The sequence below is a fragment of the Lissotriton vulgaris genome, chromosome 5, assembly GCF_964263255.1.
Source record: "Lissotriton vulgaris chromosome 5, aLisVul1.2, whole genome shotgun sequence".
NCBI lineage: Eukaryota > Metazoa > Chordata > Amphibia > Caudata > Salamandridae > Lissotriton > Lissotriton vulgaris.
This window is the reverse complement of record NC_141693.1, coordinates 73,451,979-74,019,151: the sequence shown is the minus strand read 5'-3', so window position 1 is coordinate 74,019,151 and position 567,173 is coordinate 73,451,979. Positions and strand designations below refer to the sequence as shown.

The 567,173-nt window shown below is 48.2% G+C and overlaps 2 protein-coding genes across 2 annotated transcripts; both read right to left on the bottom strand.

The window, feature by feature from the left end:
• Positions 1-39,056: 39,056 nt before the first annotated feature.
• Positions 39,057-189,874, bottom strand: LOC147710223 (E3 ubiquitin-protein ligase TRIM39-like). The gene is made up of 6 exons (XM_086920903.1): positions 189,432-189,874; positions 170,212-170,307; positions 125,774-126,004; positions 114,050-114,072; positions 54,108-54,157; positions 39,057-41,392 (listed from the first exon to the last, which is right to left on the bottom strand). The coding sequence occupies exons 1-6, from the start codon at positions 189,846-189,848 to the stop codon at positions 40,881-40,883; spliced, it is 1,329 nt and encodes a 442-aa protein (XP_086777029.1). The 5' UTR covers positions 189,849-189,874; the 3' UTR covers positions 39,057-40,880.
• Positions 189,875-283,238: 93,364 nt separating this feature from the next.
• Positions 283,239-562,301, bottom strand: LOC147710222 (E3 ubiquitin-protein ligase TRIM39-like). Its single transcript, XM_086920901.1, has 6 exons — positions 561,740-562,301; positions 452,295-452,390; positions 440,937-441,167; positions 393,087-393,109; positions 286,072-286,121; positions 283,239-284,053 (listed from the first exon to the last, which is right to left on the bottom strand). Exons 1-6 carry the CDS (start codon positions 562,139-562,141, stop codon positions 283,542-283,544), a joined length of 1,314 nt encoding a protein of 437 aa, XP_086777027.1. The 5' UTR covers positions 562,142-562,301; the 3' UTR covers positions 283,239-283,541.
• Between the last annotated feature and the right edge of the window lie 4,872 nt (positions 562,302-567,173).

The following is a 567,173-nucleotide window of genomic DNA, read 5'->3' as shown; positions in this document are numbered from 1 at the left end:
TACCTGTTCTGTGAGTGAGGGAAGCTTGCACTGCTAATGACCAGATGTACCTGTTCTGTGAGTGAGGGAAGCTTGCACTGCTAATGACCAGATGTACCTGTTCTGTGTTTGAATGAAGCGTGCATTGCTGATGCCCTTGTGTCTGAAGAAAGATTGCACTGCTGATGCTCTAATGTACCTTTTCTGAGAGAGGGGAACTTCTACTGCTGCTACCTTGATCGACTTGTTCTGAGAGAGAGAGAAGGTTGCACTGCTAAAGCCCTGATGTACCTGTTCTTTGATTGAGGGAAGCTTGCACTGATGATGACCTGATGTACCAGTTCTGTGTGTGAGGGAAGCTGCACTGCTTGTACCCGAATGTACCTGTTCTGAAAGAGTGAAGCTTTTACTGCTGCTATCGTGATATACCTGTTCTGTGACAGGGAAGCTTGACCTGCTGATGCCCGGATATACCTGTTCTGAGAGAGGGAAGCTTTTACTGCTGCTACCTCTATATACCTGTTCTGTGACAGGGAAGCTTGCACTGTTGATGCCCTGATGTACCTTTTCTGTGAGTGAGGGAAGCTTGGATTGCTCATGACATGATTTACCTGTTCAGACAGTAAGGAAAGCTTGCACTGCGGGTGCCCTGATGTAGTTATTCTGTAAGTGAGGGAAGCCTGCAGTGCTGATGCCCTAATGTACCAACTCTATGGGGGTGGGGTGGCAAGTTTGGACAGCTAATGCCCTGCTGTACCTATTCTGTGAGTGAGGGAAGATGCACTGCTCATGCTCTGATGTACCTGTTCTCAGAGAGGGGCGCATGCACTGCTGTTATTATGATGTACCTGTTCTGTGAGAGGGAAGCTTGCACTCTGATATCCTGATGTACCTGTTCCGTGAGTGAGGGACAGCTTGCACTGCTGATGCCCTTATGTACCTGCTCTGTGAGAGGAGAGCTCACACTACTGATGCCCTGGTGTATGTGTTTTGTAAGAGTGAAGCTTACACTGCTGATACCCTGGTATACCTGTTCTGTGAGTGTGGGTAGCTTGCCCCGCTGATGCCCTGATGTACCTGTCCTGTGAGAAGCAAGCCTCCTGACCTTCTGGTCAGGAAACAGCTTTCCCAGCGCTCAGCTCCACCATGAATGCCTCAGCCCCTAGCTCCACCGCTGACCGCTGTACGAGGCCCTGTGCCTCTCTCTGCTCCTGTCTCCTTTTTTGCCTACTTCCTCTGTTCCTACTTTTGCCTTCCTCTGTTTGCCTGTTTCCTGTATTTTGCTTATTTTCCTCTGCCTGCCCTTTCTCCTTTTCTTTCTCCCTTTTTGCCTCCTTTTCCTTTTTGCGCTGTTTTCTCCTGCCGCTGCTGCCCCTGTGGCCCCTTCCCTCATGCGTGCTCCTGCTCCCGCCTCCCAGCTCTCCCGCTCTACCCCTGACCTCTACTAGAGGCAAGGCCCTCTCTTCTGGACAACCTCCTCAACATCTCACTCAAACAGATCGTACCAGAACCCATGCACTCAGCAGGACACACCCTGGGCCCCATCCTCATAGCAGGAAACTCCATCACCTTCAGCCATATCTCCGAACTCACATGGATGGACCATTGCTGGGTCCACTTCACCTTCAAAACAAACATCACCCGCAAATGGTCACACCAGCTCCAGTGCAGGAATTGGACCAAGATCTCCAATGACCAGCTCACCATCTCCTTCGGCAGCCCCGCTCCCACTGCCACGGATGACAACCCAAACACTGCTGCGCATACCCTACACAACTGAATCACCCACTAGGCCAACATCATCTCCCCCCCCTTAAGAAAAAACTTCCAACCCACATGCCAAGAGAGCCAGCTGGTTCTCCACAGAACTCCGAGAATCTAGACAAACCTGCATACACCTCGAAAAGTTAAGGAGCAGACCTCAGCAACTTCAAAGCAGCCACCGCCGCCCACCAAAAGCTCATCAAATACTCCAGGAAGAAAGCACTCCAGGACAGAATCGCAACCCACGCACACAACAGCATGGATCTCTTCGGCATCATCAAAGAGTTCGCCCAACCAAACAGTGAGACAACCCTCCCGGAACCTTTGTGACAGACTCAACGCCTTCTTTCATCACAAAATCAAGATCATGTATGACAACTTCGACGACGACAACCTACACGCGGGAACCTACACCCACCGTTCCTTACACCACGCAGCTGATGCAGCGGAAGGCATGGATGGTTTGGTCCACACCACCATAACCAATTTTACACTGATACATAATTTTACCTGTATTACCTAAATTTGGCCCATACCCGGGATCGGCCCACCAACGGATCTTAGTATGAGTTAACCAGGGAGCTCACCTTTGTCATACGGCTAATATCCCCATTATGAGGACCTACAATAAACTGCATATTCTGCAAACTTTATATACACCGTTATACACTTTTCGTAGGATTCGCTAATAAAGACAGACTCAGTTTATTATATCACTTAGCTCTATCTAAATAATTATGTGTTCGCATGTGGTAAATCTTTCAGAATTACAGAACGAAAATGCATAATCAACACACAATGTGAAGGGAAAGCAATACACATAACATCTCATTTAACGTTCATGAGAGAGCGGATAGAAAACGAGAGAAACAAAGGGCATTGAAATAAAATCAATGCAATCACAGAGAATCTACAAACCTAGAATTCATTAGCACAGCGTGCTACATCAGAAGAGCTAACCCTCTGGCCAAAAAGGGAAAGCATGGGGGCAACCTCACAAGTGATGAGGAGCAAAGTCGGTAATCAGGAGTCAGCAGTCATAGCTTAAGGAACCCTCTCTCGCCTCGCCTCTAGCAGCTACTCAGCAACAGCAGCAGCAATCTTCCCGCAATGCCTCCTAAGCAGCTAAATGTAACTCTAATAGTTATACCCTAAATCGTAAAAGAACTTTCCCGCAATGTTGCTCACTTCTGAAAACCCTGCAACCCTATTAGTTAACAGTCATAGGATGTTCGACCACCCCTCAACTGTGCACTATTGGAAAACATGCTGTCATCTTATCCTTCAAAAGTAAAGGAAATCATCTTCTCCTTCCTCCTCAGCTCTCACACAGTCTTTCACATTTGAAACAATTCTTTGGAACAGATATCAAGCTCTCAAGCACCTTCCGAGGACACAAGGAAGTTCCGTAGAGTATTTTTCAGAGTTCTCTTTGTTTATTATAAGGTGCAAGCCATCGCAAAGGACATTTTGCTTCTTTTCTACCACCAGGGGCGTCTCTAGGCTCATGGCGGCCCTGGGCAGGGAGCGTAGGTAGGGGGCCCCGGAAGAGGGGGTCCGTGCGGGGTGGAGCACGGAGGCCAGTGAAGAGGGGGGTCAGGGTGTTTGGAAGTGGAACAGAGTTGGAGGCCGCCAAATCCCTGCCAGGGGCCGCCACGCAAATATGTATCCATCCTCAGAGGATTATTATATTAAGGATTTATATTGGCATGGTGGCCCCTGGGGTTTGGTGGCCCTGTGCAGGTGCACAGCTTGCACATGCCTAAGGCCGCCCCTGCTACCACCTAAGTTATGAAAGCAGCTTTTTCACGAAAACACACACTCAGTTTCTCTGCATAAATCCTTCTTTTTCTCTAGGAGAAATAAAGAGAAATTAATACTCCATTTCATTATAAAAGGTCTATACAGCCAATTCTTTTATTAATGCTAAAATAATATGTTCCCTCAATGTGCAAAACTAAGTGTTAATGTCTCACTAATAAAATTAATTCAAAATCATTTAAAGTTAGCATTGCTTTTTCAGAAACACTAGGCTTCACAGCCTTTTTACTGCTGTCTCTCATGCGCGAATTCATTTCAGGCCTACTTAAGCCTCTTGATCATTTCTATGCATATCCCGGAAACTTTCTCATGTTAATGTTATAGTTTTCCCTGTTAGTACTTATGATTAGAAATGGGCGGTTTAATCCGAGAGGTTTTATTTTGCCAAAACCCTGCTCCATCACAGCCGGCACTTGACAGCTGGACCGCCCTTACCATTGAAGACACCCTGAAGATCGTGAAGTTCACCCACTCCGGGGCCCTACGGACCCCTCCCCTCAACACATCTACCTCAGAGCCACAGACATCATCGCCCAAGCTTTGACAAATCATCAACCGGTCCTTCGAGACCACCTCCTTCCCCTACGACTGGAAACACGCTGAGATCAACCCTCTGCTGAAAAAACCCTCAGCGGACCCCACCGACCTCGACCACTGACCGAACTTCAGACTTTACTCCCTTACCCGGCAAAAGTCATTGAAAAAGCTGTCAACAGCTAGCTCGCCTCCTTCATAGAAGAAAACAACTTCCTCGACTCCTCCAAATCAGACTTCAAGAAAAACCACTGCACTGAAACAGCACTTCCCACCGAGACAGAAGACATCAGAACCCTCCTCGACAGAGTAGAGACTGTGGACCTCATCCTCCTGGACCTCTCCGCAGCCTTCGACACAGCCCACAGACACCATGACGCATGGATCCAGAACAAGGCCTTCGACTGGATACGCTCATTCCTCTCTGGCAGAACGCAGTGGGTCAGACTCCCCCCTCCCTCTCTAATCCCAACCAGACCACCTGCAAAGTCCCCCAAGAATCCTCCATCAGCCCCACCATGTTTAATGTCTACATGGCCCAACTTGCACCCATTGTCAGATCCCACAGACTCAACATCGTATCATATGCAGACGACACCCAATGCATCCTCTCCCTAACCAATGAACCCACCATCTCCAAATACAACTTTCAGGAAGGAATGGAAGCAGTCACCAGGTAGCTAAAGAACAGCTGCCTATAACAAAATAATAACAAAATCGAAGTACTCATCATGGACCCACAGCCCGACGCCTAGAGCGACACCTCAGGCCCCCCGCCATCTGGAATCCTCCATCTCCCACTGACCATGCACAGAACCTCGGAATATCCTGGACTCTGAACTCAAAATAGACCGCCAAATCGACGCTGTCACTTCCTCCTGTTTTTACATCCTCCGTCTCCTACGAAAGACCTTCAACTGGATTCCCCTTCAACACAGGAAAACCGTCACCCACGCCCTCATCAGCAGAAGACTGGACTACAGCAACACACTCTACGCCGGGATCGACAAGAACCTCACGCACAAACTGCCAGAACATCCAGAATGCCTCTGCCAGATTCGTCCTCAACCTACCAACCTACCGCGCCACGCCACATCACTCAACACCTGCAGACACTACACTGGCTTCCCGTCGAGAGGAGAATCACCTTTCAGCTTCTCACCCACACCCACAAAGCCCTCCACAACACCAGACCTGTCTACTTGAACCACAGCCTCTCGTTCCATGCACCCCAAAGATCCCTCCGCTCAGCCCAGCACTCCCTCAATATGATGCCGCGCATCAAGAAGACCAGAACAGGAGGTTGTTCCTTCTCCTTCCTCATGGCCAAGGCATCGAACACCCTCCCTTTCCACCTCCGACAGACATCAACACTCTTCAAGTTTTCGTGAACTTCCAGGAGCTGCGCGCCCCCCAGCACCTTGATACCCTTTCAGGTGAGTCATTGCGCTTAACAAACACTTGATTGATTGAAGCTAACGCTGCTGATTCGCTGATGTACCTATTCTGTGTTTGACGTAAGCATGTACTGCTGATGCCCTGATGTACCTGTTCTATGAGAAGCAAACTTACACTGCTGATGCAGTGATGTATGTATTCTGTGAGCGAGGGAAGCTTGCATTGTTGATGCCATGCTATACCTCTTCTGAGAGAGGGAAGCTTGTAAAGCTCCTACCATAATGTCCATGTTGTGTGAGAGGGAATCTTGCACTGCTGATGCCCTGATGTACCGGTTCTGTCAGTGAGGGAAGCTTGCACTGCGGATGTTCTGATGTACCTATTCTATGAGGTAAGCTTGTACTGCTGATGTTGATGTACCTGTTCTGTGTGTGTTCTTTCACTGCAAGATCGCAGACATCCATGACAGTTCAACACCCAGAGACTCCCTACAGCTGCCAACACCACAGACTCCCTGCCCCCCAGCCTCACCAACCGCCTGCTCTCCTGGACCCACGTCAACGACGATGACACCATCAAGACCATGAACACCATCCACTCCGGCTCACCATCCGACCCCTGCCCTCACCACATCTTCAACAAAGCAAACCATCTCCCTGCCTCTGTTCCCGGCGAAAGTCCTCGAAAAGATCGTCAACAGGCAACTGACCCACTTTCTCGAGGAGAACAACATCCTAAACTCATCCCAATTCGGATTTCACAGCAACCACAGCACCGAAACCGCCCTCATCCCCACCACCGATGACATCAGGACCCTACTGAACAAAGGTGAAACCGTGGCCCTCATCCTCCAGGACCCCTCGGCAGCGTTTGACACCCTCTGCCACCATATCCTACACACATACCTACATGACGCAGGAATATGAGACAAAGCCCTGGACTGGACCACCTCCTTCCTCACCGACAGAACCCAGAGGGCCCGCCTCCTCCCATTCCTGTCTGAAGTCACCAAGATCATCTGCTGCGTGATCAAGGGATCATCCCTCAGCCCTACCCTGTTCAACGTCTAGATGGCACCACTCATCAACGTTGTCCACTCGCACAACCTCAACATCGTCTCCTACGTCGACAACACTCAACTGATCCTCTCACTCACCAAAAACCCAGCCACCGCCAAAACTAACCTCCACAAAGGAATAAAGGCCGTCACCAGTTGGGTGCAGACCATCCACCTGAAACTTAACTCGGACAAGACAGAGGTCCTCACCCTTGGATCCACCCCCACTGCTTGGGAAAACTCTTGGAGGCCAGCCATCCTGGGAGCCGCACCCACACCCACCGACCACGCACGGAACCTGGCGTTCATCCTGGACTCATCCCTCTCAATGACCCAGCAAGTCAACGCAGTCTCCTCCTCCTGCTTCAACACCCTTTGCATGCTCCGCAAGATCTACAAATGGATCCCCACCAGAACCAGAAGGATGGTCACCTAGGCCCTCGTCAGCAGCAGACTGGACAATGGCAATGCCCTCTACGCAGGAACCACAGCCAAACTCCAGAAAATACTCGCATACAGAACGCCTCTGCACACCTCATCCTCGACATACCCTGCCACACCCACTTCACTGCCCACCTGAAACCCCTGCACTGGCTCCCAGTCTACAAGAGGATCACCTTCAAGCTCCTCACCCACAAAGCACTCCACAAAGCCGGACCAGCATATCTCAACAAGCGTCTCACCTTCTACACCCGAACCGACAGCTCTGCTCCGCCGACCTCACCCTCGACGGTGGCAAGGGTGAGGTCGGCGGAGCAGAGCTGGCGCATCCACAGGACCTCCACCGGTGGCAGATCCTTCTCCCACCTCGCCACCAAGACATGGAACACCCTCCCCACACAGCTATGACAGACACAGGACCTGCTGACCTTCAGGAGACTTCTCAAGACCTGGCTGTTGGAGCAGTAGCTGCACCCCCCCCCCCCCCCCCACCCCGGTCCCCCCTCAGCACCTTGAGACCCTCACAGGTGATTAGTGCATTCTACAAATATTTGTCGGTTGGTGAGGGAAGCTTACACTGCTGGTGTCCTGAAGTATCTGTTCCATGAGTGAGGGAAGCTCTCACTGTTGATGACCTGATGTACCTATTCTATAAGGTAATCTTGCACTGATAATGCCCTGATGTGGCTGTTCTGTGTGTGAGGGAAGCTTGCACAGCTGGTGCCCAGATGTACCTGTTCTATTGAGGTAAGCTTGCACTGCTGATGCCCTGATATACCTGTTCTGCGTATGAGTGAAGCTTGCACAGCTGATACCCTCATGTACCGATTCTAAGAGTGAAGGAAGCCTGCATTGTTGATTGTTAGAAATGGGGATCTCTGGTTGGCTAAGGCTTGCGCCAAAGCCAGGCAGAGACCACCACTCTAGTCAGGTAAAGGGAGTTATTCGCCAAAGATAACCCCTGCTCGCCCCCTTGGTAGCTTGGCACGAGCAGTTAGGCTTATCTCGGTGGCGATGTGTAAAGCATTTGCACAACACACACAGTAACAACACACTACGCACACCACAAAAGGAACTCCACACAAGGTTATATAAAAATAGCATTTGTATTGTAATAAAAACACATCAGATAGTAATCACACCATATACACTGTGCCTACTGGCACGGGCAATATTTACAAGGGATTATTTACACAGGACAGGGCCACGTGGGCCACTGTCAGAATTAGCACTTGGTAAAAGAAATAGTAAAAAGTAAGAATAAATATGAACTTAGAACACAGCCAGTAATCACTGGCAGAAACTATACTCAGCGTCAACCTGTAATATAAATCAGAACAGGCACAGTATCACATAAGGCGAGAACTCTATTCTGCGCCAACCTCATAAGCAAAAATAGGATAAACCATAATCTCCTAAACATCAGGAAATACACAAAAGAACATAACCTGCAGTAGGGAATAAATCAAACCTAGACCACAGTAGAGAAATAAAACCTAAAACAGTAGGTAAAACCTAGTAAACATAAAAGCACATCTATGATCATGAATCAAGGTGCATAAATCATACTATAAACATGACATTTCCTAGCACCTATATAAAATGACATTAGGGCCTTGCGCCCTACAAAACCTAAAAGTCCCCAGGGCCAACTGGCCATCTATAAGGGGCTCAAATGCCCTCTGTCCATTAAGTCAGGGTGCGCTGCCAATGCAGCAACAGTCAAAGGGGCGCACTTGGCGCAAGCCTAAACGTGGCAGCTGCCCACTACTTGCTGGGCAACTGGGAATCTGAATGAAGGCCTAAACGTTGCAGCTGACACTAAGGGCTGCGCAGCTGTGCAGGCCAAGGTAGGGATGAAGGTGTGCGTCTCACTCCTGGATTAAAAGTACAGGTCCCTCCTAAAAGAAAGAACCTAAACGTTGCAGCTGCCCAATAATTGCTGGGCAGCTGAGAATCAGCAAAATGTGTCATGGGCTATCAGTAGCCCTTCAAACATATGGTGCAAAAACGTTGGAGCCAACTAGCTCTGAAGTCAGTAATGCCCCCAAACACTAGCGTTTTAACTAAATTAGGCCAGGTTAGGGCCATCTAGGTCCTAGATCAAATATGGCCAAAGGGTTGGAGCCACGGAGGCTTAGTAAATTAATAATGTACCCCTTGGGAGCCATCTGGCTCTGCAAGCAAAATATGCAAACTGTTGGAGCCTTGGAGCCCTCTAGGCTCTGGGAGCAATGGGGGCGAAAATGCGGGAAAGAGCATGGGCCCCTCGGGACCCTTTGAAAGACATATAGCCCCCGTTGGAGCGGTAAGCAAATGGTGCCCCCACTGGTACTTTAAATTAATGGTGGCCCAATGGTGTAGCGGCCCGCTGCCAGACGGGGCCGCTCTGCGTCTGCCTCTCCCCACCCTACTCCTCGCACCACTCACCGGTGGGGGCGGAGGCGGAACGCTGTCCCCGGGGCTCCCCCTTCACTTGCGGCGGGGGCAGCTATGCGGCGGTACTCGCGGGGCTCTCTCCTCACAAGAGCCCCGCTGTTGCAAGGTGCCTGGCTTCACCTGGTCCCCCATCTCGGGACCAGGACTTAGAATGGGAGCCCGAGAGGCTCCAGCCATACTTCCGGCGCTGGCGCCACCCTTCTCCAGGACTTCCGGGTCGCGGCAGGCAGCGGCCCGGCAAGGTCCTACAAAGTAGCTCGGGCCGCGGCGGTGACTTCTCGGGGGCAGGGACGAGAGGTAGGCTCCCTCAAGAATAAGTATAAATGTGGCATGTGGGGTGGGCACCTGCCAGGGACACAAATCCGCGGGGTGGGCACCTGCATTAATGAATTAATAAAATGAAGACGCAGGGTGGGCACCTGCGCAGGGGGTAATAGAAAATAATATTAAAATAAGCGGGGTATGCACCCGCTAGGCAGGCATCATGGGGGAATCCCTCCCCAGGGGATTCCCTCTTAAAGGGGCCACAAGGAAAAGGAGCACAGCGCTCACATCAGCAAAAGATCCTGGAATAAAGAGGGAAAGCATTCCCAGGGTGCTAAAAAGATGCAGCAAGGTCCTGGGGCAAAGAAATAGAGCAACCAGCTCCTCAGCAAAGAAAAAGTCCTCCAGGCATCCAGGGGCTAGGCAGAGCCCAGGGAGGCAAGCCTTCCCCTGAGCTCCAGCAGCATCACGCCCCTGGCAGATTTCAGTCCAAGACAAGAACATTTACTTGGGGTCACAGTCCCTCTTTTATACACAGAATCCCTTTGATGTAGCAGTGTAGGCAAGGGGAGAACCAGATGCAACTGGTTCTTGAGCACTTTCTTTTGCTAAGCCCCTCTCTCTATTCACAAGACAGGCCAGGGACATCAGACACACCACAGGGGGTGGAGCCAGCATTGTGGAGGGAAGGCCCAGTCCTATTCAGGTCCCAGGGGCACTCCTCCTTGCCATCAAGCATGCAGATCTCTCCATTCACCACCGGGGCAGACCCATCCTGACACCTGGAGCCAGGCACACCAGCCAGCTCCAGCCAATCACAAGCCAGACAGCCAATTCACATTTACTGCACAGGCAGGCCAACTTCTAGAAGTGGCACTTCCACACGTGACACAATAAATCCACACACATCAACACGCAGCATTTGATCTCACGAGTTCGCACATACTAAACTCGACCCTGCACTCCCCACGCATCAGGAACTATCATGGACACACATATTCCCCATGCATTCCTATGGGAGGGCAGGCCAACTCAGCACACCCAGTCAGAGTGCGCACGCACTTTACACTGGCCGACAGTGCTAAAGTGCTCAGAGGCCTAAAATCACTATCTCCACGCCAGAGGCTAAAGGCAAAAAGTTTAGGGGTGAAACTGCCAAAAAGGCCCAAGTCCAACATTGATGCTTTGATTTACCTGTTCTGTGTATGAGGTAAGCCTGCACTGCTGATACCCTAATGTACCTGTTCTACGTATGAGGAAAGCTTGCAGTGTTAATGCACTGATGTATCTGTACTGTGTATGAGGAAAGTTTCCAGTGCTGATACCCTGATGTACCTGTTCTGTGTTGTTGCACGGATTTTGCCAATTAACAGAGCTGTGCGTAGGATCCTAGGACTTTGGTAAGCAGGGACTGAGTCATCCTACCACCTGAGTACCCATAAGCCCAGGATCGACTAGCTATAGCGTCTCACTTGCTCCCCTACTCACTCACAGAGAAACAAGTGATTAGACACCCCAGAACACAACACTCCCAGATCTCTCAGGAATAGCGGTAACAAGACACACCCTTTCACTCTTACTCCTATACTTGTCTACAATAAGATCTGCCAGAGCACGAAAAGGTTTAAAATGTTTATTTTAACTAACGTGCCCTAACATGCAGTATATGTGCCACAACAAGCAGAAAAATGCATAACACAAATACAGTCAGCATAGAAACTAGTCCATATACCATGAAGGGAGATGTCACACTAACAGGACAATAGGAAAAAGACTAAAGAACCTAACCTCCCTACCCTTGCTAAGAAGAAGTATTATTATATAGTAGAAGATATCTGGACTTTGTCAGCAGACCCCATACCTTAGCCTATAGATGGTAAATCTACATCACAGGTGCTGTCTCACTCTTCTCCCTGGAAAGGTCCCTCTCCAAGTGTCTGTTAACATGATCGCGTCCCCATAATATCAAAGTACAGGTGTTCAACAACAGCTGCATTAGTATGTTTTGTCTTGGTGCTAGAGCATGACCAGAACAGAATAACAAGGGAAATTGTTTATTGACCTTGCATAAAATGTTCAGCCTAAACTCCAGGAACATGCAGAGAACAAACACAGCAGACCGTTCTCATGTGAGAAGCATAAACAAAGATATTTGCAAAAACATGTAGTAACATGCGCAAAAGCTGCATAATGGCTGCAGGGCTCATGCCAACTTAGTGATGTCGACAAAGTCCCAACGTCCACGTGACAGGGTATGAGGAAACCTGTGGTTATGATGCCCGGATGTAGCACTTCTGCGTATGAGGAAAGCTTGCACTGATGATTCCCTGATGTTCCTATTCTGTGAGTGAGGGGAGCCTGCACTGTTGGTGCCCTGATTTACCTGTTCTGTGAGAGACAAGCTTAGACGCTAATCGCCAGATGTACCTGTTCTGTGAGTGAGTGAAGCTTGCACTGCTGAGGCCTTGATGTACCTACTTTGAAAGTGAGTAAAGCTTGCTCTGTTGATGCCCTGATGTGCCTGTTCCATAAGAGACAAGCTTACACTGCTGATGCCTTGATGTACCTGTTTTGTGTGTGAGGGAAGCCTGCACTGCTGATGCCTTGATGTATCTGCTCTGTGGGTGAGGGAAGCTTGCACTGCTGATACCCCGGTGTATCTATGCTAGCAGTGAGGGAAGCCTGTACTGTAGATGCTCTGAGGTAACGGTTCTTTGAGAGGCAAGCTTTGACTGCTGATGCCCTGTAGTACCTATTCTGTGAGCGAGGGAAGTCTGCAGTCCTGATGCCTTTATGCACCTGCTCTGTGAGAAGCAAGCAAAGACTGCTGACTCCCTGATGTACCTTGTTTGTGGGTAAGGGAAGCTTACACTGCTAATGCTCTGCTGTACCTGTTCGGAGAGAGTGAAGCTTGTACTCCTGGTTCCATTATGTACCTGTTCTGTGAGATGGAAGCTTGCACTGCTGATGCCCTGATTTCCCTGTTCTGTGTTCTGTGTTCTGCACTGCGATTCCCTGATATACCTATTCTTAGAGAGGAAAGCTTGCACTGCTGATACACTGTTATACCTGCTCTGCATATGAGGAAAGATTGCGCTGTTGATGCCATGATTGTATTCTATTGTAATTGCATTTATACATCGCTTAGTACCCCTGACAAGGCTTCAAAGCCTCTATGAGTGAGGTAAGCCTTCACTATAGATGCTTTTTGGCAAGTAGCACTCTGCTCCAGAACCCATAAAGGATGATTGTTGAATTAGTATAGTTAAAAAGTTAAATATGAAAGTAATTTGGGTGGTGGATATTAGTCAGCTATTTTGATTGAGAAGGATAGTGGAGGAATAGATGAGGGAAAAATGTTTGCATATATATAGCGATATATGAAATCTGAGAAGTGAACATGTTAGTCTGTTATTTTGATCAAAAAGGATAATGGAGGGATAGAAGAGTGAAGGATTTAGACCTTTTGGGGTTTTTTTTGGAGGTCATAGCAGTAGGAGGAGGCTCTGGATGAGTAAAAAGGTATGTGGAAGGGAACAGTAATAGGCAAGAGTTTAGAAAGGCAGTATAGTAAAAGAGGTGTCAGAAGATGCAAGGACGTGTAGAGTAGGGGAGAGTTAGAAATGGGATTTCTGGTTGGCTGGGGCTTGCCCAAAGCCAGGAAGAAACCACCACTCTAGTCGGGGCAAGGGAATTACACGCCAAAGATAACCCCTGCTCACCCTCTAGGTAACGTGACGCGAGCAGTAAGGCTTATCCCGGAGGCAATGTAGGTTAAGTGTTTGCGCACGTACCCAGCAACAACACCCAAGGCCCACCACAAAGGAAACTCCACACAAGGTTATATATAAAAATAGCCTTTGTATTGTACCAATCACATTAGATAAAAACACCCACTTTAAAATGTGCCAACAGGCACGGGCAGAATTTACAGGGGATATATGTACAGGACAGGGCCACATGGACCACTGTCAGGAATAGGCACTTTTAGAACTAGAATACCAATCACTGTAGCAAAAAAATAGAACATGTAGAGCACACAACCAGTAACCACTGGTGAAAGGTAAGCACCACCTACGCAACCCTAACCACCTTAGGAGAATATTACGCAGGGAACCAGGACCTCACTAGCAACACCTGTACTAGAAAGAACAACCACCTAAGTATCACTATACGTTTAGGGGTATAGGCATAGGAACATTACACATGATGCATCACAACATTCAGAGGTGTAGGGAAAAACACATGATGCATAAACATACATTCAGTGGTGTAGGGAAAAGCACATGACGCATAAAAACACATTCAGAGGTGCAGCAAAGAACAATTGCGCAGAAATCACATAAGCCACAACCTGTGACTGTCCCCAGGCCAACTGACCTCTCTGGGGCTAGGACGCCCTGTGTCCGCAATGTCAGGGGGCCTAAACGGAGCAGCTGCCCACTAAGTGCTGGGCAGCTGTGGAGATAATAGGACCAACACGGTGGAGCCTCGTGGGCTCTGGCCACCTAAACACTCGTGGCCCCGTGAGCCTCGCTGGGCTCAAGAAGAACTGTGGGGAAAGGTGGGAGCCTCTGTGCTCTGAGCAATGTGCCCCACTGGGGGAGCGGCCCGCTGCCAGCCGGGACCGCTCTACCCTTGAAAAATGCCCCAACGACGTCGGAGTCCCTCTCGGGGGACTCGAGGTAAAATTGTGCATCCTTGAGCCTCGGGGGCTCTAGAGAAATGCCCAGGAACCTCTTGTGGGCTCTCAAGAAGCAATCTGCCCCGTGAGCCTTTCAGGCTCGAGAACGGTGTGCCCAGGGTGGGGGGAGCGGCCCGCTGCCAGCCGTGGCCGCTACCCTCAGGAATTCAGGAGCCCTCGTGGGCTTGAAAAAGAACCAACCTGCCCCATGGGAGCCTCAGGGCTCTGACTGACCAAACTGCCCCCTAATCGTTGGAGCCTCTCAGGCTCAGGAAAACCCGGTCTTCGTGCCAAGGAGGGGAGGGGCCGGCGCCGGCAATGTGCCCCAATGCCCTCCTCCCAAAGAGTCCCACCGGGCCCCACTCACCAGCGGAGCGCGCAGGGTCGTCTCCTCGTGGCGCTGGCCGAGTCAGCCAGGGTGCGGGGCTCTCCTTCCACCGGGAGCCCCTCGGACTTCCCCTCTCCTCGCCGGCTCCTCCTGCTCCGGGATGCTTCCCCTCGCTCCCGTGGGGAGCCAGCAGCACTCTGGGTCTCGTGGAGGCGGGGTGGGCTCCCGCCCTCCTTCTTCTCCTGCCGGTGTCAGGCGGGACTGGGCAGCAGGCAGGGCTCAACCGTGCACGGGAGCCCCGCGGATCTCACCTACTCAGTCCCAGCCTCCTCTCTTCACCGGAGCACGGGGTAGGCTCCCGTCCGCTGGTGGTTTCGGGGGCAAGCACTTCCAGGTCGCCCGCGGCCCCCTTCAGGCACTTGCAGGCAGGGAGTCACTATCCGAGGGGTAGGCTCCCTCGAGATAAAATAAATGAAACGGGGTGGCACCCGTACTTTAAGGCAAATAAAAGGGGCATTAAGTGGCAGGCTGAGCGGGGTGGGCACCCGCGCCGCAAATTTACCAAATGAAAGGGGGATCCCCACGCAGCCTCTCTGCGCTGCAGGACCCCAGCAGTCCCAAAAGTCCAGGGACAAAGTATAGCTAGGAATGAAGGCAGGGGGGCAAAGACTGGACTCAGGGGCCACTCACTGGGCCCTCCAGGCAGGAAGGCAGTCCTAGTGGCATTCCTCCTGGCGCCCAGCAGCAGCAGCCCCCTCAAGGAAAGGATCAAGGAAGAGAACATTTTGCAAGGGGACACAGCCCTTTTATTTACAGTAAATCTCTTTGTCTGTGTGCAGGGTGGGGGAAAAACCAGTCACAGATGGTTTTGGAGCACTTTGATGTGCTCAGCCCCTCTCTCTATTCACTAGTCAGGCTAGGGTCATTAGACGCACCACAGGGGCGGAGCCAGCATTATGTGGGGAAACCCCAGCCCTATTCAGGTCCCAGGTGCACTCCTCCCTCACATCAGCATGCTAATCTCAGCACTCTCCACCGGGGCAGACCCATCCTGACTCCTGGAGCCAGGCTACCAGCCAGCTCCAGCCAATCACACGCCAGACACAAATTACACAAACATGCCAACTTCTAGAAGTCAAGGAACAAGGGTGGTTAGGCCCTATGGGAAAGAGGGTAGGTAGGGCCAGTATAATGAAAAAACAGGGGATTTTTACCTAAGCCTCTACAGATAAATTCAAACACTGAATGTTCTTTGGATAAACACAACTTTATTTGTTTACCCAGACAGTCGATTTTGTCTTTGATTTATGTCAGTTTATCTTATCTTTTTGTACACAGAAAAAGAAGAACTCCATCAACCTCACATATAGCCATATGTGAAATACATTACAAATATGTGAATATTTACAAAAAGTGAATAAAACACAAAAATATGTGAAAACATTTAAATCACAGAGTGCTCATGATTATAACTAAAACATGGACAATGGATTAACCTTCAGATTTGGAAAAAACACATCATTTATCAGTACTAAGGCTCAAGGGTGAGTACTTTTTGCATATGACCCCTGGCCATTCAAACTGACCAAATCAGAAAAGCTGAACAGTTCAAATGCATCAATCGTTTCAAATTCAAATGTCAAATACACAATAAATGTCAAAAATAGAAAGCCGACGCGTTTCGAATCCTGTTTGCTGATTCACAGGATTCTCATCAGGGCAGTATAATTCTAGTCCATGGACACTATTTACAAAACAAAAGGGGAAAGTTTGTTTTAATTGAAATGCTCCTCAAGCCATTTGTTGTGTTAAATAGCATAGCGGGAGGCGGCATACCTTATGTGGGAATTATCCACGAGTGCATTTATTTCATGAAAGAAGATGTTCTATGCTGTGGGCCCGCGCTGCAACAGAGCGAAAGATTGGTTTAACCGGCATGTTAGAAGGGCAGAAATTAGTTGCCTAGTTTTGAGCGCAGGAAACAATGTTACCTTGAAAAGTGTTAGTCCGGCGGCAGGGCTGCCTTTGTCCGGATTGTGCTTGTCGTGGTCCGAGTTATTTATCTGTGGGTTTAATTTTGATACAAGCCAATGAATTGGTGGGTCTATACCGCTAAAGTGTCAAAGTTTAAAGCAGGCACTCGGGGGACTTACTTTTCTTGTTCTCCGTTGGCGCATGAAGTCCGCTCCGAGTTTCTGCAATTTTTTCTGTCAGATAAAAGGGAAAAGGATCACTACACTGGCCAAATGTGTGCGTGTTAAAGGCAAGGGAAGGTGAACGCGTTGCGGAGCCAAAGCTTACCGGCAATATTCGAATTCAGGCGTCTCGCGTTCACACTGCTGCACGGCCCGCTCTGGATGTGGGTGTCCGCGGCTGTGCCTGGATTGTATACATCGAGAGTGTGATTGTTAGTTAGCCAATCAGGGCCGTATCGGTCCTGATTGCATTCTGGTGCCTTGTGGGAATTGTAGTTCCCAAGCTGGATCCTATCTCTTAAGCCCTATTTATTTCACTGAGAGTATTTAAACCTTTGTTGACACTGTCGAATTTTAAAATGAGGTATGCCTCTTTGCGTAGCAGCATTTTCTCAACCTCGGACTGGTGTTTCGCGTCTATCTTGGCCAGTACTGTCCACTTGAAATCACTTTCACTGTGATTCTTTTCCAAAAAATGGTCAACCATTGGTGCGGACAGCACTTTCTTTTTAATTCGGGAACGATGTTGGGTTATTCTGACATTGACTACCTGGCTCGTTTTGCCAATGTACACTCTGTCGCACGGACAGACCACAGCATAGACAACATCTTTTGTCTTACAGTTTGTGAATACCTGGTGTTTCCACTGTATGCCATTATGGGTAAACACACTGCCTTCAATAGTGGTTGGACAAGAAACACAATTACCACATTTATGTTGCCCACATATTGGTTTTAAATTCCACTGTGTTCTTAAATCACTTTTTTGTGGCGGGATGTAACTATCCGCTTTGATGAGCTGTTGCCCTATGCTCGTATTCTTACGCATAGCGAAAATTGGTTTGGCTAGGGGATACTCCAAAGTTTCTAATAGGTGCCAATTTTTTAAAATGATGCATTTGAAATGGTTAGTATGTTGACTAAACGTAGTCACACACACCAGTTTATCCGATTCACATTTTTCCTTTACCTTAAGTAAAGTCTCTCTCGGAGTAAATCTAGCTCTATTTTTTGAATGTTTTAAAAGTTTTTTGGGGTACCCACGTTTCGCCATTTCGCTGCAAAAGGATGTTGCATGAAACTCAAAATCAGATACATTCGTACAATTTCGTCTGATCCTGAGCAGCTGCCCATATGGTAAGTTCTCCTTCAAACTTTGTGGATGTGAGCTATGGTAGTGGAGAATTGTGTTTCGATCAGTTTCCTTTTTGTGCAAGGAGGCCGTCAACTTTGCTTCACTGGCACTTACTGTGACGTCAAGAAAGGTCATTTTTTGTTTGCTGGAATTTAGGGTAAATTTGATATCTCGGTGACGTGAATTGAGCCAAACATGGAATTCATCGAGGTCCGTCTGGCTCCCCTGCCACAGGAGCCAGACGTCATCGATGTATCTTAGCCATTGTTTGATGTTACATGAAGATGGATTGTCATTGAATATGAATTTTTGTTCATATTGAGCCATGTAGAGCACTGCCAGCTCCGGCGCATAATGACAGCCCATGGCTGTCCCTTTGATCTGAATGAAGAACTCATTCTCAAATTTAAAATAATTGCTCCGTAAGGTGATTTCTGCCAATGACACGATGAATGTAGTGGGGACCCTATGGGGTCTTTCTCGCTGATCCAGATACAACTCAATCACCTCAAGTGCCTCGTCCTGGGGGATTTGAGTGTATAAAGAAGCAACATCTAATGTTGCCATCAATTGGGTCTCTTCATTGAATGCCAACCCCTCCGTCTTGGTGAGAAAATCCGTTGTGTCCCTCAGATATGATTTAACATTTGAAATAAAGGGCTTCAAAAAGAAATCAATATATTTCGAGATAGGCTCGAGTACAGAATCACAACCGGAGACTATCGGTCTTCCCGGGGGTATCGTGTCATTTTTGTGTATCTTCGGCAAGAAGTACAGAACTGGCGTTCTTGGTGATTTTTTATTGAGAAATTCAAATTCTTTGGGACCGAGATAACCCTCATCCAGTCCAGTCTTAGTGATTCTTGCGATTTTATCCTGAATGGCATGAATCGGATCTTCCCTGGACGGTCTGTACCACTCACGATTAGTTACATGTGTTTGGCCTTCAACCAGATACATAGAGCGGGACCATAAAACTACAGCTCCGCCCTTGTCTGCCTGTTTGATTATGATTGATGTGTCAGATTTAAGATCACGAATTGCTTTATTCTGGCTTTTGCTGATGTTATTTTTGGTGAACCATTTTGCTTTCTCCAATTTCGTGAGGGACGATAAGACCGCTTGCTCGAAGGCAATTATCTGTTTAGGAATATTTTGTGTGGGTGTGAACCTCGATTTGACCCGAAGTCCAGTAGTTTCCTGTGTTGACGTCATTTCAGAACCAGCAAAAAAAGCTTTCAGCCTAACCTTGCGACAAAAATCTAGAGCCTCCAATTTTAGTTTCATGAAGTCAGTTCTTTGGGTAGGGACGAACTTGAGGCCCAGGTTCAAAAGTCTTTCTTCATCATGTGTTAACTGTTTATTAGACAAATTTACTACAGTTGAAGTTTCTAGCTCTTGTAGAACTTGTTGCGAGTTCGCATCTCCCATGGCTGCTTGAAGCGGACTCGGGATTGCCCTCCTCTGGCTAAAAAAGGCGACGATGCCGCAGAGGCTCCCCGTCTTTTTGTATTGTTTTGCCTAGAATCAGAGGAAGAGTCGGAAGAAGTTGTGTCTGAAAAGGTTGTGAACCTGTTTCTGGATCTGCCCTGAAATAAAGTTAGGGCTACTCGGGACTCACCCGAGGTATAGAAATCTTCTTTTAGAAAAGGATAAACCTGTTCTAATCTAAAAGATTGGGAATCTCTATCAAACTGAGCTGTTTTGATATTAAGAGTGTTATCTTTGAAAAGAGCAATTTCCTTTTCAATCTTCTCTAAGAGCAATTTTGCTTCTCTGGTAGTCTGAGTGTCATTAATGTTTTTGACCAGTTCCTCAATCTCCTTTTCTTCCTGACTACAAATGCGTTGAGCTGTCTCTATTGTATGGACCATTAAATCTCTACTACATTTGGTGTTGATTTGGCTAAAACCTTTTTTGTAGTCTGCATCTTCCGTGAAGATGACTGGAATATTTTTAACCTGAAGGCCCCAAGGTATAGTCCCTGCTTTTAGATGTTTCAACAGAAAATAACCGTGGAGTTCAGTTCGAATGTGTTTCTTTTGAAGGCGAGTCAGTTTGTCTCCCTCATTTTGTTGTTTCGCTGAGGTACTAAGGGTAATATTAGAGAATGGCGAGGACTCAATAAGATTTTGAATATGGCTTTCCGTGAAGGATAGCGTGTCTTTTTCTGCCATGCTAGGCAGGAGAAACAACTCCTGCTAGTGATCACGTTAAGTGAAAAGATATGGAGGACACTTTTGTGTCAATCCCTATCCACTCGGGCTTCTGCCCGCTCAACAATGTCAAGGAACAAGGGTGGTTAGGCCCTATGGGAAAGAGGGTAGGTAGGGCCAGTATAATGAAAAAACAGGGGATTTTTACCTAAGCCTCTACGGATAAATTCAAACACTGAATGTTCTTTGTATAAACACAACTTTATTTGTTTACCCAGACAGTCGATTTTGTCTTTGATTTATGTCAGTTTATCTTATCTTTTTGTACACAGAAAAAGAAGAACTCCATCAACCTCACATATAGCCATATGTGAAATACATTACAAATATGTGAATATTTACAAAAAGTGAATAAAACACAAAAATATGTGAAAACATTTAAATCACAGAGTGCTCATGATTATAACTAAAACATGGACAATGGATTAACCTTCAGATTTGGAAAAAACACATCATTTATCAGTACTAAGGCTCAAGGGTGAGTACTTTTTGCATATGACCCCTGGCCATTCAAACTGACCAAATCAGAAAAGCTGAACAGTTCAAATGCATCAATCGTTTCAAATTCAAATATCAAATACACAATAAATGTCAAAAATAGAAAGCCGACGCGCTTCGAATCCTGTTTGCTGATTCACAGGATTCTCATCAGAGCAGTATAATTCTAGTCCATGGACACTATTTACAAAACAAAAGGGGAAAGTTTGTTTTAATTGAAATGCTCCTCAAGCCATTTGTTGTGTTAAATAGCATAGCGAATTAAAAAGAAAGTGCTGTCCGCACCAATGGTTGACCATTTTTTGGAAAAGAATCACAGTGAAAGTGATTTCAAGTGGACAGTACTGGCCAAGATAGACGCGAAACACCAGTCCGAGGTTGAGAATATGCTGCTACGCAAAGAGGCATACCTCATTTTAAAATTCGACAGTGTCAACAAAGGTTTAAATACTCTCAGTGAAATAAATAGGGCTTAAGAGATAGGATCCAGCTTGGGAACTACAATTCCCACAAGGCACCAGAATGCAATCAGGACCGATACGGCCCTGATTGGCTAACTAACAATCACACTCTCGATGTATACAATCCAGGCACAGCCGCGGACACCCACATCCAGAGCGGGCCGTGCAGCAGTGTGAACGCGAGACGCCTGAATTCGGATATTGCCGGTAAGCTTTGGCTCCGCAACGCGTTCACCTTCCCTTGCCTTTAACACACACACATTTGGCCAGTGTAGTGATCCTTTCCCCTTTTATCTGACAGAAAAAATTGCAGAAACTCGGAGCGGACTTCATGCGCCATCGGAGAACAAGAAAAGTAAGTCCCCCGAGTGCCTGCTTTAAACTTTGACACTTTAGCGGTATAGACCCACCAATTCATTGGCTTGTATCAAAATTAAACCCACAGATAAATAACTCGGACCACGACAAGCACAATCCGGACAAAGGCAGCCCTGCCGCCGGACTAAGACTTTTCAAGGTAACATTGTTTCCTGCGCTCAAAACTAGGCAACTAATTTCTGCCCTTCTAACATGCCGGTTAAACCAATCTTTCGCTCTGTTGCAGCGCGGGCCCACAGCATAGAACATCTTCTTTCATGAAATAAATGCAACCGTGGATAATTCCCACATAAGGTATGCCGCCTCCCGCTATGCTATTTAACACAACAAATGGCTTGAGGAGCATTTCAATTAAAACAAACTTTCCCCTTTTGTTTTGTAAATAGTGTCCATGGACTAGAATTATACTGCCCTGATGAGAATCCTGTGAATCAGCAAACAGGATTCGAAACGCGTCGGCTTTCTATTTTTGACATTTATTGTGTATTTGACATTTGAATTTGAAACGATTGATGCATTTGAACTGTTCAGCTTTTCTGATTTGGTCAGTTTGAATAGCCAGGGGTCATATGCAAAAAGTACTCACCCTTGAGCCTTAGTACTGATAAATGATGTGTTTTTTCCAAATCTGAAGGTTAATCCACTGTCCATGTTTTAGTTATAATCATGAGCACTATGTGATTTAAATGTTTTCCCATATTTTTGTGTTTTATTCACTTTTTGTAAATATTCACATATTTGTAATGTATTTCACATATGGCTATATGTGAGGTTGATGGAGTTCTTCTTTTTCTGTGTACAAAAAGGTAAGATAAACTGACATAAATCAAAGACAAAATCGACTGTCTGGGTAATACACTGAGTTTGCTATGCAGGATATCTATACCTTGTGAATATAAATCTAGTGACTGTCCCCCCACATTAGTTGCAGTGGATAGTGCTTTTAAACTTTTGCACTCCGGCTCGTTAGGAGACAGAGGGGAAATAGGAGAGGTAGAAAGTCAATCACAGGAATCCATGTCCTCCAGCGGGGCAAACCTATTAGTAGTAGGACAAGAACTGTTGACCTGCTGATAAGGGGTGGTCAGATTTCTGTTTGTTGGGCAGGTCCGACCATGGGTATTTAGACTATGTATCACAGAAGATTTATAAAAGAAAACCAGAGGAACAGTATAGATCTGAGACTGTAGTGAAGGAGTATCCGTTAAGTGCCTTAACAGATCTTTAACTAGCCATTGATTATCAAAGCTAAGAACAACACAACAATGTTCAATTACTTTTAAGTCTAGCCCAATCCAGGGAGTTCTTCTGGCCATTATCAGATGATTTTGTATAAGGTGGCCTATATTAGATACTTGCGACATCCAGTGCAGGGCTTTGGCCATTAATTGGTAAGTTGAATCTCTTTGATTATCTCTAAGTAAAGGAATATTAACTAAAATAAGTACAAAAGGACATGCTGCTGGAGGTAAATTCATGAACTGGTGATTATTTCTTTTTAAAGGAAAGGAAGGAAGAGGCTTGCATATAGTCTTATTCAGTGAAATACGCTCCCTACCTATGTTATCTGGATGGCCACCTGGGACATACTACATCTTGAAGTAGGGCTCTAAGGCCGCCACCGAGGGATTTACAGTTTTTGGTGAACTCAGGTTGCTTGGTGCGCCTTGACAGGGCGGAACTACATCTGTCTTACTTTTGCAACCCTGCACATATTATACTTATTAGAATTACAAGATGGTGGTGGATTGTCCATAGTTTGGGATGCAGGGATGGAATTATTAGGATTACAATCGATGTACACCCTCCATAGACTGGTGCAGTGCTCTGATAGATAATGACACATCAATTGCATGGTTAAATGCATCTAAAGGCGCAAAAAGCGGCTGCAGTCACTGTTTAAAATTGTCTTGAAATTCATGCAATTAAGAGTTAATGTTGTGGAATCCTGTTGAGAACTATCACTAAGTGGTGAACCCTGGGGGGGAGCGACCTTTCTGGGTTTTTTTGGTGAGACAAGCAGGATTTATTTTGGCAAACCCTCTTTTCCTTTTGCCGTTTAATATGGTTGACACGGGCAGTAGCAAATCCCCATTAGCACTAGGGATTACCGTTAAAGGCTGAACCAAACAGGGCATGGACAGTTCAGTCAAACCCGCTTGGTCAGATGTATTAACCACCCCCTGAAACAAAGGGGTGGGGTGGTCGTTGGTTTCCCGTCCTAACCCCACGTTAGCCTCCTTTCTGTGAGGGCAATCTCCTTTTCCAAGGCCGTTGTCGCCTTAGACAGAAAAGTGTCCCGTGAAGTAACAGTTACCTCCTCTCTAGATGCAGGAAGCGTCTTGTTCTTGGCCATAATGCTACCGGTGATTAGAACGTCGATGTTCGGGAGGGGGGCGCCAGCCCAACCTTTGACGGGCGAGGACGGGCACGCTCTTGGCCCGGGTGCATTGCTGCATGCGTCCCGCAGATGCAGGGCGCGCTTTTATGCGCAAGTTCCAGGAGTCGGAGGACAGATGGGAGTTGTGGTCTCCTAGCACTGTTGGTGTGGCTTCCCCCTTAGCCATGCAGGATACAGGAGGCAGGTAAGCAGGCTGGCGGCTACACTGGCCGATGGTGCAAGGCAGGCCTTTATTTGAAGTTCCAGGAGATGGAGGGCAGATGGTAGTTGTGGTCTCCCCAGCGTGGTTGGCGCGGCTTCCCCCTCATCGATGCAGAAAACAGGAGGCAGGTAAACAGGCTGGCGGCCCTTGGACTCCTTTTCATCCCGAATGGGGGCTCATCAAATGTAATGCGATTTTTAATAATACTCTTTTACAAACAATGAATGAATGTATGTTCAGATGACCAATAAACACAATTAGAATGGATCTCATACCTATTTTTGTCTTGGTTTTTCAAGTCTACTCCTTCAGTCTCTTTGACGTGTCAGAGACTTGGAACCCACAGGGTTTTTAAAAAACCCTCACTCACCTATCTACTAGGTGACATGCTTACTCACTGGGATCGCACCCTAACTCCCAGGGTGTGCTGTGATGCCTGATTACAGAGGAGCAGGTTGATTTGAGTGATTCAGTGACTGTGTATGTTATGTTATGTTAACAGTTCTTATAGAGCGCTTGGCTGCCCCGGCAACGGGGCGTCCCAGCTCTAAAACTAGCAGGAACAGACAGGAAAGAGAATTAAACTAAAGGTTGGAGAAAAACCATGTCTTGATCATTTTCCTGAAGGCCCAATGGTCCTGTGTGCCGGGGGGAGTAAGTATGTGTCTACGAGAGGAGATGATTACAATTGGCTTGGGAATCCTACTCATCAGAACTCTTATTTAATGGGACTCTCGGTCAATATTAAAATGAGTTGTGGGTATATACAGGATAGTTAATAGGTCCCATGTATCCTATGTGCCCAACAAAAAACCTATATAAAACCACCGACTGCTTTACCAGTTTCGTCTTAGAAATTAGGGAAGCCCTTCTGTTACTAAGCTTCTTGATAAGTTGAAACTTTTTCTTCAACACACTGAACTGGCTCTCTGCTATAGTGACATTACCTTTTAGGGTGTTTTGAACGGTTTTTTAAATGGCAGCCACTAAGTCATCCGAAGCTGCGCACAGGATGGCCTTTCTTTGCTGGGGCTACTGTGACTAGCATTTGTAGGAGGGCTAAATTATGGTGTAGACATGCGGATATCATCAACACCTTATATTATAAGGTTTAGAGTGTAAATGTTACAAAAGTCTTAAAAAATTCTATTTATAGGCTTTGGATCTGGTTTTAGGTGGGTAAGCGATGGGACGATCAAGTGGGAAAAAGCAGCATGAAGTCTGTAGTCTTCTGAGTATTTAATTTTAAGTCTACCAGCAGGCAGCTGTGTGGTTTCGTGGTAGCTTCATTAAGGCTTCCAAGAAAAACACTATGTTTCCAGGGTGCATCTGTTTAGCCGTAATAGATATCTGCTATTTGCCACAAGTGGTTTTAAATAAAACAAGGTATGAGGTGTTAAGAGTTATAGCTCTTACGCTTGTAAAAGAAGCTCTGCACCATGTAGCATATGCTTATATTGCAATGGTGTGAATATTAAGTAAAAGCTTTTTCTAGCTCAGGGTAATTGCAGACCTTCACGCATAAGATCGTCTAAAATCACCCTATTCAGAGGGCCTGTAGGTAACAATGCATCATGGATGAGATTACTAGATATGCCTTTATTAAATTTGATGAGTAGGAGCCTTAAGGATAGTTCCGCATAAAGATCTTGCCAGCATGAATAAAGCCATACAATAATGTTAGGGGTTTGGGATAAAACCCAGGGAGTGTTTCTTAATAGCTTCTTTATAAAATAACTTTTACCTCAATTTAAGGGACCTGCTAAAACAAAGGAGAACAGATGTTGCAATCTGGTGTCCATAGTCAAGTATTCACTGCTCTAATGGCTTATAATAACTGCATGGTAGGGTTTTGCAGTCTTCAGTCAGGACCCTTTTATCAAACACTATGCGTAAGATTCTATACACCGGCTGGGTTGTAATTACTCACCGCTTTTTTGAACCGGACTATGCAGGATTGTTTTACAACAATTGTTTTATCATTATCACAGTCACTTGAGGTAGCGTATTTGTTCACCAGATCCTTTAGACTGGCTAAATTGATTTTGATTGTGTTGTTAACATTTAAGGTGATGCCTTTGACTTTCATGGACACTGTAATGATAGATGCATTGTATGAATTGGTCTTGGGTCAAGATGAGGTGACCCAACTATGTACTCGGCCTTTTCTAGCTCGCTGGTCAAATCACCTTCATAATCACCTAATGGAGGGCTTTTATTCCCTACTTTGTTCACAAAAATAAGATACAGTGTTGTGATACAAACATCTGTTGGGAGCTTATCCAATTCCCTTTAAAGCTCTAAATGAGTATGAGCAGTGTGAACAGTGTGAGCCGTGTGAAAACAGGCTAAGAAGATGTTTTTATTGTTTACACATTGTGGGATACTTTTTTGTGTATTTCCAACCCACAGCTGCGGTCTCATCATCTATAAACTCACAGTTGGATATCTCATAAATTGGCGCAAATAGATATTTAAACAGTTTGTCAGGATCTTTAACAATGGTCATGTTTGACAAGTTTATATGCTGTGCAAATTTTTCCTATAAGGAATTGAGACAGGGCTTGGCTAGCTGGTGTCTGGTGCAGTTGACCTCAATATAATCAGGTCTCAAATGTATACCGTAGTGAGCGTAGTAATCATAGATGCACTTTTGCTTAGAGACCCTATTAATACACCATTCTGGATACCCAGATGCCTCCTGCTTGTCTCTGAGAAATAAGTTGATATAGTCGGAAAAGAGCTGGGTTGTATTCCTTTCAAAGTGCCAAATATCTTATATTTTACCCAGTCGGTATCCATTCTCGAAGGGCCGCTTGTACCTCGATGCTACACCAGGTCCCAGCAAGCATCCTTTGCTTGTTATTGTATCTGCAAAAGCTAGTCTCTTTACTTTCAGTGCATGTTCGACATAGGAGGAACATTAGCTTACCATCGACCCTGTGTAGTAGTATGGGGAAGTAAAGCCTCGGGCAGATAGATTTGGCATTTAACTAGCCCAAGGTATTCGCCTATGGGTTTAAGTTCCCTAAATATGATGATGGGGTGCCCTAAGGGGTAAACTTCAGTTTGTTCACAAACGGCTTCAGACTTGTGAAATCATGGTAATGTATTTTCTCACCCTCGCCTATGGCCCTGTACAAATGTATAGCATTTGTACGACCCCAAAATAAGGCGTTGCGGGGCTCCAAAGGTTCCGGTAACTCGCAACTCTTAAGGAATAAGCAGAGTTCCGCATCTGATGTTAACATTTCTATCCAATCATGCTCCTAAAGGGATCTCAGAACAAAACTGCAGTTCTCAATATTGCGCCTTCAGCACAGTACGCCAGTGTAAGTGTTCAAATTTGGCAGCCAAGAACCTATTGAACTTGTGGGGTTTGTAACAAAGGAGGATAACTGTGGTAAAAGCACCCATTATATTTAAAAGCCATTAGTACCCGGTTAATTATAGCATACCCATCTAGGTATTAAGGCCCCAAACGGTATTCACCACACTAAAAGGTGGTGCTGCCTGCTGAATAAATGCTTTCCTTTTAATCATCGCTCGTTTCCGTTTGTAAATTATAAACATATATTATACTCCATTAGAATATAATATTCTTGTGAGAAAACACCGTTTTTTAAATTTTACATTCATTGCGTTTTGTCACTGATTGATCGAATAACTCTCAATAGTCTTTTTACCACCTCCACACGGAATACGACCATTTAACCCGGCGTTTCAGGCAACAACCGCATCCGGGACCGCGAGAGGCAGAGACAGCACTAGCTGCAGGAATTCGAGTGGAGCAATGAGGTACGGCGTTTTCAGAAACGGAGATCCGAACCACCTAAAGAGAGATAAGTACCCGTTGGGCCTTAAGATTCTAACCTCTGATAATATTTTTGTAGGAGCCCCTCCTTCAAACCTCTGGGTACCCGTGGAAAGTTACAATAAGACTAATGAAAGGTATGTGTTTATAGAGGAGTGCCTCTATCGTCTTTTTTTGGGGATTAGAAAAACAGCGTTTTTTTCTAACAATCACATTTTCCTGCATACCACAAAATTATACAAGGAACTTGCAGAAGCTGCCTTCTTCACAGAGATCTTTTGCGTATCCCACTTATTTATCTATGTCTCTATGTACCGAAGGGGAGAAGCATGTAAAAATTAACTCTTACCTTTAAAATGGAGTTCCATTTATAGTCCCTTTTACCTAGTTTTGCCAACACTGAGTAGGTGGTTTTCATCCCCTTGAGTTAGGGAGTCTAATAGCGCAGTTTTAATTTCTTAAGATACACCAAGTTATTTGTAAATTCTCTTTCTTTGTAAAAATTGTTATGACCCACACCCTAGCAACTCTACCTTTTTTTCACTTATAGGTCCATTTTTGACCGTTAATAGAGAGTAGGCCTAAGCCACCTCTTTCACTGAACTCACCCGGTCCTGAAGAAAGCCGCACCGACCCCTTGGGCGATAGAGGCTGAAACATGTCGACCATCTTTTGCACACAGGAGGATTGAATATGTACGAATCCTAATTATTCCTCTTACACGTATTCAACCATATCCTCCATTGCCAATTCAATCCCGGCTAATAAATCTGTCTAAATTCCCGGCAAGATTGGATTGCTTTTAAGTAGAGCACTGTCACCTCACCAATAATCACTGATCACTACTGTTTTAACCTAGGGTGTTCTCCTCCGGGCGGAGGGTGCATACCAACTGACCCTGTGATTTTGCACAGACGTGTAAACGAAGGCGGAGAATCAAGATACACCGCCCATTCCACCATGACTGCACGTGTATGAGGGTCTTTTAAACAAGGGTCATTCTAGTTAGAACTGTACCCAGGTTACACAGGACAAGTGATCCCCCCTCCCCCCTTTCTGATCAACAGCAACTAAATGCTTTCCTTGTCAGAGATGTACGTGAGCCATTGGATAGATGGGGTGGAATACCGCTTCTGTTTACCGTTATAGAGGTCGAGCAGTACTAGAGCTATACTTTCAGGTTTCAAAAACATGTGTTTGTAGATAGACATACACATGGAAGCCAGCGTAATGTGTTGAAAAGGGTTGAGGTATTCTATGGATTTTATCATCTTGATTGTGTTGCATTTCAAAACCCTTTCCTATTTAATCATCTCTACCGCAACATCTCTGAAGAGGTTGGGGGCTTTTCTCAAGATCATTAGGTGTCTCTGACAGTACACTTTAAAATCAGTTTGAAAATTAAACATATTTTCACAGTTTTCACCAAACCACCGTTGAAAGCTCTTTCTCAGAAAGCATTATAATCTCTACACAGTAGCTGTCTGGCGGAGGAATGGGTCCCTTATAATTCTGATTCACCCAAGTTTTAAAAAGTGGGGGAAATAATCTTTATACTTTAAAGGCTTTTAGCAACATGCTCAAATTCACGGGCGGAACATTCAAGGTATCTATGAACATATCTATCAACTATTAACAGCATCAGGTTGGTGCCCTGGGTGAGTTCTAAAGGCCTCTTTCATGAATCATATCTAGGCCTGGGCGAAGTTCGCTGAGTTTTTGCTACGCGGAACTCCACGAAGTTACAAAAAACGTCTACGAAGTTCCATGGGTGGTGGAGTGCAGTGCGAACTGCAGTTTGTGCTGGTATTCCTGCTGCTTGGATAGAGCGGCAGCTCGCGAACTTACAATTCACACTCGCAAACTTACCGTTTGCAATCGCGAGCGGGGAAAAAACTTCGTCCCACATCGCGAAGCAAAGTTTTCTGCACTCCACGAGCTCCACAGAGTGCAGAAAACTCAGCAAACTCCGTGAATGGAGCGAAGTTGACCGCCGAGGCCTAATCATATCTTGCAAAATAAAGAATGAGTCATAAGCTGTTGAGTTGTGAGCCATCAGGGTGTACCCTTTGAACTTTGGCTGCATGAGTGTTGCGGAAATCATTTATACATGAACGGCCTTCATACTACCAGTTGTCATCGGAAGTTAGATGATGAGCATAAATATAGTCTATACACTCTATATTGAACACTGTAGTCTTCTGTTAGGGCTGCAGCCTCCTTTTAACTATGTCTGGAAAGATGCATTACACCTGGAACATTTTATGCATTTACATACTTTATAATTACTTTATAGTTAGCTGCGTACTACCCAGGTTTACAACAGTTTGTTTAAAGAATGTACCGAACAAACCGGTTTTGTATGCTCAAGCAGTTTTGTGAGCACCAAAATAGATTACATGTGCAACATCTCACCTTCTGATCGGTGACGAAGATGCAACCATCCCTTTGACACATTTAACAGTGCGTTTCACAATGGTGTGTTGTAAATATGCTTGCAATGGGTGCACTCATACTTGACTCCTATGAAACCCCTCAAGTTCAAGATGCCATATAAGTGATTTTCATGATGGAGAATATATATGGTCTTGTTTTTCACACGATCTCTGGTTGTAAAGTACTTCCAAGAACTGTTGTGGTAACGAACTTTCACAGTAATGGCAAAATAGTTCTAAAAAAACCCTAGGTACCCAAACCTGACCAGTCTGTTGTGCAGTATTTCAAGCGTCGCCTGGGCTTCAGCCGCTCTAGACATAATAACCATGTTGTGGGTGCTGCGATCCAGAAGTAGCCTGGAGATGTTAGCCACCAGACACATGTTGGACATCCCATTGTTAAAGTTGAGAAACCAACATTGTTTCTTTCCAATGATTTTACTGTACAAGATGCTCTTTAAAGGTCTGGAAACACCCCTCACGGCCTTGAACAATGAGGGCGATGACTCTGAAAGTCCCATATGCTACTATTTCTGCCTTGCTCTGTAAAAGATTAGAGAGGTTCTCTAGAAATTCCACCACGTCAAACACATTGAGTGGCATTCATCTGGTGAACAAGGGATTGCCAATGCCTTGTCTTTTGAAGCATAGTTGAAAGAAATCATTAGGCCCACATGATGTAACAACCACTCAATGAGCGTTGAACAGCCTGATGAATAGCTAAAAAACCCTCGCCCAGAGTAGTTTATGTGCTCTAGGTTAAGAAACCTGAATTCATCGTAACGATCTGTTGCGTTAAATCTCTCTACAGTGAGCTTGTACCTTCTGACGTGCTCTAAAACACAGATTCTGAATCCTCAGATTGGGTGATTGTGTCTGATGGCGAGCTTTCCTGCAAATCATTTTGAGGTGGCTGACTAGTTCTGAGCAGCAGATTTTTAAGTCTCCCTGTAGCACAGATTCTGGCTTTCTTTAAATTTACTTATTAAAACCCTACGCTGCTTGGCGCCACTAGCCCATTTGTGCTACCTCCTGGGCCACCAACTTTTAGACAGCCTCCCATAGCCTGTTAGAACAAGCTCAGAAGTATTTGTTTAACATAACCTTACCGATTCCTTGACTACACACCTAGCAACAAGACCTTCTGGGTGTTCAGTGTATCCGAGTCTCTCAACTTCACTCTGTGAGAAACTGAAACGTCTTGAGCTCCAGAGGTTCTCTCCTAAATGTATGTTTTGGGGTCTAACATGGGACGATTTATATGGCACTTTCAAGGTATTTGGAACTTTTAGGCCTTGGTTGAAGGGTTCTAGCTGGTTTTTCTTTTTGATGTACCTGTTCTGTGTATGAGGAAAGCTTGCAGTGCTGATAGCCTGATGTACCTATTGTATAACTAAGGGAATAGTGCACTGTTGATACCCTGATTTACCTGTTCTGTGAGAGACAAGCTTAGGCGCTGATTCCCAGGTGTGAGTGAGGGAAGCTTGCACTTCTGAAGCCCTGATGTACCTGTTCTGTGTCTGAGGGAAGCATGCACTGCGGAAGCCCTGATGTACCTGCTCTGTGAGTGACGAAAATTTGCACTGTTAATGCCCTGATATACCTGTTCTGCATATGATGGAAGCTTGGTTTGCTGATACCCTGGTGTACCTGTTCTATAAGTGAGGGATGCCTGCATTGTTGATGACCTGATTTGCCTGTTCTGTGAGAGGGAAGCTTGTACTGCTGCTACCATGATGTACCTGTTCCGAGAGAGGGAAGCTTGCACTGCGGATGCCCTTTTGTACATGTTCTGTGAGTGAAGGAAGCTTGCACTGCTGATGCCCTGATGTACCTGCTCTATGGTGGAGGGAAGCTTGCACTGCTTATGCCCTGCAGTAACTATACTGTGAGTGAGGGAAGCATGTACTGTAGATGCTCTGAGGTCACTGTTCTTTGAGAGGAAAACTTAGATTGCTGATGCCCTTATGTACATATTCTGTGAGTAGGGAAGCCTGCAGCGCTGATGTCATGATGTACCTGTTCTATGGGGGGGAGCAAGCTTGGACTGCTGATGCCCTGATGTACCTATACTGTGAGTGAGGGAAGATGCACTGCTGATGCCCCGATGTACCTGTTTTTTGAGTGAGGGAAGCTTGCACTGATGATAACGTGATGTACTTGTTCAGTTGAGTGAGGGAAGCTTGCACTGCTGTTGCCCGGGGGTACCTGTTCTGCATGAGAGGGAAACTTGCACTGCTGGTTCCTTGATGTACCTGTTATAGGTGTGAGGGAAGCCGGCACTGTTGAGGCCCTGATCCCCAAATGTACCTGTTCTTTGAATGAGTGAAGCTTGCACTTCGGAGTTTTTGAGTTGTTTCCTCAGCTTCTAATTTGCTCTCCTTGATTGAGGAGCATCTGGCCTGACTGTTGAGAATCCTAAATCTTGACTGATGTTTATAGCCATGTTGCCTCTGCTGTTGTTGACCCTCTGTTTGCCGGAAGTGAAGTTGAGCCCTTTTGCACGGCTCCCGAGCCTTGGCTCCGTCAGTTGACTTCGGACCTGGTGAGGCGACTTCCTTCTCGCTTGCAGCTAGATGATGTTTCTTGGGGCTGCCTAACAGTCTGTGGTAATGAATGTTGGTGTGTCCCTTCTCCCTCTGACTGTCTCTACTATGTCCCCTAAGACCTCCGGAAGGGAAGCCCACTATCAATGAGTGTTGCGCAAGAGCATGAGCAAAGTTTGGCGTTAAGGTTCCTGGCAATCTTATTTTCCAGATCGTTCTCCCTGCTGCTTTGATTGACTAGGAGGCGCTCTAGCGATTGCAGGAGGTCTGTTCACACCTCCATCTTTGTTGATTGCCACAGTAATGCTTTAATTACAGAATTGTGTGATTCATTTATGGCCATTGATTGTGAGTCTTCATTGATGCTGTAGTTCGATAAATGGCAATCTAGCTGAGTGTCCCGTGGTATTTGAATATCCCCAGAAGCTTTGTGGTTAATTCTAAGGTTTTTTCATTCTTTTACCCCAATTTTTGAAGAAAGGAAATGCTAACGTCACCTGCCATTGGGGAGTCTAAGGTTGGGTGACCTGTAGGGGAGAAGGGGCTTGAGACTGGTGGTGGAGCCTCGGTTTTTTGGCCATCATGGCCATGACTTTTGGTCCAATGGATTTGCGCCACTGTGTCCAGGGTTTGTTCCACTTTTGGCAGCACTGCCTCATTATTCCTATTGATTGAGGGGTTCAGCGCCTTCTCTTTCCACATAGTTGTAAGATCTCCAATGTGCAACCCAGGGATAGCAAGGGAAGTATCGACTTCCTGCTCTCTTCAACCTGCTGGACTTGAGAGTGTTCTCAGTTTAGGGATTTGTGGGCACTGGGAGGACTCCCTGCTCGCAGTTGTGTTGCTAATGGCCTGTGAAATAGAGGAGTCGGAGCCGGGAATGCTTTGTCCTGTGGACAATCTATTTGGAAGCCCTGAGTGATGCTGGAATTACCACTTTGTTTTGACAAAGTGCATAATTGATCTCCTTTGCGAAGTGGCCTAGAGGATTTTATTGAAACTCTGAGGCAGGGTTGTGCTCCTTGTGGTCCTTTTTATAGGTAATTGCGGACTGACCTTTTCGTCTGGAGCTGTAATTGAAACACCAGTATCCTTCTTTTTGGGTCCCATTTCTCCAAAACCACACAGTTTGGTGAGCTAGCCATCTAAGCGGGCTGTCTGGTGAGACCCTGTTTGCTACTGGAAGTAGTTGGTCCTCCCAGGTCCGTCTGATGGAAAGTGCTTGTGAGGCCATTTACTATGGTTTCTGCCAGGGCCTGCACAGTGCTTCCTGGTTAATGGGTCCCCTTCTGCTGCTTTCACATTAGCTTGCCCTGCTCTTGGGATGGGCTCTTGAGTCACACTGTGACGTGTGGCCTGGGACCTGAGCCCCTGCAGGCCCGAGGATCTAGTATTGGGATCTTTATGGTTTCTGTAAGTCCTTTTGTGGGTCTTCCCTGAACCTAGTAGACTGAAAGGGCTTGTACAATAGGTGGAACAGTATAGAGTGATTGACAGAAGAGCGTGATCGGTGAGCAGCTCTCAGGCTGATCCAGGCTCCTTGTTGCTCATCGCACCCCCTTGCGGCCGTCCTCTCAACCCCGGTAGTGTCCCGGATCAGCGTTGATCTCAGCCACTTTTTTCACCAACTGCGCGGGTGGTTGTCTGAGAGTCCAGCGCCTGCTCTGAGGTCATACTACTGCCAAAAATACACAGGGCCAGTCACCTGTAAAAATGTTTGAAAATCATCATAGAGTGGGGCAGTTGTGAGATCTGTCTTTATTCCAAATCTTAGTACTTAATTTGCTTTTTGTTTGAGGAGCTATCTAAAGATTAGAGCTGAGTTTGTCTACCCTCCAAACTGTAATCTGCAGGATCTCAATGCCAAATTGAATTGCGTTAGAATCTGCAAGATTTCAGTGCAGGATTTAAGTGAGTTAGAGTCAATGGGGCCGATTCACAGAACTTATCTGAGACAAAATCCTAAACTTACTACTTTTGGTATTCACAGAAGGCACTTACGATTTATGGTAGTCACAGAAATCACTTACAACTCCTAACTTTACGTTCATCTCGGGCCAGAATTTCCACACTCGGGCAGCAATTTCCGAACCCCAAGTCGAAATACCACACTTGTGCTGGAATTTCCACTCCCTGGCCGGAATTTCCGCACTCGGGCCTGAATTCCCATATCCGACCTGGAAGACTGCACTCTGGCCATTGATCATTTTCCTCGAGGCTAAACACCTGTCCAAGTGCCTACCAATCTTCACCATGCTTCAGCTGACACACTGCAGCCCAACAGCTAATCCCAGTCCTGCAATGTGTATGAAAGCAGAGCAGACACATAAACTCTTTCAACATGTCGCTGAATGTGTTTGTTGCTCTGCCCCTTGCAATGCAGCAAGAAGACTTGAGGAGGAGGAGGCCTTGTGGAATTCTACCTGCAGAACGCCATGCTACAGCAGCAAATGTATTTACTGGGCAAAAAACTGCTGGGGCCGATTCACAAAACCAATCTGAGACAAAATACTAAACTTACTACTTTTGGTACTCACAGCAGGCACTTACGATTTATGGTATTCACAAAATTCACTTACAACTCCTAACTTTACGTCCGCACTCGGGTCAGAATTTCCGCACTCAGGCCTAAATTTCCGCACCAGGAGTGGAAATCCTGCACTTGTGCTGGAATTTCTGCTCCCAGGCAGGAATTTCCACACTCGGACCGGAATCTTCGCAACCGGGCCGGAAGACCCGCACTCTGGCTGTTGATAAGTTTCCTCAAGGCTAAACACCTGTCCAAGTGCCTACCATCCCTCACCATGCATCAGCTGACACACTGCAGCCCAACAGCTAATCCCAGCCCTGCAGCATGTATGAAATCAGAGTAGACACACAAAAACTCTTTCAACATGTCGCTGAATGTGTTTGTTGCTCTGCCCCTTGCCATGCTGCAAGAAGACTTGTGGAGGAGGAGGAGGAGGAGGAGAAGGAGGAGGAGGAGGAGCGGGAGAGTAGAGAGGATCTTCATGCAAAGGATCAACCTATTTGGGATGTCCAGCCGAATTGTCAGGGCCAGATACCGTTTCCCTCCAGAAGTTATCTTGGAGATGGTATGTGAGTGGAAGCAGAAACTTGACTCTGTCGCCTGCTGTTCCCATGCCATTCCAGCCTATCTCAAGATCATTTCTGCTCTTCATTTCTTTGTGACGGGGTCATTCCATAAGGTCTCCAGTGACCTTGTGGGCATCTCTCAGGCAAGCAAGTCTCTGTTCTTGCATCAGGTACTGAGCTGCATCACTGCAAGAGCCCACCAGCAAATACGAATGCCCCATACACTGGCCATGAGACAAAGGTCAGCTATAGATTTCTATCCATTGCTCGCTTCCAACGTGTGCTGGGTGCAATTGATTGTACCGATGTGGCCCTTCAGCAATCCCGCCGCATTGCTCACATCTTCTGCAACAAAAACCAATGGCATTCCATCAATATGCAGGCTGTCTGTGGTGCCAGTGGAAGATTTATTGATGTGCATGCAGTGTTTGCAGGCAGTACCCATGACAGCTTTGTATTCTGCATGTCACCTCTTGCCCGGCGGATGGCTGCGGGAGAATTTGGCAACATGTGGCTACTGGGTAGGAACCAAGCACTAAAAATGAGTGATATGTGTAAATGAAATGTATGAATGCCACCTTACATTAAAAACCACTGTACAGTAAGAATCATCAATCAACGTACACTGTCTCAACATACACTGCATGTACCCAAGTATAGTTTTTTCAAAAGACAAGGGAACCCTAAAGGTATGTTGCAGGGACCTTGGGTAGTTTACATATTTTACAAAACAATGGTCCCTACATATGGACAGAATGAATTACAAACAAATAATCAGAGCACCTGATAAGTGTAGTGTCTATTGTCCAGCCGGACAAGAGGTTTTAATTAAGAGTTTAGGTCAATAAAACAAAAATATAAGAACACGGATATAACAAGTGGGCACAGCCGTGACCCACAACATACAAGACAAAACAACGAAAGCAATGACCGAAAGGGCAAGGCTACAATAAGTCTGTGAACTTGTATTCAGTATTTGCAGACGTGAATTTTCATAACCACAACTTTGCATTTTTACAATATTTCAGTATCATATTGCATAGGGTTTTTTTTTACAAGTCGACAACGTTTCGATGCCTTATTAGATTGTGGGCATCATCATCAGGACAGAGAATTAATCATTGTTGTCTTATTTCAAAAATATCACTATGCCTTTCTGCATTACTTAAACGAGAAAAAATAAATTACATGGGGAAGAAATGAGGGAGGGAAAAATTGAGGCATAACGTTAGGCATGTAGATTAGAAAGACTGATCTTCATTGTTGTGTGTACACTTCACTGGTGCACCTGGTGGGGTTAAGTGAGTTGGATACAATGGGCTACTTCCTTGACATCTTCGGATGTCTTCACTGGTGCACCTGGTGGGGTTAAGTGAGTTGGATACAATGGACTACTTCCTTGACATCTTCGGATGTCACGTTTGTTTTTGATCCATCACGTCAGACTCAGGAGCTTTTACACTATGAATTTGTTCATCCTCCTCCTTTGTCGCTTCTGAATTAATACAAATGCATCATTTATACCGATGGCTCAGCGCAACCGGCCATGGATTCCAAACATGCTTATTCAGCGGCTTGCGCTATTGTAGCTGGCTCCATTGTAGATGGGGAGTTTAGGTCTTCCATTGTGCAGACTCAGGATTCACTCACTGTACTCTTGTAATAAGGAGGAGGATTGTGAACACTACCTCACAAGCCTCACTATACACTGAACCATCACATTCATTCACTGTACTTTTGTGGGAAGGGGGAGGGTGGGGAACCCCTCCTCACAAGCCCTACTAGGTGCTGCAGCATCACAATCACTCACTTTGGATTCTAGTGATGAGAATGAAGGAGGTAAACACTTAAGATAAAGATGTTGAACTCCTCTTCATTGAGCTTGTGGTACCAATGGAAAGATGTATTGTATTCCCTGTTCTCACTGCAGAGTCTGGAGACATGGGGGATGAGGGAAGAGATTGAACAAGGTCAAACCTTTTTGATCATACCTGTATCTGAATGAGATATGTCCGGTGACCAGCCACATAAACAGGTAGAGCCGCACTCTGAAGTCATGACTCCAGTTAAACCAACATTTATTTAATTATGAGAAACCTGGAATTAAATGTTACTGTGATTTATGCCATGTGGCGCTGACTCTAAAGAGATGTGATCCCCTATGCATGCTGTCTGCTTGTTCACCCCCATATATGCGCTATAGTCGGTCTTCAAACACCTATATGTGCCTCAGAGGCTCCTACGTCACACATCATATATATATACAATTTAGTTTAGGGAGGTTTGGCGTAAAACTATCTAGTAAGGAGTAAACACTCAACAGGATCACATTCTTATGCTAACAGTTCAACTTCAATGTTTCACATAGTTAATGGCAAATAAAATATTTAGAACACATTGTAATGCTGCATTTTAACTTTTTATAAACAAAGGGTTTCAGAACTTCTTTAAGAACAATAAGATCAACCATCTAGGAGCTGTTCTGTGAGTAATCTTCACAGGTACCTGACGCTGTTCTATGTGTGAACTGCAATAGTGCCTGGTGCTCTTCTGTGTGTGAACATCACAGGTGCCTGGTGCTGTTCCGTGAGTAAAATTCGTGGGTGCCTGGTGCTGCTCAGTCAGTAAACTTCATGGGTGCCTGGTGCTGCTCAGTCAGTAAACCTTATGGGTGCCTGGTGCTGTTCACTGAGTAAAGTTTATGGGTGACTAATGCTGTTCAGAGAGTAAACATCAGTGGTGCCTGCTACTTGTCAGTGAATACACTTTGTAAGTGCCTGGCACTGTTTGACGTGTAAACTAAAATGGTGCCTGGTGCTTTTCTGAGTGTTACCATGTTACCATCACAGGTGCCTCGTGCTCTTAAGTGAGTAAACTTTATTGTTTCTTGGTACTGTTCAGTGAGTAGGCTCCATGGGTGCCTGGTGCTGTTCATCGAGTAAATGTCATGGGTTCCTGCTGCTGTTCTGGGAGTAAACATCACAGGTACCCAGCTCTATTCTACGTGTAAACTGCAATGGTGCCTGGCGCTTTTCTGTGAGTAAATATCACAGGTGCCTGGCCGTGTTTAGTGAGTAAACATCAGAAGTGCCTGGTGCTTCTCAGTGAGTAAACATCACACGTACATGGTGCTGTTTAGTGAGTGAACTTCATGGGCGCCTGGTGCTGTACAATGAGAGAATGTCACGGTTGCTTGGTGCTGTTCTGTGAGCAAAGTTCACAGAGGGCCTGATGCTGTTGCAAGTGTAAATGTGATAGGCACCTGGTGCAGTTTTATGTGTACACTTCACTGGTGCACCTGGTGTGGTTAAGTGAGTAAACTGCATTGGCTCACCTGGCACTCTTCTATGTGTAAACTGGTGCCTGGTACTGAGTATGTAAGCTGATGCCTGGCGCTGTGCAGTGAGTCAATATCACAGGGGCCTGGTGCTCTTCTATGTGTAAACCTCACTGGTGCCTGGTGAGTGAGTAAACTTGACAGGTGTCACATGCTGTTCCGCGTCTAAACTTCACTTGTGCCTGGTGCTGTGTAGTGAGTAAACTTCACGGGTGCCTTGTGCTGTTCTGTGCATAAACTTTGCAGGTACCAGGTGCTGTTCTGCATGTAAACTTCACTGGTCCCTAGTGTTGTGCAGAGAGTAAACATAAGGTGCCTGGTGCGTTTCTGTGAGTAAACTTCACTGGTGCTGTGAGTAAACTTTGCAGGGACTTGGTGCTCCTCTACGTGGAAACTTCACTGGTGGCGGATGATGTGCAGTGTGTAAACTTTACAGGTGCCTGGTGCTCTTCTACGTACAAACATCACTGGTGGAAGGTGCTGTGCAGTGTGTAAACTTCACAGGTGCCTGGTGCTCTTCTACATGTAAACTTCACTGGTGGCAGGTGCTGAGCAGTGTGTAAACTTTACAGCAGCCTGGTGCTCTTCTACGTAGAAACGTCACTGGTGGCAGGTGCTGTGCAGTGTGTAAACTTCACAGGTGCCTGCTGCTCTTTTACGCGTAAACTTCACTGGTGGCAGGTGGTGAGCAGTGAGTAAACTTTACAGGTGCCTGGTGCTCTTCTACGTGCAAACGTCACTGGTGGCAGGTGCTGTGCAGTGTGTAAACTTCACAGGTGCCTGCTGCTCTTCTACGCGTAAACTTCACTGGTGGCAGGTGCTGTGCAGTGTGTAAACTTCACAAGTGTCTGGTGCTCTTATGCATGTAAACATCACTGATGGCAGGTGCTGATCAGTGTGTAAAGTGCACTGGTGCATGGTGCTGTGCAGGGTGTAAACTTCACAGGTGCCTGATGCTGATCCGTGTTGTACATTTTAATGATGCCTGGTGCCGAAGAGTAAGAGTCTGTTCAAATGTTTATTTGGTCATGGAGGCTCTGGACCCTAGAACATATCTTCGTGTTGGAGGTGTCCTACAGAGGTCAAAGAAGTGTTGGACCATATTGCGACTTATAAAACAGGAGGTACAGACAAGGTTCCCTCACTGCGCCCAATGCCATGATGACACCGCCTGTTCTCTTTCACCATCTTCTCATCATTTCATCTCTCCCTTGGACTCTTCACTATCTCTGTCTCCATGAGAACGATCCTGATGGGGGTGCTGTACAGACTGCAGAGGCAGAGGAGTCCTTTAAAGTTGAAATAAACATCTTGATAACTGGGCCCCTCCCAAGAGACATTTGCCAAAATGGATCATTTTATTATTTAAGAGTGTCTCTGCTTGGACTCCTTGTCACATTGCTATCACTGCAGAAGGGGGTGGGGGAGGGATGAGGGGCTGAACCTCTCTGTAGCTTTCACACCAGCCTCTGCTCCGCTCCTTTCCGGAGACGGAAGAATGGGTAAAGCCTCTCTGTGAAGGGGGCCTGCGGGAAGGTGTAGAGAAGCTCCATGGAGTCAGCATTGTATAGGGACAGCCACCCACCCTCATAGTCCAGATACACCCCCAGCTTCAGGGGCTTCTCACGAGGGGACAGAGGGGTCTGAGGGGAGGTGAGAGCCTTGTAGTTACCCTCCCACCTCCGCACAGCCCAGACTCCCCCCTCAGGTGACCATGTGAAGTCTCCCTTCCTGTTCACAGACTCTGCCGCGACCCCCACAAGCCACACTCTCCCCTCCTGCAGCAGCTGCACCTCCCAGTAATGTCTGCCAGATGTGAACCCCGAACTCCCCAGCACACAGCGGAAGTTGGTGAATCTCTTGCTGGTGTCTGGCAGACGTTGTACTGTGTCTGTGCGTCTCACACGTTTCAGCCCCTCAGACAGGAGCAGGCGAGGATGAGCTGTTTCAGGATCCAGAGTCACCATCACTGCAGAGAAGAGATTCATAATTAGAGATTTAATGACACAAATAAAGACTGTATTACTGCTTTCTTGTTGGACCTGGCCATTTTTACAGGTTCACCCCTAAACTTTTTGCATTTCTCCCAGCCTCTTTCTCTGTGTGGTGTTGTGGTTTTAGGCTCTGGGCACTTTAGCCCTGTGTGGTCCAGTGTAAAGTGCGTGCTCTCTCTGTTACATTGAGTGGGAGTGAGAGTGGCCTGCCCTCCCATAGGAATGCATGGGGGATTCCCTGCTCAGTGTGTGTCATTGGTAATTCCTGTTATGACAGTAGCAGTATGGTCAAGTCTGGTATGTATGAAATTGTGAGAATAAATGCTGCGCAATGGTGTGCGCAGATTTATTATGACTATGTGAGAAATGCCACTTTTAGAAGTTGGCATTTCTGTGTGCTATGTGTCCGCCTGCCTGATGTGAATTGCAGGTCTGGTTTTCGAGAGACAGGGCAGGCTGAGCCAGACATGGTTTGAATAGAATCTGCAGTTGGAGTATGGGGAGGGGTGACCTTTTGATCTGAGCATGGCTGTGCCTGGCAAGGTACATGATGGCTCCACCTCACACTGTGCATCTAATAACAAGACCCCCTCTTCCTGAAAGGCAGGATGCAGCATTGTAAACAAAGTGCTGCAGGACCACACCGAACTGGTTCTTGCTGGGTTTAGTGACTTGTGACTTTTGAGAACAAAGTTTTTTGGTGGTATACGTAAAGGGGCTGTGACCCCATGAAATTGTTCAGTTCCATGCTGCTCTTCTAGGGTGATGTGCTGTTCCTGATCCTGCTGGGGCTTGCTGCTGCTGGGGCCCAGGAGGAACTGCCATGAGGGCTTGCCTCCCTGAGCCCTGCATTGCCCCCATGATTGCTGAGGACTTTTGCTTTTGGGGCTATGGCTTCCTGAACCCTGTGAGCTCTACATTTTGATTCTTTCCTGGAGGAAGAACGTGTTACTTCTGAATGCCAAGACAAACCTCTGTCCATGTAACTAGAGGGAAAGGACTTTGAAACTTTTATCCGTACTGCTGAAGCAACTACCCAAGGACCTGATTTAAGCTTGCCTCCTGCTGAAGTCTCAGGGACATTAGACTTCCCCCATTAGCCGTCCGGATTCCTATTTGAGGGGAATTCTCCTCGCAGGTGAGGCCTCTGTTGAGAATTCCAGAGCCTCTGGTTCTACTGCGGGGAACGCAGGCTGAAAGTCATCGTTATCGCTATTGTGGGCTGCCACAGCTGAGGGGCTGTTGCCGCTGAGAGCCCGCATTTGCCTGTCTAACCAAAGTCATCATTATCGCTATTGTGGGCCGCCGCCGCTGAGGAGCTGTTGCCGCTGAGAGCTCGCATTTGCCTGTGTTACCAAAGTCATCGTTATCGCTATTGTTGGCTGCCGCAGCTGGGGAGCTGTGGTCGCTGAATGCCCACATTTGCCGTCCTACGGGAATCATCGCTACCGCTATTGTGGGCCGCTGCAGCCGAGGAGCTGTGCCACTGAGTACCCGCATTTGCCGTACTATGAAAATCATCGCTATCGCTGTTGTGGGCCACTGAAGCCGAGGAGCTGTGCCGCTTAGTGCCAGCCCTAGTCACCACTTCGAGGATCTTGTTATCGCCGGCGGGTGCCGCTGGGTGCCCACCTTTAAGCCCTGTACTTTCACAGCTGCGCTGCACTTAGCGCCAGCTGCAAAGTTTAGGTCTGCGCAATTGCGCACATTGATTCTGCTGCATTGACAGCCGCCCTGACACTTTGGACAAAGGGCATTTGAACCCCGCTGAGAAGGCCAGCTGGCCTGGGGGACTGTTAGGTTTGTAGGGCGCCAGGCCCTAATGTGACTTATGTGGTGCTAGGAAATATGATTTATCTGCCAGAATGTGCACACCCTGTTTTATGCCCCCAAATATGGTTTTATGATTATGAGGTTTTGCATACTAGGTTTATGTTTGAGTTATTCTCTACTGTGGTTTATGCTAGTGAGATTATTTCCTAATATGCGTTATGCTTAGGAGGTTATGGTCTAATATGTTTAGACTTATGAGGTTGGTGCAGATTCTATTTCATGCCTAATGTGATACTGTGCATAATATGATTTAGGTTACAGGGTGATGCCGAGTCCAGTGTTTGCCAGTAATTACTGGTTGAGTTCTATGTTTATTCTATGTTCTACATTTACTATCTTTACTAAGTGATGGTTCTGACAGTGGTCCAAGTGGCCCTGTCATGTGTATATAATCGCCTGTAAATATTGCCCAGTGCCAGTTGGCACAGTGTATATTGTGTGATTACTATTCTAATGTGTTTTATGATAATAGAAAGGCTATTTTTGATATAACATTGTGTGGAGTTCCTTTTGTGGTGTGCCTAGTATGTTGTTGCTGTGTGGTTTGCACAAATGCTTTACACATGGCCTCCGGGATGAGCCTGACTGCTCGTGCCAAGCTACCAAGGGGGTGAGCAGCGGTTATCTTTGGCGTGTAACTCCCTTGCCCTGACTAGAGTGGTGGTTTCTGCCTGGCTTAGGCGAAAGCCCTAGCCAACCAGAAATCTAATTTCCAACATTTCTGTTTTACATAGGATTAATTTAAACTACGTTTGGAAGGAGTACAATGTGCTACAGTGCACAGTACTTGACTGCTCACTATACTAAAGTGTGCATTCATCTAGAGTACACACTACACTAAACCACACACGGCACTACATAGAGAGGACATTGTACTACACAATACCATGTACCGTCTGACATACTACACTATTCTACACTACCACATATGAAGCATACTACACCACACTGCCACACATGAAGCATATTACACTACACCACACATGAACCAAACTACACTACCAAAGTTTCAACAAGGGGCAGCCCTCCTATTAAAGTATAGTGTAGGATGTCCCTTACCAGTTTTAATCCCTTATTTCACACCTCACCACTTCACGTCACAAACCACCTCACCTGCACTCATCATACGGCAGCCTCTTCATCTCCAGAATAGTGACCCTTCAGGGGACCCGTAGGGCATTGCAGCATCGGCCAGACGAGGAGCACTGCCCTATCATGAAGCATGACATTTTCTAGGAGATGTCTGAGGGCACCATAATCAGTTTCACTGACTGTCCCTATCTAGTACTCTGACCAAGGCACTCTCCACTTTTTGAAAGACTGTGCCTCCTACTCTATCCTTCATAGGAACATTAGACCCTTGTTGAAACTTTGATTCTGTCTAGGAGCCTGGGCTTTTGGACCTCCCAATTAGGCTCCCTGTCCCCCCGTACCCCTTTCTCTTTGACAAGGGGTCCTTCTTGAAAAGCCAAACTACATTACACCACACTACCGCAGATGACAAATACTATACTACAACACACTAGCACACATAATGCATGCTACTCTATACCACACTACCACAAATGACACACACTATCATACATGAAGCATGCTACATTTCACAATGCTACCACACATGAAGCATACTACACTACACCACACTACACACAAATAAAATACTACCACACATGAAGCCTAGTACACTACACCGCACATGACGCATACTACACTACAACAAACTACGATACATGAAGTTTGCTATACTACACCCCAATACCACACAGGAGGCATGCCACAGTACAATTCCACGTTATTATTATTATTATGTTTCTTATATAGCGCCAGAATCGACCCCCGAAGGGGTATCTCCGCGCTTGCCTTGGGAACCCGTCCTGGCTTTTCCCTGTGAGATAGCCCCTACAGGGCATCCCCAAGGTGAAAGCCAGGCATCCCGCCGCGGGGGGGCCGTTGTGGAGATTAAGCAAGCTTAATGCCCAGAGTTGCAGAGTGTGAACCCCTGATTAGGTCAGGCACCGAAGCGAGAATTATCGAGTCCATGGACATTTGAGCTCAAGACCCTGCCGCGTCGGGAATTGAACCCTGGTCCCGGGTCTGACCTCTGCTTCAGGGTCTGCCTGCTCTAACCAGTGAGCCACACTTCTCCACATATAAAGCATGCTACACTACCTCACACTACCACACATACACGACACCACACATGAGACAAACTACATTACATTACTCTACAACTCATGAAACGTACAACACTACACCACACCACACAAGACGCATACTACACCACACCACACTGCCATACATGACACATGCTATACTAAAAAAGGAGAACATAGATCACTTGGAGAACTCAAAACCCAGGTGATAAAGAACCAATGATGATGCTATTCACCGAACCGACAGAGCGGAGAATCAACATATAACGCACCCTGAGTTAACGTGAATGAGGGTCTGTTGGAAATGGCCCTTTTTGCAGGGTCCTCCCCACATTTTTTGCCTTCCTCTTGTATTTTTTCTGACCTGTTGTTGGTGGTGACTCTGGGCACTTTACCACTGCTGATCAGTGCTAAAGTGCATATGCTCTCCCCTGTGTAAATATGTCTGTGAATTGGCATATCCCTGATTGGCTTATTTGGTTTACCTGTTAGTCTCTAGTAGTGTGGCCTATCTGTGCCCAGGGCTGGTACCCCAAATGCTGCTGGTGGTCCTGCAGCGCTGGTTTGCACCACCCACAGAAGCAGCTTGTAAAGTGTACCTCAGACCTACCACTGCAGTGTCTGTGTGCAGTCCAGAACTGCCATCTTGGCTGTGAAGTTCCCACACTTCCCAGCCCTTGAACCTTCCCTTGGTATCGTATCAGTCACCCCTATGGCAGGGTGCATTGTGTGTGTAAGGTAGGACATGGCTGGATATGTGTAGCATGTCCTGGTAGTGAATTACACCCCATTTCGTTTTTCACTACTGCAAGGCTACCTGTTCTCCATAGGTTAGAATGGGCAGGCTGGCTATTACATCTTATAGTCCTAACTGTCCCAGGGAACATGGTAGAAATTAGAGTTTAGAAAGCCTGAGCTCAGAGTAATTAAATAAATCTTTTAGCAAAGTTGGTTTTAATATTCTGTGTTTGAAAATACCACTTTTAGAAAGTAGGTATTTTCTTGCCTAAGCCTTCCAGTGTGCTCTGTTGTTATATGTATTGGCTGTCTGGGTTTAGAGGGGCAAGGCAGGCTGATTCAGACCTGGGTTGAATAGAGAGATCTGCATTGAGTACTGGGGAGGGGTAGCTCCTTGGCCTGAATAGGGCTGTGCCTGGCAAAGTGAATGCTGGCTCCACCTCCTACTGTGTGTCTGATGGCAGACCCCCTCTTTATGAAAGGAAGGATGCAACCTGATAAAAAAAAGTGCTCCAGGCCTGAGCAGAACTGGTTTTGACTGGGTTCAGTGACTAGTGACTTTTTAGAACAAAGACTTTTGGGGTATAAATGTCTGTGCCCAAACCCCTGACTTTTTGTATTGATCCTGGATGTCAAGAAGAATCTCTGTCCGTGTTACTGAAGGAATCTGCAGGAGAGGACTGTCCTTGTGCATGTGTGCTATTTCTTGGATTGGCCTGCGGTAGTTCCCCTTGGACTTGGAAGAAGAGGGAAAAGGACTTTGAAAGAACTTTTATTTTTCTAAAACAAGGGCTAGAAGACAGCTAGCCTGCTGCTGGAGTCACAGGCACATCTGACTCCCCCACCAGCCTCCTGATTCCTCCCAGCGAGGATTTCTATCTGCAGGTGAGGCTCCTGTGAGTTCCAGGGCCTCTAGTTCTACTACAGAGAAGAGAGTGCTGAAATCATCGAGAACGCCCGTTTGCGAGCCGCCGCAGCTGAAGAGTGTAATGAAAATCGCAAACCGAAGATCATTGCACTGCCCGCTTGCGGACCACAAAGTGCTCGCTAACCCCAGAGATCATCGCATCGCACGTTTGCGGGCTTTTCGAAGGCCCGCTAACCCCGGATCATCGCATCGAGATCATCGCATCACAACATCGCAGAGCGGGCGCCGTGCGTTCGCCAGTTTCCTCGCATCGCACCCGGATCATCGCTCCCTCGCTGTGCGCCATTTTATTTCATTGCAACAAGGTTGCACACACAACCGGACCAGTGCATCATCCTCCCTTGCGGCAAGGATTCAACGCATCGCTAGCCTAGCATGAAGAAGTCTGTCGCTTTGTCCTGCACGCATCCGCAGACCGGCGCATCATCCTCCCTTGCGGCAAGGATTCAACGCATCGCCGGCCTCGCGTGAGGAAAATCATCGCTACAGCTCGTTTGCAACATTTTGCTTGTTTTGCTACGAAATCCAGGTACTTTGTAAGTAAAAGGGTCGCAGAGACCTCTGCTTTGAACTGAACCCCTATTTGAACACTTTGAACTATTTTTACAGCATTCCAAGAGTACCCCTATTTTTCAGTATTGTGGCTTTTTCCAGTTATTGGTCTTGTGTTAAGTCTATATATAAAGATACTTCTTTTTTTATAACTACTTGTGTGGTGTCCCTTTGTAGTGTCCTTCACTGTGTTACTGTGTATGATCATAACTGCTTTACATACTGCCTCTGAGATAAGCCTAGCTGCTCGTGCTTCGTTACCACAGGGTTGAGCATGGGTTATCAAAGGGTATAGCCCCCTTACTCTGACTTAGGAAGAAGGGTCCCTACTTGGACAGTGGTCAGCCACCGCCAACTGGAGACCCCCCATTTCTAACAGGGTCTCTAGAACAAAAGGCCCTGAAAAAGTAAGACATGTGATTCATTCTCCTCTGAATATGATTGTAGCCCAACGGTAGCCCAATTAATCTCTGCTTCTCTCTCCCTCTTTGGTTTATACGCGTACTACGCAACAGCACACAAAATATACTTAATACGTTACCACACATGATACATACAACACTACACCACACATGACGCATACTACAGCACACCACACTGCCATGCCTGACACATACTATACTAAAGCAAAAGGAACAAATGATGGACGGAATGCTGAACTATGCAAACATTCACCCCAGTCACATGGATCTGGGTTTAATCCACTCCAGTTTGGACCCAGCCATATGTAAATCAAACCACGAAACCGGTCCCAGGATGCCTGTTTAAGGTCCAGGGAAGACCTGGCATGGCAGTGCGGGCTGGACTGTTCCCATGCCCATGAAGAACAGGGTCAAGACTGATTTGAATATGGCTTGGCCTGAACTGGGGTGGCGCAGTGAGCTAAAGAACGATGATGGATTCATCCCAGATCTGTGACTGGGGATGAGTGTCTGAAAAGCTTCAGCACTCTGTCCATCATCTCCTTTTGTTTACATACTATACTAAATCACACTACCACACATGAAGCCTACTACGTCACGACATATTGTATTAGACAACACACTATACTAACTCAAACACTGCACTAAATAGTACACACAACTGGACAATGCACTACCCAGGTGAGTACACTGCATTATACAAGCCCTATAATGTAAACTGTATGAGAAATACTAGTGGGCAAGACCACTAGACAACACCATGCACTACAGAGCACACAACCGCAGGTAGAACACCGCTTTAACAGGACTGTACACCACATAGGGTTCTAAACTATGAAACACACTGCACTAAAGAGTACACTTTACTACAACTCACACTACAGTAGACAGCATACAACACTAGACACAACTCAGTTACTGACTGCACACTGTTTATGCAGTACACTGCACACATCCATACACTGTGTGTATTAGCCAAACACAGAGCTAGAACGCACATTGTAATAGATAGTGAAGAATACACTGTCCTAGGAAGAACACTATTAAATACCGAACATTGCTGGATAGCACACTATACTAGTGACACATTGCACTACAACATGCACACTGTATTCAAATTAACCAGAGCATTAAATGGGCCTCTACTGTCATGCATTGAATGCCTGTACTTTCTTAATGTGAATGATCTCTAGGAATTTTGTTGGTTGGTGGCAGACAGCAGGGACTCGCAGTCCCCCACTACAGTGTGTCGGGAGGCACTGAAGCGGCCACAGATGCATGTGTGGGAGGAGCCTAGTCATTATTATTATTATTATTATTATTATTATTATTAAAAACATTTATAAAGCGCGTAGTCACCCGGAGGTATCCCAGCGCTAAGATCCCTACGTCTGCGGGTCTGTGGGCAAAGAGAGGGGGGGGGGGGAAGGGGGAAGTCAGAGTTCAGGGAAGGCAAGGTTTTTAGGGGAAAAGATGAGTTTTCAGCCGCTTCCTGAATCGTAAGTAGTTTGGTTCAGTTCTCAGGTCACGGGGGAGTGCGTTCCAGAGGCGTGCGGTGTGGACCGAGAAGCGTCTTCCACCCGAGCGTGCCTTCTTGAATCTGGGGATGATGATAAGAGATTCCTTGTCCGATCGGAGGGATCTTGAGGCTTTATAAGGTCTAATGAATTTTCTTAGAATAGGGGGGCCTTGATTTTGCAGCAGCTTGTGGGCCAGGCAGAGGGCTTTGAATTTCACTCGCTCCCTTACTGGGAGCCAGTGAAGGAGCTTCAATGCTGGTTTGGCCGAAGCTCTGGCAGGAGTGTTAGTAAGGATCCGGGCAGCGACGTTTTGGATTCTCTGTAACTTGTTCAGAGTTGCCTCAGGGGCGCCCAAGTAAATAGAGTTGCTATAATCAAGCCTAGATAGTATCAGGCCTTGGATTAGTAGTTTTTGCGAGGTGGAAGGAAGTAAGGGCAGGATCTTTCTCATTGATTTCAGGAGCCCGAAGCAAGTCCCGGCTACTTTTTTTGCTAGCGCGGTGAACGACAGATCGGTTTCGAGCCACACACCCAGACTTTTTACTTCCTGTTTTGGGTCTGGTGGCGGGCCCAGACAGGGTGGCCAGATGTTCTGGGGGAGGGTGAGTCCTTTCTGACCAAGGAGGAGAATGTCAGTCTTTGACCCATTCAGTTTTAAGGCTGAACTGTTCATCCAACCTTGTATCTGCGTCAGACAGTTGAATAAGTCCGCAGGTTGTTGGCTAGGGTGGGATAAGGACACAACTAATTGTGTGTCATCAGCATAGCTGACGATACTCACTCTGAACGGGATGACAACCTCCTCCAATGGGGACATGTAGATATTAAATAATGTGGGGCTCAGGGAGGAGCCCTGAGGCACGCCACATTGGAGGGGTGTTTCGGAGGAGCGGGTGTTATTCTCCCAGATCTGGAAGGAACGTTGGGCCAGAAAGGACGAGAGCCAGGATAGTGCGGTACCTTCCACACCGACCCTCTTAAGCCGTTTAATAAGGAGTTGGTGGTTGACGGTGTCGAAGGCCGCGCTAAGGTCGAGGAGGATCACTGCCACTGATCCTCCTTCATCTAAGAGTGCTCTGGCCTCCTCTACCGCCGCCAGGAGGGCGATGTCCGTGCCCTGCCCTGGGCGGAAACCTGTCTGTGAGCTTTTTAGCCGGTTGTTGGATTCCAGAAACTGTGATAGTTTCTTATTCGCCAGTTTTTCAGCAATCTTGCTGGTCCCGGGGAGAAGGGAAATTGGCCTATAGTTGGCCAAGTTCACGGGGTCCAAGGAGGGTTTCTTTAATAGCGCTTTGACAACTGCTGCCTTCCAGCTAGGGGGGACGACTCCCTGTTGGAATGAGGCGGTGATAAGATGGGTGAGGGGAGGGACGATGATGGGGGCTACTTCTTTGAGGGTCCGTAGCGGAGCGGGGTCCCTAGGATATCCGCTTTTGATGGTATTTAGCGTATTTTCGACTTCTTCGGTGGTTACTTGTCCCCAAGAGGATAGGCGGGGGGAGGTAGGAGTATCGGGTGAATCGTTATCCTCGCACAAATTTGTAGGAGGGATCGAGTCGAGGATTTTTTGAATTTTTTCTTGGAAGAAGCTAGCTAGCTGATGACATTTTTCCTGATCTGCCTTGGGGTCTGGGGGATTTCTCGGACCGGTGTCTGGGACCTTAAGGAGTTCTTTCAAGATGATAAAAGATTCTTTGCTAGAGCAAGCTGAATTTTCTATTCTTTCCTGAAAGAATAGACTTTTTGTCTTGCAAATGGAAGTTTTGTAAGTTAGTAGGGAGGTGAGATAAGCGTCCTTCTTTGCCTTGGACTTATCCTTCCTCCAGGAACGTTCTGTTCTTTTACATTCCTGTTGCAGAGACTTAAACTCTGGAGTATACCAAGGAGCAGGAGGCACTCGTTTGGTATGTTTGAGAGTGGCAGTTTTAGGGAGGAGTTTGTCTAGAGAAGATGTGATCCAGGAGTTGAACTGTTTATCGGCCGTTACAGGATCGGTGGAAAACGTGGGGATGGAGTTTGAGAGAGTGGTGGCCCATTCGGTTGGTACAAGCTTGTGCCACCGTCTATCGGTGACCTGGATTTTCACGGTTTGGGGGGGGGACAGTAGGTGAATCCCAAAAGATAGGGATTAGGCATGGCAGAGGCAGGGGAGGGCTGGTGGTGATATTAGCGATATTGGTGAGGACGGGGCTAGGAGGTGTCCCTTATCGTGGGTGGGTTCGTTATTAACCAACCGGATGTTAAATGACATCAGGTCCAGAAGAAGGTCGGAAGCTGTCCGGTCAGTGGGGTCTGTGAAGTGAAGATTCAGATACCCTACGATGAGAAAATTAGAGGCGGAGGAGGCTAATTGTGATACTGTTTCAGTGACAGCATTAAGGAATTTCCCAGGAGTACCCGGAGGGCGGTAAATCAGTAGTCCCGAGAGGGAGTGTGTCGGGGAGGTTTGGATGGAAAAATGGCAGCTTTCGCAGTCTTCAATGTTGGCGTTTTTGGTTCTACAGATAAGGTGTTCTCTGTAGATTATGGCCAACCCCCCTCCTCTCCCTCTGGGTCTGTGCAGGGCTTGAATGAGATATCCTGGGGGAAGGGCGATGATGATATCCGAGTCAGAACTGTCAGAAAGCCAAGTTTCAGTGAGAAACAGTGCGTCCAGGCCATGATCTTGTATCATCAGATTGGTTTCATGTGCATGCTTAGGGAGGGAGCGGCAGTTAAGAAGGCCCATCTGTAGTCCAGGTTTGGCTAAGGTCTGAGTAACTGGGTTGCAGCGCGTGCAGTTGGAAAAGGGTTTACCTTCGTCGTGAATATAGCGACACCCTTGGTTTTTTTCCGGTTGGAGAACCAGGAGCATGTCTCCTGTGTACACCAGAAGATCGGGAGGTGAATCCGACAGAGTCCCTGGGCCTGGGTCCGTCCGGGCCCGGACGGGCCCAGACGGGCTTGCCTTAGGCGCGCCCGCTGCGCCCGTCCGCTGCGCGTACGTGAAATGCACATGTTTAAGAAGGTGAAGGGGGCGTGGCCTTGAGCGAGTGGGTGTGGCCACAGGACCGGCTCACTCGCTGCTGGCGGCGATTATCTGGGCGTTCCCGCTGCAGCGTTAGCTCTGCTGCGCGGTGATAGGAGAAGCGATAATTAGCCCACAGAGGATCGATCAGGTAGGAGAGGGAAGTAGCGGTGACAAAATATTACACACAAAGTTTTTAAAATCAACGCAGTTTCAAGTTTTAAAAGCGCTCCCGGCTGTGCCTCAGGAGTAGTGATCTCTATTGTGCATATAGGGCTTTTAAGCCTCCAACAGCGTTGGATCTCTTGGCACTTTTCTGGTCAGCTGGAGGGCGGCAGACGGTGGGGACTCGCAGTCCCACACTACAGCACGCCAGGAGGCGCGGAAGTGGCCACATCGGAGTGTGTGGGAGAAGCCTGGTTAACACGCATATAGCGCTCTCAAAACCCCTGCAGCGGGGGACGCACTCAGGTCAAGCCCGGGCCAAGGGCAGGCCCGCCAGCGCCTATCCACGGACGAATGAGGCTGGGCCTACCCCACTTGGCTGCTCACTTTCAAAGGTACTGTACCCTGATGTTGGGGCTCAACTCTTAGATTGTATGGAGTTGCTGTAATTGGGTTTATATTGCACTGTTTAGACGTGTACATAGTTTCGCCCAACTTTATCTTTTTGTGTGTGACGTGGCTATTTGGACATGCTTAAGATGTTGAAGAGAAAGTTTGCCAATAGCATGGAGGGGGTGGACGCAAAAAGAAACGGCACTCTGGATGGGTACATTGAGAAGTCGGCGAGTGCCTTGGACAAAAAAAATGTGTTCTCGGCAAGACGGTTATCTAGGTCTTCTGCTGCAATTACAACAACTTTGCCTAGTGAGGGCAAATCTACTACACCTAACACTCCCAAAGGATGTATGGATGGGGACCAAGAGGAGAAACACAGACACTTAAGCAGTCTAAAGTACACGCAACAAGAAGAAATATGGGCTGATGCCTGAAATGCATCGGGTTTACACCACCATCGTTACTTATGATGAATTATGGATTGCTACATGCGGAAGAAACAAGCCTGGATTGGCATTTCTCACGCATTTGAATATTTAAATGATCATGTTTTCACATAAGGACTGAAGAAAATATTGAAGAATGAGGAACATTTGATCACAAATTAAAATTAAACAGATTAAATTGGATTGACATTGTTGATTATTTTGGGCCTTCCCTTGATGGTTGTGCATCTTAGGATTGGTGCACTCATTGCCACCAGCTGTACTGGGTATATTAGCTTGTTTTGGACAGTGTACCCTGCCTTTGAGCATAAGTTACATTTATGGATTATTAGCGGTGTGCATTCTACCATTCATGTATAGCAAGTGCATTTTCTGTCCCACCCTAATAGTTTGCACCCAAATTAAGTTTGTCAAAATGTGAATTATACAAAACATTGTTAGAAAAAGCAATATACCATACCATTCTATAACACCCCATCCCATTTTCACGAACAGTAACATACAGAGATAATCATCACAGTGATATTTACCTTTATAACTCTTCACCACCTCTGGGCACTGAATCTTCACATTATTACACCTGTAATAAATAACACACATCATCTTTGTATTAAAGAGTAAGACAAGTCACAGCAACAAAGTATGAACATCACATAAGACCTGTATTTGAAATAAATCAGCATTAAGAGCAACACCTGCAGACTAGTGCTCAGTGTGAGTTACTGTTTATAGACAACAGCCAATGCTCTAGCAATATCCCAAAGTGCCTTTATTATCTCATGATAGGATGTGGGTGTTCTAAGGCAGATAGCTCAGTGAGAGCAGCGTGCATCATGTGATGCTATGGAGTGCCACAGCGTGGGTTATCTCAGTGAGAGGGGGGCTACTAACAGGTGACATCTGCTCCTGGGGGCACCTAGTGTATATAATTCAGTTCAGTTCAAGAAGTCTTTATTCGATTGCTGCATCATAAAAGACATACAAAGTACACATCAATAAAAAGATTATATAAACTGGATAAAAACATCTAAAACCATATTAAATCGCTTATACAGACTTCATGTGAATGGATACAAAAATGTAGGAAAAACACAATGATTGCCAAAAACACCCAAGATAAACTAAGCTACTCACATACAGGTAAGCATAAATCATTAATAGCCCCTAGTTATTTGCTTTTAGTGAACCTGGTTCTGAGAGTCCAAGCCCATCCTAAGTATTTTGCCACACCTACTACGATTAATGGGGACAGATTAGTTCTTAGAATTCTACTGGCATCGATAGCTGAGCGAGTACCTAGGCTTCTGCAGACCGGGCTAAGCCAACTGGACCTGGGGGCGGCATACAGAGGACATACAAACAAAAAATGGTTCAGACTTTCACCCTGACCATGGCAGTTTGGACAGTACCCTGTCCCGCCAGAGCCCCATTTTTTGGTGAACTCCCTTAGTGGCAGCGAGCCACATCTAAACTGGTGGAATAATTTGCGATCCAGGGGTTTTGTTATCATGTCCCAATATTTTTCAAGCTTGGGGGCGTCTTTAAAGTCGATAAATAGACTAGTAATGTTGCTTGAAGGCAGACTCAGGTGTCTATTAAGAACCACCCAGTCCCAATAAAGCACTTTTAAGACTTTTTTTGGGGGGAAGGTAGCAGATTCGGGAACTAACCACAGATCTCTATACCCCAAGGCATACAGGGATGATCTTAAGTGCCTAAACCAGCCGATGTTCGAAGAGCCAGGAAGTTCTCTAACCTCTAAACATGCCCTAGCATAAAAATTGAGTTCCGGCGTCGTCCACAGACTTCTCCAAAATGCCAATGGACGAAATCTCGCCTGGTCCTCCACAGGTTGGCACCCAAGATCGTACATAAGCGGGATCCGCGGAGTTGACTGAGGCAGACCCGTAGCCACCCTGAGAAATTTATTTTGGGCTGATTTCAAAGGGTCCAGTTTACTATAGCCCCATAGTTCCGCCCCGTATAAAACAGAGGGTAGAACCTTAGAACCATAGATCTTAATTAAAGGTGAAATTGGCCGAGTAAAAGAGCCTTTATGCTCTTTGATCAGCGCACCACCTATCTGCAGATGTTTTAAGGCCATAAGCTCAACCTGATGGGTCCAACTTAGGGTCTCACTAAATGTAGCTCCCAGGTAGGTGAACAACTTCGTTTGTGTCAGGGGCGTACCCCCCCCATAGTAACCCTTGCGCTGATCTGATTGTGACCTCTTAAAATCATAAACTTAGTCTTAGATACATTCACCTCAAGCTCATGTTCGCTGCAAAATAACTCAAACCTAGACAGGGCCGGTTGGAGACCCGATCTGGTTTTTTAAATCAAAAGAGTATCGTCAGCGAACATGAGCAAGGGAATTTTCATTCCTGCTAATGACGGGGCGTCTGTGGGGTGATTATCAAAATAATTGGTAACCCTGTTAATATATAGAGAGAAAAGGGTAGGGGCTAAAACACACCCTTGCCTTACACCTTTGGCAACAGCAAACCTGTCCGTCACCTCCCCTGGTTTGCCCCAACGTACTTGGGCAAAGGTATTCGCATGTAGATTTATCAAAAGGCGCACAAGGGGGGCTGGCATACCCAGTTCTAGTAAACACTTCCATAACCCAGCCCTCGGAACAAGGTCAAAAGCAGACCTTAGGTCGACGAAGGCTGCATATAAATTGCCCTTACCTAAAAAAAACGTCTTCCAATAGAGAAGCATAAAATGGTAGGCCTGGTCTAGGGTGCTCACATGGGACCTGAATCCAGCTTGAAGTGGAGTTAAGATATTATACTCATCAATCCATTTGTGAATCCTGGCAAGGACAAGACGGGCTGTGATTTTTTGCACCGCGTCTATGAGGCTGATCGGCCGGTAGTTGGATGGAACCGACCGATCCCCTTTCTTATATATAGGCAAGATTTCAACCCCTGCCCAGGATTCGGGGACTCTGGCACCTGTGGCCAAGGCATTAACCAACTGAACCAGATAGGGTACCCAAAGGTCTTGGTCTTGTTGAAATAGATCAGCTGGAATGCAATCTGGACCAGGTGCCTTTCCCCTTGGAATAGATTGCAGGACTGTTTTTACATCTGTGCTTGTAAACTCGAGAGGATCAACCAAGAGTGGCCAGCAAATATTATCCTGCATACTACTGTGGCCCCTAAATTGGTTCTCAAAGTAGCAAACCCATTGTTGTTGACCCACCGAGGATGGGCTTGGCCGGTCATCCTGGGACAGGCCCCATTTGAGTAAATGCCAAAACTGTTGAAAGTTCCTGGAGCTACAGGCTTCAGTTAGAGTTAGCCACCGTTCTTTGTCCCAGTTGACCGTAGCAATATGTTTGGCAGCATTGAATGCCTTTCTACAAGACCTGATTAAATCAAGATCTTTAAGTTTTAAGGCCATAAACAGTTCGACATGGGTCCGACGGCACTCATCATTGAACCAGTTTAATATTTTCTTATTTTACCCTACCACCCCTTTTGGAAATAGATTTAATAAACAATTTTTTTAAAGACATAAACAAACTGGTATGGGTGTCGGTGATGATTGTATTAATCACCTCCTGTGACTCACATTTAGAGATTTCTGCTAGGGAATCGGAAACCAGAGATCTGATCGTTTTACATGCTTCAGAATCGACACAGATTTTTGGCCAACGTACCCTCCTCATATCATTAGTGAGTATTACTTCATCCTGTACTGAATTAAACATACATTTATCTGGCCCAAAAAAACTAAAGTCCCTCAATTCCACCACCAGTGGATCGTGATCACTTTCTGGGCGAGATGTTACCTCCATATCCACTACCACAGTCCACAATTTGACATCCAGTAATACATAGATAATTCGGCGACTAAATCTGCCATTACTGAAGGTGTCTTTGCCCAGCCTATCGGAGCGCGTTCTACCATTTAGGGCACGCAGGCCCTGGTCCAAACACATACCTTTAATAAACAAGCACTGGCGTTGCCAATAGGTCTCGCAGTAGGAAAGTTGGAGCTATTACAATTGCAAATAACAATGCCTTTTATTTTTGTTTTCATTTTAAAAACATAAAGGGCTTTGTCATTTACAAAACCAATAGCTCCAACTTTCCTACTGCGAGGCCTATTGTGCACTGCACAGTGTGGGTGAAAGTGGCACTGCGTGGGTGTGAGTGGCTTTGGGTGAGTGGCGTTGCGTGGGTGAGTGGCGTTGCGTGGGTGAGTGGCGTTGCGTGGGTGAGTGGCGTTGCGTGGGTGAGTGGCGTTGCGTCGTTGAGTGTGGCGTTGCATGGGTGAGTGTGGCGTTGCATGGGTGAGTGTGGCGTTGCGTGTGTGAGAGTGGGCTTGCGTGGGTGTGAGTGGCGTTGTGTGTGTGAGTGGCGCTGCGTGTGTGAGTGGCGCTGCGTGTGTGAGTGGCGCTGCGTGTGTGAGTGGCGCTGCGTGTGTGAGTGGCGCTGCATGTGTGAGTGGCGCTGCATGTGTGAGTGGCGTTGCATGTGTGAGTGGCGTTGCATGTGTGAGTGGCGTTGCATGTGTGAGTGGCGTTGCATGTGTGAGTGGCGTTGCATGTGTGCGTGTGTGAGTGGCGTTGCATGTGTGAGTGGCGTTGCATGTGTGCGTGTGTGAGTGGCGTTGCATGTGTGAGTGGCGTTGCATGTGTGAGTGGCGTTGCATGTGTGAGTGGCGTTGCGTGTGTGAGTGGCGTTGCGTGTGTGAGTGGCGTTGCGTGTGTGAGTGGCATTGCGCGTGTGAGTGGCGTTGCGTGGTTGAGTGGCGTTGCGTGGTTGAGTGGCGTTGCGTGGTTGTGTGGCGTTGCGTGGTTGAGTGGCGCTGCATGTGTGAGTGGCGCTGCGTGTGTGAGTGGCGCTGCGTGTGTGAGTGGCGCTGCGTGTGTGAGTGGCGCTGCGTGTGTGAGTGGCGCTGCGTGTGTGAGTGGCGTTGCGTGTGTGAGTGGCGTTGTGTGAGTGGCTTTGCGTGTGTGAGTGGCGTTGCGTGTGTGAGTGGCGTTGCGTGGTTGAGTGGCGTTGCATGTGTGAGTGGCGTTGCATGTGTGAGTGGCGTTGCATGTGTGAGTGGCGTTGCATGTGTGAGTGGCGTTGCATGTGTGAGTGGCGTTGCATGTGCAGTAGTTTCTAGCTTTGTGCGCTAAAGCTTTGTGCCTATATGGGGCCTTGATGTCCAATTGGACCGGAAATTGGCAGGCTGCATGTGCTTATCTGCCATTAAATCCTCATTTCTGTAAATCCCCTTGGGACGAGATACTATTGCCCCGTAAGTGCCCCGCTATCAGGATAAGTGGCTGCCCCCTGGGGTTGGGCTGAGGGCCCTTTCTTCTCCTTTTGTCACAGCACAGCTAGAGAGTGCGCTGTGAAGAGCTGAGAATGGGGCATTGCTGCTGTGCTTTATTGCAGCCATATAACTGTCTCCAAAAGCAAGAGGTGACGGACCAACACGGGGTGGGGTGAAGGGAGAGGTAGAATGAGATGAGCGGACGTTGTTCTAAAAAGATTGAAGAGTCGTGGTTTCGTGGTTTCCTCTGAAGGCACCGGGGCACATGTTCAATGCTGAGTGGAAGGAGGGAGCACAAGGAGCGAGGAGAGAAGAGGGAGGGAGGGGGTCACGGGGAGCTATGGGGAATGCTATACTAACATTTTTAACACCACAGACACGCATATAAAAAAGCCATTAACAAAAATAAGCTGTGTTTTAGGAAGGAAGAAGGCTGTTTGTGAGGGTGCACGTGTGATTGTGCAGTGTGGGTTTGCATGTGTGTTTGGTATGGAAATGCAATGTATGCATATGAGACTGCATGTATGAATGTGCATGTTTATAGAAATGTGAGTGCGTGTCTATTTGCATGTATGTAATTATTTAGGCACCTGTGCTCATGCATGAGCCTGTGCCTTGATGTGCGCATTCCCACGCATGTGAGTATTATTGAAGGTCTGTTTGCGTACAAATATGTGGTGTACCTTTGTACAAGATTATCCTTGTTAATTTTCATACCGTCAAATTGCATATTAAACTATCTGAAGGTTCTTCTCTATTGGCCCCGGGATAATGTTATTCTTTATAACACCATTCTGACAAGCAACCTGCTGATTGTTGCTGCAAGATATTGGGGAAATCCGAGCGGCATAACCAAAGAAGGGGCTCCCGCAAGAAACATTATGAAGTCAGACTGCCATTGGAATTTCTTATTTTGCAGAAACAATGCCCTAAATCTGCTGCTTATTTCTGCAATACAAAGATGCACATCCCAGTGGTGCGTGCGCGCGCACACACAAAATGTTTAAAATGCTATGCAATGCCACATTTCCATTAGTGAACTGCGGGCCTTCTTAAAAGGAAAGAAGAGACCCGGTGGGGGGGAGGGACGAGGGGGAAGATGACAGAATGAGAGATGGGGAGCTAATGAAACAAGCATTGGCGGTCCCTTTCAAGTGAAAGCGGGATGTAATTAGGGGGGAGGAGAAGTGAGGCCGAGACGCTGGGGAAGCAACAGATGCCTGTCAGAGTGCATTTTGGTGTGAAGGGCTGGTAAGGCTAGGACTGAGTCAGTTACTTATAAAATAGTTTGATGCTTATGGATTACGAATTATAGCCAAGCAGCCAGTGTTAGGCTGTATGTTATATTTTTTTTTAAAGATTGTTAAACATGGGTTAGATGTTAAAGGAAGACTGGTGGCGGATAGGTTTGGTTGTGGCAAGATAGTCATACCTGGTGCAGCAGCAGAAGTGGGCTATTTGTGTAAATGAACCAAGTCAAAACGCTCTGCTGAGATTAAGAGAGATTGTGTGAAATCACCTATGCACACTGGTGATAGAAGTTTGAAGTAAACTGGAAATCAAAGCGGCCCAATTAACCACTTAATTTGGAGCAAGTACACAGAGAGAGAAGGCAGGCGTTGGAGAGGGAGGGGGTGGGCTGCCCATATGGAGAGGGGGCTGGGCTGCCTCTGATGATCTAATGCGGGTCAAGGAAGGCAGGCGCTGGAGAGGGAGGGGGTGGGAAACTCGAACAACCATATGGCTGGGAGAAGCTGTGTGAGGGAGGCTGGGCTGGCTGGGCTCGTTCACAAGAGGCTTGTGGTCACATGCACTGTGAAGAAACTGCAGTTGAAACTGCAGTGGTTGGACTACTCGATCGAGCACTTGAATTCTCGCCATTTTCAAATGGAAAAGGCGAGACCTAAATAGCCGCCTGAGACCATTTTTTAATCGGAACTATATCAAGCTGAGGAATCCCCCAGGCCAGATCCTCAACCTCGGTTAAAAGGCCATCATCCAAACTCAGTGGTTCAAAACAGGTATTTAAATCACCCATTACAACCTTATGACCGGCTGCCGGAGCATCACTTAAGAAGTCATCCAGACGGAGGAGGGTTGGGGAAACCCTACCACCCTGGATGCCCCTAGCGTATATATTAATCAGCAGGACGTCCAGCCCACTGGTGGATTTGATGCTAACCAGTAGTATGTCAGGGCTATCAATAAAAACTTCCTCTACTGTCACACCCTCATGCTGCCGAACCCAAACTGTCAAACCACCCATGGCTCGGTCTCTGTGCCCTCTAATAGCTGGTTTGCTAAAGGTCAGGTATCCAGTGAGAAACATTGGTAGAAGCGCCCAGGTTTCTTGAAAGGACCAAACGTCACCTCGACGTATGAAGTTAACCCAATCTGGGGTACACATCCGTGACGCGAGACCAGCTATATTCCAGCTTCCCATGATAATACCATTTCTGGCTGCTAAAGCGCTGGAAGTACCTTTGGCGGACGAGTGAACTTCATGAAACAAAGAGGCGACTTCTTCTTGCAGAGGGGCGACTCCAAGTATAGAAGCACTGTCCACCATACTGTCTTCGGTACAAGTACCAGGGAACCCACCCAGAGTGCCTGCTGCAGTTTTAACACTCTCAGCAGTTGGATCAGCGAGTAGCACTGGTTCGAGTACCGAGACCATATCACCAGTCCCACACAAATAAACAAAGCCCTCCTTAACATTGTGGACTGATTGGCCCGTTGGGTCTTTATCGTGACAGGGTATATTAACTAGGGTATCAGCAGACCCCGTACAGTCTATACTACCCACTTTGGCCCTGATTGGGGTAGTTGGTCAATCATTATACTTCAGCCCCGATAAGGGCTCATACAGGTTCCTCAACGGGATATTCCAATACTCATTGGGCTGGATATATTTACTGGAATTGTTTAAATTGGGATAAAAGCTTTGGGGCTGGCGAAAATTTGAGAGAGCTTGTATTGCAGGATAACCAGAAAACTGGGAGTTGGAGTTAACCCAGTTCGGGGTGAGAGTAGAGCTATTATAGGCAGGTTGTGAGTAGGATTGAAACAAGGCCTCAGGATTTATTGATGGACCATGAAAACTAGGGGTAAAATTGGTCCATTTAAGGCGATGAAGATTTCTTTTGGGGCGTTGTTGGCCATGTGGATTAAACAGAGTCTCCGGGTAAAAATAACTTGGATTCCGCGTGGAAATTCCCCCCCTCATTTTTTCCCACATACCAATCGGTAAGGTGGGAGACGACTCTGTGATCCCTAAAATTAATGATCACAAATACCTTCTTAACTAGGTTCCATGTGTATTCTTGACAGAACCCACAACACTGCCACATTCAACCCCTGCCAGTGTAAACTTTGTCACCAATTCTCTACAACAAGAATCCAGAAGAGAAGTTCTTTTGATAATGGAATGTGCACCAGGGAAAAGAAGTCCACAAGCTTAAAAAGGGAGTCCTTTCAATATATTTTATTCTTCTTAGTAAAACATGCAGTTAGACATCAGCTAACGCATTTTGTTCCTGACAGAGGAACTTCATCAGGGCTAAGAAGGTTAAGGTGCCACACGCACTTGCCGTATACCTCTGGGGAACACTCCAGACCACCTTGGCTGGAGTCGACATACCTGAACCCTTATTGTAGGGTTTCTTATAGGAATTCTGTGGAATACATACGAGTATCATCTGGGATCGTTTGGTTGACTTGACCTTCTTAGCCCTTCTTAGCCCTGATGAAGTTCCTCTGTCAGGAACGAAACGCATTGGCTGATGTCTAACTGCATGTTTTACTTTTACTTTCCCCCAATCCTGAACTAAAGTATCTACTCGTTATGCCTCTGGATCTGGTCTTCAACTGTAAGACTTCTGTAGTTGTGCATTCAACCTGTCTGCGACTAGATTCACCTCCAAATGACCCCATCTCTGATCCAAGCTCAAAAACACCTCCCTGTTCAACCTCCAATTGCTTGCATTCTGTAGTCTCCTCAAATACCAATTTGCTCTACATTGCTCATCCCAGGAATATGTTGAGCCTGAACCATAATCCCCCTGTCCAATCAGTAACTCCGCTAAACCCCTTGATCATGGGCCTCCCAGTCGCTTGACATAGTGGACCGCCGAAACATTGTTCATCTTCAGCAGCACACAACACCTCACCTGATTCTCCACAAGACTGCATACTGCGAAAGATCCTGTTAGTAACTCCAAACAATTAATATGCAGCTCCTTCTCTTTCTCTGACCAAAGGCCTACGGTTGTCATCATTCCACACCTTGCTCCCCAACCATACAGACTTGCATCCAACTCTATCACCACCTCCGGGACCTCCCCAAAATGGCCCTTCCGTTCCACGCTTCCATGTTCATTAACCGCCATTTTGCCGCCTGACTCTTCTCCATCATCTGTAACTACTTTGCTCCCACATGTAAATGATAACCTTTCAATCTTTGAAGAGACCGATAATGCAGGGGTGCTGGAAAAATCATCTGAATGGACGCAGACAAGAGCCCCAACAACCTTGCTATCTGAAGCAAAGATGTTTGAATTGACTGCCTAATTCTCCTCAACTCCTTGTGTTGGACAGGCCACATGAAAGGCCGCTCTCCCCCGGCCCGACCCGGCCTGAGCCCGGTCCCGCAGGTACCACACACCACCCTTGCACGTCCTCCGTCCCCTCAGGGACCCCTGCCCTCGAGCATGTCAACCTCGTGGGTCCGATCCACTGCCAGCCTACGCGCCCATCCTGGGGCGCCATCTTGGACACTCCACCACGTGGCCACCTGGCCCCCGGCCGACCTCAACCCTGGGCCTGGCCAGGCCTCAGACATCCCGGCACCACCATCCACCCAGGAGGTGAGCGGGCTACTTGGCAAGTCAATGGGAGAAAGAGGTGTCGATGGCTCTCCCCCGCCAAGTGCCGCTCGCCCATCGCCTCCCCGGGCACTGGCTCCACCCCCCTGCTGGGTGTCTGGACCCCCTCATCCCGGACCTCCCGACCTCCAAGTGCGAAGGTCCGGACATCAAAGCACTCCAGCCCTATAACTGGGGCAGCTCCAGAGCAGGAAGGCAGTTGTATCTTGGAGTCGAGAGACGTAAAGAGGAACTCATCCTAGACGGACTACTGGCGCTGCCATAGCTCTGTCCTGTGCACCATCGTCCTGCCTGTTGGCGCTGCCACAGCCTTCGCAACCTTCATCACCTTCATCGTCGTCGGGACCTGCTGGCGTGGCCGCGGACCGTTGTAACCGTCATCTTCACCGGGACCTGCAGGCTCCGCCGCGGACCGTCGTTTTCCTTCGTCCATCTCGGGACCTGCCTGGCTCCGCCGCGGCCCGATCATCTAGAACGCCGAGCTCGAGGATTGAGAGCTATTTTTCACTCATTGGTAACAAGACTGTCCCGCTACCCTTTCCCCAAACCAGAGACTAGAATCGAGGGGACCCCTGAGTCCAGACCTCCTTGTATCATATCATCGTAACCTAAGAATTGCATATAAAGTCTCGTTATCCTTCAACCTTGTGTGGTGTCCGTCTGTGGGGGGGAAGTTACTCGTCTGTACAGTCGTTGGAGACGGCTCTCCCCGGAGACCTCTCCCCGTAGTCTCGGCCGACCCTCCCGGTCCGTCTAACATTGGTGGCCAGCGGCGCGATCCGAATCACCGCGTAAACGTACAGAGAGTAGCTCACCCCACGACGAAATCACAATGACAACTAAAGAAAGCGGATCAACCGAGAAATTCCAAATGGAGAAATTGGAGGAGTACAGCCATCGTGAACTAAAACAATTCTGCATCGAACTAGGTATCGCTACCACCGGACTAAGCACCAAGGACGATTTTAAGCATGCCCTAGAATCTTGGGCAGAGACTGGGGCTGCCGGAACCCCCGATCAAAGCACCGCAGAAAAAACCACCACGGCCCCTGAAGGGCAAAGAACGGGTCTCTCGCAAGACGAGATCCAGGAAAGAGAAAGAACCCGACTACACGAGCTGGAAATGGCCCGACTCAAAATGGACGTTGAACTTAAGTTGGCCGAACAAAAAATCAACTTAGAGCACCTGCGTCTCCGAGAAGAAAGAGAGGAGAAACAAAGACAAAGGGAGCTCGAGGAAAAAAAACTGGCATACGAACACGAACGGAACCTAGCCGAGATCAACCTGCGCAAGCAGAATAAAGAAGCAGGGGTGCCCGAGCGACCCCACACCTCAGGGACCACAGAGAAAAAGGTACACATCCCCAAGGATGTGGTCCGAGAATATTTCCGAGAGGACGACATCCAGCAATGGTTTAAGGCCTATGAAATCGCGATGACTGCACACCGGATCGATAGAAGCGACTGGGGAGCCGGTCTATGGGGGAGATTCCTCAATGAGGGCCGCGACACCCTGCTACAGCTCCCGGACCACCAGATGACCTCCTATGACCATATGAAAGCGGCACTCCTCACCCGCTATGGCCTCACACCCGAGATGTACCGTCAGAGGTTCCGAGACTGCACCCGCATCCCGGGTACAACTTGGGTGGACTATGTAACATACTTTAGCCGAGCCTTCGAGGGCTGGATCAGAGGAAGCAACGTCACGACCTACGAACAACTGTTCAATCTGATAGTATGGGAGCACCTGTCGAACAATTGCTTTATTGAACTCCGCCAGCACCTCCTCGACAGCAAGTTAACGGATCCCCGGCAGCTCGCAGCCGAAGCTGACCGGTGGGAGATCACCAGAGTAGGCCGGAATGGGTCCTACGAACAGAACCGGAACAACAATGGTCAGCACCGACCCAGAGGAGGAGGAGGGGGCCAAGGACGAGGAAGAGACAACGCTCCGGTCACCCCCGCTACCAGCACCACCCCCCCGGCCAACCGGGGCAGCACCCCGGCGCGACCGGGGTACAGAGCCAATGTCACGTGTCACCGATGTCAACGAGTCGGCCACTATGCCAACGACCCAAACTGCCCGCAGTACCAGAGCCCAAGACCCCGCCAAGTGGCCGCTGCAGCCCTAGGGGAAGAACAGATCTCCGAGGAGCAGGAAGAATACGAACAAGAGCAACAAGAGTGGGAGCCCGCCGCCATGGCTCTAGCCTGCTTAGGGGGGAAAGACATGGTCCCGCGGGTCCCCCTACCCGCTAACACCCAGAAGTACAGCCAGTGGGTGAGCATCAATGGACGCCGGGCCGAAGCCCTTCGTGACACCGGGGCCAGTGTAACAGCCGTCCGCTGTCACCTGGTGACCCCAGAACAGTATCTACCGAACATTCTCTGCCCTGTACGATCAGCCGATAACTCGGAAAGTCTGTGTCGGATGGCCTGCGTCCCTTTCGAATGGGGAGGGGTCTCCGGCATGTTGAAAGTAACGGTCCGAGACGATGCCCCCGTAGACTGCCTCCTGGGAAATGACCTTGAAAGCTCTCCGTGGGCAGCCGTGGAGCGAAGAGAACACCTGGGGATGTTAGGCGTCCCGGACTGGGCGTGCGTCACCACCCGGTCCATGGCCGCCCGTGCCAACCACCGCCCAGAAGAACCCGAATGGCCGGCGCCACCGCCTCCGGTCGCCCCAGCCGAAAACACCGACCGTGACATCCCCCCCGAACCAGCTCAACCTTCCGAACTCGCTAACCTCGACCAGTGGCCTCAAGAGGGGGGGCCCACGCAAGAACAATTTCGCCAAGAACAGAAGACCTGTCCCTCCCTCGAGGGACTCCGCCAGCAAGCGCTCGCCCAAAGCGCAGGGGATACCTCCGGAACTCATTGGGTCTACTGGGACAATGATCTGCTGTACAGCGAGCAAAGAATCGCCGAGCTGGGGAGCAACCGAGTATTAGTGGTGCCCCTCCGTTTTAGAGACTTTCTGTTAAACCTGGCCCACGATGTCCCCCTGGCCGGACACCTGGGACAAGATAAAACCTACAGTCGCCTAGTGACCCACTTCTTCTGGCCCAAAATGAGGAACGATGTGCACCAGCATTGCCGATCTTGCCCCACGTGCCAAGCCAGTGGAAAGAGCGGCCGCAAACTAAAAGCTCCCCTACAACCTTTTCCCGTGGTCACTACCCCGTTTGAGAGGGTCGGAATAGACATTGTGGGGCCCCTGGACCCGCGCACAAAACAAGGCCATCGATTCATCTTGGTGCTGGTGGACCACGCCACCCGCTACCCTGAGGCTGTCCCTCTGCGGACTGTGACCGCCCCGGTAGTCGGCCGGGCTCTGATGGGGATCTTCTCCCGTGTGGGCTTCCCCCGAGAAGTCGTCAGCGACAGAGGCACGAACTTTATTTCTAAATACATGAAATCCCTCTGGCAACAGTGCGGGGTCACCTACCGATTCACGACCCCCTATCACCCTCAAGGGAACGGACTCGTTGAGCGGTTCAACCGCACGCTAAAGGGGATGATCGGGGGGTTGGAAGAGCCCCTCCGTCGCCAGTGGGATGTGCTGCTGCCGTGCCTCCTCTTCGCTTATCGAGAGGTCCCCCAGAAGTCCCTGGGCTTCAGCCCATTTGAACTGCTATATGGACACCCAGTGCGAGGGCCGCTCAGCCTAGTCAAAGAAGGCTGGGAGATGCCTCCGTTAAAGAACCCTCCAGATGTCTTCCGGTATCTCTTAACCCTCCGCAACCAGACCCGGCGGTTCCGGGAACTGGCAAAAGCCAACCTAGAGGCCAGTCAAGAGGACATGAAAAAGTGGTATGACCGAAATGCCTCATCCATTGAATTTGAACCTGGACAACAGGTATGGGTGATGTCCCCCACCGAGCCATGCGCCCTACAAGACAAATGGACGGGGCCCTTCAAAGTAATCGAGCGCAAGGGTCCTGCCACCTATCTCATCGACATGGAATCCTCCCGGAACCCACTCCGGGTCCTCCACGCTAACAGACTAAAGCCCCACTTTGTGCGTACAGAACTCAGCCTCCTGATGGCCACAGACACTGGGGCTGAAGAAGACTCCGAGCCCCTCCCTGACCTCCTACGGACTCGGGAGCAAGACGGCTCCGTGGATGGGGTCCGACTCTCGGAGACCCTCACCGGAGAGCAACGTCAGGAATGTCAAGCTCTCCTATCACAGTTCGCCAGCCTGTTCTCCCTCACCCCAGGTGTCACTTCCTGGTGTGTGCACGATGTAGACACGGGGGACAGCCCCCCTATCCGCCACCGGGCCTACCGCGTGCCAGATCGGGTACGGGCCTGCATCCAGGAAGAAGTAGCCAAGATGCTCACACTCGGGGTCATCGAGGCTTCAGACAGCCCCTGGGCCAGCCCGGTAGTACTGGTCCCCAAAGCAGCTGCCCCCGGCACCACCCCAGATCTTCGGTTCTGCGTCGACTACCGGGGCTTGAACGCGGTCACCCGAACAGACGCACATCCCATCCCTCGGGCAGATGAACTGATCGACCGCATGGGAGCTGCCCGCTACCTCAGTATCTTCGACCTGACGGCGGGCTACTGGCAGATCGGCCTCACACCCCGGGCGCAAGAACGTTCTGCCTTTTCCACACCCGATGGCCATTACCATTTCACAGTCATGCCCTTCGGCATGAAGAACGCCCCAGCGACATTCCAACGGCTCGTCAATCAGGTCCTGGCGGGGCTCGAAGGATTCAGCGCCGCCTACCTAGACGACATCGCTGTGTACAGCCACCATTGGTCCGAGCGCCTCCACCACCTCCGAGCAGTGCTGCAAGCCCTACAGCGGGCTGGCCTCACAATCAAGGCCAGCAAATGTCAAATTGGACAAGGGTCTGTAACCTACCTCGGGCACCAGGTGGGAAGCGGCCTGGTGGACCCTCTGCAGCTAAAAATTGCCGCCATCCAGTCCTGGCAGCCCCCCATCACACAGACTGAGGTACGAGCCTTCCTGGGCCTCACAGGCTACTACCGAAGGTTCGTGAAAGACTATGGTACTATAGTGGGACCCCTCACAGAACTCACGTCGAAAAACCAGCCCAAGAAAGTCAACTGGACCCCAGAGTGTCAAGCTGCCTTTGAACAATTGAAAGCCGCCATGTGTTCCGCCCCTGTGCTCCAGGCCCCCGACTACAGCCGGGAGTTTGTCGTCCAGACGGATGCCTCCGACCATGGCATTGGGGCAGTCCTGTCTCAAGTGAACACCGAAGGCCTTGATCAACCGGTGGCCTTCATTAGCAGACGACTCCTACCACGAGAACAGCGCTGGAGCACCATAGAGCGGGAGGCCTTCGCTGTGGTATGGGCCCTCAAGAAGCTCCGGCCCTACCTTTTTGGCACACACTTTCGGGTACAGACCGATCACCGACCCCTGCAGTGGCTGATGCAGATGCGGGGGGAAAACCCGAAGTTACTACGCTGGTCCATCTCCCTACAAGGTATGGACTTCACAGTCGAACACCGGCCTGGGCCAGATCACGCCAACGCGGATGGCCTGTCCCGGTTCTTCCGCCTCGACGAGGAGAGTCCCCAAGAGGATGGGTAACTCTCCCCGCCTTCAGCTGGGGGGGACGCATGTTGGACAGGCCACATGAAAGGCCGCTCTCCCCCGGCCCGACCCGGCCTGAGCCCGGTCCCGCAGGTACCACACACCACCCTTGCACGTCCTCCGTCCCCTCAGGGACCCCTGCCCTCGAGCATGTCAACCTCGTGGGTCCGATCCACTGCCAGCCTACGCGCCCATCCTGGGGCGCCATCTTGGACACTCCACCACGTGGCCACCTGGCCCCCGGCCGACCTCAACCCTGGGCCTGGCCAGGCCTCAGACATCCCGGCACCACCATCCACCCAGGAGGTGAGCGGGCTACTTGGCAAGTCAATGGGAGAAAGAGGTGTCGATGGCTCTCCCCCGCCAAGTGCCGCTCGCCCATCGCCTCCCCGGGCACTGGCTCCACCCCCCTGCTGGGTGTCTGGACCCCCTCATCCCGGACCTCCCGACCTCCAAGTGCGAAGGTCCGGACATCAAAGCACTCCAGCCCTATAACTGGGGCAGCTCCAGAGCAGGAAGGCAGTTGTATCTTGGAGTCGAGAGACGTAAAGAGGAACTCATCCTAGACGGACTACTGGCGCTGCCATAGCTCTGTCCTGTGCACCATCGTCCTGCCTGTTGGCGCTGCCACAGCCTTCGCAACCTTCATCACCTTCATCGTCGTCGGGACCTGCTGGCGTGGCCGCGGACCGTTGTAACCGTCATCTTCACCGGGACCTGCAGGCTCCGCCGCGGACCGTCGTTTTCCTTCGTCCATCTCGGGACCTGCCTGGCTCCGCCGCGGCCCGATCATCTAGAACGCCGAGCTCGAGGATTGAGAGCTATTTTTCACTCATTGGTAACAAGACTGTCCCGCTACCCTTTCCCCAAACCAGAGACTAGAATCGAGGGGACCCCTGAGTCCAGACCTCCTTGTATCATATCATCGTAACCTAAGAATTGCATATAAAGTCTCGTTATCCTTCAACCTTGTGTGGTGTCCGTCTGTGGGGGGGAAGTTACTCGTCTGTACAGTCGTTGGAGACGGCTCTCCCCGGAGACCTCTCCCCGTAGTCTCGGCCGACCCTCCCGGTCCGTCTAACACCTTGCGTATCTTCTTCATTTTTTCCATAAGTAACTCCAACACTCTCTCCAAGGTCTGTATCTGGAAATCTAAAAATGTCATCCCCTGGGCTGGTATGAAACAAGACTTCTATTTGTTCACCACAAATCCGAGGTCCTCGAACATTCTCACAGCTAACTCGTCTGATCTACTGCTAGCTCCCTTTTTTCTGCCCTAACCAACACATCGTCCAAATATATTACCAACCGTATCCCTCTCAAACTCAACCACGCCATCATCGGTTTCATGACCTTCGTAAAACACCACAGAACTGACGTCAGTCTGAATGTCTGACTCTTGAATCTCCATCACTTCTCTTCCCACCTGAACCGTCGGTAATGTCTGTGCTGTACACACACTGGGATTGTTAAATATGCATCTTTCAAGTCCAACCTTGTTAATGAATCCCCTTTCCTTAACAAATCTCTCAACATGTGTATTCCTTCCATCTTGAAGTGACTGTAACACCCCAAGTTGTTTAACTCTGCTGGGTTTATTAATGGTCTCAGCACATTGTCCTTCTTCTCCACTAAAAAGATATTGCTTACAAAACATGTGGAACTCTGTTCTGCTCTCCGATCACCCCTTTCCTGAAAAGTGCATCTACATCTTGTGTTAACAACCTCTACTGCTCCTTTGAGAACCTTAGAAGCCTTGGACAACACTTTTGCACAGGAACCCCTACAAAATCTACATGATACCCCTGAGCAGTCCATATTACCCAAGGATCCTGTGTAATTTCTCTCCATATAGAAACAAACTTAGCTAGTCTGATGCCCAGTTCTACAAGAGCTCATGAAAGGTCATTTCTTAAACTTACCTGTTCCCCCACTTGCTCTTCTCTCACCCCGTGATCCATGCATCCTTGCTCTCCGTCGCTGAGGGTAAAAACTTCCTTACTCAGATCTATACCTAGATCTATAGGGCTTTAAACCTCACGTGAATGAACCATGAGTGATCCCTTGTCCTCTGCCGGGAAATCAATCCCCCATCCTCACCAAAAACCTTACATAGTATGCCCTTGTCACTTTCTGCAATGAATTAAGAGTGCTGGCTTACCTGGGCATATCCTTGATTAACTCCTCGCCAAACAACATTCCATTACTCTCTTTGCCAATCTCTTTATTTGATAATTCCGCTAACTTAGGTTCTATCTTCATCAAAATGCTTTTGCGCCTCTCAACACACAAGGCTGCATTGGTATTGCCCAGTAAGAATATCACTCTCAGGAACCACTGACGAGGCTCAAAGACATCCACACCTGTACTGTCGATATGTGCCTCTTCACACAAATCAAGCGCTTTTGTAAGTGGTTTCAAAATATCCGAGAACCTGTCTTGGCACTGCTTTAGGCCCTTATCTAACCCTTTTATCTACCAGTCTTGTTAAAGAAACTCAACATTTTCGGGTCCAACTCTGGAGTGTAGGCTACCTTAGACTGCAAGGTAGGCCCGGACACTCTGAACACAACCTTGCCCAAAACTCCTTGGGAATTTCCCTGTGATTTCAATATGATACATACTGAGCCACATGCTCTGCTGATGACCACTGACGAGACAAAGGGCGTTGAATTAATAGAGAATCAAACATTTCCTCTCCCTGAGGGGCAACAAAATCATCCATTTGCAATTTTATTCTTTTTTTGGTCCATTTTATTTTCTTACTCTTACACTCTCTTCCTCAGTCTCATCTAGATCCGAGAAGCATGATATCGACACAGCTCCATTTGAAGATATCTCATCACATGCCACAACATTATGGCTTTTTCCTTTCACCTATATGACATATTCCTTGGCCTTTATAGCCCCTCCTGACTATGGTGCCTTACGCCCAGACCCTTTATTTTTACATGATCCTCCAAGTGCTTTCTTTTTGAAGTTCTTTTCGTGCCTCCAACCTTAAAACCACTAGCGCCTTCATCAACTTCCCCAGTTGACTAAAACTTCTCATCTATATTTCTTAAATCACTTTTCTCTTTTAAGTGTCTCCCTCTATTTTTCTATCCACTCTCTATTCCAAATCACTAAACATCTTACACTCAGAACTCGCCATTTGCCTACCTACTCAAGGAATAAGCAACCTCTCCAACACCCTTACCATTTTCATGAGGCGTTTATAAAAGAAACTTGGTTCTCTAGCTAAAGACCTCTCTATTGTAAAACACAACGTTGTGATCCAGACCAATTTAACACTCAACTCAGCTCTGAAAATTGGACTTCCCGTAAAGGCTCTCCTGTTTTTCCCAAGGTTCTCCTACAGGCCCTACCGAGCAATAGAAGCCGAACTGCTCAGCGAGTCATACAACCCTAAATCCAACTAGCAGACACAAAGCCTGCATCCAAAATCCCAGTAATCATTGGCACGAATAGAGTCCCTCAACCTAGCATAATCCCCAAACCTCCCGCTCAATACACCACTATCCATACACTGCACTCTGCTAAAGATAACACTTGCTCCCTGACTTGTATTCTCATGAACTGTAGATCTGCTGCTAAACATTCCACAGATATTGCTGAGACCTTACAAGCAAAATAAATCAAATTTCTTTCCTTTCAGAAACCTGGCCTAATGATCACTCAACCTCAACACTAGACCTGCTCACTCCACCTGGATACTGCATCGTCAGAAGGGATATAACAGGGTAAATCGGGGGTGGGCTCGTGAGCATCCACAAAAAGGAAATCCAACTTAACCACCTAGATACCATAGACTACACAACCTTCAAATGTCTTGGAGAAGAAATCAAAAATAAGGATTCCATTCCCACCTAACTACACATCTATCACCCACTAGGTGATTGCACACTCTTTACTGAGGAACTTACCGACCTAATAACTCAACTCTCACTAACTGGCTCCAATGATGCGCCCCTTGGCGATTTTAATCTTTACTTGAACGACACAGATGACCCCACAATACGCAACCTTAATAACCTACTGGAAATAAACGATCTCAAGCAACTCCATAATGAATCACCCACAATAAAGGCTTGATCCTGAATGAGGTGAGCTTGTGTCCATTCGATTCATCTTGCCGACTGATTGTTCAGACCACCATCAAATTCGATTCAATCTATATTGCACATCCTTCCCAGCACCACTCTGCAAACCCTTGCACTGGTCTAGGAACACCAAGCATGACACACAATTAGAGCTAGAATCCAGGATCAATGACAAATTGCATTTACAACCCCTCCCTCAAACTGTTGATAAACATACTGCCCACTACAGCTCATCGATGACCAATGTTCTTAACCAGGTTACGCCACTCAAACTAAAGAGATCGAGAAAAATCCAATCCAGATCCCGATTTTCCTAGACCTCAACAACGAAAGAAGGAGACCTAGACAGACCAAAAGGTTTTGGAGACAGAACCCATCACTGGCGAACCTCTCACTTCTAAGATCCAAGCTGCTCATAAGAAACACATTTTCAAGGAAAATGCCACTTTCTTTTGTAATCGACTAGACTGTGCGAAGAACCAACCTACGGAGTTCTTAAACATAATAAAACAACATACTACGCTTACTTCCCAACAAGACACAATAGCCACTACTGGACGCTGCAAAGTAATAGCTAACTTCCTCGCTGACAAAGTTGTCAAAATTGAAAGTTCCCTGTCCCTGGAAAATATCCCAACAACCCAACCCGCCGGCTCCACTAAAACACAAGTCAACATGGAAACTCCCCTTCAGGACCCAACCAAAGACCGGATGGACGCTACAGAGCAAAATACCACAAATTAAGAACTCTCACAGCCAAAGAATAATGCTAAATTGTCAGACTTCAAACGCATGACAAAAGGTGAGATTTTGAAAATTATTGCCAAACTCAAGCCCACCTCCCACTTCACAGATCCTCTCTCCTCCACCTCAGTTCAAAGACTCAACCACAGCATCTCCCCATTCTGGACCAAAATCATAAATAACTCTCTTTTCATCAGGACGAGTACCGGAATCCCTTCAACTCAGCCAAGTCACCCCCATACTAAAAAAACCTGGAACTGACTCCAACCATCTTAACAATTTCAGGCTCATCACCAAACTTTCTTTCCTAGCCAAAACACTGGAGAAATGTGTTCTACTTCAACTTAACCAACACTTTGACAAATTCAACCTCCAGAACACCTTCCAATCATGATTCAGGAAAGGTTGTAGCACTGAAACTCCTATGCTCATTATAACAGACGACACACACAATACCTTAGATGAAGGCGACTCCTTCCTCCGAATCATACTGGACCTGTCAGCGGTACTTGATACAATACATCACCCAGCCTCACTGGAGACACTCCAGAACTGGACTTGTATCAATGGCATGGCCTGAGATTGTTTACGTCCTATCTTCAACATCGCTCCCAGCAAATAAAAATGAACAGATGTCTCTCGAAGCCTGCACCAGTACCTCACGGAGGACCTCAAGGTTCCATCCTCTCGCCAGACTTATTTAATCTCATCATGGAACACCTCACAGCTTTCCTAAACCAAGCTGGTATCAAATATCACCTATATGTGGACGACACACAACTCTACTACAGAATAAAATCATGCAGCAACATACAATATCTTAATGCCACACTAACCATGATCCAAACCACCTTAAGCTGAACCCCAACAAGACTGAACTTATACTCCTCTCGCCAAAGAGCAATCCCCCACCCACCCAAGAATGGCTCAAAAACCTAGATGCACTAAACAGTCCTATTACACTCCCCAACTCTGCTAAATCTCTGGGTACCACAGTAGACACAAACCTGTCAACGAAAGAACACATCAAAAAATCTGCAAAGTTGTGCTCTGCACACTAAAACATCTCAAAAAAATCAAACTATTTATCCCATCTGAAGATCTTAAGTCAGTAGTGCAATCCCTAGTCCTCTGGAAACTTAAATATAGCAATGCGGGTGTGTCAGGTACTCCCAAAAGCCCCTAACTACAATCCTCTATGTGGCTGTCAGGCTCTTCACAAGAACCAAGGGCCAGATGTGACCCTTTTTTGCAGCCGCAAGAGCCTTCAATTTGCAAACGAAAAAAAGGGTAATGGTATGTACAAATGCTATTTTGCGAGTCACTGACTCGCAAAAAAGCATTTGCGACTCTCGCTATTAGGAAGGGGCATCCCTTCCTAAAAGCGAGTCACCATGACATGTACTAATGTTTTGCGACTGCAATTGCCGTTGCAAAGCACTTGCAGTTTACCACCTACTTCAAGTAGGTGGCAAACCACTCAAAAACGGGAAGGGGTCCCCAGGGGGCCCCTTCCTCTTTGTGAGTATGTGAGAAATTGTTTTTAACAGCAGGCAGTGTTCCTGAGGGCCACTGCCTGCCCTTAAAAAAATGAAACTGAAAAGTTTCATTTTCCTTATTTACATGCATCCTGTGTTCCCTTAAGGAAAACTGGCTGCATTTTAAAAAAACTGCTTTATTTGAAAAAGCAGTCAGAGACATGGTCTGCTGACCTCAGCAGGCCACCATCCCAGTGAGTGCTAGACATTCCTAATGGGATTACATTTACATTTACATTCCTAATGGGGTTGTAAATTGCGTCCGCCATGAGGCATGCAATTTGCGACCCCATTAGGAATGGCAAACAGTCTGTGAGACACTGTTGTGCATCCCAATTTGCGAGTTGCAAATTGGTGAGTCGTAGATCTGGCCCCAAATGGTTTGACATGTCCCCAGCTCTCAAAAGGATCACTTGGCTCCCTATCGAAGGAAGGTGCATCTACAAGATAGCATGTATCACTCACGAAGCCCTACATACAAAAAAAACCATATATCTCAACTATTAATTGTACTAAATATATTGCATAATTGTACTGTGATGCATGATGAAATATGCCGAGTATCTATTGAATATATACGTAATTTGTTATTGTTCATATTCAATAAAAAGATTTAAAAAATCTCAACTATTGTGAGCAGGAGCTAAGCTCTGATAAGCTCCAACTCGCTCCCTCTCATACCACCTAAACTTTAAAAACAAATCATCACAGGTACGCTCCTTCTCTGGAAATGCACCCACTCCCTAAGGACCTGCGCTACTTCAGCTAGATCATGTGATGGCTTGCGCATCCTAAAGACACACCTCTCTTGGACACTTCTTGTCGGAAGTCCCCTGACAATTTGACTATGCTGACTCGAAGTCTATCCTCTTCCCCGGTACCCAATTGCTAGGTTGATATATATTACTGTGCTCTCACTGTGTCGACTTTAATGCTCTGTTCTCCTATATTTTTCTATATGACCTCTTGTGATTCCCACTCGACTAGGGTGACCAGATTCTCAAAATAATAAACGGGGACAGGTCATTGACATAGAAGTAGGACTACGGTGTGCAGTAACCATAAACATAAAAATAGGACTATTTGACAGTTGTCATAGACATAGAAATAGGAATACAATGACAGCTCCCTCCACAGACCGAAATGAAGTATTATAGACAACAAATCCTAGGTGTTTTATTGGCACCCCTCTCCTTTACGCGGGAGCGTTAGTACTTTTTATTACAATTACACTTTTAAGGACTATAGCATATATTTGCCAAAAATCAATAAAACATCACAGGCTAGCAAACACTAGATTTATTAGCTTTATCAATGCTCGTTTCTATACCTGCGCGTCAGCACCACGTAAAGTACAACACACTAATGTTGCTTAGTTGCTCATGACCGAAAAGGATGGGAGGTAAACTGCAGAATGCTACATTGCTTAAGGACAGCCAATGAAAAACAGGGACATTTCTGTGTTTAACTGGGACAATGATTGAAAACAAGGACATTTGAGTCACTTGGAGAAAAGTGTCAGGACACAGGGACACTTCTCCAAAAACAGGGACCGTCCTTGGAAAACGGGGACGTCTGGTCACCTTACACTCGACTCTCGTCTTGTACTTGTTGGTAAACGTATTCCCTAAACATGTAAAGCGCTCCATTACCTTTGGATCCAGCCAGCGCTATATAAAACTCAAATAAATAAAAGCTGAGGTAGACTGAGAATGAGTGAGACTAAATGAGTGTGTCACAATGAGAATGCCACTGAGTGAGTGAGTCAGAGTGGGACTTAGTGAACCCCCTTTAAACCCAATGAGAAGCCAGACTCGTTCACCGGAATTTGAGCCATAGATTTCAACAAACCACTTTTAAAGGTCACCAGCTGCCACAGTCTAAAAAGTGATCTGGGCGTCAGAACATTCCACTCCTTTTATTTGTTACTAGCAGCCCGTCCCGACGTTGTCCGGGTATGAATTGCTGCCGGCCAGTAGTATATTGTTTTGTAGGATTTCGTTTTGATATCATTTCTTATCTGTGACTGGCCTGTGAAACGCTCCGATTCACAGTGCACTGCTGATGCACTTAAGAGTGCGCGTTCAGTAGTGTGTGAACTCGAGTTTCCCTACTTTATTTTTCCTTGCAATGTTATATAGCACGAACTCGACAACATGGCATGAGCACAATTTACATTACAGAAGAACACATTCATTTGTGGTAGGCACAGGGAGACAAAGCGATTTGCCTGGAATCACAAGAGGTTGAGCTGATGCCGAGATTCGAACGTAGCTCCCCAGCTCTAAAGTTCGCAATTCTAGAACTTGTGGCGGAAGGTGTGTCTAAAAAGTGTATGTCGGTGCTGGCCATGAGTATGTTGCTGGAGATGTGGGCCGCCGTGCCACCAATGTACTTACCGGGGGAGGGTAAACACCCATTATTCCGCAACTTTCTTTCCGCATACCATCACTCCGCATACTTTCATTACGAAAGTACCATGACTCTGCAATTCCATTATACCGCATGCCATTACATTTTATATGCTTTTACCATGCATACATTTACAACAAAATTCGTTGTAAATGCATGAATGGTAAAAGCATGTTTTTTTTATGTTTGGATAAGGTAAGTATGGGTATCGGGGTATATGTTTTGGGGTGTTTGGGTATTTTAAGGGTTCAGATATAGTTTTGGGTTATGGGGTACAGGGGTAGTTTTAGGGTTTAGGGATAGGTATGGGTTTTGGGGTACAGGGGTATTTTTAGGGTTCAGGGCTAGGTTTGGATTTTGGGGTATAGGGGTATTTTTAGGGTTCAGGGGTAGGTTTGGGTTTTGTGGTACAGGGGTATTTTAAGGGTTCAGGGCTAGGTTTGGGTTTTGGGGTACAGGAGTATTTTAGGGTTCAGGGCTAGGTTTGGGTTTTGGGGTACAGGAGTATTTTAGGGTTCAGGGGTAGGTTTGGGTTTTGCGGTACAGGGTTATTTTTATGGTTCAGGGCTAGGTTTGGGTTTTGCGGTACAGGGGTATTTTCAGGGGTAGGTTTGGGTTTTGGGGTACAGGGGTATTTTAATTTTAGGGTTCAGGGGTAGGTTTTGGTTTTGGGGTACAGGGGTATTTTTAGGGTTCAGGGCTAGGTTTGGGTTTTGGGGTACAGGGGTATTTTTAGGGTTCAGGGGTAGGTTTGGTTTTTGAGGTACAGGGGTATTTATAGGGTTTAGGGATATTTTTGGGTTTTGGGGTACAGGGTATATTTATAGGGTTAAGATGGTTAAGTGTTTAAGGGTGTTGGGGTATTTTAAGGAGTACGGTGGGTTATGATTATGGGGTGCAGGGGTATTTAAAGGGAGCAGGGTGGACACCCGGAGCTGGAATGTACAGAACCTGGGAAGAAAAAACAATGAAATATTGGGCACAACGCTCGCTTTTTTCTTTCTGTAATCCCGCACCCCGCACACGCCCACGCCCCCAGCACACGCCCACAGCACACAATATGAGACATGGCATGAAGGCCGGAACGTACCACACGCCCCCAGTGTTTGTCACACCCCCAGCACACGCCCAAAGCACAACGCAGACACGCCCACAAGGGACTACTTTGCTGACACGGTTCTTTTACCTTTTAAATGTATATGGTGGGCGTCTGCATAGCCCATGTCCTTCTGCTGCAACTGCCCTTTCCAACGCTGTATTGGGTGTTGTGATTGGTGCTGTTGTTCCTGAGATTACCCGCCTCAAAGGTTTGGGCTCTCTCTTTATAATATTAGTATGGATGGATATGGATATGGATCTACCATATGCAATTCATTTGATATGAGAGTTTTCAATTCCAGATTTGAAATGGACCACATCATCTCCAATTAACCAATAACGCACGTCAGAATCTGCCATTCCCTCCCAGGTTTCCTATTCACCTTTATCTTTCAAAAAGGAACATCCGAGCCCTATCAAACTCCACAAATGTGTAGATTAAATTCATCTTTAGATTCTCTGTCAACATCCTTATCGTACTTGTAACCATAGGTATAGTTTCTTCTTCTCTTTCAACACCCCTATTACTTCGGCCATTATCTCCATCTCTTGCTCCGTCGTTCCTTTTGATCTCTCCCTTCAACACCCTGGGACCTTGTCCTCTTTAGATCCTACCTTGCAAGCTTAAGGTTGCTCTATAGAACGTGCACATATTGTTTTATGTCTGGAGACATGTATTCAAGCCTTTTTGCTGCATTTATGGCCTGTACTAGAGTAAAGTCCTTCGTCGGTAATAGTGTTTCTTGTGCTCTTTTGCAGGAAATAGTTTGTACCCGCTGGTCTCTAAATATTTCATCTTGAAATGACTCATAATTATAAGATGCCACTACAGTCTCAGCTTCTACTACATAGTCACCTACTGGCAATCCCCTCTACCAAGCATCGGTGCCGCTCTACCACTTCATTTTTTTCTTACCATATTTAACAATTTCTTCTTCATTTTCACCTTAATCTTCCTCGTTCTCATTATCTTCTTCAATTAATAGAGGAGGGAGACGTCTGACCGGCCTGAAGGGGCTTTGGATGTTTGGCGTCCTGAGGAGGCTTTGTGTGTCTGGAGAGGGGACCCCGTGAAGGTTTCTGCACAAGACAAAGAATGTGCGTGGTAGGGCCACCTGATAGGGCTCCAAGTTTGGAGAGAGGGGTCTTTCCAAAAGGTTTTTGAACAAGGCAAAGAGTGTGCGAAGCACAGTAATAAGGGCTTGGCCACCTCAGGGGGCTCGGGTGTTTGGAGGGAGTGGGCTCGCCGCAAAGACTTCTGTACAAAGCGAAGGGAGCACATCTGTAATGTCTCGAGCCCTTGTACTCCTTATACCCAGCTTGCACTTAAACCTAATTGTTTTCTGCCCTGAGGCACATGTTCTGAAATAAGGGTATCACCTGCTGTTGCGCGACCCCATTTTCAGATATATTACAACCTTCTCCATACACCTGGGCCTGAGATGATACAAAAGGCTGAACCTTAGAATCTTCAGTGTAGCTGAAGTTTTACAGAACAACCTTCCAAGAAGCTCTGTCCGGATTAACCACAGTAATTAACTTCCATTATGAAATGTTGGGGTTGACACATACCTTGACAATCATTATTAACTCTGAAAAGTCCTACAGTGCCTTCAAGTGACCTCAAACTAAACCCTGCCATGTGTGACTTTCCATGCATTCGCGATGCAAGGGGTAAACCTTGTCCAGGTGGTCCATCAAGGGATTGTGAAAATGAAAACAGAACTACATGGAAGTATGGTTTATGCTTTTGGATGACTATGTGGGAAACAGGGTGAAAGAACGCTCACTCTGGCAAGCATTTAACAGGCTGGAGCCCTAGCTACCTATTATCACCAAAGACCTTCTGAATGCTCACTGGGTCTAAGCGAGTGATGACTTTGGGATTTTCTCTGAAGAGTGGCACGCACTGATTATCCAGAATAATTACTCAAAATATCTGGAGGTCCAAGAGAGAAGTCAGCATCAGCAGAGAAAGAGAAACCAAAGCTTGGAAAATAATTTGCAGCCCTCAACATCTCTAATTAATTGAGAACAGGCAATGGGCCACTGGTCTAGGGACAAGGAATGGCTGATTACCCGAACCAGTTTCACATGAAAAATATAAAAGTGACACCTCGATGCTCAGACAAACAGAAAGACCGACAGGGCTCTGTGAACCCTCATGAAAGCAACACAAATTTCACTGGCAGAACATCAGAACATTGATCGAGCCACCTACTCAATCTTGCGGGTTTACTTGCTGATGCCTCACGCCATGACGAAACAAGCTACAACCTAACTGAGCATGGAGAGAATGTGGCGGACACCACTCCCCACCATCCAAGGTGGACACAACCCAAGGAGATGATGATGCCATTATGTTTAGGAGAATCAAAGGGAACAAACATTGGTAAAAACATTTAGTTTCGCCTACATTTTAGCTTGATGAGCAGTTGAGCAATATAAATTAAGGAAAGCGTGAATGAGGGGTAGGAGGTGGGGAGGACGGTCCTTCGCTGACAGAGCTGCTGCGTTCATAACACTGTAAATGAAGGAAAAAAGGGCAATACATACTTAAGACTCACCTCCTCCCCTTTAAGGCTCAGAATACAATGGAGCTGCGCGGTGTCCACTAGAATGCCGACACGTGCATTCTAAGCTACGGTGTCAGTTAAGAGTTCACAGATTTGAAACTCATTTAACACTTACAGTGTCATTGGGGGGCTTCACCCCCGGGCAGCTTCGGGCATATGGAATCGCCCAGAGCGAGCGCGCGCAGGCGGGGCGCCTGCTTTAGAACGCGGCGGTTTCAAACGCTGCGTTGTAATCACCGGTCAGTTGGGGGTCCATAGGGCAGGTAGCGGCAGCGCAGCAGTTTTCGTGCTCAGCACTTGCCTTTTATTGTTGTATAAATGATGCTTTCAGTGTCTTTATTGGTTAGTATTGAGCGTGAGTTCTTTTGCTTGAGCAAATGAGGGGTTGGAATTGTTAAGAAGTATGGCTGTGCCACCTAGTGGCGATAGCGCGTCTTGCGCAGAAGATAGGGAGAGTATTTTAAGCATTGTGTCAAAATGCTTTTCAAATGTCTGTAAATGGACCATTGCTTATGTTGCTGGTGTTCGTTTTTTATGAGCTTTTAAGTGTTGGAGTGAGTGATGCAAAGCGGATATGTTTTATGCTTATTTTGGCTTTCTGAAAAGCTTGTGAATGAATAACTAGCACAGTGATACTCTAATTGATTCTCCAACGTTCAATTAAATATTCTGTACTTTACATATGGGTTTGGGGATGGGATATACAGCTATTGTACAGTTTAATGTTGACAGTAATGTACATACGTATTATTGCAGATCGCTTTATTTTTGGTGCCGTCTGTGGGGGATTTTTTATAGCTTTTTGTTTGCTTGTTTATTTAAATTATGGCTGAGTCCTCTGCGGATGTTGGTGCCACTTTGTTAGGCAGGGAGGGAGCTGGGTCAGGTTTTGACAGGATGGTGTTTTTGGTAAAAAATGAGGTAATGGCGCCATCTAGTGGTGATTTCATATGAATTATTTTGTTTTGAATCAGGAAGCTGCTTTTTCAGGCAAAAGACATAATTCAGGCTGATATATTTGGGGGGGTGGGAGGTTTCATTTATCCAAGAGTGTGCCTTTTAGGTCGAAGCCTGTGTTGCAGCGCATGCGCTGCTGCAGGCGAGAGTTCTTGTAAACAAGAAGGGGCATGAAACCACACCCCTTCTGCCATTGGCCGGCCTCACAAAATGGAGGCCTGCCATTGGACAATGCCCCCGTTTGGATGATTTGTCCTCTATACTCCCTCCTTTTCAGGACTCCGTGACCTGACTTCTGGTGTCGCAAGCCGATTTCCAGAAACATTGCTATGGCAACCACAAGGCCGGTCACTGAGTCCTGGAAGGGAGGGATTCAGTAGTTTTTTCCGCCCTTTTTTTTTTTTGTGCGTGCGGTTTTCTGTCATTGTTGCCTCGTTCTCCTTGCTGGAAGGAAACATTGCAGTGGAGTCAGAGGATGGATTATCACGGTGTCCCGTGTACTGTACTCTCTCCAATAATATATTTTAATAAGTGGGTCCAGGACAAGTTTCTTTTATCGCTCCGAGGCTTGAGCACGGATCTCCAGCTCCAAAGTCCGTAGCGGTAACTGCTGCGCCATCTTCTCTCGTTTTGGGGATCCGTGTTGGAGTCTCCCTTTGTTTGCCTAAAGACACACACGAGCAGCAGCTCACTGTGCATACTTTTTGTTTAATTTTCGTTGTGCTTTCCACGAGCACCAGTTACGTTACACAATTAAAGTTTCAAACGGCATCATTTATTAAACGTAAAAGGGATCGTTGCAGTTGGTAAACGGCACAATTCCCTACAAGAAAACTTCTGAAGTTATCGTTTGGGCCACAGAAGGGCCAGAAACATTGTCTCGTGAGGGCTGAAACAATGAAATTGCGAATGACACGTGAGCGAAAAGCTGCATTTCCTGCCGATGTCAAATAAATGTGTACTAATTAGTAAATAGCTTTGTGTTCAATGTCATGTCGGCACAGACAGTATCAATATTGTATTAACAAGGAAATAGAACGCGGGCATCCAAGATGGTCGCGTGAGCAGAGAGCTCCTGAGACCCGCGCCGCCCTTCTGATCTATCCTGCAGATATCCTGTTCACTTCGACGGGCTTTTGGAGTGCTACTCTCACTGATGCTGTCGATCCTTTTTTGGTCGAAATCGGACCTCGGGGACCACTTTTACATCGTCTCCAACTTCCTGGCCTAACCCCTGACGCGACCGGGGTCTCAACTGCCTAGTATGGCCAAGCTGTAATGCAACAACAACGGCTGCCTGGCATCTGGCCCACCGGTGGTGTGCCACTTTCACTTTCGGTTTCCTGCCCTCTCGTCTCTGACTCCTTGGGACCTCCTACTTTGTCTTGGCCCGCTGCTCTCACAGTGAACGCTTTCTTTCTTTGTACTAGCAAGGAGGCCCTTGGCATCCTCTCGTGAAACTAGACTTTTGAGGTTCGGGACTTGTCACCGTCCCGCTTCACCTGGGTGTCCCCGGCCGGCGCTGAATGCAACATGGCAACGAAACCTGAGGCGGAGAAACGCAGGAAGAACATTACTCGCGGGGGGTCGATCCAGTCCAACATGATCGAGCGCTATACCCAACCGAGAGGTTCCCCCGGTGCTACCAGTAGTGGCTTGGAGGACCCGAAGACCGACATGTCGTCGTCCTCAGAAGTGTCACTTCAGGACCTGTTGGCCGCCATTTCTGGACTCAAGGCCGATATGAGTCAACAATACGAGGCCATCGTGTCCAAGATAGACACGGTGGCGGTGGATGTTACTCTTATTCGAGCCGACTTGGCCAAGACGAACGAGAGGGTCAAGGCATTGGACTTAAAGGCATCGAGTTTGGTGACGGACATGGCGGAGGCGCAATCCGAGATAGGGAATCTGCGTTCCTCACACGACCTTTTGCTCAAACGCATGGAAGACTACGATAATAGGGCCAGGCGGAACAACATACGCTTGGTCGGAGTGCCGGAAGATAATGGTGCCGCCTCGATCGATTTACTGGTCGAGGAACTCATTGTCGCTAAACTTGCTCCCGCAGGTCTCAGCAAGTTTTTTGCGGTCGAGCGTGCCTATCGCTTACCAGGTGGTCAGGTGAAGCCAGGAGGCCCTCCGAGGCCTATCATCGCTAGATTGTTTCATTATCGGGACAGAGACGCTATCCTGCAGGCCGCTCGTAAACACGGCCCGTTGAAATACGATAATAACTCTGTCTCCATCTATCCTGATTTCACTCCCCAAGTGCAACGGCAACGTTCTGGGTTCCTTGGAGTGAAGCGTCGTCTGAGGGATTTGGGACTGAAGTACGCTATGCTGTTTCCAGCTCGCTTGCGGATTGAGTTCAGAGAACGAGCTTATTTCTTCGATCAGCCGGATCGTGCCAGTGACTGGTTGGACTCATTGCCGAAAGATGACACCAAGAGTGGAGGCCCTGGCGGTGCGGAAGGTGGTGCGACGGCCCAGGTTTAACGTGGGCCCCCGGTGGTCCGACTTGAGACTATGAACTTAACAGAGTAATCTTTACTGTATGCTTTATGATTATGCCCGTGGTGGTGCGGGTACGGGTGATTTCTCCCTTCCTCCTCGGGAGGTTCTTTGTGTAGATCAGATGGGGCGACAGGCACACTGCAGTTTGGGGTGGCTTTCTAGTCAGCAGGGGTGCAGGGTGGGGGGCGTTGTAACGGGCTCTTGGTTGGGGGGTGGTTTCTGGGGACTTGGTTGTGTGTTATGTTTTCTGTTATTTCTCTTTTTTCATGGTATGTCACTGATTGCAAGTATTCTGGATCTGTGGTTGTGGGGGGGGGGGGGGGGGGGGCTGGGTTGGGTCGCTTCTCCTGGGATGGTGGGGGGGTGAGATGCAGGTTCTTTCTTGGAACGTCAACGGTTTGGGTGACAGGATTAAACGCGGCATTGTGTTACAATTTATAAGGCGCCATGCCCCTGATGTCGTGTTCTTTCAAGAAACCCACTTGATCGGTAATGCCTGTAAAGCTCTTGACCGTCGGGGCTATCGATTGGCCGCTCACGCTGGTTTCACCTCCAAGTCCCGGGGAGTGGGTATAATGGTGAAATCCTCCCTGGCCCTTGAGATTGATGATGTTATCATAGATAATCGGGGACGGTATGCTGCTGTCTCCGGGAGATGGGAGGGTAAGCCAATTGTATTAGTGGTTGTGTATATTCCCCCGGGGCTGCAGGCCACCACGTACGCTGATCTTGGCAAGACTCTTCTTGGTCTCCCTGATGGTCTGCTGATCATGGACGGAGACTTTAATTCTGTTATGTCTGGCGAATGTGATCGGCTGCCCCCTAGTGTGTTGCCGCAGTCCCAGATGTGGCTCAATGATATGACTGAGACTTTTGGTCTGGTGGATGTTTGGCGTTCGCTGAACCCCACACTGACGCAGTATACCTTCCACTCTGGTGCGCATGGCAGCCTCTCTCGGATAGACTACTTCTTTATGCTGGCTTCTACCCTATCCTTGGTACAGGAGGTTCGTCATCTCCCCCGGGGTATTTCGGACCATTCCCCCTTGATGATTAGGATTTCTGTGGGTGGTCTTCTTGGTAACAGAATTCCTCCTGTTCCCCCCTGGCACTTCCGGAACCCCCGGCTCCGCTCGGATATGGTGAAGGCTATTGACTATTACTTTGATGAAAATGTGGGTTCGGTGACCTCCCCTACGGTTCTCTGGGAGGCCTTTAAAACTGTCATTCGGGGATCCGCACTGTCTCTCATTGCTGCTGAACGGAGGGCCAAGAGGGAGGCCGTTCTGACCCTCGAGACTGAAATTACAGCGCTTGAAAGTGAGCTGGGTGGGGATGACACGCCTGCGCTGTTGCACACTTTGGAACTGAAACAGGCAGATTACAAGGCTTGTGTTACCGATGCTGCTAAGTTGATGCGAGCGAATCAATTGGGCCGGCTGTATGATGTGGGTGACAAGGCCAGCAAACTCCTGGCGTGGCTGGATAAGGCTGAAAGAGCGAGTCGTGTTGTGCCCGTTATTGTTCGCGAGTCTGGTGAAGGTGTGTCTGACCCCGGTGAGATTGTTGACTGCTTTGTTGATCATTTCCGGAAGGTTTATACCCCGGTGAGTGATCGTGATGAGGCTGATTCCCGTCTGCTGTTGCATGATATAGCTCTTCCTAGTGTCTCGGAAGAAGAGGGCCTGGCTCTGGAGGCTCTCTTTACGGTGGATGAGATTACCCTCGCTATCCGATCTTTGCGCTCGGGCAAGGCGATGGGGCCTAATGGTTTGCCCATCGAACTTTACAAACTTTGTCCGGACAAGATGGCCGCCCATCTGCGTAACATGTTTCTAGACGCATTCGAGGCAGGAATCCTACCGCTTGAACAGCGCCTAGCTGCTATAGTGGTCATTTATAAGGATGGCAAGCCTCGTGATCGCTGTACCTCCTATCGCCCCATTTCCCTGCTAAATGTGGAACCTAAAATCCTGGCCAAGGTTCTGGCCAATCGGTTGTTGGCGGTGATTTGTGACCTGATCCATCCGGATCAATCCGGCTTCATACCGCACAGGAACACGGCCCTTAATCTGCGTCGGCTTCATGGTGTTCTCGCGAGAGCTGCAACTCTCACGGAGCCTGCGGTGGTGGCCTCCCGAGACGCTACAATGGCTTTTGACACCATTGAATGGCCTTATCTTTGGGCGGCCCTCTCCAAGTTTGGCTTTGGCCCTAACTTCATTGCCTGGGTCAGGCTCCTTTACGAACAACCACTGGCTCAGGTTGTGGTAAATGGCAGAAGCTCTGACCCCTTCCCGTTGGGCCGCGGCACCCGTCAGGGATGTCCGCTTTCCCCGCTTCTATTCGCATTGGCACTTGAACCCCTTGCGGCGTGGCTCCGGTGGGAACCCTCGATTAAAGGGATCCGGTGGACGCCAGATCTAGAGGATCGCGTCTCACTGTATGCCGACGATATCCTTCTTTATTTCACTTCCCCTCAAAAGTCCTTGAACGTACTCTTCGACGTTCTTACATCCTTCGGTAAGAACTCTGGATTGGTCATCAACTGGACCAAATCCTGTATTTATGTCATAGCCGGGGTTCTGCCGCCATTGCCTCGCCGGTTTCCAATTTTGGTGGCGGATGACGGTTTCAAATATTTGGGAATTTATGTCTCTACGGTTACTGCGGTGCGTTATGAGCGAAATCTGTATGCTCCGCTCCGCCGACTTAAACAAGATGTAAGACGATGGCGTGAATTGCCCTTGTCTCCATTGGGCCGAGCGGCGCTTTTTAAAATGATGTCGCTCCCCCGATTTCTCTATGCCTTGCAGAATTTCTTCGACCCTGTCCCCGCTCGCTACTTTCGCGAGATCGAGAGTTTACAGCAGCAATTGATCTGGGATGGTCGTGCCCATATTTCGCTGTCTAAGCTCACCCTTTCCTGGTACGATGGTGGTATTGCTTTGCCAGATATCAGACGCTATTACTGGGCCTCGCACTTGAGCGCCATTAATCATGCAACGTACTCATCAGAACCCGCTCCCGCCTTTGCCTTGGATACATTTTTACTGCCCGGTGGCAACTTTAATAGGGCTTTGTACTCGAAGTCGACAATCCGTCTCCTTACGGGTCCTACGAAGTGTGCGGTGCGGATCTGGACGGATGCAACTGTGGCTACAGGCTGGAGTGGCAAGCTGACGCGTATGACCCCATTGTATGATTCTGATCGACTGGGCAACCTTTGGAAGACGAAAGGGTTTGACAGGTGGGACATGATTGGGATCAGTAAGGTGGATGATCTTTGGGCCAGGGGCGCTGTGAAGTCCTTTGCAACCCTGAAACTGGAATACCAGCTTGATGACAGGGAGCACTTTCGGTACATGCAGGTTCGGCATGCCTTGTCCTCCGTCTTTCCCCCCGGTACTGATATCCCACAATCCTCCCCCCTGGAGGATCGTGTCCTAGACGGCCATGTCCCCGATAGTACGATTTCCTTAATATATAAGAAGCTCATTAACAACAGGGCTGACCAGCTGGGGAAACTTTGTGCTTCCTGGACAGCTGACGGGCTTGAACTAGACGATGAGGACTGGCAATCGGCGGTTTCCTCCCCTAAGGAGGTGGCTATTCCGGCTCGGCTTCGTTTTGTCCAGCTAAAGATCCTCCACCGTGTGTATTGTGACTGGTATGCGACTGGTGCGAATGGGGTTTGTAACCGATGGACGGTGTAGGCGTGGGTGTGGTATGGATGGTACTTTTCTCCATGTTCTGTGTGAATGTCCGATTGTCTCGGCCTTCTGGTCTAGGGTGCACGATGTGATGGGACGTGTCACTGGGGTCCCCCTCCTTCCTGAGACTCGACATTGCCTGCTTAATGTGTGGGAGCCTACGGATTGTACTGCTGCTCAGACGTTCTGGGTCACTCTGGGCAACATGGTTGCAAAGAGGAATATAGCTCAGCTCTGGGGCTCCGCCAGACCACCGCGGCTCAGCGCCTGGAAGGATAACATGGACTGGTGCATGTTTCGAGAAAAGACGGTGTATGAGGCACGGGGGCGTCCCAAGAAATGGTCCAGGGTCTGGGCTCAGTGGAATTTTTCTTCCTTTATGCTCGCTCCCCCTTGCCAGATGCGTTCCTTTCTATATTTACTCCTTCTTCCCTTCCCCCCCCCTCCTATGACCCTTGCCAGTACGATACCATGTGTTTGTGTGTTGTTGTTTTTCTTCGACAAAATCATAAAATTAAACCTTTAATATCCTTTTGCTACAGTTCCATGCTCCACACTATAATGTACGCTCATTGATCGTTTTAACAGTGTACTGTCCTTCTTTATTCTTTCAGTATATGTCATAGCGGCCGGCCCTGAGGGGTTGTAGGCAGACACTGTGTAACGTGCATTTTATAAATAAAGGTTTAAAAAAAAAAAAGGAAATAGAAACACTCTTTTGAAGTGGAGAGCATTGTCTGGAACAACTGCTGCCTTTTTGGTTTTTATTACCTGAACAGCGAAGAAGAAATCACTGAAAACAATGCAGGGCAGACTTTCTATACCCTGCGAATAAGAGGCGCTCGTACTTATGGCAATGATACAGTAAAGAGCAGCAGGTGCCGCCAGCTTGTGATTTACAGAGTGCTGCATATGTTCAAAAATAGCTTCTAGGCGCTAATACTTCTGCCGGCACGAATCAGGAGAACAATGAGTAAAACAAAGGAATAATCAGATGCCACAGCTAGATCGGACTAACGTAGCAGGTTTTGAGATTTATTAAGAATCTCCAATGATCCAATGTTGCACGCAGTCATGCAGAAATTTATTCCATAGCTCAGCTCAGCTCCCACCTCTCTCTGAAATACGTAAAAGGAGGTGAATGATCACTGGCAGCAGGAGAGCACAAAGAAAACAGTTCTCTAAACTGATCGGGCCAAAATTATGGACAGCTCTGTGAACATGATCCAGGTTTTTAATCGGATTCCGTCATACAGGCTGGCATGGTGGTTCCTTAAACTGGAAGACATAGGAAAATGTCTCGGGAGATTCAGAAGCATCTCCTGGCCGTCGAATGCTAGACCACCTCAATGCTACTAATTTACTTATCGGGCGAGCCTAGAAAGAGTGGGCTCGAGTAATTCAGCATGGACGAGTTAGGAGGAAGGATCATAGGGTTTTTTGCGGGTAGAGGCAAGAAAAACAAGAACTCGCACAGAATTTTTGGTACGTCGGTACGTTGAGGCAGGTGTAGGTTAGCACTAAAATCGGGTGTTTAAGCGAAAGGCGAGCATTGAATTTTACACCAAGGTTTCTGACCACCTGTACTGGAGCAGGGAGTGGTCCCAGGTGGTTGTCCGCCAAAGTGATGTTGATTCTTTTCTACCACCAGCCGTATTACTCGCCCATGAGGGACGGCATTGTCTGAATCTAACCTGGCTCGGTTCGTTCTCAGAGACAATTGAGTGTCATCAGCATACAACATTTCAAAGCCGAAGGCACAGATCAGGTCTGCCGGAGGGGTCATGTAAATATTAAAGAGCGCAGGTACAGTGATGAACTCCGTGGCACCCTGCAGTCCGCTAGGACAGGGCTCAGACTATCTGCTCAATACCTATTTGTTGGAAGTTGGAATTCCAGGCGAGCACAGAGCCTCTGCGGTCTACCTCCAATAAAGGACGGATACGGATAGTATGAGATATGTTGTCGAAGGCCACGACAAGTCAAGGAAGAGAAGGGCAGATGTGTTCAGGAGTGGTTTAAGATGTTCTATCACTGTGAGAAGAAAGGATTCCGAGCTGTAGGTAGCATGGGAGCGACATCCAGAATACTGCTGGGTTCAACATACAGGGACAGCTGACGCTTAATGTGCATTTCCAGCATCAGCAGAGGGCTTCCGGGTCAGAGATATGACCCAAGCAGTACTTCGAAAGCTGATGGACAGGCACTAGAGTCACAGTTAACACCGGCTTCAAGGCAGTCTCCCCACCAGAGACAGTCACTTCAGCCTGCTGGGAGGGAGTGCCTGCTGCCAGCTCAGATGCTGAAATGTGGAGCACCTCCAAGGGCCTCTCAGACTGTCATGTTCAATGGAGGAAAATATAGCGATAGAGCGAAAAAAACAGGTAGGGGGGTAGAGCTTTACCAAGCCATACTTTCCACTCTATGTGACACAGCATTCCTCACAGTGGCTCAGAACCATACTCTCTACCACATGGGGGTGGTGGCACAAAGCACTATGCAGCCCATCACACAAGATCCTGCACTCCGTCACACAGCACCCTAAGCTAGATCATACAGCAGAACATTACACCCCAGCCAATCGCAAAAAGTACACTATCCAAGCCACAGCGCCTTAGTCTGCAGCACACAACAATATAACACGGTGCACTGTCGCAGCACACCTCGCAACCCAATGCGCCTCACGAAAAAATGCTTAGCACCCCATGAAAAAATGCATTGCACCCCATGAAACAATGCATTGCACCTCACCAAACAATGCATTGCACCTCACCAAACAACGCATTGCACCTCACCAAACAACGCATTGCACCTCACCAAACGCATTGCACCTCACCAGACAATGCATCGCACCTCACCAAACAATGCTTCGAACCTCACCAAACCATGCTTCGAACCTCACAAAACCATGCTCTTCACCTCACAAAACCATGCTCTTCACCTCACAAAACAATGCTCTGCACCTCACCAAACAATGCTCTGCACCTCACGAAACAATGCTCTGCACCTCACGAAACAATGCTCTGCACCTCACGAAACACTGTTATGCACCGCACAAAACAATGCTTTGCAACGCACGAACCAAAATATAGAGATAGAGCGAAAAAAACAGGTAGGGGGGTAGAGCTTTACCATGCCATACTTTCCACTCTACGTGACACAGCATTCCTCACAGTGGCTCAGCACCATACTCTCCACCACATGGGGGTGGTGGCACAAAGCACTATGCAGCCCATCACACAAGATCCTGCACTCCGTCACACAGCACCCTAAGCTAGATCATACCGCACAACATTACACTGCAGCCAAAAGCAAAAATACACTATCCAAGCCACAGCACCTTAGTCTGCAGCACACAGCAATATAACACGGTGCACTGTTGCAGCACACCTCGCAATCCAATGCGCCTCACGAAAAAATGCTTAGCACCCCATGAAAAAATGCATTGCACCCCATGAAACAATGCATTGCACCTCACCAAACAACGCATTGCACCTCACCAAACAACGCATTGCACCTCACCAAACGCATTGCACCTCACCAAACAATGCATCGCACCTCACCAAACAATGCTTCGCACCTCACCAAACAATGCTTCGCACCTCACCAAACAATGCTTCGCACCTCACCAAACAATGCTCTTCACCTCACAAAACAATGCTCTTCACCTCACAAAACAATGCTCTCCACCTAACCAAACAATGCTCTGCACCTCACCAAACAATGCTCTGCACCTCACGAAACAATGCTCTGCACCTCACGAAATACTGCTATGCACCGCACAAAACAATGCTTTGCACCGCACGAACCAATGCTCTGCACCGCACAAAACAATGCTCTGCACCGCACAAAACAATGCTCTGCACCGCACGAAACAATGCTCTGCACCGCACGAAATAATGCTGTGCACCGCACAAAACAATGCTTTGTACCGCACGAAACAATGCTTTGGTATCCAAAGCCCTGGTCTCTCTAGGAGCCGCAGTGCCACCAATGTCCCATCCTGATCAGCAGCTTTTGAATTTCAGTTCTTTTTGCATCAGTGTCTCCAGACTCTGGCTTACAGACTTCTTTTTTTATTTAAGTGACCCTATCCTCTGATTTATGGACTTTCCAGCCCATTATTCCTAAACCTCCAGTTTTTAGTATTCCTCATATTTGTGCTATGACTCTGCTCTCCATCGCACCACACCGTGTCACGCAGTACACCACATTCAGCAGTGCATTCTACGTCACATCCCCCTGTTCTATCACAAACCTGATCGCTCTCTTCCAACAGCACTTACATTCGTAAAGGAACAGCGGATTATGGGAGCTAATGAGTCAAGGGATGGGTTTTCGGAGTGAGGGTCATAAATTTGGCAGATTTTGATTCTCATGAATGTAGAAATAGTGGAAGTGAAAGTTAATGAAGTTAAATGTAAAGGCATTGACAGCGGGTCCGACTAATGTTAAATAGCATTGGCAGCACTAATAAGTCTTGCCTTTGGGATATATTAGGTTTGCCAATGGTTTTTAGCCTAGCTGCACAGAGGCTGTGCAGCATGGCTGAAGGGAAAAAAAGTCTTAGACAAAGACGGCAGTTTCACTTTGCAGCCCTGCACACCATGCATGCGTGCGCCTACAAAATGACACAGCTACTTTTTTCTTTCCTTTTTAGTTACTGTTCGGAGTTGGGTCGTTAAATAAAAAAGGAACAAACATTGGCATAGCTAATAGGTCTCGCCTTTGGGACCTTATAAGTGTTTAGCCATGCAACAGTTGATGTTGTTGCACCAAGGATATTGTGCTGCTTAACTAAATACTTATAAGGTCCCAAAAGCGAGACCTATTGGCAATACCAATGCTTGTTGCTTTGGGTGTGAGGTCTTTCGCTCCTGTGTTTGCTTGGAGAGTGGCGAGTTGTTTTTGCGTAGCGCTAATTGTCCACTGGTTCCTCCAGGGTTGTAGTTAAATTATTTTTGGGTGTTTAAGCATCAATGGTTTGTCAGGTTTTGTCCCTATAATCAGCTAGTGGACATTATATTTTAGGGCATGTCGTTAATAGTGATTGTGATTTTTCAGTCAGGGCTGGGATGGCGCCAACAGGTCAGGGTAAATGGGTGTGGGTTAGTATAAGGGTAAGGGAAGCAGTACTTGATCAGCACTAGTTTTGGAGGGCCCTATGTCAGCAAGTTCTAGCGTCTTGCAGGCCAACGATGGGACAAGGCTGCAGAAGGGCATCAGGTGCAGTGATACTCCATTGAACAGCTACAATGCATCCTGTTTCGATTTCCTCAGCAACAAAACGGAAAATCCTGAGGCGATTTCCCAACACTTTTGGATGACCACAAAATTGCGCAGTTCACAAAAGCGGTGAACTGGAGACATTTTGATGGTGGGTTAGGTGATGGAGCGCAGTCAAGCTGCAATGGGGATTTTCAAAGGGGTTTTGATTGTTTTCACTAGCATCAAGCAGGGGGGTCACTAATAAGGTGTCCAAGCTCATATCTTGCAGTGTGAGGATTCAGAAAAAGAGCTGGAAGAACTTCAAAAGGAACACAGGCTTGCAGAGAGGTATCAGAAGGACGAATTATTCGGAGCTGGACAGGCCCTTTCCGACAGGTGAGTCGCCTTTTGGTCATCCGTGCGATACTGCAAATATTAGACAACGCGAAGCAGTAGAGTTTTAGGTAAAGGTAAAGATACAGATGCTAAGCTTTGCTGTCATTGTGAGACACTTTCAGATTAACAAAAGCTGTTACCTCATAGTACTTGTAAGAACAAGCATAAGTTAATAGGGTCAGACAAACTTACTCAGGACGATGCTTCACGGAGTAATCCAAGCTTAAAAGGCTACCCAGGAAGCTTGGGAAATAACTAGGTGATCTAGAGTTCCTTACGATATAGATTCTTGGACTTCCTCCTTTCTGATTTGCCAGTGTTCATTGAGAGAAATTTCCAGATCATGCAGTATCTATTTTTAAATACTTGGATACAATCAGATAGGTTTAGTCCGAATTTGAATTTTTTGCGAGGCTTCATTATCTTGAGGTTTAGAGCCCGGCTAGTCCTTATTCCCGATAAATCCAGGGGATAATTTGACAATGAATTATAGGTCCAGTGGATGTATCCACAGACGCCTCCTCCTACCATGTATACTGCAAGTGGACTTGCTGTTACTAACAACCTTTTCTTAACAGAACCGCCTCGGGAGGGGTCGGTACTTTGTCTAAACCATAATCATTCATGCCAGGAGCTTGCTGGAATTTCAACCGAGGGTACTGTCAAAAGAATCTCTGTTACTACAAACATGAGTGTTCAAAATGCGGTAGTAAGTAAGCCATTTTGCAATGTTTCAGCAAACAAGCCCACAGGTTTTCTGTCAGTCAGGGCAGAGGGTGGGTGCTCAATTCCAGCCTAACTGCAAGGGCCGTTACTCCAATTGATATTCCCAGACTAGGTTATTGGGTTTGGTTTTATCCTCGGCGGGACAAAGCTTTAGAATCGGAGTGGGGCTTCAAAGAAGGCTTCCATCTGGGTTAACAAGGTCCTAGATGCAGCAGGTTTGCTAAACAATTTGAAATCCACTAATCAATTTCTACACGGTGTCGCTAAGAAATTACATACAGGCATTACTAAGGGCTGAATTGGCTGTTCCTTTTTCTGCTTGGCCTCTTCCTGACCTTATAATTTCTCTTAGTAGTGGTCCAAAAAAAAAAAACAAAGACACAGGGTGAAATTTGTATGATACAACATTTGTCATGGTCACAAGGTTTGTCGGTATGATTTCATTGCTAAAAAGATACTTTGGTACAATTTACTTCAGTAGTTGTGGCTCTTGAACAGAAGAGGAAACCCGGTTTAGAAGCAGAGTTGGCTAAAGGTCACATAAAATCTGCATTTTGATTACTCCCGGTACACCCACAGGATTCTGCATTGCTTGGCATCCATTTTTGAAGGACACATTTTTGTCAGTAAATTTTTGCCTATGGGTTGTGCACTTTCTTGTCGACTTTTTAAGGATTTTAGCTCATTTCTTCAATTGGTTTTGTCATTTAGATCAGGTCAGGTTCAAGTGTCACATTATCTGGATGGTTTTCTGTTCCCTGTGACATGGCTCATCTTTCTGGGCTTTGAAATTGACACCATAAGACTGGAGGCCAGATGATATTTGGCTAAAGTAAGAGGGATGTTGGATTTCCTGGAACATGCTAGGTTATCTCAGAAACTCATCTTGTTTGAGATACAGAGATTATTAGGTCATTTGAATTTTTGCTCGCTAAATGGTGAAAACTTGCAGGACTTTTAATTAACGGTTAGGTTTTACAAGGTCTGCGTTTACCTTACCTCATCACAGAGTTCAGGTGTCTGTCTCCATGAGAGCTGATTTTGGACATATGGATTATGTTCTTAAGGTCTTCAAGGGATTTACTATTTGGTCTTTAGACAAAAGTTTTTATGGTCAATTCAGATCTTCGCTGATGCCTCAGGGGCCAATGGCTTTGGGCTCTTCAGGGATCGCTAATGGTGTGGTGAATCCTGGCCAGTAAAATGGATTGCAGAGAAATGTAGAATAGCTTTTTCGAATTCTTTCCTCCAATTGTAGCTTTGGCCATTTGAGGTACAAATTTGGCAAACAAAACCATTTTTTCTTTTTCTAAACAAAACTGTGGTTGACCTGCTTTATGGTAAAAAAAGGCCAAAATGACAGACGTTAAAATTATTACAGAAATTCATACTTGGTTGCCATTGTTCAATATAACTTTTCAATTAAAACATGTGCTAGGTTTGGATCATAATATAGCAAATGTTTTATTTTGTCCTCAGTGGCAGAGATTTCTTGGGTTTACACACAGAGTAGACCCTGAGATAACTCCGATTCCCGAGGGGTATGGGAGCTAGGAGACTAAAGATGCTGCATGTAGTTTGAAATCTTTATTGTTTTTAGTACAAGTTTAGCTGACAGAAGAGCTTGGGCGGTTTCCTGTGTAGGAGAATCATACATCTAGGTGCTTCTTCTCGAAACAATGAGGTGCTAGGTTATATAAATTGTAATAATAATATTCTGGCCAAAACAAAATGTATGATTTTTAATCCCCCAAGGCAAACACGACCTAACCCTTCCCTGAACGGCACACCTCTTGAGAGAGTCAAGACATTTGATTATTTAGGAATTGCTCTCGAGGAACATCTGGGGTGGGATGCACAAATAACGAAATCCTCACTGAAACTGACGCAGAATGTAGGTGGGCTATCCAAAAAGTACATAACATCTCCATTCAAGCCGGCTGCCCCTGTTATTGAAATATACAGGGTACAAGCCAGAGCAGGCGCACTATATGGGGCAGAATTATGGGGACATTGTTGTCCAAAAAATCTGATAAGGGTCGAACACACATTTATGAGAGAGCTATTTGCCCTACCCATCAGTACCCCATTGGTCCCATTAAGAATTGACCTTGGGTTATTCCCAGTGGAAGAGGAGGTTGCCCTGAGGCCTTTAACTTATTGGAGAAGATTCTCGTCTGTCCCAGAGCTCGCACCGTATCGTGCAGAGTTCCAGGAGGTATGGGTGGCATTGAGGTAAAGGAAAATTACTTGGTTATCGCATATCAAAGATCTGTGTGTACGGCTTGATGTCCCTGGGTTATGGGAATCTCCTGAGTCAGCCTCTCTGGCTTATTCCAGAACTGACCTGATAAAAAGGTTTAGGTCTAATAATTTGTTGGCCCTGCATGCTAGTACCGCAGTAGGGAGAATGACTAGTGAATTCCTCAACATAAAAACAGAATATAAGAAGGAGGAATTCCTAGACATGATCTACCCAGCTTAAGCTAGGAAGCTGTATTTACAATTAAGAATGGGTAGCTTACCACTAAGGTCATTGACCAACAAATGGGATGTAAATAAAAGTACAGAGTGTCCGGTGTGCGAACACCCATTAGAAAATGTAAGCCATGTATTTTTCTTCTGTCCAGCATATGGGCTGTCTCGTAATAGGTGGATTAAACCTATCTGCAGGAATCTGGTTTTTCGCGAACATGAGCATGCGCTTAGAGTACTTAGATACGACACCCACCCACCTGTTGTTTTTGCCGTTTCCCGATTTCTGCATGGCATTTGGATTAAGCGCAGAACTTTTACAATGATTTGATCTTAGATCTAAGGCTTTTAAGATAGCCATGATTCACTTTGATAACTATTTAGATGGTTTAATTCTATTTTTAAGCTAGGAGCGTGTTTGATGTAAATTATGTGTATATATATGAAATGTGTTCTTAACTTCAAAATGGATTTTAATGTTTTATCTTGTGTTTTAACATGTACTGTTATGGCCCACTGTGGTCGGAATAAAGTTATCAATGATGATGATGAATAATATTATTTTATGGTTTGTAACAAATAAATATTGATCAGAATATCTAAGCAACTACAATTGCGGTGAGTGTTTTTTGGGGTTAAGAAACATCTTTAAGAGAACTGGGTATGAGAATTTTATAGTGTTTTTAAAATAAAATAGCACAGTACTGTACTGAGAAAGCCTATATCTCTGGCTTTACTGGGTGACTTCATACATTTTTACCTCAAACCTAATATTCCTATTTTGAGTTTTTGTTCTTCAAGCTTAGCATGGTATAGTAATTTCTTGGAGCTTTTAGGTTTTCAGAGTTATTAGGTAAGTAAATTTATAAGGGCAAAAAGTCTCCAAATTTTGAACCACAAAATATTTTTTACGTATTTTATTAGAGCAGCGTTGGTCAATTGCAGATCATTGGCCAAACATGCCATCGACATCTGGCAGTCCCTCCGGGACAACAATTGGGATTTGTTGTTTTTAACAGAAACATGGCTGAATGATACCACAAATCCCATTATCACTCTTGCCCTTCCGGAGGGCTACAGTATCATCTGCGCCAATAGACCTAATAGTAAACAGGGGGGTGGTGTTGCCTTAATTCATAAATCTAAATGGACGGCTTCCTTACCCTCTTACGATCCTATTGACTGCATAGAAGGACTGCCCTTTAGTTAGTGTTCAAATATCCCCGTCCACCTCCTGCTCGGGAATACTGATTTACCACCAACCCCCCCCCCCCCCCCCCCCCCCCCCATTCCAACATCTCTTACCTGCCGGCTTTGGCGGATTTTATTATTCAGCTCAGCACACGTTATCCTAACTTCACTGCTCTTGGGGACTTTAATCTCCACGTAAATGAGGATTCTTGTTTGCACAGGAAAAAATTTTGTTTCTACGCTGGCGGCCTGCAATCTAGCCCAAAAAATAGTACTACCCATGCACAAAGCGGGACACACAATAGATCTGATCGGCTCCAATTTGCCAAATATTTTGACAGCTCCCCCATTCCGGTTATTTGGTCAGATCACTTCCTCATCCCTTTTGAGATTGATATTCCCGGTCCCTACTATCACTCCCAAGGCATCAGGCAGAAACTGGAGCCGCGTTACCCTAGACACGCTCCAGGAATACTTAAGAAACTCACAACTGATCCCATCGTCTGACCCCGATAGGGGCATTGAGCATCTGGACGCCTGGATTGGTCAGGCCCTTGAGGCTCTGGCACCTTTGAAACCCATTAAAACCTACACGGCAGTACCATCATTACCTTGGTATTCCAATGAGCTCCGTCTGAAAAAAGCCTCATGCAAATCCCTCGAACGCTCTTGGAGGCAGAATTATTCCCTGGACAGTAAAACTATCTATAAGACAGCCCTCAAAGAATACCGAAGACTGATCGAGGAGGACAAAAGGGATTATTTGGCCTCTAGAATCAAACAAGCTAGCAATGGCACCAGGGAGATCTTTAGCATAGTCAGATCCTTTACAGACCCTAACGCGCTGACTCGGACTCAGCCTGCCTCCCAGTCCCTTTGTGATAAACTCTCGCAATTCTTTGAGGAAAAAATCGAGAATATCTACACCTCCTTCCCTATCTCCAATGTTGAAGGATTGGAGGAGGAATCTACCACTCTTAATTTACAGACTCCTACCCTGCTAGAATTTGCAGACATACCTGAAGCCGACTCTATGGTGGAACTTCTCAAATGTAAATCTGGTTCACCCAATGACCCGTTGCCAGCTAAACAATACAAGAAACTGGCAGCCTTTCTCAATCCCTACCTAAACCATATCTGGAATGAATCCTTGAGAACGGGCAGATTCCCCGCCAAATGGAAGCATGCTTCCCTGGTCCCTATTCTGAAGAAGCCCAATTTAGACCCAGACAATCCCAGTAATTACAGGCCTATTTCTCTCTTACCCGCTCTAGCTAAGATCCTGGAAAAACTGGTACACTCTCAGCTTGCCGACTTCATTGAATCTAATGGGCTCCTGCACGACTTTCAGCACGGCTTTCGGTCAGGCCACAGCACGGAGTCGGCCCTTATTGAAATGGCCGACTCGGTGAGATGGACGCTGGACCGGGGGTCGAGGGCGGTGTTAGTGCTGCTGGATCTTTCAGCAGCATTTGACACTGTCTCTCATAAGATCTTGCTGAGAAGGCTGGGGGACCTGGGTATAGGCGGTGCTGTGCTCAAATGGCTCTCTTCTTATCTATGTGACCGTACACAGCAGGTATATACCTCTCCTTATACCGCCTCCGCTAGACCACTCAAATGGGGAGTTCCTCAGGGCTCATCCCTGAGCCCGCTCTTGTTTAATGTTTACTTTACCCCGCTGGCTAAACTGATTGCACAAACTGGAATTAAATCCACTTCCTATGCTGACGACATTCAGCTACTTTTTACATTTGATTCACCTTCTGCCTCTGCCTTTGATCCGTTGAAATCCTGCCTCAGGGATATCTCCAGTTGGATGGACTCCAACTCTCTCCGACTCAACGCAGGTAAGACGGAGATCCTGTTTTTCAATTCACCGTCCCCTCTGGATTCCAGTTTGTGGTGGCCGGAGGATCTGAGCCAAGCCCCCACGCCCAAAGACTGTGAGAAATCTGGGAGTTCGTTGGGATAACTACCTCAGTTTTAATGCCCAGGTTCAAACAGTAGCAGCATCCTGCTTTGCAAAGATCAAGACCATTAACCGGCTTATTAACTATCTGCCGGTGGACTGCCGTAAGACTGTGGTCCAAGCACTGATAACACCCCACCTTGATAACGCCAACGCGCTATACCTTGGCATCACAGCAGGTTTATGCCATAAACTACAGACTGTCCAAAATGCTGCCGCCCGGCTGGTGGAGAGAATCCCTGCTAGAGACCACATTTCCCCACACCTCCGTAAACTACATTGGTTACCCATTGCCAAAAGATGCGTATTCAAGGCCATGACTATGGCCTTTAGAGCTTCTAAGGGTAATGGCTCGGCCCATTTGAAAAGCACTCTGCGGCCGTATGCCAATAATAGGACACTACGCTCTACCTCCCTATTTCTCCTGGCCACTCCCAGATTCAAACGAACTCGTGCTGGAGGGAAAACATTTGAGGTTTGCGCCACTCAGTGTTGGAACAAGCTCCCGATTGCCCTCCGTGTCTGTCAAACAGAATCGGTATTTCGAAAGTCTCTTAAGACCCACCTTTTCTCCACGTAATGAGTCTTTTCCTCTCTCTCCCGTTTCCTCCCCTGTTTCAGCGCCCCCTGTTCCCAGATCTATCAGCGCCGGGACGCCCCGTTGGGGCAGCTGTGCACTTTACAAAACACACAAAATAAAATACTGATAAACAGATCAAAAAAGGGCTACAGTGGCATCACAGAAGCTAAGCGGCACGCATTACCCATTTTGTCAGCTTGTTTCAACTTGGATCAGCACACCCCCCCCCCCTTTTCATGAATTTTAGTTTTAGCACCAGAAAGGTTCTACTTTAACAGCTTTACAAATCTTATCAGTGCTACGGGAAGCTTTAAGTTTTTTTTGTTTTTTTTACTTTGTTTTCAAATTTGTGATATAACAGATACACATTTAAACCCCCCTCCCCCCAAGGGCATCATAATAACACACGTACGCAGATCAACAGCCTCATTATGGCACTTTTTGGACATAGGTTACACTTTAGGCATACTAAGATCCATGAGGAAGATTCAATGGAGAAATAACTGAATAAATATACTGTATCGTGAGGAAATAACCCGGGCCTGCCCCATGCACCACTCCAAACACCTCTCAGGAGTCACCGCCCCCCTCCCCGTCAGATCCCGATCCCTGTGTTGAAAAAAGGTCGCCACTAGACCCCTCAGAATCATTGTGTGAAGGCAGTTCTCCCTCTGATAACCCTGAGATGCACATGGCACATGGCCCACCAAGCCAACAAGTCCTCCTGCAATTTCCCATCTCTCCTTGTGCTCTGCATATGCGTTTCCTCTGTTAGGGTCCATTCCCTGACATCCTTGAGCCATGTAGGGATCTCTGGGGCTCTCTGTCCCATCCATGTTATAGCTACTCTGCGCCTGGCCAGCACAAGCATCAGCTGCAGCAATTTATAAGGAAGTGTGTGCTTTCTCGGCCTAGGTACTAACGCCAGTAGGCAGTGTAAAGGTGTCTGCTTAATCTGGAGGCCCGTACTAGCCTTAATGTGATCTACCATGCTCGCCCAAAATCGCCCTATCAAAGGGCAGACACAGGCTAGGTGTGAAAAGCCCGCCCCCGCCGTACCACATCTGGGGCAACTGTCCCTTCTACTCTCAGAAAAGCGACTCAGCCGGGCAGGAGTGAGATAGGTTCGATGCAGGAAGTTAAAATAGTTTAAAGCGTGCATTACATGACACTTGTCGTGTCAACGCTCCTATTCGTTTACGCTGCCCCTGGTCTAAGGGCGAGCCTATATCAGTCTTCCAAGCCGCCCAGGCCGGAGGGACCGGCAGGGTAGAGTCGCATCTCATGGCTGCGTGAAGCAGGGAAATCAGCCGACGTCCCCGGCCACATGTCAAAAGAATATGTAAGGTGTGAGTCATTGGGGGCTCCGCTGGGCACTGAGGCCAAACCGTCCGAACTATATCACGCAATCCCTGGTAATGTCCCCCTCCAATACCAAAGGTTTCCTCAGCCTGTTCGTACGTCAGGAAGGTGTCTGCGGGGTATAAGTCAGTCAGGAGCTCAAAACCCCCCTCCCTCCATGCCCTAAAGGACACATGCCGCTCCATCTCTATCATGAGCGCCAAAATCCATATCGGGAGTTCCCTGTGATAGGGTGCCGACCGTAGGACGTTTTCTATGAAGCGTTGCCAAACATCTGCCGTGTGCGGTACCACGTAGGGCAATGTAGCCTGTGCTCCCCTCCCCTGCATGAGCGCCACCTTTAACTCCGAGACCGTAGCCCTACCGGCCAGCATCCGTGTCTCCCATCCATCTGCATCGGCGAACCATCTGGCAGCCGGTTGCAGCTGCGCTGCATAGTAATACAGATCGAAGCGCGGGGCTTCTAGACCACCCTCCTCATAGGATCTCACGACAGAGCTTTAAGTTTCTTAGGTCTCTACCCTATGGAATTCAATACCCATTCATTCAGTATAGGCGCTGCTTCAGAAGCTGTTAGAGGGTTTTTTTTCCCTGCAACTACTAAAGGTTTAGGCCGCTGGTTGTGAAATTGCTGTTTAAACTATGTTCGAAATGTAGATGAGTTATGGATTTTTTTTGGCCGTCTTAATATCTTTCTCTTTTTAGGTGCCCCATTGACCCAACTGGCATCTAGGGCAAGCGTCTGAATCGTCAGACACTCCTTTCTAAAGTGGGCAGTCATGAAGGCTCAACGAAATCATTATAGAGCTAACCTAAGTTTTTAGCTTTGAGTATATTAGGATTGAGTGATGGGGAAAAAGTGTCATGCTTTGGGGTCAATTAATGCTTTTGTTACATGGTTTATTTTCTTATAAAGCCATGCCAAAACGTTCTACTTGTTCATTTGGTGGGAAATTACTTGGTACAACTTTCAGGCCTTGTTTTAGTTTTCAGATTTTTCAAAACTGATGGGGTTCACCTTTCGTTTATACCAAAAGAATTGTAATTGGTGAATATTAGAGAAAAGTTACTCATTAGATCGGGGTTGCACCTTGGGGATACGAGCTGTATGTATTAGCGACAGTCTCTTACTTGTGTCTTGGGGATCAATTTTATATTCCAAAATAATTTCTTATGCTGTATCATTTTGTGTTTTCCTTTGTTGGAAAGGCTTTGTGGACAACAATATTTTAGGTTCTCCTGTTTTCATTTAAATCAGTTATTGATACTGAATTGGTTTGAGATTTTGACTTCATCTTTACTGAAAAGGGGAACTTTTCACAGTTCAAATCCTTAGGGGAGGGTGACAGGAAAAACGCCTGTTGAAGTTTTTTTCCTGGTGGCAGATTTAGACGGGATTGAGGCAGGCAGGAAGGGTTGGGGCAGGCAGAATAGCTTAGGACAGAGGAATGAGGTAGGAAGGGGAACAAACAAAGGGGTTGGGGACGAGGTTTAACGTGGGGAATAATTCATGGGGATAATATGGGGAAAAATTCATGGGAGATCGATATGGGGGAAATTCATGGAGGATCAATTAGGGGTGGCGGGGTGGGGTTACATTCAAGTTGTGTAAACATTGATTGCATTATTGTAATTGAAGTATTTGTTGATGAAATAAAAGCGACCTTTTACCCCCATTGGTCTGTGATTTAATTAATTGCCCGATGGGGGGCTTCGGGGTGACATTCCCCCGGGCAGCTTCAGGCATATGGAATCGCCCAGAGCGAGCGCGCGCAGGCGATGGGCCTGCTTTAGAAAGAGGCGGGTTCAAACATTGCGTTCTAATTACCGGTCAGTTGGGGGTCCATAGGGCAGGTAGGCAGCAGCTCAACAGTTTTTGTGCCCCTCCCTCCCACCCTCCCTTTAGTTAGGTTTTAGGTTTCCCACGTTTTTAGGTTGGGACTGAGGTTTCATTTCTCTTGCAGGCAGATTTGGACGGGAATGAGGCAGGCAGGAAGGGTTGGGGCAGGCAGAATAGCTTAGGACAGAGGGAAACAGAGGACAGGAATGAGGCAGGAGGCAGGAAGGGGGACAAACTAAGGGGTTGGGGACGAGGTTCAACGTGGGGAATAATTCATGGGGATAATATGGGGAAAAAAGGTCATGGGGGATCGATATGGGGGAAAATTCATGTGGGATCAATATGGGGATTTTTCATGGGGGATCAATTAGGGGTGGCGGGGTGGGGTTACATTCAAGTTGTGTAAACATTGATTGCATTATTGTAATTGAATGGTTTGTTGCTGAAATAAAAGCGACCTTTTACCCCATCGGTCTGTGATGTACTTCATTGCCTGAGGTGCAGCAGTATTCTTTTATGATGTGTTCCCGCATCAAAAGGTTAAACGGCACTGCTAGCACACAACACCATCACAGTAGTAAAATGCTACATTCAAAGACTCAGTTTACAGAGCCACATTAAATAAGGGGTAGAGGCACACTTAAAGCATCTGCTAAACTCTTCACCAAAGCCCACACAAGGTACGTGCTGCTCAGAAGTGTTGTGCCAGCTGTGCGCCAAATCAATCCCCTGGTTGCAAGTAGTACAGGCTCACTGCAGCATCTCAAAGCTGTTCCAGAGGGGAAAAGTGGGCCATGTGGCCGTGCAGTTACACTTGTGCTCAGGAGTCTCGCTTCACTATTCAAATCTCTAGGAGACACGTGTATTCCATACTTTAAATATTGTTTGCATATAAATGTTGGCCAGCAGTAAGGAGTTTTTTTCTTCACACACCACTTATTCTTTCTTATTCTGCACCAAACAGCCAGGCTGCCCTGGATCTTCACGCCCCTGGTCCTCCCTACATTCCTTGTGAAACTGATTGAAACCTTAAATTATCAGTTCTTCAATCAGGGTCAAAAGCATTGTTTTGTGTGGTCATGTATATGTTAAGACTTAGTGGAGATTTCAAGGTTAGCCACACAACAAAATACATAATTGGGAATTATGATATCTCATTAAGCTCTATTATTAAGGAGTTAGCAAGACTAGCCAGTACACTAGCAGCAAATATGCGTATGTCATCTCATGGGGAAGGATCGGAACCTATTTTACAGGTTTCAGGACTGACCTGAGGTTTCGGAATACACTGAAAGAAATCTCTGAGGACTTGAAGTATGTGCTGCCGGGATTGAGTTTTCAGTAACTTGGACAGAGGTTTGAAGATTGAAATGAGGCTTCTTAAGACTCAATACGATGCTACGGACTAGAGGGAAGTCAGGGCAGACTGGAAAGTGATGACATGGCTTATTCCGGACTCACTCTGAGAAGCCCAGACTTCAGTCTTACCCAGACCTGGCAGAGATCCGCCAAACATCTCTTCTACCGACCCCCATCACTTCTGAACCTAGATTATAAAATCTTAGGTAGAGTGATAGCAAACTGTCTGCTACCACGAATCAGCATGAAAACCAGTCAGGATTCATATATAGATGCAGTTCTCTCACTAATCTCCGTCGCTTACAGCGCCTCATATAGGGCATCCCTCTCGAAGCCCATAGCCCAGTGACAGTGCAATGGTAACCGGCAAAGGCCTATGCAGCACACACATGGACTATCCTGTAATCTGCTGAGACACAAGGGGAGATAGTACAGGCACAAAAAACACCTGAACAAAAAGGAGTGACCAGGAGCTGCAGAATAGCTACTCCCTATCCATCCCCCATCAGGCCTACCCATCAGGATACTTAAACTACGAACTTACCTCTAACGTGGAGACCTAGCTTTTTGACCAATTCCCGGTAGAGCTACCTGATAGCTAAAGAGGAGATGGGCTGTGGAATTCCCCCTCGTCTGTCACCTACCCAGCCGGACTTTGGGCAGACTTTCCTTTGTCTCTCCGTCGCATTCTCCCTCCTAACCCTTTACCCTACCCCCTTTCCCACACTATGCTCCATTTATCTTTTCCACTATGCTCTCTGAATGTTTTCCTGTTGAGACCTAGCTATTTGACCGATGACCGGTGGAGCCACCCGATAGCTATAGAGGAGATGGGCTGTGGACTTCCCCCTCTGCAGTCACCTACCTAGTCGGACTTTGGGCAGACTCTCCCTCGTCTCTCCATCCTATTTCCTCCTACCCCTTTACCCTACACCCTTTCCCTTCTAAGCTCCACTTATCTCGTATTCCACATTCGTGAAATGTTTTTCTAGTAACTGATGTAATTTGTGACTTATGTAATTTTGTAACTTTGTGGAATCTTATGTAAAGCGCTCTGATACCTCCGAGTCTAGCCAGCGCTATATAACACTCAAATAAATAAAAAATAAAACAAAATAGTGTCACTAAACATTGAAAAAGGTATTTGATACCCTGAGTTGAGACTTCCTCCTGCTGACCCTTAAACACATGGCGTTTGGCCCTCGCTATCTGGGTTGGATCTGCTCAATCTACCATAGTCCGACGGCATAGGTCAAGACAGGGGTGCTCACTGTATCTGCTGATTTTTAGGTCTCGCCTGGCGACGCAGTACGAAGCGCTGTCGCCAGCGAGAACTATTGTTACGGAGTTGCCTCTCATGCGAGACATGAGATGGGCAGGGGCAAGAGACGGACTGGAAATGTGGAAACGCACGTGAACAGGAGATGTTCAAGTGCGTAGGGCTCATTTCCAGTCCGTCTCTTGCACGTGCGCATGACACGCTTTCGTTTTCCCTCCCTCCCCCCGTCGGCTCCAGATCATCTCGCTCGGAGATGCAGAGGCTGAGAGCTGGCAGGCAGCGTCTGGCGTGGAGGTAGGCTGGAGCTTCTTGCGAGACACAGAACAGGACTTCTGGCTACATCTTCAAACTGAGGCTGGTTCTAAAGGGCTGACAGAGGCAGCTCGCTGCGCACGTTAAGAGACCCCCTCCCCCTTCAATGCGCAGCAGACTTGGTCCCTTCTTTCCTTGCATAAACGCTAGACTTGGGCAGTATTTAAGTACGTGCTCATTCTGTGTTGTACCTTGTTCTGCATTCATTGTGGCATTTATATAGCGCTTGTTCACCCTAAGAAAGTCTCAAAATGCTTGCTGTGAGTGCCACACGGACAGGGCTTGAGTCGGGGCACCACACGGGTGGACAGCGTCCCCCCACTTATTTTACCGGGAGCTCGATAACTATAAAACTGCAAGTGAGTGCAAGCCACCTTTCGTGACGTCACTTTCTGGTGTGACGTCTGCGTCCCCCCACTTCTCTTTTTTAGGACTTGTGCCCTGCACACGGGGCTAAAGATGTTTATTTATTTTAACCGAAGAGAAAAAAAGCACCTGCTCTCTGTTTGGTAGGTAAATTATTTAGGTTTCTTATTCATGTCATGCTACACACATCCCAATGTTTATGTATTTAGTCATTTAACTGCAGGTGTTGAGACTGAATTGAATGTGGTAATTTTTAGTTGTGTCGAGGATAAAAGTAAAAAAAAAAAAATTTGAACAAAAAGTATATTTTTGCCTGAAGGCAAGTGGACGCTTTACTACAAAAAACAGGGGATGTGTATGTTTGTCGTTATGAAGCCCGGGTCTCGTCTAGACGTGGGTGGGGTCAATGCACGTTTGTTGACCAAAGTAAAGGACTTTGCCTTCGCAGATGTGGTCCCTTTAATACCTGCGATGTGCGCCAGCCACTGCCCTAGGCCCCAGCCTATCTTAGAACATGTACAATAATATCAGTTTCCTTGTTTCTCGATCAACAAAGGGCAGGGTTTGGTCTGTTTACTCTTTTGCAGAGTTGCGACACTAAAGGCTCCGCTCTTGGGCACACTAGTATGAGCAAGCGGTGACCGACTGATTGTATTAATTCCAGTTTTCTGGGTAGGTGTTCCTCCTTCAGCGTCTTTTGTACTCTCACTTAATCATTAAAGGAACTAATTTAAATACACTGCAGTGCCATGGCACTCTGTGTGATAGGAACCTGTGTTAATGGCAGGGTTGCACTGCTCGAGTACTTTGGCACAGTGGGGAATCTTGGATTGTTGGAGTTGAAATAAATAGTTTATGTGGGAATCCGCCCTCCAAGGTCCCATGTCGCGGGGGTTAGTGTCCGTGTAAGGATAGTTTGCATCTGGCTGTGTGCGCCACGCCCCTCGCTCTGATTGATGTAATTTGTGCTCTACAAACTGACCTGGAAAAATCATGCTGCTAGCAGCGAGCACCGTGCTGTGAAGCATGACATGCTCTGTGTCACAGGGAAGCGATGAAGGCGGGCCTCTGCGCTGATGACGTGGGGAGTGGGAGGCGTGAAGCGCGCAAAACAAGTGCACAAATCTCTGGTGCATCCAATAAGTAGCACCTAATTCTGACTCGACCCGTGGGCCATGCCAGACCCATATTGCAAATTCAATTGTAACTGTGAGAAGGCAGTAAGGTACTAAAAGAGGATGTAAGTAAACGTCTGCTAAGCCTAACATCAAAGACCCTGGACCTTAAACATGGTAAATACATTGAGATCTTTGCTACACTTCCTTTGCCTCTATGTACAGCTCTAGCTCCTACCTATGTTCTTAACGCGGAGGCAGACTAGCCTACAGGACAAGTGCCCAGAAAGTGCCAGAAGGGCTATTCTGACTGGTCAGTGTGTGAGGCGATTTGTGGCAGATTGTGGACCTGGTTTATAGCCTGGTGGGCTGTTTTTACATATGGTCTGGCTTGCCACCAATTATGAGAGTATAAGTAGAGATGAGCTTTGGCTTCAACCACATGTTGGAAGCCAGGAGTATATGTTTTAAGTGGGCAGAAGTAGTGTGCTTCCACAGAAAAAAGTGCTTTCCCTGGACACCGCTGTTAGCATTTTGTTCATTTATCCAGTTGCCTGAGCTTGAATTTTTGGGGATGAATGCAAGATTTTGTAATGCTATTGAAGTGACTTAGAGAGCTAGTTGATTTATGGTGTTTTTCTCTGGCAATAAGTAAGCTACTTGGATCTTTAGGTCTGGCTTGAAAGTGTGTCACCTGATCTTTTCACCCACAGCAATATTATTCTACAGTTCTTTTCTTACACAAATACAAATCGATTCCCATGCTATTTCCCTTTAATGTGTCGCATTACCATAAACCACATTGCTGTCAGAAGCACAAATGCATTCCGTTTCCCATACCTTGCAAAACAACCATGAAGTTTAGTTGACTTTACAGGTTTAAAACTGCCCTGAATTGCAGAATGTGGGCTATATTTTTAGATCAAATTGTCACTAAGTAGGGGTTGAATTGCACGAAAGTTTGAATTAAGTAGTAGCACACAATTCACTGTGATTGAGTACTAGTATATCAAACAAGCATTTGCAATGCAATAGGTCTCGCATTTTTGAGAGTTTAAGCTATTGGCATTGTAAGGGACAATGCCTTATATTTATGTTTTTAAAACCAAAACATAAAAAAAGGCATTGTCATTTACAATGCCAATAGCTCAAATTCACGTAAATGCGAGACCTATTGCATTGCAAATGCTTGTTTCCTCTTGTAAAGGAACCGCTGGCCTGCCAGCTTAGGCAACGGGCACATCACTGGAGGAGTCAGGAGCTGGGTGCACACCATGCCATCTTGGGGTATGCGGATGATGCCCTAGTGTTTTTTTGCTTCAGAAGTGGTGGCCTCCCTACCAGGCCTAACACTTACTGCACAAGTTTGGGACATCTCGGTTTCCCCTGGCACCACTCCATGAATTGTTCATGGCTGTCCCTGTAAACCCGCCCCCGGGACATAGACGACGTGTACAGATATACCACTCGGAAACGGATATCAAGCAAGGCAACGTGGACAAGTCACTGCCCTTCTGGCGATCGCTGCACTTATCACCCATGGGACAGGTGGCGATCTCCAAGATGCTGGTGCTACCAAGGTTTGCCTATAATCAACAAAAGAGCGCCCTAAACACTACAACCATGAAGAACCCTATTCTTCTGTGCAAACTAAGTGAAAGACCTATCTTTAAAGCGAGTGGTCAGTTGGTACAAAATTATATGAAGGAAAAGGGAAAATTAATTATTTTCTAAAAGAACCCTCACTCACCCTAGAGGTGACATGCTTCATCATTGGGTTTGTTCACAGGGGGGGCTGACTATCCCCTCCTGTGTGCTACCACGCCTGCAAGTGCAGCGGAGCAGGTATGTGTGAAAAGTGGTGTTCAGTGAAAAAAAGGTGTGTGGTTAAAAGATCACAACCGTGCCTCAACAGACTTTATTCGGGGCCAGTTGTTTCACATTAAAAATTGGTACGATCACTGGATGTTTTAATTTTTGTCCAGGGATACCAATAGGTGACTGGTCAACATGTTTCTGCTGTAAAAGCTAAAGTCAGCTCAGCTTTCTTCAGGACCAAATTAAAAATTAAACAATCCTACCGGGGTCCAAGCACGCTAAGGCCTGCCCACACCGTTAGGAAATGAAAAGTGAGGTAAAATAACAATTTTGTACTGTCCTCAGGATAACTCACGGTTTACCCATCCAACTCCTGTTAGTCATCAGGCGTTGTATAGTGCTCGTTTTTATGAACCGCTACATGGGCTCAGAGGGATCAGCAGATCTTCACTCGCTGTCAGAATTGCAGACCGCGAGACTCGCCGCCTCTCAACCTACTCGGTTGCTCCCAAAGGCCCGGAACGCACTTACTGTACAAGTTTGGGACATCTCGGTTTCCCCTGGCACCACTCCATGAATTGTTCATGGCTGTCCCTGTAAACCCGCCCCCGGGACATCGACGACGTGTACAGATATACCACTCGTAAAGGGATATCAAGTAAGGCAACGTGGACAAGTCACTGCCCTTCTGGCGATCGCTGCACTTATCACCCATGGGACAGGTGGCGATCTCCAAGATGCTGGTGCTACCAAGGTATGCTCTACTTTTTTCATGGCTGGTGCTTCCCAAAAGCTTCTTTTGTGAGCTGCATGACCTCCTGCTCGAACTAATACTGAGCGAGGACCGCCGCCCGGTTGCTCTCACCACCCTCTACTGACCTCTAACTGAAGGTGGACTTGGCGCACCCAAATTTGAGCTGCATTATGCTGTGGCGTAGCTACAATGGCCAATGTTCTGGTTACGGACGGCTGCATGCCCTGAAAAAGTACTAGTCCGCGAGATTCGAGGTAGGACAAGCATTTGTACGTGGCTGTCAGATCCAGACACTCACTTCCGTAGGGAGACACGCCAGATGACTGTGGCTTGTATTTGTTGGCATAGATCTGTACATGGCAAATGGCCCCACATTCTGTTCTCACCATCCATTGAGCTATGGAACCGGGCACGACTTGCCAGGACAGCACAACACAAATCCCTGGAGGCAAGCAGGAGTTGAGCAATTGTGGTGGCTCTACCACAATGTCATCCTCATGTCTTTTTAAGACTTCATGGATATCTATGGTATAGAGGATGGTTATGTTCTGACACTCCACACCATACAACACGCATTGCACGCCACACGGAATGCAGGGGAAGCAGATCCCCTTTTATCCTCCACATTACATTCAATTTTGAACCAGAACAGCATGTGTCATGCGGGGACCACCCTATACACATCCCTCAATTCTACCCTGCTGGGCTATGCAGCGTGGGCGCACACTAGATGGGATGGCACCCTACCGCAACCATTATTGGCCAAAGCTTGGTCCAGGGTACTTCAACAGATTAAATGTATGCAATTTAATTGCATACCTTAATAGCATCACACTTACCTCTCCACTCAGCGCATTAAACACATGTTCCCGACCCTGAACCCTGAGTGCCTCCGGTGCAAATTGGTGAACACTGGTTTCTACCACATGGTTTGGGAATGCCCAATGCTACAAACAGGCTGGCTAGAGGTTACTAACACAGTGGCCGAAATCGCTGAACACACCCTCATGCCCACACCGGAGTCTTTCCTGACATGGACACGCGCTGAAGCTATCTGCCCTTATGTCACTTCAAACAAAAGGGGACTCAAGGACCAGTGGCGAATATTGGAAAACCTACTTACTTAACATCGAAGTGAACAAAAACGACCCGCGCCCATCATGAAACACACCCCATCACTACTACAGAGGGACCATGAACACGCACCTGGTCGAGGACCACCCAAACAAGGGCGCGGGAGAGTGTAGAGGATATTGGGAGCTATGACCAGTCGTGACCACTGACAAGCTCATGGGACGCCAGCCTGCAAAGTAGGCACTGTCTTGGTCACACTGGTGCCCCCCCCCCATCCTAGTGATGCTAATCACCACGCTCACGAGACACACTTGCCACATTACTCATGCTTGGGACTGATCACTCACCACCAGCCGACTCATGTGACACGAGTCACTCATTACAAGCAGACTCCATGGTTAGTTATTATCATTTAAATTAACACATGTTTGTCTTTCTTGCTCTTTATTAATAAAGAACAAAAACAAAATCTGCTGTATCATCATTTCGTTTTTGACATGTTTGACTGCATTGCATTGTTTTTGTCTGAATAATGCACTGATGTCATATCCTGCAAAGAAAAACTTTATAACATATATTTTTTTTAAAAAGATAAAGAATGGAGAGACATTTCTTAGTACTAGGAGCCGACCTGAGGATTACAATGAGGTATATGAGAACTGGATGAGACCTCTTCTGATTGGAGGGATCTTACTAAAGAATGAGGTCTGGATATGGCTTTAAGGAAATTAACAAAAATGTTGGAAAGCACTCAAGGGATGTATTGATGAGTGGAAAGTTAGTCAGTAAATTCTGAACGAGTTTTTGCACAAGCCTGAACTTGGAGAAACCGGAGGAGGCTCTCCAAGAATGTGCTAGTGTTTTCTGTGTGATGAAGGCACTTTTCCTAGGTCTTCAGGTAGGTTTAAAAGACATGAATACGTTTTGTGAGGACAAAAGCTGGTTTCTGCAGCAACTATTTCAAGACTCAAAAGAGTTTTCTGAGGATTCAAATGGATTTCTAAAAATTTAAGGCAGTTTCCTGATGACTATGGGGAGTTTTTGGAAGACTTAAGGACGTTTTATGGGGAATTAAAGGTATTGTCTAAGTGCTTGAGTTATAAGGGGATATAAAGTGATTTCATGAGGATCTGAAAGTTTCGTAACACTTCGTGTGAGCTCAGTAGTGGCGTTTACACACTGTAGTAGCCAGGTCAGCTCCTTACACACTGAGAGGGGAATAATAAATCAGACTTACCTCTTTAGGGTGGTTTTGACATCCTGCAAAACAGAGAAACAAATCAGTTTTCACAGGAGAGGTTAAAACGCCGGTATTTTTCGTATCACTTCTAATTAGACATAGTTAGAAGACAATGGGGACCTATTCCTCTTGCAGTCTGTAATCTTGTGAATTGAGTCTAGTGACACAGCATAGTCTGTAATGTGATGGATTGAGTCATGTGACAGTAGAATATGCAATATTGTTACTGGGGTCACATGACAGCACAGTCTTTGGGTTCACGTGAAACAGAAGAACCTTCCGTTCTGAATGGTAAGCATGTAACGCAGCACAGTGACATATTCTGGATGCAGTTACACAATAAAACACAATCGGATATTCGGTATGGGCTCAGTTAACTCCTTGTATGATGTTTCTTTTTTTTCCCAAATATTTTTATTGGTATTTTTACATATACATCAAAATTACATAAAACATGCAGACATCCTCGCGTTCTCCATCTGTGGTTGGCAGTCCTTGTGGTTGGGCTGCATGGTGGTACCGTTTACGGGGTCACTTGACACACCAGTGGGTGATATTAGTGAATTCACATAACCTAATCTGAAAGAAGTCACATGACACAATCTGTGATATTCTGAATGTTATCACGTGAACCAGCACAGACAACGATTTTCTGAATGAGGCCACATGATACAGTCTGTGATATTTTTAATGGGGTCACATGACACTGCATTGTCGGTTATATTGTAATCCGTGTCACATGGCAAATTCCACATATAATTACAAATTAAGAATTATTTCTATCCATAAAGGAGACATGTTTCAAGATCTTACAGGTAATGACTCACACTGACAGCACAGCTAGGGTAGTGAGTGGAAACTGGTTTCTACACATGAACACTCCCCGAGAGGTATTTGGACCTCTGCAGTGACTAATGGAGTCTGATCCACTGTAATCTCTGTTAGAATTGAGCTGTGATCTGCGACCGATAGTGCCTGGGTTTTAAGGCCAGCAGCCCTTGTACAGTTAGGATACGGGGTTTTGAGTAAGTTGCAGTTGTCGGGTATGGAGACAGTACATGAAATAAAAAGGAAATTTATAAAGTGCAAAAACATTCACCCAAGGGGGGCAAGGCGCTAGCTCATCGAATGAATAGTTAACAAACAGAATGTAGCACTTCAAAGATTAAAAAGCCACGTTTTTAATGCCTTTCTGAAGGCCAACAGATGTGTTTCTTCTTTTAGCCTTAGTGGAAGTGAGTTCCAAAGTCTGGTAGTTTCGACCAGGAAACTTCTACCACCCCAGGAATACTTTTTGAACCTGGGAACTACCAGGTTATGAGCATAGGCTGAGCGGAGATGGCGGGTCAGAATATAAGGCTGCAGATTTTGTTTAAAAAAGGCAGGACCTATGGTGTGAACAGCTTTGAAAGCTATGCAGAGGGCCTTAAATTCGATCCGTCTCGTCACCGGCAACCAGTGTAGCTCTTTGAGTGCCATAGAGACAGATTTGTGCTTTGGAACATTCAACAGCAAACGGGCTGCAGTGTTCTGCACAATCTGCAACTTGGTCAAGCATCTCGTCAGAAGATTGATAAAAAGGCCATTGCAGTAGTCGGCCTTGGATAAAACAGGGGCGGAGACCACTAATTTCCGTAGGTTAGCCGGGATAAAAGGAAGAATCCTTCTAAGTAATTTTAAAGTGTAGAAGGATGTCTAGGTAACCTGGTTCACATGACCATCGAACGAAAGCATGTTACGTTCATATGTATGTGGGGGTTACGGTGAGCATGTAGTGTGTGTGTCTATTGTGATGTAATGTATAGGAACAGGACTCCATTTTGGATCACCTATGTGTGGGTAGTACATATGATGGAGGCTGGGGGGAGCCTGCCAGATAGGGAGGTAGATTATGGAAACCTTTTTGAGGTATTTGAAGCAGACCAGACATCTGTGAAATGAAAAAATGAGGGAGACAAATGATGCTCTGAAGGACATTCGCTGCCCACTTCCTGCATCCTTCATCCCCAGAAGAGTCGATGCATTTCTGTGTAGCAGCTGAGTGGAAAGGGCTCTCTTCTGAGCCTTTGTCTCAGATTCCCCGGTCATGATGCACACAGCTCCGCTCTCTCTTCCTGCCAAGATTGGGTGTCAAAGACTTTAACCTGACAAGTCTGTGCTAATAAATAAAATGTCAGAACTGCCTGAAAAAAGCTCCAGAGATGGACCTCTCAGAATTTTCATCTACCTCTCAAAAAACGAGGACAAATAATAGTGATAAACCCAGGTCACTGTGCCAGGAGTCTCTTTGGCCAGTGTCAAGACCCACAAAGTACTGATGGAGATAAATACTTCAGTTCCAGAGCCAGGATCTAGGATTGCTGCTTCCTTACAGGTGAGGGCAACCTGGAAGGGACTCCTGCAAGGAGAGCTGTGGCTGCCTGTAGAATAGAGGAGCCGTCTGCTGCAGAGAGGCGGTTGGTGAATTACAACACCCAAGTGAGAAGCCGGCCTTGGGGAGTCATCAGCCATTCTGACTGGCGAATAAGGAGCGGTGCAAGGGACTTGGTCCTAACTCTGCTGAAGGAGCTGGATCTACCTTGGTGTAAGAGGCCAACTGACTGAGAAGAAGAGGTTCTGGAAGGGTGCCCAGGAGGAAGAGGTATTAGAAGAGTGCCTGCAGGAGGAGGTACAAGCAGAGGGGATACTAAGAAGAGTGCCCTCATGGAGAAGGTACGAGCAGAAGGAGCACTAGAAAAGTACTATGCAGAGGAAGGTATAGGCAGAGAGGGTGATAGAAGAGTGCCCTGCAGGAAAAGCTATGAGCAGAAGGGGCACTAGAAGAGTGCTATGCAGGACAAGGTACGAGTGGAAGGGGTACTAGGTGCACTGAAAGAGGAGGAGATACGAGCAAAAGGGGTACAAGAAGAGTGCCCTGCATAAGAGGAGGTACAAGCAGAGGGGATACTAGAAGAGTACCTCCTGGAGAAAGTACGAGCAGAAGGAGTACTAGAAAAGTGCTATGCAGAAGAAGGTATAAGCAGAAGGGGCACTAGAATCAATCAATCAATCACAGCATTTATATAGCGCACTACTCACCCAGAGGGTCTCAAGGCGCTAGGGGAGGGGGGTCCGCTACTGCTCGAACAGCCAGGTCTTGAGTTGCTTCCTGAAGGTGAGGTGGTCCTGGGTCAGGCGGAGGTGGGTCGGGAGGGAGTTCCAGGTCTTGGCGGCGAGGTGGGAGAAGGACCGTCCCCCTGTGGTGGTTCTTCGGATGCGGGGGACGGCGGCGAGGGCGTGGCCGGTTGATCAAAGCTGGCGTTTGGGAGCGTAGAAGTTGAGGCGGCTGTTGAGGTATCCTGGGCCTTGGTTGTGTAGGGCTTTGTGTGCGTGGGTGAGGAGACGGAAGGTGATTCAGTGCAGGTCTCTCAGGTGTCCGGAGATGTGGCTGCGACGGGGGATGTCCAGGATGAGACGTGCTGAGGCGTTCTGGATCCGCTGGAGTCTCTTCTGGAGTTTGGCAGTGGTTCCGGCGTAGAGGGAGTTGCCGTAGTCCAGACGGCTGGTGACGAGGGCCTGGGTGACGGTCTTCCTGGTCTCCGTGGGGATCCACCGGAAGATCTTACGTAGCATGCACAGGATGTTGAAGCACGACGAGGAGACGGCGTTGACCTGTCTGGTCATGGTGAGGGAGGAGTCCAGGATGAAGCCCAGGTTGCGTGCATGGTCTGTAGGTTTGGGAGCGCTGCCTAGGGCGGGGGGCCACCAGGAGTCATCCCAGGCGGAGGGTGAAGATCCCAGGATGAGGACTTCCGTCTTGTCCGAGTTCAGTTTCGGGCGGCTGTTCTTCATCCATTCGGCTACCTCTTTCATCCCTTCGTGGAGGTTGGCTCTGGCGGTGGCGGGGTCGTTGGTGAGGGTGCCCTGCAGGGGGAGGTGGTATAGGCTGAAGGGATACTAGGAGGGTGCCCTGCAGTGGAAGGTATAAGCAGAAGGGGTACTATAAGAGTGCCCTGCATAAGAGGAGGTACAATCAGAAGGGGTACTAGAGGAGTGCCCTGCAAAAGAGGAGGTACGATCATCAGAAGGGGTACTAGAAGAGTGCCCTGCAGGAGGAGGAGGTACAAGAAAAAAGGGTTACTAGAAAAGTGTACTACTGGTGGAGGTACCTGCTGAAGTGTGGCTAGAAGACTGCCCTGCACTGGAAAGTAAAAGCAGAAAGGGTACTAGAAGAGTGCCCTAAACGAGGAGGAGGTACGAGCAGAAAGGGTACGAGAAGAGTGCCCGGCAGGAGGAGGTACGAGCAGAAGGGGTACTAGAAGAGTGCCCTGCAAGATGAGCTACGAGCCGAAGGGTTTACTAGAAGAGTGACCGGCAATGTAGGCGGTACGAACAGATGGGTAACTAGCAGAGTGGCCTACAGGAGTAGGAGGTACAAGCAAAAGGGGCACTAAAAGAGTGGTCTGTTGGAGGAGGAGGTACAAGTAATGAGGCAATTTCAAGCCAATCCAAAATGGCTGACGGGTAAGGAGCTCCGGCCGTGAGCTCCCCGGTTTGGGATTGCCTTTTGGCACAAATCCCTGGGGAAAAAAACGGATTGGAACACCTCTACCACAGATTGGACTTCCTCCACCACCGGACATCCTTGGACCGCTTTTCTGGGATTTCCTGGGCCCACCCGCAGCTTTTGCTGACTTAGCTTAAGCTGACTATCATCAACAAACGAAATGCCTACAGTGACTGCCTTCAGTAGAGCCCAGCTTCCTGGCCGAATGCACTGTTGGGCTGCACAGGCAGCTGAGAGGCGATGGGCTGGAGACCGCCCTGTGCTGTTTTGGGCAGTCACCTACCTTCCAGGCTTGGCCATGGTGGCTTGGCTTCCCGCTGCGACTTCCTCCTTGCTTCCCCTCCTGTGGCTGCTGCTTTCTGCACGCGAGTCGCTTCACTAGATGGTTTGGAGAGTGCCCGACGCGACGCTGCTGCCCTCTGTTGCTCTCTGAATGATTCCTAGCGACTGGGGAGAGAGCGGTGAGTTCCTGGTTTTCCGCTCTCTCGTTTCCCGTGACCGAGAATTACTTCCCCCCCTGATTGGTGTCTCGGGGTTTGATGGTCTGGGTTTCCAACATTTTGTGCTGAGGGTTGATGTGAAGATAACCCTAGCCCTCCATCTTAATATAGTGGATTTTATTTTCAGCTCGACGCTTGTTGCCATTCACTGACTTTTTCCCCAGCCGGACTGTCCCCTCACGACGATCCCCTCCTAACAAGACGCCTTCTCTCCTTTTGGCATTGAGGATCCGTCCGAGACATCCACTTTGCCCCGCCTTCCTCTTCTGACCCTCTCCACAGCCAGGTTGCGACAGCACTGTCTTTGAGGCCGTCCCCGGTTGCGGCGGCTTCCTTGTCCTCGCCCTGTCTGGTTTATTTGTTGAATTTGACTTTATGTGACTCATGATGTTTAGTTGTTCCTCATCACCGGTTTGCCTGACTTGTCCCTTGTCCAGTTTCGGGCTCATTACCCCTCCCCTTCCACCTTGTGTTCTCTTCTGACTTGTTCTTGCGTTTCTTCTTTCCCTGGTAGCCTTTGCAGGCTGTGTTATTTGTGCTCTGGTAGCTGCTGTAGTTCTGTACTATTGTTTGCTTACTGTGACTTTGCAATCTTCCCCTGAAGTTCTATCTCCCTGGCCGGTCTGCCTGACCCGTTCAACATTCCTACCACTTCTATTCCCCCACTACCCTCAATGCTTCACAGGACTGTTTCTATGTTTAGCTTCGCTTTGTCTTTGTTTTTGAACTGATGTAATTGAAGTAACCCTGTCCTCATGTTGTACGCTCTGATATCTCCGGGTTGAGCCAGCCAGGGCGATCCCAAAGCGCAAATCTCAGGTAACAGTGGAAGGATGCAAAGGGTTAGAAATTTTACAGGAACTCCCAAGCGCTAGGTGAGTTGCAAAATTGCAGTCAAATGATAGCCTCTAAAAATGTAACATTACAAACACATTTCCATGCATGTATGAGACCATGCAACATGGCCGTTACCCCATAGAGCTGCCTAGACAGCTATAGAGGAGATTGACTCTGGTTTACCCCCTCGGCCGTCACCTACCTAGCCAGACATTGGACACAGTTTCTGCGATCTCCTTCACTCTTTATTCCTGTGGCTGCTTCCCATCCTGGTCTGCCTGACCCGAGGTGCATTCCTTATATCTTTTTCTTTCCGCCTTACCTTCTATGCATTGAGGACATATGTCTCTGTTATGTAATGCTCTATTTCCTCAAGTGACCGGGTAACATTGTTTTTCTACGTGTTAGTGCTATTCTATGCTCTAGTAACATCTGTGTTACATGCTCTTGTAACTGATGTAATTTGAAATTTGTATCTCACTTATCCTCATGTAAAACGCTCTGATGGCTCCGGGTGTAGCCAGCGCTATATAAAACTATTCAAATAAATAAATAAAACAAGCAAAGGGGTTACTAGAAGAGTGCACTGCTGGTGGAGGTACATGCATAAGCGGTACTGGAAGAGTGTCCAGTTGGAGGAGGAGGAGGCACTAGAAGACTTCCAGAAAGAGGCACGAGAAGAAGGGGTGCTAGAGCAGCACACTGCAGGTGGAGGTACGGGTAGAAGGAGTACCAGAAGAGTGCACACAAGTGGAAGCTATCTAGGAAATGAGATCACAGGTGCCCAGGATGAACAAACAAATCTTGACCACCTTTAATGCTACTCAGTGGAGGCAAATGCTCTAAACGGCAACAATATTGTGCAGTTCTGGACTTTAAGGATCTGCTTGTGAGAAGATCCCTCCAATTTATGGATTAAATCATCCTAGAATAGTGCGAGTTGTTTGAATAAAGAGGAGGAAATGAGAGACCCTATATAACATTTTGTAGAAGAACCAGACATGAGCAAAGGTGTGGCATGAACAGTTGTAACAACATTCACATGAACATTAGCTTGCACTGTTCGCTCGGTTTATGTAACTGTAGAATGTATTGAGGTTACATGGAATGGTATGGGTTGAAATGTGAACAGAGGCAGAAAGCTGGAGTCAGTCTGAGCGCTTGGATGGAATCTCCTTTCCTGATAATAAACCTATCTAACTATAACCAGCTGACGATCGTCTTTCTGGACACCAGTTTTTACAAAAGGATTTGGAATGTTGGACTCTTTATAAAAAAAGTCGTATATGACCCACATGCAGTGGGGCTAGATCACAAGTTCTTGTTAGAATAAGAACTCAACGTACTGTTCATAGGGTGACACCAGGTGTACAGCTGGTGAATGGAAAGTGTCCTTATTATAAATAGAAAAAAACTCTAAAGAAGTTAGTTGTGAACTATTAAAAAAAAAAAATTGTGAAGTGCTTTCGGTGCAATGTTTGAAACATCAAGACACGTGTTGGTTGTAGTGGCTATATTGATTCGCAGTAAATGACTAGACATTAATAACCATTCTCAGAAGAACAGCATTTGTGATATAATACTCCGTACATCAGAGCTTTTAGGAAGAGCTGGACATGAGAGTACCCAAGTAATTCATGACCATCAATTACGTAAATGGTATTTAGGGTCAATATAATTCAGAATGTGTCAAAGATAAAATTATTTCTCATAAATATTACTTTTTTTATACAAGTATGAATTGTTATTCAGGTTTCTCTGCTACCCACATATGTATATTGTCTATTGAAATTATAAGTCAGTTGAGTTACTGCCTTAGTGGGAAGTAGCAAACCAAGGACCACTTTCATCAGATAACCCAAACACATAGGACCCTTAGAGGTTCATCAACAGGTCCAGGGCCATCGTCCTAGACTGACACAAGAGGTTCATCAACAGGTCAGGACTCATCTTCCTAGAATGAAGAGAGGCTACATCTAAAGGTCACAAGAGGGCATCCTGGAATTAGTCTTTAGGTCATATCAATGGGTCCAGGTCCACCATTCTAGTAAGAGGCAAGAGTAGTCTACTCTTGTAAGAAGAATGAGCCTCCCCTGTTTTGTGGGTCTTACTGGGCCCATTTCTTTTGTCCCCATTGACACAAAACTATACGCCAACCTTCTAGCTACATTGGTGGTGGGCTGGGTTCATTAGTGGCAGAAGAGTCCACATTGCGCACTAACGTGGCAGCATCCCTTCTCGAGTCGGCTCAAGGGCTTCATAGACACTTAACCATCTTTTTCCTAGAAAAAGAAATGGCATTTGAACATGTGTTTAGACTAAATGGTGAATTACATGTTTGTGGTAACATTGACAGATCATGGTCATTATAAACAACTTCAAATAGACTATTCTATGTAGCACTTATATAGCACTTAGCTATCCTTAGGCATCCCAGTGCTGATAGGGTGGATAGAGGAACCTAGAGGGAGCTGTTGTGGAAGAGCCAGGTCTTTAATGATTTGCGAAAGGGGAGTTCCTTATTTCTGATTTTCTGCTAAAGGAATCAAATCAGGCTCCCCTCACGATCCTGCCCCTGCCAAATTCCTGGCCAGTGCCATGAGTCTTCTGGCACCGTATGTGGGCCATATATTGTCTACCTCTTTTAACACTGGCAAGGTCCCACACGGGTGGAAACAGGCAGTCGTACTGCCTCTTAAGAAAAAACCCCATATCAGTGCGTCCCAGCTTAGCAACCTGCGCCCCATTTCGCTCCTACCCTTCTTCTCAAAACTGGCGGAAAAGCTGGTCAACCAACAACTCTCAGCACACATAGAGTCCAGAGGCCTCCTGCATACCAACCAGTCGGGCTTCCGGGCCCGCCACTCCACAGAATCAGCCCTCCTTTTTTCGACTGAGGCACTGAGGAAGCACGTGGACGCCGGGCATGTGGCGGCACTAGTGCTCCTGGACCTCAGCGCAGCCTTCGACACTGTAGCACATCATACGCTGCTACAGTGTCTGAAGAAAGGAGGGGTGACAGGCACGGCCTGGTTATGGCTGGAATCTTTTCTTACGAACCGTAGCTTCTCGGTGGAGCAAGGAGGAGCACGCTCCGACACCTTTGACCTCGGTCAAGGAGTGCCTCAGGGATCAAGCCTCAGTCCAACCCTTTTCAATTTGTATGTCACCCCCGTGGCTACTACTGCGGAGCGCTATGGGGTGGAAGTAGTGACATACGCAGACGACACTCAGCTGGTGGTCGCTCTGACCCAACCTGCTGAACAAGCCGCCGCGAACTTCTCATCATGCCTCCAAGAGCTGGCTGGATGGATGGCGAAGAACTGCCTCCGTCTGAACGGAGACAAGACTGAGGTGCTAATTGTAGGAAAACCCCCCTCAGTCTGGTCATCTGCCTGGTGGCCACAGACCCTGGGGCCTCTCCCTACCCCCAGTGATCAGGTCAAGAACCTTGGAGTATGGGTGGACTCAAAGCTTAATTACGACTACCACACCAGACGGGTAGCTGGTACGTGCTTTTCGATTCTACGGAAACTCCGTAAGACCCTGGACCTGCTCCCAGAATCCTCAAGGAAGACCCTGGTCCACGCTCTTGTCACTTCGAGACTGGACTACGGCAATGCCTTGTATCTAGGCACCAACGCCACTAGTCGGCGTCGACTGCAGACAATCCAGAATGCTGCCGCCCGCCTGGTCCTCCGGCTGCCCAGAAGAGCCGCCTCAAAAAAATCTTTACAAATACTTCATTGGCTTCCGATCAATGAAAGGATCGACTTCAAGGTCCTATGTATTGGTCACAGGATCGTACATGGCAAGGGCCCGGCCTTCCTTCGGAACCTTCTATGCCCCTATACGCCTACCCGACAACTCCGCTCATTAGGAGCAGGCCTCCTCGCTGTCCCCAGACACAAGAAAGCCAGAATGGGGGGTAGATCCTTTCGTTCTCTGGCGGCACATAAATGGAACTCTCTCCCCTTGAGCTTAAGAGTGGAAACATCGGAGCTCATCTTCCGCAGGAAACTTAAAACATTCCTCTTTCCTAAAGAATAGCCCCGTCTTTGTCTGACTGACGTAGCAACTAGCTCTTCTGACAGCGCGGGGACACACTGACAGTGTAACCAGGCGCTATACAAACTCAGAAATGAATAAATAAATAAATAAATGAGTCAGGAAGGCTGTTCCAGAATTTAGCTGCATTAAAAGCAAAGGAGCGACCTTCAAACTAAGGGCACTGTGACCAAATGTGCATAGAAAGAGTGCAGAGTTCTGCTGGGGAGGTAAAGCGATACCAAGGGATGGGTGATCGAAGGCTCTATGAATGCTGCAGAGTGATTTAACCCAATGAAGGGTGCTCAAGGCAAGCATTGATATTATTGCCAAGAATCAATATCTCGGTGTTTCCTTCATTTAACTTAAAGCAAGAACTACTCATCCAGCTAGCAACTTTCTCACGACAGGACCTAGCGGAGAAGGGAGGGAGTTTTGAGTGTGAGTGAGGGAAAAGACCAGTTGTGTAGCATCTGCATAGGAAACTACTGACATACCAAACGGCAAAGATGATATCTGTCAATGGCCTCTTATATACATTAAAAAGGGTGAGGCTTATACAGCTTTTCAATGCCTCGCACATTTTTGTGACCACTAGGTTCTTTATGCAGTAATCTCTACCTTTATCTGGAACCACAGAAAATCCCAGTGAGCTTATCATTACCTACTCTAAATGTCTAATTATATAGCTCACTGTTCACCCTAACCCTAAAGATAGGTACAATTGAAAGTAAGCGGCTACCTGCATTAGGGAAAAAATAGCCGCTTTCGAACAGAAGTGCTTGAAAACCTCTTAGAAAATGGCTAATTTGCTTTCTTTACACTTCTCTCAGATTGTGCTTCCATTTTGCTTTCCATTTCTATTCTGCTTTTTTCACAGTTTGCTCCTTCGTTTCCATATGTTAATTACTGTCACTGGAATTGCTTGGTGTATTATTATTATTTTTATTAGGGAGATTTATAAAGCGCCTGGTTTACGCCCACAGGCGTGTCCCCGCGCTATGATAAGTGGGGTGAGCAGTCCAAGCAGCCATCACAACCGTCTACCGTCTAAATAGGTGAGTCTTAAGTTTCCTTCTAAACACGGATTCTGAGGACTCCAAACGTAACTCTGACGGTAGGTCATTCCACTGCTTCCACTATATTGCAATCTCTCTAACAGAAAAAGACATAAATAATCTATATATAGATGTACTATTGACTTGTACGTGACACTAAGATTTCACTTTACATTGATTGATTGATTGATTGATTGTGGGTTTGTAAAGCGCTAGAATCGACTCCCGAAGGAGTATCTCTGCGCTGTAGACCGCTGGGGAACCCGTCCTGGCTTCCCTGTGAGATGGTCCCTACTGGGTATCTCCAAGGTGAAACCAGGCATCCCCGGCGTATGTGGGGGGCCGTTGTGGAGATGAGGCAAGCTAATGCCCAGAGTTGCCGAGTGTGATCCCTAGTAAGAGTAGGCACCGAGGTGAGAATTATCGAGTCCGTTGACCCTGGTCCAAGACCTTGCCGCGTCGGGAATTGAACCCTGGTCCCGGGCTGTCCTCTGCTCCCGGGTCTGCCGCCTCTAACCAGTGAGCCACACCACTCTACATTCCACTGTTTGTATACTGAATTAGGCTCTACGTATCAATTCAGACAACGTAAATTACCTCTGTATACTGTGTGGGGCTGTCAGAATGCATGGGGTCACTGTGCATGAACTCTGCGAGGAGATCATGTGTGTTCTGTTCATACATTTTTAATGCTGCACACAAAATATGAATATTTCACTAAACATGATCTCACCTTCAGGAGTTCCCACGCTGGCACCTCACACTTCTTTTCTATCTCTGTTATCAAGGCATTGAGAGAGGTGATTTGATTAGACAGTTTTTGGATATTTGCATTTTCAACCATGGTAATCTTCTTCTCCATCTTCTCCAGTTTTTCATGCAGTGTTTGTTCATTTTCTTTCAGGAGTTGCCTCAGTTTTTCAAACTCAGATTCAATTTTCTGCTTCTCAGTTCTTAACTTACTCTGTGAGAAGTAAAGAAAAGATGGTTAGGTATTAAAAGCCTCTCAGAAGACGTCCCTAGAAAGGGGGGGTCCAGAGGGAGGGTAGAGGGGTTGATTACTTCTTCCAAAAATCAGACCACTAGACTAGCGTGCTTTTCCTAATTTCTGAACTACCTTCCCTTTTACCGTCATCCATCCTTCACCTCACGAACTGTAGAGAGATCAGAATTTGTGAAGCTGCAGATAGCTCGATCCATGGAGCGAGTGCGAGGAAGCAAACCCGCTGCAGGCAGAGACAGACAAAGACTCAGAGACAGGCTGAGTGGAGAGACTGGCTGAAGTCAAGTGTGAGTAGAAGTCACTGACGGGAGGGAGTGTAAAAGAGGTGAAAACAGGAATTTTCAGTACTTGGTGTGGGAGACACGAGATCTGGGCAGTTCCGGCTGCACATGTCCTGCCAGGATGGGGAATCACTGAAGTGGTAATTTCACGTTCAAAATCATATAGACATTGTGCCCTCATTAGGATGTCGGTGGGCCAGTCACCAACAGGACGTCGGTGGCAGAACCACCGACATCTGCAGAAGCGGTCCGACCATCGGAGTATGATCCAGCAGTTGGAGGTATAGCGCAGAGGGACCGACCTCTGCTTTTCAGGGTAGTGGTGGTACCACAATCCCTACTATATAGGTGGTGCCTGCCCAGGCACCGCTGTAGGGATGACGATGTCTGTTTCCCACTGCCTTTTCATGTTGGTTTAACTGCCATGAAAAGACAGACAGAAAGGGACTTTGGGGGCACAAGCAGGTTCCCCATCCCTCCTAAGCCTCTGCTGTGGGTCCTGGGCCTTCATGGCGGTCGGATTGTAATAAGGCGGGTGGAGCTGCTGAGTACATGTTGGGCAGACTCCATCCCAATACGATGTTGGTCGGATGCTCGTCCGACCATCATCGTAATGAGGGCCTATGTGTTTACTGTTATTGAATCAAGAATTACCAGATAAATCTATATTACTGCACTGTTTCTACAGGAAATTAACACTTTCCTATAGCGGCTGGGTGAAGAGATTGGTTAGATACCTTGTCCCATTCTAAGATAGGAGGCTGTGATTTATCACAAGAGGTATGTTCCACGGTGGCTCCCGGAAGGATTCTGTGTGTTATCAGGTGAGGTATGTCACACTGTAGCTTAGGAGGCTGTGTGTTATCAGGTGAAGTATTTCACACTGTGTCTTAGAGAAGCACTCTGTGTGTCATTAGGTGAGATATGTCATACTGTAGCTAAGGAGCCTGTGTGCTATTAGGTGAGGTATGTCCCACTATAGCTTTGAATAGTAACCTGTGTGTTACCAGGTGAGGTACATCACACTGTAGCTTAGAGCAGGGGCCTGCGTGTTATCAGGTTGAGGTATGTCCCACTGTGAATGTGATCAGGAGCCTGTGTGTTATAAGCTGAGGTATGTCACACTGTACCTTAGATCAGGAGCATCTGTGTTGTCAGGTGAGGTATGTCACACTGTGGTTTAGAGCAGGAGCCTGTGTGTTATCAGGCGAGGACCTCACGCTGCAGCTTAGATCAGGAGCCTGTGTGTTATCAGGTGAGGTATGTCACACTGTGGCTTAGAGCAGGAGCCTGTGTGTTATCAGGTGAGGTATGTCACACTGTGGCTTAGAGCAGGAGCCTGTGTGTCATCAGATGAGATATGTCACACTGTAGCTTAGAGCAGGAGCCTGTGTGTTATCTGGTGAGGTATGTCACACTGTTGCTTGGAGCAGGAGCCTGTGTTTTATCCGGTGATGTATGTCACACTGCAGTTTATTGTAGGATCATGTGTGATATCAGGTGAGGTTCGTCACACTGTAGCTTAGGGAAGGAACTTGTGTGTTATTAAGTGAGGTATATCTCACTGTAGTTTATTATAGGATCATGTAAGTTATCATGTCAGGTGTGTTACATGGTAGCTTAGGACCCTGTGTGTTATCAGGTGAGGTATGTCACACTGTGGCTTAGAGCAGGAGCCTGTGTGCTATCAGGTGAGGTATTGCTATTATCAGTAAATGCGATGTCAATGTACACCACAATATATGCACACACAACAATATCAATACCAGTCAATACGACATTGATGCACCTCATAATATATGTACGCAAAACAAGGTCAAAACCAGTAAATCCGTTGTCGATGCACGCTGTGAAAAATGCATGCATAATAATAGGAATGTCGGTAAATGTGATATCAATGACCGCCAACTTTTATGTACACGTAATAATAAACTCGTACCATTGCTGTCGAGTTCATCCAAGATGTCCCCCCCATCAACCAGAGTCAGATATACATGCTCAGACAGGCCCCGAGACCCAAACCCAAGCCTACTGATTGATAAGTCACAGGTGGGGTACACTTAGACTGAACACAAACGTGTGAACAGGGAAAACCTAGTTGGCCCCACAGATAAGACAGTTGCACCACATTAGGTCCGAAGAGATTGGCCCCAATAAACATGTTTGGTCAAAGACTCTTGCATCACCAAAATACCACAAAGTCAGATGCCACCTGCAGTTTGGGACACATAGTCAATCACAACACAGCATGCATTAAGATAATTAAAATATTGTTTTTACAACTGTATTTTTGATAACGAAATTAACACAGATATTTTTTAAAACAATAGTATTTACCTAAAAAATTGATGTTTTTGTCAGCAATATTTCTAGATCACCATATTTATGTATCACGATATTAAAAACTCAATATTTATGTATTACGCTAATTCTGGTCTGATATTGTGTCCAAATACCCACACAGGCTCCTGCTCTTAGCCACAGTGTGAGATACCTCACCTGATAATACACAGGCGACTGATCTAAACCACAGTGTGAAATACCTCATCTAACACACTCGCCCCTAAGCTACAGAGTGACATACCTTACCAGATAACTTTCATGCTCCAGCTCTTAGCCACAGTGTGACATACCTCACCTGATAAAACACAGCTCCTAAGCTACAGTGTGCTATGCCCCACCTGGTAGCACACAGGCTCCTGCTCTGAGGTACAGTGTGACGTACCTCACCTGATCATATAAAGATTTGTGCTCTAAGCCACAGTGTGACTTACTTCATCTGATAACACACAGGATCCTGCTCTAAGCCACAGTTGGCTGGGGGTGAGTGTGATTTGCTCAAACGCTCCGTCCATCGTCTCCTTTGGTATCGCTTTGTTAGCGCTAAGTTGGCAGGGTATGCCCAGACGTGGGTCCCTTGCTCACTTTGCCACTGGATTCAAAGTAGCCTGGCTGATTAGCCAGAAACTGGTCCCAGGATGCTTGTTTCTGGTCCAGGGAAGACATGGCTTGGCAGTTCGGGCTGGACCGGGGTGGTGGAGTGAGCTATAGAATGATGATGGATTATACCCAGATCAGTTGACTGGGGGTGAGTGTTTGATTTGCTCAAACGCTCCGTCCATCTTCTCCTTTGGTATCGCTAAGCCACAGTGTGACACACCTCACCTGATAACACACAGGCTCCTGCTCTAAGCCACAGTGTGACACACCTTGCTGATAACACACAATCTCCTGCTCTAATCTACAGTGTGACACACCCCACCTGAAAACACACAGGCTTCTGCTCAAAGACCCAGTGTGATGTACCTCACCTGATTACACACAGGCTGTTGATTTAAGCTATGGTGTGACACACCTCACCTGATAACACATAGGCTCCTGCTCTAAGCCACAGTGTGACATACCTCACCTGATAACACACAGGCTCCTGATCTAAGCCACAGTGTGACATACCTCACCTGATAACCCATGCCTGGTGAGAGAAGGAAGGAGAGTGCCATATGAGAGTACAGCCTGTCCCCTCAGGACATTTCCGGCATGAGAAACACCCAGAGAAAGTGGAGTCCATTTCGGAGAGAGGACAGGAGCAATTTGAGGTGAGTGAGGTCTCCCAGTCTCCCGGAGCAGTTCCCTATGTGGACTGGGCCAAACCATTCCAGTGAGAATCAACATTGTGTCACACGAATCCCTGCCTATCCCTCATATAAATGACAATAATGTTAGTGCTGTTCCAAGGAAGAATGTAAGTGATTGATGTAAAACATGGTATTTTTCATTTGTTTGAGCAATGTTAATAAAAAGATTTATTTAAAAAACTGTGTCTTACACTGCCATGATCAGTGCCTGCAGCTCCCTGACATCAGAACTGCAGCAAGAAGAACCACCATCAACGATCACTGCTGCGTTTGCGTTTTTGCGTTATATTGACATTGTAGATTCATTATTTTATAATGGCTTGTACTACTGCCATGCTGTGTTTGTGTCTTATAAGTTGCATTTACAGTTTGTGGGTATGTTATACTATACCAGTCGGACTAGTTCATATCTTTACATGTGTGTGACAATACATTGGACAAAAGTATATTCTTGCTCGTGCTCGACATATTAGCTTTGTTTACATCGGGCATGTGCTTAATGCCGCTTTCACAACGGTGCACTTAATTGCATGACCTATTCGCCTAGTTTGTCTGTGGGCACCAACCTATGAAAGATTTTGTTGTTATCTACTGCTCATAAGCATGGTATAATGCAATGCAAATGCTTGAGGGCGTGGGAACACATTTTATCCCACACAAAGTTATGCCACCTCAACAGAATAATGGCACCATTAACTTTACAAATGCCAATAAACCTTCTTAAGACTACAAGCAATATACGTTCAGGGCTGGGACTTATGTATGTATATTTGGATCTGAAAGAAATAGGTTAGTATTAGATTCCTTACCTTAGAATATCCCCTGGCGTCAGACTGGATCCGGAAATTTTTGCGTAGCAGTACCCATGCTCGTCGGTAGGCGTCGTCCGCGGCTCCGCGTCCGTCGACGGCGTCGTGGGCGCCGTGATGACGTCGTCGGAGTACTTAGATGCCGCCTCTGCGTGCTGACGTCAGTTCTTCTTTTTTCCGTTATGATCCTTTGTGATCTACTTTTGAAGTCTCTCGACTCAGACGGTGCCGGTAGGGATGCCCGGCTTCAAGCCCTGCGCCGACTGATGTCGGTTACCGACCCCCATCGCCGATGCCTGCACTGTCTAGGCCCGGACCACGACGACAAGTCCTGCTCCGACTGCCGGGCCCTGACGTCTAAAGCTAGACGGGAGCGGTCCCGCAAGCGACTCAAGCTCCGGCAGTCCGCCTGCGCCGCTCGAGGTCCCGGTCCGAAAGGAGGTCGAGGGACGGGTCGCGGGGCCGGAGTCACCACAGTTCCGGGAGTCATCATCGGTCTTCGGGCTCGAAGTACTCAGGGCCTTGAGCTCCCCGTCGCTGCCCTGAGGACTAACCTCCTCAGATGAGTTCCTTAAACCACAGGCAAGCTCTGCCGAGCCTCTGCTGCGGTTTAATGAGGCCTTATCAGATGTTCTTCTGGGCACCTGGTCCAAGCCCGCCACAGGTCTGCCTGTGGATATGAACGTGGCCAGGCGCCACGGCCCGGCTCCGGGCGACCCTTGCTTTCTGTCTACCCACCCCACCCCCGAGAGCCTGGTCGTCCAGGCCTCTAATTCCCAGACCGCATTCCCGTTGGCTCCCCCCGACAGGGAATCCAAGAGGTACGAGCAATACGGAAAGAAAGTATTCTCCTCCCTAAGTTTAGGATTGCGGTCAGTCAACACCGCATGCCTCTTGGGCCGCTACACCCACTCTCTGTGGGATACGGTCGCGGACGTGCTGCCAGAATGCCCGGTGGAGGTCCAGGCTAAACTCGGCCAAGTCCTTGTGGAGGGTCGAGATGCAGCGCGTTATTCCATCCGGTGTGGGCTGGACATTACTGACTCACTAGGCAGAGCGATGGCAACAACAGTGGCGATACATCGCCAAGCCTGGTTGAGGTCTGCCAACTTCTCGATGACCAAAACACACTTATGGACATGCTGTTCGATGGCCGTCGCCTCTTTGGCGACAAGGCAGACCATGCGCTTGAGCGCTTTAAGGACTCCAGGGCTACGGCCAAGTCCTTGGGCCTCTCGGCCCCGCACCAGCAAACGGCTGCCTTTTGCCCCTTTCGTGGCCAAGGAAGGGGCGCTCCCACACGTACTGCCAGCCACAGGCTGCAGACTACCATCCAGCGCGGTGGCGGACGTGGAAACTGCCGTGGCGGCGGTCGGGGACAACGGCGAGGCCAGTCCACACCTACCCCTGCAGCATCCGCCTCAAAACCCTCCTAGTCCGAGCTTTCAGGCCCATGTGACGCCAGTGGGGGGCAGGGTTTGCCATCACCACCACCACTGGCGCACTGTCACATTGGACAGCAGGTGGGAGCTGCAAATCGTCCAAAGGGGCTACTCCCTTCCCTTCGAGGAGTCCCCTCCAGCCATGCCACCGCAGTACCACCACGTGTCGTGGGATCACTTGAAACTTCGGCAAGAGAACGTTACTGCCCTCCTGGACAAGGGGGCCATCAAGCGCGTTCCTGGGCCAGAAGTAGGGTGTGGTTGTTACTCCCACTACGTTCTGGTACCCAAGAAGGGCAAAGGGGGGCCTATGCCCTATCTTGGACCTACGGAACGTCAACGGCTTCCTCCGGAAGGAGAAGTTCAAGATGCTGACATTGGCTTAGGTCTTAGCTGCCCTAGACCCTGGAGACTGGATGGTAGCGTTGGACTTGCTGGACGGTTATTTTCATATCCCCGTCCTGCCGGCCCACCGGCGCTACCTGCAGTTCACGGTAAACCACAAGCACTTTTAGTTTACCGTGCTCCCCTTCAGCCTTACCAGCGTCCCACGTGTGTTCACGAAAGTGATGGTGGTGGTCGCAGCTCATCTGCGCAGGTTGGGGGTTTCAGTCTTCCCCTACCTCGACGACTGGTTGTTGGAAGGCGGGCTTGCTCCAGCCAGTCGTCAGCCACCTCCAGACTGCGGCCGACCTCCTGCACCTGCTGGGGTTCTCCATCAATGTGCCGAAGTCACACCTGTGTCCTTCTCAGAAGCTCCTCTTCATCGGAGCGGTTCTAGACTCGGCGCAGTTTCAGGTTTATCCTCCGGAACAGCGGGTTCGGGATATTCAGGCTCTGATTCCGATCTTTCAGCCTTTATCCCGAGTCTTGGTCAGGTTGTCGCTGCGGCTTCTGGGGCGGATGGCCTCCTGCATCCTTCTGGTGCATCACACCCGGTGGCGGATGCGGGCTCTGCAGTGGGACCTGAAGTTTCAGGGGACCCAGCATCAGGGCAACTTGTCCGACCATTCCTTGATCTCGGAGGGCGCTGCAAGACAGTTGCACTGGTGGCTCACGGACCGCGATCGGGTCAGCGGCAGATCCCTCTCCCTACCCCAACCGGAGCACATAGTTGTGACGGACGCGTCCCTCCAGGGCTGGTTGGGCCACATGGGAGAGGCGGAGATCAGAGGCCTCTGGTCTCCGGCAGAGTCCCGGCTCCACATCAACCTTCTGGAGCTGCGGGCGATCCGTCTTGCACTGAAGGCATTCCTCCCCTCTGTCCGGGGGAGTGTAGTGCAGGTGTTCACGGACAACACCACCCCCATGTGGTACTGCAACAAACAGGGCGGGGTGGGGTCGTGGACCCTATGCCAGGAGGCTCTGCACCTCTGGCAGTGGCTGGAACATCAGGGCGTGACCCTGGTGGTTCAACACCTGGCAGGTTCCCTGAACACCAGGGTGGACGAACTCAGCCGTCAGTGCATGATGGATCACGAATGACGTCTGAACTCGGACGTGGCGCAAGGACACTTTCAGCCGTGGGGAGAGCCTTGGTTAGATCTATCCGCCACAGAAGAGAACGCGCAATGTCATCAGTTCTACGCGCTGGAATTTCCAAGGCGGCACTCGCTCGGAGACGCTTTTCGTCGCGAGTGGAGTTGCGGTCTGTTGTACGCCTTTCCGCCTATACCACTTCTGCCCAGAGTGCTGAAGAAGATCAAACGTGACCGGGCCCAAGTCATCCTTGTGGCTCCGGACTGGGAATGAAGATACTGGTATCCCGAGCTACTCAGCATGTCAGTCGATCCCCCGATTCGTCTGCCTCTTCAGGAGGACCTTCTGTCGCAGCGGTAGGGGACGGTCCTCCACCCAAAACTGTCCAGTCTCCACCTCCATGCTTGGAGATTGAGCGGCCACAGTTGAGGCCATTTGACTTGCCTCCTGAAGTTTGTAATGTGATTCTGGCAGCCAGGCATCCCTCGACAAAGTCGGTATACGCCTGCAGGTGGAAAAGATTTGTGGCATGGTGCACAGCAAAGAATGTGGATCCACTCTCTGCCCCCCTTTCGGAGGTTCTCCTCTTCCATGCTTTCTCTTGCCCAGCAGGGCTCTGCTCTGGGTACTATCTAGAGCTACCTTTCTGCCCTTTCCGCTTCTTGAGGCTACCTGATCAGCCTTCTTTGTTCAAGTCCCCAATTGTTAACAGATTCTTGAAGGGCATCACTCATATGTTCCCCCAGTTTCTTTCGTGATGCGCCAGTGGGACTTGAATCTGGTTTTAACTTACCTGATGTGCGCTCCCTTTGAGCCACTTCATAACTGTCCTCTTCGCCTTCTTACTCTGAAGACTGCTTTCCTGGTTGCCATCACCTCTGCCAGGAGAGTGAGTGAGCTCCAGGCTCTTTCCTCTAAACCTCCTTTCCTTTATGTCCATCCGGACAAGGTTGTGTTGCGGACAAGACCCTCTTTCCTGCCCAAGGTAGTCACAGCCTTCCACATCGGGCAGTCCATCACATTGCCCGCCATCTTTCCGCCTCCGCATCCCTCTAAAGAGGAAGAGAACGGCTCCACCGTCTGGACCCAATACGTGCGCTGTCATCTATCTAGATCGCACACGCTAGTTCCGGGTGGATGACCAACTCTTTGTTGGTTACGTGGGCGCAAAGAAGGGGCGGGAGGTGCACAAACGGATCATCTATCGGTGGGTCGTGTTGTGCATCAAGGCATGCTACTCTTTGGCTAAAAATGAACCACCTGTTGGGCTGAGGGCCCATTCCACTCGGGCCACGGCAGCTACTACTGCCCTGGGCCAGGGAGTCCTCTTGCAGGACATTTGTCAGGCAGCTACGTGGGCCTCGCTGCACACGTTTGTAAGACACTACTGCCTGGACAGCCAAGTCCGGAGGGATGGCTTCTTTGGCCGTTCCGTCCTCCAGGACTTTCAGGTGTAATCATTGGTTCGCAGACCCGCCACCGGGGTTGGTATTGCTGGGGTATCTATTCTAAGGTAAGGAATCTAATAATATACCAAATTCTTTCAGATGCACAAGTTACTTACCTTCAGTAACGATATATCTGTAAGAAACAATAGTTAGTATTAGATTCCTTACCGCCCCACCCATCCTCCCCGTTCTGCGAATCGATGTCTAGGGTTAAGGTCATCCCCTTTCAGGGCCCTAGTTTCATGGCACCAGTGTTGGTTTTTATCATGGCTCTGCGTTTCTGGCACGGAAAAGCTGTGCATAAGAACTGACGTCAGCACGCGGAAGCGGCGTCTAAGTACTCCGACAACGTCATCACGGTGCCGATGACGGACGCGGAGCAGCGGACGACGCCTACCGACGTGCATGGGTCCAATCTGAAGCCTGGGGATATTCTAAGGTAAGGAATCTAATACTAACTACTGTTTCTTACAGATATATCATTATCAAATGGGAAGTAACTTGTGCATATTGGTCACAACATATAATCCCTCATTAATAAGGTTGATATGTTACTTTCCTTGAGGTAGCAGCTTACTGAGGTCTACAGCTAATTGTTCAATAATACTTTGACCGATACACCTCTATACGGTTTCAGTGTAAGATATTCTCCAATGACCTTCTTTCTAGATTTAGATGTTTGTATCACTATATTACCTTTGTGTTATTGTTTCAACATAGGTAGGAACTATATATAGCTTTCTCCGGTCATACAGACGCACCGCGTCCTGGACCATTTGGCTGTACTTTAAGGTTCAGAGGTAAGCAATGTCTGTTTATCTGTGGAGTTTGTTAATGGGATTAGTGATCTTATTGCTAGAGGGGCTTTTCTCTTGCACACTTGCTGAAGTGAACCCAAACTAGATATCTGACAGCAGCTCTATATCTATACAGTTAAAGTCTTAAAATGAACTTTCTCTATAATTGAGGGGTCTCTGGAAAATATATATTCATAGAATGGACTCATTCCCTTCGGATTTGTACTTCTGGTTTGTTACTAAACACAAATACATAGTGGTGTATCTCCTTTTGCAGTTATTTGGCATTACCCGGCTGGGTTACCATATCGTTTATCAAGGAAAGGTGGGTTCCTTATTATACCATGTCTATTTGACATGGATGGGTTTTATTACTCTTATTGTGTATACATTATGCCTTTTTTATGATATTTTCTTTCTTTTTAAGATACAGCCCCTTGATGAGACAGCTATCTCCTAGCTCTATGAATCTATCGCCCAACGACTACCAAAAATTCAGGCTAGGCTCACATCGCTACCTATGGACAGCTACATTTCCCCCTTTATTTCCTTTACCTACATATCAGATTAATGTATTTTCTAGCCAGTATCTTTATCTAGTCAGACTACCCATCTGTAAAGACACAGTTTGATGGAGGTTGGGGCACTGCTTCAAAGACCACATGTAAGTTAAAATATATAGGGACTATTGCATTTGACTGTATTTCTCAAGACTGATGGCTATATTATATATTTTTGATTTGTCTGATCACCTCCTAGATATCATTGCCATTTGCCTTGACTCATACAGACCGGTATCTTCTTCCAACCTCTAATGTCTGCTTGTTTCATCACAACACACGTCACCTTACCAGGGGTCGACTTACATTGGAGCCTTCATGTCTACAACCTGGTTTACTTTGCTAGGTTGGTTTATATAACCTCTTAATTTGTACACTCAGTGGCATGCTTTACAATATGAATGTGGATCCTCAAACATTTCACCATATGCTCTTTCTTCTTCCACATTTTTCTCACTTTTATTGGTCTATTTTTTACTTGTATTTAATATTTAACCTTCTCCTTTCCTCCCGGTGTGCACGGTCGACGAATATGCTGCTTTTCCCCACATACCATTACCTCGTATGTTGTTACAACGAAGTTGTTACAACAACTGCGTTGTAACAACGCATTCGCTTACCCCACAAGTCGTAACAACGACTTGCGGAGGGGTGGTGCTGGATGTTAGTAAAATTTACTATTCCAACTCCAGTCTGTGCGGACTGTAGGGAAGGTGTTGGATTTTAAATCCAACACCTTCTCCCCCCTCCGCAAGTCCTTGTAACGACTTGCGGGTAATGCATTGTCACAAAGTGGTCGTTGTTACGGCCGCATTGTAACAGCATGTGGGGTTACGGATGGGGGTGACAGCTGTTTACCAGGTGGACTTCTTCCTGTTGGTTGAGTGTCTCGCTATGGTTTACTGCCAATGATTTGATCTTATTTTTCAAGACACTTACCACAATCCTTCCTATGTTGCTCTAATATACCTAGCATTTACACTTAGCAAGTTTGTCTCTGTAATTTCATGCGTTCTGATTGGTATATATTTATGAATAATTTTACAGCCTTGAAAAAGTCACTGCATGACAAAACATGTGTTGGCTGTTATCCAGTATTGAATGTACTGAAGATGGATTGTTTCAATATGAATGTACGGAAGATTACAGAATCATTCTTCAATAAATCTCATGATTCAATTACAAATCCTTACTGTATGGACTTTTTGATATTCAGAGACTTCCTACTGAGTGCTATGGTATGTCTTGCTGGTTAATGTACACAGTGCTCTGGTATCTCTTGCTGGTTAATGTGCTCAGTGCTACGGTCTCTCTTGCCGTGCTATGGTATCTTTTGCCGGTTAATGTACACTGTGCTATGGTAAATCTTGCCGGTTAATGTGTACAGTGCTATAGTATCTCTCATCGGTTAATGTACACAGTGCTCTGGCATCTTTTGCCGGGTAATGTGCACAGTGCTATGGTATCTTTTGCAGGTTAATGGACACAGTGCTCTGGTATCTCTTGCTGGTTAATGTGCACAGTGCTATGGTATCTCTTGTGGGTTAATGTACACAGAGCTATGGTATATTTTGCCGGTTAATGTGCACAGTGCTATGGTATCTTTTGCCGGTTAATGGCAACGACGGCGGCAGTGACGAAGAAGGGTTAGTCGACAGTGGTGACGACGACTGTGTCGTCGTCGAGGGCTTCGACGACGAAAACATGGACTACGACGACGGCAGGAGCATCGACGGTCTCGTCGACGACGACGCCCATCTCGACGTCGAGTGTTCTTTCGTCAACGACGATTATTCCGTCGACGACGGCAATATTGACGGGATCGTCGACGATTTTGTCGTCGGAAAAGAGGATTGCCATCTCTATGACAAGGATCACACCGGACATGACCTCTCCTAGGAGAGTAATCCCCCTTGCCTCCAGCTCTGCTTTTAGAGGAGGATGACGATGAGTCAGAAGATGATGGACAGGACTCGTATGGCTATGCGAATAGTCCTTCCCAGCTTCTGGTCAAATGTCAGAAGACAGATTCTGATGGAGAGCACAGCCAGGAATGTGGTTATCACCATCATCGTTCTTCCCAGCCACAACAGTACTTGAAACAGGACATGGTATCTGTTCCTTCATCATTATTGCAGGACCTTCACAATATGCTGCAAGACTATAAATCAAGATGTTCACAACCTGCTGCTGCTACCGTTCCAACTATGCAGGACTTGCCTGCCCCTGCGGCTCCGCCAATAGCTGCTCCTGAAATGCCATCTCAGGTACCATCTCGGCCACAGACTCTGGTTCCACAAGAGCCTTTGGTTCAATTGGAACCCATGATGATTCATCGGAGGACAATGAAAATTTTGATGAAAGGCCTGGTCAAGGGGTGGAATGGGATGAGTATGTCATTCCTGACCCAGCATCTCCGTGTCGGATACGGTGGACTCCCCGTCAGCAGATATAGGGGGGTTTCACAAGCTAATGGAGAGAGCGGCTGGCAGATTCAAACTATCTATGCCTTCTACTTCCACTGAGTGTTATTTATATGATTTTAAAGAACCTTATAGGAAGGTAACGAGATCCATCCCTATTGTTCAACATCTGTGGGATGAAGGCCTTAAGGCGATGAAAAATCCAGCGAAGGTGGTCCCTGTACTACCGCGCCTCGACAAAAAATACAAAGCGTCTGAGGATAGTCCGGCGTCTTTGACGGGGCACCCGCGACCAGACTTGGTAATCTCACAAGCGGCACAAAGGAAGTCTGGCAACCCCTCGGCTCCTTTAATGACTCCTCCGGATAAAGAGGGCAGGAGGCTGGAAAAAGATTTTCTTCAATGGCGAGTCTGTTGGTGAGAGCAGCTAATGCCTTGGCGATATTGGGCACGTACGATCGCCAACTTTGGTGTGATCTCGCCATACTTAGAACAACTTCCTCCGGAGTCCAAGACAGAGGCAAAAAAGATCTTGCAAGAAGGGGATAGCAACATCAATGGAAGTCATAGACTGTGCCATATATTTTGCCACAACAGCTTTTCGTTCCTTGGCTGGAGCTGCAGTTCTTCGTCGCCAGGGGTGGCTTAAGGCGACCTGGTTCAGGCCCGAAATCCAAAATAAGATCTTGGATTTGCCCTTTGATGGAGAAGCACTATTTGGTAAGCTGATTGATGACACCCTCCAAGAAATTAAGAAAGATACTGAGACTGCTAAGTCTCTGGGTATGCTTCAGTACCGCAAAGCTCCTTTTAGGGGTCCAGGGGCAAGAGCAGTTCCTACAGAGGCTCTTATCAACAGCAGAGGTACTCATCATATGGCTCAGGTTCACAGCAGTACCGTCAACCGTACTAGCAAAGGCAAGGTCAATCTTCAAATTACTCAAGGCTTAACAACAGAGGGAAGCAGGCTCGCCAAGGGCGTTATGCGTCCAAAAGACAATAGCGGCATCCTGGCTCTTCCTATGTACCCACCTCTGCAAAATCATCAGTAGGAGGCAGGGTTTCACGATACCTTTGAAATTGGTCCAAGATAACATCAGACCAATGGGTGCTCAACATCATTCGAAAGGGCCACACTCTGGAATTCACGCAAATCTCACCATCCAAGCCCCCTGCTGCCATTCCATCAAAACATCTGCGTCTTCTGCGGCTCGAGGTTCATCAGATGCTCCTGAAAGGAGCGATAGAGCCGGTTCCCTCCGCCCAAAGAGGAGAAGGATTCTATTCCAGGTTCTTCCTGGTAAAGAAGAAGCTAAAGAAATGGCGCCAAATTTTAGATCTCAGGGAGCTCAACACCTATCTCATCTCCCTATCCTTCCGGATGGTCTCTCTTCAAGACATTCTACGTCTTGTCAATCCAGGGGATTTCATGGCCACGCTCGATCTCGAAGATGCGTACTTTCACGTACCAATTCACCCGGCACACAGAAGGTTTCTACAATTCACAGTAGCCAAGAGCCACTTTCAACTCAGGGTTTTACCCTTTGGACTTCGCTCAGCTCCGAGAATTTTCACAAAGGTGCTGGCACCAGTAGCTGCATTTCTACGGAAGAATCATTTGCAGGTCTTCCCTTACCTGGACGATTGGTTGCTGAAGGCTCCATCCAGGGAGGCTGCGAGGGAAGCGGTCAACGCGTGCACAAACCTCTTCCAGAATTTGGGTCTCACTCTAAACAGGGAAAAATCATCTCTGGTTCCGTCAAGGACAGCACGCTTCCTGGGAGCCATCTTGGACTCCAATCTCATGAAGGCATTCCCAACCTTGGAGAGACAAGAACAACTGCAAACCATGGCGCTAGACTTACGAAGAAGAAGGTGTCTTTCAGTACGCCGTTGCAAATCCCTTCTGGGGGTAATCTCTTCATGCATTCCTCTGATTCCACACTGCAGATTGAGGATGCGTCCTCTTCAAGAGTGTTGGAACCTAAGTATGTCAGGTCACCTAGGGTAGCCTGGCCTAGGGTAAGACACATTTACTAGAGGCACATGTGTGAAGGTTGCAAACCACCCAGCAGTAAATCCACGCAATAACACCCAAAAATGACACTACACCAATGTTGGAAAAATATGAGCTTGTTTATAAAAATAATCTTTGCTCTTTTGTCTTGTTTAGGTCTAGTAACTACAGTTCATTACATCACAGCTTCTTTAACCTTTTCACTTAACCATATCTGGCAGGTAACATTTACATACTTTAACAGTTCAGATGAGCATATACTGTACTCTGTTGGACCCCTTTCTTAATCCTCTTTTAAACTCAAGGCTTACACAGATTTCCACCACTTCCCACTGTTGCTCTATTGTCAGGTACAGACTTGCATTCCCCAGCCCAGGTTATCGGTTTCCTCAGCAACTCCACCCTTTTCTGAGGACAAGCTGTCTCAAATTGTCATGCACCAGAGGCTAGGGCAGAATGTCCCAGAAGATTAATTAGAACCTCAGTCTCCTTTCACCCCTCGTGGGTATCATAAGCTTCTTTAAACTGTTAGGCTTGATGTTGTGCAACTCGTTAACAGCCCCTCCTCACCTTCCTATACTAAGGACTCAATCTGGGCTGCACCTCCTTATGGAAAATGAGTCAGTCGAACAGGAGGCCTAACCAGCTCTCCTTCGCCACCCCTTACACTTTCCCACTTACTTGGAGGTGTGTGCCTGCAGGCGTGTTCTTCCGTTCACCCTTCCACTTAAAGGATGCTCTTCCTCAAGCATCGGGCCTCCCCGCCCCCTCACAGAGGAGCGGAGGCCCTACGGGGTGAAACCTGAGGCGCTGATGCGGGGAACCAGCCGCTCAACGGAGCTGCTTTCTCCCCCCTGGATCTCTTCCTCGGCGCTTCAGTGGAACGCCAGCCACTCGACGGAGCCGCTTCTCTCTCTCAGTTCTCCTCACCAGCGGCTGACGGCGATTTCTTCTCCAGGGTGTATTTGCGCATGCGCGGAGGTTAAGCGTCTCGGCCCCGGCAACTGCTCAGACGTCCTGACGCCGATCAGTGACTCCACAACGGGCCTGCTCGGTCCTAGGCCCCTCCTGAGATGCAAAACCCAGCTCAGTTGGGAATATGCGCAGTGGCGCTGGGCATTGACACTTCGCCCCCTCTCTCTCTCGGGGCACTGACACAGAGCGCGGATGGCGCCCCCGGGGTCCCGCTTACAGTGGAAACGGAACAAGACTGCTCAGGCCCAATGGATCCTGTCTCCTCACTCCTCCACCTCACAAGTCGGGAAATTGGCTACCCACTACGGGTCCAGGCACCGGTAAGAGAGTCCCAGCGCTATCCAGGCCAGGAGCTTACTTCTCGCCCGAGAGAGGGGGGGGGGGTCAAAAGGGGCTCCTTCACGATAGAGCCACAGAGCTCTTCTTTAGCACTAGACCACTAACCTTCCTTACTGGACAGTCATAGGGGCACAGGTGATCTCTTAGTTCAGTTCCCAGAGCAGGGACCTTCTCAGCTCCACAGTCTACTGGAATTAACCCCTTCACCTAACTGTCCAGGGTCAGCAGGACGAACTAACTTGGCTAGGTCAACAGCAAGGGGGGGGGGGGGAAACCTAGACAGAGGGCTACCCTTGTAGAGCAATCCACCCTTCAGGATCCTACCCCTACCAGACCTCAGCCTTCACTCTAGCTGCTCCTCACTGGCAAGACAAAATGGCTGTCCAGCATTCCGCCTTTCATAGGCGGACCCTCAGAGGTCCAGAAGGGACCAGAAGGTTCTGGAATGCCCTATTCTACTCTATGGGACAGGTTCTAGGTTTGTCAGTTGGGACAGTTGGTAGCCACCATTTTGTGACTCCAACTATATTCCTGTCAGAAAAGGCCTCTAGGCCTGAGGTGAAAAACTATGAGGGTGAAAGAACACCTATCCCCTTGACCAACACCTCGAAAAAAACTAGTGGACACAAAAATTAATAAAAGTATGAGGGGCAAAAAGGGGACGAAATAAATAACAAATTGGAGGGACTACGCAAAAAGCCAGACAGGTCTAACAAAGAGCAACTGGACATCCAGTGGAGACAGGTTCACAGGTCGTTCGACGACAGGGTGACCATCACCTCGGCAATGAAAAAAGCTCCTGTGTGGTGGACACAGCAGGAGAACTTGTCCCAAGGTCTATCCTTCGTAAGCAATCCATCACCTCGGGTTGTGACAACGGAGGAGTCATTGGACGGTTGGGGAGCAGTACTGCAGGACCTGCATGTCAGTGGGCATTGGTCTCCTTAAACTCGTCGGCTCCACATCAATCTCTTGGAGCTCAGGGCAATCAAACTGGCTCTTCAGGCTTCTCTCCCTCGTCTAAGAGGTTCAAAAGTTCTCATCCGGATGGACAACACCACGGCCATGCATTACGTGAACAAAGAAGGGGGAACCAGGTCTCTTCTGTTGTCTCAGGAAGCTCAAGAAATCTGGGAATGGGCGATCCAACATGGGATTTCACTACAGGTGGAGCATCTGCCAGGAGTTTTAAACGAAAATGCCGACAGACTAAGCAGGTCATCCTCAGTCAGTCATGAGTGGGAACTGAACCAACAAGTTCTGGACGAGGTCATCCGACAGTGGGGCAAGCCTACGATAGATCTATTTGCCACACCGACCAACAAGAAATGCCGGTCTTATGCAAGCAGGCTTCACCACCGAGAGTCATTGGGGAATGCGCTTTCGATAGCCTAGTCAGGGACATTTGTCTACGCCTTCCCCCCCATTCCACTGATCCCGAGGCTTATCAGGAAGATCAAGGTGGAACCATGCAGGATGATCCCTGCTTGGGCGAGACAGTTCTGGTTCACGGAACTCCATCTGTTGTCGCTAGTTCCTCCACTTCCCTTACGGACGATTCCAGATCTCCTCACAATGTCTGAAGGGCAAGTTTGGCATCCGGATCCAGCGTGGTTGCCCATGACAGCGTGGCTCCTGAGCAGCGAGAGTTTATGAACCTTCCCATCTCAAATGAAATAAAGGAAGTTCTCTCCCAGGCTAGAGCCCCTTCCACTAACAAGACTTACCGTCTCAAATAGAAAAGATTTTGCATTTGGTGCAAGACAGAGGATGTTGACCCCTTCTCTTCACAACCTCATCAAGTTCTGCCTTATCTTTTGCCCCTGGCTAAGTCTGGGCTGGCCCATTCATCCATAAAAGTTCATTTGGTAGCAATTTTCAGATACAGACGCTCAGCGTCTGGACCTTCTCTTTGGCCTTCCAGGATAATAAAACAGTTTCTTAAAGGTTTATTTTGTGTCTACCCCCCGGTGAGGCCTCCGCCTCCTACGTGGCAATTGAATTTAGTCCTTACACAGCTTATGAAGGGACCCTTTGAACCAACACATCGTTCAGATATGAAATTCCTTTCATGGAAATTGGCTCTCCTTCTTGCCCTCACATCAGCAAGACGAGTTGGGGAATTGCAGGCGCTCACGATCCAAGAGCCTTTTCTCCAATTCAAAAGAAACACTGTGATTTTACGGAATAATCCAAAATTCATACCCAAGGTGCCCTTGGACTTCCACTTAAATGAACCTGTTATTCTTAAAGCTTTCTTTCCGCACCCCACTTCACCAGCGGAGAGGTCGCTACATTCTCTGGATGTACAAAGGTGCTTAAAATTTTACTTGGATCGCACCAAAGGATTCCATAAATCCTCCCACTTATTTATTGCTTTTTGTGGTCCTCAGAAGGGCCTCCCTCTTTCCAAACAAGGGATTGCAAGGTGGATTACGAGTGCCATTCTACATTGCCATAATTCAGCTGGAAAGCCGCTGACCAGCAGGGGTAGAGCACATTCCACAAGATCGGTGGCTTCTTCAACGGCACTCTTTGCGGGAGTGCACATCAAGGACATTTTCAGAGCTGCGACTTGGAGCAGCGTGCACACCTTAACGAAGCATTACTGCTTGGATTCCTTGCAACAGGAAAATACGGCTGTAGGCCAAGCGGTCCAGAGGAACCTCTTCCACTAATTGGTGAGCTTTCCTTTCTATCCCACCTTCCTTTTATTCTGCACATTTTGGTTCTCATGTGATAATGGCTATTGCAATGTTTATGTATGCCACAAAATGTGCTTATGGCTGACTGCTTGCTACTCTGATACAAAAGCATGGGAATCTATGAAAGTTCCAATACTGGGGCAAGAAAACAAGTTACTTACCTGTAACTGTGGTTCCCCAGTATTGGTAACTTTCATAGATTCCCATACGCCCACCCACCTCCCCGAGGAAAGCTCAGTCTTCAGCAGATATGGAGACGGTTACACAACGGCTATGAAAATCTGAGGCTCTGAGGTTCCTTCAGGAGGGTTCTATGGGGTGAGGCTCTTCTGATTGGCTGATGCCTAAGTTTGGTCTCTTTTACAAAAAGAGGCGGATATGCTACGAAAGGGAATGAGGCCTAGGCCTTTTTCTCTCTCTTTTGTACCTACTGCCATGTTATTTTGTTACCGAGACTCCCATTCCGATGACGAGGAATGATACAAAAGCATGGGAATCTATGAAAGTTACCAATACTGGGGAACCACAGTTACAGGTAAGTAACTTGTTTTCTTCCCCGTGTCTTAGAAAAATTGCAGCGCAAAGTAACGAAGCGCGAACAAGTTAGCACGCTGATATAGTGATGAATCAAGTAAACTCGGATGAAATGGCATTATGAAGGTGTACATCTCTCACCCTATAGAATTCTTGCAAGAACTGTTCGCCTCAAAATTGAGAGATTGCACCCATGTTTAAAAGAAGAAAGAAAATGTCTTGAATTATTATGATAAAAAGGATGACACAAGTTGATAATGTATATATATATATATATATAACAACAAGCAGCACAGGACTAGGTTCCAATCATGATGGAGGACTAAGGATATTCGAATTTTTTTTTTAAAAACATTGTAGGAGAAATAATTGCACTTCGCCACTGAAAAGAACAGTTTTTTCATATATTTGAGTCTTCCATTAGTTTGGAGGTGTACGGTTACATATACTGTAGGTTTTTTTTACATACTAAGTTGATTTGAACATGTGATTAAGGGTTTGGGGCTTGATTTAGTGTTGCGTGTTTAGAGAGATGAGGTACATTGCATCATGGGAAATGTAGTTGCAATAATGACTTGTGGGAGGGTGGGCCGGATAAACAGACGAGGAGGCTGTATGTAGTGGGCCAGTGGAGATCTTTTATTAACAGTTTGTAAGATGGTAGGCACACAGTTAGTGCGTTCAGTGGTTTCCTCAGGATCTTCAGAACCTTCCCCTTCCAAATCTTCTTCTGCCACACTGTCTTCTCCTAGGTCAAGGTGTTTCCCACGGAGGCTCATGAGAGCAAAAGAGAGAAGGAACCGTCAGTCCTGTTCACTATCCTATGCTTTTACTCTATGCTATCCAGTCACCAAACACAGTTTGTGTCATGCTAAGGAAGTCTTGATGAGGCTGAGACAAGGGTATCCTTATCGTGACTAGAAAGGAGTTTTTTAAAGGAGAGGTAGGCTGTACTGGGATTGAGACCTAGGTCTGTATCGACCCGAGTCAACAGGACGGTATTCAAATAGGGGTGTAAGAGATCATGCACTCAGTCAATTGCGGCCGAATAAACGAGGAGATTCCAAAAACAGGGGTAGGGTCATGAAAAAGGCGTGCCATTAAAAGAAACATTCGTGCCCGCTGTGTCCCTTTCTGCGCCTGCAGTCCCCCCCCTCCCTAACCACTCCTCTGCCTCTCCCTCCCCTCTCGGTCCAGAGTGACTCACCGGCTCCGCCGCAACTCTCCTTCGAATTGCAGCCGCTCTCCAGCCTCCTCCTGTGGGGTCCACCAATCTTCACAACACGACTCGTCGTCTTCTTCGTCTTCTCGTTGAAGTTCCTCGATGTCCTGCAGCTTCGCGTCCTCTCGTCTCTCCATCTCTTCCGGCACACCGGCTTCTTCGCGCCTCCTGGAAGCCGATTCGCTCTTTTTCTCCGCCCCCGGGTCAGTCCTTCCGTTGAGGAAAATGAAATTTTACATGGCTAATATGTCCCCTATTGTGTACCCCAACGTTTAGTGTATGTGCATGTCTCTCATGCATTTTCCCTTAGTGGCCTGAATAACGAGGCCTCTGCATTTACGTCCCACATTAGGATGTCAGTTATCAAGTCTTCCATGAAAGAAATGGTAATTCTGCAATGTTGCCCATGTGTTTGCACTGTGCACATTTAATAAATCAAGATGAACCCTTTTTGTGGCTCAGTAGGGCCAGGACCCGAATTCAGGTTTTCATGGCTCCAGAAACTCTGAAAGCTGCAGCTACGTATCCCTGACCTCTCGCATACTCTTGGCTCAGTCAAGAGGCCCCGCACATGGTGCCAAGACAGTATTTTGCAAAACAGTTACCTGCTTGCTATTCGGAATCACATTCCTGCCTAGTGAAGGAAGTAAACAGAACCCGTCTGCAGAGATAGAGTCCAGCCTTTCTGTCTCAGTTTAAGTGATTTACAGAGCTCGCATCCATAGAAAGCCCAAAGCCCCCACGCAATGCACGAAGAAATATATGCCCACACTGGCTCTTGGTGAAGAGCGACCTTTTGCTCCAGATAATACATTGCTCCAGATAATACACCCCCGGACTTAAGATATCAGATATTACTAGATGTGCAGGTCGCCCTGACACTGAAGGCCTCTCTACTAGACCGAAAGTCAGCTCCCCCCAGCTTCCCCCAGTTACACGTCAATTACACGTCATGACCAAGTTGCGCGCACAAGTAGGGCAAAGTTCCAGCCTCGCCATGTCACCCCCCTCCATGTATCCACCCACCTATGACTCACTTATGACTCCTCAAGTGTACGCCCACATTTACGCCCACATGTTTCTTATCTTTCTTTCTCTTGCTCTGCCTGGAGCGCTCCTCCTTCTCAATGCAATTTAATGTATAAATATTGTACTCTGTGAATAAAGTTCAGATGACGACCCTTCCTGAACCTTAGTGGTGATGGAACCCGATTCTTCCTTAACTGCAGTTATTGAAATAAAGCCCTTTTGAATCGGACACCACAGACTCTGCCTCTCATTTAATGCATGACCCTTTGTTTAAGTATAGAAATTATGACAGGGTAATATTTTATTTACCACATTAATATGGCGCCCGAATAGGACAAATCCCCTTCCCCACGCGCCGGCGATGTAGGTCCAGCCCTTGCCCCCTTCTACAGCTGTGACGGACTTCAAAGTGTACACGCCAGCGGGACTTCCTGCTTACTCCCTCAGGCCCACGAGGAGGACGGACTGCGACCAGGCATCCACACGAGGCGGTGAGGATTGCGGATCATCCCAACCAGAGCCCAACCCGTGAGAGAGCAAGGTCCGAGGTTTCCAGAGGCCCACCTGTTCCGAGGCGCATGCGCAGTGGCAGTAGAAGTAGCAGTATCAAGTTTCCGAGGCCTTCAAGTTCTGCTTCCCGGTGAGTACCACTATGGGGAATGCATAAAGTTCAAGACGGGTTCATTTATTTGAGCACGGTAAAGACGGGTCCACTTCGGTGGGCACGGTAAAGACGGGTCCACTTCGGTGGGCACGGTAAAGACGGGTCCACTTCGGTGGGCACGGTAAAGACGGGTCCACTTCGGTGGGCACGGTAAAGACGTGTCTCTTTACGAGACCGGTATGGCTGTACTGTATTCCAGTGCATAAAGTTAACTGTTTTGAAGTATATGTTTTATTCCATGTATCAGGTTAGACTGTATCTGTTTTAGTGTTTTTGGTGTTGTAGTGTGAATGATTGTTTCAGTCAGTCTATTTTGTGTGTATTGTGTTTTCATTGTGTTGGTCTCAACATGCCACTGTTTTCAAAGTTACGTCAGATAGGGACCAGGAAAGGTATATTAGAAGAGTCAGTTAACATCCCGCCTAGAGACACACCCGGTCATTACATGTACAACAAGCACGGGCTAGACGCCATTTTGTTTTTAGATCTATGGGTAGAGTACACGAAGGATTTAGAGGAAAAGTACAGATGGCCTATCTCGGGAACATGGGATTCTGAATGCATTATGAGAGTAGAGGAAGCGCTATGGAAAAAGAAATCAAGACCCTCTCAGAAAGATGCCATTGAATAATAGCGCCATGTGAATCTGGCTTGTGAGGTGTATGTTCTCATTTTGACTTGCTGTGTTCCTTGTGAATTGCGCCTTGCATATATTCCTTGTGAAAAGCATGTCATTTTTTTGGACTTGTTGACTTTCTTGTAAATATGGCTTGTGAATAGCGCCATGTGGTTATGGCTTGGACAGGGCATGTTATCATTACGTTAGGCAGGAGAGAGCTGGATCTCTTTCATGTGCTTGGGGATAACGTTTTAAAGATGTGCGTACGTGTTATTTGAAAACGTGGAGAGCTGAGTTCATGACTTTCCCATGTATCTGCAGTCATTGGGGAATGATTGTGCTTGAGCTGCCAAAGGGTTAATATCTCGGATTGAGACGGCAGTATTTATTTTTACATGCTGTTTAACATGCATGGTTATGTGAGCTGACACTAAAAGTCAGTGATTGTTTAGATGAATGATGGTTTGATTTGACTTTTTCATTGGGTACTGGGTTCTGCCTATGTGCTTTGTCAGCTTGCTGACAGAATGGTAACATCTTGCATGGAGAACAGAAAGCAGTGTTCATTTAACTTTCTATTTGAACTGCGTCCACGAATTTGTGTGGGTTTGCCTTGGAATACATGATTTAATGTGTTTGACTCGGTGGTCGGAAAGTTATAAATCAACCAGTCGGATTGTGATAAGGGTTTTCAGCTGTGGATGGCACACGAACCACTGTTTTAGAATTAGTGTGTTCGGTTGTGGAGAAGAAAATATGACAGATCCATCATAGAATGTGCTTTTAAATAGTGAAATGCAACCGTGTGCCTTTATAAAAATAATATTATAGAAAAAATATATGGATATTTTCCTACTGCAAGCTGAATTTTTTTTAAATGTAAATGTTTCTGACATGCAGCAGACCAGCGTGTGACAGTTAACCCACTTAGTTAGTAAATATGGCTATTTGAAAATTAATGAATCTGGCCCTTTTGATAGGTAGAATAGAAAGGCTTGCACACTAAATTTTGACTTCTTTGTTATGCAATGCAAACTTTTTTTCTTTTCCCTTTCAGCAAGTAACAGTATACATTATGGTTTCGGTTTTTTTTTTGTGTGGATGTTAGTGTTTATAGTCAAAGGGTGGAGCAGGATATATTGTTCTATTTCTGACTAGAAATGATGACTATAATACACTACCATCTTAATGCATTGCTATGTGTCCCCTACATTAGTTTAATTAGCATTTAGTTTCAAGGCTCACCTATGTACTTTGACAGGCTGCTGATAGAAAGGTAATATCTTCACGGAAAAAGCAGTGTTCATTAAACATGCTGCCTGATATGTCCACCAGCCTTTGAAAATAGGATTTATTATGTCTGATTCAGAGGTCAGTTAGGCTGCAATGCTCACACAGGTGGTATCAGATAAACATTTAGTGGAGAAATTTCAATTTATATGTGCAGAGAAATATTAAACCCAACAGTCCATGATAATTCGTTTTTTTTTCAAATGCAAAATGCATAGCCTTGTGTGCAGAAGCAAATTGCCCTTTTTTGTGTGTTAATTTGCATGCTAAATAAATGCCCATGTTTCAAATGTCTTGCCTTCTAGCTGAATTAGTTAGACAAAAGTGTTTTTTGGAAAGTGGAGCTTTTAAGTAGCAGTACATTGTAACAGAATTATTTTAAAATGCTAGCATGTGTCCAAGTCACAAAGCATAAATATGTTCTTATTAATTACTGATTTTAGGATGCTTTATATCACGTTCTAAATTTCCTTCAGTTAGTTTGAGAATAGTGGTTCTGGCCGGGGAACAGATTTGTTTTGAGTTCCAAAGAATGTGTTTTTCGACCTTGAAGGTAGCCTGGCTCTCAGCGACAGCTGTTTTGTAAAGGGAGGGCTTTTCCCTCTTGGAGCGCCGAGCAGTGCCTGTCTTGTTATCCTTGGCCATTCTCCAATTCTTTTCCGCGGACACTTGTTTATGTAAAGGGAGGGCTACAGTCCTCCAACTGGCTCAGGCTTCCTTCGCATGAAGATAAAGGATGCTTGCAATTTGACCAAACCCTCTCTTCGGTAACTTGGCAGCTGTTGTCAGCTCTAGAGAAAAAATTTGATGAGCCGCAGAGAAATGTTTATATAAGGAGGGGGTCAAGTTGCTCTTCCTTACAGTCAGTACTGAAAGCTTCATTGACTTCAGATAAGGGATCCTTGCACATACAGAATAATTGGCAGGAGTGTTGCTCTTGCAATGAGTTCAGCATTTGGCAGTCATTCAATTTTAGATCACAGTGAAGCTCGGCTTGGAGTTGATTCAAAACTCTGAGCGCGAACATCTTTCTAGAGGGAGGGGCTGCTTCTCAAAGGAGTGAGGAGTAGAGGCCCCAGCCCTTCTGTCTATGCAAGAAAAATTTAGATTTTATTCAAATACATTTAGAGAACATATTGTAGGTAGTATGGTCATACTATCCCAAGATTTAGAGTAGGATTTTTTATAAACTACAGAGCTTTTGGAAAGAGGTTTCCCCAACATAAAAATTGTGCTTTTGAATTGAAAATTTATTTTTGCTAGATTGATGACAGAGAGTCCTAGCATTTACAGTCAAGCATTAAAGAGACAGCTGGACAGTATTAACATGCCTACTAACACTGCACTGCTCCAGTACGTAGACGACATCCTGATTGCAGCACGATCAGAACCAGACTGTGAAAATGCATCACTGACAGTTTTACACTTTCTGGCAGACAAGGGGCACAAAGTGTCCCCTTCGAAGTTACAATTCTGTGCACAGCAAGTGGTGTACCTTGGACACTTGCTGTCCAAGAGGGGTAGACAGCTCACACAAGAACGTATTCAGTTAATTGTTAACCGTTCACAGCCCAAGACACAAAAGGAAGTACGGGCCTTCATTGGCCTCACTTCATACTGCAGACAATGGATTCCCCAGTATGCCTGTCTAGCCAAACCACTCATACAGTTGACAACACAGGAGGCAGCGTCTTCGACTGTCCTCCCTTGGACACAAGAACACACCTTGGCATTTGAAGAATTAAAAAGAGCCTTATGTCAAGCGCCAGTTTTAGCGACTCCTAGTTACAGCAAACCTTTTATGCTTTTTGTGACTGAACGAGATGGAACAGCACTATCTGTCCTCACACAAGATCAAGCAGGAAAACACAAGCCTTGTGCTTATTTTTCTAGTACACTGGATCCAGTGGCCCAGGCTCTGCCTGCGTGCCTGAAATCAGTTGCAGCAACAGCCCTGGCCATAAGACAAAGTGACTCCATAACGTTGGGACACTCCCTGATAGTACAGGTACCACATGCAGTGGAAGTTCTCTTGAACAGGACACAGACACAACACTTGACTGTAGCGAGACTGACAGGATATGAACTGACATTATTTCAGCCACACATAGAGATCAGACGATGTAACATTCTGAACCCTGCTACACTATTGCCCTCAAGTACAGTAGACACCGCACCACATGACTGTGTGGAAGTAATGAATATAGTGACAAAACCAAGACAAGACTTGACAGATGTGGCACTTCCAGACCCTGACCTGACACTTTATGTTGATGGTTTATGTATGAGAACAAGCACAGGAGAGCTAGTGGCCGCATATGCCGTGACCACTGCTACTGAAGTCATAGAAACACAGAGAATAGACACACTGTCAGCACAAGCAGCAGAGCTCATCGCTCTGACACAAGCCTGCATAAGAGCTAAGAACTTGAAAGTGAACATTTATACAGATTCACAATATGCCTTTGGCGTAGTTCATGATTTCGGAGTGTTATGGAGGGAGAGAGGTTTCTTGACCTCTCATGGGACTAAAATTCAGCACGGTCCGCTTATTCAGGCTCTGTTAGAAGCAATACATTTACCTACAGCCATAGCTATCCTGAAATGCAAAACACACACCAAAGTTACAGACACCATTTCCCAGGGTAATGACCTGGCAGACCGAACTGCTAAACTTACAGCCCAGACACCAACAGACACGACAAAGACAGAGGTACCATTACTGACAAAATGCATGACAGTCAGGGATCCTTCTCAAGATGTACTCGACATACAGACACATGCCACTTCAGATGAAATAAAGAAATGGACTGAACAAGGAGGGGTCCAGACTGACCAAGGTTGGATGACTAAAGGCAAAGCCACATGGTTTCTCCCAGACTCCATGGTACAAGTAATGATAAACACAGCACATAGTCCAGCACACTTGGGAGAGAAGGCAATGTTAGACAGCTTACAGAATATTTGGTTTAACAAGCACCTGCGTGCAGCAGCGAAACAGAAAGTACGTACCTGTATGATCTGTTGCCAGTTCAATCCATGTAAAGGCATTCCGGTGGAACAAGGCGGATTTCATCCTCCTGACCACACTTTTGAGGTTCTTCAGATGGATTATATCCAAATGGACAGATGTAGAGGTTACAAGTATGTCCTGGTAGTTGTGTGTGCACTATCTAGATGGACAGAAGCGTACCCAGTCCCAGATTATACTGCAGCAGGACTTGTAGAGCGCCATAATCAGACACTTAAGACGAGATTAGCGAAGATCTGTGCAGAAAAAGGATTGGATGGTAGCCTTGCCGGTTGCCCTCTTTTACATGCGTAGGGTAGCTCATTCCAGAACAGGCCTATCTCCTTATGAAGTGGTTTTCGGTAGACCACCGAATATGTGGGGTACGCCTATGCCTAAGAAAATAACTGATGTTGACAGTAACATGCTGACAGATTACCTGGCTTCCTTGATGTCTGCACTACTCTCTTGTCGTTCACAGGTTGCTGCCGCCTTCCCTGACAACACTCAAGTCAAGGACCACGCCATCGTCCCTGGAGACCTTGTCCTAGTGAGGAACTTTGACCGATCAAGCCCCCTGGAGCCGCGTTGGAAGACGCCGAAACTAGTACTGCTCACCACGAGGACTGCCGTCAAGGTCGAAGGACGCAAAGGATGGCTTCACGCCCAACACTGTAAACGATTCTATGGACAATCTGGAACTGTGATAAAGAACAGTAACGAGAACAATAACAATGACATTTCTGACATTAAGCCCCCTTTGCTAGAAAAGACTCCACAGCAAGAGTACAGGCCCAAATTACGATCTAGAAAGTCAGACAGCGTTTAATTGTTTAAGTCCACTAGGTGGTGAATCGGTTAGACAGGTTTTCTGACATGTATAGGATCGTAGACCAGAATAGTAAAAAGAGCAAGATGAAGGAGAAATACTGCAAGATATTACGCAGTAGATGTATAGTAACTTTGATTTTTCTTTCCCTTCTATACATCACTATAATATGTATCATCTTGACACTACATGTTTTCTTTCCTCCTATTGCCTCACATATACACTTTTCCATTAATGACACTGTAGAGCATACATTTAGTGACCTGCCACCCCATGAACTGTCATAACGACTAGCACTGCGCAACAATTCTTTCATTCGAATGTTGCACCGTTCTCATCAGACCAGCAATGCAACTGTTTGCTGGGTATGTGGCCAACTCCCGCGTTATCAGAAAACGAAGGGAGTTCTGCCCTTCTTCCCTTTTCCGTTCTCCCACAATGGTTCGTGTGGAGCATGGTTTGCTTTAATGACATCATTAGACAGAAAGTCCGCAGTTTACCAGGGTGACTGGATATATGGTAACTTGAATAAAGTAATGAATGAGGCATGTTTTCCAGACGAAGACGGACTCCCTCAAAGGAAGGGAACCGATCTAGAAAATGAGGAGTACGCACAAGGAAATTCTTCCCTTAACTTTATGATTCTGAATGTTCAGCCCAAGCAAAATACAGGTCCACCGTTTATTTCAGTCCTACCAGCAAAAGGTGATTTGTGTGTTAGAAAGAAAGGATCAGTACATATGGGACACAGTGAATGTAATACTGTAGTAGAGTTTAATGATAAAGGAAAGTCTTCTTTCAAAACATCTCGCCATACCTATTTCATTGCGGTCAGACAGCCTATGTACATTTGCCCTTAGACTGGGGTGGAACATGTTATATATCGTTCCTGCTGCCCCCTGTCTTTCTGGCCCCATCCCATTATCATCGAGATTCACGACTAGAGCATGTTAGACACCGGAGAGAGAGCGATTCCTCCGAGATTGATCAGACCGAGACAGCCTGGGAGCAATATACAGATTTCAATAGAGGATTCTTTTTCTTCATAGGTCCCGTCCAAAACAGTAAACTCATACGCAGGTTAACAAGAACTCTGGAAGCAGTAGTAAATGAGACTGCATCTGCCCTGGCTAACTTGACCCAGGAGCAGTCTGCCATGAGACTGTCTCTGTCTGCAGTGTGGCCCGGCGATTTGCGGCCGGTGTGCCACTGCCTGTGTCCCCCATCCACGTAAACAAAGGATGAAAGACGAACAAATGATGCTGTATGATCACATATACGGTCTCATGAAAACAGATGTGTCCTGAAGGGTACGTAGGGGACAAGGAGGGAATGAGAAAAATGAAATTTTACATGGCTAATATGTCCCCTATCGTGTACCCCAACGTTTAGTGTATGTGCATGTCTCTCATGCATTTTCCCTTAGTGGCCTGAATAACGAGGCCTCTGCATTTACGTCCCACATTAGGATGTCAGTTATCAAGTCTTCCATGAAAGAAATGTTAATTCTGCAATGTTGCCCATGTGTTTGCACTGTGCACGTTTAATAAATCAAGATGAACCCTTTTTGTGGCTCAGTAGGGCCAGGACCCGAATTCAGGTTTTCATGGCTCCGGAAACTCTGAAAGCTGCAGCTACGTATCCCTGACCTCTCGCATACTCTTGGCTCAGTCAAGAGGCCCCGCACATGGTGCCAAGACAGTATTTTGCAAAACAGTTACCTGCTTGCTATACGGAATCACATTCCTGCCTAGTGAAGAAAGTAAACAGAACCCGTCTGCAGAGATAGAGTCCAGCCTTTCTGTCTCAGTTTAAGTGATTTACAGAGCTCGCATCCATAGAAAGCCCAAAGCCCCCACGCAATGCACGAAGAAATATATGCCCACACTGGCTCTTGGTGAAGAGCGACCTTTTGCTCCAGATAATACATTGCTCCAGATAATACATCCCCGGACCTAAGATATCAGATATTACTAGATGTGCAGGTCGCCCTGACACTGAAGGCCTCTCTACTAGACCGAAAGTCAGCTCCCCCCAGCTTCCCCCAGTTACACGTCAATTACACGTCATGACCAAGTTGCGCGCACAAGTAGGGCAAAGTTCCAGCCTCGCCATGTCACCCCCCTCCATGTATCCACCCACCTATGACTCACTTATGACTCCTCAAGTGTACGCCCACATGTACGCCCACATGTACGCCCACATGTTTCTTATCTTTCTTTCTCTTGCTCTGCCTGGAGCGCTCCTCCATCTCAATGCAATTTAATGTATAAATATTGTACTCTGTGAATAAAGTTCAGATGACGACCCTTCCTGAACCTTAGTGGTGATGGAACCCGATTCTCCCTTAACTGCAGTTATTGAAATAAAGCCCTTTTGAATCGGACTCCACGGACTCTGCCTCTCATTTAATGCATGACCCTTTGTTTAAGTATAGAAATTATGACAGGGTAATATTTTATTTACCACACCGTGGTAACTCCCTCCTCCTACGACGTTACGTAGAACTAGATCCTGTGGAAGCAGAGGACGAAGGGCCGTGTTTATCTTCCTGACATGCGAGATCGGGATCCTAGAGCTTGCAGGTAAGTGGGTTCCCTTGCGTTGTAGGGGCCAAGGTCGTGTCTGGTTCGGGGTCCCCTCACATCCCCTTTCCCTTGCTGTCTTTCTAGTAGGGGGCTCCCCTTGTGGGTAACGGGAGATGAAGTCCACATTAACATGTTCCTTCCCTGTTCGATGTTTAGTTTGGAATCCGTATGGCTGCAAGGCTAGGAACCATCATAACACCCTCTCATTGTTTCCTTTGTTGCGAGCTAACCACTCCAAGGGTGCATGATCTGTATATAACATGAATTCGCGTCCCTCAAGATAGTATTTCAAAGAGTCAATTGCCCATTTAATGGCCAGTACTTCTTTCTCTATGGCTGCGTAGTTTTGTTCTCGGGGAAACAATTTTCTACTGATATATAAGATGGGCTTTTCCTCCCCATGCCTATTTTTTGTGAGAGCACAGCTCCCAACCCTTGGTCGGAGGCGTCGGTTTGTAATATAAAAGGCAAGGTATAATCAGGGCTATCCAGTACGGTGTCAGAGGTTAGAGATGCTTTCAACAGCTCAAATGCTCTCGTTAACAGGGGTAGGATTTCTCAGTCTCTCCTCGGTTTTGACTGTCTTATGGAGGAGGTCCGTCAGAGGAGCTGCTGTTTGGGAAAACTGTGGTATAAACCTGCGATAATACCCTAGCAACCCTAAAAAGGCATGGAGGTCCCTTGCCGTCTGCGGAAAGGGGATTTGGGATATTGCATTCAGTTTCTTGCTTTGTGGTCGTATGACACCTTCTCCCAACAAATAACCTAAATACTTCACAGTTTGGGCAGCTAGATGGCTCTTTGCAGGATTGCTTTTTAACCCATGCCATCCGAACGCTTGGATAACCTGATACAGGTCAATCAATCAATCAGTGACACTTATAGAGCGCGCTACATACCCGTAGGGTCTCAAGGCGCTGGGGGGGGGGGAGCCGCTACTGCTCGAACAGCCAGGTCTTCAGCTTCTTCCTGAAGGAGAGGTGGTCTTGGGTCAGGCGCAGGTCGGGAGGGAGGGAGTTCCAGGTCTTGGCGGCCAGGTAGGAGAAGGACCTTCCTCCTGTAGTCGCTCTTCGGATGCGGGGGACGGCGGCGAGGGCGTGGTTGGCTGATCGGAGGTGGCGTTTGGGAGCGTAGAAGTTGACTCGGCTGTTGAGGTAGCTCGGGCCTTGGTCGTGTAGGGCTTTGTGTGCGTGGGTGAGGAGGCGGAAGGTGATTCTTTTGTTGACGGGGAGCCAGTGAAGGTCTCTCAGATGTCCGGAGATGTGGCTGGTTCGTGGGATGTCGAGGATGAGTCTGGCTGAGGCGTTCTGGATCCGCTGGAGTCTCTTCTGGAGCTTGGCGGTGGTACCGGCGTAGAGGGCGTTGCCGTAGTCCAGTCGGCTGGTGACGAGGGCCTGGGTGACGGTCTTCCTGGTCTCGGTGGGGATCCACCAGAAGATCTTCCGTAGCATGCGAAGGATGTTGAAGCATGCCGAGGAGACGTTGTTGACTTGCCTGGTCATGGAGAGGGAGGAGTCCAGGGTGAAGCCCAGGTTTCGTGCATGGTCTGTCGGTTTGGGTGCGGTGCCCAGGGCGGGAGGCCACCAGGAGTCGTCCCAGGCGGAGGGAGAGGAGCCCAGGATGAGGACCTCCGTCTTGTCCGAGTTCAGTTTCAGGCGGCTGGTCGTCATCCACTCGGCTACCTCTTTCATCCCTTCGTGTAGGTTGGCTCTGGCGGCGGCGGGGTCGTTGGTCAGGGAGAGGATCAGCTGGGTGTCGTCGGCGTAGGAGATTATGCTGAGGTTGTGTTTGCGTACGATGGCCGCGAGGGGGCTCATGTAGACGTTGAAGAGGGTGGGGCTCAGAGATGATCCTTGGGGGACGCCGCAGATGACTTCGGTGGCCTCTGACTTGTACGGTGGTAGGCGGACTCTCTGTGTTCTTCCGGCGAGGAAGGAGATGATCCATTCCAGCGCCTTGTCCTGGATTCCGACGTTGCTGAGGCGCCGTACTAGGGTGCGGTGGCAGACCGTGTCGAATGCCGCGGAGAGGTCTAGGAGGATGAGGGCCGCGGTGAACAAGATGTTGTTCCCACGTTTCACTATAAATGACAATGTCATCGATGTATGCCCCAGCATACTTTTCATGGGGCCGCAAGATTATATTCATGGCCCTCTGGAAAGTTGAAGGTGCCCCATGTAGCCCAAAGGGCAACACCTTAAAGTGAAACAAACCGTCAGGGGTGGAAAATGCGGTCTTTTCTCTATCCTCAGATTTCAGGGGTATCTGCCAGTAACCTTTACATAGGTCGAGGGTACTGATGTACTTAGCCTTTCCGATCCGCTCACTTGGGAGAGGGTAAGTATCAAATTCCTAGATCTTGTTCACCTCCCTGAAATCAATGCAAAAATGCACCGATCCGTCTGGTTTCTGTACCAATACTATTGGGGCATTCCACTCACTAGTGGAGGGTTCTATTATATCCATCCCCAACATCTGTAGTACTTAATTTCTAATGGTGTCTCTACGGGCCTCAGGGATTCGATATGGACGAAGTCGCACTTTTTTTCCTGGCAGAGTTTTAATGGAATGTTCCAATAGAGTGGTTCTCCCGGGAGTCACCGAGAAGATCTCTTGTAATGGCGATAATGACTGAACTAACTCAGTTTTCAATGAGGTAGGTAATTTAAGATCAATACATTGGTCATATAAGGGTCTGCTCACCTCTATGTTCCCTACGATATTTGGTAGGGGTCCCTCCCATTTTATAATAGATTAACATGATAGATTTGTGATGTCCCTCTCTCTTTGTCAAGTTCTATTCGATATGTAACAGGGGTCACTTGTTCTAACACAATATAGGGCCCTTGCCATTGTCCTGGAAGTTTGTGGTCGTCGGAGGTCATCATTAATAATACAGCATCCCCCACATCAAAAGTTCTAGGTTTGGTTTTCTTGTCATACTGTGCTCTTTGTGCCTCTTGAGCCCTTTCCAGGTTGTTCCCGACTATGGTACGGATCTGTTCCAAGTGGGTTTTAAGGTTACTCACATATTCTATTAAGGGGGTGGTAGTATTAGGCTCTGTCTCCCATTTTTCCCGTACCATATCCAACAGGGATCGTGGTTGATGTCCATACAAAAGCTCAAACGGGGAATACCCCGTGCTTTTCTGAATTTTACAGCGGATGGCATACAAGGCTAAGGGTAACATGTCTTCCCATTTTTTTGATTCCAAAGCCAATAGTTTTTTTAGAGTCATTTTAAGAGCCGCATTGTAACGTTCAACCAGTCCATCCGCCTGGGAATGGTATGCCGCAGTTCGGATTTGTTTGATACCCAACTGGGTACATACCTGTTTCATTAGTTTGGACACGAAAGGGGTCCCCTTATCAGTCAGGATCTCTTTCGGGAACCCTACTCGAGAAAATACATTGATCATGGCCCTGGCTATGCTAGTTGCATTAGGATTCCTTAAAGCAATGGGTTCCGGAAAGCGTGTAGCTTAGTCCACTAGGACCAGAACGTATCGACACCTGGAGGGCAAAAGAGGTCCGATAATGTCCATGCCTACCCTCTTGAAAGGTTCATCAATGGCAGGTAGGGGCTGGAGTGGAGCTCTAGGGGGTTTAAATCGGCTATTTTCTTGACAAATGGGGCACTCTCTGCAGTATTTTTTTACCTGACTGTATATTCCGGACTAATAAATGACTATGAGCCAAATATAGTACCTTTTCTCGGAAAGGGCCAGGGACTAATAATTGTGGGAATTTAGTGCTTTCAGGTTTTTGGTATAATACACAAACACATGCTATCTAAATGAGGGTCTAAGGGCTACTTTAATGACTCCATACTGGACACATGCCCCCAAAAAGAACTACTTTCAACAAAAGGTATCCAGGAGTCACAACCCTGTTATCATGCTTTAGACTAACCACTATATGACTAACAATTTAAATTGTGAGTTGAATACAATTAATGTGTAAACACCATCTAGACACTCATACATATGACATACAACCAAGGCAGGCCATTTTTCCCATCAGTTGTCGTTCTGTGCCACCACTATTACATCATTTGGGTTCTCCTTACCCAGGAGTTAGTATGAAGTCCGTCACCCTAGTTGAAAGGTGAGGACTGTATGAGTTAGGAGACTGATGTTGGTTTTAGTGTTGTTGCTGGGTGGTGTCAGTATGGTGTTGGTATTTACAACTGAAAAAAAGCAGTGCAAGTGAAAATGAGTGAAGTGAATAAAATTAGGTGGAACTGAGTAGAATGAATATTTTAATGTTTTCTCTCAGACCCCTAAATTTAAAAACAGGTGAATAGTGAAAAAAAGTAGATTTAACATAATATCTACTCTGCAAGTGGTCAACATGTTTCTGCATATAGGTGGAGGTAATCCTATGCTTTCATCAGGACCAAGATGTTGCTACTGCTGTATATTATTAAGTGAAAAAGAATAAAAGGAAGAAATATCACCTGTTTGTCAGGTGTTGATTCTCCACCACAATCCAATTTCTGTGGGGATGGCGCCTCACCTAACCTGGCTGCAGCTCAGGTAAATAAGGAGCACCGCTCTCTCCGTCGGTGTCTCCCAGCGTCCCTCTGGGCTGGAACAGAGGGACGCTGTTCTAGCCCAGAGGGACGCTGGGAGACACCGACGGAGAGAGCGGTGCTCCTTATTTACCTGAGCTGCAGCCAGGTGAGGTGAGGCGCCATCCCCACAGAAATTGGATTGTGGTGGAGAATCAACACCTGACAAACAGGTGATATTTCTTCCTTTTATTCTTTTCCACTTAATAATATACAGCAGTAGCAACATCTTGGTCCTGATGAAAGCATAGGATTACTTCCACCTATATGCAGAAACATGTTGACCACTTGCAGAGTAGATATTATGTTAAATCTACTTTTTTTCACTATTCACCTGTTTTTAAATTTAGGGGTCTGAGAGAAAACATTAAAATATTCATTCTACTCAGTTCCACCTAATTTTATTCACTTCACTCATTTTCACTTGCACTGCTTTTTTTCAGTTGTAAAGACCAACACCATACTGACACCACCCAGCAACAACACTAAAACCAACATCAGTCTCCTAACTCATACAGTCCTCACCTTTCAACTAGGGTGACGGACTTCATACTAACTCCTGGGTAAGGAGAACCCAAATGATGTAATAGTGGTGGCACAGAACGACAACTGATGGGAAAAATTTCCTGCCTTGGTTGTATGTCATATGTATGAGTGTCTAGATGGTGTTTACACATTAATTGTATTCAACTCACAATTTAAATTGTTAGTCATATAGTGGTTAGTCTAAAGCATGATAACAGGGTTGTGACTCCTGGATACCTTTTGTTGAAAGTAGTTTTTTTTCGGTATAATAACCCATTTTTAATAAAGAAATATGGACATACTTGTAAGGGGTCTTCAGAAGGCAGGGCCTGGTTCCAAGCCTCCTGTAATAGCGAATCTTCTCTTTGGGCCGCATGAAAGTTCCTGTCATTTTCCCATGGGTTTGGTTAAATTTGAACCAGTAGGGCTTGTATAGGCTTCTTTTTCTCTTCTCTTCTCTGATTTTTAGTTCTCCTCATTTCTGAGTTAGGCCATTCCGGGTTGTTGTCTTGCGAGAAAGGGGCGATCTTCAACCAATTATCTTCTCCTTGTCCATTTTGTTTGAGCAGTTGTGAGAGATGGGGATAGTCACTTCCTAATATGGCTTGTTCTGGTAATTTAGGAATGAATAAGTCCAACTTTGAGTCAGGATCCAGGTTCTGTAGCGTGTTTTATCTGAACGGGAGTGGTGGGATACTGCTTTGTATCACCATGAACACACCGTATGTTCACAATGCCCTCCGCTTCTCCTAGATCCATATTTAAGTCTTGGGGTCGGATCACACTCTGCCTACATCCGGTATCAGCCATTGCAGTCATGGTTTGTCCATTCACTGTGATATTGTGCCGGAAAGAGGGTGATTGTTCATCTGAGGACTGACAACAATAATTCCTTGTAATTCCTACCTCCATGGGTTCTTCCTTTTGTGGACAGAACTGTGCTATATGTCCCATGCTTCCACAGTTAAAACATTGAGGTCCAGGAGGGGGTGTTCTGATTAAGGGTGCACTAGGTGCTCTATACACAGGGGGTCCATACACAGGGGGTCCATGGACAATGGTTACAGGATCAGGCTTTCTTATCAAGGGCGGGCGGGAAGGTGGTCTGTGTATTCCGCTGACACCTCGTTTCCAAGGGGTTTCCTCTCGTCCTTTTTGGGATTCCTGGGCTCTACTATAGGCACTTGCAATCTATACGGCAGCCTCAAGAGTAAGGTTAGCATGTTGTCTAACCCATTTCTGAATGGGTGGATGTAGTGAGAACAAGTATTGCTCTAAATACACCTTGGCCATGTTCTCTTCTTTGGTGGCAGTGGTGGGCTTTAACCACCGGTCAGCCATATATTTTACCCTAAAGTACAGAGCACGGGGAGTTTCTTGTGTTCCTTCTTTGATCTGTTTGAACCTCATCCCGTAGGTTTCTGCGTCTACTCCTAACCTCTCCAGAATACATTGTTTTATCTCTGCATATGGGGTGACTCCTTGGATATTCGCAGCTTGTAGTTCTCCAGACAATAGTGGTCCTAAATATTGGCCCCATTTATCCATGGGCAAGGCTACTGCTAACGCCATTCTTTCAAAGTGATTAAAGAAAAAATCTGGATCTTCCCCGCTTACATATTTTTGCTAAATAACACAGGGCAGAGTGCTTGGGGCTCTTTGTTGTCCCAGGGCATCCGCGATTTCCCCATGGCAGTGTCATGTGATTGGCCTTGTTCAGAGATGACTTGCTGTAACTTTCCTCTGTCTTCCTCCACTACTGATAATAATTTCTCCATTGCCTTTCCTAGGCTTTCCTGGTTTTCAGCCATGTTAGCGAGCACAGCCTCCATGTCTCCGGCGTATCCCACTTCTGACACCACTTGTGGGAGGGCGGGCCGGATAAACAGACGAGGAGGCTGTATGTAGTGGGCCAGTTGAGATCTTTTATTAACAGTTTGTAAGATGGTAGGCACACAGTTAGTGGGTTCAGTGGTTTCCTCAGGATCTTCGGAACCTTAACCTTCCAAATCTTCTTCTGCCACACTGTCTTCTCCTAGGTCAAGGTGTCTCTCACGGAGGCTCATGAGAGGAAAAGAGAGAAGGAACCGTCAGTCCTGTTCACTATCCTATGCTTTTACTCTATGCTATCTCGTCACCAAACACCGTTTGTGTCATGCTAAGGAAGTCTTGATGAGGCTGAGACAAGGGTATCCTTATCGTGACTAGAAAGGAGTTTTTTAAAGGAGAGGTAGGCTGTACTGGGATTGAGACCTAGGTCTGTATCGACCCGAGTCAACAGGGTGGTATTCAAATAGGGGTGGAAGAGATCATGCACTCAGTCAATTGCGGCCGAATAAACGAGGCGATTCCAAAAATGGGTAGGGTCGTGAAAAAGGCATGCCATTAAAAGAAACATTTGTGCCCGCTGTGTCCCCTCTGCGCCTGCAGTTTCCCCCCCCCTAACCACCCCTCTGCCTCTCCCTCCCCTCTCGGTCCCGAGTGACTCACCGGCTCCGCCGCAACTCTCCTCTGAGTTGCGGCCGCTCTCCAGCCTCCTCCTGTGGGGTCCACCAATCTTCACACCACGACTCGTCGTCTTCTTCGTCTTCTCCTCGATGTCCTGCAGCTTCGCGTCCTCTCGTCTCTCCGTCTCTTCCGGCACTCTGGCTTCTTTGCGCCTCCTGAAAACTGATTCGCTCTTTTTCTCCGCCCCCGGGTCAGTCCTTCCGGGGTAACTCCCTCCTCCTACGATGTCACATAGAACTAGATCCTGTGGAAGCAGAGGACGAAGGGGCGTGTTTATCTTCCTGACATGCGAGATCGGGATCCTAGCGCTTGCAGGTAAGCGGGTTCCCTTGCGTTGTAGGGGCCAAGGTCATGTCTGGTTCGGGGTCCCCTCACATGACTGTTAAGAGTAGAGTAGAGGTTAAAAGCAAGATGCCAGCCCGCAGTATAGCTTTGGTTCAGAAAGGGGAAGATTCTGGTATTCACCTGGCAGCAGTTAATGAGGGAGGAGAATGTATGAAAAGGTTGTTTTTACGAGAGAGCTAGCCAGTATTCTTTCAGAACAAGCGCGCCTCTGTACGCAGGGAAATGAAACAAGAAGTTTTAAATAGTTGTGAACCTTGCGAAATGGAATCTTTGCGAATGTTGTTTTAATGTAATGAACTGCATGTCATGGTAAGGGTTAATAATCTTAGAGGTTATTTTTGTGACGAACTATAAGTGGCATCAGGTTGTTAATGAAAGGTGCTGAATTTATTTGGAGCTAAACGTACTTTTGTTAAAGATTTGGGCATGGAAGTAACAGTGGTATTAGTGGGTACGTGAGGGTAATGGGGAAGGGATTGGTGTAAACATATCGGTGTAAACGTGTTGGGAACAAGCTTGGTTAACAGGGAGTGTGGATTATTGAAAATATGATCTTTAAGGATGATGGTTGGATTTCAGTGGTTTAAAGTAAGAAAGTCATTATTTATGTTGATCAAGATTGGTCAAATTTATGTGTTTGTATTTTTAGGATGCCCCTGACGAAGGGAATCAATTTTCCCAAAATGCTTTGGATTGAGTAATAAAATCATGGTATGTGGAAACTACGTGTGTTCCTGTGCCTTTTGTGAATATCAACGCTCAGCATTTGATATGGATAAAATGATTTTAACAAAAGTCAAGTTTGGAGAATAAATAAGTAAATGGTGAAAATTATGGATAAAAGTTTGAAACTCATTGGATTTATATAGTGCTCTGGCTGTGCAGCTTGGTGGGACCGTTATCTGGTTCCCCTGTGTCTTAGATCGTACATAGCAACCATAAAATTCTACCCTTATAAGAAATATGTGGCATTTCATTTTGTTGTGAGCTTAAAGGACTTTCTTTCTTAGTAAACATGAGAACTGAGCTAGATATAACATTATTGTGTCTGTTGATTGACTGTTGAGTTCTGAGTGATTGCACCTCCCACTAGCTCCGTCAGAAGCCTTTGACTGCTCAATCTCACTATCCTGGGAGTCAAGTGCAGAAAGGGATGTCCTTGGCCCGTTTCCGAGCCACAGTAGTACAGACCTCAGGGCACGGAGGCAAACAACCTCAACCAACATGATCATTAGCTCCTCTCTGACCAGTGCCCCTCCAACCACTAATCCTGGTCTGGTGTGCAGAGCTGTGATCTGGTACACAGTGTTTTTCAGCAATGAACGTGCACTCAGATGAGCATACTATCAGGAGGTATAGCGACAATTGATGAAACAACCACTAAAGAAAAACATTTCAAAATAATTGTGAGAGAGTTTATCAGATACCATAACGTTTTAAAGGCAATGGCTGTCTTGTTACCTTTATCACTATAGATACCCCAGTTGAACACTTAAATATCACGACCAATGGTCGTGTCTGAGTGGTGATAAATGGGCTCCTCTGCTGAAGGGGCTTCCATGTTACAGACCTGCCCTTTCTTCCAACCTGAGGGAGGGTTAAGTGCACTAGTAATCCTGGGACATTCCAATTAGGTATGGCCTATCCCTGTAAGAGAGATCAAATGAAGACATATAATGTGACACGTCAAACCATGGCTGATTAATGAGACTGTTGCAGAAAAACCTTGCAATGTGGACGAAGCAGAACAGAGAATGCCTGAGGTCAGTGCCTAATTTATTACAAAGTAGGCGCCAAAGCCTTTTTCGGGAGGCCACTGCCGCCTGTACCTCCCACAGCACCTTCCAGCTCTATCAAAGTGTCCACTTCACATTCAGAACACCCATCAGCCACAGACACCAGCACCCGCTCCCGTGTAGAAACAACCAGAATCACGGACGACCAGCTTACCTCTGCACTCAGCAAATCCACCCCAACCATCGCGCAAAACGATGACCCCAACACAGCAGCCCGAACCCTGCACAGATGGATCTCAGACAGCCCCAACACCATAGCCCACCTCAAGAAAAACAACAACACCCATGCCAAGAAAGCCAAATGGTTCACCACCGAACTTCAAGAGACCAGACCCACCTGCCGCCGCCTCGAAAAGGCCTGGAGGAACACAAAATCCACAGAAACTCACAACTTCAGAGCCGTGAAGGAAAAAGGCGACTGAAGACAGACTCTCCACACACGCACACAACAGAAAAGAACTCTTCAACATCATCAGTGAGTTCGCCCAACCCACCAGTGAGTCAACTAACATCCCTCCCTCAAAAGACCTGCGACAAACTCAGCACTTTCTTTCACCACAAAATCAAGAGCATCTATGACAACTTCGACAAAGACAACCAACACACGGACCTCCCACCAACCACCCCCGGCACCATGAAGCCCACAATTGACATCTGGACAGCCCTCACCACGAAGGCACACTGAAGACGAAGTAAATCCACTCTGGGCCTCCATGGACCCCGGCCCCCACCACATCTTCAACAGAGCCGCCGACACAATCATACCCATGCTCTGCCACACCATCAACCGCTCCCTGGCGACCGCCTCATTCCCAGACAACTGGAAACACGCCGAGGTCAACCCCCTCCTGAAGAAACCCTCAGCGGACCCCACCAACCTCAAAAACTACAGACCCATCTCCCTGCTGCTGTTCCCGGCGAAAGTTATGGATAAAGCCATCAACAGCCACTCGCCACCTTCATCGAAGAGCACAATATCCTCGACTCCTACCAATCCGGCTTCAGGAAAAACCACAGTACGGAAACCGCCCTCCTCGCGGCAACAGACGACATCTGCACCTTACTGGACAATGGAGAAACCATAGCCCTCATCCTCCTCGACCTCTCAGTAGTACGCGACACAGTCTTCCACCGCACCCTAACACACAGACTTCATGATGCAGGGATCCAGGACAAGGCCCTCGACTGGATCAGGTCCTTCCTTTCTGGCAGAACGTAGAGGGTCAGACTCCCCCCCCCCCCTTTCCTCTCGGACCCCACGCCAACCACCTTCAGAGTCCCGCAGGGGTCCCCCCTCAGCCCGACGCTCTTCAACTTCTACATGGCTCCGCTCGCCCCCATCGTCAAAACCTATGGACTCAGCATTGTGTCATACGCAGACTATCCTCTCCCTATCCAACAAACCCAACACCATCAAACAGAACTTTCGAGAAGGCATGGAAGCCGTCGCCAAATGGATGAAAAACAGCTGGCTACAACTCAACACCAAAAAGACAAAAGTACTCATCATGGGCCCAAACTCCGACACCTGGTGGCCCCCCCACCCTCGGAATATCCACCCACCCACCCCCACGGACCACGTACGCAACCTGGGCACCATACTGAACTCCGAGCTCAAAATGGACCACCAAATCAACTCAGTCTCTTCCTCCTGCTTCCGCACCCTCCGTCTCCTACGTAAGACCTTCAAATGGATCCCTCTTGAACACAGAAAGACTGTCACTCACGCCCTGGTCACCAGCAGACTTGACTACGGCAACGCACTCTACGCCGGAATAAACGAAAACCTCACCCCCAAGCTGCAGAACGTCCAGAACACCGCCGCAAGACTGGTCCTCAACCTGCAAAACACTGCCACATCTCCCAGCACCTGCGCACACTCCACTGGCTCCCCATCAAGGCGAGTCATATTCAAGATGCTCACCCACGCGCACAAGGCCCTCCACGACACCGGACCAACATACCTGAACAGCCAACTCAAATTCCACGCACCCCAAAGGCCCCTACCATCAGCCCAGCTCTCCCACGCATTGGTCCCATGCACCAGGAAAACCAGATCAGGAGGCCGCTCCTTCTCCTTCCTCGCGGCCAAGGCCTGGAACGCCCTTCCGCTCCACCTCAGGCAGACATCATCACTTCCCATCTTCGTAAGAGACCTCAAGACCTGGCTCTTCGACGGATCCCATCCTTGACGGACAGGAACCTGCACCCCCCCACCCCCCACCCCCTTGAGACCTGTACGGGTGAGTAGTCGCGCTTTAAAAAACAACTGATTGATTCATTGCATGACAGTACCAATGCAAGTACTAACCATCACACTCCAACAAGTGTGACAGATCAGACTATTCCAGGCCCCCAAAGCTATAATAAAGGCTTGGGCTGCCGATATTCTTCTTCTTCAATATATATTAACTTATTAAACACTCTTGCTGTGCTCATTTCAAAATTAGATAGACTGCGCCACCATGTGGTGGACTGTCACTAGAGACAGTGATGACAATTAAGTGCAGGTGCTGAGCATCGGAAACCACTGTTTCAAATTAAGCACTGAATTCAGCAGCTGAAGTTCAACTGTACCTATGTAATTTCCAGAATTTGAAAAGGTTATGTCCAGAAGAAGAGAATGTACATGTTCAGAAACATGTTAAGATTGTAGGGCATTTGGTTTACGATTAAGGAACTATTCTTGGTTTAAAATTCATCATCACAATGTTTATTACCTAGATGAACTCTGTTGAATGTTCTGTGCTTCGACGATGTATATGCAATATCATATTACATTGCAATAACCTTGGTTTAGGAAGGGCCTTACACCAGGCTTTCTGAGTCTGGTGGATGGATAGATAACTCCAGATCCACGCATACACACACCCACAGAGGTATGCACTCGTATAGATGCACACATTAATGTAAACTCTCACAAACAAATGCTTGTCCAAACTCACAAAATCAAATCTTCAGTCCATGCATACACAGACTCACAAAGGCACACACTCAGAGACACACCCATGCATTTGCATACTCACATGCAGATGATATGATATGATCTCACATATAACTCCCGATCATGGCACACAGAAGCACACACAGGAACAGATGCACACATGCATTTGCACACTCACGAATACCGCAAGACCTTGTGATATGCAAACCCACAGACAATCATCCACATAAGCCAGTACAAACCAACAGCCAATAAATCCAGACCAAAGCTTACACAACCCTCAAAAACACATACACACAAATATGCATGTATATTTGCAAATCCGTGGCTATCAATCCATATATGCACACACAGGCAAACACTCTTCTATGCCCACACAAATATAGATGCACAGACATGCATGCACTCCCACAGATAACTCCAAAAGTATCCATACAAGACCACATTCTTTGACACATAATAGGGAACATGCATGCACACGTGCGCTCACATATGCAGGTAATACTCACAGCTAGATAATGCCACGCCTGTGCACATATGATCTAACTGACACCATGTAAGTACTACCTTAAGATCAGAAGAGTAATTCTTGTTTTGGTTTAGTTTAGGATGAGGCCTTGGCTCATTTCAGCCTCAATATCCAAGCACAGTGACTCGGGTCAGTATATTTATCTGGTGGGGACCATGATCCAGTCTGTAGGGTGACTCATCAGCCTCTGTGTGTCCACACAAAGACATAGTCACAGACATACAGAGACACAGCCCTCACTGCAGCCACTCACCCTCATGGATTCATATTGTTGCTCTTCCTTGACTTTGGACTTCAGAATATATTCCTCCTCTTTCTTCAGAAGACGCAGCCACTCTTGAAGTTTTACCTGCAGAGATGAGAGTGCAAGAAATAAGTGTAGATCCGTAGAGTACAGTCTTACTTATAAAAACAAGCATTTGCAATGCAATAGGTCTCGCCTTAGTTAAGATTAAGCTATTAACATTGCAAATGTTTTTTTTGTTATTTATGTGTTGTTGTGGGTATTCTGCAAATCAATAGTTATGTTATTGGTAATGGCATTAGTTATAATTATAATATAATTATAATGGCTTGGAACACGGGTGCTCCTTCATAGACGGGTCTGGGCTCTCAAGTCAGTAGAATACCTACTTAAGGTTTGCAAGCATGAGAGCTAGTGTTCCGGGGCAAATGCCTTGTGGGAACTGAGAGAGATCGGTTTTCAAACATATTGCCATGCACAAGCCATGTTGCCTACAACAGCTAAAATCCGTCTCGTAGTTGAGACCTAAGAATTGTGCTTATGTAAAACTGGTTTCCTGGGAGTCAAATGAAAAACTTGCAGGGCAGAACGGACAAGCGATGCTTTACTCCTGTGCAGTTCTCTGCAGCGTCTCTGGGAAGGGCAGGAGTACAGCTGGTGTGCATGTCACAGGGCGGAGTGGTGCAGAGCGAAGAGATATAAAGAAAAAGAGGCATCAGTGGGAGGAGGCAGAAGAAATAATGGGCACTGGGGTGGAATCACAGAGAACAGGGTGGAATCACTGAGGATGGGGGTATGGTGAAGCTACATCGGTGTTTGGGGTAAACAGTGCATTGACTCTCCATGAAGCAGACACCCTATCTCACGCTTGTGTACACGCAGTGCAGCCAGGCTGCCACACAATGGTGCCACTGTGTTTCCTCGCACGCGCTGCCTGCAGAGGCTGCCCAGCATGGCGGATGCTCGCGCTCCCCGGTCTCCTGTACGTACCTGTTTCTGAAGCCCTGCTTGCGCTGCCTCGGTTTCTTCCCAGCCCACCTGGAGTCTGTCTTTCAGCTCCTCCGGTCCTCGCTTTTTAAGCCTAGCCCCACCTGGGACAGTCAGAGTGAGTGTAATCCTGATAAAGGAGTTCGCCAGGAACTCGCGCAGACGGACCCACCCTAATAGGATCACTCACTGCGCACACCGTTTCCTAGGAACACAAAAAAAATAAAACACATCCCACGGCGATATACTCGACAAACTTTTTTATAAACCCTAAAAGTCCAGCATCGCTCGCACCTGAAATTACAGGTAGTGCACGAATGACAAGAGAACAAAATCAGACTTAGAAACAAAGAGAAACTGCATAATATCAATGAATCAAAGCCAGAAAGACACCTTGCACCTGACCCTCGAGTTTCTTCAAGTTCCCGCCGGGCCGCCTGCGACGACCCGGAAGCGGTTGGGCAGCCGGCCAATCGCAGCGCGGCCCCAACCGGAAGTCCCGCCCCCATCGCGGCGCGAGAGAGAAGCCACTGTCCGAGGAGCCCCGAGGGCTCCTGATCGAGTCCCGGTCCCGAGATGGGGGACCGGGTGAAGAGCGGCCGGGCGCATGAAGAAGGCGGGGCTCTCATGTGGTGAGAGTGCCCCGCAAAGCGCAACCGCCGCCCGAGAGGCACGCTGAGCACCGCCAGAACAGGTGAGTGTGTTGCGGAGGAGGAGGGGTGAGTGGGGGTGGGGTGTGCGCGTGTGTCTGTTGTAGTGTGTCTGTGCGTGCGTGTGTCTGTCTGCGCGTGTGTATGTTAAAGGGGGGGTGCGTGTGTGTGTATGCAGTGTGTGTATGTGCAAATGCGTGCGGGAGCCTTTGTGTGAATGCGAATATTAGGCACGGCGATGCGACGTGCGCGCTCACGAGCTACAATCTCCAGGAGGACAAGCTCGTCACAGTCTGCAGTCCACATTCCCCGGAAAGCGACAAAATTAGTTGTCTCCCTAGACAGCAAAGCTTCGCTTTGCTTACGTCTAGGCGAGACCTAAAAAGAGTCACTATACTAACTGTAGCACGTACTCAGAATGTTCGTACCCGTCATGCATTACTGTTGTATGTACCACCCAAACATGTCCAGATTGTAAGTACCAGTCCTACATATCAGGATTGTGAGCACCAGCCCCAAGTATCACAGACAAGGACCCTGACAACAGTGTCACTTTTTGGGGGTCTGTTCATGCATGGAAGGACCTAGCACTAAAATCCCTGCTCAAAGTAAACACGATTTATCACTGGATCTTACTGCTACTTGATAAACACTTTGTGCAGCACTTCAGGCCTAAAGTCATGGAAACATTTAGAGTCGGCACTACATTAAATAACAAACTTTGTTCTAGTGACACTATCATATAATCCAGAACAACACAGAACCTAGTGAAAATAACTAACCTAACAAATTCTTATAAATGCAAGAACTGTATATGCAGCCATATACCAATAATAGCAAACGCAGCAAGATGAAGGACGGAGTGCTGAAACTTTTCAACCACTCACCCCCAGTCACAGATCTGGGTTAAATCCATTGTTCTTTTGATCACCGCGCCACCCCAGTTTGGATCCAGCCATATGGAAATCAGTCTTGATCCTGTGTCTTATGGGAACAGTCCAGCGCGAACTACCTGGCCAGGAAACAAGCATCCTGCAAGACTGATTCGTATACGGCTGGGTCTAAACTGAGGTGGCCTGGTGAGTAAAAGAACAATGGATTTAACCCAGATCCTTGTGACTGGGGGTGAACGTTTGCATTGTTCAGCATTCCCTCAATCACTTGTTCCTTTTGCATATACCAATAATAAACAGGAAATATTTTGAGACTCAAAGACTAAAAAGGATCTTTACTTGTGAATTTGCTTAACTGATGCTCATCAGTACATACAGTGATACAACCTAGTTCCCCCTTCAATCTAGTTCACATCCTCCCTCACATCCATCCTGAGCGTCCTATTCCTGAAATTAGATGCTTCTAACACATAGATCAAACACTCAAAACAGGAGGCTTGCAGTTGCACACAGGACATTCTGATGAGTAAAAATAAACTGTTTGTGAATCCGAAGAGAAGAAATTGGCAAGTTTTATTTAAAAAAAAAGACATTATCGCAGCGTAAAGAAAATTTACATTTTTAGACTGTGCTGGCACTGTGATTTAAAACGACGGAAGTAACCATACAAAATTGAAATATTCTGCTTCTCAATGGTGAAAAAAATCTAATTGAGTTATCGTACCGGATTTCACAGACATTGCATGTCGCACTGTCTTTAACAGCAAAAGCGTTGACCAACGTTTTTTTTGGCTTGATGGAGCTCAGCTCGTTGCTGCTGCAGAGTTAGACTGATGACGTTGTGGAATTGACAGCACGTTTTGGTGATTTGTTCTCTACGCGTCAGAAGTGCACGTCAGCAGAGCAGAACAGGAAGAACGCTTATCACGTACGTCTGCACGTCACAAGAAAGAACTGGAGTGCGCGTCAGAAGTGCACGTCAGCAGAGCAGAATAGGAAGAACGCTACTCATGTACGTCTGCACGTCACAAGGAAGAACTGGAGTGCATGTTGGAAGAGCAGCGGAGAAGTAGCGGAGGAAGCGGAGAAAGTACGATAATCAAGCACGTTGTAAGGAAGTGTTTCTTGTTGCCGGAGGAAGCAACAGGTATCAACAAATGACAGTGTTTAATGCCATTTGTGAATGAGTGCATTAAAAAAAAGGGAAACTACACGCATATGGTCGAGACATTGTTATGAGGGAAGAGTAAAGTTTCGAATAAGTCGTTTTACTTGACTTGCTTTGCCTTAATTTGCGTTCATATATTATATCTACTGTACACATGATAAAATCCGTTGGTGATTTTGCATTTATATTTAAATAATTAACTTTATCTTGACACTGTATTACATCAATATTTTTCAAACAAGTTAATATTTACTAACAAGTTAAAATTACTAGAAAATATGCAGAATGTACAAGCCCCTCCTCCATTTTTGCAGCTCCCAGATGACCCTCCTGTTAAATGGAAAGTATGGTTTAGGGCTTTTGAAAAGTATTTAGGGGCATTTGGTGGCAGTAGATTTAGTGCGCAAAGAAAATGTTTCATTCTGGAACATAATCTTGGATTTGAAGGTCAAGCAGTCTTAAAACATTTGCCAGCAACGCAGTTAGGAGAAAATGGGGAGGAATTAGATGAGTTTGAGAAAATTGTTAGGTCTTTACAAAAACAATTTGATGTAGAGAGTAGTTTAGTTGTAGCAAGGCATAGGTTTTTTACTAGGAAACAAGAAGAAAGTGAAAGCATAATAGCTTATGTTGCTGCTTTAAGAATTCTAGCGTCAGAGTGTGAATTTGAACAATTTACTGAACAGTTAATAAGGGATCAAATTGTCGTTCATACTAACTGTGGGAAAGTTCAAGAGAAATTATTAACACTTAAAAATCCATCATTGGATGAGACTATTGCAATTGTAAAAAGTATTGAACTTTCACAAAAAGCAAAAAAATAGTTGAAACCAGAAAGAGATTCTGTTAGTGTCGTAAAAGAGTCAGTGAATCTAAAAACCACAAAAAGTCAAGGAAAAGTGCCTTATAAAGTAGTCTATAAAGCGAACAATGAGTCAAAAAGTACTAAACCTTTTCAAAGTAAAACCAAACAAAGAAATGTGTGTACAAAGTGTGGGTTTGCTGAACATTTTCCGAATGCAAAAATGTGCCCAGCAAAAAATGCGTCTTGCCATAAGTTTGGTAAACAAGGACATTTTGCCAAAGTTTGTACCTCAAAGAACACTGTGAATACAGTTTATAGGGAGAAAACACAAGATGATGAAAGTGATGGGGAAGGTGTGAGCTTATTATCTGATTTGGTAGTGGTTGTGAAGTATGAAAGTGAAGATTGTGAAGACCCTATTGTAGAAGTTTTGGTGGACGATAAACCTTTAGATCTATTGGTTGATTCAGGAGCACGTATAACCATGATAACTGATGAGCTATTTGAGAAGACATGGAAGGAAAGGTCACTTTATCCTCCTGACAGGAGACCGCTCTCTTATGAGGGCAGACAAATAGAATTATCAGGATTCTTTGAAGCTACTCTAGTGTTTAGACATAGGTCTATTGAAGGTAAGGTCTATGTAGCTAAAAAAGGTCTCAATATCCTTGGTTGGTACCATCAAGGGTTATTCAAAATGGAGCTTAGGCCGGGTACGAAAGATCAAGTTTCACTGGTTGAGGATTTTGAGTTAGAGGATACATCTAATTCTTGGTTTGATAGGTTCCCAAAAGTGTTTGGGGATGGTTTAGGATGCATTTCGGGTTTCAAACATTTGATAAGGTTAAAAGAAGATGCAGTCCCTATCAAACATAAATTACAAACTGTACCTCATAGTGTCAGGGATGATTTGGCCAATGAGCTCAGGAAAATGTGTGAATCCGGAGCTATTGAACCCATTGAGTCATCTCTTTGGTTGTCTCCCTTGGTTGTCAGACGCAAACCTAATGGTAGTTTGAGAGTCTGTATTGATCTTCGCAGTGTCAATAGTGAAATTTGGATAGATTCTCATCCTTTGCCTCGTATAGACGATATTCTTTCTAAGTTTGCGGGGGCTAGATATTTTACAAAAATTGATCTAGCTTCAGCTTATCACCAAGTGCAATTAAATCCCACTTGTAAACACATCACAGCTTTTGTATCTCCTATAGGGACATTTCAGTTTAGGAGAATGCCATTTGGCTTAGCTAGTGCAGCTTCCGTCTTTCAACGAGTTATGGAGAAAGTTTTGCAAGGAGTTGTGGAGACTGTTGATTACCAAGATGACATTTTAGTAGCTGGCAAAACCAAAGTTCCACATGATTGTAATGTGTCTAAAGTGTTAGAAAGGCTTGAGCAGAATGGCATTGTGGCTAATAAGTTAAAATGCATTTTTGGTGTACAATCAATTGAGTATTTAGGACATCGGATTTCCGGAGCAGGTATAGTACCAAGGGAAGGCTTGATACAAGCAATTGTAGATGTTCCTAGTCCTACTACAAAAGATATGGTTTCCTCTTTTCTGGGAATGTGCAAATTTTATTCTAAATTCATTCCTAGTTTCTCTATGAAGACTGCTCATATGAGAGATTTACTAAAAAAAAGGGCAATCTTTATTTGGGATGATATTTGTGAGAGTGAGTTCAAAAACTTTAAAAAAGAATTGGGATCATGTAACATTTTAACACCATTTGATCCTAATATTAAATGTACTGTGTCAGTTGATGCAAGTTTGTATGGTTTAGGTGGTATGATTTCTCAAGTGAAAGATGGGAAGGAATTTACTGTTTGATTTGCGTCACGGGCTTTGAGACCTAGTGAGAAGAATTATTCTGTGATTGAGCGAGAGCTCTTGGCATGTTGGTGGGCTATCGAGAGGTTTAAATGTTTTTTGTGGGGTAGGAATTTTAACCTTCTCACGGATCATAAACCTTTGATTCCCATTTTGCAAGGGAAGGTTGTGAAAGATCATACACCGCATATAGCAAGACTTAGTAGCAAACTCTTACAGTATAGCTTTCAAGTTGCGCACATTCCAGGTGGAAAGAATACCCGTGCAGATTTTCTGTCAAGATTCCCAGTACCCATGTCTAAAAATGATTTCAAAGAAAACATAGATGAAGACTGTTTGATTGCTGCTGTGGATGCATGTCTAGTTCGGTGTTTTTCTGAGAACGAATGGTTTGCTGCTGTGGAGCAAGATAATGTTTTGAAGAGAGTCAAGCATTACATTGTCACTGGTTGGCCTAAAGAAAATTTGCTGGAAAAAGAATTTCATCCTTTTGCGAAAGTTGGTGATGAGTTAACTGTAGAAGGTGGCAGTATGATCATGAGGGGTGAGAAATGTGTACCACCAGAGAAATTAAGATCAGCCATAAATAATTTTGGACATGAAGGACATTTGGGGAAAATTAACACAAAGAAAAGAATTTGTAATTTTTATTGGTGGCCCTCCATGGACCAACAGATTACTTCTGTGGTGGAGGATTGTGTAATCTGCAATTCAAGTGACAAGGTAGTCAAGATTGTTTCTCCTCCGATTCAACATATGGTGTTGCCGGATGGTCCTTGGTTGAAATTGGCAGTGGATTTTGTGGGTCCATTCAACATCTTACCTAACAAATGTAAATTTGCATTGGTCGTGGCTGATTACTTTAGCAAGTGGTGGGAGGTCCATTTCATGACTGATCCTAATTCTAATGAGGTTATCAAATTCTTTCAAAGTCTATTTGCAAGGGAGGGGTTTCCGAAAGAGATTGTTTCGGATAATGGAGTTCAGTTTACCTCAAAAGAAATGTCTATCTTCTTGTCTCAATCGGGTATTGTTCACAAGAGGGTGGCTCTTTATCATCCCCAGGCAAATGGTTTTATTGAGAGGAATAACCGAATTTTGGTGGAGTGTATACAATGGGCAGTGTCTTCTAATTTTAATATTAAGGAGGCTGTCCAGAGTATGTTATGGGCACATAGAACAACTCCAAATGCAACTACTGGTTCAAGTCCCTTCAAACTTTTAAGGAGGAAGAGAAGCTTCATTCCAACTCTGTCCTGCTTGGATGAGAAAATGGCGTTCATTCGTGCACAATGGGTCAACACAGGAGTGTGTCTTGACTAATAATCTATCTCGAACTCATGTGGATGTAAATAGCTATCAAGGAGGACAGGTTATTAAAAGTCACAAAAAAACAAACACTCAGAGGGATTTTGTGTCCAACATAAAGGTAGGTGACTGGGTTAAAATCAAGTCACCACATAATGTTTCTAAGGGTTTGTCTAAATTTGGTTCACCAGTTCAAGTTGATGCTGTTACGGAATTTGCAGTGAGAGTTAATGGCAAAAACTGGTGGAATCTTGCTCGTGTGTATAAACTGCCTCAGAAGGTTGTTTCTCAGCTGGGATGTGCTAATAGAGTGAGAAATTCAGAAGTTGAAATTGGTGGTAAAAATGATTCTAAGTTGGTTTGTGTTACTCCAAGGAGGAGCAGTAGGATTATGGTTTCTCCTAAACGCATGGATTTGTAACTTAACTATGCTGGTGTTTTCTAAAATGTAATGTTTTATTTATCCATTGCTCTGATTTCAGTTTTGCTGTATTTTATATTTAATGTGTTATTCTTTTCACAATTTCCATGTTATTTTGATAGTTTGTTCTTTCAAGTTTCTTTTCTTTCCTTTTAAAATGTTGAGGTTTGTGTTTTGTGAAAGAAGGGAAATATTGTAGTAATCTAGTTTCCATCTTTTATGTCTATTGTATATCAGAACATTACCATGTCATGATCATTTCTATGGATACAGAATGCTAGGCTTTGAATACGTTACTGGGACTCCTTGTTGTCAGTTCCTGGGAGCTCTTGTGACTAATGGACAATAAATGACATCTGACCCATCATATGGTGTTGTGTGGGCTTACTTCACTAACTCTTAGTAATTCTACCATACCCAATTCTTTCAAGCTCCCTACCTGCCACTTTCATCTATCAAGCTCCAAAATAGCCTCCTTTCAACTGATCTACACGCCACCTGGCCTAAACACGCACTTACTGGAAGAAAATCTCAGACATTATCACCTCTGTCTCCATCCAACGCTGTCCCCTCACATTCTTCAGAGACTTCCACATCCCCGCAACTCCAACACAAAAGGCATGAAGGAAGCCTTCTACACACTGGAAATAAAAAAACTCATCAACAACCCAACACAAAGGCCCCTCACCAGGTCTCATTCTATCAGCATCTCCTAATTTCCTCTGCTGAGCCTTCGACTGGACCAACTACCTTTATTTATTTATTTATTTATTTATAGGCTTATATAGCGCTAGACTCGACTCCCAAAGGAGTATCTCTGCGCACAATTCACCCTACAAGCAGAACAGCAGTCCTCTCAAGATCTAAAGAGAAGGAGACGCTAAGTTTGAAACAGGAAAGTCTTCAGCGGTTTCCTGAAGGCTAGATGATTGGTACAAAGCCTGAGGGCAGCAGGCAGTTTGTTCCAGAGACTGGGACCCAAAAATGAGAGAGCCCTACCGCCCAGTCTCACCCTTCTGATAGAGGGAATTTGTAGAAGACATTGGTTGCTGGAGCGAAGGGTACGTGCAGGATTGTAGGGGACAAACATCTCCGCCAGATAGAGGGGGCCTGGGCCATAAATGCTCTTATTGATGATACAACAGGTTTTAAATTTAACCCGTTGTTGGATTGGTAGCCAATGGAGCTTTTCTAAAAGGGGGCGAGAGGGGGTTCTGGGCAGGGCATTTAGAAGCAGTCTTGCAGCAGTATTCTGAGCCACCTGGAGTCTACCTAGCAGGTTGTCATTTGCTGATATTAGTAGCCCATTACTGTAGTCCAGACGGCTAAGCACTAGGGCCTGAACAAGGGTGTTACTAGATGAATCTGGCAGTAATGGAAACACTCTTCTATGGAGTCCAATTACATGGAAACAGGACCCTGCTGTTTGAGTAACATGCTCCTTTAAAGACAGTCTTTGGTCCAACCGAACAACCAGATTTTTCACTACCTGCTTAGGACTGGGAACGGGGCCCAGTTGTTATGTTATGTTATGTTACGTAAACTTCTATAGCGCACAGCTGCCCCAGCAAAGGGGCGTCCCGGCGCTTAGGATAAACAGAAGCAACATAACACTACGCAGAGCAGCAAAGAAGGCAGACAGGAAGGATCCTAGCACTCAGAGGGGAACAGAAAAGTTTTAATCGCCTTCCTGAACTTAAATAGGTCATTACAGGCACGAATATTGCAAGGGAGAGAATTCCATAGTTTTGCAGCCAAAACACGGAAAGATCTTCCACCTACTCGACAGAGCTTGAAGCGGGGTACAACAACTAAGTTCTACCCCAAAGACCTCAGAGAGCGGGACGGGATGTAAGGGGTGAGGAAGTCCTCGAGAATCTGAGGAGAGGACATTTTCAAAATTTTAAAAGAGAGACAGAGTCTTAAAATCAATCCTTTGCCTAATCGGTAGCCAATGAAGTGAACGGATTGTACCTTTTGCAGAACAGCACCTTCGTAAACCTACCAAGGCCCTGGCAGCAGCGTTCTGTACACCTTGAAGCCGGGAGATTTCCACTTGATTAGCCCCTAACAAAAGGGAACTAGCATAATCAAGTTGGTACAAGATAGTTGCCTGAATGACCAGCTGCTTAGTAGGGGCATCAAAGAATTTTAGAACGGGCCTAAGCCCACGTAAAATCCCAAAACAGGTCGCTGCTACTCTCTTTGTGTGGCCACAGAAGGAGAGGGTCGATGGCCACCAGTCCGGCGACCACAGTAATGGGGCCTCCCCAAACAGCATAACCTCGGTTTTCCCTACGTTACACTGCAGGAAATTTGAGGCCATCCATCGAGACACAGCCCTCATACCTTCAGAAAAGGAGTGTTTAACTGCAGCAGTCAGGGTCTGGAAGGGAAAAAGCAGCTGAGTATCGTCAGCATACGACACAGTTATGAATCCATAAGATTTCATAAGGTCAGCCAGGTAGGCCACATACACATTAAAAAGCGTGGGACTTAAACACGAGCCCTGTGGCACCCCTTTGGTGAGCTCCACAGGTGCCGAACGGAAAGAACCCAAACTGACACTCTGCGAGCGACCAGATAGAAAACTCTTCAGCCAGGACAGGGCCATACCCTTAACCCCTACCTCCTGCAAGCGACTGAGCAAGATTTCGTGCAATATCGTGTCGAAAGCTGTGGTCAGGTGTAACAGCACCAGAATCACAGAGCTCCCCTTATCCTGTGACATTCTGATGGTATCCGTGCTACAGTTGGGCCTGAATTCGGACTGGGAATGATCTAAACCTCCAGTTAGCTCGATGAAATTCGACAGGTGGATATTGATAAGCTTTTCCGTTATCTTGCTCAGGTAAGGGAGGAGAGATATGGGGCGGAGGTAGGATACATCAGTCCAGGGAAGAGTAGAATTTTTACGGATGGGATTTACAAGAGCCTTCTTCCACTCCTGTGGTACCTGACCCTCAGCAAGAGAGAGATTCACCAAAGACTGGATCATAGGACCAAGAGAATTGCCCAAGGAAGAAACAATTCTGGCAGGGATGAGTTCTAACGGAGATCCTGTCTTAATTTGGCCTATTAGAATCTCAATATCACTCTGACTAACTGCTGGAAAGGCACTGAGTGTGGCGGAATTAATGGTCCGGGAGTGATGTGGTGGTTTGGGGGGGACAATCCATTGGGTTTGTAGTCTTGATGATTTTGTCATAAATCAACTCTATTTTATTGCTAAAAAAGAGAGAGATATCATCACATAAGGTTTGTGAGGATGAGTCAAGACTTTCACAAGCCGTGGGTTTAGTAAAGGATTGTAAAATTCAATACAATACCTTAGAGGAATTGCCTGCCTCAGTTAGTTGCAAGGCAATGTGGTTTTTTCGGGCCAATCTAATGTTTTTATGGTATGTAGACAAGGCAATATAATAGCCTTTATCATCCTCAGAGTGCGTTTTCCTCCAGGCTCTTAATAACTTTCTACAAGCCTGTTTGTCAGACCGTAGTTGATCAGTATACCACGGCTCTTGATAAGAAGTAGGGCGCTGTTTACATAATTTCATGGGGGCCATGGAGTCAACCGCAGTTAAAATGGCAGAGTTGAACTTAGATAGGGCCCGTTCAATGTTATCAGAAGCTGTAATAAGGGGCTCAACTAAAGCCTTCTGAAAATCCTCTGATGTCACTTTATACCATTGTCTACGCCAAAAAGAAGGAGGGGAGGACCGTTTACTAGGTTTGTCCAAGCCTAGCAGGGAGAATTCAATAACAAAATGGTCTGACCAATTCACCTGAGTAGAGGGCTGACATACAATCTTCGAGGAGTTAGAAAAGATCATATCCAATGTGTGGCCTGCTAGGTGAGTTGGACCTTTGTTATGTTGTGTAAGTCCTAGTATAGACAGGTCCGCCAGAAAAGACAGAGTTTCAGGATTATTGGGAAGGTCGCCATGCACATTAAAATCCCCTAGAAGTAAGAAATTGTTTCCAGCTTTAAAATGCGGGGCCAGTATTTCAACTAGGGAGAGGGCAAAATTGGCGCTCAACCCTGGTGGGCAATACCCCAGAGCCCCCTTCCATTGGGCTTTAGAGGGAGTATTGATCCGAAAGATCATAATTTCCATCAAGGCATTACTCCTTTGTTCCAAGACTGAGACAGTAATCCCCTCTTTATGAATGATAGCAATGCCACCACCAGTTTTGACAGGTCTGTCTAGCCTTATCATTTTATAACCAGCAGGGATACCCAGGGTAATTGCAGGGACCACGTGAGGTTTCAGCCAAGTCTCTGTCAAGAAGCATAACTCAGGCTGTGCGGTGGAAATGAGATCCCAAATTTCTGTGTGGTGTTTGGGTAGGGAGCGGGTGTTACATAGTAGGCTCTTCCACCCGTTCACCGGGTGTGTTTCCCCCCCTATGACACCCAACCGCAGTGTGTAGGTGAGAGGCCTGAAACCGACAATACCTACCCGCAATAGGATCTTCTATACATGACCAAGAATCACGTGCACAGCCTTGTAAAGGAGTTAACTGAAGGTTTAATAGTTCCTGAGCTGAATAGCTCACACGACTTACTACATCAGGGTCTCTACTAACCTGGACAGAGTCCATGGCCCCTGGCCCCGTCCGGTCGCGGACGGGCGCAGACGGGCTACTCTTTGGCTCCTCTTCGGCGCTTCTTCGGCGCTTCCCTGCGGAGTTCCTACGACTAGAGCGCTAACTGCTCCAGTGGTAGGGCGGAAGTGCCTGGCTCTCCCTGATCCGCCCTCCGCGCAACGGTACTGGCTACCGTGTCGGACCGGGGCGGGCAGGAGTAGAGACTGAGCCTAGGCTTCCTGTTGTTCTCCGGTAAGTGCCAAGCCCCCCTTACAATTCCCAAATGGCACAGATAGCGTAATGTTAAAATACAGTCAAGGTGGCAGTCAAAAACACAATTGCAGTTTCATAGTTGAAATGCACGTTTTCTTTTAAAATTAGCGTCAGCGAGAGGAGCACTTGAATTCTACCTGTGGCAACGGAGCGGATCGGGAGAGACACTGACACCGTCCTATCTACCGCAGCCAAACTCTGCCTAAATAGCCCTGGAGTTCCTACGACTAGAGCGCTGACCGCTCCAGTGGTAGGGCAGAAGTGCCTGGCTCTCCCTGAGCCGCCCTCCACGTAACTGTACTGGCTACCGCGTCGGACTGGGGTGGGCAGGAGTAGAGACTGAGCCCAGGCTTCCTGTTGTTGTCCGGTAAGTGCCAAGCCCCCCTTACATTTCCCGAATGGCACAGATAGCGTAATGTTAAAATACAGTCAAGGTGGCAGTCAAAAACACAATTTCAGTTTCAAAGTTAAAATGCACGGTTTCTTTTAAAATTAGCGTCAGCGAGAGGAGCACTTGAATTCTACCTGTGGCAACGGAGTGGATCGGGAGAGACACTGCCACCGTCCTTCCTACCGCCCTTTCTACCCTCAACTGGACCGACCACCTTGTCACCCCCTTCACCATCGCATATACTACACCTCAGTATCAAGGACAACCATCAAAGACATTCTTCAGTAAAAAATGTAGGAACATGCCAGAACACTTCAGCCTATAAGGGATGTCAAAGCCTAATGGAAACAAATGTACCATACACAAATAGGAGACGTTCAAATACCAAAAGACTCACACTAATGCAGATCCTTCTTAATAGCAGCTTAATCCTTTCACTATAAAACCACCATCAGTGAGGCAACCAACAAAACTAAGCCCTCTTCAAGGCTGTCGAACATTGAACCAATCCTCTTCCAGAATCCAGTCCCTGCATCAATCGAGAAATAAAACACCACCAAACTCATCTTTATCAAAACAATCAATCATCGAAGCAAATCAGCATTATTACCTCTTTCACGACCCGCCATGTTCCACTCATCCCCCATTGCCTCACCAACAAACTGACCTCCTTCAAAACAGTTCTGCAGATGGATCTTACCAATATTCTTAACTCTCACTAGGCAACCTCCAATGAAGATAAGGCCCTTCCTTCATCCATCATAACATTTCTTCAAGAAGAGGCCCGTAAACCCTTCTACCACATTGTCAACAACTCCCTCTGCCAAGGAACACTCTAAGACACTCTTGAGATCTTTCCACTGCTAAAAAACCACCCCTGAACCCAAACCTCATCAGCTTCTAACCTATTAGCTACCTTTCACTTATAGGGAAAATCATCAAGAAGCAGTTGGTACATCCTACTGGAGCACATAAGCAAGAATAATATTCCACAGGAATATCAACCTGTCTTTAGACCATAGTGCTGGTCCAAGCCAATGAGGCAGTGTGTACAAAATAACAATGGTTGGGATGAGGCACTGAGTGATCACCAGTGCCTGAGATTAATTTCAGCATTCCATCCATCACTTTTTTGTATGCTTTAGTGTGTCGACGTAAGTGGGTCAGTTATGCCCATCCGTGGGTTCTGTGCACACTGTGTCACTGGAATCAAGCTATACCTGGCTGATAAGCCCTAATTTGGACGACACGGGTCCTGGGTTGCGTGGTTCAGGGAGGACCTTGCCTGGAAGTTTGCATTGGACTGTTGCCATTGGAGTAAGGTCAAGACTGATTTGCATATGGCTGTGTCCAAGCTGAGGTGGTGTTGCAGGGATTCTGCTCATGCACAGAACTATGCGCAGGAAACTAGGACCTCAGTGTATTGTGGTGTACCAAAAAACCCACCTCAGTGCCCATAGCCCCGATCCGACTAGCATTAGTGTCTGATTCACTCTCCGTGCAACAGTGAAGCTACCAATGATTAAACAACCTAGAACATGCGACTTCGGAAACTCTCAGGATTAGAGGGAATCAAGAACACTCTTGTTCTCATACCAGTCCACAACTTGAGTAATCAGAAAGATAGTGTAGTTTAAAATGTTTATTTTAACTAACGTGCTCTAAGATGCAGTACTTTCGCCAATACTAGCAAACAGATGCATTAGAATAATACAATCAGCATTGTTACAATTCCATAAAACACAAAAGGGGAAATCATATAATAAATGACAGTGGAAACAGGATTATTGTGCAGTTACCACCCTCCCCGTGTTTGGTGCTCCTTGATGTTGGAAAGGTGGTCTCGAAGTGCCCCCTCATGCATGCAATGCAATATTAAAAGCACCCGAATTTGGGTTTGAGCAGCTACGTTTTCTGTTATGTCTAACGAGCGTTGGACTGATCAACATGAATTAACAGCATACATTGTTATTCGACCTTGAGTGCGCTGTGCAGCATGAAGGCACAGAGCGCGCCTAGATTTGTGAAAAACAGACAGTTCATGTGAAAGAGCACAAGCAGGTTATTTACGAGAGCCATATAGTGTTGTGTGCAAAAGCGGCAAAATGGCGTTTAAGCATATACCTCACTTATGCTAACATAGCAATGTCTGCAGTTGAACCCGTATCCTCGCTACGGTGGCACGTGCGTAAAATAAAGATGGAAAGGATGTTGATCCAAGTGATTACCAGTGGCTGAGATTAATTCAAGCATTCCATCTATCACATTTCTGTATACTTTTGTGCAACACCTAGAAATCCACACTCTAAGTAGTAGATGAGCCCTCCTCCTGGATGACAAGAACGTCCCCTGACCTCCTGCAGCCTTCGACACAGACAACACCCTGAAAAAACACATGGGATTTTCACACACTACCTTGAAATGGTTCACATCCTACCTCACCAACTAGCACCAGCTCATGCAAATAGGTTCTAAAAGGTCACAGAACATCCCTGTCTTCCGCGGAGTACCTCAGGGCTCCATCCTTTTACCCATAACCTTTAACCTCTCCATGGGATCTCTCAGATCCATTCTCACAGACAGCAGCATCAAGATCCATCTATATGCAGATGATACTCAACTCTACCAAAAGAAATTGTTAATCAACAACATCCTGCAATCTTGTCAACTAATTAACTAAAGTTAAACCCCACGGACTGAATACTTCCTGTAAGCCAACAGCTCAAAATAACCCGAGTCAAGCCTGTTTACCCAGACCCTCGACACAGACCTCTTATTCAAGCAACACATTGCAAAGAGGACCAAGAACGCCTGGTTCCAGTTCTCTTGAAGAAAGTGAAGTTGTTTCTCCTGGAAGATGACTTCAGAACAGACGTACAAGTCCTCTCCCTGGGAGCAGAGACAAGGCCATGGCCAACCGTCTCCCCAACACCACCATGGAAAAGCAGCGTACATGAAGCGGCGCAGCTCATCAAGGGCTTGAAGAAATCATATCACCTGCGCATTAAAGGACCTACACTGGCTCCCCCTCCAGCCCAGTTGACCTTTAAGATCATTTGAATCACTTATAAACTCAGAGAGGAGAGCGCCTACTGACACTACCTTCTGACTCGGTGTAGTATGTCATATCTGGGCTCCATCTGACTGTATGTGCAGGACGCATGTTTTGGCAAAATGTGTGTAGCGCTGTATTACAATTATCAGGGCTTCACAGTGCTGTCAGGCTCAGTTACCCTCAGGCCCAGGTCTATAGGATGCAGTGCTTGGGACCATGTGAGGTGAGGCTCCCATGTGCGGTAATGGGGGCCTCGGTGTGAGTGAAACGCTTTCTATTTTAGAGTGAATCAGTCTTAGTTGTAGTTCGTGCCTACAGTCCCCCTTCACTGCTCCTCACACCCCCCGCCCTTCACTAGAATGTTTTAAGGTCAAGTGAACAGTCTGGGTTGAATTTCTATCCTGATGGACGGAGCGATGGTTTGTGGTTCACTCTCAAGTTCATGGTTCCCTCCAAAGGTCTGGGGCTAACTATGAATCTTATTGGACAGCTGGATTGGAGTGAACTATCCTAGGACAGGATATAAACTGTCCCCTTCTAACTTTATGGAGCTCTGCACAGCACTGAAGAGAACGCTGAAGACCAGAGACGGGAATGATGGCCGTCTCCCTTCTACAGGAGGCGCTAGACCCCAGGACCGAGGAAGGACCTCTACTGAAGGTCCCAGGAGATGGACTGAATGCGAGTAGAGGGTTCAGTGTTCAGCGGCTTGAGGTGAGGAGGTCGAAGACTCTGAGCCTGTGATCATAGGCCAGCCTGACGTTCATTCATCCTTTGAGGGACTGTGTACTTTATGCAAAAAATGCTATAGGAGAAATACACTTTGGGCCTAATAAAGATGCAAGCCTGCCATGACGGGACCCTGCACTTCCCTTTGTAGCTGATAAACCCTGCATTGCTGGCGAGTCATCAGCATCAAACCCCTCCTGACCCTGTGTGCTCCACAATTCACCAATCCAGCTCTTCTGCAACATCTTCCACTGCCTACGATAAGCATCTGAGCCCGTGTGACAAACCCTGCATTACTGCACTGCGTCTGCTGTGTTGAAGAGCATGTGAGCCTGTGTGCTTAACCCTGCATTACTGCACCGCTTTTTCTGCATCAGAGGACCGTCTTATGCCGTGGGCTACATCCTGCATTGCTACAAGTCTTCATTCGGTGTCTGATTACCATATGAGCCAGTGTGCCACACCCTTCATTAATGCACCCCTTTTGTTGTGTAACAGGACTATGTCACACCCTGCAGTTTGCACCTCTTCTGTTGTGTCTGATGACCATGTTTGCCCATGTGCTGCACCCTGCATTACTACATGAATTCTTCTGACACCGATGACTGCGTGAGCCCATGCACGACACACTGCACTGCAGCACTGAATCCTTTCAGTCCAGCTTGAGATCCCAAAACACCCACACACAGAACCTTTTTGATCGTCTGCAGCTGCCACTGTGGCTCAAGGTATATGGCTTGGGATCTCAGCGCTCTGACACACACATTGTGCTCTTTTGCAGATTCTTATATAGGTCTCACAAAGTATATTCGCTTATAATCCCTAAACACCCACAAACGTACCTTGTGATTTTGGGTTGGATCCAAGGGTTGCATAGTGGTCCCTCAATACCCACACACATATCTTGTGGGTCCACAGGTTACATTGTGATCCCTGAATACCCACAGACACATCTTGTGCTCTTCTGCAGCCCCTTCTATGGGGCTCATAGTGCACAACCTGTGATCCCTGAAAGTGGACATATGTACCTTGTATTCCTCTGTGAGACTCACAGAGTATCTTCTCTTGAGAACCCTGGACACCCACATAAACACCATGTGCTCTTGGGCACGCTTCTCTATGGGATGCACAGGGTGACGTTTGATCCCACAACGCCCCAAAGCATACTTTGTATCCTCCTAAAGATTTGACGAGGGAATTCACTTGTGATCCCTAAAAGCCCCTCTGCAGTTTCTTTCTCTGTGGAACCTGCCCACATGCACTCCTTGTACAGGCCCATGATCCACCAGCATCCTCACAAATACCTGGAACTCATTATCAGCCTCGTCTATGGACTCGCTGTGGTTTGCCGTTTGATTCCCTGAACATCTACAGACACACCCTGTTCTCTTCTGCAGCCCCCTCACACAGGTAGGGTGACCAGATGGCTCCGTGCCACCTAGACACAACTATTCCAATTCTGCGCTTTTGATTTAACATATCAGTGCATTCTGGGAGTTGTGGTCACCTGTGACATGTAAAGGCAAAGTCTGGGAATGGAAAATCGGTCTCCCAGGAGCATGGAGCAATCTGGTCACCATATAAAAAGGTTATCTTGTGATGCCTAAACCCTCACGAACATAGCTTGTACTCTTCCACTGCCCTATGATGTGGCTTATCAAGTGAATTTGAAATCTCTCCATTTTCACAGACATACCTTGTGCTCTTCGCTTGTGGTTCCAGAACACCCACCCACGCACCTTGTGATCCTCTGCAGGTTCCTCAGTGGGGCTTCCTGTGTGACTTTGTGAACCCTGAATGCCCACAGACGCACCTCGTCCTCTTTTCCAGCCCCTTCTATGAGGCTTGAACAACCTGTAATCGTTAAAATCCGACTTAAATACCTTTCATTCCCTTGTGTCTTCATTATTGAACTCTGAACTCCCACCCACATACCCTGAGCTCTTCTGCAGACTCCTCCTCTACACAGAATGACTTGTCACATCTGAACACGTGCACACATATAGCTCGTGCTCTCAGGCTGCCTGCCTCCTTGATGGGGTTCACAGAGGGCTTTGGGATCCCTGAATTTCCACAGACAAACCCCCTGTGATCTTCACTTGTAGTTGCAGAGAAACCGCACACATACCTTGTACTCCTTTGCAGCCTCCTCTACAGGGCTTGCTGCGTGAGTTTTATGGTCGTTTGACTCTCGGCACACCAAACATATCATCCTCTGATCCTCTGCACAGAACAGCCTCAGTTTCTCTTCATGTTCCTCACACAGATTCTCCTCCAGGGGTCTCACGGGGGGCAGATGAAGCTGTTTAGCAATTTCCACCATGTTCCCCAGTTGTCTGTTGGGTCGGAGGTTTTTCTCAGAAGATATCTCCCTGCACTGTGGACAGGGGAAGTTTCCATCTCTTCCCTCCCAGCTCTGGGTGATGCAGGAGCGGCAGAAGTTGTGTCCACATTCAATAAGAATCACCGGATCAGTAAAATATTCCAAACAGATGGAACAAGTGGCCTCTTCCTGGAGGTCCCCGAGCTGAGCTGCTGCCGCCATGGTTCAGAAATGCAGGAAGTGAAGGTAAGTTTCAGTTTCTCTCTTTATGGAGTGGGTGTGTCTGTGCGTCTGCCCTTCTCTGTGTGCGCTGGGACTTCCGAGTTCAGCCTACAGTCACATGGCAGAGAACTGACTCCCCTGCTGCCTGTGCTTTACTTATAGGCTCGACACTTTCTCAACTAAAATAAAAAGTCAACGTTGTTTTGTTTTGGGATTCGGCCATAAGCTGTCACCTAAATACGATGTTCTGTAAAATCCTTTAAAAAAAATGTTGATTATAATAATTGTTTAGGAATTGCAAAGACAACTTTAAACTTTTTGGGCAATTTCTCACTGCATTTGCTATTTTAGATTTATGTTTCAAAACCTGTAAAATACCTTCTATTGATGCATTTTAAAATGTGTTCTTGCCCTGCATACAATACTAACTACAGTAAATTACCTGGCCGTGTAAAGGTTCACTTGCTGATGCCTTTACAGTAGCTGTTTTTTGTTTGAGGGAAGATTGTAACCACAGCCTGTGATTACCTGTTCTCTTGACAACAATATGGAGGAGGCAGGGATCCTGAGGGGATCCGGAGGGGATCCAGAGGGGATGCAGGAAGAGCCGGGGGCCAGTGGGGATCCGAAGGGGATCCGGAGGGGATGCAGGAAGAGCCGGGGGGGTGGGGCGGGGGGGGCAGAGGGGAGCCGGATTTAATCGAAAGAGGCAGCGTCGTCCGATAGAAGAAGAAAGCTGGTGATGAAAGGCCTGTAAGTTCAGTGCCCAATAATAAGGTCTCAATAGTAATCCGACCCTTAAATACAAGTACTGAGACTCAGCATAGTTTTGTCATTGTCAAAGCTCCCCACTCGCACGTCAGCGCTGCAAGTAGAGCTATCAGCGCATCTAAATCTTCAGATGTGTCCTGTGAGTATTGGGGCTCAGGAGGGCATTGTCAATGCGCTTCAATCCTCACCTGCACTTACGAGCCGAGGATTTGTTAAATGCAAAAAAGCCAGAAGTAAACCCAGTACGAATCGGCCAGGTGACAGTCCCCCGCCAGGGGCGGCCTTAGGCATGTGCAAGCTGTGCACCTGCACAGGGCCGCCAAACCCAAGGGGCCACCACACCAATATATATCCTTAATATAATAATCCTCTGAGGATGGATACATATTTGCATGGCGGCCCCTGGCAGGGATTTGGCGGCCTCCGTCTCTGTTCCACTTCCAAACACCCTGACCACCCCCTCTTCACTGGCCTCCGCGCCTGCGTTCCTCCAGGGACCCCCTACCTACGCTCCCTGCCCAGGGCCGCCATGAGCCTAGAGCCGCCCCTGCCCCCGCCGCTTCGGTCTCACCTCCTCTTCCTCTGAAGGTCACTGACGGCACTAGAAAACGGGTAATCCCGGGCCCCCATGGTGTGCCACAGTGACTAGCAACCATTGCTGAGAGGGCGGGCTCATTCCCCCCCCCCGCCTTGATAATTGGCAGCAGTGTGTCAAAGCCGCGCGGCACTGTAGTAATTAATATGCAGCCTCGAGCCAGGCACGACAATAGAAGTGTGAATTGCACTAAGGACATTTCTATTACAAATCTGACTCACCTTGCGAGCTGTGGCATTTCGCTTTAACAGACCGCCAAGTGGCCGCAAAGACTGACTCCTGGGGCAAACGGCCCTCACCTGGGCGTTCACACTCGGATCAGCAGAGCAGCTCAGTGGTGTGATGTGGCCTGGCTCCAGCGGCCACAGCGGTCCTTGGAGTTGGGTCGGATCGCAGCAGCGCGGAGGTCGGATCACCACTGATTTTAATATTTTACCCCTGCAGCCTCCAGAACTATTGAGGAACTCCAGCCTAAGCCACCTATAGCCTCGTGCCACTTGTAAGTCTGCCTCATGAGAGCGCTGACGTCGCGGTAGCCATTGGGCACTGGCTATCCTGTCAGACGCATGGAGGGAATGCCTTTCCATCATGTCAGATATAGCCTATACTTAACTTTATAGCACTGCAGCTCAGTAAAGTCTACCCGCAAGCATGCTGGGAGCCGTGTGCCTTTCAGAGTACAGCTGCAGCTCTAGTTTTTTGTTTTAATCACGCTGCATTACGGAATTAGTTAGCAGCGCTGCTACGTCTTCATGACAGCCGAGGCAGCCATTCCCACATATGCGTGACGTTGACGCCTCATGTGTGACACTTGGCAGGGCTGGGAATTACTCTATCCCCCACTCCAGGGATTTGAGCAAAAGGAACGGAGTTTGCATCAGTTATGTATGTATTACTGAGTGGATAGTTGAGAGGTAATGCTGCATAATCGCCTTTTAACGACGCTTTTACCGCCAGCATGGTTTCTCCATCTATGTGTTTTTTTGAACGCTTTTTTGTGGCTACGGAAGCCGGTTTGAACCGCTGCCGCTGTGGCTCTGTTAGCCAATGAATTCCCTGCAACGTGAACACCATCACGTTGATGACTCAGTGTATGTATCACGTGAGTCTTTTGTAGTTCTTTCTGCAAAAGAACTACTTGTTCCCAAAGCGTTTTATGCTTTATTGTGGCACCTGTGTCATCTTTGTAACCGTTTTTGCTCCATGTCTGCATGTCACTGTTGTATGACTTGACGCAGTAATGCGAATCGCACACTGTTAGTGTGGGGAATTCGCGATCGGCATTTTCAAGCGCCATCTTTAAAGATCTTATTTCAGTTCGCTGAGATGAACAGTTTCTGAGTGATTCAGTTTTGGTAATCATCGGTTTGAATTTACCAGAGCGCCAGCGACCTTTAACAATCGCGCACGCTGCATTGGAGGATTTTTTCTCTACATTGTAATGGTGTGAAAATCTGTCCATATAGATTACACAGGTATATTGTTCGAGAGGTAGAATTTTGATTGGCAGAGGATATTCTTGTTCGTATTCTAGATCATCTATTTTTTTCATTTTAGGGTCAAATTAGTATTTCACGTCTTCTGTAGCAAGAGAATTTTCCAATTGTATCCATTTTGGATCTAATGCCACTGCATTCAGATTGCGTGGACTTGTTAATGCCTCAAGGGCTGATTCTGCTGTATAAACAGTTATTCTCTTGCCTTGGGCTAGGGCTCTTTCTCTTGCTACAGCAGTTTGAACCGCTGTCAGAATTTTTTCTGTAGAGCTGAATTTCATTTCAGCTTGAGTGTACAAATGTGATTTGTAAGCTATAGGTACCGTTTCTCCCTCATTAGAGGTCAGGTATGTGAATCCGCATCTTCCTGGGATGACTCGGATTACAAGGTTGCGTACGTTTTTGCGTGTTTGCAGTTTTGTTTTAGTTAACATGTCTGTCTGTAATGATCTCTAAATTTCTGTGTGTTTTTGAGTCCAATGTATTGGTTTGAAATCATGTTTTATTAATTCATAGAGAAGTTTAACCCTCTCTGCACAATTTAGAATGTATGTTCTACCGAAATTCAGGAAGCCTAGTATTGATTGTAAATCTTTCAGCGTTTTTGGTGCTTGGAGTACTGCACACTTATCTAAGAAGTTGTCTGCCAGGCTTTTGCCTTCACTTGATAATTCATATCCTAAAAATAGGACTGTTAGATGGGCAATTCTTGACTTTTTAAAGTTGAATTTGTAACCCTCTGATGCGAATCCAAGAATTATGGTGTTCACTCTTTTTAAGTGAGTCTCCAGGTCATCGTCAGTAAGATAGATGTCATCGACATATGATAATGCCTCATCATCATATATTTGTAGTAATTCTGTTACCCATGCTGAGAATAATCCTGGGCTATTCTTGAATCCCTGTGGGAGCCGGCAAAATTGTTTTTGCGAACCCATTATTGAGAAAGCGGTCAAATACCTGCTTTCAGGTGCAATGTTTTGACAGAAGAATCCATTAGAGATATCTAATGTCGTTTTATATTTTTTGCGCATGATGTTGTTCATTAGTGCTGCACTGTGTGAATTTTGTACTGCAAAAGTTTTGCAGCAGGAGTTTAAGTGTCTGTAGTCCAAAACTAGACGATATGAATTGTCTTTGGCTTGGAGACAGGAAACAAAGGAATGTTCATTTGTGAGGTACATGTTTCAATCACCCCTTGATATTCAAGTTGATCTAAGATCTCCCTGACTTGCTTTTTAGCTTCTTGTTTAACTGGGTACTGCCTTTGTGCAGTGGGTTGATTTTTTAACTGGATTTTGTGGTGAGGAGAGTCCTCATCCCATCCTACATGATTTTTGTATAATACAGGGGCTTGGGCCACTGCCCATTTTCTTGCGAATGTGTATTTTTTATGAAGTAGAATATGATTTGAGAAGGCAGGCATAATCATTTCTTCGCCACGAGGGCACTCCCTGACAAACTCTGGTGGCCAGTCTTTTTCAGCTAACAGGATGTCATAGCCTGTAGAAAGATTCTCCCAAAAGAGACCTTTTATTTCCCTAGTTTTATCTCCCTCTATACGTAATGTTATTTCATATAGTTTATGGGGCACGCTAACTCGCGTGTCTGAAGTTTCCACCTGAATGTATTCATTCGTGTCCACTGTCTCCAGAAGATTCATCAGGATCTTGCGAGCTATGGTCACTTCTGCTGCGCTGTCTAGCATTGTCTGGGCCCACTCTCCGTTTTTAGATCTCGCTGGTGTTAGCAGCGCAAAGCGCTGCTCCAGCGAAAGACCTATTGTTGTGGGTTTGCCGGGAATGGGGTACAGGGGGTGGTTACGCGCTTCACCTCTGCGATTTCATCTCAAGGACGCGCTTCTGCAGTCGGGCTTGCATCACGTGTGCAGACTCTCCAGGGCGCTGCATATCTGTTTTTGCGATCGCGCCTAATGACTTCAGTGTCTCGTTTTTTTTAGGCAAGTTGCACGCGCTTTTTTTTTGCAGGCAAGTGGCACGCGACTCTCCAGGGCGCTGCAGATCTGTGCTGCAGATCTGTTGTTGTGATCGCGCCTAATGACTTCCGTGCCTCGCATTTTTTCTAGGCAAGTTTCACACGCTTGTCTCTCCAGGGCGCTGCAGATCTGTTGTTGTGATCGCGCCTAATGACTTCCGCGTCTCTAATTATTTTAGGCAAGTGGCCCGCGCTTCTGCTGGCCGTGTGCAGACTCTCCTGTGTGCTTCAGTTCAGATGTTGCTAACTAATGTGCTTGGTGATTTTTATTTAACCACAGTGTTAAAAGTTGCAAATGTACGTTAAAAGCCGCCTCACTGGGACTATGGTTGCTTTTAAATTCCAAAGCATTACCACGTCTCAAACTTCGTAACCCTTCTTGTCGCTGACACCATTACGGTTAAAAGAATGGCTTACAATATATCATTTCTACGATAGCTCTCATGTTATGGAATTAATTAAAATCAACATGTTATGTAAAAAGCCTCCTCACTGCCGCTTCTGCTGGCCCTGTGCACACTCTCCTGTGCGCTTCCGTTCAGCTGTTGTGAACTAATGTGATTGGTGATTTTTATTTAACCACGTGGGCTCTCACGTTATGGAATTATTTAAAATCAACAAGTTATGTAAAAAGCCGCCTCTCCTGTGCGCTTCCGTTCAGCTGTTGTGAACTGATGTGATTGGTGCTTTTTAGGTCTCGCTGGTGTTAGCAGCGCATATCGCTGCTTCAGCGAAAGATCTATTGGTTTGGGTTTCCTGGGAATGGCTGAGAGGGGGTGGTTACGCGCATAACCTCTGCGATTTCACCTCGAGGACGCGCTTCAGCTGGCTGGCTCGCATCACATGTTCAGACTCTCCTGGGCGCTGCAGCTCTGGTGTTGTGAACGTGCCGAACGTGCCTAATGACGGCGCCTAATGACTTACGTCTATCAGTCTAGCTGTCAATGTGCCCCGACGCCCCCCCTCACCGGGTCTCTCATACTCCTCTCGTCCTGTCCCGCGGTAGTGGCGCTGCACGGGATTCGTAGGTGGCTAGCTCCCTTCCCTTCACAGGAGCGCGGGGTAGGCTCCCGTCCGCTTCCTGTCTGTGCTGGTGGGCCCGCCCCCAAGCAGGCAGTCCCGGGCAGTCCAGCCTGGCTTCCTGTGTCTCGCCCGTGCAGAGGGACCGGAAACACTCAATCCAAGAAAGGTACGTTGCTTGTTGTGGTCGGCATTTGCTTGCAGCGTTTCTCAGTAGTGTCTACCAACTTTGATGCGCTCTAAGCTTTCAATTAGGTAGATAGGAATATTTACATTTTAAAGAGCTGCGAATGTTGCTGTATACAAGGAGGCGCGATAGGCCAAGAATCACACAAACTGATGAAGTGGGGAGCCGGGATCCCAACCTAGGTTTCTTCTTCTTCGAGAGAGACACACTTTCTGCTCTGCCCCAGCTCACCTCAGTCTGAAGTTCCAACGCTCACTCTGACCTGAATGGCAAATGTATTTTCTCTTATAGCCTTAGACAAACGTTAACACTTATAGACTGTTTTAGGAGGAAAAAAGATTGCCTCAGCTGTGCGAGATCCTGTCTTCCTTGGATCCACCTGTTGGGCAGACTTCATTGCAGGCTCTCTGAGCTGGATGCACCCTGTGTAGTGGCCTCTTTATGCCGGGTGAGACCACCGCCTTTATCCTCTGGGACTCTCTCCCAGCCTCTCATGGCCCTTCCTGTGAGATTCAAGCAGACCTCTTCTCTGAGGTATTGAGCCCCCTCACACCCCATTGGGCCCCTGCATGCGGGCGCAAAGCCTTGAAGCACCCTCTCTGGGGCTTTGCATGTGTTGTGCTCAGTCCGATGCCCGCAGCCCTCATTCTAGGCCCCGCCTGTACAGTGCAGCTCGCCAAGATCCCCTCCGGGCTCTTTGCCTGAGGGGAGCCAAACCACTGTCCCTCCATCGAGGACCCCCATGGGGTGCGCATCCACCCATTCTGTTGGACAGGCCACATGACGGGCCGCTCTCCCCCGGCTCGACCAGGCCCGAGCCCAGTCACGCAAGCACCACACACCACCATTGTACGCCCTACGTCCCCTCAGGGACACCTGCCCTCGAACATGATAACCTCGTGGGCCCGATCCACTGCCGACCCATGCGCCCAGCCTGGGCCGCCATCTTGGACACTTCACCACGAGGCCGCCTGGCCCCCGATCGACCTCAACCCTGGGCCTAGCCCGGCCTCAGACATTCCGGCACCACCCTCCACCCAGGAGGTGAGCGAGCTACTTGGCAAGTCAATGGGAGAAAGAGGTGTCGATGGCTCTCCCCCGGCCAGTGCCGCTCGCCCATCGCCTCCCCGGGCGCTGGCTCCACCCCCCTGCTGGGTGTCTGGACTCCCTCATCCCGGACCTCCCGACCTCCAAGTGCGAGGGTCCGGACATCAAAGCACGCCAGCCCTATAACTGAAGCAGCTCCAGAGCAGGAAGGCAGTTGTATCTTGGAGTCGAGAGACGAAAGAGGAACTCATCCTGGACGGACTACTGGCGCTGCCGTAGCTCTGTCCTGTGCACCATCGTCCTGCCTGTTGGCGCTGCCACAGCCGTCGTAACCTTCATCCTTCACCGTCGTCCGGATCTGCTGGCGAGGCCGCGGACCGTTGTAACCGTCATCTGCATCGGGACCTGCTTGGCTTCTCCACGGCCCGTCGACCATCTTTTATCCATCTCGGGACCTGCTTGGCTTCTCCACGGCCCGTCGACCATCCTTCATCCATCTCGGACCTGCTTGGCTCCTCCACGGCCCGATCAGCAAACACGCCGAGCTCGAGGATTGAGAGCTATCTAACTCATTGGTAACTAAGACTGTCCCGCTACCCTTTTCCTCAACCAGAGATCAGAATCGAGGGGACCCCTGAGTCCAGACCTCCTTGTATTATATCAACGTAACCTAAAGAATTGCATATAAAGTCTCGTTAACCTTCAATCTTGTGTGGTGTCCGTCTGTGGGGGGGAAGTTACTTATCTGTACAGTCGTTGGAGACGGCTCTCCCTGGAGACCTCTCCCCGTAATCTCGGCCGACCCTCCCGGTCCGTCTAACATTGGTGGCCAGCGGCGCGATCCGAATCACCGCATAACGTACAGAGAGTAGCTCACCCCACAACGAACAACAATGTCGACTAAAGAGAGCGGATCAACTGAGAAGTTCCAAATGGAAAAACTCGAGGAATACAGCCATCGTGAACTAAAGCAGTTCTGCATCGAACTAGGTATCGCTACCACCGGACTAAGTACCAAGGACGATTTTAAGCATGCCCTAGAATCTTGGGCAGAGACCGAGGATGTCGAAGCCCCGGAGCAAAGCACCGCGAAAAATACCAACACGGCCCCTGAGGGGCAAAGAACCAGTCTCTCGCAAGACGAGATCCAAGAAAGAGAAAAAGCCCGACTACACGAACTCGAAATGGCCCGACTCAAGATGGACATAGAACTCAAACTGGCCGAGCAAAAAATAAACTTAGAGCACCTTCGCCTCCGAGAAGAAAGAGAGGAGAAACAGAGGCAGAGGGAGCTCGAGGAAAAAAGACTAACGTACGAGCACGAGCGGAACCTAGCCGAGATCAACCTGCGCAAACAGAATAAAGAGTTAGGGGTGCCCGACAGACCGTCCACCCCAGGGACCACGGAGAAAAAAGTGCACATCCCCAAGGATGTGGTCCGAGAATATTTTCGAGAAGACGACATCCAGCAATGGTTTAAGGCCTATGAAATCGCGATGACTGCGCACCGGATCGATAGAGCCGACTGGGGAGCCGGCCTATGGGGCAAATTCCTCAACGAGGGCCGTGATACTCTGTTACAGCTCCCAGACCACCAGATGACCTCCTACGACCATATGAAAGCGGCCCTCCTCACCCGCTATGGCCTCACGCCCGAGATGTACCGTCAGAGGTTCCGAGACTGCACACGCATTCCAGGTACAACTTGGGTGGACTATGTAACGTACTTTAGCAGAGCCTTCGAAGGCTGGATCAGAGGGAACAACGTCACGACCTACGAGCAGCTGTTCAATCTGATGGTATGGGAGCATCTGTCCAACAATTGCTTCATTGAACTACGCCAACACCTCCTCGACAGCAAGTTAACCGATCCCCGGCAGCTCGCAGCCGAAGCTGACCGGTGGGAGATCACCAGAGTGGGCCGGAATGGGTTCTACGAGCAGAACAGGAACAACAATGGTCACCCCCGACCCAGAGGAGGAGGAGGGGGCCAAGGACGAGGAAAAGACAACACTCCGGCCGCCCCCACTACCAGCACCACCCCCCCGGCCAACCGGGGCAGCACCCCGGCGCGACCGGGATACAGAGCCAATGTTACCTGTCACCGATGCCAACGAGTCGGCCACTATGCAAACGACCCAAGCTGCCCGCAGTATCAGAGTCCAAGACCCCGCCAGGTGGCCGCCGCGGCACTAGGGGAAGAACAAATCTCCGAGGAACAAGAAACAGACGAGCAAGAGTATCAAGAGTGGGAGCCAGCCGCCATGACTCTCGCGTGCTTAGGGGGAAGAGACATGGTCCCGCGGGTCCCCCTACCCGCTAACACCCAGAAGTACAGCCAATGGGTGAGCATCAATGGACAACGGGCCGAAGCCCTTCGAGACACCGGGGCCAGTGTGACAGCCGTCCGCTGTCATCTGGTGACCCCAGAACAATATCTACCGAACATTCTCTGCCCTGTGCGATCAGCCGACAACTCGGAGAGTCTGTGTCGGATGGCCTGCGTCCCCTTTGAGTGGGGAGGGGTCTCCGGCATGTTGAAGGTAACGGTCCGAGACGACGCCCCCGTGGACTGCCTCCTCGGAAATGACCTGGAAAGCTCCCCGTGGGCAGCCGTGGAGCGAAAAGAACACTTGGGGATGTTGGGCGTCCCAGACTGGGCGTGCGTCACCACCCGGTCCATGGCCGCCCGTGCCAACCCTCACCCGGAAGAACCAGAATGGCCGGCGCCACCGCCTCCGGTCGCCCCCGCCGAGACCCCCGACCAGGGGATCCCCCTCGAACTTGCCCAACCTTCCGACCTTGCTAATCTTGACCAGTGGGCTCAAGAAGGGGGACCCACACAAGAACAATTTCGTCAGGAACAGAAGACCTGTCCCTCCCTTGAGGGACTCCGACAACAAGCGCTCGCCCAAAGCACAGGGGATACCTCCGGAACTCATTGGGTCTACTGGGACAATGACCTATTGTACAGCGAGCAACGAATCGCCGAGCTGGGGGCCAACCGAGTACTAGTGGACCACGCCACCCGCTACCCTGAGGCTATTCCTCTCCGGACCGTGACAGCCCCAGTGGTCGGCCGGGCCCTGATGGGGATCTTCTCCCGTGTGGGGTTCCCCCGAGAAGTCGTCAGTGACAGAGGCACAAACTTTATTTCCAAATATATGAAGTCCCTCTGGCAACAGTGTGGGGTCACCTACCGCTTCACGACCCCCTATTACCCCCAAGGGAACGGACTTGTTGAGCGGTTCAATCGCACGCTAAAAGGGATGATCGGGGGATTGGAAGAGCCCCTCCGTCGCCAGTGGGACGTGCTGCTGCCGTGCCTCCTCTTCGCCTACCGGGAGGTCCCACAGAAGTCCCTAGGCTTCAGCCCATTCGAGCTGCTCTATGGGCATCCAGTACGGGGGCCACTCAGCCTGATCAAAGAAGGCTGGGAGATGCCTCCGGCCAAGAGTCCTCCAGATGTCTTCCGGTACCTCCTCACCCTCCGCAACCAGTCCCGGCGGTTCAGAGACCTAGCCAAAGCCAACCTAGAGACCAGTCAAGAGGACATGAAGAAATGGTATGACCAGAACGCCTCATCTATTGAATTCGAGCCGGGGCAACAGGTCTGGGTAATGTCCCCCACAGAACCGTGCGCTCTCCAAGACAAATGGACGGGACCCTTCAAGGTAATCGAGCGCAAGGGTCCTGCCACCTATCTGATCGATATGGAGTCCGCCCGGAATCCGCTCCGAGTCCTCCACACCAACAGACTGAAACCCCACTTTGCACGAACAGAACTCAGTCTCTTGATGGCCACAGACAATGGGGTTGAAGACGACTCCGAGCCTCTCCCTGACCTCTTGCGGACCCAGGTGCAAGACGGCTCCGTGGATGGGGTCCGACTCTCGGAGACCCTCACCAGAGAACAACGCCAAGAGTGCCAAGCCCTCCTATCACGATTTGCCAGTCTGTTCTCCCTCACCCCAGGTGTCACTTCCTGGTGTGTGCACGATGTGGACACCGGAGACAGCCCTCCTATCCGCCACCGGGCCTACCGCGTACCTGATCGGGTACGGGCCTGCATCCAGGCGGAAGTAGCTAAGATGCTCACGCTCGGGGTCATCGAGCCCTCAGACAGTCCATGGGCCAGCCCGGTCGTACTGGTCCCCAAAGCAGCCGCCCCCGGAACCACCCCAGAGCTCCGGTTCTGTGTCGACTACCGGGGCCTGAATGAAGTCACCAGAACGGACGCACACCCCATCCCCCGGGCAGATGAACTGGTCGACCGAATGGGCGCTGCCCGCTACCTCAGCATCTTCGACCTGACGGCAGGTTATTGGCAGATCGGCCTCACACCCCGAGCACAAGAACGTTCTGCCTTCTCCACCCCCGATGGCCACTATCATTTTACGGTCATGCCCTTCGGCATGAAAAATGCCCCAGCGACTTTCCAACGGCTCGTCAATCAGGTCCTGGCGGGGCTCGAAGAGTTCAGCGCCGCCTACCTGGACGACATCGCTGTGTACAGCCACCAGTGGACCGAGCACCTCCACCACCTCCAAGCAGTACTGCAAGCCCTTCAGCGAGCTGGCCTCACGATCAAGGCCAGCAAATGTCAGATTGGACAAGGGTCGGTGACCTACCTCGGACACCAGGTGGGAAGCGGCCTAGTGGCCCCTCTACAGCTGAAGATTGCCGCCATCCAGAACTGGCAACCCCCTATCACTCAAACTGAGGTGCGAGCCTTCCTGGGCCTCACGGGCTACTACCGAAGGTTCGTGAAAGACTATGGTACCATCGTGGGGCCTCTCACCGAACTCACATCAAAAAATCAGCCCAAGAAGGTGAACTGGACCCCAGAGTGTCAAGCGGCATTCGAACAGTTAAAGGCCGCCATGTGTTCCGCTCCTGTGCTCCAGGCCCCAGACTACAGCCGGGAGTTCGTCGTCCAGACGGACGCCTCCGACCAGGGCATTGGGGCGGTCCTGTCCCAAGTGAACACCGAAGGCCTTGATCAACCGGTGGCCTTCATCAGCCGGAGACTCCTACCACGGGAGCAACGCTGGAGCACCATAGAAAGGGAAGCCTTCGCTGTGGTATGGGCCCTCAAGAAGCTCCGGCCCTACCTTTTTGGCACCCACTTTCGGGTGCAGACTGACCACCGACCCCTGCAGTGGTTGATGCATATGCGGGGGGAAAACCCAAAACTGCTACGCTGGTCCATCTCCTTGCAAGGTATGGACTTCACGGTTGAACACCGGCCTGGGTCCGACCACGCCAACGCGGATGGCCTGTCCCGGTTTTTCCGCCTCGACGAAGAGAGTCCCCAAGAGGATGGGTAACTCTCCCCGCCTTCAGCTGGGGGGGACGCATGTTGGACAGGCCACATGACGGGCCGCTCTCCCCCGGCTCGACCAGGCCCGAGCCCAGTCACGCAAGCACCACACACCACCATTGTACGCCCTACGTCCCCTCAGGGACACCTGCCCTCGAACATGATAACCTCGTGGGCCCGATCCACTGCCGACCCATGCGCCCAGCCTGGGCCGCCATCTTGGACACTTCACCACGAGGCCGCCTGGCCCCCGATCGACCTCAACCCTGGGCCTAGCCCGGCCTCAGACATTCCGGCACCACCCTCCACCCAGGAGGTGAGCGAGCTACTTGGCAAGTCAATGGGAGAAAGAGGTGTCGATGGCTCTCCCCCGGCCAGTGCCGCTCGCCCATCGCCTCCCCGGGCGCTGGCTCCACCCCCCTGCTGGGTGTCTGGACTCCCTCATCCCGGACCTCCCGACCTCCAAGTGCGAGGGTCCGGACATCAAAGCACGCCAGCCCTATAACTGAAGCAGCTCCAGAGCAGGAAGGCAGTTGTATCTTGGAGTCGAGAGACGAAAGAGGAACTCATCCTGGACGGACTACTGGCGCTGCCGTAGCTCTGTCCTGTGCACCATCGTCCTGCCTGTTGGCGCTGCCACAGCCGTCGTAACCTTCATCCTTCACCGTCGTCCGGATCTGCTGGCGAGGCCGCGGACCGTTGTAACCGTCATCTGCATCGGGACCTGCTTGGCTTCTCCACGGCCCGTCGACCATCTTTTATCCATCTCGGGACCTGCTTGGCTTCTCCACGGCCCGTCGACCATCCTTCATCCATCTCGGACCTGCTTGGCTCCTCCACGGCCCGATCAGCAAACACGCCGAGCTCGAGGATTGAGAGCTATCTAACTCATTGGTAACTAAGACTGTCCCGCTACCCTTTTCCTCAACCAGAGATCAGAATCGAGGGGACCCCTGAGTCCAGACCTCCTTGTATTATATCAACGTAACCTAAAGAATTGCATATAAAGTCTCGTTAACCTTCAATCTTGTGTGGTGTCCGTCTGTGGGGGGGAAGTTACTTATCTGTACAGTCGTTGGAGACGGCTCTCCCTGGAGACCTCTCCCCGTAATCTCGGCCGACCCTCCCGGTCCGTCTAACACATTCCTATTTGTACTGCAGAGTGCAGAGCCACTGCCCCTTCCTTTTGGCCTGGCCTGTGGGGCTTATAGCGCAATGTCTCTGCCTGTAGAGGGCACCTGTGCATGAACCCCCCTCACTGGGCCCCGTCTGTGGAATGCAGGGGTAATGTCCTTCCATCGATGCCCCCCATGGGGTGCGCATCCCCCCAACCCTTTCCCATTTGTACTGCAGAGCCACAGTGCAGAACAACTGGCCCTTCCTCGTGGCCTGGCCTGTGGCGCTTATAGCGAGATTTCTCTGCCTGTAGAAGGCAGGTCTCCATTAACCGCCTTCCTGCTCCCACACCTGCGGAATGCAAGGGGTAATGTCCCTCGGTCCGTACCAGTTCCCGCTCCCTCACACTCTGACACTTTCAGCTTCTGCTCTGCCTTTCCCCTCCGGGTTGAGGGTCCTGCGGGTGGGTGCGCTGCTCGATGGAACTTGGGAGCCCCCTCCCCGCTTATGCTCCCAAGTACTGAGTGCTTTAACGCCAATTAGGGGCGGCTGCCACACAGCCCCATTGAGCGCCGCCTGCCCCTGAATGCATCTGCCTAGAAATGAACACGAGGCGGGGAGTGGGTGAATGGTCAGGAGAGGGGGCTCTCCCGGAGGAAGGGGAGCTATGATTTTATGGAGCGCTCAGAAGCAGCGCCTTTCAGATTTATGTGCACTTCGACAACCGCAAGATCTGTGGAATCCCTTCGAGGGGGCCTCAGAGGGACTTTTGCAACCTTCTCAAAGCGGGCTGGGGCTGATCTCGGGAGGGGCTTGGCATCAATAGTAACGTTTCCAAATTACCATCATGACTCTGGGCAATAGCTTGCTTAATCTTCCCGACGGCCCCCAGCGCCGAGAGACCCATACGGGTGATTGTGCTGCTTTACAAATGTGGATTATCATGTCATATGCTGGGATTCCCATATAACTGTAATTACTAATCAAAGGCCGGCTTAATATCCCACCCGCATTCTGTTAGCCCCGCACAGCTGGTCAGGGGGCGTCCTCCGCAGAGGCGTCTGGGCTGCTGCTGCCCTCACACTGCACTACAGCTAGTGCATACTGGCCGGGGTCTGCAGGAAAACGCACAGCTGATACGGCGCCTCTCAAGAGATAACCGCGTGGGAGCTATGCAAATGTTTATAAGTGTGAATGCGGTGGCACTGGTGCCTTTCTGGTGCCTATTAGACTCGCAAGTCCTTGGGGAAAAAAACAATTTTGTGTTTGTAATCATTTTGGTGCATTTAAGACAGAGCTGCACGAAACTTCATCTTAAAAGGATGCCCTGCCACGGTCTAAGGTAGCTCTGTGCCACCATGGCTCACTGCTTTTCTCTGCCCGGCCACAGGCTGGTGACTTGAGAAATCCGTGGCTCACAGGGCTCCGGTGGCTTCCTGACACTGTGGAACTGTTCCTTCTATGTTGTCTCAGGGATACCCGTCTCTGTCGGAATCTGGCCTTCCCCTGGCACGGCTAGCATTGGGATGCTGTGGCTCACAGTACTCTGCGCCGCCACAGGCGGGGACTCACTAGAGTCAAATCTGTAGTTGCACAGTTCATTAAAACAAGCATTTGCAATGCAATAGGTCTTGCATTTGCGAGAGTTTGAGCTATTGGCATTGTAAATGGCAATGCCTTTTATTAAAAGCGTTTGAAAACCTGCAAGCTGTGCGTAACAAGCACTTTGTAATTGTAGTCCTTGCTTATGAGAAGCAAAGCTGGCAGTTTCTTTGACTGTTATGTTATGTTATGTTAAGTGTTGCTTATAAAGCGCACTGACACCGAAGCTTCCTGGCGCTGGTAGACAGAACAGAGTGAGGGGAAGGTAAAGGAACAGAGTCTACATGGGGGTGGGGAAGAGGTAGGTTTTTAGCATTTTCCTAAATTTGAGAAAAGAGGAGCAGGATTTAATAGAGAAAGGGAGGAGGTTCCAGAGCCCAGGGGCTAGATGAGAGAACCGGCGTCCGCCGAATCTCTTAGTTTTGCTCCTGGGGATGATCAGCAAGTCGCGGTGGGCGGATCGAAGATTACGTGTAGGACAGTAAGGGCGGATGATAGATTTTAGGAAAGCGGGGGAAGGGCAATGAAGTGCCTTAAAGGTGAGGCAAGCTACCTTAAAGGCAGCCCTTCGCTCAACCGGGAGCCAATGCAGGTTCGTGAGCAGAGGTTTAGCTGATTGCCATCTAGGTGTTCCATGGATCAGGCGGGCAGCCTGGTTCTGGACGATTTGAAGGCGTTGAGTCAGGTATTGTGGCAGACCGTGGTAAATGGCGTTGGAGAAATCCAAACGGGAAAGTACCAGCGAAATAACAGTTTGGGTGAGTGCTGCCGGGGGGAAGAAAGTGGCGGATTTTACGGATCCTCCGAAGTTGGAACATACAGGAGGAAACCACCGCTCCCACCTGAGCCCTGAGAGAAAGCTCGGTGTCAATAATGACACCCAGACTTTTTACTGATTTTGCTGGGATGGGGGGGAGCCAAACTCTGGAGGCCAGAACTGTGGACCCCAGTAGGTAGAGCTGAGTCCAGGAAGTAGGAGCTCAGTTTTACCGGGGTTCAACTTCAATTGGTTCTGGTTCATCCAGAGTTGGATATGAGTCATGGCTCCATGAAAAGTTTTGATGGCATTTGGTGAATTGAGGGGAAAGATGATTTGGAGATCGTCAGCATAGTTATAAGTGACGATGTCCCATTTCAGAAGCGATTGAATGAGTGGCCGGAGGTAAAGATTAAAGAGGAGCGGGGAGAGGGAAGAGCCTTGGGGGACACCACAGGATGTGAGAGTTTTTTTTAGCAGTGTAGGGACCAAGGCGGACCGCCTGTGTTCTCCCCGTAAGGAAAGACCTGACCCACTCGAGAGCAACGCCCTGGATGCCCGCCTGCCCGACACGGTGGAGAAGGATGTCATGATCCACCGTGTCGAACGCGGCCGACAGATCCAGTAAGACGAGGGCTTGGGGGTTTCCCGCGTCCGCGTTGCCTCTGAGTGTGTCAAGGACTGCCAGGATAACGGCTCCTGTGGAATGGGCGGGTCTGAAGCCGGCCTGGGTTGGTACAAGATAGCCGGAGGATTCAATAAACCTGGACAGGCAGCGAGTGACGTGAGCCTCCATAAGTTTAGAAAAATAAGGGAAAAGAGAGATGGGGCGGTAGTTCGATGGCTCCGTTATGTCGGCGCCAGGTTTTTTTAGTAAGGGTACCAGAATGGCTTCCTTAAAGGAAGTGGGGCAAATGCCGCTGCTGAGGGAGCTATTAAGTAGATGTAGAATACTGTCAGGTAAATTGAGACATATGCTCCGCAGAACGGACGGTGGGCAGCAGTCATTTGGGGAGCCAGATTTTACGCGAGTGGCTAGTTCCGCCAGAGAAGAGGAGTCTAGAACCGGGAAAGAAGTGAAGGACAGGGGGTTGTTGAGGGATTTATCCAGTAGTGACAGTTGGGGGAGTGAGGGAATGGATTTTTTGATGGTGGAAATTTTTTCTAGGAAAAACGAGTTCAAGGTGTCACAGGCCTCCTGCGTAGGGGTCTGGGCTGGTAGGGTCCTGTCATCTGTGGTTAACTCGTTCAAAACTCTGAACACCTCCTTAGATTTGTTAGTTGCCAGGGAGATCCTACTGGCGAAGTGTTCAGTTTTAGCTGAACGGATAGCTGTTTTAAATTCTTTGCGAGCGATCAGATAAGATTATTTGGCTAGGTCAGAGTAATCGTGTCTCCAGATGCGTTCCAACTGGGGTGTTTTGAGTTTCCGGGCTTTAAGGTCATTGGAGAACCACCTGTGAGAGTTCCTGTGTCTGGTACAGGGAAATTTGACCAAAGGGGCAAACAAATCGCTGGCCGACTCGAGCCAGGTAGCCACATTTTGTTCCAGCCTGTCCGTGTCGATGGGGTCGGAGATCACCGGGGAGGAGTCAGCCAGGGCAGTAAGGAATCCCTAGGAGTCATATGAGCTCCATTTGCGGGCATGGCCGCCGGCCATCAAGGGAGCAGGGGTCTGAGCAGCAACTGTGATGATGGTGTCTACCAAATAATGGTCAGACCAGGCGCACGGACGTATGTCTGGTGGGGACAGCTCCAGGTTGCAGGTCCAGATTTGGTCCAAGACATGTCCCTTGATGTGAGTGGGTTGGGAGACATGTTGGACAAGGTTCAGGCTTTTAATCGTCTCAAAGAGCTCAATAGCATGGGGGCCGGCATGGCTGTCGCCAAACCAGTAATTCAGGTCGCCAAAAATGGCGAGATGGGAATGCGATATAAGAAGGGAGGACAGTTGTTCACTTAGAATGGTGGAAAAAGATGGCATGGAATGTGGGGGCCGATATAGTAGAAGGAGTGTGAGGGGGCCAACGTCCGTTTGCACGTTAATAATTAGGTTCTCCACCTCAGGTAAAGGAAGGGAGTATGAAGATATGGATTTCAGGCGCTTGGAAATAATGGCCGCTACCCCACCCCCAGGCCGGTCGCCAAGGCGGTCGGCGCGAAGGATGTAGTAATCGGGGGGGAGGGCTGCCAGAATATCCGGCATGGACTCTGAGGTGAGCCATGTTTCTGTGAGTAAAAGCATATCAGGGTTCGAGCTAGTTAGCAGGATAAAAATATCCTCAGAATGCTTCACCAGTGAGCGGGTGTTAAGATAAGATACCCTGAGGGATGTGGTGTTCGCTGGTGGCGATGCTAGGGGTATGCGGCCTTTGAGGAGGGATTGGTTGGGGCGCATGAGGCCCGCCGACGTAATGCGATGCAGAGCCGTAGAAGATGGTAAAATTGCAGTGTGCTGAAAGTCCCTGAGTGCTTGGGGGGAATATCTAATAGGCTGAGCGGCGTGGCATGCCCTCAGGCCCGTCCTGGCGCGGACGGGCGCAGACGGGCTTGCCTTTGGCGCGCCTTCGGCGCGCCCGCTGCGCCCGTCCGCTGCGCGGCTGTGGGAGGCACATGATTTATGTAGGTGAAGAACAGGAAGGGGCGTGGCCCGTGATGAAGGGGGCGTGGCCTGACCAGGCTTCCCCGGAATGACGTGGCAAGGAATGGCGGCCCGCGACAGCGTTCAGATCGGCTGTGCGGGGGAGGGGAAATAGCCAGAGTGTTGACTGACAGCCTTTCTTCTCGTAAGCAAGGACTATACGTACAAAGTGCATGTTTATGCATGGCTTGTAGGTAGCACCACCTCAGCCAAAGGTCTCATGTAGATATTAAATAGAGTAGGGCTGAGGGATGACCCCTGGGGAACACCGCATTGAAGCTGTATTGGAGGAGAAACTATATCATCCTCAAACACCGAGAAGGTCCGATTGGACAGGAAAGAGTGAAGCCAATTCAGTGCGGTCCCAGTGATACCTACATTACTCAATCTCTGAGTAAGAATCGTATGATTAACGGTATCAAAGGCCGCACTGAGGTCTAATAGTAGTATGGCCGCACATTTCCCTTCGTCCAAAATCTTCCTTGTTTCCTCAACTACTGCCACAAGGGCCGTTTCAGTGCCCTGTTTGCATCTAAACCCAGTCTGGGTGTAATGTAGCAGGTTATTAGCTTCAACGAAGGTGGATAGAAGAGAGTTGACATGTTTTTCAGTGATCTTGCTAACAGTTGGCAGCAAGGAGATGGGACGATAGTTGGCACAGTCATCAGGGTTGAGGTTGGGCTTTTTTAATAACGCTCTTACTCTTGCTTGTTTCCACATAGGTGGGACTACTCCAGCGGCCAAGGATGTATTAATCACATCCTGTATCACAGGGGCCACTGTGTCTGAGACAAGGTTGAGGATGGTTGGTGGAGCTACATCACTTGGTGATCCAGATTTCAAATTCCCCAAAAGCACTTGAGCCTTTGCGCCATCTAGGGGAGAGAATTCTTTAAGCGTAGGTAGGTCTTGTGCCAGGGGGGGGGGTTAGACCTATGGCAGTCACCTGAAAGGATGCATAGATATTTGCTACCTTTGCGGCAAAGAAATTTGCTAAGTCCCTGCAGCGCGGGAGTGCCAGAGTTGAACCCATAACGGGGGTAGGACGGATAACCAGAGATTTAAAAATTTTAAAAATTTCCCTGGAGGAACTGGCAGCTGAAGAGATCTTTTCCTGATAATAGTTGGACTGGGTCACTTTTATAGCCTGCTTATAATTGCGTAAGGCTAATCTGTAAACATTTTTGCTATCTTCACAGTAATCTTTCCTCCACCTTCTCTCCTTATGTTTACATATCTGTTTGAGAGCTCTCAATTCAGGGGTGTACCAAGTTTTTTTATTCGCCCCTTTCCGATGAGAGAGTTCAGTTTTAGGCAGAGTCGCCTCAAGAGATTCCTCTAGCCAATGATTGAAACGCGCATTTGCTTCTATTGGGTCATTATTATACTCTGGCTTTGTTTTCCTGAGTTCAACTATCCATTTGTCCACAGGCAGTTTGGACCAGACCCTACTCATTTTTTTAGAAAAATTGGTCTGTATTGGTTGCTTATGGTGGGTCAAGGAAAAGGACAAGAGGGTGTGGTCCGACCAAGGAACCACTGTTGAGTTTTCAAACTTCAGTACGTTCATATTAGTATAACAATGGTCAAGAGTGTGACCTGCTATATGTGTAGGGCCTTGAACAATTTGCTTAAGTTCGATCACCTCTAAAGCTGTGGTCAATTTTTGGCAAGCATGGGTGTCTCCTTCATCAAGATGTATATTAAAATCTCCAAGCATAGTGAAGTTGGAGGCATTGCAGGAGAGGTTAATGGCACAGCTCACAAGCTCTTCACAAAATTGGCCGAGAGGCCCAGGGGGCCTATACACAAGGAGCCCTGTGCATGTACAGGTCGGGGACAGTGTATTGGAAAAGGACAAACTTTCTGACCCTTCTATGGAAACCTTCTCATGTCTGCAAACCGCTGAAGTTTTAAAAATTATAGCAATCCCTCCACCCCTCCCGTCAGTACGATCTTGTCTCACAATTGCATAATTAGGAGGCAAGGCTCTCACTATATCTGGATCTGAGCTCTCATTGGTCCATGTCTCCGTAAGGAAGAGTACCTCTAGGTCTCTTCCTCAAGGAGTAATGAGATTTCCAGCGCATGCTTACAAAGAGATCTGCAATTTATTAATGCCAGTGAGTAGGAACCTACATCAGGAGTTACGATATCAGCAGTAAACTTAAAGTTACAGCCGTTACAGGGAGTTTGATCATTGACGTATGGAGATAGTAGATTACAGGTGGGCTTGTGCTCCTTTCTAACTAGTGGGAGTTGATCCCTATCATATGTTTTTAACGGGTTATCGTGAGTCCTAGATGTTAGGGGACTAGCCCCTAGGCCCGTGCAGGCCCGGACGGGCCCAGGCGGGCTTACCTTTGGCGCACCTTCGGCGCGCCGCCGGCTCGCCCGCTGCGCCTGCCCGCTGCGCTGCCGGGAATCAATCTCCATTTATAGGGTGGAGGGGAACAGGAGGTAGGACAACAACTAGTCCGCTCACCTGAATTCCTCCCCAAAATGTCTGCCGGCCCTGTCTCAGGCCGCGTCAGAGCCTTAATCCCTCTGCGCGGGGAGCAGGGTTCGATTCCAGCAAGGGGCAGCTAATTTTAAATTGCAAATGCTTGTTCAGTTGTGTCCTCAGTAACCTCGGCATGTTTAATTTTAATACTTGCTACCTTCTTTCTGGGAAATTGTGATTTTTTTACTTTGATGAGCAGGTTCTTTGTCTTTGGACTTGACGTGCTCTTCCTTGTGTTCTGACCGTCCTATTCTTTACGATTTCTGTGAGGAAGTCTGAAAAGAGCGAGAGGGACGTGTATCAATATCTTGATATCTATCAGGTTTTCTCAATTTATCCCTATCTCTAAGATTGTATCTTTTCTCAGAGGGTTCCCTTTGGGGAGACTTGCCTCCTCGGCCAGGAGATCTTTCTCTCCGTTAAGGAGATCTTCCTCTGGACTGGAATCATTTTTCCTTGGGAGTGGATTGTTTATTACCATCCCAACTCTTTTTTGGAGTATTTAGATTATTTTTAATAAATGTTTTTTCTGGATTTTCAGTTAATTGTGGTTTTATTGGTTTCCCACCCAAACTATCTCTTCCTAGCTCTTCATAGGATTTTTCTATGATTCTGGCAAGTTCAAATGGTTGGTCTGTTATATCGGTCTCCTTCAATTTCTGGAGGTACTTTATATCGTCCATTGCCAATTGAACTAATTGCTTTGTTAATTTGTTTTGTTTCAATGTCTGGGTGTGTTGTGTAGCTGGCTAGAACCGGCCACGTGGCACCTGGTCTACCTAGTGGACCGTGCCTGGTGATGTGATTTTGATGTTTTAGGGCGCCTTTAAACCAGAGCAGGTGCTCTTGATAAGTTAGTGGGATTTCAACGTCCTCGAAAGGAGTGTATATATCCGGAGGTTCCTCTATTTTGTAATAGTGGAAATCTTTTGTCACAGCGTGTGCTGCTGGAAAATGTATCCATGAATAGAATACCTCTGTCTGCCGATACTCATGTGCCTCTATCACGAATATGACCGTACCACCTCTTGGTGATAGTCCATTCTCTATAAGTTTAGGAGTTATAGTTCTTCTTATATTGACCGGAACGATTATAGCACCCGGGTCATTTTCTTGGATGGTTGTGTCATCCGCTAAGAGTTGAGCTGCTAATGCTTCTCTATCTCTTTCTTCGTCACTTTCCCCCATTTTACTGAAAGAAAGTTTTTTGTTGCAGATCAAGTTTCAAGGAAACAAAGATTAGGTGCACAATATTTTGGAACACTGTATCCTTCAACGTTGACTAAACCAAAAACTAATACATAGGATTCTCATCCTACTAAGTTCCGGCGGATATTAACCTTTCACCCACTCCAGACGTCTATTGGAGTTTTTACGGGAGAAAGGGGTCTGTGTGAAAAGCACGACTGAGTTACTCTAGTGTTTTGCGTTAGATTATCGCCTTACCAAACGTTGGGCGCCATGTAGTGTAGTTCCTACAGGATATCGAGGTCGAGCAGTCAAAGGCTTCTGACGGAGGTAGAGGGCGGGGCAAGCACTCAGAACTCAACAATCAACCAACAGACACAATAATGTTATGTCTAACCAATACTTATATTTAGTAAGAAAAAAAATATTTTAAGGTGACGACAAAATAAACACGAGCCAGTTCAATAAAGGTACAAATACAGGGGTGCACTGTATGGCCCCCAGAATAGCACAGTAGACTTCTGGGGGCTTCTACCCTTTGTAAGAGTTCTAAGGACTATCGTCCCCAGTATGTCATTTCGGCATAGGTATTAATCAAGCACAGACTCTGGGTCACCCCACTGGCTACTGTGTAGATCAGTTCAGTACCTTTTGCCTCAAAGAGTCACATGGGTAAAAACTATATTGCTCAGACTGCAGGTTTTTCTGCCCTGCGATACATACTCGATGTTGGCCTGCTCGGAGTACCCGTTCCTGTAGCAGAAGATTCAGTTGTGTGGAGCTGTAGGGCAGCCTCGTTTGAGTCAAGGACTGCTAGCGCTAATCAGTTCACCAGGTCTCCACGGCGCCACTTGTCTTTGACAGCTATGGGCTTTAAGGACAGTTGCATGCAGATGCTCGGTGATAAATGTTGTAACTGTAGGGTCAGTTCTTCAGCAACTGGTCATCATTGGCAGTTGCGACTTCCCAGCCCTGATCAGTGATCATTGGGCAGTTCTGATGTCAGGCACCAATGACGCAATGTTGATTCTCCCTTGAATGGTTTGGTACAGCTCACTATGGGAACATCTCAGGGAGACTGGGAGACCCCACACCACACAGATTACCTCTGTCCTCTCTCCCACTGGCAGTCAACTTTCTCTGGTTGTTTCTCATGCCGAGAATATGCTGGGCTTCTCTCTTGGACAGGCTGTACTCTTTCATCACGTGACACTCTCCTTCCTTCTCTCACCAGGCGGGCTTCTAGGTGCTAGGAAGACCCTGTGCTCTTCCAGAAAGCAGTGCTGACTTCAGGTGATGCTCCTTCATCTCTGGGAGACTGATGTTAGGCAGACATTAGTCTTGGACACACAGCAATCCAAGTATCATACAAAGCTCCCCTGTCCTTGGTCAAGAAGAAAGTGGGGAGAATTGGGTCCTACTTTATTGTACTCATTTTGCAGACAGGAGATGCAGATCTGCTCTCTAAGGTTTTGAAACTGGTTTAGTTAGATTCTCTTTCAAATGTCTTTTTGGGATGTCTGTCAGACAAAGCCTTTGTGCGAGGTGATGACAATTACAATAGGCAGCCCATCCACCCTCCTCGTGGACTCCCACTCTCAGGACAGCTTGTAGGAAGCTTATTTTAAATATCTAACCAGCTTTTCTTTGCTTCTCACAGAGTAAGTTAAGAACTGAGAAGAAGAAAATTGAATCTGAGTTTAAAAAACTGCAGCAACTCCTGAAAGAAAATAAGCAAACACTGCATGGGAGACTGAAGGAAATGGAGAAGAAAATTACCCTGGTAGAAAATGCAAATATCACCAAACTGTCCAATCAAATCACATCTCTCAATGCCCTGATAACGGTGGTAGAAAAGAAGTGTGAGGGGCCAGCGTGGGAACTCCTGAAGGTGAGATACTGTTTGGGAAATAAAACAAAAGAAGGAAGTGCAATATTCATATTTTGTGTGCATTATTAAATGTATTAAAAAAATTGTTTTTATTAAAGTTCTGCATGTTACATACAACATTGTAAGTTACTTTAGTCAATTAACCAAACATAACAACACTTGGCATTAAATAGGGACAGTGGGGTATACATTTTGATAGGTCTTTATACATAAAGTGCAAAGTAGGAATTGTAGTGAGCCATTACATCACAGTATAACTATGCATCAGAGTCAAGTTGATGCATGACTTCATTGTGATGTGGGCGAAGGTATTGCAGTAGAAGTTCCCTTAATGTCCTTTGGCCTAGACTTAGTTGGCAGTTCTTCAGCATACAAAGCCAGGGTCTCCTGACAATATACCATGTCTTGTAACCACTTGGTAGTGGAGTGACACACACGACTCTCCCAGGACATGGCCACCATGCACTTGGATGGCAATAGCGCTATTCTAACAAATCTGCACAATGTTCCTTTCAAATACGGCACCAAGCCCAATAGACATACATGCGGGGAGCATTCCAAATCAAGGTCAGTCATATCGTGTAGCATAGCGATCACGGCCATCTAAAATTCTGCCACCTTCCCACATTCCCATGCTAGGTGCCAGAAGTCCCCCCCAAGCGCTGCACCTCTTGCATCTGTCATGGTCTCTAAGACCACATTTGAAGAGTTTATGTGGTATATGGTAAGCTTGGTGTATGTACTTAAAGTGGATTATCCGTAAGTTGCCATTCGATGTGAGTGCCTGGGTCAACTGGCAGCAGTACTCCCAGTCCTTCTGTGTAAGTGGCGGATCAATTTTTCTATTCCATTGCTCTATACTCTTGTTTTGAGTCAATGGAGTTTCATCTCTAGCAGCTCAATATAGTTTAGTCACCAGTTTATGTCTCGTGGGGCAGGCAAGCAGTGTATGTAGGGGTTGCAGCGTCGGGGGATCTGTCGGGAATGATGGATAGTGTGCTTCTAATGCCTTCCGAAGCCTATGCATGGTAAAAACGAATAGAGGTGTTTAGTTGAGTACGTAGTTGAGCTCAGCCTGCTTCAAAAACCTCATCCGGAAAGAGGTCCTGCATTTTATCAATGCCAGGTAGTGTTAAAGTGCGCATGACACCCTTCTCATGTGTGACTGATAGTTTCGCATGTTGTGCCTGTGGCATAAATGGGGAGTATAACAGGAGTTTACCCGCCTTACGACCCAACGCCTGCCAGGCAGCAATAGTGGCATTAAACAGAGTTATTTTCTGAACGAGGTATGCCCCTTCGCAGGTAGGTCAGTATGGAGCTTAGGGGGACAGGGTGTGCGTCCCCATCCTCCACAGCCACATGTGGAATATAATCATGAGTGCGATACCAGTAGTAGGCAAACTGAGCCTATGCACATAAATAATACAGGTGCATGTCAGGTACACTGAACCCCCCTTTCCCGTCATCTAGAGAGAAGGTCGGCAGACTTACCCGTGCTTGTTTACCCCCCCCCCCCATATCAGTTTAAATAGAAGCATTTTAAACAGTGTTTTGGGGAGAGATATGGGGATGGTGTTAAAAAAATAAAGTAACTTAGGCAGGATAATCATTTTTATGACTGACATGCGATCAGCCAGTCACAGTGGTAATCATATCCAACAATCAACTTGGTGTTCTAGCTTTGTGCATGCTGTACCGTAGTTTTTGCGGACCACCACCTCAGGGTCACGATGGACCCACACGCCGAGGTATTTTACGGGCACCTCTGACCACAGTAGCGGAAAGTCCAGCCAATGGGGAGATGTGGAAACAGTAAGCAGGACAACTAATGATTTTAGACCAGTTGATAGTGAGGCCAGAGAATCATCCAAATCGGATGTATTCTCTCAGTATCTGAGACAGGAAAGTCTGTGGCTCTCTCACAAAGAGAAGAATATCGTCCGCATAGAGTGATATGATCACAGGGCGGAGGACAAACTGCAACGCTGCTGCTCTATGACGCTGTCGAATAATACAGGCAAGCGGCTCTAGCGCTATCGCAAATAGGAGCAATGAGATGGGACAACCCTGCCGCGTGCCCCTACAGATCAAAATGGGATCCTATGTGACACCTTCTAAGCGTACGTGCGCTAATGGATCAGTGTACAACAGTCCTAGCCAGTTGACGAAGAGTGGTGGAAAACCCATCCGCTGGAGGATACTAAAATGGTAACTCCACTCTATGGAATCAAAGGCCTTGGCTGCATCCAGCATTACTGCCGCCGCCTGTAGGTCAGAGTCTAGAACGTGATACATGACCAGCAACGTCCCCAGGTTATGTGATGTGGACCTTTAGGGAATGAATCCGGACTGATCCAGTAGGAATAGCTTGGAAATCAAGGGTGTCAATCTAGTCACAAGTATTTTCGCCAATAATTTGGTGTCTAAATTTATATGGGAAAGCGGGCGATAGGAATCACATTGGTTTGGTGGTTTATCTTTTTGGAGCAGAGTGATGATGAGGGCCTCCCGAAGTGTCGGAGGGAGCGAGCCCACCTCGTAGGCTTCTGCGTACACTTCAAGCAGATGAGGAGTCAACTCCTCTGCGAACTCTTTACAAAACTCGCAGGTGAGTCCATCAGGGCCCGGAGCTTTTTTATTCGGGAGGGACTTTATTGCTGTTTTTATGTTGCCTTCAGTTATAGGTTGGCAATGATACACCCTGTGGGCTTCTGAGAGCCATGCAAGCGCAATATCTGATAAATATTTGTCTAAGTCTAATGGTGATGCACTAGTCTGTGAGTTGTACATATCTGTACAGGTTGTTTGGAATTGTGAGACAATGGCTCTCGTAGAGTTATTATTCACCTCAGAGGCCTCTGCTATTTTAGTGATGGTGTGTGTTCCTTCCCTTGCTTTGATTTTATTTGCTAATGTATGCCCCAGTCTACCCCCTCTCCGTATGTACGGGCGATATGATGCCTGGATAGATACCGAATTTCATCATCGGCTAATTTGTTATATGCCATAAGTGAGTCCTTGATTTGGGCCGGAAGCACTGTGCTAGGGAAGCCCTAATAGTCCTGCTCTAGGCACTGCAAAGTATGTTCGGTCTTTTCTAGTTGGCGTCTTATATCTTTTAGGATTCCCGCTGTCGTACTAATGCACACTCCACGAATCGTAACTTTAAAAGCTTCCCAGAGGACTGCAGCACTGTCCACAGACCTCTTGTTTTGCGCAAAGTATTGTGTGATCGCCTGCCTAATGGTGTGGTTATATAGGTGGATCAAGTATTTCCTCAGAGCGGAAGCGCCAGGTAAACTGTCGGGAAAAGGTTTGTGGGACATGTAGTTCTAACCTAACTGGGTTATGGTCTGACAGCGTTCTAGGGAGCACCTCTATATCCGAGACCCAGGTTGTGCTGCTAGCACTCATAAACCAGTAGTCCAGCCGGAACCAGCTAGCATGTACTGTGGAGACGTGTGCCTATAAGCTTGAACGGATTGCGCAGGCGCCCTCCACCTGCCAAGGCCAGCTCCTCAATACCCTTGTTGATAAACCTGGCAAATCTAGGAGAATGCCCCGCCACCCCACTCGACTTGTCCTTACTCAGGTCCAGGGGAGTATTCAGATATCCGCCCCATAGTATACATCCGGCCATTCTCGCAGTATTGAAAGTATGTGTTCGTAGAAAGCGGGGTCTTCTATATTAGGATCATATACATTTACCAAAGTGATTAGAGATCGCGCTATCTTACTGTGGGCTATGGCGTACCATCCTGCGTCATCTATGAAGCTTTTTATCAGAATAAATGGCACATTTCTCTTTATCAGGGTGAGCACCCCCCTGGCATATGACAAATATGAGGAGGCCTGTCTATAGCCCGCCCATTTGGCCCCAATCTGCGCCTCAGTATGACGTGTGAGGTGCGTTTCTTGAATAAATGTGAATTTTACGTCATGGTGATCTAGGTAGGCCAGTACCTGCCTTCTTTTTTTTGAGAGGTAAGGCCCCTCGCATTCCATGTTAAACAAACAATTTTTTCATGATCAAAGGCCTTCACATATAGCAAATGAAATGCACCTGTGGTCTCTCAGGTCATATAGGACTCTCAGACGGTAGGTATAAGTACTATTTATTGGAGTAAAGCAACAAAAGTCAGTTTAGCACTGAATGGAATAGTCTTAAAACAGGAGGGGAGCGGAAAACTCTTAGGGCCATATTATCAAGACCGGCGATAACATTATCGCCGCTTTAGCGGCAGGAAACTGCCGCTAAAGCGGCGATAAGGGGCTTGATAATATGCCCTTGTGAATTCTCATAGAAGCCCAGGTTAACACCAGAACATGGGCTTCTATTGGAATTCACAAGGACATACTATCAAGCCCCTTATTCCCGCTTTAGCAGCAGTTTCCTGCCACTAAAGTGGTGATAAAGTTATCGCCGGTCTTGATAATATGGCCCTTAGTCGGGTCAGTTCCCTCACTGGGCCCCGGGATAACTCCTTTCTCGCAGGTTGCTAGTCCTTAGGTTCCTGTTCCTTGCCGTCCCAGAAGAAGAGGAGAGGCAGTTTAAATCCCTCGAAATAAACAGAGGTCAGGCGTCTATGTGGTTGGTTTTAACGTAGAGGTTAACCCTTCACCGTCACCCAGGGTGCTCTCAACTTCCTTCAGTGTTGCAGGCTCTATACCAGGAACAGCAAACACTTTCTAAGTGCCTTGTGCCACCAACACCTTCCTAGTGACTTGTGTGTATACGTACATGCATTCGGTGCCCAAACCCCTATGGGTGCCCCTTCCTTCACCTTCCTAGACAAAAGAGGCTCAAAAACAGTACTTGCCTTAAGCCACGGCCCTCCAGGTTCATAGCTGGGGGAGTCCCACCGCCCTGCTCTCCTTCTGGCCAGTTTGACTCTAGCGCAATGCCTGCTGGCATTATCCTGCTCCTCTCCGCTGACCTGTCCACCTTGGGGCTTCGCTCTGGGCCTTGCAGGCTCCTTTCCCCCATTGTGGTGACTGTGTCCCTCCTTCCGCCTCTATTTTTGCCCCAACGTTCTCATGGTCTCTTGCGTCCCTGTTCTTCCTCTCCCTTTCTCCCTTCTCCTCGTGGCCGTTTCCGCCCTCAGTCAAAACGAGGTAAAACAGTGCCTAAGGGAACCTTTTCAGCTAATGCTGGTACTACTCCTACTTGTCGTACCAGCGGGTCTCCTTCTACGCCAAGTAAAACCTCAGCCAGAGTATACACTCAGATGTCTCCATGTACGCAGGAAACCTGTATCTATGCCTCTTCAGAAATCTGATTGAGAGGTATTAATTCTCGATAAACAATAGTTTGGTGACAACCTGTGTCTAACAGTGCATCTATGGACCTACCGCTAAGACGGATGGTGGTCTTCAATCGCCCTGGGGTTTCTCCTGTAGCTAACACCCAACCGTGGGACCATCCTACCTCCATGGATTCCACTCCGTCTCCCTTGATTGGGCAATGCCTTGCAATGTGTCTCCACTCTGAACACCGGAAGCACTGGGGACCTGTTTGGGTCAGTAGGGGATGCAAAGTGGGACTATTCGTACTCCTATTCCCTCCTGAGTGTCTCTGTTCTACTGTTTTAGAGTAAGGTCTTGGTTAAGTTATGGGTGTTTTTGGAGGTTGTACTCTGAATTCTGGGGACTTCTGGTAGGCGCAAGCTAACTCTACAGCGGTCTGTACTGTTAAATGGGGATGTTGTTTTATCCAGGACCGTCTATTACTGGGTAAGGCATCCAGGTATTGCTCTAGGTATACCTTAGCAATGACCTCTTCTATGGGGGATGTGCTGGGTTGCAACCACCTCTTGCCTAGATCCCTAATGCGAAAGTAAAGAGGCCTAGGGTTATCCCCTTCAGCCCATTTCTCCTTACGAAACTTAGCTCTGTAATACTTGTGTCATGTCCTAGCCTTTCCAGGATTGTTTTCTTGATTTCTGGATAAGGGGTGAGTCCTGCTAAGTTGGCAGCTTGATACGCAGCCTGTTATTCGCCTGACAGGAGGGGTGCTATGTATTGGCCCTATCTTTCTGGGGGCCACATAGAGGTTGTTGCTACTCTTTCAAAATTTACGAAAAAATTGTCAGGGTCATCTCCTTCCTGGAATTTCAGTAACACTGAGCTAGGGACATTTGGGTGCACTCTGGCTGTTGAGATGGCGTCCGTCAAGCGTATAAAATGGCGGTGTCCTGCACTTGTTGATTGGTTGTTAGTAGAGTAGCTAGTTATTTAAGAGCAGTCTGGAAAGCCTCTCTTTCTTTCTGGGCATTCTGATTCTGATGCTCTAGAACTAGATGTAAATATCTTTGACCTTCTGGCAATTGAGTGACCATAGGCTCCATGGTAATGGGTTGGGTCATGATGAGTCTTTAATGACCGATGATCCCACTTTTGACACCATTTCTGGTCTCTCACGTCATATAGGACCCTCAGACGGTAGGTATAAGTACTATTTATTGGAGTAAAGCAATAAGAGTCAGTTTAGCACTGAATGGAATAGTCTTTAAACAGGACTCTTAATCGAGTCAGTTCCCGCACTGGCCCCCGGGATAACTCCTTTCTCGCAGGTTTCTGGTCATTAGGTTCCTGTTCCCTGCCGTCCCAGAAGAAGAGGAGAGGCGGTCTAAATCCCTCAAAATAAACAGATAGGAAACAAGGTCAGGCGTCTGTGAGGTTGGTTTTAACTTAGAGCTTAACCCTTCACCGTCACCCAGGGTGCTCTAAACTTCCTTCAGTGTTGCTGGCTCTATACCAGGAGCAGCAAACACTTTCTTAGTGCCTCGTGCCACCAACACCTTCCTAGTGACTTGTGTGTACATGCACATGCATTGAGTGCCCAAAACCCTATGGGTGCCCCTTCCTCCACCTTCCTAGGGAAAAGAGGCTCAAAAACGGTACTTGCCTTAAGCCACGACCCTCCGGGGTCGTAGCTTGGGGAGTCCTAACGCCCTGCTCTACTTCTGGCCAGTTTGATTCTAGCACAGCGCAGTGCCTCCTGGCGTTATCCTGCTGCCCTCCTCTAACCTGTCCACCTTGGGACTCCCGCTCTGGTCCTCGCAGTCTCCTTTCTCCCGGGGTGGTGACTGTGTCCCTCCTTCGGCTTCAGTTTCTGCCCCGACATCCTAATGGTCTCTCGCGTCCCTTTTCTTCCTCTCCTTTTCTCCCGACTCCTCGCCGGCCCTTTCCACCCTCCGCGTAACGGATGCACTTGAAACTGGAGCGCTGACTTCCTCCTCCGAGTGTCCGGACCCCGCTGCCACATTGAAAATCCCATCAGAGGACGTCGCACGATTACAGCACCATTAAGCATCTTTGCAGTGTCACTGCACTTCGTATTATGCTCTATCACAGTACCTTTTAGCCGCAACAAAATTCCCCTCTTCCCCCCTCCCACCCAAACCCCCACCCACTTCAGCAACCCCAACCTGCAAAGTCAGCCTTATCCACCCCTACAAATGACCCATAAGAAAGAACAGCTGCCATAACAGCGGCGGGGATCACCCATGGTGGAGCGCTGGAGCGCAAAGTCACTCCCTGTGTAAAGGGAGGTGGCCAGAGACAAACGGCGTAATTTCCCACCCTAATATAAACGTGAATCCAAACAAATCAACAGTAATAGCTAGAAAAATAAGAAGCATAGAAAAGGATAGAAAAATCTTATCTGCCGGTTCAGAGTTCAGGGCAGCACACAAGAGTAGTCCGCACACAATGCAGATTGAAGAGCGTCTGCGACTGCAGGAAAGTCCCACAATGCCACAATACTATCGTTTCTATAGAAGTACAAGTAGAGTGTCACTTGTGAGGAAGCGTCGTCGTCATCCTCGGCCTGGGTAGGAGAACGCTTGGACTTACGTTTTAGGGTCTTAGCTTAGTCCCTTGCAGATTTTGGTGAGGTGAAAATCAGAGATTTGCCATTCAGATCAATTTGCAGCCGTGCAAGATACAGCATTGTGTAGGGTACTTTTTCAGCCATGGGTATTTTCTTTGTCGTTTGGTATTCTTTTCGTGCTGCTTGAACCGCTGCAGTAAAGTCCAGATAGAAGGATAAGGAGTTGCCCTCATGCACAATGTTCCCCTTTTCTCTGGCCATACAGAGGACTGCATTGCGGTCTCTGTAGTTAAGGAGTCGTGTGATTATGGGACGTGGAGGGGTCCCCGGTAGGGGTCTGACTGCCAGAGAACGATGTGCCTGTTCAACTATCAGCACAGATGATAGGTTCTTAGCCCCAAATATCGCCTGTAAGAGAGACTCAATGTATGTTTCGAGGCGGCAAATATTTGTGGATTCCGGTAAACCCGTGAAGCGCAGGTTATTGCGCCACGACCTGGCTTCGAGGTCTTAATTTTTGGCATGAATCACCGCCAAGACCTTCTCCATGTCCAACGCTTTGAATGCCACTTGCTGTAGTCCATCCTTAGTGTTAGAAATGGGGATCTCTAGTTGGCAGCAGCTGGTGCCGAGGTCCAAATAGGGATCCTTCTTCCTAAGTCAAAGTAAGGGGGCTACACCCTTTGATAATCCCTGTTCAACCCTGTGGTAACGTAGCACAAGAAGACAAGCCTATCTCAGCGGCAGTGTGTGAAGCATTTATGACCATACACAATAACGCAGGGAAAGCGCTACAAACGGACACCACAAGCAGTTATAGAAAAATAGTTATCTTTATATAGACTGAACACGAGGCTTAAAAGCGCTCAAGGAGCCACAATGCACATAATTACAGATTCACTTCAAAAGCAATAAAGGCACTCAAAAAGCGCGTGGAACAAACTTAGTTCGAGGCCAGGGTCCACACGACCCGGTGTTGCACAATGTATCTGAGATTTAAAGGGGCACGGCACGCAGCCTCACAAGGAAGCCGCTGTGATGACAGGCGGACTCGCAGCGGCCACAGCTCCCAGCTGTAGTGGTCAGCGGCATGCACTCATGATAATCCTGGGACGGGTCTTTAATGCGGGCACCCGCAGCACATGCAGGTGGTAACAAGATCCTCGAAGTGGGGACTAGTAAGGGCACTCAGCGGCACAGCTCCTCAGCTGCAGCGGCCCACAATAGCAATTGCGAGGATTCTCGTAGGACGGCAAATGCGGGCACTCGGCGACACAGCTCCTCAGTTGCAGCGGCGATGATTCTCGTAGGGTGGCAAATGCGGGAACTCAGCGGCACAGCTCCTCAGCTGCAGTGGGCCACAATAGCGATAGTGATGATTTTGGTAACACAGGCATATGCGGACTCTCAGCGGCAACAGCTCCTCAGATGCGGCAGCCCTCAATAGCCATCACGATGACTTTGGTAACACAGGCAAATGCGGGCTCTCAGGGGCACCAGCTCCTCAGCTGCTGCGGCCCACAATAGCGATACCAATGGCTTTGGTAACACAGGCAAATGGGGGCTCTCAGCGGCAACAGCTCCTCAGCTATGGCAGCCCACGATATCGATGCGATGCCTTTCAGCCTGCGTTCCCCGCAGCTGTTCCGTAGGCTCTGTAATTCTCAACAGAGGCCTCACTTGCGAGTGGAATCCACCTCAAGTAGGAATCCGGACAGCTGATGGGTGAAGTCTAATGTCCCTGAGACTTTGGCAGGAGGCAAGCTCAAATCAGGCCCTTGGGTAGTTGCTTCAGCAAGAAGGATGAAAGTTTCAGAGTCCTTTCCCTCTAGTTACACGGACAGAGGTTTGTCTTGACATCCAGAAGTAACACACCATGTAGGGGTTTTTGCGCAGATCTTTAAACCCCAAAAGCCTTTGTTTGCAAAAAGCCACAAAATCACTGAATCCAGCCAGAACCAGTTTGGTGTCGTCCTGGAGCACTTTGTACACAAGGCTGCATCCTGCCTTTCAGGAAGAGGAGGTCTGCCATCAGACGCACAGTGAGAGGTGGAGCCTTCATTCACCTTGCCAGGCACAACTCTGCTCAGATCAAAGGGTCACCCCTCCCCATACTCCAATTGCAGATCTCTCTTTTCAATCAGGTCGGGCTCAGCCTGCCCTGACACTCCAAAACCAGACAGCCAATACACATAACAGCAGAGCACACTGGAAGGTTTAGGTAAGAAAATACCTACTTCCTAAAAGCGGAATTTTCAATCACAGAATATAAAAATACTCGTCACTAAATGGTGCACTTTAATATTCAGAGCTCAGGCATACTAAATTCGACTTTTCTATCATGTTCCTTGGGTTAATTAGGATTATACATACAGTCAATTTACAATAGGGGGCATTCGCATTGTGGCACTGAATAGCAGTGGCACAGCGCCCAGAGCATCTAACACCAGCAAACACAGAGGAGACAAAAGCGAAAAATGGAAGGGAGACCTACACCAATGGTGCCAGGTCTAACACTTAGTGTACGATATTCGTGTCTCTGCCTCACTAATACGCAGGGCTTGCTTGTCCAGTTTAGTGGACATATGGTCCATTCTTAGATTGAGGGTGTCAATCTTGCCGTCAATGCTCTGTAGGCGGGCTGGACTGCCGCAAGCGTTTTTATTCTATCGCGGATAGGTTGTCCGTCGGGTTGTCCATTTCTTTTTTTTTTTCTTTTTTATATTTTAATTTTAATTTTTCAAACAATAGAAATATAACAAGCATGTCACATAAGATTATCCACCAAATCCTGCCCTCCCCCCACCCACCACCCACCGTCTCCAGAGTTGCACACAGCAGATCTCTTAGCCTGCATACAGTAACATGTCATCTACTCCTGTCATACGCAACAGCAGCCAAGTCACTCCCCTGGGCGCCAGGGCCAAAAGCAGGACAATTTGCACCCCTACAGAGCCCCCCATCCAAATCATAATATCTCCTCCACTTCCCCCACACTCTATTAAACTTCTTCGGGCAACCTCTAGCTTTATACGTAACCCTTTCAACTGCCATGTATATATCCATTCCCCTCCTCCATTCGTCTAGTCTCAGGGGGTTGGAGCTCCCTAGGCCCGAGCCACATCCCTCTTAGCTACCACTAAGGCCAATGTTAGAAAAATTAAGTGAGGTCGGGTCAAGTCCACATCATTTGTTATCCCCAATAGTACCAATTTAGGCTCTATTGGTAGTGCTGTTTCAAGTATTTCACCAGGTTCCCCCATTATCCTGGCCCAGTAGCTCTGGATGACTCTACATTCCCAGACAGTATGATAAAAGTTTCCCTCTTCATTTCCACATCGCAGACAATTAGGGTCGCTGGCTCGTCCCATCTGATGCAAACGATATCTATCATAATAGACTCTATGGAGAATTTTAAATTGGATAAGTCGGAGTCGGGATTTTATTGCCACTTCCCTAGGATGCATCAGGGCAGTCTCCCAGTTAAGTGTGTCCATCTCCCCCAGATTTGATTCCCACGTATCTTTCAATTTCACCAATTTGTCCGGCATGTTGTTAAGAAAAGTTTTATAAGTCAAGGAAACTAATTTCTCCGGGACCTGTTCCTGTAGCAGACGGCCCTCTAGTGGAGCGTACTCCGACAACAGGCCTGAGAGCGCCCCTTCTGCCTGCCAGGCATGGCGTACTTGTGCATATTTCAGAAACTGCGTATGGTGCAATCCAAATTCTGCCCTCAGCGCCTGAAAGGACTTCAGAACCCCCTGTTTCTGTAGGTCACCCCGAAGTGAAATGCTAATGTCATCCCACCTTTAAAGCCTTTCAACTTATGGAGCTCTCGTAGCCACGTACAGTGCCATTTCGGGGTTTGTCTCGACGGTTTGTGCATCCAACCAATCCGAAGTGTCGCCCTGTCCCACAACTCCACTGTCACCCGCGTCGCGGTAAGTAGTGTTTCTCTTCCCCTACCTCCATATACGTAGTGGAGCCATGTGCGGTGTTCCAGTTTTCCCCTCTCTAATCTATACGTGGGGTGATCTGCCGGAGCATGAAGCCAGTCATTTATCGGCGCCAGATGTTCCGCCCAATAATATGCCTCAATGTTAGGTAGAGAAATCCCCCCATCATATTGGTTCCTCTGCAGAGTCTCAAGGGCTATCCTAGGTTGTTTCCCCAACCAAAGCAACGTCCGAAGCCCCTCATTTTTCTCTTTAAAAACCTGCTGGGGAAGGGGGAAATACTCATTCTGCAATGCATATAAAAAGCGCGGTAGGGTAATCATCTTATACATTGCCGCCCGTCCTAGTATTGTGAGGGGGAGAGCCTTCAATCTGAGCACGTTCTCCTCAAAGTTTGCGAGGACTCGTTGGATATTTTTCTTAAACGAAACTGCCCTGTCCTTCGTCATATAGATCCCAAGGTATGTAAACCCCTCCGTCCTCACCCGTAGCGCCTCATGTAGGACAGGCCCCAAGTGCTCTCCCCGGGGGCTGTACATGACCGACTTGTGCCAGTTTATTGTATATCCTGAGCGGGATCCATACCGCGTATAGCGAGATCTTCTTTTCATTATCATCAGTTCGGTCAATTCGAAATCCCTTTATCTCCCTGTCGTGCCGAATTTCACACGCTACCACTTCTATAGTGAGGGCGAACAATAGTGGTGACAGAGGGCACCCCTGACGGGTCCCTCGTCGTATAGGAAAGTCCCTTGATACCACCCCGTTAACCTTGACCCTCGCTCATGGGTCAGTATATAGGTTAACCCATTTTCGAAACTTCGGGCCAAATCCAAACTTTAGCAACACTCCGTCCAAAAAAGGCCAGTGTACTGCGAACGCTTTCTCAGTGTCGAGGGATAGAAATACATGGGGTTCCCCACGAGCACACACTTCCATAAGCCAGTTATGGGTCCTCCTCAAGTTATGCCTAGTCGGCCTGTCCTGCAGGAAGCCCGTCTGGTCCAGATGTATCAGATCTGTTATCACCTTTCTCAATCTCAGCGCCAGAATCATTGCCAGGAGTTTTACCTCTACGTTCAAGAGTGATATGAGGCGATAGGACGAGCACTCCCCTGGCGGCTTGCCCTGCTTATAAATAGGTATTATCGTGGCCATACGGAGATCCGGGGATAGCCCTGGAACAACGCCAGCATGTGAGTTGTGAGTAGGTCCGCCGTTTTTTAAAATAATTCTGCTGGGAACCCATTGGGAACAGGAGATTTCCCCGGACGGAGTTTAGCTATAGCCTCCCTAACCTCGGCTGCTGTAATGTCTTCTTCCAGGCTTTCTTGAGCCTCCACATCTAGTCTAGGGGTCTCAACCATATCCAAGTACTGCCCTATCTTGCCCGTCGAGCCAAATCCCTAGCCTTGTAAAATTCCTCGTAGTATGCAGCGAATGTCTGGGCTATTTGTTCATCTGTCCTTCTGGCTCGGCCCGTAGCATTTAGCACCTGCTCTACCCACCTCGCCTCTCGCTCCCTACGACTCAGCCATGCCAAAAGTTTCCGCAATTTGTTTCCCACGTCGTACAGTCTGTGTAAGGTCGCCTGCACCTGAACCTTGGCCTCGTCTTGTGTCAAGGCCTTATATTGCTGCTGAGCATCCAGCACTTGTCGTATTGAGTGTGTCGCCCCATCCATGACATGTCTCTGTTCGAGCTCCAAGATGCGGGCCTCAAGGTCATGCAGGTCACCCTGCACTCTACTCTTTTCTTCCGGTAGCCTATTCTGCACTTTATCTCGCATAACTGATTTTAGAGCTTCACATATCGTCACCCCAGACTGCACTGAACCCAGAATATCCGCCAGGTACACCTTCACATCGTCCCTAAGTCCCGGCAACAAGTCCTTATTCTGGAGATCCCATGCCGTCAGTCGCCAGCTCCTACCCTTCGTTCCACGTCTCGTCCCCACCGTCACCAACCCCGGCGAGTGGTCCGAATGCCTCGCACCAGGTATTCTGCCCTGCTAGTAACATCAAGCACACGACGGGGCAAGAAGACATAATCCAACCTTGAGTATACCTTATGGGCCCCCGAAAAATACGAGTAAGTCCTAACTTCCGGATGGAGCCATCGCCAGGCATCCGTCAGCCCCACCGTGTCAATGAACCTCGCCAGAGGGGACTGCACCGAGGCTTCCGCCCGGTCCCCAGACCTGTCCAGAGGGGGGTGTACACCGTTGTTAAAATCCCCTCCTACCACGTGTAAAGTGTCAGGGTTGTTCAGAATGTCAGCCACCCCCGCATGGGTTCTAGCTTGTAGCTTAGGAGGCGCCTACACTGACGAAATCGTATACTTTCGGCGTCCCTGTTACCCCACATATGTACCTTGTGGGTCCGACCATGTTTTTGCGACTGTGAACAGGGGGGCACTCCGAACCATAATGGCTACTCCTCTTGAGCCCGATGTGTACCCCGCGTGGGCCAATACCCTATACTCCCCTCTGGTCAAGAAACCACACCATGTACCCTGTAAGTGTGTCTCCTGGAGTAGGGCTATGTCTGGGGCCGTTCTCTTAAAAAAGGCCATGACCAACCCCCGCTTGATCTTGGTACCCAAGCCATTCACATTCCATGTAAGGATTTTGACTGTACCAGAATCCTGAGCCTCCAGCCCGAGGCCACCCTCCACATCATGGGATATCGAGCTTAGTCAGAACATGCACTGGCAGGCCCCGGGTATAGGGTGCACAGGTGTATCGAACAATTCCATCTGCGACATGCTTAAAAAAGAGAACAGTAACCGTGAACCCCCCACCCTATAACCCAATGGTCTCCCCTCCCCTCCCCAACGCCCCTTCAGAATTACCCCATGAACTCCCCCCTCCCTACCCCTTCTCCCTTCCAGGCCCATTGCCATCCTAAAGACAGAGATATAGCTGTCCAGGTGAAGGAGGTCTGTCGCCCGCCCCACCTCAACTCCAACCAGTAACAATCCCGATCTACCCCTTTAACAAAGAATCGTTCAAAGGCATAATCACAGTCATGTAGAAAAGGAAAAAATTAATCAAGAAAATCAAACCAATACAGTCAAGATAAACAATTAAAAAAAGGGGGGTGGGGAAGGAGCCACGACGGCGGCCAAAATGGCCGCATAGATGCCCGGCTCCGCCGCTCGCCCTCGCCTCCCGCACCATCCTGGCGTATATCCTGCATCCCGACTGCGGCTTCGTACAGATGAAGGAGTGTGGAGCCCGGCTGTGTGACTCCGGCGCAAAATCCACCCCTGATGGCCGAGAACCGTCGTCCCGAACTTCCCGGCCCTTAAAGTGAGCGAGCCGGGTCCTCGAGTGGCGCAGCAGCCGGCACAGGATTGAACAACATCGGCTCCGATCGGCCATGTTAGTCCGGTGACCCAGACCTGGACTTGTGATTGCACACGGCCATAGACGGTCGATCGGAGCTTGGCGCTGGAGCCCCCGAGCAGCCCAACAAAGGTTTACGCCGGTGCCTGTGATTGCGTGCAAACTCAGCTGCACCTTTCGACACACGGCCAGGATTTGACCTATCTCGGAGACTGCCGGCGGCCGACCGATCTCCTTGAAATGCTGTTTTCTCTGGGAGACTCCGGCTACGGCTGGTAAGCGATTTGCAGCGCGGTGGATGTTCGTGGACTCGAGTTTGCCTGATAGGACTCGTCCGTGTGTTTCGAGTAGCGATTGACTTCCCGGCTGCTTGTGGGGCTTGCTTCATCTCCTGCTCGGAGGTTCCCTGGAAGAGACGTGCGCTGCGTAAATCGGAGAAGGGGCGATGGAACCTACAGTGCTGGACATCCTTCTGGCCCTCACTGATCTGCACTCAGCATTGAAATGTCGATGGATGGTAGTGGACGATCCACCGACGGCGGCGAGTTGCACAATGATGGGCGGACAAAATGTCGATCGGGAGCCCGGCCCTTCCCAGTTTGCTGATGCTGAGGACTCCCTGAAGTGCGTAGAACTGGAAAGTGGAATCAGTGGGTCATGTGGCCGAGCCTGTGTGTCTGCTGACTTTCCTACCCTCCAGCTGGTTATCTCCTCTCCTGCTTTGCAGCACCCAGTTTTCCCGAGGGCTAGGGTAACATGGAGATGCATTATCACAGTGACTCTCTTGCTTTTACTTGCAGCCGAATTGGCTCCGACAGGGATTGTGGACTCACGAACTTGCCTTTCCATGATGTGCGGCGCTTTACTACCTCAGTTCGGACCGGCCAGGGCTGAACCTGGGCTGTTTATGTACGTGGTGGATGTTCCTGGTGCCGGACTGTAACATGGCTTGTGACGGTGACTTAGAGTGATTGGGATGACTGTACATTGCTGTTTGCCCTCCATCATGGTGGGCTTACATGTTTTTCGGGATGGGTGGGGTGGTGGGGCGTGTCTGGGGCCGGAGCTAGGGCCCTCCTCCTTATTTCCCTTTTTCTGGGTTTTCTGGGGCGACAGGCATGCCTATGGGGGGGGGGCGTGGCCTTCCGCTGCATGCAGGGTGGGGGGTGGGGACGGGACGTATTTTTGTTTCTTCTTTGTCTCTATGGCCCTACTTTTCTTTCTTCTTTTCTCGTCCTTTCTTGGTACATCTTCCTTTCTTTTATATATTTCTTTTACAGTTGGAGACGGGGGCTCGGGTTCCTTGGGAGGATTATTGCTTGTGTCCTTTAAAGCGCCGGTATTTTGTTGTCGTTACTCGCTTTCACGAGTGGGACACTGTGGTTCAGTGTGATCGTTATTGGCTTTATATCCTCCTAATGTTTTCCCAATGGTGCGTTCGATTGAAGGCTAGCATCCTGTCATGTGAATTGCTTGGTATGTGATGTCGTATAATTGCCTAATGTCCGATCCTTCAACTTTATTATAAATTGGAATCCTCCTATATCCTGTAATATTGTGGACAATTTTGCTCGTCGATCCTGATTTACTGTGGCTGGTCTGGCCGAGGAACACCGTATTGTTATCCTTTGCTGCGAGTGATTTTGACATCTGGAATGTTATTGTTCAGTGGCTCCTCGGCCTATACTTGCTTTGTACACGATGTAATGCTGAGGTTTTCCAAATAAAAAATTTTCAAAAAAAAAAAAAAAGGGGGGGTGTTCAACCTGCATGTTCCTGGCCACATAGTCCACACTCAGCTGCCCATTAGTGCCCCATCCTCACGAATTGGAGTCCTGATGGTCCCCCTGTGAGGCCTCCGAGTGCTGCGTGTTTCCCTGCTCCATGTCCTGTATGGCAGCCACCAAGGGGTGTATCGAGCGCCCCTCCAATTCTTCTCCCTCGGATGAGGTACCACCAGGCTCCTCCTCCCCCTCCAACTGTGTCTTTTCCGCCAGGCAGCTAAACCAGGAGCCCGTCCGGCGAATTGAGTCAAGGGAGACTGCACTTCGCTGCCTCCTCTGTGATGATCCCACTGCGGGGTATGGGGTTGCCGCCACATCTCTGCTACCGCGTCGCTGCCTCCCTCTCTGTGTCTTTTGTGATCCTCGAAGGCCCCCCCAGAGCGGTCCATCCCTGGTGGCCTCCGATCCCCCGCCTGCTACCGCGACAGAGAAGGGCACTCCTCCAGCCATTGCCAAGCCTCCTCGGGAGATTGAAAGAAATAGGTTTCCTCCTTGTACATCACCTTCAGCTTCGCAGGGATTAACAGCATATATTGTATTTGGAGATCTCTCAGTTGTGCCTTAACTGAGTCAAAGGAGCGCCGCTGCTTTTGTACCTCCTGGCTGTAATCTGGAAAAATCATTATGTGGGCATTTTCGCACTGGATGTCCCCAAGCTTCCTAGCTTCTCGAAGGATCATGTCCCGATCCCAAAAATTCAAGAAACTGGCAATGACCGGCCGTGGCCGTGCGCCAGCCGGAGGTCTCGCCAGCAAGGCTCTATGCACCCTCTCAATGACGAAACATGTGGAGAATTTGTCTTTCGGGAATGTGCGGAGAAGCTAGGAGTGGAGGAACTCCGCCATGTTTGCTCCTTCAAGTCCTTCCCTAAAGCCCACAAAGCGGAGGTTGTTGCGTCTCGTCCTGTTTTCCGTATGGTTGTCCATTTCTGAGTCCGATGTGGCTCACTGTTGAGACTTACTTGACTTACGAGGTTCAAACGGAGGCGAGGTTGGCTATGTACTGTTTTGCCCATTGTCTGCGTGGGTCCAGGCGCGTGAAAGGAGATAAAGGATGTGCGCTATTATAGTGCACACAGTAACAGCAAGCAATGCGCTCTCCGTGCCGGGTTGGTATCTAAAGGTGTCCCACTAGACAGATGCTCATGACCGTGGCCAAAAGCAATGCAATAACAGGGCTAAAATTCAGCAATTCTCACAGTTCGTAGTCAGACACACAGCCCAGTGCGACGTTATAGTGGCATCTCTTCCATGAAGGCTATAGAGTATTGCAGCATCATGTTCAGCCTCACGGGCCTTTGCCGGCCCAATATGTATCCCAACAGTTCAGAGGCAGGGACGTGCCAGCCTATAGTCCACACCCACAGCGACAGCAGTCAGGAAGTATGGGGCGTCGCAAAGTCAGGCACATATAGCGAAATTGGCAGCCAAATAGCAAGTGGGAAGGAAAGGAGATGCGCCGAGTGTCCAGCTATGGAAGTCGTGAGATGCAGACCTCGGGGTCGTTCCACACGCAAGGGGCCGGCTTAACAGGAGAAGATAGGCCACAGCACAGGCCCGGCAGACGCTCTCTCAGTCCTGGAGCCCTCACTCGCGCCGGCCCATAGAACCCCAGCACAGGGCTTAGCGGGGGTGTCGGCATTCGCAGCAGGCCCCGGGCTCCAGCATCAGAGGGCGCCGAGAGGGATCACGCACTCTTCGGTCTCCGAGAGCCTTGCAAAGTGGGGCAGGCCGACAACATGCAGCAGTCAGGAGTGGCAGCGAGGCAGTCTGCACCCGCTCCCGGACCGAGCACACATCGCCACCCCACCGTCTCCTAGGCTTGTCAGACGTCCACACGGGGGGCTTGGGGGAGGGCAGCCGACCCCTGGGAGGTCTCCTCCCCCGGGCGGTTTGGGAGATTTGGGTGGGGGTACTCCTTCTAGCAGATTCTATTTGGGCGTTTTTTGGGCTGGTTTTAGTTGTATTGTGCGGCCCCCTATAAATGGGCGGGGCTCCCTTTCCCGGGCACCATTTTGGGCTTGGTGACCTGGTGGCCGGTTGAGCTTAGAATTTTTGTCAGTATTTTGGTAGTTCGTTAATTTTCCTTGTAGCTATTCTGATTCGATATTATGGCTGGTGAAGATTATCGAGTGTTGGAGGCTATTCGCCTGCTTAGCGAGGCGGGGCGTTTGGACCTGGTCATTGGTGACCGGAATCAGACCGAGCCCCCGCGTCCCCAGCGGGAGGCCTCTGCGAGGGTGTCGGCTGTGGTGGCAGCGTGTTACTCTCCGAAACGCCGGAGGCAGGACGGGGTAAGTGAACGGGGTCGTTCCAGGACTCGGCGGGCGGGTTCTAGGGCCCGTCGAGGGAGTGATTCTGGTTCTTCGGATCCGTCTGTGTCTTTGGATGCCTCGTTGGTGGAAGTGGTTGGGGAAGGTGGTTTTCCTTCTGTGTCGGGGGAGGTTTCTAATGTTGGTTTTCGTGAAAGGGCGGCCTCTGCTCCCGTTTTGCGAGGCCGTCGTGCTTCCAGGCAACGTGGTTGCACGCGTCGTTCAGTTTCGGCCTCCGCGGGGGCGGGTGCTGACGTCACCGAGGTAGGGGGGGCGGAGGCCATTTTGAATGTGGTTCCTGTGGCGCAGCAGCCGTTACGGGGTGCTACGGGTCAGGACGTACAGGAGGTGGTCGCTCCTCTGAGCGTTATTCGCCACCATGTGGTTCAGGTCCCAGTAACGGTTGACAGTGGTTCGGGTGGTGTGTCCATCGCGCGGCCTTTGGTATCAGGTCCTGGGGGGGTCATGTCTGAGAGCTCTGGTGTGCTTGTGCGGTCTGTGGGGAGGGATCTGAGTAGTCCGTTATTGTTTTCTCCCACAGTGTCTATCAGAGGGGAGGCTGTGTCTGTCGGTAGCGGTTCTTTGGGGCAGGGGGAATGGGCTCAGATGGGTTTGGGGGAGGGTTCTGGGCGGACTGACGTTCCTTTCCTTGGAGGGGATTTGTATGGTGCGGGCGCTTCAGTGGGGAGTTGCCGCCCGTCGGAAGTGGTAGGAGGCCTTCCCCTCGGGGGGGACTGGAGTGGCGATGGTTTTGTTCAGCAACATGAGGTTGAAGGGGGTTCTTTTTATAGGTTGGCCGGGGATTTTCAGTGTCCTGGTATGAGAGTGGTTTCGGGGCCTGCATCTCGGGGTTCTTTTGGTGATACGAGGGTTCAGAATTTTGCTGCTCAGGGGCGTGCGTCGCGGATTATTCAGGCTATGTTGGATGTTAGTTCGGATGAAGAGGTTTGTCCTCCGTCTCCTCGGCTTTGCGATGCTTTAAAAAGAAACGGTGCTGGTGGTTCTGGGAGTTTCGAGGTGACTGGCAGGGGTGGTGGTTTTACTGTTGGCGGTTTGTCTTCTGCTCATGGAGTTGGTTTTAGTAAGGGACCCGGCACACCAGTCCGGCCTTTTTCTTTACAGGTGGGAGCTCGACCTGAGGCAGCAGACTTGGCAGGGCGGCAGGCAGCCCAGGTACGCCGAGGAGAAGTGCGGGTGGAGCCTGGCGCGGCACGTCCCATACTATCGAGGGATCCCGCCGCGGCCATCACACGCAGGTTTACTACGACCTCGATGGCCCCAACGAGGGATTTCGACATGGGCGGTGCATCCAGGTCCAGCGCGACCTTCCCAGCCTCGGCGGTGGAATCCAGCGTTGTACATGGGAGCGGGTTCCGCACGACCTCTTTTGTGCCACGTGGTGGTTATAATGCTGGCTTATCTTTTACAGGACATCAACAGGTCGTCAGTGGTACTGGCGGGGGGATGTATAGACGGGTTCAGTCGTCATCCCCGCCAAGGTCAAGCGTGAGGGCTGGTAAGGCCCATGGTCGGTCGAAAACGGTGGAGTCAAGACAGACTTCGGTGGTTGTTACTGCCCCTCCTCAGTTAGATGAATCGCTGATTTTAGATTATGATGAGGACAGCCCTGAAGAGGGAGAGGTTCGTGAGATTGTGTCTGGGGGGGGACATGTTAATGTTTCTCATAGTATGTTACAGGAACAGGTGGTTCGGAGTCGTGCGGAATCGTCAAGGCCACGAGTGCTCGGCCCCTCGGTGAGGGCTCCTCGGAGGGCGGACGACGGTGCACAGACAGAGTGGAGGACGGAAGCCAGTCAACCGCCTCTTTTACGCCCAGGTGAGACTGTGGCTCAGGCCGTGCGGCCAAATATGGTTTCTATTGGTGTTGGTGTAGATTTAGTATCTACTGAAAAGGATGGTAAATTATACAAAGGACGTGTTGTCAGAGATCAAGGTGTGGGTACAAACGTGGATGAACTCAGTACAGGTGACAAAGTGGATAGCGGCACGTCCACTGTTGGTTTGGGCACTACTAAAAATGTACTTCACAGTAAGGAACTAAAAATTAAAAAGTTGCCGTATATGGGTGTTACGAAGCCTTTGGGGGCTCATTTGATGCTCAGTACAAAGGAAAGGATATGGAACGGTGAGTATGTGGAACTGTTAAAATTGCTACACAGGGAGGTTCGTGCTAAAGAGGGTTCCAAGGAGGAGGAGTTTGAATTGGCTAAGCGCCCTAAAGTACCTTTGACTATTGAAAATTGGACGGCGGCCTTTTTAATTTATGCCAGCGTCTACTGCGAAAAGTTCCCTGAGCGCTGCGTGTCATTATTTAAGTACATGGATGTTATCCGTAAGGCTCAGCTGACTAGGAATGATTACGCTTGGGCTCAATATGATGAAGAATTTAGGGCGCGTATGGTTTGGGATCGCGAGGCGAAATGGGGTGAGTTGGACTCTGACCTTTGGCAGCACACTATGGGTTCGTCTGCCTCTGGTAAAACGATTTTTACAGCCAGTGGTCTTCGTTTAGTCTATCGTCCCTTTCAGTCCCGTCCCACCCGGGGAGGGGTGGGGGCCAACTCTAACACCCAGTCGCCTACCGGCACGTGTTGGGATTTTAACAGCGGGACTTGTAACAGACAGTTCTGTAAATTCCGGCACGAATGTTCACAATGTGGTAGGAAGAACCATCCGTTATCCCGTTGCTGGGGTCCTAGGACTTCCGGGGGTCCCCAGGTTTCCCAACAGAGTTCAGGAACTTTCGTGGCACCACAGCAACCTCCAGCTCCCAGGGGAGGGAAGTCTTCATCCGGTGCTGGGCCCAAAGGCTCGTACACCGGTTAATGTTGATCGATTGGCGGCTGCTTTGCGGGATTATGAGCCTGCCGAGCTGCGGTCAGTCTTGTTGTTGGGTTTCCAGGTTGGTTTTCGTTTGGGGTATGAGGGACCACGTTTGAGACGTTGGTCCAAGAATTTGAGGTCGGCCAGCGAACACCCTGCCATTGTACAGTCAAAATTGGACAAGGAAGTGAGTGAGGGTAGGATGGCGGGCCCGTTTGATGATTGGCCTCTGGTGAACCTAATTGTATCTCCTATTGGTGTGGTCCCCAAGAAGGAGCCTGGCCAGTTCCGGCTCATTCAACATCTATCATGGCCTGAAGGTGGGTCGGTAAATGATTTCATTGACAACGAAGCTGCATCGGTATCTTATTCTTCAGTGGATGTAGCTATGCAACTGGTTGTCACGGCGGGCCCTGATGCTCTGATGGCAAAATGCGACATCAAATCCGCATTTCGGCTCCTTCCAGTCCATCCTGAAGACTGGTGTCTTCTGGGCATCCATTTTCTTGGAAAATGGTACGTGGACAAGGCATTGCCAATGGGTTGTTCCATGTCTTGTGCGTTGTTTGAAACTTTCAGTACGTTTCTGCAATGGTGGTTTACTAAACAGAGTGGCCATGAATTAGTCACTCATTACTTGGACGATTTCTTCTTTGTGGGTACTGCCAATTCGTTGGTTTGTCAAGCTGCTCTCACATCGTTTCAATCATTGATGAGTTTAGGTGTACCATTGGCCCCTGAGAAGACCATGGGTCCTTGCGCGACCATGTCTTTTTTGGGGATCGAGCTTGATTCACATTTGATGCAAGCTCGTCTTCCATTGGACAAGAAACAGAAAATGCTTGAACTGGTTGGAACCATGTTGGGAAAAGAGAAAGTGTTTGTGAAAGAGATACAAGTTTTGCTAGGACACCTTAACTTTGCCTGCAGAGTGGTCAGGGCGGGTAGGACTTTCTGTAGGAGGTTGGGCAGAGCTTTGTCTGGTCATTCCCTCCCACATCATCGGGTGAGGCTGTCCGCGGGGGTGAAGGAGGACTTACGCATGTGGGTCTTCTTCTTACATTCCTTCAATGGTGTGCCTTTGTGTCGGGAGGTGGATTGGTGTTGGGATGTACAGATCTTCTCTGATGCTGCTGGAAGTGAGGGTTTTGGTCTGTACTGGCAAGGAAGGTGGTGTGCCCAACAGTGGCCAGTACAATGGATGAATGGTGGCAGGAGTATTGCCTTTCTGGAACTTTTCCCTGTTGTTGTTGCTGTCACTCTGTGGGGTGTGGATCTGGCCCACAAAAAGGTTCTTTTCCGGATTGATAATATGGCTGTGGTCCAGGTAATTAACAAACAGTCGGCCAGGGATGCCCAGATTTTGAAGCTCCTTCGAGTGTTTGTGTTGGGTTGTCTGAAACATGATATCTGTTTTCGGGCCCTGCACGTTCCTGGCGTGGACAATGACATTGCGGATGCTTTGTCTCGTTCACAGTGGGAGAGATTCCGTGGGCTTGCTTTGGAGGCAGACGAGGAGCCGACTCCCATGCCGGACCACCTGTGGACGGTAGGCAACACCGGGTCTTTCGCCTGGTTTTAGGTTCCTTGGCTCCTTCCACGAGGACAGCGTATGAGTTAGCCTGGACAGAGTTTTTGGAGTTGGGTGCGTGTTGGAGGGAACAGGATTGGCAACGGTCTGAGGATGTGGTTCAGTTCATTTTGTGTATGATGGATAGGAATTTATCTAGAATTACTATTTCTGGCAAACTAGCGGGTATTTCTTTTATGGGTAAGCTTTTGTGGGGTTACTCTCCGTCGGCTGGGTAGTTGGGTAGGAGAATGTTGGAAGGGTGGTCTAGAGAGAGAGGTGCTGTTCGTACTTTGCGATCTCCTTTGTCGTGGCAGAAGCTGTTTCAGGAGATTTCTGTACTCCCGGCTGTGTGTTCTGATCGAGTGGAAGCGTGTTTGTTCGCCACGTTGATGGTGTGGATGTTTTTTGGAGCTTTTCGTGTGTCTGAATTGCTTGGCAACAAGTCCTTTCCTGGCCTTCTGTGGGGGAATGTTCAACTGTCGGTAAGGGGGGTCCACATTTGGCTCTCCCACTCCAAAACGGATCAGAGGAGTATGGGAAAAGGTGTTTGGTTGGAAGCGGTGTCCCCTCCGGAAACGTGCCCTTTACGATGGGCTCTTTGTTGGAAGAAAATGTCGGGTGGGCCATTAGACCTTCAGGTTTTTCGACATTTAAATGGTTCATGTGTGTCGAATTATCAACTGCGCATGGTTCTGCGAAAAGCGCTGCGACATATTGGTTTAGATGGGTCATTATACGGTACTCACTCCTTCAGGATTGGGGCGGCCACGGAGGCCTTCCACAGGGGCTGGTCGAGGGAGGAGATCATGGGCCTGGGGCGCTGGACTTCTGATTGCTTTCGGCGCTATGTTCGAAATGAGGCTGCTGGAGCGCTGGCGTCTTCATCTGTTTTGCCTGTCTGATTCTGTTTTCTTTTTCAGGTTCTGTGGCTGGTCCTCGGGCTGCTTTCATTACAGTGTGGATCGTGGGCCATTCCTTCGTTAAGAGAGCTCAAGTGCAAGCTCGTCAAAGTTATTTTGGTTCATCCTTGGGTTTCAATGACCGTTTGTTCAATGTGGTCTGGAAGGGTAGAGGGGGTATGTTATGGAAGGAACTGATCCCTGCTTTGAATTCTTGGTTGGTAGGGGGGGTTTGCCCGGATGTGTTGGTTCTTCACTTAGGTGAAAATGACTTGGGTTCCGTCAAGGGGGTTGTTCTGCTTCGGGCGATCAAAAAGGACTTGGCCTTATTGCATAAACAGTGGTCGGGTTGTCATGTTCTGTGGACTGAATTGGTGCCAAGGAGGGTTTGGAGGAATGCGGTGAAACCGAAGGCGGTGGATAAATCTAGGAGGAAAGTGAATCTGGAGGTTTCCCGTTTCTGCAGGGATTTGGGTTTCGGTCGTATCGTCCATAGTGACATCAAATATGATGCGGTGGAATTTTTCAGGGGGGACGGTGTTCATTTGTCCCGGATGGGTATGGACTTATATCTGCTGGAGCTGCGGGAGGTTTTGTCTCGCTGTCTGACTGTGCAACAGTTTGTTGGTGAATAAGTGGTCGTTTGTGTTGTAGGCTTTTGTCTTTCCTTCTCTTTGGGTTCCCCCTCCTCCCCCACCCCCCCCCCTGTTTTTAGGTCTGTGTGGGGGGCAGAAAGGTGGGGCTCTCTCCGAATCAGTCTTTCACCCCACGGCTTTCTGGATGGCGGTTTTGCTATGTGATTGTCAGTTTTGGGCCAGGTTTGGACCCGTTAGTTGTAATTGGATCTTGTTGGGGGATGTTTCATACTGATTGAGGTGGGGTTCGGAGAATATGGGTCAGGGGATATGATCAGTTGGTTTATAATCGGTGATGTGATATTTTGTATTTGATAAAGGTGATGTTATAATGTTATAATGTTATTGGGGTTTGTATGGTTTTTGTGTTGGGTATGTACGGGTGGGGGCGGGTGTGATGGAGGGTGTGGGGTGGGGGCGGGGTTTGGGGGTTTGAAATAAAACAAACAAAATCTTGGTTGTGGTTTAGATTGTGAGGCGGTTGCCGAGTTTGTGTATTTGTAAATGTGCACCTGTTCCAATAACGCGGCCTTTTTCACACTTCAATGGTTTTTGGGTCTGCTCACTCTCCCCCACCCCTCTCTCCCAAGGGGGGCTTGGGGGAGGGCAGCCGACCCCTGGGAGGTCTCCTCCCCCGGGCGGTTTGGGAGATTTGGGTGGGGGTACTCCTTCTAGCAGATTCTATTTAGGCGTTTTTTGGGCTGGTTTTAGTTGTATTGTGCGGCCCCCTATAAATGGGCGGGGCTCCCTTTCCCGGGCACCATTTTGGGCTTGGTGACCTGGTGGCCGGTTGAGCTTAGAATTTTTGTCCCTCCCTCCCTCCCTCTTTTGGGGGTTTGTTTCTAGTATTCCTTTATCTTTTGGCTGCTGTTTGGGACATGTGTGCATGGGGTTTGACGTTGTTCTTTTGTCGCTTGGACAGGTGCGTGGCGGTTTTGCTATGTGATTGTCAGTTTTGGGCCAGGTTTGGACCCGTTAGTTGTAATTGGATCTTGTTGGGGGATGTTTCATACTGATTGAGGTGGGGTTCGGAGAATATGGGTCGGGGGATATGATCAGTTGGTTTATAATCGGTGATGTGATAATTTGTGTTTGATAAAGGTGATGGTATAATGTTATAATGTTATTGGGGTTTGTATGGTTTTTGTGTTGGGTATGTACGGGTGGGGGCGGGTGTGATGGAGGGTGTGGGGTGGGGGCGGGGTTTGGGGGTTTGAAATAAAACGAACAAAATCTTGGTTGTGGTTTAGATTGTGAGGCGGTTGCCGAGTTTGTGTATTTGTAAATGTGCACCTGTTCCAATAAAGCGGCCTTTTTCACACTTCAATGGTTTTTGGGTCTGCTCACTCTCCCCCACCCCTCTCTCCCAAAGCTCCTCACAGCGATAGCCGCCAGTAGCACTGTCACAAAAGATGTTCCAGTCTCCGGACCGAAGTGTAGGTCGCCATTTTGGCAGTTAGTGCCTGCAGGGAGATGTGCGACGCTTAGTGTCTTCGCAGCCGAAAAGTTCATTTTTCTTTGTAGTTTATGATGGCGCAAGTGTAGCGCAAGCAGATCCCGTGTTTTGTTGCTATAATCCCAGGCAGGCACTGCAGGATAATTAAAGGATGGTCTCTCTGGTCGCCTGAGCTACACTAGAGCTCCCTCCAGCGCCCCCCCCCCGCATTTGGGGGGACTCATATAATCTCCTGGCGGGGTCAATGCACAGTGACCCCACACATTCTGAGAGCTGCACACAATATACAGATAAGGGTATTTTACATTGTCCTATTTGATGCTGAGAGCCCAACTCCATATACAAACAGTGGAATGTGCAGTGACCTCTCACAGTGTTATATACAAGTTAATGCAACACACCAGGCAATTCCAGTGACAGTAATTGCCATATGTAGATTAAAGAGAAAAATGTGTAAAAAACAGGAAACAAATGGAAAGCAAAATGTGAGCCAACATCTTAGATAATTGGAAAAGAAACCAATGTCCTCCTTTTCTAGGAAGTTTGAAAAACATTTCTGTTCTAAATTGATTACTTTTCTCCTGAAGTAAGTGGCCACTTGCTTTAGTGTGCACCTATCTCTTGTTAGGGTGTACAGCTAAATAATTAAGCATTTGGATTAGGTAATAGCAAGCTCACTGGGTTTTTGTTGCCTCACATAAAGATAGAGATTGCAACAGAAAACTCTTTTGTTTGAAGAGTAGTGGCAACTTTATATTATGGGTAACCCTTGATTATATTACAGAGCGTGCAAAATGAATGTCCACAAATTGCTGCCCGGCAGCAAAAGAAATTGGATTTATGACTGTATTATCTTGACACCCTGAACGGCAACCAAATTCCTCTCCAATATGGCTTAGGGTGGGATTGGAGGTATAAACTTCACTATTGTGGTTATACGCTGTCACTTTAACAGTGATGCTCTGATCAAATAGGTTGATTAGTTTAGAGCCAAAAAGCTTCCTGAGAAATAGCTCCATGTAAGGGCATGAGATGAAAGTGACAGGGAGCAACTTTCAATGGGCGCAGGAGAGCATCCCTCCGAGAGCAACAATGAGCATCCCTCCAAGGGTGAAAGAGAGCATCCCTCCGAGGGTGACAGGAAGTATCCATCCTAAAGTGACACAGAGCACCTTCCCGAGAGTAACAAAAAGCATCCCTCCGAGGGGGACAGAGAGCATCCCTCCGAGGGCACGAGAGAGCATCCCTCTAAGGGTGACAGAGAGCATAGTTTCAAGGGTGGCAAAGAGCATCCCTCCGAAGGTGACAGAGAGCATCCCTTCCAGGGTGACAGGGAGCAGCCCTCCAAGGGTGGCAGACAGCATCCCTCAGATGGTGGCAGAGAGAATCCCTCTAGGGGTGACAGAGAGCCAGTTCTGAAACAGGCTAAATTGAAGTTGTTAATGACCATGACCTGTCAATGTTGGTACAAACATGTAATTTACCAGTTAATCTAAACACGTGTTCAAATGCCATTTTTGCTTCTAGGAAAATGATAGATAGTAAACCTATGCTTCCCCTGGTGACCAATTTGGGAATCAAGCCCACCACCAATGTAGCTAAAAGTTTGGCATATAGTTTTGTGTCAGTGTTATTTTTGTATATTTCTTTATTAGGTATTCCTCCAGATCAACAGATTATATACAAGTATCAGCATTAGTCTCTGTCACCTCAGCCGAGGTGGAACACTGTTTTATATCAGTACAAATCAAGATTTAGGCCAACGATGTAGCCAGTGGAGGAGACTATTATTCCACATTCCTGCATAGTTTATAAACATTCCCAAAAATATAACTGCAACTAACCACCCCCCACCCCTACTCCCTTCCCCTAACCCCCCCTCCACCCATACCCTCCCCTTCACCGCCAGGTCTGAGCACCCCGAGGTCTGTACTTCTTATGATCTATACTGGGTCCCTTTGCGTCTGCCCACTGTGTCTCGGGGCCGTCCCCCCTGTGGAAGGCGTCAGCTCCATTGGCTTGTGTGGATTGTGTGGTGTGCCCCATTATCTCTTGCATCATTGTTCCCCATGCCAGCAGCACTTCCGGTAGTTTATGATCCCTCCTGGTGTTACGCATGGGAAACATCCTTTACAACAAAACATTTACGACGCAAAGCTATTACAACGCAGGTTTTACTATGCATACCTTTACAACGCTTTACACTGGGGGGCGCTCTAGGATAGGGAATACGTTTAATTTACTATCCAACACCTTCCCTAGTGTCCACGGGGACTGGAGTTGGAATAGTAAATTAAACTATTCACTATCCAGCACCCCAAAGTGTAATGCGTTGTAAAGGTATGCGTAGTAAAACCTGCGTTGTAACAGTATGCGTTGTAAAAGCATGCGTTATAATGTCATACATCCGTTACGCATATGCATTTCTTCAGCCAGGGCCCACTCCCTCAAATCTGTTCTCCGCTTCGCCACTGTTGGCCCCGACTGAGTTAGCCAATAGATTGCGATTCGCCGTTTGGCTATAACTAGTCCCAGGACCAGGAACCTTATACTTGTTTTGCGCTTAGGATCTCCTGGAATCAAGCCCAATATGCAAACGCGTGGGTCCAAATCAATTACCCATCCCGTTATCCTGGCTAGGTCTTCTATGACCAGCCGCCAGTAGTCCTTAATTGTTGGGCAGAGCCACACCATGTGCGGAAAATCCGCCGGAACACTATGACATCTGGGGCAGTGTGGATCCCTGGATGCATCAATGGCATGAAGCCGCTTGGGTGAGAGATAAGTCATATTTATCATGTTATATTGGAGTTGTTTAAAGTGGTTGCATACCGATACCTTCCGGACCCCTTCTTGTATCTTTTCCCAGTCACAAGGCGTAATCTCCTGCGAACACACCTGCTGTCAAGTATTTTCTAGTTTTAGGGGGCCATTCTTCTTATCATCTGGAAGCGCCCTACAGAGGTGAGTCACAAACTTCGTTTTGTGTCAGTGTTGATTAAAAATGGGATCCATAAGACCCACAATCCAAGGGAGGCTCATCCTTCTTACAAGAGAGGAGGATGGTGGACACCGACCCGTTGATATGACCCCACAATTCTAGGATGCTCTCCCGTGACCCTCTGATGTTACCTCGATTTTAACTACAGGAAAGTGACTCCTGACCTGTTGATGATCCGCTTGTGTCAGTCAAGGATGATGGCCCATGTCCTATTGTTGAACCTCAAAGGGTCCTAGACGTCTGGGTTATCGGATGATAGTGGTTCCCTGCTTCCTACCACCCACTAAGGCAGTAACTCTACTGACTTATAATTTCAATAGACCAGGCTTCTCCCACGAGTAGTTTGTGAGCTACTGGTATCTCTCCAGCTACCTGCAAGTAGCTCTGACTTGTGTAGCCAGCCTACTACATTAGACATTTTTGGTGGTTGGATTAATATATGTACTAACATTCGGAAGCGTGTATTTGAGATGAATATGTATTTAGTTTCAGAACTCATGAACTGACATTTTGAGAAAAAATGGGTTTTCTAAATATATTTGAAGCTGTTATTTGAGTTATAAATCAAGCAGCTTCGGAGAGACATATTATTAATAATATTACTATGGGACGGGGGCATTGAACCTGTGGCTGTCATGTATTACTGATGCAGCTTTGAAGAGATGTATTATTAATATTATTACCATGAGCCCGAGGAATTACACCTGTGGCTGTCATGTATTACTCATGCAGCTTGGGAGAGACATATTAATAATATTCTTACCATGGGCTGGGAGAATTGCACCTATGGCTGTCATGTAATACTCATTCCACTTTGGGGAGATGTATTATTAATATTATTACCATGAGCCGAGGGAATTAAACCTGTGGCTGTCATGTATTACTCATGCAGGTGTGGGGAGACGTATTATTAATATTATTACCATGGGCCGAGGGTGCTGCACCTATGGCTGTCATGTAGTGGAGAAGTGTGGCTCAGGGGTTAGAGGCGGCAGACCCGGAAGCTGAGATCGGGCCTGGACCAGGGTTCAATTCCCCGCCTCGGCGTGTCTTGGGCTCAAAATTCCACGGACTCGATAATTCTCGCTCCGGTGCCTTCTCAACTCACGGGTTCACACTGCGACTCTGGGCAATAGCTTGCTTAATCTCCACAACGGCCCCTCGCGGCGGGATGCCTGGCTTTCACCTTGTGGATACCCTGCCGGGGTTATCTCACAGGGGAATACCAGGACGGGTTCCCTAAGCAAGCGCCGGGAAACCCTTTGTGGGTAGCTGTGCGCTATATAAGCTCAAATACATTTACATTTACATTACTCAAGCAGAGGCATTTCAAATTGCTGGTAATCGTGCATGGGACGACCTGTATTGTAATCTTGTCTGACGTGGTCACTATTAGGACACAAATAATAGTATCTTGGATGCTTTTCTTCGATCATAAATAGCTCTTATTACAGAAAAGGTCGGAGACCCCAGCAATAGACAATACAGAGATGTGGGAGCAGTACCTTCAAACATAGTAGAATTTCAGAGAAATGTGTGAATAACCAGCAATACTTTATTTTATATATTTTTGACACATTTTGAATCTAAAACACCATTTACGTTATTGATGGTCATGGATTGCTATAGTAGTCCCATGTTCAATTCTTACTAAAAGCCCGGATGTCGCAGAGTATTATATCACAAATGATGTCCCTCTGAGAGTGGTCGTCAATGTGTAGTCATTTGTGGTTAATCAATGTAGGCACTACAGCCAACACGTGTTTTGCGGTTGGAAACATTGAATCCAAAATGCTTCCCAATTATTTCTTTAATAGTTTACATACTCTCTTAGAGTTATTTTCTATTTCTAATGAGGACACTTTACATTCACTAGCAGTGAACCTGGTGTCACCCTCTAAACAGTATAGCCTTATTCTGACATGAACTTGTCATTTAGCCACGCCACATGTGTGTCATAGACAACTTGTCATAAAAATTCAAATATTCCAAATCCTTTGCTCATGCCTGGTTCTTCTTTAAACTTTAATAGAGGGTCTCCCGTCTCAGCCTCTTCACTCCAGCAGCTCACCCTATTTTAGGATTATTTACTTCAGTACTTGGCGGGAGCTTCACACAAGCAGACCCTTTAAAATTCCATACCTGCACAAGAGGTGGTCACATTTAATTGTTCTTCCTGGGCAGCTGTGACATCATTTCCTATATGGATTGCACTTACATGCATTCTTATGGTACCCCGTCTACCTGTACCTCCTCCAGCAGGGCACTCTTCTAGGACCCATGTAGCATGTACCTCCTCCTCCTGTAGGCCACTGTTAGGGTACCACTTCTGCCAGTAACTCCTACCTCCTTCTTCGGAAGAACACACTGGTATCCCTTCTGTTCATACTTCTTCCTGCATGGCACTCTTCTATATACCTCTTCTGCTCATACCTCCTTCTGGGCACACTTCCAGTATCTCTTCTGCTCATACCTCCTCCTGGCACACTTCCAGTGCCTCTTCTGCTCGTACCTCCTCCTGGGGACACTTCCAGTACCTCTTCTGCTCGTACCTCCTCCTCCTGGGCACTGTTCCAGTACCTCTTCTGCTCAGTGAGTTGGCCTCTTCCAACATGGTAGATCCAGCTCCTTCAGCAGGGTTAGGACCCAAGTCCCTTGCGCCGCTCCTTACTCAGCAGTCAAAAAGGCTGATGGCTTCACAAGGCAGGCTCCTATCTAGGTTGTCCTCACCTGTAAGGAAGCAGCAATCAAGGGCCCTGGCTCTGGAACTGATATATTTATCTCCATCAGTGCTTTGTGGGTCTTGACACTGGTCAAAGAGACTCCTGACACACTGATCTGGGTTTTTTACTAATATTTGTCCTAGTTTTCTTAGTTGTAGATGAAAGTTCGAGAGCTCCTTTTCTTGAGCTGGTTTCAAGCAGTTCTGACATTTTATTTATTAGCACAGACTGGTCAGATTAAAGTCTTTGTCACTCAATCTTTGCAGGAAGAGAGAGCAGAGCTGGGTGTGTCATGACAGGGGAGTCTGAGACAAAGGCTCAGAAGAGAGGCCTCACGCTCAGCTGCTGCACAGAACTGCATTACCTCTACTGGGGATGAAGGATGCAGGAAGTGGGATGTGAATGTCCTTCAGAGCATCCTTTGTCTCCCTCATCCCTTTCCTTTCACAGACGTCTGGTCCGCTTCATAGACCCCTGGAAGGTTTCCACAATCTACCTCCCTATCAGGCAGGCTCCCTCCATCCTCCATCATACGTACTATTCACACACGGGGGATCCAAAATGGAGTCCTGCCCCCATACATGAAATCACAATAGACACACACTCCATGCTCACCTTAACCCCCACATGCAGCACACATGTAACATGCACTCTCTCCGTTGGTGTCTAGGCGCTATAGATTACAGCTAGTAACTCAATTATAAAAAATATTATAGTGGATGAGACTCCACTAGGAAGGCTCATGTCGCTGCAGAGATCCAAATACCTGTATTCGGAATGTAATATAGGGAGGGTTTAGGGGTAGAAACCAGTTTCCATTTGCCACTCCGCCTGTGCTCTCAGTGAGCGTGATATCCCCTGTAGGTCTTGTAAAATGTCTCCTCTACGGATGGAAATCATTCAAGATTTGTAATATTATGAGAAGTTCACCATGTGCTGAGTCATGTGACACAGATTAGAATATAACAGAGAATGCAGTGTCATGTGACCTCATTCAGAATATTACAGATTGTGTCATATGAACTCATTCATATTTACCCACTGCGGTGGCATGTGACCAAGGACGTTGATTCACCAAAATGCCAGTGGTAGTGGAAGTGTCAACACACATGATTTGACCTTAATGACATCCCAGGAAGTAATATCATATGAAATTTGATCCTAAATGACCCCCGGAAGTTGTGTCAAATGACCTTAACTCTGAAGACATTCTAATAATTGACATCACTGAAGTTCTGGAATAACTGCATGATTAGTATTAGTAACACAGACAAATGCCCATTTTAGAAACCACCTTTATTAGGGTGCAGACCTGATCTTTGAAAGTGGTGGGTTGTAATACTTACCCTGAATTGTAGTGAGCCAGACCTCTTCTTGTATGCTTGGGGGAGGGGCTGGGCAAATATTTATTTAAAATGAAAGCTAATAGTGTACTAGCACAATTTTCACATAAGCTTATTAAAAAGCCAGCTGTTCTGAAAGAGCACTCATTTATATTCAAGTACTTTCAAAGTATGACAAGCCAATGAAACCTGACCCTCCCTAGGAGTTCATCCCATTGTTTGCGGGAATGAGCAATGGATGACCCTTAGGTCAGAACCATCTCCATTGTGCCAGGTCCCTCATATTATCAGGGGTGCCCTTCATATGCAATGTGTTCCCCTTCATGCCACGTTACCTACAATATCCCAATGTTAGAATTTTGCCATTAATGCTATCACATACTTTGGGCTACACTTCGGTAAAATTACATCTAGAATAGCGCTGGAATATTGTCATGGTTGCCATGCCCCCGTCCTCCCATATGCAATGGTTTTCCTCCCTTATGCCAAGAAGTCACTCTCCAATGAGCTGGTGCCAGCATTTTGTCATGTGTGCCCCCTATACCAGCAATTTTCTTAACTGTGCCAATATTTTTCAATGGGTTTCCATTATGCCAAGAAATTCCTTCAGCATGCCACTTAATGTATTTTTCACAGGTGCCTGCCGTGCTAACAATTGCCTCCAGTATGCCAGTGGTAGAGGTTTTCCATGGCTTCCTCTATAATCCACAAATTACCTTCAGTATATAAGGCCCAACGGCAGACTAACAAGCTTCACTCATATTTACTTACATTCACTCAACTACACTTAATTATTCATTCTGACTAGCACTCATTTATTCTCACTCAGTCTAACTCACTCATTCTTACTGTTGGACTTGGCCCTTTTTGCCGGGTCATTCCTGAACTTTTTGCCTTCCGCCTGTATTTTTTTCAGACCTGTTGTTGTCTGTTTTATGACTCTGGGCACTTCACCACTGCTGATCAGTGCTAAAGTGCATATGCTCTCCCTATTGTAAATTGATGTATGGATTAGTGACTCCATGATTGGCTGGTTTGGTTTACTTGCCAGGCCCTAGTACAGTGCACTGAGTGTGCCCAGGGCGTGTAAATCAAATGCTGTTGGTGGGTTTGCAGCACTGGTTGTGCCACCCACAGAAGCAGCCTGTAAAAGTGTGTCTTAGGTCTGCCATTGCAGAGCCTGTGTGCAGTCTGGTACTGCCATGTTGACTAGACAAGTGCACCCCCTTGCCAGTCTCTAAACCTTCCCTTTTCTTTATATCAGACACCCCTATGGAAGGCCCAAGGGCATGGTGCATTGTAAGTATAAGGTATGGCATGCCCTGGTGTGTGTGGCATGTCCTAATAGTGAATTACAGCCATTTTCGTTTTTCACTATTGCAAGGCTACCTGTTCCCCATAGGCCAGAATGGGCAGTTTGATTATAGCATCTTATAATCCTAACTGACTCAGGGAACTAGGTAGAAATTCGAGTTTAGTATGTTTGAACTCAGAATGATAAAATACATCTTTTAGTGAAGTTGGTTTTAACATTCTGTGTTTGAAAATACCACTTTTAGAAAGTTGGTACTTTCTTGCCTAACTATCCACGCCTGCCTCTGCTAGGTTGTGTATTCCTTGTCTGGAGTTTGTGTGACTGGGGCAGGGGGATTCCAGGAGACAGGGTGAGTCAGCACAGGGATGAATAGAGAGATCTGCTTGCAATGGGTGGGAGGAGTTGCACCTGAGACCTGAATAGGGCTGTGCCTTCCCTCCACAATGCTGGCTTCACCTCCTGTGGTGCGTCTGATGTCCCTGCCCTGCACTGTGAAAGGAAAGAAGGAGTCATGTAAAACAGAGTGCTCCAGGACTGACCAGAACTGGTTTGGACTAGGCAAAGGCCTCTCTGCTTTCAGAGAACAAAGAGAAACTGTGTATAAAAGAGGGGACCCAGAACCCAGAACTTTAGTTCACTTTTGGGAAAAAAGAGGAAACGTTTGCTGAGGAGAGGAACCAGAGAGATTGAGGAGAGACTATCCCTAAAATGAAGTGCTGCTTGGGGGATTGGCCTGCAGTGGTTGCCTGACCGCCAAAAGAAGGAAAGAGGAACTTTGTGTGTACTTTAATCAACTTGTGAAGGATCTTCAAGGGCTTGAGAAAGAGCTTGCCTCCTGCTGAAGTCTCAGGGACAACAGACTTCAACCACTAGCTCCCCAAGAGTTCTTTGGAAGTGCCTGCAGCTGCGTGGGGCTTTCTGAGGGACTGCGTGTCGCAAGGAGCTGGAAGTGCGACTCACAAAGGAGAAGAGTGTTGCCAAACTGCCACAGTCGCTTCACAACGCTGAAGCGCCTCGCATCGCCGGAGAAGAGGATCGACGTCGCACCAGACGCCGCCGCATCATCAGAGAAGCGTGTCGCAGCCACTGTCATCGCATCGCTGGAAAAGCGTGTTGCCGCATCAAGCTGTCGCATAGATGCCGAAGCGCCTTGCATAGCCGGAGTAGAGGCTCAACGTCGCATCAGACACCACCGCATCACCGGGAAGCGTGTCGCAGGGCCTGTTGTGGCTCAGAAGAATTGTTGAGACGCGCACGGCCGTCAGGCGTGCACGCATCGTGTCGCATCAAGGAGAAGACGTCATTTTTGTTCATTCCACCAGATCTTCATCGCATCACGGCGCTGCTGGTTGCATCGCCACTTAAGCGCAGTAAGAAACCGACGCATCACCTCCCCACGCCGAGAAGAACCGACGCATCTGCTACGCATCAGTAGGGACCCGACGAATCACCGTTCTTGCATGTAAGGAACCGACGCATCACCTTCCCTGCAACACTTTCGCTGTATAGCGTTACGCATCCTAAGGTACATTGACTCAAAGTGTTGCATTTTAACATCTAAAGAGAACTAAGCTAATTCTACCATTTTAAGTACAGTATTGTGGATTTTTGTTGTTTGTGGTCTTGTGTTAAGTTTATCTAAAAATACTTATTTTTATACTACAACTTGTGTGGTGTCCATCTGTAGTTTTGTCACTGGGTTACTGTATGTGTTCACAAATGCTTTACACACTGCCTCTGAGATAAGCCTGCTCATGCCAAGCTACCAAGGGGGTGAGCAGGGGTTATTTTAGGAGTGTACCCCCTTACCCTGCCTAGACGCAAGGGTCCCTATTGGGTCAACTAGAGACCCCCAAATCTAACACTTACTCTGACTCCAACATACTTACTCATACTCACTTGCACCAACTGTCATTCTCACACACTCTCACACACTCATTCTCTCTCCTTCATTCCCGCTCACTGACATTCACTCTAACTCTTATTCAATAATACTTTCTCACTGATGTGCACTCACTCTTATTTTCACTCATTCTGATTTACTCATACTCACTGGCAACTCACTGACAATCGATCTCACTTATTCTCACTCACTACCTTTTAGTGGTTCTCACTCACTACCTGTCACTGACTCTCACTCACACACATGTTCACATACACAAACACATGCTCTGTTTCACACAAACACACTCTCACCAACAATTGCGCACAGGACATACATTTAAATTTTTTTTATACATACAACATCTAACCAGTGGACAATTGCCTCTTGGACCAATATTGTATACGTGTTTTATCCACAGGTCAATATTTACTACATTTAAAATGTGTTGAGAAATGGTTTGAGCAAACATACAATTGTTGATTTGGGTAGATAAAACTAAAAAGTCAAAATGTTAAAGACAGGGTTATATTCATTTGTTTTTTTCAATAGTTTTCTTTTTCAAAACATAGAAGACTATTGTACAAACATGACAATTACTTTTTCAATAGACAAATTGCAAAGACTCAATGTACAGTGACAATGAAACAGAGCATACATGACAAAAATGTAATCAGTCTTCAAATGCAATTTTGATAGTCCTACTATATTTGCAGAGTATAGGGTCTTAATAGTTTATACGGCTTCTATACTACAATCATTCTTGGGTCCAAAGTGTAGATGTGAGGGAGACACTGTGCTAGGTAATTATCATTCAGAATATCAGTTTCTTATGTCATGTGACCTCATTCTATGAATATCACAATCTGCGCTTAGTCATGCAATACCACAGAATGTGCTGTCTTATGTGACCCCAGTCAATGTTTTCTAACCATAGATAGAAGTAGTGTTTCACTCCTAAAAATACTGCCATAACTTTAACATCTTCCCTGGAAACTGATTTCACTGTGATTGTTTTTCTGTTTTGCAGGATGTCAGATGCACCGTGCTCAGGTAAGGCGGGTTTATTATACTCCTCTGTGTGTAAGGAGCAGTTCTCGCTGCTGCAGTGTGTAAATGCCACTACTGAGCTCACACAAAATGCTACGAAACTTCCATATCCTCATAAAATAACTTTGCATCCTTCTTAAAACCCCCTCAAATCCTCAGAAAATACCTTTTATTCCTCTGTAAACTTAAGTCCTCCGAAAACTCCCTTGTGTCATCAGGGAACTCTCTTAAAAAAATGTAAATCCCCGTGAGTCATACGAAAACTCCTTTGAGTCTTGTAATCATTGCTACAGAACTGAGCTGCTGTCCTCGCAAAACAAATTTGTATTAATAAAACTTACTGGAAGTCCTCAGAAAAGTACCCTGAACACACAGAAACCTCAAGCACATTCTGGAAACTTCCTCTCTGCTTTTCCTCAATTAGGAGTTGTGCAGAACCTCATTCAAAGTTTCCTAACTATGAGGCCAGTCTTTAAAGTGTCCCCTCGGTGCCTCCAAACATCATTGATATGTCATTAAAGTCATATAATAACAAAACATGTGTATATGTAAAGCCACATTCTTGGCATCTTGGCACTGAATAACAGATGTTTATTGTTACCCAACTCAATGGTACTCATTTTATCGACCTCAGAAAGGATGAGAGGCTGAGTAGACCGACCAGGATTTGAACCTGTGACCATGAGGAGTAACACAGGCAACTGCAGTAGATGCATTAGTCCACTAAGCCACCAGTCCTGGCCTCATTCTTTAGTAAATTCCCTCACATAAGAAGAGGTCTTGTCCATCCAGTTCTCATAAACCTCACTGTAATCCTCAGATCTGCTCCTAATCATAGGAAATCTCTCTCCGGTCTGCAGTGACCTCCCTCCAGTCCGTAGCATCCTCTTGAGTCTTTAGAAGCCTCATGTCAACCCTCAGACCTCTGCCCGGGTCACTGAACACTCATTCCAGACACCGAATCCTTCTTCAAATCCTCAGAGACTTCCTTGTGTGTCTTCCAAAGCCTCTTTTCAATCCATTTTTTCAAGGTCTTTATTTATAATTTTTTGGTTACAATACAGATTCAAACAATAAACATCAGTGGTTTAGCGTCATCAGTTACATGTTGTATATCATGAAAACATGAAGTATCGTTTGGGGGCATCAGTTCATTGTCATTTTTCTAAAATAAGATAAAGAGACATTTTATAATGGTTACACCGTTCACCAGGGTGTATGTCCACACACGTATCCACTGTGGGCTATAGGGGGGAGGTGGGAGGGCTGACTCAAGCCCTCTCAGCCTACCTTCCTTCACCTGCAGAAACTGCCTCCCACATCTCAGTTTCCTGTGGAGTGTCTCCAATCCTAGGGGATCCTTCCATTGGACTCATGTCAATCCTTAAACCGTAAATAAGTGTTCGAAGGCTTGTGAGCTGTCGATCACATGCTTTGCATAGCCTGCCAATAGTGTTGGGTCCGAATGTTTGCACTTTGTTTTCCTTCAGAGAAGTCTTTCCTGTCACGAGGCCGGTGACTCCTCCTTTCGGTGATAGTGCACATGGGCATCGACTCCATTGTTAGATTGTTTTTTTCTGCCATTGGGTTCGGATGTGAATTGCTGCGCTCTGGTCCGGCACCGTTTCTCCGGTTACCTTCGACACGCAATCCACTACCCTCGATGGTGTTATTTCTTGATCGCGTTTTCCCATTCTTCGCGTATCATTTTGACTCAAAGGTCTTCGATCAGAAATCTCGTGGTGGGCCGTTCTTTCGTTAATTCCCCAACTCAGACCGTGTTTTAACAGCACCTCCTGGGCGGACACTGTCTCCTCTCTGACTTTCAGCGATTTTTGCTCTATTCTTCAGTTAATTCCCCGGCTCAGTCCGTGTTTGAATTCAGCTTGCTCACAATTGCTATGTCCTGAAGATGATCTTGAATAGCTGAGATCGAAACGCTGTCGACCCCCTAAAGCAGGAGCTCTCTACACTTTATACAACTTCTCAAGGGTTTCCCTATATGCTGTCAATGCAATGTTTATGTTTTTAAAGTCAACTTCACTTATCACGTCACGCTTGTTGTACGTTACCTATGTGAGCACCTGAATCCTTTTTTTGCATAATATTTATAAAATAAATAACAAACATTATTTTGACCTACATGTCCCTTTGCACATTACTTATCGCGCCCAAAGATATTAATTATCAGTTACGACTCTAGCACCATATCCCCTTATATGAGGCTACCTCCCTTGGACCTTTTTTGGCCATACCAGTACCATTGTTTTTCTACAACATTAATCAACTCCAGGTTCACGTATCGGGGGCCCTCTTGTTTTACTTACTACATTGCTCAAATGTGAGCTGCAATTCCTCACTTGGAAAGTTTCTTTCCTCATAGCTATTACATCACTGAGCAGAGTAGGTGAGCTCCAGGCACGAACCATACAGGAACCATTTTTACAAATGTACCAAAACAAAGTGGTTCTTCGTTTCTGCCTTCCTTATCAACCAATCTGTTGAGTTGCCTGTGTTCTTCCCTCAACCAGATCCTGTGGCAGAACGTGCTCTACACACCTTAGACGTTAAAAGAGCATTACTCTATTACATAGAAAGGACAATACCTTTCCGTAAGACAAAACAACTTTTTGTAGCTTTTGCCCCACCTCAAAAAGGCAATACCATCTAGAAATCAGATATTGCAAGGTGGATAGTCAAATACATTCAAATATGCTATGCAAAAGCAAAAAGAACATTAACATTTCCCCCTAGAATGCATCCACTCGTAAAATAGGGGCTTCTATGGCATTCTTAGGAAACGTTCCTATAGATGACATCTGCAAAGTTGCAACATGGTCTACACCTCACAAATTCACAAAGCACTATTATGTAGATGTGTAAGCAAGCTAGTGTGGGCCAAGCAGTTCTACGTACTCTCTTTCAAACCTCTGCAACAGCTACAGGTTAGCCACCGCTTTGGGAGATTATTGCTTTCTAGTCTATGCAAAGCATGTGATCTACAGCTCACATGCCTCGAACGGAAAATGTTACTTACCCAGTATGCATCTGTTCTTGGCATGTAGAGCTGTAGATTCACATTTGCCCACCCAGCTCCCTGGGTACCTATACCTGTTGCAATGATATTTTAATTAGATACATACACATGGGCATCTCTATTCTACTACTCTTACTAACTCCATTAGTACCCTCTGCGGGAAAACAATCTAACAATGGAGTTGATGCCCATGCGCACTATCATCGAAAGGAGTCGTGACTGGAAAGACTTCTTCGAATAAAAACAAAGTGCAAACATCCGGACCCAACACTAGATGGCAGGCTATGCAAAGCATGTGTATCTACAGCTCTACATGCCAAGAACAGATGTATACTGGATAAGTAGCATTTTCCTTCCAAACCTTCACCATGAGGTGACATACACATATGTGCTACTTGTTTATAGGCTAGTCTTGCTAACTCATTATTAACAAAACTTAAAGAGACATCGTACATCTCAATGATCTATTCTGTTGTGAAGCTAACAATGTAATTTCCGCCAAGCCTTGACAGATAGACGCCCTCTGGACCACTTAATGGAAAAATCCAATATGGCGGTGGACAACACAAACTAATTGCACATGGTTTCAACACTGATCCAAGAACTGAGATTCCAGTCAGTTTCACAAGGGATGTGCAACCTGGCTATTTGTCTGTTGTGGCCCAAAAAGGTGTAAGGAATATCAAGCAGCGTTGGAGGAAAAAACTGTTTAATGCTGACCAACATTTATATGTGGACAAGATTTAAAATATAGAGTGCGTGTGTCTCCTTGGGATTTTAGTAGAGAAGTGAGATTCCAAGTCTTACTGCTCTGATGCAGTTTTATTCCCCTGTGAGAGTCTTGCGCTCGGCAGACTTGAATCTGGCTAGAATGGGCGGACGTTCTTTTCGTGTCCTTGCCCCCACCACATGGTACTCTTTGCAGTCGTAACTAAGAAAGATTCTAAACCACTTACGTTTTCGGAAGCAACTAAAGACCTGGTTGTTCTCCTCCTTAGCCTCTTCTGCAGTTGTCTTACCTGTGACTAGCCCCAGTAAGCCCCCTTCTAGGGACAGCCATGCACTTTAGAAATCTTTTTCACATTCCTGAGCCCAAGTGTAATTGCACAGCCACATTTTTTTTCATCGGGGAGTCAGAACTTGCTCCTCGGCTGACAGTCCATGACTTGCATCCAATCGCTCGCACACAGATAAGAGTGACTGACGCAATGTCATCAACGGGCTTCGTTTTTGTCCTTGATTCTCCTAGCCATGACCGCATCATCACCTGCTGGGACTGATGTCCACCTTGGATGGTGGAGGGTGATGTCCACCACCTCTCTCCCCATGTGCAGTTGGCTTGGAGCTTGTTCCGTCATGGTGGGAGGCATCAGCAAGTAAACCCGCAAGATTGAGTAGATGGCTCGATCAATGTTCTGCAAGAGCAATTTGCGTTACGTTTGCGAGGGTCCACATAATCCGATTGGCATTGAGGTGTCTCATTTATATTTTTCATGTGAAACTGGTTCAGGGAATCAGCCATTTGTTGTCCCTAAAATTAAGGTCCATTGTCTGTTCTCAGTTCACTAGAGGATGAGGACTGCCAAATATTTTTCAACCTTTGACATTCTTTTCTCTGCTGACGTGTCCCTCTCTATTGGAGCTTTGTATATTTTGAGTAATTGTTTAGGCTCATCAGTGCGTGACACCTGTCAGGTCGAATCCCAAAGTCAGCACTCACTCAGACCCAAGTAGCATTCAGAATGTCTTCAGTGATAATGGGCTGTGAGGGCTCCGGCCTGCTCGATGCTTGGTAGAGTGAGCATTCTTTCACTGTGTTCTCCACGATGACATCCAAATGCAGGAACCATCCTTTTATGAGGTCTTTTTTTTCACAAACCTTTGATTGGCCACATGGACCAGTTGTGCTCTTGCATTGCCAATGCTTGAGAATCACAATTTGATTGTCTTGAAGGAGACCGCCTTCTGATGATGAGATCATGCGATTCCTGACATTATATAATGATGTTAATATGTGACAAGTGTGGTTGTGAGGTTATCATCACGTTTTGTTTATTTGCTTTTTTGGATGGCCAGCTAGAGTTAATTGTTGGTGTTCCTGGCAGTCACAATGTCTTCCACGGACATTGGAGGAGACATGATCATTCCATCACCATCATGACCTTCCCTTCCGTGTCTAAAGCAGATGCCTCTTCTTCGCTGGTTGTAGCCTGGGTGTCTCAACTGCTAATATGCAGGGTTGTTGGATCCTGGTGGATAGATTACTGAGAAAGTATCCTCCTGTAGCTGGTGGATCCACTGGGAGAGGCTTAGAAGCCGACCCCTGAAACAATGGAGCAAGAGGCTTATAGTCAGTGCAGAAGGAGACTGTCTGCATCCCCAATGGATGGCGATGGCCTCCTGTCCCATCTGAGAGTAGCATTGTTTCATGTCTGTCAAAGCTCTGCTGGCACAGATCACCAGAGCCCACACTCCACATTCTTGTTTTTATGAAAGTAGAGCCCTTAGGCAAGGTGGAACTAGCATCGACTGTAGCTCAGTCTTTTGCAGGGCAGAAATAGAACTTTGTTGTTTCAGCCAATAGGGCATCTGTGGTAAGTTGAAACACTATCTGCTCTCAATGACGATTGCTCGACATCTGTCTTTGTAAGCTCCTGGGCTAGATCGGAAAAGGCTGTCAAGTTCTTTATGAACTCACCACAATATGGTACCATGCCTAGGAAACTGCTTACTCCTGTCATGAAAGTTGGTGTGAGTACAGATTTCTTGTCTATTACCTTGTTTGGATTCGGAGTCACCGTTTCCGCTGAAAAAGTCTGTTAAAGGACACACTTGCCAGTGATTGGCCTGAGGCCGCTTGAAGGCACTGTAGGACTTTTCACAGGCAACAATAATTGTCAAGGTGTGTGCCAGCACCAAGATGTCATCAGTGACTTTAATTTCTCTGGTCACTCTGTATAGAAATTCTAGGATGTTGTTCTAAAAACATCCTCTACACTGGAGATTCCAAAGCATAATCTTTTGTATCGTTTCGTACCCAGGTGTGTGGAGAAGTTTGTGATATATCAAAAAGTGGGGTCGAGCATCAGCAGAGTATACCTTGATTTAAGATCTATTTTGGAAAACAAGCTAGCTCCATTGATCTCACTTGTTAATCTATCCACATAGGTGTGGTTTGATGTTCTCTCTGGATTGCCTGATTCAGGAGGGGCATGTCCACACACAACCTCACCTCTCCTAGCTGTTGGGCTTCTTTGTGACAACAGTTATGGAAACCCAGTTGATGGGCCCATAATCTCGCTCGATTATGACAGCCTCTTCCAGCCTTCATAGATCCTTTTCTGCTTTTACCTAAAGATGAATCGCCACTCGGTTTGCAGATGCAGTCTTTCCTTTCAAATAGCCAATACCATGAAACAGGCTGTTGTATTCCTGCAGAAGACTGTCCAGCTCAGCAGTGTAGACAAACTGAATCAGCTAAAGACTTTTGGCTACCTGGCAGATTAGGAGCATTCCTGCACTCTTGGGTAATGAGCACATTTGCTCTGACTGCTTGTTTCTCATTAGTGAGTTCTATGTTGAAGACTCCTGTTAAGGGCAGTGTATTTGGATGTCTGTAGGCATAAAGTTGTATCCTCATTGATTGTCGTGTTGGCTGAGTGGTAGTTTTGATATAACTTTGATTGATTATGTTGATAAGTGCTTGGACCAGTTGATTCCCTACCAGGGTATTGCAGTGGGGATTTGCACACTTCTGGTGGTGTTTGTGGTCGATGGCGTATACCACGTGGACTGATACCTATCCTTCATCCTCAGGTGGGACGTCTGCTGATGTTAATGTGATTGCCTTGGCACTTGTTTTCCTTGGATTGGTAGGTTTATCAACACACTGGCAACACACTGTCTCTATTTGACTTAACTTGCTGCAGGCTGCACATTTCTTTCTCAGGGCTGGACACTCACCTGCCTGGAGTAAATGTCCTCCCCAATGCCCACACGAGGGGCGCTGGGTTGGTTTGGATGCCTGTTTGGGTGTCTTATCTGATCATGTTCACAGACTCCAATGTGAAAGTTTGCTGAGGGCCACCTTCATATTGGAGGCCCTGGAGCTGGAGAGTTTGAGGGAGAGGCAGAATGTCAAAATCTCAGGCAGTGACTTTTTCTCATTCTCTGCACCTTCGTTTCATAGATGCACAACCTTGTATGGATTGAGCTCTGGTGTCCCCGGTTTCATCAGTTAATATGCACACACAGGCCAGGTCTTTTAGCCAGAGATAAAACTCATCCACTGATCCATCAAGGTTTCGTCTCATTTGACAGAGTCTGAAATCTTCATATTTAGGGTTTGCCAGGGGTGCAAAATATTCATTTAAAGCACTGACTATGGAGTGTGGGACCGACCGGACCCGACAAGGGGGTGTGATAATTTGGAGGTCTCTCGTCCAAAACACTGGTGCCTGCGAAATACATTTCTATCCTGTCCAGCCACACCTTCCATTTAGGTGCCTGAGAAGAGGACGCCCAAGAGATCCTGAATGGACTGATAGCGAGGATGGAAGACATCTTGCGTGGTCTGAATGTGTGCACGCAGAGAGGAATCGGCGGGTAGTCAGAGGATCACCTTGAGGCTGATGCCTACTGTGGCGATACTGCAGGGAGGCCACATGTTTGTATCAGCCAGGAGTGGTGACCTGTGTAGCAGTGATGTCAAGAGCGGACTCTGTGCACTTTACCACTGCTAACCAGCGTTAAAGTGCTTGTGCTCTCTCCCTAAAATATTGTTAAATTAGATTATACCCAATTGGCATATTTAGTTTACTTGTAAGTTCCATGTGGAGCGGTATACCATATACCCAGAGCCTGTACATTAAATGTTACCAGTGGGCCTGCTGCACCTATTGGGCCACCCACCTAGTAACACTCTAAAACGTGTTTCAAGGCCTGCCATTTCAGCCTGAATGCAGTGTCACACTGCTATGTTGACTTGGAATTTTAATCCCATTAACAAGCCTTAAATTCCTCTTTTGTTACATGTTAAGGGTAGTGAATCCCTGGGTTCAATGAAGTCCATGCCTAGTTTCATCCGTGGTCCATCTGTCCATGATTCAGATGTAATAGGACACTTAAATAGCTTATTGGTTTTGTCTGCAACACCGCACACCTTTACATGCAACTGCAGGCTTCAGATATCATACAAATGTTACTAGACCTGCAGGTCTAGTAACTTGAATAATCTACTCAACCTAACTGTAATATACTTAAACTCGTCTCAAATTGTGCGATTCTAGTCAAATATTTTATTTTACAGATTCACCTTTTTCTTCATTATCACATTTGAGAGCACATTTACATATGAGGTCAGCATTTCTACTGTACAAAAAAACTCTTGTTTGATTACCAGTTATGTTACTCCACTGCAAAACATAAGTAAAAACATTATCATTGTTTTATTTCATATTTACTTATTGATAAAAAGAAATTAACAATACATAGGAACAAGAATATGTTCTAAAATTACTTTTGTTCATACAAAGTAACAATAAATCATATATATTAATAAACAAGAAGTACTAGATAAGTTATATAAAATTGTAGAGCAAGGGAAGAAAGTAATTTTAGTATATATTAGAAAATAAGTAATATAAGTTTTGTAGAGTAGAAAAAGGAAAAGGTAATAGAGAGAACCTAAATGAATACACAAAAATTCGATAAATAATAAAGTATAAATATATGTAAATGAATATATATATATATATATATAAATTAAAGAAGTGTTAGAATATAAGGTTATATCGTATGATAAGAGTGGAAAGAAAGGAATTCAAGCATTGTGAAGAGAGGGAGTCCAAACTTGCAGAACTATTTCCTCTTGATCCTGTAATCTATAAATAATACGTTCATGAGAAGCAGTTTGAATCATTGCTACCATCCATTCTTCCTGCGTAGGGGGACTAGATGATTTCCAATGTCGCAGGATACAGTTTTTAGCTGTGGAGAGTGCAGTTGTAAAAGACGACGTTGCAGGCGTGTAATGTAATAAAATAATAGAAGGGGTAAGAGGAGTGTGGAGAGAAGGGATCAAATCCTTTAATTTCTTCCCAACATATGCCCAATAATTCTGCATGGAAAGGTATATGGGGAAGATCACAATTAACTCCAGTACACTTCCAACATTTAGAGTGAGGTAGGAGTCCTGCTCTTTGTAATTTTAGAGGTGTCCAATCCCGATCGTGTAGGCCCGGGTGTGTTGCTTCATAGGCCTGTCCCCAAGACTGGAGGTGAACTTCCTGGATCGTGATGGACAGGCCTTCGAGGTTAACCCACACTTGCCACCTCTAGGGTTAACCTGCTGGTGCTAAGAGACCAAGGGCTAGATGTAGGTAATTTAAATTTACCGATTCAAAAATACTGAATTTTACCGATTCGGTATTCTCGAATCGGTAAATGATATGTGGGTAAAAAAAAAAAAAAAAAAAAAAAAAAAAAAAAAAAAAAATCGGTAAAAAACACTTAATCATTAAGATTCGTTATTTACCGAATCGGTAATTACAGATTCAGTATTTGCCTTTCATTCCTATGGGCATGGAGGCCCATAGGAATGAATGTCAATTACCGAATCGGTAATTACCGATTCAGTTAAATTAGGAAAAAGTCAAGGGTGGCAGGGTGTCACTTTAACACCCTGTTGCACCCCTGATTAGTGCTTGTGTGCACATGTGGCACACATACATGCCCTAAGGGCATGTATGTCTGTCACATGGCACAGGTGTAAATGCACAGATTTGCATTTACATAGGAATTTGTTATTTACCACCAACTAATAGTTGGTGATAAATAACGAATCCTTAAAGCCCAGAAGCACTCTTTGAAGTGTTACCTACATTTCATTTACCAATTCAGTAAATACCGATTCGTTATTTACTGAATCGGTAAATGTGCCTCCTACATAGGAAAAGTCTATTACCGGTCGGTAACGGACGATTTCGGCCGTTACCGACCGGTAATGGCCTTCCTACATCTGGCCCCAGGGCTTCTAAGGTCTTGCGGGCCTTCTAAGGTCTAGCATGGGAATGTGCTCTCTCAGGAGAGTGGTCTGGAGACTGGTCATAAAGGCTGAACTTGGATTCCAAGTTCCAAAGTCAGTAGCTCTGACCATAGCGCCACATCCGCTCCCCCACGGAACACCATACTGCCCCACTGAGTGAAACCTGCACTGCTCTGACCCGCTATAAACACCTGGATATGACTGAATTCAAATTACGCACTAGACAAGAACAATATCTTGCCTAAAAAAATAACAACATACTAGAAAAAGCTAACTCTCATAGGGAATGCAAGATTAAGTAAACATGTGAAACGTATGCAGGAACAACATGGTTACCTTTTTCCCTTTACACTCATTTAGTGAGTGCTTTTGCCTAAAAAAAGATAAGACAATGACTAAAGGGCCCGGAAAGGACCTGTTTCAGTGTCCATTTTTTATATCCTTACAAAACATAGGCAGTATGGTTTAAAAATACCAGAATTGTGAACACACAGCAGCTGAACACATTTTTTTTCCAATTCACACATCAAGCAGGCATTTCAGTACCCCTAGGAAAGGTGCATGTTCCCACCAAGGGAAATCAATGAGAAAACAAAAGTAGAACTTCACTGGCAAACACTGTAAAGTGGCGCTAATGTGTTTAAGTGAAAAAATCAATGTGGGCACCTTGCAACCACTCTGTCTTGCTTTCGTTAGTTAGTTGCTTATTTTTCATATTGGGAATGTTTTATTTTTCTCTACTCCGAGGCTGCACGTAGAAATTGAAAAATGTTAGTAAAAGACACCGTTTTGAGCAAAACTGTTTTTCTTTTTTAGAGCGATTTTACAGGGGAGCAAATAAACGAAAGAGAAAAGAGAAGGTAATACCGGTTTCTTGAAGTCTCGGTTTTCACTAAATGAGGAGTGTTAGAATTGGGGGTCGCTAGTTGGCACAAGTAGGTACGTGAGACAAATGGGGACCCTCTCTTCTAGTCAGGGTAAGAGGGTACACTCCTAAAATAATCCCTGCTCACCCCCTTGGTTGCTTGGCACGAGCAGACAGCCTTATCTGAGAGGCAGTGTGTAAAGCATTTGTGAACACAAACAGTAATCAAGTGACAACTCTACAAATGAACCCCACACAGTTTGTATATTTATAAAAATAAGTATCTTTTATATAGATTTACCAGAAGACCATAAACGACAAAAATAATCCACAATACTATAACAAATCAAGATTTCTTGTTAAAAAATGCTTAAATCAGAGTTCTGTGTGAGTCAGCAGCCCTGTCGGGCTACAGCGTTGATGAAATAACACAATTCCAGTGAACCGCGTCGATACGGGCCCACTCAAGTGTAGACAGACTCGGTCACAGTACCATTACTTGATGCGGAAGGCACGGGCGTGCGGGCCAGTTTGGTGGTCATCGCGTTGCAGAAAAGAAAGTGTTGCAGGATGCGTTGTCCCTCGAAGCGGTGCAGGCAACGGCCCGTTGACAGAGTCGGTGGGTCCAAGGCGTATGTTGCAGGGTGAGACGGTGCTTAGTTGCGGTGCTTGCAGCTTGCGGTGCGGCAACAGAGCTGGAGTTCTGGAGCTGGCGTTGATCAGTCCGGACAGCAGTACGATTCGGGCAGTGCGTCACGAAGCGTGCGAGCGGTGCCCAACTCCGATGCGTCCTCAGGACTCAAAGTAAGCAACAGTGACTGCGTTGGTCAGACCAGTATGAGTTGGTGTAGCGAGGCGTTGCACTTCGCGGTATCCACAGGTTACGGTGCAGGCAATGGTTTGGTGACGGCATCAGGACGAAGTCGGTGAGCTTAGAGCTTACTTTGCGTTCGATGCGATGCCTACAGGACACCGGGCCAGTCGTGAGAGTCGGTCACAGCTCCCTGCATCTGTAGCCACTGATACAGCTTTTACCAGCAGCAATCCACAAAGGCCGGTCAGGGGGCAATTTCTCTTCCAAGCCCTTGGAGATCTTTAGCACAAGTCGTTGAGGGTACACACACAGTTCTCCTCCCTCTCTTTAGACATTAAGGCAACCACTGTAGGCCAATTCCCCAAAACATCAACCAGGTGGGGATAGCCTCTGCTTCAGTCTTCACAGGTCCTTCCTCAGCAGAGGTTTCTTCTTGTCTTTCCAAAAGTGATCCATATTCTTGGGATCAGGGTCCCACTACTTATAGCCCAAAATCATTTGCCCTCTGTGGGCAGAGGGGCCTTTGCCTAGTCCAAACCAGTTCTGGCCAGTCCTGGAGCACTCTTTTTACATGACTCCTTCTTTCCTGTCAGAGAGCAGGGCAGATACATCAGACACACCACAGGAGGTGGAGCCAGCATTGTGGAGGGAAGGCATAGTCCTATTCAGGTCCCAGGTGCACTCCTCCCACCCATCTGCATGGAAATCTTTCTATTCAGCCCTGGCTGCCTCACCCTGTCTCCTGGAAATTCCCAAGCCCCTGTCACTCAAACTCCAGACAGGGAATACACAGCCCAGGAGAGGCAGGCTTGGATAGTTAGGCAAGAAAATACCTACTTTCTAAAAGTGGTATTTTCAAACACAGCATGTTAAAACCAACCTCACTTAAAGATGTATTTTATCATTCTGAGTACAAGCATACTAAACTGGAATTTCAACCATGTTCCCTGAGTCAGTTAGGATTATAAAATGTAATAATCTAACTGCCCATTCTGGACTATGGAGAACAGTTAGCCTTGCAATAGCGAAAAACGAAAATGGCTTTAATTCACTATTAGGACAAGCCACACACACCAGGGCATGTCCTACCTTATACTTACAATGCACCCTGCCCATGGGCCTATGATAGCGGTGTCTGACATGAAGAAAAGGGAAGGTTTAGGGACTGGCAAGTGGGTGCACTTGCCCAGTCAGCATTGCAGTACTAGACTGCACATAGGCTCTGCAATGGCAGACCTGAGACACATTTTACAAGGCTGCTTCTGTGGGTGGCACAACCAGTGCTGCATGCCCACCAGCAGCATTTGCATTTACAAGCCCTGGGCTCTCCTAGTGCATGGTACTAGGGTCTGACAAGTAAACCAAATCTGCCAATGATGGAATCACTAATTCACACATCAATTTAACATGGTGCGCATATGCACTTTAACACTGATCAGCAGTGGTAAAGTGCCCAGAGTCAGAAACAGCCAACAACAGGTCAGAAATAATATAGGAGGAAGGCAAAAAGTTCAGGGATGCTCTGCAAAAAGGGCCAAGTCCAACAAGGAGGAGCGAGAAGAAAGAGAGGGTAGAGGGGGAACAAAGAGAGTGGCGGGCAGCTGCCAGCGGCAGGAGAATTGGACACTGTTCTCGTCTTCTCAGGGCATGAAGGAAAAGAGAGTCCTTTTCCTTCTCTGCCCGTTCTGCCTGTCCCCAAAAGCCAAGGCTTAACTATTGGCCTTGGCGATTTCTGCCTTCTGGAGGCATGTTTCACATAATAAAGTAGGGGAACGGACTCTATGAAATTAGAGAAGTAGGGGCACGCAGTGACTTGCCGATCCCGCCCACTTCTACCATTCAATGAAAGTGCAAGAAACACGGCATCCTTCATCTACGCTACCAGCGCAATCATCAATATGGCCCCAGGGCCCAGTCCATGCATCACGCGATAATTGCATAAGTTTACTTACAATTGTGGAGCAGGGTTCCTCTTGTGGAGAAGCTGGGGTACGTGACTTCACATCTGCAGGGCAGTATAAATAATTCCCGACTTCCCTTTTCAGGCGCGTTATGCCAATTGTTTAAGTTGAAATGAGACAGTTCTACAATGCATGATGACCTGCAGATTCACATGCGCACTTTTAAATGCGCAAAGTGGCATGCGCATTGAAAATGACCCGCTGCCCAACATTTAATTTATGAGGCAGCCGCCGAGCGTAATGTAAGTTCAATCAATCAATAAAACTTTATTTCGGTTTTGTTAGAAAACCATAAAAGTACAAGTACAATAATACGGCAAATTCATTGTTCTTAAAAATACATGCCATAACAGGATACAGAAGGTGCAAAATATAAAATCAGTATTACAGAAAACGAAAAGTACATAATTTTTCCAGGTTGTGCCTACAATTACATAAGAAAATTTCATTGAGTAAAAACCATTACAAATCCATGCATTTTCTGTACTTAACGGTTGATTTTAGGAATTCAAGTACATGGAGAATACTGTCACTGTGCAAAAGTTGTAAATACATCATAGCTGGTCTGATCTGGGAAAAATTAAGATTTCTTAAAAGTGTCACAAGATAGCGTTTACGGCGATATTCATAAAAGCTACATAAAAACATAAAATGCAGCATATCCTGCGGAGACTTTCCGTCGCAGCCGCAGGGAGCTGCAACTTTACTAAAAATAGCAGTTCTTAGACCTAACAAGCAAAAGATTAAAGAGATTCAGCCTGAATCTAGTCAGTAAGAATTTTTCATGAGAGATCAGAGTGCCCATTAGATAAGGCCCGATAGATGCAGATGTTTTTAGCATAACATATTTTCTGACACTCTGCTTCTCGATCTCAATTGCTTCCCCCTGGATCTTCCTATCCATGAGATAAGCCAGTTTCGTTGCCTCCAGGTCCCTCTTAACAATGCTACAAGGGTTCTCAAACCACTCAGAAGGCCCCAATCTGAGAAAACTAGACTTCAAATATTTCATCCATGGAATATCCAATGCATTATCCTGAGACAAACAGTCTTTCACAATTAAGTGTGTTAATGGAATATCAGGATTCAGACAAAGTTTTAACCAACAGGTCAGTGGACGTAGGGAGAAAATATCGCTTACATATTGTGTCCCTAATTCTTCATGGACTGCTAGATTGGACGTGCCCAAAGGGACACACAAAAGACGTTTCATGAAAGAGTTCTCCACAATCTGGAGCTGCTCTCCCGCGACATACCCCCATATTTCACTGCCATATACAGCCGTGGCCACTGATTTGGCTTTATATAATTGCAGCATGGCACCAGTAGGTTTTTTCCCAGTTTGGATGCAAAATTAAAAATAGATGCATTCACCCGGACCAGCTCCCCTTTCTTTTTAAGAAGATGCGGGCCCCAGTTTAATTTACTATCAAAGAGGACCCCAAGATAGGAGAACGTCTTAGATGTGGGGATTACTGCATCATCTACTTTAAATACAAAATTCCTTCTGGGTTGTTGACCTACTTGCATGACAAAATGATTTAGAATTATTAATCGTTAAATCCCGATCTGTCATGAAGGACTTAAAAGCATTTAAAAGAGCTTGGAGGCCTCTTTCAGTCCTGGATATAAGGACTGCATCGTCTGCATATAATAGGACTGGAAAACTCAGACGACCGACTCTAGGACAGTCAGCCGCCACCTCCTGTAAAACACTATTCAGGTCATTAATGTAAAAATTAAAAAGAAAAGAAGCCAGAATGCATCCTTGTCGGACTCCTCTTCTGATGTTAAAATTATTTGTCACACTCAGATCTTGGGAAAATCTAACATTGGCTCTAGTATTGCTATGGAGGTCTACTAGGAAGTCAACAATACCACTGTCCACCCCCTTCGCCCTCATGGACTGCCACAGCTTCCGCCTGCTCACACAGTCAAAAGCGGAGGACAAGTCCATGAAGGCGAGATGGATGGTACCCCTGTGAGCCACTGTGTATTTACTTAAAATTAAAAAAAGGTTAAGGGTTGGGTTATTGGGTTGTTGTTGAACAGCCACTGCAGAATCCATACTGGGAGATGGAAATGATGTTGTTATCCTCCACCCAAGATGAAAGTCTCTGCAGTAGTATCCTTCCTATTATTTTCACCATGGAATCTATAAGTGAAATAGGTCTATAGCAATGTGGGCTATATTTATCCCCTTTTTTAAAGACAGGGACAATTTTGGGGGCATCCACTTTGTACTGCAGCATTAAAAACAGACTCCAAAATAGGAGCCCAGAAAAAGGGCTCAGACTTAAATAAATCCGGGGGAATCCCATCTGGTTCGGGTGCTTTCCCAGCTGTTAATCCCAAGATACCCTCAAGGATTTCACCCCTGTCAATTGTAATTGTATTTCCATTATTAACAGGTGCTGGGCTGGCAGTGTCTTCCAAGGAACAGACGTACAAATGCTCAAAATGTGCTTCCCAGTCCTCCTTGAGTATGTGGCATTCAAGACCATCACCGGTCTCCTGGACAAGAAAGGGCTTTTTCATTACGCCCCAAAACTTAGAGCTATTCTTAAGAGTTTCAGGGTCCAGTAGCTCATTCCATGCCTCTACCCTTAGGATCTCCTTACGTTTGGCTAGTATTAGCTGGTAATCTTCCGATACAATTGTACATTAGCCTGTACTCTTGGTTTAGCTTCTAGAGCCGCCGTTAGATTGCTGGCAGCTTTAGAGCAGTTGTGGTCAAACCACTTAGGGCCCACATTAGCTTGATTTGTGGCTGGTGCAGACAGCAAATTCTTGACCTTGTCTGAGAGTGACTGAAATGCCCCAAGCACCTTCGTATGCGGTTTACCTCCTTGGGTGCAGGCGGTAATTTCATCTGCACAAATTACTATCTTTATACAGCAAATCAGGTGTCATTTTAGACCATTTCAGTCTGCGCCTTCCATCAGTTGTGCGTAACCTGCCCTGTCTAGGGTTAGGCCCTTCCTTTACTATCCATGGTCCCAGCAATCACAAAGTAAGAGGATTGTGATCGCTAAATTCACTCTCCTCAATTAAAAAAGAATCTACAAAAGTCTGCATGGATAGTGAAATTAACACATAGTCAATGAATGTTCCCTTGCCATGGCCCTTAAAGGTGGGTATCTCGAGTCTGATGGAGGGGTCCGTCAGTGCCATGGTGGGTGTCATATCATGGTCATTCAACATATCATTAAGAAGATCCCCCTCAATCGAGTGTTCAAAATGCAAACCATGGGACGTGAACAGTTTAGTTCTGAGATACATTTAAATAGGGGGTCACCACAAGGGTGTACATTGAAGTCACCCATAACCATGAGGTTGTGCAAACTATGACTCATTGACATGCTGAGAAAAATAGTCAAAGCAGATAAATGGCTAAGTTCTGAGCATGAATTAACTGAGATTTACCAGGCCAGCTAAACAATATTCTCCTTTTAAAGTTAAACCAAGAATGCCTGGGTTAGTGGATGATACTCTACGCACTTTGCAGGCCAGCACTACAGAAATATAGATTACCAGCCCCCCTTAGGTCTTCCCCTAGTGGAGGCAGTGGCTGGAAAAAGTAGGCCTTGTACCCTTCCAGAAAACGGTTACATTCAACAGACCATGTTTCCTGTAAACAGATTATCAGGTACTGCCAAATAAAAGTAATCCAGCTACAATCCTGCATCTTAGCAGCTAGACCAGCAATATTCCAGGAAATAACATTATTAGAACTCCTCTTACACGGACAGGCTTCTTTGGCTCCCTGGTCATTCAGCCTCCCGCCTCCCTGATCTCCTGGGGCCCTAAGTCAATCACATGCCTCCAGGCCCAACAGAAGTTCAAATCTGTTTTGGACTGGAAGTCCATACCCGTTAATACCTGGGTTACTAAGAATATTATATTGCAACCTAGGAGGCGGGTAGCTGGTGAGGAATCTCGCCCTTGATTGATCTCTCATACGCCAGTTACCTCCCTGATTGGGTCGTGCCAGGCCCTTCCCATAGGCGGGCCTGTAAAAAAAAAAACAGGGGAAATAGTTCAATTGTCGTACCAGTCATTTGCTGATGACACTGACCATTAGATAGTAATTGGCCTGCAGTGGAAGGGTTATCAAAATTAACAATAATACAGTCCCCACTCCCTGCTTTATTTGAACTACCAATCCAACTGACCCTACGTATCATTATTATATTGTTAGAAGCACTCAACCCCCTAGAGTATTTTGATTAAGCCAAAATGTTGTTTTGTTCCATAGTTGCTCGTAGCTCTGTGTCTCTCCTAAAGGGAGAGCAGGAGCATGCCCCAGTATGACCACATATGGGGTCGCTTCCGGGGGTAAATCAATAACTATGGAGCGTGGAGTCCACTGGTACCTTCGCCCAATCTTGGCTGAGAGTCCGATATAGGCGTTTTCCTCCTTATACTTGGCTGATGTAGAGTGGTTTTAGTGGTACCATCTAAAACTGGGGGGCTTAATGTATTTATTACTGGGTCAGTCAGGTTGGTGCTGTTACTAGGTGTCTTGTTCTTCCCACTAGAAGAAGGTGGATTTACTATGTTTGTAGGATCTGTGACTGATCTTTTTATACCGTTCCCCATAGAAGATTCCAGAAGCCTCAATAGTGAGTAACTGCCATTTAGCGTAATCCAGGAGAAAAGCTTCCAATCTGTATTTCTTAAGGATTGTCATTAACGATGGGTGCATCTATGGTTACTCAGTTTTTGTGGCAGTGTTTTTAGGGGGGTGGCCCAGCCCGGCCTCTTCTGGCCCCTGATGGCCACAGATGTCCCAGGCTTCGCCCAGGCGCATCCCGCGCGCGTCCCGCGTTGCGTGGGGCGAGAGCGCTAATGAGGGGAATCCTGGGCAGACGCTGGCGTCACCTCTCGGCGCTGCCCGGGGATGCTGGGAAATGTTGTCCTTGATGGCCGTTCCCCTCATGGCGGCGATGCTGAAAAAAATCGCGTGCCGTTTCCCTCACGGCGGTGTCCGGGGCTGAGGAGAGCTCACGCCGTTTCCCTCACGGCCGGTGAGTACTGGTGCCCCCAGTCAAGCGCGTCCCGCGTTGCGTGGGGCGGGAGCGCTAATGAGGGGAATCCCGGGCAGGCGCTGGCATCACCTCTCGGCGCTGCCCGGGGATGCTGGGAAATGTTGTCCTTGATGGCCGTTGCCCTCACGGCGGTGATGCTGAAAAAATCGCGGGCCGTTTCCCTCACGGCGGTGTCCGGGGCTGAGGAGAGCTCACGCCGTTTCCCTCACGGCCGGTAAGTACTGGTGCCCCCAGTCAAGCGCGTAACGTAATGTAACTTCCAGCATCCGAGATGGATCAGATGTGTGGAGTGCAAAGGGGTTGCTGGCTGATGGCTGCAGAGGGGCGCCTGGAGCACAGGGCCCCCCCTGCATCGCTGGGGCTGCGGGGGCCTGTGTTACGCCCCTGGTCGGCGAGGCAGATCTGGGAAGCCGAAAGGTGTGTTTGTACAATCTTATCACAAATTTTTCAAGACGGGTAGTCTCATTGCCTAGCATTATCTCAGATCCATATGCAATGGAAGGTTTAAGTTTAGCCTTTAGTACCGCTCCCAAAGGTTTCAAATTGTGGCCTCGGATGGATCTTGCTAGTGCTGAAAAGGCATAATTAATTGTTTGGGCTTTCCCCTTAATTGTCTTTCTTTGGGGTACAAATGTTCCTCTTGCTTCTATTTTTATCCCTGTATATACATAGGCAAATGTCTAATTTATAATATTGTTGCCAAGGTACCATTCGCAGTTTTTCTATTTTGTGCGCAGGTTAAAAGCGATCATTTTTTTAATATTTTTTATTTAGTGTCAGGCCATTCTACCCTGTGCAAACGGTAAGACAGTTAAGAAGGCGTTGAAGTCCTGTTTGTGTATTGCTAAGTAGTAATCCATCATCTACATGAAGAATATTTGACAATTGCTGTACACCCAGGCTCGGGGCATGCGCTGTCAGCTCATCTAACTCCGTCAAGAGATCTGCAACCAAAAAGGGTGCTAACACACAGCCTTGCATTAAGCCCATCAATGTTTGAACTTTCTCTGATACATGGGTACCATTTCCACTCTTGGTTTTAACCCATGTATCAGAGTATAGTAATCTAATTGCTTGCAGGACGTTAGATGCAATTCCCCATCAATGGAGTTTTGCCCATAGACTACTACGTGGAACACAGTCAAAGGCTGCCTTGAAATCAACGAAGCACATATAAAGCGATGTACCAGTTGCATTTGCTCTATTCAATATCAGGCTCACCACCATAATGTTGGTAATAGTACTGTGACCCCATAAAAAAACAGTTTGATTTGGTGGAAGTCTTCCATTTTTATGTGCCCAAGATTCCAGATCGAGTAGAGAAGAATTTAAGGTCAACATCCAAAAGTGCACATAGACGGTAGATGGTGGGAGAAGATGGTTGTCCACATTTATAAATGGGGTGGATTATTGAGTCCTTCCAGCTTTCGGGGGTAACCTTGTTTGCCAGAATGTTGTTATACAGTGACGACAAAAAGGCTGCCCACCTAGATAAAGAATGCTTAAAACAAGCCTGTGGTAGTCTATTTGGGCCAGGGGCATAATCTACGCTTGACTTTTTGTTTACTTTTTCTAACTCCCATGGAGTATATAAACAGGGTGCCATGGTATCTTTATAAGGCAGATCCGAGCTCATTATATCCAAGGAACTTTCTTTAAAATGTGATTTTATATGCTGAACCCACTCGAACTCGCTAATATTTGTATTATTTGCTGGTCCAGTACCTTTCTCGATATTGTTAATGACTTTCCAAAATTTTTATGAATCATTTGTTTTTGTAGCTTGCATCGATTGCGCCCATAATGTTTGGCTTTTTCATATCTCCAGATCTTCCTTTTTAATCGACGTCTCTCATTGCGGAAATGCTTTAATAATTCTGTATCTCCTAAATTGTGGCGCAACTGCCACTAAAGCTTGCCTACTTTGGTTTTTATTCTTTGAATATGTAGTAGGAATAGGTTAGACCTGGGGGTCTCTAGTTGGCAATGGTATACACCTTTGATCAAATGAGGGACCCTTTCAAAGTCAGGGAAAGGGGATTACACTCCTGGATAACCCCTGCTCACCCACTTGGTAGCTTGGCATGAGCAGACAGGCACCGCACCCAAACCGACAGACCACGCACGCAACCTGGGCTTCATCCTGGACTCCTCCCTCTCCTTGACCAGGCAAGTCAACAACGTCTCCTCGGCGTGCTTCAACATCCTACGCATGCTACGAAAGATCTTCTGGTGGATCCCCACCGAGACCAGGAAGACCGTCACCCAGGCCCTCGTCACCAGCCGACTGGACTACGGCAACGCCCTCTACGCCGGTACCACCGCCAAGCTCCAGAAGAGACTCCAGCGGATCCAGAACGCCTCAGCCAGACTCATCCTCGACATCCCACGAACCAGCCACATCTCCGGACATCTGAGAGACCTTCACTGGCTCCCCGTCAACAAAAGAATCACCTTCCGCCTCCTCACCCACGCACACAAAGCCCTACACGACCAAGGCCCGAGCTACCTCAACAGCCGAGTCAACTTCTACGCTCCCAAACGCCACCTCCGATCAGCCAACCACGCCCTCGCCGCCGTCCCCCGCATCCGAAGAGCGACTACAGGAGGAAGGTCCTTCTCCTACCTGGCCGCCAAGACCTGGAACTCCCTCCCTCCCGACCTGCGCCTGACCCAAGACCATCTCTCCTTCAGGAAGAAGCTGAAGACCTGGCTGTTCGAGCAGTAGCGGCACCCCCCCCCCCCCCCCCCCCCCAGCGCCTTGAGACCCTACGGGTATGCAGCGCGCTTTATAAGTGTCATTGATTGATTGATTGATTGACAGGCTTATCTCAGAGGCAGTGTGTTAAGCATTTGGGAACACACAGTAATACAGTGAAAACACTACAGATGGACACCACATCAGTTTGTATAAAAATAAGTGTTCTTTATATAGATTTATCACTAGACCACAAATAACAAAACCCCATAGTACTGTAATCACAAGTAATACTTCACGATGGTAGAAGTAATTCAAAAATAGGCCATTCACTTACTCAGCCTTTAGCAACAGATAACCTCAACGGGAGTTATTACAACGTAGAGATCAAATAGTTCTCAAAATACGGAGCCCACCGCGAGGTGCGCAGCGTTGGGCCAAGAGTCAAAACAGATTCCAACAGAACAGTACCTTGGAAAGCGAAAACAAAGACAGCTCACGGCGTCATGGAGATGTGGCGTCGTTTGCACGTTGCAGCGTTGGTTCCTTGCTTCGCGGGGAGATGATGCATCAGTGTCCTGGATGCTTGCAAAGGCAGGGGAGGCGTTGGTTCCTGTTAAAAATGGGGGTCTCCATTTGGCATTGTATAGCGCCACTGTCCACATAGGGACCCTTCTTCCTAAGTCAGAGCATGTGGGCTACCCCCTTCGACAACCCCTGCTCAACCCTGCTGTAACGTAGCACGAGCTGTTAGGCCTATCTCAGAGGCAGCGTGTGAAGCGGTTATGATCATGTACAACAAGGCAGTAATGACTCCACAAAAGGATACCACTCAGATAGGTATAGAAAATAATATCTTAACAGTTTAACTCAAAACTCTCAAAACGTTTCAACAACTGCAATTCACGTTAACCCGTAGGGACTCAAAAGACAATAAAGTATTCACCAAGGCGTGACATTGACTAAGTTCAGAGCTGGGGCCTACACGACCCAGGGCGCACCAGATACCTGTCATTGAAATGGGAACACAGCACGCAGCTTCTCGAAGAAGCGCAGACAGTGACAGGCGGACTCCCAGCGACCACAAGTCTCGGCTGCAGAGGTCCGCAGCGTTCACCCACAGTGATTCGGGCACTCTGGGACAGGCGCACACTCAGCGGCAGCAGCACATGGCTGTGGCGCCCCGGGATGGTGGTGGCGCGGATTCTCGTTGTGTAGTTCTGTTGTGGGCTCACCGCGGCAGCAGTTCTCTCCAACAGCGGCTGCCCACGAGGCGATAGCAACATTTCTCAACAAGGGGGGACCAGGTGCAGGCACACAGCGGCAGCAGCTCTCTCTTAGCTGGGGCGGCCCACCGGACGATCACGAGAATGCAAAGTTACCAAAGGTGTGAGCGCTCAGTGGCCACAGCTATCTCTTAGCTGCGGCGGCCCACAGGACAAATCACGATGTGGCAAAGTTACCAAAGGTGTGGGCGCTCAGCGGCCACAGCTCTCTCTTAGCTGCGGTGACCCAAGGGACAAATGATGATGTCGCAAAGTTGAGGAAGGGTGCGGGCACTCAGTGGCAGCAGCTCTCTTAGCTGCGGCATCCCACATGATGATCATGAGGATGAAAAGTTACCAAAAGTGTGAGCCCCCAGCGGCCAAAGTTCTCTCATAGCTGCGGCGGCCTACTGGGCAGATCACGATGATGCAAAGTTACCAAAGGTGTGGGCGTTCAGCAGTCACAGCTCTCTCTTCGCTGCAGCGGCCCACAGGACAAACCACGATGTTGCAAAGTTGAAAAAGGGTGCAGGCACTCCGCAGCAGCAGCTCTTTTTTAGCTCATGCGGCCCACAGGATGAGCCACGGTGATGCTGAATTTGGCAATGGTGCGGCCACGCAGCGGCAGCAGCTCTCCTTCAGCTGCGGCGGGCCATACAGCAGATCACAGTCTCGACCAGGCTGGCACCACGGTGGACGCTGAGCAGCTACAGCTCTCTTAGCTGCAGCGGTCCACTCCGGTTCAGCGGAAGGCTCGAAGGTGCAGATTCCAGCAAGCTCTCAGCGGCGGCAGCTCTCTCAGCTGCAGCGGCCCACATGGATCCTTCAAAAGATTTGAAGGGGCTGATTTAGGCAGGCTCTCAGCGGCGGCATCACTCTCTTAGCTGCAGCGGCCCACACAGGGTTAGCAAAAGTTTCAATGATGCCCCGTCCGTGGTCCTCACAGTAGAACTAGAGGCTCCGAATTACTCGACAGAGGTCTCACCTGCAAGTAGAATTCCTCGCACAGGAATTCCGACGGCTGACGGGGTGAAGTCTAATGTCCCTGAAACTTCTGAAGGAGGAGCTCTCGATTTAGGCCCTCTGCTAGTTTCTTCAGTAAGGTTTTGTAAAAGTTTTAAAGTCCTTTCCTCTGTCCACTCGGACAGAGTGTCGTCTTGACAACCTGAAGGAACACACCTGGGCAAAGTTCCAGCTCAGCATTTTATACCTAAAAAGACTTTGTTCGCTAAGGTCGCAAATCACGGTCTCGTCAGAACCAGTTTGGTTGGGTCCGAGAGCACTTGGTTTAAAAGGCGGCATCCTGCCCTTTCAGAAATCAGAATGAGGGAGTCTGCTGTCAGACACCCAGTGGGAGATGGAGCCATCTTTCACCTTGCCAAGCACAGCCCTGCTTGGATCAAGGAGTCACCCCTCCCCATGCTCTGAATACCGATCTCTCTCTCCAGCCAGGTCTGACCCAGCTGCCTCAAAACCAGACGGCCAATATACATACTCGCAACAGCCTACAGCAAATTTTAGACAAAAATGGTCCTAGACATTGATTCAACATAAACAATGTAAAATTATATCAAATATTCATTTTACTTCTGATCACCATCCGATTAAATCCGTTATGGTTGATACAAGTCAAAAAACAACAAACATATTAGCCAGAGGTATTCGTTGATGCAAGAAAACCACACTTGAAACAAAAAACTGTCTCACCAAGGTCCGAGAGACTCGCTTATTTAATATATACTTAGAAACATGACATAATATGCTTCCGCAACGTAAAAAATACAGTTATTTACACAAGGGGTTCACTGTCAAGTGACGTGCACAGAAAAGAGTGATAGTAAGTGCTCGTGTAGGTAGAGCGACCAAGAAGGTCTATTAGAGGATATAGGTTGATATACAGTAAGGTTTTTTTAACAGAGATGAAGGTTCAATCCTTAGTGTAAAACATGAGTGAGCCTGCCCTTGATGTTTTAATCACAAAAAATGTAACTCTTTCTTGCTGGCACGTGATTGATTGATCCTCCGTATTCTAATTGGCACAAGGGAAAGGGACGTTAGAAGAGCAATACAGGTACAGGCTCGGGGGAAAGTTGTCGACATTTCGACCCAAAAACAAACAGGGTGGCTGATTTCCTCAGGGACGGGTCTTCATCAGGGCGGGAAGAGGGTGGGGACTCAATATGCACGAAAACAAAGTAACCCAAAAGTGAGTGGGCACCCTTCACTGGTGTCCCACTTGTGCGAACTCAGTCAGCACCCAATAGCTATGGTACAACTCAAGCTGTTCCAACGTGCTTGTCAGCACCACGATATATTTCACGTGAAGAATCCAAAGGATTGATTTAAGATTTAACTTAATTAACATCAAGAGACCGCGAGCAGTCAGCCTAGCTCCGTCCGAACACGCTACAACTGAAGCCGTGACTCCAGAAAGGAACGCCTATATTACTTGATACCCAGGTCCTATGACTCCAATTGGGTTGCCCCCTGTTAACGCTTTACAGTAAATTTTAGGCAAGAAACTACCTCATTTCCTGAAGAGGAATTTCACAACATGTGATATATAAATGGTCCATACTAAAAGATGTCCATCACTGTCCTGAGCATAAACATATCAAACTCGAAGTTCCTATCAGGTTCCCAGTGCCGATATGATGATAGAAGTAATCCTGAATTGGTCCATCCTGGCCTATGAGAACGGATCGTTTCATAGTAGCGATAATGAAATTGAGGGTAACTCACTATTGGAACAGGCTACACAGATGTAGGCATTATGGTTGTCCTAATTCATACAGTCATTTATATACAGGGAGCATTCCCGCCGTGGCACTGATTAGCAGTGGTACGGCGCCCAGAGCATCTAAAACCAGCCAACAGAAAAGATAGGAAGAGTAGAGGGGAAGGGAGACCCACGCTAATGATGCCAGGTCTAACAGTTCCTAACCGGAGAGGAGGTGACATTACGTTGGCACAGAGACCCGGACCATATGTCTCTCAGGGCTCTCAAACCTCAGTGGTGTCAGAGAGCGGGGGCAGTAGCCCCAGGTGCTTGGCACCCTTTGTCCACTCTCCCTCCTGTCAGGTCAAGTATGACATCCTGACACTGACCCACCATTCCCGGGCCTGTACCCGGCTACTGGACCAGAGACTGTGGTGGGCTTTCCAACACCAGCTCCTCCTCCTCGGGGCTCTGTATCCTCCCACCTGGAGCAGTACCCCCTTCCAGAATTGTCAGGGCACCTGTGGTAGGTGTCCTGCACAATTCACCCACCAGTTCTGGGGTTTTATCCTGCAAATGGGATCCCATCCTAGGGCCTGTACCTTTAGACTGGACAGAGGTCAGGGGGGAGGCTGCCCTCTCCCTGCCCCCCTTCCTGGGGCCCTGCACCTTCCCACCAGGAGCGGTGCTCCTAGAAGACAAACCAGTATGGACACTGATTACAGTTGTCCTTCCCTCCAGGTCAGGCAACACCTGAACCTGGCTTCCCAACCCAGGGACGGAACCCTGAGGCTGAGCAAATGCCTGGCGAACCAGGACTTCTTGGATAGTACATAGACCCTCCCCAGGGTGACACATAACTCATGTGTCATGTGACAGTCTGCCTGGCATAATCTTCAGACTCCTGTCCATCTGACATTACACGAATATACCCAGGACAGAAGTGGTGTCAGCATGGTCACTCTTTGGTGGCTCAGTCCTTCTGGCTGGCCCCTGACCCACTGGTTCTTCCACTGGGGACTCTCTCCCCCTCTCGCCCCTCAATCTGGACTCCTGCACCCTCTACTTAGAAGTGGCACTGCCAAACGCCAGAACTGATGGAGGGCTGCATACAGACACTCCCAGCTCACCTAACACGGAGAAATCCCCCTCAACAGACGGTCCATCAGGACAGATTAGGCCCCCTACCTGGTGTTCCCTTAAGGAATTATCCAGTACTGGAGACTGAGGTTGGGGCTTGGAATACAGCCCAGTCTCACTCCTTCTGCGAGACAGGATGTGAGGCCCTATAACCTCCTCCCTATAAGGGGACCTAACTGGGCTACTCTGAACCACTTCCACCACTCTGGGCTAGAAGACACCTGCACCATTCCTCATAGGGTCACTCCCCCATGCCTCTCCAGACCCTCTTGCATGCACTACAAGGTCTGCCTCCCATGCAAGCTTCCTAGGATCAGAGAACTCACACTCCAACAGGTGTTGACATAGCTCTGGAAATAGGGACTTACAATATGCTCTCCCACAATTGGATCACAAAGCCCCCTACAAGGGTTAACCAAACTATGATTCACCTCCAAATCCAGTGCCTCGCACACGTACTCCACACCACTCTTGAGATTGGCAAGACAGTATCTAACTGTCTTTGTCACTCAACCCACACTTTTCTGGGCGGTCTTCACACTCACATACCAGGACTTTAACCCAGGGAGAACTCCTCTTCCAGCACCTCTCATCTAGCATCAGCAGAGTGTCCCTCCCACCACTAGGACCATGAACCCCTGTGTCAGTTTGCCCATTCTCCTCAGGGACACTGCGCATCACTGGAGCTACCTCATGTCCTTGAACCCCCTGGTGTATGTTAACCCCTCCTTCAAATCAGGTGCCAAATCTCTGGGTGTATGTACTTTTCCCTCCGCACTAGAAAATTCAATTTTGCTGACACCATCTGAGCTGGATTCCACCTCCAACTCAGCAAAGCTCATTTCCTGAGCTTTACAAATTTCTGCTTCGTGGGCTAAGGCTCTTCTGCCCTGATCAATCTTTCTCAGCTCCTCATCACTCTCTCTCAGCCTCTGGTCACAAGCCAGAAACCAGGCATTTTTTTCTGTTTCCTCCTCACTTTTATAGAACTCCTCCTCAGACTCAACTGGTAGTGTTGCCTTCCAGCGGGGTAACTCATACTGAAATAGGAATGCCTCTAGATCCTCCCTGGACCTTCTCTTCACAGGTAGCCCTCTTTCCTGGCAAAACAAACGTAGCTCCTTCATTGTGTAGACAAACATGTGTCAGAAGTAGAGTTCCATTTTGCAACAACTAACCAGAGTCCTAGTATCAAAAATACTCCCAGGAGGACACCAGAAAACAGAAAAATAGTATGTGGTTGCGTTTGGTCTGCACTCACTAGTAGTGTACACCAATCACTGTATATGAGTCACAAATGCAAGTCCGAATCCTCACCGCTGAACACCAATGTTAGAGATGGGGGTCTCTAGTTGGCAATGGTATACACCTTTGACAAAATAGGGACCCTTGCTTCTAAGTCAGGTAAAGGAGATGACACTCCTTAATAACCCCTGCTCACCCGCTTGGTAGCTTGGCACGAGCAGACAGACTTATCTCAGAGGCAGTGTGTTAAGCATTTGTGAACACATACAGTAATACAGGGAAAACACTACAGATGGACACTACACCGTGTTATTAAAAATAAGTATTCTTTATATAGACTTATCACAAGACTACAAACAACAAAAATCCATAATTCTGTAATCACAAGTAATACTTCCAGATAGTAGAAGTAATTCAAAAATAGGTCATTCACTTAATCAGTCTTTAGCATTAGATAACCCCAACTGGAGTTATCACGACGTCTAGGTCAAAGACTTCCCAAAGTACGGTGCCGACCACGAGGTGCGCAGCGTTGGGCCCAAGATCAAAACAGACCCCACAGAACAGTACCTTGGAAAGCAAAACAAAGACAGCTCACGGCGTCTGGGTGATGCGGTGTCGTTGGCGGTTTGCATAGTCGGTTCCCTGCTTCGGCGGGAGATGATGAGTCGGTGTCCTGGATGCTTGCACAGGCAGGGGAGGCATCAGTTCCCGACCCGAGAGGAGGTGACGTTACGATGGCGCCAAAACCACGGTTCCTTACGAGGTCACGGTGTTGATGAGTTCTTGGCCACCTTCGCCGAGGATCGGCTCCGCGATGATGTCGGCTCTGGGGTCGATACAGAACACCAGCAGGCGTCGGTCTACGGATACAAATCGGAGCAGCCCTCATGATTTCGATGCAGATTGCAGAGACGTTCGCTGGCGTTCGTGTTGCAGATTCCTTCTGTAGCAACTGAAACAGGAAGTTCCAGAAGCAAGCAAACATAAGAGGTGAAGTCTTTTGTATCGCTGAGACTTCAGACAGGAGGCAAGCTCAGTTCAAGCCCTTTGAGAAATATTCTACAAGATGATGAAAGTTCTGTAAAAGTTTCTTCTCCTTTCCTCCCTCGGCATTGAAGACACCACTGCAGGCCAACCCAACAACAGCACGCTGGCAGAGGGGCAGTCCAAACTCCTGCAGCTTCCTTTGGTTCTTCTCCTCTGAAAAGGTTTGTCTTGTGTTCCCAGAAGTGATCTAACTTCTTGGGGTCTGGGTCCCCGTATTTATACTCCGAAATACTTTATCCTCTGAAGGCAGAGGGTCTAGAATGTTAAAACCAACTTCACTAAAAGATGCATTTTATCATTCTGAGGACAGGCATACTAAACTCTAATCTCTACCTCGTCTCCCGGGTCAGTTAGAATTAAAAGATGTTATAATCAAAACCTCCAGTTCTGGCCTATGGGAACAGGTAGCCTTGCAATATTGAAAAACGAAATAGGTTGTAATTCACTATCAGGTCATGCCACGAACATCAGGGCATGTCCTACCTTTTACATACAACGTACCCTGCCTGTAGGCCTACTGTAGGGGTGACTGCTATGCAGAGAAGGGAAGGTTTAAGGACTGGCGAGTGGGTACACACTCCTAGTCGACACGACAGTCCCAGACTGCGTACGGGCTCTGCAGTGGCAGGCCAGAGTTAGACTTTCCGGGCTGCTTTGATTGCTGCAAGCCCACCAGCAGCATTTGATTTACAAGCACAGGGCACACCCAGTGCACAATACGAGAGTCTGACAGTAAATCAAATAAGTCAGTCATGGAGTCACTAATCAAAACATCAATTTAACAAAAAGAGCATATGCACTTTAGCACTGATCAGCAGTAGTAAAGTGCCCAGAGTCATAAAAGCAACTAAAACAGGTCAGAGTTCAAGTTCATGGATGACCCTGCAAAAAGGGCCAAGTATAACAACTATATTTTAAAACTAGTTGTTTTGCATACCCACTGTCTAGGCAACCTAGTAGTATGTTAGAATTTAATAATATTATCCAGTCGGATGAGGAGTGGGTATTCTGTATAGGTACCCTAATATAGGCCCAGGTAACATCATAACCCTTCACCTTTATTTTTCCCTACCTTTCACTACATACATAACGGGCTTTAGGATTGACCCTTTACCTAGTTACAGTACTGCTCACAGTACCTGGAGTTTTCCCTGAACAATAGCCTCAAACATTATGCATGAGGATTCTTGGAAACTCAGCTGGACCTACATCTCCTGCATAATAACTATGTACAAGGTTCATCCCAGACCTCATCCACAGTACGAGAATGGCACAGCAAGGTAGAACCCCTGGGGAGACCTCTGGGTATAAATACATCACATCTTGCTGGGATAGAGAGAGATCAGGACTTCCCTGCCGACAGACTGACGCGAGACGCTGAGGTTCCTGCATGCAGATACTCCAGCTCGCATTGGAATGAACATCCCATGCTGTCCAGCTCGAGACTAAGACGGGGTCCCACAGTCTCAGACTTCAGGTAATGGGGTTAACTTTATCCTAACAGTATTCTTGGCTTTACACCTTCTGACATGCTAGGTACACTTAGGTACATCTAGTTCGGGTTGCATCGCACCAGTACGCATTTTACTGTCAAGTATTTTATATACTTGCCTGTATTCATGGTTTTGTCAAAATGGTAGAAATCTACATTTCTTTTACAATTCTGGTGCGTCCTGAGGGATCAGGGTTGTCATGTTCGATAGTTGCCAAAAACTATTCTTTCCTTGGTAAAAAGAGTTTCTAGTGGCACTGTGAGCCAGCTGGTACACAGGCTAACATCCGCAGTGGGGGTGTCTGGAATGAGTCTGGACACAAGGCATATACAGTGTATGTTGACTAAACGTGCAGATCCTATGTAGGTTTTAAAGGAGCTAGAAGAGAGTTCTTGATAGAGAGAGATCAGAGTGTTCTCTAGTGGCTGTTTCCACTCATGTTAAAGTAGCGCAGAGGATTAAGGTTCCTGCTGCAAATAACATGTCCTTGTGTGTTCAGAGGTTTTCAGGCAACAATAAAAAGATGTAAAGTTAACCTTGGCAAATAATGTGTCTGTGGGAGAGAGATCAGAGTATGTTCTAGTGGCTGTTTCCACTCATTCTAAATTAGTAGTGCAGAGGATTAAGATGTACGTCTGTTGCAAAGAACATGTCCTTGTGTGTTCAGAGGTTTTCAGGCGAGAATAAAAATGTAAAGGTAACATTAGCGATTTTTGTTGTAAAGATGCATATGCCACCAACATGCATCTCACCAACACATACCTTATAACACCACACCACACCATGCCACTGCCCCACGTCACTGCACTAGACACCAGGTTTGCAGTACGGAGCACAGCAGCCACACTGCTCTACAACATACCTTAGAAACATTGCTCTGGCTAAAGACTTATAAGGACCCAAAGGCGAGACCTATTGGATATGCCAGTGCTCGTTTAATTGTGCTGAGACTTTATCATGTTACAATGTGTTCTTGGTGCATGATTCACACGGGAAACATGGTCTGCCCTTGTTTTTAAAATGTACAGGGAAAAGAGATACATAGTTTCAGGTGATGCTTCTGGTTGTCATGGAAACAGGTGAGGGTCATTGTGAAGAAGGTTCTTGGAATGTTGGAGTTTAAACCGTGGGTGGCAGTTGAGGAGGGAGGGGGGCTCTCTCCAGCCTCCGCTCTGCTCCTTCTCTGTAGGGGGGTGGGAGTCTGAAGCTCCCTGCAGCTCTCACACCAGCCTCAGATCTGCTCCTACCCAGAGATGGAAGATCGGGAAGAGCCTCTCTGTGAAGGGAGCCTGCAGGAAGGAGTAGAGAAGCTCCCAGGTGTCAGCATTGTACAGGGACAGCCGCCCCCCCTCATAGTCCAGATACACCCCCAGCTTCAGGGGCTTCTCACGAGGGGACAGAGGGATCACAGGGGAGGTGAAAGCCACATACTTACCCCCCCACCCCTGCACAGCCCAGACTCCCCCCTCAGATGACCATGTGATCCCTCCCTTCCTGTCCACAGACTCTGCTGCGACCCCCACATTCCACGCTCCCCCCTCCTGCAGCGGCTGCACCTCCCAGTAATGTCTGCCAGAGGTGAACCCGTTGCTCCCCAGCACACAGGGGTAGTAGGTGAATCTCTTGAGGGTGTCCGGCATGGGCTGTGCTGTGTCCGTCCATCTTATTCGTCTCCGCCCCTCAGACAGGCGGAGCCAACGATGAGCCGTGTCAGGATCCAGAGTCACCATCACTGCAGAGAAGAGATTCACAATTAGAGATTTAATGACACAAAGAAAGGCTGTAATTACTGCTTCTGTTTTACATATAATTAATTTACAGAACATCTGGAAGGAGCATGCGACGCTAGAGAGCGCAGCACTAGACTGCTCACTACACTAAAGCGCACAGCACATGCTGGGTTTGTTATGGCGAGTTTTTCCTTTCCTCCCAGATTCTACTCGTAAAACCCTCATTCAGGCAATGGTAGTAAGCCGCTTAGACTATTTCAACGCTCGCCTGGTCTCAGCCAATGAGTCCTCGCTTAGCAGATTGCAGGTGGTTCAGAACACCGCATCGCGCCTTGTCTCAAATGCCCCCCAGAAAACTGCCTCCCTTCCTCTCCTTCAACAGCTTCATTGGCTTCCAGTGTGCAAGCGGGTTAAATTCCAAATCTGCTGCACCGTCCACAAGGCCTTGTATAACAATGGCCCCCTCTACATCGCCAAGAAAAATAATCATTATGTCCCTTCTACAACCCTCCGGTCAAGAACCAAATCGCTTCTCTTGGTCCCACGGATCAGCAAATCAAGGTTAGGTGGGAAAACCTTTTGCTACCTCGCTCCCCTTTATCGGAATCAACTCCCCATTTACCTGCGACAATGTCCTGACTATCTCCGATTTAGAAAGCTTCTTAAGACTGCTCTGTTCTGATAATGCTAGTCAGCCTGTCCAGCAGCACGGTTCAAAGCGCAGAGATACCCCTTTGGGGGTGATTTAGGCGCTATATAAAACCCATAAATAAATAAACTAATTAATGTCAGGTGTGAAATTACCGGATCTGAATTTCAGATAAACTTAGCATGAATGTCTAAGGGGAAGATTGATTTAAACAAAGGAAATGCTGCAGCACATATACAGAATGGAGATTAGTAGAAATGTAGAAAAATCTTGAAAATACAAACTTTAGGGACAAATCAAGTAACTGTACCCTGGCGTGAGTGCACGTTACATTAAATACCATACCATACTACACCATATCACCATCCCATTCTATCCATTACCACCATACAAAACCATCCCATACCACTATACCATATTATACAATGATCTCACCCTATAGTACACCCACCATACCATCATAACATTCCATTCCATTCCATACCAGTCCACACCATCCCATACAATCCAATCCCATCCCACCATAACATCCCATAACATCCCATACATACCATACCATTCCGTAGCACACCACACCATAACATACCACACCACACCACACCAAAGCCCATCACACCACACCATGCCAGGGTATACCATACCACACCACCCCATACCATAGCCCACCAGACCACAGCATACCATAGTACACAACACCATACATGCCATACCAGTCCACACCATCCAATCCCATCCAACCCCATCCCACCATAACATCCCATAACATACCATACATACCATACCATTCCGTAGCACACCACACTATAACATAATGCCATCCCATGCCATGCATTACCACCATACCAAACCATCCCATACCACTATACCATATTATACCATGATCTCACCCAATAGTACACCCACCATACCATCATAACATTCCATACCATTCCACACCATCCTATCTGATCCCATCCCACCATAACATCCCATAACATACCATTTCGTAGCACACCACACCATACCATTACACACAACACTATACCGCACCATACCATAGCCCACAACACCATACCATAGCACACCACACCATTTCGTAGCACACCACACCATACCATCCCACGCCATACCATAGCACACAACACTATACCACACCATACCATAGCACACCATACCAAAGCACACCACATCATACCATTGCCCACACCATACCATATCCCACCATACCATAGTATGCCGCACCATACCATATCACACCAAACCATACCATAGCCCACCATCCCATACCATATCATACGATACAATACCATACCATACCACACCACAAAATACCATATCATATCATTTTCATGAACTGTAATATTTAGAGCTAATCATCGCAATGATATTTACCTTTATAACTCTTCACCGCCTCTGGGCTCTGAATCTTCACATTATTATACCTGTAGTAACACATACATGATCTCTGTATTAAAGAGCAATAACAGCTACAGGAACAAAGGATGAACATCACATAAGACCTGTATTTTAAATAAGATTCAGTATTAATAGCAGCACCTGCGGACCAGAGCTCAGTGTGAGTTACTGTTCATACGCTACTGTCAAAGCTCTAACGATACCCAAAAGTACCTTCAATATCTTCTGATAGGAAGTGGGTGTTCTAAGCCAAATAGCTCAGTGAGACCAGTGCGCTTCTTGTGAGGCCACGGAGTGCCTCAGCGTGGGACTTCTAGGAGCGTCCGTTGGATCAGTGAAAGGGGGGCTGACTAACAGGTTGCATCTGCTCCTGGTGGAGTCTTGTGTATATACTTACAAATTCACAGAAACGTTTTTTTATAAATGAAATAAATGAAACCGTAGGTTTAAGGCACGTTATAGTTAGTTGGACATTTCATTCATACAAAAAAATAGAAATTCCGGTGTTATAGTTAGTTCAGCTAACTATACCTCGCACCCCCGCAATGCACTTCTGATGACATCACATATTACATCATTCATGACATGGTCAGTGACATCACTGATGACACCACTGATGACATATCAAATGATATCACTGATTATATCAACGTGAAAAGCTGATACATCTCCTCACACCCTAATGTAACCTTTCATACACACACTCTAAAATATACACTACCATTTTCGAAACCCTACACACACCAATACCAGTCACTACATACACACTGACTGATTTACAGGTCTACACACACACATCCAGTCATTCACCCATACAGTCACTCATACATGCAGTCACTCATTAATACAACACTATGATACGCACTCATACAGCTACACAGACGCTCACACACCACCACTCATCCAGAGTTACTCACACATCTAGTCAGTCATGCAAAGAATCAATCACACTCCCATTTACTCACCTTAAATTAAATACACACCAACTCACATATTCCTACAGAAACTAATCCATACTTACTCTCTTCTACAATCACTCATACAATAACACATTCATCCATAAACCCACTGTCACAATCACTTACTCTAACATATACTTATTAGCAGGCTGTCCTGACGTTGTCCGGGTATGAATTGCTGCCGGCCAGTAGTGTATTGTTTTGTAGGATTTCGTTTTGATAGCATTTCTTATCTGTGACAGGCCTGTGAAACGCTACGGTTATTTTTATGGTTCAGGGCTAGGTTTGGGTTCTGGGGTACAGGGTATATTTATAGGGTTAAGATGGGTTAGTGTTTAAGGGTGTTGGGGTATTTTAAGGAGTAAGGGTGGGTTATGATTATGGGGTGCAGGGGTATTTAAAGGGAGCAGGGTGGACACCCGGAGCTGGAATGTACAGGACCTGGGAAGAAAAAACAATGAAATATTGGGCACAACGCTCGCTTTTTTTTTCCATAATCCCGCACCCCGCACACGCCCACGCCCCCAGCACACGCCCACAGCACACAATATGAGACATGGCATGAAGGGCAGAACGTACCACACACCCCCAGGGTTTGTCACGCTCCCAGCACAACGCAGACACGCCCACAAGGGACTACTTTGTTGGCACGGTTCTTTTACCTTTTAAATGTATATGGTGTGCGTCTGCATAGCCTATGTGCTTCTGCTGTAACTGCCCTTTCCAACGCTGTATTGGGTGTTGTGATTGGTGCTGTGGTTCCTGAGATTACCCGCCTCAAAGGTTTGGGCTCTCTCTTTATTATATTAGCATGGATTTAAATACACCATTACTGAAATATACTGTTGAGGTTCCGTGACGATTTGAACCCGTGTTTTCAATATTGTCGGAAATACGTAATATTGGTATCAGCGAACCGCAAATGATCCATTTAGCATATCCTGGTGTTTTCACTGTGCTACGAGCAAGAGTACTCCTGTTACAAACACATTTCTGATCTACCCATGGCATCCATCTTAGATCATGGCAGCCATTTTGTATTTCTTGCCCTCACATACGCAATAACCTCTGATCACTTCATTTCAATTAAGGACACGTAGGTTTAGCCGGCGATTCACCTCTTTAGTGACACGTACACCTTGGAACAGAACACGCTGTAGCTGCATGACTCGACAAAGGCTGCCTCCTCTGCCCGAGGCCAGCCCTACTGAACTGGTTCTCGTGTCCATTGTCCCGATCATGATTAGGCGGCCGAAGCCGGTAGCCTTGCCCATTTACAACCCACAAACATCCCTTATCCCACTTTCCTATCTTCCACACCTGGCTCCGTTCCTTTTCTTTCCAAATCTTTATTAGGGGGAGGTAACGAAATTTACGATGAGGCGGTCCGGCTCTTGAATGCAATATTGACAAGGGATTGTGATGAACTAGTGGGAACCCCTCTTCGTAATGTTTGGCATCAGATATTATCGACGGTTCCTGTGTAACGCCAAATATTTATTGTTTAGGACACAAAGGTTTGGGAATGTACTAACATGTAAAGAATTCGCCTCAAGCTCAAATTTTAGTATATAAGGAGCAACCCTCTATGTACAAATCGAACAGGCTCCTAGACACTGCCCATGCGTGGTTTCTGTGACTTCTGTGTCCCTGCAGTAATAAACCTTTGGTCTTTGACGCCACCATCGAGAAGCCCGTGTTTCTGTTTATTTGTGCACCAAGGCAGGTGGAACTCCGGGGTCTTCGGGTGTTGTTCCCTGACACCTCTGGACGGAACCAAAAAGTCCAGAACTCCAATTGGCGCCCCACGTGGGGCGACGTCATTCGGTACCGGTCCAAAAGCCTGAAGAGTTCGAGAAGCTTCGTGTGAAGATTCCTGAGGGAGGCGCCCCACTTCATCGATCCCGGCATATCGCAAAAGTGGCCCGAAGTTCTCTTCCACGAGGGTTCCCGTTCAGGACGGCTGCAGTGGGCCGTTGCCTTGACCGTCGCCCTGTCTTGGACCCGAGGTGCAGTCCTTAGTACGGCGAAACGTGACGGGTTTCTCCTTGGTGACGTCTTCAGTACCTCAGTTAAGTATTTAGTGGTTGCTAGTTGGTTACTTCGTGAGGGTTGTTAAAATCCTTTTTGGTTCTTGGTTTGGTTTGGTTTCGTAAGATTATCTCTGGTTGTTCTGGTTACGATAATCTATTTGGTTTAGTTTGGGTATTGATAGATCAGTTCGCTTTTGGTAGGCCTAAGTTCTTGGTTCAGGTGCACATATCTGTTTCTTGTTTTGTCTGTTTTGTGTTCCGGATTGCAAAATGGTAAGTCGGAGAAATTGTATGTTGTCGTGTTTTGGTTGCAACAGTGATTCACGATTGGAGGACTCATGTCTGGTTCCTCCGATTGGGACTCCCTTATACGATCTGTACTGTAAACATGGTGTGGGTCCTATATCTTATAATGAGGTGTGGGTCCGCTATACGAAAAAGGATGGTGTCCTTAGTTGGCCACTGCATGGTAGTTTTGAACCCGAAATCCTTGATAATTTAGAAGCAAAATTGTTTAGGAAGAAAGCCCGGCCGGCAATGTTTGATTCTTTCCGTTACTGGCGAAAAGAATCTAAACAGAGAGAGATTAAAAGATTGAAGAAAGAACAGAAAGAGCAAGAAGAATTGACTTTAGAACAAACGGCTAAACAGCTGCAAGTTAACGAGTCTGAGAAGGCCATAGAGGTGGCCATTAGAGAGCATAATTTAGCGATAGACAAGTGCTATCCTGCCTTGCCATCGAAAACAGCTAAGATACTGGAGGACCCCGAAAACGATCCTCTGTTGTCTTATCTGTTAAGGTCACCTCCACCGTATGCACAAGGTGCTACGGCTCCACCTGTACCGAATGTTCAATTGCCGGTTGCTGGACAACCTGGTATTCCTGCTCCTGCCCCTCAGAATCAAGCTCCTGTACCTCCTGTGGTCAATGTGAATGTTCCTACGGTACCTCCTCTTCCTGGATTGCCGACTTCTATACCTGTATCTGTATCGCTTACACCTACTGTTCCACAAACTATCTTCCTCGATACTCCTACTGTTCCGTTATCTGTTCCTACTTCTACTGTGTTCTCTGCGTCTGCTAGTATGTTGACTCCACTTTCTGTTCGTCGAAGAATCACTGATTCTGTCTCTAGCATCCTATCCCCTCTCTATAAAACTTTAATCAAGACTCCTACTTCTGACTCTGTACAAAGACGTAGTCAGCTTCCGAGTACTGAGGAACGGGGAATTTTAGATTCCACGGCTCTCAGATGGATTTCGAAGAGTAGGAGATATAGCACGAGAGATGTACTAGATACATTTATGCAATGGAATGAACCAACGCAACGGTATGTCTTTGACGAGATGTGCTCGCTGTTACGTGAGGAGATAGAAGAAGATGATGTTGAATCGAATTTAGAAGATTTAATTAAGGTTCAGAAAGAGTTTGCTGCGGGAATGATAGTAGGTCAAAATATAAAAGAAGCGATGGAGCTGATTTTAAGTTATAGAAATGACCCATCACTTCGTTCACCAAGAGACTTAGAGAAAGGTAGTACGAAGCAGACTCGCCAATATCCAATGAGGGAGGTTCCTCCAATTTGGCGTGATGCTGTGCAAGCTGATTTGGCGAATGGTATTCTTGCCGCTCCGGCCCAATTCCAAAGAGTGTGGATACACATTCCATGGAAACGAGCCGAAGTGCTAGCAGTGAAGCAGGCCTTGCCAGACCCGCGTAAGAATCCTGCCGGATACTATAAAGAATTAACACAGACAGTTGAGGCTTGTGTAATGAATCTGGCGGACATTGATATGTTATTTGGTAATGTAGTTCCGCAACCAATTTGGGCTAAAATTCGTAAAGAAAATCATCCAGTTGCCCTAGGTGGTGATTGGGCAGCTATCATTGCAGCGGATGGTCAGCAAACAGGTGGTTCCAAACCCGAACCTCTAATTGCTAATCTTCCAGGTAGAATAATCGACTTAATGAAGACTCTGATGCCCGCATTGCGTGTTAATTGGGACAAGTTGTCCGCATGCAGGCAAAAGAAAGACGAAAGTGTCTCCGACTTTTTCACGAGGTTCGAAGAGACTTTTGTAGAACATAGTGGTCAGGATATGAGCACAGAAGGAGGACAGAGACTGTTTGTCGATAAGTTCGTACATAATTTGTTACCCGAGCTATGCAACAAATTAAAAGATTCCGAGAGTGCGTGGGCTGTTTCTACAACTGCGCAAATACTTGCAACTGCGCAGTATTATGAAAATAGGGATAAAGAGGAGAAAGAAAAATCAGATAAGAAAACGAAAGACTTAAAGACTAAAGTTCTCTTGCAACAGGCGTATCCGCCTCGTACGAGTCAGACTAATACGCAACAGGGCTCGTATCAAAGAACAGATTATAGTTCACCTAGGCCTCAATATCAGTGGAATCAGTGTGCGTATTGTAAGAAAGAAGGTCATTACAAAAATGAGTGTCCAGTCTTAGCGCAAAATAACGCAGCAGCAGCTCAAAGAGGTCGTGGTGGTTTTGTGCAAAATTCTAGAGGTCGAGGGCGAGGTGCTGTGTGATCGCCCTTCCAATCACTTTGATCAACGAAATGGACAGTCTGCCCAACAAAATAGATCTCAACAGTATCTTGTCGAAGACTATTGTGAAGTGGATGAGGGATTTCAGCAACATGGGTACTAGGACAGCCATGGACAGAGAGAGGGAGTAGTATCAGTTCCAGTGGATCAGAGTGGGCCTTATGTCGCAGTAGCAACATCAGGTGTAGTCGAACCGTTTCTGTTGGATACTGGTGCCGCAAAAAGTTCTATCATTCATGCGAAACTCCCTGGCGCACCTTTGTCCGGCTCAACAAATGTTTCTGTAGGTTTTTCAGGCGCCCCTGTTTACAACCCCATATCTGGTCCTTTGTCTATTTCTGTTGGACCGTGTCAATTGAAAGCACCCCTAATTTTGACGACAGGTTGTAATGAAAATCTGCTTGGTTTAGACTTGTTAAAACGCCTATATGCGACATTGTACTGTTCTCCGGAAGGAGTACAGCTTACATTGGGCAAAAGAATCACCTCTCCGATGTACTTGTCAATGGATGCACTCCCGCCAGAGCTGCGTTCACTCCCTGATACTCTTTGGGCGACTGGTCCTAACGATGTAGGCCTTTTGGAAATACCACCATACGTAGTCACTTTGAAAGCAAATGTAAAATTTCCAAGAATTCCTCAATACAAAATATCTAGTGAAGGTGAACGTGCACTTTTATTGATTGTACAAGATTTGATTAAAAAAGGTGTGGTTGAAGAAACTAGAGGAAATGTTTGTAACAGTCCTGTATTACCGATTTTGAAACGAACTGAGCCTACAAAACCTCCAGTGTATAGGTTTGTCATTGACCTCAGAGAAGTTAATAAGATTGTGGTCCCGCAGTTTCCTGTAGTTCCAGACATTACTGCCTTGTTGACATTGATTCCTGCTACAGCCACATGGTTTTCAGTCATCGACTTGAAGAATGCCTTTTTCAGCATTCCGATAGCCGAGGAAAGCAGAGATATTTTCGGCTTCTGTCTAGGAGGTCGAAGTTTCAGGTTTAAACGCGCTCCACAAGGCTATTGTGAGAGCCCATCCATTTACAGTCAGGCATTAAAAAGTCAGTTAGATTCCTTTGTCCTTCCTCCAGGCTCTGCTCTAGTGCAGTATGTAGACGATCTTTTAGTGGCTGCCGATGACAAGGAAACTTGCAAAGCAGCTACAATTTCGTTATTGCATCATTTGTCCAATTTGAATCATAAAGTATCACCTTCGAAAATGCAATACTGCTGCCAAGAAGTGACCTACCTAGGTCATCTCTTGTCAAAGGAGGGAAGGAAGTTGACCCCAGAAAGAATAAAAGCAATTACGCAGATGAGTGTTCCTCGCACGCAGAGAGAAGTACGTGCCTTTTTAGGTATTACCTCTTACTGTAGGCAGTGGATCCCAAATTTTTCTCTTTTAGCAAAACCGTTGGTAGCTTTGACTGGGAAAAATGTTCCGAGTCCGGTGCCATGGTCTGATGAATGTCAAGAGAGTTTTTCTGAGTTACGAAAAGCATTGTGTTCAGCTCCTGTATTAGGTACACCTGATTACAGCAAGCCATTCACGCTCTACGTTCACGAGAGAGAAGGTTGCGCGTTGAGTGTTCTGACACAGACATTTGGTGATAAACAACGCCCTTGTGCGTATTTTTCATCAACATTAGATCCGGTAGCCAGAGCGTTACCTAGTTGTTTGAGAGCTACAGCAGCAGCTGTGGCTTCCATTCGACAATCTGCTGGTTTGGTGATGAACAACATGCTAGTGGTTATGGTTCCTCATGCTGTGGATACACTCATGAATCGAACCAAGACACAACACCTTACCAGTGCGAGATTATCTGGTTACGAGCTGACATTATTAGCAAGTCATATTCAGATCAAAAGATGTAATGTATTGAATCCAGCAACGCTGTTGCCGGCTAATCAAGAGTCGAGTGATTCCGAGCCCCATGATTGTTGTTTTAGAACGGAGGAAGAGACAAAAGGACGAATTGATTTAAAAGACACTCCATTGTCAGATCCAGATGGCACGCTGTATGTGGATGGGTCATGTTTTAAATTGGAGAATGGTGATGTGACTGCTGCCTACGCAGTGACAACTTTGAAGACGATTGTGGAGACTGCAAGAGTGAGTCAGAATTCTGCCCAAGCTGCAGAATTAATAGCTCTAACAAGAGCGTGTGTTTTAGCCGAGGGAAAGAGAGTGAATGTGTTCACAGATAGTCAGTACGCATTTGGTGTGGCCCATAGTTTTGGCCGTTTGTGGAAAGAAAGAGGTTTCATTACGTCCCATGGGACTAAGATTCAACATGGTCAACTAGTTAACGACTTGTTGGAATCTCTAACCTTGTCGACTGAAGTTGCAATTGTGAAATGCAGTGCTCATAAAGCAATCACGGATGATGTTGGTCGTGGGAATGCTTTTGCTGATGAAACTGCTAAACAGACAGCTAGAGATATGATGAGTAGAATGTATGTTGCTACGTCTGCAAGATGGATTGCCGAGTCTGGGATGTGTGAGGATACAGTGGAAAGTGTGAAAGAGATTCAGAAAGAGGCAACTGAGGAGGAAAAACGTGTATGGAGAGAAAGTACAGGCAAGTTGGATTCGAGTGGGTGTTTGATTGATTTGTCAGAACAACAGCGCTGGATGTTGCCTGATGCGTATGTGCTTGCAGTGGTGACGATGGCGCATGGAGTAGCACATATAAGTTCTAAAGGAATCTGTAAGATGTTGGCTCCAGTCTGGAAGAATGATGGGATCAGTAAATGTGCAGAAAGAGTGGTGAAAAATTGTATGGTATGCCTGATGCATAATCCTGCCAAGGGAACTCCAACTCCTGCTGGTCACTTCGCTCCTCCTTCTTGCCCCTTTGAAGTGATTCAGTTAGACTTCATTCACATGGATCGATGTAATAATTTGAAATACGTCCTGGTGGTAGTCTGTGCTTTTTCCAGATGGATCGAAGCATATCCACTAAAGGACAATACTGCCCTATCAGCTGCCAAAATTCTTCTCAAAGAATATTTCCCTAGGTTCGGAATGCCACGGATTGTATGGTCAGATAACGGAAGTGAGTTCATAGGGAAAGTTATGCAGAGTGTGTGTGCCGGTTTGGGCATCAAACAGAAGTTCCACAGTGCAAACCATCCCCAGTCTGCTGGTTTAGTTGAGGGTTACAATGGCACCCTCAAATTAAAGCTAGCTAAAATACAGGCATCCACGGGTTTATCCTGGCCAGACGCACTACCCTTGGCTTTGTTATCAACGAGAGCAACTGTACATTCTAGAGTAGGGCTTAGTCCCTACGAAATTGTCTTTGGCCGCCCGGCAAATATTTGGGGTGTGCCTAGGCCAAAGGAGTTTTGTTCTCTAGAATATCCTATGTTGATCGATTACCTTTACGACTTGACTGCTAAATTGAGTCTTATTCACCAACAGGTTTTCGATGCATTGCCAAAGCCTCCGGAGAGTCCAGGGCATCAGCTGAAACCCGGCGACCAAGTTGTGGTCAGAAACTTTGCGAGGACGAAGAACCTTCAACCAAGATTCGTCGGCCCCTTCCAAGTGCTACTTGCGACAAGAACCGCTGTTCGTGTAGCTGGTCGCAAGCACTGGGTACATGCGTCCCATGTCAAACGTGTACCTTTGCCACTTCCTTACGACGACTGGGTGAAGAAGGGAATTGGTGCCTCCGAATTTGAACAAACGCCAAAGTTCATCCCTTTCAGCGATGCCGAATTGATTACCGACACTCCGAACTCTGACTCTCCTCCTGAAAAGACTCCTTTGAACTCTGAACATTTGTCCTCTGCATCAGAAAAAACTCTGTCATCTGCGAACCTGAACACTGCAACAGCTACTAGTGATACGTTATTTGCCGATCAAACAGTTCCTGCAAAGCAAAGATATAACCTACGACCTCGTAATATGGACAAATAAAGCAGGCAACTGCCTATTGTGATATTTTGAAATTTTGAACTTTTGCCTTCAGCCAGGAAGTTTGCTATTGTTTTATTGTTTTTAAAATTGCCTTGCCCTCTGGGTAGCCGTAGGGTCGTGGCTGTGTACCTAGTTGAATCTGCGGGGGTCTGACACAAGGTCGATCTTTCTGTTGGTTCTGGGAACTCCCAGGGCTGATAGAGGCATTTTCATCTACGTACACATCATCAGTGGTCGCGAGCGGATTGTAGAAGATGGAGCTTCCTGCGCTGCAACGAGAAAATGTGATTTATGTTCGCAGAAACAGACTTTACAGAATTCTTCACAGCAAATGCTTTTTGATACAATGTGCCATTACATTTTTGATTGTTTTGATAACGTTGGTGGGTGGAATCGTCTTTGGTATGGGTTTGATTTTTATGCCAGTAACCACAGTACCTCCCCTTGATCCTGCTACTTCTACTGTTTCTTCTATACACTCTTTTCACCCGTTTCCTGAACATGAGCAAGCTCGACGCTCAGAATTCATTAATAACACTTTTGTACAGCTCTTGCACCAACACCAACTGGTAGTTAACACTACAGCCTGCTGGGTGTGTGGCTTGATACCCCACACTATGGATAAAGGCATTCCCTATCTGGTTTTGCCTTTCAGCTATAATGGATAATTTCAGGCCCTTCAAACCATCTTTGGTTATGCCCTTGAGACCTATCCTCCGCGTCCACCACGTTCCACTAAATATAACTCTGCCAACAAAGCCTTAGTCCAGGGAATTATTGACATGATCATGGACGTCAATAATACTCCATCTTACCCTAGAGACGAATTACGAGTATATTTAAGTTGGAACTCTTCAGAGTATCGCCTTAGTTTGGGAGAAAGCAAGCGTAAAAGCTCAACTCCAATCTGGGTCGTACCTCACCGAGGTCAGGTCTGTTTGCAAGGTAATGAGAGAAATCCGAGAGCTCAGCTAGGGAGGAGTGAGTGCGTAGAGACTTACGTGTTTCCGTCTAACTCTTCCCCTGCTTTTCTTACTGCTAGGGGTACCTACTTCATTTGTCGAGACAGAGCTTATACATGGTTGCCTGCCGACTTTTCAGGTTCATGTTATATTGCTCGATTGTTGCCTCCAACATACACTGCTTCATCCGATTATCACAAGACCAGAGTAGCAAGAGGTGTCTTCAGCAAGGAAGATACCGCTGGTCAGGAAGCTGGAGACTTCTTCAAAGGCTTCCTTCCATTCTGGGGGCCTATGGCCAATAGTAGAAACATACGTCAGCTAACACGGGTAGTTGAATCTACTATCACCGAAACTGCTGGTGCCCTTAGCAATTTGACAGCTGAGCTTCAGGCGGATAGACTCATGACGTTGCAGAACCGTATGGTTCTAGACGTAATACTTGCAGATCGAGGTGGGGTATGTAGAATGATCCAATCGAGCTGCTGTGTCTTTATTCCTAATAATGCTCCAACAGTCTATGAGGCGATCTCGAAGCTACACAAGATTTCCGACTCTATTCATGTAGACAAGGGAAACTGGTCCTTCATGGAGTGGTTTTGGACTCTGATATCTGCGTGGGGATGGAAGGTTCTGATGGTCATTGGTGTCATCTTAGTATTCCTATTCTCATGCTGCCTGATTATCCAGTGTGGTCCTGCTCTGTGTAGTCTTTGTGCTGCAACCTGTTTTAGAAAACCACCTGCGTTTGGAGAAAAGGCGCGAGAAAGGATGATGATACAACAGCATGTCCCTGACCTGATGAGCATAGAATTAGACTCTGACATAGACTGAGAAATTGCCTATGTAAGGGCAAAAGGAGGGTCTGAGGTTCCGTGACGATTTGAACCCGTGTTTTCAATATTGTCGGAAATACGTAATATTGGTATCAGCGAACCGCAAATGATCCATTTAGCATATCCTGGTGTTTTCACTATGCTACGAGCAAGAGTACTCCTGTTACAAACACATTTCTGATCTACCCATGGCATCCATCTTAGATCATGGCAGCCATTTTGTATTTCTTGCCCTCACATACGCAATAACCTCTGATCACTTCATTTCAATTAAGGACACGTAGGTTTAGCCGGCGATTCACCTCTTTAGTGACACGTACACCTTGGAACAGAACACGCTGTAGCTACATGACTCGACAAAGGCTGCCTCCTCTGCCCGAGGCCAGCCCTACTGAACTGGTTCTCGTGTCCATTGTCCCGATCATGATTAGGCGGCCGAAGCCGGTAGCCTTGCCCATTTACAACCCACAAACATCCCTTATCCCACTTTCCTATCTTCCACACCTGGCTCCGTTCCTTTTCTTTCCAAATCTTTATTAGGGGGAGGTAACGAAATTTACGATGAGGCGGTCCGGCTCTTGAATGCAATATTGACAAGGGATTGTGATGAACTAGTGGGAACCCCTCTTCGTAATGTTTGGCATCAGATATTATCGACGGTTCCTGTGTAACGCCAAATATTTATTGTTTAGGACACAAAGGTTTGGGAATGTACTAACATGTAAAGAATTCGCCTCAAGCTCAAATTTTAGTATATAAGGAGCAACCCTCTATGTACAAATCGAACAGGCTCCTAGACACTGCCCATGCGTGGTTTCTGTGACTTCTGTGTCCCTGCAGTAATAAACCTTTGGTCTTTGACGCCACCATCGAGAAGCCCGTGTTTCTGTTTATTTGTGCACCAAGGCAGGTGGAACTCCGGGGTCTTCGGGTGTTGTTCCCTGACACCTCTGGACGGAACCAAAAAGTCCAGAACTCCACTGTCTTTTACCTATGTAGTTACTCGCATATTTACCACTAAGACATCCATACACTCACTCACCCACCCATACAGCTGTTTCCTTATACAGTCTTGAACCCATACACCCAGTGTATTAACCACTCACACATCTCTGCAGAGTCACATACTTCCCACCCACACATACACTGAGGCACCCATACAAATACTCAGGTAACCAAACAATAACGGATATAAACATTCATGTAGCTACTCATCAACGCATGCACAGACTTACACATCAAGTTACACACGGATACAAAGATTCACACAGTTTAGTCACTAACCCATGCATTCAGTATCACATGTTTAATCATTCACTCATACAGTCACTCGCACACCCACAAAATCATCCTTACAGACACTCATACACCCATTAATTTCTCAATACACCTTGGAATTTATTTATATAAAGCATATTTAAACTTCACAGAAGTACACAGTCACTGGATGATGCCATCAGTGATGTCATGAATGAGGTAATATGTGATGTCATCAGCAGTGCATTGTGGGGGTGCGAGTGATAGTTAGCTGAACTAACTATAACGCCGGAATTTATATGGTTTCGTACAAATGAAATGTCCTTCTAACTATAACGGGTCTGAAACCTATGTTTTTTTCAGTGAATTTCAAAGGTTTTTGAAAGGCTAATTTCTAACTATAACGTGCCTTAAACCTATGGTTTTTTTTGTGAATTTCAAAGGTTTTTTAAATGCTAATCTCCAACTATAACGTGCCTGAAACCTATGGTTTTTTTCAGTGAATTTCGAAGGTTTTTGAACTAACTATAACGTGCCTGAGTTTAGTGTACCTGACTCTTACAACAAATACTATAAAATACCGAGCCAAAGTGGGGGCCTGTCTGGGTTTATGTGTGAGGTTAATAATTTTGTTAAACATATTGTGGACATATTTTTTTTAGATGTTTTAAAAAGCGCTACACATTTCCAGACCACTTCAGAGCACTTCACTTTGCTCCCTTAACCATATTCCCTACTCAGTTATTATCAATTAATAATGTATACATTTGCCTCTATTTGTACATGAATTTAGTAATTGTGTTACCTAGACTTTTAACTTATTTGTTTATTACATGGATAATTTTATTAAGAACGTTATAGATTCAGCAACAATATAAAAAAATAAAAATGTAAAAAAGGCCATGGTGTTACAGGTATGTGTAACAGATGTGAAATAAAAAAAGTTTTATAAAACACACAGTACACATTTGCCAGATAATTCTAGTTTCGGTGCTCACCCAGTCCTGCCAAGCGTCACGCAACAGGTGTGACGCTCACGCATTTCAGTGCGGTGATCCGCATCACCGCACTGAAATGCAATGTCACGCATTATGCACCTGCTGCCCGGCGAGCCACCAGCGGCGCCTCTATCACTGTGCCCGTGGCTCTCTTTTGCTCCGAGGTGCGCATACTCCTGTGTCCTTAAACAGTTAACCAGACTGCACTGCACCAGGGGGGCTGGGATTTTAATCCGGATGTGCGGCGGTTGAGTGCCGTCACGTCCGGCCCAGGAACAGGAAATTGGTAAAGCGGCGGGGGATTTGAAAGTGCAGGCTGCCTGCCTGCTGCTCGCAGCCGCCGAATGATCGATTCCCTTTTGCAGCAGCGCCGGCTTGCCTTCAAGAAGTAAGTGCCTGAGAAATGCCATTAATCTGTTTTAAAGTAAACTTCTGCTGTTACTATCTGTTATTGAAAGACTACCATATGTGGTCGTGTAACTAAACTGAGGTAGCGAGCGGGTGGGCAGTTGGAGCACGGGGCTCTCGGACGCTAAGCTATAATTAATGTGTTTTATTTTGATTCCTTGAGTTGGCAATGAGTGTTTATTTAAAATACAGCCTGTCGGGCTGTGACCTAGAATGTCAGCGGCCTATAATTACGATGGGTGACGCGCGTGTTGCCGTGGGGGGGGGCCGCCTGGGAGATCCCAGTTGTGGGCACCAGCAGACGTGATACCACTGAAAAGGAGTAAGTGCTGGCACTGGCAGTGTGTGTTTCTAAATCCAATACTTATGCAGCTAATTACCCGAAGGTGTCAGAGCGCTTCACACTAGGAACAGCAATAAAACATGGAGGAGAAAAATTACAAGTGGACAAATTACAAAAGCAAACGTTAAGTTACATGAATCAAAAGTGACAATAGTGAGCAACCAAAATACATGAGGTAGCAATCCTGTACATTACAGGAGGAAAAAGTGATTTGTGTGCAGGTTACAAAAGCGTACAAAGTACAAGTAGAGGTATAATACTGCAAAAAATGGCAGATACTCCAGCACAAGAACAAACGTTACGTAGGCAGTGGTGGCACTTGTGCAAGTATCTAAAGCAAACAAAAGTGAGAGGTAGCATACAGTGTGATACCAGAGAAAAGTGACGTGTACAAGTTACAAAAGAGTACCATACACAGGTACAAGGGTAATACTACAGTAAACGGTAAACACTCAAACTGCCAGAACACACTGGGAAGGCACTTCCCATGCACCAGCTTCACCTCAGCCTCCCCTCTGGCTACCTGGCTACCTTAGATGACCCAGAAAGCTGTGTTTTGTGCTCCCCTGCCAGGACATTTTCCCGAGGCCTGGAGGGCTGATTAATTTAATAATTGCAGGGGCCTTACCTCTGTTCACGTGCTCCTGAGCTGACGGTCTGGGGAGGGCTAAGTAGGTTAGTAATAGCAGGGGCTTTGCTGCTTTTCAGGTGCTCCTGTGCTGGAGGGCTGGAATAATTTTGTGACAGAAAGGGGCCTTGCTATTTTTTTTAGTTGCTCAGCATGTAGGCCATTGTCACCTTGGCCCTGTGTCCTGTGCAAGAACAGTATCCTCCCACTTTCTTTCCTTTTCTGTGCAAATGGTGTTTCATGAAAGGGCACGCCCCTTGAATGTGGGCCACGCCCCTTAAATATGGGCCACGCCTCTTGATTGTGGGCCACTTTTTTCGTCAGTGCCCGGGCCGAATTGTGATCCCAATCCGACCCTGCACTTTAGCTATATGTTGACATACACCGCGCTCCCGCGCACCGCCACCCCGAACACCCCCGGACACCTTTCACTGACGGTATGTTTCTGGTACCTTTCCGCAGGGCTTTGCTTTGGGTCAGCAGGGCGAAGAGCATGTCTGTGCTGGGCGAGCCCTTGGGGGTATTCGACTCCTTGAGGGCGTCCATCACGCATTGCTTCCCCCGCTCTGCCTGCCTCTCGCAGGAGGGGTTCAGGCTTCGGTCCTCCGGTCCAGTCCCACCCAGGCCTGGCTCCGAGGAGGCTGGCAGGACAGGCAGGGTTTCCGGCCCCTGTGGAGGCCGCAGGGGGGGGGAGGCTGCACGCCGGCACACGCAGAGCGGGAGGTGGTGGGAGGAGGTGCGGAGCAGGCACAGCGGGTGGGAGTAGCTGTGGGGAATGAGGGCTTCACGCTGCACAGAGAGCAGGCTCATGGGTAGGGGCTGTCTGGGATCAGGTACCGGTGAGGGTTGCAGGCAGCAGGCAGAGCAGCGTGAAGTAACCCTGAAAATAGGATTTTCAAAGGGAGCAGGCAGGGGTGCTGCGGGCATGCTTGAACCAGGCATGTATGTACTAGAGGGGAGTGATCCAGAGGGCAGGGTGTCCACAGGAAGCAGGTAGGTGTGCTGCGGAGATGCTGGGAACAGGCAAGTCTGAAGGAGAGTGATCCTGAGTGCAGGATGTTCACAGGGAGCAGGCAAGGATGCTAGAAACAGGCAGGTCTGGAAGGAAGTGACCCTGAGTATATGGTGTTCACAGGGAGCAGGCACCGACAGTGTGGGGAGGCTGGACGCAGGCAGGTATGGAGGAGATTTTTCTCGTGCCGGCTGTTCACAGAGAGCAGGCAGGGGTCATGCGGGCAAGCAAGGAGGAGTTTGTTCTTATGTAGGCTGTTCACAGGTAGCAGGCTAGGGTGCTGCGGGAATGCTGGAATCAGGCAGGTATGGTATGAGGAGACTGTTGTAGTGCAGGCTGTTCACAAGGGGCAGGCAGGGGTGCTGCGGGCAAGCTGGAAGCAAGCAGGCATGGAAGGGAGTGATCCTGAGCGCAGGGAGTTTACAGGGAGCAGGCAGAAGCGCTGCAAACTGTCTGGGAGCAGTCAGGAATAGTAAGATCAGTCAGGAGAGGTTGGACTGCACCGTGTGGCTTTCAGAGCTCATGGAGAGCAGATAGAGGCACTAGAGTTGGCTGAGTTTGGAGGGGTCATGAGGGAGGTGCATAGGCATTAAAATAATTAGTTTGGCTGTCCGGAACACGAACTCCCCCTGAGTACAAGAAGAAAGGGACCCTCAATCTTGTTACACATGTTAAGGCACCCCGGGCACATGTGTCCCGTACAGAAGCAGGAAGTCACAAGACCTCACCATCAAGTGAAAGCGACGTGAAGTGCACGCGCCAGCGTGAAACACAGCGCCAAGAGACAATTCTGTGCTGCAGATAGTAACAGTAGCGATAACATGATCTGTGTATTGTTGCTGTGTTTACATCTGTTTAGCGCTTCATAAGCTTGACAACGCTCCGAAGATTTTCGAGAAGGGGTAACACGCTACTCTGGTATTCACCTGGATGGAAATGTGTATGTGGCCTTGTGTGTGAGGATCTGAGCTGGTAGAATGCAATAACAACAACACCACAACTGACGACAACAATAAAAACAACTACAGTAATAATAATGATGATATTAACACCTTCCATGCGGCCGCGATTTTACGGAAGTGCAGCACTTCTGCAAAACGGGCGCGCCGTGTCGGCCATTGGCCAACGGCAGCACCAGCGAGGTAGTGCTGCCGTTGGCCAATGGCCGACGGCAGCATGGAAGAGGTTAAAAAAAATAAGAGCAGGGGCTCAATTAAATGAAGCTCGGGAGCCCACTCTGTCATTTTAAAAAACAATTTTGGCGGGATTTACAGACCCCAGCGTGACGTTCGCCGAAATAAAAAGAAAAATGCATTTTCTTTGGCCGGGGGGTCCTTGTGGGACCCCCTGAGCAGGCCTAGGTAGTCAGGGGGATTCTAACCTACCCCCTTTTCCTCTTTCTCACCTTTGCTTCCCTGTTTTCTTGTGACTCGGTTCTATCGATAGGTAGCGTGAGGGCGATAGGTAGCGCGAGGGCGATAGGCAGCGCGAGGGCGATGGGCAGCGCGAGGGCGATGGGCAGCGCGAGGGCGATGGGCAGCGCGAGGGCGATGGGCAGCGCGAGGGCGATGGGCAGGGCGATGGGCAGGGCGATGGGCAGGGCGATGGGCAGCGCGAGGGCGATGGGCAGCGCGAGGGCGATGGGCAGCGCGAGGGCGATGGGCAGCGCGAGGGCGATGGGTAGCGCGAGGGCGATAGATAGATGTGTGTGGTTGTGTGTGTGTGGTTGCATGTGTGTTGTATGTGTGTGCATGCATGGCTGTATGTATGCGAGTGTGCGGTTACAGAAGGATGTATGTGGAAGAGAGCAGCAGATCAGCATATTATAAGAGAACAGGGAGTTAAAGAGGATGCGTATTGAAGAGATCAGCACAGGAGAAGAGAACAGGGAGTTAGAGAAGTAGGCGGTGGAAGGAAACAGCAGATCAGCACGAGAGAAGAGACCAGGGTTTTGGAGAAGAGGACGGGGTGAAAGAGCAGCAGATCAGGATGGGAGAACAGAACAGGGAGTTAAAGAAGGAGGCAGGTGGAAGAGAGCAGCAGATCCGCACAGGAGAAGAGAAGAGAACAGGGAGTTAGAGAAGTAGGCGGTAGAAGGAAACAGAAGATCAGCACAAGAGAAGAGACCAGGGTTTTGGAGAAGGGGGCGGGTGGAAGAGAGCAGCAGATCAGGATGGGAGAACAGAACAGGGAGTTAAAGAAGGAGGCGGGTGGAAGAGAACAGCAGATTAGCACAGGAGAAAAGAACAGAGTTAAAAAAGGAGGCGGGGTGTTTGAGAGCCGCAGATCAGCTCAGGTGAAGAGAACATTGAGTTAAAGATGGAGGCGAGTGTTAGAGAGCGGCACATCAGCACAGGAGAAGAAAACATGGAGTTAAAGAAGGAGGCGGGGTGGAAGAGAGCAGCAAATCAGCACAGGAGAAGAAAACATGGAGTTAAATATGGAGGTGGGTGGAAGAGAGGAGCAGATCAGCACAGGAGAAGAAAACATGGAGTTAAAGAAGGGGGCGGGGTGAAAGAGAACAGCAGTTTAGTACAGGAGAAGAAAACATGGAGTTAAATAAGGAGGTGGGTGGAGGAGAGGAGCAGATCAGCACATGAGAACAGGGAGTGAGGGCGATAGATGTGTGTGGTTGTGTGTATGTGGCTGCATGCGTGTTGTATGTGTGTGCATGGTTGTATGTATGCGAGTGTGTGGTTATAGAAGGATGTATGTGGAAGAGAGCAGCAGATCAGCATATTATAAGAGGACAGGGAGTTAAAGAAGAATGCGTGTTGAAGAGATCAGGAGATCAGCACAGGAGAAGAGAACAGGGAGAAGTAGGCAGTGGAAGGGAACAGCAGATCAGCATGGGAGAAAAGACCAGGGTTTTGGAGAAGGGGACGGGGTGGAAGAGAGCAGCAGATCAGGATGGGAGAATAGAACAGGGAGTTAAAGAAGGAGGCGGTGGAAGAGAACAGCAGATTAGCACAGGAGAAAAGAACAGAGTTAAAGAAGGAGGCGGGGTGTTTGAGAGCAGCAGATCAAATCAGCTCAGGTGAAGACAACATGGCGTTAAAGAAGGAGGCGGGGTGGAAGAGAGCAGCAGATCAGCACAGGAGAAGAGAACATGGAGTTAAAGAAGGAGGCGGGGTGGAAGAGAGTGTAGTGTAGTTCCTATATTCCCAATAGGCTCTGCGCATTGGAATAATATATTCAGCAGTGTAGACGTAGGACTGAGGTCGACTAGGTCTCTACTGACTATATTAGACTTAAGTTTCGCCAGCTAGCTCAGAGGTCACTAGAAACTTTCTCGAATAAACGAGGAGGAGTTTAACCTCCCTGGATAGACAAGAAGGGATTAGCTTCTGACAACCATATAACATGACAACTTTGCTCCCTCAGAATAAGAGTGTATCTCTAGAGTTGTGTGAAAACAGACAGCTATTTCACTCAGTCAATCGTGCGTACTTAGTTTCACCAGAGTGCAGAGAAAAGAGAGACAGGCGTTTTCAATAAAAAGGCATAATTTATTGAGCAGTCTTCCTTCTCATGCAAGAGAAATGAATTGCCACAATTGCAATACTTGGACGATGATGACGGAACCGCTCCGTCATCAGCTGCGGGTGCGATGTGCTGATGACGGAGCGGTTCCGTCATGGCCCGCTCGGAACGCCTGCGCGGCGCGAATTCCGCGCCTGCGCTGAGCGTTCCATTGAGCGGGGCGGGCCATGACGTAACCGCTCCATCATGAGCACAGCTCAACCGAGGCTGGTGATGGAGCAGTTCCGTCACCAGCATGCGGCTGCCGCGCAGCCGCCCCGCCCCCTTAGCACTACGGCGGAATAGCCGCCGCGGTGAAGGGGTTAATGTAAAGTAAAGTGCGTACAGTAAAAGGAGTATTATAAAATCAGTGGCGGCTGGTGAAGTTTGAAAGTGGTGGGCGTAAAATGGTAATCATATTGCACCGTAGCGAGCGAGCGTAGCGAGCGAGCCCGAACCCCCTAAGGAGGGTTCGGGGGGAATTCCCCCCGAGAAAATTTTGAAAAAAGATGGACAAATGGTGCATTTTCAAGCAAATTTGAGAAAGCAGGAAGGTTAATAAAGCAATTGTGAAAGTGCAGTTATTACATTAATAAAGAGATGTCAATGTCATATAATAACATAGGTAGTTGCTTATTCAGTATAATCACAGAACTTCATAACAGACTTCGAGATAACAATGCTGAGTACCCTTCATACATTGCACATTTGCCATCAAAATGCTCTTTTTTTTTAGTTAGCCCCAAGTGAGCCCAACCGATATAAGTCAATATCAGGGGGAGAGGGTTCTTCCTCTGCCCTTTTTTTGCTTTCAAAAACTTCTCAAATAGTGCATTTTAAGCTAATTTAGACCCAAAAAAATGAAAAAGCAATAAGAATCTAGACCACACGTAGGGTGCACAACAACTGAGTTGCCTCTGTGTTAATGGCATTATGTTAAGGGCGGAGGCTGAACACTTCTAATAAAGTACACCTGCACCCCAGTAAGCAGTCTAGGGACATAGCGGTGACTAAACCTGACTTGTATTTTTATTTGTCACCAATCTAACATACAATAAAAACATACGTGGGCAGTGTAAGGCACAATACCCACCATGAAAGCTTTAATGTGAAAACACACTTCCTTCTGTAATAGCTAAGACATACACAGGGACAGTCCTATCCTGCCTCGGCATTGTAGCTTTTATTGACAAAAGGACATTAGACGGAATACATAATCTCCCAAATACCTTCCATAACTATTTCTCACAACGAAACATCGATCACATGCATCAGTGTACAATGTTGTTGCTCTATAAAATAGAAAGCCAACTGTTGAAAAACTGCTGAAACAAATATTTAAAAATCATAACAAAGCACAACAGTGCATGACTGCTGCATAATCAGTAGAATTTCCTGTAAATTGGACAATCAGCCGAGGTCAGCTCTGTACCCCCAGAAACGTCAAAGTTCAAGATTATATAGGTGTATTGCAAGGTATGGGAGATTGCATGCACTTTACATGCTGCAGACAATGTTTGTGGTAGTACCAGAGAAATAAACAGTAAAAGCAGCCTTCCAGACCATAAAACAGGAGCACAAACATAAAAAAACCTGCCTACTCTTTCCATTATTAAACGTTACCTCACTGTGTTAGTGATGAGGTCACTCGGCCTCAAGAGTCTGCTGAGAGAAGGGTTCCCACTTCACCTCTACTCTCGCCTTCTGTCAGCAGAATCTGTTGCGCAAATTGCACTGCATTTTACGCTACTAAATTAAAGGCATCAAATGGCGTGCCAGCCACCTAGCTTAGGCGGCAAGGAGCCCACACTTGCAATGATCTGAAACTAAGTAGGTATTCTGGGTTTGCAGACCTCTTTACAGCACTAAAAAATGAAATAACTTGCTCTCTCTGACGTACTTTGGGTGCTCTTGGACACCATTCTATAAATAGCAGCAGATCGGCTTAGTTGGGCACATGTATCCATGTCAGAAAGTTGTGGCGGAACCTGCCATTGAACAGCACTGATGCTTGGTCCTGAATCCGAAAGTGGACCCAGCTTTAATTTGAAGAACCCCGGGTGCTTTCTGCCCTCTTACTTTCCCTGCTCTGCCAGTGGTTCTCTAATTACCTATCTGCCTCCTTATACCCCTCTCTGACTCTGCCTTCTGACTCTCCCCTCTCTGCCCTTCTGCCGTCTTACTCTGCCCTCTCAACATGGGGTTCTCTTACTGCCTCTCCTTCTCTGCTCTCCTACTCCCCTGCTCTGCCTGTACTCTGCCCTCCTACTCTCCCCGCACTGTCTGTCCTCTGACTGCCCCTCTGTCATTGCCTTTCTCTGCCCTCTTACAGTCAGAGCTCTGTCTCTGTCCTGACTGCCCCTCTCCTACCTCCTGCCACTCTGTCACTTCCATGCTCAGCGCTCTCTCGCCGCTCTGACTGCTCCTCTGTCTCTGCCCGTTTACAGTCAGAGCTCTGTCTCTGTCCTGACTGCCCCTCTCCTACCTCCTGCCACTCTGTCTCTGCCCCACTGTTCTCCCTGCCTCCCAGGCTCTCCCTCCTCTTACTCTCCCCTCTCTGCCTGTGGTTCTTTTGCTGCCTCTCTTTCTCTGCCCTCCTACTCTCCCCGCTCTGCCTGTCCTCTTTCTGCCCCTCTGTCTCTGCCCTGCTCCTCTGTCCCTGCCCTACACTCTTTCTCTCGCCGCTCTAACTGCCCCTCTTTCACTGCCATGCTCAGCGCTCTTTCTCTCGCCGCTCTGACTGCCCCTCTGTCTCTGCCCTCTTACACTCAGAGCTCTGTCTCTGCCCTGCTCCTCTCTCCCTGCCTGCCCCACGCTCTTTCTCTCGCCGCTCTGACTGCCCCTCTGTCTCTGCCCTCTTACACTCAGAGCTCTGTCTCTGGCCGCTCTGACTGCCCCACTGTCTCTGCCCTCTTACACTCAGAGCTCTGTCTCTGTCCTGACTGCCCCTCTCCCTCCTCCTGCTACTCTGCCCCACTGTTCTCCCTGCCTCCCAGGCCCTCCCCCCTCTTACTCTACCCACTCTACCTGCGGTTCTCTTACTGCCTGTTTCTCTGCCCTCCTACTCTCCCTGCGCTGTTTGTCCTCTGACTGCCCTTCTGTCTCTGCCCTGCTCCTCTCTCCCTGCCTGCCCCACGCTCTTTCTCTCGCCGCTCTTACTGCCCCTCTGTCTCTGCCCTCTTACACTCAGAGCTCTGTCTCTGGCCTGACTGCCCCTCTCCCTCCTCCTGCTACTCTGCCCCACTGCTCTCCCTGCCTCCCAGGCTCGCCCCCCTCTTACTCTACCCACTCTACCTGTGGTTCTGTTTCTGACTCTTTCTCAGCCCTTCTACTCTCCCCGCTCTGCCTGTCCTCTGACTGCCCCTCTGTGTCTGCCCTGCTCCTCTGTCCCTGCCCTATGCTCTCTCTCGCCGCTCTGACTGCCCCTCAAAAACCTCAAACACAAAGATGCAACGAACAAAAAACGAGCCTGGTGAGATAAACACACAGGCAGTCGGTAAAGCACCAAGAAACAAAATGTGGCAAACTACGTCACTTTACAATTAAAGGGTGTCAGGTTTTAAATTAAAATGTGCACATCGGCAGATAGCAGTACAACAACTACATCAGTTGTGCAACTATGGGTAAAATGACGCACGCACGCAGTTGTCCCTCAAAAACCCCAAACACAAAGATGCAACCAACAAGAAACGAGCCTGGCAAGAAAAACGCACAGGCAGTCGATAAAGCACCAAGAAACAAAATGTGGCAAACTACGTCACTTTACAATTAAAGGGTGTCAAGTGATCTAATCGGTTTCAGGGACAGTCAGATGGAGCCAGACTGCCCTCTCCCTCCTCCTGCCATTCTCTGCCCCACTGCTCTCTCTGCCTCCCAGGCTCTCCCCCCTCTTACTCTCCTCTCACTGCCTGCAGTTCTTTCATTGCCCCTCTTTCTCTGCCCTCCTAATCTCCCTGCTCTGCCTGTCCTCTGACTGCCCCTCTGTCACTGCCATGCTCAGCGCTCTCTCGCCGCTCTGACTGCTCCTCTGTCTCTGCCCGTTTACAGTCAGAGCTCTGTCTCTGTCCTGACTGCCCCTCTCCTACCTCCTGCCACTCTGTCTCTGCCCCACTGTTCTCCCTGCCTCCCAGGCTCTCCCTCCTCGTACTCTCCCCTCTCTGCCTGTGGTTCTTTTGCTGCCTCTCTTTCTCTGCCCTCCTACTCTCTCCGCTCTGCCTGTCCTCTTTCTGCCCCTCTGTCTCTGCGCTGCTCCTCTGTCCCTGCCCTACTCCTCTGTCCCTGCCCTACACTCTTTCTCTCGCCGCTCTAACTGCCCCTCTGTCTCTGCCCTCTTACACTCAGAGCTCTATCTCTGTCCTGACTGCCCCTCTCCCTCCTCCTGCTACTCTGCCCCACTGTTCTCCCTGCCTCCCAGGCTCTCCCTCCTCTTACTCTACCCACTCTACCTGCGGTTCTCTTACTGCCTGTTTCTCTGCCCTCCTACCCTCCCTGCGCTGTTTGTCCTCTGACTGCCCTTCTGTCTCTGCCCTGCTCCTCTCTCCCTGCCTGCCCCACGCTCTTTCTCTCGCCGCTCTGACTGCCCCTCTGTCTCTGCCCTCTTACACTCAGAGCTCTGTCTCTGGCCGCTCTGACTGCCCCACTGTCTCTGCCCTCTTACACTCAGAGCTCTGTCTCTGTCCTGACTGCCCCTCTCCCTCCTCCTGCTACTCTGCCCCACTGTTCTCCCTGCCTCCCAGGCTCTCCCCCCTCTTACTCTACCCACTCTACCTGCGGTTCTCTTACTGCCTGTTTCTCTGCCCTCCTACCCTCCCTGCGCTGTTTGTCCTCTGACTGCCCTTCTGTCTCTGCCCTGCTCCTCTCTCCCTGCCTGCCCCACGCTCTTTCTCTCGCCGCTCTGACTGCCCCTCTGTCTCTGCCCTCTTACACTCAGAGCTCTGTCTCTGGCCTGACTGCCCCTCTACCTCCTCCTGCTACTCTGCCCCACTGTTCTCCCTGCCTCCCAGGCTCGCCCCCCTCTTACTCTACCCACTCTACCTGTGGTTCTGTTTCTGACTCTTTCTCAGCCCTTCTACTCTCCCCGCTCTGCCTGTCCTCTGACTGCCCCTCTGTGTCTGCCCTGCTCCTCTGTCCCTGCCCTACGCTCTCTCTCGCCGCTCTGACTGCCCCTCAAAAACCCCAAACACAAAGATGCAACCAACAAAAAACGAGCCTGGTGAGATAAACACACAGGCAGTCGGTAAAGCACCAAGAAACAAAATGTGGCAAACTACGTCACTTTACAATTAAAGGGTGTCAGGTTTTAAATTAAAATGTGCACATCGGCAGATAGCAGTACAACAACTACATCAGTTGTGCAACTATGGGTAAAATGCGCACACAGTTGCTAATTAAAACGGTTTAGTAAAATACAAAAGCACTTAATGATCTAATCGGTTTCAGGGACAGTCAGATGGAGCCATAACATACAAATCCGTCACCTCGTGAGACAGGGTGCACCATCTGGACTCTGCAAGCAGTGAGGCAGCCACGAGTCCCAGACAACTGCAGGGAAGACCTGCACACAACCTTGCCTCCAGGCCGCCACCGGGACCAGGGGTCTGCTGCTGGCTGCCAAACAATCCATTACTTTGCAGTGCAGCACACGTGTGATGCACCTACAATTGCACCGGAAACAGAAAACTCGAGTCTGCGCAGTGTGTCTTCAGGAATCCTGTGGACAGGACACACTGCGCAAAATCAAATCTACACTTCCCGCCTGCCTGGATCCTTTACCCCACCCCTTGCCAACTCGTCACAGGGTGGGACCAACCCCCCTGTGACGAGTTGGAAATGGGTGGGGTAGCCATGCACTTCACTCCTGATTGACGTGAAGCCCCGGGCACTACAGGGCTTAAGCCTGAAGCGCCCGGGGCTATCTTTACCCCTACGTCCTCAGGGGGTGGAGACTGAGGCTTTGGGCTATGTGTTTGCCGAGCTGATGACCTCACAGACCTCAGGTCGGTGAGCTCTTCAGCCCGGCAAACAGTTTGCCCAACGTCACTCAACATTACTTATAGCCGCCCCCAACTGAGAAAACAAAGATGCATTGGCATACGAGCGAATTTAGGTGAGTGCAGCAGCCTGCATTTTCGAATAAACAAACAGCAAACTGCGTTTTTTTGGTGAGAATGTGAACCAGCAAATGCTGTTTTCGTGTAGAATGTTATAGAGATAAAAGTAAAGGGGGCGGAGCCCCGACGCCCTGTACAAGAAACCGCCACTGTATAAAATAATACTGTAAAAGCATTGATATGGTTTCTTAGCCATAAGATACTTAAAATGGATAAAATCTATACATAAATATATACATTGACTAATGTACTCAACTGGTGTACCTGACCTAAGCCTAATACGTGGGAAGGAGTAAGGAAGTAGCAGTTTAAGTTAAGTTTGTTTTGCCAAGAATATGAATCAAGAATTCTCTTTAAGGGTTTAGTCAGCTCCGTACCTTGGTATTAGAAAGCAGGAGGTCTGGTATCTCTTTGTCAGGACTCGATATCCCAGCAACCCCCGAGGGTAGGCTGTAAACGCCGGAGCTGGATTTTCTCGGCTGGAGAAAAAGACAGCGTCTTTCTCAGCGCGTCAAAGAGGAGGGGCAGCGTCCGTGGGCTCTCGCATCAGCTGGGCTCTCGGGCAAGTAGATAACTGCTCTGCTCCAAAACCACCACCGTGTGTTTGCTTAAGGCAACGTTGGTATATTTATACCTGGAAGGTGCCGGATTTGACGTAAGGGTGGACATAAGACGTCAATAAAGATGTCACCAAGAACTGGCCGTTCTTACAGTGCTCGCAGGAGTTATTACAAATCAAAACAAAAGCAAACGGGGATTTCCCAGGTTGCTGGAGGTTTGGTGCGTTTAGAGAACTCGTTGTGCTTTCTAGGAGTCCGGGGAAGTAGTATTATATCGATTATACCCGGATAAAGGCATAAAATAGGAATATCGATATAGGTTCCTAGATAAAAACACAATAAGAGCAGCAGACCAGCACAGGAGAAGAGAACATGGAGTTAAATAAGGAGGTGGGTGGAAGAGAGGAGCAGATCAGCACAGGACAAGAGAACATGGAGTTAAAGAAGGATGCGGGTGGAAGAGAACAGCAGATCGGCACAGGAGAAGAGAACAGGGAGTTAAAGAAGGAGGCGGGGTGGAATAGAATCGCAGATCGGCACAGGAGAAGAGAACAGGGAGTTAAAGAAGGAGGCGGGGTGGAATAGAATCGCAGATCAGCACAGGAGAAGAGAGCAGGGAGTTGCAGAAGGAGGCTGTGTAAGAAAACAGCAGATCCGTAGAGGAGAAGAGAACAGGGAGTTAAAGAAGGAGGCGGGGTGGAATAGAATCGCAGATCAGCACAGGAGAAGAGAGCAGGGAGTTGCAGAAGGAGGCTGTGTAAGAAAACAGCAGATCCGTAGAGGAGAAGAGAACAGGGAGTTAGAGAAGGAGGTGAGGTGAAAGAGAACAGCAGATCAGCACGGGAGAAGAGAACAGTGTGTGCAAGACAGAGCGTGTGTGCAAGACAGAGCGTGTGAGACAGAGCGCGTGAGACAGAGCGCGTGAGACAGAGCGCGTGAGACAGAGCGCGTGAGACAGAGCGCGTGAGACAGAGCGCGTGAGACAGAGCGCGTGAGACAGAGCGCGTGAGACAGAGCGCGTGAGACAGAGCGCGTGAGACAGAGCGCGTGAGACAGAGCGCGTGAGACAGAGCGCGTGAGACAGAGCGCGTGAGACAGAGCGCGTGAGACAGAGCGCGTGAGACAGAGCGCGTGAGACAGAGCGCGTGAGACAGAGCGCGTGAGACAGAGCGCGTGAGACAGAGCGCGTGCGCGAGACAGAGCGCGCGCGCGAGACAGAGCGTGCGCGCGAGACAGAGCGCGAGCGCGTGAGACAGAGTGCGCAAGACAGAGCGGTCGAGAGAGAGCGTGTGAGAGAAAGTGTGTGAGAGTGTGTCAGAGAGAGAGTGTCAGAGAGAGAGTGTCAGAGAGAGAGTGTCAGAGAGAGAGTGTCAGAGAGAGAGTGTCAGAGAGAGAGTGTCAGAGAGAGAGTGTCAGAGAGTGTCAGAGAGAGAGTGTCAGAGAGTGTCAGAGAGAGAGTGTCAGAGAGAGAGTGTCAGAGAGAGAGTGTCAGAGAGAGAGTGTCAGAGAGAGAGTGTCAGAGAGAGAGTGTCAGAGAGAGTGTCAGAGAGAGTGTCAGAGAGAGTGTCAGAGAGTGTCAGAGAGAGAGAGTGTGAGAGAGAGAGTGTGAGAGAGAGAGTGTGAGAGAGAGAGTGTGAGAGAGAGGGTGTGAGAGAGAGGGTGTGATAGTGTAAGAGAGTGTGTGAGAGAGGGTGTGAGAGAGAGGGTGTGAGAGAGAGGGTGTGAGAGAGAGTGTGAGAGAGAGTGTGAGAGAGAGTGTGTGAGAGAGTGTGAGAGAGAGTGTGAGAGAGAGTGTGAGAGAGAGTGTGAGAGAGAGTGTGAGAGAGAGTGTGAGAGAGAGTGTGAGAGAGAGTGTGAGAGAGAGTGTGTGAGAGAGAGTGTGAGAGGGAGTGTGAGAGAGAGAGGGTGTGAGAGAGGGTGTGAGAGAGGGTGTGAGAGAGGGTGTGAGAGAGGGTGTGAGAGAGTGTGTGTGAGAGAGGGTGTGAGAGAGAGTGTGAGAGAGAGTGTGTGAGAGAGAGTGTGTGAGAGAGAGTGTGTGAGAGAGAGTGTGTGTGAGAGAGAGTGTGTGTGAGAGAGAGTGTGTGTGAGAGAGAGTGAGAGTAAGGTAGTGATAGATAGTGAGGTAGTGAGATAGAGAGAGAGTGAGGTAGTGAGATAGAGAGAGAGTGAGGTAGTGAGATAGAGAGAGGTAGTGAGGGAGAGTGAGGTAGTGAGAGAGTGAGGTAGATAGAGAGTGAGGTAGTGAGAGACAGAGACTGAAGTATTGAGAGAGAGTGAGGGAAAGTGAGGTTGTGAGGTAGTGAGAGAGAGTGAGGTTGTGAGGTAATGAGATAGAGGGAGAGTGAGGGAGAGAGAGAGAGAGTGAGGTAGTGAGAGAGAGAGTGAGGTAGTGAGAGAGAGAGAGAGAGAGAGATAGAGAGGTATTGAGAGAGAGTGAGGTAGTGAGAGTGTGTGAGGTAGTGAGGTAGTGAGAGAGAGAGAGAGAGAGAGAGAGAGAGAGAGAGAGAGATAGTGAGGTAGTGAGGTATTGAGATCGAGAGGTAGTGAGATAGTGAGAGAGTGAGGTAGTGAGAGAGAGTGAGGTAGTACGGTAGAGAGAGTGAGGTAGTGAGAGAGAGAGTGAGGTAGTATTGTGTTTTTATCTAGGAACCTAAATCGATATTCCTATTTTATGCCTTTGTACGGTTATAATCAATAATATCCCTATAATGTCATAAGAATCATATCCATATCTAATTGTAGCCCATGCAGTACATTAAGCAAGGCTACTTCCCCGGACTCCTAGTAAGCACAACGAGTTTTCTAAACAAACCAAACCTCCAGCAACCTGGGAAATCCCAATGGCTTTTGTTTTGATTTGTCATAGAACTCCTGCGAGCACTGTAAGAACGGCCATTTCTTAGTGACATCTTTATTGACGTCTTATGTCCAACCTTAAGTCAAACCCGGCACCTTTCAGGTATAAATATACCAACGTTGCCTTAAGCAAACACACGGTGGTGGTTTTGGAGCAGAGCGGCTATCTACTTGCCCGAGAGCCCCGCTGATGCGAGAGCCCACGGACGCCACCCCTCCCTTTTGACGCACTGAGAGAGACGCTGTCTTTTCTCCTGCCGAGAAATCCAGCTCCGGTGTTCTCAGCCGCCTTCGCGGGCTGCTGGGATATCGAGTCCTGAAAGAGAGATACCAGACCTCCTGCATTCTATTACCCAGGTACAGAGCTGACTAAACCCTTAAAGAGAATTCTTGGGTCAGATTCTTGGCAAGACCAACTTAACCTAAACTGCTACTTACTTACTCCTTCCCACGTATTAGGCTTAGGTCAGGTACACCGGGGTAGGCGTATTTTAGAAGCACCAGTTGAGTACGTTAGTCAATGTATATATGTATGTTTATATTTTATCCATTTTAAAGTATCTTATGGCTAAGAAACCATATCAATGCTTTTACAGTATTATTTCATAATACTCCTTATACTGTACGCACTTTACTTTATATTAAGTATTGCAATTATGGCAATTCATTTCTCTTGCATGAGAAGGAAGACTGCTCAATAAATTACACCTTTTATTGATTTTGACAAACTGAACAACCTACACCCAACAACAATTGGTCGTTGCAATGTTATTAAAATGGTGTTTATGCCAAAGGTGCTTTACTTATATTGGACCATACCGCTAATCTTTAACAATAGCTGGTTCAGGGAGTTAGAGAAGGTGACAAATAGGTTCATTTGGGCTAAGGGCAAAACACGCCGCAGTCAAAACTTTTTGTCACTCACAAGAGAGAGAGGTGGGCTGGCGTTACCGGACTTTAAGGCATATTATTGGGCAACGGTCCTGCAATACATCAGAGGTATACTGGGGGGGGGGAGTGTTATAAACAGATGGAGAGGTAGAGATGGTGTCCCAGACGTATATGAACTCGTAGTGAAAAACTCTAATCAATGGTTACTTACATATGAGGAGGGGAGTTATCACAAAAAAGTAAGGTTCAAGACTTTGGTGGCTGCAAGGTTAGTCTGGTCTGGGATAAGGAGAAAATTAAAACTAGGGAGAATGAACTATTATACCCCTCTCTATGGGAACCCATCGCTGCCGGGGGTATTTCATGACCCAGTTATGAGGGGTTGGGATGCATTAGGGATTAAAACTATCGGGGACCTTATAGGGGCAACACGTCTGATCTCTTTTGAGCAGGCATAACGCTTATATAATTTAGGGCGTAGAGACTTTTTTAAGTACCTACAAGTGAGGTCTGTTCTGTTAAAGAAACAGGGGGGAGATATGAACTTTCAAAGACTCGAATTGTTGGAATGTGTAAGGGATGAAGGGGGATCCTCTATCTCGCAACTATACGAAGAAATTTGTAAATATAAAGAGGATGATTGTGGTAGAATGTATGAGAAGTGGAGAGTCAAACTAGGTCTAACGGGAAATGAGGCAGAGAAGTCATTAAAACTGTCAAATTCGGTCCTAAGAGTGGCAAATTTACAATCTCAACAATATAAGACTATGTTTGAACTTTACTACACTCCTCATAAAATAGCGCAGTGGGGGGGAAATAGCGGCGGCATCTGTCAGATGCCAATCCACGCAAGCAGATACAATTCATATGTTTGCATCATGCCCCTCTCTAGATGTATATAAAAAATCTTTGAAACAATTTTTCGCCGATTCACTGGGGATTCATTTAACCTTGACTGATGAAGTTATGATTTTGGGTGTAGTGAGGGAGGGTGTAGATGTTCTTCACCATGAGTTTCTGTATTTAGCTATGACCCTCAGTAGACTATGCATAGCCACACTCTGGAAGGATCCTAACCCCCCAACATTACAGCAATGGATCTCTTGTGTACTGGCCATATATATTTAAGAAATGGCCCTATATGAAAAAAGAGGGAGGGAAAAAAAAAAAGAGGCTGGACGGAGGATATGGGCCCCAATAATTGAATGGAAAAGGAGGCTGGGAGAGATTTAAGATGAAATGGGGGGAAAGTTTAACGCAATTAAGACTGTTTTGAACCGGATGATAATGCTTTCTAAATTGTAAGTAAATTTTTTTTGTTTCTCTGGCAATGTCTTATGAATTTGTAATTCTGATGTTGATGAAAAATAAAAATATTTAAAAAAAAGAAGAAAAAAAAAAGAAGAAAACGCCCGTCTCTCTTTTCTCTGCACTCTGTTGAAACTAAGTACGCACGATTGACTGAGTGAAATAACTGTCTATTCTTTTCACACGACTCTAGAGATACACTCTTATTCTGAGGGAGCAAAGTTGTCATGTTTTATGGTTGTCAGAAGCTAATCCCTTCTTGTCTATCCAGGGAGGTTAAACTCCTCCTCGTTTATTCGAGAAAGTTTCTAGTGACCTCTGAGCTAGCTGGCAAACCTTAAGTCTAATATAGTCAGTAGAGACCTAGTCGACCTCAGTCCTACGTCTACACTGCTGAATATATTATCCCAATGCGCAGAGCCTATTGGGAATATAGGAACTACACTACAGTAGTGAGAGAGAGAGTGAGGTAGTGAGAGAGAGAGAGTGAGGTAGTAAGGGAGAGTGAGGTTGTGAGGTAGTGAGAGAGAGTGAGCTAGTGAGATAGAGAGAGTGAGGTACTGAGATAGAGAGAGAGTGAGGTAGTGAGGGAGAGTGAGGTTGTGAGGTAGTGAGAGAGAGTGAGATACATAGAGTGAGGTAGTGAGAGAGAGAGAGGTAGTGAGGGAGAGTAAGATTGTGAGGTAATGAAATAGAGAGAGAGTGAGTTGTGAGGTAGTGAGATAGAGTGAGGTAGTGAGAGATTGAGAGAGAGAGTGAGAGAGAGCGTGATCGAAAGTGTGTAAGAGAGAGTGTGTAAATGAGTGTGTGAGAGAGTGTGAGAGAGTGTGTGTGAGAGAGTGTGTGTGAGAGAGTGTGTGTGAGAGAGTGTGTGTGAGAGAGTGTGTGTGTGAGAGAGTGTGTGTGAGAGAGTGTGTGTGTGTGTGTGAGAGAGTGTGTGTGTGAGAGAGAGAGTGTGTGAGAGAGAGAGTGTGAGAGAGAGAGTGTGTGAGAGAGAGAGTGTGTGAGAGAGAGAGAGTGTGAGTGTGTGAGAGAGAGAGTAAGGTAGTGAGATAGAGAGAGGTAGTGAGGGAGAGTGAGGTTGTGAGGTAGTGAGAAAGTAAGAGTGAGGTAGATGGAGAGTGAGGTAGTGAGAGAGAGTGAGGTAGTGAGAGAGAGTGAGGTAAAGTGAGGTTGTGAGGTAGTGAGAGAGAGAGAGAGAGTGAGGTTGTAAGGTAGTGAGAGAGAGTGAGAGGGAGGTAGTGAGAGAGAGAGAGAGAGAGAGAGAGAGAGAGAGAGAGAGAGAGAGAGAGAGAGAGAGAGAGAGAGAGTGAGGTAGAGAGATGGTGAGGTAGTGAGGTATTGAGATAGAGAGGTAGTGAGGTAGTGAGATAGTGAGAGAGAGGTAGTGAGATGGAGAGAGTGAGGTAGTGAGAAAGAGTGAGGTAGTGAGAGAGAGTGAGGTAGTGAGGTAGTGAGAGAGTGAGGTAGTGAGAGTGAGGTAGTGAGAGAGTGAGGTAGTGAGAGAGTGAGGTAGTGAGAGAGAGTGAGTGAGGTAGTGAGGGAGAGTGAGGTTGTGAGGTAGTGGGAGAGAGAGTGAGAGTGAGGTAGATAGAGAGTGAGTGAGGTAGTGAGAGAGTGAGGTAGTGAGGGAGAGAAAGATTGTGAGGTGAGGTGGTGAGAGAGAGTGAGGTAGTAAGAGAGAGTGAGAGAGAGTGATATAAAGTGTGTAAGAGAGAGAGTGTAAATGAGAGTGTGAGAGAGTGTGTGAGAGTGTGTGAGAGAGTGTGTGAGAGAGTGTGTGAGAGAGAGTTTGAGAGAGAGTGTGAGAGAGTGTGAGAGAGAGTGTGAGAGAGTGTGAGAGAGAGTGTGAGAGAGAGTGTGAGAGAGTGTGAGAGAGAGTGTGAGAGAGAGTGTGAGAGAGAGTGTGAGAGAGAGTGAGAGTGTGAGTGTGAGAGAGTGTGAGAGATAGAGTGTGAGAGATAGAGCGTGTGAGAGAGAGTGTGTGAAAGAGAGAGTGTAAGAGAGAGAGTGTAAGAGAGAGTGTGTAAGAGAGAGTGTGTAAGAGTGAGTGTGTAAGAGAGAGTGTGTAAGAGAGAGTGTGTAAGAGAGAGTGTGTAAGAGAGAGTGTGTAAGAGAGAGTGTGTAAGAGAGAGTGTGTAAGAGAGAGTGTATAAGAGAGAGTGTGTAAGAGAGAGTGTTAGACGGGGACCCGGAGGGTCGGCCGAGGACAGGGGGAGAGGCCTCCGGTGAGGACCGTCTCCAGCGATCGTACAGACAAGTAACTTCCCCCCCACAGATGGACACCACACGAGGATGAGGTCAACACACTTTATATACGGTTCTTGAAGCACGGTTATCAGCGATACAGTGAGGGCTGGACACGAGGGTCCTCTCAATTCTAGTCTCTGTAGGGAAAGGGGTAGCGGGACAGTCTTGGTACCGGTCCGGAACAGGTGTGGCAAGAGGGAAGCTCACAATCCTCGAGCTTAGGGGTCTGCAAGGTCGGGCCGCGGCAGCGCCAGCCGGCTTGGATGATAGTTCTCGAAGGAGGGCCGCGGCAGCGCCGGCAGGCTTGGATGGTGATTCTCGAAGGAGGGCTGCGGCAGCGCCAGCAGGCTTGGATGATAGTTCTCGAAGGAGGGCCGCGGCAGCGCCAGCAGGCTTGGATGATAGTTCTCGAAGGAGGGCCGCGGCAACGCCAGCAGGCTTGGACGAGGATTCACGTTGCAGAGGGCCGCAGGCAGCGCCAGCAGGCTTCAGAGGTAGTTTCACAAGGCAGGGCTGCGGCAGCGCCAGCAGTCCATCAGGGATGAGTTCTTCAAGGTGTCTCTCGACTCCAGGATACAACTGCCTTCCTGCTCTGGAGCTGCCCCAGTTATAGGTCTGGCCTCCTTTGATGTCCGGACCCTCGCGCTTGGAGGTCGGGAGGTCCGGGATGAGGGAGTCCAGACACCCAGCAGGGGGGTGGAGCCAGCGCCCGGGGAGGCTGGGGGCGATCGGCACCTGGCGGGGGAGAGCCATCGACACTCCTTTCTCCCATTGACCTGCCAAGTGGTCTCTTCACCTCCTGGGTGGATGGTGGTGCCTCAATGTCGGGGCCTGGCCAGGCCCAGGGTTGGGGTTGAGCGGCGGTCACGCCGCCTTGTGGTGCAGTGCCCAAGATGGCGGCTGGGCCGGGGCAATGTTGCTGATGGAGGCCCGGGCCAGCCGATAACGGGGTGTGCGGGAGAAGTCGCCCCGTTGGGGACGGGTTGCGGGTTGCCTCGGTGGGTTGCCGGGATGATTCTTTCTGAGGATACAGGGAGAGCCGGTGTCCGGGCCCTATCATGCGGGGAGGGAGCGGGCCTTCCACGAGGCCTGTCCAACAGAGTGTGTAAGAGAGTGTGTGTAAGAGAGTGTGTGTAAGAGTGTGAGAGAGAGAGTGTGAGAGAGAGAGTGTAAGAGAGAGAGTGTAAGAGAGAGAGTGTAAGAGAGAGAGTGTAAGAGAGAGAGTGTAAGAGAGAGAGTGTGAGAGAGTGAAAGAGAGTGAAAGAGTGAAAGAGAGTGAAAGAGTGAAAGAGTGAAAGAGTGAAAGAGTGAAAGAGTGAAAGAGAGTGTAAGAGAGTGTAAGAGAGTGTAAGAGAGTGTGAGAGAGTGTGAGAGAGTGTGAGAGAGTGTGAGAGAGTGTGAGAGAGTGTGAGAGAGAGTGAGAGAGCGAGAGCATGCAAGAGCGTGCAAGAGTGTGCAAGAGTGTGCAAGAGTGTGCAAGAGTGTGCAAGAGTGTGCAAGAGTGTGCAAGAGTGTGCAAGAGTGTGCAAGAGTGTGCGAGAGTGTGCGAGAGTGTGCGAGAGAGTGCGAGAGAGTGCAAGAGAGTGCGAGAGAGTGCGAGAGAGTGCAAGAGAGTGCAAGAGAGTGCAAGAGAGTGCAAGAGAGTGCAAGAGAGTGCAAGAGAGTGCAAGAGAGTGCGAGAGAGTGCGAGAGAGTGCGAGAGAGTGCGAGAGCGAGAGAGTGTGAGAGACTGAGAGAGTGTGAGAGACTGAGAGAGAGACTGTGAGAGATAGAGAGTGTGAGGTAGTGAGAGAGAGAGGTAGTGAGAGAGGTAGTGAGAGAGAGTGAGGTAGTTAGAGAGAGAGAGTGAGGTAGTTAGAGAGAGAGAGAGTGAGGTAGTTAGAGAGAGAAAGTGTGGTAGTGAGGTAGAGAGAGTGAGGTAGTGATAGAGAGAGTGAGGTAGTGAAAGAGAGAGTGAGGTAGTGATAGAGAGAGTGAGGTAGTGATAGAGAGAGTGAGGTAGTGATAGAGAGAGAGAGGTAGTGAGAGAGAGTGAGGTAGTGATAGAGAGTGAGGTAGTGATAGAGAGTGAGGTAGTGAGAGATAGTGAGGTAGTGAGAGAGGTAGTGAGAGATAGTGAGGTAGTGAGGTAGAGAGAGTGAGGTAGTGATAGAGAGAGTGAGGTAGTGATAGAGAGAGTGAGGTAGTGAGAGAGAGAGAGAGGTAGTGAGAGAGAGAGAGAGAGAGGTAGTGAGAGAGAGAGAGAGAGAGAGAGAGGTAGTGAGAGAGAGAGGTAGTGAGAGAGAGAGAGTGAGGTAGTGAGAGAGAGAGAGAGTTAGTGAGATAGAGAGAGTGAGGTAGGCCGAACAAGATAAAGAGAGAGTGAGGTAGTGAGGGAGAGTGAGGTTGTGAGGTAGTAAGAGAGAGAGAGTGAGCTAGTGAGGGAGAGTGAGGTAGTGAGGGAGAGTGAGGTAGTGAGGGAGAGAGAGTGAGGTAGTGAGGGAGAGTGAGGTTGTGAGGTAGTGAGATAGAGAGACCCTGACATTTATAGGAATAGAAGCTCGGGCATAGAGGGGTCCAGTGAGGCTACCAAAGAGCAGAGGCATGCAAACAAGAATGGCATACACAGGCCGGCAGAGAGTGACTGACGAGAGCACAAGCAGTGGCCGGGGAAGTGAAGGGTGTGGAGCGTCGGAGAACCTCGAGGATAACTTATCCAGAGAGGCGGGGGTAGAGACCTGCATCAGACATCCACAGATATGGGGCATGTAGAGCGTAGTGAGAGGTCAGACTTCCACGACGATAGGGCACGCAGGCCGTGGGGAAGGGTCAGGCATTGACAGGAAGAAGGAAATACAAATAGGTAGCATGTGAGACGTCCACGTGAGGAAGACCATGCACAGAGTGGTGAGGGGTCAGCCACCTACAGGGAGAGAGCATGCACAGAGTGTGGGTCAGACACCCACAGGGAGAGTGCATCCACTGAGTGGTGAGGGGTCAGACACCTACGGGGAGAGAGCATGCACAGAGTGGTGCGGGGTCAGACACCTACAGGGAGAGTGCATGCACAGAGTGGTGAGGGGTCAGACACCTCCGGGGAGAGAGCATGCACAGAGTGGTGAGGGGTCAGACACCTCCGGGGAGAGAGCATGCACAGAGTGGTGCAGGGTCAGACACCTAAGGGGAGAGGGCATGCACAGAGTGGTGAGGGTCAGACACCCACAGGGAGAGTGCATGCACAGAATGGTGAGGGGTCAGACACCCACAGGGAGAGTGCATGCACAGAATGGTGAGGGGTCAGACACCTACAGGGAGAGTGCATGCACAGAGTGGTGAGGGGTCAGACACCCACAGGGAGAGTGCATGCACAGAGTGGTGAGGGGTCAGACACCTATGGGAGAGGGCATGCACAGAGTGGTGCGGGGTCAGACACCCACGGGGAGAGAGGGCGTAGACAGTGTTGAGAGGGGTCATACGCTACTGAGGCGTGCAGGCAGTGGAAAGAATAACAGGGCGAGACATAGCAGCGACCCTCCAACACAGACCTCGGTATCCACTCAGAGGGGTGTTGGTGGGTACTAAAGGGTGATTGAAAGAGAAAGCCCAGAGACCCTTGGGAGGCGGGTATTGATGCCACGCAGTAATCAGCTGTGAGAGAAGGGCACATGGATGAGACATGGGCGGAGAGAGTATTCGAACAGGGTAACATGGTCAGACATCCATGTGAAGAGGGAATGCAGGCAAGCGAGATGGGGAGGACGGGCCCATCGGAAGGGGCATGCAGGCAGTGGCGAGGGTGGCAGAGCTACAGACAAGAGGGGCGGTGTACCCATCATGGGTAGTGGTGACATAAGAGATGGGAGAGAGGGCTCTGCGGGAAGGGTATGCAGAAAAGAGTGGGAGGTTAAAGGGCATACACATTGGGGTGAGGACGAGGAGGTCGACTCATTAACAAGGATGCAAACATACTGAGTGGTAGTTGGGGACGGTCAGGCAGGAGGGTCGGGGTGAGGGGTCGGTTCCCTTGTCCCCGGAGCCCTGCTGCTCTTGCGGCTGCTCTCTTTATCGAGGCTGCCTCCTCCTGAAGCCCGGGTGACAGTCACTCCCTCCTCTGCCCCAGGCTCCCACCCCCTGCGCTCTGCTACTCAGTGCCCGTCCATCGAGCAGCCACAATCTCCTCCGCCAGCTACTGGCTGCGCTGCTCCTCCTGCCTCTGGTGGACCAGCGAGGCAGGGGGGGGTGGGGGGTTTGAAGAGTGGGACATCTTAGGAGATATGGCAGCTCCTGGCTGCGCTGCTCCTCCTACCTCTGGGGCACCAGCGAGGGGGGGGGGGGTCTGAAGAGTGGGACATCTTAGGAGATATGGCAGCTCCTGGCTGCGCTGCTCCTGCCTCTGGTGCACCAGCGAGGAGGGGGATCTGAAGAGTGGGACATCTTAGGAGATATGGCAGCTCCTGGCTGTGCTGCTCCTCCTGCCTCTGGTGCTCCAGCAAGAGGGGAGATCTGAAGAGTGGGACATCTTAGGAGATATGGCAGCTCCTGGCTGCGCTGCTCCTCCTGCCTCTGGTGCACCAGCGAGGGGGTAGATCTGACAAGTGGGACATCTTAGGAGATATGGCAGCTGCTGGCTGCGCTGCTCCTCCTGCCTCTGGTGCACCAGCGAGGGGGGGGGGGTGATCGAAGAGTGGGACATCTTAGGAGATATGGCAGCTCCTGGCTGCGCTGCTCCTCCTGCCTCTGGTGGACCAGCGAGGGGGGGGGGTCTGAAGAGTGGGACATCTTAGAAGATATGGCAGCTCCTGGCTGCGCTGCTCCTCCTGCCTCTGGTGCACCAGCGAGGGGGGGAGATCTGAAGAGTGGGACATCTTAGGTGATATGGTAGCTCCTGGCTGCGCTGCTCCTCCTGCCTCTGGTGCACCAGCGAGGGGGGGGGGGTCTGAAGAGTGGGACATCTTAGGAGATATGGCAGCTCCTGGCTGCGCTGCTTCTCCTACCTCTGGGGCACCAGCGAGGGGGGGGGGTCTGAAGAGTGGGACATCTTAGGAGATATGGCAGCTCCTGGCTGCGCTGTTCCTCCTGCCTCTGGTGGACCAGCGAGGGGGGGGGGTCTGAAGAGTGGGACATCTTAGGAGATATGGCAGCTCCTGGCTGCGCTGCTCCTCCTGCCTCTGGTGCACCAGCGAGGGGGGGGGGTGATCGAAGAGTGGGACATCTTAGGAGATATGGCAGCTCCTGGCTGCGCTGCTCCTCCTGCCTCTGGTGGACCAGCGAGGGGGGGGGGGTCTGAAGAGTGGGACATCTTAGGAGATATGGCAGCTCCTGGCTGCGCTGCTCCTCCTGCCTCTGGTGCACCAGCGAGGGGGGGAGATCTGAAGAGTGGGACATCTTAGGTGATATGGTAGCTCCTGGCTGCGCTGCTCCTCCTGCCTCTGGTGCACCAGCGAGGGGGGGGGGTCTGAAGAGGGGGACATCTTAGGAGATATGGCAGCTCCTGGCTGCGCTGCTTCTCCTACCTCTGGGGCACCAGCGAGGGGGGGGGTCTGAAGAGTGGGACATCTTAGGAGATATGGCAGCTCCTGGCTGCGCTGTTCCTCCAGCCTCTGGTGGACCAGCGAGGGGGGGGGGGTCTGAAGAGTGGGACATCTTAGGAGATATGGCAGCTCCTGGCTGCGCTGCTCCTCCTGCCTCTGGTGCACCAGCGAGGGGGGGGGGGGGGTGATCGAAGAGTGGGACATCTGAGGAGATATGGCAGCTCCTGGCTGCGCTGCTCCTCCTGCCTCTGGTGGACCAGCGAGGGGGGGGGTCTGAAGAGTGGGACATCTTAGGAGATATGGCAGCTCCTGGCTGCGCTGCTCCTCCTGCCTCTGGTGCACCAGCGAGGGGGGGAGATCTGAAGAGTGGGACATCTTAGGTGATATGGTAGCTCCTGGCTGCGCTGCTCCTCCTGCCTCTGGTGCACCAGCGAGGGGGGGGGGTCTGAAGAGTGGGACATCTTAGAAGATATGGCAGCTCCTGGCTGCGCTGCTCCTCCTGCCTCTGGGGCACCAGCGAGGGGGGCGGGGGGGAGATCTGAAGAGTGGGACATCTTAGGAGATATGGCAGCTGCTGGCTGCGCTGCTCCTCCTGCCTCTGGTGCACCAGCGAGGGGGTAGATCTGACAAGTGGGACATCTTAGGAGATATGGCAGCTCCTGGCTGCGCTGCTCCTCCTGCCTCTGGTGCACCAGCGAGGGGGGGGGGGTGATCGAAGAGTGGGACATCTTAGGAGATATGGCAGCTGCTGGCTGCGCTGCTCCTCCTGCCTCTGGTGCACCAGCGAGGGGGGGGGGGATCTGAAGAGTGGGATATCTTAGGAGATATGGCAGCTCCTGGCTGCACTGCTCCTCCTGCCTCTGGTGCACCAGCGAGGGGGGGAGATCTGAAGAGTGGGACATCTTAGGAGATATGGCAGCTCCTGGCTGCGCTGCTCCTCCTGCCTCTGGTGCACCAGCGAGGGGGGGGGGGTGATCGAAGAGTGGGACATCTTAGGAGATATGGCAGCTGCTGGCTGCGCTGCTCCTCCTGCCTCTGGTGCACCAGCGAGGGGGGGGGGATCTGACAAGTGGGACATCTTAGGTGATATGGTAGCTCCTGGCTGCGCTGCTCCTCCTGCCTCCGGTGCTTCAGCGACGGGGGAGATCTGAAGAGTGGGACATCTTAGGAGATATGGCAGCTCCTGGCTGCGCTGCTCCTCCTGCCTCTGGTGCACCAGTGAGGGGGGAGATCTGAAGAGTGGGACATCTTAGGAGATATGGCAGCTGCTGGCTGCGCTGCTCCTCCTGCCTCTGGTGCACCAATGAGGGGGGGGAGATCTGAAGAGTGGGACATCTTAGGAGATATGGCAGCTGCTGGCTGCGCTGCTCCTCCTGCCTCTGGTGCACCAGTGAGGGGGGAGATCTGACAAGTGGGACATCTTCGGAGATATGGCAGCTGCTGGCTGCGCGGCTCCTCCTGCCTCTGGTGCACCAGTGAGGGGGGAGATCTGAAGAGTGGGACATCTTAGGAGATATGGCAGCTCATGGCTGCGCGGCTCCTCCAGCCTCTGGTGCACCAGTGAGGGGGAGATCTGAAGAGTGAGACATCGCAGGAGATATGGCACAGTTCAGCTTCCTCCCATTCAGGCAATGCAGCACCTCTGCTTGCTGCCTGCGTTGCGCGATATTTGAGTAAATATGCCCCAGCATTACTTTCCCCACACAGCAGGGGAGTACCACAGGCCACTGCAGCCCCTGTGGCGTACATAACCCCCAAACCTCATGGGGCCCACCAGCCCTTCAGAGAGGCCCATTCAGTCCAACACCAAAGAATATCCCAGAGACTGGGGGGCCGTCTTCACATTCTGTAGGGAGGGGCCATTATTTTGGGTTAGGCGGTGCCACTGCCTCAGAGGAGCAGTTCACACAAAAAAATCCATAGCTTATGTTTTCTACAGCGCACATTATCTTTTACCCACAAATGATCCTGTGGGAGGTGTGACTTCACTCCAGCCGCCCCTCCCCTACCTCCTCCCACAATACCCGCAAACTCGAACTCGAACCCCTGCTTACGACCTTAACTACATTTCTATTTTCGCTTCTCCTTTCACCTCCGCTTCTTCTGGGCATAGGGTAACAGGCCCGGACTGGCCGTAGCGGGCACCGGGCAATCCCCCGGTGCGCCGCACGGGTGGGGGCCGGTTTTGGTTCAGAGTCCGGCCCTGTAGGGTAATGCTGTTGGATTGAGCAATTTCTTTGAGTTAATCACACGTTTGCTTTTTTATGGCATCCCGCCCGGTTCTGGTCAAATGAAGCAAGCCACCAGAAAGCCAGGATAGGCTCCTGCGGAGGTTAAAACGTACACATTATGCGTAATGGAAAACTGAAGGCGGCGGGCATTTCCTTATGCAAGATTTATATACAGGCTGTGCCCGTCACCTCTGCTACTTCCGGCAGTGCGCACCCACTTCCTTCCCCCTCCCTCGCTCCTTTCTTAATGCTTTGTCTTGCAGTACCAGAAAAGCAGACTGTATGTGGTGCAGGCAGTTTTTTCATTGTCATGGAGCGTACCGGTACTCATGACTGGTAGGCTCAGTGGTACATGTGCTGCTGAGGATGAGGCTGTCTGAACACCACTTAGACAAAGCGTCACCGTAGCCCTGTGCCGAGACGCTGCTGAATCATTCAGCAGTGGCTCATTACATTTTGTTAGTGTGGCAGGGGAGCAACCTCAGTATCACGCTGTGAGCGACACGGGGGCACGCTCAGTATCACGCTGTGAGCGACAGGGTCCGATCAGACCCTGCACTGTAAATCACAGGTGTGAAATTTTGCAGCCACTCAAGGTCCAGACAACTGGCTGAGAGTCTGCAAGGAGAAAGCCGTGGGAGGTAGGAACTGGCGGCACTGATGCTCTCTTGACCGGGTGAGAGGGGTGTTGGGAGACACTGTCTCTCTCCCTTTTCTGTAGTGCAGGCTTCGATCTTCACCTGTCTCCTGCTCCTTCACTTTTCGCCATTGAGATGTCTCTACTGGCTCCGTCTAGTTTCTACCATTTACCGGTAGCCACCGAAATAAAGAAAAAAATTATCATCTACTGTTTACTGCGCTTTGAAAGTTGATACAATTTGAATATGTAACGAAAAATATGCTGTAAAATTCACCATTTTGGTCTGTCGTTTTTGAAAAATTTCTTGGGGGGAGAAACCCCCTAGTGGCCGTAGGGCTCGCTCGCTACACTCGCTCGCTACGCGCCGGACGGGGGCCGGCTCGCTACGCGCCGTACGGGGCTGGGCTCGCAAAATTTGCCAGGGCTGCTTTCACTTCCCAGTCCGGCCCTGAAAGAAACGCATATTCACCGGCATCTGCAGAAGCATTATGGATGGGAACCATAGTGGTTTATGTGGTGTTAGTCAGGGATGGTTCCAGTCAGCAGTCCGTATATTATAATCAAAATAACATTTTTACAGAATTGTGATCTGGATGAATTTGAGGTATGTTCACAAATAATGAGGCTAAAGTTTGTATACAGCACACCACGAAGCATAAATACATAAAACTAGGGTTCTGGCGAATCCTGATTATTGACTAGAGTCATGAAAACTGTTGTATAGTAAAGGAATTGTGTGGGTTCTTTATTTGAAAGTGGAAGGAGCTAAAGACGTACATATTTAAGGCTCTGTTCCTGTTGATACACAGCTTACCGCCATGGTCTGCTCCTGGTAATTAATATCCATGCTGTCCGAAAATCCGAGCAAGATTGAGCTGTGGTTGGGGTGGGGTCGGAGTTGAAATCTTTTCAGGTTTCAAAGATGAACTGGACAATGATTTAGGGTCTCTGTGGGACTGGGGGTGGTCTCTAGTTTTAGGCGTGAAGACAGGTAGGCCTGGGCTGCGTTTTGTGCCCAGCCGGAGAGATTGATGAACTATGTGCTCGTCTAGGCTCTGAGCTGGCCTAAAAAACTAAACTCTAAACTTAGGTGGGCTCTGAGCTTGTGCTGGTTCATCAACTGGTCAGTGAATGGGCTAGAATCATTAACCCTCACCCAGTTGGACAGAGAACAGGACTGGAGTGAGCTTCAGACATGGGCGCGCTGAAAACTGGTGATAAAATGGCTGCATGTGGGAGGCTGATGCTGGAGTTTACTCACAGAAAGCACAACTGGGACAGATCCGCACCTACCACACACTTACCGAAGACGGACTGACAACACTTACTACTCACACATCACCTCACAAGAACAGGGAGTGGCTCGCAAACAGCTCCTGTCTCTGGCCCAGGCAGGGTTATGGGCTGGGTCATTTTGGGTAGGGTTCGGTTCTCCTGGATAGGGTTGGGTTCTGCACTGAGTTATTCTGGATAGGGTTGGGTTCTGCACCGAGTTATTCTGGATAGGGTTGGGTTCTGCACGGAGTTCTTCTGGGCAGGGTTGGATTCTGCACTGGGTTCTTCTGGGCAGAGTTGGGTTCGGGACGGGGTTCTACTGGGCAGGGTTAGGTTCTGGACGGGGTTCTACTGGGCAGGGTTGGATTCTGCACTGGGTTCTTCTGTGCAGAGTGGTCTGGACTAAGTTCTCTGGGCAGAGTTAGGCTCTGGACTGGGTTCTTGGGTTCTGGACTGTGTTCTTCTGGGCAGGGTTGGATTCTGCACTGGGTTCTTCTGGGCAGGGTTGTGTTCTGGGAGTTGGGTTCTGGACTGAGTGCTTCTGGGCCGGGTTAGGTTCTGCACTGGCTTCTTCTGGACAGGGTTGGAATCTGCACTGAGCTCTTCTGGGCAGGGTTGGGTTATGTGCTGGGTTCTTCTGGGCAGGGTTGGGTTATCGGCTGGGTTCTTCTGGGCAGGATTGTGTTCTGGTTTGGGTTCTTCTAGATAGGGTTGGGTTCAGGGCTCGGTTCTTCTGGTCAGGGTTGGGTTCTGGACTGAGTTCTTCTGGGCAGGGTTAGGTTCTGGACTGAGTTCTTGGGTTCTGGACTGGGTTCTTCTGGGCAGGGTTGGATTCTGCACTGGGTTCCTCTGGGCAGAGTTGAATTCTGGACTGAGTTCTTCTGGGCAGAGTTAGGTTCTGGACTGGGTTCTTGGGTTCTGGACTGGGATCTTCTGGGCAGGGTTGGATTCCGCACTGGGTTCTTCTGGGCAGGGCTGTGTTCTGGGAGCTGGGTTCTGGACTGAGTTCTTCTGGGCAGGGTTAGGTTCTGCACTGGGTTCTTCTGGGCAGGGTTGGCTTCTGCACTGAGTTCTTCTGAGCAGGGTTGGGTTATGGGCTGGGTTCTTCTGGACAGGTGTGTGTTCTGGGTTGGGTTCTTCTAGATAAGATTGGGTTCAGGACTCTGTTCTTCAGGCAGTGTTGGGTTCTGGACTGAGTTCTTCTGGGCAGGGTTAGGTTCTGGACTGGGTTTTTGGGTTCTGGACTGGGTTCTTCTGGGCAGGGTTGGATTCTGCACTGGGTTCTTCTGGGCAGTGTTGTGTTCTGGACTGAGTTCTTCTAGGCAGGGTTAGGGTCTGGACTGGGTTCTTAGGTTCTGGACTGGGTTCTTCTGAGCAGGGTTGTGTTCTGGGCTGTGTTCTTATGGAGAAGGTTGGGTTCTGCAGTGGGTTCTTCTGGACACAGCTGTGTTCTGGGCTGGGTCCTGTGTTAGGCCCTGAGCTGGACTCCACCCTCGTCTGAGCAGGGGACAGACTGGCTCTTGGCTGTGCTGTGAGAAGTAAAGGGCTGAGCCAAGGGTAGGATAGATTAAAGGGCAGGGTTGGGTTGCACTTGCAAAGAGGTGAGCTGAGGGCAGGACTGGTTCACTGAAGGAGATTAGCTCTAGACTTGGCTGGGGTAGGTTGGACCCAAGGCTGGGATCATTCCTGAGCTGAGTTGGGTTCTGGGATCTTCAGATTTGGGCTTGAAGTGAGATGTCTGTGTGTTGGCATAGCCAATAGGTCACGCTTTTGGAACCTCATAAGTATTTAGTTATGCAACACAATATCCTTGGTGCAACAACATCAGCTGTTACACTTATAAGGTCCCAAAGGGGAGACCTATTGGCTATGCCAATGCTGGTTAATTCTGTGGTGAGCCTTTTGTGTCATTGAATATCTGCTTTTGTGTGAGAGAGCGGAAGCGACAGAGAGAGCATAAGGATATAATATGAAGGTATTTTAACTGAAAATGTGAGGAATGTGTTGTGTGTGCATGTCTGCTTGTTCTTGGGCCTGTGTGTGAGCGAATGCTCATAGGCAAGAATGTATGAATGCTGTACCAAAATAAAACAAATAAGAACTGAAGCTGCAAATATAAAAAAACGCAGAAACTAAAGCATAACACATTGTTTGGCCTTGATGTAATTTTTTGTGAGGAAATAACCACTTTATGTTCATACATTTATCATGTTTTTTGGTGTGTGCTGAAACCACTGTAACTAACATGTTCCTTTAAATGCAATGAGCGGCTTACACAGTTGAAAGGGGCATATTAGGGGACAGGTTATTAATGGTCTCAAATGCCATGCGCACATGTGCAGAGGTAATTTGCACATGCAGGCAATTTGAGACTGTTGATAAGTGTTTAAGGGCAAAATGATTACTTGACAGAAAAAGAAAGTTGCCCTGCTAATGATCTGACCCAAACTAAGCTGCCTGTAAAAGTGGATGTTGTATCGGTTAAGCAGGACAGGAAGATTTTAGTCGAAGAGGTTGTGACAGAAAAAGCGCTGACACCCGCACTCGCACCCTCACCCCATCCCTTAATTGTAGCAGGGCGGTTACAAGCTCAGACGCATATTCACGTCTGTGACTCTACAGCGCAGGTGGAGCCTCGGCTGGCTAATGATTCTCACATTGCAAGTCAAGAGATGGGTTTTGAGGGGCTGGATGTAGGGTGTGATTTGTCTCCGCTGAAGGCACTGAATGAAAATAAATATGACCGTGTGTTTGATAATACGTATGTACAAGGAGCTGGAGATGGAGTTGATGTTGGAATTCCAGTCTTCAAAGATGGATCCAGCGAATCCATTCTAGTTACAGAGGACTTACAGCCTGTCCCAAATAGTTGTTCAATTAAAGATGGTTATGTTAGCTTGATTAATCTGGATCAATCGAGTATAGTAATGGAGAATAGCTTTAATAGCCTCACTATTAATAAATCATTGTTCGATCAAGATATTGGTAGCTCTGAGAAGAATATTAGTACAAACGATCAATGTAGCTCAGACCTTAAAGAGAATATACTGTCATCATCTAAAGCTGAGGCCAACCAAAAAAAGAGTGAGGTTAGCACAGAGCAGGGTTTATGGGATTGTCTAAAACATACCATGGGCTCAATTACTAATGCGCTAAATTTCCACTCAGACAAATTGGATGTTCAGGTGGATATAATAAACACTCTAGCAACCCATGTGGCGGGTATTGACACAAAACAAAACTCTTGCATTTAACCAATCTCATTATGAAAGTTCAAGCAGATAAGGATATTTCATATATAACCTGCACCTGTACACATTTGATTGATAAGATCTCGGATCTGCCTTCAGTAGTAAGTTCCATGGTGCAAGAAGTAAAATCGTTGTCGGGTACAAATGGGCAAAGTAGGGATGAAATGACTGCACCATCTAATATTTTAGGCAGACTGAGTGATGATGTTAAACCTCAATCTGTAAAAGATGTTAGCAATACACAAGCTCACATTGAAGTCCCTCATTTAGATCGTTAGAAGATAGCTTGGTAATAGAAGGGGGGAGCTGTGATGTCTCTGGTGGAATCAATGACTCAAGTAATTTGGAAAAAGCATGTTCGAAACAAAGCAAAGAAACAAGGGTTTCACCAAAACTGACAAATCTGTCAAAAAGGGCCAGGAAAAGGTTAAGGAAAACTGACAATAAAAAAGCATATGAACTACAAACTCTTAGTAAAAAAGTGAGTGTAGATCCTATTTCATTGAAAGTAAAGGGATCTGAAATAAATTCATACTTTCCGATCTTTGACCCCAATAAGAAATCAGGACTAATTGTAAATGTAAACCAATTATTGGAGTGTTGTACAAAAAAACCAGGGGAGGTAGAGGGCACATCTGGTTCTGTCCCCATAGGGGAAGCACCAATAATAATAAAGGAAAAAGTATCTGATCAAATGATAAGTGTAAGGGGAGAAGTCCATGATTTGCAATCTGGGCAAATTAAGAATACAGCTAAGTCTAACAGTCATTTAACAAGCCTGATTAATGAACTAGGGATTGAATTAAGTCGGATATCAAGTAATGAACTAGTGGTCAACCAAGGAGCTCAAAACATTGTTAATCAGATACTAGCAAATCACACTGACCAGCAAGGTGATAATAGAACCATTGAGGGGGCCCATTTAGGGACACAAGAGCGATTAATCAAGGAAGGCGAAGAAAGGAACTTGCTGAAGGAAAGAGATGGGTCGCCAGTTATGGAAAATACATGCCCCCCTGTTATTATGGAGAAAGAGAATATTGAGTATTTAAACCTGTCGCCCGAAACGAGGAAAGTAGCCTTCAGCCCCCAATATATATCTAGAGGCCCGCACGATATTTTAAACTGTGGTAATATCTTGAAATGACTAAGTGTTATTACAGATCTTAAAGATGTGGTAACTAAGGATCTGGATGCAGTGGAATTTAAGAAAGAAGATGAATACTCCGATAAGGAGATAACAATTACAACTTGGCTAAACAGGGACATTGCGGACAAAATAATGGCGAATGTTAGCGTATTTGAGAAATGGGGTATTAAAGTTTGGCGACCACAAGCATCTTGTTATCCAATGGTGTTAATTCCAAACGAGCCCCTTGATATAATGAAGCAAAAAAGTGATGATGATAAAATATGTATGGCTAGTCAAATACGAGATGATAGAAAAACAGACAGAATAGAACAGGTTAGAGTTTTAAAAAATGCATCAGGCGCATCTAAGGAATTAAACATAGCATACGGCATCAAGATAAGGAGTAGCCAGTCTGGTTTGCGAACCTGTGAAGCATTGAAGAAAGTCCCAGAGTTACAAGATGATTGGAGTTGGCTCCCAGGAATATTAGCTAAGCAAAATCTTGAAAAGAAGGATTGATGCAGTTCAAATCCTCTGGCTCTTTGTCCTGGAACACCAATGGCTTAAAATCGCTAATTGAAGACCAAGGGGTAATGGATTTCCTGAAAGCTTCCAGTATAATATTGTTGCAGGAAACCTGGTCGACGTCTAATGAACCCCTGATCGGCTATATTGAATACTGTAATAATGCAACACATGAAGCCAACTCAGGTCGCCCATGTGGTGGTCTTTCTATACATATTTCTACAAATCTTAAAGCATCTCACTTTGAAATTGACCTCCATGTAAAATGGCTCCAGTGTGTTAAACTAATAGCCAGTCGCTCAATTATCTTATTAAATGTGTATTTAAGTTGTAAAAAGAAAGTTAGATCCTCTCAAATAATCCTGCTATGGGGAATGGTAAAAACTTTATATTATGAGCATTTGGATTCAGTATTTATTATTTCAGGTGATTTTAATATGCACTTTGTTCCTTTTAATGGGCAGACTCTTGACTTAAAACGGTTAGCTCAATGGACAGAATATGAGTTTAAAAAATACAACCTAAAGATTTTGCATGATTCGGATAATATTCCTACATTTATCAAAGCTGAATGTTCCTCTGTAATAGACTATACTATAAGGTCTGAGAAATGATATAATTTAGTAAAAAATTACAAGATTGTCCCAAGGATTGAAAGCGATCACAATCCACAAGTCATTCTCCTTGACATTGATATGGAGTATCTGCCAGAAACTAGGACTTTGATAAAAGCTCCAACGGCCTTTAATCTTAAAAGGTTAACATGGAATGGAAAAGCGGAGGATAAAATCTTGGGCGTTCTTGGCTGTTTAATTCAGGATACGCATTCTGCTTATGCTGAAGGGCAGTCTATGCTTGAGCTTTAGTCACAATTGTGTGATAAAATAGCAGCTAAATTTGCTAGAGACGAGCCCTGAAAGGGTATAGCACTAAATCCCAGGAGACCAGTATGGTATTCTTTCCACTTAGTATATCAAAAAAGAAAACTTAATAAAGAAATAAGATTACTTCACAGGAACAATAACAGGCTACCGCGTCTCAATATATCATGTAAAATTAGAGAGTTAAAACAGATACAAGAAGGAAATATGGATAGCAAAACAAGCCTATTATGAATCAATTTGGGCAAAAGTCCATCACGCATGTAAATCCAAAGATCTTCGGTTATTCTGGAGCATCATTAATGACATTGAGAATGGTAATAATAGAGGCAGCAGTGATAATGTTCATTAAGTGAGTTGGGTGAGCTTTTTTAATGAAAAAATTGATACAGAATATTTAGATAAAGATAAATATAGTAATAATAGTTTAGTTGACATGCATAAAGTGAAAGATAGGGGGAGTGGGGTGGCATCTCTCCTCCTCAATGTAGAGTGGATATGGAACCCTGGTCGCACAACAAAGTAAAAAAAGCGATAAAAAGGATCAAATCCAACGGAACACCGGTCCAAATGGTATCCCGAATGCAATATTTAAGGCTGAATTGAGTAATTGGCCGGAGTTATTAATGCTTTTATTTAATGAAATTCTTAAAACAGGTTTTCTTCCGTTATCCTGGCACGGGAGTATCATACAGCCGATTTACAAATGTGGCCCGCAGGATAATCCGGCTAATTACCGTTTAATTACACTCACTGATGTAGAGGCAAAAATATTTGCTAGTTGCTTGTTGGATGAGTTAGAGACTTGGGCCTCACAGGAGGAGCTGATTCCTAAATTTCAAACTAGGTTTAGAAGGGGCGAATCAACCCATACAAATTTGATTTTATTGACGTTATTAGGTGAGAGAGCCAAAACTAGGAAGCAAAGATTATATGTTTGTTTTATTGATTTAAAAGCCGCTTTCGATTCTGTGCCACAAAATATTCTTTGGAGGAAGCTACGGAATTGGGGTATTCCAGAGTCTCTATTAAAAATGATTAAACTGTTATACTCCAACACCTGGGTGCAAATCAAAATAGGCGATGGTAAACATATGACCCAACGTTTAGCTACGAATGTGGGACTAAAACAGGGGTGTGTTTTGGCTCCTTGCCTTTTTAATCTTTTTATGGCTGATTTACCAGCCCATTTTAAAAATATAAATTCGCATTCGCCTTTTATTCATGGTCAGGAAATCAAATATATGCAATATGCAGATGACACGATTTTAATGAGCCAAACAGAAATAGGATTAAAAAGGTTAATTAACTCTTTTAATGGTTATGTTACACAAAATGGTCTGACAATTAATATAAAAAAGACAAAGATAATGACTATGGGAAAAGGGAAGCCTAGGATTAAAGAGTGGAATATTAACGGTATGGTAATTGAAAATGTGAAATTATACAAATACCTTGGAATCACGTTTGACGACGGTCTGATTTTTAGACAACATTTTAACAATCTTGAAGCTAGGGGTTTGCTCACTTGCATTTGCTTTTAGAAAATTAAGAGACAAACTATTATGCCCCAACTACAACCATCTGATAAAGGTGAGGCGAACAAAATTAATGCCATCTTTGGAATATTGCTCAATTATCTTTAGGGGCAAAGACGCTAAAGTGCTCGACGATATAGAAATTAGAATATATAAAACTGTTTTTAAAATCCCCAAATATATTAGTCGAGCAAACATAAGACTGGAATTTGGTTTGAAAATCCAATCTCTGGCGCGTCAATCTACATTCTTGAAGTCTCTTTTAACATTAAACCGTTCGGAGGAAGGATCACTAGCAAAGTTATGCTGGCTTGAAATCTCAGAAGGGGAATATTCAAAAAATTGGTAGCTGTATTTTAATGAATGCATAAGTAACTTTGACTGCTCTAATTTGGCTGATGAAATGAGGAGCAGGATAGTTTAAAAAAAAGAAATGAATCAAATGGCCGCATTATTAACGACTATAGCGGACAAGGAGGAATTAAGGAAAATAAGTCATTTCTGGAAAAGAAGTCATTTCTGGACAGTTGCTAACTCTTTCGGTAGGCTGTCACCTCAATCTTACTTGTATTATCATTTAAAACCTAGGCTTAAGAATACATTTATGTATTTAAGGCTGGGAAGATATCCGACAAAGGATGGTATACCAAAATGGGAAAATCAATGGTTATCGAGCATTTGCAAGCTTTGTAGTCAAAGGGAGGAAACATTAACACACATAGTAACCTTATGCCCAGCTTTGGCAGAAGCTCGGAAGTTGATCCTAAAAGCAATTTTTAATGAACTAGGAATTAGAACATGCAGGCAAGCAATTATAACCTGTTTGAGTGGGGCCAATATAAAACTTATTTATCACTTTGTTAAGTTCATTATTATTGCTGAGAAGAAACTCAAAGACGAAGAACAAGTAAATAACCATTTATCGTGGTACAAAATAATTAAAGAAACTTATTTTAAGAATTGTTTAAATCAAAATGTATGCCAGTTGAAGGGTCTATTAGTATAATTAACTATAATTATGCACTTTACTATAGCTTGCAAATGGAAAACAGCAAAAAATGTATTTATACTTGTATTTCCTACTGCTAACACCTGTCACTTTAGTTAAATGCTGCTATAATAGTGATTGCTGCTAATATATTGTTCTTTAGTTAATACCTGTATTTTAATCATTGTGTAAACGGTTTAATATTATTATGGAATTGACTGTATTAATGCAATTTTAGATGATCATTTTAAGATGATAATAACTTTATGCATAGTATATGTTTGTTTATGTTGGTTGCTTTTATCTATCCTTGTTTGTAATGATTTTAATTAACCAACAAATAAATAAATACTTACAGTAGTGTCTTTATATAATTATGCCCGCCCTCAGCTCCGCCCTTTGCCCCGCCCCCTAGCTCAATTTGATGAGTACCTGCACTTATTTTTCCCCATTTAAAGCACTGGGTGCAGGGCTGTAAAGTGAGCATGATTGACAAGTATACCGATGTGCATTGGAAATCCTGTACAGCAGCACAGAAGGTTGAGTGCCTGCAGTCACAAGAAACGTGCTTCTTACATTTCTTTTAACCATGCTGCCAGCCGAGGTGGTGGAAACACCACCATGTTTCTCCGAGGCGAAGCAGAAATGCCTCGGAGAAACGCACGGTCATTTTGGGATTCGGGGGCGTGTTTTTCTTTCTCTCCTCTTCCCATTGGCTGGATTGTAAAATTCCAGCCAATGGGAAGAGGAGAGAAAGAAAACAGAAAGAAAGTAAAAAACACCCCCCCCCCCCCGAATCCCAAAAAGACGGTCCTTAAACGGAGTGACACCCCTCTCCTCCAATGGCTGTCCTCCGTTTAGGAAGCCAGCCAATGGAGAAGAGGGGCGGGTTCAAGCCCTACTCGGCAAAACATCAGTTCTCTCCAGTGAAACTGAGCAAGCGCAGCCTCCGCTAGGCGGAGACCTAACAAGCATTTACAATGCAATGGTCTCGGCATTGTTAAAGTTAGAGCTATTAGCATTGCTCATGACATTATTTTTATTTATGTTTTATTTCTAAAACATATAAATAAATGGCATTGTCATTTACAATGCCAATAGCTTAATCTCTCGCAAATGCGAGGCCTATTGGATTTGCACCCACACACAAAGCCACCCACACAGAGCCACCCACACACACACACACACAGAGCCGCCCACACACACACAGACACCCACACACACACAGAGCCACCCACACACACATAGAGCCACCCACACACACACAGAGCCACCCACACACACACACAGAGCCACCCACACACACACACACAGAGCCACCCACACACACAGAGCCACACACACACACACACAGAGCCACCCACACACACACACACACAGAGCCACCCACACACACACACAGAGCCACCCACACACACACACAGAGCCACCCACACACACACACAGAGCCACCCCCCCCCCACACACACACACACACACACAGAGAGCCACCCCACACACACAGAGCCAACCTCACACAGACCCACCTACAAAAAAAGCTACCCACACAGAGCCCAACACACACACACAGAGCCACACACACACAAATTCACGTCAGGACGCCTCTGCGTTTCCTCAGGCCCGGCCTCCTCCCGGCTGCAGCACAAGGGCCGTTTAGCTGTGAAGTGTTAAAGGTTCACGTTGTTTTGAAGGCCTCCTTCTGCTTATTTTGAAAATTATGGCCGTACTTGTTTTTACAACTTGTAGGATTTTGAAGCGATTAAACCTCACAGTTGTGGGGCGCATGGAAAGGAGGATTATTGCAATTTTCAGAGGTTTCACAAGGCAGTGTGAGTGTTTTGCTGTCTGCTCATCAGTGAGGGAGACATAAGGTCTACCTGGTATATTACATGTCAGGGTTTTCAGGGCCTCTACTTGCGGCCATGAAATAACACATGCCCTTATTATAGAAACCAAAATACACCTGTGATAGTATGTTTTTAAACAAATTTAAGCTATTGGAAATTGTAAATGACAATGCGTTTTATTTATGTTTAAAAAAACAAAACCTAACTAAAAGGCATTGTCGTTAACAATGCCAATAGCCGAAACTGGTGTAAATGCGAGACCTGTTGCATTGCAAATGCTGGTTGTTACTTTTTGTCCTGGCACTCCACTAAGAATGTTTCTTTTTGTTAACGGCTTCCCTGACAATGCTTTATGGGTGATTCATGCTTCCTTGCACTCGGCAGATAATTACTGTGCAAGTTGGGAGCTCTGAAGGAGGCACAGTGATTAGAGCTGGCTTAAAAGTTTCAAGAGGTGTCAGAAGCAGACCTGCTGGCTGAGACACACTTGGTTACTCAGAGAGTCAGTTTCAATTTTTGCAACATTTCTTCCGCCAGCCTGTTAATTTATAAATGCATGAAGACAAGAGGGGAAGGTAAGATTTTTCTGGTTTCTAATGCTATGGCCGGCTCTACCCCTCCCCCTCCTCCAATGTCTGGCCCATGGCTTACAAAATAAACAGGAAGAATCTTACCTGCCCCTGGTCTTCATGCATTTATAAATTAACAGGCTGGCGGAAGAAATGTTGCAAAAATGAAACAGACTCTCTGAGTAACCAAGGGGGTCTCAGCCAGTAGGTCTGCTTCTGACGCCTCTGGAAAGGATTAACAGGATGGGGCTGCATGATACCTCCCAGAATACAGAAGACCACGTCCCTGGCTCCACCCCGCCCCCCTCCTCCAATGGGGGCCCCAGGGGGAGCAGAGCGCGAGCGGTCTCCCCCTGGGGTCTTTCGCCAAATGGACCAGACCGAGCGCAGGGATAGGACAGGTAGGTAGGAGGCAGGGGCGTGCGCTGTGAAACGTCACAGTGCGTGCCGAGGGAGGTCGTGAGGCGGCAGCTGGATGGCGGGAGGTGTTTTGTTTTAGTAAGTCCCACCCTACCATCCCATAAAAATAAAAATAAATAAATAAATAAAAAATGTTAGAATGCATGTCGTTTGCCACTTTTAGATGGGTAGCTCCCAGGCTTAAGAAAAGTTGAAGCGCTTGTATTGGGGTGGGTAAGTCTGGAGCGGGCTTGCCCACCTTGGATTTTGGGCAAAAGAAAGGTGAAAGGAGTAAAGGTAACAAATGAAGAGAAATGAAACACAAGGTTTGGAAGGAACGTGATAACATACTATTGAGGGTTTCGGTCTGAATATGCTAATATTTTATACGCAGGAAAATATTAAAGGTTTTGGCACGTTTTACTAAATTGTTGAGATTATAAACACAATTGCCTGAATTTTGGAGTTACCTGATCTAAAATAAAGGTGGCCTTTTCTGCTATTTGATAAACCTGTGTCCGGGTCTGGTTGTTTTGGGCGAAGGTCCCTCCGGCAGAGCCCAACTGAGGAGCAGAGTGTTTGAAAGTAAGCATTGCTGTCTTGCTCGCCGGGTCTGTGCTGCGGTCACCTTCATAAACATTATATTTTAAAACTTCAGACGAAAGGGGGATATTTTTCTAAGAAGCAGAGAGGGGCTGATTAATCCGCTCTTCCCTCAGACAGACTTTTGCAGAATGAGCAATAAATCACCCTCCTTCCGAAAAGACAAAGCTTGGGCGATAGCTGCCCTGTAACCGAGGATGGAATTTTGAAAGAAATGTAACATTTTAGTAAATCCCTGTGGTTTTTGTATTACCTGGTCAGTGTTTTCCTTGGGATCAGCCCTCGCATTTGGAAAACTGAGGCACGCTATCACTCCTTCTTATAAACCTTGTTAAGGGCAGCCTATTCTTCATAATGGGCCTTTCTGTGAGCCGATTTCCTCGTAATTGAGAGATTATGAGCTCCCTCAGAGAAGGATTAGGGAGACAGACCTCATCCGCGAAGGTTCGTTTCAATTAAATGGGCCGGTGGTGAAAGTCAGGGGTTGGTGAAAGATACAATCAAAAGAGAAAGCATAGTGCGTTATGTAATTTGACCCATGAGGAAAGGAATGCTTCCACCCTGCACGCTGCTCACTCCCACAAGCCAAACACTGCAGGAGTGAACATTTGACAACAAGCATTGGCCGCGAGACGGGATGGGGCGGAGAAGAGGGAGTTCTGTGCATGCAGTTTTTGCAGTCAATTTATAGCAGATGCTACCATGAGCAATGTGAGTGATGTGCAGGTTATCCAACATGGGAGTACGGCGGACTAAGTCTGCTATTCCCAGGACGTCCTGCGCAGGAGGTGGAAGGAGCGGTGGGGGAGGCTGGTGTTGGGTCACTCTCCGGGCCCAACCTAGGGATGCGCTTCCAAAACGATAGCGCCTCGGAAGTGGAGTGGCCGCGGAGGGTGTGAAGGGGGGGCCTCTTACTGGGCGGCTATGGGTCGGGCTATGGGTCAGGCTGATGGTGCGGGCAATGGCGTACCACAGAATATTAGTACTGGTCGCTTCCCCCCCCCTTATCCCCCCCACACACACACCATCACCCTTGACAAATTGTGATGAAGGGCCTCTGAGCATCCAATAATCTCACCGACATTCCCAGGCTGCAGACATGTACAGTCGCACACTAAAAGTTGGGAATTTTAGGTGCCCCGCAAAGCCCTTGAAATGTTTTCGGCTGAGGTGCAATGTAACTGTTACAGCTAGGGCCTGGGGTGATGGAGGGCAGTCACGGCCAGACCAGGCGTGGGTAACCGCTCTCTGTTGTCCTCAGTAGGCACTGACTTCCGTCAGCAATGGCACAGCAGAGTGCGAGCTCATCCCCCCCACCCCCCCCCGGACCTCCACATGCACAAGGGTCCACCCTGAGAAACAAAACCGCACTGACAGCGCGGAAGCCGAGCACTTGCCTACAAACGAAGGATGCAGGAAGGCGGCCTCTACGTGTTTACAGATCCCGGCTTTGAACCGGTCCCACGGGGCGAGTCACACGCACTGGCAGAGACAGGCCTTGGCATACGCTGCACAAACTACCACCAAGGCCTGTGTATCACTCAGGCGCCCAGGGGAGCTCCGCAGCACCCAGGAAATGCGAGAGGCGGGAGGATGCTGCAAGCCGTCAGGAGGGTAGTCGAACACCACCATCTTTCTCCTAGGTCTTGCGGAAATGACTGAGAAAGGCAGCATCATTTTGGGATTCGGGGGCGTGTTTTCTTTCTCTCCTCTTCCCATTGGCTGGAATGTAAAATTCCAGCCAAAGGGAAGAGGAGAGAAAAAAAAACAGAAATAAATGAAAAAACACACCCCTCGATCCCAAAAAGACGGGGCTTAAACAGAGTGATGCCCCTCTACTCCAATGGCTGGCCTCCGTTTAGGAAGCCAGCCAATGGAGAAGAGGGGCGGGTTCAAGCCCCACTCTGCAAAACATCAGTTCTCCCCAGCGAAACTGGGCAACCGCAGCCTTTGCTAGGCAGAGACCTAAAAAAGAAGCTTTCTGAGCCAAGCACTACCTTTTTGCCGAATTTGGTGTAGTTCTGTTCAGCAGGTCGAACTGTAGCCATGTCTAAAGTTTCCTATGGGAAACTGATTTTCCAACCTCTATTTTTTTAATTTCGCAGGAACTACTGACCGGATGTACACCATTTAACAAAAAAAGACTCTTTCTGAACCAAGGGCTATCTTTTTGCAAAATTTGGTGTAATTCCGTTCAGCAGTTCGAGCTGTAGCCGTGTCCAAAGTTTCCTATGGAAATTACCATGGAGAAAACACGTTTTGGGACCCCCCCCTTTTTTCTTGGTGCCCGCTTGGCTATTCACCCCGAAACTTTCAAGACAGGAGCTGACCAGAGCACCCCACTAGTTTTTAACATTTATCAAAGATTTGTCAACCGGCGCCAAAGTTATTAGGAAAAGAAAAAACGCCTTTCCTATGGAAACTAGGTCCTAACTATAACTATCTACTGGCGACCTCAGGTAGATAATAAATACCTTCTTACCTGAGGTCCATGTGTATTCCTGCCCGTGCCCACAACACAACATTCTCGCATCCAATCCCTGCCAGTGTAAACCTGGTCACCATTCTCTACAGCAAAGACATTGAAGTGCCTTAGTGGGTTATATAAGGAAGATTTGAACCCAGACTGCTTAGTAATGAAAAACTGGTTGCAAATCAAAAACACCCACGTCTTACGAAACAGCAGATTTTAGGCCGTAGGGGAAGGATCACAGATGGAGAGATAAGGGAACAGGTTAGGAGGCTCAGTAAAGGGACAGCAGCAGGCCCAGACGTGATCACAGAGGAAGAGATAAGGGAGCAGGTTAGGAGGCTCAGTAAAGGGAAAGCAGCAGGCCCAGATGGGATCCAATCTGAATTCTAGAAAAATTGTCAAACTCTTTTGTCCCTTTTTGGGTATCTTATTTTAATAAGATCTCTCTGGAAGGCTGTTAAATTTCACCTTCCTAATATGAGGCAACTGTAGTTATGATCCTTAAACTGGGTAACGATGCTAGATTAGCAGATTCCTATAGACCAATATCTTAGTTTAACTGTGTTTACAAAATGATCACAGAAATCTTGGCTAAGAGCTTATCAGATGTCCTTTCATAGATGATCCATTTCGATCAAAAGTGTATTGTGCCTGGAAGGATGCTGTATGAATTAACCCATTGACATATCGGTGCGAATGACACGGCAAAGACCTCTCATCTTTTGTTAACAATGCAAGATTTGATGCTGCTAAAGCATTTCATAGCGTTAATTTGTTCTATCATTGAGAGGTATTGCAGAAGTATGGTTTCAACAGCAATGATACTAGAGTTGTGCAAATGCTACACAAGGTGCCAGCAGCTAAGATTTTGGATGGCGAACTTACAGCTTTGTTTCAGTTATCCAGGGGAACTAGGCAGCGGTGTCCTTTGTCACCAATTCTATTCTGTGTATATATAGATACCTTTTCCCAGATGATTCGGCAGGATTAGACCATTCTTTCCTTCAAAGCTGAAGGGTTACCAACCAGAATAGCACTGTATGTTGATGACATAGTACTGTATACATCAAACCCAGAGCTCTCGGTTCCACAGCTTGAGATGCATGCCGGAGATTTTGTGAGTCTGTCAGGATATCTATTCAACAAGAGGAATAAGAGATTATGACATGGGCTAAAGAGAAGGTAGGGCTTCAAACCAGAAACCAGATTAGTAACCTAGGGATCATCGTAACTCAAGAGTTTGGAGGAAATTCCAGAAGTAAACTTAACTAAGGTATCCCATTGTTAATTAGGAAAACATCGATGCTGATATGAAAAATGATACATTCATTTATGTGAACAAGATCTCCTCCTTATTCCAAATTCACCCATGGTAAACGCCACATCAACTCCGACTCGCAAATACTTAGACTGGCAAGCACTGAGACCTAGGCCCAAGGATACTGATTGACAGGACACAGGTGGGGTGGCACGTAGCTGGCAGACAAATGCATGGACGGGAAACTCTATATCAACCCCACAGATTAGTGAAGAGTCACTACAATGGTTACGGGAAATTGGCCCCTATAAAGCACGCATGGCTGGAGGGGGTACGCGCACTCCAAACAGCATAAAGTCAGATGCCACATGAGTAAGGAACATAGAGCAAATCAGATCACAGCACACGCAGTGATCACATGCTCCCCGTGCCAGAAATCTGGACACTAACCACTGGCAGCATTGTGTCCATGCAAGGTCGAGGCCCACCTGGATGATCCATTAAAATGAATTTATGACTCTAGAGGCAGCAACTTACATTCCTCACCATACAAGTATTGCCAGAAGCATTGTATTGCCTATAAGGAACTGTATACAGGAATGCTACAGATGGATTTTTATTTGAGACAGTCCTCAGACCCTGTGCTTGAACTGTATTCCGGGCCGCTATGTTTAATTAAAAGAACTGTTCCGGTTTTGCCAAATGCCTCTTGTCTCTTGTTCATCAAAGGTATTTCATGTTCAAGCAACACCGTGATATAGATGCTCTCCTTACAAGATGGTGGCAAAATCTACCCATCGTATCTGTGGGAGGGTGAGCATCATTAAGCTGCTGGCTCTTCCTAAGGTGATCTTCTTGTTTAATACTAAACCACTTCCTTTCCCCAACAAGCTTTTGCAGAAATGCAAGGAAAGGGTCGGCAGCTTTATAAAGGTATCCAGGGGAGCCAGGATCTCAAGAAAGGAGGAGACTGAAGCAAGGGAGGGTCGGCAGCTTTATATGGGCATCCAGGGGAGCCAGGATCTCATGAAAGAAGGAGGAGACTGAAGCTAGGGAGGGTCAGCAGCTTTACATTGGCATCCAGGGGAGCCGGGATCTCATGAAAGAAGGAGGAGACTGAAGCAAGGACGGTCTGCAGCTTTATATGGGCATCCAGAGGAGCAAGTATCTCAAGAAAGAAGGAGGAGACTGAAGCAAGGACGGTCTGCAGCTTTATATGGGCATCCAGAGGAGCAAGTATCTCAAGAAAGAAGGAGGAGACTGAAGCAAGGACGGTCGGCAGCTTTATATGGGCGTCCAGAGTAGCCAGTATCCCATGAAAGAAGCTCCAGAGGAGACTGAAGCAAGGAGGGTCGGCAGCTTTATATGGCCATCCAGGGAGCAAGTATCTCAAGAAAGAAGGAGGAGACTGAAGCAAGGGAGGGTCGGCAGCTATTTATGGGCGTCCATGGGAGCCAGGATCTCATGAAAGAAGGAGGAGACTGAAGCAAGGAGGTCCGGCAGCTTTATATGGGCGTCCAGGGGAGCCAGGATCTCATGAAAGAAGGAGGAGACTGAAGCAAGGGAGGGTCGGCAGCTTTATATGGGCATCCAGAGGAGCCAGGATCTCATGAAAGAAGGAGGAGACTGAAGCAAGGAGGGTCGGCAGCTTTATATGGGCATCCAGGGGAGCCAGGATCTCATGAAAGAAGGAGGAGGCTGAAGCAAGGGAGGGTCGGCAGCTTTATACGGGTATCCAGGGAGCCAGGATCTCATGAAAGAAGGAGGAGACTGAAGCAAGGGAGGGTCGGCAGCTTTATATGGGTGTCCAGGGGAGCCAGGATCGCAAGAAAGTAGGAGGAGACTGAAGCAAGGAGGTTCGGCAGCTTTATATGGGCGTCCGGGGGAGCCAGGATCTCAAGAAAGAAGAAGGAGACTGAAGCAAGGAGGTTCGGCAGCTTTATATGGGCGTCCAGGGGAGCCAGGATCTCAAGGAAGAAGGAGGAGACTGAAGCAAGGGAGGGTCGGCAGCTTTATATGGGTGTCCAGGGGAGCCAGGATCTCAAGAAAGAAGAAGGAGACTGAAGCAAGGAGGTTCGGCAGCTTTATATGGGCGTCCGGGGGAGCCAGGATCTCAAGAAAGAAGAAGGAGACTGAAGCAAGGAGGTTCGGCAGCTTCATATGGGCGTCCAGGGGAGCCAGGATCTCTAGGAAGAAGGAGGAGACCTAAGCAAGGGAGGGTCGTCGGCAGCTTTATATGGGCGTCCAGAGGAGCCAGGATCTCAAGAAAGAAGGAGGAGACCTAAGCAAGGGAGGGTCGTCGGCAGCTTTATATGGGCGTCCAGAGGAGCCAGGATCTCAAGAAAGAAGGAGGAGACCTAAGCAAGGGAGGGTCGTCGGCAGCTTCATACGGGCATCCAGGGGAGCCAAGATCTTATGAAAGAAGCCCCGGGGCGATTGAAGCTAGGGGGCCTGGCTCTTTCGGAATTTCCCGCCTATTGTTATGATTTCCAGTTCTAGAATTCCCGGCTCTTGGCTGGAGAGAGAGTTCATTCTTACATGGGTCAATTGTATAGAGCTATGTTGAAGCATTTAGGCCTGAAAACGTTTTTTGTTTAAGTTTGGGGACCCAAAGTTTTTAAACAAGGTAGGCTAAATGTACTCTTAACAGCCCTGAGGGTGTGGGCATCCTTAAGGACATTTTTCAGGATAGATTAACATGCAGACCTGGCACCAATTTGGGGCTCTCCTGGAACCCCCAAGTGACTTAAAGATAAACTTATTTCCCCTCTCCAGCATGGAAACCTTTCCACCTGGGGTGACATTACAGGAGCTCTCTGAGCTTTTCAAGAGGGCTTTCAAAATTGAAGTGCCGGCAGCTTTGTTCTTGGTGGTCATCACAAATGTAGTCAGAGGAGAGTGGTTTGGAGCAGGAAGACTTTCTCAAGTGGGTGAGAGCTAAGCAACAACCTAAAAAAGAGGTTTCACAGTGGTATTGGGTATTTATTTCTGAAACAGATGAGAAAATGGGAGTTTCATACCTGCACTGGGAAAAGGATCTTCTGATGATGGCTAAAGAGCAATTATAGCGAGTATCTTTAATTCTGTTACACACTCTGATCAAACCAGTGCCACTTAAAAAGAATCATTTGTTTACTCTCCATAGACCCTATTGGTCACCAACAAGGCTGGCTAAGGTCACATTGGAACTATCAAAATATAAGAAGTGCAGTGACACAGAGGCGGATGATATACGCATGTTCGTGGACTGCCCGTTATTGGCCTTCTTCTAGGGACATGTAAATCAGGTGTTTTGGGAAATTACGGGCTGCGAAATAAAGGTAAGCCTCTGCCTGATCCTATTTGGGATGGACTTGTGCCTGTACAGGGATGAGTTAAACTCAGATCTGCCTCGTTAATATTTTTTCTGATATTGCTAGCAAGAAAGGGCATCGGTAAGTAATGGATGACTCCCGACTCACCAAAGGTATCAGAAAGGCTCAGATCTGTAAGAGATGTCAGTAGACTGGACTTGGACCGCAAGCCGGCCTCAGCAGAGGAAAGATGGAGTCCATTTGTGATATGGCGACGTAAATCATAACGTCCTATGATTACACCTCTATCTGAGAAATGGGCATTTCTCCTTCCTACAAAAGGGCAGTACAATAAGTAATATTCAGCAAACACATATATGTTAGACACTCCGAGTGGAGGCAGCTTGGCTCACAGCTTCCTTAGCTGGATGGTGATGAAGACAAAAAATGTAAACCATTCCTCTACAACCTTGGAAGGATTAGTACACAACACACAACCTCTGTTACTGCAAACTCCATTATTGCTGCTCTAGAACTTTAGAACACAAACCCCCCTATAAATATATCCCTGAGTTACAAGAGGGCCCCGTGAGGAAAGTGATGTCTGACCTGTAAGACAACTGTGAATCCAGCAATGCAAACTGATCCTTTCATCCGACTCTGGTTGTTTCACTGCTCATCATCAAAGTGGAAAATATCTATTTTATGAGCAGCAAAGATGAATGATCAAAAGCTACAGAACTTTGGGAGATCTCTGCCCACACACCCTCTCTACAGAGGCAGACAGGCACACAATCCCTGCCACTGTACTCACCATCATCACTGCTCTAGAACCTTGAAGGGATTAGCAAACGACAACTAACACTGTTTCATGATCATCACTGCTCTAGAACCTTGGTGGGATTAGCACACAACCGCTAACACTTTAATAACCATCATCACTGCTCTAGAATCTTGAAGGGATTAACATACAACAGCTAACACTGTAATCACAGTCATCACTGCTCTAGAACCTTGGTGGGATTAGCACACAACCACTAACACTTTAACCTCATGCGCGCGGGCCGTTTTCCCGCTGTGCGCTGAGTTTAAAAAAAACATGCGTTACATGACGAGCTCAGCTCATCATGAGCGTACGACAGGCGTAACTCATGACGAACTGAGCTCGTCATGAGTGTCGAAGGGGTTAATAACCATCATCACTGCTCTAGAACCTTGAAGGGATTAACATACAATACCTACAACTTTAAACCCCTTCATCGTTGCCCTAGAACCTTGGACCAACAAACACAGAATCCCTGCCACCATTAACCTGTCTTCCCTGTCCTAGAACTTTTCATGGAATTAGTGCACCGAACTACCTCTGCAGAGAGGAGAATTCATGTCACTATACCCTGTAACCTCGAGGCACTATTCCTTCTTAGGATTCTTCTTTTCACCTTTGGATCTGTTATTTATAGGATCTAGCTGTTCATTTATCCTATGGGGGATCCATAGGATCAGCTAGGCCATTAATTTTATTAATGATAGATAAGATTGGGGGAGCGTGGCCAACTAGATGGCCAGGCGGCAGCACTCAAAGAGAGCTGCAGCCCAGACACAGGCATACTCAATCCTCCTGCCACTCCCTCAACTCTGAGAATCTTGAAACTGATCTCCGGATAGGGCGGCGCCAGGGGGCATGGAAATAGTGCCACCCTGGAGCTGTCTCCAAAGCGCTGATGCAAAACCAGAGGAGAGGCCTACGAGTCACTACCTCTCAGCCGGAACCCAGGCGGCTGCCGAAGCTGTGGGGCGGACCTGGGGGGCTGCCGCAAGGAGGTGAACGGAGTGTGGGCTGTAGAGCGGGACGGCCGATATCCTGATAGAGGTGGGGCTGCCCTGCTGACAGCACCTGCAGCCTGGGATGGAGCCCCGGTGTGCCTCCACTCTTGGTGACTGCTTTGCCACGGAGAGACCCCCAACATGGCGGCTGCATTGATTTACCCCCTCCTTCTGTGCGAGAGAGACTGCAGCCGCTGATCTGGACATTGCAGGCACTCCTACATGCTGTGGCAGAGATGAGCCGCGACAACGGTGCACCCTGGTTGATAGAATGGGTCCTAGGTAGGATGCCAATACAATCCAAACATGCTTTATTCGACAATTTAGTCATAAAAGCAAGGTACAAAAGTATTTCATTATATAAAATGCCAAGCATGTTTATAGAACCTGTTTGGGGAAATTAGATCAAATCATCATAACATACTAGATTTCTATAAAAACTTTATAAAGCAGAGACCTTCATGGAAGACTGGATCAAGATGGCACTCACAAACTCACAAACGAAACACTCCTTGTTCGTGGTGGAAAGGGCCCACAAGTCATTGTTCCCACTGCCGGAACCAGGAGCTCCATCCAGACGTATAATAGTATAATTTCTAAACTACAGAGACCGGGATGAACTCCTATGAGGGGTTCGGAGCCTTGCAAACCCGATATTTGAAAATAGCAGTATACAAATATTCCCAGACTTTACAAGAGCTGTCCAATTCAAAGGCAGTCCTTTAGTAGTGTTGAACAAAAGCGAAGAATGATGGGCTTCAAATATATATTGCTTACCCTGCCAACCTGAAGGTGCTGCATGATGGGTGTTCTCATTTTTTCATAATGCCAGAGAACATTGACTGGAGGTCCATAGTGCTGAATGTCAGCCTTCGACATCCACGGGACGGGCTTGGGATCCACTGTGGCACGGAGATGGCCCCTCGGCTACTCCAAGGAGACAAAGCCGACTTAGACGCCATTCCAGATCTCCAATCTGATGGTACTCTGGACCTAACAAAACAATTCCAGGAGTGAGAAGCAGCCAGGGCCTTAGTAGAGGCAGTTACCTCTGCTACTTCCTCAAGCACAGAATCAGATCTTTTGGGGCCTCACGAACACCCGAGCGAGTGGATGGGTGAATATGGACACATATTGATGAAACACACCGAAGGAAGGTGCTGTAGAATGAGGTTGCACTTGCCCCTGGCGTGACAGGTATGAGGCAGACTGGAGGGGGAATGCCACCCAGTAGTACGACAGGACTGATAATTCTGTTTGTTGAGGCTTCCCCTGGGACACTCAGTCATTGTTGTATGGACTTTAAGTGAGGTGGGATAAAATGAGGTGGCGGCACTGACAGACAGCCCGGGTCGTTCACTCATCAGGTGGCCAACCTTCCCTTTTTCTCTTTCTCTATTATACTTTACTTCTTGTTTTTCTCCCATACCTTTCTCTTGTTTCTACTTTTCTGTGGTGTGGCTGATTACCTGACAACCAGTGTGAAACTCCGGGTATTAGGGTGCAGAACTGCTGATTAAGCCGCCCCATGGGGTGAGATCTGACGGTTCTCTGAAAGAGGGATCATACACACACGGTAGCTCAATTGAGACTGTTATTGGGTGGGTGGGTGGGGGTAGCATTATGTGTGGGAGGACACTAGCTAAGTGGAAAGGTGTTGATCCGGGGTGGGACAATGGGAGTCGCATATGGTTTGGGGTTTTTATCGTTGTTGCAGCGTCAGTTGTGTGTCTGATGGTGGCGGGGTTGGGAATGGTGTGGGGAGGGGTGTGTGCAGAGGGGAAAATTAGGGGGGTGGGATATTACGAGATGGGTGAAATGATAAATTTGCTCACATGGAATGTGAGTGGTCTAAACCCCTCTGTGAAACAGAATAGAACACACATCTATCTTATGAGGATTGGAGTTCATATAGCTCTCCTCTGAGAGACACATCTGTTGCAGAAAGAAGCCAGAAACTCCACAAAAAATGGAGGGGACAGCTTTACTCGTCCACTTATTCATCCTGTGCCAGAGAGGTATCCTTATGGGTGGCTCGGGGCTCTTGTTTCAGCTGAGTGGCCAGGTTACAGACGTGACAGTGTGCTACATACTCATACACAAACTATTGAATGGCCAGGATATCTGCTTGATTAAAGTAGTCACAAGAGTGACTTCTTCAAGACCCTAGAAATGGAAATATTACCCTATGTTGGGTTCCCCATAATTTGGGCGGGCATTTTTACTTGAGTTCTAGATGGTAGTCTTGTCCGACATCCACCACGGTTGGGTACAAAACCTTGAATCATGGCTAGATAACGTGACACAATGTCTAGACTACAGCTGCTAGACATTGAGAAGGATCTCCACCCTCAGGTTGTGGAGTTCTCCCGTTATAACCCCACTCACGAGGTGCATAGCTGTCTGGATGATAATTTTAATAACCATCGAGGGGGAACTGAATGTCCAAAGGGCAAGTTACGAAGTACTCTTCTTGTGCGATCATGCCCCACTACAGTTGAAATGGGGCGATCAGACCACCGACTCAGTATCCCACTATGGTGATTACGCTGGAAGATCCGGAATTTAATATAGATATAGATACAGCGGAAGCATTGAGTGGCTTTTTCGCCACAAATTGGAACTCTTCTCACACACGAGGTACGGACTGGGGACCGGTTAAGGTTGTAGTCCGTGGCGAGTGCCTCGGCTAAGTATATGGTAGAAGAGGGAAATTAGAAAGGGAACCGCAGGTGGAGGAGTCACTCACAAGTCTGCAGCGATGGTGCACAAGACTTTGAAAAAGCCTTTGACACCTTATCCTGGGCATACTTCTGGGAGGTGCTTCGTCGTATGGGCCTAAGCGGGGGTTTTCTGGCCTGGGTGAGACTCTTATATGTTAATCCAACTGCAAGGGTGAGTACGAGTAATGTAGTCTCTGAGTCGTTCTGCATTGAGAGGGGTACCTGACGGATGCCCGCTATCCCCTCTCATATTAGCACTGGCTGCGGAGCCACTCACAATCTACCTAAGGGCTGAAATGTGTGAAAGGGGCCTGCGTGTGGTGGATACGGTACATATTGTTTCCCTATTAGCAGACAACACGTTGATGTATGCGATGAACCCGGAGTATATGGTGCCTTGCCTCCATTGGGTGCTGACGCAGATTGAAGACGTTTCAAGGATCTGTGTCAATAAACGAAAGACGGTGTTATTCCCCTTGGCGGTGTTAGCTGACAAACTCCAGCAGGTGGGACTGAAGTGGGAGACAATGAGCTTTCATTATGTGGGAATGCAAGTGACTCAAGAACAAAAACAGCAATATGATTTGAATATTGGCAGAATAAGGACCGGACTCCCTGCCTCAGTACAATTTTGGACTACTCTCCCACTGTCAGTTACGGGCAGGGCGGCGGTGAGTAATATAGTATAACTGCTACGCTGCCTATGTATCCCTGCAGAATTCATTCTGGGAATTACCACCCTCGCTGTTTCAGTGTATCGATAGCTATTGGTGACCCTTGTATAGGCAAGCAAGAGAAGTAGAGTTTGCCTTGAAATCCTTAAATTAAACCCCAGCCAGGGAGGCCTTGGCCTTCTGGACCTTAAATAATACCATCTGGCCGGCCGATCGCAATGTGGTGCGAAGAAGCCCCAACTGGGAAAAGATACTCCTATCAGGCTCCGTTGAAGTAGCTGACCTCTCTGAGGAATATATGACGTTACAACGCATACCATTACAACGCATACTTTTACATCATAGTTTTTACAACACAACTACCATTACAAAATGATTTTACAAAGCGTACCATTATGTTGCATGTTCATAGAAATACCTTAAAACTACCATTACAACGCATTCCACTACAATGCTACGCATACTATTACAATGCATAATATTTTTTAACAGTATGGAAAGTGCTGGATATTGGAGGGGTAAAAATTACTGTTCCCACTCCAGTGAGTGCAACACTAGGGGAATGTTTGGGATAGCCGAGGGTTACAAATTACTATTCCCACTCCAGTGAGTGCAACCCTAAAACCCAAACACACCCTGAACCCTAAAACTAACCCTTGCACCCCAAAACTCACACACCCCGATACCGAAAAATAACCTTTGCACCCCAAAAAACAAAATACACCCTAAACTCTAAAAATAATCCTGGCAAACCAAACCCCATACCCACCCTAAAACATAATATTACCCTTGCTACCCTAGAACCCATTCCCACCCTAAAATTCTCCCTTACTAACCTTACAATGCGTTGTTATGGCAAGCGTTGTAATGGCATGCGTTGTGAAGGCACCTGTGTTGTAATGAGATGCGATGTAAAGGCACCTGCGCTGTAAAAGTTGCATTGTAAAGGCATTATGATGTGATGCCTGCAACCCTAAAACCCAAACACACCCTGAACCCTAAAACTAACCCTTGCACCCCAAAACTCACACACCCCGATACCGAAAAATAACCTTTGCACCCCAAAAAACAAAATACACCCTGAACTCTAAAAATAATCCTGGCAAACCAAACCCCATACCCACCCTAAAACATAATATTACCCTTGCTACCCTAGAACCCATTCCCACCCTAAAATTCTCCCTTACTAACCTTACAATGCGTTGTTATGGCAAGCGTTGTAATGGCATGCGTTGTAAAGGCACCTGTGTTGTAATGAGATGCGATGTAAAGGCACCTGCGCTGTAAAAGTTGCATTGTAAAGGCATTATGATGTGATGCCTACGTTGTAATGGACGCCTCCCTCCCCAAGTTACTCATGAGTGGTCGAGTGCTTTCAGTGGGCAACCCGTTTTTAGTCATACAGATGACGCCAACATGGGAGAGGTGATAATTCGGGCACCATATGCCAATCTCCTTCCAATCTGGTGGTTGCCCCCTTGTGTGCATATACAAGACTCCATTGATGTCTCGGATTGGCTGACTGGGGGCTGCCGGAGGGCGGGAGACCTCTTCCTAAACGGAATCTTCAAGTTGCAGGAGGAAATGGATAGGAGAGGGACAGTTTTTGGGACAGGAGAGAGACAGTTTTTACAATACCCCAGGATCTTGCACACGGCCCAAGACATTTGGAGGTCATTCCCAGGAAGAACCAGGAGAATCTCGGGTGCTTCAAGTGATACTGGACCCTGTGCCAACAAAAGGTATTACATCTCAACTGAATGTAGCACTGAAATCTGACAGACCGAATTATATAGATCTTAAGCAGGCCACCTCCGACGAAGAGTTAGAATCCCAACCCATGGACACCTGTTGGACTTGCCCCTTTTTGCAGGTCATCCCAGAACTTTTTGCCTTCCTCCTAGTGTTTGTTCTGACATGGTAATGGTAGTTTTAGGTCTCTGGGCACTTTCTCACTGCTGTTCAGTGCTAAAGTGCATGTGCTCTCTATGGTAAACTTGGTAAGATAGGTAAATGAAATACACCAAACATGTGTAGACCAATCAGTCCCTTGTAAAGTGGTATCTCATATACCCGGGCCCATAAATTAAATGCTACTGGTGGGCTTGCAGCGTTGATTGCGCCACCCACCAAAGTAGCCTTTCAAACCTGTCTCCGGTCTCTGTCATTGCAGGGCCCGCGTGCGCAGTTTACTGACAATGTATCGTGGCACATTAAGTGGTTGCCACGCTGCGACTCCCCTTATACTACATATCAGGCACCCCTAAGGTAGGCCCTAGCTAGCCCTATGTGCAGGGTGCAATCTAGGTAAAAGGTAGGACATGTGCCTCAACTGTATGGCATGTTCCGGTAGGGACAAACAGCCATTTTGGCTTCTCACTACTGTGAAACTGCCCTCTCATTGGAATGCATTGGGGATTCCCTGATAGGTGTTTCAGTGGTAATTAATGCTATGAGAGGGGTGGTGTGATCAAGTTTGTTATGCTGCGTAGTGGTGTTTGAAGATTTGTTATCACTATGTTACAAATGCCACTTTTAGGAAAGGGCATTTCTGTGTGTCTTGGTGCCTGCCTGTTGTGTAATACATGTCTGGAGTGATAGGGACTGGGGAGGTGCAGTGGCTCAAGAGGGCCTGGGCGAGTCAGAGCTAGGCTGAATAGACCTGATCTGCATTTGGAGTAGTGGGAGGAGTAACACATGGACCTGAATAGGACTGTGCCTGCCTTCCACGATGCTGGCTCTGCACCCGTGGTGTGCCTGGGGCTAGGGCCTATACTAACAAAAGAGATGTTTTGTATGTATGTACCCCTAGAACTGGTCTGGACTGCGCACAGAGCCCTGTGACAGGGGAAACAACAAAGGGGCATATTAACAAGCGGCAGCGATAATTTTTGCTGGCCGTGCGTGCACGAGTTTCTCTATTGCTGGAATTCATTGCCAAGCTAGTGCTATATTTACAACGCTTAGCGCATTGGCAATGAAAATTCCAGCGGTAGCAGGGAAATCTCCCAACATCGCTGGAAAAACAGCAATTACCTTGCTGATACGACCCTGTGGTCGTAACCCCACATTCCACCTCCCATGCAAAGTATGCCTAACACTGGATTTTAGCAGACATTAAAATCCAGCGTTAATGCCCGGTTAGTGCGATTTTGTTTATAACTACACCGGCCGGGGCATTGTTGTAAATACGTAAAGCTGCCTTCGCGATATTTCCCCATGCAGCCTATTGAGGCACGCTTACTTTGCATCTCATTAACAATGCGATGCAAAGCGGGTGTCAAATCACGGAAACACGGGCTAGCGTGTCCTTGCTAATATTGCGATAAAATTATCGCCACTCTTTGGCCGAAAACAGACGCTAAAGTGGGGTTAATTTTATTGCGGCCCCTTGGTAATATGCCCCAAAGACTTTATGTGATGCCTACTTTGTAATGGACGCCTCCTTCCCTGAGATAATCATGAGTGGTTAAGTGTTTTCTGTGGCCCCCCGTTTTCAGTCATACAGTTGACATCAGAATGGGAGAGGTGCATATACGAGACTCCATGAATGTGGTATAAATGTGTCAGTATTTATGTGGTGTAAATATTGGGGCTGTGACACCATGTTTGGTTGTACACACTGAACTGGTGCTTACCGGAGGACTGCCGGGCACCAGGGAGAAACCACAACAAAGGATTGCCCCTCTCCTGGAGGGCCCTGTGAGCTGGCCTGCCCACTCTGCCCCGAGTGACTTTGGGCTGGGGAGAGGACTGCCCCTGTGTTTTAGACCCCGTTGTGCTGGCCTGACTGTGCCTGGTGGTGGGTAGCCTCAGTAGTCCCCCAGGACCAAGTGGCTTGCCTTTGGTGAGTTAGGAGCAGCGCGGCGAGCGCTCCAAGATTTCTGCACTCTGAGTTCGAGCCCATCACACGGGCTCCTGCTGAAGTATGCCGTTGTGGAGGCAGAGAGAGCAATTGCGCTGTGGCAAGAGTGGCGGATCATCTCCCACTGTGGTTGTGGAGAGGAGTTGGACCCGCTGCCGTGGAGCATGTGGAGCGCTTCACATTTTCTTTTTCTTGGTATAAGACATATTTGCGCCACTGCGGGAAGCCAGGCGGCTGTTGCCTGGTTGTGGGCGGGGCCCGACAGCAAGAGGAAGCCGAGCCTCATGGGCTCACATTAGCTGTTGGGCCACCAGAGTGCGGCAGCATGATAAGTAACGCCGGGAGTCTACCCCGCAGTATTACGCCGGGAGGAGGATCGAAGATTCCGAGCCCGACAGAGACTTCACTCCGTATCTCAGGCCACGGGGTGTCACTAGGAAGTTAGGCAGAGGACGCCTCACAGCCGCCAAGGAATGGTGAGTGGGGCTGAGCTTTTTTGTATTGAGCTCCCATTGCTGTGAGGTCGGAGGCCTTGGTGTTCCATGCTGTGTGTGTTGAAAATCATTACATAGCGAGTACAAGGCTGAGTTGTTTCCTGAGGTGCTCTGCTGAGGTGATTTCATTGCAACTGCCTCAATCTAATGACCATATATGCGTGCCCTGACATTATGATGTGCTGTGGGGGCTCATAACGTGCAATTGTCAGAAAGGGGCACCTGGGTGTGCAGTAATGCTGTCTATACCTAATGTGCTTATGCTGTTGTGGTAATGTGTGCACCCTATGAGCAGTTACGTTTATGCCTGAGATGTGCTCGTGAAATGTGAATGGTGACTAGTGATTCCTATGGTGCACGAAGGTTGCATATGTGTAATATGCTCTTCTATGAAATGGTATAATGTTCATGCCTCATGCTTGGTGCCAAGTGCGCGCTTAACAGTAGTTACTGGTTGACTTCGCTGGCTGTGAATTATGATGTTATGACAGTGGCCCGATTGGACCTGTAGAGTATATAATCCCTGTAAAGTCATACCAAGTGCCAGGTGGCACAGTGTATATATGTGATTATATTCTAATGTGTTTTAGGAGTAATACAAAGGCTATTTTTGATATAACCTTGTGTGGAGTTTCTTTTGTGGTGTGCCTAGTGTGTCGCTGCTGTGTGTGTGTGTGTGTTGCGCAAACGCTTTACAAATTGCCTCAGAGACTGCTCGTGCCAAGCTACCTAGGGGGTGAGCAGGGGTTATCTTTGATGTGTAACTCCTCTGCCCGGACTAGAAGGGTGGTTTCTCCCCCCCCTTAGGCGCTTGCCCTAGCCAACCAGAAATCCCATTTCTAACAAGACCGAAAGGAAGAAGACCCTGGCATAAGTACGGGAGGTGACGAGTAAGGCCAGGTTTAAATTGACACAATTCTATTACATATATCAAGCTAACCTGACACCACAGTGCCTACACAGGTTCTACCCGGAGAGACCAGAAGGTGCTGTAATACTGGCTGATTTCAGTTATGTTACTTAGAAATGTCCATTGTTCCACCCATACTGGGACGCGGTGCTGTGTGAAGTCCGCAGAATAATGCATGTGAATGCATACCTAATGATCCGTCATTGTTTACTGGTGTTGGGGCCATTTCACAGAACTAACTTAAGACAAAATCATAAACTTACTACTTTTGGTATTCACAGAAGGCATTTAGTAGTAGTAAAGTTAGGATTTTGTCTCAAGACAGACTTAAGACAAAATCATAACTTTACTACTAATAAATGCCTCCTGTGAATACCAAAAGTAGTAAGTTTAGGATTTTCTCTTAAGTTAGTTCTGTGAATTGGGCCTGTTGCCACTCCACAAAAAGGGGGAAAAAATGCAGCACAAATTTGTCCAGTTGGGGTTTGTACAAGTCCATGGGTGTATAGCAATACACCGGGCGAGCCGGACACCCCTGAACATGGACTAAATGGGTATCTGATCTCCTGGCGCTGTCGGTGGCTCAGGAGGGCAGACTCCAGAGAGTCCGCACAGACAATAACGCAGAACGGGACCTTGAGATCCGGGGCAAGATGATTACGAAACTGTACAATCATGACATTGAAAGGAGAGTTACTCCAAGAACATGTAGTCGGAGAGGGGATCAACCGGCCTGCCCATGCTGATTGCTGCCCAATCGCCCCTGAACAGTTCACGGAGGCCATCGACACACCCTCGCCCAGCGATTATACATGATTGGAGGGACCAGGAGAGGGGTACGGTAAGTCCTAAGCCAAGGAGCAGCGACCTCTGCAAAGACTATGTTTTACATTTGAATGGTTTGGTGCGATTCTCCTCCTCCTTTCGGTGATTGCACCTTTGTCTCCAGTTTTCTCTCCCCACCTTCTGAAATGGCTATTATTAATAGTATTACTGCAATGTTGCCCGTACCGGACGAGGGCACATGATGACGCTGAAGTTGTATTGTTTATACCCCTCTTTTTTCTCTCTGGGCAGGGACTGATGTGACACACTAACCCCTCGAAGGATTCCTGCTCCTATGTGTCAAATTACTGTTTTGTCGGTATTATATATGACCTATGTTGCCATAAAAAAAATTAAGAAACACATTTTCTAAACAATGATAGATAAGATTACTGTCTGGAACTCTTCTTTGAGTGTATAGTTTTGTAGAATGAGATGTGTTAAATAAGACCCACCACTGTGCACTTCAATCCCCACGCGCACCAGGAATTGCATCTAAAACTATTTATTCAATTCCAGGGTTATGCTACACCTAAAATGCATCCATCGGATTAACTTTAATGGGTAAGAAATAGGATGCAATTCATTTAACTTTTATCTGCATGGATTCTGCAATCAGAGACCCCCAGCTCCCACTGATTCTCCCTCAAAAACATGGTAACATTGGTTTAAACCTGATTGGTACATTTAATTTACCATTTAAACAGGTCTCATGCCTGTCACTGTGTTTGAAACTGACATTTCGACCTGGAAAAATGAACCCTTCACCAGGCCTAAACCTTTGCTTTTAAATCGAGCTCAAGCGTACAACCTCTTGTATACATTTGTATTCTTCTCTTGAAGGCTCAAAGCCATCCCCATGCTTTTGATTTGTTGGTTTCAATGTCCTTTAACATTCCTTGCTTGCTTGTGATCAGCCCTGCATCTCTGTCCCTCTTTTTCTTCCATTCCTCCCATGGAGCTGGGACTAAGTACTGTCTCATTCCTCTATGGTTCTTTATCTGTTCTTTGGGGGAATCTTTTTTTGGGGTTTCCTACTTGGTTACTGTTTGCCTGTGTTTAACATTGGTGCTATAGCTGCTTACATATAAATATAGCATTCCTTCTTTCCACCTTCACTTAATGCCACAGTTGGCAAACTGCCACTTCGACCTGGAAAAAAAAACCTTGTACAAGGCCTAAACCTTCCTTTTTAGGTTGAATTTAAGCGTACGACCTCTTGTATACTTTAGTATACTTCTCTTGTGGCCTTAAAGCCATCCCACTGTGTTTGTTTCAGTGTCCTTTAAAAGTACTTGCTTGCTAATGGTCAGCCCTGCCTCTTTGTCCCGCCTTTTCCCTTCTGTTCCTCCCACTGAGCAGGGACGAAGTACTGTCTCATTCTGCTATGGTTCTTTATCTGTTCTTTTGGTGGACTATTGTTTTCTTGGTTTCCTACTCTGCAACTGTTTGCCTGTGTTCAGCTTTGGCGGCATAGCTGCTTACATTTAAATACAGATTTCCTTCCACCTTCTTTTAATGCCACAGTTTTGTTAGTGCTGCTTCCTGTGCCATGCCTCCAGCTCCGGTGTTTGTATTTTTATGACCTTTTTGCACTTTTTGATGTCCACAGTCAGTTGGGCTTTTTTGGTAGGATAATCGTTTGGTTAGGACTTTCTTTTGAAGAGGAATTGTGTTTGTTGAAGTCTTGTTTGTAAGAAGGCATGAGGCACCGCAGCCCCTCCCGCTCCTCCTTGTGCTTGGTGCTCCCGTCCTTACCCTGACCCCTCCTGCCATGTTACAAGAGCTGCAGCCTCGTAGAGCCTCCTGCATCCAGAGATTGTGCTCAGAAATGGTTCATTGATGTGCAGGCGGTTTGACTGTATCGTACTTTGAGGTAGACGTGAAACTACTCCTATTAACTAAATTCTACTTTTCTAGCTTCAGTGATTGGCTGTAGACTGCGAGAGGTTAATGAGGAAATGACTCACCCAGCCCACAAACGAACAATGCTTCAGTGCTGTGCGGTTTTTGTTTTGGGCAGTTTTATATAGCGAAACTCGACCAGAAGGTTTCAGAGAACTTTACAGGAGCACCAGTTGCATTAAAGAGGGACACATTCATTTTATTTTATTTTTTTTAGGCACGGGTATATTAAGTGATTTGCCCAGAATCACAGGATGTTTGAGCCTCAAGCCAGACTCAATCCCGGTTCCACAGCTTCAAAGTCGGTCGCTTGCCCTCTTTCCTAAAGCAACCGTTCTGGTAACTTCTCTGTAAAATAATGTTTATGAAACAAGACCATTGTTACAGTAGAAAGGCATCCTACTGCTGCTGTAAGCAACATGCATAACGATGCAAGAATGTATCAGATTCATTCTGCAAGTAAACTGCACGCAGTGCATTAACGTACCAAAGAGATATGAATATAACCAGGGGCGGAGCTGAAGAAGGTCCAGCATGGGCAGTGGCACCAAGCCCAGGGGCATAAGGAGCCCCTGGCTTCGATATTAGTGGTGTTATATATTTTTTTACTAAAAGCCGGGGGAAAGGGCTGCAAATTTGATTGCTTGCATTAAGACCCAAAGCACCTTTGCTTCACCACTGTAAATATCCACAAAACAAATAAATTATCACTTTTAATTCGTTTTCAAAATTGTGATCTGAGAACCTGTAAATTTATGATGAGAGCAGGTAGGAAGAATAGGTGTATGGTATTGAAGTAATTAAAAATATACAAAACATGTTGTATAGTGACAGCTAAGAAGGAGTCTGGTTTGAGCGACTTTATTCCATAGTACGTACCTAAACTTACTACTTAAACATTTCAGGAAAAAATAAATGGAAAGTGGACAAATGCAAAGTGCGGTGTGATCAAAATCATAACTGGGTGATGTATGCTTGTCATGAAGACATTTGGGGCCTCATTTATGAGACTCCTTGCGCTTCTGGAAGTCACTTTTTGTGACGTTCCATGGCGCAGTGGCCTGCGTGATATTTATCAGGCAGCACTAAGCCACTTTTTTTGGCTTAATGCTGCCTGATAAATATCAGTCCCTTTAACGCAATGTTCTACGTTAAAGGGGCGTGCAATGGGTGTTGCTGGGGGCGTTCCCAGCCACATCCAAGGCCTTTTGACACTGCCCCAGATTTACGAGAAATCGTAAATCTAAGGCAGTGCCAAACGCTTACGCCTCCCCTGGGGAGGCGCAAGGGAGGCGCAATGGGGAGAAATATTTTTATTTCCCCTTGCTAGGAAAAGCCTCATGTGATTATTTTTGTACAGAAAGTTTTCCCTTCCTGTACAAAAATAATAAGCCCTGCAACGCAGGCACCCTTACACCAATGTGCAAAGGTGCCTGCGTTGGCGCACTGCAGCCCATTGTGCGCAGGCGCAGGGGGACAGGAATGCGCCGTATCTTATAGCTAGGGCGTATTCCAGCCCTTTCATTTGCTGTAGAAAAGCGCAGCAGGAAGGCCTGCTGTGCTCTCTATGGCAACACCTCATAAATGAGGCGCTTAGAATTTAAGCAGGAAGAGAAAGGCAATGCGATATAGAAGTCTTCTAGATTGACATGTTAGGTTATCGACCATTAGTGTGGCCCTTGTTACTCTCAGGATGGATTACAGAAGGAGCCATATTATGGTTTGGAGAGGAGTATTATTGTTTCTATGCCTTTTGTAGGCAGAGTTGGGTGTGGTACTGACTCCAGGTATACTCACATCACAGCAAATCTGACACTGCTGGTCTGCATGCTCATGTGTAGAGGTAATGTGAGAAACATGATACGTCACACTTTAGGTAGTTAACACTTAAAATTGTTGAGGTGTCAATTCAATCCAATCTTTATTTCGTTGCATTGCAACATAAAAGATACAATAAAATACAATTCATAAAAAATAAAAAATATACAACAATATAACATCCATTAAAAGGGCACTCTTCTACATTTCATCAAATTTCAACACGATAGCTAGTATTTCGTTATAAAAGCACATCATTTATACTTCAGTTTGGCACAGTATCAATAAATATTTAAAATGTTTTAAAAAGTGTAAAAAAGTTAAAAAAACATTAAACATTAATTTGAGTTACAACCTGGATTAATATACAATGCATTGGCTTAGTTCATGGTTCCGGGGAGTACAAGTGACAACTTTTTTGATTTAAAAGGAAAGAGATAATTTCCTTCTGACAAAATAAGTGGACAATAGAAATTTACTAATACCGAACACAATTACTTGGCTGGTGTCCGTACTTAGGATTCTGCCAGCTTCCCTGTGGGAAGTAGAGCCAATATTGCGGCACAAGGGGACTATCCACTTTTTCCTGGCTTTATCATAACTAGGACAGAAAAACAATATGTGGAAAATGTCCTCCCTTTGGTTATTAGTGCACAGGGTACAATATTCTTTGTCAGTCTTCCCCCAACTTTTCTCAGTTACTTTTATTCTCAACGTTCCATACCTAAATTTTAGATATAGAGATTTTGCCAGTGGGGGTTGGATTTCGTCCAAAAATTGTTCGAATAGAGCCTCATTTTTATCCATAAGAAATTTTTCAGTAAGGGGGCCATGGGTTCTTGAGTACACAGATTCATAACTCACTAATGACCAGAAGCTTAATTTGACGATTTTTTTGGAATTTAGGTTAAGAGATTCAGGCTCGTTCCAGAAGTGTGATAATCCGAGCTTGGTAAGCCAGCTTTTAACATGCTTAAACCAAAAGATCTTATTGTCTCTATCCAGCTCTAATACTTCCTTCATCCCATTTCTATAGTCAGATAGTTCCACAGTTGTCCATAGTCTGACCCACATCAGCAATGGTCTCAGTACAGCGTGCTTATCTGTGTGTTTAATGTTAAGATCTAGGAATAATGGTATCAGGGGAGTATTGGTTGGAACTTTTAATAAACCCCTGACAAATTTATTTTCCAATACTTCAAAGGTTTTTTTACATACTGGTCCCCAAATTTCTGCCCCATACAAGGAGGCAGACTGTACCTTATATCTGAAGAGCTCTATCGCTGGAGTAACTGCTTTGTTCACACTTTTGTTATATCTTTGTGTTATAGGGAAGCAGTTTTGTTTAAACACCAATTTAGATTTTTCCAGTTGTGGACCCCATCCCATTGCAGAGTCCATCAAAACCCCCAGATAGGTGAAGCTGTGCTCGTAATCTAATCTTTGTCCATTTAACATTAAGTTCTTTTTAAAAGTTTTGTGCGGGTTCAGTGCCATATATTTTGTTTTTTTTATATTAATTTCTAGTCCTTTATTGATACAGTACTGTTGGAACCTGTCTAATAGGATCTGTAGTCCACGTGGCGTTTGCGATATTAGGATTGTGTCATCCGCGAAAAGGAGGGACGCAACTCGTTCCCCTCCCAGTCGAGGAGAATCATTGTCGCAATTTTCCATGTAGGTTGCAATATCGTTTACATATAGGGAGAATAAAGTAGGGGCCAGAACACAGCCCTGTCGTACTCCCCTTTTTATCGGGATCGGGTCTGTGAGTTCTCCATTTGGGCCCCATCTAACCTTAGCGTAATTCTCCCGATGCAATCCTATTACAAGTTTTAAAAGGTCGCCTGGCAGCCCTTGCCTATTCAGGGTTTCCCAAAGTAGGTCTCGTGGAATAAGATCGAATGCTGCTCGCAGGTCGACAAAGGTCACATACAAGTGACCTTTGCGAATGATGACATACTTCCAATACAAGCAGCATAGCCTGAATACTTGATCAATAGTGCTTGTTTTGCTTCGGAATCCCGCCTGGTATTTGGATAAAATTGACTCCTCCTCTAACCATGAATTTATTCTATTTAGAATGTGCCTAGCATATATTTTTTGCGTAATATCTAAAAGGCTGATGGGGCGGTAATTTGCTGGATCACCACGATCCCCTTTTTTAAAAATAGTGATGATTTCTGCGCCATTCCAAGTATTCGGTATGCGCTCACTAGCCGCTACTATGTTAAATAAATGATTTAAATAGGGTGCCTAGATCTCGATATTATACAAATACAGGTCACCAGGGATTCTATCAAGCCCTGGCGCCTTCCCTTTCTTAATTGAAGTGATTGCTGCCACTGTTTCTTTTAAGGTAAACACTACCTGGGGACTATTAGCTGATAGTATAAGCGGGGGTGCATCATTTGTTGCCTCGATCGAAGTTTTGGCTGCATACAAGGACGAAAAGTGCTTAACCCAAGTATCCTCATCTAAGTAGACCTCCCTGGAACCTTTCTCTTGATTATTTTCCTTGGCTGCCAATTCCCAGAATTGCTTCTGGTCCTTATTTCTAGCGGCTGTTAACATATTGAGCCACAATTCCTCATCCCATGAGGATTTGGCTCTTAATATTACTTTGTTATAAGCCTTTCTTTCCTCTCTAACTATTAACGGACTTTCCCCTTTAACAGCGTTAATCAGTGCAGTTTTGGCAAGACGGCATTCCTTGTTGTACCAAGGTTTGCCTACAGCTTTTGCATTGGTCCTACCTGCACCTCTTTTTGGTTTCTTAGTGAGAATTTCTAATAGTCGGCTGAAAAAGGTTTTATGTAAATCAACAAAATCTTTGGGAGTGCAGCTATGGGGACAATATTGGTCCAGGGTATCTGCAAAGATGCAATAGATATTGGCTAGTAAATCCTCTTTTTCTAGGACAAATGCCCATTTAACTGCCCTACGATTATTGCTAAGAACAATGTTATCAGCAATGGCTGTGGCTGCTTTACTATGGCCTCCCTCCATGTTGTCATGTTCACTAACCATGCTTAGGAGAAAGCTCATCTCTAAGGGGTAGTGGTCACTTTCGTATCTTTCTTTGACCTTTAGGTCCACTGTAAAGGGCCAGAGGTTAAGGGAGACAATAACATAATCTATTTTACTCCCATAGTTGCCTCTCTTGAATGTATGGGCTTTAGGGTTGTCTGAGGGCATACGGCCATTGCATGCTCTCAGACCATGTGAGGTCAGGAACCGTGTAATTTGTAGCGCCAATGCTGTACCGGCAACCATACGATCCTCATTCAAGGCAGGTATTGCATTGGCGTTATCCTCCTCCTCAAACAATGTGGCTATCCCTGAGATTGGTTCAAAATTACAGTTCAAGTCTCCACATAGAATAACGCCTGACTCTGATTTTAGTGAATCCATGAGCGACTCCAACTTCCCTATACACATAGATTCCTTGTGGGAAGGTTGGGGACTGTTGTAAACATTGAATAAGTAAAACGCCCTATTATCCACTGTTGTTATTTCTAGACAAAGAATGTCTAAGGAGTCGGTGTTAATCATTTTGATAGCTAATTTGATGGAAACATTGACCCATACTAAGAGGCCTCCTGATGCACGACCTCTCAGGGAAGGGACAACCTCTATTTGGTAAGTTTTATAGCCAACCCTGTGTAGTTGTGCTGTAGCCCAAGTTTCCTGCAGCACACAGATGTCAAATGTATTTATGTAAGCATTCCAGTCGGGATCATTCAATTTTGCACGCACCCCTGCAGTGTTCCATGAGACGAATGTAAATAGGGAGGATCCCTCATTCGTGTCATAGGGCACAGCGGGTGTAGCTAATATTTGGCTCCTAGTCACTTCATCTAGACCCATAGCAACTGAGCATGTGACCTCCTTAAATCTACTATCATCTTCTTTTCGGTGGTTAAGTCCCAGAGTACATGACACATTTTCAATCCCCCCAGAGTCACTACTTATTTTACTCGGGACAAATGGTAGCAAAAATGGGTCCTCATTTATCCCAGAAGACTCCACAGGCGATGTAACAGTCAATCTATTTTCAGTTGTTTCATCACAAACAACGGCTGTTTTTGAACCGGACTTCAGACAACTTAAACCATTTTCCTCAATACACTCCCATGTACATGAAACATTTGCAGTACCCCTGTTGTCTTCCGTGCTCTTTAAACATCAATCACACTCTTCTAAGCTACCGAATGCCTCAAACCTATTTGTTAGTTCCAAGGGAGTAAATGGAATGAGATTAGACATATTGCCATTCCCTCTTAGGTTGTGGTTAGGTGGTACAGTGTTCCACCCATGGATTAAAGGGGGTGGAACAGGATGATGTAAATACGCAGGGTTCCTAGCTGCTTCCATATTCAATGGTTGTGTAATAAAGGGAATGAAGCTAGTTACATGTTGAGGGGGGAAGACAGTTGATCTTGGATAGAAGTAGGTCAATGGGCGTGGCACTATACAGTTGTTTTCGTTACCATAGGGCCAATTCAATATATATTGGACCGCCTTCTTATCCCTGAAATTTACAACTACAATGTCACCCCCTATATCCTTTGTTCTGCCACCCAGCCATGACAGACGACGCACATGAACTATTTCGCCATTTACATAGTTGGCTTTGGGTCTGTACAATGACAACCAGTGCATGATCTTATTCTTTAACTGAAAGTAACCTTCCCGCTTTCCACTTGTCAACTCAGGAACCCCGGTAAGCACTACTACATATGGTAGTGCCTCCGGTGGGAGTTCTGTAGGTGGTGACCTTCCCTGACCCCCTCTTACGTGACCAACCTCTTTCTCTTCAATTCTGGGTAGACAGTTTGGGAGATGGCTGGTTCCCTGGGTTGAGTGTTAACTAGGGTGTTCATCAAGTTTGGTGTTATAGTGGATCTACTCTTGGTAGATTGTATTTGTTTTGGGTCAGTATTCTTGGATACTTTACTAACAGAATGGGCACCTGTTTTGGGTGGCTTGGGGCAGCTGCATTAGCCACTACTATGTTGCCATCAGTAGTAAAATTAGTAGTTTTGGCAGCTGCTCGTTCAGCAGGGGTAGCGCACATTGTGTGTGGAGCTTTTTGGGGCTGTATTACGTTCTGGGAGCTAGATGGTCTCCCCAATTGCCCAAGAGCTACCAAGTCCAACTCAATCCTCCCCAACCTTGATTCCACTCCCTTTAATCTATCAGATAGAGCCAACATATAGGTTCGTACAATCAATTCAATATTATCCAGTAGGTTCTTCGGGAAAATTGTCTGTGAACCTTCTTCCATTGGAGAGTGGGTGATATCAGGCAGTGTGGTTGATGGGGAAGTGGGTACTATGAATTTTGACGGAGATGTGACGGTTACCGTTGTTTGTTCATCAATAGACTTTCCCATGGTCACGGTAGAGGTAGGACAGGACTTCTTACCAAAATCCGAGAAGCTAAACTTGGACTTACTTGTGTCCATTTTTGTCCGTCTCTTTTTAGGGGGTGGGGGCCCGTGTACCTTGTTCGCCAATGTCTTCTGATGTTTCCCTCTTACTACCTTTCCCGGCCGAATTGTAGGTGAAATCAAAATAGCCGCGGGATTAGGTGTACTAGGGAGAGCTGAACCCTCATTTTGTGACTCGGCCAAAGATTGTATTGGTGAAATGGCGGGTGCTAAACATTCTTTAAGCAATAAAGGCACACTAGCGGTTGGAGATACTGTTGTAATGAGGCTCAAGGAGACCAAGTAGAAGTTAGAAGATTTATTCCACAGACAGCTTGTACAACCACCTCCAGCAGGCGCCCAGCATAGAGTGGCTCAGGGTGCATAGAATGTTGCAGAGCAAGTGTACAATAACAATTCCAACTGAGAATGCTGAACGTGAATTACATGGATACTACACACCTTCCCCCTTTGAAAGAAAATAAAAAAAAAAGTTGGAGGGGAAAAGCAAGAAAAGGGGGAGGAAATAATATTCAACAACAATAATCAAGTAACTTTACAGGAATTTGTTTAACACGAGAACTTTTCCTGGGACCAGGTTCAGGAAGAACATTCCCATGGGTGGCTGAACGCCGGAATTGTCAACATTGCTAACAATGGGAGAGGGAGGTACATAGCTCTCATTGACAGGTGTAACAGGAACAGGTGTGGAAGGAACACACTGAGGGGAAACGCCACTCACAGGCACAGGCACACTAGTATTTTGACTCACAGGCACAGACACATTAGTATTCTGAGCGACCGGTATGAAAGTGTCAAACATAGGAGAATAAGATGCAGGATCCTCCAAAGTGGGATCAATAGGTGGAGGAGAAGACGAGAAATTCGGGTTCTTGCACAGAGAGATTCTCCTGAAATTCCATACTTTCCCTCCTTCAACGCGAACAGCTTTGGAGAAAATTTCAATAACTTTGCAAGGATCAGACCATTTGTTCCACCTGTTCCCAATAGATCTGCCAAACTTGACACGAACAAAATCACCTACACTGATTTTCTTACTGTAATTGCCAGAAGATAAGTCACAACCTTTCATTTTCTGTTGGTATCTCAGCACTCTATCCTTAACTACATCACGGTCAAAGGGAGACCCAATAGGAAGTTTAACCTTCATCCACCAGGGAAGAAGTTTCGAACCAGGTTTCCTACCTCTAAGCATTTCAAAAGGCGAAAGACCTGTAACAGAGTTAGGGGAGGTGCGGTAGGATAGGAGGGTAGCACCTAAGGTCTTCTTCCAGTCAAGGTCACTCTTGACCGCTAACTGGATAGACTCCTTGATAACCCTGTTAAAGCGTTCTGTCTGGCCATTGGCCCGGGGATTATAATTGGACACTCTTTTGGACAATGCCACATCTCTGAAGAAAAGACACAAACTCCTTACTGACGAACTGCGGGCCATTATCAGACACAATCTCGGCTGGAATACCTTCTCTACAAAAGACTTCGTCTAGAAATTGGACAACCTGTGTAGAGCCAATCTTATCAACAATCTTGAGCTCAGGCCATTTGGAAAAGTAATCGATTAGGACTAAAGCAAAAACTTCTTTGTTCGGAGACAAAGAAAGGGGTCCAACGATATCAATGCCCAACTTCTTCCAGGGATAGTCAACAAACTCAATAGGAGAAATATCAGTAGACAAAGGTTTTACAGTTTTGTCACTATTGGCACAAGGGGAGCAGGAGTTTACCCACCGATCAACCATCCGGTCAATGCCCGGCCACCAGTAGAATTCGCGGATACGCCTTTTGGTACTGGACATGCCCATGTGACCCTCATGAGCCATTGAGACAATTTTCTCTCTTAGGGAGGAAGGAGGAACAATTTTGTCACTGCGAGACACAAAACCCTGGTTAAACATGAGTTCATCTTTAACTTTAAAGAAAGACAGAATGTCACCAGATAAGTACCTTTCTTGAGGCCAACCATACTGTAAATAATCTACAACACCAGATAAACAGGTGTCATTACACATTGCCTCTCGCCAAGCAAGCTCAGAAATACCAGTAGATAAGCTTGTATTGTTGCATTCATTGACGTCACCAATGTTAAAAACCACATCAGAGTCAGAGTCAGAGGAAAGAGGCAAAACAGAATTGACAAGAGGTAACCTAGACATGCAGTCGGCATGTACATTTAAGCGACCAGGGATATATTCTACAATGCACTGGAACTCTTGAAGTTTGGCAGCCAAACGGGCCAAACGTGCAGTTAAAGTTCTGCCACCACCGGCTGCCAACATATGTATTAAAGGCTTGTGGTCGGTTCTTAATCGAAAACTGGTACCCCAAATGAACTGTCTAAAATGCTCACACGCCCAGGTACAAGCCAGAAGTTCCTTTTCTATGGTAGAATAATTGTATTCAGCACCACGCAGTGTCCTGGAGGCATAAGAAACTACACTTTCTGCACCATCATCTTTCTGGATTAGAACGGCACCCAAACCAGTATTGCTAGCATCCACACATACTATGCATTCTTTACCCAGGTTAAAAGGTTTGAGGAAAGGTGCATTAGCTACTTCTTGTTTCATAGCGTCAAAAGCAAACTGCTGGTCCTTGCACCAGTTAAATTTTACATCTTTCTTCAGTAAAGACCTTAAGGAGTATACCTTAGAAGCATAGTTCTGAACAAACTTGCTATAGAATTCCGTTAAGCCTAAAAATGAGACTAGTTGTTCCTTGTTAGACGGTGCAGGAGCTTTTAGAATACTCTGTATATGGTTGAACTTAGGTTTAATGCCCTCCGAAGAAATCTCATGGCCAAGATACTCCACTTTGCACTGTCTGAATTTACATTTAGATAATTTCAGTGTTAAACCTTTTTCTTGAACAGACTTGAGGACTCTGTCTAGATTAACATCATGCTCCTCATGATTCTTACCATAAATGAGGATATCATCCTGAAATGCAATTGCACCCAAACAACCCTCTAGCACAGTTTTCATCAGCCTTTGGAACACCGAGGCTGCGCTAGCTAAGCCGAAAGGCATGCGGCAATACTGGAACATGCCTTCCGGCGTGATAAAGGTTGTTAGAAATTTAGATTCTTCGTGTAGCAATACTTGATGGTATGCACTAGTTAAATCCAGAGTGGAGAATACTGATGCTCCAGCTAGAGTGGAAATTAGTTCATGGATGTGGGGTAGGGGATGTCTGTCAATCCAAATTTCCTTATTTAAACTCCGTAGGTCAACACACAGGCGGAGTTCGCCATTGCTTTTAAGTGACAAAACCACTGGCGAAACCCATGGAGAGGACTCAACAGGTTCAATAATCTTTTTATCAACTAAATCAGAAAGAATATCTTTCAACTTCTCACGATAAGCCAGGGGAACGTTCCTTACTCTATGGCGAACGGGTATAGCTGAGTCCTTAAGGATAATGCGGTGTTTGAAATTCACAAAGGTCCCCAAATTATCTGAAAAAATGGATGAAAACTTGTTTTTTAGTTGTGTGGTGAAATCATTTTCAGGGGAGACTACATATACCGGAGGTGAGGCATTGGGGTCAAGTTTTATACCTAGGTCGAACTGATGGGGCCAACATAAAATGGAAGCTCCTTTGGAAGATACATAAACTTTCCCTTTAATGGATCTATCTTTGAATTTGATTTCAGCCCACATGTAACCCTCAATATTAATCCTCTTACCGGTGTACCCACCAGGATTTATGTCTGATGGTAATAACTTGGTATCATGCCAATGTCGATCAAAAATATTTTTCCCAATGATGGTGTACCAGGCACACGAGTCAATTAACATTGAGATTTCTCTACCATCAATGGTGATGATATCAGTAGGAAAACCTTTACATTCAGAGTCACCTACGCATAACAGAGTGTTAATTTCAGAAGGTTGCTCAGTATCATCGAATTCATCATTGGGCAAAAAATTTACCTTTTGAGGGGATCTGCACATTTTGCTAAAATGGCCGGACTTTTTGCACTTTATGCAAACCTTATTCCAAGCTGGACAACCTCTGTAATTACCAACGTGGTCATTGGCACCACACCTATAACAAATGATCTGGGATTTTCTAACAGGAAACCTATTTTCTCTGGTAGAGGAATCTTTTCTGGGAGGAAAAGAACTCCTCTTAAAATTGTTAAAGTTTTTGACTAAAGAAACTTCAGGGATAACAACTTTAGTTTTGGTGTCCTGGCCTCTGATCTCGTTCACAAAAAGTTCGGACTGTTCAATGCCTTTGGCAATGTTCAGTACAGCACTAAGGGAGGAATCAGTACCCATACAGAGGCGTTCTTGGATTTTTTTACTTTTGGTACGCATCATGATTTGGTCTCTCAAAACCTGTTCAAAATTGATGGTTTCAAAAGCACAAGAGCCAGCCAGGGTGCGTAAAGCGGCTACGTAATTTTCAATTGACTCATCATCTTTTTGTATTCTTGAATAAAATTTAAACCTTTCCATTACAATGTTAATTTTTCTGCCAAACCTAGAGCTTAATTGTTTAACAACAATATCAAAAACGTTTAAATCTCCAGCACCAGTACTCTCTATGGGAGGTAAACTTTGTAACTCTTTTAGACCAGCACCACCCAGACAATTTTTTAACAGTGCTAGCTTCCTTTTAGGAGAACAACCATCCTCTTCTACAACGTCTACATAAGCCAAAAATGTAGGGAACCAAAGATCCCATTCCACTTTAGGATCACCTGCTGTAGGTAAGAAATGTGGAGGGGAAGAAATGTTGTTAGACATTGTGAATAATTCTAATACTAATTCCACACAAAACAAGAAAAAGTCCAAAAGGAATAAAAGAACCAATGACTAAAAACTAATGACTAATTATGGAAAATAAAAAAAGTAGTCACCGTTGTCAGGGAATGTCACTTGCAGTCTGAATCTTGTTGTCAGAAGTCTTTCTTTAAAATGTCTTTCCTTTTCTTGATAAAATGAAGAAAAATGTATAAGAAGCGCTGTAAATGGCTTTAAACAAACTGTAAATGAAGCGAATTATGCAGAGAACGATCGTAAAAGTTGCAAGTAAACGATCGTAGTTGTTACCATGGTTACGCTGGTAACAAAATGGTTGCTGAAACGCAAGCGCATATACGTGATGCGTGCGTGATGACGATGAGGAAGTGACGTGTGAACACAGCTTTGCGGAGATCGGAAGAGAGGCGCTCGCGTAGAAGCAGCGCTCGTGTAGATCAAAACAATGGAAGGAAGGCGCTCGCGTAGGAGCAGCGCTCGTGTAGGTCGATGCCGGTGTAACCAAGAGTGCTCGAGGAAACAGAGAGCGCTCGTTAGGTGAGTTTTCGAAAAATGCAGAAGAAAGAAGTTGTTTTGAAATACAAATAAAGTCATGAAACTGTAACGCGTTGGGGTATAAAGATCGCGTTAAGGTGAAAAACGAGGTAAATGAATATCAATGAGTTTTTTAAATATATACGTCGAGTTAAACAAGGAGAAAGTCCATAAATACATGAATTAAACTCCCGCTGGTGCAATCAAAACACTTAAGGAAGGACAACAGCCGCTGGTGCAATCTTTTTACACTAAAGTTTCAGAAATACCTTAATTTTCTTTAAACTGCATAGGTGAACGCTGTCAGGAATGTCTTGGCTTCTTCTTTAGAAGGAATCCTTGAATGTGGGTTCTTTTCTTTTCTTGAAGAAAAAAAAATAAAAAGAACTGAAATTTCGATAGTTCTTGAGTGAAGAAGAAGATCCCGGTCGTCGCCAAATTTATGTTGTAATGAGGCTCAAGGAGACCAAGTAGAAGTTAGAAGATTTATTCCACAGACAGCTTGTACAACCACCTCCAGCAGGCGCCCAGCATAGAGTGGCTCAGGGTGCATAGAATGTTGCAGAGCAAGTGTACAATAACAATTCCAACTGAGAATGCTGAACGTGAATTACATGGATACTACAGATACATTATCAGTAGGAATGATATTTATATCATTGTCCAAGGTGACAGAGTAGATGGGCTCAGACAGTGTCCTGTTTTTGATGCGTTCTATAGAGCGACGCCTATCCGCCCGCTTCTCTGCAAGTGATAGTTCTTTAGTACCATCTAGAGCAACCTTGGGGAAGTAATCATCCAAAGTTCTGTTTAATATACTCCCAGATGTCTCCGAACCCGTAGTGGCAACAGTAATAGCAGCAGTAGCCATCATACAGTTTCTGGCTACTAATAGTTGTAAGAATGAATGTACTTACACAGAACTTTGGCCAGGACCTCGGGCCCAACCCAGCCTTCTCCGGCCTCTGAGGGCCACAGAGGGCCCGCCCTTTGCCCGGGCTTCGCCCCGGGCGTCCCGCTCGCGTCCCGCGTTGCGGGTGAGCCCCTCCTTAGTAGCGCCTCCTGGCGCTAGATTGTTACGCGTTCCAGGTGCGCCGGTGTAGAGGCCCCTGGGAAAGCGAGTTTTCTCCTCGCGCCGCCCGCAGTTGTTACCAGCGTGGCGGCGGGATAACTCGACAAGCGGGACAGGGGCAGACTCTTCTTATCCTCAGCAAGCGGTAAGGGTTTCCGCCAACGTGCAGGCACACGCAGTATCCACACAGGATCCCTCAGTCAGGTTGCAGCAGCCACAATTGGCCGGGTGAGCCCCTCCTTAGTAGCGCCTCCTGGCGCTAGATTGTTACGCGTTCCAGGTGCGCCGGTGTAGAGGCCCCTGGGAAAGCGAGTTTTCTCCTCGCGCCGCCCGCAGTTGTTACCAGCGTGGCGGCGGGATAACTCGACAAGCGGGACAGGGGCAGACTCTTCTTATCCTCAGCAAGCGGTAAGGGTTTCCGCCAACGTGCAGGCACACGCAGTATCCACACAGGATCCCTCAGTCAGGTTGCAGCAGCCCTTGTCACTTGGCAGATGTATTACCCTGTTGGCGTTATTTTCAGTTTAAATAATGTTCCCTTTGTAAAATGAGCGTTATTAATTTGAAATGACAATGCAGTGAAGAACAGAACTGTGTTTTCTTGACATATGCGAATTAGGTCTTGGATTGGGAAAGAGCCATGTTTTTATTTCTCAGTGACACCGCTCAAAGCAAAATGTACCCTGATGCTTTGTGTGGATATGCTGCATTTTATTTGAATTGTTGCTTTTCTCTGCCTCTTCCTGCTCACTCGCTGTAGTCCTATCCATTTCTAAGGCTGATATTGTTTATGTGGCCAGATTTGTGCTAAAATGTCCGATGACTTCAGGTCAAGGAGTGCTAATTATTATCGTCTTAGAGAGATAGTGCTAGGATGGAGGCATTGAATGACGTATTACATTTGTATGCTGATTGGACAACATGCAGTACATTGGCACACCCTATGCTAACTGCGCGATTTAAGTTGCTGTTATGGTTAATTTTGTTACAAAAGGATGCATGTTAACAGGTGTTCCAGAGAGATATTTTAGACTCTTTCCAGAGCCGCTAGGGATGTTGTTTGATACTCTATTGATTTGCTGCATATTCTGGACTTAGATCAGTTTTTTGTATTTTGTTCATGCTGTTTTTTCCTAATGACTCATTTATTATGGAATTGAAACTATCTATTGTTTTACCTTCTGTATTGCACTTTAATATTTTAATAAACCTTCATGGTTTCTAAATTACTGATCTTGAACCTTTTTAAATTAGAGTTGACTCAAATATCAGAATTGACTTGTACATGTATTGGGTTTTTCTGGACACTTTGGGCCTGATTCACAAAGGTAAACTGAGACAAAGATCTAACTTTACAACTCTGATAAAGAGCCCCTATTTGAGGTGTGCCCGTTGGGCATTGCACCGCCTGCCCAACGAGGAGCATTGCCTATGATGAAGCACGACACTCGCAAGGGTGTGTGAGGCCATTATATCCAACATATTGGATACCCAGGGTTAGCTCTCATCCGAGCACTACCCCTAGCACCTTAGTGACCCCCCCTTCCTTTCCTTTAGGAACAGCCCTTTATTTATACCTCATCATATCGACCTTATCATAGCTAAAGACAACATCATTCAACTTGAGGACATTTTACCCTGTGACTGGTTGGATCATCACCAAATATCTTTCTGCATCCAGGAAAAAGGTAATGCGCAGACAGGGCCAACCACGTAAAATCAAACAACTGTCTCGTAACCCGAGACACATCAACATTAGTGATCTAACATCCATCAGCAAGAATAGTCTTAAGCCACCCCCTAACATGACCAATCTGGACGACCTAACTGATCACCACATTAACCATAGGACTAGTATTTTCGACTCTATTGCGGCTAAGCATCTCAAAAGGTTTCAGATCAAACAATCCAAACCCGGGTTTAATAGCTCCCTAAATGATTAACGTTGCAAACTTAGGCTTTCAGAGAGACTTTGGAGAAACTCTCTCTCCACTTCCAGCTTCAATCAGTTAAGGAAGATGAGAAGCGCATACAGCAAACATATTCGCAATGCTAAAACCGATCACTTCAGGGCTCAGCTTGACCGCGCTAAAAACAGACCCAAGAAACTCTTTGAAATCATCAAACAGCAAGCTAACCACTCTACCGACCATAGCTCGACACATGTGATCTCATTTCCTAGTGGAGAGGACTTCTCAGCACACTTCTCTGAAAAGACAAGGAAAATTGAACTTGAGCTGCAACCTCCCACTCCACATTTGCTCCCTGTGAACTCTTTCACATCATCAGAGGAACCTACGGAACCCCCTGCAGTGTGCGCACCTTCCTTCCACATAATTTGCGCTCCCAAAAACAACGCATCTTGGAATACTTTTCTTCTTCCAGATGACACGAAGCTGCTCCAATCTATAGTGTCCTTAAAACCTTCTAATCCCTTCAGCCATCCACGTTTTTTAAAGATCTCAATTCAGCCATCCTCCCACTGTGGTCCCGGATCATCCAAGAATCGCTCTTACATAGGAGGATTCGAGATTGCCTCAAGTCGGGTCAAGCCACTCCCATCCCAAAGAAGCCCAATGCTAACTTAGCTGATCCTAACTACTTCTGTCCGATTACCAGTATCATGACTCTAGATAAACTGCTTGGGAAATGCATCCACACACAGCTCTGCAACCATATTGGAAATTTCAACTCTTTGACCTCTACCACTTGGGTTTCAGAGCAGGGAACAGTACTGAAACAGCACCAACTCACATCGTTGATGACACCTTGAGATCTCTTGATCAAAATGTCCCTTGTCTTCTGATAATTCTTGACCTGTCCTCAGCGTTTGACACTATTAAACATGAAAACCTAATTGCTCTTCTTCAATATAGGATGATATTTTCGGGCCAATGTTAAACTGGTTTGCCTCTTTCATAGAGAATCGCACCCAAAGAATCAAAGTTAACCAATCCCTTGCAACCAATACCCTGGTCACCAATGGAGTACCTCAAGGCTCCACACTTTCGCCCACTCTTTTCAACCTTTTTATGGAACCTCTCTCCGATATTTTGAAACGGTCGAACATCCAGTACCATATGTATGAGGATGACACTGAACTATATTTTAAGATCGCCTCTCCAGATGACAAAAAAACTCTAAATGATGCACTCCTAAAAACTCAACAATGGTTAACTCAAAACCATCTTTTGTTAAATACTCTCAAAACTGAATTCCTTCTGATTACCCCCCCCCCCCCCCCCCCAAACACTCTGCACCTACCCATGACTGGCTAAAACAACTTTCTACTCTTAACTGCACACCGCATGTTGTTGACTCCGCTAAATCTTTAGGTATAGCCTTGGACAAATACCTAAAAATGCTAAATCACATCAGGGCTACTTTTAGGGGAGCCAATCTTCAGCTCAACAACCTTAGGAAAACCAAGCCTTTTCTTCCTCCTGAGGACATCCAGCCAGCTGTACAATCCCTAGTTATCTCACACTTGGAATATGGTTTGGTGACCCTTGCTGGGCTATCTAAAAGTAGTTTGGCTCCGCTTAGCGCCACACTGAACGCTTCGGCCAGACTCATCACTGGCTCTAGAAAACTTGACCACATTACGCCAGACCTAATTCAACTAAACTGGCTGACCATTGAAGCAAGGATCAGACTCAAGATAGCTTGCCTGATGCACAAAGCTATTCATCACAACACCCCTTTTACCTGGCAAAAAACTTGAGATATCTGGCTCGAGATCAAACATCAGAAGCTCTAACACCCTATTATTGAATCCTCCCAAATTCAATAAGAAAAGAACTTACAATTGTGCTTTCTCTGGTCTTGTTCTAAGAGTATGTAACGCTCTTCCCCCAGAGATCAGAACCAAATCATCTACTGCCTCTTTAAAAAAAAAATGTCAAAGGGCTACTCCTGAATGACCTCCAACAGTATTAACGCACAAGTTACTACTTGTGTAACGATATATCTGTAAGAGACATTAGTTAGTGATAGATGCCTTACCTTAGAATATCCCCAGGCGTCAGACTGGATCCGGAAATTTTTGTGTAGCAATACCCCAGCGCGTCGGTAGGCGTCGTCTGCGGCTCCGCGTCCGTCGTCGGCGTCGTTAGCGCCGGAATGACGTCGGAGTACTTAGACGCCGCCCACGCGTGCTGACGTCAGTTCTGATACACAGCTTTTCCGCGCCAGATACGCAGAGCCATGATAGAACCAACACTGGTGCCATGAAACTAGGGCCCTGAAAGGGGATGTCCTTAACCCTAGATATCGGTTCGCAGAACGGGGAGGGTGGGTGGGTCGGTAAGGAATCTATCACTAACTAATGTCTCTTACAGATATATCGTTACACAAGTAGTAACTTGTGCATCTGAAAGAGACACGTACGTGATAGATTCCTTACCTTAGAATAGATACCCCAGCAATACCAACCCCGGTGGTGGGTCTGCGAACCAATAATCACACCAGAAAGTCCTGGAGGACGGAACGGCCAAAGTAGCCATCCCTCCGGACTTGACTGTCCAGGCAGTAGTGTCTTGCGAACGTGTGCAGCGAGGCCCATGTAGCTGCCTGGCAAATGTCCTGTAAGGGGACTCCTCGGCCCAAGGCAGTTGTTGCCGTGGCTCAAGTGGAATGAGCCCGCAATCCAGCAAGGGGCTCCTTTTTGGCCATGGAGTAACATGCCTGAATACACAAGATGATCCACCGTGAAATGGTCCTCTTGTGTACCGCCTTTCCCTTCTTCGCGCCCACGTAACCAACAAAGAGTTGGTCATCCACCCAAAACTGGCGTGTGCGATCTAGGTAATAAGAGAGCGCACGTTTTGGGTCCAGACGGTGGAGCCTCTCTTCCTCTTTCGAGGGATGCGGAGGCGGAAAGAAGGTGGGCAAGGTAATGGACTGCCCGATGTGGAAGGCCGTGACAACCTTGGGCAGAAAGGAAGGTCTTGTCCTCAACACAACCTTGTCCGGATGAACAGAGAGGAAAGGTGGAGTAGAAGAAAGAGCCTGGAGCTCACTCACTCTCCTGGCAGAGGTGATGGCAACCAGGAAAGCAGTCTTCAGTGTAAGAAGACGGAGAGGACAGTTATGGAGCGGCTCAAAGTGAGCACACATTAGATAAGTGAGTACAAGATTCAAGTCCCACTGGGGCATCACAAAGGGAACAGGAGGGGACATGTGTGTGATGCCCTTCAGAAATCTATTTACAATGGGGGACTTGAATAAGGAAGGCTGATCAGGTAGCCGTAAGAAGGCAGAAAGGTACCCCTTAAGAGTGCCCAGAGAAGAGCCCTGCTGGGCAAGGGAAAGAAGGAAGAGTAGAACTTCAGAAAGTGGTGCAGAGAGAGGGTCCACAGCCTTTGCTGTGCACCATGCCACAAATCTGTTCCACCTGCAGGCGTATACTGACTTTGTGGAGGGCCGCCTGGCCGCCAGAATGCTATCACAGACTTCGGGAGGCTAGTCAAATGGCCTCAACTGCCGCCGCTCAATCTCCAAGCTTGTAGGTGGAGACTGGACAGGTTCGGGTGCAGGACCGTCCCCTGCTGCTGCGACAGAAGGTCCTTCCGAAGAGGCAGACGAATCGGGGGATCGACTGACATGCTGAGTAGCTCGGGATACCAGTTTCTTCGTGCCCAGTCCGGAGCAACCAGGATAACCTGGGCCCGGTCGCGCCTGATCTTCTTCAGCACTCTGGGCAGAAGTGGTGTAGGTGGAAAGGCGTACAATCGACCGCAACTCCACTCGCGACGAAAAGCGTCACCGAGCGAGTGCCGCCTTAGAAATCCCAACGCGCAGAACTGATGACATTGCGTGTTCTCTTCTGTGACGGATAGATCTCCCCATTGCTGAAAGAGGCCTTGCGCCACGTCCGAGTTCAGACGCCATTCGTGATCCATCATGCACCGACGGCTGAGTTCGTCCGCCCTGGCATTCAGAGAGCCTGCTAGGTGTTGAACCACCAGGGTCATGCCCTGATGTTCCAGCCACTGCCAGAGGCGCAGAGCCTCCTGGCATAGGGTCCACAACCCCACCCCGCCTTGTTTGTTGCAGTACCACATGGCGGTGGTGTGGTCCGTGAACATCTGCACTACACTCCCCCGGACGAGGGGAGGAATGCCTTCAGTGCTAGACGAATCCCCCGCAGCTCCAAAAGGTTGATATGGAGCCGGGACTCCGCTGGAGACCAGAGTCCTCTGATCTCCGCCTCTTCCATGTGGCCTTCCCAGCCCTGGAGGGGCGCGTCCGTCACAACCACATGCTCCGGGTGGGGTAAGGAGAGGGATCTGCCACTGACCCAGTCGCGGTCCATGAGCCACCACTGCAGTTGTCTTGCAGTGCCCTCCGAGATCAAGACATGATCGGACAGGTTGCCCTGATGCTGGGCCCACTGAAACTTCAGGTCCCACTGCAGAGCCCGCATCCGCCACCTGGCGTGATGCACCAGAAGAATGCAGGAGGCCATCAGCCCCAGAAGCCGCAGCGTCAACCTGACCGAGACTCGGGATAACGGCTGAAAGATGGGAATCAGAGCCTGTATATCCCGAACCCGCTGTTCGGGAGGGTAAACCCGAAACTGTGCCGAGTCGAGAACCGCTCCGATGAAGAGGAGCTTCTGAGAGGGACACAGGTGCGACTTCGGCACATTGATGGAGAACCCCAGCAAATGCAGGAGGTCGGCCGTAGTCTGGAGGTGGCTGACGACTCTCTGGGGCGAGCCCGCCTTCAACAACCAGTCGTCTAGGTAGGGGGAAGACTGACACCCCTAACCTGTGCAGATGAGCTGCGACCACCTCCATCATATTCGTGAACACCCGTGGGGCGCTGGTAAGGCCGAAGGGGAGCACGGTAAACTGAAAGTGCTCGTGGCCTACCCAGAACTGCAGGTAACACCGGTGGACCGGCAGGACGGGGATGTGGAAATAAGTGTCCTGCAAGTCCAACGCTACCAGCCAGTCTTCCGGGTCCAGGGCAGCTATGACCTGAGCCAGTGTCAGCATCTTGAACTTCTCGTTCCGGAGGAAGCCGTTGACGTTCCGTAGGTCCAAGATAGGGCGTAGGCCCCCTTTGCCCTTCTTGGGTATCAGAAAGTAGTGGGAGTAACATCCACACCCTACTTCTGGCCGAGGAACGCCGTGACTTCCTCTTGCAGAATTTGCAAGTGATCCCCCCCGACACGTGGTGGCATTGCGGTGGCATGGATGGAGGGGTCGCCTCGAAGGGGAGGGAGTAGCCCCTTCGGACGACCTGCAGCACCCATCTGTCCGACGTGATAGTGCGCCAGTGAGAGAGGTGATGGTGAACCCTGCCTCCCACAGGCGTCACATGGGCCTGAAAAAACTTGGACTAGGAAGGTTTTGAGGCGGGTGCTGTGGAGGGAGGTGTGGACTGGCCTCACCATTGTCCCCGACTGCCGCCACAGCGGTTTCCACGGCCGCCACTGCGCTGTTGAACATTTTGCGGCGCGTGGCTGGCAGCACGTGTGGGGGCACCCCATCCGTGGCCACGAAAGGAGCGAAAGGCACCCGTTTGCTGGCGTGGGGCCGCGAGGCCCAATGACTTGGCCGTAGCCCTTGAGTCCTTTAAACGTTCGAGCACATGGTCTGCCTTGTCGCAAAAGAGGCGAAGGCCATTAACGGCATGTCCAGAAGTGTGGTCTGGACATCGGCCGAGAAGTTGGCAGACCTCAACCAGGCGTGGCGTCGAACCGCCACCGTCGTTGCCATTGCCCTGCCCAGTGAGTCCGTTGTATCCAGCCCACACCGGATGGAATAACGCGCGGCATCTCGGCCCTCCGCAAGGGTTTGGGCGAGTTTAGCCCAGACCTCCTCCGGGCATTGTGGCAGCACCTCCGGAACTGTGTCCCACAGAGTGAGGCGGTATTTACAGACCGCAGCCCTAAGCTTACAGACGAAAACACCTTCTTCCCGAACTGTTCGTATCTCTTGGATTCCCGGTCGGGCGGGGCCGACGGGAATGCGGTCTGGGAATTGGAGGCCTGCATGACCAGGCTCTCGGGGTGGGATGGGTGGACAAAAAGCATGGTTCGCCCGGGGCCGGGCGGTAGCGTCTGGCCACGTTCCTATCCACAGGCGGGCCTGTGGCGGGCTTGGACCAAGTGCCCACAAGAACGTCACATAAGGCCTCATTGAACGGCAGCAGAGGCTCGTTGGTTCTTGACTGCGGTTTGAGGACCTCAGTGAGGAGGTTAGTCCTAGCGGCCGCGAAGGGGGAGCTCATGGTGTAAGGCCTTGGCTGCCTTCGTCAACACTACACTATATGTAGACCCCTCCTCCGAAGCCACAGTCAGAGGCGAGGTAAATCCAGTGTCTGGCGATGTGTCAAGACCACTGGCCTCCCCAAGCTCATATGTCCAGTCCTGTTGAGACTGGCACTCCAGTGCCAGAGGGTCCTCAGACCCCTCCCAGTCCTCCTTGTCAGCAGTTATCTGTAAAACAGGATTAGTAGATTGGGCTCCTCGTGGAAATAAATCTCCATAGGCTGTCGGAAGCCATTCCGGCACCAGAGTTGGACCGTAGGGAATATTGGGGTCGGCGCCCACAGCGGGCGCCTGGGGCGACACCCGTGGGGCCGGCGCCGGCGAGGTCGTGAGGTCGACCCGGATCCAGAAGCGGATCCAGTGAGGTCCTGCGGCACCGGGACCTAAGTCGCCGGCGGCGCCGGGGCCGAAGCACCCGGCGGCGTCGGGGCCGAAGCACCCGACCCGCTAGGGCCTCCAGACAGGACCGTTGGGCCCGAAGGCGCCACGGATCCCGACTGAGGAGGGAGGGACCTCATGGCCATAAGGTACCGCTCGATCTCCTTCGGCGTCGTGCCGTGCCCAGGGACCCGAAGGTGTGGGGCAGGCGGCGGTTGCGACTCCCGTGGAGCCGCGTGGGCGGTGTCACCCGAGCCCCCGGCCGCATCGTGCGAGCGTCTGGGTGGGTCGAAGGAACGATGACGTCTCTCCGACCTCTCATGCCTCTTACCTGAGGACTTGTAACCTGACGACCGGTGTCCACTCCCGGAGCTGCGATGACTCCGACCTCGCGACCTGTCCCTCGACCTCCTGTGGGACCGAGACCTGGAGTGGCTTGGGGCCGACTGCCGGAGCTCGAGCCGCTTGCGGGACCGCTCGCGCCTAGCCTTCGACGTCAGGGCCCGGCAGTCGGAGCAGGTGCAGTTGTCGTGATCGAGGCCTAGGCACTTCAGGCACCGGCGATGGGGGTCCGTGACCGACATCAGTCGGTCGCACTTCGAGCAGGGTTTGAACCCGGGCATCCCTACCGGCACCGATAGAGTCGAAGACTCGAAGAAAAAGAATGATCAAAAAAGATCAAAAGTTTAGTCAAAAAATGACTAGGGGTAGAGTTTCTCCGGATCTGCGCTAGCTGGCGCGGAAAAAAGAAGAACTGACGTCAGCGCGCATGGGCGGCGTCTAAGTACTCAGACAACGTCATTCCGGCGCTAACGACGCCGACGACGGACTCGGAGCCACAGACGACGCCTACTGACGCGCAGGTGTATTGCTACGCAAAAATTTCCGGATCCAGTCTGACGCCTGGGAATTTTCTAAGGTAAGGAATCTATCACTAACGTGCCTCTTTCATATATGGATATTATCTCAATCTACTTCTTTCTCCGGTCTGGATACTCTCTTTTAACGTGCTGTTTAAATTGGTTTTAGGTTTCTTCTCTGCTGAAACCATTCTGGTCCCACTAATCTAGCTGACTCCTCATGCCCCCCTTTGACCATGTGTTTTCCCCTCTTGACCTTTTGTTTGTTAAGTTCTCTCTTCTGATCCATTTTGTCCATTTTGTTGTTGTACTCATACTTACGCCACTTTGTACAGCGCACTATTACCTGTTTGGGTCATATTCGCACATTATAAAACTTTTCAAATAAATATAACCTGACAGAGATAAAAGCCTGTATTACGCGCCTTGTGGGCCACTAGTTTTGTTTATTCTTCGAAAAGATACAGAGACAGGTTTTTACAGCTACCAGAAATCAGAAGATGGCCTCCTTTCATGGCGTTTGCCAGACAGGACAGGTAAAGGCAAATTAATATTTTATTGTTTTATAGCTTCTGCAGCCGGGGAGGCAGCCATAGGAATCACATTTCAGTTAGACATCACAGGTCCTCAGGCCTTGGGATGCATCCATAAATGATTCCGGGGGCACACGTATATTCCTGAATCAGACTGCAGGACCCAGTGTTTAGTAATTGTATAGTTATTTAGTCCCTGGCGGCACAGCACCCAGGTTAGTATACTGCATTGCTAAACACTTCTAAGGGAAGGTCCTTCCCCTCACATGCTTTGCTCAGTGTCTGGAAGGAATACACAACCCACAATATGCGAGCCAATCACAGTCATGTAAATGAGGACACTGGCATACAGGCACAAGTGATTTGAGCAGAAAAATGCCAACTTTCTATAAAGTGCAGAAATAACTTTCTAAAAGGGGCGTTTTCAAAATTGTAATTTTCAATTAAAATGTATTTGAGTGTAGACATATTTCCCTATCTGTCCCCAAACTGAGGTTATCACTTATTAAGTTTAATAAGGTAACTCAGCGTTAGCCTATGGGAAAGATAGGCCTACGCTGTGTAAAATGAGATTTTCACTGCTAATATGTACAACGGAAACACATGTCCTACGTTTTCAATACAATGCACCCTGTCCTTGTAAGCATTAACAAGCATTTGCAATGCAATAGGTCTAGAAATTTGCGGGAGTTAAAGCTATTTGCAGTGTAAAAGGTCCCAAAGGCCACAGCACTGTAAAGCAAAGCACATGGGTAAATGATATTCTCATTTACACCGCAAATAGCTTTAACTCTCGCAAATTTCTAGACCCATTGCGGAATTTCCCCACACAAAGCGGACACTAGTATTAAACTGGGACCTTTAAAGCATACCATCAGAACACTCCTATTAGTTTGGAAGATTCAGAAGGACTGCCTTGCTGCTGGAAGGACCGCATTGCGGTCTGAGAAAAAGGACTGGACCTGCTTGCCTTCATCACAAGGGTTGGTCAGCTGATGCCCTGTGAGACCAGTACCAACTTGACTGGCCTGGACCTGCCTGAGCCTTTTGTTGACCTCTGTCTGAAATGAGTCCTGATTCACAACAGGTAACCTCAGGTCCTGGACCGTTGTCTGGCATCAGTGGAAGCGCCTCCTGCAGAAAAGGTGAAGAAACAGATGTTTTGGGCTCCTCTTGGCTGAAAAGCCATTTATTTGCGCCACAAATGGACCAGCAATGCAAAGCTTCAGCGGGACTTGATATTCACTACGACAACAACCTTTCATGATGAATTGCCAATGGGAGGCCTCTGCCACCCAGAACAGCGCTCGTTGCAAGGACTTGAGAAAGTAACTTCCTAGTGGGACTACCATAGTCCGAGTCAAATCATCACTCCATTGCTATTGTCCTGACCTTGTAACTATATTCCACTTCCCCGTGACCAGATACTTGAAATTGGGCTTTGTATTTCTTGGCTCTATTTCTACTAACATCTTTAAAAATGAATAATGTTGGTTCTATTGATTGGATTCATGTTCTTTTGGTATCATTTTATTTATTAAAATAAACTCTATGTTTCTAAATAGCTTTGGGATTTTTATGGTTCACCCTCATAAGGATTGTGGTTGTTGCTTGAGTGGTGTTCTCACCCCATTAAATAATATCCCAATATCATACAGATACAATAGAGTGAGACCTAGTGAGACCACATGAGGAGGCGTAAAAGCACAAGACTTGGTAAAACCACAGGAGGTGGTATAACAGAGAGACCACAGGAAGCATAACTCAGCGAGACCTAGCGAGTCGACTGGAGGAGGTACAAGAGAGCCAGGCCTTGTGAGGCCACATCAGGGGGTATAACTGAGCGAGACCTAGTGTGACCACTGGAGGAGGTACAACAGAGCCAGGCCTTGTGAAGCCACAGAAGGAGGTATGACAGAGCGAGACCTAGTGAGACCACTGGAGGAGGTACAACAGAGCAAGGCCTTGTGAAGCCACAGAAGGAGGTATGACAGAGCAAGACCTAGTGAGTCGACTGGAGGAGGTACAAGAGAGCCAGGCCTTGTGAGGCCACAGGAGGGGGTATAACTGAGCGAGACCTAGTGTGACCACTGGAGGAGGTACAACAGAGCCAGGCTTTGTGAGGCCATAGGAGGGGGTCAGCAGAGCCAGGCCTGATGAGAGCACAGGAGGGTACAACAGAGTCAGGGCTGGTAGGAATTTTACAAGGCATACAACAGATTAAGTCCTTGCGAGAGGACATGAGGGGAAAATAGAGCTAGGCCTTGTGAGACCACAGGAGGGTAAAACAGGGCCATACCCTGTAAGACCAGAGAAAAGTGCACCTCAGACAAGCCTGTAGAGAATAACCAAGACAGGACTTGAGATCACACGAATAGACAGCAGAGCCAGGCCTCTTCAGACACAAGGAGGCATACGATGGAGCGAGACCAGTAAATCCACAACCAGGCGTTAAAATACCCGGGGGGCGGGGGACAGCACAGCCAGGCCTCAAGGCTGGAGGAGGGTACAACAGAGACCAGGTCATGAGACCACATGAGGATAAAACAGGGCCATACCTTGTGAGGCCAGAGTCCGGTGCACCTGAGACGAGCCTGGTCAGACTACAGGGGAGTAGAACCAAGACAGGGATTGAGATCACAGGAAAGGACAGCAGAGCCAGGTCTCAAGAGACACCAGGAGGAATACGATGGAGCGAGACAAGTGAGACATCAGTCAAGCCTTACAACACCCAAGGAGGGGATAGGATAGCCATGCCTCTAGACTAGAGGAGGGTAAACAGAGAAAAGGGCATGAGACTACAAGACGGGGCACAACAGAGACCGGACTCATGAGACCACAGGAGGGCAAAGCAGGGCCATACCTTTTAATACCAGAGTCGGGTGCACCTGAGAAAAGCCTGGTCAGACTACAGGGGAGTATAACCAAGACAGTACCTGAGATCACAGGAAAGGACAGCAGAGCCAGGTCTCAAGAGAAACCAGGAGGAATATGATGGAGCTAGACAAGTGAGACATCAGCCAAGCCTTACAACACCAAAGGAGGGGATAGCCTAGCCAGGCCTCAAGACTAGAGGAGGGTACAACAGAGACAAGGGCACAAGACTACAAGTGGGGAACAGCAGAGACAGGACTCATGAGATCACAGGATGTCTACAAACATCAGACAGAGTTCACAGGAATCTGTCCTTCTCTGGACTGGCCCTTAACCAACCTCCCCTCCCCCCCCCCCCCGCCCCCCCCCCAAGTCTCTTTCCATGTAAAACCTCAATTAAATGATCCAGAGACATGTTTGTGTCCTACTGCTCTCAGATAACAATTTCTCAATTGATGAATCCCTGTTTCTAATAAAAAAACAAGCTCCAAATCTGTCCCTCTCCCTAGTTCAATCCCACCCTCTCTTTTGTTCACTGACGAGTCCACCAATCTTCAGCGCAGCAGCAGATGTCTGTTGTGCTTATGGAAGTGCGACTGAGTCTGAAGCAAAGCTGGAATAAAAAAATAGGAGCCTGTCTCCTTTTGGGTAAAACCTGGGCTCGTTCTTCTTAATACTTTTAACTTTTGTTCTGTGTCTTGTTTACTGGCAGCTGCCAATATTAGTGAGTCCGATGCGGCAAAGCAATGCTGCACTTTCTAGAATCTCACACCGCCTTAGTTGACAGATTCCACTCAAACAGAAACACTAGAACTGTTCTCCTTGCAGTGCTAGATGATATTAGAATGGCTGTGGATGTCAACAAGCCAAGACATGAAGAACATATGTTCGTTGACATGTTTTGTCACTTTTAACCCCTTAACTGCTGGCTTTACCCCCCTCACCCAGTGCTGAGCACTTATTTGGGTATTTGAAGGAGTTCCAGTTAAGGAACCTGTAACTTTTTGTCCATATAAAGAATCCACATCAAATTTGGGTACTTTTCTTACAACATCCGGAGGATTCTAAAGGTACCCAGGGTTTGTGGATTCCCCTGGATGGGACCCAGAAATTAGCCAAAATACAACTAAACTGTTTTTTTCCCTGCAAATGGTATCAACAAATGGTTTGTAGTACTGATATTACCATCTTCCCAGCTTTCAGGGACTGACAGACTTTTGTCAGAAAACCAAATTCATGTTCAAAGTTTTGGCATTTTACTGGGACAAAGCCCATTTTTGCTATTTTTTGTGCTTTCAACCTCCTTTCAGTTATTAGTAAAAATTGGTATGAAAGCAATAACGGATCCTGAAAAGCTATACATTTTTTTTAAAGTAGACAGAACTCGTAGTTCAGTAAGGGGTCATTTGTGTAGAATCTTCAAGGTTTTCTTATAGAAACTAACAGTTAAAAATAGGAAACATTGAAAAGGAGTTGAAAATTCAGCCATTTGTGCCAACGTTGTCACGTGCACCTTCTTTTAAGTACAACAGATTTTTTAAAGCAATATACTATTACATCCACAAGACCCTTCTGGTTGTGGAGATATATAGGACTTGTAGGTTCACCAAGAATCCGATGTGCCCAGAGCCAATAATGAGCTGCGCCTTGCTATGGTTTTTTATTGTGCTCCAGGTATACAGCAAACCACTTGGTAAAATATAAAGAATGAACAATAGGTATTGAGGAAAACTATGTATTTCTGAAATGGGAACAACATATGGAGTTTAGAAGCAGTGGTTATGTGCACAACTCCATATATGTGGGTACCTATACCAGCATCTGAATTAGAGGACTTTTTTGAAAATTATACTTTTTTACACACTGTCCTACATTTGGAAGGGATAAATGCATAGGAAGTCAATTGGCAAAAACACTTCTACTATTCTGTTTCTCGAAGTCTCCCGGTAAAAATTGCACCTCACTTGTGTGGGTAGGCCTAGTGCCAGTGACAGGAAATGTCCCGAAACGCAATGTGAACACACCATATTTTTACAGTGAAAACTGACCCTTGAAGTGCCTAGTTGTAGATTTTTAACCCTAGCTCTGCCGGCACCTAGGGAAACCTAGCAAACCTATGCATTTTTTTAAACTAGACACCCAGGGGAATCCAGGATTGGGCGACTTCTGTGGCTTTTACCAGGTTCTCTTACCCAGAATTCCTTGCTAACCTCAAACCTTGTAAAAAAACAGATTTTTCTCAAACTTCTGTGATGGAAAGTTCTGGAATTCCACCCACCCCTACATTCCCCAAAGTCTACTGATAAAAATGATACCTCACTCGTGTGGGTGAGTCAAGTACCCGGGACAGGCAAGGGCCCAAAGCATATTGTGGAGACATCAAAATCACCTATCACAAAAATACCTGGTTTTGCAAAGGGAGGGCACTTGGGTTTTTGGCCCCGGACTCAGAGGCCATCTAGGGAAGCCTGCCAAACCCACACATTTCTGAAAAGTAAACCCTGGGGAGTCCAGGGAGGTATGGCTTGCATGGATCGGGCTAGGGGATTCCTAGCCGAATCCCCTGCAAATCACAAATCTAGCTATAGAAACTCACATTTTACTTAATTTCTCTGTGAGAATGTTGTGGGATCACCAGCCTGACACAAATTTCCTACCACCTAGCCTTTCCCCAGGTCTCCTGATAAAAATAGTACCTCACTTGTGTTGGTAGGCATAGTGGCTGCAACAGGAAATGGCCTAAATCGTACTGTGGAGACTTCAAAATGACCTATCATAAAACCACCTGGTGTTGCAGAGGGGGTCACCTGTTTTTTTGGCCACAAGGCTAGCAATGGTTTAGGAAAACCAAACGCACACATTTTTTTAAAACTAGACACCCTGGGGAGTCCAGTGAGGTATGGCTTGCATGGATCCCCCAGCGTTTTCTTACCCAGAATGCCCTGCAAACATCATATTTAGCTATAAAAATCACTTTTTCCACACATTTCTGTGTGGATTACTGTGCCGGCACAAATGGCCTACCACCCTTGGTCTCCAAGTAAAATGATACTTCACTTGTGTGGCTCTCGAATGCAGAATCAGCAAAAAACATATTTGTGTTTTTAATGTAGCGCTTAAAATTTGGGGTGCTACTCCTTTAAGCCCTATGTTTTTAGCTTAGCTCTTCCCAGTCACAGGCCTTTGGCCCACCCACATAAGTGAGGTATCATTTTTTTCAGGAGAACGAGGAGAACGTTGGGTGGAAGGACATTCGTGCCGGCACGGTGATCCCATGCAAAAAAATATAGAGAAAGTGATTTTTTTTGTTTAATTTGAAGTTTGCAGGGGATTCTGGGTAAGAAAACGTTGAGGGATCCACGCAAGCCATACCTCACTGGACTCGCCAAGGTGTCTAGTTTGCAGATAAGTGTGGGTTTGGTAGGTTCCCCTTGATGGCCGTGAGCCCGGATGTCAAAAACCCAGATGCACCCTCCCTGCAAAACCAGGTCGTTTTATGATGGCAAAATTTGAAGTCTCCACAATATTTTTGGTCCCTTGCCTGTCGTGGGTACTTGACCCACCCACATGAGTGAGGTATCATTTTTATCGGGAGTCCTGGGGGAGCGCTGTGTTAGGAAATTTGTGTCACTCCGGTGATCCTACAACTTCTCACACAGAAATTTGAGAAAAATTTGATTTTTTCACCAACATTTGAAGATTGCAGAGTATTCTGGCTAGGGAAACGTTGGGAGATCCAGGCAAGCCATACCTCCCTGGACTCTCCCGGGTCTCTAGGTTTCAGAAATGTGTGGGTTTGGTAGGTTTCCCTAGATGGCATCTTTTGGTATTATACTGACCGATCACCACCAGTCAGTAATAAAATGCTTCTTGCTTATTTCCCACTTCTTGGACTACTTTTGGGCATTGTCCTTACTACAGGGCGCTCAGGGATTCTATATTTTTATTAAATCTCACTACTAATGTTTATTCTATCCTTGCATGCAAAATGGAACACTAAATATACATATTTCTTCGTATCTAAGAAAGCACAATGCATGCAAAATCAAGTTTTTCGCTTATATTATAAAATATACAGGCATTCTCTACGGCCCCCTTCCTTTTGTTCTCATCTTTCGGTCAACATCACCTATCATGGGTACCACTTTTTATTGCTTTCGGTGAGCTGACGCTATCATGCATTTTTACACAATATCCTCAGTGCAGTGTGACCAGCATGTTTAATTTCATGTCACTATTTTCCAATGCATCTTCACTGCTATATGAGGTTGACTCGTAAGAATTTTATGTAAAAGATTTCATGAGAGATGATGTTCCATTCCAATGTTTGTATTTTGTATTTCTGCAGCCTTGACAAAGCCCAATGGACGAAACACGTGTCAGCTGCTTTTGTTCACATAGACCAGATATTGGCCATTCCTGCTTATATATAAACCGAACATTGTGAAAACTGCAAATGGAATAAAATAACTTCACAAAAAAGAACAAAAATTTGCTGGACTTCATATTAGGACTAACTTCTTTATTAAATGGAATTTCTATGTGTTCTCTAGTACTTATTATTTTGTATATTTTTTGCCAAGGACATTGTCCTAAGCAGGTATACCATGGTAGAGGTGCTACCAGGGTACTACAGACACCCTGCCACTCCTAGGTGCTACCATGGTACTACAGACACCCTGCCACTCCTAGGTGCTACCATGGTACTACAGACACCCTGCCACTCCTAGGTGCTACCATGGTACTACAAACACCCTGCCACCTGTCTGTAGTACCATGGTAGCACCTAGGGGTGGCAGGGTGTCTGTAGTACCATGGTAGCACCTCTACCCCACATGAAGTTATATGTGTATGTTCTAACATCCCTAACAATAGTGCTGAAAATTGGATCTGCAATTGTTGGGAGCATAGCCACCATTTGTGTCTGTATAGTTAGGACATTATGACTTAGTTTTTGCCCAACTCTGAATTGAGCAAAATCTGGGGGACTTTTCCAGAATGGGCTTGCTTTTTCTGTATGTTCAGGGTACTTTTCGTACTACTTCAGTTAAGCTTTAAAGATACAAATATGTTTTATGAGGACAGCAGCTCATTTCTGTGGCAATTATTTCAAGACTCAAAAGAGTTTGCTGAAAACTTGCAGGGACTTATGAAAATTTAAGAGAGTTTCCTGATGTTACAGGGGAGGTTTATGAGGACTTAAGATTTTTTTTGAGAATTTAAAGTGAATTTATGAGGATCTGAAAGTTTCCTAACACTTTGTGTGAGCTCAGAGTGGTATTTACACACAGTAGCATTGAGACCTGCTCCTTACACACTGACAGGAGGATAATAAATCAGTCTTACCTGCTTAGGGTGCTTCTGACATCCTGCAAAAAAGAGAAACAAACACAGTGAAATCAGTTTCCACAGGAGATGTCAAAGTTATGGCAGTATTTTTAGGAGTGAAACACTTAACCCCTTCCATGCTCATGACGAGCTCAGCTCGTCATCAAGCCACCCATTTCCATTATGGCCCAGCACAGGGGAAGAATGACTAGCAGCCAAGGCGTTAACTATCTATGATTAGAAAACAGTGACAGTGGGTCACATGACATAGCACATTCTGGGGTATCGCATGACTAAGCACAAAATGTGATATTCTGAATGAGATCACAGGATACAACAGAAACTGATACTCGGAATGGTAATGACAGAGCAGTGTCATTCGGAATGGAGTCACAAAACACAGCACATTCTGATATTCCGAATGAGGTCACTTGGCACATTGTATGATGTTCTCAACAGGGTCACTTGCATGGGCATCATTTAGGGATTGCCAGGGGTCACAGCTGTGACTTCAGGCTTGCCCCTTGTGACCCCTGACACTGCTTGTGCGACCTCTGGCTTCAGAGGTAGCAAAATGAGTACCAAGTACACAGAGGAAGCTCGCCCTTATGAGAGCCGTGCTCCACCTTTGTTTTCAGCCAGTTTTATATTAAACTAATCGTGAATAATAGATTATTATTAACTGTTAGTGTAATAAAAAATGGGGCACAAGGATCTAGAATGACAACTTCTATGGCAGATGTCTTAAATAAAAAAATGCTTTTAAATGTATGTAGGGTACGTGCTTGGGGATCAGAGTGTGGTTGTGCGTTTGTGAGTCTGTTGGTAAGTGTGAGCATGAGTGTGTGTAAGTAAAAGTGAGTGTCAGTGACAGGTAGTGTGTGAGAGCCACTAAAAGGGAGTGAGTGAGAATAAGTGAGAATGAGTGGCAGTGAGCATGAGTGAGTCAGAATGAGTGACAATAGGAGTGAGTGCATGAGTGATAAAGTATGAGTGAGTAAGACCTAGAGTCAGTGTGAATGAAGGAGAGAGAATGAGTGATAGAGTGAGTGAGAATGACCGAGTTAGAGAAAGAGAGTATGAGTGAGTATGATGGTGTCAGAGTATAAATGAGTGAGAGTGAGGTAGACTGAGTGAGAATGAATGAGTGTGGTTGATAAATGTGAGTGATATGATGTAATGCTTGCTAGTCTGCCATTGGCCCTAACATACTGAAGGTAATTTGTAGCTTATAGAGGGACTCATAGAAAACGTCTACTGCTGGAATACTGGAGGCAATTGTTGGCATGGACAGGCACCTGTGAAAACTACTGCTTTGGCACACTTGAGGCAATTTTTGGCGTGGGGGTAACTGTGGCAAAATACTGGCACTAGCTCATTGGAGATACTTCTTGTCATATGGGAGGAAACAATGGCATATGGTGGCAACAATCACAATATTCTAGCCCTGATGTACTAGATTTAAATCCACCCTCTGCAGTTTCTCTATGGGGGTGTTGCCCCCCTGGACCCTAAGATGCATTTAGAAAGTTTATAAATACCCGATCGCGATGCTTATATTACAGCCGTGGGCTGGCTGCACATTGCAAGCAGCAGACATTCAATTTATGAGTGGGCGGGGTGGGGCATCATTATGGACAGCACTGGAAGAGTGTCTGGGTCTAAAGACGTGTAAGTGTGCATGTCAGGGTGAATGGGTGTCTTCCTATGACCAACCCGACATGTGCACATAAGGCCTCTCCTACCTGCACAACGTTAGTGAGCCAGGGATCACATCTGCAGCCTCCCCAGTCTCCTAAGGAGAGCTGACTTTGCCTGCTCCAGCCAATCCCGACGCTGCTCTTATGCTGTGAAGCAGCTTCTGGATTGGCTCAAAAGGTGAAGAGGAGGCCTAGTCTTGGAGGCAGCAGGTTTTGCTTTACAGAAGAACATGGCCAATCGCAGTATGGCTTTATTATGAAGCCATGCACTGATGGGTCATTTTCTATCCCTTGCTGCCTTTCCTTCAGTCGCTCTACTGTTTCCGCCACCTCATCATGCCCAGTCCAGGGAGTAGCAAAGACGAGGGTGGGACGCTCTGCGAGTGAGTATCGGTTATGGCAATAATCTATTTTGCAGGATTAATGTTTCCTTAAGATGTTTTACAAGACAGAAAATTAACCTGGTAAATAAACATCAGAGATACTTGAGAAAATGTTCAGAATATGGTAAAAACAATCATGAAATCGGGCCACGAAATTAAAGGGTGGAGAAAGATAAACAAAAGAGGAGCGAAAAATAAAATCACAAGTGGAAGCCAGATGAGGGAGGCACAAAAATATACATTTTCTGATTAGTAAAATGTAGACTTCATCATTTAAGAGCCCTTTTGTGTGCATGCTTGTGCTGGTGAGTTTCCGTCAGTGTAGTGTGCCATTCTCTTCAAAGTCAAGTGACATGATGGGGGGTTCCTCTTCAGCACCCTGCAGCTTGACCTTCTGGGTGCTATCTGTGATGATGTTCATCTGTTTCCATTAATGTACCTTTAATATGCTGGAACTTCCTTCTCTATGTATTCCAATCTTGTGTGAGATTCTGGAATACATGGAAGTTCCAGTGGTCAGTTGAAGATTGTACCTGTGGCTGAGGTTTTGATTAAAGCCTGCACTTCAATCAATATTGTTCCTGATTCCTCATTTCTGTTTGAAGACACTACATTATTTGGCGACGATCGGGTGTACAAAGAACTCTACCTCAACACAGGAAAAAGCGGAAAAGAAGAACGACTCTCCTGCTCCTCCAGCGGCTGTGTGTAATTGAAAGGAAGCTGAGTCTTCCCAGCGGCAGTAAAAGAAAAAGGGAAACATGCGGTGAGGAGTTTGGTGGGCGGAATAAACTGGGAAATGTGTTGATCAAAATTAATGTAAATATAAAAGAGATCAGCTTTTGTAAACGTTTGTCTCGCGCTGTGCCTCGAGAAGAGAAGAGACGTGTTTACGTTGGTCTCACGCGCTGTGCATCGAGAAGAGAAGAGACGCGTAAACAGCTGACGCTGGGATTCTGTTTCTCGTGCTGGGTCTGGAGCCGCACGAACAGCTGAAAGAGACACGTGATCACCTGACGAAGTGGTGCGCGCAAGAAACACTACGTCTCAGACTCTTGCTTACGTAACAAAGGAGAGATACGCTGCGCATCAGAAATAAAATAGAAGTTGAGCGCTGCGCTCAGCCGCGTAGCTAGGGGGGGGCGAGGGGGGCGGTCCGCCCCAGGCGGCAACATTTTTGAGGCGGCCGCGGTACTGGAGGCCCTTTGCGGCCGCAAATCACTGAAACTAATCCAGGCCGGTGAAATGACAGAGGTGTCGCCTAGCAGCTAAGTACGGAAATTAGTTAATTAGTCCTGGCTTCTACACTTGGTTAACTGTGTGATACTGGACACACCGTGACTGCTAAACTTCCTGGTTCTCCAGAATCTGACAAGTCCGACTCTCAATTTTAAAGCTATGCAACAAAAAAAACATAACTAAAAGGGAAACAGAACCCCCTGGACCTTTTCTCCTTGTCACCTGCCGAACCAAGACACGCATAGGCTTCATTCATGTCAAACAACTTATACAGCATGCTTTGTCGGGTCTGCCTCATAGATTATGCACTATTCTGCTGTAATGCTGAGGATTGGTCCAGAGCTGAAAGCAGCAGCGGCGTCATTAAAAGATGACAATGAACTGTCACATACACTGCCTGCCACTGTGCACCAAAAGCAGCGGGCGTGCTCTTTTTGCCCAATACAAACGAAATGCAAAGACACATCTGACACAGTTATTAATAAAAAAACACATCTCACTGAAGCCATTGGCAGCCTAGGTCACTCTAGCACAAGCACTATCGGGATATTCTACCCAGGATCTCAAAACCAGCCAGCTTGTGTGTAGGTGAGTATTTGTACCAGCTTCCGCAAGGAACGCATGAAGAGAAGCTTGAGAAAGGGCAGTTGTAAAGTGGAAACTACTAAACATACAAACTATGGCAGTCAGGGGACCCAATGCCGCACCACGTGGAGAAGTCACTGTAACAATATAACCCAAATGCCCACCCCTAAAGGCCAGCTGCTCTTTAGCCATACCTTAGAAACATTTTAAACTAAAAAGAGAGGCAATAATCAAACGTGTATATAAATAGACAACCCAAAAGTACGACTAATAGATCCTATCATAGCGAGGTATGCTGCTTCCTTCACAAGCGCCCTCGACCTCTCCCGCCATTCTTAAGCACTGCAGGCCTGGGAACGATTTATTCATCACTCAGCCGTGGGTGACCCGAGAGGGGACAGAAATGTCAGCGACCAGGATGTGCTGTGGCTTGGGTTTACCTTCCAGGCCCGATTGTAAAGAGAGGCGTGTCACGGAGAGCTAAATGCTCTCTGCACACAAGTACACAAAGAACAGCGAACACACATACATTCAGATATATGAGCACACGTACACGTAGACCTGTGCGCACACATACTCACAGACCTGAGCGCACACGTACACATAGACATATGCGCACACTTACACAGAGACCTGTGCACACAACTACACCTAGACATATGCGCACACTTACACACAGACCTGTGCACACAAGTACACACAGATGTGCATACAGTCATATGCACACATGTACACACAGACATATGTACCCATGTACACACAGACCTGTGCGCATACATGCACACACATATGAGCACACATACACAGTGACCTGTGCACACTCATACACGCAGACCTGTGCATACACATGCACACAAGCATATGCGCACACTTACACCCAGACCTGTGCGCACACATGCAGAGACCTGTACGCACACGTGCACATAGACATATGCACACACTTACACACATACCTGTGCACACAAGTACACACAGATGTACATACAGTCATATGCACACATGTACACACAGACCTATGCACCCATGTACACACATCCCTTTGTGCACGCATGCACACAGACATATGAGCACAAATGAGGAAATGTTTATAAACAGAGTTGGAGTGAATGTAAAGATTCCAGAGGAGCTCAAACCGTGGCTGTTTGATGACTGGGACTTGATAACTAGGCAAAAGCAGCTCTTCTATCTCCCACTCGGCACACAGCTGCTGTACAAGTTTGAGAGGCCACAGTATGCAGAAATTCTGGCTGATCATCCAGATGCACAGATGTCACACGTCTATGAAGCGCCTCACTTTTTAAGACTGTTTGTCCGTATTGGTGCAATGCTTGCCTACACACCTCTGGATGAGAAGAATCTGGCTTTATTATTGAACTATTTGCATGATTTTCTGAAGTACCTTGCAAAGAATGCGCTAGTATTGTTCAGCACCAGTGACTATGAAGTTGCATCTCCTGGAACCACCCCTGCCTGCCATAGACCCTGCTTGGAGCTAGTGAGGTAAGAGGAGAGCAGCAGCAGATTCAGAGGGGTGGGTGGCTGAGTCTGTGGCTCATCCATGATAGCTGCCAAGGTGTCAGATTGCTATGTGTGGCACTTTCAGAATTTCATTGTAATTATGAGTGACATTTCAACGTCTAGAAGTCACACTTTCTCAGGGGCAAAAATTAAAATCCCTCATGTATGTGCATGTAACTCGCATGATCGAGGTAACTATTAGCAGCAATACTACGTGTCTCTCGGATATCTTTCAAGTGCTCACCGGCCTTTTTCCCCAGCACCCCTAAGGGGCGGCAATCTGAGGGATAGCCCCGGGCGCCACAAGCTATAGCTACGCCCCTGGCTGCGCTCTAAGCCCATAATTACATCACAAAGCAGATTGTTAAACTTTACAGTTCTTAAGTAAGAAGGCAAGAACAAGATTGTGATGTCAGACTCAAGAGTGGAAAATAAGAAGACAAGAGTCATTGTGAAGTAACAAGAACATTCCGAATTAAAATATATATATTTAAAAAGACAAAGGAAAAGTCTTCAAATTAGTTACTAGTTAAAAAAAAAAGAAATATAAAATGCAGAATGTAACTCAGCCTGCTTTCTTTTTGAATACCCCAGGAGAACCAAATATAAAATGGAAAAAGTGGAAGAAAATTTTTGCTAACTATGCGAGGGTGTGTGGAACTAATTTGAGTGCGGAAAGGAAGCTTGCTCTTCTTCTCCATTGCTTGGGGGGGGAAAGGTCAAGATGTCTTCGAACATCTTCCTGACTTATCTGCTGGAGAACAACGTAATTTGAATGAGTATGAAATTGCGATTGCACAACTTGACAAACATTATCTCCAGTACTATTATGGAACGCTATCATTTTGGACTAAGAACAAAAAAAGGATGAGACTGAGGAAGAATATGTTTCTTCATTAAGAAGATGAAAGGATTAGAGATCAATTTGTACTTAGGTGTGCACATGATGAGATCAGAAAAGAATTGTGGTTGAAATATGAACCACCCCTTGAGGAAGTATTGGTGATAGCGAAACAAGTAGAACATATGACAAAGTGTGTTGGTGAATTGAAGAAGGAAAAGTAAAAAGGATCTTTTTTTTTTTTTTAAACCTTTATTAGTTGCGTTCAGCACAAACAAAACATGACAGTGTCAGCATCTGTAATCCAGAAAAGCAATAATCATGGTACATTCTATAAAGAGGCAGCAGCCTCACTCAGTACAATACAACATAGGCACAGCATTATGTGTATATCAAATGAGACGTCAAAAAGAAAACAGGATCCCCCCCCCCCCCCCCTCAGTCAAGGGCGTAAGCAGGATAACACTCTCCGGCCCTCCACTTTCAGGCATATGGACAGGCCAGCAGGGGCGGCATCGCCACAACCCACCAACCCTTAATCAGCTGTGATCTGTACAGTCAGTCGGATATATCAGTATGTGTAGTAGTGTTCCATACACATGGCAAGCGTCAGCACCCGGGCCAAGCAGTGCAGCCACCAGCCAATGCAGGGATATGCAGGTCGTACCAGACAGTGGAGCCGTACACAAGGCTCCCCTTCTCAAGTGTCACCTGTGTCGGCGAGTGAGCGTGGCCATCAGTGTGTGCGTCTACCATCACTATCCCATGATATGGATAAGTAAGAGAGGTCCCCCGCTTAAACAGCGCCATAAGGCCGCTGGCTATTCCCAATCCCCACGACATCAGTGTTACCCACATGTCACGACTATCCGTCTTAATGTAGATGGTGTAAAGCACCTCCCAGCGTGTGTGAAGTAGTATGGTGAATGCAATACATAGCAATTACGCGCTCACTGGCCTGGGACCGGTTCGTCATCTCCAGAGGAGTCGCTGTGTGTCGCTTGAGACAGCCAGTACACCTGCAAGGGGGACCAAAAATCGCTAGGCGTGCACCGGGCGGGCATCATTTCCGCATAAACGCCATGCTGGTCCTGGCAGTATGTGAGGTCGTCGAGCCATTCCTTAAATTTCGGTGCTCTCCCTCTCCCCCACCTGCAAGCTATTCGCCGCTTCGCTAGAAGCAGCGCGATGTCAACAAATTTGCGGTCCGGCCTGGGCACATGTTTGGTATAACCCAACAGCATCACTATTGGCTCCATGGGGAGCGGGCCAGCAATCATTATCTGGAGCGCGGCATGTACCTGTTCCCAATACGTTTGTATGGCTCCACATTCCCAGGCCAGATGAAGGAAATCCGCGCCAGTCGCCCGGCATCTTGCACATCTATCATCTTCCGAGAGATGAAACCGGAGTTTCCTGACTGGGGTATAATAGTAGCGTTGCACAAACTTATAGTGAATAATCTTCAGCCGACAGCTGGAGGAAACCCTAGCCGTGACCGAGCAGCAATAGCTCCATTGCTCGTCCGTGAGGGCAGAGGGCAGTTCAGAGTCCCAGTTAGTCCGGGCCTTCTGCGGTAACATCGGGCGTTGCCCACGTACAGCGGCATACATTTTAGACACTAGGTGCTTGCCATCTGACACGAGCATGACATGCAATGGTAGTACCGTCCCAGGTTCTTCCGGGAAGTTGGGGAGTATGTCACGCATACCCTTCCGGAGTCTGATGTAGTAAAACACCTCCATGGGTGTCGGGGGAGTAGTCTGGAATAACTGTTCTTTAGTACGAAACGTTCCTTCCTGAAACAGGTCGCCCCATGTATTAAGGTGTATGCGTTTACACATGGACCGAAATCCGTTCTCCTTTAAGAGAGAAAGTTTCGGGTGATATGCAAGGGGCAGTGCCGGGGAATAAAGCATTGGGGCGTCCAGCAATTTAGTTACTCTCCGCCAGGCATCTATAGTACCAGTAACCGTAGTTGCAGGCATCTCAACATCCTCAATCAGTCCCATCAACATGCCCTTAAGCGGAAGCGGATGAACGATCCAGTCCTCAGCAGCGACTTGTGGCATGAAGGGAGTGGGGTTGACCCAGTGATAGGAGTGTTGAGCCTGAGCACTGAGATAGTAAATTTCCATGTCGGGCACATCAAACCCTCCCCTATCGTATGGCTGCGTTAAGACCCTCCAGCTGAGGCGCGGTTGCTTACCACCCCAGAAAAGGCGCAGTAGCTCAGAACGGAGCCGTTTAAAAAAATAGGCCCCCGGGTAGTAGGGAATGTTTTGGAATAAATATAAAAAACGCGGCAAGACGACCATCTTGATCAGGGAAGCTCTTCCTGCCATCGAGATCGGTAGAGCCCGCCAGCGGGTCACGTTATCAGTCAACTGCGAGATAGCCACCCCGTAATTTAACCTGATAGTGTCGTCCTTATCAAGCGACACCTCTATGCCCCGGTACCTTAAGTCAGAGCTGCACCATTCCAGGGGGTAATCCAGCGGGAACCGGGTTACCGATGCCGTGAGGGGGAAGAATTGTGACTTCTTCCAGTTTATATGTACCCCGGAAATGCCTCCGAACGCCACAAATTCCCTCAGCAGTGAATTGAGATGATCTTGCGGGTGACGCACGTACAAAGTAACGTCATCCGCATAGAGGGAGATACTTATCTGCCGCTGAAGACAGTTAAAGGCACTGGCCTTGTGCAACTGTCGGATTCTGCAAGCCAATGGCTCTATCGCCAAGGCGAAAAGTAGTGGTGATAGGGGACAACCCTGCCTAGTCCCTCTCGTGATCGGCATCTGCGCCGAGAGTACCCCATTGACGATGACCCTGGCGACCGGTGAGGTGTACAGCAGTTGCACCCAGGCTATGAAGATCCGGGGGAACCCCATTCTGCTCAGTATAGCTATTAGGTAACCCCACTCCACCGAATCGAACGCCTTGGTGGCGTCCAGAAACACGGCAGCGATCGGCAAGTCAGGTGAAATGGTGGGTATCAGGGAGAACAGCGTACGCAAGTTATGGGATGTAGCTCTCCCCGGGACAAAGCCAGACTGATCCGGCAACACCAGGGTATTCATGAGTAGGGACAGTCTAGTCGCCAGCACTTTCGCAAGGATCTTCGCGTCGCAGTTGAGCAGCGACAGAGGGCGATAGGCATCAGTGTCCTTCGGATCCTTCCCCGGCTTCAGAAGCGACGTGATCGCTACCTCCCTCATGGAGCCTGACAGTATCCCCAGCTCCAGTGAATCTTCGAAGACCTCCTTCAGGACCGGCGCCATGACGTCGATGTAGCATTTGTAAAATTCGGCTGGTAGGCCGTCCAGCCCCGCCGCTTTGCCATTGCTAAGGGACATGATCGCCTCTCTGATCTCGTCCAGTTCGAACGGACAACCCAAGAATGCCCTGTCGCTATCACTGAGCCAGCAGAGTGCGATATCGTCCAGGAAATTACCGAACTCCACCTCACCCACCTGCTGCGTGGAGTATAACCGCTGGTAGTGCCGTAGGAAGGTGTTTTGAATCCCTTGGGAATCTTGGTAAGTCCTACCCTCCCCATCAGAGATTTCCAGTATATGGGTGGCGAAGCGCTGGTGCCTCGTGAGAGCAGCTAGCACCTTTCCCGGTCGGTCCCCCTCACAGTAGCGCCTGGCGGTCCAGTACTTGCCCCGGAATTTCGCTTCCCTGGCCGCTTCCTCCTCAAAGGTCGATAGAAGAGTTCTGAATTTCCCCGCTAGGTCAGGGCAGGGGTTGCTGACCATCTCTGCTTCCAGAGTCTTAAGCTCTGCCTCAATCTTAGTCAATGTGCGCACAATGTCCCTCAGTATTCCGCAACTTTTAGAGATCGTGATCCCCCTCACTGTCACCTTAAAGGCTTCCCAGATAGTTTCCACCTTGTCGACCGATCCCTTGTTTCTCGGGAAGAAGGCTTCAATTTCCTCACCCAGTTCTTGTCTAAAGACAGGGTCCAGCAAGGCTGAGGGAAAGAGCCGCCACGGCGGTCGCACCCTAGCGTAACCCGGCACACCCAAGACTGTCAGGACAGGACAATGGTCTGAGTAGGTACGAGGCAGATGCTTCACCCGAACAACTCCACCAGCGAGGCCCCGCGAGACAAAGCAGTAATCGATCCTTGCCCATGAGCGTGCATGTGCCGTAAAATGTGTGCCTTCCCTAACCGTCGGGTGTGTGTGCCTCCAGCTATCCACCAGTCCAGCCTCTGTTAGTATGCCCTGAAGTGTATCCCTGGCGTTCGTGTTGTATTGTGCACTGCCGTCCGATCTATCCACTATGGGACATAACGATAGGTTGAAGTCCCCTCCCCAGAGAATATGAGTGGCTTCAATTTCCAGTACATGGCCCCACAGCGACAAAAAGAAACCAGGGGTGTCGACATTAGGCGCATAACTATTCACAAGTATTATTACATCAGTGCCCAATCTCCCCCAAAGGATGACGTATCTCCCCTCCCTATCCGCCCGCACTCCCAGCTTTTGAAACGGTAGTTGTTTGTTGACTAAAATAACAGTCCCCCTGGAGTACGTGGAATAGGGAGAAAACTCTCTCACACTCGCCCATTTGCTCGCAAACTTAGGAATACCATGCGGGTTAAGGTGGGTTTCCTGGAGCATCGCTATCTGCACATGATGCCGATCTAAATAAGCAAGCACGTTTCTGCATTTGCGGGGATTATTAAGGCCACGGACATTCCAGGACATTATTGAGACAGTATTCGACGTATCATCACCTGCGCTTGTCACAGTATCCCTGAGAGAAGCATTTGGTCAATGCTGCAGCCTCCAATATAGATGCACCTGATGCAAATCTTTCCGCTGTCCAATACATTCTCTGCATACAAACAGCCATACTTTCATACTCCCGATCTCCAGTACCTGCACACGTGTCATTAAAGTCTTCCGCAACATCAGTTCCGCTTTCAACAACTCGCATCCCAACTACCAAGTTCCACCCCCCCTCCACGCACAACAATCCCCCCCCTGAGCTCCATCCCCCCCCCCCACCCACTGAAGCAACCCAATCTTGCCAGTATCACATCCCCACCCTCCATCCCGAACCCAACGCCCAAGAACAATAGAAAAACTTTCCGGGGAATCCCCTCCTAAGGACACTAGAGGAATGCACCCCATCACCCCATCACTCCCCTCTCGACCCACGTGCGCCATATGGGGAAGCCAGGGAAGGTGGGGTGGCGCCTGGCATGTTTTTTTTTTTTCCCTGAAGGCTAGAACCCAAGTGTCAAGTCAGCTCCTTCCAACATCTCTCCCCATACCGGAAAAATAAACAAAAGGGGTTCATGAGGTCCAGCCCAGGGACAACCGCTCACCACCGCCGTCTCCGCTCCACTGCTGGATAGCCCGGGCCCAGACCACCACCAGCAGAATGACAAAATGTACAAAAGCAGTTGTCGCTCACCACTAGTCAAAGTTACAGCAAACCCACCATCCATGTTGCGAGAGGCAGGGCCTGGCCATCCCAAAGGCATCAGGCACCACAGCTCTAGGTTCAGCCGCTGTACCATCCGCAGAGCCAGTGGTCGAATGTTCACAAGGACCCCGTTAGGACTCCTCGTGCTCAGCAGGATTCACATCTGCCTCATCCTCCCCCTCATTTTGTCTGCCCCTCCTGGCAATACGCAGCTTCCGAACATAGTCCTCAGCCTGCTGTGGGTTCACGAAAAAGTGTTGTTTGCCCTGGTGGGTCACCCTGAGCCGCGCCGGATAAAGAAGCGCGTAGTCCACTTGCATGTCCCTCAGCTTCTTCTTCACGTCCAAGAATTTCCTTCGCTGGTCCTGCACCATGGGCGTAAAATCCGGATATAGGGAGAACTGCACACCGTCACAGGTCAGGTTCCGCTTCGTGCGGGCAGCACGAAGTGCCGTATCGCGGTCCCGGTAGTTAAGCAACCGGGCGATGATGGGTCGCGGCTGCGCCCCCGGCTTGGGGACCGGGCCCAAGGAGCGATGCGCCCGCTCCACAATAAATTGGCTGGAAAAGGCCTCCTTACCCACCGCCGTGATGAGGATTCGCTCCACATAGTCCTCCATGCGCCCAGTGTTGGTGGACTCCGGAACCCCCGTGACGCGAATGTTGTTGCGTCTGCTCCTCGCCTCCAACTCCTCGTTCTTCGCCGCTATAACTCTCAGGATATTGTCCATTCTAGTTAGGCACGTATCGTGGGCAGCGGCCGTGTCCTCTGAGGTAGAGATGCGCCTCTCCGCCTCTCCCAGGCGCTCCTCATGGACCTCCAGTTTCTGCGCAACCCCGTCCATCCTGGACGATAAGCGGTCAACCTTGTCGACTATCGTGGCGAAGCCCTGTCGCATCTCCTCCATCATCAGTCTCAGCTCCGGGGCCAAGGGGGGAGAGGGGGGGGGGGGGGGCTCAGTGCCCGACGATCCCGAGGCTCCACTGGTCCCCGCCATGCTGCGTAACGGTTTTTTGGCCGCCGCAGGTTCGAAAGAGAGCTTGGGTTGTTTATTGTCATTTTTGCCCATCGTGCCTCGACTGGGAGCCCCCACCGGATCACGCAACCGGTATCAATGTCCGCGCCCACTGCCCCGAACTCAGTTAGCTTGTCTTGATGGCACCCCCGTGCAGTAAACACTTGTGTGGCTGTATCCTCTCCTCGAGGTCAGGAGCCTCCCAGGCAATCTCCCTCTCGCCCCCAGAGCCCCCGGTGATGCAGCCTCAGTTGACGTGGCGTGGCGCTGCGTGAAGCCCTGTGGTCCGGAGTGCAGGGCGAGGTAGCGGGGGGTGGCTGCAGGCCGCAGCGGGAGGCCAGAGCGCCAAGTGCAGCGAGCAGGGTCCGCAGGTCGGAGGATACTTATGCACCCCGGAGGGTACGGTGTTGCCTCGCGGGTTCTCACTCCCAGGTCACAGCGGGAGACCGGGGTAGCAGCGGGGCTGTGTGGCGCGTGGTCGGGAAGCTGCCCGTCTCCTTCGGCGGATCCAGGTAGGCGCCCCTATGCTCACCCGGCCCTGCAGCGGACCGCCGGGGCAGTGATCAGCACCCCAGCGCCCCGCGATGGCCCCGTAGGGGGAAAGCCTCACCTCCGGTGCTGCACCGCGGTCTCCAGCAGACCCCTCCTCCAGTGGGACAGGCCCCTCGGTTCCAAGGCCCAGCCGCCTCGTGGAGAGCCGCGGCCTCGCGCAGTCCAGTGTCCGGGCGCCTCAGCAGCGTGAACAGCAGCGCTCACCGGTCGGGATTCCCAGTCGCGTCGGATTTCCCTCAAAGTCGGACCGGAGCTGCGACTCGGGTAGATGCACCTGTGCTGCAATTCCTGGGCGTCCACCCACAGATCAACAGGATAATTTTAGGATCGTTCTGGCCAGGCAGCCAGAGCCTCACTAGAGTGCGGCCATCAGCTAGTGCGCCCTCTAGCGCCCCCCAAGTAAAAAGGATCTTTAAATGAAAAAAAAAAAGAAGAAACAAAGATTGAAGAAGTTGTTTGTCAAGTGAAGAGAAATGAAAAAAATGAGACGCAAAGTGGTTTCGAAAAAGAAAATACAGGATCAAATCCTGCAAGTCAGAACTTATATACAGGACAAAATAACAAATTCGCCTGTTTTAGATGTGGTCAAATAGGTCATTTGACGAATTCACCAATTTGTCCTGCATTGAGAATTGTATGTAACTCGTGTGGGAAGAAAGGTCACTATGCAAAATTTTGTAGAACGAAAGTGTTTAGGCCTGATATGACAAAGAAGAGATGGAATCAGTCACAGCCACAAGTTAGAACCATTACTTTTGGAAAGGGGCGACCATTCGGTCCCCCCGAACGTATGGCGGAGTACCACGATCCCCCCGGGAAGCCATCTTGGGCGGGAGGCGAGTCTTGGCTGGTATGCCCGAAGCGGCGTAGCCGGGGCGCGCCTTTTCCCGCCCTAGAGTGGGCTGGCCTAGACACTGACGCGGCCGGCCACGCCCCTGGGGCAGGCAGGGGCGGGTTTACGCCCGCCCTGAAGACGGATAAAAGAAGCAACAAGCCAAGGAAGCATCCTTTTGTTCCTGTGCTCTGAAGCTGCACCACCTCGCTGCACGTGAGCTCGAGACGGAACGAAGAGCCAATTTTGAGCGTTGTAATCTTTCTGGTTTGTTTTGCAGATACTCTGTCGGAGAATGCCCAAGAAAGCGGGAAAGCGAATGACTACCGACCAGATGCTGCGTGTTCTTATGAAAGAGGTGACCGACCTAAAGAAGCGAATGGCGGATAAAGACGAGGAAGGGGGACCGAAACGTCCTTTGGCAGGAGCAGCTCCAGGAGGAAAAGGCAAGAGGCCCAGAAGGGGAGCAGCTGGGGGAGACATCCCGGTTCCCTGTACCCCACTCGAAGAACCAACTCCCGTGCCGGAGGGGGGGAATCCGATTCCCGTGGTGGTCACCCCCGTGTCCGGGGAAGATATGCCGCCCGAGCTGGCAGCACAATTAGCAGCGTGGTTGGGTAAAGGTAGCAAGGGCGCCACGGCTGACGACGCGCAGGTGTTGATGAAGCAACTGCGTGAAACAAGGGAAGCGACGAAGGCACCATCGCCGGCTGTGGCAGTAGAGAAACCACCTGAGACAGGTCCAGTCGCAGATACAGCTTCCGGTTCAGGTAAGCGGCCATTGCCGATTGCGAGGGATGAGTCTGCACCCTCTCGAAGGGAAAAGTTGGGTCAACATGTCCCTCTGGCTATCAAAGAGAAGATATGGGCAGAGGAGTATATAAACATCTTCTCGTTGCTTACCGATCATTATGAGATGAAGCATGTTAAGAGCCAGAAGGAGCTCATGCATCCGAGTGTTTGGCGCGCAAAGATGGCCGCCTTTAAGGTAAATGAAAACATTGGCAATTGGGGCAAAGCATGGGGGATTTTTACATCCATCATGGGTGAACGTAGGCCGGAATTGCTGTCCGAATTGCCGATTTATCAGTCACGGATCATGGGGTATTCTGTATCACACGAGGGCAATCAATGGTTCTGTTACGATAATATTTTCAGAAAAGCGAAAGAACATGATAAAAACTTAACTTGGGATTGTTATGATTCTGTGTCTTGGTCCAAAATGGAAGATACTGGTATGTTGAAGTTGCCATTGGTAGGGAGTAGCGTGGGTGAATCCTCCCGCCAATATGCTGGGACGCCCTTTCGATCAAGTACGAGTAACGACAACCACTCGAGGCCAATCGGCAACGCAGGGAAAAGGGGGATTTGTTGGAACTTTAACAGGGGTAAATGTACCAGGCCCCAGGGGTCATGCAAATTAAGGCACGAATGTGGTGGGTGTGGGCAATCATCCCATCCTGAGTCCATGTGCAGAGCCAAAACGGGTGATAACGGGGGTAGAGGAGGCGCCAAACAGGTCTGACATAGTCCGAGGGGCGCCTTTACCTACTCCGATTGATACCATGGCAATGATTCCCTGGCTCAGCGAATACCCGGATCACGCTTCCGCTGGGGTGTTGCGGAACGGGTTTTCATATGGTTTCCGCATCCCAGTGGGGGGGTTTCAGGGTGTAGCGAAATGTAAAAACCAGATATCGGTCTTGCAGCATACGACCGTGGTACAGGAAAAGATCGGGAAAGAGGTTACTCGAGGTCGAGTCGCCGGTCCATTTAATGTGCCACCAGTTGCTAACTTTGTTTGTTCCCCTTTAGGGGTGGTCCCCAAGAAGGACCCGGGTGAGTTTCGGCTGATACATAATTTATCAGCCCCACGTGGTCTTTCCGTAAACGATGCGATAGACCCGGAAGTGTGTTCGGTGCGGTACGCATCCGTCGATGAGGCCGTGGCCATACTGAATCGCCTGGGGCCCGGGGCGCTGATGGCAAAATCTGATATCGAGTCAGCGTTCCGGTTGCTCCCGGTACATCCAGACGATCAGCGTCTCCTTGGTTTCATGTTTCAGGGTCACTATTACATGGATAGGTGTATGCCAATGGGGTGCTCTATATCTTGTGCCTATTTTGAAAAGTTCAGTTGTTTCCTGCAATGGGTCTTCACAAGGAAGACGGGGTTTCAACATGTTATGCATTACCTCGATGACTTTTTGTTTCTGGGGGCAGCCGGGGATCCGGAATGTGGACAGGCTTTGACTGAATTTTGTGTCCTGATGAATCAGTTTGGCGTGCCATTGGCACCAGGTAAGACTGTGGGTCCCTCGACTTGCCTCGAGTTTCTGGGGATCGAGCTCGACTCGGAAGAAGGTTGTTTTCGTTTACCAGGAGACAAAGTGTTAAGATTCAGGGCATGCCTGCAAACGTGTATAAGTGAGTCTAAGGTTAAGCTACATCAATTACAACAATTGGTGGGACAGTTGAATTTTGCCCTACGTGTAATACCGATGGCCCGCCCCTTTTCCCGCTCGATCGCTCAAGCCATGGTCGGCCTGAAGGAGGGTCATCATCGCACACGGCTCTCGGCAGAGGTTTGCCAGGACATGCGCATTTGGTTGGCATTCCTGGCGGATTTCAATGGTCGAATTGTCTGGAACAAACCGGCGGTGTCCTCTGAGGAGCTGGGGCTGTGGACGGATTCGGCAGGGAGCATTGGTTTTGGTGCGATATTCGGCACTCAGTGGTCGGCACAAAAATGGCCGTCATGGTGGCATGATAGTGGACTGACAAGTAACATTGCTTTTCTGGAACTTTTCCCCATTCTGGTGGCCCTGAGAACTTGGCCCGAGGGGTTCAGAGATCACTCTGTGGTATTCTGGTCTGATAACATGACCGTGGTTGAGTGTATCAATAGCCAGGCAGCACGATGCAAATGGATTCTGAGATTGCTCAAGGAAATTGTATTACTGTGTATGCAATTGAATGTGCTATTTAAGGCAAGACATGTGCCGGGTGTGATGAACCAGGCGGCTGATGCGCTTTCTCGTTTTCGTATGCAGGCCTTCTGGGGTTTTCTGCCCACAGCGGACCCGGTGGCGGCACCCTTTCCCGAAGCTCTCTGGTCTCTCGGTGCCCCGAACTTCGTAACCTCGTGGGAGAGAGTTTAGCACCCAGGACGAGGAAGGCATATGAAGGGGCGTTCCGTTCCTATTGGGCCTTTTTAGGGGCTGCTAGAGGGGAGCTTTGGGGCCAGGAGGAGTTGGTAGTGAAATTCCTGCTGTCTTTACATCAGGCAGGCAAATCAGTGGCTACGGCCCAGAGGCATCGGGCCGCCATTTCCTTTGTGGCTAGGGCTCATGGGATCCAGGACCCGACAGCGTCTTTCGTTGTGCAAAAAGCGCTACGTGGGTGGCAACGCCTTGAGGGTCGCAGAGTAGATGAAAGGCGCCCGATAGGTTTGGATAGGTTGGCCCTGTTATTATCCATACTCCCTGCAACGTGTTCATCCCAGTATGAAACAGTGTTATTCCGAGCCGCTTTTACGCTGGCATTCCATGGGGCTATGCGGGTAAGCGAACTGGTGGCAAGGAACAAGCAGGATGTGATGGGGGGACTGTGCCGAGAGCACGTTCAGGTCAGAGGGGGGACAATGACTGTCTCGTTTGTCAGGTCCAAGACCGATCATGGTGCGATGGGTGATTGCATAATCATACAAAGGATTCCCGGGTCCTCCATGTGCCCGGTGGGTTGTGTAGAGGAATATTTAGCACAAAGGGTGGCATCTTGGGGGGGGACCTTGTTGAGACACGCTGACGCCACCCCACTGACGAGGTTTCAGTTTCAGCGGGTGCTTGCGATGTCGATTGCCGCTGCGGGCTTGAACTCGGGCGAGTTTGGGACCCATTCCTTTCGGATAGGGGCTGCTACAGAGGCTACAGCCAGGGGTCTGAATGTCGAACAAGTTAAACGTGTGGGGCGTTGGTCCTCCAATTGTTATAAAAGGTATGTGCGGTTGCACATGTTGTGAAGCTGTAATGATGTACTCACGCTTCTTGTTTTGTTTGGTTTCAGTTGCGCAAGCCTACGAGGCGGGGCGGACTATGCAGTCGACCCATCACCGGGCCAGCGGTCAGACATCACCGGCTGTGAAAAAGGAGGTGTGGGTCGTGGGCCACTCATACGTGAGGCGTGCCGCGGACGTATTCAAAGCAGGTGACATGATTCACGTGGCTGGGGAATACGGGTACAGTATGTCCTTCTACGGAAGGGGCGGACTCTGTATTGACCAGTTTCAATCATTTTTCGAGGGTTTGCTAGGGCGGACGAGGTCACCGCCGTCTATAGTCATAGTACATCTCGGGGGCAATGATTTGGTCACCACTGGTAGACGACTTCTTCTTGAGGCGATGCTTTCCACTGTAAGTTGGTTAGCAAGAAGAGTTCCAGGGTGCACAATTGCATGGTCCCATATGATCCCACGAAAAGTATGGCGGGGGGCTATTTCTGTTTCTGCTCTGAATCATTCAGTAAGGAAAATTAATAACAAAGTGAGTAGATTGTTCCGTTCCTATACACTGCATTCTATTCCGCATGGTTGTATTACTGGTGACAGTATGTATCTGGGGGATGGTGTTCATTTGTCCCGGGTGGGGAACGAGTTACTCATAGGAGACTTGATAGCTTGGCTAAAGACTTTAAGACATGACCTTTAGGCAGGAGTGTTGTGGGGGGTCCGGATAGCCGGTCAACTATCCGGCCTGTGGCGGTAAGGTCATGATCGGTGAGCACTAATTGGAAGATCCCTATGAGTGGGCGTCACCCATTACGGATGGGAGCGCTCGAGGGAGGTGGCCATTGGCCCCTCAACGGGGAGGCGGTCCCTTCTAAGGATGGGCCGCCGAAAGGAAAGGCGGTCAAGGCCCCTTCCTGGGTAGGAGGGGCTACAGCCCCCTCCTGGAGAATTTCCTGGGGCCAGGACATCTGCGACGGCAGATGTGGTAAGTTGTGTGGGGTTTGGGGGGGGGTCTACGCTACCTTCTAGATACCTCACACGAGTCCTCGGACGACCTTTAAGTGGCGTCGAGTTTATTGGGGCCCCCGTCAAGTCAAGGGAAATTGGTAGTTGCACTTGAGGTACACCTCTGTGCGGTCCCCCCTCACAAGTGAGGGGGATATTTCTGGTTTAGGGATCTTGACACCGGTTACGACCTTGCCGTTGGCCCTTAAACGTTAGGATGTACAATTTCAAAATTTCAAGTTAAATGTTTTGTAGGATGTTAGTTCGGCTAGGAGAACCTTTGTATTAGAGAATATGTTAAGGTTAGCCAAACATCGCAATGTGGTAATGAAATTGTACATAATATGAAACTGTTATTTTAATGTTTTAATTTTGTTTCATATTTTAATAAATACGGCCGGGAGGGTCACTCCCTCCCGTCTTCCAAAAGTTCAGAACTGTTTCCGGTTTCCCATCCTTGGGGATTGTGTTGAGAGGGGGTGGCGGGTATCTCAGCCATATGAAATAAAATGTGAGGTGGCTGATCATCCAACACATTTGGTAAAAGTGAAAAATGTAATGATTAACTTTAAATTTGATTCATGTTCACGCATAACTTTGATTGATGAAGAGTTGTTTAATACACATTTTGTTGGGAAAGTAAAACTGATGAGATCTGAGTTGAGACCACTTGGATATGGAGATAAACCAATTAAGATGCTTGGTTGTTTTATGGCTGAGATAGAACTTGGGAGTAGAATAATTGCAGGTAAAATTTATGTTGCAAAGAAGGGTGATACATTACTAGGTTGGGTACATCAGGGTCAACTTGGTGTGACTTTGAATCCGAATACAAATCCCCAAGTACAAATTCAACAACTGAATATAAATGAAATGAAAGAGGGCGAAGTAGATTTGGGTGGAGATTTGGCAAGTAAATTCCCAAAAGTGTTCAGGGAAGGTTTGGGTTGTTTGAAAGGTTATAAACATCACATTAGATTGAGAGAAAATGCTGTACCGATTGTAGCGAAGGTAAGAAGAATACCTTTAATGGAGCAAGAGAAGGTGAAAGAAGAAATAGATAAGTTGTTGAAGAATGATGTGATTGAGCAGGTGGAGGCTACTGAATGGTTGGCTCCTGTAGTTGTTGTCAAGAAACCAACTGGTGAGATTAGACTTTGCATTGATCTCAGATCCTTAATTAAAGAGGTGGTAGTTGACAGGTTTCCACTTCCAAATATTGATGAGATGGTTAGTACATTGGAAGGAGCTAAGTTTTTCACCACTCTGGATCTCGCTTCAGCGTACCATCAAGTTGTGTTAGATGAATCTTCTCAGGACCTAACAGCATTTATCACTCCCATGGGCACTTATAGGTATAAGAGAATGCCTTTTGGTCTCATGTCTGCGGCTTCGGTATTTCAAAGAATAATGGCAAGGATTTTGAGAGGGTTATCGGGAGTGAGATGCTATCAGGATGACTTACTGATTTATGGGAACAGTGTTCAAGAACATTATCATCGTGTGTGTGCAGTTTTGAAACGTTTGGAAGATGCGGAAATGACACTAAAAAAAAACAAGTTTAAGTTTGGTGTAAAAGAAGTAAATTACTTGGGTCATAGAATAACTGGTCAAGGAGTTTATCCCAAAAAAGAGTTAGTTGACACCATTAACAAGGTAAAGGAGCCAGAGAACAAGGAGGAATTAATTTCCTTTCTTGGCATGGTAGAGTTTTACGGTAGTACGGTAGTAGTACATAAGAAATGTTCATTGTATCATCCCGAAACAAATGGTGCAGTTGAGAGAGTCAATAAAACTCTGAAGGAGGCAATACAGTTAGCTAGATCATCTGGATTGAATTGGAAGTCTATTCTTCAAGAAAGAATTAATGTTTACCGCTTTGCACCACATTCAACAACTGGGAGATCACCGTTTGAGTTGTTTAAAAAAAGGGAGGGCTCCCAACACATGGTTGTGTCCTGGGTGGATGGAACTCAACAAGGGTTTGGTTGATAATGGGATTGGTGAGTGGCATTGGAAGGAAGAAAGAAAACTAGATGAAAGAAAGCAGTATTATGATAAAAGAAAATGTGTGAATGTACAGAAGATTTTAGTGGGTTATTTTGTTCGGATAAAAGCTCCAATTGGTTGCAGATCCTGGTCGAAGTATACCGATGTGAGAGCAGTGGTGAAAGTTTTTAGGAATGCCATTAAAACAGAGGATGGAAGAATATGAATAGGAGTAGAGTGGTTGTGGTTAAGTCAAGATTTCCTACACAAGATTTGTCATGTGAAAGAGAAGGATTACATCATCCAACTTTCAATCTTGTTAATGGTTCGAATTTATCTTCATCTTCTCTTAGGAGTCAAAGAGTATGTAGGCCTCCTGTTTATTTGAGGGATTACTCGTTATAAGTCTTCTCTACGCCTCTTGTTTATTTGAGAGTTCATTCATTATGTTCCCTTTTCTCTACATGTTTCTTTTTGTTAAAATTCATTATTTTATGCTTTTCCTTAGGGGGAGATGTGTGATGATGTTCATCTGTTTCCATTAATGTACCTTTAATATGCTGGAACTTCCTTCTCTAGGTATTCCAATCTCGTGTGAGATTCTGGAATACATGGAAGTTCCAGTGGTCAGTTGAAGATTGTACCTGTGGCTGAGGTTTTGATTAAAGCCTGCACTTCAATCAATATTGTTCCTGATTCCTCATTTCTGTTTGAAGACACTACACTATCCAAAATGAATAACCAACAACGGCATCCATTAGCCAATAGCTTTTATATTAGATGGCACTTGCACAACCTTGGAACCAGCTCCAGCTTCCACATCTTAAACAATAGTGGCAGCTTCACAATTCCGATGTGAGATAGAATTAGGGGACCGGCTGTGGCCTAACTGCTAGAGCGGTCAACCTCGAAGCTGGGGAACTGGGTTTGAGTCTCAGCAGAGATGCTCAACATCCTGTGATTCTGGCCAAATCAGTTCATCTCTCCATGCCTAACAAAATGAATGTGCTCGTCTAACGTAACCAGTGCTCATGTAAAGCGCTCTGATACCTTCAGGTTGAGTTTGCGCTCAGTAAAACTAAAAGAAAAATTAAACTGTTATCTCAGGAAAGGCCACTTAAATACTGATTCTTTTGGCAGTGCAGGCTAACTGCTGGGGAAGCGGGTGGTGCATGTTTACGACTCCTAAAGACCCTCACTGGAAGCATTATAAATTGTAATAAAATAATGAGAGAAATGTAAAATAGGTCCCTGGCTCCGGTTTGTGCCTAAAATGCTACCGTCTTTGAGGGTACTGCTCCCACATCTGTGTATTGCCTACTGCTGGGGTCTCCAACTTTTTCTGCAATAAGAGCCACTTATGATCGAAGAAAAGCACCCGAGCTGCTATCATTTGTGTTGCAATAGTGACCACGTCAGACAAGATTACAGGAGTCGTCGTCCCGTGCACGATTTCCAGCAATTTCAAATGCCTCTGAATGATGGTAACACATGCAATAGTAATAGTAATAATATTATTAATACGTCTCTCCAAAGCTGTTTGAGTAATACATGACGACCATAGGTGCCATGCCCACCGCCCATGGTAATAATATTAATAATATGTCTCTCAGAGGCTGCATGAGTAATACATGACGGCCGTAGTTGCAATGCCCCGACCCATGGTAATAATATTAATAATACGTCTCTCCTAGGCTGCATGAGTAATACATGACGGCCGTAGTTACAATGCCCCCGGCTCAGGGTAATAATATTAATAATACGTCTCTCCAAAGCTGCATGAGTAATACTTGATGGCCACAGGTGCAATGTCCCCGGCTCAGGGTAATAATATTAATAATACGTCTCTCCAAAGCCGCATGAGTAATACATGATAGCCACTGGTGCAATGCCCCCGCCCATGGTAATAATATTAATAATACATCTCTCCAAAGCTGTATGAGTAATACATGACAGCCATAGGTGCAACGCCCCCAGCCCATGGTAATAATATTAATAATACATCTCTCCAAAGCTGTATGAGTAATACATGACAGCCATAGGTGCAACGCCCCAGCCCATGGTAATAATATTAATAATACATCTCTCCAAAGCTGCATGAATAATACATGACGGCCATAGGTGCAAAGCCCCTGGACCATGGTAATAATATTAATAATACATCTCTCCAAAGCTGCATGAATAATACATGATGGCCATAGGTGCAAACCCCCGGCCCATGGTAATAATAATAATACGTCTCTTCAAAGCTGCATGAGTAATACATGCCAGCCATAGGTGCAATGCCCCCGGCTCAAGGTAATAATATTATTAATACCTCTCTCCAAAGCTGCAGGTTTTATCACTCAAATAACAGCTTTAAATATATCTTGGAAATCCATTTTTCTTCTAAACATCGGTTCATGAGTTCTGAAACCAAATACATGTTCATCTCAAATACACACTTCAGAATTTCAGTACATATATTAATTCAACCAAGCAAAAACGTCTAATTTAGTAGGCTGGCTACACATGAGAGCTACTTGCAGGTAGCTGGGGAGACGCCAGTAGCTCACAAGCTAATCGTGGGAGAAGCCTGGTCTATTGAAATTATAACCCAATAGAGTGACTGCCTTAGTGGGTGGTGCAAGCAGAGGACCACTATTGTCAGATAACCAAACGCATAGGACCCTTTGAGGTTCATCAACAGGCCATGGGCCATCGTCCACGACAGACAAGAGGTTCATAAACATGTCAGTAGTCATCTTTCTGTAATTACAAGAGAGAGTAATCCACAAGGTCATGGGAGAGCATCCCAAAATGAGTTGCGAGGTCATAATAATGGGTCAGGGTCCATCATTCCAGCAGGAGGCAAGAGAGGTCCTCTCTTGTGAGAAGGATGAGCCTCCCTTGGACTGTGGGTCTTACGGGTGCCATTTCATTTCTCAACACCGACACAAAACTATGGGCCAAACCTTATCTACATTGGTGATGGTGGGCTTGATTCCCATACTCGTGACCCGGGAAACATATGTTTAATATCTATAATTTTCTTAGAAGCAGAAATGGCATTTGAGCATGTGTTTAGATTGACTGGTAAATTACATGTTTGTACCAACATTGACGGTCATGGTCATTACAAACTACTTCAACTTACACTATTCCAGAACAGACTGTGGAACCAGAGAGGGATTCTGTCAGTCACCCTCAGAGGGATGCTCGGTTATCCTCGGACGGATGCTCTCCGTCTACCCTCGGACGGATGCTCTCCGTCTACCCTCGGACGGATGCTCTACGCCCCCTCCGAGGGATGCTGTCCGTCACCCTCCGAGGGATGCTGTCCGTCACCCTCCGAGGGATGCTGTCCGTCACCCTCCGAGGGATGCTGTCCGTCACCCTCCGAGGGATGCTGTCCGTCACCCTCCGAGGGATGCTGTACGTCACCCTCCAAGGGATTATCTCCGTCACCTTCAGAGGTATGCTCCCTGTCACCCTCCGAGTGATTCTTGCTGTTCCCTTGGGAGGGATGCTCTCTGTCACCCCAGAGGGACGCTCTCTGTCATCCTCAGAGGGATGCTCTCTGTCATCCTCAGAGGGATGCTCTCTGTCATCCTCAGAGGGATGCTCTCTGTCATCCTCAGAGGGATGCTCTCTGTCATCCTCAGAGGGATGCTCTCTGTCACCCTCCGAGTGATTCTTGCTGTTCCCTTGGGAGGGATGCTCTCTGTCACCCCAGAGGGACGCTCTCTGTCATCCTCAGAGGGATGCTCTCTGTCATCCTCAGAGGGATGCTCTCTGTCATCCTCAGAGGGATGCTCTCTGTCATCCTCAGAGGGACGCTCTCTGTCACCCTCAGAGGGACGCTCTCTGTCACCCTCAGAGGGACGCTCTCTGTCACCCTCAGAGGGACGCTCTCTGTCACCCTCAGAGGTACGCTCTCTGTCACCCTCAGAGGTACGCTCTCTGTCACCCTCAGAGGTACGCTCTCTGTCACCCTCAGAGGTACGCGCTCTGTCACCCTCGGAGGGACGCTCTCTGTCACCCTCGGAGGGACGCTCTCTGTCAACCTCAGAGGGACGCTCTCTGTCACCCTCAGAGGGACGCTCTCGGTCACCCTCAGAGGGACGCTCTCGGTCACCCTCAGAGGGATGCTCTCGGTCATCCTCAGAGGGATGCTCTCGGTCATCCTCAGAGGGATGCTCTCGGTCATCCTCAGAGGGATGCTCTCGGTCATCCTCAGAGGGATACTCTCGGTCATTCTCAGAGGGATGCTCTCGGTCATCCTCAGAGGGATGCTCTCGGTCATCCTCAGAGGGATGCTCTCTGTCATCCTCAGAGGGATGCTCTCTGTCATCCTCAGAGGGATGCTCTCTGTCATCCTCAGAGGGATGCTCTCTGTCATCCTCAGAGGGATGCTCTCTGTCATCCTCAGAGGGATGCTCTCTGTCATCCTCAGAGGGATGCTCTCTGTCACCCTCCTAGGGATTCTCTCTGTTGCCCTTAGAGGGATGCTCTCTGCCGCCCTCTGAGGGATGCTCTCTGCCGCCCTCTGAGGGATGCTCTCTGCCATCCTCTGAGGGATGCTCTCTGCCATCCTCTGAGGGATGCTCTCTGCCATCCTCTGAGGGATGCTCTCTGCCATCCTCTGAGGGATGCTCTCTGCCATCCTCTGAGGGATGCTTTCTGTCACCCTCTTAGGGATGCTCTCTGTCACCCTCTGAGGATGTCCTGGATGTTTTCTGTCACCCTCATCTAGTGCCCTCTACATGGAGCTTCTTGGCAGTAAACTAATCAACCAATTTGATCAAAACATCACTGTTAAAGTGACAGCATATGACCACAATAAGGACGTTTACACCTCTAACTCCACCCTAAGCCAAATTAGAGAGGAATTTGGTTGCCGTTTAAGGTGCCAAGAAAATCTAGTTATAAATTAGATTTCTAATGCTGCCAGGCAGCAATTTGCAGAGATTAATTTTGCACACTCTGTAAAATAATCCAGGGTTACACATATAAGCTCAGTGAGGAGTCAGGAGAACATGCCGGCCGGCGAAGCAGCTCGGTCGGGAGCTCCGTCAGAATGAGGTGTGCAACGCAGGAGTAGTCGCCCTGAAGACTCAAAAAACGGTAAATCAGTAAACTCGGTAATGCGGGAGTGCGTACTATACATCAGCAGCAGTAAAAGTTCAAATAAAGTTTAAAATTCCTACCCAGTTTGAACGAAAGACGAGGCTCGGCGTGAGGGAAGACTCCAACGCTCTAACACTCTGTCGCTGTGGAAAAAACGGTGTCAGACTCAGAGCTGGAGGCGGGGCCCGGTGCAATATGTGGTGCGTAGCCGCCAAGGAGCTCACGGAGGGAGAGTGTTGGGAGCAGGAATAGGAGGATTGGAGGTGTTTGGATGGAGGCTGTGCTCTGCTTGTTAGCACGCAGTAAAGTCTTGATTAGGACGGATTTTAGAGGGCCACCCAACAGCTGCTCCCTTCTCAGCATGGGAGCTGATCTCAAAGAAGATGGTTTAAAGGACTGTTTAAACTGCAAGGAGGGGTGTAAACAGAGGAAAGCTGCAGGTACAGTGTGTGCGCTTGCATGAATCAGACTATAAGACCAGGAGGGGTGACCTCAGAGAATTTGATAATTAATTCTTCTCAGGTGAACCCCCCCAGACAACACAATATTACAAGCCCAAGCCCAAATACAAGCTCAAGCTAAAGCGCAGATTTCGGCATCAGAGGCCGAATTGAAAGAGGAAGAGGGTTTAGAGAACCCCACAAATATAAAAGAGGCTATAAAAGTGGATACAAAAAAATCATTAAAAAAAAATTGTACTCAAAGTATGAGCTATCCCTTACGCAACACAAGATTATCCGCGTCGCCCCCTGAAAGTTAAGGTCATACTGTACTTTAAGAGGGACTTTAAAACTCCCCGGAGTTTAAGAAAATAAAACTCACTTACAGAAAACAACAAGCATTGGCATAGCCAATAGGTCTCGCTTTTGGGACCTTATATGTATTTAGTTTTGCAGTACAATATCCTTGGTGCAACAACATCAGCTGTTGCAAGGCTAAACCTTGTATCTTATAAGTGTTTCGCCATGCAACAGTTGGTGTTGCACCAAGGATTTTGTGCTGCATAACTAAATACTTATAAGGTCCCAAAAGCGAGACCTATTGGCAATGCCATTGCTTGTTTACAAAAGAAGTGACTCACATACATCGATGGATTTATGACTCAGACTAGCCCAGGCTTGAAACTGCACTGAAGGCCTGCCTCACTCTCATGGACAACTTTGCGTGCAGAGAAATGCAGAGGCCGGTGTGTTTTGTGGTCAGAAAGGTGGGTATGCAACTGTTACCACAGATTTTTTACAACGCATACCATTACAACGGATACTATTACAACGCAGGTCATTTTACAACGGATACCTTTACATCGCATTACACTACAACGCACATACTATTCCAACGCATACCATTACATCATAAGTATAATTATAGGTAAGTTTATCTTTTTTTATAAACATTGGGTTTTGGGGTACAGGGGTATTTTTAGGTTTTAGGGCTGGGTTTGGGTTTTGGGGTACAGGGGAATTTTTAGGTTTTAGGGCTGGGTTTGGGTTTTGGGGTACAGGGGTATTTTTAGGTTTTAGGGTTGGGTTTTGGGGTACAGGGGTATTTTTAGGTTTTAGGGCTGGTTTTGGGTTTTGGGGTACAGGGGTATTTTTAGGTTTTAGGGCTGGGTTTGGGTTTTGGGGTACAGGGGTATTTTTAGGTTTTAGGGTTGGGTTTTGGGGTACAGGGGTATTTTTAGGTTTTAGGGTTGGGTTTGGGTTTTGGGGTACAGGGGTATTTTTAAGTTTTAGGGTTGGGTTTGGGTTTTGGGGTACAGGGGTATTTTTAGGTTTTAGGGTTGGGTTTGGGTTTTGGGGTACAGGGGTATTAAGTTTTAGGGTTGGGTTTGGGTTTTGGGGTACAGGGGTATTTTTAGGTTTTAGGGCTGGGTTTGGGTTTTGGGGTACAGGGGTATTTTTAGGTTTTAAGGTTGGGTTTTGGGGTACAGGGGTATTTTTAGGTTTTAGGGTTGGGTTTGGGTTTTTGGGATACAGGGGTATTTTTAGGTTTTAGGGTTGGGTTTGGGTTTTGGGGTACAGGGGTATTTTTAAGTTTTAGGGTTGGGTTTGGGGTACAGGGGTATTTTTAGGTTTTAGGGCTGGGTTTGGGTTACAGGGGTATTTTTAGGTTTTAGGGCTGGGTTTGGGTTTTGGGGTAGAGGGGTATTTTTAACCTATTTTTACAAATTAAAAAATTAAAATAAATTTAATTAATAATTGTATTAAAATAATATATAACAAATAATTAAATTAAATAATACATTAATAAATATTTACAACATATTTTAAAATTATATATTATTATCATATACTTACCTATACTTACGTTGTAATGGTATGCGTTGTAATAGTATGTGCATTGTAGTGTTTTGCGTTGTAATGGTATCCGTTGTAAAATGACCTGCGTTGTAAAAAATCCGTTGTAATGGTATGCGTGCTAAAAGTACGCGTTGTAACATCATACATCCATAAAGGTGCTACCTGTTCGTCCTGTACTCTGAGATCCTCTCAGAAAATCAAAAGTAAACAAAATACGCTCCTGTTTAGTTTTAAAAAGGTAATGGTTTTGTGTGCCATCCCTTGCTCCTAACACATGAAGCCTATACTGTTAAAAAATAAAACGAGTGCAGCGGCAGAGGATATGGTGCTACAGCCTGAGCTGCAAACTAATATAATCCTTCAGCGAATGCTAATAAAAAAAATGAAATAAAAAAAAGAAACAAACAGCATGGGGTCAATCTAACACAGTATGGATTCCGGAGTTCCTGCCACCGACAACTCGTTCTGGTGTTGTGGGTTGCTGATAAGATGCTGCAGGGGAGGAGGCAAGGCGTGCAGGTCGGAGCCCGGCTCAGCAGCTAGCAGCCTGTTTTTGGTGGCGGAGGGCGAGCAGATGCAGCTTTGAAGCGCTGCAAATAAAATTAACGATAAAGAAAAGGGGGTGGTGATGAACAGAGTGTCTGAATTAAGCAGACCACTCTTACCCAGTCCAAAGATCAGGGCTTGATCCATCACCGTTTTTTTAGCTCACTGCACCATCCCAGCTCAGAACCTGGCTATATGCAAATCAGTCTGTCCCTGGCCCAGTTCATCATGGGAACAGGGCAGACTAAACTACCAAGCCAATTCTTCACCAGAAAGGAGACAAGCTACCGGGGACCGGTTTCTGGCATTTCAGCCGTCTTCGGCCCGGCTTGCTTGAATCCTGATGGTGCAGTGAGAAAGGGACTCATGTCTGAGTGAACCCCCTTCTCTGAATCATTTTTGTCCACCATAAGCGTGGAAGGGTATACTCAGATGTGAGTCCCTAGCTCATTGCACCATCAGGATTCAAGCAAGCCGGGCCGAAGACGGCTGAAATGCCAGAAACCGGTCCCCGGTAGCTTGTTTCCTTCCCAGTATAAGAATTGGCTTGGTAGTTTGGTCTGCCCTGTTCCCATGATGCACTGGGCCAGGGTCAGACTAATTTGCATATAGCCAAGTTGTGAGCTGGGATGGTGCAGTGAGCTAAAAAAACGGTGATGGATCAAGCCCTGATCTTTGGACTGGGTAAGAGTGGTCTGCTTAATTCAGACACTCTGTTCATCACCACCCCCTTTTCTGAATCATTTTTGTCCACCATAAGCGTGGAAGGGTATACTCAGATGCGAGTCCCTAGCTCATTGCACCATCAGGATTCAAGCAAGCCGGGCCGAAGACGGCTGAAATGCCAGAAACCGGTCCCCGGTAGCTTGTTTCCTTCCCAGTATAAGAATTGGCTTGGTAGTTTGGTCTGCCCTGTTCCCATGATGCACTGGGCCAGGGTCAGACTAATTTGCATATAGCCAAGTTCTGAGCTGGGATGGTGCAGTGAGCTAAAAAACGGTGATGGATCAAGCCCTGATCTTTGGACTGGGTAAGAGTGGTCTGCTTAATTCAGACACTCTGTTCATCACCACCCCCTTTTCTGAATCGCAAATAAAATTAAAGCACGGTACCTGTAAAATGGGCGCCGCGCAGATTTATATTCGAGCATTATTAAAAAATGGAGATGAGCAAGCATCGCAATGCTGAGAAAAAGCACAGCACCCGGTATATGCGTGACTGCGAGTGAAACAGGCATGCTGACACAAAGCGCGGCACCGGGTATGTGCGTGGCTGAGAGTGAAGCACGCGCCATGGTAAACAAGCATTGGCCGCACAAAAGCAAGATACCTGTAAAATGGGCGCTGCGCAGATTTAAATTTGAGCATTATTAAAAAAATGCATTAGCCGCACAGCCGTGAAAGTGACGGGGCCACACGGCAGCGAAAGTGAAAGTGATGACGATCGCGATGCACTTAATGACCCGTGACAGAGGAAAGACAAATGGCGGCTGCGCGCGTAACCGCAAGCTTGAGGCCAGCAAAAGCCTGTGGTAGCACTTTCAAAATCCACTTACTAAATGTCTCGCAGAGCGGCACATGCACTGGCTCAGGCGAGACCTAAAAAGCTCACAAAACAAAGAGGGTGGTATCTACCTGAGCTATTAAGGCGGCCAAAAGTGAACGTTCCAAGAAGGGAGCTAATCCAAATATAACGCCATCCCTCCGTACCTTCTTTAAAGTGCAAGACAAACAGGCGAAGGAGGGGACCTCATTAAGCAAAGGGAAATCAATCGCTGCTATCTATAAGATGCAAGAAACAAAATCTCCTTCAAAAATTGGAATAGCAGAGTCCCCAAACCGCTTTCAAATACTGATGACAAAGGGGGCGGAAGATGACTGTTTGGTAGATGTAGGTGAGGTAGGGGATGGCCCGCAGACAGATAAAAACTCAATACACGACATGGCTTCAAATTATCAAGATGGAGATTGGGAATCGCTCTCACAGGGGGAGATCGGCAGACTGACAGCTTCCTTGCTGCTGAAAGAAATTAAACTGGGCTTTGCTAAGTCGGAAAGAAATCAAGAAAAAATACAAGCGTCTTGTGAAGCGTTGGGAGTCCAAAGGTAGGAATATGCTACTTACCAGTATGCATCTGTTCTTGGCATGCAGGGCTGCTGACATTCATATCTGTGCATAGATCGCCGCCTAGTGTTGGGTCCGGATGATTGCACATTGTTGTCCTGGAAGAGTCTTCGAAGTATCACGAGATAGGTGGCTCCTCCTTTGGACTACAGTGCGCATGGGCATCCTCTCCATGCTCAGATTGTTTTTCGCCATTGAGATGGAGTATAGTACAGTAAGAGATGTCCATGCAAAGAGTGAATGCTACAGCTGCGACAGGCACCGGGGAGGTGGGTGGGCGATATGTATGTCAGCAGCCCTACATGCCAAGAACAGATGCATACTGGTAAGTAACATATTCCGTTCGAGGCATGTGGGCTGCTGAATTCATATCTGTGTATAGAATGTATAGCAGTACCTCCCCTAGCGGTGGCTGCCTGTGCCAGCTGCAGCAGTCTGAAAAAGAGTTTGAGAACAGCCGGTCCTACAGCAGCTTGCTGTTTGGAATGTACATCTACACAGTAGTGTTTTGTAAATGTATGTATTGTTGTCCATGTGGCTGCTCTACAAATTTCGTGTAAAGGAATATTTCCCAGGAAAGCCATGGATGCCCCTAGTTTGAGTGTGGAATGCGCCCTAGGGGGAACTGTTACGGTGCGTTTTGGCTTTAAGTAACATATCTGAATACACTTAACAATCCATCTGGCTATCCCTGATTTAGAAATAGGGTTGCCTTTGTGTTGTGGTGAGAAAGCAACAAACAACTGTTTTGTTTCCCGGAATGCTTTAGTTCTATCTATGTAATATAGTAGAGCTCTTTTGACGTCTATAGTATGCAAGGCCCTTTCAGCAACCGTCTGTGGGTTTTGAAAGAACACCGGCAGGTCTATTGTTTGATTTATATGGAACTGGGATACCACTTTTGGCATGAATTTTGGGTTGGTTCTGAGAACTACCCTATTTGCATGTACTTGAATGAATGGTTCCTGAATAGTTAGGGCTTGCAGCTCACTAACTCTTCTAAGGGAAGTAATGGCAATAAGGAAAGCCACCTTCCAAGTAAGAAATTGTAGTTCGCATGAGTGTAGTGGTTCAAAAGGTGGTCCCATAAGTCAGGTTAAAACGATGTTTAGATTCCAGACTGGTGAAGGCGGGTGTCTTGGGGGAATTACTCGTTTAAGTCCCTCCATTAATGCCTTTATTGCTGGCACTTTGAATAGTGAAAGGTGTTGCCTGTTTTGGAGATATGCTGCTAACGCAGCTAGATGCATCCTGATGGATGTGTATGCTAAGTTGCAACGTTGCAGGTGCAAAAGATAGCAAATAATGTTTTGTGTGGAAGCGTCTAATGGGTTTATGTCATTGTTTTTGCAGTAAATGACGAATCGCTTCCACTTTGCTGCATAGCATGCCCTGGTAGTGGGTCTTCTTGCCTCCTTGAGAATATTCATGCAGTCTGGAGGCAAGTTGAGGTATCCAAACTTTAGGATCTCAGGCGCCAGATCGCTAGGTTCAGCTGTTGCGGGTCTGGATGTTGGATTTCGCCACGGTTCTGAGTCAGAAGACTGGGTGTTAATTGCAGTGTCTGGTGAGGCACCAATGACAGTTCTAGGAACGTTGTGTACCACTGTTGTCTCGCCCCATGTGGGAGCAACTAGGATAAGCGTTAGTGAATGTTGCCGCATTTTGCGTGCCACTAGCGGTATTAGTGGAGCTGGGGGAAAAGCGTACGCAAATTTGCCTGACGAGTTTATCCATATCGTATTGCCCTGCGACTGCGGATGTGGGAACCTGGCGGCAAAGTGTTGGAATTTTGCGTTTTTGCTTGTGGTAAACAGATCTATTTCCGGTTGCCCCCATTTCCGGAAGAATGGTTGGAGCACATTGGGGTGAATCTCCCATTCGTGCATCTGTTGACTGTGCCTGCTGAGCAGGTCGGCCATCTGATTGTCTTTGCCTGGGAGGTGTTCTGCCATGAGAAACATGTTCCTTTGAATGGCCCATTTCCACATGCTTTGAGCTAGATGCGACAGCTGTGGGGAGTGTGTCCCTCCTTGTTTCTGGATAGAATACATCGCCGCCATGTTGTCCGTCCGGATCAACACCGTCTTGTTGCATAAGTGTTTTTTGAATGCTTTGAGTGCTAGGAAGATTGCCATCAACTCCAGAAGGTTGATGTGCATTTTTTTCTGTTGCATAGTCCATAGTCCCTGAACTGTGTAATGCAGGACGTGAGCTCCCCAGCCTTGCAGGGATGCGTCCGCTGTCATCACTATTTGTGGGACAGGCTCTTGGAACAGTTGTCCTTTGCAAAGGTTTTGTGGATTCCACCAATGCAGAGAGTTGTATGCTCGACTGGTCACCAACACTAGGTCTTTTAATTGCCCTTGAGCCTGGTTCCACTGTCTTGCTAGACACTTTTAAAGCGGACGCATGTGCAACCTGGCATGGGGGACTATGAATATGCATGAGGCCATCATGCCTATGAGTTGCATAAACACTCTGGCTGGCAATGAGTGTTGGAGTCTGAACCTTTGGATTAAGGTTTACATTCTGTTTATTCGTGCTGCGTTGGGGTATGCCTTTGCTGCTAGTGTATTTATTGTTGCTCCCAGGTACTGTTGTACGTGTGAGGGTTGCAGGTGGGATTTTGGGTAGTTTAGTGAAAATCCCAGGCTGTGCAGGAGATGAATGGTTTTTGACATGTGGCTGGCACATTGCTGGGCTGAAGGCGCGTGTACTAGCCAATCGTCCAGATAGGGGTAGACATGAATGTGTTGTCTTCTGAGATGTGCCACCACTGTTGCCAGACATTTGGTGAATACCCGTGGAGCTGTTGTTACACCGAATGGTAGAACTTTGAACTGGTAGTGCTGACCTTGAATTGTAAACCTTAGATACTTTCTGTGAGCAGGGTGTATTGGTATATGAAAGTATACATCCTTGAGGTCTAGAGTTGCTAGGAAGTCTCCCTGTTGAAGAAGCGGTAAGACTTGTTGTAGAGTGAGCATATGAAAATGCTCCGACAGAATGTACATGTTGAGGGGCCTGAGATCTAATATTGGTCTTCGCGAACCGTCCTTCTTTGGAATGAGGAAGTATAGTGAATATACTCCGGTTCCTTGATGTTGTAGTGGGACTGGTTCTATGGCCCCCTTTTGTAGCATACTGATGACCTCTTGCTGCAGTAATGTTATGTGTTCCTTCGACATTGGACGGTGCACGGGTGGTATGTAGGGTGGTGTTGACGTGAGTTCTAGGCAATAGCCATGTTGGATAATTTGCCTTACCCACTTGTCTATAGTGAGGTTTAACCAGACTGGCAGGAATTGTTGTAGTCTTCCCCCGACCGGTGTTAAATGGTCTGGGGGTAGTGGTAAGAAGTCCCTGTTTGGTGTTAGTGGAGGATCTATTGGCATTGCCTCCACGACCTCTGCCCTTTGTGTTATTTCCTCTGTATCCACCTCTGTTAGTGTTCTTATTGTATGTGGATTGCGTGTTAGTTTTATAAGCGGAGGATTGCTGCGATGTGTTGCCTCGCGCCATCCCTCTATAACTGGAGCGACGAAAGGAGCCTCTGTGTTGCTGTGACTGAAGGGCTCCCATGAACTTAGCTGTTTCGTTGTCCTTTTTCATTTTGTCCAGAATTGAGTCAACTGCAGGACCAAATAAAAAGTCTGGATTTATAGGCTGGTTAAGAATTGTGGCCTGTACTTCGTTTTTGAATCCAGAAATGCGCAGCCATGCGTGCCTTCTAAGCAGCACGCTTGTGTTAATGGATCTGGCAGCTGTATCGGCCGCGTCTAGAGCACACTTAATGGAGGCATTGGTGATGAGCTTTCCCTCCTGTATAAGTTCATCTGCCTGCTCTTTGTAAGGCTCGGGTAAATGTTGGAGAAGTCCTTCTAGAGTGTCATAGTGTCATAGTGTCATAGTGTGCCCGGTCATACCTGGCTAGCAAGGCCTGTGTATTGGCTATTCTCCATGAGTTTGCTGCTTGAGCTGCTACTCTTTTGCATGATGCCTCTAAGATCTTGGACTCCTTGTCTGGAGGAGGAGCTTCACCAGTTGTTTGTGAATTTGCACGCTTTCGCGCGTTAGATACCACCAAAGAATCTAAAGGCAGTTGTCCCTTAATGTATGTAGGGTCTACTGGTGCGGCCCTATACTTTTCTCTATTCTAGGGTTGAGGACACGTGCCCTAGCGGTGTCTTTGAAAATGTCACTTGCGTGCTTTAGGACACCCTTTAACATGGGGAGTGTTTTGACACTTCTTTATGATGTAGCCAGCGTGTCAAATAGAAAGTCCTCTTCTATAGCATCAGAATGCATGTCTACATTATGGTAGGCTGCAGCTCTGTCTATTAATGAGTTAAAAGCCAATGTCTTCTGTGGGTGAGGGATTAGCTGGGTATACAGTAGGGTCTGTAATGGGTAGAGCCCCTGAAATTGTCTGGCTCCCCTCCATCCCCCCATGGTTGTGTTTTGGGGTCTGCATATGGGTTTTGTCCATCTCCAAAACCCCCCTCTGCATCCTGATCTTCATCTAGGTTGTAGTCCGAGCGTGCAGGAGAGTATGGCGTGTATGGAGTAGCAGGCATAGCTGGAGAAATAGGTTGGAAAAGAATAGGAGAGGTAGCACAGTCTTTTCTTTTTCAGGGGAATTTTTGACAAGGCTTCACTTGGCACTGGTCTTTTCTTCCTTGTATAAACAGTCACCTTCCCAGTATTTGGGTCAATGTATAGTTTTGACTGATTCTCTGTGGATGGGTCTGGATGGATGATCTCCTCTTCCACAGTTTTTTGTTTTGGCTCCATAGTTTTGGTTTTGTCCTTTTTCGGTTCGATACCCTTCTTTGGTTCGACCGCTTTCGGTGCCTGCATTGGTTTTTGAGGTTTGCCGACAGGTGTCGGGCCGACGTCTTTTAATGGCTTTACCACCGTTTTTGGACCGAGCACTTTTGTGTGTTTGGTAACCGGTTTAGGTTTTAGAGTTGCGTCTGGAGTTTGTTTTGGCTCAACGCATCTTTTTGGATCGGTAGTCTTTGGATCGACCGATTTGGTGTGGTGTAGTTTTGGTTTCTGTTTCGGTTCGATGACCGCTTTATGTTAGTTGATGCCCTTTTTTTCTTTTTCGACTGTCGAACCCGATTTGCTCAAGTCGACGGCCCTTGGCTTCGAGGTCAATTCGACGGCCTTTGGCTTCAAGGTCGATTCAACGGTCTTTGGCTTCGAGGTCAATTCGACGGCCTTTGTCTTCGAAGGTGTTGATGGAGCGGTACCCCTTGGGTCGGCGCCCTTTGGCTTTAACACCTTTGGTTCGACGACGTTCGGTCCGACGACTGTCGTGTCGATAAGTTTCGGTTTCAATGGGCTTGTCCTTGGAAAACGGGTCTCAGATGGCTCTTTTTGTATGTTCTTAGCCGGGCTGTATGGCGGGCTGTAGAACCAGTATATTGGTCTTGGCTAAGGCCTGCTGGCGATGCCTCGACCTGAGTCTCTGATAATGGGGTAGTGTCTATATGGGGCGGTGTACTCAGGGTTCGCCCTTCGTCGCCATCTGAGTCGTCTTCGACAGCTACGATATCTTGGTCGTATTCTTCCACCTCGACGATGTCTTAGTCGTCGATGTAATAGTCGGAGTCGTGCTCGGAGAATTGTTCTTCCTCTTGATCCGAGTCTTGGGCGTCAAGCAGTTCTTCTTCGTCGAAGATATTATCGGGGTCCGGTGCCGACCTTTGCATTTCTTGCCTTTGCGCCCGTCGATTCCGATTAATCTTTTTTGATCGGAACTGGGCACAAGCTAGGCAGCTGTCTTCATTGTGATCTGGAGACAAGCAGTTGCTGCACACTGGATGTTTATCGGTGTGCGGGAACTTCCGAGGTGCACTGCAGGCAGTACTTGAATGGACTTCGTTCCATCGACCGTCGGTCAACGTGGCGTCGAGAAGGCCTAGCGGCCCGATTCGACGACCGGAGTACAATTAAAGTTAAAGAAAGTTATCGGTACCGATCGCAAACAATAAAGACGAGACCTAAGGCCTTTTGAAAAGTTTTCCGAACTTGGAGTGCTTGGAATTGCATCCGAACCCAATGGCGGAAAAAAACAATCTGAGCATGGAGAGGATGCCCATGCGCACTGTAGTCCAAAGGAGGAGCCACCTATCTCGTAATACTTCGAAGACTCTTCCAGGACAACAATGTGCAATCATCCGGACCCAACACTAGGCGGCGATCTATGCACAGATATGAATTCAGCAGCCCACATGCCTCGAACAGGCTCTTTTTGATAGGGTTGCCGATATGGAGATAGTTGTGGACAGAACAAAGGAAGAAGCAAAAAGTTGCCAGGCTGATATCAGCAAACTGAGAACCAGTGACAAAGAACTTAGGGGCAAGGTTGAAATCTGAGAGAATAACTCTCGAAGGGAGCTCGTGTTTTTCTTACCTGTACCTGCCAGCACTTGCCTTGAATCGCCTCAGAACCTGCCTGGGACACAGAATGGGCCGCCGCACTGCCCGAGTGCCACTGAGTGCCGCCATTGCCCTCTCACAATCAGGGGACTACATCCCCCAGCATCCAACGCTGCAGTTACGCCGCGCCTCACACTGGTAAGCACCAGGAGATGCTCATTTGGGGATGTTGTGTGTTCATATTCCGCTTTTTCTTCTCCCAGGCCAGGTTTGGTCCTTGCTGTGTGAATGGGACAATGGAATTAACCAGGATAATCTGTGTTTTGGCCATTAGAAATTGACCTGGGTAAAACATTTTGGTGTTAGAGAGATTATATTTTTTTGACGAGAGACCCCTTTCTAATGATAGATATTACTGTTTATTTTTAAAATAGAAACGGTTCTTGCAGAGCTTAAAGGATAATTAAATAAATGATCAATTAGACTTCAGGAATAATAGTTCCAACAAGTCTTTGTCTGTAAGTAAACACGTGAAAACTGACACGGACAGGGTTGTATATAGTACTTACTTATACCAGGACTTATTTTGATTAACTCTCAAAATTCTTCCTTTTTTTCCCCGTCTCTTCAAGCAGGTTTCTAACAAATGGTGAAGGTGTACTTTTGGATTGGTGGTTGGCTTTCTGGTATTTCATCACATGTCAAAACACTTTACACTAAGGGAGGGTGGGATGATGTTGTGTATGGTTGGAGCATAACATTGTTCCTCTTGTATAGCTGCATTGTGGTAAGGATGTCCCTTGACCTTCAGTCTTACTATGTGCTCATAGATGGCCAAATAAATGATTGAAAATGTATTTTTTGAGATTAGTATCCACAACAGTGTTTTATTCTTGTTTTCTTATGTGCATTTTAGGTCCCTTGGGAGCTGTATAATGTATGTTGATATCTGACAAGGTCCTGATGAACTTGGTCTAATTCCCTTTACCCCACCGAAACGCGCGTCAACGCTTTGTTGAGCCTTGTGCTCAAAATGTTTACATCTGTGTTGAACAAAGGTTCTGCTGGTCATCTGTAAACATCTACCATGCAAAGTGTATGTGAGTGTGTGTATGTGTATGAACGGGTATGACGTGTGTATTTATTTGAATACAGTCCAGGGACGTTTTGTTTTTGTACAGATTAGTTTAAATAATATTGATTGTAATGATTGTACTCACTTTTTGCATTTGTTAAAAAGAATTCTTGATATTGAAATAACAAAAAAGAAAATGTATATAAAAGAAGAATAAAAAAGAAAGAAATGATGAAGTTATGCAAAATAATAAATACAAAGGAAACTTTTTCTGCCTAAAGTCACTGTTGTGAGTGTTTGTATATCACTAATTGAGAAGAACCACTTCTTGATGTAAAGCATGTATAGACTATGAGGGAGGATATTTAGCTGTGTGCCGTCTCTTTCCCCTCTTCTCCCTAGTCTTAAAGTAAGTATCTCCAATTGATGAGGTCTCCCATTTTTTGCAGATGCTCATAAGGGGGCCAGGGCTCCCGGGAGGCGGGAGCCCCTGTTTTTCTTGCTAGTACCTGCCAGCACTTGCCTTGAATCGCAACAGAACCTGCCTGGGACACAGAAGGAGCCGCCGCACCGCTCGAGGGCCGCCTAGTGCCGCTATTGCCCTCTCACCATCAGGGGACTACATCCCCCAGCATCCCATGTGGCAGTTACGCTGCGCCTCATGCTGGTGAGCACCAGGAGGTGGTCATAAGTGGGCCAGGGCTCCCGCAGCGCGTAACGCGTGCAGGCGTGCCTGGGCCGTGCCCGGGCGAAGCTCGGGCCAAGGGCGGGACCGTCTGAGCCAGTCAGTGACCGACAGATGCCGGGCTGGGCCACGGCCCTGAACTTCCTTTTGCAAAGGTACTGCGATTCTGACTTTGAATTATTTTTAATTGCCAAAAGGTGCACCTACTTTTAATGAGAGGTCTACCATAGTTTCTGGGCATTCCTTAATAGGACTTTGGACATTTGGAAATTGGACTCCTGTCCTGATATTTTTTTGACCAAGGGAGTCAGTACAGATCGACACAACTATTGATGAATTGTTTTTATCTGGGCTGCTGTTCATTTTGTGTTTTATATGTTGTGTATTATTTACTTAAATATGGGGAAGCGAAAAACAATGTCTGCCCAGAAGAAAAAGCTAGTTAACGTAGAAGAGCATCCTCGCCAGTCCTTTCTAAACTATCTTACTGGCACGGTTGGTGCCATAGAAAGGCAGATCAACATAGTTGAAGAGGCCTTAAAGCCTGGTGGAGATGAGAGCACTTTATTTAAAGTTGGATCTGAGATATTTGGAGATCAGAGAGGTAAAAAAAGGCACAAATGGCTGTGTGGTAAACCTCTCTTACCAGATCTCTGAAATTGAGCAGGAACTCGATGCACTGCACCAGCCACCAAACAAGCGTGCTAAGAACCCAAGTAACTGTTGCAGCATTAACCCAAGTCACACGGGAGGAGAAGAAATAGATTCCATTGTAGCTGAGAGGCCACCCTCTAAAATCCGTAAAAGGGCCCAAAAAAGAATTAAGTCTGCACCAGTAAATAAATCTGAAAACTGGGAAAAGGCATTCATTCGCTTACATATGCGAACGCAGACGGAAGTAGAAAAACTTAAAGCAAAACTGGAGGCCCTAGATAGTCTGATAAGAGACAGCCTTGGAAGCCTCACAACTAGAATTGGCGCAATTGAGGCATTAATATCCAAATGTTTAGATATTGTCCAGCTTACAGCAACGGGTAGAACTAGTTCAGTTGACCATATTACTAAAAATGATCGGATAGCTTCTAGTTCACATACAAGATATATGGCCTCTGCCGTTGCCAGTATTGAAGCTCCCTTAGCAGTACCACCTCGACCAGCGCAAAACACGCTAGCCACCAATTCACAGGCCCACCAAGCTCTGGTAAAGACAGCCACAACCTCCCCAGTTAGAAAGTCTTAGTACTGTGCACCAGACACCAGGGACACAACATGTTACGCGCTTAGAGCTACCTCCAGCAGCAAACACCGTATGTAGTGGTTTCAGTTAATGTTCCTGCACTGACCAATGCAGGGGATGAAACATGGGTGAACGTAAGGAATAAGTCCCTACAATGGTTGGGTTGTAGAACAGGACTAACTGGCAAATTGTTTGACGAATGCAAGATGGTAAGGAGGGGGAGTTGGTTAGGGAGAGGAAAACCAAATCTTGCAGGGGACTGTGTTGTATTGACATTCAAAAAACCAAACCTTGTGAAACTGATTCTAAATGGAATTGGGATTGATTTCACAGGTAACACACACACAGATTAGTGCTGTTCCCCTGGGATATTTTTATCAGCCTCCAAGTTGGAATCCCACAAGGTTAAATTGGCCAGATTGTATGCCGTCCCATAGAAACCAGTTTAACATTTGCCCCCATAATCGTTTTGACTGAATGGGTTGGAAGAAGTGGACTGACTGAGATCGGGGCATCCCTCTGATGCTGCCATTATTAACCCACTTGTTGATGCTCGACAGATGGGTGAATTAACAGACAGCCTAAACAGTATCAGTGTAGTACATCCCATACAAGAGAAATCAACCAACATGGCCGCCATCTGTGTAGATAAGCAGGATGATTTACGTTCACAATTCCACTTCTTATGACAGAATTATTCCCACTAACCGTATGGGCCATAGTGGTAGGACACTAAATGCCAGATTATGTTTTGGAATGTGGCTGGATTAAAAACTAAGGTGACCAATAAAGTGTGGGTGCATTATATAAAGAAATTCGAGATACTATGTTTACAAGAAACTTGGGCTGAAGACCCTATCCACCGGTGTGGTTTTAAAACATTTCATACCTCATCCATTAGCTCGATGTATGGTAGAGCAAAAGGTGGGCTATGCACCTATATTTCCAATTATTTAAAAACTGGGAAAGTAGAGATGGTCAATAACAACAGCTATTATCACATTGTTAGGATGCATGTGGACAAGGCACTATGCGTGATCATTGTGAAATTTTATAATAATGCCCCTCCGAGCTGGTGGAGGAAATGCTGGGAAGCCTATGCAGAAATGTAAAAAATCTACTTGGCCAGATTTCTAAAGATGTCTTTGTGGTCTGGGGAGGGGATTTTAACTACTTTATGCCACAAGGGGGAAATGGGGATGTTTGGGATTACACTTGGTAAAGACACTAGTCTTCCCCACTTTTCACATACAATGTATGGGATCTCCTGAATGATATCATGTTTTCTTGCGATATGGGGTTTGCCAATAGTCTGTCATCCGGAGGTTCCTTTCAGTCCATTTTTAATGGTAGAGTTGCTTTTAAAACTATCAATTATATTCTGATATCCTGTAGACACCCTGCATGTGTTAGGAATTTTTGTACAGATGACATCGCTTTAAGCGACCACTTCTCGTTGAGTGTTGATATCTTAGTACTTAATCAAGAGCCCAATAGGATAAATAGTTCTAGGCAGCTCTTAAATAATATTGCTGTGAGCCGACAAAATGGATATTCCTTAAAGTGGACGAAAGTAATTCCTGAGGACTTTCTTTTTAATCTATTGACAAAGTGTAATGCTAGTTTTCATGCCTGTTTGGATGAAAATTCCCCGGACTCTAATTATAGAGGAGAATTTTAAAGTCATTTCAGCCCAAATTAAAACATTTCTTTGGATAGACGCCAAAAGGCGTGGTGCTAAAACAGGGTGGTGGTTTGACTCTTCCTGTACTAAGGCCCATTCTAGGCTCAAAAATGCTTTAAAAGCCAGAGTCAAGGATCAGGAGCTGGTAAGGGAAGCCAAAAGGAGCTATAAGAAGGCCCTTGCAAAAAGGAAGGACTAATTAAAAAAGGAAGCATGGAATGCTTTGTACGAGACTTCTATGAATCATGATACTGCCGCTTTCTGGAAGGCGGTTAATGCCCCATTTTTTAAAGACAACTCCAAAGCAACCATAGAGATTGCTATTTTGGAAAATGAGTGGGTATCACACTATGCTAAACTCTATAGTGATCAACCTTCAACTGATCAGGTACCGGAAGGACTAGAACCTGACTTTGAGCCCATACCCACTTTTCAGAAACTGGATATGGACTTTACTTTGAAAGAGGTACATTTGGCCATTAATTAAAGCCAGTTTGGGCGGCAAGGGCCCGGATGGTGTCCCGGTTGACTTGTTTAAAAATATTGTGGAACTATGGGGACCCCTGCTTACGCAACTCTTAAAAGCATTCTGCTCTATGGGGTTGCTAACGACATGGTATGAATCTATCATCGTACCGATATATAAGTAGGGTAATAGAGGAAGCCCAGCCTGTTCTCGCCCAATATCATTATTAGATTCCACAGTTATGATAATTGGGGGAACATCCTTTACCACGCGGATTTTACTCCGCAGTACCTTTACAACACGTTTTTTACAACGCAAGTCGTAACCACGACTTGCGCTGGAGGGCGCTACAGGACAAGGAATAATTTAATTTACTATCCAACACCTTCCCTACTGTATGTAGGCTGGTGTTGGAATAGTAAATTAAAAAAATTCCTAAGTCCGCACCCCTCCAACGCAAGTCGTGGTAACGACTTGCGTTGGAAAAAACGCGTTGTAAAGGTATGCGTGGCAAAACCATGCGTGGTAATGTTGTACATCCGGTAATTGTGCATGTGTTAAAAGATAGACTACAAACATGGGCAGACGAGCCATCAATAATCAGCGATCGCCAATATGGATTTCGAAAGGGCCTCGGAACTATTGATCAAGGTCTAAATCTTGGTATTCTTTTAGATAAAAACACCAAAGCCAAAGAAGGGAAGCGGTTTTAAACTTTTGTTGATTTAACATCAGCATTTGATTGTGTCACTCAGGTAAAGCTGGGGGCAATTCTGGAAAGGCTGGGGGTGGATGAACATAGTTTCCTTTCTTAGGCAACTATTTTCAGGGGCAAGGGCTTAGGTCCGTTTTGGTAAGGAAGGGGATTGTACTAGGGCGTTTCATATTTCAAGAGGGGTGCGGCAGGGCTATGTCCTTGCCCCATGCCTGTTTACTCTATACATTAAAGACCTAGAAGGCACTCTGCTTAGGGAGTGTAGGGACCTGCCTACGGCAGCGACACAACCCACCCCTGCACTCCTTTACGCAGATGATGCAGTTTTGATGGCCCAAACGCCCATTGCCCTGCAAAGGGCTGTAACATCCTTTTCAAAATGTATGACTTATCTGGGCCTCACAATTAATTGTTCCAAAACCTTCTCCATGAATTGTGGGCTTGGGGCTAATAAAAAGAAAATATCAATTTATATTAATTCAAAGGCATTAGATAATACGCCAACCTTCCCCCATTTGGGGATCCTCTTTGATCAGACTGGCTCCTGGGGCAATGCAATTAAAGCTAGAAGGCTCCTATTCTGTAAGGCACAGATACATTTTAGAAGGAAAATGGGTAGGCGGTCACCAGGGGAAATGTTGTGCGTTTAGAAGGCGACATGTGTAGCGATTGCTACTTATGGTGCAGGCATTTGGGGGTATGCTAATGTTACCACACTACAGGTGGCAGAAAACACTTTTCTTAGGTACCTTTTGGCAGTCCCGGACAGCACTTCCACACCAATCTGTCACACTGAACCGGGTCTGCCGTACCTTGAATATGTGATTAAATTTCAACCTGTTCTTCTGTGGCACAGGGTTTGGACCACCAAAGAGACTGCATTTATTTGCTGTATTTTAAAGGACGTAATGAGTATTGACTGGGCTAATAAGATAAGATGGCTACCTTATGTGAAGATGTTTTTATCCCAAATAGGCCACAAGGAATATTTTAGTGATCCTTTGTCAATGTGTCAAGTTTCTAGAAAGGTTCTTAAAAATCATTTGAGTGAATATTCAGCCGTATATTTTGTTACCTATTAAGGATTTTGACAGGTTTTTGTTAACTCGCCTCAGACCTAACATCCTGCATAGATCTTTAAGTTTTCCTGAGGTGAACGATTGGTTAAGATCACTTTGTAAATGCCCATGTGAAGATATGCCAGCTCAGTCGTCTATACATGTTTTGTTCTTTTGCACATTTTATAGGATACCCAGAAAAAGATGGATTGTTCCAGTGTTAAAGAGAATGGAACTAAGACAATGCCGCCCAGCATTCCTGGCAATTCAGAAATTGGATAATATTTATTTTTGCTTCCGTTGTTGCATTTTTAAAGAACATTTTAAAATTTCAGAAATCAAATGTAATATGAATTTTAACATACAAGTTCTTGATTACATGCATTTTTTGACATTTTTAAATATGTAATATGATTGTGATCTATTAATTGTACTTTTATGGTTATTTTTACCCTGTCTAATAACAGAATACATTTCTTTGAATTGAATTCTCGAAGGGTCATTTTACGAATTTTAAATATCCCGGAGGGCTCAGAGGGACAGAATATTAAAAGTTTCTTGGTATCCTTGTTGAAGGATTGTTTTCCGGAACTAGAGACGAAAGCAAAGCACTGGATGAAGACATCAAAAGAGCACACAGAGATCCTTTTAGACGAAGTGCACAAAGGAAAAATCCTCGGAAAATACAGGTGCTACTGTGCAGATGAAATTCCCAGCATTACTGAGAATTATGTGGGATAACAAAACTCACAATATTAAAGAACCAAAAAAAGTTGAGACATTACTTGAACAAATTAAAGTAAAAAAATAAGGGCCAGTTATGTCAAACGATGACCTCATGAAGTCGGAACATAAATAGGGCTATAATATTTGCCCAAAGACAGAAGGGAGGGTTCTCCAGGAGAGGGTGACTGGGGTTAGTTTAGGTTATTTTATTTTTGGTTTATCGAGTGGGGAGCATTAGGGAAAAACAAAACAAAGATTGTCCGATATGCAAGAGACAGGGAATACAAGGTCCTGAAAACGGAACCTTTTACCTAAAACAATCAGAGCCTGGGGAGAGAGCGACAAAGGAAGTGAGCAGAAAATATAGATGGTAGCATTAGAGGGTAAAATTAAAATTATAACATGGAACGTAAACGGCCTGAAGGTGTGGAGAAGGCGACAAAAAATCTTTGAATACTTGAAGCTCTATACATGTGACCTTATAATTTTACAGGAAACCCACTTGTTAAATCGGAGTGGCTTGAAATTATAAAACATGAAAAATGTGTGGAAAAATCCATCTGTACAAATCAGTCCTGCTGTATTAAAGGTGTAGCAATAATTGTTAATACCCTCAAAGATAAACATTGTAGAAGAGTTTGCTGATTCAAATGGCAGATGGGCTGCAGCTAAGATCAACATAGAGGGCAAACCTTTTTTTGTAGTCGGATACAATGGCCCAAATTCAGATGACCCAGCCCCTCTGCAATCCCTGTATGCTCAGCTAAGTAATATATCGGTCCCAAAAATTATAGGGGGGAGACTTTAATCGTTATTAGTCCCAAGAAAAGACAGACACCTGCCAGGGAGAGCCTTAAATCTCCCCAAAATGAGGGAATGGATTAATAGGTTTAAAGGAGACTTGGGACTAGTGATATATGGAAGAGTAAAGGGGATCAGAATAGCACATTTGCATATATAAACTAGAAGTATGGGCATTCATCAATAATTATTTCTTGATAGATATATCATTAAGCAAACATGTTATTAAAGTAAATCATGTACTAGCCCATCTATCCGATCACTCCCTAGTCCAAATCGAAATCATCCAAACTTATACACAGGGTGAGGTTAGGTGGACCTTAGATCGCACACGCTTATTACATGAGGAAGTTATAAAAAAGTTAAAACTTATAACTTCCCGGAAAGCTGGAAACATGCCGAACTAAGCGCCCTTCTGAAGAAACCCACAGCAGATCCCTCTGAACTTAAGAACTACCGCCCCATCTCGCTCCTCCCATTCCCTGCCAAAGTCCTTGACAAAGCCGTCAACAATCAGCTCGCCGCCTTCCTCGAATCCAACAAATCCCTCGACCCCTCACAGTCCAGCTTCCGTGCCAAACACAGTACCGAAACCGCCCTCATCGCAGCAACAGACGACATTCGAACCCTACTGGACAACGGAGAAACAGCTGCCCTCATCCTACTTGACCTCTCCGCAGCCTTCGACAGTCTGTCATAGCACCCTCATACAACGACTCAGCAACGTCGGAATACAAGGAAAAGCATTGGACTGGATCATCTCGTTCCTCGCCGAAGAACCCAAAGAGTCCGCCTCCCCCCTTTTAGATCAGAGGCCACCGAAGTCATCTGCGGCGTACCACATGGATCATCACTCAGTCCCACCCTCTTCAACGTATACATGAGTCCCCTCGCATCCATCGCGCGCCAACACAACCTCAACATCATCTCCTACGCAGACGACACCCAGCTGATTCTCTCCCTCACCAAAGACCCAAACACCACCAAAACCAACTTACACGAAGGAATGAAAGAAGTAGCAGAGTGGATGAAGAACAGCCATTTAAAACTAAACTCGGACAAAGCGGAAGCCTCATCTTAGGGTCATCCCCCTCTGCCTGGGACGACTCATGGTGGCCACCGGCCCTGGGAACCGCACCATACCCACGGATCACGCACGTATATGTATGTTCCAGATGTTTTTCTGGATTTTGAACATTCAGATTGATGTTCAACATGAATAAATAATATTGAACAGAATTTTATAGTATGAGTAATTTAATGGATGCTGCTACATAAATATGTGTGTTCTTCCAAATTGTCCCACTGGGACCACCTATCCTCTGTACTGTAGTTACATAGCTGTTCACCCTAACAAGTGATCAGTGCACTCGAAAGTAGGTGGCCACTTGTATCAGGAGAAAAGTAATCAAATTAAAACAGAAATGTTTTTAAACTTCTTAGAAAAGGAGGAATTTGGTTTCTTTCCAAATTTTAGATGTTTGCTCACATTATGTTTTACATTTTTATCCGTCTTTTTCACATTTTGCTCCTTTGGTTCCCCGTTAATTACTGTCACTGGAATGGCTTGGTGTGTCGCATTAACTTGTATGTGACACTGTAAGAGGTCACTGCACATTCCACTGCTTGTATATTGAATCGGGCTCTCAGCATCAAGTAGGACAGTGTAAATAATCCATGACTGTATATTTTGTGCGGCGGTCAGAGTGTGTGGGGTCACTGTACATTGATCCTGCCAGGAAATCATGTGTGTTCCACTCATACATTTAATAATGCACACAAAATAGGAATATTTCACTTCCTTCTTTTGTTGTATTTCCCAAACAGTATCTCACCTTCAGGAGTTCCGACGCTGGCGCCTCACATTTCTTTTCTATCTCCGTTATCACTGCATTGAGAGAGGTGATTTGATAGGAAAGTTTGGTGATATTTGCATTTTCCACCATGGTGATTTTCTTCTCCATCTCCTCCAGTCTTCTGTGCAGTGTTTGCTCATTTTCTTTCAGGAGTTGCCGCAGTTTTTCAATTTCAGATTCAAGTTTCTTCTTCTCAGTTCTTAGCTTGTTCTGTCAGAAGCAAAGAAAAGCTGGTTAGATTTTATAAATCTTTCCATTTGAAAGAGAATTTTGATTTTTCATAGCCTGGTGGGCTGAAAGTCTGTATTTTATTAAAGACACAGGGGCTACCATTATGCAAATCTCCTTTATTGCCTGCTCCTTTATTGCCCGCTCACAGCAGCAACAATCGAAGAACATAGAACTTCAATAACTTTCTAATAGACACTAAAGTTCCCCCGCACGCAGTGTTCTTCCTTTTTTGGTTTTGCGAACAAGATAGTTTCTTAGATCCATAACTTACAAACGAAAAACTTAATCAGTGAAAACTTCTTACTCTTGAAAAGAAAAACCCAAGACAAAATCAATAACTTTTCTCCATCACGGAGGGTTCCAATGTGGAGGGATAATCCAAGCCTCCGTGTCTTTAATAAAACCCAGAACGCTGCCCACCAGGTTGTGCAAAATCTTAATGTTATGGCATGACACAGAGGTTAACATTTACAGTTTTAAAGTGCATTTAATACATTGTCTATAAAGCTTGTAACAGGTCGAAAATAGCAACTTTTAAACATATTTTCATTGGACCAAGCCGCAGCCCCAAGGATATGTGTTGTATTTGTATAGCGCGAACAGTAAACCGTAAGCATCCCGGCGCTTGTACTCCTACCACAAGGGAACCCCTCCTGGCTTTTCCTTGTGAGGTGTCCACTCCTGGGCATCCCATGGTGAAACCAGGCATCCCTTGTGTATCGGGAGCCGTTGTGGAGACTAAGCAAGCTAATGCCCAGAGTTGCAGCGTGGGGCCCATGCTTAGATTCGGCACTGAGGCGAGAATATCAGAGGAATTTTAGCCCGATCCCGCTGAGGTGGGAATCGAACCCTGGTCCCTGGCCAGCGCTCTGCATCAAGGTCTGCCGCTCTAACCATTGAGCCACACTTCTCCATATCTACCGGGAAGAGAGGTTTAGAGCCTGAGGCACCCTTAAGGGAGTGTACACCAAGCATAATAATGTCTACACCTGCTTCTTTCGTTACTTCTGTCACCCATTGTGCTATGGTAGGGAAGTAAACTGCTCTATGAGGCAATTTATCGGATATTAGCATTTGTTCTGTATTTCCTCTCATACTCACAGTCCTCTCATATTCCATCAAACATTTCACTACAAACGTTCTTTCATTCTCTGCAAATAAGGGGTAGAAAACATTAGTTGAAATGGTCTCTGTTCGCCTTTTAAATAAAACTAACCCATTCTGATTGGTACGCCCTGATGGTGATGTCTAAGGCTTTTATGTCCGAAGTCCATCTAAAAGATACCAGGCATAGCAAGACAGTGAGTTTATAAGAGATATGTTTTGGGGATAATCCAGACTTCTCTCCCCAACTTATTAAGACCTGTAGGACATCTCTAATGTCCCATAATGCAGTATATTTAGCAGAAAGTGGGTTTAGTACCCACATACTTCGCATTAATTTTTTAGTCAGTACGTTTTGGCCCACAGAGACTCTGTCTACAAGGCAGTGACATGCTGCAAAAGCAGATCTGCAAACTTTAACTGTTCTATAAGAAAGAGAGTCATAATGTGAATATACCAGATAAATAATTAACTACATTTAGTAACTCAGTTAACACAGGATTGTAGTTCCTTCAAAGGAACAAACCCATTTCTCCCAAGTCAGTCTATACGCTTTCCTTGTGCCAGGCACTCATAACTCCGATATGAGTCTACAAGCGTCTGCCGAAAGGCCTGGATCTGCCGTTGTCTCCTGAAATCCGCCAGGCCATCAGCGTCAGGTGTCCATGCTCTTCAAGAAGATGTGACTCTCCTTCTGTCTGGGCCTGTAATTATTTCCCTGAAAGTTGGAATTAAGATTGGTAAACCTATGCTCATTTGTAGTAGAATTGAGAACCGTGCCTGTGACCTCCAAAGAGGTGTTATCACTTCTGTGACCTTCATGTTCCTGCAAACATGCAACAGTAGCTTAGGTAGTAGTAGTAGGTCTTGGTATCATGACAAAAGGAGCGAGAGCATAAGGTGCTAGGCCCTGCCAATTCTGAAGGATGGCATCCACCCAGAGGCCTGAGGGTCCAGCATCCAGCTGAAAGATTTTGACAGTTGAGTGTTCCATCTGTCCACAAAGATGTCCCCCGAAGGGTCCCCATATAGACTGGCAACTGAGGAAAATGTCCACGTTTAACCTCCTATTGATAGAATCTCTGAAATTCCGGGAGAACAAATATGTAACACCATTGCTCTATCCTGGGATATGCTCCGCTGCTACCAACATGCCCTTGCTCAGAAAGTAACTCCAGAACACCTTGACTAAATCTGAGGGCCCCCCATTGTGTTGACGTATCTGACCGCAGATACGTTGTCCATGCACATGTTACAGAACACTTCATTAAGTCTTTGGTATAGCATAGAATTGTAAATGAACCTGCCAATAATTCCAAGCAGTTGATGAGCAACTCCTTCTGATCTGTCCAGCGTCCTCCTGCTGATGAGTCGCCACATCTTGCAACCCATCCCTCTAAACTTGCGTCTGTTTCTATCACTTTCTCCTGGTTTTCCCCAAAAATGGCTCCTCCATTCCATGCTTCTTCATTCCTCAGCAACCAAAGTAGTTCCCTCTTTGAATCCAGGTCCAGAGACAGCATTTGAGAATACGATTGACATGTTCTTGATGCTTTGGCTTTGAGTCTTTGGAGCGCACAGCAGATTGCTCTGCTTCTTGACGACAGAAGGCCTAGGATCCTTGCTAGAGCCCACAAGGGGAATTTCTTTCTCCCCAAGCGATTCCTCAATTCGTTATGAAGTTTCTTTAACTTTTTTCAATTCTGCCCTTGTTATGTTCATGACAAAACGCAGGAACTGCATTTACTGGTTGGCTACCATGCTAGATTTTTTCCCGTTTATGACAAAACCCAGGTGTTCTATTAGGCTCATGGTAAGTTCTGTGTGGGGTGAGACCACTTATCTGGACTGTGCCATTATCAGGATATCATCTAAGTAAACTATTAGTCTCACCCGTCTCGCGTCCCGCGAACCTTGGTCAAACACCAAGGGGATGAGGAAAGTCCGAAAAGGAGACTGCACCATTGCCATAGTCTGCCCATTCAGGTGAATTGGAGAAACTTTTGGTGTGGAGTCCAAATTGGGATGGGCAGGTACGCATCCTTTGGATCTAACCGTGTTAGTCAATCTCCTTTCCTTGGCACATCTATAAGAAAGTGCACCCCTTTCATTTTGAAGTTGTGGTAGACAACCCATTCGTACAACTCTTTTAGATTTATCACTGGTCTCATTCCTTTGTCCTTCTTCTCCACTAGAAAGATATTGCTGATAAAACCTGATTCAGTTACCTCTTGTATTGCCCCTGGGTCAATAATTTTGTGTTACTAAGATAGAATCTTCTTGTGAGAATATCAATTCTGGGGGAATTTTCCTTTGTAATGGTGAATCTGAAAATTCGATCTTGCGTCTCTCCACTGTGTCTAGGACCAAATGGTCCTGATTCACCAAGTTCCAGTTTCCACAAAATTGGGCTAGTCTGCCTCCTACTTTTTGGGGTATCTGAAAGGTCTTTCATACTTCTTACCTACTGAAAAGCCTCTTTGTCTCCGCTCACTTCTGAAGCCTCTCCTGTGAGGTGGGCATAAATGACAAATGTGGAGCAAAGTGTAGGTGCGCAAATCTTGCCCAGTAATCCCAGGTAGGGTCTTGAAGAGCTTTGGCCACGGCCTAGCTAAAAACCTTATCCTGGAAGACTTTCTTGATGTCTTTCTAGGACTTCTGAATTGAGCTAAATGCTCCATTGTACTTAGCCATGTCCCTGATAAAATTGTCCCCAGGAACGTAGACCCTGGGAGGCAGCTACTCCTTCTCTAGTGGCCAATTTGACCAATTTAGGATCTATTTTTAGCAATATGCTTTCTCATCTCTCATTTGAGAGTGCAGTATTTGCATTCCCCAGGAGGCAAAAGGCTATTTGTGCCCATTGGCACAATTCCTTGGGGTCAATGAGGGTGTCTTCAAGATATGCCACTTCAGCCATCTCAAACGTCTTTGTGAGTGGGCCAGTAATATTAAATAGAGAGTCTTGGCAGGACTTGGGGCTTTTATCGATACCTTTCCTAGGGCCTTTTCCTCCCTTGGAGCTAAGAGCCACCACCTTTGCGTCTAACTCGGAGGTAGACCCAACTTTATCCGGGAGGGAGGGGTGTGGGCATTCGGATCTAAGACGGGACCTGACCTCTTTTGGTATTTCCTTCCTAGGCCAAAAGGAGAGGTACGCCGCAAAATGCCGCGATGGAGCCAACTCTGGAGACAAGGGGTGTTTGATGAGCAGCGGGTCAAACATATTCCCATTTTTGACCCAGATGCCCTTGATGCCTCCTTAGTTGTACCCATATTCCTCACCTCTATCTCCTCAATACCTGAATCAAATTCGGAGGAACAGGATAGGTTAATTGCATCCTACAATGTTTCATCACAATCTATGGAAATAGGAACCTCTGGGCCTTTTTCTTGCCCTTCTGCAGTGCTAGAGGCACCATCCTTGTCACCGCTAATGCGTGAAGTAATTTGTTTTGAGCGTTTGGCTTTTTAACTCCCTTAGGCTGGATTTCCCATGCAGCCTCTTCCTCTGGGCCTTAATCACCCCATCTCTCCCATCAGGGTGTCCGGGGACAGTAACTGGCCAACCCTTCTTGGAGAGAACCTCCACTTTTTTATTAATTAGGTCATCCAGTGTCCCATTACCTTATCCAGTGCCTTATTTAGAAGTTCTTCCAGTCTATCTTCCATAGTATTCTCTGAAGGTTCAAGGGACATGGCAGAAGGTAAATATTATTGAAGATTACTGGGCTCAGTGTAAGGAAACAGCTGCTCTTACAGTTCGTTTGACTGCAACTGCCAGAATTCAAGCAGTTTGCCCAATCAGTTCAAATGGCCACTGTAGTGTCTTTACTAAGGTGTCCCAATCTCCTAAAATGGCCCGGCACATACAGTGTGTGGCTGACCATCTCTTAAGGGTCTTTCTTCTAATTGTGTCGTCCTTTCTTTATTGTTGTGCCTCAGATTAGCTTTTTTTTGGGGGTTATTTATAAAACTGTACGATAATTGCATACCGTTGCCTTTACTTACATGGGCCAGCAGTCGCTGAGGGGAAAGGAGGGCTGCTGGCATCTTTGTTACGTAGACAGACTTTCTTCCGTTGCCACGCCTGTGAGAAGACTCTACTGGACTGCTGCCAATGGGTAAGCCCTGCATGCGTAGCTCAATGGCCTCAGTGGGAGGTGACCTTAGCGAGATGGTCTATATTTTTTTTCTTTCAAGAAGCTCCGCAGCAACAAGTGGTGTGGGGTCGGATTTTGAAAAAAAAGATCGGACCACAGCAAGGGAGTATTTCTCGGCCTTGAGGAGCCGAGAGAAACACTGAAAAGTTGTGTCGGGTACAGAGGAAGTAGGACCTCCGACCCGACGCTGAAAGAGAGGGGAAGTTAAATATAAAAATACAACCACACTCCTTTCTAGGGTTAAGAAAAGACATTGGGAGACATGGGAAGTTACACAATAAACTGGTTGAGGGTGTTGGTACAAGGGTAGGAGGGAGATATTATTCTTATTTTCTATAGGGGAGGGTGGGATATCTCAAGGTGAAAAAACACAGTAAGGCGCTGATTATGATGCAGCCTGTACAGGCTCCGACCTTAGGGCAGAGCCTTTATTGCCGTGTAGGAAGGTGGAATCTGACTATATGGTTACCCCCACTTTTTGCCTGGTGTTTTAATGGTTTTCGACTTAGTTGGACTGGGATCCTGCTATTCAGGGCCCCAGTCTATCTGCTTGTTCTATAAAATGGATTCCATGTACTTTAGGTACATACCAGATTGGCTACTGGGTCACCCTTGTGAGCCCCTGCATATGGTCCCTTAGGTACCCAGGGCATAGGGACCCCAGAGGCCTACCAGGGGCTGCAGCATGTCTTGTGCCACCCCTGGTTAGCCTTCCAAACTGACACCACAGGTCTGTGCTTACAGCCTGGGTAAGGTGGTGTAAGAACCCCTTACTTAGATATAGTATACCTATACCTACCTTATATAAAGACACATAGTAACCTATAAGTCACTCCTATGGCACGCCTTGACAAACCTGAAAGCAGAGTGCTTGGTTTTGTGTGAGATGGTGCCCTAGCAGGAGCTGAGCCCCCCTGCAGCTTTCGGAACCATCTCCTTATGGCTCTACTATGATATAGCCATACCATATACTCTTTAGTGCATTATAATCCTTGCGGTTAATGCTAACTTTGGTTTGGCTTTATCAAAACATGTCGTGTAAGGTGTTAAACACTTTGGAATACTACCCCCGCCGCCAGAACGGCGCGGTGTAGCATTCCACCCTTCTAGAGGGAGAAGACATGTACTTACTGGTAAACCCGGTTAAAGTTAAACAGAGCCCCAGCATCACAAAATGGATGCTGCTGCCACAGACACGAGTCTGCCCTCCTGCTGCTGGACAAAACTATGGCAGGGGAGGCCTGGACAATAGGATTCCTGTCTAGGGAGGTGCTGGCATCTCCCCAGACAGGCTTTAGTGGATTGGGGCAGGGTGGGTTGCATTCAGTGAATGCTTGTCGGACAGTGCCTGGGGCACACAAGGTGCTCCATGCATTACCCAGTTCAAACAGGTTGCTGGGGCGCTCAGCCCCAGCTCTGGCGTGAAACTGGACAGAGGGGAAGGTGTCTAACCACCCGCTCCCAAGGTCCACCCATAGGAGGGACCTTAGTTAGTCCAAACCCTAAACTTACTGTAAGTATAGAAACCCAGTCCCTAGATTACCCTGGACTTAACTCTGCAACATATATCTTGGACCTTTGACATTCCATTTTGACTGGAAGACAGAAGAAATCTCCCTTGTGGTCAAGGAGTGACCACCCTGTTCAAACAGGCACTAACTGCATCTTTGACCGTCTGCATTTTCGTGGCTCCCGCCAGATCCCGAAGAATCTGCGACACAGGACACAGACTTCCAGACATCTCTGATGCTGACCTGCACTCCTAGCAAAGCTGAGACCTGTAGCAGACACGAGAGACGTAGGACCGGAACTCCTGGACATCCTGCATCTTTGCAACTGCACCTACTTCCCGAGGTATCCTGAAGTTGTGCCTTGGGGTATTTGAAGCCCCTCCCCCGTGCACCTTTTGCATTGAAGCTCAGAGGCCTACACTCCACGAGTGTCCAGTGGGCCCGCTTTATGCATTTCCACTCAAGGCCCCTTTGCGGTTCCTAGTCCATTGGCTAGCGAGCCCCCACGAAGGGCCATCTTTGATTTAGTGAGCTTTCCTGGTTGCTCCAGACATGCTCCCACTCCTCTCCAAGAGGAGTCCCTCAGACCTTGTTGGTCTGCACCGAAGCCAATCTTGTCATCTTGCGTGGGTTGTTGTTGTCAAGGCTTGTTGGGTCCACTCCGGATTCCGACACTGCAGTCAACTAGATCCTTCATGGGACAGCTCAAATCCAGCTCCTGGTCGTCGTCGGCCTCCTGGTCCTCGTGGCTGAAGAGTCAAGCTTCACCTCTTTCACCTGAAATCACCCAACATCGGCTGGGATCTTCTCCTCGCCATCCTGGTCACTGGCTAGTGACCCAGACTCTGTCTCCTCTGCTTTCAGGTTCTTCACATCTCCGATCCACCCTTGGATCCACCCAGACACTTTTCCTCTGGTCGCCTGCAGCATTTCTTCGCAGCTCTCCATAGGAATCGACGACGAAACCCGACACCTAAAGACACCTATGCACCCGGCTTCCCTGGATGAGGTAACACGAGTACTCCGGTGCTCCCATGGGTCTTGACTCTCGAAGTGTCCTAGTCTAAAAGGGTTCCATCCTAGTCCATCCGCAAGTGTCCTTAATCTCTAAAATTGTAACTTGTTTGCTCTCCATAGAAAGTCAATGGTGATCCGCGGCTGTGTTTAGACACTGCACTCTTCCCCAGTGGGCCTCCTGCATTCTAACCTTAGGAGGTTATATCGGTTCTACAGGCCCTAGGCTGCTTTATAACTCACGACATTCTTATATCACTATTTTAGTATATGGTTTGTGGGGCCCCTAGGGCATAACATATACTCTGCAACTTATCGTATGCTAATTAAGTTCCTTGTATTGTACTTTTACCTCTGACCTCATAAAGAGTCCAGAGGGGTTGTATTTAGAATAAATACATATATATTTGATATATACCTTGTGTGGTGTGCTTTCATTTGATCATTCAAGAGATTATAATTGGTAAAACAACTAGCTCAACTCGCCTGAAGGCTGCTCTCCACAGCTACCACTAGGATAGCTTTCTATAAGGTTGACTTTACAACCTACCATCGATAAGGGTCGTTTGGACTGGTGCAAGGTGCCTACTAGACTAGTGGACATCATATACTAGGCCAACTTCTCACAGGCCACATCATAATGTGCCAGTTGGTTTACTTTCCAACCACCTAATCAAGATGAGATATAAGAAATGGGCGGTCGTAAAGTAAACCGGCCGGTCATTACGGCTGGCTTCCGAGAGGCTCTCGAGCCCATCCGCCAGATGGCAGCCGGCCTGTAATTTCAAGGGCCGGTCTGTCCGACATCGAAACCATTGCAAAAGCTTGTTTGGGAGCCCCCAGCAAGGCCTCCTTTGATGCACGGTCTCTGGTTGGAGGCAGAGGGGGCATCTATGGTGCACCCCTGTTGATCCCTGCACGGGGTGCAGGAGGTAGGGATGAACCGCACTTTCAATTTCACTATCGGAGCATGCATTACAGACGATTTACAGCCAGAATGCATGCTCCCATAGTGTTATATAGGCACGTGACATAACATTGTTCAATCGCATCCTAATGAGGCAGTTTGGACCGCCAACATCGATATCAGCCCTAAGTATTAGTATTATAAAGGCTGTACTTATCGTATGAGCAGAAGCAACACCGAAAGGGAGCACACTGCATGTGGCGGGAGTTTATAGCCTATTAAAATGTTTTTGAAGTTCTATAGTCTTCAATTGTTGCTGCTGTTAGTTGGCAATAAAGGAGATTTGCATAAGGTAAGCTTCCAGGTTATGCCATAAAATCTAACTCAATCAGTTCAAAAGCTTTCGAGCTTTAGTCGCAACTGCCAATGATGACCATTTGCTGAAGCCTCGACCATGCGGTTGCAACTGTCATCATCGAGCATCTTTGTGCAACTGTCCTTGAAGCCCACACTGTCAATGACAAGTGGCACGATGGAGACCTGACAAACTGATTAACTAACAGGCATTGGCTCCAATGAGGATGCCCTACAGCTCCGTACAATTATAGCTTGTGCTATAGGAACGGGTACTCCGAGCACACCACCACCAAGTACGTACAGCAGGGCAGAGGAATGTGCGGTCTGAAAAATATAGTTTTTACCTGGGTGAACTCCTTGAGGCAAAAGTCACTGAACTGATACATAGCAGTCCGTGGGGTACCCCAGGGTCTGTGCTTGATTCATACCTATGCTCATACAGGGGACTAAAGTATCTAGAATCTTAGAGAGTAGAGGCTACCAGAGGTCCGCTGCGCTATTCTGGGGATCGTACAGTGCAAACGTGTAATTGTACCTTTATTGAACTGGGTGGTATTTTTTGTTGTAACCTTAAAATATTTTTTTCTTAATAAAGATAAGTATTAGGCTAGACATAATATTATTGTGTCTGTTGATTGACTGTTGGGTTCTGAGTGCCTGCCGCTTCTTCTGCCGCTGTCAGAAGCCTTTGACTCCTCGACCTTGCTATCCTGGGAGTCAAGGGCAGAAAGGGATATCCGTGGCCTGTTTCATAGCCACTGTAGGACAGACCTCAGGACACCAGAGGCAAACAACCTCAACCAACATGTCCATCAGCCCCTCTCTGACGTTCGTCGCTCCTGCCCCTGATCGTGGTCCATCACCACTCTCTTTTGTACCGCTTGTGGCCGATCATTGTTTTTTACTTCGATGAACTCTCTTGGATGTTCTGTGGTTTGTTGATGTATATACAAGACCATAGAAGGATTTCACTGATAAAACCTTTGTTTAGGAAGGAGCTTACACCAGGCTTGCTCAGTCTGATGGATGTATAGATCATTACTGATCCCCGCATACACAACCCACAGAGGTACACACCCACATAGAACCACACATACATTTCCAGACTCAAACACAAACCTTGTACAAACTCACAGGTGGATATCCTCAGTCCATGCATGCACAGACTCACAGCACAGAGGCACACATCCATGCATATATATACTCCCACACAGATGCATATAAAGTCACACAGATGTATAACAGATCCATGCATACACATCCCCGAGGTACACACTCATACAAATGCACACATTAATGTGCACACTCACACACAAACCTTGTAAAGACTCACAGATGGATATCTTCAGTCCATGCAGGCACAGAATTACACATCCATACATATAAATACACTCACACAAAGATGCATATAAAATCTCATGGTTGTGTAACTCCAGACGTATGCATGTATCACACCTTGTGATACGCAAACTCATAGAAACATCCTCATATGCAAGTACAAACCCACAGACTAAAGCATACACAACTCTCAACCACACATGCACATAGACACACACATGTATTTGCATACTCTGTATCTCAAACCCTATATATGCATGTGCAAACACACACAAGCACTAATCCAAGCCCAAAAAACAGACAGATATAGAGATCCTCAGACATGCATGCACTCCATCAGGTAACTCCAGGGCCATCCATACTTGAACAAATACATAGACACATGTCTAAGTGTGAACATGCATGCACACACTGGCACGTACTCACAGTCAGATAATGCCACACCTGTGCACATACTCTAACACACACAGTGTGTGTGTAAGTACTACCTTAGTATCAGAAGAGTAATTCTTGATTTTTTTAGGATGAACCCTAGGCCGAATGCATTCCCAATATCCAAGGGCAGTGACTCCTGTCAGTATATTCATTTGCTGGGGACCATGACACAATTTGTAGGGTGACTCATCAGCCTCTGTGTTCTTGAACTCTAAGAGATCGCAAAAAGACATGGGCAGGGACATACACAGACACAGGACTCACTGCAGCCACTCACCCTCATGGTTTGATACTGTTCTTCTTCCTTGATTTTAGACTCCTGAAAATATTTGTCCTCTTTCTTAAGAAGACGCAGCCACTCTTGAAGTTTTACCTGCAGAGATGAAAGTGCAAGAAATAAGTGTAGATATATGGAGTGCAGTCTTTTTTTTATTATTAATACATTTTATTGACTTAACGGTACATAGCGGGCGATGCTCGAAGCATACATTTTGGATAGTTCAAGTTCAGAAATGTATATAGCGCACTACTCACCCAGAGGGTCTCAAGGCGCTTGGGGAGGCGGGTGCTACAGTTTATATGAGATAGTACCAATTATATTCAAACAACATTGCCTGTGAACATACAGGCCCAATAACTAAACTTGGCACAGGTTACTTTACTATATATTTCACTATCAGTAAAATGTCATCTAAACATGTACACCTGAACAGAGCGACTCATCTTACCTAAATATTGGTCCAGTTTGATTTGATTGCCTCGTTTAGGGAGGGTCTGATGGGAGGCAAGTCTTTACTGCCGTATGTTGCCCAGTAAGACCATATTTTCGTGGACAACCACATGCCTGATACACTCCGATTTCAGCCTCCATGGATTTGTCCGCGGCCTTTCTCCACCCACCCATTGATGGAGGGGAGGTACCCTTCCATGTTTGGGCAATGCCCGCTTGGCAAGTGTGAGGCCCAAAAATAGTAGATGTTGTTTATAGCGATTCCCGCTATCCCTTCGGTGCTGTGAATCAAGAAAAGCTTGGGATCGAATGGAAGACGCCAGTACAGGACCCGACCCAGGCATGCCAAAATGGTTACATTGCCCCACAGCTCCAGACCGTGTGTAAGAAGGTCCCCTCCGATTCTCCGCATCTGAGACATATGGGGGACTGGATAACGCCCATCCTCCAGAAGGGGGAGCGGGTGTAGTATGCTCAGTGGAGGTATTTAACATGGATTATGCTGTAACATGTGGTTATAGTGGCAACTCGTGACTAGCTAGAGCCTCAGTCCAGGCATCGTCTGTAAGGTCGGGATGTTGGCTTCCCACGCATCTCGGGTTTTTTGTACTGTGGTTTGGATATGGGTAGTCAGTGCCTGGTAGATTTGCCGGATCTTATGTGTGCCAAGTTTCCCCATTAGTAAACGTCCCTCAAGGGTGTGAAATTCTGGTAGACCTCCAGCGAACAGATTAGGAGAGTCAGGGCGTGTCTCAGCTGCAGATATTTGTAAAACGGTGTCCAGTGCAAGTGGAATTCTATCTGCAGTTGCTGAAACGATTTGAGAGTGGGTCCCAGCAGAATGTCATTCATGATAGAGATTACAGTGAGGTCCCAGGCTCTGAAGCCTGGAAATCCGGCAACAGGTCGCAGGTAGATACCCTGCCACAGAGGGGCTGTCTGCATCAGGCGCCCGTCCCAGCCCATTTTAGTCACGATATAACGCCAGAGCTGGATGACAGTTCTGCAGGTGGGGGTTGAGTGGCCAATGTTTTTACGACTGTGGAGGAGGCTCAAGAGGGGGGTACCCTTTATTGCATGTCACTCCACAGCAAACACTGGATCGGTGTATGAGCTGTACCACCACTCGTTGATATTCAACAGATGAGATACCACAAAGTAGGCATATATATCGGCCACCGCAATCCCGCCACAGTACGTCGACTGGGTGCAGGTTCGTAGCGCAACACGGACAATGCCCCCTCCCCATAGGAAATTGTTAAGGGGTGCATTAACCTGGGCGAACCACGTGCGTGGATTGATATTATGTGCCAAAGATATCGTGGGACAAGGCGAGATGAAGACTCCCGGATATTTGAAGCCCTTGGTTGCATGAGAGAACTGCGAAGCCCAGGAGACGCGCCCATGGTGACCGCATACTGGAAATAGCAACTGACTTCGCTGGACTGTCTCCAAGGCTGGAGGTCACCCTAAACACCCAAAGTATCGGGAAAATCCAGGATCGGTTAACAATAATAATACCTTGTCTGCATAAAGCGCAATACTATCGGACAGGTCTTGTGACCATTCATACCCACAAATTAATGAGTCCCGCTGCACCCATGTAGCTAAGGGCTCTGTGGCGAGCACAAATTGCAATTAATGCAGGGGGAAACCCTGCCTAAAACCCCGACGTATTGGGAAGGGTGCGGACCGAAAGCCTGCTACCCGCACAGAGGCTGAGAACTCTGTGTGTAATAATTGTATGCAAGACAAAAAGCGAAGGGCAAAGTTGAGAGATCAGAGGAGCTGAAAAAAATATGTCCAACTCAGGGAATCAAACGCCTTATCTGTATCAGCCAAAAGAATGGCCGCAGGGCAGCCCAGCTGCGGGGCCTTCAGAATGGCATTGTGAACCTGCCTAATATTGTGCTGGGTAGACCGGTGCAGCATGAAGCTGCACCGGTGGATCAGTTTGTGGATACACGTGTGGAGGCGGTCAGCAAGGACCGTACCTATCAGTTTGGGTTCAAATTTAGGAGGAGGATGGGGTTGTAAGAAGATGGTTCTTCTGGGGGTTGGCCTGGTTTAAGGAACACCACTATCTCGGCATGGCACCAATCAGGAAGTAAGATGTGCTGCTCCAGAGCCTCATGGAGTGCATCCAAAAGATGTGGCCGAGCTGCGCCATGTGTCACTAAGAAGTCACTAAGGAAGCCATTGGGGCCAGGTGCGCGACCGGCGTGCATGTTGGATAAAGCCGCACCGAGTTCCTCTGTGGTAATGGGGGCATCTAGCTGGTTGCTCAGGTAGTCTGGGAGATTTTTGGGTGATCTGTCTGTTGGAAATTCCCCTATTGTCCCTCGCGATACGAGTTCCTTCTGCTCGTATAAAGAGGCATCCTTGGACGACTGTCGGGGTAGTACAAAGGACTCTGTCCGCGTTTCGCAGTGCCGACACCGAGGCGGGGAACATCGCCGCCTGACACAAACGATGAAGCATTTTGTTTGATTTGTCACCCCATTGATAAATCCTATGTTGGGTCGCTAACCAGATCTCATACATCTCATTAGTGAGATGCTGATGGATTTGTTGTTGTACGTGGAGGAGGCTGCTTTGTGGTATTGGGTCCGAGGTCTCTGCAGCTTTGGATTTTCTAGGTCTACTATTTGTGCAAGGCTCTTGCGTTTTTCCCTGCACTAAAGTTGATGTCCACCCCGGGAACAGTGGGTTTAAGGGCTTTCCACAGTATAACACTGGAGGGGGCAGTGCCCAAATTGGACAATAGATAGTCTTTAATTGCCTGTCGGAGAACGTCTTGGTAACCCGGGTCGCCGAGGTGCCAGGGTGACAAGCATCATCCGAAGGGGGAGTTTGTTTGCCCAATGTGGAGTCTAAGTAGATCGGGGGTGGTCGGAAAGGCCTCTTGGCAGGATTGACATGTGAGGCCCTATGTATGTGGCTGCATGGTAAGAAGAAGTAGTCAAATCTGGATAGGGAGTAATCTACTGCTGAAAGGAACGTGGCGGGCATTTCACCCAGGTGTGGTGGTAGCTGGTGGAGTTTGGATTCTCCCGATTGGTGCCTATGTCCTGACTCACGTCGGCGGTCCAAGGTTGACATGGCTTCAATCCAGTTGACGCCCAGTATTATTAGGCCAACCAGGAGTTCTCCCCACAGTGGTGTGATTTTGTCAATGAAAGTGTGTCCTAAAGGGGGAGGGGCGTAAACGCTGCCTATGGATATTGTTTTGCTGTATAATGTTCATCAACAATCGATAAACCCTGTCCTTTTGGGCGCAAGTAATGTCAGTCTATCTTGCAACAGACCAGTCACATGTCCATGATCTCTGTTACACTCCCTATCTTTTCTTCGGGGGTATTTACTGCAATACGCCCGGCATTCTTTAGAAAGTTAAAAAGAAAACATATTGGCCAACAACTCTTGACAGTCGCCTAGAACAATAAAACACGATGTCTGAGACCTTAATCCATACAGAGCATCCACCACATAAGATTGAAAGCAGACAGATTTCTGCAAAAAATGTGTAAAGAACAGAATGACACCTCACGGGAACACCACCCTCAGGGCAACTGGCAAGTACTCACCAGACTGGGCCCCTTTCTCAACGCTGGTCGCCATTCAGTTCACAAGAAAAGGAAAAGTGTGTCCAAACAAAAACCAAGAAGTGAAGAAGAACGTGGTAGCAGAACCAATAAATCTGCTTGCGACAGACAGATGTGATTAAAATCAACAGGCACTCCTCTTCGCAATTTTATTCCTAAATATTAGGCGTGGGCTGTTGAATTAAAAAGGCTGGTAGCTACCATCGCATACCATTACCTATCGCCATGACTCCTCTGTCACCTGTAGTGTCCACTCTCGGTGTCAGATCAGCCCGGCGCCAGGATCAAGGACGCCTCTTTGCTCCGAGTGCAGGAGCAGTGGATTTGGCTCACTCAGGAGAGGGATATCGGCAGATTATTGCAGATCATCGCTTGGGTGGTCGGAGCTTCACTAGGCTGCATCCACCATGATGATGTCTAAGCAATGCCCCCATGGAGTGCAGTCTTACTTACAAACAAGCATTTGCAATGCAATAGGTCTCGCATTTGCGAGATTTTGAGCTATTAGCATTGTAAATGGCAATGCCTCTTATTTATGTGTTTTGAAATTCTTCAAACAATGACTTTGAGTACAAAGTGCACATACATACGAAGCATTGTCATTTACAATACCAATAGGTGAAAGTTTCGACCTATAGCATTACAAGTGCTGGTTTAACTGTATCCACCTTGCACAGGATCAGGGATTCTTTGAAGCGTGTTTAGAATACATTGGCAAAGTAAATAGGTCACAAAGCGAGACCTATTGACTTTGCCAATGCTTATTAAGTAATGCGTCTATTAATAATTGCAGCAGCAGATGATGATTCCAGGAGGACTTTTCCACAATTACGGAATCATTTTGCAATTGTGTAATTCATTCACTCAAGTCCTAATTGTCCTATCCAAGCCTCTTCCCCCTCATAATGTTTGGGATCCCAGTGGCGCCTTCTGAGTGCCCAGGAATGGACCTGAGCCTCTTTATAACTAGAAGGCGAGAGCCGAGGGCCACATTCATGTAACATGTGAAATAGAAACAGAAACTAAATGGCAGATATCGATTACCTTTAAGCATTTGCATTTAATGTTAACAAATTGATAAGTGTTATTTGCCTGTAAACTGGCCCCGTTGTGTATCTGTTTCAACGCCCGATGGTAATTATCAACGGGGGTGGGGCCCAGCCCAGTTGTACCACTGTTTGCAAAACAAAGAAAACATCTTTCAAAAATAAAGTTCAACTCACAGGGCTGCTCTGCGTGTTTCTCCCCTTCTTCATGAGGGCTTCCCCCCATGGGCGTCCGCAGAAAATTTTCCAGAGGGGGGCAAAATGTTAACGTCATCACCATCCTCCGACATGATGTGTGCCAGGTGGGGCACAAGAAACACTGGGGGGCAGAACTAGAATAGACTCGATTAAATGCCAGGAATCCAGGACATGTGACTGACCCTGCCACAGGCCAACAAACACCACCTGTAGGGAAAACGCTAAACTTTCTGACAAGGTGCTTTATCTCTGTCTGCTAGGTGTGCAGACTTCCGGGTCCTCGATCCAACACTAATCAAGGCTGTCTTCAGCACGATTCGATTTTTATCAGAATACTTTAACAGCCTATGATTAAAGTACTAGATTAAATATACTGTATGCACAGTGTATGTTAGAGATTATTTGTAGCACACATATTCACCAATATTGGCTTCTTGGTGCTAGAATTCAGGATAACTTTTATCCAAAGTTAAAGCACAACGTCAAAGTTAGTAATAAATAATGCAGCAATCACACACGCTATTGATTCGCCAATGGGTGCTCCCTTTACTAGAATTCCCTGGGCATTGCTAAATTTTACACACATTCAATTAATTTATACAAAATAAAATGTATAGGTCCAAATGTTAGCTATATTTTTTAAAACAAAACTTAGAGTCCCTCTACGTGCAGTCAATGCTAAACTGACAACGTGCCCACGTTTAGGGATACAATAATGGCCAGCTCCCTTATGCGTAAGCCTGGCACCGTAAATGTGAGGCACATGCGGCGCCCGCAGCTGTGCCACATCACAGGTCCAGGGATTCTGAGTCTTACACAGTGGTCGAAGTGGGGAAAAAAAGTAGGGGAACAGTGGGCGGAGAATCAGAGGGCGGGAATAACCAAAGGATTGGAACTGTGGGTGGAGCCAGAGGTGTGGCCAGAATGCGCAGACATCCCAATTTTTAGTATTTGTTTGGCATTTCACTGCCCAGTTTAATCAACCAATGGATACACATGATTATTTAAGGTTATAATGAGTTATTGACATTAAAATATATTCACAAAGTGGGATATGCTTCTAATAATCACAGAATGTACCAAATACGATAAAATGTGGAAACACAAGCCATTTGTCTACGAGCCATGGAGTTTCTGTCATCAACACTTCTCCCTTTTCCCACAACAGCAGTTCACACAGGAATGGCAAAATATCCTAGTTTGCAAATGTTTTCTCTAAAATTATGGCTCTGCCATATTTGCCTCATAATGCAAGATCTGCTGCATGATCTGACCATTTAAACTAATAAATTCTTCGTAGCTCAAACATATCAAAAGTTAATATAAAATGTGACGTGTGTTGCTGCGGAGTGGATGGCCTATTGTAAAGGTTGACTGGTCACCTTTCTCACTGCTTCGTTTGTATGTTACACTGGTACTAATAAGGCAAAATCTTTCCAGAGACTGTTAGCATGTGTACACTGTAGGAAGGTGGATATCTGACTATGGTTACCCCCAAACTTTTTGCCTGGTGTTTAGCTGGTTTTTGGACTTAGTTGACCTGGGATCCTGCTATTCAGGGCCCCAGGCCGATTGCTCTCTCCTTAAAATGGACTCCATGTACCTTAGGTGCATAACACAATTGGAATTGGTTCACCTTATAGGCCCCTGTAACAGTGTACCATAGGTACCCAGGGCATAGGTGTAGCCAAGGCCTACCAGGGGCTGCAGCATGTATTGTGCCACCCCTGGCCTGGCCTCCATATTTGACACAACTGGCTGATCACTCAGCTGGGGTAAGTTGGTGTAATCACCTCTTACTTAGGTACAGTATGCCTGTGCCTAAACCCTAAACTGGACACATATGTTCCTATCAGCCACTCCTATGGAAGGCCTCATCAATCCTGGAGGCAGAGTGCTTGGAAATATGTGAGATGGTGCTCTAGCATGAGCTGAGCCTGTCTGCAGCTGTCGGGAACCACTCCCTAAGCTGTTCCGGGATATTGCCATACCATATACTCTTAAGTGCATTATAATCCTCGCGGTTAAATGCTATCTTTGGTTTGACTTTATCAAAACATGTCGAGTAAGGTGTCATACGTATTGGAATACTATCCCCTCGCCAGTTCTGGCGACGGGGATAGCATTCCACCCTTCTAGAGGGACACGACATGTGTGTAGCCTTAACCCCGGTTAAAGTTAAACAGAGCCTCAGCATCACAAAATGGATGCTGCCACCACAGACACGAGTCTGGCCTCCTGCTGCTGACCGAAACTCGGCAGATGGTGGCCTGGACAAAGGGTTTCCTGCCTTGGGAGGTGCGAGCACCACCCCAGACAGGATTTTGTGTATTGGGTAGGACAGGGCTGAATAGAATCAGACATGCCCGGGGCACACAAGGTGTCCCCGTGCATAGGCCAGTCCAAACCGGTTCTGGGGCCTCCCAGCCCCAGTCCTGGCGAGGAGCTGGACAAAGGAAAGGGGGTGTAGCCGCCCCCCTTCCTGGTTCCTCCCAGAGGAGGGACCTAGTAGGTGATCCACCCCTCAGATTGGGAATAAGAGCGGGAGCAGTGCCATTGCACAGCAGATCATCCTGAAATCAACTTTAAACAAGAAGAAGACTGGACTTCGACATTCTGCTGCACAGAAGACTGAAGAGAATCTCCCTTGTGGCCTAGGAGTGGCCACCCTGTGAAAACAGGTACCAACCAGCAACTCGACGTCTGCTTTGCCGCCGCCTCCCGCCGGAGACCGAGCCCAGAGCCCAACAAGAACCAGACTCCCAGACCTCTCAGAGCCCGATCCACAGTCCCTGCAAAGAAGGGACCCGTGGAGGCACCGAGTGACGTGGGACCGGACCTCTTGGAAGACACTCGAAAAGCTGACTGCGCAGCTTCTGAGGCATCCTCGACGTTGTGCTTTGGGGACTGAGAACCCCCACTACCGAGCAGCCCTTGCACCGAAGATCAGCCCTCCAGCATCTCCACGATCTGCGTGGGGCCCTTTTGCATTGTGCCACTCGACGCGCCATCCCGGCCACTAGCCACGTGGTCAGCGGCCATCTTGGCGACGAAACCGAAGATTTACACAGCAGGTCTGGTTGCTCCAGACCTACCCAGGCTCCTGTGAAAAGGAGCACCCGCCCTGACCTTGCTGGTCCGAGTGTTAAGCATCTTTCAACTTCTGCCTGGCTTGCCTTTGCCAAGGCCTGTTTGCTCCGATCGAGGTGCCGACACCGCCAACCGCGAGAAGCCTGCGTGGAACAGCTTGTGACCGACTCCTGGACGTCCTCGACCCCGGGTATCCACGTGGCTGCAGAAAGAAGCTACCCGACAACGCCTGTTTGCACCCGACATCGCCTGGTTCCAATCTGGTTCCACGGTAGTCACTGGCTAGTGACTTTGAACACTGTCCCCTCTGCTTTCAGGTCTTCACATCTTCAGATCCACCCTTGGATCCACCGGAACTCTTCTCATCGAGCCGCCTGCAGCATCTTCAGCTCCAAGCACCATCGACCAGCGTGACGAAACCCGACACAACTTCGACTCTGTGCACCCGCTTCCTGTGGGTGAGGTAACTCAGCTCCGCCGGTGCTCCTGCACTGGTACACATCCCAAGGGCCTGTGTTTTAAGTTTCAGCTCCGTAGGTCACTCGGAAGGTTCCTAACTTTCTAACTTTGTACTTTTTACGCACCATAGACTTTGTATTGGAAAGTGCGTGCACTTTGAACACTGCACCCGAGTCCCGTGGGCCTCTCCCGACTTAGTCACAGCTAGTCTCGAATAGCTCCAGCGATTCCCAAGGCCCTAGGCCTCTTCACTTTCCTCCTGGTATCTCTTATACCACTTTCTTAGTATATGGTTTAGGTGGCCCCTAGGGCTCATCCATATTGTGCAACTTTTGTGTATTTTAAACTGTCTTGTGATTTAACGCTTGTGCTTCTGTGCTCATAAAGAGTCCAGGGGATTTTATAGTTAATAAATCAATATATATTTTCAATATATATCTGTGTGGTGTCCCTTTCATTTGGTATTCAAGGGGGTTGTGTATGGTATAACAGCTGGCTTCACATGCCTTTCAGAGTTTAGCCTAAGACTGCTTTGTCCACGTTACCACTAGGATAACTGGTCTACAAGGTTGAATTACAACCATCATCATAAGGGTTGCTTGGCATGGTACAAAGTGATCATTAAGAGTTAGTGAGCATTATATACCAGGCCAACTTCTCACATTGGTGAGCAGCGGATTGGGATCTGAGCTTGCTGTTTTACCATTACAATCTTTGAGATTATCATTTGAAAGATCATACAGGTACCTGCTAGGTACATATAAAACAAGACTAGTATACTTAAGTTCTACTGAACTTAGTTGTTGTAGAGCAAAGGGAGTAGCACACCCTAGCTACAACTACTAGATAGGTTTAGTAGGTAAACACCAGTGTAGGTAGATTGCAACACATCCACCCACACTAGAGCAATGTCTGGAGCAGAGGGGTCCAGTGGACTTACTCCTGTTGAGAGTGACCCTCCAAGGGCACCATCCAAATTTGCTATTTTTTCCTTTAAGGAATTAAGACAGCTTTGTGTCTTAAGGGGTCTGAAGACAGGGCCTTCCCCTACTACAGACCACCTAAGAGAGCTCTTAGACCAGTCTGAGACTCTGAAGCCCTCTAAGGTAAACCCCACAGGGGATACTGAAGGAGGCCATCCTTCAGAGGATGACACTGTAGACATCCCTGCCCCTATCATCCTGGTAGATGAGGAAGCCTCCACCACTGGAGCTCCTCAGGTAGATGTAGAGGAAGAGGAGGAAGAGGAGGAGGTGGAAAGCAGTGAGTCAGATGATGACAGAGATAGTCAGGTGCTGGTCAGTAGACTGAACCAGGCTAACTTAAGTCAACTTGGGAATGAATCAGGTAACAACCCATTCAGACCCCCAGGTGGACTTAACCAGGAGCCTAGGAGGAGAAGGACTCACTCAGGTGACTGACAACTCCCATGCTTCTAGAGGTTCTCATGGTCACTCCAGAAGGAGGATGACTAGCCCTCAGAGAAGGGAACATGAGACCAAATTGAGAGAAACTCAAATTAGAGAGGCTGAATTGAGAGTCCAGAGACAAGAGTTAGAAATTGCCCTGGCCCAAGAGAAACTTGCTAGAGCAAGACAGCCTAGAGAGAGTGGATTAGGATCCACTGGTAGCAGCAATATCCAGAAGGATAAAGACAGGTCCTTTGATACAAGAAACCTGAGTAAGATTGTGCCCCCCTACAAAGCTGGGGATGACATCCATAAATGGATAACTGCAATGGAGAGAGCCTGCAGAGTACAGCAGATCCCTCAGGAGCAGTGGGCAGCAATCTTGTGGCTCTCCTTTGAAGGTAGAGGCAGAGACAGACTCCTCACAGTTAGTGATGGGGATTCTAGAAACTACATGGTCCTGAAGAGTGCTCAGATTGATGGGTTAGGCTTAACCACTGAACAGTACAGGTTAATGTTCAGAGATACCCAGAAGACACAGACTCAGGACTGGTCTGAATTTGTTGAGTGTGCCACTAAGGCTCTGAAGGGCTGGTTGCTGGGAAGTAAGGTTAATGACTATACAGGATTGTATAATTTAATTATGAGAGAGCAAATCTTAAGTAATTGTCAAAATCAGCTTCTACATCAGCACCTGGTTGACTCTGATCTGACCTCCCCACAAGAATTGGGTAGGAGGGCAGACAAATGGGTCAGAACCAGGATCAGGCCTAAGAACCAGGGTGGTGACCAAAAGAAAGAGACTACCAAGCCTCAAGAGAAGGGTGGGGATAAAAGTAAGGAAAAGACTTCCCCATGGCCCCAAAACTCCAAGAATGGGGGTGGGTCCCAAGACACTTCTACAACCCAGAAAAAGCCTTATTGTCATACCTGTAAACAGGTTGGGCATTACAAAACAGATAGCTGTTGTCCCAAGAATGGCAATAAAGAGAATATACCTCCAGGTAAGGCTCCAACACCTCCTGTCACTGTTAGCAGTGGTCCCCCAGGTGGTGGGAGCACCCCCAAGAATTTGGGTGGGTTTACTTTTGGAGGACAGGTGGACTCTGGCCTATCCAGGTCCCCTAACACAGATACTCTTGTCTATGAGACTGGCATGGGGTTTGCCAATTTCACTGCTTGCCCAAACACTTTGAGCAAGTATAGACAGGAGCCCCTCATCAATGGCTTGAAAGTTGAGGCCTTCAGAGACACAGGGGCTAGCATCACCATGGTGGCTGAATGTCTAGTCCCCTCAAGGCAACTTTTACCTGATGCCAGATATCAGGTGACAAACATTGATGGCATAGAATCCAATCATCCCATGGCAGTAGTCAATCTTAGCTGGGGAGGTGTCACTGGCCCAAAGAGAGTGGCAGTGTCAGCAAACTTGCCTGTAGATTGCCTACTGGGTAATGATTTGGAAATCTCAGCCTGGGCTGAGGTTGAACAGCAAACCCATTCTAGAATGGTAAATCTCCATGGAAAGGTTAGTGGGGCTGTAATGGCTACAGCCCCAATTCAAGATGTCCTTCCTGAAAAGGTTGGGAGGGCTGAGCAAACCTCAGCCCCATCTTTAGATAACTTCCCTCCTGAAGAGAGTAGCAGGGCTGTACGGATAACAGCCCATACCCAAACTGAGTCTCCTCCTGAAAAGGTTGGTGGGGCTGTGATGGCCACAGCCCAAACTCAAACTGATACATGGGTAGTGAAGCCTGAAATGATGGATCACTCCACCCAAACAGAGAGCATTGAGGAAGAAGAGAAATCTCCCTCCCACCAGACTTTAGGAAAGGATCAGCCTCCTCAGGGAACTGATCTTACCCCTGATGAAGGAACTGTCCCAGAGGTTGTTAGGCCTGGCCTGACAGAGCCTCTGATGGCAGTGGACCCTTCTCAGGAGGGACCCAGTCTGGAGCAGGTAACCTGCCCCTCTCTACCTTGCCTTACTCAGCCCAGGGCTGCAGAGGACAAGAAGGACAGTGAGACCCAAAGGGCCCCCTGTCAAATAAAGCACCCCCATCAACAGATTAGGGGCACCGAAACTAGTAGCCCTAGTGAGGTGAAAACTTTAAAAACTCCTGAGGGATCCCCCTTAAAAGTAGTTAGGGACCTCCCCCAGATGGATATTGTTGGGCACAGCCAAACCTGGGACCAAAAGGCCCCAAACCTGACCTGTCCCTCCAGTAAGCCAAACAGAGGGACCCAGCCTCCAGCTTTAGGTAGCCAGAGGTTGACCCTGAGAGCACAGTGCAACTCAGTCAGAGAAAGAAAGGCACACATGGTGGAGAGTGATTGGAGGAAGCTGAGCCCTACAGAGGAGACTCACTTCAGTACTCCATCTCAACACCAGCCTTTGACTTTGCAAAGACACACCACAGGTAGAGATTCCCTATGGTGGAGACCCTCAGATTCCCTTAGGGTGAGGGATTGCTTAGTGGACCATGAAACAGGGGGTTACCAAGCCAGAGCTGGTACTTCCTTATATGGCCACTTAGGCAATATAGGCTTACCTGGTCAAGGATAGCCTTATCTCCTTTCGTTTGGGGGGGGGGGGTTATGTAGGAAGGTGGATATCTGACTATGGTTACCCCCAAACTTTTTGCCTGGTGTATAGCTGGTTTTTGACTTAGTTGACCTGGGATCCTGCTATTCAGGGCCCCAGGCCGATTGCTCTCTCCTTAAAATGGACTCCATGTACCTTAGGTGCATAACACAATTGGAATTGGTTCACCTTATAGGCCCCTGTAACAGTGTACCATAGGTACCCAGGGCATAGGTGTAGCCAAGGCCTACCAGGGGCTGCAGCATGTATTGTGCCACCCCTGGCCTGGCCTCCATATTTGACACAACTGGCTGATCACTCAGCTGGGGTAAGTTGGTGTAATCACCTCTTACTTAGGTACAGTATGCCTGTGCCTAACCCTAAACTGGACACATATGTTCCTATCAGCCACTCCTATGGAAGGCCTCATCAATCCTGGAGGCAGAGTGCTTGGAAATATGTGAGATGGTGCTCTAGCATGAGCTGAGCCTGTCTGCAGCTGTCGGGAACCACTCCCTAAGCTGTTCCGGGATATTGCCATACCATATACTCTTAAGTGCATTATAATCCTCGCGGTTAAATGCTATCTTTGGTTTGGCTTTATCAAAACATGTCGAGTAAGGTGTCATACGAATTGGAATACTATCCCCTCGCCAGTTCTGGCGACGGGGATAGCATTCCACCCTTCTAGAGGGACACGACATGTGTGTAGCCTTAACCCCGGTTAAAGTTAAACAGAGCCTCAGCAGTACAAAATGGATGCTGCCACCACAGACAGGAGTCTGGCCTCCTGCTGCTGACCGAAACTCGGCAGATGGTGGCCTGGACAAAGGGTTTCCTGCCTTGGGAGGTGCGAGCACCACCCCAGACAGGATTTTGTGTATTGGGTAGGACAGGGCTGAATAGAATCAGACATGCCCGGGGCACACAAGGTGTCCCCGTGCATAGGCCAGTCCAAACCGGTTCTGGGGCCTCCCAGCCCCAGTCCTGGCGAGGAGCTGGACAAAGGAAAGGGGGTGTAGCCGCCCCCCTTCCTGGTTCCTCCCAGAGGAGGGACCTAGTAGGTGATCCACCCCTCAGATTGGGAATAAGAGCGGGAGCAGTGCCATTGCACAGCAGATCATCCTGAAATCAACTTTAAACAAGAAGAAGACTGGACTTCGACATTCTGCTGCACAGAAGACTGAAGAGAATCTCCCTTGTGGCCTAGGAGTGGTCACCCTGTGAAAACAGGTACCAACCAGCAACTCGACGTCTGCTTTGCCGCCGCCTCCCGCCGGAGACCGAGCCCAGAGCCCGACAAGAACCAGACTCCCAGACCTCTCAGAGCCCGATCCACAGTCCCTGCAAAGAAGGGACCCGTGGAGGCACCGAGTGACGTGGGACCGGACCTCTTGGAAGACACTCGAAAAGCTGACTGCGCAGCTTCTGAGGCATCCTCGACGTTGTGCTTTGGGGACTGAGAACCCCCACCACCGAGCAGCCCTTGCACCGAAGATCAGCCCTCCAGCATCTCCACGATCTGCGTGGGGCCCTTTTGCATTGTGCCACTCGACGCGCCATCCCGGCCACTAGCCACGTGGTCAGCGGCCATCTTGGCGATGAAACCGAAGATTTACACAGCAGGTCTGGTTGCTCCAGACCTACCCAAGCTCCTGTGAAAAGGAGCACCCGCCCTGACCTTGCTGGTCCGAGTGTTAAGCATCTTTCAACTTCTGCCTGGCTTGCCTTTGCCAAGGCCTGTTTGCTCCGATCGAGGTGCCGACACCGCCAACCGCGAGAAGCCTGCGTGTGACAGCTTGTGACCGACTCCTGGACGTCCTCGACCCCGGGTATCCACGTGGCTGTAGAAAGAAGCTACCCGACAACGCCTGTTTGCACCCGACATCGCCTGGTTCCAATCTGGTTCCACGGTAGTCACTGGCTAGTGACTTTGAACACTGTCCCCTCTGCTTTCAGGTCTTCACATCTTCAGATCCACCCTTGGATCCACCGGAACTCTTCTCATCGAGCCGCCTGCAGCATCTTCAGCTCCAAGCACCATCGACCAGCGTGACGAAACCCGACACAACTTCGACCCTGTGCACCCGCTTCCTGTGGGTGAGGTAACTCAGCTCCACCGGTGCTCCTGCACTGGTACACATCCCAAGGGCCTGTGTTTTAAGTTTCAGCTCCGTAGGTCACTCGGAAGGTTCCTAACTTTCTACTTTTTACGCACCATAGACTTTGTATTGGAAAGTGCGTGCACTTTGAACACTGCACCCGAGTCCCGTGGGCCTCTCCCGACTTAGTCACAGCTAGTCTCGAATAGCTCCAGCGATTCCCAAGGCCCTAGGCCTCTTCACTTTCCTCCTGGTATCTCTTATACCACTTTCTTAGTATATGGTTTAGGTGGCCCCTAGGGCTCATCCATATTGTGCAACTTTTGTGTATTTTAAACTGTCTTGTGATTTAACGCTTGTGCTTCTGTGCTCATAAAGAGTCCAGGGGATTTTATAGTTAATAAATCAATATATATTTTCAATATATATCTGTGTGGTGTCCCTTTCATTTGGTATTCAAGGGGGTTGTGTATGGTATAACAGCTGGCTTCACATGCCTTTCAGAGTTTAGCCTAAGACTGCTTTGTCCACGTTACCACTAGGATAACTGGTCTACAAGGTTGAATTACAACCATCATCATAAGGGTTGCTTGGCATGGTACAAAGTGATCATTAAGAGTTAGTGAGCATTATATACCAGGCCAACTTCTCACATACACACATCAAAATAATAAAACATCTGAAAGTATACTGCATTACGCTGCAGCCTTTTTTTTAAAGCATAATTTAGTCAACACTACGGCATAATGTGGTCATCCTTTGCTACATAACTAATCTCAGTGGCCCCACAGCAGGCAGCACATGTTAAAAGTGCTTGTGAATGAAGCCGGGTGACTGTAAGTTTGCGAACTTAGTTTGGTGTGCGTGCAAATCCTGCATTGCCAATCCCTGGTGAGTTGAAGCTACTGCTGCTGAAACAAGGCCAATGGAGGTACCTTTGGGTGAGGCAGACTGGCCTCAAGGGCAGGGCCAGCCATAGCGCTGGTGGTGTCCTGTGCATTATTGTTTGTTAGTGCCCCCAATGACCACCTCTGCATGGATTCCCTCACTACCACCCTTTAACTGTGCCCCCCAAGTCTCCACAACCACTCTTTCTCAGATGCATTTAATTTGATTTTCAGCACATACTTATACCATTGTAGGGTGTCAGAGCACTTTACATCACACACATTACACAGAGACAATCAATATGTGTGTAAATCACTGTATTGAAAATGTTACATAAGACTAAGGACTACAAGGTGTAGGAGTCACATGACAACCATACTAGTAGCCGGTAGAGTGTTATAGTGATTGGTCTGGAGAAACACAATACCCAGAATTTAAAACCTAATACCATGGTTGGGGGTTCTCCTTAATAATCAGAATTGATTTCTGTCCAAAAGAACACTTTTTGGGACATTAGGATAATCAAAGACTGCGGGGGGGACATAATGCTCTAATTTATACCTTGCAGTTTGTATGCAGCTCTTAGATGACAGTTAAAAGCTCACTGTTCTAAGTTAGGATTTTAACTTATAAACTGCAAGTAACAAAAGGATCTCTGACAAAAGCAGTAGCCCACTGACCTATTTACATTATGTGCACTTTGTGATCTGCATGGCGCATGTTCCTTGCAGCCGGTACATTAACCCTCTGAGCTACCTTTCCATGAGTGAAAACTTCCACTAGACAAAATTCTGATCTCTCTATAGGAAGAACATTAATCACCAGAGTCATCATGACATTTTTATTGTTGCCGAAAAGTGCTGGAGACCAGGAAGGAGGCAGCAAGCGTTTTTAAAACCATAATATACTTGCAAATATGATGCCTCCACCTAAAGTCAGTAACAGGTGCGGTCATACTGGTTGCACCGACTTAGAGCTGGCCTTTCTCAAGGGTCCTGTGAAATCAGTGACTGTTGTTCTAGGGTGTGCTGCTTCATAGGCCTGCCCGCAAGACTGGAGGCGAACTTCAGTATGGGTAGTGGTGGACAAGCCTTGAAGGTTAAACTACACTTGTCATGCTAGGGTCCACCTGTTTGTGCGAAAGACACCAGGACTTCTAAGGTGTTGCGAAGCCTTCTAAGGTCTAGCATGTGATTGTGCTCTCGCAGGAGAGGGGTCTGGTGGACTGGTTATTAAGGCTGAACCTGGTTCCCAGTTCCAAATTCAGCAGCTCTGACCATAGTGCCACATCCTCTCCCCCACTGAACACCATACTGCCCCACTGAGAAAAACTCCCACTGTCTTCAACTACAACCCAATTGTTACCCACTATAAACACCTGGATGCAGCTCAATTTAAATTACGCACTAGACAAGTGCAATATGCGGCCTACACAAAAAAAGGTAACAACATCCTGGAAAAAGCAAACACTTATAGGGAGTGCTTTTGCCTGAAAAGTTAAGGACACGACTACAGGGCCCTGAATGGACCCATTTCAATGGCCATTGCTTCTATCCTTACAAAACGTAAGCAGTATGGCATAAAGACCACATCCCTGGACGCAGAGCCGCAGCACACATTTTGTTTTCCAATCCACACATTGCAGTACCTCCAGGATTGGTGCACTTGTTCCAAGTCCAGGGAAAACAAAGACAAGAAACCAAAAATAGCGCTTCACTGGCAAACTCTGTAAAAGTGGCGCTAATGTGTTTCAGTGTGAATAACATCAGTTTTGCCAGTTTGCTACCACTGTCTTACTTTATTTAGTTATTTATCCATTTTTCATATTTTTAGCCTTTTATTCCCAATACTGCACTTTGGAATTAAAATGCAAAATTTCCAGCAAAAGCGTTTCTTTTTTGGATCCATTTCAGAGGGAAGCAAATAAAAGAAAGGAGAGGAAAGAGTGAGAACCGTCTTGAAGTCATGGTTTTCATGGGCGTCCGGGGGGAGGGGTGGGGGGGCAAGGAGGGTTGCTCAAGGGGGGGGGGGGCAAGCGCCCCTCTTTGCCCCCCCCCTGCGGACGCCCATGCTCCCCCCTTCTCTCTCTCCTGACCGGGGCATGAAAGGACCGCAGGGTCTGGCGGAACCTCGTCTTCAAGAACCTGCTGGAGATCACGTGACCCGGGCCCCTCCCTGACGAGAATCGAAACTTAACACAACTTGATACAGAGCAGAATGAATGCCAGAGTGATGGATTGTCCATGAGAAGCGCTATACCGCAGGAGTGACAGACAACCTGAGAAGACTGACGGACAGTGGAAGGAGGGACAGTATGACAGGACAGAGAACAGCGATGGACAGATCAAAAGAGCGAGGATGAGGGCAAGAGAGACAGAGATTAATGGAGGGGCAGTGGGAGAAGAAGGAGCAGAGTCTGCAATGCATGGAGGGGCAGTGGGAGAAGAAGGGGCAGAGTCTTTGGATGAATGGAGGGGCAGTGGGAGAGGAAGGGGCAGAGTCTTTGGATGAATTGAGGGGCAGTGGGAGAAGAAGGGGCAGAGTCTTTGGATGAATTGAGGGCCAGTGGGAGAGGAAGGGGCAGAGTCTTTGGATGCATTGAGGGGCAGTGGGAGAAGAAGGGGCAGAGTCTTTGGATGAATTGAGGGCCAGTGGGAGAGGAAGGGGCAGAGTCTTTGGATGAATTGAGGGGCAGTGGGAGAGGAAGGGGCAGAGTCTTTGGATGCATTGAGGGGCAGTGGGAGAAGAAGGGGCAGAGTCTTTGGATGAATTGAGGGCCAGTGGGAGAGGAAGGGGCAGAGTCTTTGGATGAATTGAGGGGCAGTTGGAGAGGAAGGGCAGAGTCTTTGGATGAATTGAGGGGCAGTGGGAGAAGAAGGGGCAGAGTCTTTGGATGAATTGAGGGGCAGTTGGAGAGGAAGGGCAGAGTCTTTGGATGAATTGAGGGGCAGTGGGAGAAGAAGGGGCAGAGTCTTTGGATGAATTGAGGGCCAGTGGGAGAGGAAGGGGCAGAGTCTTTGGATGAATTGAGGGGCAGTGGGAGAGGAAGGGGCAGTCTTTGGATGAATTGAAGGGCAGTGGGAGAGGAAGGGGCAGAGTCTTTGGATGAATTGAAGGGCAGTGGGAGAAGAAGGGGCAGAGTCTTTGGATGAATTGAGGGGCAGTGGGAGAGGAAGGGGCAGAGTCTTTGGATGAATTGAAGGGCAGTGGGAGAAGAAGGGGCAGAGTCTTTGGATGAATTGAGGAGCAGTGGGAGACGAAGGGGCAGAGTCTTTGGATGAATTGAGGAGCAGTGGGAGACGAAGGGGCAGAGTCTTTGGATTAATTGAGGGGCAGTGAAGGGGCAGAGTCTTTGGATGAATTGAGGCCAGTGGGAGAGGAAGGGGCAGAGTCTTTGGATGAATTGAGGGGCAGTGGGAGAGGAAGGGGCAGAGTCTTTGGATGAATTGAGGGGCAGTGAAGGGGCAGAGTCTTTGGATGAATTGAGGGGCAGTGGGGGAAGAAGGGGCAGAGTCTTTGGATGAATTGAGGGGCAGTGGGGGAGGAAGGGGCAGAGTCTTTGGATGAATTGAGGGGCAGTGGGAGAGGAAGGGGCAGTGTCTTTGGATGAATTGAGGGGCAGTGGGAGAAGGAGGGGTAGAGTCTTTGGATGAATTGAGGGGCAGTGGGCGAGGAAGGAGCAGAGACTTTGGATGAATTGAGGGGCAGTGTTGGACAGGCCTCGGAGAAGGCCCGCTCCCTCCCCGCATGACGAGGACCGGACCCCTGCTCTCCCTGTATCCCCGACAAGAACCATACCGGCAACCCGCTGGGGCAACCCACGACCCGTCCACAACGGAACTCCAACCCCCGAACACCCCAGTATCGGCTGGCCCGGGCCTCCGTCAGCACCACTGCCCCGGCCCAGCCGCCATCTTTGGACACGACATAACAAGGCCGCGTGACCTCGGCACGACCCCAACCCTGGGCCTGGCCAGGCCCCGACATCGAGGCACCACCATCCACCCAGGGGGTGAAGAGACCACTTGGCAGGTCAATGGGAGTAGGAGTGTCAATGGCTCCCCTCTGCCAGGTGTCGATCGCCCCTGGCCTCCCCGGGCGCTGGCTCCACCCTCCTGCTGGGTGTCTGGACTCCCTCATCCCGGACCTCCCGACCTCCAAGTGCGAGGGTCCGGACATCAAAGGAGACCAGACCTATAACTGGGGCAGCTCCAGACAGGAAGGCAGTTGTTTCTTGGAGTCGAGAGACACCGTGAGGAACTCATCCTTGAAGGCCTGCTGGCGCTGCTGCGGCCCTCTTCCACGTGAACCATCGTCTTGGCCTGCTGGCGCTGCCGCGGCCTTCCTCATCGTGCACCATCTTCGTAGCCTGCTGGCGCTGCCGTCGCCTTCCTCGTTGTGAACAATCGTCCTAGCCTGCTGGCGCTGCCGCGGCCCATCTGTGCGGACCCCCAAGCTCGAGGATTGTGAGCTCCCCCCTTGCCGCACCTGTACCGGACCGGTACTAAGACTGTCCCGCTACCCCTTTTCCATACAGAGACTAGAATTGGGAGGATCCTCGTGTCCTGACCCCACTGTATCGTATCACCTTGCCTCAAGATTCGTATATAAAGTGTGTTGAACTCATCCTTGTGTGGTGTCCATCTGTGGGGGAGGAAGTTACTTATCTGTACGATCGCCGGAGACGGCCCTCACCGGAGGCCTCTCCCCCTGTACTCGGCCGACCCTCCGGGTCCCCGTCTAACATTGGTGGCCAGCGGCGCGATCCGAGCCAACGCATAATCGTACAGAGAGTGACTCACCCCACGACACACAACCACCATGACAACAAAAGAGAGCGGAACAGAAAAACTCCAGATGGAAAAACTAGAAGAATACAGCCACAGAGAACTAAAACAATTCTGCATAGAACTAGGCATTGCTACCACAGGACTGAGCACGAAAGAGGACTTCAAACACGCCCTAGAATCTTGGGCAGAGACGGGTACGGCCGTACCCCAAAACCAAAACCAAGAAACAACCGAAACAAGCACCGCGCCGACAGAAGAAAGAAGACCGGGTCTCTCACCAGAGGAGGCCCGAGAACGAGAGAAGAGCAGGCTCCACGAATTGGAGCTGGCTCGACTTCGCTTGGATGGAGAACTCAAATTGGCGGAACAAAAAATAACTTTGGAACACTTATGGCTCCGAGAGGAGCGAGAAGAGAAACAAAGGCAAAGAGAGTTAGAAGAGAAAAAGCTAGCCTACGAGCATGAGCGCAACTTGAAGGAACTAGAGATTCGGAGGCATAACAAAGACCTCGGGGTCCCCGGACACCCGAGCCCCCCTGTCACTACGGACCCCAAGGTCCACATCCCCAAGGATGTCGTCAGAGAATATTACCAGAACGATGATATCCAGCAATGGTTCAAAGCCTACGAAGTAGCCATGACCTCCCACCGGATTCCCTGGAGCGACTGGGGAGCCAGGTTATGGGGGAGGTTTGTCAACGAAGGGCGAGACACCCTGCTGCAACTCCCGGACCATCAGATGACATCCTACGACCACATGAAAGCCGCCCTCCTCACTCGATATGGACTCACGCCCGAGATGTACCGCCAGAGGTTCCGCGACTGCAAACGGATCCCAGGTACGACTTGGGTGGAGTACGTGAACTACTTTAGCCGAGCCTTCAAGGGGTGGATCAAGGGCAGCAAGGTGACCACTTACGAGCAGCTCTTTGATCTTATTGTATGGGAGCACATCTCCAATAACTGCTTCATCGAGCTCAGGCAGCACCTCCTTGATAGTAAACTGACTGAACCCCGGCAACTCGCCGACGAGGCTGACCGGTGGGAAAGCACCCGAGTTCCCCGAAATGGGCCCAGCGAACAGAACAGAGCCGCCCAAGGGCTCCATCGCCCCCGAGGGGGAGGAGGAGGCCAGGGTCGGGGAAGAGATACCGTCCTGGTGGCTCCCGCCAGCAACACCCTGCCCCCGACCGGCCGGGGGAGCCTCCCGATGCGACCAGGTTTCCGCGCCAACGTTACCTGCCACCGATGCCAGCGACCCGGCCACTACGCCAATGATCCCAACTGCCCGAAGAACCAGAGCCCTATGCCCCGCCAGGTCACTGCCGCCGCCCTGGGAGAAGAGCAAACCCAAGAAGACACTGAAGAGTACGAGCCAGACCAGCCCGAGTGGGAACCCGCCGCCATGTCCCTGGTCTGCCTAGGGGAAAGAGACCTGATCCCGCGGGCACCCCTTCCCGCCAACACGCAGAAGTACAGCCAGTGGGTCAATATTAATGGGCACCGGGCTGAAGCCCTCCGCGACACCGGGGCCAGTGTGACCGCAGTCCACTGCCATCTGGTGACCCCGGACCAGATCTTGCCAAATATCCTTTGCCCCGTACGGTCGGCCGACAACTCAGAAAGCCTATGTCGGATGGCCTGCGTCCCCTTCGAGTGGGGAGGAGTATCCGGAATGCTGAAAGTGACTGTCCGCGATGATGCCCCTGTGGACTGCCTCCGGGGAACGACCTCGAAAGTTCTCCCTGGTCAGCCGTCGAGAGAGGAGAGCACCTGGGGATGCTGGGCCTCCCTGAATGGGTCTGCGTAACGACCCGGTCCATGGCTGCCCGCACCATCCCCAGTCCCGAAGAACCCGAATGGCCGGAGCCTCCTCCCCCAATCGTCCACGAGGGAGCCACCCTGGAAGCCAGTTCTCCAGAGCACCGCGAAGAAGGACTCGATCGGCTCCGGGACCTTCCCGAACTGGCCCAATGGCGTCAATAGGGTGGCCCCACTCAGGAACAATTCCGCCAGGAGCAGAGAACATGTCCCTCCCTCGAGGGACTCCGGCCGCAAGCCCTCGCCCAGAGCACAGGAGACACCTCGGGGGCCCACTGGATTTATTGGGACAATGACCTGCTCTACAGTGAGCAAAAGATTGCTGAGCTGGGGGCCAGCCGGGTGCTGGTGGTCCCCCTCCGCTTCAGAGACTTCCTCTTGAACCTAGCACACAATGTGCCTCTTGCCGGACACCTGGGGCAAGACAAAACGTACAACCGCCTGGTGACCCACTTCTACTGGCCGAAGATGCGAAATGATGTAGCAATTCACTGCCGGGCCTGCCCAAACTGCCAGGCCAGCGGGAAGAGCGGCCGAAAACTCAAAGCACCCTTGCAGCCTTTCCCCATCGTCACCACCCCGTTTGAACGGGTGGGAATAGACATTGTGGGGCCCCTGGACCCCCGAACAGCACAGGGGCACCGGTTCATCCTGGTCCTGGTGGACCACGCCACCCGCTATCCCGAGGCCATCCCTCTTCGGACCGTGACGGCGCCCGTGGTGGGCCGAGCCCTGATGGGGATCTTCTCTCGGGTGGGCTTCCCCCGGGAAGTCGTCAGCGACAGGGGCACGAACTTTATTTCTAAATACATGAAGTCTCTCTGGCAACAGTGCGGGGTCACCTACAAATTCACGACCCCCTATCACCCGCAAGGAAATGGCCTGGTCGAGCGGTTTAACCGCACCCTCAAGGGGATGATCATGGGCCTAGAAGAACCCCTACGTCGCCAATGGGATGTGCTGCTCCCGTGCCTCCTGTTCGCCTACCGAGAAGTCCCCCAGAAAGCCCTGGGCTTCAGCCCATTCAAACTCCTGTATGGACACCCCGTCCGGGGCCCCCTCAGCCTGGTCAAAGAAGGGTGGGAGGTGCCCCCCCACAAGACTCCTCCGGATGTATACAAATATCTCCTGACCCTCCGCAACCAGACCCGGCGATTCAGGGAGCTCGCCAAGGCCAACCTTGAAGCCAGTCAGGAGGACATGAAGAGATGGTATGATCAGCATGCCTCCTCCATCGAGTTCGAGCCGGGACAACAAGTCTGGGTAATGTCCCCGGTTGAACCCTGCGCCCTAGTCAAGTCAATAAGTCAAGTCAATAAATTTGTAAAGCGCGCTACATACCCAGAGGGTCTCAAGGCGCTTGAAGAAGGGTGGGGAATTACTTGTCAAATATCCACGTTTTAAGTTGCTTTCTGAATGCTAGGTGGTTCTGAGTAAGGCGAAGGTGAGTGGGAAGTGAGTTCCAGGTTTTAGCTGCCAGGTAGGAGAAGGATCTACCTCCCATGGTGGTTTTGTTGATGCGAGGTACAGTGGCAAGGGCTAGGTTGGAGGATCGTAGTTGGCGGGAGGGGGTGTAGAAGGACAGTCGTGTGTTGAGGCATTCGGGTCCGATTTCGTAGAGTGCTTTGTGTGCGTGGGTTAGGAGCCGGAAAGTAATCCTCTTATTGACGGGGAGCCAGTGGAGGTTTTTCAGGTGACCAGAGATGTGTTCTTTACGCGGGATGTCTAATATGAGCCTGGCTGAAGCGTTCTGGATGCGTTGGAGTTTTTTCTGGAGTTTTGCGGTGGTACCGGCGTAGAGGGTGTTTCCGTAGTCCAGTCGGCTCGTGACCAGAGCGTGAGTGACTGTTTTTCTAGTTTCGGTGGGGATCCAGCGAAATGTTTTTTTGAGCATGCGAAGAATGTTGAAGCAAGATGAAGAAACGGCGTTGACTTGTCTGTTCATCGAGAGTGAGGAATCCAGGATGACGCCCAGGTTCCGTGCGTGGTCCGTCGGGATAGGTGCTTTTCCAAGGGCCTCTGGCCACCAAGAGTCATCCCAGGCGGAGGGGGAGGTGCCTAGGATAAGGACTTCTGTTTTGTCTGAGTTCAGTTTCAGACGGCTGTGCTTCATCCATTCGGCTACTTCTTTCATTCCTTCATGCAGGTTGGTTTTGGCAGTGTTAGGGTCTCTGGTGAGTGATAGGATCAGTTGAGTGTCGTCGGCGTAGGAGATGATGTTGAGGTTGTGTTGGCGTGCGATGACCGCGAGGGGGCTCATGTATACGTTGAAGAGGGTGGGGCTGAGTGAAGATCCTTGTGGTACGCCGCAGATGACTTCAGTGGCCTCTGACTTGAATGGTGGGAGGCGGACTCTCTGGGTTCTTCCGGTGAGGAACGAGGTGATCCATTCCAGTGCTTTTCCTTGGATTCCGACGTTTCTGAGGCGTTGTAAAAGGGTGCTATGACAGACCGTGTCGAAGGCTGCGGAGAGGTCGAGGAGGATGAGGGCGACTGTGTCTCCATTGTCCAGTAGAGTTCGAATGTCGTCTGTTGCTGCGATGAGGGCGGTTTCAGTGCTGTGCTTGGCTCGGAAGAAGGATTGTGAGGAGTCGAGGGATTTGTTGGTTTCGAGGAATGCGGCGAGCTGGTTGTTGACCGCTTTCTCGATGACTTTGGCCGGGAATGGAAGGAGTGAGATAGGGCGGTAGTTTTTGAGTTCGGTGGGGTCAGCTGTGGGTTTCTTCAGGAGGGCGCTGAGTTCGGCATGTTTCCAGCTTTCCGGGAAGGTTGCGGAGTTGAGGGAGCAGTTGATGACGTCTCGGAGGTGCGGTGCTATAATGGAGTCTGCTTTGTTAAAGATGTGGTGAGGGCATGGGTCTGTGGGGGATCCTGAGTGGATAGAGTTCATCAGACGGATGGTGTCCTCAGTGGAGATTGGCTTCCAGTCATTGAGAATGTTCAAGGGGGGTGGGGGTCCTGCAGGGGGTTGGGTGGGTTGGTCTTCGGGTCGGTTGTCGAAGCTGCAATTTTGTTGTGGAAGAATGAGGCTAGGGAGTCGCAGAGGGCTTGAGAGGGGGTGATGTCGTTGGAGTTGGCCGAGGGGTTGGTAAATTCCTTGACGATGTTGAATAATTCCTTGCTGTTGTGGGCGTTGTTATCTAGTCGGTCCTTGAGAGCGGCTTTCTTGGCATTCCGGATCAGTTGGTGGTGTATGCGGGTGGCGTTTTTGAAGGCGTCCTTGGTGCTGGTGGTTGGGTCTTTTTTCCAGTCCTTCTCAAGGGAGCGGCAGAGTTTCTTGGATTTCTTAAGATCATCGTTGAACCAGGAGGCCTTCTTGCTGCCTAGTTTCATTTTTCGTTTTTTCAGTGGTGCTAAGATGTCGGCGCTGTTGGCTAACCATTGGGTGAGGTTGGTGGCTGCTTGGTCTGGGTTTGAGGAGTCGGCTGGGGGGTTTTGAAGAAGCGATGAGGAGATCTGGTCGATGGTGATTTTGTTCCAGTTTCTTTGCAGAGTGGGTTGGGGGTGGTTGTTGGAAGTGGGCTTGTTGTAGGTAAAGTGAACGCAGCTGTGGTCAGTCCAAAGGAGAGCTGTGGTGTGGCTGAAGGAGACATGTTTGCTGGAGGTGAAGATAGGGTCAAGTGTGTGACCTGCTGTTAGACGGGACCTGGAGGGTCGGCCGAGGACAAGGGGAGAGGTCTCCGGGGAGAGCCGTCTCCAGCGATCGTACAGACAAGTAACTTCCCCCCCACAGATGTACACCACACAAGGATAAGGTTCAACGTTCTTTATAAGCAAAACTTCAAGTACGGTGAAATGGTACAAGGAGGTCTGGACTCAGGGGTCCCCTCTATTCTAGTCTCTTGGTTGGGGAAAGGGTAGCGGGACAGTCTCGTTACCAATCTGGTAGATGAAATAGCTCACAATCCTCGAGCTCGGCGTTCTAGATGGTCGGGCCGCGGCGGAGCCAGCAGGTCCCGGGATGGTTGAAGGTAGCGACGGTCCGCGGCGGAGCCAGCAGGTCCCGATGAAGGAGGTGGTTACAAACGGTCCGCGGCCACGCCAGCAGGTCCCGACGACGAGGAAGGTTTCAGAAGGTTGCGGCAGCGCCAGCAGGCAGGTCGATAGTTCGCAAGGCAGGGCTACGGCAGCGCCAGTAGTCCGTCAAGGATGAGTTCTTCACTGCGTCTCTCGACTCCAGGATACAACTGCCTTCCTGCTCTGGAGCTGCCCCAGTTATAGGTCTGGCGCCCTTTGATGTCCGGACCCTCGCACTCGGAGGTCGGGAGGTCCAGGATGAGGGAGTCCAGACACCCAGCAGGGGGGTGGAGCCAGCGCCCGGGGGAGCTGGGGCGATCGGCGCCTGGCGGGGGAGAGCCATCGACACCTCTTTCTCCCATTGACCTGCCAAGTAGTCCGCTCACCTCCTGGGTGGATGGTGGTGCCGGGATGTCGGGGCCTGGCCAGGCCCAGGGTTGGGGTCGATCGGAGGCCATGCGGCCTCGTGGTGCTGTGTCCAAGATGGCGCCCAGGCCGGGCGAGAGGGCCGGTAGGGAATCGGGCCCATGATGGGGAGATGTCCAGGGGCAGGGGTCCCATATGAGACGGGAAACGGGGGGTTGTTGCGTGTAACACCTGAAGAGCCAGGCTCGGGCCTGGTCGTGCGGGGAGGGAGCAAGCCTTTCACGTGGCCTGTCTAACATGCGTCCCCCCCAGCTGAAGGCGGGGAGAGTCACCCATCCTCTTGGGGACTCTCCTCGTCGAGGCGGAAAAAGCGTGACAGGCCGTCTGCGTTGGCGTGGTCTTGCCCTGGTCGATGTTCCACAGTGAAGTCCATCCCCTGCAGGGAGATGGACCAACGGAAGAGTTTCGGGTTTTCCCCCCGCATCTGCATTAGCCACTGCAGGGGCCGATGATCGGTCTGTACCCGGAAGTGTGTACCGAAGAGATAAGGCCGGAGCTTTTTGAGGGCCCACACCACGGCAAAGGCCTCCCTCTCGATGGTGCTCCAGCGTTGCTCTTGGGCCAGGAGCCGTCTGCTGATGAAAGCCACTGGCTGGTCAAGTCCTTCGGGGTTCAGCTGGGATAGGACTGCCCCAATGCCATGGTCGGAGGCGTCCGTTTGGATGATAAATTCCTGACTGTAGTCGGGGGCCTGGAGCACAGGGGCGGAGCACATGGCGGCCTTCAGCTTCTCGAAGGCCGCTTGACAGTCGGGGGTCCAGTTGACTTTCGTTGGTTGGTTTTTGGATGTGAGTTCCGTGAGGGGCCCCACAATGCTACCATAGTCCCTCACGAACCGCCGGTAGTAGCCTGTGAGTCCCAAGAAGGCGCGGACCTCGGTCTGGGTGATGGGGGGGCTGCCAAGCCTGGATGGCAGCGATCTTGAGTTGCAGAGGGGCCACCAGACCGCTTCCCACCTGGTGCCCGAGATAGGTCACGGACCCCTGGCCAATTTGGCATTTGCTGGCCTTGATCGTGAGGCCAGCTCGTTGGAGGGCCTGTAGCACCTCTCGGAGGTGGTCGGACCAGTGGCGGCTGTACACAGCGATATCGTCCAGGTAGGCGGCGCTGAATTCTTCGAGTCCCGCCAGGACCTGGTTTACTAGCCGCTGAAAGGTTGCTGGGGCATTCTTCATGCCGAATGGCATGACCTTGAATTGGTAGTGGCCATCAGGGGTGGAGAAGGCAGATCGTTCTTGGGCCCGGGGTGTGAGACCGATCTGCCAGTAGCCCGCTGTCAGGTCGAAGATGCTGAGGTAGCGGGCAGCTCCCATGCGGTCGATTAGTTCATCTGCTCGGGGGATGGGGTGTGCGTCTGTCCTGGTGACCGCATTCAAGCCCCGGTAGTCGACGCAGAACCGGAGTTCAGGCGTGGTGCCGGGGGCGGCCGCTTTGGGGACCAGTACCACCGGGCTGGCCCAGGGGCTGTCGGAGGGCTCGATGACCCCGAGTGTGAGCATCTTGGCCACCTCCTCTGGATGCAGCCCCGTACCCGATCTGGTACGCGGTAGGCCCGATGGCGGACAGGGGGACTCTCTCAGGTGTCCAAGTCATGTAAGCACCAGGGGGTGACCCCTGGGGTGAGGGAGAACAGGGTAGCGAACTGCAGCAGGAGGTCTCGGCAGCCTTGGCGCTGTTCCGGGGTGAGGGCCTCCGAGAGTCGGACCCCGTCCACGGAGCCGTCCTTCTCCTGAGTCCGTAGGAGGTCAGGAAGTGGTTCGGAGTCCTCCTCGGCTCCGCTGTCTGTTGCCATCAGGAGGCTGAGCTCCGAGCGCACAAAGTGGGGTTTCAGTCTATTGGCGTGGAGGACCCGGAGAGGGTTCCGTGAAGATTCCATATCGATGAGATAGGTGACAGGGCTCTTGCGCTCGACTACCTTGAAGGGCCCGGTCCATTTGTCTTGCAGGGCGCATGGTTCGGTGGGAGACATTACCCACACTTGTTGGCCAGGTTCAAATTCGATGGAGGAGGCATTTTGATCGTACCACCGTTTCATGTCTTCCTGACTGGCCTCCAAGTTTGCTTTTGCCATTTCCCTGAACCGTCTGGTCTGGTTGCGGAGGGTTAGGAGGTACTTGAAAACATCTGGAGGGTTCTTTAGAGGGGGCATTTCCCAGCCTTCTTTTACTAGGCTGAGCGGCCCACGCACCGGGTGTCCATACAAGAGTTCGAACGGGCTGAAGCCGAGGGACTTCTGGGGGACTTCTCGGTAGGCAAAGAGGAGGCACGGCAGTAGCACATCCCACTGGCGACGGAGGGGCTCTTCCAACCCCCCAATCATTCCTTTGAGCGTGCGGTTGAACCGCTCAACCAGTCCGTTTCCTTGGGGGTGATAGGGGGTCGTGAATCTGTAGGTGACCCCACACTGTTGCCAGAGGGATTTCATGTATTTTGAAATAAAGTTTGTGCCCCGGTCGCTGACGACTTCTCGGGGGAAGCCCACCCGGGAGAAGATCCCATCAAGGCCCGGCCGACTACCGGGGCTGTCACAGTTCGCAGGGGAACAGCCTCGGGGTAGCGAGTGGCGTGGTCCACCAGTACCAGGATGAACCGATGTCCTTGGGCTGTACGGGGGTCCAGGGGCCCCACAATGTCTATCCCCACCCTCTCGAACGGGGTGGTGACCACCGGAAAAGGTTGCAGAGGTGCTTTAAGCTTGCGGCCGCTCTTCCCGCTGGCCTGGCACGTGGGGCAAGACCGGCAGTGCTGGAGTACGTCGTTCCTCATCTTGGGCCAGAAAAAGTGAGTCACCAGGAGACTGTAGGTTTTGTCCTGACCCAGGTGGCCAGCCAGGGGGACATCGTGGGCCAGGTTTAGCAAGAAGTCTCTAAAGCGTAGGGGCACCACTAGCACTCGACTGGCCCCTAACTCTGCGATTCTCTGTTCGCTGTACAACAGGTCATTGTCCCAATAGACCCAATGGGTTCCGGAGGTATCCCCTGCACTCTGGGCGAGGGCTTGTTGGCGGAGTCCCTTGAGGGAGGGACAGGTCTTCTGCTCGTGGCGAAACTGTTCCTGGGTGGGCCCCCCCTCCTGACGCCACTGAGCCAGGCCGGGAAGGTCCTGAGGCTGAACGAGCCCCTCGGGAGTTTGCTCTGGGGGGGGGCGGCACGGTCGGTGTCTTCTACTGGAGCGACCGGGGGAGGAGGTGCCGGCCATTCATGTTCTTCGGGTCGGGGGTGGCACGGGCAGCCATGGACCGGGTGGTTACGCACGCCCAGTCCGGGATGCCCAACATCCCCAGGTGCTCTCTCCTCTCTACGGCGGCCCACGGGGAACTCTCAAGATCATTTCCCAGGAGGCAGTCTACGGGGGCATCATCTCGGACCGTCACCTTCAACATGCCGGAGACCCCTCCCCACTCGAAGGGGACGCAGGCCATCCGACATATACTCTCCGAATTGTCGGCTGAACGAACAGGGCAGAGAACGTTCGGCAGGATCTGTTCTGGGGTCACCAGGTGACAGCGGACGGCCGTTACACTGGCCCCGGTGTCACGTAGGGCTTCGGCCCGGCGTCCATTAATATTCACCCACTGACTGTACTTCCGGGTGTTGGCGGGTAGGGGGACCCGCTGGACCATGTCTCTTCCCCCTAGGCACGCTAGAACCATGGCGGCAGGTTCCCATTCTTGGTGTTCTTGCTCACATTCCTCGTGTTCTTCGGAGATTTGTTCTTCCCCCAGGGCGGCGGCAGCCATCTGGCGGGGTCTCGGAGTCTGGCTCTGTGGACAATTCGGGTCGTTCGCGTAGTGGCCGACTCGCTGGCATCGGTGACAGGTGACATTGGCTCTGTATCCCGGCCGCGCCGGGGTGTTGCCCCGGTTGGCCGGGGGCGGGGTGCTGGTAGCGGGAGCGGCCTGGGCGTTGTCTCTTCCTCGGCCCTGGCCCCCTCCTCCTCCTCGGGGACGGTGCTGACCGTGGTTGTTCCGGTTCTGTTCATGGGACCCATTTCGGCCCACTCGGGTAATTTCCCACCAGTCAGCCTCGGCGGCGAGCTGCCGCGGATCAGTCAATTTACTGTCGAGGAGGTGCTGCCTGAGCTCGATGAAGCAGTTGTTTGACAGATGCTCCCATACCATGAGATTGAAGAGTTGCTCGTAGGTCGTTACGTTGCTTCCCTTGATCCAACCCTCGAAGGCTCGGCTGAAATAGTTCACGTTTTCCACCCAAGTTGTACCCGGGATCCGGGTGCAGTCTCGGAACCTCTGGCGGTACATTTCGGGTGTGAGCCCATAGCGGGTGAGGAGGGTAGCTTTCATGTGGTCATAGGAGGTCATCAGATGGTCGGGAAGCTGTAGCAGGGCATCGCGGCCCTCATTGACGAACCTCCCCCATAGACCGGCTCCCCAGTCGCTGCGATCGATCCGGTGGGAGGTCATAGCGATCTCATAGGCCTTGAACCACTGCTGTATGTCGTCATCTCGGAAATATTCTCGAACGACATCCTTGGGGATGTGTACCTTCTTTTCTGTTGCCCCCGGGGTGCGCGGTTGCTCGGGCACCCCTAATTCTTTGTTCTGCTTGCGTAAGTCTATCTCAGCTAGTTTGCGCTCGTGTTCATACGCCAGTCTCTTCTCTTCGAGCTCTCTTTGTCTCCGTTTCTCTTCCCGTTCTTCTCAGAGCCTCAGGTGTTCCAGGTTCAGTTTTTGTTCGGCTAATTTGAGTTCGCCATCCATTTTGAGCCGGGCCATTTCTAGCTCATGTAGTCGGTTTCTTTCTCGTTCTTGGATCTCATCTTGCGAGAGACCCGTTCTTTGTTCCTCGGGAGCCGTGGTGTTTTTCTCTGCTGCTGTGACATTTTGGTCCGGGGGTCTGACGGCCCCGGTTTCTGCCCATGACTCAATGGCGTGCTTGAAATCGTCTTTAGTACTCAGACCGGTGGTAGCGATACCTAGTTCAATGCAGAATTGTTTCAACTCACGATGGCTGTACTCTTCCAATTTCTCCATCTGGAATTTCTCGGTGGATCCGCTTTCTCTAGTTGACATTGTGGTTTTGTTGTGGGGTGAGCTACTCTCTGTACGATTACGCGTCGATTCGGATCCCACCGCTGCCACCAATGTTAGACGGGACCTGGAGGGTCGGCCGAGGACAAGGGGAGAGGTCTCCGGGGAGAGCCGTCTCCAGCGATCGTACAGACAAGTAACTTCCCCCCCCACAGATGTACACCACACAAGGATAAGGTTCAACGTTCTTTATAAGCAAAACTTCAAGTACGGTGAAATGGTACAAGGAGGTCTGGACTCAGGGGTCCCCTCTATTCTAGTCTCTTGGTTGGGGAAAGGGTAGCGGGACAGTCTCGTTACCAATCTGGTAGATGAAATAGCTCACAATCCTCGAGCTCGGCGTTCTAGATGATCGGGCCGCGGCGGAGCCAGCAGGTCCCGGGATGGTTGAAGGTAGCGACGGTCCGCGGCCGAGCCAGCAGGTCCCGATGAAGGAGGTGGTTACAAACGGTCCGCGGCCACGCCAGCAGGTCCCGACGACGAGGAAGGTTTCAGAAGGTTGCGGCAGCGCCAGCAGGCAGGTCGATAGTTCGCAAGGCAGGGCTACGGCAGCGCCAGTAGTCCGTCAAGGATGAGTTCTTCACTGTGTCTCTCGACTCCAGGATACAACTGCCTTCCTGCTCTGGAGCTGCCCCAGTTATAGGTCTGACGCCCTTTGATGTCCGGACCCTCGCACTCGGAGGTCGGGAGGTCCAGGATGAGGGAGTCCAGACACCCAGCAGGGGGGTGGAGCCAGCGCCCGGGGGAGCTGGGGTGATCGGCGCCTGGCGGGGGAGAGCCATCGACACCTCTTTCTCCCATTGACCTGCCAAGTAGTCCGCTCACCTCCTGGGTGGATGGTGGTGCCGGGATGTCGGGGCCTGGCCAGGCCCAGGGTTGGGGTCGATCGGAGGCCATGCGGCCTCGTGGTGCTGTGTCCAAGATGGCGCCCAGGCCGGGCGAGAGGGCCGGTAGGGAATCGGGCCCATGATGGGGAGATGTCCAGGGGCAGGGGTCCCATATGAGACGGGAAACGGGGGGTTGTTGCGTGTAACACCTGAAGAGCCAGGCTCGGGCCTGGTCGTGCGGGGAGGGAGCAAGCCTTTCACGTGGCCTGTCCAACACCTGCGATGTGGGTGGGGGTAGTGACAAGTTGTTTAAGTCCGAGGTTGGCGAGGTTGTCCAAAAGGGTGGTGGTGTTGCGGTCGTTGTTCTTTTCAAGGTGAAAGTTGAGGTCTCCCAAGAAGATGTAATCCTCGGAGGGGAGCGCATGTGGAGTGATGAAGTCCGTGATGTCTTCACTAAATTGTGCGCGGGGTCCTGGTGGCCTGTAAAGGAGGGTGCCTCTGAGTGTGGTCTTGGGGTCGATGTGGATCTGGAAGTGAAGGTGTTCAGAGTTGGCGAGATTGACGTCTGAGCTGGTTGAGATGCGGATGGATTTCTTATGGACGATAGCGATGCCTCCTCCTGTGTGGCCGGTACGGTCCTTACGGATGATCTTGTAGCCTTCCGGGATGGCAATGGTGATGTCTGGGGCTGATGAGGCGTTCATCCATGTTTCTGTTAGGAAGGCGACGTCCGGAGAGATGGTGTCTAGTAGATTCCAGAGGTCAATGGCGTGCCTGTGGACCGATCGGGTGTTGAGGAGGATGCATTGTAGGTGGTTGGGGTCGGATATCTGTTGTGTGTTCGTAGATGAGGAGTTGTTCTTGGTGCCGTCGAACTTGCAGGAGTTGCAGGAAAAGGGTCCATGGGTGTGTCCAGGAGCGTGTACAGGACGAATGGACCGGTCCCTTCAAGGTGATAGAGAGCAAGGGTCCCGTCACCTACCTGATCGACATGGAGTCCCCCCGGAACCCCCTACATGTCCTCCAGGCCAACAGACTCAAACCACACTTCGTATGCTCAGAACTCAGCCTCCTGATGGCTACCGATAGTGGGACGGAGGAGGACTCCGAGCCCCTTCCTGACCTACTGAGGACACTCGAGCAGGACGACTCTGTGGAAGGGGTCAGACTCTCCGATGCCTTATCCCCAGAGCAACGACAAGACTGTCGAGATCTCCTGCTGCAATTCGCAGACCTGTTTTCCCTCATCCCCGGGGTCCCCCCTGGTGCCTTCACGACGTGGACACTGGGGATAGCCCCCCTATCCGACACAGGGCGTACCGAGTGCCGGATCGAGTGCGCACCTGCATCCAGAACGAAGTCGCCAAAATGCTGGCTCTAGGAGTGATCGAGCCATCTGACAGCCCCTGGGCCAGCACAGTCGTACTGGTCCCCAAGGCTGCCGCCCCGGGCGTTGCCCCCAAGCTCCGGTTCTGTGTGGACTACCGGGGCCTGAACGCCGTTACCAGAACGACGCTCACCCCATCCCCCGGGCGGATGAGCTGATTGACCGCATGGGGGCCGCCCGCTACCTGAGCATCTTCGATCTAACAGCGGGCTACTGGCAGATCGGCCTCACCCCCGGGGCCCAAGAGCGATCCGCCTTCTCTACCCCGGATGGCCACTACCACTTCAAAGTGATGCCATTCGGCATGAAAAACGCCCCAGCTACCTTCCAGAGACTCGTGAACAAGGTACTGGCAGGCCTCGAAGAATTCAGCGCCGCCTATCTGGACGATATTGCTGTGTACAGTCGCCACTGGGCAGATCACCTCCACCACCTCCGGGAAGTCCTGCACGCCCTCCGGCAGGCCGGGCTCACCATCAAAGCCAGCAAATACCAGATTGGCCAAGGATCCGTGACCTACCTGGGACACCAAGTGGGGAGCGGTCCGGTGGCCCCCCTCCAGCTCAAAATCGCTGCCATCCAGGCCTGGCAGCCACCTGTCACTCAAACCGAGGTCTGAGCCTTCCTGGGGCTCACCGGGTACTACCGGCGGTTTGTAAAGGACTATGGCAGCATTGTGGGGCCCCTCACAGAACTTACATCCAAGAAAAACCCCAAAACAGTCAACTGGACTCCGGACTGTCAAGCAGCCTTTGAGAGATTGAAGGCCACCATGTGCACCGCCCCCGTGCTCCAGGCCCCCGACTACAGCCGGGAATTCATAGTGCAGACAGACGCCTCAGATCATGGAATTGGGGCCGTCCTCTCTCAACTCAACACCGAGGGAGTCGATCAGCCAGTGGCATTCATCAGCCGACGCCTGCTGGCCCGAGAACAGTGCTGGAGCACCATCGAGCGCGAGGCCTTCGCTGTGGTATGGGCCCTCAAGAAGCTCCGGCCCTATCTCTTCGGTACCCACTTCCGGGCGCAAACAGATCACCGACCACTGCAATGGCTGATGCAGATGCGGGGAGAGACCCCAAAACTGTTGCGATGGTCCATCTCCCTGCAGGGGATGGATTTCACTGTGGAGCATCGTCCAGGCCAGGACCACGCCAACGCAGACGGCCTGTCACGCTTCTTCCGCCTCGGCGAGGAGAGTACCCAAGAGGATGGGTGACTCTCCCTGCCTTCAGCTGGGGGGGACGCATGTTGGACAGGCCTCGGAGAAGGCCCGCTCCCTCCCCGCATGACGAGGACGGACCCCTGCTCTCCCTGTATCCCCGACAAGAACCATCCCGGCAACCCGCTGGGGCAACCCACGACCCGTCCACAACGGAACTCCAGCCCCCGAACACCCCAGTATCGGCTGGCCCGGGCCTCCGTCAGCACCACTGCCCCGGCCCAGCCGCCATCTTTGGACACGACATAACAAGGCCGCGTGGCCTCAGCACGACCCCAACCCTGGGCCTGGCCAGGCCCCGACATCGAGGCACCACCATCCACCCAGGGGGTGAAGAGACCACTTGGCAGGTCAATGGGAGTAGGAGTGTCAATGGCTCCCCTCCGCCAGGTGTCGATCGCCCCCGGCCTCCCCGGGTGCTGGCTCCACCCTCCTGCTGGGTGTCTGGACTCCCTCATCCCGGACCTCCCGACCTCCAAGTGCGAGGGTCCGGACATCAAAGGAGACCAGACCTATAACTGGGGCAGCTCCAATACAGGAAGGCAGTTGTATCTTGGAGTCGAGAGACACCGTGAGGAACTCATCCTTGAAGGCCTGCTGGCGCTGCCGCGGCCCTTTCTTGTGAACCATCTCCGAAGCCTGCTGGCGCTGCCGCGGCCCTCTTCCACGTGAACCATCGTCTTGGCCTGCTGGCGCTGCCGCGGCCTTCCTCATCGTGCACCATCTTCGTAGCCTGCTGGCGCTGCCGCGGCCTTCCTCGTTGTGAACAATCGTCCTAGCCTGCTGGCGCTGCCGCGGCCCTCCTCGCTGTGAACCATCGTCCAGGCCTGCTGGCGCTGCCGCGGCCCTCATCACCTCATTCCACCTTCGTAGCCTGCTGGCGCTGCCGCGGCCCTCCTTGCTGTGAACCATCGACCTAGCCAGCTGGCGCTGCCGCGGCCCATCTGTGCGGACCCCCAAGCTCGAGGATTGTGAGCTCCCGCCTTGCCGCACCTGTACCGGACCGGTACTAAGACTGTCCCGCTACCCCTTTTCCCTACAGAGACTAGAATTGGGAGGATCCTCGTGTCCTGACCCCACTGTATCGTATCACCTTGCCTCAAGATTCGTATATAAAGTGTGTTGAACTCATCCTTGTGTGGTGTCCATCTGTGGGGGGGGGGGGGGGAGTTACTTATCTGTACGATCGCCAGAGACGGCCCTCACCGGAGGCCTCTCCCGCTGTACTCGGCCGACCCTCCGGGTCCCCGTCTAACAGGCAGTGGGAGAAGGAAGGGGCAGAGTCTTTGGATGAATTGAGGCCAGTGGGAGAGGAAGGGGCAGAGTCTTTGGATGAATTGAGGGGCAGTGGGAGAAGGAGGGGTAGAGTCTTTGGATGAATTGAGGGGCAGTGGGAGAGGAAGGGGCAGAGTCTTTGGATGAATTGAGGGGCAGTTGGAGAGGAAGGGGCAGAGTCTTTGGATGAATTGAGGGGCAGTGGGAGAAGAAGGGGCAGAGTCTTTGGATGAATTGAGGGGCAGTTGGAGAGGAAGGGGCAGAGTCTTTGGATGAATTGAGGCCAGTGGGAGAGGAAGGGGCAGTCTTTGGATGAATTGAGGGGCAGTGGGAGAGGAAGGGGCAGAGTCTTAGGATGAATTGAGGGGCAGTGGGAGAAGAAGGGGCAGAGTCTTTGGATGACTTGAGGGGCAGTGGGAGAGGAAGGGGCAGAGTCTTTGGATGAATTGAGGGGCAGTGGGAGAAGAAGGGACAGAGTCTTGGGATGTATTGAGGGGCAGTGGGAGAGGAAGGGGCAGAGTCTTTGGATGAATTGAGGGGCAGTGGGAGAAGAAGGGGCAGCGTTTTTGGATGAATTGAGGGGCAGTGAAGGGGCAGAGTCTTTGGATGAATTGAGGGGCAGTGAAGGGGCAGAGTCTTTGGATGAATTGAGGGGCAGTGGGAGAGGAAGGGGTAGAGTCTTTGGATGAATTGAGGGGCAGTGGGAGAAGGAAGGGTAGAGTCTTTGGATGAATTGAGGGGCAGTGGGAGAGGAAGGGGCAGAGTCTTTGGATGAAGTGAGGGGCAGTGAAGGGGCAGAGTCGTTGGATGAATTGAGGGGCAGTGAAGGGGCAGAGTCTTTGGATGAATTGAGGGGCAGTGGGAGAGGAAGGGGCAGAGTCTATGGATGAATTGAGGGGCAGTGGGAGAGGAAGGGGCAGAGTCGTTGGATGAATTGAGGGGCAGTGAAGGGGCGGAGTCTTTGGATGAATTGAGGGGCAGAGGGAGAGGAAGGGGCAGAGTCTTTGGACGAATTGAGGGGCAGTTGGAGAGGAAGGGGCAGAGTCTTTGGACGAATTGAGGGGCAGTTGGAGAGGAAGGGGCAGAGTCTTTGGATGAATTGAGGGGCAGTGGGAGAGGAAGGGGCAGAGTCTTTGGATGCATTGAGGGGCAGTGGGAGAAGAAGGGGCAGAGTCTTTGGATGAATTGAGGGGCAGTTGGAGAGGAAGGAGCAGAGTCTTTGGATGAATTGAGGGGCAGTGGGAGAGGAAGAGGCAGAGTCTTTGTATGAATTGAGGCCAGTGGGACAGGAAGGGGCAGAGTCTTTGGATGAATTGAGGGCCAGTGGGAGAGGAAGGGACAGAGTCTGCAATGCATGGAGGGGAGGTAGGGAAAGACTGGAGAAAATGTAAATGAAGATAAAAATAAAAATCACGCAGGTGAGGGGGGGTTGGGGATCGAACTCCCAAATCTCGAAAAGAAAAACGGTATGTGCAAACCTCTGAGCTATTGTCAGACACAGTGACTGTAAAGCAGCAAGCGTTGACAAGAAGCGCCTGCTTGGTATAGGGTGAGACCCAACTAACAAGCATTTGCAATGCAATAGGTCTCGCATTGACGCGAGTTTGAGCTATTAACATTGCAAATAACAATGCCTTTTATTTTTGTTTCCTTTTTTAAAACAAATAAAAGGCATTGTTATTTACAATGTCAATAGCTCAGACATGTGTCAATGCGAGACCTATTACATTGCACATGCTTGTTTTCATTGGAGTCTAAACGAGAGTCTTAATCTGTAGCTGCACATTTATTCTGACCAAATTTTAATTACTCCTGAGCATTTCAGGCTTTTTGTTTCTTTGTCCCCTCACACGTTTACTCGTGCTGCATTTTCACACCTGACAACTGCATTTTGCTTTGTAACTAGTTCCAAGGAAGGAGCAACAGCAACATCAGAAGAGGGACAGTGACGTCAAAGAGGGAGGCTGAGACGAGGAGAGGACCCGGCTCCCTCTGGAGAGGACAAGGGAAGGAACACTAGAGGGTGGGCTGCGATCCAAGGGAGAGGTTGAGACTAGGGAATAGTGGATATAGCAGATTGCAGAGAGAAAAAAAGCATTTACAATGCAATAGGTCTTGCATTTGTGAAATTTTGAACTTTTGGCATTGTAAATGATAATGCCATTTATTTATGTGTTTGTTTTTTAAAACAGATAATAAAGGCATTATCATGAACAATGCCAATAGCTTAAACTTTTAAAAATGCGAGACCTATTGCAGGCAGGGCGCTGAGTGTGGACCGGGTGTGAGTCCTTATGCGACAGTCACAGGCTGGCGCAGGCATAGCGCCGAGTGTGGCTCTGGGTGTGAGTCCTGGTGAGACAGAGTCACAGGCCCGACGCAGGCAGAGCGCTGAGTGTGGACCGGGTGTGAGTCCTTGTGAGACAGAGTCACAGGCCCGGCGCAGGCAGAGCGCTGAGTCTGGACCGGGTGTGAGTCCTTGTGAGGCAGAGTCACAGGCCCGGCGCAGGCAGAGCGCTGAGTCTGGACCGGGTGTGAGTCCTGGTGAGACAGAGTCACAGGCCCGACGCAGGCAGAGCGCTGAGTGTGGACCGGGTGTGAGTCCTTGTGAGACAGAGTCACAGGCCCGCCGCAGGCAGAACGCTGAGTGTGGACCGGGTGTGAGTCCTTGTGCGACAGATTCACAGGCTGGCGCAGGCATAGCGCAGAGTGTGGCTCTGGGTGTGAGTCCTGGTGAGACAGAGTCACAGGCTGGCGTAGGCAGAGCGCTGAGTGTTGACCGGGTGCGAGTCCTTGTGAGACAGTCACAGGCCCGGCTGTTGGACAGGCCACATGAAGGGCTCGCTCCCTCCCCGCATGACAGGGCCCGGACACCGGCTCTCCAGGTGCTACCCACAGAAGCAACCCGCAAACCGTCCCCTACGGGACTCCTGCTCCCAGACATCTCTGTATCACTGGCCCGGGCCACTGTCAGCTCCATTGCCCGGCCCGGCCGCCATCTTGGACACTGCACCACGAGGCTGCGTGGCCTCAGCTCGACCCTAACCCTTGGCCTGGCCAGGCCCTGACATCCCGGCACCACCATCCACCCAAGAGGTGAACGGACCACTTGGCAGGTCAATGGGAGAAAGGAGTGTCGATGGCTCTCCCCCGCCAGGTGCCGATCGCCCCCAGCCTCCCCGGGCGCTGGCTCCACCCCCCTGCTGGGTGTCTGGACTCCCTCATCCCGGACCTCCCGACCTCCAAGTGCGAGGGTCCGGACATCAAAGGGCGCCAGACCTAAAACTGGGGCAGCTCCAGAGCAGGAAGGCAGTTGTATCTTGGAGTCGAGAGACACCGTGAAGAACTCATCCTTGACGGACTGCTGGCGCTGCCGCAGCCCTGCCTTGTGAACTGTCGTCCTGCCTGCTGGCGCTGCCGCAGCCTTCTGCAACCTTCATCCTCGTTGGACCTGCTGGCGCTGCCGCGGCCTTCTTGCAACCTTCGTCCTCGTCGGGACCTGCTGGCGCTGCCGCGGCCCGTTCCTATCTCCGACCACCTCGGGACCTGCTGGCGCTGCCGCGGCCCGTCCCTCTCAAACGCCGAGCTCGAGGATTGTGAGCTACCATCATCGCATCGCAGTACCAGATTGGTAACAAAGACTGTCCCGCTACCCCTTTCCCTTCCAAGAGACTAGAATCGAGGGGACCCCTGAGTCCTGACCTCCTTGTACCATTCTACCGTACTTCAAGATTGCTTATAAAGAACGTTAAACCTTATCTTTGTGTGGTGTCCATCTGTGGGGGGGAAGTTACTTGTCTGTACGATCGCTGGAGACGGCTCTCCCCAGAGACCTCTCCCCTTGTCCTCGGCCGACCCTCCAGGTCCCGTCTAACACCGGCGCAGGCAGAGCGCTGAGTGTGGACCGGGTGGGAGTCCTTGTGAGACAGTCACAGGCTGGCGTAGGCATAGCGCTGAGTGTTGACCGGGTGCGAGTCCTTGTGAGACAGTCACAGGCCTGGGGCAAGCAGGGCGCTGAGTGTGGACCGGGTGTGAGTCCTTGTGAGACAGTCACAGGCCCGACGCAGGCAGAGCGCTGAGTGTGGACCGAGTGTGAGTCCTGGTGAGACAGTCACAGGCTGGCGCAGGCAGAGCGCTGAGTGTGGCTCCTGGTGTGAGTCCTTGCGAGAGGCATCCATAGGCCCTGCGCAGGCAGAGCACTGAGCGTGGTTACAGAATCCCTGTGAGACTCAGTCACTGGTCCGGCACAGGCAGAGCGCTGAGTGTGGTACCTGGTGTGAGTCCTTATGCGACAGTCACAGGCTGGCGCAGGCATAGCGCCGAGTGTGGCTCTGGGTGTGAGTCCTGGTGAGACAGAGTCACAGGCCCGACGCAGGCAGAGCGCTGAGTGTGGACCGGGTGTGAGTCCTTGTGCGACAGATTCACAGGCTGGCGCAGGCATAGCGCCGAGTGTGGCTCTGGGTGTGAGTCCTGGTGAGACAGAGTCACAGGCTGGCGTAGGCAGAGCGCTGAGTGTTGACCGGGTGCGAGTCCTTGTGAGACAGTCACAGGCCCGGCGCAGGCAGAGCGCTGAGTGTGGACCGGGTAGGAGTCCTTGTGAGACAGTCACAGGCTGGCGCAGGCATAGCGCTGAGTGTTGACCGGGTGCGAGTCCTTGTGAGACAGTCACAGGCCTGGGGCAGGCAGGGCGCTGAGTGTGGACCGGGTGTGAGTCCTTGTGAGAGAGTCACAAGCCCGGCGCAGGCAGAGCGCTGAGTGTGGACCGGGTGTGAGTCCTTGTGAGACAGTCACAGGCCTGACGCAGGCAGAGCGCTGAGTGTGGACCGAGTGTGAGTCCTGGTGAGACAGTCACAGGCTGGCGCAGGCAGAGCGCTGAGTGTGGCTCCTGGTGTGAGTCCTTGCGAGAGGCGTCCGTAGGCCTTGCGCAGGCAGAGCGCTGAGTGTGGTTACAGAATCCCTGTGAGACTCAGTCACTGGTCCGGCACAGGCAGAGCGCTGAGTGTGGTACCTGGTGAGAGTCCTTATGCGACAGTCACAGGCTGGCGCAGGCATAGCGCCGAGTGTGGCTCTGGGTGTGAGTCCTGGTGAGACAGAGTCACAGGCTGGCGCAGGCAGAGCGCTGAGTGTGGACCGGGTGCGAGTCCTTGTGCGACAGTCACAGGCCCGGCGCAGGCAGAGCGCTGAGTGTGGTTCCAGAATCCCTGTGAGCCTCAGTCACAGGCCCGGCGCAGGCAGTGCGCTGAGTGTGGACTGGGTGTGAGTCCTTGTGAGACAGTCACAAGCCCGGCGCAGGCAGAGCACGGAGTGTGCACCGGGTGAGAGTCCTTGTGAGACAGTCACAGGCCTGACGCAGGCAGAGCGCTGAGTGTTGACCGGGTGTGAGTCCTTGTGAGACAGTCACAGGCTGGCGCAGGCATATCGCTGAGTGTTGACCGGGTGCCAGTCCTTGTGAGACAGTCACAGGCCCGGCGCAGGCAGAGCGCTGAGTGTTGACCGGGTGCGAGTCCTTGTGAGACAGTCACAGGCCCGGCGCAGGCAGAGCGCTGAGTGTGGACCGGGTGTGAGTCCTTGTGCGACAGAGTCACAGGCCCGGCGAAGGCAGAGCGCTGAGTGTGGACCGGGTGTGAGTCCTTGTGAGACAGTCACAGGCCCGGCGCAGGCAGAGCGCTGAGTGTGGACCGGGTGTGAGTCCTTATGCGACAGAGTCACAGGCTGGCGCAGGCAGAGCGCTGAGTGTGGACCGGGTGTGAGTCCTTGTGAGACAGTCACAGGCTGGCGCAGGCATAGCGCTAAGTGTTGACCGGGTGCGAGTCCTTGTGAGACAGTCACAGGCCCGGCGCAGGCAGAGCGCTGAGTGTGGACCGGGTGTGAGTCCTTGTGAGACAGTCACAGGCTGGCGCAGGCATAGCGCTGAGTGTCGACCGGGTGCGAGTCCTTGTGCGACAGAGTCACAGGCCTGGCGCAGGCAGGGCGCTGATTGTGGTACCGGGTGTGAGTCCTTGTGCGACAGAGTCACAGGCCCAGCGCAGGCAGGGCGCTGAGTGTGGACCGGGTGTGAGTCCTTGTGAGACAGTCACAGGCTGGCGCAGGCATAGTGCTAAGTGTTGACCGGGTGCGAGTCCTTGTGAGACAGTCACAGGCCCGGCGCAGGCAGAGCGCTGAGTGTGGACCAGGTGTGAGTCCTTATGCGACAGTCACAGGCTGGCGCAGGCAGAGCTCTGAGTGTGGTCCGGGTGTGAGTCCTTATGCGACAGAGTCACAGGCCCAGCGCAGGCAGAGCGCTGAGTGTTGACCGGGTGCGAGTCCTTGTGAGACAGTCACAGGCCCGGCGCAGGCAGAGCGCTGAGTGTTGACCGGGTGCGAGTCCTTGTGAGACAGTCACAGGCCCGGCGCAGGCAGAGCGCTGAGTCTGGACCGGGTGTGAGTCCTTGTGCAACAGAGTCACAGGCCCAGCGCAGGCAGGGCGCTGAGTGTGGTACCTGGTGTAAGTCCTGGTGAGACAGAGTCACAGGCCCGGCGCAGGCAGAGCGCGGAGTGTGGTCCGGGTGTGAGTCCTTATGCGACAGAGTCACAGGCTGGCGCAGGCAGAGCGCGGAGTGTGGACCGGGTGTGAGTCCTTGTGAGACAGTCACAAGCCCGGCGCAGGCAGAGCGCGGAGTGTGCACCGGGTGTGAGTCCTTGTGAGACAGTCACAGGCCTGACGCAGGCAGAGCGCTGAGTGTTGACCGGGTGTGAGTCCTTGTGAGACAGTCACAGGCTGGCGCAGGCATAGCGCTGAGTGTTGACCGGGTGCGAGTCCTTGTGAGACAGTCACAGGCCCGGCGCAGGCAGAGCGCTGAGTGTGGACCGGGTGTGAGTCCTTGTGCGACAGAGTCACAGGCCCGGCGCAGGTAGAGCGCTGAGTGTGGACCGGGTGTGAGTCCTTGTGAGACAGTCACAGGCTGGCGCAGGCATAGCGCTGAGTGTCGACCGGGTGCGAGTCCTTGTGAGACAGTCACAGGCCCGGCGCAGGCAGAGCGCTTGTTGGACAGGCCACATGAAGGGCTCGCTCCCTCCCCGCATGACAGGGCCCGGACACCGGCTCTCCAGGTGCTACCCACAGAAGCAACCCGCAAACCGTCCCCTACGGGACTCCTGCTCCCGGACATCTCTGTATCACTGGCCCGGGCCACTGTCAGCTCCATTGCCCAGCCCGGCCGCCATCTTGGACACTGCACCACGAGGCCGCGTGGCCTCAGCTCGACCCTAACCCTGGGCCTGGCCAGGCCCCGACATCCCGGCACCACCATCCACCCAGGAGGTGAACGGACCACTTGGCAGGTCAATGGGAGAAAGGAGTGTCGATGGCTCTCCCCCGCCAGGTGCCGTTCGCCCCCAGCCTCCCCGGGCGCTGGCTCCACCCCCCTGCTGGGTGTCTGGACTCCCTCATCCCGGACCTCCCGACCTCCAAGTGCGAGGGTCCGGACATCAAAGGGCGCCAGACCTATAACTGGGGCAGCTCCAGAGCAGGAAGGCAGTTGTATCCTGGAGTCGAGAGCCACCGTGAAGAACTCATCCTTGACGGACTGCTGGCGCTGCCGCAGCCCTGCCTTGTGAACTGTCGTCCTGCCTGCTGGCGCTGCCGCGGCCTTCTGCAACCTTCATCCTCGTGGGACCTGCTGGCGCTGCCGCGGCCTTCTTGCAACCTTCGTCCTCGTCGGGACCTGCTGGCGCTGCCGCGGCCCGTTCCCATCTACGACCACCTCAGGACCTGCTGGCGCTGCCGCGGCCCGTCCTTCTCGAACGCCGAGCTCGAGGATTGTGAGCTACCATCGTCTCATCGCAGTACCAGATTGGTAACGAAGACTGTCCCGCTACCCCTTTTCCCTGTCAGAGACTAGAATTGAGAGGATCCTCGTGTCCTGATCTCATTGTACCGTACTACCGTACTTCAAGAATTGCCTATAAAGAACGTTAACCTTATCCTTGTGTGGTGTCCATCTGTGGGGGGGGGAGTTACTGGTCTGTACGATCGCTGGAGACGGCCCTCACCGGAGGCCTCTCCCCTTGTCCTCGGCCGACCCTCTCGGTCCCCGTCTAACAGCGCTGAGTGTGGACCGGGTGTGAGTCCTTGTGCGACAGTCACAGGCCCGGCGCAGGCAGGGCGCTGAGTGTGGTACCTGGTGTGAGTTCTGGTGAGACAGAGTCACAGGCCTGGTGCAGGCAGGGCGCTGAGTGTGGACCGGGAGTGAGTCCTGGTGAGACAGTCACAGGCCCGGCGCAGGCAGGGCGCCGAGTGTGGACCGGGTGAGAGTCCTTGTGAGACAGAGTCACAGGCCTGCCGCAGGCAGGGCGCTGAGTGTGGACCGGGTGCGAGTCCTTATGCGACAGTCACAGGCTGGCGCAGGCAGAGTGCTGAGTGTGGACCGGGTGTGAGTCCTTGTGCGACAGAGTCACAGGCCCCCCGCAGGCAGAGCGTCGACCGGGTGTGAGTCCTTATGCAACAGAGTCACAGGCTGGCACTGGCAGAGCGCTGAGTGTGGACCGGGTGTGAGTCCTTGTGAGACAGAGTCACTGGCCCGGCGCAGGCAGAGCGCCGAGTGTGGACCGGGTGCGAGTCCTTGTGAGACAGTCACAGGCTGGCGCAGGCATAGCGCTGAGTGTTGACCGGGTGCGAGTCCTTGTGAGACAGTCACAGGCCCGGCGCAGGCAGAGCGCTGAGTGTGGACCGGGTGTGAGTCCTTGTGCGACAGAGTCACAGGCCCGGCGCAGGTAGAGCGCTGAGTGTGGACCGGGTGTGAGTCCTTGTGAGACAGTCACAGGCTGGCGCAGGCATAGCGCTGAGTGTCGACCGGGTGCGAGTCCTTGTGAGACAGTCACAGGCCCGGCGCAGGCAGAGCGCTTGTTGGACAGGCCACATGAAGGGCTCGCTCCCTCCCCGCATGACAGGGCCCGGACACCGGCTCTCCAGGTGCTACCCACAGAAGCAACCCGCAAACCGTCCCCTACGGGACTCCTGCTCCCGGACATCTCTGTATCACTGGCCCGGGCCACTGTCAGCTCCATTGCCCAGCCCGGCCGCCATCTTGGACACTGCACCACGAGGCCGCGTGGCCTCAGCTCGACCCTAACCCTGGGCCTGGCCAGGCCCCGACATCCCGGCACCACCATCCACCCAGGAGGTGAACGGACCACTTGGCAGGTCAATGGGAGAAAGGAGTGTCGATGGCTCTCCCCCGCCAGGTGCCGTTCGCCCCCAGCCTCCCCGGGCGCTGGCTCCACCCCCCTGCTGGGTGTCTGGACTCCCTCATCCCGGACCTCCCGACCTCCAAGTGCGAGGGTCCGGACATCAAAGGGCGCCAGACCTATAACTGGGGCAGCTCCAGAGCAGGAAGGCAGTTGTATCCTGGAGTCGAGAGCCACCGTGAAGAACTCATCCTTGACGGACTGCTGGCGCTGCCGCAGCCCTGCCTTGTGAACTGTCGTCCTGCCTGCTGGCGCTGCCGCGGCCTTCTGCAACCTTCATCCTCGTGGGACCTGCTGGCGCTGCCGCGGCCTTCTTGCAACCTTCGTCCTCGTCGGGACCTGCTGGCGCTGCCGCGGCCCGTTCCCATCTACGACCACCTCAGGACCTGCTGGCGCTGCCGCGGCCCGTCCTTCTCGAACGCCGAGCTCGAGGATTGTGAGCTACCATCGTCTCATCGCAGTACCAGATTGGTAACGAAGACTGTCCCGCTACCCCTTTTCCCTGTCAGAGACTAGAATTGAGAGGATCCTCGTGTCCTGATCTCATTGTACCGTACTACCGTACTTCAAGAATTGCCTATAAAGAACGTTAACCTTATCCTTGTGTGGTGTCCATCTGTGGGGGGGGAAGTTACTTGTCTGTACGATCGCTGGAGACGGCCCTCACCGGAGGCCTCTCCCCTTGTCCTCGGCCGACCCTCTCGGTCCCCGTCTAACAGCGCTGAGTGTGGACCGGGTGTGAGTCCTTGTGCGACAGTCACAGGCCCGGCGCAGGCAGGGCGCTGAGTGTGGTACCTGGTGTGAGTTCTGGTGAGACAGAGTCACAGGCCTGGTGCAGGCAGGGCGCTGAGTGTGGACCGGGAGTGAGTCCTGGTGAGACAGTCACAGGCCCGGCGCAGGCAGGGCGCCGAGTGTGGACCGGGTGAGAGTCCTTGTGAGACAGAGTCACAGGCCTGCCGCAGGCAGGGCGCTGAGTGTGGACCGGGTGCGAGTCCTTATGCGACAGTCACAGGCTGGCGCAGGCAGAGTGCTGAGTGTGGACCGGGTGTGAGTCCTTGTGCGACAGAGTCACAGGCCCCCCGCAGGCAGAGCGTCGACCGGGTGTGAGTCCTTATGCAACAGAGTCACAGGCTGGCACTGGCAGAGCGCTGAGTGTGGACCGGGTGTGAGTCCTTGTGAGACAGAGTCACTGGCCCGGCGCAGGCAGAGCGCCGAGTGTGGACCGGGTGCGAGTCCTTGTGCGACAGAGTCACAGGCCCAGCGCAGGCATAGCGCTAAGTGTTGACCGGGTGCAAGTCCTTGTGAGACAGTCACAGGCCCGGCGCAGGCAGAGCGCTGAGTGTGGACCGGGTGTGAGTCCTTGTGAGACAGTCACAGGCTGGCGCAGGCATAGCGCTGAGTGTGGACCAGGTGCGAGTCCTTGTGAGACAGTCACAGGCCCGGCGCAGGCAGAGCGCTGAGTGTGGACCGGGTGTGAGTCCTTGTGCGACAGTCACAGGCTGGCGCAGGCAGAGCGCGGAGTGTGGACCGGGTGTGAGTCCTTGTGCGACAGAGTCACAGGCCCGGCGCAGGCAGAGCGCGGAGTGTGGTCCGGGTGTGAGTCCTTATGCGACAGAGTCACAGGCTGGCGCAGGCAGAGCGCTGAGTGTGGACCGGGTGTGAGTCCTTGTGAGACAGTCACAAGCCCGGCGCAGGCAGAGCGCTGAGTGTGGACCGGGTGTGAGTCCTTGTGAGACAGTCACTGGCCTGACGCAGGCAGAGCGCCAAGTGTGGACCGGGTGTGAGTCCTTGTGCGACAGTCACAGGCCCGGCGCTGAGTGTGGTACCTTGTGTGAGTCCTGGTGAGACAGAGTCACAGGCCCGGTGCAGGCAGGGCACTGAGTGTGGTACCTGGTGTGAGTCATGGTGAGACAGAGTCACAGGCCCGGTGCAGGCAGGGCGCTGAGTGTGGACCGGGTGTGAGTCCTTGTACGACAGAGTCACAGGCCTGGCGCAGGCAGGGCGCTGAGTGTGGTACCTGGTGTGAGTCATGGTGAGACAGAGTCACAGGCCCGGTGCAGGCAGGGCGCTGAGTGTGGACCGGGTGTGAGTCCTGGTAAGACAGAGTCACAGGCCCCCCGCAGGCAGAGCGCCGAGTGTGGACCGGGTGTGAGTCCTTGTGAGACAGAGTCACAGGCCCTGCGCAGGCAGAGCGCTGAGTGTGGACTGGGTGTGAGTCCTTGTGCGACAGAGTCACAGGCCCTGCGCAGGCAGAGCGCGGAGTGTGGTACCTGGCGTGAGTCCTTGTGAGACAGAGTCACTGGCCCGGCGCAGGCAGAGCGCCGAGTGTGGACCGGGTGCGAGTCCTTGTGCGACAGAGTCACAGGCCCAGCGCAGGCATAGCGCTAAGTGTTGACCGGGTGCAAGTCCTTGTGAGACAGTCACAGGCCCGGCGCAGGCAGAGCGCTGAGTGTGGACCGGGTGTGAGTCCTTGTGAGACAGTCACAGGCTGGCGCAGGCATAGCGCTGAGTGTCGACCGGGTGCGAGTCCTTGTGAGACAGTCACAGGCCCGGCGCAGGCAGGGCGCTGAGTGTGGACCGGGTGCGAGTCCTTGTGCGACAGTCACAGGCCCGGCATATGGATGTCTCCAATATGAAAAGACGAACTAGCCTTGTTCATTTTAAGTCAACAACGTCTGACCTTAGACAAATAACAGGTCAATGAGTGCTCCGTTAAAGTTTAAACTGTCAGCAAGCTATCCGTTAATCGTTAATGTAATTTATTCCATTGTATACAATTTACCATATCTCCCTTTACAGTGACTTGCATCTTTATTAGGCTGATTCTACTAAGACGTTTGCAATAATTTGCAAAGACCTTATTAAGGAAAAATCAATGTTTGAATGTCACCACTGCTTGTTTCCCAACGCTTTGAACAGTTTACTTCAATATTGTAAACACTGGTCAGCTAAATGTGAACATCTTCCTGCCTCTAGGTGGAAAGCAGCCTCCTACCCAAAATGCACCCTGCTTGTGTTTTGCATAATGTAGACACACTCCAAGCTTGAAGGGCGTGGTTACTAATGGTGTGCTAAGTCTGTATGTACCCCTAGTTGTGAATACTAAAGGATCGGTCTAGACTACTTCCCTATGCATGCATTATGAATGACAAAGGCCCGAGGACACAGGTGTCCAATGTGGGTCCATGAACACTGGAACCAAACCAGATTCTCAGTAGATCCATTTAGGATGATAATTCATTCAATAAGCCTAATTTGGAATCAATCACAGAGCCTATGGCTGTCCTGAAATCTGGCTTGGATCTGGCCCTTGTGGTTCAATACTGGACACTTTTAAACTATAGCATTCGCCAGTCAGTATTTACCATGCAAATTACGCAAAATTCACTTTAAAACAAACCCATGATATGAACTAATCCATACGTCTACATACACAAGCATGTGTGCATTTAGAACATGGGTAGACTTCTTCAGTCTGGCTGAGCACACGCAATATCCACCTCACTCATGGCTCTTTGGAAGCTACAAAGGTGACATGAATAAAGAAATCGGAGGCAAAATATGTGTTAAAGGAATATCTTAAAATGCAAACCTCCGTTCCGAAACACTCCTCGACCGCCTTCTCTACCCCGAATAAAAGCTATCCATAAGAGCTTTATCCTGAGGTCTGTTGTCACACTTTCAAAGAGCTGGAACTTCAGCAGTGGGGCAGTCGTGCTGCTCAGCAGCTCAGACCATTTGACCTACAAACCCATCCTCAGCTGAGCTCCAATTCCACTGAGGCCAAGTATCAAGACTATTTGTAGGAAGTGAATCAATTGTGGACGGGATCAATAACGTATGTTTCTCATAGCCAGGGCCACTGGGATTAGGAGTTTCTATGGTCACAGCTTTATCAACATAGCTAAGTATTTACCACATAATCCTCCATCTGCTCCATAATTTGCATAATTGAACAAGAAACCTATTGTGTTTGTAGCTCAAGTGGATCAACATTTTTTTTTTCAATGCCTCATGTGGTACTGCACACTGGGATACCCTTTGAAAACGTTAACTGGTCACATTTCTGCCACTGAATGCTGTATTTAGGTGTTACGTTGTTACTAAAGTTGCAAAATCTTAGACTATGTGTATTAAAATGGCAAAATATGGCAGAATAATATTACCGATCTTGCCACACAATTTGCTTTCTCTGCTGCATAATTTAGTCAACTCTACCATATAATCTGGTCTTCCATTGCTGCATACTTCTACAGCACATCTACCGAATTATGTCTAGATAAATACAAAAAAAACAGAGATGCTCTATACTCCTCAAACAGTGGCGGCTGGTGACATTTCAAAGTGGTGAGGCGTAAAATAGTACTCATACTGCACTGTAGCGAGCGAGCGCAGGGAGCGAGCCCGAACCCCCCAAGGAGGGTTCGGGGGGAATTCCCCCGAGAAAATTTTGAAAAAATAGTGGAAAAATTGTGCATTTTCAAGCAAATTTGAGTAAGTAGGAAGGTTAATAAAGGTAATCTATGGGTCCAGCAGGCAGGTCGGCGTTGAACTTGCTTTTGTGACTGGTGGCCTGCTTCTATACTCCTCCTTACTCACTGCAGGGGCCTGATGGGAGCATGTAGGCTTTACTGCTTGTTGCAGATTGGTGATCACATGGACTAACAGTTAAGGAGCAGTGGGAAACGGTGGGGGGAATATGAATTTTGTGGCACTGTAGACAATTGTGGTCAATGAAAAATGAAGTGGAACAGAAGTAGGAAACCTAGTGAAGCGGAGGGCAGGATATATGAGAAAAGAGACAAGAGCAAGACAGAGAGAGTGTTGGAGACGGAGCACAGCACACACCAGAGACAGACACAAACTCTATGGCAAGTACACACACCAGAGGTGCAGCACACACCTGGGACACACACTGCCAAGCACAAACACAGGCACAGCACACAGCAGGGACAGACACACGCTCTCTGCCAAGTACACACCGGGGACATACAGACACTGACACACATACACACTGCAAAGCACACACATCAGAGGAGTAGCACACACCAGGGACAGTTACAAACTCTCTGCCAAGTACACATATCAGACATGCAGCACACACTGCCAAGCATACACACAGGTGCAGTACACACCAGGGACAGACACACACACACTCTCTGCCAAGCACACATCAGGCCCAGACTCACACACCTAGTACTCTGCCAAGCACACACATCAGAGACGTAGCAGTAGCACACACCAGGGACAGACACACACTCTTCTCTCTGCCAAGTACAGACATCAGAGGCGCAGCACACACCGGGGACAGACGCACACTGCCAAGTACACACACACACATTAGAGGCGCGCAGGACACCCCAGGGACAGGCACACACACTGGGTTCCCCAGCGGTATACAGCGCCGGGACGCCCCTTTGCTGGGGCAGCTGTGCGCTTTACAAGTATACAACATACATTCTCTGGCAAGGGCACCCAGGGACAGACACACACACACTCTGTACTTATACCCCTACACTGCCCCAGGACAGAGACCCGGGGCGCTGCGGCCTGGGGAAGACAAGAGGGCTCTGTTCCTGGCATAGGGAGCGATTCACCAATCACCAGCTCCGGGGCCCCAAGACTCTTAAGGGCCCTTGTCGGGCCGAATACCACATTTACAGGTCACAAAGGCCGCTGCGCCCTATAAACACCCCACTTCCAGCAAAGGCTGGATGAGGCAAAGGGCAAAGGCTGCAATTAAGGGTGATGCGTCAGACGGCCAGATGCCTTGGGTTGTATATGGCATTCATTTGTACTGGCTGTTCTGCATGAACCAACTCTCCTGTAAGGCATCAGGAAAGCAGGAAATTATCCAAGCCATGGGGTTAGCAGAGTAATCAAGAGGCTGCACTTGTGTGATATAATAATTTTGAAAAAATAGTGGAAAAATTGTGCATTTTCAAGCAAATTTGAGGAAGCAGGAAGGTTAATAAAGGTTATCTATGGGTCCAGCAGGCATGTCTGCGTGGGGCTTGCTTTTGTGACTGGTGGCCTGCTTCTATACTACTCCTTAATCACTGCAGGGGCCTGATGGGAGCATGTAGGCTTTACTGCTTGTTGCAGATTGGTGATCACATGGACTAACAGTTAAGGAGCAGTGGGAAACGGTGGGGGGAATATGAATTTTGTGGCACAGAAGACAATTGTGGTCAATGAAAAATGAAGTGGAACAGAAGTAGGAAACCTAGTGAAGCGGAGGGCAGGATATATGAGAAAAGAGACAAGAGCAAGACAGAGAGAGTGTTGGAGACGGAGCACAGCACACACCAGAGACAGACACAAACTCTATGGCAACTACGCACACCAGAGGTGCAGCACACACCTGGGACACACACTGCCAAGCACAAACACAGGCACAGCACACAGCAGGGACAGACACACGCTCTCTGCCAAGTACACAACGGGGACAGACAGACACTGACACACATACACACTGCAAAGCACACACATCAGAGGAGTAGCACACACCAGGGACAGTTACAAACTCTCTGCCAAGTACACACATCAGACATGCAGCACACACACACTGCCAAGCATACACACAGGTGCAGTACACACCAGGGACAGACACACACACACTCTCTGCCAAGCACACATCAGGCCCAGACTCACACACCTAGTACTCTGCCAAGCACACACATCAGAGACGTAGCAGTAGCACACACCAGGGACAGACACACACTCTTCTCTCTGCCAAGTACAGACATCAGAGGCGCAGCACACACCGGGGACAGACGCACTGGAGTTCTGGACTTTTTGGTTCCGTCCAGAGGTGTCAGGGTACAACACCCAAAGACCCCGGAGTTCCACCTGCCTTGGTGCACAAATGAACAGAAACACGGGCTTCTCGATGGTGGCGTCAAAGACCAAAGGTTTATTACTGCAGGGACACAGAAGTCACAGAATCTACACACGGGCAGAGACTAGGAGCCTGTTCGATTTGTACAAAGTGGGTTGCTCCTTATATACGGTTTTTTATGCCAGGGGCAAATTCTTTACATGTAATACATTCCCAAAACCTTTGTGTCTAAAACAATAAATATTTGGTGTTACACAGGAACCGTCGATAATATCTGAGGCCAAACATTGCGAAGAGAGGGGTTCCCACTAGTTTGTCACAATTCCCTGTCAATATTGCATTCAGGACCCGGACCGCCTCATCGTAAAGTTCGTTACCTCCCCCTAATAAAGATTCAGAAAGAAAGAAACAGAGCCAGGTGTGGAAGATAGAAAAGTGGGATAAGGGATGTTTGTGGGTCGTAAATGGGCAAGGCTACCGGCTTCGGCCGCCTAATCATGATCAGGTACAATGGACACGAAGACCAGTTTGGCAGGACTGGCCTCGGGCGGAGGAGGCAGCCTTTGTTGAATCATGCAGCTACAGCGTGATCTGGTTTAAGGTGCACGTGTCATGTAAGAGGTGAATCTCCGGCTAAGGCTACGTGTCCTTAATCAAAGTGGAGTGAATGAAATGATCAGAGGCTATTGCATATGTGAGGGCAAGGAAACACAAAATGGCGGCCATGATCTAAGATGGATGCCGTGGGTATATCAGAAATATGTCAATGGAAGGAGTGCTCTTGCTCGTAGCGTAGCGAAAACACTAGGATATACTAAATGGATCATTTGCGGTTCACTGATACCAATATTAGGTATTTCCGACAAACTTGAAAACACGGGTTCAAGTCGTCACGGAACCGTCACGGAACCTCAGCACACTGCCAAGTACACACACACACATTAGAGGCGCGCAGGACACCCCAGGGACAGGCACACACACTGGGTTCCCCAGCGGTATACAGCGCCGGGACGCCCCTTTGCTGGGGCAGCTGTGCGCTTTACAAGTATACAACATACATTATCTGGCAAGTGCACCCAGGGACAGACACACACACACTCTGTACTTATACCCCTACACTGCCCCAGGACAGAGACCCGGGGCGCTGCGGCCTGGGGAAGACAAGAGGGCTCTGTCCCTGGCATAGGGAGCGATTCACCAATCACCAGCTCCGGGGCCCCAAGACTCTTAAGGGCCCTTGTCGGGGCCGAATACCACATTTACAGGTCACAAAGGCCGCTGCGCCCTATAAACACCCCACTTCCAGCAAAGGCTGGATGAGGCAAAGGGCAAAGGCTGCAATTAAGGGTGATGCGTCAGACGGCCGGATGCCTTGGGTTGTAGAGGGCATTCATTTGTACTGGCTGTTCTGCATGAACCAACTCTCCTGTAAGGCATCAGGAAAGCAGGCAATTATGCAAGCCATGGGGCTAGCAAAGTAATCAAGAGGCTGCACTTGTGTGATATTAATACTACACGGGCCTGTTGTTCATGAATGGATGGATGCACAGGGCCCCTTAACAGAACAAGCTCCTCCCCATGGGGATCTCGGTTTACCAAAGGCACAAAACATCGGATGGTTTCCAAAGACTACTCCACACACAGCCTCATAAGAAAGATTTAAAGTACATAAGAGAAAAGGAGCGAGAAAGTAAACACACATCAAGTAAGACTGAAGGAAAGAAACTTTATTAAGGCTCCGCATGGGTGCTCGCGTACCGCAGAGTGTCGCAAGCAGCACAAAGCATTGCACCAATAAACTAACTTACCCTTCTAAAAACCTGCAGATGCAGCGCAAAACTGGACAGTGACACACAAGCGCCCGCACCGCTCTAGTAAATAACTAGTCTAGCAACAATAATAGGTAAAAGCATTTTTAGGGACCGATTTGACAAAGCCTCCTTCAGCTGAGCCCATATTCCATGATTTAAACATACATTCTGGAATGTGGAGCCCTCCGCTCCGGAGAGAGAATTAGAGCAATACAACAGAATTTATTGTGCACACTACACATTCCCATATGATAGTGAATAGAAGCACGGACAACTAGGTTTGGAAAAAAATCAGCACACAATTACCAGATAATTGTCCTATAATGCAAACTGTAGCTACAGTAAACAATAACATTACAAAGAAAAATATATATTGGAATACAGAGTGGACGCACCGCCACTGCTCAGTAGGTTCTTCTTTGGATGTGTGTCTGGAGCTTTTCCCTCACCCACAAATAAGACAAAAACATGTCAGTGAAGCCTGGGCTGCATACATTGCATGCGTTAATGCATATACTATGTATTTATGAATGGGTGGCAAAATATTTTATTCTCTCTGACAACTCATACCATTTCGTGTTATTCCAAGGTGCCGTTCACTGCTCTGATTGTACACTGTGAAGCCACCCCGTATTTACATCATTATCTCTCTGAACTGGTACTATCAGACGCAACTCTAAAATGCCTTTAGGCAAAACCAATAACCCTAAAACTTCAACGTTCCTAAATGGCACGTCTGTCTTGCTTTCAATCTGCTGTTTTCTTATGCGTCCATGCATAAGCTTAATCTGAACAAATAAATAAATAGAGCATAAACTTATAGAGGAGGTAAACTAATGTTAATTTAAAAATGCACGTCCTTGAAGTGTTGGGTGCACTATAGATTCACGGCCGTTTCTGATGAACAAACGATCTCCTTTGAAGGGGATTCACACCTGACCTGACCCTGGAGCACTGCATCAAATCCTTGTCAGTATTCAGTGAATGTCCCTGGCGGCTTCGTCGCCAACGCTTTACTGCTGAGGCAGGTTTTAAACTAGTTAGCCGGTGCATGTGAGGGCCGAGAAACTGGCAGGTTTTACAGAAGTAAGAGGTTGCTGATTGAATATAAAAGCTTTTGTGCAGTCAATACAAATTGTGCCAGTGAACGGACCTCGGCGCGTGAAACTCGTGACATCATTAACATTTAGTGACCTTCGATTCAGCAGTAATTGAAGATTTGTGATCTAACATTTGACCAGTGTGATGACCTTCGATTCTGGCCCTGCCTGGTAATGAGCCACCTGTTTAATAACCAGCAGCTGGTGTCATCTCTGACTTTGCTAAGTGCACTGGCAGACGTACTGCGTGCAACTCTGACTGCTATGAATGAATTCATATCCAAAGGCCTCATCGCCCCTTTAAACACATACCTTTGGCTTGAAAACATATAAAGCAGAACAATAAATGCAGCATAAATAAAACCCATCAGAGATGTGTTTGAGCATTAGGCTATGAAAACATATTGAGAAGGTTCATTATTGTTTTCCGGACTTTCTTTGATATAGCGCCAACTGGTCACTGGAGGATTTGAGGCCATTGCAAAAGTCACGTTTCTCCAATACACAGAAATTATTAAGGAGCATGTTTTTTTTTAAGTTCAATACGCACAGATAAACGTGTCAACCCTGTGCTGCTTCAGGCATTTTTTCATTTGATGGCTTTATCAGGCCGCTTGCGAAGTTACACTATATGTCTATTTGTTTCTAATTAATATATAGATTTTCTTACTTTCCAAAACCAGGAAGCACTGCAAACCAACTGAAGTGGAACAATCGATACACCTCTGCAAAATCTTGCCAAAACCTTTCCATTGGATACCCCTGGAAGGCCAGGTGTTTCATTTAGAGCCGGAGTCCAGAGAGATACTCCACTCATTGAGCCTTAAAGAGCGACCCTCAGCGAGAACAAACATATACGGGTGCTGCTGAGAAGCAATGCTGAAAGATGCTGGCCATAGCAAGTATTGACCCGAAGTTGTCAGCACTGTCTGACTGACGAGGAACGATGAGGAAGCTAAGGTAGCCTAGATTAGCACTGACTGTGACTGGTTAACTTAGGGATGACACTGGCACTGGCAGAGGTCAGAGGAGGCCTGGCCTGGCACAGTAAAAAACTTACGTGGGTCGCGGTGGTGGTGGTGACCGTGACGTCGTTCTGGATGCGTTGGATGCATTATAGTGGGATTGTAAAGAGCCTTATACCATGGAGTCAGTCTATCAGTCAAGCAGCTGATAAAGGTGAATGGATACCATCCCCAAACACAACTCCATATCCCTCCACTCCATCCTTCTAATCGACTGGACCGATCACCACTTAATTCTGTTCTGCCTCAATGTAAACCGACCCAAACACCGCACCCAAACTAATCGCCCCAAGATCTGGATGACAAATATGCACGAAACTCCCCAGTCAATATTAGAATCCCATATTATCTCCCAAATTCAACCTCCACTTGACCTTACATCCACCAAGGACCTCATCTCTCACTATATTACTAAAATGGCTAACCTTCTTGACACTGCTGGCCCTCTAAAACTCAAAAATCAAGAACCATTCCTTCCACATCTTGGTTTAACGAGGACCTGAATAAAGATAAACATCAACTTAGGATGGCTGAAAGAAAATGGAGACAGCAACCCTCTCTGGCCTATCTCTCTCTCTCCACGGAGCTGAACACCTGAAACACAAAAACACTTCTATAGAAAGAAGTGCTCTTTCTTCTGACCCCCAACTTGACCACTTTAGAAACAGACCGAAAGACTTTTTTAATATCATCAAAGAGAAAACCTCTTCCCTTTCACAAGTCTCCACTGATGGCTCTATTGGGCGCTTTGAGGAATTTTCTAGGTGCTTGTGTGAGAAAATAGCAAACATCGAACTCACTGGACACGCCCACCTCCTCACCCCTTACTAATGATTCTTCATCTACCAATGAACCCCCAAACCCACCACCTCTGTGTGCCAACACAACCAACCTCAATCCTGTAAAACAGAAAAACAATGCTTCGTAGACCAAGTTAGAAAATATCTCTGAAGAAGAAGTCACAAAAATTCTTGCTACCAAGACGACGACATCACACCTAACCGACCCCATTCCGTCATCTCTAGTCAAATACATCAGACATGTCATCGCCCTCTTACCATCAAATAACCTGATCATTCCTTTGAATTTATTTGTGCTGACTTTTAATAATGTTCCTCCTGTACACCAAACTGCATAATCTAATTTCACTGCACCATCGTTTACATATTATTACAATGTACGTCCAGTGGTCTATTAACTTCCTTGTATATTGTCTGTATATATATTTTACTTTTTTTCCTTGTATATGGTCAGTAAATGTTGGTGTGAACATTCTGTAAGGCGTTCTGATACCCATGGGTCAAATTCATATGATATAAAAATCGATATAAATATCCTGTTTTTGAGCTATTCTGACATACAGCAACAAAACAAGCTCCAGAGGCCTGCTCTACATCTGGCCTGCTGTCCAGCCTCAACAGCACCTGCCTGTCCCGTGCTGCTGGAAGAGTCTTGGTCCCCAAGATCTGCCCCCCCCCAGGGTCCTAGACGCAGGACTGGCGTTAGAGTGCATTCCTCCTGGCCCAACTGTGGGTTCCCTCAGAACTCACACAGTCAGATGAAACATGATGCAGCGCGAGGTTGGACCTCGCATCACTTCACCTCACTGCTCCTGATCAGCAGCCTCATCAGAACCAATACAGTGTGAATGTGATGCATCTCAACACAGGGCCTGTCATCGCAGCGGCAGCACCTCACAGCTTGGAACCGGTGCGGCCCACCGCAACTCTATGCAGCGCCATGCAGGACTTCCCATCTCAGTCCATGTACAAAGAGTTGCAATGCCCAGTGGGCCAAGCTTGGTCCTGTACCCAGCCCACCCTCCAATGTGCTCTGCTTGCACACGGGACTTTGTTCCTGTACTATTGAGATCAGACAGTGGCAGTAAAAACTTACGTGGGTCGCGGTGGTGGTGGTGACCGTGACGTCGACTATCTGGAACTTCTCTCTCTCTGGTGATCTGCTCCGAGTCCTCGATGTCTGTCTTCCGTTCAGACCGACGCAGCAGCAGTAGACGGGAGGACTCACACAAAGCACCAGGCGGTCCGGACTGTCCGTAGTAGATGTATGCAGCAGGCAGGCACACAATAACAACGACGACACTGATCACTACTTTCTTCTGCTTTCAATTTCGCTCTTGTTGTGCAGCACGTCACCATCCTGCTGCAGCAGCCAATCCTGGCGCAGCGTGAACAGCGCCACTGCGCCAGGATTGGCTAACGAGCAGCCTGCTATCTGCTCATATTGTGCCCGGGACCCCGGGTCCCTGCCTGTTTCTCTGGGTGACATGGACGGGGGTGGGGGGAAGGTGTACCAGTGTACGCATGCGCGGGCAAGTATGAATATTGCCTTCTCCTGGATTTCACTTGCGCGGTGTGTGTGAGTGTCATAGATATTCTGGCTGCCTGTGCGTCGCAGCCCCGCCCCCCCCTTCCCCCGGCCTACTTCGTTCCGACCTTAAAGATGCCCGATGCTGTCGGGCCGGTAGTGCGCTTGAGTCAGTGCGCGCCGCTATTTAAAACAAAAAAACATTTTTTAATGCATGTTGGCGCTGCAGTGCGGTCGTCCATGGCTAGTGGGGCAACGCCCCAACGCCCCCAATGGACGCACCGCCACTGTGTATGCAAAGGCTGAACAGGAGCTTTTTTACAAGCTAAAGGTGACGGAAGAAGGCACTCAACTATGCTCCAATGTCAAAGGTTACTTGAGCATAATCAGCTACTTTACCGGGAAAAAGGCTACCTTCAGCAGGTCTCCAGCTACATTATGAGACTACAAGTTACCTGGTCATCAGCTATGTTATCCGACTGCAGGTTGCCTATATAAAGTCATCAGCTATGTCAATACTCTACAGGTTGTCTGATGAAGGTGGCCAGCTACGTTACCAGGTTGGAGTTTACATGATATACTTGGTCTGCTAACTTAGCAGGCTACAGGTCCCATGAACTAGGAAGCTAGCTGTGTTACCAGGCTACACAATACATGAAGAAGGTGGCTAGCTAGGTTGCCAGGTACAGGTTGCACAAAAAGGTTTATTGGCTACGCGCCCAAGTTACCTCAATAAAAGGTAACTATGTTACCAGGCCATGCATTACCTGAATGTACTCATCGGCTATGTTACAGGTCAGCAACTAGGTTATCAGTTTATAGGCCCCGGAACCCCAGTTTGCTCCCAGCCCCGCTCCCATCCAGAAATCAGTGATTCGACAACCAGTGTTGTGGGTGAAAAAAGGCCATGTTTATTACCATAAAACATTCAAATAAACATGACAATACATAACTAGCAATTCAATAATTCAACACTTATCAAACTTTATCAAAAATTCGTCACACATGACATCACGTTGGATGACCACCCCACTACTTTTTAGGGCTAAGGAATGATTTGACGGACGGAATATGATTTTCACGTGCACTGTGTCAGCCAGCAGCGCAGCTTCCCTTTGTACAGGAGTTGCACTGAACCCTAATTGTTTTGCATATTTTACAGTTCTAGCAGCATTAGCTTCCTTACACTAGCCCATGTGACACGCTGCGCACTGGTGCAGATACACTATACATTAGTGAACATTAGTTACCATTGTGCCGCGCCAACTGAGCCAAAGTGTCTTCAGAGCCAATGAGACACCCGAGACTATGTGCCCCATGCCCAGCTGGCCCTCTGAACTAAAGCAGGGCAACTACCAATCCAGAGCGTCATATCTCCCCGTGGTGAATGTGCCACCAAGACCCAATGTATATGCTGACACAACCTATTGAACACAGCCTATTGAACATAACAAAGGCAAATAAGCCGGCGTGCTGACAGTCCGGCAAACGTGTGAATATTTCATATAAAAATCAATGACTCAAGAGCACTTCTTCCCCACATAAACCTCTTTGTGATGTTCAAAAAACAACATAAAAATAACACGTGATGCGTCAAATAGTGAGATATACACAATATATATATTTCTCCATGCCAGGTGTGCACCGTGTATTTCGTAGGCTGGGGCTGGGGCTGCTTAATGATTCAACTATAGGTCTGTACCTCAACAGCAAAGCAGCATGCACCTATATCTGCAAAGGTACTGCGCTCTACTCCCAGATACCATGAAACACGAAAAAATTATAAACTCCGGGCGCTCCCTCCCCCATTACACCCTGGGCTGCCCGGTAGCTAACAATGCTCGAAGTGTGGTTCCCCTGACCCGGGAGCGCCCCGAAACATCACTCCCTCGCCGCGGCGCTGTCCTCACCTTCAGTGCTCTGGGGCGATCTGCGTGCCGGGTCGGACAGGATGGACGCGAGCAGTAGGAGCGCGCAGATCCAGAGGCCCCTCATCCTGCTCCGGTCTGGCTGTCTCAGTCGGGCTCCAGGGTCCCTGGCTGTGCTCTTTGATGCTTCACCACCTCTCAGAGGTGCAGCTTCCCCGCGCTTCAGCCTCTCTTTGAGCCCTCTTCAGCAGCAGTCCCGCCGTTCCAGCCCAGGACTCCGTCTGCTAGGACTGCTCCTGTACCAAGTTCCCGAAGTTTGCTGTGACAGATGGAAACCGGGGAAGCACAGACATAGTAATTCACACACACGAACAAACACACTCAGACACAGGAAAAGAGACACACAGGAGACACTGGTAGAGACATATAGAAACACACAAACATAGAAACACACGCAGACGCGTTAGAAGAACAACAAAATGACGGCAGAAACGCAAGGAAAAAAAACGGGGCGGAAACAGGATACTGAATCCCGCCCCTCCAGGACTCCCTGACCTGCCTCATGGTTGCCAAGGCGATATTTCAAGAAATATTGTCGTGATACCGTAAGGCGGGTCATGGAGTCCTCAAGAGGCGGTATCCAGAGCAGACAAATCTGCAAAACAGGAGCTTTTTTTTTTTAATGGCAGGCCTCCGTTTTGAGAGGCCTGCCAATGGAAAAAAGGGGCGTGGCTTCATGCTGTATTGAAAACCCCTCCTGACAATATCTCTTTGCCTGCTACAGCGCATGCACTGCTAGCAGGCTTCGACCTAAAAACTAGCATTGATTGCTATTGAGGGTATCACAAAGCTGAACTCCCTCTGGAAGCACTCGTGATTTCTTTCTGCTACTGTGTTTCCCTCTGTCCTGAAAGGCCATCTGATCCCAGGAACACCCCAGGAACCGGATATGCACAATGACTTCACTTTAAACAAACCACTAACCCCCAAATTCAGAGCATCTCCTCGACTCACCTGGAAAGCACCCCTTAAAGTTTTGCATGTGCTCCGTGCTGATAAACGGAGCATACCGGGGCGGCCATCTTGGAATGGGCGGAAGAGTGCGTAATAACTACAGGTGAAGTTTTCAGCTTATCTCTGCCGAGCCGGTCCATACTCATAGCAAGACTACGTGTCTAGAGCAGTCAGTGGGCCACCCACTCGCACACATCAGTCATTAGCTATTGCTAGGTAGTGACTACTCCTACACACAACCCCACCGCCCATTCCTTGATGGCCACCGTTAAACATCCATATTCATTCTTCGGCGCTTCTGTATAGAACCTATGTGTAAGTCTTCGTTTTCTCCGTGTTTACGTCTCTGTTCTACTATGTTGCTTGGATCACAGTCCGTAGCCCAGAGCTTTCCAAACTGTGTGCCCAGATACAGTACTGTGTCACCTGCAAATGGTGGGCGTGTCGCAGGCACTTAGCACATAATTGCTGCTAATTAAGAGGCATCCCTAGACACTCTGCTCTATGGTCTTTTAAAGACCTGTGAAGTGCTCGGGTGCGGCTGTGTGGGTGCCCAGGAAGCTGGGGTGAGGTGACAGAGGGTGACAGACAGAGGGAGAGAGAAAGAGGAAGACAGGGTGAGGTAATTGAAATTTTTATGGTCAAGTATGTCCCCTAACGTGTACCCAAACGTCTCCATGTACGTGCTTCAAGTACATGTAATTTCCCTCCATGACCGAATATGAAGACGCAAATACATTTGCGTCCAACGTTAACATGTCCTCTTTCAGATCCACCATGAATGGATCGATAATTCAGTTCCTAACTATACCATGCCAACGTCTTTACATGGTACACTTTTACGTTTTTCCTGGCTCTACCGAGCTAGGCCCTGATTTTTGTCTCCGAGCCCTTTCTGCCTTTTGCCTCTGAATACTGCAGCCTGAACATATATCCCTGACCTCTGCCTTACTTCCTGCCAAGCGAAGCGGTGCCTGGCTCAACCTGGCCTGCCTGCCAAAACTGTATTATGCCTTCAAGTTATCTGTTCAGCCTCCTCGAAAATACATTCCTGTCTAGTGATTTAGGTAAACATCTCCCCGTCTGCAGAGCAAAGAGCAAGCCTTCCTGCCTCCATGCAAGTAATTTACAGTTCCCGTTGCCATAGTAGGCTCATGGCCCTGCACGTAGACACATATGAATGCACTAGCATTCAGTATAGAAAAGCCTCTGCCCGAGAGACCTTTTACTCCAGATAATACATCCTCCAAACACAAGATATCAGATATGTTATAGGTCCAGGTCGTTCTGACATCCCAGACTTCTGTCTCCTCTACTAGTGTTAAAGTTCTCCCCAGTTACCACATCTATGTCACGTCATGCTAGCTGCGCGCGCATCCACACCTTTCTGCTGATTCTGCAACTTTCTCTATGCACCCACCCACATGTGACGTTCCTCTGACATGTACAGTGCACGCCTGCGTGTACGCCTATTTTCACGCCTCCTATTACGCACATGTGCTCTTATCTCGCTCTTTTTCACCTGTTACGCCTACTGTATTGAATTCAATGATGTATTTTACTATATATAATGTGTAATGTTAATAAAACGTTGACTATCCCTTCCCGTACCCTAGTGGTGACGGAACATGATCTCCAACCTCGAGGTTTTTCTCTAATAAACCCCGTAAGACTCAGATACCACGGACTCTGCCTCTCATTTTTATGAGCTGTCTTGTAATGATAATTATACGGAAAAATAGATCAGGTAAAATATTTACCACAGCAAGACTGCGTGTCTAGAGCAGTCACTGGGCCACCCACTCGCACACATCAGTCATTAGCTATTGCTAGGTAGTGACTACTCCTACACACAACCCCACCGCCCATTCCTTGATGGCCACCGTTAAACATCCATATTCATTCTTCGGCGCTTCTGTATAGAACCTATGTGTAAGTCTTCGTTTTCTCCGTGTTTACGTCTCTGTTCTACTATGTTGCTTGGATCACAGTCCGTAGCCCAGAGCTTTCCAAACTGTGTGCCCAGATACAGTACTGTGTCACCTGCAAATGGTGGGCGTGTCGCAGGCACTTAGCACATAATTGCTGCTAATTAAGAGGCATCCCTAGACACTCTGCTCTATGGTCTTTTAAAGACCTGTGAAGTGCTCGGGTGCGGCTGTGTGGGTGCCCAGGAAGCTGGGGTGAGGTGACAGAGGGTGACAGACAGAGGGAGAGAGAAAGAGGAAGACAGGGTGGGGGGAGACAGACAAGAGAGAGAGGCAAGAGGGAGACAGACAAGAGGGAGGGAGGAAGACAGAGCGAGAGACAGAGAGAGACAGAGGGAGAGAGACAAGAGGGAGAGAGACAAGAGGGAGAGAGACAAACAAGAGGAAGGGACACAGACAAGAGGGAGGGACACAGACAAGAGGGAGGGACACAGACAAGAGGGAGGGAGAGGAGGGAGACCATTTGCCCACTTGTATTTCTTAAAATGTTCTTCCGGGGAGAGAAACCCTCCCCCCCCTTCCCCCCCCGAACTTCCCTTCGGTGGTTCGGGCTCGCTCGCTACACTGCCTTCCTGTGTCACAAAATTATGCATCTCCAAAAAGTGTGTCACCAACATGAAAAGTTTGGAAAGCTGTGCCGTAGCCTGTCTTCTGTTTCACTGACAGCAGCGCAGACACAACCAAGATGGCGGATAATCTGCGCCGTAACGTTGAATCGATCGATCGATGAGGTAATGTCAATAGAGTAGTCAGTAGGAGCGCTGGGCTTCAGCTGGAGGAGGCTGTGCGGGGGCAATAGGGACACCTCCCGGAACACCAAGGGTCCCGGGGCCTGCTGAGCAGCAGGAAGGGTGCTGAAACGTTAGCTATGAGGTGAGCGTGGAAAGGCCTCTGAGTCCGTGGAGCCGAAGTGGGGAGGGAAACCGAAAGTGCGCAATGCGCGCGCTGCCAGCCTCCGGGGACAGGAGATGTGCAGTGCGCGTGCACATCTCCTGTCCGGAGGGGCTGTCTCAAAAGCGGACAGGGTGGCAACTAAAAAGCCTCCTTTTCAATGGATAGCCAGCGTTTACCCTAAACGCTGACACTACCCAATGAAAAGAAGGAGCGGGGCTTAGAGTCCCTTACTTGTTTACAAGATCTCTCCGAGAGGCGTGGCGGCGCCCACGCCTCTCCGAGACATGAAAAATTGTCACTACAGTACTGTGAGGGTTTTGCTCCTGCGACTGCAGATCTTCACGCCATTTCCAACATGGCAGCTGCCATGTTTCAGACCATAAGCAGGGTGAACAGTCCAGTAGCCCAGCAGGGAATCGACGGACCACAAACTAGAGAGCAGGGGGGCGAGCAAGCGAGGTCAAGGAGATGCCGGGAATCGACCAGAGGAGGTACGCGGAGGAGAAAGAAGGAGCCAAGGAAGAGAGGACCGAAGATTCGACCGTGAGCAGGATGAGAAGCAGCCGAGGAGAGACCCCCTACGGGAACAACGATATTGAGTCCAGCTTTCCAACCAGAGAAGAGGAGGCTGGGACTCCCAACCCCGCGGCCCAGGAGGCTTGTGGTTCCAGGCAAGTGCCCCGAGCACGACTTATTTGTCTTAAGGGCTTGTGGGCGGGGTTATGGGTCACTCTATCCTGAAACACTGAAATCCCCCTGGCACCTAGGCTCGACACTGAAATCCCCCTGTCACCTAGGCTCAACACGTTAGGAAGCACAGGTGACAGGAGCACTTTTTCCCCAAAACTGGCACCACACCAAAGTGATCCAACTGTGTCCATCTTTCTTTTGTTTTTTTTATGTTCCTTTTCCGGTATTTCAGCCTGAGGGAGAAAACAAGGCTGGGATGGTACCCTAACAAGAAGAAAATCGCTTCCTCTGAATGTGGACTTATTTGTTTTGTTTTACACCAACATTGTTCAAGTCTGTGAAAAAACATAACTACCCGCAAACTTTTGGGATAAATGAAGAAGTGAGTCTTAATAAAAGAGACCAAACCCTACCCATATTGTCTCCAGTGTGCCTGCTAACAAGAGGGCAGGCGACCAGGATAGCCTCCAGATCACAAGTACCTGTGACACCTGCCCAGACTGTACGTACCAGTCATACATTAATAAGGTAAGTACAAGACAAACATATCCAGATTGTAAGTACCAGTCCCACATATCAGAATTGTGATAACCAGCCCTAAGTATCACAGAGAAGAAGCCAGACACTGTTATGTCCCCTTTCTTGAATATGTTACATCTACATCTCACTGACTGAATAACCATATCAGGACCTTGTTCTGTACAGGTGCCAGCCACATGCAGGGTCTGTGACCGAGAACAGACACAGGAAGAGAGCACGTACCAACCCAAGGCAGGGTCTGTGACAGAGAACAGACACAAGAAGAGTGCAGGCACGAACTCCAGGCAGGGTCTGTGACAGAGAACAGACACAGGAAGAGTGCAGGCACCAACTCCAGGTAGGGTATGTGGCAGAAACAGACACACACAGGAAGAGAGCAGGTACCAACCGCAGGCACGGTCTGTGACAGAGAACAGGCAGACAGAGGAAGAGTGCAGGCACCAACCCCTGGCAAGGTCTGTGACAGAGAACAGACAGACACAGGAAGAGTGCAGGCACCAACCCCAGGCAAGGTCTTTGACAGAGAACAGACAAACACAGGAAGAGAGGAGGTACCAACCCAAGGCAGTGTCTGTGACAGAGAAGAGACACAGAAGAGAGCAGGTACCAACCCCAGGCAGGGTCTACGACAGAGAACCAACAGAGACAGGAAGAGTGCAGGCACCAACCCCAGGCAGGGTCTTTGACAGTAAACAGACAGAGAACAGACACAGGAAGAATGCAGGCACGAACTCCAGGCAGGGTCTGTGACAGAGAACAGACACAGGAAGAGTGCAGGCACCAACTCCAGGTAGGGTATGTGGCAGAAACAGACACACAGGAAGAGAGCAGGTACCAACCCCAGGCACGGTCTGTGACAGAGAACAGGCAGACAGAGGAAGAGTGCAGGCACCAACCCCAGGTAGGGTCTGTAACTGAGAACAGACCCGGTAAGAGTGCAGGCACCAACCCCTGGCAAGGTCTGTGACAGAGAACAGACAGACACAGGAAGAGTGCAGGCACCAACCCCAGGCAAGGTCTTTGACAGAGAACAGACAAACACAGGAAGAGAGGAGGTACCAACCCAAGGCAGTGTCTGTGACAGAGAAGAGACACAGAAGAGAGCAGGTACCAACCCCAGGCAGGGTCTACGACAGAGAACCAACAGAGACAGGAAGAGTGCAGGCACCAACCCCAGGCAGGGTCTTTGACAGTAAACAGACACAGTAAGAGTGTTGGCACCAACCTCAGGCATGGGCTGTGACAGAGAACAGACACCGGAAGAGAGCAGGTACCAACCCCAGGCAGCGTCTGTGACAGAGAACGGACAGACAAAGGAAGAGTGCAGGCACCAACCCCAGGCAGGGTCTGTGACAGAACAGACAGACACAGAAAGAGTGCAGGCATCAACCCCAGGCACTGTCTGTGACAGTGCAAGTGCTCCCTGAGTTAAACTTCTATTTTGATTAGTGACTCCATGATTGACTCATTTGATTTACTGTCAGACCCTAGTATTGTGCACTGCGTGCGCCTAGGGCTTGTAAATCAAATGCTGCTGGTTGACTTGCAGCACCGATTGTGCCACCCACCAAAGCAGCCCGTAAGGTGTAACTCGGGCCTGCTATTGTAGAGACTGTACGCAGTCTGGGACTGCTGTTTTGACTCAGCGAGTGCAACCGCTCACCAGTCCTTGAACCTTCCCTTTTCTATATATCAGTCACCCCTATAGCAGGCCTACGGGCAGGGTGCGTTGTATGTAAAAGGTAGGACATGCCCTGGCATGTCCTGATAGTGAATTACAACCTATTTCGTTTTTTCACTATTGAAAGGCTACCCGTCCCCATAGGCCACAATGGGCGGTTTGATTATTACATCTTATAATCCTAACTGACCCAGGAGACGAGGTAGAGATTCGAGTTTAGTATGCCTTGAAATTGTCGATAACATCAGACTTTTCTTGGATGCCAGACAATCAGCCATACTGGTCCTTCTTGACCTGTTGGCAGCCTTCAACACCATTTCGCACGGCATCCTTCTTGATTGCCTACGTGTATCTGGTGTCGAGAGCACGCACTGAACTGGCTCAAGAGCTATCTGACGGACCGTTACTCCAAGGTTCAAATAGGAGACTTCTCCTTGAAAAGCCAGCCAATCAACAAAGGTGTCCCACAAGGTTCTATCTTGAGCCCTACGCTTTTTAACCTGTACGTGCCACCACTAGCCAAACTTATTAAAGCTTTTGGTTTACAGACAGTGTCTTACACATATGACACACAGCTATTAATCACCTTGGGACCGGACGTCCCAGAGACCAAAAAGCGTTTCAAACACTGCATGTCAGCAATAAACGATTGGATGACGAATAACCACCTCCTCCTTAATGCCAACCAAACAGAGATTTTGCTCTGTTCGGGGACGCATCAAAACTATGGAACAACGACTGGTGGCCCTCCAGCCTGGGACCCTGCCCTCCACCCAAGACAGCTGTGCGCAATCTTGGTTTAATTCCAGACTCTCCATGTTAGACCACATCAACAATCTGTTCCGCATCTGCTACGGACTCATGCACAGTCTCAGGAAAATATTTAAGTGGATCCCTCTTTCCTCCTGCATGCCCTTAGTACAGGGACTATTAGTCGACCGAACTATGGTAACTCACTCCTTGCCTATACTAATGTAGAGCAACTGGCCAAACTCCAGGTCAAGCAGAACACAGTGGCCAGACTGCTCCTAAATGTGCCCCACATTCTCCCTCTGCGCCTAGTCTAAGGACCCTCCACTGGCTTCCAGTCAAAAAGAGGATTCATTTTAAACTCTGCTGTCTGGTGCATAAGACTTAATAACAAAGGACAACATTACCTAGCCAAAAAGCTTACAATACACCAACAGGTAAGAACCCTTAGGTCCACTAGCAAGTACCACCTAACAGTGCCTAAGGTTCGTACCGTTAGGAATGGTGGCAGATCCTTTACCCGGATAGCGCCCGAAACCTGGAACAAATTGCCTCTACCCCTCTGCCTGGAAACTGACCACAAAAATGTTTGTAGACTCCTCAAAACCTGGCTATTCTAGCACAGTCCCTCCTGTCCGGCTGTCTTGGAGGTCAATCTGTCCAGAGTATTAGCTAGCGCTATGAGACCTACGGGTGATATATGCGCTCAATAAATACCAAAATACATACATATTCTAGCAGAATATTTCTCCATGGGCTTGAACTGAGCTTGCCTCCTGTCCGAAGTCTCAGGGATACAAAAGGCTTCACCCCTTCTGTTTGCTTGCTTCTGGAAGTGCTGTTTCAGTCGCTACAGAAGGAATCTGCAAAACGAATGCCAGCAAACATCGCAACAATCTGCATAGAAGTCGTGAGCGCTGCTCGGACTGGTACATGTAGCCCAAAGCTTGCTGCTGTGCCGCATCGACTCCAAAACTGACATCATCATTAAGCCGATCCTCCACGAAGGTGGCCAAGAACTCATCAACATTGTGACATCGTAAGGAAATGTGGTGTCGGCGCCATCGTAACGTCATCTCCTCTCCGGTCAGGAACCAAAGGCTCCCCTGCCAGAGCAAGCATCCAGAACACAGACGCATCATCTCCTTCGAAACAAGGAACCGACGCTGCAACGCACCAACAACATTGCATCTCCCCGACGCCATGAGGGGTCTTTGTTTTTCTTTCCAAGGTACTGTTCTGTGGGGGTCTGTTTTGACTCTGGGCCCGACGCTGCGCATCTCGCGGTCTGCGCCATACTGTGGGAACACTTTGACCTTGACGTCTTGATAACTCATGTTGGAGTTATCTGTTGCTAAAGACTGCTTTAATTGAAGAACCTATTTTTGAATTGCTTCTACCATCATGAAGTATTAATTGTGATTATAGTATTGTGGATTTTTGTCGTTTGTGGTCTTGTGATAAGTCTATATAAAGAATACTTATTTTTATACAACCCGTTGTGGTGTCCATCTGTAGTGTTTTCACTGTATTACTATATGTGTTCACAAATGCTTAACACACTGCCTCTGAGATATGCCGGTCTCCTCATGCCAAGCTACCAAGGGGTGAACAGGCGTTGTCCAGTAGTGTAATCCCCTTTCCCTGACTTAGACGCAAGGGTCCCTATTTGGACAAAGGTGTATACCATTGACAACAAGAGACCCTAAGTTCTAAAAAGTCTGTGAAAGAGAAGAGGCACAGGAAGACTGCAGGCACCAAACCCAGGCAGGGGATGTGACAGAGAAGAGACAGACACAAGAAGAGTGCAGGTACCAACCCCAGGCAGGGACTGTGACAGAACAGACACAGGAAGAGGCAGGTACCAATCCCAGGCAGGGTCTGTGACAGAGAACAGACACATGAAGAGTACAGTCAGCAATCCCAGGTAGGGTCTGCAACAGAAAACAGACAACCAAAATAGGAGAGCGTGCATCAAACATGTACATGGTCTATAACAGAGAATAGTCACAGAGGGGACCAGGTACCGCCTCATACAAGGGTCTGTGACGGAGAATAGACATATTGAGAGCATGTATCAGTCTCCTACAGGATCTTCGATGGAGAACAGAGTCACAGCAAGACGGCCGGTGATAGCCTCATACAGGTTCTGTGACTGAGAACATACAGTCACAGGAAGACAGCAGTTGCCGGCCTCATACAGGGTGAGTGACTGAGAACAGACAGTCACAGAAAGACAGTGGGTGCCAGCCTCATACTGGGTCTGTGAAGAGAACAGACAGTCACAGGAAGACGGCAAGTGCCAGCCTCATACAGGGTCTGTGACTAAGAACAGACAGCAGGCACCATGCAGAGTAGAAGACAAGAAATAGGCAGCCAGAGAGAAAGAGCATAGATGTCACATGATTTCATGGTCTATGACAGTTGTCAGGCAGGTGCCTGCAGAGAGAGCAGACACCAGCTCTTTACAGGGTCTGCAAGAGGGAGCAGGCACCAACCTCATACAGGACCGCAGCTGAGAACAGGCAGGCTCGAGATAGCTGGCAACATTCTGATGCAGAGTCTGCAACAAGGAACAGGCAGCCAGGAGAGCAGGCACCGAATCCAAGCCGGGTGTATGGCAGGATGTCAGCAGTCACACCGAGACCGTGAACAGTAGGGACAAAGGTTTTGGCGCAGTGTCCATGAGACAAACTATTTCCGTTTTACTTTCCTGGCACAGTATTCTTCTTTTGCAGGAGCCCCGCACCACGAGCCCCCTGACCCGTGCTTTACATCTAGTGTGTTGCTCTCGAGCAGAGTACGAGGTTGAGCTCCAACCCGGGAGGTCCTGCTTTTAACCTGATTGGATCCCCCTCAAATGACCAGCCCACGACACTACTAAAGGTTTGTGGCGAGCGAGTATAGTAGTGGGGTAGATGTCGCCTCAAACTCAGCGAGGAGAGCTCCTACTGACACTACCTTCTGACTCTGTGTAATACGTCATATCTGGGCTCCATCTGTAGGTATGTGCAGGATGCATGTTTGGCACAGATGTGTACAGTGCTGCATTGCCATTAACAGGGCCTCACGGTGCAATCAGGCTCCTCAGGTACCTTCAGGCTAGGTCTATAGGATGCAGTGCTTGTGGGCATGTGAGGTGAGGTTCACGTGTGCTGTGATCGGGGCCTCGTCGTGTGTGTAAAAGGCTTTCTGTTGTAGGGTGTATCAAAGTCTTGGTTGTAGTCAGTACCTACAGTCATCCTCTTTGTCTCACCCCGGCCCCCCCCCAGCTCCTCAAACTCCTGTCCTCCATTATAAGGATTCACAGCCTTGTGCCACTGTCGGTCTTGAATATTTGTCCTGAATGGAGGAGAGATAGTTTGTGGTTCACCCACAACTTCACAGGCCGCCTTCAAAGGTTTGGGGTGAACCATGAATCCGATTGGACAGTTGGATTGGATCCAATAATCCTAGGACAGGATATAACCTGAAAACAGCAGCACATCCGGTGCTGCTGCTGACATCAAGGAGCTCTGCACAGCACTGAAGAGGAAGCTGAGGCCAGAGACCAGGATCCTGGGGCCCTTCCTTCTACAGGAGGCGCTAGACCCCGGGACCGAAGAAGAAACACTGCTGCCGAAGGACCCCGGAGGCGCTAGACCCCAAGACCGAGGAAGAAACACTGCTGCTGCTGAAGGACCCGGAGGCGCTGGACACCAGGACCAGGAAAGACACACTGCTGCTGCTGAAGGACCCGGAGGCCCTAGACCCCAGGACTGAGGAAGAAACACTGCCGCTGCTGAAGGACCCGGAGGTGCTAGACCCCAGGACCGAGAAAGAAACACTGCTGCTGCTGAATGACCCCGGAGACGCTAGACCCCAGGACCGAGGAAGAAACACTACTGCTGCTGAAGGACCCCGGAGGCGCTGGACCCCAGGACTGAGGAAGAAACACTGCTGCTGCTGAAGGACCCCGGAGGCGCTAGACCCCAGGACCGAGGAAGAAACACTACTGCTGCTGAAGGACCCCGGAGGCGCTAGACCCCAGGACCGAGGAAGGAACACTACTGCTGCTGAAGGACCCCGGAGGCGCTGGACCCCAGGACTGAGGAAGAAACACTGCTGATGCTGAAGGACCCCGGAGGCGCTAGACCCCAGGACCGAGGAAGAAACACTACTGCTGCTGAAGGACCCCGGAGGCGCTAGACCCCAGGACCGAGGAAGAAACACTGCTGCTGAAGGACCCCGGAAGCGCTAGACACCAGGAAGACGAAGAAACACTGCTGCTGCTGAAGGACCCCAGGACCGAGGAAGAAACACTGCTGCTGCTGAAGGACCCCGGAGGTGCAAGACCCCGGGACTGAGGAAGAAACACTGCTGCTGAAGGACCTGAAGGCGCTAGACCCCAGCACCGAGGAAGAAACACTGCTGCTGAAGGACCTGGAGGCACCAGACCACAAGACTGAGGAAGAAACGCTGCTGCTGCTGACAAACCCCTGAGGGGATAGACCCCAGGACCGAGGAAGAAAGACTGCTGCTGCTGAAGGACCCGGAGGCGCTAGACCCCAAGACCGAGGAAGAAACACTGCTGCTGCTGAAGGACCCCTAGGCGCTAGACCCCAGGACCAAGGAAGAAACACTGCTGCTGCTGAAGGACCCGGAGGCCCTAGACCCCAGGACTGAGGAAGAAACACTGCTGCTGAAGGACCCCGGAGGGGATAGACCCCAGCACCGAGGAAGAAACACTACTGCTGAAGGACCCGGAGGCGCTGGACCCCAGCACCGAGGAAGAAACACTGCTGCTGCTGAAGGACCCGGAGGCGCTAGACCCCAGGACCAAGGAAGAAACACTGCTGCTGCTGAAGGACCCCAGAGGCACTAGACCCCAGGACTGAGGAAGAAACACTGCTGCTGCTGAAGAACCCCGGAGGCGCTAGAACCCAGGACTGAGGAAGAAACACTGCTGCTGAAGGACCCCGGAGGCACCAGACCACAGGACTGAGGAAGAAACACTGCTGTTGAAGGACCCCGGAGGTCCTAGACCCCAGGACCGAGGAAGAAACACTGCTGCTGCTGAAGGACCCCAGAGGCGCTAGAACCCAGGACCGAGGAAGAAACACTGCTGCTGCTGAAGGACCCCGGAAACGCTAGCCCCAAGGATCGAGGAAGAAACACAGCTGATGAAGGACCCCAGAGGCGCTAGACCCCAGGACTGAGGAAGAAACACTGCTGCTGCTGAAGGACCCCGGAGGCGCTAGAACCCAGGACCGAGGAAGAAACACTGCTGCTGCTGAAGGACCCCGGAAACGCTAGCCCCAAGGATCGAGGAAGAAACACAGCTGATGAAGGACCCCAGAGGCGCTAGACCCCAGGACTGAGGAAGAAACACTGCTGCTGCTGAAGGACCCCGGAGGCGCTAGACCCCAGGACCGAGGAAGAAACACTACTGCTGCTGAAGGACCCCGGAGGCGCTGGACCCCAGGACTGAGGAAGAAACACTGCTGCTGCTGAAGGACCCCGCAGGCGCTAGACCCCAGGACCGAGGAAGAAACACTGCTGCTGCTGAAGGACCCCGGAGGCGCTAGACCCCAGAACCGAGGAAGAAACACTGCTGCTGCTGAAGGACCCCGGAGGCGCTAGACCCCAGGACCGAGGAAGAAACACTACTGCTGCTGAAGGACCCCGGAGGCGCTAGACGCCAGGACTGAGGAAGAAACACTGCTGTTGAAGGACCCCGGAGGCACTAGACGCCAGGACTGAGGAAGAAACACTGCTGCTGCTGAAGGACCCCGGAGGGGATAGACCCCAGGACCGAGGAAGAAACACTGCTGCTGCTGAAGGACCCGGAGGTGCTAGACCCCAGGACCGAGGAAGAAACCCTGCTGCAGAAGGACCACGGAGGCACCAGACCACAGGACTGGAAGAAACACTGCTGCTGCTGAAGGACCCCGAGGTGCTAGACCCCAGGACCAAGGAAGAAACACTGCTGCTGCTGAAGGACCCCGGAGGCGCTAGAACCCAGGACTGAGGAAGAAACACTGCTGCTGCTGAAGGACCCCGGAGGCGCTAGAACCCAGGACCGAGGAAGAAACACTGCTGCTGAAGGACCCCGGAGGCGCTAGAACCCAGGACCGAGGAAGAAACACTGCTGCTGAAGGACCCGGAGGCGCTAGACCCCAGGACCAAGAAAGAAACACTGCTGCTGCTGAAGGACCCGGAGGTGCTAGAACCAAGGACTGAGGAAGAAACACTGCTGCTGCTGAAGGACCCCGGAGGTACTAGAACCCAAGAAGAAGGAAGAAACACTGCTGCTGAAGGACCCCGGAGGCGCTAGACTCCAGAACTGAGGAAGAAACACTGCTGCTGCTGAAGGACCCCGGAGGCGCTAGAACCCAGGATCGAGGAAGAAACACTGCTGCTGAAGGCCCCCGGAGGCGCTAGAACCCAGGACCGAGGAAGAAACACTGCTGCTGAAGGACCCCGGAGGCACCAGACCACAGGACTGAGGAAGAAACACTGCTGCTGAAGGACCCCGGAGGTCCTAGACCCCAGGACCGAGGAAGAAACACTGCTGCTGCTGAAGGAGCCCGGAGGCGCTGGAACCCAGGACCGAGGAAGAAACACTGCTGCTGCTGAAGGACCCCGGAAACGCTAGCCCCAAGGATCGAGGAAGAAACACTGCTGCTGAAGGACCCCAGAGGCGCTACACCCCAGGACTGAGGAAGAAACACTGCTGCTGAAGGACCCCGGAGGCACCAGACCACAGGACTGAGGAAGAAACACTGCTGCTGCTGAAGGACCCCAGAGGCGCTAGACGCCAGGACCGAGGAAGAAACACTGCTGCTGCTGAAGGACCCCAGAGGCGCTAGACTCCAGGACTGAGGAAGAAACACTGCTGCTGCTGAAGGACCCCAGAGGCGCTAGACTCCAGGACTGAGGAAGAAAAACTGCTGCTGCTGAAGGACCCCGGAGGCGCTAGAACCCAGGACCGAGGAAGAAACACTGCTGCTGAAGGACCCGGAGGCGCTAGACCCCAAGACCGAGGAAGAAACACTGCTGCTGCTGAAGGACCCGGAGGCACTGGACCCCAGGACCAAGAAAGAAACACTGCTGCTGCTGAAGGACCCGGAGGTGCTAGACCCCAGGACCGAGGAAGAAACACTGCTGCTGCTGAATGACCCCGAAGACACTAGACCCCAGGACCGAGGAAGAAACACTACTGCTGCTGAAGGACCCCGGAGGCGCTGGACCCCAGGACTGAGGAAGAAACACTGCTGCTGCTGAAGGACCCCGGAGGCGCTAGACCCCAGGACCGAGGAAGAAACACTACTGCTGCTGAAGGACCCCGGAGGCGCTGGACCCCAGGACTGAGGAAGAAACACTGCTGCTGCTGAAGGACCCCGGAGGCGCTAGACCCCAGGACCGAGGAAGAAACACTACTGCTGCTGAAGGACCCCGGAGGCGCTAGACCCCAGGACTGAGGAAGAAACACTGCTGCTGCTGAAGGACCCAAGAGGCGCTAGACACCAGGAAGAGGACGAAACACTGCTGCTGCTGAAGGACCCCGGAGGCGCTAGACCCCAGCACAGAGGAAGAAACACTGCTGCTGAAGGACCCGGAGGCACCAGACCACAGGACTGAGGAAGAAACGCTGCTGCTGCTGACAAACCCCTGAGGGGATAGACCCCAGGACCGAGGAAGAAAGACTGCTGCTGCTGAAGGACCCGGAGGCGCTAGACCCCAAGACCGAGGAAGAAACACTGCTGCTGCTGAAGGACCCCGGAGGCGCTAGACCCCAGGACCGAGGAAGAAACACTACTGCTGCTGAAGGACCCCGGAGGCGCTAGACCCCAGGACTGAGGAAGAAACACTGCTGCTGCTGAAGGACCCCGGAGGTGCTAGACACCAGGAAGAGGAAGAAACACTGCTGCTGCTGAAGGACCCCAGGACCGAGGAAGAAACACTGCTGCTGCTGCTGAAGGACCCTGGAGGTGCAAGACCCCGGGACTGAGGAAGAAACATTGCTGCTGCTGAAGGACCCCTAGGCGCTAGACCCCAGGACCAAGGAAGAAACACTGCTGCTGCTGAAGGACCCGGAGGCCCTAGACCCCAGGACTGAGGAAGAAACACTGCTGCTGCTGAAGGACCCCGGAGGGGATAGACCCCAGCACCGAGGAAGAAACACTACTGCTGAAGGACCCGGAGGCGCTAGACCCCAGCACCGAGGAAGAAACACTGCTGCTGAAGGACCCGGAGGCGCTAGACCCCAGGACCAAGGAAGAAACACTGCTGCTGCTGAAGGACCCCAGAGGCACTAGACCCCAAGACTGAGAAGAAACACTGCTGCTGCTGAAGGACCCCGGAGTCACCAGACTGAAGAAGAAACACTGCTGCTGAAGGACCCCGGAGGTCCTAGACCCCAGGACCGAGGAAGAAACACTGCTGCTGCTGAAGGACCCAGAGGCGCTAGACCCCAGGACCAAGGAAGAAACACTGCTGCTGCTGAAGGACCCCGGAAGCGCTAGAACCAAGGACCGAGGAAGAAACACTGCTGCTGCTGAAGGACCCCGGAGGCGCTAGAACCAAGGACCGAGGAAGAAACACTGCTGCTGCTGAAGGACCCCGGAAGCGCTAGAACCAAGGACCGAGGAAGAAACACTGCTGCTGCTAAAGGACCCCGGAGGCGCTAGAACCCAGGACTGAGGAAGAAACACTGCTGCTGCTGAAGGACCCCGGAGGCGCTAGAACCCAGGACCGAGGAAGAAACACTGCTGCTGAAGGACCCCGGAGGCGCTAGAACCCAGGACCGAGGAAGAAACACTGCTGCTGAAGGACCCCGGAGTCACCAGACCACAGGACTGAAGAAGAAACACTGCTGCTGAAGGACCCCGGAGGTCCTAGACCCCAGGACCGAGGAAGAACCACTGCTGCTGCTGAAGGACCCAGAGGCGCTAGACCCCAGGACCAAGGAAGAAACACTGCTGCTGCTGAAGGACCCCGGAAGCGCTAGAACCAAGGACCGAGGAAGAAACACTGCTGCTGCTGAAGGACCCCATAGGCGCTAGACCCCAGGACTGAGGAAGAAACACTGCTGCTGCTGAAGGACCCCGGAAGCGCTAGAACCAAGGACCGAGGAAGAAACACTGCTGCTGCTGAAGGACCCCGGAAACGCTAGCCCCCAGGATCGAGGAAGAAACACTGCTGCTGAAGGACCCCAGAGGCGCTAGACCCCAGGACTGAGGAAGAAACACTGCTGCTGCTGAAGGACCCCGCAGGCGCTAGACCCAGGACCGAGGAAGAAACACTGCTGCTGCTGAAGGACCCCGGAGGCGCTAGACCCCAGGACCGAGGAAAAAACACTACTGCTGCTGAAGGACCCCGGAGGCGCTAGACGCCAGGACTGAGGAAGAAACACTGCTGCTGTTGAAGGACCCCGGAGGGGATAGACCCCAGGACCGAGGAAGAAACACTGCTGCTGCTGAAGGACCCGGAGGTGCTAGACCCCAGGACCAAGGAAGAAACACTGCTGCTGCTGAAGGACCCCAGAGGCGCTAGACCCCAGGACTGAGGAAGAAACACTGCTGCTGCTGAAGGACCCCGGAGGCGCTAGACCCCAGGACTGAGGAAGAAACACTGCTGCAGAAGGACCACGGAGGCACCAGACCACAGGACTGAGGAAGAAACACTGCTGCTGCTGAAGGACCCCGAGGTGCTAGACCCCAGGACCAAGGAAGAAACACTGCTGCTGCTGAAGGACCCCAGGAGGCGCTAGACCCCAGGACTGAGGAAGAAACACTGCTGCTGCTGAAGGACCCCGGAGGCGCTAGAACCCAGGACCGAGGAAGAAACACTGCTGCTGCTGAAGGACCCCAGAGGCACCAGACCCCAGGACTGAGGAAGAAACACTGCTGCTGCTGAAGGACCCCAGAGGCACTAGAACCCAAGAAGAAGGAAGAAACACTGCTGCTGAAGGACCCCGGAGGCGCTAGACTCCAGAACTGAGGAAGAAACACTGCTGCTGCTGAAGGATCCCGGAAGCGCTAGAACCCAGGACCGAGGAAGAAACACTGCTGCTGTTGAAGGACCCCGGAGGCGCTAGAACCCAGGACCGAGGAAGAAACACTGCTGCTGAAGGACCCCGGAGGCGCTAGAACCCAGGACCGAGGAAGAAACACTGCTGCTGAAGGACCCCGGAGGCACCAGACCACAGGACTGAGGAAGAAACACTGCTGCTGCTGAAGGACCCCAGAGGCGCTAGACTCCAGGACCAAGGAAGAAACACTGCTGCTGCTGAAGGACTCGGAGGCGCTAGAACCCAGGACCGAGGAAGAAACACTGCTGCTGAAGGACCCCGGAGGCGCTAGAACCCAGGACCGAGGAAGAAACACTGCTGCTGAAGGACCCCGGAGGCACCAGACCACAGGACTGAGGAAGAAACACTGCTGCTGCTGAAGGACCCCAGAGGCGCTAGACGCCAGGACCGAGGAAGAAACACTGCTGCTGCTGAAGGACCCCAGAGGCGCTAGACTCCAGGACCAAGGAAGAAACACTGCTGAAGGACTCGGAGGCGCTAGACCCAAGGACCAACGAAGAAACACTGCTGCTGCTGCTGAAGGACCCCGGAGGTGCTAGACCCCAGGACTGAGGAAGAAACACTGCTGCTGCTTAATGAGCCCGAGGCGCTAGACCCCAGGACCGAGGAAGAAACACTGCTGCTGAAGGACCCCGGAGGCCCTAGACCCCAGGACTGAGGAAGAAACACTGCTGCTGCTGAAGGACCCCGGAAACGCTAGCCCCCAGGACCGAGGAAGAACACTGCTGCTGCTGAAGGACCCAGAGGCGCTAGAACCCGGGAATGAGGAAGAAACTCTGGGGCTGCTGCTGAAGGACCCCGGAGGTGGACGGCCTGCGAGGAGAGGACTCGTCCGGATCACCCCGAGCCCGGGGTCAGTGTTAAGCAACTTAAAGGAAGGAGGTCGGAGACTCCTAATCGGCCAAGATCAGGCCCTGCAATCACTGCCCAGCATGACATGCATTCAATCCTTCATCCTGCGAGGGGTCCCAGATCAAGGGTGCCTTGAAGCTGTAACTCTAGCACACCTGGCCTGCATTCGCTGCACTTCACTGTGTCTGATGATCGTGTGAAGCTGGTGTGTCTTACAAGGTGACCTGCACTGCCAGAGTCATGTGCGCAGATGCCATTGTGAGCCCAAGTGACACCCTGCATTACTGCACCTCTGCCTCTCCACCTCTTCTGCTGTCTACCATGACCTGAGACCGTGTGTGTCACACCCCGCATTACTGCACCTCTGCCTCTCCACCTCTTCTGCTGTCTACCATGACCTGAGACCGTGTGTGCCACACCCTGCATTACTGCACATCTTCTGTCCACCCTGACCACGTGACAGCGTGATTACTGCAGCTCTTCATGTGCACCTGTTCTGCTGTGCACCATGAACATGTGACAGCGTCTGCCACACCCTGCATTACTGCACCTCTTCTGCCATGTTCCATAACCATGTGCCACACCCTGCATTACTGCACCCCTTCTGCTGTGCACCATAACTACATGAGCTCCTAAGAAAAACCTACCATGCCACATCAAGGGGCATATTTACAAGCAACATACAGAGAGCGGTGTTAAGCCAAAATTGCTAACGCCGCGCCTCAACAGTTTCGAAACGCAGGGATGCGCCATATTTGCAAGTATGCGGCGCACTCCTGCATTTTCCCTAGTGATGGCACTAAATGTAGCTGCCTAGCGCCCCAAGGGTCCCTGCGTTGCAGGGAATGATTGTTCATTTGCACATAAACAACCACTACTGGTGATTTGTAATTTCTATGTGTGCTTAAGACTGCACCACATATAAAAGTTGGAAAACGTAATTTTTTAATGATTGTTTATGTGCAGGAAGGGACCCCTTTCTGCACATGAACAATCACTAATGGTGAATTCCTGTTTCTGTCTGTGCTGCAGAATGCAGCAAACATGGAAACAGCAAAAACGAGGAGAGATTAATCATTTCTCCTTGTTGCACCTGTTTAAGACCAGGTTTTCCCTGGTCTTATTTTTGGTGCTGCCCCATGATTACACCACCCTTGTAAATAAGGGGCAGTGTCAAAAAGCAATGGGTTTTGTGGTGGAACACCAACAGCAACACCCATAGCCCCCCTTTGCTGCAGCGGACTGCTGCAGTAAGGGGCAAATTTACAAGGTGATGTTAAGCCACGTTAAGTGGCTTACGGCCACCTTGTAATTATGGAGCAGGGCATTGAGCCACAGGAACATCAATAAAAGTGATGTTCCTGTGGTGCAATGCCCTTGTAAATATGCCCCCAAGTCTTCTAACACTGACAAATGTGAGAGCCCGGTCGCTACACACTGCTTTAACCATTAAACCCTTTCAGTATATCTTGGTATCCCAAAACACCCACATACATAGGACTTCTGATTATCTGCAGCTGCTTATGTGGTGTGAGGTGAAAACCTCAGGGCTCTGACAGACACCCAGTGCGATCCTCTGCAGTTTCTTACATGGGTCACACTTTAAAACTCACTTACAACTAACAAACTTACCTAATGCACATGAGCAACCTTCACCCGGGACCCGCGGAGACCCACAGAGTGAACTGTGATCCCTGAATGATCACAGAGGTCCCTTCAGGGACCCGCAGAGACCCACAGAGTGAACGGTGATCCCTGAGTGATCACAGAGGTCCCTTCAGGGACCCGCGGAGACCCACAGAGTGAACGGTGATCCCTGAGTGATCACAGAGGTCCCTTCAGGGACCCGCGGAGACCCACAGAGTGAACTGTGATCCCTGAATGATCACAGAGGTCCCTTCAGGGACCCACGGAGACCCACAGAGTGAACGGTGATCCCTGAATGACCACAGAGGTCCCTTCTCCAGAGACCCGCGGAGACCCACAGAGTGAACGGTGATCCCTGAGTGATGACAGAGGTCCCTTGCCCTCTTCTAGGAGGTGCGACTAACCTGTGATCCCTAAAAGCGGATTTAAATGTTGCGTATTCCTCTGAAATCCAACTCCCATACCTTGTGCGATTGGACAACTATTTATGTGGGACCCGCAGTGTGTCTTTGATCCCTGAGCACCCAGGTATTACATCTTTTGGGAGACTCCAGTAATGTATTCACTTGTGAATCATGAACACCCACGCACATACCTTGTGCTCTTGGACAACCATTTCACTTTGCTGAGAAATCCTTTGAGCTGCTGTCGAAGGGTTTGAATGGTAAGAGTATTCCTTAATCATCAATATCCTTCTGAAACCCATCTCTGTGGAAGGCGCTCTAGGAAAGCGAGTCGTTATGCATTTGGTGACTTCTTGCTCGTCTTCTTCAGTTTCACTCTTCCCTCCAGCTTGTGTCCTCTCTGGTCTATGTTTCTCAACCTCTCAAGAGTGTTGCCCTTTTACCCTTTCCTACTGTTTTACTTAAACTCCTAGACTGTTTGCGCTTATTTGAAATCTCTTGTCTGCTCGTCTGTCTGAAAATGCCCTGGCCATCATAAAGCGTTTGCTCAGAGTTTGTGGCTTAGCTCGTTTCTGTGGCCAGGGGTAGGGGCAACATGCATGTCCTTCATAGTGGCGACCGTCAGCTCTTGACTGTGTTTGGATTTGTGGGGATAGAAAAGGCCATTTTACCTGTTTGCCCCAGTGTCAGTCAGTCAGTCAGTCAGTTAAAAGTTCTTTATTCGGTTCATATCAAAAACCATAAAAGTATACACACATCAGAAATCAAGATCATAGTACATTGTTAAAATCAAACTGGACATAATAAATATGATCATAAAAAACCCTTAAAAATCTACTATTTACAACTAGGCCAATTCATTTTTTCCCTAGTCTCATAGCGATTGTTAAAAAGCATGCCACATTAAAAATTTCCCAAGTATTCGACAGCAACTGGAGGTACATAAGGGCAAGTTTAACTTGTCTGAACCCTTTGTATTTGATCAGAGGTATAATGAACTTTTTCCCCTATCTCCACAAAGTATTTACAGAAAAACATCAAATGTGCAGTGTCCATTATGGAGAACCCGTCACAAGGACAAATGTCTAGATCTTTCGTTTTAGTCCAACTTGGTCGTGTAGTAAGGAGCAGATGGATTTTATTCAACCTGAACCTAGTCAAAAGAAAACGATGATTAGTATTATTGACTATTTTCAGGTATGATTCAGTGTCGATGGAACTGATTAAGAGCTGATGAGCTCTCACGGTCACCTTACTCAGTTCCGTTTCCTCCCTTAATCTTTATTCAGCATAAAAGTGTCTTTAGTCCATTTCACGTTTCCCTTGTCCAGTTTTTGGGGCTGGGTAAACAGTTCTGGGCGACCTAATAAATCAGCTAATGCTTTAACATATTTCAGCCATGGGATGGAAAGACTATGGTCCAAAGTCAAGCAATCACTCAGAATCTCATGATTTAAAACCAATTCCGGGTTTAACCATGTTCTTATCCACTTTAAAAGCGGTGCCACAGCTATACGATCTTCCAAATAACCAACCCCAAGTTCCTGATGGACAATATAACCAGGGGTTGATTGGGACACTGATAGGATATTTTTCAAAAACTTATCCTCAGCAACCTGTAAGTGTTTTACGCTTTTAAAACCCCATAGGTCTGCTCCGTACATGGCTATAGAAACACATTTTGCGTCGTAAACTTTCAGGACGGCTTCCAGTAGTTTAACCCCTAATTTACGAGAGAAATCTAAAACGGCCAAAATTGATCTTACAAAAACATTTCGTTTAGCGGCCATTTGGGGAAACCAAGGGGAGCTGTCAGCAAAGATAACCCCCAAGTATGGGAAACTCGTGACTCTGGATAGCCTATTACCCTCACAATACAAAGTTTTCAGTTTTTAGGTCTCGTGGCGTTGAACAGCGCGTAAGCGCCGTCTCGCCAGAGATCTTATGTTGCTGGGTCTGCTTCCCAGGAGACAGCACCTGGCCGCGCGCATCTCCAAAAAGGCGATCAGCGCAGGCCACGCGTGCGCGAACGTGCTCGCTATGGCTGTCTCCTGGAAAGCTCCAGTGCATGCGCACACACAGAGACCCAGTCCCAACTGTCTGCTCCCCCCTGTCGCACCGATCGCTCTTCAACCATCAACCACAATTCAGTGCTCCCCCTAGCCACACGCTTCTCCGGGCAAAGCAGACTCGCTTGCGCCACTGCTACTTACCTTCCCGTGAGAGCCTGTCCTCCGGCGCAGTCCTCGGTGTCGAGTTCCTGAGCTTGACGTCCGTCTTGCGGGATCACGGGCTGAAATCCTCCTCCACCTAACAGAAAGAGAGGATAGCGGGGCATCTGTAGGGTCCCCGCCGGACGCTTGCAACCCACAGGGCGCAATCCGTCCGGCATTTTTTCGGCCAAGGTTTACGTGCACTCTACTGGACCCGTCACGGAGCCACGGGAGGGGGCGTTGTGCGTCGCGCGCATGAGCTTCTACCGAGACAGCTCACATCGCGCGACTCTTAGGTTTCGGTTTCGTTTATCACTTTCCGTATGATTGATCATCTTGAAAGCGTTCTGAACCATCTTCAAGAGCGAGTAACCCAGTGTTTGAACTTACAAAGCCACTTTTGAATTCTCTCTACCTGCCTACCTTCCTCCCTACCCCCACCCGTTGTCCGTGCCTTCCCCGCCCGCCCACCCTCCTGTTATCTGTGTCGTCTCTCCGGCCACCTACCCCCACCCTCTTGTCTGTGCCTTCAAAATACCCCCTCATTCTCCCTCCCATTGTCCGTGCCTTCCCCACCCACGCGCCCTCCCTTCCGTTGTCTGTGCTGTCTCTCAGCCCACATCTATCATCCTCCCTTCCATTGTCCATGCCTTCTCCGCCCGCCCTCCCGTTGTCCATGATGTTATTTCTTTTGCCCCTATTCTGACATTATTAAACTTGTGTTTTTTTTGTTTGCTCCTTCGCAACAAGTTAGTAAATGTTTAGTCTCTGTATGATCAGTGCCGCCTTGTCGCTCCGTCAGTCTCCCGGTTTGCACAGGTTTGTTGTAAAATTAAACCCTGTGCTGGAGGTGCGGGGTAGGGGGACATCGGGCTACCATCTGCAGTGACACTCTCCTGATGGTGCTTAATCACTGCTAGTATTTCAGCCCCGCTGGGAGGGAAGGGTTGTCGAACACGTTGGTAGTGCTGGCCACCAGGTAGGCATTTCCCCACATTGTCTCTGCAGGGTATCTTTAAAGATGTTAACAGGTGATGGCCCAAAATTTTGTATCTACAGGGTATTTGCAGACTAAACCCTAAATTCTTATTTGGAAGCTACTCCCTGCCTGCTCACACCAGAGGCTGCAGAGGACTTGGCCTTAGTGTGGCCAGTAAACTACATTTCCCACCTGCACCGTTGCAGGGTTACGTACCTCTTTTCGCATGCCTCTGCGCGCACACAAACCATGGAGGACCGCAAGACAGTAGATTGGGTGTTTCTAGGGGGCCGACAGCATTTTTTCCCCTGCCTTTATGATTACCACTTTATTTGCCTCTGTGCAGCAGCAGCTTTGTCAGATGCACTGCTGCTGACTGAGGTGTTCAGGCACCTGCTGAGTTGCATGATTAGCGAATTAAGGCATTGGGGGATCTCTCTGGTGTGAGAGCTTCATTTTCGGCTGTTGGTTGGAACTGGCGGAGGGTGAGGAGGGGTGGCCGGGCGTTCGCCTGTATCTAGTTTGTGGATGAGAACTGCATGCAGTGTCCCTACTCTGAGACCAGTGTCCCCAGCAGAACATTCTATGGAAATGCCAGGCTACGCTTCCTCTAACGTGGGGCAAGCCAGGCAAAGACATTTGGGCCTCCGTTTCCATCAGGTGGAATAAGGAACTTTGTTTGCTGGTAAGTGAGCCATGATAGTGTGCATTTCGTAAATTTTTATTTTTGCAAAATTAACACACTGCACTGATCATGGATCAGTTGTTCAGAACATTTCTAAAAACATACTTTTTCTGGTGCTGTCTTCCTGGTTATCTGTCTAATTTTTAAGCATTCCCCTTCCATTGTAACTTTCACTTGAATTGTTGTCCTTGTTTGTACATGAAGCCTGCCCCCATCCATACCAGTATTAAATGGAATACATTACTCATGTTTAATTGTGTACGCTTCACCTTAATTCAAAGGTGTCCGTTCAGGTATTTACAAAAACAAAAATAAAGTTTCAAATACAAATCAAAACGTTTACATCAATATTTACCAGGAAAAATGTACTTTGTATTGTAAATAAAAATTGTATTAATAACTAGCAAAACCAGTTGAAGGTATTCCTACTACATATTGCCTACAAAAATATACTATATAGCCTTATCACTAACAGCCTACACGGAAACATTATTTAGAAGTACTACAATAGATTGTGAAAAAACAATATCAAAAGCAATACCAAAAGCTCTAACTTAAATACTGCGAGACCTATTGCATTGCAAATGCTTATTTATCTTTACTGCCCACCGCCATTACATGAGATTTAGAATAATTGACGCTAAGGTCTAGTGCATTCATAAAATTATAAAATGAATTTAAAGACGTTGGAGGCCTACTGTTGTACGTGCTAAAAGAGCAGCATCATCTGCATAAAGCAGAGCGGGTATCATAAATTTGCCAGCCCTTGGTATATCCTTACTTGCCGCCCCCAAACTGTCCCCAAATCACTAATATAAAGAGTAAAAAGCAAAGGGGCTAAAATACAGCCCTGCCTGACCCCATTCACAATCCTTATCTTTCCGGTATAGTTGCCTTTATAATCATATCTAATCTAACTGTGGCTGTGAGATCCCTATGCAGGTCAGCTAGGAAGTACACAATGTTTTCATCTATACCAAGCTTCAGAAGCAAATCCCACAATTTGGACCTGTTCACTCGGTCGACGGCCGAGGACAGGTCCATAAAAGCTAGGTATAGAATGCCATTTTTAGCAATAGTATATTTTCCAATTATTAATTGGAGGTTAAGACTTTGATCTATAGTGCCCCTCCCTTTTCTAAATCTTAATTGCAGGGGTGAAAGGCTATTTGTGTCTTCCAGTTTCTCTGTTATTCTACTCAGAATAACTCGGCCAAGGACTTTTACCATGGAGTCAATAAGATAGATCGGTCGATAATTAACAGGATCTCCCCTATTATCTTTTTTAAAAATAGGAACAATAACTGATTCCGACCATGTAGGAGGGATACCAGAGTTACTGATATGATTAAAAACATTGGCTAAAATATTAGACCATGTCTTGATGTCTGACTTAAAGAGGTCAGCCGGAACACCATCGGGGCCAGGGGCCTTATTGCTAGTCATTTTCCGGATGGCTTCAGCTACCTCTATTTCTGTGACTGAAAGAATATATGTGTGTGAGGCAGGGGTGCACACAACCTCACAACCTGCAACCCCCCCTTCATACACTGTTTTAAAATGAGTAAGCCGTTGTTCTTGAATACCACAGTCAAGTTGGTTGTTACAGGGATCATTAAAATATGGCTTATTAACGACAGCCCAAAATTTAGCACTATTTTTTAAAACATTATTTGAAGTTAACTCCTCCCAGGCAGTCTCTATTTTCACGTTTCATGGCTTCCACTGCTCTTTTATATGATCGCCTTAAGGAAGCTACAAGTGACCTGTCATTTGGTTTGCTTTTCAGGGCAGTCCTTAGTTTTTGATTAGCAACTGAGCAATTATGGTCAAACCAACCAACACCCCCTTGCTCCTTCACCCTACCCGATAACTTGAGGTCCGATGCTATTTGGGTACAGATTTTTAAGAAAGCATCAAGGACCTCTTTATCCCCCGCTTCAAGGTACATACATTTTTCCATATCTATCCCTCTGGTTTTAAAAAGATTATCTATAAAGTCCAGCTGAACCACCCTTTCCCATCTGATCCTACGTCCCTGATCTGTTGGTCGGATATCGTGCTTATCCACCCTTTTATGTTGATTCTCAGATGTTTTAAACGGGTTCGTAATGATCAGGGTCACTGGGTTATGGTCACTAAAATGTGTCCTGGATACAGAGTATTCCCAGACACAGTTCCCCAGGGCAACACTTATAAAAATATAATCAATAGTTGAGCGACTGACGTTATTCTCAAAGGTTGGGATCTCCACTTCCTCCCTTTGTGGTAGCATCACCCCATTACTCGCCAGGATATTCTCAAGGCTCGCTCCTTGGGCAGTATGCTCAAAATGTATCTCCCCTTGATTTTGGGGGCCTAATTTATCAAATAGGAGGCACTTATCTGGGCACCCATAGATATTAAAGTCTCCTAATACAATTACCAAGCAGTGGTTATTTAGAACCTCAGTTTGCCTAGACAGAAAGAGTTGCAGGGTTGACAAATGTTCAGTAGGAGTTACTCTATCATAAGAATTATAGAAATTGACAATTAAAACATTACATTCTCCATTACAAACAATTTGAACTGCTAGACAGTAGGGTGAACCCGTTACTATCTGCGTGTGAATCCCCGGAATAGATGCCGAAATTAAGGTGACTAAACCCTCCTTTGCCCTCCCCATGGCAGATGAAATGGCTGGGAGGTAGTAAGAGGAGTAACCATCTATGGTTAAGGTATTCATAGTATCCCAAGTTTCTTGTAACCCAATGATATCAAAGGTCCCTAGAAGTTCTCTCCAAATTGGGTAATCTACTTTATTTCTTAAGCCCGCAATATTCCAGGACATAAACTTTAGGATTGAGTTTCTGGGTGGGATATCTTGTTTATTTAACTAGTTATTAATACTGATTTTAATTGAATTCTCATTTACTTTGACCTCAGTAATCAATGCAGACTCCCCAGACCTAGCCTCTGGATTCATACTTTACTGGTTATTGCATATTCTAAGTTGAGGTTTTCATGGCCCATTCCTGATAGATTGTTACCCTTTTGTCAATCAACACACCCTAAATCCGACATCGCTTCAAAACGATTGACGGTTGGAACATTATAAAAATTTCCCAATTGTTGGGTACGAAGGGGAGAATGTTGTGGATAACCTCCAGCCCAATACTCTCTATTTGATCAATTACTCCCCTAGTGTAGAAGAAAAGGGGCCCCCATTTTTGATAACTGAGAATAGAAGTGACCAAGATCCAAAGAAACTATCCCACCTTCAAAATTCTGGTTCGGGAAGCTGCTAATAAACTGCACAACTTGGGGGTTTCTAAAATTTACTATAATGCAGTCCCCATCTATGTTCTTGTGGTTAGGGCCTATCCAGCTAGCTCTCCTGACACGGATGATCTTTCCATCTAGATCTCGTCTAAGGGGCCGGTTTTTCAATAACCAGAACATCACCTTGTTTTTGAGTTCATAAAAAGTTTCCACTTATCATTTTGTCACTCTGGAACCCCGGCCTAAACAATCACGAATGGGTGGGATTCGCGTGGAAGTTCAACTCTAAGTTTGTGCCTCCGCCCAATGGGTTGTGCCATTTTTCCCTGATCCAACATGATATCATTGTTCTTCAAATCTTTAGTGGTACTATTCGTTATAACTACACTACCTTTGATAGGTTTATTGCCTTGTTGGGGGGTTTTAGAACTGTTGATAGTCTTGTTTTGCTTAGCAGGGGCATTGTTTTTATTTTTCACCTTTGCTTGTTTTGCTTACCAGGGGCATTGTTTTTATTTTTCACCTTCTCGATTGGATTTAATTTGGACACAGTTTTGCGATATTTTCCCACAGGTACTTTTGGAATGCCTATAGCCGGGGGAGGATGTTTTCCAACTGTCAGTTTCTTGAGCTCACTGTATTTGCCTTAGTAAGGTCATAGAGGGAATCTAACTGACTGCCTATCCTTTTCAAACGCTCCACTGAAGGAAGAATAAGGGACTTAATCAGATGTTGTATTTTATCTAAAGATAGTTCCGTGTCTCCCACATTGTTGTTGTCATGGTCCACTGTTTCGGGGTATGGGCTGTCTTCAATGTGAGCAAATGATACTCCTTGTGTTGTAATGTTAATGATATCCTTATCATTACCATTACTTGGCCTGACCTTATGGGCCACAGAGGATATCTTAGGTCTCTTTGTGAGAACCTCTTTTTGTCGAGCTCCGCCACGTTTACGCTTAGCGGCGGAGATCGGCGTACTTTCTAGTGATTTTTGTGCAAGTTGTGGAGGTTTATTCAATTCAATACTCTTTCTGCCCCCTTTTCTAGATTTGGATAAGCCATAAAGGAGGCCAGACTAGTGTTTATTCCACTAATGTCTAAGGTGATTGTGTCCTCCTTTGTGGTCTGATTCTGAGTTTGGGGTTGGGCCTGGGTCAGGACAGAGATGGGGGACTTTGCTAGTGCAATTTTGCCAAGTGAGGACCTTTTTTGGAGCCGGGGTCTTGTGACAGTCGGCGAATTGTTAAGTCGATCTCTTTCTCTAAAGCTGAAGCTGCCAGTGTGATATAGGCATCTATGGGTCCAATAATTCCCCCTCCCCCCACCCTTATTACTAGCTTTAGTACATTTGGTTCTAACGGAGGCCATAGTCTTTGACTAATATAAGATAATAATACCAGAAAATAACAGTGGCTAATAACGTTTGACCAAACGTCACTTCCCAAGCAACAAGCAAACCACTGAACTCATATATAGGTAGACACCAAGTATAAAAATTAAGAGGGATTGCCCAGTCCAGTCTCTGAGGGCCTAAGAGGGCCTAAGAGGGCCCGGGCTTCGCCCAGCGCTCCCGCGCAGCGTGGTGGTAGTTCTGTTAAATAGGGATTAATGGCGACCAGGAAGTGGGGCTATCAGGGGGCGCAGACCAGGTGACACGGGTCAGGCAGGGACTCCTGGGAGTGCGAGTCCCTGCAGCGCTCCAACCCTGATGTAGTCAGTCCTCTCACCCCAGGCACACACGCTGAAGTCTCGAAGCGGCGATTTCCAAACCGCGCAGCGGCACCCTGCGAAGCGGGTGCGGCCAGTCGTGAAGGCAGATGCAAAGGGCAGCGTCCCAGGTACAGTTTATGCGTATTAGGTTCCCGGCAAAGCCAGGGAGAACAAAGGTATTTGAGGTGGTTGCCGTCCAGGGGGCGGGGCTATCAGGGGGCGCAGACCAGGTGACACGGGTCAGGCAGGGACTCCTGGGAGTGCGAGTACCTGCAGCGCTCCAACCCCGATGTAGTCAGTCCTCTCACCCCAGGCACACACGCTGAAGTCTCCAAGCGGCGATTTCCAAACCGCGCATCGGCACCCGCGAAGCGGGTTTTGCAAGTCGTGAAGGCAGATGCAAAGGGCAGCGTCCCAGGTACAGTTTCTTATGCGTATTAGGTTCCCCCCAAAGCCAGGGAAAACAAAGGTATTTGAGGTGGTTGCCGTCCAGGGGGCGGGGCTATCAGTGGGCGCAGACCAGGTGACACGGGTCAGGCAGGGACTCCTGAGAGTGCGAGTCCCTGCAGCGCTCCAAACCTGATGTAGTCAGTCCTCTCACCCCAGGCACACACGTTGAAGTCTCCAAGCGGCGAATTCCAAACCGCGCAGCGGCACCCACGAAGCGAGTGCGGCAAATCGTGAAGGCAGATGCAAAGGGCAGCGTCCCAGGTACAGTTTCTTATGCGTATTAGGTTTGCCCCAGTGATGTCTTGGCCTTCTGGTCTTGCCAGTGTGACATGTCTGACCAGTCTTCTGGGTTCTTTGTTGTATCCAGCGGATTTGGACACTATGTGGTCATAGTAGAATGGACCTAGTTTGCGCGCCACGGCTGGCTGTAGGGACGGGGGCGCCATCTTGAATCTCCACTGTAAGAATGATAGAGATCGGGGTTAGCCTGCCAGATGTACAGTGTTTATTTCAGATGTTCATGAATCTTATGGGAGTCCCTGTGTGGGATGACTTGGGACCCTCTATCCTTAGAAGTGCAGCTGCGGCCTTTGTATTCCTTCGGGTATCTCCTCTAGCAGGTCATGGGTGATGTAGTTAGTAGGAGACAGAGGCCTCTTGAGAAGGGAAGGGTAAGTCTTTGACCATGACCTGCCCTTCTCTTCACCTGGGGTGTTCCTCACCAAAGACTGAGACATGCACAGCTGAGAGACTTCTCTCCCCTTTCATCTCCATTGCAGGATTCTCTGAATAAAATACTCCTGTCTCCATCCATCCTTCCTGCTGAGACTTGGAAGGAGAGTGTGGCTTGAGTGTCTGTAGATTGATACACAATAACACCCTCGAGGTAGGCACAGCACTGTGCTGAGGGAATAGATACACCAGCATCTAATGTGGACAGAAATCCTGAGTCACTGCTCCAGGGCTTCCTACTGAGCTCTGGAGAGGTTCTCTCCCGGTCAGGTGTGCTGATGGAATACACAAACCAGCATCTAATGTGGGCTGAGCTCCTGAGTCACTGCTCCAGGACTTCCTACTGAGCTCTGGAGAGGTTCTCTCCAGGTCAGGTGTGCTGATGGAATACACAAACCAGCATCTAATGGTGGCTGAGCTCCTGAGTCACTGCTCCAGGACTTCCTACTGAGCTCTGGAGAGGTTCTCTCCAGGTCAGGTGTGCTGATGGAATACACAAACCAGCATCTAATGGTGGCTGAGCTCCTGAGTCACTGCTCCAGGGCTTCCTACTGAGCTCTGAAGGGCTTGTCTCCAAGCAGGCGCGCAACACCCATTGGACTCACCGGGCTTCAGCCCCCCCGTCGTATGTGGCAGCCCGGGATAAGACAGATCCCGGGCACACACACAGCCACACCCGAACATTTCACAGGTCTTTAAATGACCATTTGAATGTTAATTAGGGCTTGCTGTTTCACCCCTTGTTGGAGGCCCTGCAGCTCCACTCTGTCTACTGATTAAAGGTTCAGCCCCCCCCAAAAAAATTCTTAGCCCCCCCCCTCGAAATTTGGCTCTAGTTGCGCCTCTGTCTCCAAGTCAGTTGTGCTGAGGGAATACATAAACCAGCATCTAATGTGGGCTGAGCTCCTGAGTCACTGCTCCAGGGCTTCCTATGAGCTCCGAAGGGCTTGTCTCCAAGTCAGTTGTGCTGAGGGAATACATAAACCAGCATCTAATGTGGGCTGAGCTCCTGAGTCACTGCTCCAGGGCTTCCTATGAGCTCCGAAGGGCTTGTCTCCAAGTCAGTTGTGCTGAGGGAATACATAAACCAGCATCTAATGTGGACGGAGATCCTGAGTCACTGCTCCAGGGCTTCCTATGAGCACTGAGGGGTTCTCTCCAGGTCAGGTGAGGGGCACCCCTTGAAATGCAAGGAGCTCTCTGTTGAAAGGGTTCATGGTCAGCTTTGTTTGAAGGAGAGAGTCAGACTGGAAGTGGTCGTGGCGACCCCATGCCTGCTTTATGTCCACTGCAGCCCCCATCTGGGTCTTGAGGCGACTCACTCACACAAGCCCCCAGGACGTAAACGTGCCAGCGTGGGCCTAGTGACCCGGGAGTGACGTGGGTGACTGTTGACCTGCCTTTCATCTTCTCGTACTAAAGGGCACAGTTTGGCGAAAGGAAACTGAGCGGACAGGCCTCTTCCTGCAGAGCCTTGGACCAGGGCTGGATCACTCGATCACCGATACTGGCTTTCTTATTTTCCCAGAACGATTTACATTATTTTTGTATTATTAACCCTGCATTTGTGTAGCACAAGATGTTGATATAGATTAAAGTGTGTTTCCTAACACAAAGCACTGTCTGAGCAGTTGATTTATTGAGTCGTGTTTGGTTAGACTCTGGTAGGAGTCTCTCTCCCTCCTCCACCTCCCTGGTAAGCCTTGGAGTCTCTCTCCCTCCTCCACCTCCCTGGGTAAGCCTTGGAGTCTCTCTCCCTCCTCCACCTCCCTGGGTAAGCCTTGGAGTCTCTCTCCCTCCTCCACCTCCCTGGTAAGCCTTGGAGTCTCTCTCCCTCCTCCACCTCCCTGGGTAAGCCTTGGAGTCTCTCCCTCCTCCACCTCCCTGGTAAGCCTTGGAGTCTCTCTCCCTCCTCCACCTCCCTGGGTAAGCCTTGGAGTCTCTCTCCCTCCTCCACCTCCCTGGTAAGCCTTGGAGTCTCTCTCCCTCCTCCGCCTCCCTGGTAAGCCTTGGAGTCTCTCTCCCTCCTCCACCTCCCTGGTAAGCCTTGGAGTCTCTCTCCCTCCTCCACCTCCCTGGTAAGCCTTGGGCTGCTGGCCCTGCTGCCCTGCGAGGCAAGTGCCATAGGGGGGCACTAATGTTCGCTTTCCCAATTCCTAATAGGTCAGCCCCAGGACACATGAGGGAACAGACTCAAACCCCCTCAACTGAAGTCCATTTGAACCTGTGTGTCCCCTGGCTCCAATGGAGCCTGACAGCTTGTTTTTAATCACTTAAAAAAATGCTCCTTCTGAGGAAATATAAATTTTTGGTCATGTTATGTTCCATAGCGCGTACCCCACCGACTCCATGTATCAGCTTAAAGTGCATGTAATTTCCCTCCTGAGCCAGCTATGAAGACGCAAATACATTTGCGTCCAACGTTAACTTGTCCTCTTTCAGATCCACCATGAATGGATTAAATAGTCCGTTCCTAAGTATGCTATGCCACCGTCTTTTTGTAGTACACTTTACGTGTTTTCCTGCTCTGGCCGAGTAGGCCCTGAATTTCTGCCATCGAGCCTCTTTTCTGGCTCCTGACTCTGACAGCCTCTGCCCAGGCTACCTCTGTACCCGTGAACTCTGACTTACTTTCAGCGCGGCCCCTCGCGCTCAGCTCGGCCTGCTTTCTGCCAAGACTGACTATAACCTTCGAGTTATCTGTTCCGCTCCTCGAAAATGCATTCCTGCCTACTAGCTTCAGTAAACATCCTCCCCAGCTGCAGAACCAAAGGTCCGACCTGTCTCAATGCAAGTAATTCATAGCCTCTGTTACCATGCTTCCATGGAAGGCCCCGTGCCCCCACGCTTCTCATGCAGACACTTAGGCGCTTATACACGCATCCACAGTTAGCATAGAATAGCTTCTGCCCTAGAGACCTTTCCGCCCAGATAGTATGGTTCCTAAACATCAGATATCAGATATGATAGAAGTACAAGTTGATCTGACATGCCAGACTTCTGTCTCTTTCCGTCAGTGTAAATGTCAAGTCCCCTGCACCCCGTCAATCACACGTCATGCAGCTGCGCGCGCATTCAAGCTTCCGATTTCTGCTGACATTGCAACAATTCTGTTAGCACCACCCCTTGGTGCCACCCACTTGCGTCACCTATCAGTGACGTTTCTAGCACACACCTCTGGTTCACGCCTAGTTCACGCCTCTTGATTACGTACTAGTACCACGTGTATACTGTTATCTTGTCTTCTCTCAGCTGTTACGCCTCTTGCACTATTACTTATGATGTGAATTAAGTATATAAGCTATGTATTGTCAATAAAATGTTAGCGCGCTCATCTATCCCTTCTGACACCCCTGTGGTGTTCAGAATCCGATATCTTGGTCACGACCATTCCTTTATGAGGAATAAAACCCTTAGAAACTCTAACACCACGGACTCTGTCTTTTTTCATCCGATCTGAGTTATTATTGATTAAGTACTTACCTGCATAGAAATTAAGAGAGTAAATTAATTATTTACGTCATTTTGGCGCCCGAATAGGGACCCCTCCCCCACCTCACGCGCCGGTTGGCGCATTGCAAGCTCTGTCCCCTGCCGTCAGTTAGACGGAACCTACGCGTACCGGCAGGATTTCCTGCATCTCCCTCTGACCCAAGGAGGTGACGAAGACTGCGATCAGTGCCCAGACGAGGCGGTGAGGAGTGCGGAGGATCCCGACCAGAGCCTAGCCGAAAGAAGCAAGGTCCGAGGTGTCAAGAGGCCCACCAGGTTTTCCGAAGTTTTCCGAAGTTTTCCGAAGTACCGAGTCGAGTCCAGTCGAGTTTTCCGAGGCCTTCTGTTTCCGTGCTTCCCGGTGAGTACCATTGCTGGGTCGTATCTAGACGGGTTTGGGTACGCAAGTCCGGTCTGCACTGTTTTTAGGCAGTGTATCTGTACTGTTTAGCAGTATATCTAGTATTCCGAATTTCTGCACTGTTACACCAGTGTATCTGTACTGTTGAGCAGTACATCCAGTTTAGGGGGTAGTCATCTACGTCTCTAAATGTCTCTTATGTGATTAATGTCGTGGTATGAATGTGACTGTTTAATGTGCATTTTTGTGTTTCTTGTATAAAGTAGTTGTAACCAGTATTAAGTAGTAAGGATTGAGTATTCAGTAATAAGTAAGCAGAATGCCGTTTTTCAACAAGTTAAAGCAGATAGGGACTAGGAAAGGGATACTGGAGGAAGAAATTCCTATCCCCCCTAGGGACACTCCAGGTAACTTTATGTACCACAAACATGGCATAGATACCATATTATATCTAGATTTATGGGCCGATTACACCAAGCACCTAGACGAAAGACACAGATGGCCTGTTACTGGGACATGGGATGCCGAGTGCATCATGAAGGTAGAAGAAGCATTATGGAAAAAGAAAGCTAGACAATCCCAGAAAGACTCCATAGAATTTTGGCGTAAGGAATCACATAAGCGTGCTGAGAAAGCACTCCGTAGAGAAGACAGACTTAAAGAATCAGAAAAGGCCCAAGAAAACGAGTTAGTTATTGAAGGGATCCGAGTAAAAACAGAACAAATAGACCGTGCCCGAAACAATCTTGTAAACGGTATGTATCTTGCAACAGAGGGCACATCTGAGGCCCTATCAGAAATACCGAAAAACTTACCGCCACCATTAGTTCCAACTAAAGTAATGCATAAGACTACTAAAGACATATTCCTAAATTCTTATCTAGAGGATGTAGCACCAGCTTACACCAATTTGCCTGTTCGTGCCCTGCCTACTGACAGGGACGGGGGTGGCATTACGCCCCCAGATCACGTTCCGCCAGCTCCGCCACTTCCCGCATTAAAAACTGACCTGCCGAAACCACTCCGACCTGATCCTACTAAACGACAAATTCAAGTTCAGATCCAGACTCCGCAGGGAGATAATGCCCAAGCATCCGCTTCAGGAGGTGCGACTGCGGGTCCTCGGACCCCGCCATTAACACGCAGATTCAATCTCAGGGACACGCAGAGTCCTCTCACGTTCCAGTCTCCCCGCCTTGACGCATTAAAGGAAAACATGTCAGTTTGCAGATATGATCCAGTACCCGGAAAAAACGATCTAATGATATTGGCATCACTACGGTTAAGATCTGCCACTGATATCTTGTTATGCTATGTAGGAATGAAGGAGCGTCTCGATAGAATATATGCGTTTGTTCAGACAGGGAAAGACCCTGACAGTATCAAGGATGCCATGGATAAACAGAAAGTTGACATTCAAGCACAGATATTACGATTTTTCATAAATTGTCTAATAAGAGAACGAGATCGGCCTGAGACAGATCAGAGTGAATTAGATGCACTAACCAAGTGGGGTCAAAATATAGCCGAAGGAAAACATGACAGGGGGGCTTGCATAGCCAGTATGTACCAGAAAATTAGAAGGGCAGTGATAACGGCACACCAGAAAGGGAATGACAAAGCTTCCTCCGAGGAGGAAGAAGAACTTGCAGAACAAGGAAGGACTACAGATACTATAGCGTATGTAGGTAAGGGAAACTACCTTAGGAAAGGCATCCGTCCGGAAAACAAGAGAGTTTTTCTCTCTGCTTTAACAAATCCGAATTCTTCTGAACATCAGTTCCAGGAAACTGATAAAAGGCTTCGAGACCGAATGGGGTACCATGTACTCAATACTATGGATGAACAGGAACTAGCCCGGTCAGCCGTGTTATGGGCCGAAAATCCAGACATATATCATGATGATACATTAGCGCAGACATTCTTGAACCTCTCCCCAGACGAGCAGAAAATAGCAGGTGTATACATGATTCAGCACCTCCTCATCAAGTACAGAAACCACCATTCCGATCCAGGTCCCTTACACGAAACATTAGAAGCACTACTTATGGATAGATGGAGAGGTTTCAGTACCAAGTTAATACAAATAATTCTAGAACAACGACATAAATATAACACCTTCATAAGTTCCGAATATGTTCCCGCTCCGCCTCCAGAAAGGAAAACGTATCACATGCAATGCCTGAGTGGCATTGAAAGTCAGAACCCCTTACGAGAAGTGCACCCAGTTATGGGTGAGGATCGTACCTTGAAACGTGTATATGTGCACACGCCACTGACTAAGTTAGAACTGTTAGAAATGAAGAAACTAGTTCCGTGTCATGATAAAGACCCTGCAGGTTTTCACAGAGAGCTTAAAGACATGTTGTTAATGGGGGATTACACGTATGATGATATTATGAAAATGTTAAAGGTACTGTTGCCCACGGGCATTTACGAGAAATTAAAGGAAAAAGAATGGGAGGTGGGGGACACAAAGATAGCATGGGCAGAAATAGAAGACGAAGAAAGCAAACGGGTCCCAGGGTTAGGCCTTGGGGACAAGACTAAAGCATTACCCGGTTTAATAGTACAGGTCCTGCCAAGATTATTGACAACTAGAAAGGAAGATTGGGACGCCATCTCGTCCTGTAAACAGAAACATGATGAAGATACTAGTGACTTCTATTCAAGATTCGAGAAATGTTTCATTATAAATAGTGGCCTACAACCAAGTAGCGAGTCATATCCACACCTTTTTGTATCAAAACTAGTCGAGAATTCCCTACCATTAGTTAAAAATAGAGTGTACAAGGTTGAAAGTACTTGGCAGGCAAATACGCCATCCCAGATGTTACAAATGTTACAATATCATCAGAACAGAATTAGAGAAGAACAAGATCAGGAACAGAAACGTATGAAAGACACAAAGATGAAAATGTTAGTAGCTCAGACGGTCCCAGCCGACGGTCAGAGAAAAGGTGGGACCCAGACAAGTCATACTACAGCTCCCGTTAAGGGGACATGTAATTACTGTAAACAGCCAGGTCATTATGTACATGAATGCCCAGTCCTGAAACATAACATCTCAACAGGTAAAACTAAAGAAAGACCGCATCCGCCTAGACACGATCAGGTCCAGCAACAGACCTCACAAAATGTACAGCCAATGCAGAATACACAGCCTATGCATGCTCCATCTCATACAGCACAGACAGTAGCAGTACCACAGCCACAGCCCATTGCCGCGACTCAGCAAGTTTCACAACAGATGTACCAGTATGCCCAATCTGCATATCCAGATTACCCCCGATATACATGAAACAGCCTAGAGAGGGAAGGTGGTTTGCCTCTTATTGAAATTCCTGTAGATCAAGAAGGTCCTTATGTACACAGTCACGTATTGGGAAAAGACAAAGTTTTTAATTGACACAGGGGCAAGCCGCACCACAATCAGTCATAATGAAGTTCCAGGGGCACCCCTCTCAGGCTCACAGAATGTTTCCCTTGGTTTTTCAGGACAGCCTATTGTAAATGAAGTATCGGAACCAGTACCTTTGGCTGTGGGCCCATTATCACGAGTTACAGATTTGTTACTTACGAACTCATGCCCAGAAAATCTGTTAGGAATAAAAACACTGAAGGCTCTAGGAGCTATAATATGCTGTTCCCCGGAGGGAGTTAGACTCTTTCTACGGGATTTCAAGGGTCATTATGTTTTACGAGATTTTGATGTCAGATTGAAAAATGTACCAGATCACCTATGGGCAAAAGGCCCAGCTGACGTAGGTTGTATGCATATCACTCCATACCGTGTTACACTCAAGACAGGAGTTGTTCTACCCAGAATCAGACAATACAAGTTACCACCCGATGCTGTAGTGGCTTTACTGAAAATCATTGAAGAGCTCATTGCCCAGGGAGTGGTCGTAGAGACCGACTCCAATATCTGTAATTCACCCATCATTCCAATTCTTAAACGTACAGACCCCAATGCACCGCCAGTATATCGGCTGGTGATTGATCTTCGAGAACTGAACAAATGCATTGTACCACAGTACCCTGTGGTCCCCGATATCTCTTCCCTATTGACTGCCATTGATTCAGAAGCAACGTTCTTTACTGTAATTGACCTCAAGAACGCTTTCTTCAGTGTACCTATTGATCCGGAGAGCCAATATCTCTTCGGATTCAGTTTAAATGGACGAAGTTTCAAATTTTCCCGCGCACCTCAAGGATTCACAGAAAGCCCCAGCATCTATAGTCAAGCACTGAAAAGACAATTAGATTGTATTCAAATGCCAGTTAACACCGCTTTACTGCAATACGTCGATGATCTACTGATCACCGCACGAAGTGAGCCCGAATGTGAACAAGCATCATTGACAGTTTTACATTTCCTGGCCGACAAGGGACACAAGGTGTCTCCTTCGAAGCTACAATTCTGTGTTCAGCAAGTTGTATACCTGGGTCACTTGCTGTCCAAAGTGGGGAGACAGCTCACTCCCGATCGCATTCAGTTAATTGTAAATATGCCACGACCCCAGACACAAAAGGAAGTGCGGGCCTTCATAGGCCTCACCTCGTACTGCAGACAATGGATTCCTCAATATGCATTTCTAGCTAAACCACTCATCCAGTTAACGACACAGGAGGCAGCGATTTCGACTGTCCTCCCTTGGACTCAGGAACACACACAAGCCTTTGAGGAATTAAAGAAAGCATTATGCCAAGCACCAGTTTTAGCGACACCATGTTACAGCAAACCGTTTACACTTTTTGTTACAGAACGTGATGGTACAGCATTGTCTGTCCTCACTCAAAACCAAGCAGGTTCACATAAGCCTTGTGCTTATTTTTCAAGTACATTGGATTCAGTAGCCCAGGCACTCCCTGCGTGCTTAAAGTCAGTAGCAGCAACAGCGTTAGCAATCAGACAGAGCGATTCAATTGTTTTAGGCCATCAGTTAACAGTACAAGTTCCACACTCTGTAGAGGTTCTGTTAAACAGAACCCAAACTCAACACTTGACTGTAGCACGACTGACAGGTTACGAATTGACACTATTCCAGCCACACATAGAAATCAGACGTTGCAGTATCTTGAACCCAGCAACACTGTTACCTACCATTATGACAGATCCAGCTCCACATGATTGCATAGAGATCATTAATGCAGTAACAAAGCCCCGACGAGACTTAACAGATGTTCCATTGACAAATCCAGACCTGACACTTTATGTGGATGGTTCATGTATGAGAACAAGTACAGGAGAATTAGTGGCCGCGTATGCAGTGACCACTGAAACTGAAGTTAAAGACACACATCGTATTGATACACTGTCTGCTCAAGCGGCAGAGCTCATCACTCTGACCCGAGCCTGTATTCTAGCCAAGAACAGAAATGTCAACATATACACTGATTCCCGTTATGCGTTCGGAGTTGTACACGACTTCGGCATGCTGTGGCAAGAACGAGGTTTCTTGACCTCTCATGGTGCCAAGATTCAACACGGTCCCCTCATTCAAGCACTGTTAGAAGCAATACATCTGCCTTCAGCCATATCCGTCATGAAGTGTAAAGCACATACTAAAGTCACAGATTCTGTTTCCCAGGGTAACGACCTGGCAGACCAGACAGCAAAACATACAGCATTGACTCACACTCAGACAACTGATACGACAAAGACAATAGGACCGACAAATTGCATGACAGTCAGGGATCCCGCACTAGATGTTATCGACATTCAGACACACGCTACTCCAGAAGAAATAAAGAAATGGATTGAACTAGGAGGGATCCAGATAGATCAAGGTTGGATGACGAAGGGAAAATCTACATGGTTTCTCCCTGACTCTATGGTTCAAGTCATGATAAATACAGCACATAGCCCAGCACACCTAGGAGAGAAAGCGATGTTAGACAGTTTACAAAATCTCTGGAGCAATAAACACTTACGAGCAGCCGCAAAACAGAAAGTGCGTACTTGCATGATCTGTTGTCAGTTCAATCCAGGAAAAAGCGTCCCTGTAGAGCAGGGGTACTCATAGTACGGCCCGCGGGCCGGTGGCGGCCCGGCAAGCCTTCCTTGGCGGCCCGCGGACCTTACAGACATGTGCCAGTTTAAAAAAAATATTAATTCTCGAGTGTCAGTAAACACCACCGGTTGCAGTAGCCTGGACTAGGAGAGGCTCTGCTCTCTGGGGGCTGAGAGATTACAGCCATAGAGTGGAGCTGCAGGGGCTTCAGAAGAGGTGAAACAGAACAAAGACTCATTAAAAAGTTAATGGTCTTTAAAGACGTGTGAAATGCCCCGGCGCGGGTGTGCGCGCGCCAGGCAAGCTGTCTCATCCCGGGCTGACAAGGGGGTGGCAGGGTGCTAAGAACTTCAGTGTATGTCGTCTTTAACCAGCAAATGTTAAACGTTGTGCCAAGTACATCTGCACTTGAAAGAATTACTTAAATAACTTGCTTCGCAACAGGAGCCAATCTGCCAACTACAACTCTGAACACTCTTTTTCTTATCACGGTGCCGGACACAGGCACAGGGAAAGTGGGTGGCCGGAGTGTGCGTGTGCTGCTGACCAGCCTTTACATTGCTGTCAGAGCGCGACTTGCAGAGTTGCTAAAATGCATATTTTTAATTTTACCAGCCTTGCTGCCCTTTGCCCCCCCCCAAGAAGGCATTGCTGGGGCTTGGCGGGCTCCCGGGAGGGAAAGTCAGGGGAGGGAGAGGGAGGGGGAGAGAGAGGGATAGTCAGGGGAGGGCGATGGAGGGAGAGAGGGAGAGTCAGGGGAGGGCGATGGAGGGAGAGAGAGGGATAGTCAGGGGAGGGCGATGGAGGGAGAGAGAGGGAGAGTCAGGGGAGGGCGATGGAGGGAGAGAGAGGGAGAGTCAGGGGAGGGTGAGAGAGGGAGGGGGAGAGAGAGGGATAGTCAGGGGAGGGCGATGGAGGGAGAGAGGGAGAGTCAGGGGAGGGCGATGGAGGGAGAGAGAGGGATAGTCATGGGAGGGCGATGGAGGGAGAGAGAGGGAGAGTCAGGGGAGGGCGATGGAGGGAGAGAGGGAGAGTCAGGGGAGGGCGATGGAGGGAGAGAGGGAGAGTCAGGGGAGGGCGATGGAGGGGGAGAGAGGGAGAATCAGGGGAGGGCGAGGTAGGAAGAGGTTCAGGGGAGGGTGAGGGAGGGGGAGAGAGGGAGAATCAGGGGAGGGCGAGGTAGGAAGAGAGTCAGGGGAGGGCGAGGGAGAGACAGGGAGGGAGAGTCAGGGGAGGGCGAGGGAGGGAGAGACAGAGAGAGGGAGGGCGAGGCTGGAGGGAGAGTGAGGGAGAGCCAAGGCGCGGGAGGGAGAGCCAGGGCGAGGGAGGGATGGAGAGTGAGGGAAGGGTGAGAGAGGGAGAGAGACAGGGGAGGGCAAAGGAGGGAGAGGGAGGGAGAGAGTCAGGGAAGGGAGAGAGTCAGGGGAGTGAGAGAGGGAGAGTGAGGGAGGGAGGGGGAGGGCGAGTCAGGGGAGGGAGAGAGGGAGAGAAGGGGGAGGGAGGAAGGCAGAAGTAGGGATGGAGAGAGAGGTAGGGAGACAGCGGGAGGGAGAGAGGGAGGGAGACCCAAAGAGATGGAGGGAGACAGAAAGAGAGAGGGAGGGAGACAGCGAGAGAGAGGGAGACAGAGAGAGAGGGAGACAGAGAGGGAGGGAGGGAGGGAAGGAAAAGGAGGAAGGGAGGGAGACAGAGAGGGAGGAAGACAGAGAGCAGGAGGGAGGGAGACAGAGGGAGGGAGGGAGACAGAGAGAGAGAGACGGAGGGATGCAGAGGGATAAAGACAGAGAGAGAAAGACAGAGAGAGAGGGGGAGGGGGAGGGAGACAGAGGGAGGAAGAGGGAGGGATGGAGACAGGGATGAAGACAGAGGGAGGGATGGAGACAGAGGGTGAGAAGGAGGGAGACAGATGGTGAGAAGGAGCAAGACCGAGGGTGTGAAGGAGGGAGACAGAGGGTGTGAAGGAGGGAGACAAAGGAAGAGGGAGGGCGACAGAGGGAGGGACGGAGACCAAGGGAGGGAGGGAGACCAAGGGAGGGAGGAAGAGAAAGAGAGAGAGGGAGGGAGAAAGAGAGAGGGAGGGAGACACAGAAAGGGAGGGAGACAAAAAGGGAGGGAGACGGGGAGGGAGACAGGGAGGGAGGGAGGTATAGAGGGAGGGAGACAGGGAGGGAGGGAGGTATAGAGGGAGGGAGACAGGGAGGGAGGTATGGAGGGAGGGAGACGGGGGAAGGAGAAAGGGAGGGAGGGAGACAGGGAAGGAGAGAGAGGGAGGGAGGGAGCCAGAGAGAGGGAGGGAGACAGAGAGAGGGAGGGAGTCATAGAGGGAGGGAGGGAGACAGGGAGACATGGAGGGAGGGAGACAGGGAGGGAGACAGAAAGGGAAGGAGGAGACAGAGAGGGAAGGAGACAGAGAGGAAGGGAGACAGAGAGGGAGGTATGGAGGGAGGGAGACGGGGAGGGAGGGAGACAGGGAGGGAGGGAGACAGAGAGGGAGGGAGACAGAGAGGGAGGGGGACAGAGAAAGGGAGGGAGACAGAGAAAGGGAGGGAGACAGAGAGAGGGAGGGAGACATAGAGGGAGGGAGGGAGACAGGGAGAGGGAGGGAGACATAGAGGGAGGGAGGGAGACAGGGAGGGAGACAGAAAGGGAGGAGGAAGACAGAGAGGGAAGGAGACAGACAGGAAGGGAGACAGAGAGGGAGGTATAGAGGGAGGGAGACGGGGAGGGAGGGAGACAGGGAGGGAGACAGGGAGGGGACAGAGAGGGAGGGAGACCGAGAGGGAGGGAGACCGAGAGAGGGAGGGAGACAGAGAGAGGGAGGGAGACAGAGAGAGGGAGGGAGACAGAGAGGGGGAGGGAGTTAGAGAGGGAGGGAGACAGAGAAGGAGGGAGACAGAGAGTGGGAGTGAGACAGAGAGAGGGAGGGAGAGAGGGAGGGAGACAGAGAGGGAGGGAGACAGAGGGAGGGAGACAGAGAGAGGGAGGGAGACAGAGAGGGAGGGAGACAGGGAGGGAGACAGTGAGGGAGGGAGACAGGGAAGAAGGGAGAGAGAGGGAGGGAGGGAGACAGAGAGAGGGAGGGAGACAGAGAGAGGGAGGGAGTCAGGGAGGGCGGGAGGGAGGGAGACAGAGAGGGAGGGAGACAGAGGGAGGGAGAGGGAGGGAGGGAAGAGGGAGAGAAAGATAGGGAGGGAGGGAGAGGAAGAGAGAGGGAGCGAGAGAGAGAGAGATATGTGTGTATGCTGGATCTGGTGAGTCAGTGGACGAAGACGTCTGCTGCAGGGGCCTGTGTTCAACCTCATGGTCACAGTTTTTTTTACTCTAGCCCGCCCCCTCTATCACTGACCCCGCCCCCACCGGTGCGGCCCTCGGCCGCAAACCACACTGTAAATTTGGCCCCTGTGAGAAAGTTTGTGAGTACCCATGCTGTAGAGCAAGGTGGATTTCATCCTCCCGATCACCCTTTTGAAGTCCTCCAGATGGATTATATCCAGATGGACCGTTGTCGAGGATTTAAATATGTTCTCGTAGTTGTCTGTGCTCTGTCCCGCTGGACCGAAGCATACCCAGTCCCAGATTACACTGCTCCGACCACTGCCAAGCAGCTGGTTCGTGAATTCTTCCCACGATACGGCTTGCCTCGTGTCGTGTATTCAGATAACGGTCAGCCATTCTCATCTGCATTAATGAAAGAAGTTTCTCTATTACTGGGATACCAGTGGAAGTTCCATTGTGTCCGACATCCCGAAGCCGCAGGCCTTGTAGAAAGGCATAACCAGACACTAAAGATTCGCCTTGCCAAAATATGTCAGGAGAAAGGGGTCGACTGGATAGTCGCCCTGCCAGTGGCACTATTCTACATAAGAATGGTCGCCCATTCAAGATCAGGGCTATCCCCGTACGAGGTGGTCTTTGGCAGACCACCGAATATGTGGGGGACGCCCATACCGAAAAAGATTACTGATGTTGATTGTAATATGTTGACAGATTACCATGCCTCCTTGATGTCTGCACTCCAATCATGTCGTTCACAGGTTGCCGCAGCCTTCCCTGACAACACTGATGTAAAGCCACACGACGTTCGTCCTGGCGACACTGTGCTAGTTCGCAACTTCGACAGAAAGAGTCCGCTGGAGCCCCGCTGGAAGTCCCCGAAGACCGTTCTTCTCACCACGAGGACGGCCGTGAAAATAGAAGGAAGAAAGGGGTGGGTTCACACGAGTCATGTGAAGAAATTTTTTGGACTGAAACCTGATCGAGACTCGTCCACCCCCACCAAAGACTGTGTTAAGCCAAAAGACTTTACAGAATCTGAACGAGAAAAAACTCCTCAAGAAAGTTATCGCATGAAACTCCGATGTAGCAAGTCAGACAGTTTAATTGTTTAAGTCCTCCCCTAGGTGAATCGGTTAAATAGTTTCTGACATGTATCCCCTAGATCGAGATAGAGAGAGAGAGAGAGAAGCCAAGAAACGTACATACTGTAAATCACTTCGTAGTCACTGTATAGTGACACTATTAATCATGTTTATTCTGAGTATTTTAATTATTGTTGTCAGCATCGTTTTACCTATCTATTACCCTATTTTCAAGCGTGAACAATCTGCCTATAATGTATCTGCTGAACACACTTTTAGTGAGTTACCTCCACACGAGCTTTCCTACAGACTTGCGCTGCGCAACAACACATTCATTAGTATGTTACACCATTCTCATCAAACTAACAATGCTACAAATTGCTGGATATGTGGCCGACTCCCTCCCTACCAGAACTACAAGGGAGCTCTGCCCCTCTTTCCGTACCCATTCACTCACAATGGCTCCTGCGGAGCATGGTTTAAAATAATTAATTCCTTAGATCCCGATATTGCTGTTTTCGATGGGGGCTGGGTTTGGGGAAACTTGAACTTAGTCCTGCTCAACGTCTGTTACCCAGATAAGGAGGGACTCTCCACTAGAATAGGAACTGATCTAGAAAATGAAGTATATGGATTAGGTAATTACACAATTAGCCTTATGATTCTTACTGTTGAATCAGAAGACACGCCAATTCTACCCATTATGTCAGTATTGCCAGTCACTGGTGAATTATGTATCAAGAAGAAAGGTTCAGTACACTTAGGTCATAGTAAATGCACTACTGTGGTCGAATTCAGTGATCATGGAAAATCGTCCTTTAAAGCTATTAGTCATTCTTACTTTGTTTGTGGTCATACCGCATACATACGACTACCTCCAGATTGGGATGGTACCCGTTACATTGCATTCCTTCTGCCACCTGTTTTCCTAGCTCCACCTGACTACCATAGAAACACCAATCTAGTAAAGAATAGACCTAGAAGAGATATCCCACTTGTCGACTACACAGAAACGGCATGGGAACAGTACACCGATTTTAATAAAGGATTCTTTTTCTTTTTAGGACCTGTTCAGAATAGTAAATTAATACGTAGATTAACCAGAACACTTGAAGCAGTAGTAAATGAAACTGCCTCCGCCTTAGGTAACTTAACAGAAGAGCAGTCCGCCATGCGGGTTGTTGTCCTTCAGAACCGTCTTGTTATTGACGTCATCTTGGCAGATAGAGGTGGAGCCTGTAAGGTCATCGGGTCAAGTTGTTGTGTTTTCATACCACAAAACGCACCATCTGTATATCAAGCTATCACCCGTCTCCATAAAATTGCAAATCAGATACATCAGAATCCAGGCACCTGGACTTGGTCCGGTTGGTTCTGGACAACGTTAACAGCTTGGGGATGGAAGATCCTATCCTTCCTAGGCATTGGCCTAGTCCTAGTATTCAGTTGCTGCCTGTGCCTGCAGTGTGGGCCAGCGATTTGTGGACTGTGTGCCACCTCTTGTATTGAACATTCCAGTTTTCTCTCAAAACGTAAACGAAAGAAAGAAGAACAAATGATGTTACAAGAACAAACTGATCGATTTATGAGGATCGATATATCATGAAGGGTCCGTAGGGAACAAGGAGGGAATGAGGAAATATAAATTTTTGGTCATGTTATGTTCCCTAGCGCGTACCCCACCGACTCCATGTATCAGCTTAAAGTGCATGTAATTTCCCTCCTGAGCCAGCTATGAAGACGCAAATACATTTGCGTCCAACGTTAACTTGTCCTCTTTCAGATCCACCATGAATGGATTAAATAGTCCGTTCCTAAGTATGCTATGCCACCGTCTTTTTGTAGTACACTTTACGTGTTTTCCTGCTCTGGCCGAGTAGGCCCTGAATTTCTGCCATCGAGCCTCTTTTCTGGCTCCTGACTCTGACAGCCTCTGCCCAGGCTACCTCTGTACCCGTGAACTCTGACTTACTTTCAGCGCGGCCCCTCGCGCTCAGCTCGGCCTGCTTTCTGCCAAGACTGACTATAACCTTCGAGTTATCTGTTCCGCTCCTCGAAAATGCATTCCTGCCTACTAGCTTCAGTAAACATCCTCCCCAGCTGCAGAACCAAAGGGCCGACCTGTCTCAATGCAAGTAATTCATAGCCTCTGTTACCATGCTTCCATGGAAGGCCCCGTGCCCCCACGCTTCTCATGCAGACACTTAGGCGCTTATACACGCATCCACAGTTAGCATAGAATAGCTTCTGCCCTAGAGACCTTTCCGCCCAGATAGTATGGTTCCTAAACATCAGATATCAGATATGATAGAAGTACAAGTTGATCTGACATGCCAGACTTCTGTCTCTTTCCGTCAGTGTAAATGTCAAGTCCCCTGCACCCCGTCAATCACACGTCATGCAGTTGCGCGCGCATTCAAGCTTCCGATTTCTGCTGACATTGCAACAATTCTGTTAGCACCACCCCTTGGTGCCACCCACTTGCGTCACCTATCAGTGACGTTTCTAGCACACACCTCTGGTTCACGCCTAGTTCACGCCTCTTGATTACGTACTAGTACCACGTGTATACTGTTATCTTGTCTTCTCTCAGCTGTTACGCCTCTTGCACTATTACTTATGATGTGAACTAAGTATATAAGCTATGTATTGTCAATAAAATGTTAGCGCGCTCAACTATCCCTTCTGACACCCCTGTGGTGTTCAGAATCCGATATCTTGGTCACGACCATTCCTTTATGAGGAATAAAACCCTTAGAAACTCTAACACCACGGACTCTGTCTTTTTTCATCCGATCCGAGTTATTATTGATTAAGTACTTACCTGCATAGAAATTAAGAGAGTAAATTAATTATTTACGTCACTTCCCTCCTTCACTCTGGCTTCTGGCTTCGCCTTGGCCATCTCCTCTCATCACTTGTTCCATTTTTTCCTCACTCTTATTGTGATTTGCTCCTATTTTTTCGTACACAACAAATCAGCCCCTTTTCGACTAAGTTAAAGATGCTTCGTACGTCTACACTTCATCTCTCTTCACGTCTGATGAGTGTTTACTTTTTATATTCCTTTTTTCTTTGGGAGCATACAAACTAAATGTATTTTTATGTATTTTTTCCCCAATTTCTTACTATGGATTCAAAATCTTGCTACTCGTCAAAAAAGCGCTTCAACACCCCATCAGGGGTAGCAAACGCTATATAAATGCAAACCTTTTTCCCTCTTCTATCCCTCCGCTATCCTTTGAGCCCAAATAACTGACTAACCTACCCACCACTCAAACTACTTTTCATATTTCACTACACTAATTCAACACTAATCCTTTATGGGATCCGGAGTAGCGTGCTGCGGCTAAACAAAGCGCTTTGACGACTCGTCAGAGGTAGTAAGCGCTATACAAATGCAATTGCAATTCAATACAATACAATACAATTTATGTGGGACCCGCAGGGTGCCTTTGATCCCTGAACACCCAGACATTGCATATGTTGAGAAACTCTAGTAATGTATTCACTTGTGAATCCTGAACACCCCCACACACCCCTTGTGCTCTTCTGCAGCTTCCTATATGGGGTGCAATCACTGCATGACTTGTCACCTCTGAACACTTGCACACAGAGCTCCCGCTCTCAGGCTGCCCCCCCCTGATGGGGCTGACAGATGGATTTGTGATCCCTGAATTTCCACAGACAAACCCTGTGACCTTCACTTGTCGTTCCAGAACACCCACACCCCTTGTGCTCCTCTGCAGGTTCCTCAACGGAGCTCACAGCGGGACTTTGCAATCCCTGAATGCCCTCGCACATACCTTGTGCTCCTCTGCAGCCTCCTCTATAGGACTTGCTGCGTGAGTTTTGTGCTCCTTGGACTCCCGGCACACCAAACATATCATCCTCTGATCCTCTGCACAGAACAGCCTCAGTTTCTCTTGATGTTCCCCACACATATTCGCCTTTCCGGGGGACAAACGAAGCTTTTTTAACATTTCCACCATGTTCCCCAGCTGCCAGTTGGGTCGGAGGCTTTTCCCAGATGTTGCTCTGCACTGTGGACAGGGGAAGTTTCCATCTCTTCCCTCCCAGATCTGAGTGATGCAGGAGCGGCAGAAGTTGTGTCCACAATCAATAGTCACCGGTTCAGTGAAATATTCCAAACAGATGGAACACGTGGCCTCGTCCTGGAGATTCCCGAGCTGAGCTGCTGCCGCCATGATTCAGAAACGCAGGAAGTGAAGGTAAGTTTCGTTTCTCTCTTTATGGAGCGGGTGTGTCTGTGCGTCTGTCCCTCCCTGTGTGTAGTGGGTGTGTCTGTGCTTCTGTCCCTCCCTGTGTGCAGTGGGTGTGTCTGTGCGCCTGTCCCTCCCTGTGTGTAGTGGGTGTGTCTGTGCTTCTGTCCCTCCCTGTGTGCAGTGGGTGTGTCTGTGCGTCTGTGTCCCTCCCTGTGTGCAGTGGGTGTGTCTGTGCGCCTGTCCCTCTCTGTGTGCAGTGGGTGTGTCTGTGCGTCTGTACCTCTCTGTGTGCAGAGGGTCTGTCTGTGCGTCTGTCCCTCCCTGTGTGCAGTGGGTGTGTCTGTGCTTCTGCCCCTCCCTGTGTGCAGTGGGTGTGTCTGTGCGTCTGTGTCCCTCCCTGTGTGCAGTGGGTGTGTCTGTGCGTCTGTCCCTCCCTGTGTGCAGTGGGTGTGTCTGTGCGTCTGTCCCTCTCTGTGTGCAGTGGGTGTGTCTGTGCGTCTGTCCCTCTCTGTGTGCAGTGGGTGTGTCTGTACGTCTGTCCCTCTCTGTGTGCAGTGGCGTGTCTGTGCGTCTGTCCCTCCCTGTGTGCAGTGGGTGTGTCTGTGCGTCTGCCCCTCTCTGGCTGCGCTGGGACTTCCGGGTTCATGTTACAGGCTCAGAGCAGAGAACTGACTATTCTGCGGCTTGTGATTTACCTCTGGGGTTGACACAATTTACGCGTCATGTGGTGATATTTCCAGAATCTGTAAGTGCAGAAACTGGAGCGTGTAGATGACTTTCTGTGAAATCATCTGTGTTATTTTTGCCTATCCCGCAAGTTCGCTTTTTAAAATCTTTCAGGAATCTCATAAACGTTTCTAAAATACTTTCTAAAGTGCTTTCTTCTTGTATTTGTATTTTAATGTTTGTTTCAAAGGCTGAAAAATAACAACTTTTGATCGTTTCTCAATGTTTTTACTGGCCGTTCCATAGCATTGCTGGTCAGGCCAGTAAACTAGTAGTTTTGTGTGTAACTGAAGAATATATGTCAGTGTCTAATCTGTATGAAAAGGACGCTTACAATACTATTGCCTGCGCTGTATCTGTTCTGAGAGCCAGGGAAGCTTGCACTGCTGATGGCCCGATGTACCTGTTCTGTAAGTGAGGGAAGCTTGCACTGCTGATGCCCTATGTACCTGTTCAGTGAGTGAGGGAATCTTGCACTGCTGATGCCTGATGTACCTGTTCAGTGAGTCAGGGAAGCTTGCACTGCTGATGCCCCGATGTACCTGTTCAGTGAGTGAGGGAAGCTTGCAATGCTGATGCCCTGATGTACCTGTTCAGTGAGTGAGGGAAGCTTGCGCTGCTGATGCCTGATGTACCTGTTCAGTTAGTGAGGGAAGCTTGCACTGCTGATGGCCCTATGTACCTGTTCAGTGAGTGAGGGAAGCTTGCACTGCTGATGGCCCTATGTACCTGTTCAGTGAGTGAGGGAATCTTGCACTGCTGATGCCTGATGTACCTGTTCTGTAAGTGAGGGAAGCTTGCACTGCTGATGCCCTATGTACCTGTTCAGTGAGTGAGGGAATCTTGCACTGCTGATGCCTGATGTACCTGTTCAGTGAGTCAGGGAAGCTTGCACTGCTGATGCCCCGATGTACCTGTTCAGTGAGTGAAGGAAGCTTGCAATGCTGATGCCCTGATGTGCCTGTTCAGTGAGTGAGGGAAGCTTGCGCTGCTGATGCCTGATGTACCTGTTCAGTTAGTGAGGGAAGCTTGCACTGCTGATGGCCCTATGTACCTGTTCAGTGAGTGAGGGAATCTTGCACTGCTGATGCCTGATGTACCTGTTCTGTAAGTGAGGGAAGCTTGCACTGCTGATGCCCTATGTACCTGTTCAGTGAGTGAGGGAATCTTGCACTGCTGATGCCTGATGTACCTGTTCAGTGAGTCAGGGAAGCTTGCACTGCTGATGCCCCGATGTACCTGTTCAGTGAGTGAGGGAAGCTTGCAATGCTGATGCCCTGATGTACCTGTTCAGTGAGTGAGGGAAGCTTGCGCTGCTGATGCCTGATGTACCTGTTCAGTTAGTGAGGGAAGCTTGCACTGCTGATGGCCCTATGTACCTGTTCAGTGAGTGAGGGAAGCTTGCACTGCTGATGGCCCTATGTACCTGTTCAGTGAGTGAGGGAATCTTGCACTGCTGATGCCTGATGTACCTGTTCAGTGAGTGAGGGAAGCTTGCACTGCTGATGCCCTGATGTACCTGTTCTGTAAGTGAGGGAAGCTTGAACTGCTGATGGCCCTATGTACCTGTTCAGTGAGTGAGGGAAGCTTGCACTGCTGATGGCCCTATGTACCTGTTCAGTGAGTGAGGGAATCTTGCACTGCTGATGCCTGATGTACCTGTTCAGTGAGTGAGGGAAGCTTGCACTGCTGATGCCCCGATGTACCTGTTCTGTAAGTGAGGGAAGCTTGCACTGCTGATGGCCTTATGTACCTGTTCAGTGAGTGAGGGAATCTTGCACTGCTGATGCCTGATGTACCTGTTCAGTGAGTGAGGGAAGCTTGCACTGCTGATGCCCTGATGTACCTGTTCAGTGAGTGAGGGAAGCTTGCAATGCTGATGCCCTAATGTACCTGTTCAGTGAGTGAGGGAAGCTTGCGCTGCTGATGCCTGATGTACCTGTTCAGTTAGTGAGGGAAGCTTGCACTGCTGATGGCCCTATGTACCTGTTCAGTGAGTGAGGGAAGCTTGCACTGCTGATGGCCCTATGTACCTGTTCAGTGAGTGAGGGAATCTTGCACTGCTGATGCCTGATGTACATGTTCAGTGAGTGAGGGAAGCTTGCACTGCTGATGGCCCTATGTACCTGCTCAATGAGTGAGGGAAGTCCGCACTGCTGATGCCCCGATGTACCTGTTCATTGTGTGAGAGAAGCTTGCACTGCTGATGCTCTGGTGCACCTGTTCTGTGTGTGGGGGAAGCTTGCACTCTTGATGCCCTGATGTACCTGTTCTGCGTATGAGGAAAGTTTGCAGTGTTGTTACTCTGATGTATCTATTCCATGAGTAAGGTAAGCTTGCACTGCTTATGCTCTGATGTACCTGCATTGAGACAGAAAGCTTGCACTACTGCTATCATGATGCAATTGTTCTGTGAGAGGGAAGCTTGTACTACATGTTAGATATTTGGCCCCCCAATTAGACGCGGACCCGGAGCTGGGTGTAACTGCCTCTTTATTCTTCGTTACACGATCCCAACTACCTCCTGTTTCCCCGGCCCCTCCCTATCCTGTTCCGCCTGCCCTGTATGCAGACAAGGTCAAGCAAACGACACTACACCTCCCCCCTTTATACAATAATGCTTACTGTCTCTTAGAGTTCTTCAATGAGTCGAGTGGGTCGCTTGACTACTCTCTTTGAGCGACAGCTTCGTGTTTGATCTGGAGTAGGCCTGTGTCGTGCGTCCTCTAGCCTCACTGGCATGGGACGTGCTCCATCGCTGTCTTCTTGATGGTTCGACGAATCCGTGCTGGACCCTCTGTCTTGAGAACGAACGTGGGCCGATGAATGGTATCTCTTGAAATCAGAGATGTTCCGGGTTATCCTTTTTCCTTCTTATTCGACGGTGATCAAAGTCCCCTTTTGGCTAGAGACTCGCATCGGGTGGGCGAGGTATCAGCTGTCTGCTTTGGTCTTGCGATCTTGTCTTACCAGCACCCAGTCTCCTACATGAATGTCTCTCTGTCGCGCGTGCCGGCGCCGATCAGCGTAATCTTTCATTTTGGCTTTCTTTGCACGGTCTAGTTTTACCAGGGTGTCATGATCGGTGGTCACGAGTCGGGGTTGCATGACGGTGTTTGATGTTGGCAATCTCGTGCGGGGAATTCACCCTAGCATCAGGGTGCGGGGCATTGATTTGTGGTGCTGTGTGGCGTGGTCCTGTACGCTGGCAGCACTTCGCTTACTAGACATTTAGGAATGTATAAAGAATAAGATATAGACCGTATTAGGTTACTATATGGTTCCTTCAGTATGTCTTATTTGACCTATGTCTATTATTAGAAATGCTTTCTATTTTGAATTAAGGATACCAGAGTACGCCACGTTTATACCGCTCACGGATATTTTGCATATTACATGGTTAGACCGCTCTCGGGCACTTGCCCAGATAAACTGTTATTCAAAATGTTTTTATGACACCCTTTCACAATAAGCATTGTTACACCTGGTCACAACTTTCCACTGCCACAATTGTTAATTCTTTTCAATTGATCGTCTGAATGTGAATACTGTGTGCCGGCAATGTACACGCGTTGACTCCTTTTAAATTTCTAAAATGATGTAAGTGTTCCTATTGGTCACTTCCGTCTCCCTGTTTTTCCCATAACAAGCCTTAACTGTAGATACCAGGCAAAAGTTATGTTCTAGTCCTAAAGATGATCCCGTAAAATTCTGAGCAAGGGATCGAAACGTCGACTTTCTATAATAGTGTCACATTTGACCATTGTGCCTAACCCTTGTGATTACTATTTTGGCTATGCTTGTTGAAACCCTTGTGTATACTGAAATGCAAGTGGCCAATTTGCTCATTCTTTGCCTGTATTTCTGCAATTATTGTTTGTCCTAAATTGTTTGACTTGTCCTTCCACTTCTGCACACCTTCACCTCAATGTACGGTACAGGACTGTGCCCTACTTGATATGTTGTTGTTATTGTTTCCTTACTTTATCTCTAGAATATCATAAAAATAAAAATCCATGTCCGGCTGGACATTGGAACCATATAGTAACCTAATACGGTCCATATCTTATTCTTTATACATTCCTAAATGTCTACTAATGACCTTTGTCTTTTTGAAATATAATTGATACAAGTGGTCCTCAGCCAATTTTTGGGTTCCCTTGTTTATATAGAATGAACATGCTTGAATGCCACCAGTTCCTGGGCGTCCGCGGGCGCATCGTGGCGGCTGGTGTCAAGGTGTCTCCAGGAGTTAGCACGTATTTGACCCTTGATGGCCTGGATGGTA

What these genes read in the sequence shown, in the direction of transcription:
- LOC147710222 (XM_086920901.1), bottom strand. Translation starts at nt 562,141, where the DNA reads ATGGCGGCAGCAGCTCAGCTCGGGAATCTCCAGGACGAGGCCACGTGT. An exon ending in AGGCTGCAGAGGAGCACAAG is followed by an intron (nt 452,391 to 561,739) that starts GTATGTGCGAGG and finishes TCATCTCTGCAG; the next exon opens with GTAAAACTTCAAGAGTGGCT. An exon ending in AACAGTATCAAACCATGAGG is followed by an intron (nt 441,168 to 452,294) that starts GTGAGTGGCTGC and finishes TGCTTCTGACAG; the next exon opens with AACAAGCTAAGAACTGAGAA.
- LOC147710223 (XM_086920903.1), bottom strand. Translation starts at nt 189,848, where the DNA reads ATGGCGGCAGCAGCTCAGCTCGGGGACCTCCAGGAAGAGGCCACTTGT. An exon ending in CAGCGTGGGAACTCCTGAAG is followed by an intron (nt 114,073 to 125,773) that starts GTGAGATCATGT and finishes TCTGTTTTGCAG; the next exon opens with GATGTCAAAACCACCCTAAA. An exon ending in GGTGGTGAAGAGTTATAAAG is followed by an intron (nt 41,393 to 54,107) that starts GTAAATATCACT and finishes TCTTCTCTGCAG; the next exon opens with TGATGGTGACTCTGGATCCT.